At 39.4% G+C, this 576716-nt stretch overlaps 2 protein-coding genes across 2 annotated transcripts; both read left to right on the top strand.

Annotated features, from left to right (window-relative positions):
• Positions 1 to 133793: 133793 nt before the first annotated feature.
• On the top strand, positions 133794 to 184241 carry ARHGAP5 (Rho GTPase activating protein 5). Its single transcript, XM_070755811.1, has 7 exons — positions 133794 to 134184; positions 156885 to 160774; positions 168123 to 168270; positions 168480 to 168557; positions 177385 to 177516; positions 178231 to 178336; positions 180279 to 184241. Exons 2-7 carry the CDS (start codon positions 157055 to 157057, stop codon positions 180607 to 180609), a joined length of 4515 nt encoding a protein of 1504 aa, XP_070611912.1. The 5' UTR covers positions 133794 to 134184; positions 156885 to 157054; the 3' UTR covers positions 180610 to 184241.
• A 66035-nt stretch (positions 184242 to 250276) lies between these two features.
• On the top strand, positions 250277 to 521448 carry AKAP6 (A-kinase anchoring protein 6). The gene is made up of 13 exons (XM_070734077.1): positions 250277 to 250579; positions 288601 to 288852; positions 294092 to 295891; positions 304394 to 304516; positions 314909 to 315005; positions 316142 to 316308; positions 389945 to 390093; positions 401844 to 401964; positions 446205 to 446351; positions 456200 to 456424; positions 479044 to 479259; positions 507685 to 511042; positions 521413 to 521448. The coding sequence occupies exons 1-12, from the start codon at positions 250277 to 250279 to the stop codon at positions 510997 to 510999; spliced, it is 6915 nt and encodes a 2304-aa protein (XP_070590178.1). The 3' UTR covers positions 511000 to 511042; positions 521413 to 521448.
• The last annotated feature ends 55268 nt before the right edge of the window (positions 521449 to 576716 follow it).

Here is a 576716-nt window from a genome sequence, read left to right as displayed (position 1 = left end):
CTTTTCTCCCTTTACATTATTTTTCTTTTCTTTAAATCTCTCTCCCTCTCTCTCCCTCTCTACCTATCTATCTATCTATCTATCTATCTATCTATCTATCTATCTATCTATCTATCTATCTATCTATCTATCTATCTATCTACTGTACCTACCTACCTACCTACCTACCTATCTTGTCTGTCTGTCTGTCTATCTAATCTATCTATCGATCCATCCAGGGGTAGGCTTCAAAAATTGCAGCAAAGGGTTCTCTGCCCAGTTGCTGGGTGAAAGTGGCCATGGTGGGTGTGGCCTAGTTGGCCTCCTGTACCACCTGGGGAGGTGTTTTTGCCTTCCCCAGGCTCTGGAGGCTTTCCTTGAGTCTCTAGGAGAGCAAATACTGTCTCTCCCGGGCTTTGGAAGCCCTCTGGGGGCATTTCCAGCCTCCTGGAACTTCTGAGATGCCCATTTCCCCTCCCTCCTTGAGCCTCGGCATAGGCTCTGTACTTACCTTGCATCCAAAACGGGCTGCAGGGAGATTCCTGCGAAGGGCAAGGTGGGGCCAACCAGGGTGGGATTTGGAGGTTCTCCAAATCAATCTACCTATCTATCTCTGGGCAAAAGCCTGAACAGGTTTGTTGCATCTTGCACCCTGACTCGATCGTTTGAGGACTTTTCAAGTCTAAAGCAATAATGTTAAAGTTTTATCTACTGAATTAATTGAGTCCTTTGAAAAGGACTATGCCTTCAAAGGAGAGGACATAGCTTTATTGAGGTGAATGTACTGAACCATTACTAGTCACCTAAAATATCCTCTATCTGGAGACATGTCAGATTTAATATGTTAAATTATATATCAAAGGCAACCTTAAATACCGTACATATTTTGGAAATATACACTCCAGTACCAAGATTCCCTTGCTGTCCATTTTGGGTTTGTGCAAGTATATGTGACCAGATTTTATGCCTTTCCAAACATACAGCAAATACTTTCAGATATTTTCAGGTTAATAAATCCCTGCTGTTCTCTTCGGATCCTTTTGGACCCAAAACAAAATTTGAGACCCTGTAAAAAATTTCCCCTGCATATCTGAAACTTGAAATTACATGACTTTGTCTCATTTGAGAGGTTCTTTCTAAGGGGGGAGGGGTTTTTCTTTTTTTGGTTGTTTAGTTTTTGCTGGGCGAAATGACTATACACTTGTTCTCCTCTGGATCCTTTTAGACCCGGAGCAAAGAAAGGTTGGTGTTAGCTACTGGAAGTGGTTTTTTGAATACTTTTTTGCTAGTATACTAATTTGAACATTTCTGAACACAATGAAATGAAAATTGAAATGAAAAAACTAATGCTTATTTGTTTATTTTGCTCATAAAAGCCCATCCCCCAGCTGTGTGCAATTTTTTAAATATATAGAGTAGCCTGCAAAATCTGAATTTTTTGAATACCTTGGCCATTGGTATACTAATTTGAACATTTTTGAACATAATGAAATGAAAAATGAAATGAAAAAATGGATGCTTATTTGTTTATTTTGCTTAGAAAAGGGCCTCCTCTCCCCCCCTGGCTGTGTGCAATTATTTCACTTTATATATAGATTAGACTCCCAGTTCCAAATTACATCCTTATTTTTGGAATTGCAGTGTATCTGTATGTGTGTTATGGGGCCCTGGAACAGACCCTGTTCAAATGTGCTCATCCATGCAACCAAATATATCACAGCAGTGAGAATACACCACCTCCTAAACAATCATTCACTCTCCTTTGTTACAATGGCACATATTAGCTTACTTCATGGCACAGTAATCCAAAATTACTTTTACAATATGCACCCTGTTGAATAATGAGATGAAGTACACAGAAAATTATGTACAGTACATTAAAATTAATTATGTACAGTAAAAAATGGACAAGGCCTTTGGAGCTGTGAGTTCCGCCACCTGTTTATTGGATCTGTGTCCCCCTCTGTGGCAGCCCCGACGCTCTGGAATCAGCTCCCCCCAGAGATCAAAATTGCCCCCACCCTCCTTGCCTTTCGTAAGCTCCTTAAAACCCACCTCTGTTGTCAGGAATGGGGGAACTAAGTTATTCATTACCCCCAGGCCTATACAATTTATGCATGGTATATTTATGTGCATGTTTGGTTTTTAATAAGGGTTTTTAGTTATTTTAAATATTAGATTTGTTATATTTTGTTTTATTACTGTTGTTAGCCGCCCCGAGTCTATGGAGAGGGGTGGCATACAAATCCAACAAATAAACAAACAAACAAACAAACAAATAAATAAATAAATAAATACCTTTTTATTAGTAAAGTATATGTAATTTGGTACTGGGAGGATAATCTATATACAGTGTTCCCTCAATTTTCGCGGGGGATGCGTTCCGAGACCGCCCACGAAAGTCAAATTTCCGCGAAGTAGAGATGCAGAAGTAAATACACTATTTTTGGCTATGAACAGTATCCCAAGCCTTCCCTTAACACTTTAAACCCCTAAATTACCATTTCCCATTCCCCTAGCAACCATTTAGATTATTACTCACCATGTTTATTTATTAAAGTTTATTTAAAAAAATGTTTTTTAAAGGCAAATGAAGGTTTGGCAATGACATATGACATCATCAGGCAGGAAAAACCGTGGTACAGGGGGGAAAACTGCAAAGTATTTTTTAATTAATATTTTTGAAAAAACGTGGTATAGATGTTCCGCGAAGTTCGAACCCGCGAAAATCGAGGGAACACTGTATTAAAAAATGAAATAATGGCACACAGCCAGTGGAGTGGGGAGGCCCTTTTCTGAGCAAAATAAAGAAATAAGCATCACTTTTTTCATTTCATTTTTCATTTCATTATGTTCAGAAATGTTCAAATTAGTATGCCAATGCCAGTTAGTCAAAAAATTTGGGACTGGCAAGCTAATCTCTATATAAAGTGAAATAATAGCACACAGTCGATGGGGGGGGGGAGAGGCCCTTTTCTAAGCAAAATAAGCAAATAAGCATCAATTTTTTCATTTCATTTTTCATTTCATTATGACCCGGAGGAGAGTAAGTGTATAGTAAATGTGAGAACAGCAGGGTTCTTTTAAAGACATGACAGCCTTTCCCTGGCAAATATCCAAGGGAAGCCTAGAACAAGGCTGACACTTGGCATTGCTACAAATAAATTCTTGAAATATTTGAACTTTTCTTCCTTTCCCCTCCCAAAGGTCTTAGAAGATAAATGGTAAAAATGAAAGTACGTTTTGTTCATATTAGTCATATCCTAACCTCAGTTTAAAAATCCAGCTGTTCTTTGATAATAAATAATCAGAAGCTGCAAAATGTAGAATATATTTTATATTTCTTCTATAAGTGAGCTCCAACAACTATTAACTGGATTGATGACAGGAAATCCTCTGTAATAACATTTGGGCACATTACATGATAAAACATTATCAATCAGTCTGATTGAAAATGGATACATATAACAGCACAGAACATTAATCTGGAATGCTATTCTAGTTGCTCCTTGACTTACATATTGGTTAGTGTATGTGAGTTTTCTATTCATGTTTTACATCATGACATGGTTGGATTAGAAGACCTCCAAGGTCCCTTCCAATTATGTCTTTCTTTTCCCTCCCCCTTCCCTTCCCATTCAATTCCATGCCATTTCTTCAGCTCTGTATATTTTTAGATCAGTTCCGATGTATTCCAAAGCTGATTAAGATATTTGCTTTTTGCAGAAGAGACGGAGTAACGACTCGGACACCAGAGCTGGATTTAAACTTGGGTCATTTTTATTATAATAAATTTGCATAATTTATTAATCAAATTAGCATGAATTAGCATAAATTTGCATAAATCAACATACTCAACTATGACCCGGAAACAGTGGACCTGCAGGGTCAAACAAACACTTCCGGGGCGGAAATGACGTAAAAGGTCAACATTCCTGGGCAACTAAGGGCGTAGTCGATGCTGGTCCAGGTGAGGGACCTCTCCCTCACCTGAGACCCTGCCATGCACTCGCATGAGGGGGGTCCCGCCGGCTCACCCCTACCCTGGGACTTCAATAGCGGGACCCAAAGACAGGTTCCCCCCAAGCGCGCAGGTAGCACCCACCATGGGCTTGGAGAGAACCTGTCAATCATCCCCAAAGATGCCCAAGGGAGAACGCGCAGTTGCTGAACCACCACCCAGATTTCCGCCCCTAACCTGCCTACCCAATGACCAGAGGTAAGCCAATTAACCTAATTAAATGCAAGCACCCCCTAACCGCACATCCATCTCCCCAGTGTGGAATGGGCGAAAAAACAGCCTGGCCTAATGGGCGAGGCTGCAAAAAATTCCCATTCGGCCCCCGAAGGCGACCCACTAGGCACACTGCAAAATAGGGAAGGGCGGGTGGGTGTCTGCTCTTCAGCACATGTCCGGGCGAAAAGGCTTTCTTCCCGGCCTGCTGTCCCTTAAATAGGGCCAGCAGGCCCCGCCCGGACCCGACGTCATGCCCAGCCACGTGGGCTGGGCATTCTCGGCCGAAATCTCGCCTCGCGAGATTTCGGCCGAAAACAAGATGGCGGCCGCCATCAGGAGGGTCCGAGTCTGCCCGGCCCTTCAGCAACAGCGCCGTGGGGCTGGTAAGTCAGCCGGCGATATTGCAGAAGAGACGGAGTAACGACTCGGACACCAGAGCTGGATTTAAACTTGGGTCATTTTTATTATAATAAATTTGCATAATTTATTAATCAAATTAGCATGAATTAGCATAAATTTGCATAAATCAACATACTCAACTATGACCCGGAAACAGTGGACCTGCAGGGTCAAACAAACACTTCCGGGGCGGAAATGACGTAAAAGGTCAACATTCCTGGGCAACTAAGGGCGTAGTCGATGCTGGTCCAGGTGAGGGACCTCTCCCTCACCTGAGACCCTGCCATGCACTCGCATGAGGGGGGTCCCGCCGGCTCACCCCTACCCTGGGACTTCAATAGCGGGACCCAAAGACAGGTTCCCCCCAAGCGCGCAGGTAGCACCCACCATGGGCTTGGAGAGAACCTGTCAATCATCCCCAAAGATGCCCAAGGGAGAACGCGCAGTTGCTGAACCACCACCCAGATTTCCGCCCCTGACCTGCCACGGAGCGGGGGTCAGATCTCTATCTTGGCCCCCCGACTCCCCCCTCTATCTGCGCCAGCTCACGCAGAGACCGCTGCAGGTCCTGTAAGAAAATGGCGTTCCCCTGTTCTGACAGGTGAACGCCATCGGCCCGGTAAAGCCACGGCCGATCTACGGTGATGAGGGGATGGGCCACTACAACCCCACCTAATTCTTTGACTGTTTTTCCCACGGCCTTATTCACCCTACGCCTAACCCGGTGGATGGCCCTAAGGGAAATGGCGTCCCTCCACACGATCCTTGGAAGGATCTCTGACCACACCACTTGCGTGGTGGGCCATACCGTGCGAAGCCACCGCAGGTCTTCGCGCGCTTGGATGATCAGTGGGAGACCACCAAGCAGGCACAGGTCATTGCCACCGAGGTGCAAGACCAGCCATCTGGGTGCGGCTTGGGTTGCCGACCACCCAGTCCCATCTGGGCGCGACCCTGGGTAGCCGCCCGCCCAGCGGCGCCGGGTACCGCCCGAGGAGGCTGAGTACCCAGCAAAGACGGTAGGAGCCCCTCCCACCGCATACCCCTCCGGCCCATCCAAACAACATTGACCCACCGTCCCAACGACAGCTGGGTCCCAATGGCGCTTCTGGCTGCTGAGCGGCCGGCCCAGAAGACCATGCTGTGGCCGCACAGCAGCGCCGTCGGTTTCTGCCTGGACTGGGAACCTGGAAGAGGACACACACAGAGAGGTTACCTAGCCTAAACCCTGCCTAGGATCCTCAGCGGGCCTAACATAACCCAAATATGCCGCTGACCGCCAGCGGCCGATCTCCTGAATCCGTTGGGCCGGGAAACCAGAAAGTGCCGCGCTAGTGGCGCCGCCGATACGGAACGAATGCGTTCCGTAGCCGGCGGGATCCATGCCCACCTGAGACATAGCCTTAGACACTATCGCCCAGAATTGATACCGGGTCAGGGGGGTGCCATCCTGGTGGACAAAAAGGTACCCACGCCCTGACCCACGCAAGCCACAAAAACACTGTAAAGCAGCCACCGGGCAAACAGACTGATCGGTGGCTGCACTAAGTTCAAGTCTAACCCCTCTGTGTAACTGATCTGTCTTGGAGTGTCTCACCAAAAGGGAGACACCCCCCTGTCTAAAGGTCAGATCAGCGAGCTGGAAAGCGCGGAGCGACAAGTCAGACTGCGAGGAGGCCATTGCCTCGCTGACCCTAAGGGCCCCAAAAAACATAACACAAGTCGCTGCCCTAAAAAGACGGGCCTCGTACTGAGAGGCACACAGACTGTCAAATGTGTGATTAATCAAAGACAGCTGCTGAACCGTCAGGGCCTGACGAGCGTCAGGAGGGAACCCCTGTCGCTCCCGCACCCAGCCTTCCAGCATCCTCCGGATGCGAAAATCACCTGAAACATCACTAAACCCCCCCGCCTTGGACAGAAAGGCGAGGCCGGCTAACCTAGACCTGATAGTCCTGACTGAAAGGCCACGCCCCTTCAGCAGGACACAGAATTCATCTAGGTGCGCAACCGGGACAGGCCAGCTATGGGGGTAACCCCTACCCTGCCTGAACTCCCCAAACTCCTTACCTGCACGCTGGTAAGCTCGCAGGGTGCCAGGAGCTACAGATAAGGCGATCGCCCGGGAGGCCTCGTCCCTCCAGCTCTCGGGAGCCCGCCCAGGCTCCACAGGTGGGCCGGAAACACCTCCGGCGACTCTCGGGCCCACGGGGCCAGGGTCCGAAACCTGGACAACTGACCACGGGACAAGGCGTCAGCCACACCGTTATCTAGCCCCGGGACGTGCCTAGCCAAAAACAAGGCGTTTAGAGACAAGGACCTGTGCACGAAATGGCGGACAAGCCGCATTACCCTGTCACTCCTCGAGGACAGGGCATTCACAACATGGACAACCGCTAGATTGTCACACCAAAAATGCACAGTCCTGTCCCTAAACTGCTCTCCCCAGAGCTCTAAGGCCACTACCAAGGGGAAAAGCTCCAAAAAGGTCAAGTCCTTAACCAAGGAACAGGCACTCCATTCCGGAGGCCATGCCGACCAGCACCACTGGTCACCTAACACTACCCCGAAACCGCAAGTCCCTGCGGCGTCGGAACACATTAAAATGTTCCAAAAACTCCCGCCACACGCCGAGGTCAGCCCTGACCCCGGCGCATAAGCGGGTACGATGGTGGGGCAAACGTAGCCCCTTCATCGCGTCATACAACCGGCGAGAAAAAGCCCTACCAGGCACCACTACCCGACAGGCGAAATTAAGGATCCCGGCCAACTCCTGGAGCTGCCGAAGAGTAACCTTCCTGCAGCCCAAGACCGCCTCAATCTTGGTCCTAATTTTTATCAACTTGTCCAGGGGCAATCTGGAAGATTGCTCCTCCGAATCCAATTCAATACCGAGAAAGGTAATCCTGGTGGCAGGGCCTTCGGTCTTCTCGGGGGCCAAAGGCACCCCCAATTGAGCACAAAGGGCTTCGAAGTCCCGCATCAAAGCAAAGCATTGCTCCGATTGCGCAGGCCCGGCCATCAAGAAATCATCAAGGTAATGAACGACCGAGCCCAGGCCACTACGCCTCCTGAGCACCCACTCCAAGAAGGTACTAAAGCTCTCAAAAAGGGAGCAGGACACAGAACAGCCCATAGGCAATGCCCTGTCCACATAAAACCCACCTTCGAAATGGAAGCCCAGAAGCTCGAAGTCGCCTGGGTGAATGGGGAGGAGCCGGAATGCCGACTTAATGTCGCATTTACCCATAAGGGCTCCTACCCCACACTCCCTAACCATGGCCACGGCCGCATCAAAGGATGCGTACCGGACTGAACAAAGCTCGTCAGGAATGAAGTCATTCACTGACTCCCCTTTTGGAAAAGACAAATGGTGAATCAACCGAAATTCACCACTCGCCTTTTTGGGGACCACCCCCAGGGGGGACACTCTAAGATTCGAAAAGGGCGGCTCCGGGAAAGGCCCAAGGACCCTGCCCTCGGCAACCTCCTTTTGAATCTTAGCCCGAACAATGTCCTCATGTCCGACAACCGACCTGAGGTTATCCGACATGAAAGCCTTCCTAACACCCACATAAGGGATCCTAAATCCCTCGGAAAAGCCCCTCAAGAGCAGCTCGGCTCTCGGGCGAGGGTGGTAGTCGACCAACCAACCCTCGAGCACAGACACATTAATTGGGCTGGGCCCCTTTTCCCCCAGCTGATGGGGGAGGTTTTCCTGGACCCCCGCCCTTCTTCTCCGCCCCTTTCTTGGGGCGGGGACAGACTGAAGCTGCATGGGACCCCCCGCAATTCCCGCAGGCATGCTTGTACTTACAAAAGGGACGAAAACACGCCCCCTTTGCAGCAAACTCATGACAAGCGGGCGAGGCCCCCTTGCCAGCCACACCAGGAGTCGCCTTGGCTGGCGAAGCCGCGCCAGGCTCCTCCTCCATGAAGTGCCCACTATCCGTACGCTCACAGCCCTCCTTTCCAGACATATGCGTGGCCCGGAACCACAGGTCCGGAACCACCATATCCCATGGCAAGTTAGGCTCTATCGCCATCCTCATACGAAAACCCTTATCATAATGGCGCCATATGGTGCCCTTATATTCGAAGTGGGCCCTAGCAATCAAATCTATATACTTAAACATGGCAGAGGCCATAGCCGGCTGCCTCTGAATCACCACAGACCCATAAGTAAGAAAAGCATACAGCCAGGAGCTGAAGCATTTCGTTACTTTGGTCTTCTTTGTTTTCTCCCCCGGGACAATCTCTTTCTCCTGCTTAGGAACCTCTCGGTTCAAAAGCGAAAAAAGATCCACGTATCCCCCCCGCCATATAGCCTCCTTCACTGAAGGGTGAAGGTGGCACCCTAAAGGGGTGGACGGCAACCCGCACGGGATAGCCCCTGCTTTAATGCAGGCGAACGGGTCCCATACCGAGTTGGCCGCCACACCAAAAACTCCCGCACCGTGGGGGTAGGGCAAGACGGGGAGCGGGGGCATGACAGCAGGGGCCGGGGGGACCCACCCCCCTGCCCCAGGCACCGCAGGTATCCCCGTAGGACCTGTCCCGGGCAGCGGAGCAGGGCCGGCCGCCGGCGGCCCCGACGGAGGAACCGGCTGTGCCCAGACCTGCCCGCATGTGCCCGTGGAGGACCCCAAAAAACTGGACCCGCTCCCAACCCCCGCCGGGGGAAAACCCGGGGTGGTGGAAGGAAGAAAGGACAGTGGTGTAGTGTGTGGTGCAGCCTCACCTGCCCCGTACGGGGTTGATGTCATCCACGGGGGGCCCATTGTTGCAGGGCCCGGGAAAGCCGCCATCGGCCCCGCCGGGGCCTGTCGTCCAACCGGAGCCATCTGCCCAGCCTGGGCCGCCGCAGGATCTCTCCCCAACGCCGCAGGAACTTGATCCAAGGACCCTCCGGAGCCCGCACCGCTTCTCCACTGCTCGAGCTCGTCGAGCCTCTCCAACACCCTGGCCCAAGACATGGCAGGAGAAAGAACAGGTTGAGGGGCAGGAGGCAACGAAACCACCCCCCCTTGCTCGGGGACCACCCCCGCAGGCCCCTCCCTACTGGCCCGAGCCCGGGCAGAAGGCCTAAGGGCCCTCCTGGGGCGCGCAGCCGGCGGAGCCGTAGGGGCAGTGGCAGGCCTCTTTTTTGGAGCCATCCCAACTTCTCTCTAGTATGCAGGGAGCAACCCAAACTACCTAGGCTCGAACTCCCCACCGACTGAGCGGCAAGCAAAGGTCCCCCACCACTGGGCCCTACCTAAGGCCAAGCACTAAAAAAGGGGAGAAGCTCCTGCTACCCCCGGGCCCCTTCCCTCAGGCGCTAAAGAGCACAGGTAGGCCTTAAAGGCCTGCAATCCGGCCTCCAACCAGCCCAAGACCAGGGACCCCCGAACCAAACGCCCCCACCGCGCCCTCCTCCCGGCCGGGAGGAGGTTACCAGTCCCCCTCGGGCCCGAGGGGGATCCTCCAAAAGCAAGCTCCACCGGTCCAGAAGGATTGGAGCCTCCAACGTCAGCTTCGGCGAAGAGACAAAAACAACTTTTCGCTCCCTCAGTCGGCCACAAAATGGCGGCCGCGACACGAGGGCAACCTAAAATGGCGTCAGAGCAGCACTCAGCCGAGTGTCTGCTCTTCAGCACAGGTCCGGGCGAAAAGGCTTTCTTCCCGGCCTGCTGTCCCTTAAATAGGGCCAGCAGGCCCCGCCCGGACCCGACGTCATGCCCAGCCACGTGGGCTGGGCATTCTCGGCCGAAATCTCGCCTCGCGAGATTTCAGCCGAAAACAAGATGGCGGCCGCCATCAGGAGGGTCCGAGTCTGCCCGGCCCTTCAGCAACAGCGCCGTGGGGCCGGTAAGTCAGCCGGCGATATTTACTTCAAGGGTTCCTCTGGTAGTCTATGAAATTTGTAAGAAGGGAAAAGGAGAACGTATTAAAAGCAGCACTAAATAAGTCATTATCTTTCTTTTAATGACAAACTCCTTTAGATAGACGCATAATAATTAGAAGCAGGTACATTTTAGTACCCCACAGATTTCTATCAATCACTGGCTATTAGAATCAAAATAGAGCTGGAAGGGACCTTGGAGGTCTTTCAGTCTAACGTGCTCTTCAAGCAGGAGACCCTGTACCATTTCAGACAAGTGGCTGTCCACTAGTCTCTTCTTAAAAACCTTCAGGATGAAGCACCCAAACTTCTGAAGACAAGCTGTTCCACTATTGTTCTCACTATTACAACATTTTTCTTTAATTCTTCTCTCCTTTATTCGTTTCCATCTATTATTTCTTGTCTTGCCTTCTGGTGCTTTGGATAATAAGTTATTTGGGCCGCCCCTCAAATACTTGAATATTGCTATCATGTCATTTCTAGTCCTTCTTTTCTTTAGACAAGCTATACCCAATTCCTGCAACCTTCATGGCACCGGGCCAGATTATCTCAGGGACCGCCTTCTGCCGCACGAATCCCAGCGACCAGTTAGGTCCCACAGAGTGGGCCTTCTCCGGTTCCCGTCAACTAAACAATGTCGGTTGGCGGGGCCCAGGGGAAGAGCCTTCTCTGTGGCGGCCCCGACCCTTTGGAACCAACTCCCTCCAGAGATCAGAATTGCCCCCACCCTCCTTGCCTTTTGTAAGCTCCTCAAAACCCACCTCTGCCGTCAGGCATGGTGGAACTAAAATAATTTTTCCCCTAGGCTTCTACAATTTATGCATGGTATGTTTGTATGTATGATTATAACAAGGGATTTTAGATATTATAGTATTGGATTTTTACATTCTGTTTTTGTCACTGTTATTACCCACCCCGAGTCCACGGAGAGGGGCAGCATACAAATCCAATAAACAAATTAGCAAATAAACAAATAAACAAATAAACAAATAAACAAATAAACAAATAAACAAATAAACAAATAAACAAATAAACAAATAAACAAATAAACAAATAAACAAATAAACAAATAAACAAATAAACAAATAAACAAATAAACAAATAAACAAATAAACAAATAAACAAATAAACAAATAAACAAATAAACAAATAAACAAATAAACAAATAAACAAATAAACAAATAAACAAATAAACAAATAAACAAATAAACAAATAAACAAATAAACAAATAAACAAATAAACAAATAAACAAATAAACAAATAAACAAATAAACAAATAAACAAATAAACAAATAAACAAATAAACAAACAAACAAACAAACAAACAAACAAACAAACAAACAAACAAATAAACAAACCATCCTTTAGATGTTTTAGTTTTCAGGCCTTTAATCATCTTAGTTCCTCTACTTTGCATTTCTTCCAGTCTCAACATCTTTTTTGTAATGTTGTGACTTAAAATCAGGTATAGTATTCCAGACATGGACTTACTAAAGATTTATTAAAGTGGCATCAATACTTTGAGTGGTTTTAATTCTGTGCCTCTTTTTACACAAGCAGGCCATGTTAGAAATGGTTTGTTTCTGTAAATTCCACCAAAATTTTAGATGATGATGCAATGATGCAGGCTCCAAGACCCAAGGAAGATATGCAACTATTTATCCAAGTAAATTTATTTATATATATATATCTACACCTATCTTATCAAACTAAGGCAGATTAGTATGTACAGTACATGCAGCATGTACATTGGGAATTATTAATGAGGGGCTGTCTTCGCCATCTTTCTCTGATATAAACTTCTGAACTGAATTGTTTCTTCTGGAATACACCTTTTCCCTCCTAGGAATCCATTACAGAAATTAAGGAAAACTCTGAGACAGACCTGTGCCAACCTTGGCATTGCTTGCCCCCCTAGCCTCATAGCAGTAGGAATTTGTAACAACTGTCTTGTTCTACTAAATAGTACTGTAAGTTCATCCTTCAACTGCTGTGAATTTTTAGTTCCATGTGGTAAGCCTGCATCTTCATGTTTGGGAGACTTATTTCCTATCCTTAGCAAGGATGATCACAACGGTGACTGCCTTCTGACATAAATGTGATAGTTATAGGCATTTTCAGACAAGATTGCATGGTATATTCTAAGCAATCGCCATGGAGACGAAGCCAAGTGGTCAAATACTATCTGTGTGAGAGTGAAATACAACTGCTTGTGTGTATCTTGCTATGTTAATGAAAATTGGTTGACATGGGTTTCAGGGTTAGATAACTAATCTTGGAGTCAGTGTAGCACCTCTAGGGAACACAGTAAATGTAATCTTTTACCACATAATAAATGAAGTTGCTTCTTTAAAAGAAAAATAAAGAACCACTACTTCCTCTTGATGAAAACAGCAACTCACTGGATATTTTCACACTTGAGGGTTAAGACAATTCTTTTCTTGTTTTATCCAGTAATTTAGTTTGTTATTCAGTATGCAGGAAGAGTGTCAGAAGAATTACTTGCATTACAAGACCTTAACTGCCCTTTTCTCAGTGTAATCAACCAGCCATCAAAATATGCGGCGAGGGCAAAGATATTTTGACTGTGTAACACAACATACTGCATCATGGGTCTCAGTCACAACCTGAGAGTCATAGGTGGCTCTCCAGAAGGACCCAGATGACACTGGCAGCTGGAAGTAGGACAAAATTGACCAAGCAGTTCACATCCTACTTTACTAGCAAATTTACTGGACAGGTTCTCTGCCCACTGTCACCACTAACAGAAATGTTCCAAGAGAAACAGGTATCCATGGCCTTTAAATGCCCTTCTGATGGCTTCTCTCAGCCTGCCCCAGACAAGAAGAACAAGGTAGGCAGGCACAGCCATTTTATAGCCTACGGATATTAGTCATTGCAACAGAATAGCTCAACAAATCTATAGAGGAGGGGGAGTTGGGCTTCCTGAGGCAAAACTGGGCTGGCTACTGTCCTGTCCAATTGGGCAGGAATGTGAAGGTGCTCCTAGAATGACCTCTGCAAGCTGCTTGGGGCCAGGCCAGAGATGTTCCTCTATTCTCCACAGTGCTGTTTCTCCAGTACTCTTCCTCATCTGGCATTGCAAAGGAATGGAAGGGGAGCTCTGACATAGCAAAGTTATTTTTCCCCACCCCTCAACATATGCCAAAGGGGTTGGTTCTGGTTTCTGCCCCAATCAGTTCATGTTCCACTTAGAACAACTCTGGGTAATAGGTTAGAGTGGCTTAGATTTTACCAGAAATACCAAATGGTCTTGTTTTCCTATTAATTACAATTGTAAAACACCAGATGGCAATTGCTTGCTTCTGCATGACAGAATGCATTTATTTAATCAATGTTAACTTCCTTCCATTAATTTGTAAGTGAGCTAAATTTGCCAGAGTTGTAGCCTGATATAAAAGGGTAACAGGCAAATGGAAGGCAAAACATGACTGGCTTTTCCTCTGAAGAAAAGTGCCAACATTTTTTATTTCTTGGCAGAACTTGATTTTTTTCAGGCATAGTTGCCTCTTCTGAGGAGGTAAACCCTGCCAGGTTTCAGATGATTAGGTTCAAGGGGGTTATGTTGTCATTTAACCCTAACCAAACCAAACATTAGTGTTCTGGTTAATGGAATATGTTGCCACATAAATGGCCAAAGTTAAATTGAAATAAAAAATAAATTTAATAAATGAAATTAATAAAATTAATAATAATGAAAAAGGATGAATTGCTTTCTTTTATAGATGTAAGTTTAATGAAATACTATTCTGCTTAGGCTGATAATGCACATGGAGAATCAATTTGCAAGTCATTCATTAGTGAGTAGAAAACAATTACACACAAGACAGTCAGAGTGCAAACACTCTAGGACAGGGGTAAACCACACATGTGCCAGAAATATTTACAGGATCATAATGTCTTACCTGAGTTTAATCCAAAGCCAAAACAAATTTACTGCACAAAAGTCCCAGAATCATCTCACCAAGTCAGTCCAAGTTGAAAAAGACAAATTTCAAGAGGCAACTAAGAATCAGAAATGCAGGAACATGGAACCAAGGTTGTTGTAACTGTTCCCAAAGAAGAAGACAGTTTCTGGCAGCTATTCTAGTACAGTGGTACCTCCACCTACAAACTCCTCTACTTACGAATTTTTCTAGATAACAACCGGGTGTTCAAGATTTTTTTTGTCTCTTCTCAAGAACCATTTTCCACTTAAAAACCTGAGCCTCCGAAACTGTAACCAGAAAAGACAGGGAGAAGCCTCCGTGGGGCCTCTCTAGGAATCTCCTGGGAGGAAACAGGGCCGGAAAAGGTGGGAGAAGTGTCCGTGGGGCCTCTCTAGGAATCTCCTGGGAGGAAACAGGGCTGGAAAAGGTGGGAGAAGTGTCCGTGGGGCCTCTCTAGGGATCTCCTGGGAGGAAAAAGGGCCAGAAAAGGCAGGGAGAAGCCTCTGTGGGGCCTCTCTAGGAATCTCCTGGGAGGAAACAGGGCCGGAAAAGGCAGGAAGAAGCCTCCATGGGACCTCTCTAGGAATCTCCTGGGAGGAAACAGGGCCAGAAATGGCGGGAAGAAGCCTCCATGGGAATCTCCTGGGAGGAAAGAGGGCCTCCACCCTCCCTGTGGTTTCCCCAATCGCATGCATTATTTGCTTTTACATTGATTCCTATGAGAAAAATTGCTTCTTCTTACAAATTTTTCTACTTAAGAACCTGGTCATAGCACGAATTAAGTTCGTAAGTAGAGGTACCACTGTATAGGCTAGCCTAGGAGACCGTCAGTAAGGGTGAGCATGTCCTTGTTTTTCAAGGAGCTATCACTGTTTCACTCTTTTGAAGCCATGATAGCCACCCATGGAGTAGATGGTCTTTGGAATTAGAGTCAATGGAGCCCTCTGCTTCGGCTGCAGGAAATTTCTTGTTGAATCAGTCTCAGGTGGTTGATTGTTTACTCAATTCTGAAGATGACAATCTGCTGGAGCAGATTGCCTCACCAACCATAAAACATATTGTGATATTCTGCTTCATTTTCAGCTCCCTAGAGACTTTTGCATCCATTTATGAAATGTCTCAACTAGAAATGCTGTTGTGCCCTTGTCCTCATGCACCCTTGTGATTTTTTGAGTTTGAGAGCTTTGTCCTAAGCAAAGTGGATATACATGTTTTTCTGATTGCACCCACTGTCTATGTTTAGTTTTATCTGTCACCAAGCCAAGGATTCTATAGGGAAGTAAATGCCTAACAAAAGATGCCAGTGGACCCAGTAAAAGCTGTTATGTTTATGGCTTGTTAATTATTAATCATTGTCTTATTTCAATATCATATGAACTTTTATGTTTTTAGAGAATTCATAATTATTGTAAAAGAGAAAATGGGAGCACAATTTGCCAAGTTCAAACCCCATTGCGATATTTTGGCTGTATATATGTACAGCATTGAGCAACAATTCTATTTCAGATGTTTTTCCCACCCCCCAGATAGCTTCAGATCATCCGTGTAAAGAAAGTGGGGGAGCTTGGAAACCTTTTGATGTTTGATAGTTACACCCTGACTTGTTCAGTATTGTTGACAGACGAATCACTACAATGACGAATAGCAATGGTGATAGTGAGTCTCTTTAAAAAGTTTCTCTCTTGATATTAGCCTCTTCCAGTTTATCACCTTGACCAACAATTGTGTCTTCCATTGTACCATTGATCTTTGCACAAAGCTTCTGATATTTCTACTGACTACTCTGTGAAATGGTCAAGGCCTTCAAACTAAAGGAATCAACATTTAGTGAGGACCACTGTGAAATATAAGGATTTATTTATTTATTTATTTATTTATTTATTTATTTATTTATTTATTTATTTATTTATTTATTTATTTATTTATTTATTTATTTATTTATTTATTTATTAGATTTGTATTCCGCCCCTTTCCGTAGACTCGGGGCGGCTCACAACACAATAAAAACAGTTTATAACAAATCTAATAATTTACAATATAAAATATTAAAAAACTCCATTATAAAACCGACATACACACAAGCATACCATACATAAATTGTATAGGCCCAGGGGAGATATCTCAGTTCCCCCAAGCCTGATGACAAAGGTGGGTTTTAAGGAGTTTGCGAAAGGCGAGGAGGGTAGGGGCAGTTCTAATCTCTGGGGGGAGCTGGTTCCAGAGAGTCGGGGCCGCCACAGAGAAGGCTCTTCACCTGGGGCCCGCCAACCGACATTGTTTAGTTGACGGGACCCGGAGAAGGCCCACTCTGTGGGACCTAATCGGTCGCTGGGATTCGTGCTGCAGAAGGCGGTCTCGGAGATATTCTGGTCCGATGCCATGAAGGGCTTTATAGGTCATAACCAACACTTTGAATTGTGACCGGAAATTGATCGGCAACCAATGCAGTCTGCGGAGTGCTGGTGTGACATGGGCATATTTGGAAAAGCCCATGACTGCTCTCGCAGCTGCATTCTGCACGACCTGAAGTTTCCGAACACTTTTCAAAGATAGCCCCATGTAGAGAGCATTACAGTAGTCGAACCTCGAGGTGATGAGGGCATGAGTGACTGTGAGTAGTGAGTCCCGGTACAAATAGGGCCGCAACTGGTGCACCAGGTGAACCTGGGCATACATGAAGAGGCCAAAGTTTTATAGTAATATAGAGAATGTGTATATAAACAATTTTAGCAGACAACAGCTTATGGTGTGTTTGGGCTTGGGAGCTAATGTAGAGAGTAAAAAAAATCATAGAGATACAATGAAGCTGTTGCCTAGACAAAAGAGGGCCAAAGCATTTTTGAGCCTGGAATATTTAGATAATATTTAGAGGTAGATTGGACATAAAACTCCATATTTCACTGAATATTCACTGAAGGATATGGAAGTACAGCACAACCATGCTTACAATATCCTGCTACTATTTTCTTTTTCTTCTGTTCAATAATGATAAGTCCCTGAAGTTTTCTTCTGTAAGATTTTTCAGAAATGATTTGCTAATACCTTTTTTCTTGGCTGAGAAAAAGTGACTAGCCCAACTGGCCTTGTGACTAAGTGAGATTCAAACTCTCTGTCTCCTGGTTTCTAGTTTGATGCTGTACACCACTTTTGATGCACACCACCATATTGACTCTTTCTGTTATAATTGCTAATGCCAATAAATGTAGTTGACTTCCTGGTTTAGCCTTCACAAACAGGGCTGTGAGCTAAGCAGAGTTAGGAGACTTCTAATAAGTTTGAGATTTAGTAAAGTCAGAGAAGGTAAAAATAATACTTTGGAAGAAGGCAATGGCTAATTACTTTTGTGTTGCCATCAGGAAAACTACTCATTTTCCCCGAAAATAAGACCCTGTCTTATATTTTTTTGAATCCTGAAATAAGCACTTAGCCTTATTTTCATACACTCAAAAGTACAGTTGTTCTTATTATCAGGGGATGTCTTATTTTGGGGAAACAGGGTACATGGATATAATCATGAAGTTTCCAGCAGTTGACTATAACGTGAAGAAATAAGTGTACTGTATCTTTATTGTAATCTAAAATAAGCTACATGTCATTGAAAACCCCAAATTTCATTCCATAGTAGTGAAAGCAGGAAGAATCTCCTTTCAGACCAAACTGATTATGCTGCATCACATGCAAAGTCATGAAATTTTCCTCCCCGCTAAAATTCTTCTCCGCTAAACAAAGGATCATGTGGTAACTCACCTAATTTGTTTGGCACTCATAGTTTTTAGTATTTGCTGTGACTTCTGGAATAATTAATGTTGAGTACTGAGGTACCACCAGGGGTGGGCAGCAGGCAGGATGGGGTGGTACGCAGTTCCACTGGCGGAAATGAAGCTGCATGCAAAACCCGGCAGCAGTCACTTCCTGGATTGCTCAGCTATCCTTTTCTTCCCTCCTGCTATTGCTGCGTCTGCACTCCTTGCTTTTTCCCTCTTTCCTCCTTCCTGGCCTCGAATGAGCTTACCTCTCTCCTACCCGGCTCCCCTCCAGCCTCATGTGGCCACCTCCTGAGTCCAGGAAGGAGGAAAGAGGAAAAAAGCAAGGAACATGCAGCAGCAGCAGTAGGAGGGAAAAGGAGAGCTGAGCTAAGCCAAGCCCAGCCGTGCCAAAGCAGTCTGGGCTGCGGTCTTTTTCCCCTTGCAAAGCCCTTGCTCTGCCTGCAGCTGAGATGAAAAGGCATCATGCAACAATAATAACCTTGTAACTCTCCCTCGGCTTTCTGATATTTTTAAATCCCCCCTCCCATCCTCCTCCTCCTCCTTGGAAAGCGGCAGGGAGACCAGCACCAGCAGGAGTTGCAAGGGGCCCTTTTCCTCCCCCTTCTTTTCTCAACAGCTGATCGGCACCCGTTCGCCTAGCTACCCAGCCTGAGGCAGGGGGTGACCCAGGAAGGAGAGCGCGTGAAACGCAAAACAAATTGTCACCCTAGCGAGCGACACTGGTGACGTTGTAAGTCGAGGACTTAACAGTTCACTTGAACGATGATGATTGTTTAAGCCACCCCCACCTGGTCACATGACCACCAAGCAGCACCCACAAAATAAGCCACACTCACAGTGTGGCAGTAAATGTTTTGGTTGCCCATGACTAGGTGCCTCTATATTCTATTCAGAAAGTCAAAACTGAAGAAATCAAAGTTCACTGTAAATTAATGCACTTGGTTTTGATAACATTATTCTGGAGAGAAATGCTCTTCATTCATTAATGTTGCAGTAAGCATCAAAATCCATCAACACACTTAGATATACCATTACATTTTTTTTTACTAAAAATAGAACTGATTCAACAAAAGTATTAACAAAAAATATATTACTATTATACTATAGATTAAGGGTGTATAACTTATGGTCATCCAGATAGTTGAATGCTGTTATTAGACTTTGGCATTGGGCGTGTTAGCCTAGGGATTTGAAATCTAAAGCACACACACTCCACGTTGCCTATCAATTGTATATATTAGCCAGCACTTCCTGATTGGTGCCGACAGATCACTATAGAAGACTGAAATAGCAATAACATTTAAATTTATATTCCACTTCACACACCTTGTCTAAGCACTCTACAGAATCAACATATTGCCACCAACAATCTGGGTCCTTGTTTTACCAACCTTGGAAGGATGGAAAGCTGAGTCAACCTTGAGCAGCTCAGAATCGAACTCCTGGAGTAGGCAGGGAGTTAGCCTACAGTACTGTGTTCTAACCACTGCACCACCATAGAGCAAATAGGTTCCATTGCTCATTTTATAAGGTTTTTTTAAAGAACCTATTTGTTTTCCACTGCAGTAATTTCAAACCAGAGCATCATAATGATGAGCAACAGTATACTAGTACATATATTTGTACACATGCTGTTAAAAATAAAAGACATATTGCAGATAAGTAAACTGCCAATCAGTCAATAGAAATTTGGGAGTAACAATTGTACATTAAAAAAAAGAAACATATGGCTATTGCAATCTACCAAATAAATATACTGGAACTTAGAAAGCAGTTTGTTTATATCCTGCTGGCATTTTTTCTTTTTTTATCTGTTTACACCCTATCAATAAAACCACACATACACACACACACACACACACACACACACACACTCACACACACAATTGGTCCTTGATTTATGACCACAATTGAGCCCAAAATTTTTGTAAGAAAGTTAGTTTTCCCATTTCCCCACTAGCTTCCCCATTGGCTTTGCTTGTCCATCTTCTGCCTGCGTGTTTCAACGGCCCATAATTACAGGGTAGTTAGTCCAGGAAGACACACACCACATGATAAAAGGAAAACCCAAAAGTTTTTATAAACAGAAAAACAGAAACAGCTCCCTTTTTAAATGACAAAGGGATTTTCTGGTATACACAAGGCACAGGTTAAATGCAATCCAGTTGCTCACCCAATAACTGGGAAATTGAGTCCAATTCTAAAGTCCAGAGAGTTCACACACAATTTTGAACAGCACAAAAACCACGATCTTGACAAAACAATGAATCAGATAAACTGCCACAAGGCTAAACCAGCATGCTGTTCTTTTTATCTGTAGCACTAATTACAGCAGCCACACCCAACCAAAGGTGGCCTCATTTTCTCTTGTAATAATCCTTCACTTGTTGTCTCCTATGCATCACTCTATGCATGCGTGGATGTGTCATTAATTCTTGTTCAGAATCCAAGGATGATACAGATGATTGATCTCCTCCTGGGCTGTCTGCCAAACTCCCCTCTTCCCTGTCACTCACGCATCTTTGGTCAGAGGAAGCTTCGTCGGCAGATTCCATTGGGAGCAAAATAGGCCTGCGGAATGTGGATGTTTCCCCCACATCCACCAGCACATTCCTTGGGGCAGGAGCTGGGACAGAACTAACCACAACAGTCCAAAGGTTGTAAAAGGTGATCACACCCTGACAGTCATAAATATGAATTCTTTGCCAAGCATCTGAATTTTGATCATATGACCATGAGGATGCTGCAAAGGTCATAACTGTGAAGAATGGTCATAAGTCACATTTTTTCAGGGCTATTGTAACTTTCAATGGTTACTAACCAATGAAGATGTTCCGCCCCAGACGCCTGATGGACCCAGAGGGCTTTCAGACGGCGCTTGGGGTTATTCCAGAGGCACTCATCCACAGTTCGGCGGAGTCTCTTGCAGAGGCCTGGAATACGGCTGCTGCGGAGGCTCTCGACCGGATTGCGCCTTTGCGACCTCTCCGTGGCGCTAGACCCCGTAGAGCCCCATGGTTCAACGAGGAGCTCCGGGAGTTGAAACGCCAAAGAGACGTCTAGAGAAGCGATGGAGGAAGAGCAGGTCTGAATCTGATCGAACACTTGTAAGAGCTTTTATTAAGACTTACAAAGTGGCGCTCAAGGCGGCAAGATGTGCGTACCATGCCGCCTTGATTGCATCAGCGGAATCCCGCCCGGCCGCTCTGTTTAGGGTGACCCGCTCCCTTCTTAACCAGGGGGGAGTTGGGGAGCCCTTGCAGAGTAGTGCCGAGGAGTTTAACACGTTTTTCGCTGATAAAGTCGCTCAGATCCGGGCCGACCTCGACTCCAATTGTAAAGCAGAGTCAACTGACAATGAGTCAGTCGAGGTGACTGGGGCACGTACTTGTCCACCTGTCTGGGAAGAGTTTGATCTGGTGACACCTGATGAAGTGGACAAGGCCATTGGAGCTGTGAGTTCCGCCACCTGTTTACTGGATCCGTGTCCCTCCTGGTTGGTCTCGGCCAGCAGGGAGGTGACACGGAGCTGGGCCGAGGAGATTACCAACGCTTCCTTGGGGAGGGGAGTTTTTCCATCACTCTATAAAGAAGCGCTTGTGCGCCCCCTCCTCAAGAAGCCTTCCCTGGACCCAGCCGTACTCAACAACTATCGTCCAGTCTCCAACCTTCCCTTCATGGGGAAGGTTGTCGAGAAGGTGGTGGCACTCCAGCTCCAGCGGTCCTTGGAAGAAGCCGATTATCTAGGTCCCCAGCAGTCGGGCTTCAGGCCCGGTTACAGCACGGAAACCCCTTTGGTCGCATTGATGGATGATCTCTGGCGGGCCCGGGACAGAGGTTTATCCTCTGTCCTGGTGCTCCTCGATCTCTCAGCGGCTTTCGATACCATCGACCATGGTATCCTTCTGCACCGGTTGGAGGGGTTGGGGGTGGGAGGCACTGTGCTTCAGTGGTTCTCCTCCTACCTCTCTGGCCGGTCGCAGTCGGTGTTAGTGGGGGGTCAGAGGTCGACTCCGAGGTCTCTCCCTTGTGGAGTACCTCAGGGGTCGGTCCTCTCCCCCTTGCTATTTAACATCTACATGAAACCGCTGGGTGAGATCATCCAAGGACATGGGGTGAGGTATCATCAATATGCCGATGATACCCAGCTTTACATCTCCACCCCATGCCCAGTCAACGAAGCGGTGGAAGTGATGTGCCGGTGCCTGGAGGCTGTTGGGGCCTGGATGGGTGTCAACAGACTCAAGCTCAACCCGGATAAGACGGAGTGGCTGTGGGTTTTGCCTCCCAAGGACAATCCCATCTGTCCGTCCATTACCCTGGGGGGGGGGAATTACTGACCCCCTCAGAGAGGGTCCGCAACTTGGGCGTCCTCCTCGATCCACAGCTCACATTAGAGAACCATCTTTCAGCTGTGGCGAGGGGGGCGTTTGCCCAGGTCCGTCTGGTGCACCAGTTGCGGCCCTATCTGGACCGGGACTCATTGCTCACAGTCACTCATGCCCTCATCACCTCGAGGTTCGACTACTGTAATGCTCTCTACATGGGGCTACCTTTGAAAAGTGTTCGGAAACTTCAGATCGTGCAGAATGCAGCTGCGAGAGCAGTCATGGGCCTACCCAGGTATGCCCATGTTTCACCATCACTCCGCAGTCTGCATTGGCTGCCGATCAGTTTCCGGTCACAATTCAAAGTGTTGGTTATGACCTTTAAAGCCCTTCATGGCACTGGACCAGAATATCTCCGAGACCGCCTTCTGTCGCACGAATCCCAGCGACCGATTAGGTCCCACAGAGTGGGCCTCCTCCGGGTCCCGTCAACTAAACAATGTCGGTTGGCGGGCCCCAGGGGGAGAGCCTTCTCTGTGGCGGCACCGAGTCTCTGGAACCAACTCCCCCCGGAGATCAGAACTGCCCCTACTCTTCCTGCCTTCCGTAAACTCCTCAAAACCCACCTTTGCCGTCAGGCATGGGGAAACTAAACATCTTCCCCTGGGCACGTTGAATTTATATATGGTATGCTTGTGTGTGTGTATGTTAGTATAGGGGTTTTTCTTAAATTTATAATATTTTAATTAATTGCATTATGTATTGGATTGTCTTTTCACTTGTTGTGAGCCGCCCCGAGTTTTCGGAGAGGGGCGGCATACAAATCCAAATAATAAATAAATAAATAAATACTAAATGAACTGCTGAAAATTGAGGATTAAAATGCAGCAGCCAACACTGGGACTTTCTTTTGTTCCTGACAAGTGATCCAAAGCCAAGTATTTTTTATGGTGCCTTTAGCTTTTATTTAATTAAAACTTTAAATCTTTTTAAATTATAAATTATAGAAAATTTATAGATTATACGGTATATAAATATATAAAATTATACATTGTTGCTGAACATATTGCATACATGGCATAGGACCAGATTATCTCCGAGACTGCCTTCTGCCACATGAATCCCAGCGTCCGGTGAGGTCCCACAGAGTGGGTTTTGTCAGGGACCCGTCAACCAGACAATGTTGGCTGGCGAGGCCTAGGGGAAGAGTCTTCTCTGTGGGGGGCCCGGCCCTCTGGAACCAGCTCCCCCCAGAGAGTCGCACTGCCCCCACCCTCCTTGCTTTCTGAAAAAGTTTGAAAACTCATCTTTGCCGCCAGGCCAGGGTCCATTAGATCTTTGCCCCCACTGACCAACGAATGTGTTTAGAATGACTTATTGAGTGAAAGATGAATTGAATGTTTTTAAGTTTTAGGATGTTTTTAAGTCTTTTAACTGTAATTAATTGGATCAAATTGTTTTACTATGTATTTTATGTTTGTTGTGAGCCGCTCCGAGTCCACGGAGAGGTGCGGCATACAAATCCAATAACATAATGTTGCAAATTATGAAATTTAAATTTTAATCAAACCTTTTAATTAAATATCTCCTCTTTTTTAATTGAGCATGCACACATCCCTCAGTAGCAGTTCAAAAGTGGTTCCAACGCTACTGTCACGGTTTGGGGTATTTGGGAAGCTGAGCTGGCTTACTGTCAATTTATCTGTGCCAATTTATCTGACACTTGAGTAAAACTTCTCTTTTCCAAGGTTGAAAATTGGTATAGATTGTAGACTGATCTAAACTTTTAAGAGAAATTCAAATGCAGAAAGAATAAGAAAAATGCAAAATTGGTTTATTTGATCATGGTTTAAATAATGGATTGCTATTTCTCAGCATGTCTAAATTTTTTTTAAGTAGGATTGAATAATAATATTATACTTTGGTAATATTTAATTGGGATTATTTAGTGATATATAGGCTGTACTTTTGAGCAGTGGTGAAATCCATTTTTTTTTTACTACTGGTTCTATGGCTGTGGCTTGGTGGATTTGGCTTGGTGGGCGTGACAGGGGAAGATTACTGCAAAATCTCCATTCCCACCCGACTCCAGGGGAAGGATACTACAAAATCTCCACCCCACTCCACAGGAAGGATACTGCAAAATCTTTTTTTAAATTTTTTTTAAATATACTTTATTTATAAATATAAGGAAAAAGAAAAAGGGAAGTAGGGGGGTAGGAAGGGATGAACAGAAAAAAAAGGGGGGATGGGGAAGGGAAATACAAAATCAAGGGGTTGGGGAAGGGAAATACAAAATCAAGGGGTTCAGGTAAGTAATAACATTGTACATTGTAGATTGTGAATCATAATACATATATTTCTTAATATCATTATTGTGTTTCTTAAACAATGTAAGTAAACAGTAAATAAACAGTATCCTTAGTTTTATCAAAAATTACCTTAAATTTTAATAATAAATCTTACATCTCGTTTCAATAATAATAATAATAATAATAATAATAATAATAATAATAATAATAATAATTTATTAGATTTGTATGCCGCCCCTCTCCGAAGACTCGGGGCGGCTCACAACAAGCGATAAAACAATATTGTACAGGCACAAATCTAATATTAAGAAAAAAAAAAACAACTAAAAACCCTATCAATTTAAAAAACCAAAGCACATACATACCAAACATAAATTATAATAAGCCTGGGGGAAAGGTGTCTCAAATCCCCCATGCCTGGCGGTATAGATGGGTCTTAAGTAGTTTACGGAAGACAAGGAGGGTGGGAGCAGTTCTAATCTCCGGGGGGAGTTGATTCCAGAGGGCCGGGGCCGCCACAGAGAAGGCTCTTCCCCTGGGGCCCGCCAGACGACATTGTTTAGTCGACGGGACCCGGAGAAGGTCAACTCTGTGGGACCTTATCGGCCGCTGGGATTCGTGCGGCAGTAGGCGGTTCCGGAGGTATTCTGGTCCAATGCAATCTAGCAATTCCTAATATTCATATGTATCTATATATATTAGGTAATAGCAAATAAATGAGAATATTTTATGAATGTAAAAAGTAAAGAGAAAAAGGTACCAGATTTGTAAGAAAAAAGATTGGTAAAGGGGGGAGGAAATAAGAATATGAAAAAGGGAAAAAAGAAGATATGAAAAGAAAGAAGAAAATCTGCGTGTAACGCAGACATTTTTAGGTATGACATTGTGTGAGAAGATAGTAGGAGGTGTATATGTATAGTGTAGTAAATATATTTTTGTGTATAAAAAGAGAAAATGTAGTAATTGAGATCATTGTTAGTAAGTATTAATAATGATATAATATATGATGTATATTCTATTAGTTTAAAAACGAATAAAAAGAGATATGGTATAAAAGTTTTTTCCAAATTTTATTGCAAATTAATTGGTTTTTGGAGTTAACTTTAATTCCCACCCCACTCTGGGGCCAGCCAGAGGTGGTTTTGGCCAGTTCTCTGAACTACTCAAAATTTCCACTATCAGAACCTGCTGGATTTCACCCCAGCTTTTGTGATATAAGTAATGAGATTATTTCGGGTAATATTTAATGGGATTAGGATTGGATGATAATCGTTATTTGATTTTAGTTTTTTTCCTGCACTTTTAATTTTTTTTAAAGCAATCACCATGACCTCTACCACCAAATGTTTAAAACATTGGATAGGGTGGAATTATCTATTTACAGGTAAAACATAATAATAATAATAATAATAATAATAATAATAATAATAATAATAATTATTATTATTATTTATTAGATTTGTATGCTGCCCCTCTCCGCAGACTTGTGGCGGCTCATAACAGTAATAATAACAATATACAATGTAACAAATCTAATATTAAAAGAAAGTATCTAAAAACCTGTCATTTTAAAAAACATACAAGACAAGCATACCATACATAAATTCTATAAGCCTGGTGGAGATGTCTCAATTCCCCCATGCCTGGCGATATAGGTGGGTCTTAAGCAATTTACGAAAGGCAAGGAGGGTGGGGGCAGTTCTGATCTCTGGGGGGAGTTGATTCCAGAGGGCCGGGGCCGCCACAGAGAAGGATATCGTTCAAAAGATCATTTATTTCAGTAATGCAACTGAAAAGGTGAAATGTAATAGATGAGAGAGACATTATATGCAAGGAAAGATAGCTAAAGCCATGATTTGTCATAATTGTGATGATTATGGGGTATAGCTCATGAAAACCCCAAATCCACTATCTCAGAAAATTAGAATATTACATACAATAAAACAAGGATTGTACATAGAACAATATCAGACCTCTGAAAAGTATAAGCATGCATATGTACTTAGTACTTAGTTTGGCCTCCTTTTTCAGCAATTACTGCCTCAATGCGGCATGGCATGGAAGCTATCAGTTTGTGGCACTTCTGAGGTGTTATGGGAGACCGGGATGCTTCAATAGTGGTCTTCAGCTCTTCTGCATTGTTCTGTCTCATGTCCCTCATCTTTCTCTTGGGGTTCAGGTCAGATGAGTTTGCTGGCCAGTCAAGCACAGTAATCCCACTGTAATTGAACCAGGTTTTGATGCTTTTGCAGTGTGGGCAGGTGCCAAGTTCTTCTGGAAAATGAAATCAGTATCCCCATAAAGCTTATCTGTGGAAGGAAGTATGAAGTGCCCCCAAATTTCCTGATAGATGGCTGTGTTGACCCTGGACTTAATAAAGCACAGTGGACCAACACCTGTAGATGACATAGCTTCCCAAATCAACACACTGTGGAAACTTCATACTGGACTTCAAGCAACTTGCAGTGTGTGCTTCTCCATTCTTCCTCCATACTCTGGGTTTCCAAGTCAGATGCAAAAGTTTCCACAGTCTGTGTGATATAGAGGTTGAGCTCTTGCCTCAAAATCAGGAGTTTGTGAGTTCAATCCTAGGTACAGGCAAATGTAAGGGTCTCCTAGATGACCTACAAGGTCCCTTCCAACTCTGTCAATCTGAACTTGCTTCTCATCTAAGAAGCTTCTTGTTAGATGAGAAGCAAAAAGTCTTCAAAGAAAAACCAGAAAGGCTAGCTGCCTCTTGAAAAAGCACCTTAGGGACAACCATGATCTAGATGACTGAGACTCTCCATAGACAACTAGGGATGACAAATGAGACTTACTAAGTCAAACAATCAGTGTTGAAACAATTCAGAGACTCCCCCTTTACAGTTAATATTGCACTGTGGAAGATTAAGAATAATAGGATTTGAAAAGGCATTTTCAATCCTTCACTTACAGAGTGTGCATCATAAATGGATATAGTATTACCTATTTTTACAAGCAAAAGCTTTCTAGAGAGTTTATGTCAACTGAAACCTGCATTGCCTTGGACGGGAAATGAACACTCGGACACCAAGCTGGGTAAAAATGGGTCACTTTATTAAATATTAACAGAAAGACCTGCAGGGGTCGCTAAATGGGGCGGAGTTTCCTGAACACAACATACTTGGGCAACTGAAATGGGCGTTACTCCATGCCTGGTCAGGGTGAGGTGTGCCCCGCCTACTCCCGATCCCAAAGGCCATGCCCAGCATGTGGGAGAGCTCGCCTTGCATGACCCGGAACCAGAAATGAGGTAGGTGAGCCCCAAGGGCACCCCCTTCACACCTCTCTGTCCGTGGAGGAAGCTTGAGTTGTGCAATGGGGGTGCCAATCATCTTTCAAAAGATGCCCAAAGGAGAACACACAGTTGCTACTGATACCCTTTCCGCCCCGTTTCTGCCATATAGTGACCAAGAATATAAACATCCAATTGTTGAATCAGAACCTATTTACATACAGATGCACCCCGTAACCACAAATCCTTACCCTCGTCCAGGATGGAGTAGGCGAAAAACAATCCGTAGCAAATGCCATAAGACTGCAAAAATTCCTACTCGGCCCCAAACCCAGCGACCTATAAAAACATCCTGGATTGAGCGGAGGGTGGGTGGGTGTCCGTTTTGTGGTGAGCTCGGGGGCAAGAGAAGCCGGGGGGGCAAGCAAGCCCTGATAAAGGGCACACGCCCCGCCCCTCGGCTTTCCCAGAATGCCCAAGCGGCCACTGATTGCTCTGGGGCTTTCCCGCGCTATCGCGGGGAATGCCCTCCAGCTGATGGGGGAGCCGAGTTGGTTCCTGCCATTGGCAATTTTCGACCAGGCGTTATTTCGCCCGGCCTCTCATTTTTTTGAAAAAAAAATAGTGATGACAGAGATTGAACTTGTGAATTTCTCTAGCTAATAGGATCAGTCAGGAAAATTCTAGGCTGCTCTGTGTATTAATTTGAACATCCTCCATATTCGATTTCTGTTATAATAGACAACTTCTTACAAAGGAGAAATTGTCATCTTATGCATGAGCCACTAGGTCATAATAATTCAAAATGGAGCACTATAGAAAATATATTTGATTTACTACAAACAGATCAATTACTGCAAGGTGATTCTACCAATACATCATAAATATAAATCAAGACTGGGAATCTTGTGGCTTCCAGACTAATAAATGACAGCTCCTATTCATTGGAGGTCTGAGCACTGGAATTCATCAATATATGGAAGCCCATACATTCATTATCTTAATATGGATCATACTTTCAGTTTCTTTATTATTTTTAGAGTCAGCTGCAATGAATGAAAATCTTATAACTTTTTAAGCTACCTTTAATAAGTACTTCTTCAGAACAGAATACCGATAGCTATTAGTTACATATAGCCAGCAGTTTTCATTGGCTTAGAAACTCATGCTTGATTTTTGTTTAGTACAGTTAGAAAAAGGGAGACCCAAGTCTGTGGGGGTCCATTTAATTTAGTCTATTTGTTTTGAATTTATTTATTTATTTATTATATTTGTATGCCGCCCCTCTCCGTAGACTCGGGGCGGCGAATTTAAGTGGCATTGCAGGAATTTGATTCTTGAATCCTTTCTATGCTCCGAGTCCTTGGAGAGGGGCGGCATACAAATCTAATTATTATTATTATTATTATTATTATTATTATTATTATTATTATTATTATTATTATTCCTGCCATGCCAATAATCATATATCTTGTGCAAGTCAGATTTTTTCTGAGTCTAAACATGGAATTTATATTTGCCTTTATGGAAATTCATTTTGCTGGTTTATAACTTTTCATGATCATCTTGAATTCTGTTTTTAAGGCATTTAAGCATCTATAGAGGGAGAAATGAAGGGTTGTTCCACATTACAGACTCTCCCAAATTTTATAAGATAAATTATCACTCACAATATTATTGAGGCATTGTCAACAAATGTTACCAAACAGCGGTGGGTTGCTCCCAGTTTGGATTGGTTCTAAGAAGTGATAGTGCTGGTGGCGGGAGGCTCTGTTCACCCACCCGCAACGCTTCTGTGCATGCGCAGAAGTGTCGCACAGGCGAATTGGTAATAAAGAGTTTTAGAACCCACTATGGTTACCGAACCAAAATGATCATGCAAATGATATCACTAACCCCAAGGCTTCAGTTTGTTGAGTACAAGAAAAACTCTCTTGTATATACTTTTATTACTATTATTCTCTGTCCCTTTCAGAATACATCACAATAAATTTGTAAAAACATTATGTGTGTGACATCTTATAATTTAAACATACATTAAACAGTTCATTATTCTGGCTTGGCAACTGGAAAACCTATCTTAAAAGCTTTAGCAAAAGTGGTTTGTGGATCCTTGGCACATTTTCTTACAACATCACTAGCTTGTTCAAGGTTTATTGCAATGCTTCTCCTTGCCAAGAGAGATAAGTGGAGGAGGGCAGGTGAGAAATTCTGCAGTGAATGCATACAGGAAGCAAGAATAGCTGTCAAAGATGGAAGGGAACAATACAGACCACATTAGCACAACACACCAAAATCAAATCAACCTTATTATGGCTTAGAATTGGGGCAGGAATTTTTAAGCTGCAGGGCTACGTCTGGCCCTTACCCTCTCAGTTTATGGTTCCTGTAACCTCCTCTGATCTCCACATTAGTAATTCCCCACTGCTTTAAGAAAGATACAAAATTGTAGTGTAAGGCCTAGAATTGGCTGATTGAGATGCCAAAAGGCAGAGCCCCACAAGATTCCGTCAAAAAAACAAGGAAAAGCCAGCTGCATCCACTTTGCATCTTGGACTCCCCGGAGATGTCTAGTACAGCTCCAACCTCAAAATCTAATGGGGGGGAAATTCACCTTGTTTTCACAGAAAGATTGTCTTAGGATGACTTGAGATGCGATCTCCATGTCAAAGTGCAAAATTGTGAAGAAGGCAATGGGAAAAGTCCATGAAGATATTTATTCTGATCAGTACAAGTATTAAGCTGAACTTCAAAAATAATACTTCAAATTAGTTGAACTCAGAATTGTAGTTGTTTCTTAACCATCTAGTTATGTCTGACTTTTGGTGATTTTGTAGGCAAGTGGTCTTCATGCTACCCTGTGATGAACTCAGAATAGGGGGTTTTTTTGGTGTGTGTGTTACTTGCCCATTGTCCCAATCAAATTTGTGCTTAAAAATCACAGCTAAAACTGTCCCTCTTGGGATTTTATTGATAAATAAACTTTATAATTTTTGTGACTCACTAGGTAATATCGCTAGGAATTAAAGAAATACACAAAATCCAATTAATTGAATAGAATTCAGCAAAGTTATATTATAGCAAACTTCACTATATATAGTAAAAAAAACCTGCCTCTTAGAACTCAATAATAAAAAAAACGTTCTCTAAAGTTTCTATGGCAACAAAAATTAATCTGTAATGATACTCTACTCAGTCAAATGCTTCCTCCAGATTCATGGGACCAATGCACTGCTGTTTAATAGTAGAAATTGGTTTCAGGCAAAAGAAAAACAAAAAAAGTGTTGAATTTCATGACAAATAAGTGCTTGACCTAAAGACTGCTTAGAGGGCAAGTCATTCACCATGGAAGCATTTTCTTCCAGTCTTAGAGCATTGGCTGATGGTTGTGTCTAATAAATTATTAGAAATAATAACTAGCCTGTGATCATGCACCAGTCATATTTAAACAGCAGCATGGGAAAAAGTAGTGGTAGCACATTAGAATAGATTAGAATAGAATAGAATAGAATAGAATTCTTTATTGGCTGTGTCAGTGATGGGCTGCAAAAACTTTTACTGCCACACTATGGGTGTGGCTTATTTTGTAGGTGTAGCTTGATGGTCATGAGCTCAATCTGTATAGTCTGGAGGGCAGAAGGGAAAGGGGGAACATGATCAAAACATTTAAATATGTTAAAGGGAAGTGTTTTCAATAGGAAAGTGAACACAAGAACAAGGGGGCACAATCTGAGGTTAGTTGGGGGAAAGATTAGAAGTAATGTGAGAAAATATTATTTTACTGAAAGAGTAGTAGATGCTTGGAACAAACTTCCAGCAGACGTGGTCGGTAAATCCACAGTAACTGAATTTAAATATGCCTGGGATAAACATATATCCATCCTAAGATAAAATACAAGAAATTGTATAAGGGAAGACTAGATGGACTGTGAGGTCTTTTTCTGCTGTCAACCTTCTACGTTTCTATGTCATGTGACCGGGTAGGAGCGGCTTGCTGGGCATGTGACGAGGTAGGAGTGGCTTGACAATCATTAATTTTCCTTAATTGCTATAAAAGTTCAGTTCTAGATAATGATTAAAATGATTAAAGCATTTATGGGTAAAAACATACTATTTAATTATTTCCTATTTTAAAATAATTAAGGATCTAGAGAATCTAAGGTACTAGAGAAGAAAGGACAATTTTTAAAACTATTAAGTATTCAATAAATAGTGTATAAACCTACCCCCTCCGCGTCCCATCCCCCCGTGAAGGCAGAAGCCCATTACTGGGCTGTGTGATTGGACACACAAGGAATTTGTCTCTGGTGCATAAGCTGTCAATGTACATACAAACAACAAAGTGTACATACAAACAAAGTTTTTCATAGATCATAAATCATGCTTACAAATTATAATCATTAATCATAAGTACAAACAAGTGATAAATCATAAGATATCAATCAGAGAAGATAGAAGGAAAGATGAGAAGATGAGAAAGATAATAGCAAGCTGAGTTGCACTTGTCTCCTTGAGATTAGACTACCAGATACTACATCATGGTAGGAATATCCAGGCAGATATTGAGGGCTTTGGATAAAGATGTTACCATGAGTTGGTTTAATTTCAAGGTACCGACTAATGAGCCCAAGCAAATCAGAACCCCAAGACTCAGATCTTTCCCAAAGAATTTCTTTATTGGGTACATTTAATCATGCCAACATGATGTGCCCAATAAAGAAGTTCTTTCAGAAAGATGAGTCTCGGAGTACTGATTTGCTTGGGCTCATTAGTAGGAACCTTGACTAATGTGAGGTATAAATTATGCCTTCCCCTTCACACTTTAAAAGGTGCCGTGGTTCCATAGTCTAAATCAGAATAGTTATCCTGATTATAGCAAAAGACTGAACATAGGCTCAAATTATGCCCTGGATGAATGGCATACAGCCTATTCTTCTGAGACATAATATGGTTTTCCAGTAGCAATTGATGCCCTTTTTGTGAAACTACAAATGGAAGATTTAAAACAGAACATAAATGGATAGCTAGGAAGAAATGAAACCTCACTGCCTTGCATATTTTTGCTAAACTTTTTTTGATATGTGCGAATGTGGCAGAAGGAGAAAAAATGTTGATACAGGAGGAATTCATTTCCCCTGCCTTCACTCTCCATGCAGCGTGTCAAATATCATCCTAAACAAAAGTATACATCTTATTGCACTTAAGGCTACTTCTCTAAGTGTGTAGCAGAATTTGTGATAAGTGTTTCTATAAATCCGGAATGTTTGTGCGTGTATGTGCATGTGTTGGAGTGCCAGCCAGCTAGTCTTTGCATGTGCCGAAGCACCAGAAAACTGAAGACCAGCTGGCAACAGTGTAGGTGCCCACAGAGATGGCTCTACATGCCACCTCTGGCATGTCTGTCACAGGTTCGCTATAGTGTGTTATATGTGTTGGATTTCAATTCCCATAAACACCAGCCAGTATTTGCCTATTTGGGGATTAGGCTAGTTAGAACTAACAAAGGACTCAGTAATATGGTGTCCACAAAAGGCATCTCTACCTGGTGGCCATCTTTACTTGGTTTTTATTCTGTAAATTGTTTTGGGGAAGTAAATGGAATTTTATAGGCAGCTAAGCAGGGGAAATCCTGTATATTTTACAGAGCTCAAATTTGCTATTTTGGGGGAAAAAATCTACTTAGCACAACTGAGAAAGATACTGTTGAACTCATGTACATCAAACCATTTATGCTGCTCATTAAAACTCCCTGACTACTTTCATTAGATTAATTGGTTTTTAAATACCATGTGGGAGGACTGAAAATAATATTTGAGAAATCTTTCTGTTTTGTCTCCACTAATTTTATAGTGGCAATACTAAAAGAGAAAAGGCATTCTGTAAAGAAACACTGAAATCTTTAGAATAGTAATTCATTAATGGGATTCAACTAACTGCATACATCATAGACATTGTGGACTTGAATAAAGAATTTAAACAGTATAATTTGAGGCACGCACATTATTAGAATTTCATTACTGTGGTAGTCAATATAATGATGATAGTTTTCATACCAGCACGGATATATAAATCAATCAAAGATTTCTATTGGAAATGAATCTAGGCCATAAAACATAGCAAGAGTTTGGATGGATTAGATGCTCCATCAAAGTTATAAAGGAACAATTTTATGTGATCAGTCATTGCTAACAAAAGAATATGCCCGACTGAATTTAATGGACCTTCATTTCAAATAACTAGTTGCACAGAGTTCAGCCTATGATTATACAACTCTGATTGTGCTTTGCGATTATCAGTACTGCCACCACTTTAATGTGGCCACCCTGCCATTACTTTTCTGTGCCTCTCTGGATCTTTCTATATACATGCAGAAACCAGTTATGGCATTAAGTGACCTAATTCCTTCACTTGCACACATTTATTTTTAGTAAATGTCGGATTAAATAAGAACATCATTGTGCAGTAAGAATCAAATCAAAGGCCTGCATTTTCTTTCTAGATATACACATGTTCTTTGGGGAAATTAGTGCTGATTTATTATTATAATATCTCTGATCATAGCTGCCTCTTCAAAAAATTTACATTTCAAGGCTAGGAAATCAACTTCACATTGTTCTATATATATATATTGTAAACTCCCCAATACACAAAACTAGGGCTCAGTTGCATAATGTGAACTGATTATAGACTAAAGATCCTGCTTCACTATGGAAAATGCCAGTTACTTCAATAGATAGTGATACTTATGGATGATAGAGTGTTGCCTCTTGGTTTTGCTGCCCCTACTACTAGGATGTAAATCAGACTGTTCTAGGTCAGTCAGTCAACCAACACTGCATGAAAATTAATGTAGGTTATCCAGTCTGTTTTCAGCTGAAATTTACATATTGCTATGGCTTTCTGGGATTACTTATTCTTATACCTATCTTGGCCGCTGGTATCTACTTCCAGTTTTAATACATTCACTATATTTTCCTGCCCATAATTCTCTATTAAAAATGTGGACTTTTCTCTAGAAATTTCATTCTCAGTGATATAAAGCAGCTTATATTTTGAGTAAGATTTTAATAGTGGAATTGAGGTTATAAAAATATCATTCATTCATTCATTCATTCATTCATTCATTCATTCAATTTCTATAGCCACCCAACTAAACCAAGTGACTTTTCAGAAAATATGGTATCTCCTGTATGAGGGTTTACATTAGAGCTTTACATGGAAGACAAGAATTGGATCTGATTTTATTGAATATCTTCTGGATACATTTTTGCTTAGAACAACTGCAGATGATGTCCATTTTGGCCTTAGTATGTATATCACATGTATCTGGAGTATCCACAGAAACGTGTTTCCATAACAGCTCCAATGGAGTGGGGAGTTGTTTCTCCTGTGGTTTTTGGGGGGATTTAAAATATGAAAATAATGCATATTATAGCACCCTTAGGTAAATAAGCTGCAATATTTGAAGCCAAGGCAAATGTTTATAGACAATTACAAAGATAGTTTGTAGCATTGCCTCCAAACTCCAATTGAGTTTTCTGCTCAATTAGCCACTGATAATCAATTGGTCCTTCTAATCTCTCCCCAAAGTGATAAAAATGGACTATGATAGGGAAGAACAATCATAATTATTTCCTAGATGGAAACTAGAACTGCAAATTAAAAAAACCCTAAATTTTCACTTAGCCCTAATAGTTTTCATGATCATAGTGCCCAAAGTAGAGGTGAATTATGAAAATTTCTGTGGGTTTGGCTTATTTTGTGGGCATGGCTTGGAGGTCAGGTGGGTATGGTTTCAGGTGGACATGGCCATGTGGTCACGTGACTGGGTGGGCGTGGTCATGTGACTGGCTGGGTGCAGCCTATTTAGCAGTCCATTTTGCCAGGGATCAGGGGATTGGATTAGATGACCTCTGAAGTCTTTTCCATCCTTTGCTGTGCTGTTTCAAAGCATCCTATGAAGCTGTGTCTAGTGCCAGACAAGTTTGTGGTCCTCCCTCCCTCCTTCTTATGGGAAGTAACCCCCCTCCCCAAATAAAATATCACTCACCTCTGCCATCAGGCATGGGAGAACTGAGATATTCTTTCCCCCTAGGTCATACGCATGGTAAGTTTGTATGTATGTTTGGTTTTATAATAAGAGGTTTTTTTAGTTGTTTTAGTATTGGATTGTTACATGCTGTTTTTTATCACTGTTGTTAGCCGCCCCGAGTCTACGGGGAGGGGCGGCATACAAATCCAATAAATAAATAAATAAATACTCATAATAAAGGCTGCTAACAAAGAACCTGCCTGAAGCGCATTCCACATTCCTGCCCCATAGAGATAATGCAATAAAGACTGTATAGAAAGTGGAAGACTGATGTTTGACTCCATTTACACAAGCAAAGAAACAGATCCCTAGAAAACCCATTCAAGGTGGCATATTTTAAAATTTTCCCTTGGTAAGATTTGGCAGCTAACAAAACACAATAGTAGAATCAGAATAATACATCCCACACTTAAGACCTGACACAGGATGAAAGTCACTTAGCCACAATGGGAATCACCCAAAGCCTTTTAGAAACACAAAGCCCATATTCCACAAACTCCAAAACTTCAAAAACATAGAACCATATAAGAATCCTTCCTTTTATCCACTGCTGATTGTCACTTTGCTTCTGCAATTAAAAACCTCCTTCTGAGCAGCTTCTGAAATCTTTTCAATTTAAAGTTAAAGTCTCCAAAGTTTGCAACATTAAGACATGTTGACTTCTCAGCCAGCCATGTGGCTAAGTTTGGAGACTCCTAATTTAAAGTGACAGCATTTGTTTTTCTTCTTTTCCAAGCAATTTCTCAGCTGGAAAGTGATTCCTGGTTTTTTTTTCCTTCTAAAACTTCTCTCTCTATCTCTCTCTTTCTTCCCTTCCCTTCTTTTCCCTTTCCCTTCCCTCCCTCCTCTCTCTTTCTTTCTGCCAGGGAAATCAGCAAGGAAAAAAGGCTTTACGTTTTTTTAAAACCCAGGAAGTGATGATGTCAGAGTGGGTGTAGAGAGCTCTGTGCTTCCATCCCGGTTTTCCAAACCAGCCACTGCAACCACTATCTACTGGCCTGAAATGGGCCAAACTGAGAAGATTTCACCCCTGGCCCATAGCCCAGTTCAGGCATTGTAAAATTAAGGCTACTGACCATGAGAACTCTCCAATAACTATCTTTTGCTCACTTAAAGCAGAAATGTTTGAAGAACTGCAGCATGTATATTAATAATGCATAATCTTGGCTTGCATGGAAACCAACATCTTTACATTTATCAAAAAGATTTCCCCCCCTGAAAACATTTGTATCAGTGACTGTAAGAATTAATATTTTTTCAATTGGAAATGCTGAGACAATGGACAGTGTTATAATTCCTGATTTTTAGAAATTGTTAACCTTGTGGGGGTGCCTTTCTTCACTTTGGATAAATTCACAAACTTATCTAATTCATTATACGGTAATATTATTTGATATTTGTTTTTCATTTTGCTTCCTGAAATAATTGTTTTGTAAAGGGGAGTATATTTTAACAATCTAGTATCATGCCCTTACATGAAAAAGCCTTCTGATGTTTTTACATACAGAACTAAATGAAACTTAGGGTATTGATCCGTTTGATCTTTCCCCCTAAGAAATTGCAAAAATCTCTCTGAAGCAACCTAGTGTGTTTTAGAATTCAAGAACCATTTCTACTGAATGTTCATTTCCAATTGTTACAGCATAAATACAGATTGCTGTGGTTTGTATTGTTTTCTGTTTATTGTGTTTTAATTGATTCCAGTGTTTCTTAGTGGGTTTGCTATGCTTTCTTTCATTGTATTAAAAACCTTGACCATATATCATAAATATTCATGTGAACATAAAAAAGTGTGGAAAAGAAGACTAAATATGAGTATCATAAACCAGTAAACACAATGCATAGGCCACAAATATTGAAGACATCTCTAAATCTTTTAGAACAGTAGCAATTAGTTATATGCAATATAATTAATGAGTTTCCTTCTTTTCTTTTCCTTGAAAATTCTATTAATAAAATTAAGCCACTTTGTCTCATAAATATTAAATCTAGGCTAATAAATCAGATCTGATCAAATGCAGAACAGTTCTCATGAAAGGTGGCTGATTGGGATGAGTGATGGTGGTGCAGTGGTTAGAATGCAGTACTGCAAGCTATTTCTGCTCACTGCCAGCTCTCAGCAGTTTGATTCTCACCGACTCAAGGTTGACTCAGCCTTCCATCCTTCCAAGATTGGTAAAATAAGGACCCAGATTGTTGGGGGCAAATGCTGACTCTGTAAACTGCTTAGAGAGGGCTGTAAAGCTCTGTGAAGCGGTATATGTCTAAATGATATTGCTATTTATAGCACATTTAAAAGGATATTACTGCTTGCATCTCTTTGAATGCAATCCTAGGGATATCATGACTGTCCAGCCATAATTTTTCTTGATGTTTTCTTTTGAAAGCTTAGGGTAGAGATTTTCAAACTTTTTCAAAGGATAGAAACGATTTCAAAAATAAACAAAACAAAACCTCTCAGAACAATTGACATGCAAAATGGTAGCTTTTGCTCTTCCCCCTTTTCATGAGAGAAGAAGTCCTACCTTCTCCATTGTATTGTAGAAAACCTGCTAAGGACACTCCCTCATTCAAATCAGGGTTTCTTTTGTTTCTTTGGTTTGGTTGTTTATTTGCATATGCCTTTATTCCTTCATGGCGCTCATCCAGTTTTCATGGAACCTGAAGGCACCATGGAACAGAGCTTGAAAAAGTTTGACTTTAGACCGCTGTTTGACAACTTTAAGATGTATGAACTTCAATCCCAGAATTCCCCAGTCAGCATACGGAATATTTTAGTTGCCAAAGTTGAGAAAAACTGGATTATACCATTAAAAAAATATTAAAAGCATATAGCATATGCATGCCTTCAGCTGGCTTGGTGAATAGCCACTGTGTATTCCTGAAGCTGTGAGATTGTAAAGCTTTGGTTTTAAAACAGTCAAATAAGGATAAAGAAATGTAACTCGTTTCTTTCTGGCATGTCTAGGTTTCCTTGACCTGATCCAATTAAGTTCACAAAAGAGAAATGACTAAGAGGAAGAATGGACTGCATTGGTGTATATGAAGTTTTGAAGGAATGGGAAACATTACATTTTCATGTGAAATGCTGAAAGTGTATGTACTGTATATATTTCTATATTGCACATAGCTATTGTCTCTATTGCTCAATCCCTCTTTCAGAAAAACTGAGCATGCATTTTATTTATTTATTTATTTATTTCTTTATTTATTTATTGGATTTGTATGCCGCCCCTCTCCGTGGACTCGGGGCGTAAACATTTTCCGTGGTACTGCAAATTTAGCTTGCTGCTACACTGCTCATTTGACCCAATCCTCTATCTGCGAAAGTTAGGAAGATATTATATTTATTCAGAATAAATAGTGAAAATGGCATGCTGAACTTTATTTTTCATATATGCTTTCATTTTTAGTAGAGGTAATGATAGCAGAGGAATAGTGGGATGATAAATTGAAGATGAGATTGATGGCCTTTATGCAACTGCTTATTTGATCTAAAGTCAACAGAAAAGTTAGTAAGAAAAGGAAGTGAATTTGCTATATATCATTGAAGACACATAAAATGGTCCTTTTCAATTATTTGTTTCATTGTTAATGAATTAGCTACATAATTAGTATTTTAAGTGATAAACCTTAATACTTTGATATTTTTGTTTTTACTTCTATAATAAGATTATCCTTTGAAGCTTAGAATATCAGCTACAAGAAATTATTTCTCAACAATAAGGGTTTGGAAGTTAGAATAAAGAAAGTCATTGGGATGTTTTATTTATACAAATAAACTTTCTTGATTTGTTTCTTTTCTCTATTTAAGAAAACAATTATTAAAGAAAAGATAAGATTTAACATAGTCTGGAAGAAAGTTACAATTTGTAATTGAATTCTTTCCTTCCTGGCTCTTATTTAACCATACAAAAGTTCCCTATGTATATTTACTGGCAGAATATGGCCCATAATTAGATATGAAATATAACAGGTTGTGTTACAGGGGAATTTCCATAAGTGACTCAAATCAACGAGAGTATCTTCTTGATGTTATCCATTCTATGGGCCATATCTCTCTATATCTTTCATTTATTTTATTTAGTTTGTCAAACATGTACGAGATAACAGTTGTAAGTAGACACATGGATATGAGCACAGGAAATGAGTATGAATAAATGGGGATAGTAGGACAGGGATGCTAGGCATGCTGCTGCGCTTATGCACACAATCTTTCAATTATCATTAAATTAAATTATTATTAAATTAAATTATCTTCCAATCTTGCACTACTTTGAGTTATTCTATGTTCTGGCTGGTGTCAACTTTGATGGTGCCCAACCACTGTGTTCTTTCATGGCCTAGTTTTCTTTTAGTACTAACTCTTTCAAGCATAGTTGCTTTCTCTAGTGAGAATTCACCCACATGAAATGGCCAAAGTGATGAAATGCAGTTTTGTGATTTTGCCTTCCAGTGACATGCCTGGTGTTATACGCTCCAGTACTTGCTTGTTAGACAGCTTTGCTGTCCAAGGAATATACAGGAGCCTTCTCCAGCACAACACCTCACCAAGAGTGTATGTGCCTCCTCAATTAAATTCATTTGAGAATCACACACAATAGTAATCCAAATGTTTGGGTTTTTTAAATTGCTGCTGGTACAACCAACGTTTTCTAGATGAGACATTTTGTTCAGGAAAAAAAAGTAAACTTAATGTCATAAGTGATAAGAAAGCCAGAGCACCTAAACTGCTTTATAATATGGAATCTTAAATCTTCTCTTACAAGTACAGTGGTACTTCTACTTAAGAACTTAATTCGTTCCGTGACCAGGTTCTTAAGTAGAAATGTTCTTAAGTAGAAGCAATTTTTCCCATAGGAATCAATGTAAAATAATGATGATAATAATAATAATAATAATAATAATAATTATTATTATTATTATTATTATTATTATTATTATTATTATTATTTATTAGATTTGTATGCTGCCGCTCTCCGAAGATACGTACAATAATGTGTACAAACCCATTAGGAATAAAAGCTCAGAATTTGGGTGGGAGGAGGAGGAAGAAGAGGAGAAGGACAGTCACTGCCGAAAGAAAGGTGAGGTGAAGGGAATAAAAAAAATCCAAAACTTTAAGGCTTAAAAAAAAGAGGGACTCTGAGGAGGCGAGGAGGCGCACACACCTCCAATACAACCGGTGCAAGGCTGCCTCCCATATACTGGCTGCTGCTGCTGCTACCTGGGGGAATGGCAGGAAACTGGCCGGGCCTTCATGCCGCTCTCAAATTTCCTGGGAAATTTTTCCGGGCTTGGGTTCTTAAGTAGAAAATGGTTCTTAAGTAGAGGCAAAAAAGTCTTGAACACCCGGTTCTTATCTAGAAATGTTCTTAAGTAGAGGCGTTCTTAATTAGAAGTACCACTGTATTCTATAATTTACAATGACTTAGTTTACATAAATTGTTTGTCTGATGATCCAGAAAGAGAGAGATATGTAGGATATAAAAGTATTTCTCATTTGGAATTCAGCTTAGCTCTTCCCATCTCTGTCTCAAAATGTGAGATACTGCACAATGTTTTAAGTGAGCTATACATAATGAAATGAGCAGATCCAGGGACTGGATGGAGAAAAGAGAGAATCCATCAACAAATTGTTGAATCTACTGTTTGTCATTATTTGTATACATAGAAGACATTGAGTCATTCTGTACCTGCAACATGCAGATTAAAAAAATGTTCAATTAAGATGTGCCAATATCTTCTTTAGGCATTTGAAATGGTCATATGAATAAGTGAAAGAATACAAACAAAATTGCATCATTTCCACCTGAAACAAAAGTATACAGGGACAGAGTTCATAGAAGACTAGTCTGGGCATGTGTTTATGACCAAGTCTTACTAACATACATTCTCTTCCTTACTGAATGACTCATTTCTCACATAAACATTAGCAAGAATGCACAGAATTTTTTTAGCCTGGAAAGGGGCAAAGACTTGTGAAAGGGAATGCTGTAAAAAAGGAAGTAGCAAATGCAGCTTAAAACTTCCTCGGTCATAAAAGCTGTTCCTAAAGCAATGAGAGTACACAGCATCGCTCATTGTCTATCTCCTTTTTCAAGCTACAGTAATAGTAAAGACTACAGCAGGAACTTCTTCACATTTTTTTCAGCTATGATACTTATTAAGTGGCATTAGGCAAATTGTCTTTGTCTTTAACTGAATAAATAACAATCAGTCATTGGTTGTCTGTTAAAGAATTTTCTATACAAATTCTGGTCTGAGCAAAGGATTAGATTGGAAGACATCAACCAAGGGCAACCAAATTGCCCTTCAAGCAATACTCACATTTTAGTGTCACAACAACAGATTTGACAGGTTGGCCAAACCAGGTTTGTTTGTTTGTTTGTTTATTGATTGATTGATTGTTAGAGTTGGAAGGGACCATGTGGGTCATCAAGTCCAACCCCCTGCCTAAGCAGGAACCCTATAGCATCCCAGCCAAATGGCAGTCCAATTTCCTCTTTAAAATGTCCAGAGTATTGGAGTTCACAGCGTCCGCTGGTAGGTTGTTCCACTGGTTGATCGTTCTTACCGTCAGGAAGTCCTTCCTTATTTCCAGGTTGAATCTCTCCTTGGTCAGCTTCCAGCCGTTGTTTCTCGTCCGGCCCTCCGGTGCCCTGGAGAATAAAGTGATCCCCTCCTCTCTGTGGCAACCCCTCGTATACCTGTAGACTGCTATCGTGTCCGCTCTGGCCCTCCTTTTCTCTAGGCTATCCATGCCCAGTTCCCGCAGTCTCTCTTCGTAAGTCTTGGTTGAGAATAGCCGATGGGTCATTGAGATAGGGACTTGTCTATCCCAAGTATGTGTAGACAGATTCTGGCAGATTGAGCAGATGAAATCCACTAGAATAGGACAATGATCATGAAGGTGGTCTCTACAAGTGATGTGGTATGCTAAGAGCATGACAAAACACGAAAGACCCCCTGGTCAACCACTAGAAGAAAGGAAATTCTTACTGCAAACTTCCACCGCCTTATGGCTATATCCATCATTGGAAAACACTTCAGGAATAAACCTTGAGGCAAAAATCCGGAGCCGGAGTCCCAGAAGCAGTTCATGACTGTGTACAGCCACGTTCTGGCAACTCTTGTGATGTACCTGGAACCAATTGTATTGGCTTTGCCATTCCATTGGATTATTTCAGAGACATGGAGAGGGGGGAATCTGCTCTGGAGAGTCCAGAGCATGTCTTTCTAGATTGAAGGATGCCAATGCAAATGTAGCGTCACAACAGTTATCCATATCAAAGAATGGTGAGATGGCTTTTACGTTTCAGTTTTGATATAGATAGCAATATAGCAATGTAAAGGGAAGTTGGTTTGACTAAAGAATTCATAGTTCCTTCTTCGTTTATGATAGGAACATACTGCATAAGTAGAAGACTGAAAACTATTAGCCCAATATTATTTTCTTTGAATAGCACAGCATTCCTAGGCTCTGTAATAGAGGCTTTCCACAATCACTAGATAACCTGATCCTTATTATTGGAAGTATGCATGTGTTATGTTTGCCTTTAATCAGAAGACATTCACAGCTAATGCACATATATGTTAAGCTCTTTATAATAAGACTAAAGCGTTGCTTTAACCAAAAATGATGAATTCCAATTTTTATATATATATGCCTTGGAAATGGCCCTGGGTTGGGCCGAGAGGCAAAAAAGGAGCTGTGATGTTCCTTCAATATACCAGGGTGATTCGACACAAAATGTAGCCCTTCCCTGGTACAGAGCTGAAGGGATTGGATACTGTAGCCTAGAGGATAATTCTCTGCCTTACAAGGCAAAGGTTGCAGGTTCAAGTCCCAGTGGGTATGGCTAGCTGATGAGGCCAAAATAAGGCCGAAATAGATCTATCCTAGTCTCCCTTAAATTTCAAATTCAGCTTAAACATGTGACATATGTATGTAGATTGTTCTGAGTTCGGGTTTTGCCCCATGTAATATTTTTTGGCTTCTAGGTACTCACTAAGAAATGATTTTCTTTGCCTTTCCTCCCCATTTCAGCTACATACGTTCCTAAAATCTACTGGAGAGGTCTCTCAAATGTTCTCGATCAGTTTTTGAAAAATAATAGAGGGTATAAGAAAGGAGAGAGAATCTCAGCTTTCCGTGATTGTAGTTCTGCTGGCAGACATACAGTACATTGTTGAATATAATCCTTACAGAAAATAAATCTACAAATAATGACAATATTTGGCAAAAGAAAAAAAAAGTTGTGTGAAAATGGTTTTCTGTAAAAGTGAACAATGAAGATTCCTGTTGAACAACTAAAACAGTCTTTACTTATGAGCATGTTATATAAAGAAATTTTGAGTAAGAATTTATATAGCTAATGTTTACAGTTATATTTATGTTACATTAACAGGTTAACAGATTAACAGAGTTGGATGGGACCTTGTAGGTCATCTAGTCCAACCCCCCGCCCAAACAGGACACCCTACACCATTTCTGACAGTCTCTTTTTGAAAGTTTTCAGGGATGATGCTCCCACAACTTCTGAAGGCAACCTCTATTCCACTGGTAGACTGTTCTCACTGTTAGAAAATTTCTCCTTATTTCCACGTTGAATCTCTTCTAGATCAGGTTCCATGCATGTTGATTTTACCTTCTGTTTGGTGATCAATGCAGGTAAAGTCCCATTCAAATTATTTATCTGCTCATATAGGATAAAGTTGAAACATAATTGAATGGAAAAATAAGTGAAACAGTCTTTCTGCTCAAGATCCCCATATACAATTGGTGGGCCACTGTGTGACACAGAATGCTGGACTCAATGGGCTTTGGCCTGATTTAGCATGGCTCTTCTTATGTTCTTATCATAGTTCCCTCTAAGCTGAGCAGTGAGCAATCACTCACTTAAAAATCATCATCAACTCAGAGTTTTCCAAACCTGCCCAGAAGCCGAGAGGGAAAGAGTGAGAGAGAGGAAGAGAGGAAGAGAGAGAAACAGATAGAAAAAAGAGAGGAAGGAAAAGAGAAAGAAAAAGAATGGGAGTAAGGAAGAGAGAAAGAAAATCAAAATCTAGTTTGAAACTAGCTCAACTATTTAAGTGGCATTTTGATATTGATAGAGTTGCCCTATTATGAGCTCACTGTTATAGACACACAGTACAGTATTTTATTTTGAAATTCTCTGAGGCAAAACAGGGTGGGTTTTTTATTTGTTTGTTTGTTTGTTTGTTTATTTATTTATTTATTATTTCTGTGCCGCCCAGTCCCAAAGGGACTGCCGCTCAGACACTATACTTTTCCGCCCACCCCCCCAAAAAATTAGAGAGAACACTGGTTCTTATATAAATTATTCTCTTCAGACTAAAGTATAAAAGAAAAGAAAGGTTAAAATAAGGAATGGAACATTGAAACCCTTAGGGTTATGTTGTCGGAGCAAGTCATGAAGTTTAAATTCAATGGAAATAGACAGCAGCACCTAGAGTTCCATGTAAGTATCCTTTAAAGGAAAGAAAGAACGAAACGATTAACCGTACTTAAGATATGAACACTAGGTTCTATTGGTCTATACATTTTTCACGGCAAATACAGTGTTCCCTCAATTTTCGTGGGTTCGAACTTCGCAAAAAGTCTACACCACGGTTTTTCAAAAATATTAATTAAAAAATACTTCGCGAGTTTTTTCCCTATACCACGGTTTTTCCCACTCGATGACGACATATGTCATCGCCAAACTTTCGTCTGCCTTTAATAAATATTTTTTTTAATAAACTTTAATAAATAAACATGGTGAGTAATAATCTGAATGGTTGCTAAGGGAATGGAAAATTGCAATTTAGGGGTTTAAAGTGTTAAGGGGAGGCTTATGATACTGTTCATAGCCAAAAATAGTGTATTTACTTCCGCATCTCTACTTCGCGGAAATTTGACTTTCGCGGGTGGTCTCGGAACGCATTCCCCGTGAAAAGCGAGGGAACGCTGTATATATGTCCCAAGATAATGTTGCAGGATACACACATTCTGGTAGAGAGAAATCCTATACAAATTTCATTTATGCTTTCTTGAAACTTGGGGAAGGCGAAAACGACCTCCCTCCATCCTCCCAAATGCTCAAAATAATGTATGCATTGGGGCTGACATAGGGCAATGCCTCGTGTGTCCTCAGATATGGCTCCGTGAGCCACCTGTGGCATGCGTGCCATAGGTTCACCATCACAGCTTTAGGCTTTGTTCTTAAACTGAGACTAGAACTCCCAGTCTCCCAGTACCACACAGATACCTTAACCACTACAAGCACAACTTTTAACAACCCCACCCTCAGCCCCTGAGTGGCCAGTGGTGAAAACATACTAGATATATAACATAAGAAGGAATTTGATATCCATCTTTTTTAACTTGAGGCTTGTAGTCCCATTTTAAATTTTAGTCTGCTGGAAAACAATAGCCTTAGATTAAGCCAGTGTTCCCTCTAATTTTTTGGGGGGGGGTGGGCGGAAAAGTATAGTGTCTGAGCGGCAGTCCCTTCGGGACTGGGCGGCACAGAAATAATAAATAAATAAATAAACAAACAAACAAATTAAAAACCCACTCGGTTTTGCCTCAGAGAATTTCAAAATAAAATACTGTACTGTGTGTCTATAACAGTGAGCTCATAATAGGGCAACTCTATCAATATCAAAATGCCACTTAAATAGTTGAGCTAGTTTCAAACTAGATTTTGATTTTCTTTCTCCCTTCCTTACTCCCATTCTTTTTCTTTTTCTTTTCCTTCCTCTCTTTTTTCTATCTGTTTCTCTCTCTTCCTCTCTTCCTCTCTCTCTCCTTCCCTCTCACTCTTTCCCTCTTGGCTTCTGGGCAGGTTTGGAAAACTCTGAGTTGATGATGATTTTTAAGTGAGCGATTGCTTAGAGGGAACTATGGATTAAGCTACAATTTTATGGCACCTAGTTTTAAATCATGAATTATGACTCTTTATTAGCATTACATAATCTTTGAAAATTATTGTGTGAAGTCTACAATCAGTGTGGCAGCCAATGAAAGATGACAATTGATAAACTATGTGTACTTACACAGAAGTAGCTGCACAAAATGTAGATGATGCAGTTCAAATTGTGGACATGAATTGCTAAATTTGTTCCTGATAGAAAAGTTGGAGTAAATCTGAGAGAGTTTTGTTTTTTTCTGTATTTGTTGGTTTGTGGAGAGGCCTCCTGAATGTTTCAGTACACAACAGATCTTGAAATAAATTAATATCTAGAGGGAGGAGTGAGAAGGCAGGACACTTTCAGAGAGTATAAATTTAAATAGGTATGTATTTTCAGTGACAAGCTTCCAATGATCTATTATGTTGGGAAGCAGAGCAATCATCCACTGAATTTTTGGATACCCCTGAATAGTCCAGAAATGTGCAAGGTCATTATAAAACAGAAACAAGAAAACTTTGTTGATCACATTTTTTCTTAGAAGACACTGTTATATTTTAAGTTTACTCTTCCATGTTATTATTACCTTAATTCATAATGCATGACAGGGAGCTAGATGGCTGAGTCTTCCAGGAATCATAAGATTTCTATTTCAATTTAGGCATCTAATTAATGCAGGAAATTAAGAGGGAAACCTGAGTTCAAGAGGCTCCTTAAACACAAATCACAAAATTTGGGATGCAATGAAAAAATGGAAAACTCATTCAGAAATTTACTGTGGAATAGTATTGCTTTTTATGTTCTTTTGCAGTAATGTCATTTGATTTGCCTCCCTGCCTGCCTATCATCTGTTTGTCCATCCATCCATCCAGTGAAGGGCTGCAAAAAATTTTACCACTACACCGCAGGTGTGGCTTATTTTGTGGGTGTGGCTTGCTGGTCATGTGACCAGGTGGGAGTGGCTTGAAGATCGTGTGGTCAGGACTGGCTTAAAGGTCATGTGACTGGCTTAAAGATGGCCAACTTGACGTCACTCATGTCAAGGGTTTGGGTTCGGGTTTGGGTGCCTGACCTCTCCTCGCCTCAAAGAGATACAGCTTAATTTAATTCTATGTATATATGTCATATGTGTACATACATATTACACAGAGGCACACAAAAATATACATTATCTACTATGTAAAGTGTATGCACACACACACACACACACACACGTACACACAACTCTTCTAAAATTATAGACGTTCAACCTCATTTACTGCGATAGGAAAAAGACATACCTAGAGCCCAGAAGGGAAAAAAAGAAAAAAAATTCAATTTTTTTTTCTACCGGTTCAGTGTACATGACCAAAATTTTCAGGTTCTGCGTACCTGACCGTACCCGTGCCCATCTATCTGTCTGTCTGTCTGTCTGTCTGTCTGTCTGTCTCTCAGTCTCTCAATCTCTCTATCTATTCTCTCTCTCTCTCTCTCTCTCTCTGTATATATATATATATATATATATATATATATATATATATATATATATATATATATGTCACATGTTTAAGCTGAATTTGAAAATTAAGGGAGACTAGGATAGATCTATTTCGGCCTTATTTTGGCCTCATCAGCTAGCCATACCCACTGGGATTTGAACCTGCAACCTTTGCCTTGTAAGGCAGAGAATTATCCTCTAGGCTACAGTATCCAATCCCTTCAGCTACATATATATATATATATATATATATATATATATATATATATATATATATGTATATATACATATATATACATATATATATGTATGTAGATTTTCACGGGTACAGGTATGATGGTCTTGGTATATTCGGGTTTCTTCCCATGTAGGATTTGGAAATTTCTGGCGACGTTTCGACGAGGTCCCACTCGTCATCTTCAGGTTGGTATTTCTGTCCTTGTACTAGGGCGAACACTGCGAGACCTGAGCTGCCTTCCTTCTATAAATACTGGTGGCTGGGTGTGGTTTGATGGCTCAGCAATTGCCTGCTGTGTAGAAACTTCCTGGTGAGTCAGTGGGGTAACATCTGGGGTCGTTGATGTAACTGAGGTATGCTGATTAGTTAATGGTTGTAGATTAGGCTCACGCTTTAGCAACAGGCTCACCCAACCACAGGTGGCCTCATTTTCTTTGATAATAATCACTCAGTTGTTGTTGCCTATGCATCGCTCTCCCCATGCGTGGCTGTATCATTAACTCTTGTTTTGAATCCAAGGAGGAGCTAGATAATTGATCTCCTTCTGAGCTGTCTGCCCCATTCTCCTCCTCCCTGTCACTCATGTTTTCTTGGTCAGAGGAGCCTTCATCAGCAGATTCCACTGGGGGCAAAACAGGCCTGCAGCATGTGGATGTCTCCCCCACATCCACAGTCCTTGGGGCAGGAGCTGGGCCAGAGCTAACCACAACAATATCTTTTGCCTTTTTCTTCTGTGCATATCATGCAACAAAACTAGATGTTATTAATGCCAAACTCACCATTCATCTTGCAATGAAATCTCAGCAGTAACTTGGCTTTCTGAGTCATGACACAGTGTAGAAAAGAGGTAGGAGATGACCTTTTAGCATTTGTTTTAAACTGTTGATGCTGTCGCCGCTTCAAGAAAAATTGTGAAAAGCAAACAGTAATTGTGTTCATATCTCTTTCTATTGAGTTTCATTTCTCCTTAATCTGTTTCCTATGTGCCTAAGGATGAAAATCAAATCTTTGTGGTTTTGTGTCTTTCCTTTTTTTCCTTTCCTTATTTTTAAAAGAAAGCAGAACAATGGCTTTATGATGAAAAGTCCCTTTTTCTGCCACTGAAGCCAGCAATTTCTTAGAATTCTAGGTTACTAAGAAAAAGAAAGCTTTGATTGTTCTTGCTTATTTTCTCCTACTGCTGGAAGGAGCTAAACATGGAAGCTCCTATTGTGCCTTGTTTCCCATAACACTGATTTTCGTTCGCTAGCTAGTTTCTTTTATAAAGATACCAAGAAAAATGTTGGCTTGTGATTATGTGTATCTGAAGATAACAAACCAGAATATTGTGATAATAAGAGAATCATAGAAGATGCTGACAATGAGGAAATTGTTGATAGGAGGACATTTAGCACACTTAGGAAGACAAAAATAGTAGATAAAGCCAAAAATATTTAAATACAGGAAGTCCTCATCTTACTACCACAATAAAGCAAAAAAATTCCATTGCTAAGCAAGGCAATTGTTAAGTGAGTTTTGCTCAATGGTGGGCTTCAAGTAATTTAATAACTGATTCTCCTAGTGACTGGTTGGGTGGGCGTGGCTTGGGGAAGTCATGTGACCTACTCAACATCACTTACAGCAAGGTGAGGTGGCAGAGGTGAGCCAATGCTGCAGAGACAGGATGATTTCCCATGTATCATTCCAAGCCCCTTCTGACCCGCCTCTTGGGTTGACAAAATAAAAGCCCATTTAAAGATTGCGACTGCCTGCCTAACCTGCCTGGCATGCTGGTTAAATAAGGCTAGTGGGGAAAAAAGAGAAGGGCCGATGGAAATGCCCCCTTTTCCACCTCTACTGGATTGAGATGGGGAGGTGGGGCAAAAAGCAAAAAGCCCACTCGGTCCGTACCTAACTCACTAGCATAATGGAGAATCTCTCTTCCAGCTCACCAGATCAGGCATTGGGAGCTTGAGTAGTAAATTGTGCACCCTGAACTGACAAAATTCTGCTGCTGCTCCAAGCCCAAAGCCTGGCTGCAGTTGACCATTGGTCAATTTTTCTCCAAGCACTTGTGCAAGATTTGTATGCTGCTCCGAGTCTCTGGAGAGGGGCGGCATACAATTGAATTGAATTGAATTGAATTGAATTGAATTATTATTAAATTAAAATATCTCAATTCCCCATGCCTGACGACAGGGTTTTAAAGAGCTTACGAAAGGGGAGGAGGGTGCGGGCAATTCTGATCTCTGGGCGGAGCTGGTTCCAGAGGGTCGGGGCCGCCACAGAGAAGGCTCTTCCCCTGGGTCCCACCAGATGACGTTGTTTAGTTGATGGGACTGGGAGAAGGCCAACTATGTGGGACCTAACTGGTCACTGGGATTCATGCTGCTTCCAGGCCAGCCTGGTGGTGAATGGGTAAGCAGGAGGCCTTCAGGGAAGGCATTATCTCTCAGGCTTCCCACCTGGGCCTCACAGAAGGCAAAGCAGACCCCTGGTGACCTTTCGGCTGAGGACAGCAAACCCAGAGCAGATCTTCCTTCCCCACCATCAGCCTTACCTTCCAGCAGCCTATGGGGTTCACACCGTTCCCATAGCATTGGCCCATGCCCATCAGAAGTAGATGGGCTGGCAGGTGAGGGAGGAGCAGGGATGGCTGGTAAAAGCCCCATAGCCTCATGCTCCCTGGTTGCTCCCCATCTGCAGGCAAGCAAGGCCCAGCAGCTGCAGACAATCTGAACAGAGGGCAAGATGCAGCTGCACAGCAACAGCTCAGCCCTGATTCACCTTCCCCTGTGCCATTAGCCATGGGAGGAAGATAATGTTGCAGGACAAAGAAAGAGGCAGTTGTGGGAGAAGAAGCAGAGAGATCACAGGGCCCCTGAAGGAGGGGAATCAGCTGGGGTGGAGGTAAGCAAGCTGATTCAGTGGGGCGGTGGTGAGGGGGAGGTGTGTCATTTAGAAACACAGGAATTGGCACATCTCCTGACCTGAGGTAAAGGGCGAGGGGACAGCATCCACCCATAGGCCCTGGAGAAGGGCAGAAGTGGTTATTGGCGCATCCCCTAAAAGAGGCAAAGGGCAAGCAGGAGACATCCCCTCATAGGTTCCGGGGATGGCTAGAGGCAGGAACTGGTACCTTCACAGGCAGCCATGGTGAGAAGAACAGGCAAGGTGTGGAGCTAAGCTGGGCCATGTGGCCAATGTGGTAGGCCATGGTGAAGGCAGGCAAGTGGGTGAGGTGTGGAGGCAAATGAGTGGCCTGGGCAAGTGAGTGAGCAAGAGAGCCAGAGTGTGGGTGTGAGCATGGCTCTAGGCACTGGCCAAGGTGGGGGAGGTGAGATAGAGCAGGGTGGGGTGGCGAGGCAGGGCCAGCTAGTGGTGGGATTTGCCAGTTTACTGAACTGCACAGAATTGGAACAACCGGTTCGCTTGAACCGATCTGAACCGGCAGCTGCCCACCATTGGTTTTGCCCCATTTTATGACCCTTTTTGCCACAGTTGTTCAGCAAATCACTACTGTTGTTAAATGAAATTCCCTGCACAAGCCAAACTATATTGCCTCTCTATTATTCAATGAAGCAAATGGTGATCTCTTTAAGTGCCCTATTAACCGTTTTCTGTGTTCCTAAAACTGCATTTCTGTCTGCCTTTTTGGCTTTTGACTTCTTTGAACTTAGAATAACTTTATTGTCACTTCGAAGTTTGAATATACACTAATTGGCATACATTAAAATGAAATTTCATTCCATACAGCTCTCAAAGGGTCTACACCTCTAATATACACTACCTCAACATGACAGAAATAAATAAATATAAAATTATGCATATACTCACAAATATTATATGGCAGAGAGAAACAAAACAGTCTAATTCGAATGTATACATGTACATGGTGAGAAAAATGAATTTTGCGAGTTTACCAGATGGATTGCATAGCGAACAAAGTTGTTACAGAATCTGGTAGTCATGCTAGAAATATTTCAAAACCTCCTCCCAGAGGAAAGCAACAGAAACAGACATTGAAGTGGGTCTACACTGCATAGCCACAGTATAGCTAGTTATTAGAGGCTTATGGATTAAGATTGATGGCTTCTGGTTATTTCCTTATAATGGTATAAGGAGTAATCTTTTTAAGAAAACAGAATTAGATTTGTTTTTCAACCAATGTTGCTTTATTGTTGCTATTTTTTCTCTCCCTTGATAATTTGGCAAATTGATTGTATCTGAGCATTTTTCTTCTGGATAATTGAACAAATTACCAAAAGTTGGCTCAGCATAGTCAAGTGTAACTATTCAGCACAAACTAAAGCAGTAGCAATCCCTTTCAAAACAGGAAATGTGTCCACTTTTTCCTTCAGCCGGAGATAATTTAGGCCTTTATTAAGGTGACCAAAAGTCCCGCTTTTGGCAGGCCGTGGGACAGTCCCGCGTTTTAGCAATTTGTCCTGCATCCCGTGGAATTTTTAAAAACTCCTGTTTTTTTAAAAGAAATATCAGTCAGGATTGCATTGGAGCTGGATGGACCGGCTCTTCATCCTTTGATGCCAGGTGATTATTTGCCCCACAGGTAGCTCAACTTCCGTGCTGCCCGAAACTGACCGATGTGGAGGATGTGTTTCCCTCTTCCACCCAATGTGATTCCTTCCCTCGTTCCCTGCGGGGAAGCACCCAGGAGTGCAGGCGAGAACTCCCATTTTCCCGGGCAGTATTTTTGCAACACAACAGGGAAGGGAACGCTCCTCCGCCAGTGTGACTTAACAAGTTTGCTGACCAGGAATGATGGGAATTGAAGTCCAAGGCACCTAAGAGGGTTGGTGGAAAAGGCTGCTATATGAAATGGTGCATGACAACTTGTTTATGTCCTCCACTCACTCACTCTCTCTCACACACATGACTCCGGTATTCAAGGAAATCAAGCAAATGGGAAAGATAATAAATAGATAGATGCAATCACTTTCTACTGGTAAAAGGGCTGGATTGGGAAACAGTATACAAAAACAAATGCTGAGGTAAAAGTCTGTAGAGATTTTCCAGTCGTCTGTCCATCCATGGCCCCCCCTCCCCCACATCAATGGTGTCCCGCTTTACCAAAGTAAAACTCTGGTCACCTTACCTTTATGCAAACCATGAATGTCATGGACAGGCACTTGAAGAGTGTTTTGTGACGAATGCAGGACTGAACTCTATCATTGAACTAAGGTGGGCAGAGCAACTTAAAAAAACAAGCATCTATCTTATAGATAACTCAGAAAATATTTTTATGAGACCCAGAGTTCAAATTTACAGACTTGCTATGATGATTATTGTTAAATCCTTGCTGGAATGAAGGACTGCAATCTTGTAGTAAGTAACGGTTCTTTATTAAACAGGACGTAACGGTTTACTGAACTAAACAAGACAAAACATGGCCGTGCCTGGCAGCTATATATATACCGGGCTGCCAGGCTGAGCCAACCAATCACCTTGCAGCATTTTCCCGCCCAAGGAATATGGGGCGGGTACAAGGCCTAACTGTCCTCTGGACACAACAATTATGAACCAAAACTTTCATTTAAGAACTGACTAAGATCATTCACACATAATCTCTGATATTTTCACAAGCTTGATACTGTCAAGGATATCCCTTAGTGTTATTTCATTGATATCCCATTTTGTCTCTTTGTCTTTGTCTCCCCCCCCTCCACCTATCTGTTAATGTAGATTAGAAGCTACGAGTGTTTAGTTCCAGTGAAAATCGAGTGATTACTATTGTGGAAATCTATTAGATGACACAGTTTGTGAATCACCAAGACTTTCGGCAATAGGTGGTTATGCAAAATAGCCAGGTTATTTTTTCTTATGTTTTCTTTATAAAACTCAAAGTCATTTTTCCCCGTCTCCTGATGTGTTACATTTGTCTTGTTAATAAGAAATATCTAGTTTAAAGGCACCATATAATCTGGATGCTATATTTTTTCTGGAAGAGCATGGCTTTTATCTTTCAACTGGGAGGCATGCCGGGTTATCTGCAAACATTTCTTTTTTGGTAAAGAATTTTTTTTTTCTGCTTAATGCTTTTCTGTTTAAGCATAATGTAATTGAGGTCAAAAAAATGAAGGCAAACAAAAAGATGACAGAAAGGCAAGGATTGCATACAAATAAATAAAACAACACACCAAGCTTAATATTAAATATCATTTGGTGATAGAGATTCTCATAGAAACAACCACCAAATAAAAATCATAGAAATCAATACTCATTAATTTATTAATTCATGCTTTAATCATCAATTAGCTAGCTCCATGAATGTGTTGTGTGGAGCTGCCTTTAGAGACAACCCATAATCTGCAGTTGGTGTAAATATAGTGAGAATATTATTGGTAGGACAACTCTGAAAATATGGAATTACCGTATTTTTCAGATTGTAAAGTGCACTGGATTATAAGATGCACTTTAGATTTTGTGGAGGAAAATAAGAAAAAACTGATTGGCGGTGAATGGCCTCCCTGAATACCCTCAATCAGGTGTTTCCAGAGGTAAGGTTGATTGTAAGGCTACTTTCTTGGGATACATACTGTACATAAAAGGCAATGACAGTTTAGAGTACAGTTGTATTTATGGACTGGGATCCATTACCAGACAAACATGGCTGGCTTTATTCCTCATGGTTTACCATGGATGATGCAAAAGAAAGCCTACAAGTGAGCAGCTTTTTAACAAATAAAAACAGAGTTGGAAGGGATCTTGTAGGTCATCTAGTCCAACTCCTCACTCAAGCAGGAAATTAATTCTATTAATTCCAAGAAATGAGTATACTTTCATTTGAGCTATATGTATGCCAATCATTTCAAAATATAAATCACCCATAACAGTGATGGCACCTTTTTTTCCCATGCCAAAAGAGCGTGGGCGTGTGCTATCACACATGCACGAGTGCCTGCACTCATAATGCAATGCCTGGGGAGGGTGAAAACAGCTTCCCCTGTCCACCGGAGGCCTTCTGGAGGCCAGAAATTGCCTGTTTCATAATCTCTGGTGGGCCCAGTAGGCCCGTATTTCCCCCTCCCCAGGCTCCAAAGGCTTCCCCATCCCCCCTCGGAGGCTTTCTGAAACCCAAAAATGCCCTCCCAGAGCCTCTGTGCGAACAAAAATCAGCTGGCCATCACATACATACACATTGGAGCTGAGCTAGGACAGTGGATTGTGTGCCAGCAGATATGGATCCACATGCCACCTGTGGCACTCATGTCATAGGTTTGCCATCACTGACCTATAACATGGCCCTTAAATTCTTCAACACACTCACATCCACAGCACCTCCATACCGATCCTCCTACCTCACTCAATAATTTTGATAGCCAGAAGTAATATTTCCCAATTCTCTCCTTTTATTTTCATCATCCTAGATTACCAAACATTATTTGTAGCCCATCCTTCCATCTAAAGATTTGGATACCATATTTTTTGGAGTATAAGACACACCTTTTTATCTCCCAAAAGAGGGTGAAAATTGGGTGCATCTTATACACTGAATGTAGCCCCAGCCAGCCACCCCCACTCTTTGGTTTCTGCCTGCCAGCAATTTACTTCCTTGCAGCAAATAGCAGCAGAACCTGATTAGCACAAGCCACTGATCTGCCTCCCGACACTCAGTTGATGATTGAAGTTGCCGACAAGCCCACATACTAAAATGAAAGTGAAACTAAAGCTGCATGGAGGCAAATTGCTGCAGGGTGAGGCAAAGGCTGAAACGTGCGAGCTGTTTTTTGCTGCAAGGAGGTATGTCAATAACTATAAATGTCTATAGAATGTTCAAATTATTAGACTTATTTTTTAAAGACTGCTTTATTATTGTTCTAGACAACTTAACAAAATGAAGACGCTTTTTAAAATAAATGCTTGATCTGAAGAGGCCCAGTACTATTTTATCTTCTTTTAAATAGCAGAGAATTCTTCCAGAAAGCCACATTTTAAAGATCTGTAAAAGTATAATCTGAAATATCCTGTTTTAATGTTAAGTATTAGTATTAAGATAAGGCAGCTGAATTAAATCCAGACTTAGTCATATTTGGAGTAGATCTATTTAAATAATTGGGAAGAGTTAGTGTGAATACATTTAAGAAAACATTTTTGGGATTAATATATATTACATTTCTCCAATTCTTTGAAATTTCTATGGTCAGGCACACATGCACAGAAATACACAGCAAACAGTGTATATTTTCTGTGTTGTTTGCTCTTTGCTGTTTGGCAAATTGCTGGGAGGCCGAGGCCTTTTTTCCTAATTTTCCTCCCCCAAAACTAAGGTGCATCTTATATTCTGATATGTCTTATACACCAAAAGAATACGATGTCAGATGTCAAGCTGCCCTCAAAATGTGTCTTAAGTGCACATATTGGCACCTGCTTGTATCTTTCTTTTTAATTCTGCCTTCAATTATATGAGGTTAAAAGGCTAGGGAGGAAAGTAAATGGCTTATAGTCTTTGAAAACATGTCATCTGTGAGACTGTGTAGATTATCCTTGCATCTCAAAACTGTCCAATATTCTTCTTTAACGTTAGCTTGTCTACGGAGAGGGGCGGCAATCAAATCTAATAATAAATAAATAATAATATATTACTTGAAAGTAAACTTGTTCATTGTTCTAGAGCCTGTTTCTCTCTTTTCACAGTCAAGCATCTTTCTTGCATCCTAGTTCATTATTTCATATTGTATATTTTGACAGAGAGGGGAGGCTAGCTGAAATCAAGCCAGATTCCCAGCAATTAGTCAGTTAAATCATTTCCATACTACCATCATTTCCCTTCTTCAGTTGCTGAAAAGGAAGGGGAAAAATTATGATTTCCGCCTCGTGTAGTTTGTGTTCATAGTATTTGATATGCCTGATCACGTACAATATCCCCCAAGCAGCTGCTATGGAGACCGCCACCAAGCCAGAATTCCTATGTTCTATAGAAATGAATTTGGAAATGTGAGTAGAGCATGACTTTCAGAATTCTTCCCCACTCCTTCAACAGCAATGGGTTATTAGAGGCAGTCATACTTCCTCCCAAAAAGTTCTTCATAAGGAAAGTGATGGCGGGAAAGTGTTAGTGGAAGCTATATTAGAAAATATTGAACCTTATTTAAACCTTTAACATATTTAAATGTTTCGATCATGCCCCCCCCCTTTCCTTCAGTCCTCCAAACATTCAGCAATGTTCACTTTCCTATTAAAAACACTTCCCTCCTGGACCTTATTTAACCCTTTATCATATTTAAATGTTTCAATCATGTCCCCGCTTTTCCTTCTGTCCTCCAAACATTCAGCAATGTTTGTTTGTTTATTTATTTATTTGACTTTTATGCCACCCCTCTCCGAGGACTCGGGGCGGCTTACCACCTATAAAAACAATACAACATTGTAATCCAATTAATTTGAAAACAATTAATCTAAAAACCCAATAATATTAAAATCAGTTGCTACCATTTACATAGTGAATATACATTACATTCATTGGCCAGGGGCTAGGATCTTATAGCCCCAAGCCTGGCGGCATAGATGAGTCTTTAGACTCTTGCGGAAGGCAAGGAGAAAGGGGACAGTATGGATCTCTGAGGGGAACTGATTCCAGAGGGCCAGGGCTCCCACAGGCCCTGTCAAGCGACATTGTCTAGTTGGAAGGATCTGGAGAAGGCCGACTCTGTGAGACCTCACTGGTCACTGGGATTCATGCAGCAGGAGGCGGTACCACAAGTAGACTGGCCCGATGCCATCTAGGACTTTATAGGTCATACCCAACACTTTGAATTGTGTCTGAAAACCAATCGGCAACCAGTGCAGACCATGGAATGCTGGAGAAACATGGGCATATCTGGGAAGGCCCATGACTGAATATTATTAAAGTTTAAAAGCTCACTAAATTTTATTGGGGCGATTGTGTTGTAATTATTAAGCTACTAGGCTAGAGTCATGATGGCACAGTGGTTAGAATGCAGTCTTGCAGGCTAATTCTGCTGACTGCAGTTCGATTCTCACACTCAAGCTTGACTCAGCCTTCCACCCTTTCGAGGTTGGTAAAATAAGAATCCAGATTGTTGGGTGCAATATATTGACTCTCTGAACTGCTTAGAGAGGGTTGTAAAGCACTGTGAAGTAACTGTTGCTATTGCTAGAGACTGTACCGTCTAATATTGCTTGAAACATAAAACCAGCTGGGTGGTTTTGGGCCAGTCACTCTCTCTTAGCCCTAGGAAAGAAGCACTGGCAAACCACGTCTGAAATCTTGCCAAGAAAACTGCAGGGACTTGTCCAGGCAATTGCCAGAAATTAACCCTGACTTCAAGGCACCCCATCTCCCTCAAAAATAGTTTATTGATTTATCTCTAAAGTTCATCTCTAAAATAAGTCATGTATCACGTTTTTATGATTACTGTATATTGTTTGTATAACTAAACAAGCAGAAAATGATTTAAAAACTGAATAGAAAACACATACTTTTTAACAAGTTTCTGTTTAAGATTTTTTCTATACTTTTTTAGTAAATATGAACTATTTATTTATTAATCCTACATGCTTTATAAGATGGGTGCATCTTATAAAGTGATTATCAAAACAGCTTCACTTACTCTGGTATAGAATTATACCATACTTACTTGTATATAATTTTTTTCTCATACTATGTATTACTGTGCATTGTGTGTCACACAGAGAGAAAGTTTCTTTCTTCCTTATTTCAAAGAAGAAGTTAAAGCAAAGAAACCTCTGTTGTTTCACTATTAATCAGATCTAAGAACTGCATATTTAACATCTCATATCAAGTCTTGGAAATGGTCTTTATTAAGTATTTTTAAAGGCCAAGGGATATTTGTTCAAAAGTAGGAGTTATTTGAGAGGTTGGCAAATTTGGTTCTTTTTCTGAATTCTGATCCTAGGGACAGTGGTTGCTAAAAGCAGTATCTTCTAAGAGTTAGGGAGAAAAAAGAGTGCTGTATCCTTTTTTGCAATATCTTTGTTTAGTATGCAAAAAAGGAAGAAGATAAACTTCTATTAATTAGTTTTAAAGGATGCTCCTTTTTTCATTTCCTCTTGAATGTTACTGACTTTGAATAAAATCCAGCAGAAAACTGCTTTACTCTGATAGGTTCAGCAGTTCTGCCCAATTTGATAACATTGTAAAATAGATCAGAGGGGCACCCAACACATTGCTCACTCCTAAGACAAATCCTGACTACAAGTAAACAAATATATTAAGATGAAAATAGAACTGCTGAAAAATTACTTTACTGTGGATGCTTAGTCATCGCCAATGGCTAAAATATCTTGAGTGGCACAGACTTTTGTTAATGATTTCCCATTGCATCTCTCATGCATGGCTCACTGGAGAGTGAAATTATGAAGAAGATGACTCTGATCAATGAGCAGCCCCCTTTGTAAGGAGAATTCTGTTAATTAAATTCTGGATCTAATGATAAGACAAAGAGGTTCCTAACTGATGGAAAGTAGGAATGTTGCAGAGAAAGACGTGAGAAAAATAGGATGTTGTATCTCAAGTCTCATCTCATCCAGATCTATTATCCATCTGGATTTGTTCTTGAAAGTATATTGGAAAGGAAGCTTCTGCTAATCCTTTCCCCCCATTATTTCAGGGGTGAAATGCTCCCAGTTCGCTCATGCCTATTGGTTGTCAGAGAACTGGTCATGAAGGCAACACGAGGCTCTACCACCCACCTGGATGCAACCATTTGGGTTCATTTACCCTCTGTGCGTGCATAGAACTCTTTACACCTGCGCAGAGGGTAAAAAACCCCAAATGCCAGTGTCGGAGTGGGTGGGCAGAGCCTTGCACTGCGTTTATGACCAGTTCTCTGATGAACAACAGGCACGAGCGAACCGGGAGCATTTCACCCCTGCTTTATATATACTCAGTGGGTAGACTGCAGTACTGCAGGCCACTAAAGCTGACTGCTAGATCTGTAGGTCAGCAGTTCAAATCAAATCACCAGCTCGAGGTTGACTCAGCCTTCCATCCTTCCGAGGTGGGTAAAATGAGGACCTGGATTGTGGGGGCAATAGGCTGGCTCTGTTAAAAAGTGCTATTGCTAACATGTTGTAAGCTGCCCTGAGTCTAAGGAGAAGGGCGGCATTAAAAAAATCAAATAAACTAAACAAACAAACAAACAAATAAATAAATGGATGTAGATTTACAATATGTTATGTATCATGTTTTTATGATTACCAAACTGTGTATTGTTTGTATAACTAAACAAGCAGAAAATGATTTAAAAACTGAATAGAAAACACATACTTTTTAACAAGTTCTGTTTAAGATTCTTTCTATACTTTTTGAGTAAATATGAACTATTTATTTATTAGTTGATGTTTTTCTTTAAATATATCAGCTGGGTACTTGAATAGTTGGCAAAATGTAAATTGGGCTCGTGATAAAAAAAACCTGATATGCAAAATCTTTATTGTATTTAGTTTAATACCAAAATTTCATTGAGTACAAGGCAAATTTCAGAAATGTTTTAGAAATATGTAGAACTTCTCTCCTTCTAACTTTTTATGACAATTTAATATAAAGTTTCACCTCAAATTAAATGGACTTGAATAATGCTAAGGAGACACCATATCTTCTAATCATGTAGAAAAAAAACATTGTTTTATAGCAAAGTTACGCATAGAATAATGGAATAATGGAGTTGTAAGATAACTTGAAGGTCTTCTAATCTAACCCCTTATTCCAGCAAGAAATCCTATACCAGTGATGGCAAACCTATGGCATGGGTGCCACAGGTGGTACAAGGGGCCATATTTGCTGGCATGCAAGCCATTGTCCTAGCTCATCTCCAATATATATACATGTGTGAGACGGCAACCTGATTTTGGCTTGCACATAGGATCTGGGAGGGTGTTTGTGGCTTCCAGAGAGCCTCCGGGGGGGGAGGGCTTTTTACCCTTCTCCAGATCCAGGGAAGCCTTTGGAGTCTGGGGAGGGTGAAACACGAACCTACCAGGCCCACCAGAAGTCGGGAAAAAGGCCATTTTTGGCCTCCAGAGGGCCTCTGGGGGTTGGGGGAGCTGTTTTTGCCCTCCACAGGGATTGAATTATGTGTGTGGACACACGCGTATGCGCCGCACATGTTCTTTTGGCACCTGAGGAAAAAACGGTTCACCATCACTGTCCTATACCATTGCTGCCAATCTCTTTTTAGAAATCATCAATGACAGAGCACCCAGATCTTCAGAAGGCAAGATGTTCCATTGATTAATTGTTCTCGCTGTCAGGAAATTTCTCCTTTGCTCTAAGTTGGATTTTTTTTTGGATAAGTTTCCATCTGTTACTTTCTGTCTTGCCCTCAGGTACTTTGGGGAATAAGCTGCCCCTCTTTTCTTTTGTGAAAGCTTCTCAAATATGGGAAGACTGCTTTAATGTTGTCTTCATTAGCCTAGACATATCTCAGTTCCTACAACCAATATATGTTTTAGCCTCCTAACCATTTTTGTTGTTCTTCTCTTGCCCTCTTTCTAGAACATGCCTAGTTTAGCGAAGGGGGAAATAGTCCCGATAGGTCATGTGATGCCACCATGAGGACGTGAGTTTGACAGTCCTATTAAAGAATCTCAATGTATTTTTTGCATCTTAGTTACCAGAACTAGACATGGTATTCCAAGTGGGGCCTCACCTGTGCAGGCCACCAGCACAGAAAATTGGATATTTTCCAATATTCCACATAAATATAAAATAATAAATGTCAGCCAAACAGTGTAGACTGGCAGGAACTAGAAGAAAGGTTTTTCTGCTGTAGCCCCTGTTTATGGAATATTCTCCCTTTGGAGATTAGATAGCCCCAACCCTGTTTGTTTTTCACAAAGTTTTAAAAACCTGACTATGCATCCATACCTGGGGCTTGGAATGTGTTAAAGGCTTCATTACTTGGCTTCATTATTAATTGAGTAATCATTGCAGCTGCTATTTATACTTACAGGTATTTATTTTATGGCTGTTTGTACTACTTTAATGTCTTGTTTTTTTTAAAAAAATGTTTTTTTAACATTGTAAATTCTCACATGGTTGAATTGGGAGGCTGTAGAAATTGAATAGAAATAGATGAAAGATAGATAGTTAGACAGAAAGACAGAAAGACAGACAGACAGACAGACAGACAGACAGACAGACAGATAGATGATAGATAGATGTCAAATAGATAAATAGATGAATTTCAATGACTAGTAGGTGTCCAGAATTTCAATTTCTTATTAAAGATGCATAGCTTTTATGCAGAATGGCACCAGTGAGGGAGTGAATAGATATAAAATACCTATGTAGAAATACAGCAAGGTAAATATAGCATATTTCCTGCATTATTTTTCACTTAAAGTAATGGCATGTGTTTACTCTGCAACTCAGCATGGAGAGGCAAAATCCAAGATCAAATCTAGATTTTTCAAAAGCGATAACGATAAACAAGCTTTGTCATTCCTCCATATTCCATTTCCTTGCTCTCCCTCCCTCTACATTCAATTCTTATCATTGCCCACTTAGGCTAAGGGCGGTCCTTGCCTTTGTTCTTCTCACCATAAATCCATAGATCAATAAACTGCACTGTCAATAAACATTAGCTGCTGATTTGTTTCTGGATGAGAGGCAAAGTTAGTGCTGATATTTATCTTTAAAGCCCCATGCAGTTTGGGTCCAAAGATGTATTCTTCCATATAATTTCCCCTGGCAGGGTCTCATCTGGGAGACTCAGGGTCAAACTTTTATACAGCTGCTCCAGTTCTTTGAAATGCCCTCCCTGCTGATTTGAGAGGAATAACCTTTTTGTTCACATTTTAAAAGGCTTTGAAAATACATCTCTTTAGCCAGGCTAGCAATCAATATGGTTTAATCTATTTCTAATAGTCTTGGTTTTAACTTGTTTTATGGTTTTATCTTTCTATTGTAATATGTTTAGAGATCTCAGGATGTACGTGACTTAAAATCTAAAACAACCCCAAAAACTATTATTGAGTCAGGTCAGTATAATGGGATTTGGGATTGGCAGGTGCCCAAGAATATCAGCCTCTCATGGCAAGCTTGCCAAGGATTAAAGCGCACAGAGAATCCTACAATTGTGAAACATGATAGCAAATAATGAATTGGATTGTTAATTGTTAATGATTTTATTAAAACACTTCCATCGTTTATCCATGATGCACACAGAATTATACAATCATTCTCAACAACAGTACTGGGAAGAAGTGTGTGAGTTTTTTCAGGAGTAAACTATTGCACTGTTTTCAAATATGAGATGTTTGTAAAAAAAAGAAAGAAAGAAAGAAAGAAAGAAAAAGCTGTGTATTATATCTAGAAGAATCTAGCATGTAGAACAGGGATGTCAAAATCGACTTCACTGAGGCCCGCATTAGGGTTGTGTTTGATATTGGGGTGGGGGCGTGGCCAGGATGGGCATGACCAGCTTGATGTCACTCGTGTCAGGAACGCCTATGGTAGCGCAGGTGTTCTGCCAGTGAACATGGGCTCCCAAAGCACGCAATCCTCCATTTTCGTTGACAGAGGGTTGCAGGCGGCTGCCCCAGTGAAAATGGAGATTGGAAGCCCATTTTCTCTGGCAGAGGCATCACAGGCTGGTCCTTTGCTGTTCCAGGATGGTCCCATGGCCCATATCTAAGCACCCTGAGAGCCAGATCTGCCCGCAGGCCTTGAGTTTGACATCTGACATCAAATGATTGACTCTTTTTTTAAAAAGTGAGAGTGTATGTCAAGTATAGAACTGTCTACAGAATTCCCATTAATCATTTCAAAAAAGGTGGAGAAATTGAAAGGGAAGAAATATACTTTCTATTTGCTAGAGAAGCATGGAATAGCACTTATTGAAATAAAGAACTTATGCATTTTTGTTGACGTTGTGGAACTTACTTTCGAAGCCCTGCACCAATTCATATTTAATTCATTTATATAGCAGCATTCCATATTAAAAAAAAAACCCAAATGCCATTCCCCAACAAAGCACCCTTTCTACTGTCAAGATGAGTACAACTCAGGAGTATCCATGGGTATACATGTGTGACAAAAAAAAGTCCAGATGGTGGCTCAATCACACAATTGAAGCCCAGCCAATTTTTACATTTGATTGATTATGCGCCATCAAGTTTTTTCAGCTCCTAGCAACCACATAGATAGATCTTCTCTATTATGATCTATCTCACCTTTTCTTTTGAGTCCAATGGTGCTCATCACTATCATAACTGAGTCCATTCATTTTGCGGTTGAACATCCTCTTCTCCTTCCTTTCAGCTTTCCCAAGATTAAAGTCTTTCTCAGAGAGATGGGAATAAAGTGTTCAAAGAAGAATATTATGAATTTTTACATGTATTTTATGTAAAAAAAAAAGAGGCTAAATTTCAACTGTGAAATTGTAGCCATCATCTTATATAATTTTTTACCCTCTTGTAGATATCCTGTTATAACTCAAATTATTTCAGTTGAACTCCACAGCATGAAACTTTGGTGAACTGTTGTTAAATATAGAAAATAGGTAATACCATATGAAAGGAAATTAATAAATAAACTCTTAAAAGCAAGAAAAAAGGAACAAAATATATGGGAAAATATATATTCATAGATACACATATAAAATGTTATAAACACATTTTTCTAAATGGCAATCATATGTCATTATAATAATCCACATGATTTTGTGTAAATAAGTGATTAATGTGTTTGTTGCTAATTGTAACAAATAATTAGGAAGAATCTTTTAGTTATCAGAAGATCATGGAGAATCCACTTTCTTCGTTTTGATATTAGCTACTGTGCGATAAGAATACCGTTCAAGAGAATAAGTGAAAATATAAAATCTTATCTCAAAGTTGAGTTAATAGATGTAACAACTTCCTCCCAAAAAGAAATTACAGGAAATTGTACAAAAAACATGTTCAAATGATGCATTGCTGTAATCTCATGGCACCTACAGCAATACAGTAATTTACTTAAGCTTTAAAAAAAAATTAACTCAGTGGAATCTTATATGTCTGAATTTTTTTTTTTTTGAATGAGATGTAACCTAAGATCAATGTTTTTGGTATAGATGGTAATGCTTCTTCCTTTAGGCAAAATAGGAATCTCTAATAGTTTTCTTCATTCAACCATTAAAGTTTTACCACTAAAACATCTTCACCCCCAGGGCAAGAAGGAGGGGCTTATTGATTGTTGGTGAAGCCCTTGTGTCTGGAGAAGGATTGGGCAAAATTTGAGATAGGTTTTCTTTCCCCAAAGGAAAAGCAGCAGGTGTTTGGCTGAGCAGAACCAGACAAAGTCAAGCTGTGCTGAACACGCTAGAGTAAACCCAGCCCTTTCCTTTCTTTCTACTTTTTCAATGTGTAGAAAAGGGAGAAGTGGCATGTTTCAATGAGGATAGCCTCTAAGAGGTAGATTTAGGAGGAAAGCTAACACCAGATGAACACTGAGATTATGTTGCATATACCTGTTGTAAATAGTTTTATCGTAAATAATAAAAAAGCATAAAAACCTCCAATATCTTGCTTTTCTATGTTAGTTGCTGTTGTGAGTGCTCCTTGTCCACCTCAGGTCATGTCTGATTCTGAGGAGGATGAGCCAGGACCCTCTGGGTACCCTGGGTCAGGGGGGGTTGCAAGAGGAAGGTAAGAGTGAGATTGAGACAGAAAATGACTTGGGTGAGCCTGTGGGGGCTGATATGACATTGGGGGAAATGGTACCAGTCAGGCAGTGGGGAAGACTTGCTAGTGGAAAACAATTGGATAAATCCTCCCTATAGAAGAATGATCAGAAGGTGAGAAGAGATCCAGAGTAAAAGGTAGCTTAGCTCTTTGAGGTGTGCTATTACTTTCAGGCATTATAAAGGAATGGGATTGTGGGAAATGGAGCGTGGAGCCTCAATGTCGCTCTATGGAAGAGACATGAAACTGGGGGATGTGCTTGAATGAAGTTTTAAAACCATGATTTCTGCCTCAAAAAAAAAAATCTTTGTAGGACGCTGTGTTAGGAAAGTTTTTGGTGAGCTAATGCATATGTTTTAAGTTGAATGAAGTTTTAAAACCATGATTTCTGCTTCAAAAAGACAATCTTTGTTGAATGCTGTGCTGGGAATGTTTTTGGTGAGCTAATGCATATGTTTTAAGTAAATGAATGGGTGTTATTTAAGGAATGTAGATAAAGAATGAGCAGGGCCACCATCAGGAATTTTGGGGCCCCATACAGCCTAAGTGTCTGTGCCCCCCGCCATTTTAAAACTATTTTAAGTCGCCAAGCCACTCCATCCCCCGGGGATCATTTCCTGCTTCACGCCAAGCGAGGCGGTCCCATAGGCCAGTGTTTCCCAACCTTGGCAACTTGAAGATATCTGGACTTTAACTCCCAGAATTCCCCAGCCAGCGAATGCTGGCTGGGGAATTCTGGGAGTTGAAGTCCAGATATCTTCAAGTTGTCAAGGTTGGGAAGCACTGCCATAGGCTATTTCAGGAACTGGGTTAAGCCGATTGTGTGGACTCATCCAGGAGAAAGAAAGAAGCGGGAGTGACAAGGGAAAGAAAGATCCTGGCATCGGTCAGGCAGAGCGAGGCTTATTTACGGCTCCTTGGCACTTCTCCCTTCTTGTTGACAAAACCATGTGCTTTCTAGCGAGGGGAGAGGGGAGGGGGATCCCACACCCGGCAGCCACCGGAGAGGAGCTGGAAAGGACGAGGGGAGAGAAAAAGCAGGCTACCAGCAGTCAGGCGGGTGTCTTGAGGGGGCACTCCCATCTGGAAGGAAGGGAAGAAAGGTGAGAGTGAGCTATGAAGGAAGGAAGGAATGGTAAAAGGGGCGATCAAGAGAGGAATGGGTGAATGAATGGACGGAGGGTGGGAAGGAAGGAAGGAAAGAGGGAAGGGACAGGAACAGGAAGGGTGCAAAGCAAGCAAGGAAAAGTGTGAAAGGGGAGAGTAAGAGAGGAAGGAGTGAAAGAAGGGAGGAAGGAGAAGGAAAGCAAGAAATGGAGGGAGGGAAAGAAAGAAAGAAAGAAAGAAAGGGGGAAGGGACAGGAACAGAATAAGGAAGGAAACTTATGAAAGGGGAGAGTAAGAGAGGAAGGACTGAAGGAAGGGAGGGAGGGAAGAAGGTAGGAAGGAGAAAGAAAAGAAGAAATAGAAGAAGAGAAGGTAAAAGAGAGAAAGAAAAAGAGAAAGAAAGAGAAAGAAAGAAAGAGAATGAAAGAGAAATAAAAAGAGAGAGGGGGAATGAAAGAAATGGAAGGAGGGAAGGAAGGAGAGAAAGAAAGAGGAAGAAAGAAAGCAAGAGAAAGAAAAAAAGAATGAAAGAGCAAGAAAGAAAGAAAGAAAGAAAGAAAAAGAAAGAAAAGAAAGAAAGAAAGAGGAAAGAAAGAGAATGAAAGAGAAATAAAAAGAGAGGGGGAATGAAAGAAATGGAAATAGGGAAGGAAGGAGAAAAAGCAAGATAAAGAAAGAAAGCAAGATAAAGAAAAAAGAATGAAAGAGCAAGAGAGAAATAGAGAAAGAAAGAAAAAGAAACGAAAGAAATTGTGATTTTGACTATGCCGGCTCCCGGCTCCCCACAAACCACCTACCCCTCTACCGCAAGAGGGAAGCGCCCGAGGTGCCGGGTTCTTCCCTTTCTCCCTCGCCCGCATCCTTGCCGCGGTGACTCACCAGGAGAAGGCTGGAGACCCACGCGGCTCCTCGGGGGGCCTTGCGGAAGGCGGCAGAAGCCCCCATGGCCGGCGCTGGGTGCGAGGAAGGATGCTTTCTGCACGGGCGGAGGCCAAGAGCTGAGAAGGGCCCGCCTTGCCCACCCTCGCCGGAAGAGCTGCCCATCTAGCAGTCCCGCTGCCCCATTGCCCGGCAGGGGATGATGGGCAAGGGACGCCTCGGGGAAGGAGGGCAGGGCGGGAAGGGAAGGAGGGGGCTGGCGGGGGTTTAGGAAAGGGGAGCCCGCCGGGCACGAGGGAACGCTGGCCACGCGGGGCTCCGAGGCCAGCCTTGCAGCTCCTCGGCGGGAGGAGCCGAAAGCCACCGGGAGAGGACTGGGCTCAGCAGGAGAAGCGCCGGGCCCCCCCCATTATTCAATTTCCCCGGGCCCGTGACACCACTCCCAGTAGTACCGGTCTATCGGCGGCCCTGAGAATGAGTTTGGCAGTCTTCCTGGATCTTGATCAAAGCAAGTCCAGTTAGTAGAAATAAAGAGAGGACACATGTTCTTGTGGGTGACTCGATTGTCAGAGGTGTTGATTTGGGACAGAGGAAGGATGTGGTGAAGGTGATGAGGTGTCTTCCAGGAGCCACTGCCCACAGGGACAGCAGGCGGATTACAAACATTGTCAGGGCTGTGAGTAAAGGTAATAAAGTTGATGTGGTGGTGCATCTTGGCACAAACGATCTGTCCCAGAGAAATGTTAATGGAGTAAAAAGAGATTTTCAAAGTCTAAGTGTGGAGCTGGGTAAAATAACTGATTCAGTGACTTTCTCAGAGGTGTTACCGGTTTGTGGCCAGGAGGGTAAAACAAGTTGTATCAGAGAGTTTAATGTGTGGTTAAGGCAGTGGTGTAAAGCTGAAGGTTTTGGTTATGTAAGTCATGATGTCAGTAGATGGTCTAATAGGGAGTTGTTTAAGAGGGATGGTTTGCATCCATCATACAGAGGTACCCAGGAGCTCGGTGAGGAATTCAGAGCTTTTTTGGACAGGCATTTAAACTAGGTAAAGGGGACAGAGATGTACCAGATGTGGAGGATTTCTGTCCCCGACCAATGAGGATACATCAGTTTCTGGAAGCTTATGAAAAGGGAGCTGAAAATAAAATAGATGTAGTTGTTGATGATAAGGGGCAAACTAATAATGAAAATAATGTTCTTCGGGTAATGTGCACGAATGCTCAAAGCTTGAGCAACAAGCTCTGTGAGTTAATGGCCATAATATCTAGAGATAATTTGGATCTGGTTGCCATAACTGAGACATGGTTTAAGGATTCCAATGAATGGGAAATATCCATACCAGGATATACACTGTATAGGAAGGATAGAATAGAGAGAAGGGGAGGTGGAGTAGCCATTTATGTTAAAGAAAGTCTAAAAACAATACTAATTCAAAATACATGTAAAGATCTGGAGACCCTCTGGATTTGCATGCAAAATAAAGACGGTTCTGTCATTAGAATTGGGGTGATCTATAGGCCTCCAGGGCAATCTGAGGAACATGACAACAAGATGGTGGATGAGATTACCCTAATGACAGTAAAGGGAGATATTGTGGTTATGGGTGATTTCAACAGGCCTGATGTTGACTGGAATATCCCCAGTGCCCTTACATGCAAAAGTAAGAATATAGTAGAGGCCTTTACAGGAGCAGCTATGGCACAGCTAGTTAAGACACCAACTAGAGGGGAGAATATTCTAGATTTAGTTTTTACAAATGGGAATCGGGTTTCAGAGGTCAAGGTGGGAGAAAATTTAGGTTGCAGCGACCATCTATGTTTGTGGTTTGATGTAAAAACTGATTGTGAGCAATCCTATACTGCAACCAAAGTATTGGATTTCAGAAAAACAAATTTTAATGCAATGGGGGAATATTTAAATAATGAATTAAAGGGGAGGGATAAAATGGCAGGAGCGAGCACCCAGTGGACTGTATTAAAAAAGGCCATCTTAAAAGCCACAAGACTTTATGTAAAGCAAGTAACTAAAGGTAAAAGGAAGAAGAAACCGCTATGGTTTAGCAATGATGTAAGGGCTATAGTCAATGAAAAAAAGGTTGCCTATAGGAGGTATAAAGAGTCTGGAAGTATAGCTGATAGAGAGGTGTATAAAATGAGACAGAAGGAGGCGAAACAGATAATATATGCTGCTAAAGCCTCAAAAGAGGAAGAAATAGCAAAATCTGTAAAGAAGGGGGATAAAACCTTCTTCAGATATATTAGTGATAGGAAGAAGAAAAACTGCAGCATCACAAAGCTTAGTACCGGGAATAATACATGCATTAATGGGAATAAGGAGATCGCTGACCATTTCAATAGCTACTTCTGTTCAGTTTTCTCAAAGGACACCTTACAAAATAATACTATAGAGGGATATAGCATTGCTTCCAGCTGTATGGATTCAGCTCCAGTGATCTTAGAAGCCGATGTCTTAGAAGAACTTGAAAGATTAAAGATAAATAAGGCAATGGGTCCAGATGGCATCCATCCCAGAGTTCTTAAAGAACTCAGATCTGTCATTGCTACCCCCCTGACTGATTTGTTTAACCAATCCCTGTTAACAGGAGATGTTCCTGAGGATTGGAGAATGGCCAGTGTTGTGCCTATCCACAAGAAGGGCAGTAGAGAAGAAGCTGGAAACTACAGGCCAGTTAGCTTGACATCAGTTGTAGTTAAAATGATGGAGACTCTACTCAAAAAGAGGATAAATCAGCATCTAAAAAACAATAACTTATTGGACCCAAATCAGCATGGCTTTACTGAAGGCAAATCGTGTCAGACTAATCTCATTGAGTTCTTTGACTATGTCACAAAGGTGTTGGATCAAGGTGGTGTCGTGGATATTGCCTATCTGGACTTCAGCAAAGCCTTTGATACGGTTCCACATAAAGAGCTGATAGATAAATTAGTGAAGATTGGACTTAATCCCTGGATAGTTCAGTGGATTTCAAGCTGGCTGAAGCATAGACATCAGAGAGTTATTGTTAATGGCGAGTATTCTGAGCAGAGACAGGTTACAAGCGGTGTGCCACAAGGGTCTGTTCTGGGTCCTATTCTTTTTAATATGTTTGTGAGTGACATAGGGGAAGGTTTGGTAGGGAAGGTTTGCCTATTTGCCGATGACTCTAAAGTGTGCAATAGGGTTGATATTCCTGGAGGGGTCTGTAATATGGTAAATGATTTAGCGTTACTAGATAAATGGTCAAAGCAATGGAAACTGCAGTTTAATGTTTCCAAATGTAAAATAATGCACTTGGGGAAAAGGAATCCTAAATCTGAGTATTGCATTGGCAGTTCTGTGTTAGCAAAAACTTCAGAAGAGAAGGATTTAGGGGTAGTGATTTCTGACAGTCTCAAAATGGGTGAGCAGTGTGGTCGGGCAGTAGGAAAGGCAAGTAGGATGCTTGGCTGCATAGCTAGAGGTATAACAAGCAGGAAGAGGGAGATTGTGATCCCCTTATATAGAGCGCTGGTGAGACCACATTTGGAGTACTGTGTTCAGTTCTGGAGACCTCACCTACAAAAAGATATTGACAAAATTGAACGGGTCCAAAGACGGGCTACAAGAATGGTGGAAGGTCTGAAGTATAAAACGTATCAGGAAAGACTTAATGAACTCAATCTGTATAGTCTGGAAGACAGAAGGAAAAGGGGGGACATGATTGAAACATTTAAATATGTTAAAGGGTTAAATAGGGTTCAGGAGGGAAGTGCTTTTAACAGGAAAGTGAACACAAGAACAAGGGGACACAATCTGAAGTTAGTTGGGGGAAAGATCAAAAGCAACATGAGAAAGTATTATTTTACTGAAAGAGTAGTAGATCCTTGGAACAAACTTCCAGCAGACGTGGTTGGTAAATCCACAGTAACCGAATTTAAACATGCCTGGGATAAACATATATCCATTGTAAGATAAAATACAGGAAATAGTAAAAGGGCAGACTAGATGGACCATGGGGTCTTTTTCTGCCGTCAGTCTTCTATGTTTCTATGTTTCTAAAGCTGGCTTTAAATGAGATAGAATCTGCTCCTATGCTACTATTAACCTTGCATTTTCCTTCATGTATGTTTGACTTTGAATAAAGAGTGAGGGTTTTTTTTTTATAAATAAGAAGTTATTTTCTGGAGATTGGAATTTATCAGAAGCCCACAAAACCAAACAATTGCCACCTTTTGCAAAGCAAAATACACTCCCAGTTCAAAAAGGACCCCATCCTTATGAAGCACTGTAGAGGGAATGAAGTATGGAGACCCTTCCAGAATCCTGCACACATCCTGGTTCTCTTAAACTTCTCAGCAACCATTAACATCAACCATGGCATCTTGCTGGACCAAATGAAAGAGCTGGATATTTTACTTTATCCTAATTCTCCTAGGAAAGTATTATCTAAAACATTATTGTGTCAGACTATTCCTACTATAACATGAACTAATCTTACCACTAATGATAAAACTCACCAAAAAGTTGGTTCCTCCCATCCTATTCATAGATATCATAGTAGGCTTATTCAAATTCTAAATTCACCATACCACGAAGAGAAAACTTTAACTGAAAAAAGGTTTTTGCAGGCAATGTAACATTAACATAACATTAAAGGTAGGACTCCCAGTCCCAGTAATCACAAAAACCCAACTAAAAGTTGACCTTCCTGTTCAATTTAACCAGTGTTTATAGAAACTAACCCTAATATTACTTTCATCTGCGTTCTATTCTGATAAGCGATCTCTACCATAAGATGAATGATAATATCCCATTTTCTATTTCTCATCTACTGTATAACCAAATCCATAACACATTGCCAGTCTTGGTGTCAGCAAAAGTCCATTAACGGTTACCAGAAATAACATTATATCTATAATAACATTATATCAAATAAACCAACTTTGCATTCCTTCCTTTATTTCTAACAAACTTAAATGTCCAAATAATGTTGTAGGACTTGATTTATTTTCAGATTTTTTTTTGTTATTTAAATTCAACCATATGCTTCATGGAAATCTTTCTCTAATGCTAATGTATGCAACAGCCAATAAAAATGATTTTCTCAAAGAGTAATCCTAGCAAATAATGCCTTATAATATAATATAATATAATATGCAACAACAATTATAATAATAATCATAATAATTAATAATGCAATTATTTTGTTAATCTTGAAAAGATTATGCTACAATTTTTTTTTGTTATTGTTTTAATCTTTTTATTTCTAACCTCTGTTTCTGTTAGCCATTGGTAAAACAAGTCCCCATGTTAAAAAGTATTTTGTTTCTTCCTTTTATTTTATTTTAAGTGTTAATCTACTCATCTCAGCATATTCTAATATTTTTATTACACTTTCCTCTGTAGGGATCTCTTCATTTTTCCATTGTGCAAACACAATTTTTGCTGCCACTAATAGGTGTAAAATTAAGTACACATTCCCTTTATTATACTGTTCTGGGAATATACTCAACAAGAATATTCCTATATGTTGCTTTATCGGTTTTTCCTAACCAAGTATGTATTTTAGTCCAGTATTTGTTGCCTTTTGGCATGACCACCACATATGACAATATGTGATTACACTTATGTGTAATCAGTATCTGATTACACTTAGAACATTTAGCTGATAGATTTTCAAACATCTTTGCTAGTCTTGCTGGTGGTAAATGCCATCTATAAAACATTTTGTATAGATTTTCCTTATATGCCATTGACATTGTTAATTTACAGTTTCTATCCCATAGTTTCTGCCATTTATCTAGTTCTATTGAATAACCAACATTTTTAGTATTTTAAAGCTGTGATTAGCTTTGAACACAGATTTTGAGGAAGAAAACATTCAATTAACTTATACTTTAGGACATGCATCATAAAGTGTGGGCCTAATTTATAAATTCTTTATAAAGCTGTAATTAATTAGAGTTTAACTAGATTTAATTAATTAGAGTTAATTAGAGTTTTGAGCATATACTTCCTATAAATTTTGTGAAAGGATTTATGAGCATTTCATGGCGCAACTGTAGCTTGGTTCTCTCTATATTTATTGAAAACAATCAGATCTGCTACATAAATGTTATTTAATCCATATCATTTTATAATTAAACTTGATCATTCCTTGCTCTTGAAGATATCATATTTTGCAATCTGTTTTCTAAAATACTTGTTAGAATTTTGATATATTGCAATAGTCCAATATAGTGCAATAGTCCAATATTTGGAACACAAGTAAGATCTTGCCTGGTTGCAGTATATTTTTAATATGACTTTAGTAATGAAATACCCTCTTCTAAAAAAACCCTGATATGTAAATAATAACATTTAGAAACAAGTCTCAAAAATATTTCATTCTGTTTTGTAGGAAATCCATAAAATCTAGATGCTTTACTATTACTCAAAGCTAAGCTAAATTTTGTCATTTCATCAGTGGTCAAAGGGGTACAGGTTCTTATAGTAAAACGTTTAGAGTTACTATAAGAGGAATTACATAAGCTCCCCCACACTCCTTATCTTTAATAGTTGTACACAATCCTTGACTTATGACAATGAGGACAGGAACTTCTGTAGCAAATGATGTGACAATTAAGTGAGTCACATTTTAAAGTGAATAACTGTAGTCATTAAACAAACCATCTGATTCCCCCATTGTTCTTGCTTTTTGGAAGCCCCTGGGAAGAAGGAACATTACAACAACATACGTATTCATCAATAGTTTTCTAAGATTTTTGCCTTCCTTGGCTTTGACTTCTGTTATATTCTTAATAATTTCCATGTGTCAAGTGCAGGAAATCAGGACTCCAGGTAATTCAAATGAATATAAAGATTTATTGCAAGCTTAATCTTTTTATAAGAATCTGAACTACTAACAATCAAAGCAAATTGGCACCAGATAAGAGTGAATGGAATTAAAGGTGGGCTGGACTTAGATCTTTTGTGGGCGCAAAGGTCTGAAGAATGATGCTGCATTTGACTCCTCTCTTTGGTTCAGCCTAGTCACCTCCTACACCATGGTTTGTTCTGATAATCTTGTTGTCTTTGACTTCTTCATTTTGGCAGTTTTAAAGTTTTAAAGTTCATTCTCAATAATTCATCTGGTTTACGATTAATGAGGTTCAAGACTTCAGAACAATTGCTGATGTTCTCCTTGAAAATAGAGAAGATCATATTGTGAAAACTAACTGGTTTATTTCTTCCTTAGTTTAACTTGCACATGATCAATTCACATTTTGTTCCATAGTCAGCATTTGACAATGTCTTTTATGCTATAATTGAGGTCCTCCATCCCCTTTTTGCAACAATATACTGAATTTGTGTTCTTTTTTAAATGAATCAGACCAGACAGATATAGTGAAGACGGTTCCGTTTATTCAGCTCTTTTGCAAGTGACTCCAGCAAGGAACGCGTCTGAGCTGTCAGTGTCAAAAACAGCTCTATTTATACTTTAAAGGCTCGCGCCTAAAAGAAACGGCCGCGCGTCTTAACCAATCAGACGCGACCTTGATTTATTCACATTTAAATTGTCAGAGACAGTATTTTTTACAGAATTTCTTTTTACAGACTTAACACCCCTCCCTCATTGGTTGAGTACAACTGTCAATCAGTGAGCCATGTGATATAATCCTCCAGTCTGCTTGGCCTGCGTGAAGTTCGCTCAGACCTGCGCAGATCATTTACGTCTGGGATTTCCACGGAGGAGGATGGCTCGCTGTCGTCTCTTGTATGCGGCTGGGCCCGAGTTGGGGCTCCGGCCTGCGGCTGAGGATATGTTGGCGTTGCAGCGATTCCTGACGAGGAGGACGGCTCGGAGTCGTTGGTGGATGCTTCTGGCCGTGGTGAGTCCATTTGGCAATCAAAAGTTTCAGGTTGTGTGTAAGAGTCTGCTTGGGGGGAAGAATTGTTGTTAGCGGCCTGTTCGTTGTTAGGTGTTAAACGCCCCCGCAAGTGATCTATGTGCCGCTTCCATGTGCGGCCATCCTCTAGCAGAATAATATATGTTTTAGGAGCTGTTTGCTGGATTATTTTTCCTTTGAGCCAATTCAAACCCCCATCAAAATTTTTTGCAAATACATTTTGCCCTAGGTACAAACTTCTTTCAGGTTTTATACATATTACATCATTATATTTATTTGTACAATAACGGGGGTGCAACCTGTCCAGAGGGGACCTTATTTTTCAACCCAATAGAATTTCTGCAGGGCTTTTATTTGTGATGGAATTTGGGGTGATATGTTGCATTAATAAGAATTTATCTAAATTGTGTTGTATTTCCCCTGGGCCTGCCCTGCGTAGTGCTTCTTTGGCTACCCGAACATAACGTTCTGCCAGACCATTAACCCATGGCGAATAAGGGGATGTGAGGGCGTGTCTGACCCCCAAATTACTTAAAAAACATTCAAATTGTCTGGCAGTCAATTGTGGCCCGTTATCAGAAACCAGGATGTCTGGACACCCATGAGTGGCAAACAAGTGGTACAAAGCCTTTATAGTGGCACAAGTAGTGATGTTTTGCATGGCTATTATTTCCACCCATCTAGAGAAAGCATCTACTACAGTCAAAAAATTCTGAGATCCAATAGGGCCCGCGAAATCGATGTGTATACGTGACCATGGCCCAGTGGGTTTCTCCCATTCAACCGGTGTTGTTTTAGGGGGATTGGGACGTGACTCCTGGCAAGGGTCACAGTTTGCTACCCACTGCTCGATGTCTGTGTCTAGGCCTGGCCACCACAAATGTCCCCTGGCCAAGCCCTTCATTCTAACAATGCCTGGGTGGCCCTCATGCAGCATACATAGCACTTTTTGTTTTAAACTGTTAGGAATGACCACCCTGTCACCCCATAAAACACAACCCTTCATGTAGGACAATTCCAACCTTTTTGATTTAAAATCTGTTAGTCCTGCTTCCTCAGGGTCTCCTAACCAACCCTTTTGTATACAATTGATGACTTTTAGCAATATTGGGTCCTTCTTGGTGTATTCAGCTACCTCTTTGGCTGTGGTGAGAGGGTTTTCCTCAAAGTCTAATAGCAATATGTCCTCTGACGGGGTTGGGTCTTTAACTAATTCTGGCATGGGGCATCTGCTTAGGCCATCTGCATGGTTTATTGCTTTTCCCCCTTTGTGGGTTAATTCATATTGATATCCTGATAGAAATAGCGCCCACCTAATCAATCTGGGGGACATGAAAGGAGGAGTTGGCTTGTTAGAAGCCAGTAGACCTAATAGGGGTTTGTGATCTGTGATTAGTTCAAAACTCCTCCCACACAGGTAGTTGTGAAATTTCTTCACGCTAGATACTAGGGCCAGTGCCTCTTTGTCCAGTTGGCTATAATTTCTTTCGGCCATGGACAATGTCCTGGAGAAAAAAGCGATTGGGGCTTCTGTTTTGTTAGGCATTATATGAGCTAATACCCCGCCTACCCCATAAGCCGAAGCGTCACATGTAAGCCTTATGGGCAATATTGAGCTGTATTGAACCACTACGCTTTTAGATGTCAACAATTGTTTTATTTTGCCAAAAGCTTCACGCTCAGGTGTGCCCCAGGTCCAGGGAATTCCCTTCTGCAGCAGTCGGTGTAGAGGTTCTGCTGCCGTTGCCTTCTGTTTTAGAAAGATAGAATAAAAATTAAGAAGGCCCAGAAATGCTTGGAGTTCTGTCTTATTATTTGGCTCGGGTGCTTCTGTTATGGCTTTTAATTTTTCTGTTGTGGGGTGGATTCCCTCACCGTCTATTCTGTAACCCAGGAATTCGATAATTTTGGCTCCCCATACACATTTGTCTGCTTTTACTCTCAAACCCCTGGATTGTAGCCTGGACAATACTTCTCTAATTCTTTCATTTAATTGTGACTGGTTGTCCCCAGAGATAAGGATATCATCAAAATATGGGGTGGTTCCTTTGATGCCTGCCAATAGCCGCTCCATTAGGCTTTGGAAAATGCCCGGGGCTATGCTAACCCCAAATTGTAAGCGGGTGCATCTGAAAGCACCCCTGTGAGTTACTATGGTCTGTGCCAGAGATGTGGGCTCATCGACCGGAAGCTGTTGGTATGCCTGTGCGAGGTCGATTTTAGAGAAGACCCTTCCCTCCCCTAGTGAATGCAGGAGCTGTTGGACTACCGGAATTGGATATGGGTGGTGTTAGAGGGCTTTATTTATAGTTGCTTTGTAGTCTGCACAGACCCTTAACGAGCCATCAGGTTTAAGCGGTGTGACTATAGGGGTTTCCCATGGCCCTTGCTCCACCGGGACTAGAATGCCCTGAGCTATAAGTTTATCCAGTTGGATGTCCAATTTAGGGAGGAGCGGTAAAGGAACCCTGCGAGGCTTGAGTCTGACAGGGGGAACCTTGGGGTCTAGAGAAAAAGAGATAGGGGGCCCATTATATGTGCCCAATGTAGGGCTGAAAACCTCAGGAAACTCTTGAACAAAGTCAGGAATATCATTATCAGCATTAATATTGTAAATTCCCAATATTTCAATACCCAGAGGAGACATCCACGTTAACCCAAGGAGGGAGTGTTTAGCTCCCTCAACCACAACCAATGGAAGAGAACATTTACATTTCTTAAATTGGACAGGCACATCTACTTTCCCCAATACAGGTATAACATTTCCCTGAAAATCCCTTATGACCAGAGTTGTCTGAATTAAATCAGATTTAAGAAAATTAGGCATATACATTTTAAATTTGTCCCAAGGCATAATAGAATACTTTGACCCTGTGTCCAATTCCAAATTACAAGGTTTGCCATTTAAAAGTAACGAGATGACAATTTTGCTCCCTTTTTTCGTATTTGCGCAATTTACGTAAGTTTGTGCGTTACCTCGTGAGTAGTCACGGTTAACGGTGGAGTAGTTTCTTCGATTGAAGCCTCTGGAAAATTTGTTGTCTCGCGGTTGTTGTGCCTGGTTGTTGAATCTTTGTTGGCGGGGTGCAGAGAAGGACTCCTCGGGTAGGGGCGCTCTGCATGCCTCGGCGATGTGCCCGCGCCGGTTGCAGCGGCGGCAAATAGCATCTCGGAACGGGCAGCGTTGTCGTGAGTGGTTCCCTCGGCATCCGGGGCAAGGGTTGGATGGACGTTGGTATCTGGGCTGTCTGGCTTAGTCAGATGGCAGCAGGAGACAGGTGTCGTCGTCCGTGGCAGCTGGGCTGAGGTCATCTGGAGCCTCGGCGTGGGACACAGCAACGGAGATTTTTGAAACGGTTTCTTTTTTCTCGTGTTCTTTTAGTTCTTTCGCGGCGGCGTCAGCTACTTTGGCAGTTTGAGCCAGCTTAATGACAGATTGAAGCGTTGGCTCGTCTTCTGTTAGGATTTTATTTCGGACTGCGGCGTTTTTCATCCCAAAAATAAGAGCGTCGGTGAGGCGAGCTTCCGGGCTGTCAAATTTGCACTTTGACAGCACCGTGCGAAGTCGCGTGGCGAATTGGTTTATGGATTCCGACTCGCGTTGAGTCATTCTGGAAAATTGGTGTCTGTAGACTACGGCAGGTTTCGTTGGTTTAAAGTGATTGGCGAGTCTTGCTTGGAGGTCGTCCCAAGGAACGGCTTTAGCCGGGAGCGGGTCGGTCAGCGTTTGGACGAGGTCGAAGATTTCAGTACCGCAATAATTTAGAAAAATCGCCCGCTTCCTGTCGGCTTCGGCTTCTCCCATTCCTGCCGCTTCAAGGAAAATTTCGAATTTTGCCATGTAGGCGTCCCATGACGACTTTTCGGGGTCGAAGTAGTCGGGAGCCCGGCCGATCTGGAGGTTATTCATTCTTGACACGTGGATTCTTCGTTCTCTCGTCGCCAGTGAAATGAATCAGACCAGACAGATATAGTGAAGACGGTTCCGTTTATTCAGCTCTTTTGCAAGTGACTCCAGCAAGGAACGCGTCTGAGCTGTCAGTGTCAAAAACAGCTCTATTTATACTTTAAAGGCTCGCGCCTAAAAGAAACGGCCGCGCGTCTTAACCAATCAGACGCGACCTTGATTTATTCACATTTAAATTGTCAGAGACAGTATTTTTTACAGAATTTCTTTTTACAGACTTAACACTTTTGTGTTCTCAATTTTGGCAATCTCTGATCACAAATAGCATATCTTGTGTTGATTTCAAAATGGGCTTGATCATAAAACTCATCAAATGCCTTTTCTTTTAATTGGTGGTTAGAGAATAAATGTGAATGATTATCATATGAATGGGTTGTCCATAAGGCTAAGCGATAGGTTATTGATTGCATTGTAGCCAAAGTTATGAGCCATGGTGGAGCAGTGATTAGAGTGCAGTACTGCAAGTGGCTTCTGCTGACTGCTGGCTGTAGTTCACCAGTTCAAATCTCACCAGGCTCAAGGTTGACTCAGCCGTCCATCTTTCCGAGGTGGGTAAAATGAGAACCCAGATTGTTGGGGGCGATATGCTGACTCTGTAAATGGCTTAGAAAGGGCTTTAAAGCACTGTGAAGTGGTATATAAGTCTGAGTACCATTGCTATTACTATTGCTAAAGAGTATTCTTACTATAGTTTACTGTAGTCTTGCTCTTGATATAGTATTTTAATTATCAAAATAGTACTTTAACATTAACAACGTTAATTCTTTTTTTGCATGCAATGAGTAATAAACAGTGTGATGTGATCAAAAATGTCCCTTCACAGTGTCTATCTCAATTTGCTGATGACTAAAGGCCACTTTGTAATCATTTTATTTCATCCTTTCATTGTGTTGAGCTTTCCTATGTTCATACTTCTATCTTTCATTTTCTTACTGTAATTCTATTTTTACAGCTTCTGGTGTTCTTTTCCTTTATGGCTACCTTAGCCACTGAAGTCCCAAAAGCTTTAAACTAGCTGCATCATAAACATCATTAGTACTCTGGAAGATCCAGAGTGGCATGTTGAGTGCCATCTGACCCGATGGGCTTATCATCTGGCATTATACCATCAATCATTTTATATGATCTTGTAAAAATATAGGAATGGTTTACATTGCCTTCTGTCACACAGGATGAATGGATGCTTTGCCATGTCACTACAGTGATCAGCTGCCTCTGGCATCTACTTATATCAATGCCTGCTTAGCTGGGCAGCTGGAAGGATCATCATGGCTTGCATGTTCCTGCAGGGAATATACAGTCTTGGCTACACTTACAATAAAGGAGCACATCAGGGGTTATAGGGAGGGTTTTACATGATACATGTCATACATGTATGAACAGAAATATAACCCTTATTTTTATTTATTATTAGAGTTGAAAGGGACCTTACAGGTCATCAAGTTCAACCCCCTGCCTGAGCAGGAAATCCTACAGCACCCCAGCCAAATGGCAGTCCAATATCCTCTTGAAAATTTCCAAAGTTGGGGAGTCCACAACCTCCACTGGCAGGCCGTTCCACTGGTTGATCGCTCTCACTGTCAGGAAATTCTTTCTTATCTCCAGGTTGAATCTTTCCTTGGTCAGTTTCCAACCGTTGTTCCTCGTCTGGCCCTCTGGTGCCCTGGAAAACAGTGTGTCCCCCTCCTCTCCGTGGCAACCCCTTAAGTACCTGTATACAGCTATCATGTCCCCCCTAGCCCTTCTTTTTACTAGACTATCCATGCCCAGTTCCAGGAACCTTTCCTCGTATGACCTGGTCTCTAGTCCCCTTATCATTTTAGTTGCTATTTTCTGCACCCTCTCTAGAGTCTCTATATCTTTTTTGAAGTGTGGTGACCAGAACTGGATGCAATACTCCAGGTGCGGTCTGACCAGGGCCTTATATTCTTTCTACTTTAAAAAATTGAGGAATTAATCCAAGTACAAAATTATGACCCATGATAAGACTAGGATACTTGTGAATATATCTAGCAAAGCCATAGAGAAATCAATTTAACTCTGATTCAAGGACTAATTTTAAAAATTTCTACTAGTTAATGATTGACTGTATTGTCCCATCTGCCAGCAGGGAACATTTGCACAAAAGGATATTCCCCATTGTGATTCATGGATGACACTGATTGTTTCACAAGTCAATATATAAAGATATAAAAGCAAGACTTACAACACAGATCCATAATTCTGTTCAGACTGAAAAATGTCTGAGATATAAAGGCTCTGGTAAATAGATTTCATGGCAATTTTATGCATGGTCAGGAAATTCCATCATCTTTTACAAACTAGATTTGCATACACATTCCTGTTCTGGAGCCTAAAACCATGAAGATGCCTGAAGTTGAATACAGCACCAAGAGTACCCCAAGAATCTTTTACCTAAATGCACTATAAAGGTGATGAAGGAAAATATATGAACTTATACTGTGTTGGAATGTGATCTACTCAAAGGCTATGTGATTGAACCGGATACACTCAATCTATGTTTTCTCAGATCTGTTCTGTATATTGAAAGAAAAAAGCAAGCCAAACATATACACAATCTATATATTACAGTCAATGGAAAGGAGACGAGCAATAAATCTTATTACTTGTAATTTTCAGAAATTACTTTTTTTAATTGGTCTTACAGTAATTGCAATATGGTAAAAAAATTATTTCTAATATTTTTTAAAATAAAGTTAAAGTGAATCTTTTGGATTTAAACTTTGGAAATGTTTATTCTTTTTCAGTTTCATTTTATTCTGGATTTCTGTTGACCTTTTATATGATTCTTCTTGAGATCTCAATTGTTGCAGAGCTGGCATATAAAGTGTTTTTCTTATGTATTTAAAATCATCACCAAGCCCAGTCATTAATCATTATATACCAAAAGAATGACAAAAGATATATTCAATACCTTGTTGAAAAGGTCCTGTTAAAAATTGATCATACTTAAATACTCTTTAAAGGAAGCATCACTATGAGAGTTCTGCTTGAGAATCTCTATGACGATAATTCTTTGGAGAGAAAAGTAAATCAAACCTTGTACCTTTCCTCTACCAATCATGCAATTAACTAAATCCCCACAATTGATTTTTTTTAAAGACAACTTTGCTTTCGAACTTTGCTGTTTGCATTTGTATTTATTTCCAGAGTTCCAGGCAATTAATATGTGTCTTTATCACTGAGACAAAAGCAAAGCAACAACTGACAGACACTGCAATGTTGCAGTAATTAATTTGAAATAAGGCTGATTTGTTCTACTGCTGCCTTCCCCCAGGCCATTATCTAGAAGCTACTAAAATGCAGCAACCTAGAGGAAAGCCACCTGTTGCATACGATTACACCATATTAAAATGCAATGAATAATTCAACATGAGTATTTTCCTCCAAAAGTACTGTTATCTCGCCCCCGACATTTTCACCCTATGTACAATCCTTCAAAAGGGGGAGATAAAGCTTGATTTGTTGCGTATAGTCTCAAAAATCCTCTAAGATTTACTGGCCTACCTGCATTATTTGACTTGAGCTAGCAATTAAATAATTTCTTGAAGAATGTACATCTCATGGACAAGGCAATTCTATGAGCCCTCTAAAATTGTTATGCCAGCACTTAATCAAAAGGAAAAAGAGGATCACCCCAGCCTAGTGCAAGGAAAAAAAAAAGACATCTCAACAGGATGCCATAAGTTGTGAGAAAATTTAATAAAAATGATTCATTTTAGTAGAAACTTTCCACAGGGATGGTTTGAAAAGATAACAAACCATAATTCATTCACAACATAATTTAGTCATTTGGATACACCAGAGTAGTTACTTAGCTCTCTTAGCAGATAATCCAAAGCATGGAAAGGTAGCATAGCAACAATCGGGATCATTATCACAGAATCTCCACAAACTCATTCACCAGCCTAGGGATAGAAGGTGAACCTTTATTTCCCTCACACACATGCAATTGTTCTGCCATAGCTCGACTAAAGACTAATTACCTGGACACCTTGTCTTATTCTGCCCTTGAATGAACAGCAAATGCAGGAATCTGCAGGAAAAGAATAATGCCATAGTGTCCTGTATATGTTATACCATTATAGCCAGTGATGGGCTGCTGTTTATACATCAAGAGCTTATTCATCAGAGACAAATTCCTTGTGTGTCCAATCACACAGCCCAGTAATGGGCTTCTGCCTCCATGGGGGGAGATGTGGGGTGGGGGGTTAGTAAGTTTTTGCACTATTTATTGAATACTTAATAGGTTTTTTATTGTCCTTCCTTCTCTAGTACTTTAGTATGATCCTTAATTACTTCAAAAATAGGAAATAATTAAGTAGTGTGTTTTTACCCATAACACTTTAATCATTTTAATAATTATCTAGAATTGAACTTTTATAGTAATCAAAGAAAATTGAGCTACTTGCCTAATCTGTTATCATTCTAAACCTTGTGGGTTCAGTACAAAACTTTAAAATGATACTCCTTAATAAATAATGCTGTCTATCATTTATCCTTTTTGTGGCTGTTCAAATAATGTGACTTAATCAACGGAAAAAGAGTCCAAGCACCAATCTGAAAAATTATCATGGTTGGTAAGCTACTCCCACGCAGTCACATGACCTTTAAGCTACCCCCGCTCACATGATTGTCAAGCCACTCCCCCCTGGTCACATGGCTGGCAAACCACTCCTACTCGGTTACATGACCATCAAGCCACACCACACAATAAGCCATATCCAAAGTGCGATAGTAAAAAATTTTGCAGCCCTTCACTGATCATAGCATGTAGATGGGGAAAAAAGTATCACTAGCTGACAATTGCTTCCTCCTTTCCCATGGTTTTTGCAAAGGGAAAACACACAGTTACTCCCTGGAATCAATTGTTATTTAATATCTCCTCCCTAAGAACTCAGCAATTATTCTACCCAATAATGATTTAATTTTAAAGTTTCAATTTTTTTCTTATTGCTCCCATCCTGTTTTCCTCCCATATTCTTTTAATCTACATGTCTATGGAATAAAATATGTTATAAGCCGCAACAACATGTGTGAAATTCTGTTGTGTATCGCAGAAATTTGGTGTGGTAAAAGAAAAACATGTTCTGAAATGGATGTTAAATATACTGATCTATCATAATCCTACCCACATTTCAGTTCTATTTTTAAAAAAATCCTGTGTGATACCAGCTAGGGAATTCTGTGAATGGAAGTCCCAAAGACATAATGCTATCAGAGTTCTTCAAAGTCAGAGTAAGTAAATAGTTTGTGAAATAAGTCTCCAGACCATTTCAGTTTCAAAATCAGAGAACTTGCAGCAACTTTTGTCAATCAAATCTGTATTGGAGTTTCATCTCCAGACAGTTGGAGGTTCAAACAGCTTATTTAGATTCAAAGGCACCAAGTAGTTGCACCTGCTTTCAGTAGCATTATCTCACTTGAATTTGCCAAGGCCAAAGAGGAGAAGCTTATCTTATCTTGTCCTTTGAATTCTTCGCCTACTCCTGCCAAAGATGAGAACATCCCAAGATTAAGGAATGTTGAAACTGATAAAAACCATCATATTCCCTGTAGATTATGATACCAAGGATAGGACAAAACAGGGTACAATCTTTAAAGTAAACAATTATTTAATTCTGTGCTACATACTCAACCATTATGTGGGAACATCACATTCTGTTTACCAATATATCAAAGGAGAAAAGGTACACCCTATTATCCAATTCTTCTTTGCCATCTTGAAGTGAAACTATCATTGCTACAGATAATCCATACTCACATAGATGTAAACATGCACATACAAAAACTGTGGCCACTATTAGTAAAGGCATTGGAAAGAATTCCAACAGCCATTTGTGCTTTCACCACCTTATTTATTTTTTTGATCATGTTGCCATGCATTTATGCCACATAAAGAGCAAAGCATTGCATTTTCATTTTGTGCACCAAACTGGAGACTGTACCCCAATCATGAGAGAGAGAACAAACCAGAAACCATCTTTATTAATAGCTGTTGATCTAAATATTCATGAGAATAAACACTTTTATGTTCCTTTTCCATCATTTTTCTTTACTTGGATATTAGAACGTAGTATGTAGGCCCTAGCAGCATATGCTAATAAAACAATAACCTTAACTCCAGTGGCTAAAGGAACAAATTTATTTATTTAGAAATGAAGAATTAAGATAATCTTGAAAACTGTCAATTGTTTTTAAAATTAAAAATTGATTGCTGTGGTTGGCCATCTTTTTACAGAAGTACAGAGGGGAGTACTGTACACACATACATGGGGGAGGGGTGCCTTTAGACACCATTAAATATGATATCCTTCTAGACAGCCTGCAAAAGTAGGCAGCAGTCATTCTGCCTCTTGTTTAGTGGTCATTTCAATCATTGCTTGCATGGGAGGAGAAATTGAACTAGTGGTTGCTCTCTTATAGTATGCTGGTCACTTCTTCCATCCTCTCTTATCCTATGAAATCACTGAAAGATGTCAGTAAGATGTCATTGGATTTGGGAGTCATCGTACATTTATAACATTAAAATACATATTGCCATCATGAAACGGGATAGTGATAGTGTGGAATTTTTCACCCAGCATTTGAAAGTTGTTTGAGAACGGATGGGAAGAAGACAGTTGATGCTGATTCCGTGAAATTCAAAGCGGCTATTTGAAACTATTGTCTTCTGCTGTAATTGTGGAGAAAGTAGCATTTTGCTTATGTGACCTGGGGATCTTCTAGACTCATTGCTATCAGTGGAATGATAGAGGCAGCTGATTTTGTTTAATTTCAGGTGGTGAACCAGCTGTGACTCTAATAGAATAGAACTCATGGTAACAAACAGTAACATCTGCATATTGCCTCTAGAATGTGTATGGAATATCTTTTATTTGGAGTTGTCTTTGAAGAGTATCCAGAAGCAACAATTGGTATAAAATGCAACATTCTCCTCAATGGTAGATTAGTGAAACCTAAGCGATAAGATTAATGCTGCAGGGACTACTTTTGTTGTCAGTAGGTTTCTAAGTACAATTCAGAGTACTGGTCAACGCTTATGTAGCCCTACACAACTTGGTTCTTTGGTACTCTAGGGCTGCCTGCTTCAAATGGAACTGATGTACCCAATGCAATTCTATATAGTTCAGGTCAACACAATACAATATAACACAGTTGTGCATTGGGATGTTGAGGGCTCCCTTCACCGTGAAACTCAGGAAGGGGAGCCTGAGAAATAATATTTTTCAGGTTCCATCTCTAAGTAACAGTTTGAACTGGAGATCTGGTTGATTCCATCCTAGATGGCTTTTAGCATCTAATTAATTTTAATTTAGAATGTCATTGGGATTTGGATGCCACGGAAGAAGGATTATATTTGTGATCTTAATTATATGCTCTTTTTTTCATTTTTCTGACTATCTTGTAAACTATTAGCATATACATATTATAATAAATAAAACAATTATCTCAGGCAAACGATGTTATGGCTTACTACAATGTATCAGTCCAGATATGAAGTACGAAAAATTCTGAGCATTTGTACAGTTTGTTTTTTTTTACACATGCATGGTGTAATATGGCCTTGACTAGATATTTTTATACTATAAAAATGAAGGATTGATTCTAGTCAAAATATTTGGACAGCACCATATTGGGACAAGCTGGCCTAGGTTGTTAGAATAATTCTAAAAGTATGATGACCTATTTAAAACAATAATGTGAGAAAATAGATCCACCAAAAATCTGAACATTATATTTCGGTTTAGGACGTACTCAACTTCTATATTAAAATGTAAGTGGTTATGCACAAAGTCTTTAAAATATATATAAAATATATAAAGCATGTAATGACATAAGTGTGCATAGCTATAAAATTAAGAAAGCAGGACAGACGAAAGCTGTTAAGACATGTTGTCTTTTCTGTTGAACAACATAAGACAGAGCAAAGCATCTTTGAAATCTGTACTGTATGAATCATTGATGGGAAAACATTTGCAAACAGTTTTTTTCATATTTTAAAACACATGTAGCAGATATTTCATTATTTTGGTTAGTACTGATTTCATGATAACACTTTCATAGCCATGTGGAGGGAAAGGACAAAAATCTGAAAGAAAAGTAATTTTAGCTTACGTAGTTTTTCAATTAATTAGATTTGTTTTGCATTTACTGTTTTATATTGTATCCTGCAAACTGCCCCAAGTCTTCGGAGAGGGGCGGCATACAAATCTAATTAATAATAATAATAATAATAATAATAATAATAATAATAATAATAGTATTTATTTTGAATATATGATTGAGTATGTAGAATAACAGAGTTGGAAGGGACCTTGGAAGTTATTCTTTATTAGACTTGTATGCCACCTCTCTCCGGAGACACGGTCTTCTAATCCAACCCGCTGCTTTACAATTTTGTACTGTTTGTACTTGTATTGCACTACTGTCTTCACACAAATCTAAGGGTGGACTTTGCACTGTGACATCAGTACACACATTTTGTATTTTTTTACAACATTGTATACTGCACGAGTAAAAAATAGGGCGGGAAAAATATTTACTGATCCCTCGCATCCTGGACACAAACTGTTTCAACTCCTACCCTCAAAACGTTGCTACCGAGCATTGCACACCAAGACAACTAGACACAAGAACAGTTTTCCCCCGAATGCTATCAGTCTACTAAACAAATATTTCCTTAACACTGTCAGACTTTTTACTAAATCTGCACTTCTATTTCTACTAGTTTTTCTCATCATTCCTTCCATCCTTTTCCTCCCACTTAGGACTGTATGATTGTAACTTGTTGCTTGTATCCTAAGATTTTTATTAATATTGATTGTTTCTTCATTGCTTATTTGACCCCTATGACAATCATTAAGTGTTGTACCACATGATTCTTGACAAAGGTATCTTTTTCTTTTATGTAAGCTGAGAGCATATGCACCAAGACAAATTCTTTGTGTGTCCAATCACACTTGGCCAATAAAATTCTATTCTATTCTATTCTATTCTCCTTCACATACATGATTTGTAATCTGAGCCTTATACTTTTATATTGGTCACTCACTTTTTTTATTCACATTAATTCAGCTCTCATGTATTCTTAATCCTATCTTTTCTTGTTTTATGCCTTCTGCAAATCAACTTATTTTTATGCTTTCCTTGATACACCCAAGTCTCACTTTTATATAATAAAGTAGAATCATGCTTTGGTGTTCTGTCATATTAGTTTCTTTTGCCAAACTTTCATTCCTATGAATAGACCACACATAGTTGGTACATGGCATTTCTACCAGCATTTTCATAATTTAACACTTCTGGATCCATTTTCTAACACAGTAAATGCTACTAAAGGACACAATTTATGTATCAACAAGTATAAACATTTCTTTTTCCCAGATCTCATCCCTTATCAGTAATCAAATTATAAAGATTCAGTCCTAATCAGCAAAAGTCTATTTAGAGCTACCAGAAATATAAACGTATATATTTTAACCTTAATTTTTTAAAAAAATCAATTTTATAATCCAAATTTGTAACTCTTTCTAAAATAATAAAGCAAAAAAAAAAAATCACTCCCCACCTAGAAACAGATCAATCTAGTCAAAAGAAAATCTCATCAACAGCTACCAGAAATCACAACATATATGTTTTATCCCTTTAACCCTAAGTTGATTTCTTATTTTTTTTCCCTCTTTGTCTTCTTTCAGGAACAGCTTGAGTAATTCCTCTTTGTCTCATCCCAGAAAGGGTTTCCTTGGTTTCACACATTCCTTTTGTAAATCTAAGATAAGAAAGCATTCCAACTGACTCTTCTGATTTATTACTTGTATGTTCCCTGTAATTATTAAATATCAACAACAGTTTCATCTGTAAATACATTTTGGCATCATTTCCCATATCACTCTGATATTTTAAAATCCATTTTCAGATTCACAGCATATTTTTCCATATCACTTATAATCCAGTATTTTTTTAAACTCCAAATTCACATTCAAACCAGTCACAGTATGTTTTATCCAATAAAATATGTTGTTTTTATCTGCTATAGCATCATTCCATTCATATATTTCTCAATGACTTGCTACAGAACAAAAGTCTAACTACATACTGATATAAAATCACATTTCTCTTCCCAAAATTTGCTAATTGTAACTCTTGTTAGCTTTTAGCCAAAATTTGGGAATACATCTCTGCATTCACACTTCACAAACAAATCTCCCTGTAGTTTTTGCATTCACTCTTGCTACTTTCCCTTTACATAACGCAATAATAACAGCATTTTGTTTCCAAATTGTTAGGCACAAACTCAATCCTTGTGCTCATCTTAAACACTTAAATAACCACTATTTAAATTTGTATATTAGCAATTCTGTTCCTAGTCTGTGCCAGTTCCAGTTCAAGTATTTGTCAAAGAAGCCTGTCATTAAGAAAGAGGATGTGGTTTGAATTTGGTTTGCTGTGTTTTGTGAACCAAGTCACTGTCATTTATGAAAACCATAATTTTATATAAACAGTATATAGTCAGTACCCATCCCATTTCACTCATTTGTTTTCTCATTCACTTATCAACAAGGTCTGTATGCCAGTGAGTCCTAAAGGCTCTGAGTAATGTATATTTTAGAGCAATGTATGCACCCAGTCAGTAGGCTGTTCCTGAACTCTAATATCTCATCATTCCTAAGACAAAAAATGAGGCTTGTCTCTCTTCTACTAGCGCTATCCTTTGGCAACTTGAAAAAAAAAGAGAGAGGCTTTTAAGGTTAAGGCTCAGTAGGCACTGGCCTAGGGTACCAAATCTTAGGGAGCACTAAAAACAAAGGCAATTTTTTTTTAAAAAGAAGAAAATCTTTGCACTTATAGAAGATGGTGGGCCTAGGGGAAGAGTCTTCTCTGTGGGGGCCCTGGGCCTCTGGAATCAACTCCCCCTGGAGATTCATACTGCTCCCACCCTCCTTTCCTTACGCAAGAGTCTCAAGACTCACTTATGTCTCCAGGCTTGGGGCCATTAGATTCTTGCCCCCTGGTCAATGAATGGGCTAAGAGAAGCTGATTGAATGGGAATGACTGGTTTTTTATGGTTTTTAGTTTTAGATTTTATATTTAATTAATTGGATCTGAAAAGTTATGCATTGTTTTATTATATGTTGTGAGCTGCCCCGAGTTCTCAGAGAGGGTCAGCATAAAAGTCAAACAAACAACAAATAAACAAAAACCCACAAACAAACAAACAAATAAATCCATCCATCCATCAATTTGACTTGGGGACACCATATACTCTTGAGCTGGCATTGCATGCAGTTACTAGTGGGCTGCAGGGAAGTAGAGGACAAATTATCATCATCTGCAAAGTCTTTGGCCAGGATGTACATCCACAGAGTGCCTACCTTAGTTATAGGTCTCTTGTTCTAGAAAGATCAGTGCTATGGATCTTGAGGTTCCCAAGTACAGGACTCACTCCAAATGTTAAAATGCCATTTTTAATGTAACAGAAGGTGAAAACAATGACATTGATGGGAAGAATTATTATGCCTGTGCATAATATGCTCGTCTTCTTTCAGACTACAAGGCAGCCACAGCAGTTTGAAGTCTCACTATTGCTATTCAGGACCCTTCTGACTTCTTCTGGATATACATGTACATGCCTAGGGGAAACAGAAAGTAGATCTAAGCATTTACAATTTAAATGTAAATTTCATGTGGCCCTGATTTTTCTCTTTATTCTTGCTTCACTGATTTTTCAAAAGATAGTTTCCTAGTCTGTTTCTTAACAGATCACTAACCTAGACTTTCCATAATGAAAATAATACCTTTAAGATGCTACAAAACATTTTTTTGTTTTTACATCAGTCATACTACATGCTTTCTATGGAATGGGCGGCTACATAAATTTGATGAAACAAACAAACAAACAAACAAATAAATAGGCATTGGGAATATAATCAATCTGGGCTGTCATTATTAATGCTTTTCTTTGATTTTCAATAGTGAATGAGATGAGAAAAATCTGTTTGTCTCCTTAAATATTTAATTAGTTGGTGTTTTCATTGCCTGCTATAATTAATTAAAATAATGAGAGATAAATGCAAACTTGCCTACTTCTGTTAATGCAATAAGCAGCTCAAATACCTAGAAAGTTCCTGGAAGTTTTTAAGAGGAGATTGTTTGTCTGAAATGATATAAGTTTCCTGCAGAAATTCAGATCGGTTCTTAGAACCGGTAGTGGCGACAGCAGGAGGCTCCGCTTACCCACCTGGGATGCGGAGCCTGTGGAGTCGTGTGTGTGTGAGCGTGTGTGCAAACTGGTGGGGATCTAATTTAGAACCTTCCACTGGTTTCCTGCCTGAGCAAGGGGTTGGACTAAAAGACCTTCAAGATTCATTCTAACTTTGCTATTCTGTTCTGTTCTGTTACATATTCTCTCTACTTTCTACTCCTCCACCATAAACAAAGGTTAGAACAAATAGAACAGATTGTGATACACTGGGAAGATTTAACACATCTTGTTTGAAGGCTAAAATCAGTCTGCAAAAAGTGTGTGGATTGTAAATTCCAGAGTACCACAGTCACCCACTTATAACATTGAAAAATCAATGTTTTGTGCACATAGTTTACATTTTGAAGCAATTGGTAAATATTTTCCGCTTTTAAAAAAACCCTACTAAATAAAACTGAGTTGATTTCTTATGTATTTTGTAGAAAGTTGAATTTTCATCTGAATTGATTTTAGTAGCAAGGAATACTTGCCTAACTAGGATGCCAAAGACAAGATGGCATTACAGTGTTCCCTCGATTTTCGCGGGTTCAAACTTCGTGGAAAGTCTATACCACGGTTTTCCAAAAATATTAATTAAAAAAATACTTCGCGGGTTTTTTCCCTATACCACGGTTTTTCCCGCCCAATGACGTCATATGTTATCATCAAACTTTCGTCTGCCTTTAATAAATATTTTTTTAATAAACTTTAATAAATAAACATGGTGAGTAATAATCTAAATGGTTGCTAAGGGGATGGAAAATTGCAGTTTAAGGGTTTAAAGTGTTAAGGGAAGGCTTGTGATACTGTTCATAGCCAAAAATAGTGTATTTACTTCCGCATCTCTACTTCGCGGAAATTCAACTTTCGCAGGCGGTCTCGCAAAAAGTGAGGGAACACTGTATACAGCTGTACAACACAACATCCTACAAGTTTCAATTGTATAAGAAAATTGCAGTGTCATCAGAAAATATATTGTGATATAACTGACATTGAATCAGGGGCTAGAGCCCCATAACAGGTTTCTTGACGATTGCATGGTTTGCAGCCTATTTTTAGATCATGGATGGGTGGATTACTTCATAGATTTCCATTTGTTGCTGACTTTCAATTCCAATACCCTGAGCCAGACAGATAAATAGCTGCAGTTTCTGGGAGACCATATGATTGGAATGGAATGGAATGGAATGGAATAGAGTGGAATGGAATGGAACAGAACAGAACAGAATAGAATAATTTATTGACCAGGTGTGATTGGACACACAAGGAATTGGTCTTTGGTGCATATGCTCTAAGTGTACATAAAAGAAATGATATATTTTTTCAAGAATCATGAGGTACAACACAAAATGATTGTCATAGAGTACAAATAAGCATTCAGGAAACAATCAATATTAATATAAATCGTAAGGATACAAGCAACAAGTTCAGTCATACAGTCATAAGTGGGAGGAGATGGGTGATAGGAATGATGAGAAACCTAATAGTAATGCAGCCTTAGTGAATAGTTTGACAGTGTTGAGGGAATTATTTGTTTAGCAGAGCAATGGCATTCAGGAAAAAAACTGTTCTTGTGTCTAGTTGTCTTGGTGTGCAGTGCTCTATAGCATCGTTTTGAGGGCAGGAGTTGAAACAATTTATGTCTGGGATGCGAGGGGTCAGTCAATGTTATGGTTGGCTCTGGCCCAGCTCCTGCCCCAAGGAATGTAGAGGTGGATGTGGGGGAAACATCCACATGCCACAGGCCTGATTTGCTCCTGATAGAATCTCCTGATGAAGACTCCTCTGATGAAGGAAGCATGAGTAGCAGAGAAGAGGGGAGTTTGGCAGACAGCCCAGGAGGAGATCAATCATCCTTATCATCCCTGGATTCTGAACAAGAACTTATGACGGACCCATGCATGCGTAGAGTGATGCATAGAAGAGAACAACTGAAGGATTATTACAGGAGATAAGTGAGGCCACCTGTGGTTGGGTGGGGCTACTGTAATTAGTGCTACAGATAAAAAGAGCAGCGTGCTGGTTTAGCCTTGTGGAGGTTTATCTGATTCATAGTTTCGTCAAGATCGTGGTTTTGCTGTTTCCTTGTTCAAGATTGTGTTTGGACTTTCTGGACTTTGGAATTGGACTCAATTTCCCAGTTACTGGGTAAGAAATTGGATTGCATTTAACCTGTGCCTTGTGTGTATCAGAAAATCCCTTTGACATTTAAAAAGGAAGTTTTTTCTGCTTTTCTGTTGATAAAGACTTTTGGTTTTCCTTCTATCATGTGGTATGTGTCTTTTTGGACCAATTACCCTGTAATTAGGGGCGGTTGGAACGCGCTGGCAGAACAATCAATATTTTCACACCCCTCTTTTTCAATTCGTGCAGTATACAGGTCCTCAATGGAAGGCAAGTTGGGAGCAATTATTTTTTCTGCAGTTCTGATTATCTTCTGAAGTCTCTGTCTATATTGTTGGGTTGTAGAACCAAACCAGACAGTTATAGAGATGAAGATGACAGACTCAATAATTCCTCTGTAGAACTGTATCAGCAGTTCCTTGGGCAGTTTGAGGTTCCTGAGTTGGCGCAGAAAGAACATTCTTTGTTGTGCTTTTTTGATGATGTTTTTGATGTTAGGTGACCATTTTAGGTCTTGAGATATGATAGAATCTAGAAATTTGAAAGTCTCTACTGTTGATACTGTGTGTTTTAAAATGTACACCAGATCTAAGTATGTTTGTTTGAATGTGCATCTTTTGCAGGAGAAAGGTAAAGCAATCAGTAGCAAATACTGTTTACCTATTTTGTTTGTTCCTCGGAAGAAAGTACGTGACACATTCGGTGTCAACAATTGTGAATCAGGTAGATCTCCAGCTCACTGCATCATGATTCTATTTATTAAACTTACTTTACTGCTGTACTCATGTTCAAAGAAGTTATTTAAAATTACAAAAGATTATGCCACTGGAAAGTGTCTGATAAAGTGAGCATGCACTGCACTCTACTTTTGCTAATCTACAGTCATACTTTTGTGCATTTTATTGGATTGCTGTTGATGTTTCCATATATGCAAATATTCTTTATTGCCTTAAAATATATTTGTGTTTGGTTTGGGCAAGAGGTATAATGAAATGATTTGGAGATAGGATTTGAACTCTTTTGTATATTTGCCACAAAGGCACATGAATGGTTTTATGCAAATAGAAGCATTGAGAAAGGGAATTGAGAATATCATGAATGTACCATTCACCACACTGTCAATGGAATGGCATAATTGTCCCCACTCCAGCAGTAAATTACTTGGTTCTCCTGCAAATTATTCTACAAATTCACAGCCTGATTGTGGAGCTCTGAACCAGAGTAATAGTTGCATTAAACTTTAGTCAGCCTTGTGAATGAGTGTCATTTACATTATTTGAGCTCTAATTACAATACAAGTCATTGATATAAGTGTTTTCTAAAGTAATATAGCTTCTCAAATGGATCCAAGAACTTTACAGAAGTAGACTCTTGTGGGTTTACTGTGTTTGGGGAAAATAATTTTGCTGTGTAGATCATCTTGTTTGCATAGCTGAAGAGATAAGATTATCTGTTCAAAAGTAGTAACTTTGTGTCTGGATTGTACAATTCAGACTGAATGAAACTTTTCACATTATGAAATGCTGATCGCTCATGTAGAAATAAGACTAGATCTGAATCTAGCTCTCTCTCCGTGGTTGGAGGAATTTTATTTTTATTTATTTTTATTTTTTGGTTAAACACAGGAGCATTCAATCATGTTCATTTAACCTGCTAGCTGAACCAGAATAGGCCTGAAATAGGTTTGCTGCCTTATCTGCTGTTTATGAAACTTAAAAAAAACAACAGCCAAAAGGAAGATACCCATTACAGGGAAAGGAAGGGACAAAACAATCAGTTGCATGAAGGAGAAAATACTCAGCTCAGCATGTTTCAAACCAATTTTTTTTAGCATGAGTTTTCTTGCGGTATAAACTGATACCAAAGTTGTACTGTTTACCATTTGTGAGAATAGGTCAGGCTTCCAGAGTTATATTATTAGAGAAAGAGGCTAGAGTTCAGGCAAGAGTCAGTATTAATAATAAAATTTTATTTACAGTCAAAGACCATCAATATAATATTAATAATAATTAAAAGGAAAAAGAACAGGAAACAGGACTTTTGGCTGAGCAACCAAGATTGACCCATTGTAACTATACAAGAGATGTACATATCTCTCTATGAAGGCACACATTTGCGACGAATCCCCACCGCTGCTGCACAGAATCTGGCCACCTGTGCCGTAATCCTGGCCTGCTGATCCCCAAGCAACCACCAGAGATAGGCAACATCCCAGCGGCCCGGATATCTCTCAATAAGTGGTAGAATATGCTTTCTCCTAATGTCAGTGTAAAAGGAGCATCTCAGGAGCATGTGTCCCTCAGTCTCCACCTCTCCTGAGCCACAAGGGCAAAATCTTTCAGTGGCTGGAGTATTGTAGACAGGACTATATAGGCCTTTCTGTGTTGGTTCTGTGCTGCTTATTTCCCATGAAAAATTATTTCCCATGTAGATTTCTCATATCAATGCCTTTAATAAAGGAGCATGTTTTATTTTTAGAACAGTGTATTTTATGGAAAACTAAGGAATAAGCTTGCAAAGTCGACCCAAAAAACCCTAAAGATATATTTGCAGTAATGGCTAGTCTTCGGAGAGGGGCAGCATACAAATCTAATAAATTATTATTATTATTATTATTATTATTATTATTATTATTATTACATTGTGGTTTATTGAACAGAATCATAGAACTGAAAGGAATCATTTAGACTATTGGATCTAATACCCTGGCCAATGAAGGAATCCACATTCAAGTATCCTGGCCAGATGGCTGGCTAATAGAGAAATGCAAATGTGCATTGGAACAGTTCATTTTAGGTGGTCTATGCCTGAATAGGATTACTAGATATCTGAATAAGCAAAAGAGGACATGAAAATTTGAAAGGGAAGACAAGTGAGAAGGAAAGGGGATACATTAACAGTTAAATCTCCATGGCATCCATGACAAAAATTACAGTGAAAATCTGTGGGGGGAGGAAGGTATCTAGACCTATATGTGTATGAAATTACTTTTCACAGCATCAGAAAGAATTTTCAATCACAGTATTTTTCCAGCAGATCTTTATTTTCACAAACATACATATCCCAGTGAAAATATAAAATCAACAACATAATGTCCAAATCTATAGAAATATATGACATGTTATGTGATTTACAGGGTATAGTGATCATAGATGGATAGATTGAAACTGATTTGCTGGAATCAGGAAATGAATAAATGATCTAAATCTAGGCTGTTGAATCTGTCAAAGAAAAGAAAGAAGCAAAGAATTTACAAGGCTCCAAGACATGAAAGTTTGAATGATTACTGTCATAAAAACTGTCCCTCAAGCCACCAAAAATAAAAAATAAGGTATTCAAGAAGCTAGACAATATTTGATTTTAAGACAATGCCTATTGAATGGAGGACATGAGGACATAGGACATGAGGACATAAAGGAGGACATATCCTCCTTTATTGGATGTTTGGCAAACACTGTGCAAACATACGCTAAATATGTATTTTGGACATCTGGTTTATACATGGAATGAAAGAAGGCTGTTTGGCTGAGGCTGAAATGCTGGTGTTCCAGGCAGAGGTTAAAGGTGGGGTTATGAGTGGGTGAAATCAAAGACTTAGGGATTTTCTGGGTAACAGCGTGTGTGGTCAAACTGTAAGAGCAGCAGTAGATGAGGGAAGGGAAGGAAAAGAAGATTTCGGGAAGAATGGTGATATATTTTTCTACCAGCTTGAGATATTGAGAAACATGCAGTTACACAGTGGTACCTCTACCTACGAATGCCTCTACTTATGAAATTTTCCAGATAAGAACCGGGTGTTCAGTATTTTTTTTGCCTCTTCTCAAGAACCATTTTCCACTTACAAACATGAGCCTCCAAAACTGTTACCGGAAAAGGCAAGGAGAAGCCTCTGTGGGGCCTCTCTAGGAATCTCCTGGGAGGAAACAGGCAGGAAAAGGTGGGGAGGAGCCTCTGTGGGGCCTCTCTAAGAATTTCCTGGGAGGAAACAGGGCCTCCACCCTCCCTGCGGTTTCCCCAATTGCACTCATCATTTGTTTTTGCATTGATTCCTATGGGGAAAATTGCTTCTTCTTACAAACTTTTCTACTTAAGAACCTGGTCACGGAATGAATTAAGTTTGTAAGTAGAGGTACCACTGTATTGTAAATTGTTTGTTTCTTTGTTTTGGTGGCTTCCAGTCAATATTAACTCCTGACAACTTTATGGACAAGTCCCTGCAGTGATCTTGGCAATATTTTCAGAAGAGGTTTGCCATTGCCTTCGTCACAGAGCTGACAGAGAGTGACTGGCCCCCAAATCACTCAGTTGGCTTTGTACCTAAGGTAGGACTTTCCCCGTTTCTAGTCTGGTCCCTTAACTGAAGGTATTCCCCAATTTACAGCCATAATTGCTCCTGTGCTAAGCAAGAAGTTTATTAAGTGAGACACCCTCAATTTTATGACTTTTTTGCCATAGTGGTTAAGTATATCATATGGTTGTTAAGTAAATCCACCTGCCCACATTGACTTTGCTTGGAAGAAGTCAACTGGGAAGATCGTAAATAACAATCATGTAACCCTGGGACATGACAATTGTCATGAATACATATTGGTTGCCAAACAGCCAAATTTTGATCTCTTGATCTTAGAGACACTACAGTGGTTGTGTGAGGAGTCATTTTTTTCAGTGCCATTCAGGGATGGGTTCTAAGTTACCTCGTCACCAGTTCGCTTCCTCCCACATCACATGGCCGCATGTGCATTGTGCACTGTGTGGCTGCAGCATATGGATGCACTATAGGATGCCTGTGCATGCACAGTACCAAAAACTGCTTTTGTGCATGCACAGAAGCAAAAATTAACTTCTGTGCATGCAAAGAAGCCAAAAACAAGATGGTGGCATCAACCAACCAGTACCAACAGAATCAGCTCCGTGACATTACCATCAGTTTACTAATGGCTCTAAAGAACCAGTTAGAAATGGTAGAAACCCACCCCCGGTGCCATTGTAACTTTGGATGTTTGCTAAATGAATGGTTGCAAGTCAAGGACTACCAGTATTATCCCAATTGCCTGGGTGGAGCTAAGATGGTGACAGAGCAGCAGCTCCCCCGCTGAGCTACTTACTTATGATATTTTATTTATTTTATCTGTTTTTATAAATAGCCTAGCCGTACTTCTTAATTCTTCTAGTTTTATTGAATATACACATTCTCTGGAGAGACATTCTATATCTGAATACCAAGCCCATTAAACATCATAAACATCATAAAGCTGCCAGACATGATACATCAACATTGAAGCAATGAAGAAGAACATGAAACAGGACAAGTCCATGCTGTTAGAGTTTATCTGAACCAACAAAGCAGCTCAAAAGTGATGAGTATATGATGGACAAGATAACTGTGAGTAAAAATAATAGCAAAGTAAATCCTCCCCAGTCTATATCTACCTCAAATAATTATTATATCAACTGGCAATTTCACAAATAGTGTTAAAAAGATGGTGGCACCCATGGACCAGTCCCAACTGATCTGGTTCAGTGATTTTTTATTTTTTTATTTTTTTTATTCATTTGTCCAATACACAAATACAAAGGAAGAAAAATAGACATGTGGTAATATATATAAGGGTAAAAGTGAACTTAGAGGAGAGGATATATGAAAGGAAGAGAATATATATGATAGGTGAAAGAAAGGAAAGACAATTGGACAGGGGACGAAAGGCACACCAGTGCACTTATGTACGCCCCTTACTGGCCTCTTAGGAACCTGGAGAGGTCAATCGTGGAGAGTCTAAGGGAGAAATGTTGGGGGTTAGGGGTTGATATCATCATGACATCACCAGCAAGTCACTACTGGTTTGGTCGAACCAGTCCAAACTGGGAGGAACCCACCTCTGAACTGCACTTGTTCAGTTTGCCTATTGATTTTATTGAGTAGATAGTACAATCTCCTAAATGTGTGGTTTAATTGTATCAGATCAACACTGTCAAGTGGGTCCACTTGACAGTGTTGATCTGATACAATTAAACCACACATTTAGGAGATTGTACTATCTACTCAATAAAATCAATAGGCAAATCAACATACGCAAATCAATTCCGGGGGGAGGAGGAAATAAAGGACAGATCCCAAAAGCAGAGCAAAAGAAAAAACTGCTGGTTCTCACCTACATTTCACAGCTCAGTCATTCCAACAAGTTATTAATAAGCTAGTAACCCATATTGAACAATGACACTACATTGTCCTAGGCAGACCTATCTCTGCAAACAGACACAATCTGAAACACATTCCCAAATACAAGAAGCAACAGAGCAATGATGCCAAATCCTATAACAAACCCAGATGTCTGTTTTGCCCAGGGCTACTAAAACATGGCGTGCAAATTGTGCATCGTACAAAGGTGATGCAGGAGGGGAGGATGATACTCGTGGCAAATTTAAACAGATATATCAAAAGCTGTGCACCACAGTTATCACATGGCGCAATTATATTGAAAGATGTTACCTAAGAAAAAGGAGACAAAGTATTTTGAATATTTTTGTACAATGTATTTTGTAGCAGAGGGCACTAAGTGGAATTCTGCACAAGTGTCATTTTGCTCCCACATTTACACTAAGAACAGCATCACAGGCTCTGCATATATCGGATTAGTGGCACCTTCAGATATATACTGCTCAATAAAATAAAGGGAACACTCAAATAACACATCCAAATATGAATGAATGAAATATTATCACTGAATGTACTTTGTTCTGTACAAAGTTAAATGTGCACAACAGCATGTGAAATTGATTGTCAATCAATGTTGCTTTGTAAGTGGACAGTTTGATTTCACAGAAGTTTTATTTACTTGGAGTTATATTGTGTTGTTTAAGTGTCCCCTTTTTTTGAGCAGTGTATTTCCTCTAATGTGATACATACCTTCTTCTACCAGCAATCTCTGGAATCTATGTTAGTAAACAGGATTGACTTTCAATAAAATAATTAATGGATAAAATATAACTTTGGGACTCTATACAAGGATAAAATCATACCACAGCATTTAAATTTCCCAGGACACTCAATTAAAGATTTCAGAGCAACTGTTTTAGAACAACAAAACTATATCAGCTTTATAGAGCAAGAGACTGCCAAATTTGTGTTTATCAATAAGCTTCAGGCTGTTAGAAGACCTTAGCAAACACAATTGATTTTTAATAAATTAGAATCACTAATTGATGAAGTACTTGATAAGTATCTCCAAGTAATTTACTTCTGGATAAGCAACCACCCCAATCCCTTGTTTGTCTCACCTCCTTTTAAAATTATATATCAGTATAACCACTCCATGCATTTGATGAAATACTGTACAGTTCATGAAAGTTTATGCCTTTAATAATATTTATTCATTCAAGAAAATGCTGCCTTCTGATTTTTGGCTATATAAGCTAACAGGCACTCATTCTACAAAGTCTATTTTTTAAAATATCAAACATAAGCTAAATTATGCTTATTCAACTGAAAGTGTCAATCTAGTGTATACAGAAGGATCTCAGAGGATATAAAAATAGTTTTATAGAGATAGTTTTAAGCAAGTATTGTGGAGGCCAATCTTGACTGTTCTTTTTAAAATTACATTTTAATTTCTTAACTATCATTTTGGATCATTATATTTATACATTCTGTTTTGAACCACATTGAGTCTTTTGGCATGTAAGATAAATTATAGATATCGTAGTGAAGTATATATTAGGGTGACTGATATTTTAGGAGAACTAAATAAGAGAGCAAGAGATACTGAGGGTGAAGCATTCTAAAGTAAGCATGTGTGGTGAGGCCAATAGAATTGGGTTCAAAACAAGACTAGTGAAAAATAGCAGCTGCTGGAGTCCTTGATTTATAACCAATCACTTACAACCAACTGCCTAAAAGCTATTTACAATCTGGTTTCAAAGTTACAGCCACTGCAGTGCCCCACAGTAACGTGAAAAATCTGAGCACTCAGGAAGCTCAAACTGCCCAAGGAGCTGCTGATACAGTTCTACAGAGGAATTATTGAGTCTGTCATCTGCACCTCTATAACTGTCTGGCTTGGTTCTGCAACCCAACAAGGCAGACACAGATTTCAGAGGATAATCAGAACTGCAGAAAAAACAATGACTGCCAACCTGCCTTCCATTTAGTATCTGTATACCCCAGGAGTCAAAAAGAGGCCTGTGAAAATATTTACTGACCCCTCGCACCCTAAACATAAAACGATGCTATAGGGCAGTGATTTTCAACCTTTTTTTAGCCACGGCACATTTTTTACATTTACGAAACCCTGGGGCACATTGAGAGGGGGGGGGCGCTAAAAAAGTTTGGACAAAAAAATTCTCTCTCTCTCTCTTCCTCCCCTTCACTCTATTTCTTTCTCCCTCCCTCTTTCTCTCCCTTTCTTCCTCTTTCTCTCTCTCTCCATCCCTCTTTCTTTCTCTTCCTTCCTTCCTCTCTTTTTTGCTCTCTTTCTCTCTCTCTCCCTACCTCCCTCTATGTCTTTCTCTCTCTCTCCTTCCCTCCCTTTCTTTCTCTCTCTCTCTTGCTTTCTTTCTCTTTCTCTCTCTCTCTTTCTCTTGTTTTCTCTCTTTCTTTCTTTCTCTCTCTCTCTCTCTTGCTTTCTTTCTCTCTTGCTTTCTCTCTCTCTCTCTCTCTCTTGCTTTCTTTCTCTCTTGCTTTCTCTCTCTCTTGCTTTCTTTCTCTCTGAGCTTCGCGGCACACCTGACCATGTCTCGCGGCACACTAGTGTGCCACGGCACACTGGTTGAAAAACACTGCTATAGAGCACTGCACACCAAGACAACCAGACACAAGAACAGTTTTTTCCTGAATGTCATCCCTCTGCTAAACAAATAATTCCCTCAACACTGTCAAACTATTCACTAAGGCTGCATTACTATTACTATTAATCTTCTCATTGTTCCAATCACCCATCTCCTTCCACTTATGACTGTATGACAGTAACTTGTTGCTTGTATCCTTAATGATTTATATTGATTGTTTCCTTTTTGCTTATTTGACCCCTATGACAATCATTACATGTTGTACCTCATGATTCTTGACAAATGTATATTTTCTTTTATGTACACTGAGAGGATATGCACCAAAGACAAATTCCTTATGTGTCCAATCACACTTGGCCAATAAAGAATTCTATTCTATTCTGTTCTGTTCTATTTTATTGGCAATCTGCCTGCTCTTAAGATTTACTGCAGGGATACTGCAGCAAACCTCTGTCTATTTACACTTCCCCCATCCTAACCTACTGTGTCCGCACAGGCCTTGGAACTGATTCTGATCCTGCTGGGACTCATACCATCTTCCCCACCCTCTTTCAATCACTTACCTTTTCCAGTAGATTTCCTTCTGGAAAAAGCCACTACGCCATGCACCCTTTCAACACAGTGCAGGATTTTTGGTGTTGTCCTGTAAGTCTATGGAGATTTTCAATCATCCAGGTCATGGCTATCCTGAAGATGCTTTTTACAAAATGTCAACTGGTGTTTCTTTTTCTTTCTTTCTTTTTTTCTTTTTAAAAATGTTCTTAAAGAAAAAAGAACCCAGAAAAAAAATCCAGTTGTTGTTGGGTTCCCCCCCCCCAAAAAAGTATTTTGGAGATTCTGTACTGGAAGCAGGCAACAACTTGGGAGTGGCCACAATGAAATGAGTCTGCTCTGGGATGTTGCCATGCAGGACGGCTGAGGGGCAGAATAGCCTTCACTCCTTTCCCAACAAAATCCCCTCAACAGGCCATGTGTGTGTTGGGGAGGTGCTGCAGTTCAAGCCGAGGCCTGTGCTTGTGCTCCTAGGGCTTCCCCCACCTTTGAGGCACTATATACTCTGCTTAAAGGCTTGCATGTTAAGACAGCTTGGATGGGGCTCATTAAATAAGGTGATTGTGTGAGTGCTTTGTTTAACGACCATTATAAAATATGCTATAACAATCAGGCTCCAATATAGTTGTAAACCCAGGCCTATCTAGGCATTGGATAGAGTGCAGTACTGCAAGCTGCTTCTGCTGACTGCTGCTGTAGTTCACCAGTTCAAATCTCACCAGGCTCAAGGTTGACTCAGCCTTCCATCCTTCTAAGGTGGGTAAAATGAGGACCCAGATTGTTGGGGGTGATATGCTGACTCCGTAAATCGCTTAGATAGGATTGTTCAGAACTGTAAAGCGATATATAAGTCTAAGTGCTATTGCTATCTGTTTTCCATATTCTGAAAAATCCTGACCTTTGTAGAAATAAATTTAATGAAACAAAAACAACCATAATGTGAAACACATTTACGCACTCAAGTTAAAATTTTGCATGTATTGTAACAAGGGCATGCTATACTTTAAAAAAACAGAACTAAAGATGTGTATTAGTTGAACCTGAGCCACAGCACTTTGTGAACATCTTTGTGTAGTGAAAACAAAACAAATAAAACATTCACTTTTATAATATTACAAAAAAATTGAAGAAAAGTTTCAAGTATAAAGTTCACACAATGTAACAATTGCAGGATATAATTATTCTTGAAGCAGTAACCCTAATTTTTCCCTTAAACTTCTTTTTTAAAAAAAATGCTCCTACCATCTGGAGACATATAAACATAAATCTGGGCATTTTCTTCTTTTCTCTCATTCTCTGTGGGTTTTTTTTTCTTTGCAGTCTGCATAAAATTCATCACTAATTGTTTTCCCTTCTTTATTTCTAAAACTATCTATAAGATTTAGATCATTTGATATATTTTTCCAGGACTGGAGCATTGTAAACGGTATGAAATATTCAAATACCCTTAAGCTGTTTAACTCTAACATCCCTGGTTTCAAAATGAAGATAGAATAGATATTCACTGAGATTTCTCATTGCATTATCCTGTGTTTCTTTTTATGGGTGAAAAAGAAAGAAAAAAGGAAAAGGAAAGATTAAATAATTTACAAATCAAAGTCACTTATGGGTATTAGAAAAGATCTGAAATAGAAATAGGCTCCTGCCAAGTCTGCAATAGAAAAGGCCTGCCAAAAATTGAAGTTTCGAGCTGTTTCATATAATATAAAGCCAAAAGAATGAATCTTACATATAGCCAATAAGCTTGGAAGGAAGGCTAGAGTTCTTTTCAAACTGAGCAGTAGTATGAGAGGAAGGGGCAGAAAGAGAGAAAATGAATTAAGGTTCACATATAGCACTCTATCATTTCTAAAGAAGAGTTTAATATAGAGTATACCACAATTAGCTCAGTTCACACAATGTAACAAGTCAGAAATTGAAGATAGCGAACATGTCATAATGACCTTAGCAATCTCTTTGTGGCTCTCAGAAACAATGTTCTGTCTTGTGTTTTTACATACAAGTAGTCCTTGATTTATGAAAATTAATGACCCTGAAATTACAGTCATAAGTCATGGCAGTGATTAAATAGATCACCACATGACTCCACACAATTTTATGAACTTTTCATTAATGGAAATTATTAAACAAAGGCAGGGATTGTTAAGCAAATCCATCATACTATTGGGCAATTTTTTTTACCAGAAACTGGAAGTAAACACTGGTTTTCCTTTTAAAAAAATATGAAATCCTCATCACAGGACCGTGAGATGCTGCAAATTGTCATAAATGCAGGCCAGTTTGCCAAGTGCTCAAAATGCAATCATGGGATTGCGGCGGGAAAGGTTTAAAACTGTCAAACGGTTTTGTTTGTTTGTTTGTTTATTTATTTATTTAATTAATTTATTATGTCACTTATTTCACTGCAGGGTGACTCTGGGTGGCAAAGGACTTTCTGTATGTCTTTTCTTCTTTTTGTTAAAATGAGGGTCAAGGTGCCTTAAGGTATTAATTTCATTCTTTTAAATGCTCAAATTCATCAGAGAGAAATAAATACAGTGGTCCTGTCTACTTCAGTGATGCGAGCTTAATTCTTTTGGAGGACGGCAATTCCATCTGCTAGCACTGATGATGCTGGCAGTGGTTTGCTCTCCAAGCTTGTTTCAATTTAGTTTTTGAATGTTTCATTACCAGACTAGTAATATCAGCAGCAGGATTTTCTTGTCCTATTCCTCTTTAACTTATATATGTCTTGTGTTCCAGTGTGGTTACAAGACTTATATAAGGTAAAAAGGAATAGGACAAGAAAATCGTCTCCTAAAACACGATCTAAGTATTGCCCACAAGATCATATGCTGCAACGTTCTACCTGTCAATGACTACTTCAGCTTCAATCGCAACAACACAAGAGCATGCAACAGATTCAAACTTAATATTAACCGCTCCAAACTTGACTGTAAAAAATATGACTTCAGCAACCGAGTTGTCAAAGCGTGGAACTCATTACCTGACTCAGTAGTGTCAACCCCTAACCCCCAACATTTTTCCCTTAGACTATCCACGATTGACCTCTCCAGGTTCCTTAGAGGTCAGTAAGGGGTGTGCATAAGTGCACCAGTGTGCCTTCTGTCCCCTGTCCAATTGTCTCTCCTTATCTCATTTATCTTTTCTTCCTTTCAAATATGTTCACCTATACTTTTATATCTTTTCTTCTATTCTTTTCTTTACTTATATTATTACATATATTTCTCTTCAATGTGTATTATGTATTGGACTAAATAAATAAACAAACAAACAAATAAATAAAATCCTACCAATGATGTTACCTGTAAAATTTTGGTAACAAAATGTTCCAAAACTAAATTGAAACAAGCTTGGACAGCAAACTGCCGAAATCCAAAACCCGAACTACGGTGTTTTCTATTATTTCACTGATAATGTTACCTAATTTGGATAATGAAACATCTGCAAGAAAACGACCAAGCTCAGAGAGCATCAAGGACCCCTCTTTTCAATCCTGAGCTACAAATAGTCTCCTTTATTGACAATTCCACCTCTCAGAATAAGAGGGATATCCATGCAGAATCTGAAGCTTTATGAGTCTATGAGGTTTGTCCTGGTGATATAAACACAAGCTCTACTCTACTGAGTTGCACTGTGATGTTCTTCACAAGTACAATCAAATTGTTTGCAGCTGGACACTTTCACTTGTACAACTCTGATCTTTAATATGCTCACAGGGATAAAGTAGATTCACAAGATGGCTTCGTGTTTTGTCTTCTATTACCTAAATAAGATGGCAGAAGTCTGCTTATCTGTCAACCGTCTTCAAGGGTTTTTGATAGCATTTTAAGAATATGAAGTGATTGGAATTAAGAACTATTAAGAACTTTATTCTTCTTCCCACTCAGAAATGGAAAATTCTGTGAATTATAAGGTAAAGGTAAGGATTCCCCCACACAGATGTGCTTGTCATTTCCAGTTTTAGGAGGCAGTGTTCATCTCTGTTTCAAACAACATTTTTCAACAAAATTTTGAAAGTAAATATTTGAGATATAGCGAATGTGTATGTGCTTGTTTGCACAGTATAATTAATGAAGAAAATGTGGCCACACTTGTTGCAAAACGCAAGCCCTATTTTTCTATCTTTAAAAAGACTAAAGCAAACAGATACGTTGCTTTGATTGACACACGGGCTCATTGCACTGATTCTCAAACAATTCTGTATGGGTCTAACATCACAGCCTCTCTCCATTCATTGCCAATTCAGGGACTTTTCACAATTTAGCACTTCCATTTAGCTATTCACTTCCAGAAAATAATTCGTGAAAGCAGATGAATTTCTGGAACCTATTGCACTGAAGCATACAAATTATAATACAAAGTTAGTATTAAAATTCAGAAAGCTAGCAATAGAGAACAGATTACAAATGTAGTTGCCGACTGTGAGTCCACATGTGCTATGCTAAGTGGAACTGTGATCTTAAATAATTAACCCCCAAAGAAAAGAGCAAGTAAGAAATACCAAAGTGAATATCTAAAAATGGGATTGATTGGTCTGGGACCATAAATAATTGTTCTGATTTGATTTGACAAAATGGGATGCCATATGGCTGCAGATTCTCCTGCCTCTAGAGATTTCTATTGAAGAACATTCAATGAATTAAAGTTTCAGATCAAAAATTAGTTTTAAAAGGCACAGAGGACAAGAAGGTGTAAAAATTGAACTATTCATTGAATTCTCAGGCTCCTAAGTATAAAAATTTCTAGGGAAGATATTTTATCTTTAATAGGGGGCTGTTGCATTTTCCAAATATTTGTTTACAGGTCTGTAATTGCACAAAGTTTGAGAAACAGTGTTTTATGGATTTAAAAGAAACACTCCTATTATGATTTTAAAAAATGATTCATGTATGTAAGTTTATTATGCCAACCATCAGCTGATTTGTTTCCTTTAAAGAAGTCTGTGATGATTTTTTTTTAAATTCTGTGATTCTACAAATTTGAGGTAGTGCTGTATTATTTATTTCTAGAAACTTTGCAACAGTCATGATCTACATGTTTGTATCTGCAGTAACTGACATTGTTACTGTATAGCAGGGAATATTTGCTACAATAAATGATTTACAGAATAATACACTGTTCTTCACTGTGTTCTATAGTGGAGTACGGAAATAGCTTTGAATAAGAAGCAATGGGTGGAAACTAATCAAGGAGAGAAGCAACATAGAATTAAGGAGAAATTTCCTGACAGTTAGAACAATTAATCAATGGAACAAGTTGCCTCCAGAAATTGTGAATGCTCCAACACTGGAAGTTTTAAAGAAGTTAGATAACCATTTGTCTGAAGCAGTGTAGGGCTTCCGGCTAAGCAGGGCATTGAACTAGAAGACCAACAAGTGGGCTTGAGGTCACCTAACCTGAAGGTGGTAAACTCTTTAGATATAGGTTACAGATAACTCTTTCTTTCATATGAATGTAGGCTACAATGCCCTGTCTAACCCTTTGCCCAGAATACTGTTTTTTGTGATTAAAACTTCCACCAAGGAGGTTTTATCTTTATACTGTATCACCCCATTTACAGATAGAAAAAAGTTAAAAATTATTACAATTAAAAATTAAAATTATTAAAATTTATTTATTCATTCATTCATTCATTCGACTTCTATGCCACCCAATCCTGAAGGACTCAAGGAGACTCACAACAAAATATAAATATACAGTTAACAATAAAAAGAAGTCCAATATAAATTAAAACAATAACCCCAGTAAAAAAACCTCACAACTCAGCAATCCAATCAACACAACATACCATTCAATACGATTTGGCCATAAAAGATGTAAATTTATGGCCTCCAGGGCTGCCGGCAATGCCAGGTCTTCATAGCCTTTTGGAAGGCCAACACTGTGGGAGAAGTAAGTATATCAGGGGGTAGTTGGTTCCATAGAATCGGGGCGGCCAAAGAGAAGGCCCTCCCTTACGGCCCTGCCAACCTGCATTGCTTAGTCGGCAGGACCAAGAGAAAGTCAACCTTGTGCAATCTTATTGGTTTCTGGGATGTATACGGCAGGAGGCAATCCCATAAATAGTCTGGCCCTAAGCCATGTAGGGCTTTATAGGTAATAACCAACACCTTGAATTGTGACTGGAGACTAATTGGTAGCCAGTGCAACTCGTGGAGCATAGGTGTTATATGAATATACCGAGCTACACCCATGACAGCTCACGCGGCTGCATTCTGGACTATCTTCAGTCTCTGAACTCTCTTCAAGGGTAGCCCCATGGAAAGCGCGTTGCAATAGTCAAAATAATTATTAATAGAGCAAATAGCATTGAGTATTGCTGAGAATAGAGTGGTTCAGTTCAAAAACTCTGGAAAGTCTATTGTCACCTCTATAACTAATTTAATGAAATGTAATAACATTCTTCAGAACAAAATCTTGTACCTAAAATATCACATTTAATCCAATTTACACATTGTAGGAATTCCAGGATAAAAGGAGAAAGGTTAGCTTGTTCTCTTGTGGAAGCGTTAATATGTGAAGTATTATGCTTGCCAGAAGATAATCAGCTAGATAGGGAAAAAGTCCAAATTTTTGGCCTCTCCTTTTTTTTTTACAGCAAAAAGATTTTCTGCCATTTATTGTGAAAGCATAAATGTTAAAGAAAGCCCAGTCAACTGGTAATCACTGAACTGAAAAGAAAAGGTTCCATACAGCATTATATCTTTAACACAATATTTTAAAGATACTAAAAATGTAGCAGTGTTTGATAGAAAAAATAAATTAAATTAAATTAAAATATTTGATAAGTATTCAACCATTTTTGTTTTCAAAACATTAAATGTAATCCAGAAAGCTGTCTGGAAGTTTTTAAAATGGTAATAACAAAAGTTATTCTCCGACAAAGAATTAAAGGTAGGGTTATGGTTATCATTTATCTTCAGTTTGTAGTTAGATATTTTGGTGTTCTACATAGCTGACTGTGGCTGACCTTGGTTAGAAGCAAAAGCAATAAATTATAATATTTTTGCCATTATATTTAGCCTCTCCTTCTCCTCCTCAATTCTTTTTTCTCCAGCCCTCGCCCTTTCTTTCTACTCATCCTTTCTTATACAGACTCTTTGAAGATAACATATTTTTGAAGAAATCAAATAGAAGAAATAGACATCCCCTCCCCCACATTACACGGAGTATTGTGTAAAGATATTTATTTATTTAATTTATATGGCCACTCATCTTCCCAAGAATCCCTGGGTTATGAATAATGTGTGTCAAAATTGTAACAATTACAATAATACAGACATTAAAATACATAGCAGTAGTAATATCTGCAATAATATAATAAGTAATATTTTCAAAAATACTCTGGCTATCACAGATTTAAAAATGCAAACCTTTTACTTTTCAGGAATTTGGTATTATCCGTGGCAATGTACATATTTAAGATGGAAATGTCACTTGCCATTTTTGTTTTTGCTTTAATTGTCATAAATTTTAATGACATTTTTCTTTTGTAAATATAGTATTAAGATTGCACAAAATACATTTTAACTTTGATCTTGACTGAAATAAAAAACTTCAGAATTCATTCTCTTTTTGGCCTCAACTTGAAAGTTTAATATATAATCTCAGTGTTGCGCTCTTTGTTGCTTTGCGGCTAGATGCACTCTTTATTCTGAGTGCTGCATGAAGCTGACAATGATGATAAATTATTATTATTCCAAATCCTTTACCTGACAGAAAGTAACTAGCTGAATGCTGAGTTCCATACCTATGGGAGTACTAGAACTTGGATCTTCCAGCTCCTAATCCACTATCTGGAATTACATTGAATTAAGATCTGTCGACATTTCATGTATGTGGAAATCAGTAAAAGAGTCATTAAAATCACTTTGAAATGACAAACCTAATATATTATGACAGAAATAAATTTAAAATAAACTTGGTAACTTGGAGAAATTGACTGAAAGCAACAGAATGAAATTTAACACAAAGAATTGAAAGGTTTTCACGAATGAAGGCAAATAAGATTTTCACTTAGGAAAGGAATTACAGTGTTCCCTCGATTTTCGTGGGTTCGAACTTCACGAATAGCCTGTACCACGGTTTTTCAAAAAATATTAATTAAAAAATACTTGGCGGGGGGGGTTTTTACCATGGTTTTTCCTGCCCAATGATGTCATACATCATCACCAAACTATTTTTTTTTGCAAATAAATAACAAAAAAATAATTATTGTTAATAAATAATTATGTTTATAAATATCAGGATCACTAAGTCTCTTATTCAATGGTGAGTACCAGTAATAATGGTGAATAAATGGTTGTTAAGGGAATGGGAAATGGTAATTTAGGGGTTTAAAGTGTTAAGGGATGGCTTGTTATACTGGCCATAGCCAAAAATGGTGTATTAATTTCCGCATCTCTACTTCGTGGAAATTCGACTTTCGCGGGCGGTCTTGGAACGCATCTCCCGCGAAACTCGAGGGAACACTGTACAGGGATGCAAGATGGGTGATACTACTTCAAAAAGTTTGAATAATAATTATTTGTAGACTGCACATTATTTACCAGTGTGATGTATGTATAAAGGCCAATGTAATGTTAGGTTCCAACAAGTCTTCGGAGAGGGGCAGCATAGAAATCCAAATAATAATAATAATAATTATTATTATTATTAATAATAATAATAATAATAATAATAATAATAATAATAATATAACAAAAAGGAGACAGAAGGACTAAGAACAGGCCATTAGAACAAATGCTATCAAAGATAGAATTGAAAAGTCAACAGACAATCCAAAGTGCAGACTCTGTAAAGAAACAGACTGACTACAAGCATAGACATAGTGATGTGGCACAGATGATCAACTGGAACTTGTACCAGAACTACCATCTACCAGTGGCAAAGAACTGATGGGATCATAAGCCCGTAAAAGTGACCGAAAATGAGCAAGCAAAACTACTGTGGGACTTCTGACTTCAGACTGACCAAATTCTGAAGCATAGCATGCCAGACATAGTGATTGTGGAGAAAAAGAAAGTATGGATCATCGGCACTGCAATCCCAGGGGACAGCAGAATTGAGGAGAAGCAGCTGGAGAAATTAGTGAAATATGAAGATCTAAAGGTCGAGCTGCAACGACTCTGGTATAAGCCAGTGAAGGTGATTCCAGTGGTCCTTGGCATCCTGGGCGCAGTGCCAAAGGATCTCAGCAGACATTTGAGAACCATCAGAATTGACAAAATCTCCATCTGTCAATTGCAAAAATCCCTTTTACTGGGATTGGCACACATAATTCGCCGCTACATCACAGAGTCCTATGTGCTTGAAAAGCATTCGACTGATGATGAAATACAAAATCCATCATAGTGATCTCGTTTGCTGTGTTGTATTGACAACAACAACAACAATAATAATAATAATAATAATAATAATAATAATAATAAATAAAATAAAATAAGTGAGGTATGATTTCAAGTGAGGTATGAAGTATAATTTCTAAATGATAAGAAACAAGGGTGGGTTCTGATTCTTTTTACTACCACTATGAGCGTAGCTTATTTTGTGGGTGTGGCTTTATGGTCATGTGATGATGGGTGGATTTGTGGTCATGTGATTGGGTGAGAGTGGTTTTGCAGTCATATGACTGGGTGGGAGTGGCTTTGCGGTCATTTGACTGGGTAGGGGTGGTTGGGTGATCATGTGACTGGGTGATCATATGGCTGTGTGGGCCAACTTGACTTCACTCGTGTCAAGGTTTAGGGTTAGGGTGCCTGGTCTCTCCTCCACCTCAAAGGCCTCAACGAGATACAATTTTCCAAAAAGATACATTATCTACTATATATACTGCATATATATGTACACACACACACACACACGCACGCACACAGAATTCTTCTAAAACTACACATTCAACCTCACTTACTGCATTTGAAAAAACACCCAGAGGCCAATTTCTGCCATGCATTTAATCAAAACTTCTGTACATTAGAACATTACACATGCCTTTAGATGTTCTTCCCTAGTTTGCACATGACTGTTAGAGCATGGATTGAGTAAAATGTGGTGAAATTCACTTAACAATGCTCTGGCTTAGGAACCAAAATTTTGACCAATTGTGGTCATGCGCCAAGAAATATCTCTGCCTTCTTCTCCATGGTAGCCTTGTCCAAGTAAACCCCTTCTTCTTTCTGGCAATTTTCTCTCTGTTAGAGGCACCAAAATAATCCAGACAACTGATTTGGTTCTGTGATGTCATCGTGACATCACCAGCTGGTCATTCTAGTGAACTGGTCCGAACTGGGAGGAACCCACTCCTGATAAGAAGTAATATTTTTATTTCATTCTGTTTTGATCAGACCTGATCTTGGATTTTCTATCTAGATTTGGACACTACATTTTAAGTAGAAAAGTTTGTAAAAGGAAGCATTTTTCCCCATAGGAATCAATGTAAAAGCAAATAATGCGTGCGATTGGGGAAACCACAGGGAGGGTGGAGACCCTGTTTCCTCCCAGGAGATTCCTAGAGATGCACCACGGGGGCATCTCCCCGCCTTTTCTGGCCCTGTTCAGAATCCAGGGATGATAAGGATGATTGATCTCCTCCTGGGCTGTCTGCCAAACTCCCCTCTTCCAAGTCACCCCCACCTTCTTTTTCTTTTGAGGAAACTTCACTACCTGCCTCTGTCAGCAATAAAACAGGCCTATGACATGTTGATGTTTCCCCTGCATTCACCTCCACATTCCTTGGGGCAGGAGCTGGGCCAGAGCCAACCACAACAGGTTTGTAAGTGGAAAATGGTTCTTGAGAAGAAGCAAAAAATCTTGAACACCCGGTTCTTATCTAGAAAAGTCTGTAAGTAGAGGCGTTCTTAGGTAGAGGTATGTTGTACGCTGCCCAGAGTTCAATAGGAGTTGGGCGGCTTAGATAGACAGACAGACAGACAGACAGACAGACAGACAGACAGACAGACAGACAGTCGGATGGACGGACGGACAGACAGACGGACAGATGGACAGATGGACAGATAGATAATTAACAATCAATATCTATTTTAGCCAACAAAAATATATATTTTAATGGCATTCAAACTGAAAGTCCCACCTCTTCAACTTCCTAATCTGGACAAAAGTTCAGCAAAAACCAGCCATCATGGTACATATAATAAAATGGATGTCATTACAGTTGAACAGATTTGTTTTAAAGACAGGTAACTCAAAGAGTCTCCAACCTATTTTCCTTTAAATCTACAAGAAGAATCCTTTTACTTCAAAGACAGAAGGCAGAGAAACATAGCTCTTGTAGTGAATACATTTTAAAAAAACTTTATTAAACCTCCCTTCTTATTAGAATTTTAAAGTATCTTTTATGTCATTTCTGCAATTCTTGAATGACTGTTGTTATGTCAGATTTCAGTGATTTAAAAAAACATGTTTAATTGCATAATTGAAAGCACTAGGCAGATACTAAAGCATGATTAGACAGTCTGTTTTTATGGTAATAATTGACACTTAAAAGGTAATAAAAAGTGAGACACCGTATTATCCAGATTCAAGTAAAATAGACATGAGAAAAATATTTGTCAATCTTTCTATTAAAGTTCCCTGCTTTTCTGCATGATTTCCTTATTATTAGACTTCTGACCCAGTTTCATGCATGTGGCATCAAAATCAAATTAAATAAATCAGCTAACTAAAATATAATATGCATCGTGCATCTCACTATTTATTAAGTTAATTACATCTCTATTTTGCTGTTGCTTTTGACTATGCATCATCTGCCTACATTTCTCATTCACTTTACCTCTTTGAATACAGTATATATTTTTTAAAAATCTAAAATGAATTGAGATAAAGGCAACATAATTTGCTTCTAATAATTTTTCTCTAACATGCATGAAATAAGTTTATTTGGGATATTATCCAATACACTTTTAAATTCTATTGCTTTTCATTAGAGAACTTAATACTGCAATTAAAATTTAATGTTATAATGGAAAGGAATGAGGTATTAGATGCGCTTAATTTTGGCTGTATTGCAAGTGTGCTGATGACATAAATGAATGTGGCAAATCACTGTACAATATTATATTACAGGAACTATTATTCTCTCATGGCGCCCTACATGGCTATATGTCAAACTTCTATACCCACATAAGATAATCAATTCTATAGGGTATTCCACTCCAATTTATATTAGAATGAACCAAAAGATCTACCCACTTTTATGAACCATTCTTTGGGGAGGCACTGACTAGTGGATCTACCATTTTTTATTTTAATAATGCATCTGAAAATGGTATTTTGTTATACAGATGATTTATATCACAACATTTTTCTGTTCCCAGTTTTAAACTGACCTACAATTGTTTTCCTGTTAAGACAATGCTTCTAAGAGCCAGTTAGGATTATGGCACCAGATTAGAAATCATGAAACCATAAGTTCTAGTCCTGCCATAGTGGTAAAAGCCAGTTGGGTGAATTTTGGCAAGCCTCTCTCTGTCAGCCCAAACCCCCTCAATGAGTGGTTGTTGTGGGGAGAGGGAAGGGAGTTTTTGTTATATTTGCAGCCCTATTTATGAAAATTATAAAGCAACAGTATTATTTATTTCCTACATCTGTCTGTCTGTCCGTCCGCCTGTCCCTCCCTCTCTCCCTCTCTCCATCCCCCCATCCCTCCATCCCTCCATCCCTCCATCCCTCCCTCCATCCCTCCATCCCTCCCTCCATCCATCCATCCATCCATCCATCCATCCATCCATCCATCCATCTATCTATCTATCTATCTATCTATCTATCTATCTATCTATCCATTATCAAACTATTCACTAAGGCTGCATTACTATTACTATTCTTCTTCTTACCGCTCCTCATCTCCTCCCACTTTTGACTGTGTGACTGTAACTTGTTGCTTGTTTTCTTATAATTTATATTAATATAGATTGTTTTCTGATTGCTTATTTGTACCCGATGACAATCATTAAACGTTGTACCTCATGATTCTTGACAAATGTATCTTTTCTTTTCTGTACACTGAGACCATATGCACCAATGGCAAATTCCTTGTGTGTCCAACCACACCGTGTCCTCACTGGAATTTCAATGTATCCAACTATTAAGATAATTTGTTTAACAGGAAAAAATGAAATAACAGTTGAAAATTATAGCAGTTCTATATAAATGAATTGTGTGTGACTTGGTACAATATTGAAAAAAATTAAGATTTGCAAATGTGGGGAGTAAGATTGTGAGGAATATGTAGTAATACTAGATATATTGTATTTCTGTACCTTTAATCTTATTACAGGAAGTAGTAGCATATGTCCAGGGCTGGTTTTGTTAAGTCCTCGGAGAGGAGAGGCATACAAATCCAATTAAATAAATAATAATTCTTAGGAGACTATCAGGAAATCCCAGGACAGAAAGACTTAGTGCTCTTTGTGCTTGGTTGTTTTCTTGCATACATTTCATTACCAGATAATTAGGCAATTCATTAGTGCTGAAGTTTTCTAAATCCTTTTTTTCCAAATAAAAGTTTTTATTTTTTTAAAATAGAAACATTCCATCTTCCCTTAAACTGTGTGGTTTTCTATATCCTTAAACAGTGCAGAGAACCCCAAGAATCTCACAGTTTAACCATGAGCTATAAATATTCATTTCTTTTGGTACAGACTGGGATGTCAAAGTCAGTTGTGGAAGAAGGCAATGGCAAACCACTGTTGTATTGCTGGAAAGGAAGGTGTATTTATTTTATTTTTAAAAAAATATACTTTATTTATAAATATAATAAAAAAAGGGGAAAAAAAGAAAAAAGGGAAAAAGGAAAACGGGGAGGACAGAGGGGGAAAAAGGGAAGGGGTACAAAGTCAAGCAGTTAAGATAGGGCGTACAGTTATACATTGTAAGCTATGGATTGTAATACATATACTTCTTGGAAGGGATACTATATTTCTTAAACGTTGTAAATAAACATTAAATCAACTTCTTAATAGAGATGTTATATTTCTTAAACATTGTAAATAAACAGTAAATAAGCATTAAATAAAGAGTGAAGAATTTCCTAAAGTTATAATAGTAAATGTTGTATTTCCTTTAATATGTATTAACTAATAACAAGTTAGTAAAAATATTTTCTAAGTTGAAGGAATAAGAAGGGAGAAACGGGAAGAGGATAGGTGAAGGAAAGGAAAGAATGAAAGAGAAAAGAAAAAGAAAAAAGAAAGATCTGCGTTTAGCGCAGACGTTTTCAGGGACGACTTTTGTATGGAAGTAGTGTGAGGAGTATATGAATAGTATAGTAAATATGTTCTATGTGTTGGTGGAAGTTGTTAGTGTTGTATTATGTAATGTATATTGAGTTGGTTGAAAGACAGATAAAAAGAGATATGGTATAAATTTTATTGCAAATTAATTGGTTTTTGGAGCTCAATCTTTTAATTGGTTTAAATTTAATTAGAGCGTTCGAAGGTAAGATATAGTTAATGGTTTGATAAAATAGTGGTTTTACAATAGGTAATTTTGGTAAAAAAAAATTGAGAAACCCATTTGTACCAATTTTCCCATATTTCATAATATTCTGAATCTTTTTTGTTTTGTGTTTCCATTGCTGTTTTTGACATTTCGGCACACTCTATAATTTTTGTGATTATTACAAATAAGGAAGGTATTTGGTCTCGTTTCCAAAAGAGGGCGTATGATATTCTTGCTGCTGTTATAATTTGTAAAATAAGATATTTTTGTGGTTTAGTGAAGTTTTGCCTAAATATGCCTAGAAGGTAGAGCTCGGGTTTAAATGGCAATTTAATTGACATGACTTGGTCAATTAGATTTTTAATGGTTGTCCAATATTTTTCCGCAAGTGGGCATGTCCACCATGTGTGGTAATATGTTCCCGGTTTTATTTTACATTTCCAACAGGTGGGTGAAAAGTTGGGGAACATTTTGGATATTCTTGCTGGGGGCAAATGCCATCGATAAAACATTTTTATTTGATTCTCTTTATAGGACATTGCTGTTGTCATTTTGTAGTTTAGTGTCCAGGTTTTCTCCCATTCGATTAAATTGATCGTATACCCAAAATTTTGAGCCCAGGCTATCATACAGCCTTTCACTTGTTCTTCACAATTTTCTTGTGTTAGTAAGTAATTATATAATTTAGAAATCATTTTTGTAGGGGGCCGAAAAGAACTGTATCTATCACATTGTCATTTTGGAATCCAAATGGTTTTTTGTGTTGTTCGTATTTTGATTTAATTTGTAAATATGTTAACCAATCTATGTTTATTCCTTGATCGTTCAATTGTTGTTTGGATATGAGAGCATCTGATTTATCAAGTAATTGTTGGTATCTCAAAATTTTGGTGTGGGAGAAAAGGTTAGGAAAAATTAGTAATTCGTTCGGAGATGTCCATTTTGGTATTGGAAATATAATAATTTTTCTTAATCGTAAACCAAATTGTTATTAAAGTTTTACGTAAATAATGATTTTTAAAATATTTAGGTATTTTGTGGTAGTCCATTGTTAAAAATGCGTGCCACCCAGCAAGAAGATCGAAACCTTCTAGAGTTAGGAGTCTTGTATTTTTGAGAGTGATCCAGTCTTTTATCATTGTTAGAATTGTGGCTTGATAATAAATGAAGAAATCAGGGAGTCCAAGTCCGCCCTTAGATCTATGATCTTGAAGGTTTTTCAGTTTTATTCTGGCCTTTTTCTTTGTCCAAATGAATTTCTTTATTTGTTTATGTAGAGAGTTAAAAAAGGATTTGTTCAAATTTATTGGGGCAACTTGAAATAGATAGAGAAACCTTGGAAGAATGTTTGATTTTATGGCAAATATTTTCCCCATAAGGGATAGGTTTAATTTCGACCATCTATTGAAATCTTTTTGTATTTCTTTAAGAAGTTGTTCATAATTATCTTTTTTCATGGTAGCATAATTTGAGGTCATCCATATTCCTAGATATTTAATTTTTTTGGTAATTTTGATTTTAATTAATTCTTCCAAGGAAAGTACATCTTTTGGTATCATATTGTTTGTCAAAATTTGAGTTTTATTCTTGTTAATTTGCAGACCAGATATTTCACCAAATTTATGCATTTCGCCGAATAAAGTAAGTGCTGTTTGTATGGGGTCTTGTAAGATAAATACAATGTTGTCCGCAAAAGCCTGTAATTTGTAGTGTTCTTTTTTAATCGTGATGCCCTGAATTTGTGTATTGTTTTTTATGGTTTTCAGGAATGTTTCTACAGCCAGAATAAAAATGAGTGGGGCCAAAGGGCATCCTTGGTGCACGCCTTTTGTTATAGAAATTGTATCTGTAATGCCATTATTAAAGAGAATTTTAGCCGATTGAGTACTGTAAATGGTTTTAATTAAGTTAAGAAATTTGGAGCCGAAATTCATGTATTCAATTTGATTTATAAGATAATGCCACTGAAGACTATCAAAAGCTTTTTTTAGATCCATGAATATTAGTGCAATTGTTTTATCATCGTTTTTGTCATAATATTCGATAGTATTCAGTATCATTCTTGTGTTTGTAGAAATATTTCTTGATGGTAAGAATCCGTTTTGGTCTGGGTGGATAATTTTATTTAATATGTTCTTTAGCCTGTCCACAATTATCGATGTGAATATTTTATAATCGGTATTGAGTAGTGCTATTGGTCTGTAATTCTCCAGGAGGTGTCTATTTGGGGTGTCTTTAGGGATAAGAGTTATGTAGGCTTCGGACCAGAAAATAGGTAATTTTGCGTACGAGAGTGCGTTATTATAAATATCTAAAAGTATAGGTGCCATTGTTTCGAGGTGGTATTTGTAGAATTCGGATGGAATTCCATCAGGGCCTGGGGTTTTATTGTTTTTTTGCTTGTTTATTGCAGCTTCAATTTCTGAGATGGAGATTGACTTATTTAAGAGTGTTCTTTGATCATATGTTATCAATGTTTTTTGTTCATTTATTTGTAAGTAGTTCAATAGTAAATCAGCATCCAGATTTGAAGCTTTATAAAGTTGTTGGTAAAAGTCTTGGATGATTTGTTTTTTGTCGGAGTTAGTTGTTTTTAAGTGTCCAGAGGGGTCGGCTAAGACGTCTATATTTCTATCTAATTTTTGATGGGCTAATTTAAGTGCTGGTTTGTTGGCAAATTCAAAGTATTTTGTTTTGCGATTTTAATTTTTTGAGCTATGTGTTGTTGCGTTATTAAATTTATTTCGTGTTTAATTGTTTTTATTTCGAGTAGAGTTATATTGTTTTTGGGGTCGTTGTGGAGTGCTTTTTCGGCATCTTGAAGAGATGTATTTAATTTGTGTAGTTGAGCATGTTTTTCTTTGTTCTTATTTGCGGTATAAGAGATGTAAATGCCGCGTATATAGGCTTTAGTGGCGTCCCACGCTATTTCTTTAGGTATCTCACCATTGAAATTAATTTTAATAAATGGAGGTATGTCATTTTGTATTTTGTGTTGAAATTGTTTTTGATTAATAATCGTTGAATACATCGACCATCTATGAAACGTATTGTGGGTAATGTCTCTAATTGTTAATAATAGGGGATTATGGTCTGCTCAGGTTGCATTGAGTATTTGCATGTCAATAATTTGATTTATGATTTCTATATTAGACCAAGCCATGTCAATACGTGAACAGGTTCTGTGGGGAGGAGAAAAAAAAGTGTACTGGGTAGTTTCTGGGTAGAAGTATCTCCAAATATCTTTTAAGGCAAATTCATAAATTGTTTGGTTAAAGGTATAATATTGCGGATACGATGTTTAGAGTTGCCTTTATAGTCTTTGTTTATGTCTACTATTGCGTTGAAATCTCCAATTATTACAAAATTACTCAAATCTAATTCTAATATTTTTTTATGCAAGTTCTTAAAGTAAGTAGAGGAAGGTATATTTAAACATCCATGCAATCATCAGGAATTGAGCTTGACTTGAAGTAGCCTCCAAACTGCACGATTTTTTGTTTCAGATGGGGATTAAGTTTATTTTGAGAAATTGCCAAATCTTCAAGGTAATTCAGATTTCTCACAAGCAGCTTTATTCTTATAAATTGATCTGACAATCACCAGTTGAGCAACTAACTTTACTTTTGTTAACACAAAAGTAATCTTGATTTGAAGGAGGAATAAGTAATTTTGCATTGGTTTGTTCTTCTTTGTTTTTAATTCACATATGGTCCAGAAATAGCGTTCTTCTTCCAAGCATAAGTAGTTATTTTCTTAAAAGCTTGGGTTACCTGATTATTTTCAAGACAGCCTATTCTGAGTAGCATCTGCCCATCCAATATACATAAAATGCCTATTGAGATTCCCTGTAATTTGCAGTTCTGGGCAGGAAGGTGCTCAGAAGCTGACATGGGGTGGGGCTTCTTCTCCTATGGAATAGCTTGGCTCTGGAAATAATATAGTAGTGGTCTTTCCTCCTCATTATTTCCTGAAAGCTTTTAGATCTTGGAGACTCAGAGGGTCTCGGGGACTAGATGAAAGGACTTTTGCTCTGCTCTCTGAATGAGGTGCCTCACTACACAACATGTTGCATTGTACACTGGTATTTTTATTGTGCTTACTGTAAAAAGCTATACCTAATGTTTTTACATTCTTATATTATTATTGTGAAGATTAGTGACTGTATACTGCTTAACTTCAATCAAATTGAAATAGCAAAAGTATAATTTGTTCAAGTATAATTTGTTCTAAATTCATATACATTTAATGTCTCCATGTTAATAAAAAGTATAGATTATTGGAATCCTGCTGTAAAATAAAATGTTATACTTTTAGTTTAAGCAGTTTTACATTCTAGATGATCTTTCTTTGAATCCCCTCAGGCAATTATTCTTTTTTTCTATGCATTATTGCTTATGTCGTGGAGTAGGTTTGACCTTTGAGAAGGACACATGTGGTTTAAATTATATAAACTCATTCTCACTGAACTGAATAGGAAGATCTAAGCACAGACTGGATATTATGGCTTTTTACCAAAGTTCAGAGCTAATATTTATTTGACTTAACATATAGTTTAATAATTTTGATCTATGACTGGATAATTCTGTCTCTCTGTATATTTGTTACAGTACAAAGTTATAATGGGCTTTGGTCCCACTGTGAATGCTGTATATATATATATTTAAAAATTATTGTAGCATTAAAGTAACTAAGAATATATTCTCCCTATTATCTATATTCTTCTAGGTTCCAAAGGTATCTGGAACTGTAATATATTACAAAAAGACAATGTTGCTTAACATTGCCCCGAATAGATCAATACATCAAAGAAGGAGTTATGGTGACATAGATCAAGCCTCCCACACTATCCTCTAGGAATTATGAATGATATCTGCTGGTTGTAAGCCCTTTCCTATTCCCATTCTAAATCTAATTTCCCAGCTGTTTCTATAGTTTCTAATTGATTGATACAATAAAAGATTTGTTTAGAAAACTCTTCCATTCTTTCAAACCAATGTCTACATAGAAATCTCTATTGTGTAAGGTGATTAGACGTCCTGCTTTTGGCAAGGACAATCCTGCTTTGGGGCAATTTGTCCCACGTCTTGTGGCTTCTTTAATAAGTCCCGATTTTTAAAAAATGGAATGTCCAGTCACTTTAAGCAAAGGGGGAGGGCCAGGGCAATCCATGATGGGCTTAGGCTTGGAGACGTTGGCCGGGAAGAGCACCACCTCCAATGGCCGACAACCGAAGGTCTGGCTGCGAGGAAGCAGCTCTGGGCTCCGCTGGTGACTGAGTGTGTTGCTCCTCTCTCAAGTAATAGAAGAGCATAGACGAGGGGTGGAGGGTGGAGAATACCACAAGCAGGCGGCAAGCCATCTGCAGCAAAGCGCAGGGCAGCTCCATCCTGGAGAGCAAGCTTTTTTTTTACTTAGCCGAGTCACATGGAGATGCCTCATGGCTGCCTCCTGGACCAAAGCACGCCAGAGCAGCAGCGAAACCACAAATGTAATGCTTGCCTGTCAGCTGCTTGCAGCCTACTCACCGGGGGGAAAGGAGGAAAGTCATAATGTCAGGCTGAAGTTCCTCCTCCTCAGCTCCTACTGTTGGGGCCGTGCATCCTGAGGCAAAAGTTGCACCCAGTCGAGTCCCGTCCAACCCCACTAAGCTTTGTTCCTGGACGCAGCCATGAGGCGTCCATCCATCTGTCGGTCCCCCTCCCCCCGCAATGGTGTCCCACTTTACCAAGGTTATAATCTGGTCACTTTACTATTGTGATATAGTTACATTTTTAAATTTAATTATGACTTTTCAGTGGTGGGATTCAAATAAATTAACATTAGGACTATTTTAAGTATAAAAAAGGATCACTATTAGGGTTAGAGCCTGAATTTTAAGGCTGCGAGGTAACCTGAATGTCAAGAGAACCAGGGGGTGGAGGCAAGCGGAGGCTGCCTCTTTTCTCTCCCTGCCCTGGATCAAGGAATCTGGCATGTGGGCAAGTTTCAAGTTTCAAGTTTAATCAGATTTGTATGCCGCCCCTCTCCGCAGACTCGGGGCGGCTCACAGCAATAGCAATACAATGTACGACAAATCCAATATTTAAATTACTTTAAAAAACACCACAAATTAAAACCAATCATACACACTAGCGTACCATGCATAAATTTTATAAGCCTAGGGGGAAGGAACATGTCAATTCCCCCATGCCTGACGACAGAGGTGGGTTTTAAGGAGCTTACGAAAGGCTAGGAGGGTGGGGGCAACTCTGATATCTGGGGGGAGTTGGTTCCAAAGGGTCGGGGCCGCCACAGAGAAGGCTCTTCCCCTGGGTCCCACCAAACGACATTGTTTAGTTGACGGGACCCGGAGAAGGCCAACTCTGTGGGACCTAACTGGTCGCTGGGATTCGTGCGGCAGAAGGCGGTCCCAGAGATATTCTGGTCCAGTGCCATGAAGGGCTTTATAGGTCATAACCAACACTTTGAATTGTGACCGGAAACTGATCGGCAACCAATGCAGACTGCGGAGTGTTGGTGTGACATGGGCAAATTTAGGAAAGCCCATGATAGCTCTCGCAGCTGCATTCTGCACGATCTGAAGTTTCCGAACATTTTTCAAAGGTAGCCCCATGTAGAGAGCATTACAGTAGTCGAGCCTTGAGGTGATGAGGGCATGAGTGACTGTGAGCAGTGACTCCCGGTCCAAATAGGGCCGCAACTGGTGCACCAGGCAAACCTGGGCAAACGCCCCCCTCGCCACAGCTGAAAGATGTTTCTCTAATGTGAGCTGTGGATTGAGGAGGATGCCCAAGTTGCGAACCCTCTCTGAGGGGGTTAGTGACTCCCCCCCCAGGGTGATGGATGGACAGATGGAGTTGTCCTTGGGAGGCAAAACCTACAGCCACTCCGTCTTATCCGGGTTGAGCTTGAGTCTGTTGACACCCATCCAGACCCCTACAGCCTCCAGGCACCGGCACATCACTTCCACTGCTGGTGTGGGGGCTGGTGGGATCCTCAACCATCATATTCTCTCCCTCACCCTCACCTCAAAACAGCTTCCTCAGAATGCTGTCTCTATTTTGAAAAAAAATATAGAGTCAAAATAAACTGATCTGGGTTATTCTTGCTTAACCCTTAACACTTTTTAGCCCTCCAACAAGAAATAGGAGGATACGTAAGATCACAATAGGACCCAATCCTATTTTATTTATTTATTTATATATTCATTCATTCATTCATTCATTCATTCATTCATTCATTCATTCGACTTCTGTCAGCCAATCCCGTGGCACTCAGGGTGGCTTACAATAATAATAATATATTTTCCCGAATCTCCTAGTTTTCTCACCATTGCTTGCTGTTCTCCAATTTCCTGTACCTCTACTTATGAACGTAATTCTTCCGTGTCCAGGTTCTTAAGTAGAAAGGTTTGTAAAAAGAATCAATTTTTCCCATAGAAATCAATGTAAAAGCAAATAACGTGTGCGATTGGAGGAGCCACAGGAAGGGTGGAGGCCATGTTTCCTCCCAGGAGATTCCTAGAGGGGCCCCACAGAGGCTTCTCCCCGCCTTTACCGGTTACAGTTTCGGAGGCTCAGGTTTGTAAGTGGAAAATGGTTCTTGAGAAGAGGCAAAAAAATCTTGAACACCCGGTTCTTATCTAGAAAAGTTCGCAAGTAGAGGTGTTTTTAGGTAGTACAGTGGTCCCTCGATTTTCGCGGGTTCGAACTTCGCGAAACGGCTATACCACGGTTTTTCAAAAATATTAATTAAAAAATACTTTGCTGTTTTTTTCCCCTATACCATGGTTTTTCCCACCCGATGACGTCATAGGTCATCGCCAAACTTTCGTTGGCCTTTAATAAGTATTTTTTAAAATAAACTTTAATAAATAAACATGGTGAGTAATAATCTAAATGGTTGCTAAGGGAATGAGAAATTGCAGTTTAGGGGTTTATAGTATTAAGGGAAGGCTTGTGATACTGTTCATAGCCAAAAATAGTGTATTTACTTCCGCATCTCGACTTCGTGGAAATTCGACTTTCGCGGGCGGTCTCGGAACGCAACCCCCGCGAAAATCGAGGGAACACTGTACTTTCTTACGATCCCCATTCCAATTTATTTCTTTTTTTAAAAAAATGGTATCAGTTTTATACTTGATTTCTATCAATTTTCCAGGAATTTTATCTTACAGGAATCCTTCTGCTGTATTACAAAATTCTCTCTGTGATTTGGAATCAATCTGCTCCTCAAAATAATGCAACCCCATCCATTAATGTCTAAACTGCTGGCAACAAAAGTGAGTACACCCTTAAGTGATAATGTCCAAAAGGGGCCTAAAGTATCAATATTTTGTGTGGTCATCATTATTTTCCAACACTACCTTAACCCTCTTGAGCATAGTATGTACTAGAGTTTCACAGGTTGCCACTAGAGTCCTCTTCCACTCCTCCATGACAACGTCATGGAGCTGATGGCTCTTAGTTTTGCACACCTCCAACCAGTGTTCCCTCTAATTTTTTGGGTGGGTGGGTAGAAAAGTATAGTGTCTGAGCGGCAGTCTCTTCGGGACTGGGCGGCACAGAAATATTAAATAAATAAATAAATAAATAAATAAATAAAGAGAATTTCAAAATAAAATACTGTACTGTGTGTCTATAACAGTGAGCTCATAATAGGGCAACTCTATCAATATCAAAATGCCACTTAAATAGTTGAGCTAGTTTCAAACTAGATTTTGATTTTCTTTCTCTCTTCCTTACTCCCATTCTTTTTCTTTCTCTTTTCCTTCCTCTCTTTTTTCTATCTGTTTCTCTCTCTTCCTCTCTCTCTCCTTCCCTCTCACTCTTTCCCTCTCGGCTTCTGGGCAGGTTTGGAAAACTCTGAGTTGATGATGATTTTTAAGTGAGCGATTGCTCACTGCTCAGCTTAGAGGGAACTATGCCTCCAACTTACGTTTCAGGATGACCCACAGATGCTCAATAGGGTTTAGGTCTGGAGGCATACTTGGCCAGTCCATCACCTTTACCCTCAGCCAGTACAAGTGGGACCAGGGTTCTGGTGATAGAAATTGAGATGCACATACATTTCCACGTCCCCGATGTGTGCATGTGCATGCATGTACGAGATTTGGCTTCTGCTCATGTGCAGCAAGCAAAATCTCATGCAAGGATGGTCTTGTCTGTGAGATTTTGCTGATTTTTGCTTTTTTTTGCGTCTGCATATGCCGATTTTGCCGATTTCTGGCTTTTTTTGCTTCTGCATAAATCGTCTTGATTTAAATCAAATCCATGCTGATTAAAAGTGGAGGACCTTCTTATGGAAATTATAGGTAGTTCTTGACATATGACCAGTTGCTTAGACCATTTTAAATTACAAGAGATTTAAAATTACATCTGCTACACTACCCTGCAGTTACGTGACCACATTTTAGGTATTAACCATTTATATTTATGACCAGTTGCAGTTCCTGCCATCACAATGGCATGTTGTGACATTTTGTCTGGCGGGTGGGGGGGGAAACCCTATTTTATGAACTGGATTTGGACTTATAATATTATTTGCTTAATTATCATGGTAACGCACTTAATGACAACCATAAAAACAGTCAGTAACTTGACTTAGTACCAAAATTCTGGGCTCAGTTGTAGTTATAAATTAAGAATTTCCTGTATTATAATATTCTTTTAAAGGGTAAATAGCTGCACAACGTAAACTCAAAAGTACCCTCAAATAGCGAATACTTTTAGTTGAATTTGAGTCTTTCCCCCCTCCTCCCAAATGCCTCTCTTGCTATTGGAAAGTTATCTATACAGATTGTGAAAATGTACTGAATCCTGTCAATGTCATCATTGCTAGCAATACAATACTAATGTTGCCTGTTAGGCCCATGTCTCCATAGTCTAATAGGACTTTCTCTGAGAGCTCACATCATCTGAAGTAATTACGTAATTACGTGACCAGCAAAGAAAATGGTACCCTGGTCATGAAATAGTATTCTAGAAGAAAATTATCTGGCATTGTATTTGTGCCTTTAGAGAATCATTTAGGTCATTTTATCAATAAAATGTCTCGGCCTGTCCAACATGTGTTTTAACAGAATTTTAATTTCTAGTCATTTTGTCTTCAGTTTTGCTTTATTGACATGCTTAGTTTTGTTGGCCATCTGGAGAACTCATTTTTGTTTTTGTTCATTAGATATTTTGGTACTTTCTTATTCAGATTGGATATTTTTAAAAGAAAAAGGGGAGTCATTTCAACTGATCACTCCTACCTTGCAGCAGTTCAGAATATTCTACACACATTAGTTTAACATTTGATGTTAACATTTGATATTTTCCAGTTTCTTACTCAAATATAAAATAATATTTAATGGAAGAGAATATAAGTAGCTCAGGATGGAATTGTGGAATCCTTGATGCCAAGCTTGAGCTTGATTATTTGCTTGCAAACCTCATCACCCAACTAGCTGACAACAGACTAGGATTAACAAGAGACAAACTAAACTATGATTAATACCAGGCAATCAAGCAGAAAACAATAACTTATATAAGGAAATATTACAGAAAAACCCACACCTCTACCAACACGGAGGGCAAAGTACAATATATAAACTAGGACTTCATACTCAGTTGCACTGATATTACCTAGTTGGGTAATATAATATATTTAAGTACACACAAGCTCAGAGAGCACCAAGGATTCCATAAAATATGTCTAATTTCATATCTGTCACTTTGAACTTTATTACACCACAGCAAGATCTAAATTAGTGAAATGGTAATATAAAAAGTAACCCATCAAAGGTATTTAATCCATGTATGTTCATGTATAGAAATTATATTTCTACACTATATACCCATGATGGCAAATCTATGGCACATGTGCCACAGTTGGCATGCAGAGCCCTCTCTGTTGGCACACGTGCTGTCACCCTAACTCCGCTCCACCACACATGCGTGGACGCCTCCTGCCGGGCAGATTTTCAGGTCTCTGCCATGCATGCACAGGGCACATGTGTCAGATGTGCATGCATGCACATGTGTCTGGGGAATATATGTATGCAAGGGGGAACACACATGCATGCGCTGGGGAGCGCAAGGGTCATGTGAGCATGTGTGTGGGAATGCAGGCCAGGGTCACATCTGCATGTGTGGGAGGCGGAGCACACATGCATGGGCATGGGCGCAAGTGCATTGCATTATGGGTGCTCACTTGTACTTTCAGCATGCGATAAAAGATTAGCCAACACTGCTATATATGATCCCGAAAACCCAGTCGCTACTTTTCAATTTCTAGTGAAGTTTTGAAATATCCAATTCAGAAACATGTAATAATATTCCACTTGAATTTTTATTGTCTGTGTACAGCTAATGTTTGGCAATTTGACAGACATTGTTCTGCCTTGCAGATGATATACAGTACAAAGATGATTCTAGAGATGGATGTCCCAAAATGCTTTTTCTGGACTTTTGACTTCCAAGAAAGACCACTTGCTTTCTGGAAAAAGCACCTTTGGGACAATCATAGCCTTCACTGACAACTAGAAATGGATGCTAAAACCCACTTCTCAGTAGCAAAATGGTATCATGTATTCCTTCAGCACTTTGGAAACTAAGCATTAGTAATACAATTTTACATTATTTATTATTTTTCCAAACTTTCTATCAAAATTATCTTTCTCAGCCATTAGCTCACCTATATACTGTATACAGTATATTGAAATGTGCTTCCACTCCACTGCTAATAAGACTCCACCAGTGAGCATTTTCAAATGCATGGATTTCATTTGAAAAGATATTGATCATTCTCCTAGAAAGATTAACGGTAAAGGAAAGAGTGATGACAATTCTGTCATTCACAACTGCCAACATTATTTTGAAATAGTATGTTGGAATAGTATTAAAAAAATAAATCATTCAGTTTAAATGATGGCAATAATCTTTTCTTGTAAATCACTGTAAAAGATAGCGTGGGTGAAAAATGTTATAAACAATAAGCTAATTTTCTCCAATGAATATTTTATATTTGGGACTATTCTGTTCCTCAATGTTCAGTGTCTTCATTGGATCAAAAGATCCACTAAGCTACTGCTATTCAATCTTTCTTGGACTTGTCCAAACAATTTTGTATTCAGTACTCCAAGCTACTTCATTAATATGCTGTCAACCTACTTTATACACACATATCCTACAATGATCCTGTTTGGGCCTCTGTCTCTTCTGCTTTCTCAGTCTATTTAATTCATATTTCATTCATGTCCAGGAACTTTCTCTACTGCTAAGCAAAGGAGTAGAGGAGGGGTTTTTGTTTGTTTTGGTGCCTTCACGACAGTTTTTGACTCCTGGCAACTGCCTGGACAAATCCCTGCAGTTTTCTTGGCAAGATTTTTCGGAAGTAGTTTCCTTCCTAGAGCTGAGTGAAGGTCACCCAGATGGCATCAATTCTTAGGCAGGACTTGCTGTAAGTCTTCCAGTATCTGGCCTACTACCTTAACCACTACACCACGCTGGCTCTCTCAGAGGAGGTATTGTGGCCCGTTCATGTCCTGTGCAATTAGCAATCGATCCAGAGAATTCAGAGACAGTGGATGTGCGGTACAAGCGACCTGTATTCCTGACACCCAGGCCTGAAAGCAAAGAGGATTTGGTGTCAGAGGCTGAAGAGCAACCAGGGCCTTCTGCATCTCCTGAGATGAGTGATCAGGAGAAGAGGAGCCTTGATGCTAGGACTCACAAGGCCTATAGGAGGCAAGAGTGGTTACTCAGGCAGCGGCTTGCTTGTGAGTAGCACTGCTGACTACTGGATGATGCCCTCAGGCTATTTAAGGTGAAGTCACGCGATTCGTCAGTGCAGAAGACAATGCCGTTTCATTCCAGACTCTTGCTGCATCGATTGTCTCCAGCTTGTGATATTCTTATCTGCATTAATTAGCTCCGGGCTTCCAGCCAACCTCTGAAAGTCTATGATAAAGAACTGTGCTACAATCTAGTAACTACTGTTGCATTTAGTATTATTGCGATTCTGGCCAGCTGCTAAGACATTATTAGCATCGTGGTGAAGACTTTATAGATTTTATTTTCTTTTAGAAGAGACTCAAAACTGCCAAGACTTTTATTAGTAGTAAACTTTTAATACTAAATCCAGTGGTGTGCTTCTTATTTTGGGGAGCTTGATGCTAGGACAGAACAGGTGGTTTAGGAAATGTTATACCTGAGATTTCAGCAACTGTTACCTTCCTATGTCCCAAGTTTCTTGGCAAAATATTTTTTGTTTTCTTATTTTCAGAATATTATAGAATTGCTTGTAAAGTGTACTGTTTGCAATGGAAGCAATTTTCCACCTTTCAATACATTATTTAATAGACCAAGCAAAAAAGTTAATGTATAAATAACTTCTACATCAAGTTAAAAAAAATCATAAATATTCTCAAGATGCAGTTTGACCCCTAACAGTTCTATTAATATTTTAAACTTTTTTTGGTAGAGCGCTGTACTGCAGGCCACTGAAGCTGACTGTAGATCTGTAGGTCAGCGGTTCAAATCTCATCACCGGCTCAAGGTTGACTCAGCCTTCTATCCTTCCGAAGTGAGTAAAATGAGGACCTGGATTGTGGGGCAATATGTTGGCTCTGTTAAAAAGTGCTATGGCTAACATGTTGTAAGCTGCCCTGAGTCTAAGAAGGGTGGCATAAAAATCAAACAAACAAACAAACAAATGTATGTGTCATGAGACTCACAGCAACATTCAGTGGGACCTTCTCCTTTAACCAGTACAAGTTATTTTTCTATTACTTAGTGACCAAAACTTGTACTTAATAGTTTTGTGTTGTTTTCCAATACATGCTATCCTGGCAAATTGCCTTAATCAATAATACATTGCATTTTTTTTCTAAGCATATGTTTCATAAATGTTACAGTTTATTTAAATTCTCAAATTATTAATATCAAATACCATATGGCTTTTGGGCATTCAATATATCTACTGCAAGAGTAATATCAATGGTGATGTTGATAATGAGCAACAGGTAACTTCAGATATCCTGCAATAGGATGTATTTTTTAGTTTAATGGAACATATCTAATTGTGCAAATGCCTGCCTAGTGGCTAGATATTAATTATAACCTAGAACGTATGCAATAGTACATTATTTTGTTTGGTTCCCGATGCATTCACACTTCCATTCTCAAAGCAGTCATTTACCCTCAGATATAAAAGCATTACTTTCCTCTAACAGCAAAAACTATTTTTTTTGTTTTTGAATTTACAGTGTAGGTCAGAAAGCATTATACCACACAGTTGCAAATTCTGTGGAACTTCTTAAACTAAGTGATGCCTATGGTGAAATGAACTCTGCTTAAATTCACTCCTTCCCTCCACGGAGGAGCCGAATTTAGCTCCCTTTTCTTCTCCATCCATTCAAAGTTGCCTTGCCAGGCGTAACCGAAAGTGTGTCATTCCTTCGGGGGCTCAGCCCACTTGTTGTGAGGGAAATCCTTCAGGACGGCCACGGATCAAAGAGGGATCCACTTGAAGGAAACTTGTTTCCAGCGCATCTCAAACAATAACCAGTCCCTGCTGCAGGTTGGGAGAGGAAAATTCATGAATTCCTCCATTTAGCTATTAAGCTGGAAAGGCTCGGGCATGCTTCGGCTTCTCCAGAGGGCCGTGGTGAGCTGAGGAGTTGCTCCAAAGACTTTCGAAGGACGGGCGGGTTAAGAAGGGAACGCATAAAAAGAGAAATCACGCAGACCAGACGGCGTTGGGAAGATGTTTTGAAGAAACGCCTCTTCGGATGTAAGTCTCGGCGTACTGATATTTCTGCTGATGTATAATCTTAACCGCGGAAGATTTTTGTAGGCGGGAGAGGTTACTCGTTTCCCTAGAGAGTCACACATATTCCCATCGGTTTCTAAGGACCACAGCTTTTTACCAAATGGTCGGATCCAAACGTTTCGTTAATTCCTTCTCTACCAGTTTCACTCACAGGGTCCGAAACGAGAACTGTGAGGAGACTGTCGCCTTCTCTCCCCTCACCCTCGCCCCTCAAACCCTTTAAAGTGGCGCTTTCAGCAAGCCGTGTGTGTATGTGAAGGGGGAGCGGTGGGAGGAGAGGGAACTAATATACATAAAACGGGCGAGCTCGCTCCCGAGACGAAGCGCGCGCTCCCTCCCTCTCCGTCCCTCTCTCTGTCTCTCTCTCACACACGCAGATTGCGTAGGCAAGGGCTTCGAGGGAACCTCATCACGCCGACGACGGCGGAGGCCCAGTAAAGAAACGGAAACGTTTAGAAGGTCCTTCCCGCGCACGCGCACCCGGGGTAGGCCTCGGGGGCGCGCGCGCGCAGAGCCGCGGTGGCGGCGGCGGCGGGCGAGAACAGGGAGGGGGGAGGGAAGGCAGGGAAAGCTGCTGAGGTAAAGTTCGAGGTGGGGGCGGGGAACGGAGAGGGGGGCGCCGAGTCTCTCCGTGAGAGAAAGAGAGAGAGAGAGAGGGGAAAAGAGACGCGGGTCCATCAGCGAACCCAGTGCTGGGGAGTCTCAGCCGCCGCCATTACGAAGCCGGGAACACCAAAAGAGGAGGGAGGAGATACGAAGATGGGCCGAGAGTTGTGAGGGGTGGCTGCGACCTGAAGAGGGAAAACGGCGGCCGCTGGCGCGGAGCGAGAGTTCCGGGAATGCTGCTGGTTCTCGCTGTGGAAAAGCCGGGGATCGAGGTAAGGAGAAATCAAGCCGCTCCTAATTGTGAAAGCCCTCTCGATCCACACCGGCCTCTCCTCACCGGCCCCCCCCCAATACTTCGCTAACTACACCCAAGCCCCGTAGCTGCAGCGGCGTTGGGGTTTCGGAGCCGGTTATCGCTACGGCAGAGGTCCGGGTTCTACCGGCTCCTGCCAGTTCCGTGGGAGGCCGCCTTCGGCCGAGACTTATGAGGGAAGAGATTGCCTGGGTAGGTCGAGAGCTCCGCTTTCCTTTTCTTCCCTCTTCCTTCCTTGTGGGAAGCCCTCTCCATACCTACACACCCGGGAAGGAGGAAGGGGAAGGGCTAGAAGCGTTGCTTGCTCTGGGTCCCAGACAGGTGATGAAGGCCTAAAACCCGCCGGGAGGCTCGGAGCTCATTCTACCAGGCTCTAATAGCGACAGCGGCGGCTGCCAGCTGGTCACGGTTCCCCAGGGAGAAGGGAGGACGATGGAAGGCAGGAAGGGGGAAAATCCTCCTTTTCCTCCTTGGTTCTTTTCTCCATCTCTCCGCCCTCCCGTCCCCATTATTTCTGCTTGGCTCTCTCCCGATCTTCCATACTCTTCTCTTTCTCTTCCTCGCTTTCCCTCCTCCCCTTTCCGACCACCTCCCAAAATCTCGCCATAGCAAACTTTCCTCTTTTAAAGATGTGAGTGGCCTACTTTTTTTTTTTTTGGCCTCCTTAAACCCCCCCCCTCCCCCCCAGCTCCGTAGGGTGGATGTAGTTTGAAAGAAGAGGTTAGGCGGGCTGTGTTGCTTACTACAATCTTCATGTCTTTTCTTGTCTCGGTAACCCCTGGATTTCCTCTATCAAGGAAAAGCCCTAGATAGAAGTCTGGAAATGGCAGTTTGAGGAGAGACGTAATTAATTCAGAGGCCGGTTGCTTGCTGGCTTTAATCCCCCCCCCCCCAATCAAATACTCTGGTGTTCAAAAAAGGGTGTGGAAACCTTCCCATATGTCCTCTTCTACGTGAAACATCCAGCAATTCCAGTGTTAAGGATTTGCTTGAAAAGTAGGAGGAAAATGTTTTTAAATTTAGATTAAAATAGACCAGTGGTGGGTGTACTTAGATTAGTTTTTTGATGATAATTAGTGTACATTCCCTGTTAGATACCAGTAGTTAGCAGACATTTCTCAAAGTCTGCATTGCATGGTAAAGCAGATCTTGGATTCAAATAGTTGTAGATCAATGGAATATACATTTTACCGTATATTTAGATCTTTGTTGCCAAGCATTATTCATACTTACATACATGCATACATACATACATACTTGACCAAAAGGCTATGTGGGCAATTCTACTTTGTTTTGCTTTTAATGTTAAATATTTGTTTCATAATAATGACTACAGACCTTGATTTTCTACTTTGTGAAGTTACAATGAATGTTTTATTTCTAATTAACCAAAACACATTAAAATATACTGTATATTGAAAATTATAGGAAAATATTACAAATGGAAATTATAGCATCACAATTAAAAACTTGCTGTACGTTTTACTGTTATATAGTATTAGTATTTGAACTTTTTAGCAGATAATTTGTAGTGTACATTGCATTACCATAGTATATTTGAACAAGCTTTTTATCTATGCTTTAAGTATTAAGCTGAAGTCTCACAATTCTTGATCCAGAATAAGAGTGCCTAAACTTGCAGTGAAATTCTATGCATACTTCTAAATCCCATTAACTTTGATGGCTATTTTTCTGGAAAAGAATGTACAACATTTCAGTTGACAACTGTTAAAATGTTTCATTTGCCAGTTTTAATAGGACTTTTAAGTTTGGTATGCAAATAAAACTGGTAGTTTTGATGAAATTCTTGTAATAAAATATTTTTAAAATGTAAAAGAAATCCAAGCCTAATTCAAATATTTGGTAATGCTTATGTATTTGCCTTTATTGTTTACAACTGTGTTTTTGTTAAGATTTTTCCTAGAAGACAAATATATAAAGACAAATATATAAATATATAAACCACTGTTCAATTTGTTAAGTAGGTTTTTTTAAAAAAAACCTTTTAAATCCCCGAATTTGGGTTTTTATTCATATGTAATTTTTGTTTCATACTGAGTTTTCTAGATTCATTAATAATATACTTTGCACTCCATACATTACTCTGTTGCAAGCACTTTAACTAAAGGCCTAATTGCTTCTAACCTGTATTAATTGTAGATGAACTCTGATTTGCTAATATTATAGCTGCAAGTATAGACCAGTTAGCGTCTTCCAAAAACAGCTCCCATATCTGGCTACAGTTGTTGGGCCATGAATTCAAAACATCTGGACAGCATCTGCTTGATTGTCTTGGTTTAGAATGACTTTGCAATGCATTCTTTTAAATTATGATCTAATATTTCACTTCATAAGTATGTACATCTATCAAAGTGGGTCTAAACATTTATTCTGTCATGTTTGCTAATCTCTTAAGAATTGCTGTGATGCAATTGCAATTATCATACACTGAAATAATTTATACTGCAATAAATATTTATTTATAGAGTTACAATAAGCTAATGAAACAGAATTCACAATATAATCATGATTTTTATATAAGTAATTTTAAAATTGTAAAGTAGTTAGTTATTATTTATTAGATTTGTATACTGTCCTTTCTGAATTGTTGTTGGGAATAAATGTTTATAATTCACAAGATGACTCTGTTGCTTCCCAATGTGGAATCCATCTTTTAGAAATAGTAGAAAGAACTTTAAGAAATCAGTTGATACTACAGAGAATTCATGTCTTGTTTGAAAGTTTTTGATATTGATGCTGAGCGAATATCATAAAACAAATGCTAAAAACCTTTAAATGCAATCTTTTAACTTTTTTAAAAAGTTGTCAGTCTAGCAAATACTATTGGGCAGTTTTTGTTGGCTATCATAAACATTTTGGAAATTTTGACACTTGAAATAATTCTAATATAAAGCATAACACATATGGAGTAATTTTATAAAGTAATATAAGATGCTTTTAAAATGGCAAAATTTTTTGCCAAATATAAAAGGTACATCTGTTTAACAGATGGGTTTTCAAAATATAAATAAAATTTTCAGGAAATCAGCTTTACAAATGCTATGAAATATAGAAATTGATTAACCAAATCTGTAAATTATTAAGCAATAGGCAAATCATACAAGCCTGACAAGTTATGATATTTGTCAGAATTCAAGAGACAGATGCCCATCTCTAAAACTAAACTTCTTCTGGCTGTTTCCAACTTTCTTCAGTGATGTGATGTTAAGAAGTGGACAGTTGTGTTAGCTATGGAGAGATGTTGGAAGCTACAAGTCAACTTAAGCTTTTGACTTTCCCCCAAACCCGACATTAAATGAAAGACAAAAAGTAGGGAAATTGATTTTCAATCTTGCAGAAATCGAAATAGCAGAAACACAAATATTAGAGAAACGAAATAGGAACTCTCACTTGATAAGTCAGTGAAGATTCTCAGTCATCCACATAGAGTTATATGGAAGTTGAGTCATGGCAATTGGACTTCTCTTCGTTTTTGGTTTGAAACATTTCATGCTTTATCCAAATAGCTTATTTAGGAAAAGTTAAACAGTTGCCAAACTTGCCAGCGGAGGTTAAAATTGGTGCTTTGGCAACTGTTAGGATGCTCTTATCGTATTATCAGGAACACCTATTATTTTGGATATACAAGTTCTTATGAAATTTAGTAAAAGTTTAATGGAGATTACAGCTTTGGTAGAATATAAAGCATTAGAATGAATTTCCTCAAATTATTATATCAATGTTTATTCAGCGAACTGGATAGTCCTCTAGCACATATTAATGAGATACAGTTGAATATAGTTAAAGACCAATACTCCCTCAGAAAAGCACAATCCAAAGATCACTGAAGATGTCTCTTTCAATAGGGACAAAATGTTTGTAACCAAATCACCAATTTCAGAGCTCATACCAACAATACAGTTAAATACTGTTTTGTTAAAACAATTTAGGTTTAGCTATTATTATATTTTACTGTTGAAATCAATACAAAGTAACCATAACCAGTGGTTTAGATTCTGCATGAAGTACCATGCAGTCTAGTTGAAGGGGGAGTCCATTATGCTTGAATGTCTGCTAACATGTTTGTTTCATCCAGACTACTTCTGTGTCATTTTCTATTATTTCAGAAAAATATCTGTATACATACAGACTACTAAATGGAAATCTCTTAAATCAAGGTTACTTGTATGTGAAATCAGATGAAATGCCTAAGTATTTCATCTTTCAATATTTACATAGGTAACAAGTGAAGCTTGCAGGCATTTTCCCCTTTCCCTTCCCACTGGCTAAAAACATTTTGCCTTTTATGTAGGAGATAGTATATGGCCCTTAAAGGTAGCAGGCAGTATACCACCATTATATATGAACTTGTCTATGCCTATGGTAATTATTTGACTTGTATGAAAAAAGTTTTCTTGTATCGATCCTAGTTTCAGTGGCATTCACTGAAATAAGCATATTGACTATATTAGTAATGTTAAGCGTATTTATTTCATTTATTATATTGGAATACAGATTCTATCGAAGTACCTTACCTAGTAGCTTCTTTAGTAGCAGTGCAAAAAATAAGAAATTATAAATATAAAAACAAGAATAATTGGAACCTTCTGCTTCAAAGATCTTTTGACACTGCAGATGGTAGAAATGATATGGGTCCCAGGAACAATCTAACTGATTATAACATGACCTTCATGTACTTGCATTTCTTTTTTCTTTTCTGGGATTTTTTTCTGAAAGAGATTTTGAAAGTTATTTATTTGCTAGATTTATATTCTGTATTTTGTTCAGGAACTAAAGACAATGTACCTAGCGTTGCTTCCTCCTATTTTTCTTACAACCAACTGGTGAAGGTCAGGCTGAAAGAGTGACTAGTCCAAAGTTATCATGTGAATTACTGTGACTGAGATAGATTTGCACCACAGTTTCCACAGTATCCCTCCAACACTTGATAGCTAGTTTATGATTGATTGGAATATCTATATCCTTAGTTGTAGAGAGTAGCATCTATGGTAGTGGTTAAGGTGCTACATTTTCAGTAGGAAGGATATATAAATTTAGGAAATTTGTATCTTTTTCAGAGAAGGCTTGTAATCTGCATCATTTTTAACTATGTAAAATAAGGAAAGCTACTTGTTATTTAAATAATTGTCTCCTATTAATTTTGAGTTAATTTGATATATTTTTGCAGGATATCTCAATGTCTCAATAATAGACCATAAGTTAATTCACTTTAGGGGGGAATCCTCTAACAAAATACTTACTTTGTATTGAATGAATTTGGGTGTGTTTGAATATATATATTACCATTGTTTATAATTTGTAATTCATTATTCACAATCTTAAGTATAAGAAAAAATTGTAATATAAATTGAAGAATTATATTTCACATGTTCTCCAATTTTAGCATAAAGTCTTCATTGGCAAAATTGGTTTTTCCTTGCCGTCTTTGTGGTTTTTTTTTTTTTAAATAGAAGTCTAATTTACAAACCTGGTATTTACTGGTGGTCTACCCCCTACATTCGTTAGCTTTTGAGCATATATCTAGCTGAGCATTTTTTTCCATCATGCATGTTTAAATGTTAGAGAGTTTAACACTTCCTAATCCAAATGATTGATGTTCTGATATAGCACATTTATAGAATGAAGAGGATTTTTTCTGCTTTTTTGAGGAGATGACTTTTTCTTTTAAAGGTCAAATTCAGAGTAGGAAGGTAATTTGGGGGGGGGGGGGAGATCCAACTTTACCTTTGGATTTCTAGACTGTATCTCTTGCTAGGATGATTTTTATTAGCTTTTGTTTGTATGTCTATTGCACCCTCTTCTGGGCAGTTATGATTTTGTTTCTCCCACATATGCCTTAATAATTTTAAGATTAAATATTATGATATATATATTATATATATAATAAAAATATTTAGAAGCCACATTTAATCCAAAACAAATTATCATTAATTGTATCAACATTAAAACCTCAAACGTCCTCACTAACAATCATTTGAAATTTGCACAGATCTGTCTAGTCTGGAATCTTGTTTCTACAGTGATTATCCAAATATCACTGTGGAATTCATATGTAACAAGGGTAATAGTGTCTATATTTCCTAGACAAGAGTGAAAAGATAAATAGGCTGCTTGTGTTTATAGAGATAGTTGTAATAAAATGATGGAGACTCTACTCAAAAAGAGGATAAATCAGCACCTAAAAAACAATAACTTATTAGACCCAAATCAGCATGGCTTTACTGAAGGCAAATCATGTCAGACTAATCTCATTGATTTCTTTGACTATGTCACAAAGGTGTTGGATGAAGGTGGTGCCATGGATATTGCCTACCTGGACTTCAGCAAAGCCTTTGATACGGTTCCACATAAAGAGCTGATAGATAAATTAGTGAAGATTGGACTTAATCCCTGGATAGTTCAATGGATTTTCAGCTGGCTGAAGCGTAGACATCAGAGAGTTATTGTTAATGGCGAGTATTCTGAGCAGAGTCAGGTTACAAGCGGTGTGCCACAAGGATCTGTTCTGGGTCCTATTCTTTTTAATATATTTGTGAGTGACATAGGGGAAGGTTTGGTAGGGAAAGTTTGCCTATTTGCCGATGACTCTAAAGTGTGCAATAGGGTTGATATTCCTGGAGGCGTCTGTAATATGGTAAATGATTTAGCTTTACTAGATAAATGGTCTAAGCAATGGAAACTGCAGTTTAATGTTTCCAAATGTAAAATAATGCACTTGGGGAAAAGGAATCCTCAATCTGAGTATTGTATTGGCAGTTCAGTGTTGGCAAATACTTCAAAAGAAAAGGATTTAGGGGTAGTGATTTCTGACAGTCTCAAAATGGGTGAACAGTGCAGTCAGGCGGTAGGGAAAGCAAGTAGGATGCTTGGCTGCATAGCTAGAGGTATAACAAGCAGGAAGAGGGAGATTATGATCCCACTATATAGAATGATGGTGAGACCACATTTGGAATACTGTGTTCAGTTCTGGAGACCTCACCTACAAAAAGATATTGACAAAATTGAACGGGTCCAAAGACGGGCTACAAGAATGGTGGAAGGTCTTAAGCATAAAACGTATCAGGAAAGACTTAATGAACTCAATCTGTATAGTCTGGAGGACAGAAGGAAAAGGGGGGACATGATCGAAACATTTAAATATATTAAAGGGTTAAATAAGGTCCAGGAGGGAAGTGTTTTTAATAGGAAAGTGAACACAAGAACAAGGGGACACAATCTGAAGTTAGTTGGGGGAAAGATCAAAAGCAACATGAGAAAATATTATTTTACTGAAAGAGTAGTAGATCCTTGGAACAAACTTCCAGCAGTTGTGGTAGATAAATCCACAGTAACTGAATTTAAACATGCCTGGGATAAACATATATCCATCCTAAGATAAAATACAGAAAATAGTATAAGGGCAGACTAGATGGACCATGAGGTCTTTTTCTGCCGTCAGACTTCTATGTTTCTATGTTTCTATGTTTCTATAACAAGTCATTTTATGCATTATGTATTTTTTAATAATCTAGTTTATTATGATACGTTGGTGAATTCTACAGGCTAACAATTATCTTTGTGAAGAACCATTTTATTTAAGGTGCTGGTGGTCCTTAATATTTTTGGATCTTGGTTGCTTTTTTGCAGACATTTTATTTTGAAGACACTTCAGTGTTGATGAGAGTGGTCCAGGTGGTTCTTTGGTTAGGCTGTTTACTGTTTGCTTGTTTTGCAGTTGTTGTTGTTATTATTATTATTATTATTATTATTATTATTATTAATTATTTATTAGATTTGTATGCCGCCCCTCTCCTTGATTAGGTTATTGTTTATTTCTTAGTTGTTGATGTGATGTTAATCTCTGCTCAATTGGGTGCTGAATGCTGGAGAAGAGATGTTTGGAACTGAAACAAGCTTTACAGTGAACAGCCCAACTGTCAGGATGGCTCCACTCAGTATTTAAGAAAAGTAAAACTCAGAGTCCATTTTGAACTTTAAAAGTGAACTTTACTAAAATCAGAAGTGAATGCATCAAAAGCAAAGCAAAATCTGAGGAAAAAGGCGCCATATTTGTCCATATCATAGTATCCCACTTGCCCCCCTTTGGGAAATAACCAATCCTCTTTGTCCATCTCTGTCAGGTGGACATATCTTCACTGTCATGTCATGCTTATGGAATGCAGCTAATAACGGACTTTCTTCTCATCTCTTCTCAAGGAGAAACGAAGTTCATTCTGGCCTTCGCCAGAGAAACAAAGCTTACCAGGGCCCTTGTAGAACCTTCCCCTCCCAAATCCTCCAAAACTCTCCCCCCTCCCCCGTTACTTATGACAGGCGAAGCGTAGTGGAAAGAGGAAATATAGCGAGGCTGACACCAACCGAAGAATCATCAAGACCACTCCCACCAATATGGACAGGGCAAGCCACTAAAATATAAAATGAGAGCAAACCCTATTCCCTATGAGAACACATGATATTTGGGTAATGTCTGCAGGAAAACAAGCAAGTCTACGGAGAGGGGCGGCATACAAATCTAATAAATAATAATAATAATAATAATAATAATAATAATAACAATAATGTTCAGAAAGCACTAAGGACCCCTCATATCAACCCTGACCTACAACCTACAATCTAAAAATTTCACATCTATTGACAATTTCTGTCATTTGTGAATCCGGTAATTAAACAATTGATGTTAATATGGAAAATTAGTCAATTCTGAGCTAAATTCATTGCATTGACATCTAATGCTAAATTAATATTTTAGTACATGAAATTTTGTTTATTGTTTTACATAAAATCAAAAGTAATTTTATTCCAATCAGCATGGGCCATAATAAACATTGTTAGAAAATGTCTGGCTGTTCAATATCTGATCCAAGGTCTGGGGATGAATATCACGTTGAATCTTGGAAAATAATTTGCAATTCTCTTTTCTAGTACAGATTCATTTAATATCAGTCTAAAAATAACTGAAACATGATGGTCTTTTGTTTATTACTAAAAAATCTTGATAAAGAATATATTTCCATAAGTTTTTAAATACTTTGAAAATAAAATTAAAACTCAACATAAATTGTACAGAGAGAGCTAGGTACTAAAAGAAGTAGGTAATATGTAGCATTTTAAAATACTATAAAGAGTTAAATAAATGTAATTGAAAATTCTAAGAAAAAAGTTACCTCGCTATGTATTATTATTTTGCCTTTATGCTTTTAGAAATGTCTTTTCTCCTTGATTTTTTAGATCTTTCCACCACTGAAATGTGTGACATTGCAATACTTTGCAAGAGCTTGGCAGCAATCTCTTTGCATTTTTTTCTGTAAGGGTAAGCTGAAATTTCTAGATATTTGTGGAGTGGGAAGAGATTATTTAATAAATTTGTAGCTGAGAGGAAGCAAGACCATGTTTCATATTTTTAAAAATGGGATTGAGTTCCCCAGCCTTTCTCGTTTTGCAGACTGGCAGATTGGGAGAGAGGAGATTTTTCCACATGAGCAGTGGGCAAGTGAAATAAACACAATTGTGATTGTGTGAACTATTATAACTAGAGCACTCCTCTAGAGATACTGTGTTTCCCCAAAAATAAGATACTGTCTTACATTTTTTTGAACTCTGAAATAAGAGCTTGGCCTTATTGCCATGCACTCAAAAACATTATTATCAGGGAATGTTTCATTTTGGAGGAAATAGAGTATTTCTCAATTTACGACAGTTCATTTAATGACTGTTAAAAGTTACAGCGGTACTAAAAAAAGTGGCTTATGGTCATATGATCAAAATTCAGGTCCCTGGTAACTAACTCATGATGGTTGCGGTGTCCCAGGGTAATGGGATTGAGTTTTGCAACCTTCTAATGAGCAAAGTCAATGGGGAAGCCAAATTCACGAATAACTATGTTACTAACTTAATAAAATGCAGAGATTCACTTTACAGCTGGAGCAAGAAAGGGCATAAAATTGGCGAAAGTCACTTAATAACAGTCTTAACAGAAGCAACAGAAAATTTAGGAACAATTATGCTTGTTAGTCAAAGACTACCTGCATTCTGCGTGGTCCTAGATTGGTTAGCAAACTATTTCTTTTTCTGATAGCAAAGCAGGAATTTACTAAAAGGTGAGGTGAGAGATTCAGATTTTGTCTGAGCCATTTTTACCTGTGCATATAATGTTAAATGATCCACATTGGGTGAAAGACATTTAGAAACCTTTGATAAAACTACAAGGAGAAAAATGTTTAGAAAGACTCTGATCTAATTTGACTAAGTATCTAAAATATATTGTAAATGTACCAAAGTAAATTGAGATTCATTTCTTCTCCTCTCCTACAATCAACAAAACTGCTGTAACTATAGATTCCTGCTTTTTATGGACTTGAAGAACTGGTAATTCTGTTTTGAGTTAATTAGAATAAAACAGGATATCATGCTGTGCTTTATCGTGAGATTTTCCCCCCCTCTAGACTAGGCCTCCTTGTGTTTTCTTAAGATAGAACTGTATTTAGTTGGACTACATTTTGAAATATGTTTAAAACTAGGGTTGATTAGCTACTGATTATGATTATAGAGAACCAATAAAAAAATAAATAGGGCTATGTGGAGAGAAATTGATTCCTGGAGAAAAGTATGAGAGTAAAAAATGCATGGTTTTTTTTTTTTAGTTACCAATTTGCACCTTTAAAACATACTTTTTGAAAGGAGCAAAAAGTACAATCTTTAGACTAGAATGTATGATGTTACAGAAAAGGCTCTCCTTGGTTATTTCAGAAATTACTTGCTGTTTGGGACCCATAATATGTCCTTTCTGTCAAACTTTATGGGATGGGTAAATAATAATAATAATAATAATAATAATAATAATAATAATAATAATAATAATAATAATAATAATTTATTAGATTTGTATGCCGCCCCTCTCCGAAGACTCGGGGCGGCTCACAACAAGCGATAAAACAATATTGTACAGGCACAAATCTAATATTAAGAAAAAACTAAAAACCCTATCAATTTAAAAAAACCAAACAGCACATACATACCAAACATAAATTATAATAAGCCTGGGGGAAAGGTGTCTCAAATCCCCCATGCCTGGCAGTATAGATGGGTCTTAAGTAGTTTACGGAAGACAAGGAGGGTGGGAGCAGTTCTAATCTCCGGGGGGAGTTGATTCCAGAGGGCCGGGGCCGCCACAGAGAAGGCTCTTCCCCTGGGGCCCGCCAGACGACATTGTTTAGTCGACGGGACCCGGAGAATGTGATTGGGAAGGAAGTGGTCACTCAAATATTTTAGTTCTGATGTTTATTTATCTTAGTTGGCTTTTAAGGGAGTTTGCCATTATATTTTACATTTATTTTTTGATGATTTTCATGTGCCATCCATAATCACACTGTCTTGAGTTGGGTGGCCATATATATGCTCCCAATAAATAAACTTTGAGTTTATGTATTACACTAAGGTATAATGTGATTGGACCTAGCAGAGGCAGAAGAGATAAGAAGAGATGGCAAAATTACACAGAAGAACAAGCTTAACGTCCTCGATAACCATGATGGGGTGGCCACTGACCTAGAACCAGACATCCTGTAATGTGAAATCAAATGAGCCTTAGGAAGTCTGAGCAACAACAAAGCTAGTGGAGGTGACAGTATTCCAGTTGAGCTAGGCTGAGCGCCAAAGAATTGAGGCCTTTGAACTATGGTGCTGGAGAAGACTCCGGTGAATCCCTTGGATTGCAAGGCGGACAAACAAGTCAGTCCTAGAGGAAATTAACCCTGACTGCTGTTTAGAAGGCCAGATCCTGAAGATTAAACTCTAATAATTTGGCTACTTAATGAGAAGGAAGGAATCACTGGAGAAGACCCTAATGCTGGGAATGATTGAGGACAAAAGAAGAAGGAGACAGCAGAGAATGAGGTGGCTGGATGAAGTGACTGAAGCAGTCGGCATGAGCTTAAATGGATTCTGGTAGAGGTCCATTTAGTAGAGGACAGATGGTAAAGGGCAGAAAGGCCTAGAGGAATGTTGTCCATGGGATCATGATGGGTTAGTCACGACTTCATAACTAACAACAACAATAATGTGATGGGTTGAATGTGCTTAGCATTTGTACCACATAGTTGTGGCTTCTTCAATAAAGCATGGCTAGATACACAATCTTTAACAGTAGTTAAAGATACTTGGCTAGAAACTAGGAATTCACTGTGAATTCTGACGCTGTGTTAGACCCAAAGCCATCTGGATGATTATTGGCATGTCACATTCTTAGTCCTAGGAAAAACGCAGTAGCCAATCACTTCTGAAAAATATTGCCAAGAAATAATAATAATTAATAATTTATTAGATTTGTATGCTGTCCTCTCCGAAGACTCGGAGCGGGGGGGGGGGGGGGGCTTGGATTTATCTATGTAGTCATCAGAAATAATTATTGACCTTGAAAACATTAATAACAACAAATAGTTTAACATCTCATTCCCTCAGTACAAATTATTTTGCAATACTAAGTAAATCCATATTCTTATTACGAGTCAACATTTATTGATGCATATTACTTCTATACCATTTCAACCATTGATTTTAAGAAGTTTTAGCTAGTTGTAAAATAAAATTTGGATTAAAATGATTCAATTCTTGAGAAGAATGTTGAGAGTCAGAGAGTACAGGTAATTCTACTTACTGACCACAGTTCAGACCAGCATTTCCATCACTAAGTGCTGTTATCATTAAGCAGAAAATCGTGAATGTGACAGGTTACAACTTGTCATTTGATTGTTAAATTAGTCTTTGCAGTCACTAAGCAGAACATCATGTGATTTGATGATTTTACTTCTGCATTCTCCATTATAACTGCTTATTGCAAGCCAATTGAGAAACACACAAATGGTGATCATGTAATTGTGTAACATAACAACAGTAATAAATGTGAAGATTGATCGCAAAATGTTTTTTAACACACATGTAACTTTAAACAGTTATTAAATGAAGCATTCAGTAAACATAGATTATCTGTAGTTTGAGATTTAAGAAGTACCAGGGGATAGAATCAGGTATGCAAACTTATTATATTTCTAAAAAACTTTAAAAATACTGTGTTTCCCTAGGAATAAGACTCAGTGTTATACAGAGTGATCAGCAAACCTGGAAATCAGGGAATTATCAGGGAAATTGGCGGTTTGGGAAATATCAGGGAATTATCAGGGAATTGGGTAAAAAGCCAGAATAAATCAGGAGGAAAAACCAAAACTATTAAAATGTTTAAAAGTCAGGGAAAAATCATGTAAAAAAATGGATTGCGCTTCCTGGCAGATTTAAGCAAAAATTAGCATAACGGTGGCAACAACTTGCTTCTTCATCTACCGATATTTCTCCATGGCTTAGCCATTTGGTATGACATCATCTAGGACTGTACCTTAACTAGATTGCAAGATACAGGGAAATGTCAGGGAAATATCAGAGAATTTCAAAATGCTTTCCCCCTGGACACCCTGGTTATATTTTTTGGGCCACCTGAAAAGCTACGAGGTCTAATTTTGGGGAGTGGGGTGTCATTCAATGAATCACCTCACTTGTCTGTGTTAGCCCAGCTTTTTCTTTTTTCTTTGCTATCAAAAGGCCTTCAGGAATTTCTTTAGCCGGCAAGGCCAACAAGGCTTTCCTGAAGCCCTCTGATTGATCTAGAGAGGCCTCTAGGAAAGCCTTGCTAGCTGCAGCAAAAGAAATGGGCTGATGTATGTGAGGCCTGGCTGCAACAATCCAAAGGTAAGTAGTAGCCAGTGATGGGCTACTACAGGTATGGTCAGGCATGCAGAACCGGTAGAAAAATTTTGGTCAAGTACGAAGAACCGGTAGAAAAATTTTCATTCCCCCCCCTTTTTTTCCCCTTCTGGGCTCTGGGTATGTTTTTCCTCTTGCAGTAAATGAGGTTGAATATGTATAATTTTAGAAGAGCTGTGCGTGTGTGCGTGCATGTGTACATACACATACAGTTTATATAGTAGATAATGTATATTTTTGTGTGCTTGTGTGTCATGTATGTACACATATGGCATATATACATAGAATTAAATAGTATATTTTGGATGTTCAGTAATAGTAAATAAATAGGGAAATTGTATCTCTTTGAGGCGAGGAGAGGCCAGGAACCCTAATCCAAACCCTTGACGTGAGTAATGTCTAGTTGGCCACCTTTAAGCCAGTCACATGACCTTTAATCCATCCCTGGTTACATAATCGTCAAGCCACTCCCACCTGATCACATGGCTGGCAAGCCACACCCACAAAATAAGCCATGCTCACAGTGTGTTAGTAAAATTTTTTGCAGCCCTTCACTGCAGGGCTCTAAGCCACCGCCCCATCCCCACCCTTGCTTCATTTTTACCTATGCACCCTAGATGGATGGGGTCTTAATTAGAGCTTATTTGGGGGGGTGGGCTTATATTGGGCACACATGTAAAAATCAAGCTAGGATAGTGATGGGGAACCTTTTTTCTCTTGGTTGCTGAAAGCGCACATGCATGGTATCACACACGTGCATGCCCACACACCATAATTCAGTGCCCCCCCATGGCTTATCCCCATACTGCCCCATCCCCACGCATATGCACATGAACTCCCCACCATTTTCCAACTTCTGTTGGGTCTGGTAGGTCTATTTTACAGCCTTCCCAGACTCCAGAGGCTTACCTGGAGTCTGGAGAGGGTGAAAACTGCCTCCATACCCTCCAGAGGCTGGAAACCGCCCATTTTCTGACTTGCAGTTGGCTTGGTAGCCCGTTTTTTGTCCTCCCCAAGCTCCAGAAGGTGAGAACTCCCCCCATCCTCACGGAGGCCCTCTGGAGGCAGACGTGTGTGCTGGAGCTGAGCTAGGGCAACAGCTTACGTGCCAGCAGATATGGCTCTTTTCTACTTTAGTAGTAGGTTATAGTCTATCAAATGCTTTACTGAAGTCCAAGTAAATTATATTGACAGCATTCCTTTGGTCCACTAATTTTGTTACTTTGTCAAAGAATGCAAAAAGATTTGTATGGTTTGATCTGTTTATGACAAACCCACGTTGGCTTTTGGTTATTACTTTGTTTGCTTCTTGGTGTTTGCTAATTTGTTTCTTGATTATCTTTTGTTTATTTATTCAATTTTTTTATACCGCCCTTCTCCTTAGACTCAGGGCGGCTTACAACATGTTAGCAACAGTACTTTTTAACAGAGCCAGCATATTGTCCCCACAATCCGGGTCCCCATTTTACCCACCTCGGAAGGATGGAAGGCTGAGTCAACGTTGAGCCGATGATGAGATTTGAACGCTGACCTGCAGATCTAGCAGTCAGCTTTAGTGACCTGCAGTACTGCACTCTATCCACTGCGCCACCCCAGCTTATTTTCCAGAATCTTCCGTGGTACTGAGGCCAGGCTGATTTATTTATTTTCTTTTAAAGGTAGCCTCATATTTAAGATGACTGTGTTTCTAAAAAGAGAATATTATGCAGAAAAAAATGCTAACTACTTCTGTTATTGCCATACGACACTCCAATTAAGTATTAATTTAAGAAAATTAATTTTTCATATTTCAATCTTCAGCTTAAAATAAGTTTATAAGATATAAAATAAATAAGGCAGACTTTAAGCTTACAATCAAAAAATCATGATACAGAAGATGAAGGGAATAGGACATTATAAAATATTTCTTTTAATAGTTTGTGGTGATAGAGATGAGCTGCTTAGAGAGACAGGTGATGTCTTGATTTTGCTTGCAACATACTACATTGACATTTTTTTCTGTTTTTAGAATGTTCTTCAATAAGCTTTCCCCTTATAAATTGATTCAGTCATGTAAAAATTTAGCAAGAAAGGAGATTGATTATGATCATCTTCAGAAATGCTTGTACCTTATAAATAATCATTATAAATGTTAAAATTCCTTTTTAAAAATTTACATTGAAAAGTTTTGCTAATATCTTGATTTGTTTTAGTTTTATTCAGTTTATTACTGTTTTAAACAACAGTTCGGGAAAATATGGTTCAGTATGATACACAGACTTCCAATTGTCTACCAACTTTATTTCACATAATGCCTCAAGAAAACATTCTTGAAAAATAAAGTGTCATGATAAGCAGTTGAAAACCCAGTTTTTGTATTTATGGTTGCCATCACATTCCCCTGCCCCATTTCAAAAGGAAAGAAGAAACTGAGACCTTTGTTACCATGAATGGCTTGGCATGATCCCCATTGCTAAGAGTGACATATAAAGGAGGAGGAAGTGAAAAGACTGGCAAAATAATATAATAGTGAACTTTGAGACAGTCCAAATGAGAAAGAAAATGTGTGTATATATGTTTTTTAAATGTATACATATATAGATGTGGTATTACAGATAGAATGAGATTAGACTGTTTTTTTCCTGAAACAGAAACAACTGATCTGAATAGATTTTGTACATTATGAATGTGGGTCTATAGATTCTGGGATGTGGGAGGTACAGATCAATCATATTACTACTGTATATCAGAATTGTGGGTTTAGAGAAGAACTTTGTATTTTGTGTTTGACAGTTGAGTTTCTGTCTTTGACTTGGATCCAAATAATTGAATAAGTGACTTCCCCTTAATTTTTATTAGTTTGCCTTTCTTTTATATAAATGTGTATCCAAATGACTGTTATTTTGAGATAAATATAACATATATTCAGAATTCTAAATATGTCACAAAGTTTGGAAGTTCCTGAAGCTAAATTCCTTTTGCAATTGTTCCAAAGCAAGATTGTTGCCAAATATTCTGAATTATATTGACTAATCTTATAGTCTAATTGTGACACAGTCTGCAAGCAAATGGGCAAGCTGTACCTTACTAAGGAATATATTTTAATAAAAACACTCCATGCTGCTTACACTCCTCCATGGTCACAAAGCCATCTGTCATGCAGGAAACATTTTCTATCTTTCTTAGCTACAAATAAGGCAATTAGTCTCTGAACTATGAGCACAACTCAACACATTTTCTATATTTGAAACTGAAACTAAATGATAACTGTTCTCTGGTAATTCATTTAATTTTTTTTTAAAACTATATATACTAACACATGCCAATGAATTATTTAGTAACTATTTGTGCAACATTTTAAAGAACATGCACATCTTCATATATAAATCCTTAGGGACTGGGCGGCATAGAAGTTGAATAAATAAGTAAAATAATAAAATTGAAAATGTAAAAATTCAACATGATAAAAACTGTTACAAAACAGTAATAAAAAAAGGTATGAAGTTACACATTAGGGTGGATAAAAATTGATTTTTTAAAATTCGATTTTTAAAAATTTAAATTGGACAATTTTGATTTTAATTAAATTTCTTTTAATAAAATGCTTTTGGAATAAAAATCTATCTAAAGATAGTTTTCCATTAAAGATACATTAATAATTTGGTTTATTCAGTATGAAATGGAGCTTAATTATGTAGCATGAAGCTATATATTCTGCAATATTGGGACTGTCGGTGAGTCAACAGCGGATCAGGAGAAGCCACTGCAGGACAGAGATGACAGTTGCTGTTTATAAATTATGATTTAAATCACTAATGATTTAAATTGACTTGATTTAAATCAACTCCACCTTGCATAACATACTAGAATAAAAATAAGATGCTGGCTCAATATATTTGATAAAGACAGAATATGGTATGAAGCTTTAATTTAACCAGAATCTCTTTATCAGTTAATAAGATTAAATGGAATTGTGTTTACATTGGAAGTCATAGGCATGCAGGATTATGGGTAGTCCTAAAAAATTATTTATTAGATTTATGGGCCACCCTTCTCCTTGCGGACATAGCGTGGCTTACAAGGGTAGAATACAATCTAACAATAAAAATAAGTTAATTATAGATAGTTTATATGAAACAGTTAAAAAAGTTAAGAAAAATAAACACCCAGTATAAAACAGTCAATCATCTTGCATTCTGCTGGCCGGAGCAAAAGCTTTCGCTCATGGCCCCAGGCCTGTCGGTATAGATGTGTTTTCAGTGCCTTTCTAAAGTCGAGGAGAGTGGGGGCAGTACGAATCTCTGGGGAGAATTGGTTCCAGAGGACTGTGGCCACAACAGAGAAGGCCCTTCTTCGTGGACCCACCAGTTGACATTGTTTGGCTGATGGGACCTGGAAAAGGCTAACTCTGACCGGTCGTTGGGACAAGACCATTGGAACTGTGAATTTCGCCACCTGTTTGCTGGATCTGTGTCCCTCCTGGCTGGTCTTGGCCAGCAGGGACGTGACATGGAGCTGGGTCCAGGAGATTGTCAATGCTTCTTTGGGGAGGGGGTCCTTTCCGGATACCTACAAGGAGGCACTTGTGCGCCCCCTCCTCAAGAAGCCTTCCCTGGACCCAGCCATTCTCAACAACTATTGTCCAGTCTCCAACCTTCCTTTTATGGGGAAGGTTGTTGAGAAGGTGGTGGCGCTCCAGCTCCAGCGGTCCTTGGAAGAAGCCGATTAGCTAGGCCCTCAGCAGTCAGGATTCAGACCCGGCTACAGCATGGAAACTGCTTTGGTCACGTTGATGGATGATATCCGGCGGACCCGGGACAGGTGTTTATCCTCTGTCCTGGTGATTCTCGACCTCTCAGCGGCTTTCGATACCATCGACCATGGTATCCTTCTGCGCCGGCTGGAGGGGTTGGGAGTGGGAGGCACTGTTCTTCAGTGGTTCTCCTACCTCTCCAGCCGGTCGCAGTCGGTGTTAGTGGGAGGTCAGAGGTCGACCTCTAGGTTGCTCCCTTGGGGAGTGCCTCAGGGGTCGGTCCTCTCCCCCCTGCTATTTAATATCTACATGAAACCGCTGGGTGAGATCATCCAAGGGTATGGGGTGAGGTATCATCAGTACACAGATGATACCCAGTTGTACATCTCCACCCCATGTCCAGTCAGCGAAGCAGTGGAAGTGATGTGCGGGTTCCTGGAGGCTGTTGGGGCCTGGATGGGTGTCAACAGACTCAAACTCAACCCTGATAAGACAGAGTGGCTCTGAGTTTTGCCTCCCAAGGACAATTCCATCTGTCCGTCCATTACCCTGGGGGGAGGGGAATCACTGACCCCTTCAGAGAGGGTCCGCAACTTGGGCGTCCTCCTCGACCCACAGTTCACATTAGAGAAACATCTTTCAGCTGTGGCAAGAGGGGCGTTTGCCCAGGTTCGCCTGGTGCACCAGTTGCGGCCCTGTTTGGACCGGGGGTCACTGCTCACAGTCACTCATGCCCTCATCACCTCGAGGCTCGACTACTGTAACGCTCTCTACATGGGGCTACCTCTGAAAAGTGTTCAGAAACTTCAGATCGTGCAGAATGCAGCTGCGAGAGCAATCATGGGCTTCCCTAAGTATGCCCATGTTACACCAACACTCTGCAGTCTGCATTGGTTGCCGATCAGTTTCCGGTCACAATTCAAAGTGTTGGTTATGACCTATAAAGCCCTTCATAGCATCGGACCAGAATATCTCCGGGACTGCTTTCTGCCGCACGAATCCCAGCGACCAGTTAGGTCCCACAGAGTTGGCCTCTGGGTCCTGTCGACTAAACAATGTCATTTGGCAGGACCCAGAAGAGCCTTCTCTGTGGCGGCCCGACCCTCTGGAACCAACTCCCCCCAGAGATCAGAATTGCCCTCACCCTCCTCGCCTTTCATAAGCTTCTTAAAACCCACCTCTGTCGTCAGGCATGGGGGAATTGAGATACAGTGATCCCTCGAGTTTCGCGATCTCGATCTTCGCGAAACGCTATATCGCGATTTAAAAAAAAATTAATTAAAAAAACCCCCACTTCCGCGTTTGGCTTCGGGAGTCAGCTGGGAAGCGGCGCGGCTGTTTTAAAAGGTCGCAGCCGGCCTGGGGGGCTTCCCAGCACCCCCCCGAACCCCCAACCTGGGTCTTCCCGGCCGCCCACGGAAAGGGGAAACCCCGGTTCCTCACTGATGCCCGCCGCTCGCCCGCCCGACAGCAAGAGGGGGAAGACCCAGGGAAGGTTCCTTCGGCCGTCCAGCAGCTGATCTGCTCGGTAGCACAGCAGCAGCGAGGAGCCAAATCGGGGTTTCCCCTTTGCGTGGGCGGCGGGGAACGCAAACTCCACCATCTACGCATGCGCGACCATAGAAAAAAAAGGGTGCGCATGCGCAGATGGTGTTTTTACTTCCGCAACCCTACATCGCGAAAAATCAATTATCGCGAGGGGTCTTGGAACGGAACCCTTGCGATAATAGAGGGATCACTGTACAGTGATCCCTCGAGTTTTGCGATCTTGATCTTCGCGAAACGCTATATCGCGATTTTAAAAAAAATATTAATTAAAAAAAACCCCACTTCCGGGTTTGGCTTCGGGAGTCAGCTGGGAAGCGGCGCCGCTGTTTTAAAAGGTCGCACCCGGCCTGGGGGGCTTCCCAGCACCCCCTCGAACTCACAACCCGGGTTCGGGGGGGTGCTGGGAAGCCCCCCAGGCCGGCTGCGACCTTTTAAAAAAGCCGCGCCGCTTCCCAGCTGAGTCCTGAAGCCAAACGCCAAAGGCGAACTTCCGCGTTTGGCTTCAGGACTCAGCTGGGAAGCGGCGCGGCTGTTTTAAAAGGTCGCAGCCGGCCTGGGGGGCTTCCCAGCACCCCCCCCCCGAACCCCCAACCTGGGTCTTCCCGGCCGCCCATGCAAAGGGGAAACCCCGGCTCCTCGCTGATGCCCGCCGCTCGCCCGCCCGCCAGCAAGAGGGGGAAGACCCAGGGAAGGTTCCTTCGGCCCCCCAACAGCTGATCTGCTCGGTAGCGCAGCAGCAGCGAGGAGCCGAATCGGGGTTTCCCCTTTGCGTGGGCGGCGGGGAACGCAAACTCCACCATCTACGCATGCGCGGCCATAGAAAAAAGGGCGCGCATGCGCAGATGGTGTTTTTACTTCCGCAACCCTACATCGCGAAAAATCGATTATCGCGAGGGGTCTTGGAACGGAACCCTCGCGATAATAGAGGGATCACTGTATTCCCTTTCGCCTAGGCCTATACAATTTATGCATGGTATGTTTGTGTGTATGTTCGGTTTTTTAAATAAGGGTCTTTTAATTATTTTAAATATTAGATTTGTTATATGTTGTTTCATTATTGTTGTTAGCTGCCCTGAGTCTACGGAGGGGGCGGCATACAAATCAAATCAGATCAAATCAAATCAATCAATCAATCAATCAGTAAATAAATAAATAAATAAATAAATAAATAAATAAATAAATAAATAAATAAATAAATAAATAAATAAATAAAAAAATTCCCCTGGAAGGCCATCAGGAGTGGAGATTTCCCATTTTTTTGTTTTTTAAGAGCTTTTTGGAGCTCTTGGATATTGATCTTGTCATTTAACATTTCTTTGTCTAAATCACTGATTTGTAAGGTATTATTTTCTTGTAGAAATTCTGTTATATTTCTACTAAATCTTGGTTATATAATTTTTATAGTAATCTAATATTATTTCTTTTTTCTTTTGCTCCATGGATTGAATCACACCATTTTTATCTACTAATTGATAAATTAACTTGTCACTTTTATTTTTTTTAATCTTCTGAGCCAGCCATCCTCCTTGTTTATTAGCTGTTTCAAAATAGATTTGTTTCATTTGTTTTATTCTTCTAATATTGTCTTGTTGGTCTATAATATTAACTCGTTGTCTGGCATCTCTCAACTGATTTAGTATCATGAGATTTGTTGGGTTATGTTGAAGTTTTCTTTCTAATTTAGATATCTCTTTTACATAAAAATTATATATTTCCTTCTCCTCTTTTTTCTTATTGGCAGTATAAACTATTGTTAGGCCCCTGACGTATGCTTTTAGTGTATCCCACAAGTTTTGGGCTGATGTCGGTTGTTTTTTATTTTCTACAAGGAATAATTTTGTTTCTTTATTAATCATCTTTAAATAATTTTCATCTTGAAGTAAATCTGTGTTTATTGTCCACCTCCTATATTCCTTTCTTTCTCCCTGCCAAATAATCTTGAGGGGATTGTGGTCAACCCACGTGTTGGGTTCTATTTCTACTGTTTTAATTTTTTTATACATTGCTTTATTTATCCATATCGTATCTATTCTGGAGAAAGAATTATGGAGTGCGGAGTAAAATGTGAATTGATTTTCATTAGAGTGTCTTATTCTCCAGATGTCAATTAAATCTAATTCTTCTGCTAAAAATTGAAATCTGATTCTGTCTTTTGAAGAAGTGAACAATAATAAAACATTTTGATTGAGACAATAGTTTGTAATATTAACTGATAATGATCAGTTTCTATTGCTGTAATTAATATTCTAATCCAAATATTCCATTAACTTTTTTAAGTTAGAGGAGGAGTTACTGCAGGACAGAGATGACAATTGCTCTCTAAAATATATGAGTTAAGTCAACTTGATTTAAATCAAATCCACTCTGTTAGATATTAATTTCCTTCTCATTATAAAATCAAAGAGCACTTGTTTAAAGAGCCATACAAATCTTATTGTTCAGTCACTAATATAAGATCTGTGTGCATTCTGAGAGAAAATTTTGACGAATAATTAAAATACTGTTTAATTATTGTTTTAAAGTATTCTGTTTGTCAGAATTCATTTCAATATTTAAAATTAACTTTTGAGTAACTGTAATTGATACAATACCTTTCTCTTTTCTTTCAGAATCATGGAGCAATTGATCTGGAGCACCCACATTTATTGCAATCATGAGGATTTAAGAACTGAAAATAATTTTGAACTTTGGATATAAAATTTTAGTTTGTGGCATCATTTTTAAGAATGAGTATTGCACCCAGTTGTGTTGATGAATACAGAAGGATGAGAAGAACACTATGATGGCAAAGAACAAAGAACCTCGTCCCCCAGCCTATGCTGTTAGTGTGGTTGGACTTTCTGGGACTGAAAAAGACAAAGGAAATTGTGGAGTTGGAAAATCATGTTTGTGCAATAGATTTGTGCGGTCAAAAGCAGATGAATATTACCCTGAACATACCTCTGTGCTTAGCACAATTGACTTTGGTGGTCGTGTTGTTAATAATGATCACTTTTTATATTGGGGTGATGTAATACAGTGTGGAGAGGATGGAGTAGATTGCAAAATTCATGTTATTGAACAAACTGAGTTCATTGATGATCAGACATTTCTGCCTCATCGTAGTACAAACTTACAACCTTATATAAAGCGTGCAGCTGCGACCAAATTGCAGTCAGCAGAAAAACTTATGTATATTTGCACAGATCAGCTTGGATTGGAACAAGACTTTGAGCAAAAGCAAATGCCTGAAGGAAAGCTAAGTATTGATGGATTTTTATTATGTATTGATGTAAGCCAAGGATGCAATAGGAAGTTTGATGACCAACTTAAATTTGTAAATAACCTCTATATTCAACTTTCAAAATCTAAAAAGCCTATAATTATAGCAGCAACTAAATGTGATGAATGTGTGGACCATTATTTACGAGAAGTTCAGGCTTTTGCTTCAAATAAGAAGAACCTTCTTGTAGTAGAAACATCTGCCAGATTCAATGTCAATGTGGAGACATGTTTCACTGCACTGATACAAATGATGGATAAAACTCGTGGCAAGCCTAAAATAATACCTTATTTAGATGCCTATAAAACACAAAGACAAGTTGTTGTGACATCAACAGATAAGTTTGAGAAACTTGTGCAGACTGTGAGAGACTATCATGCCACATGGAAGACTGTTAGTAACAAACTGAAAAATCATCCTGATTATGAGGATTACATTAATTTAGAGGGAACAAACAAAGCGCAAAATACATTTTCAAAACACATTGAGCAACTTAAGCAAGAGCATATAAGAAAAAGAAGAGATGAATATATTAATACATTACCAAGAGCTTTTAACACACTTTTGTCAAATCTTGAAGAGATTGAACATTTGAGTTGGCCTGAAGCTTTGAAATTGATGGAAAAAAAACAAGATTTCCATTTATTCTTTGTAGTGCTGGAAAAAACGCCCTGGTATGAAACTGACCATATAGACAAAGTAAATGACAGGAGAATTCCATTTGATCTTTTGAGCATGCTTGAAGCTGAAAAGGTATATCAAAATCATGTGCAACATTTAATATCAGAAAAGAGGAGAGTTGAAATGAAGGAAAAGTTCAAAAAAACACTTGAAAAAATTCAGTTCATTTCTCCTGGGCAACCCTGGGAAGAAGTTATGTGTTTTGTAATGGAAGATGAAGCTTTTAAATATATTACAGAAGCTGACAGTAAAGAAGTATATAGTAGGCATCAACGGGAAATAGTCGAAAAAGCCAAAGAGGAATTTCAGGAAATGCTTTTTGAACATTCAGAACTCTTTTATGACTTGGATTTGAATGCAACACCTAGTTCTGACAAAATGAGTGAAATTCATGCAGTTCTTAGTGAAGAGCCTAGATACAAAGCTTTACAGAAACTTGCACCTGATAGAGAGTCACTTCTGCTTAAACATATAGGTTTTGTATATCATCCCACTAAAGAAACATGTCTCAGTGGCCAAAGCTGTATGGACATTAAAGTGGAGCACTTACTTGCTAGAAGCCTCCTACAACTGGACCATGGTCGTTTAAATTTTTATCACGATAGTGCCAATATTGATAAAGTTAATATTTTCATTTTGGGTAAAGATGGGCTTGCACAAGAATTGGCAAATGAGATTCGGACACAGTCTACTGATGATGAATATGCCTTAGATGGAAAAATATATGAACTTGACCTTAGACCAGTTGATGCCAAGTCACCTTACCTTCTAAGCCAATTATGGACTTCAGCTTTCAAACCTCATGGATATTTCTGTGTGTTTAATTCAATTGAATCACTTAATTTTATTGGTGAATCCATTGGAAAAATCAGGACTGAAGCTTCTCAGATAAGAAGAGATAAGTATATGGCCAACCTTCCATTTACTCTAATATTGGCCAATCAACGAGAGAGTGTTAGCAAAAATTTACCTATTCTGAGACATCAGGGGCAGCAGTTAGCAAACAAGTTGCAGTGTCCTTTTATTGATGTGCCTGCTGGTACTTATCCACGTAAATTTAATGAAGCTCAGATAAAGCAAGCATTGAGGAGTGTTTTGGATGCAGTTAAACACAATTTTGATGTTGTAAGTCCTATTCCTACAATTAAAGATCTTTCAGAAGCTGACTTAAGAATTGTTATGTGTGCTATGTGTGGCGATCCATTCAGTGTAGATCTTATTCTTTCTCCATTCCTTGATTCTCATTCTTGTAGTGCTGCTCAGGCTGGTCAGAATAATTCCCTAATGCTAGATAAAATTATAGGTGAAAAACGGAGGCGAATACAGATTACAATATTATCATATCATTCTTCAATTGGTGTAAGAAAAGATGAACTTGTTCATGGCTATATACTAGTTTATTCTGCTAAAAGGAAAGCATCTATGGGAATGCTTCGAGCATTTCTTTCAGAAGTTCAAGACACTATTCCTGTACAATTAGTAGCTGTTACTGACAGTCAGGCAGACTTCTTTGAGAATGAGGCTATCAAAGAATTGATGACTGAAGGTGAACATATAGCAACTGAAATTACTGCTAAATTTACAGCTCTCTATTCATTATCTCAATATCACCGTCAGACTGAGGTTTTCACCTTGTTCTTTAGTGAAGTCTTAGAGAAGAAAAACATGATTGAAAATTCTTATATCTCTGATAGTACACGAGAGACAACACACACAAATGAAGATGTTTTCTTGCATTCTCCTAGAGCAAGTTCCCTTGCTTACAACTGTTACCCAGATTCAGAAGATGATACTGAAGCCCCACCTCCATATAGTCCAATTGGAGATGAGGTACAGTTGCTCCCAACACCTGATCGCTCAAAATACCGTTTGGATGTAGAAGGTAATGAATATCCCATTCATAGTACACCTAACTGTCATGATCATGAACGCAACCACAAAGTGCCTCCTCCCATAAAGCCAAAACCAATTGTAACCAAGACAAACGTGAAAAAACTGGATCCAAACCTATTAAAAACCATTGAGGCAGGTATTGGTAAACAATACCCCAGAAAAACTAGAATGATTTTGGCACCATCTGATGATCTTGAACAATCCGATAACTATGCTGAACCTATAGACACTATTTTTAAGCACAGAGGTGTTGCTGATGATACCTACATAACTCCAGAGGATAGTCAGAATCGTATGATTAAATTTAGAAATTCCTCTATTATAAATAATGCCCAAGGAGAGGAAGAAAATGGATTTCCTGACAGAATTTCAAAGAACCATGGAGAAAGACGGCCCTCAAAATATAAATATAAATCTAAAACATTGTTCAGCAAAGCTAAATCTTATTATAGAAGAGCACATTCAGATGCAAGTGATGATGAAGCTTTTACAATGTCTAAAACAAAAAGAAAAGGAAGACATCGTGGCAGTGAAGAAGACCCACTTTTATCCCCAGTGGAAACATGGAAAGGCGGCATTGATAACCCTGCAATTACATCTGATCAAGAGCTGGATGATAAAAAGATGAAGAAGAAAACACAGAAAGTGAAAGAAGACAAGAAGGTATGTTTTTAAAATGTTTTAAATATGATCAAAATGTAAGCAAAATTTGTTAGCATGATGTATAAACTATGATATAAATGGGGTTCATTTCTGTTCCTTGCAACTGTAGCAGCAGTAACTAATTTGGCTTGTTTCTTATTGAACTGTGGTTTAGGGGGAAAAGGGCCATTTTTTCATATATATGAAGCAACAAAGAGCATAAGGTTAGCAAAAATGGTGTTTGAAATTAGAACACCGTTAATTGTGGTGGTACCGAAGTTAATTTTCTGAGAAAATAATTTGGCAGTGAACCACTTAAAGTAGTTAAGTCAAATTTATGAGCTCAGTTGACTACTTTTTCTTTTACTGTTAAGTGGCAAATTTCTCTGGCTGTTTCCTTGCAAATGTTTCATTACTCAATCAGGTAACACCAGTGAGTGTGGGATTTGTTCTCTGTTTATAGTAGCTTGTCCTGTCAGTTTTGATGGATTTCTCCTTGGTGCTTTTTCTGCTTGATTCTTACATTAATACATCAAAATTTAAATTATATTGGTGCTGAATACAAAACTGACTATCATTTGTTTCTATCTTCTATTCCAGCGTTTCCCAACCGGTGTGCCGCGGCACACTAGTGTGCCGCGAGACACGGTCAGGTGTGCCACGAAGCTCCTAGGGAAGCTCCAGCTGGGCGGGGCGCTGCCGGTGCCTCCGACCTGGAGTTCCCACTCGCAGCTGTCCCCTGGCTCCCTGCCCGATGCCGCTGTTTCCGGCACTCTCCTGCTGGGCCCCAAAGAAGGAAGGCAGGAAAAAGGAGAGCTTCATTCTTCGTGCCTCCTTTTCCCCGGCTTCCTTCTTTGGGGCCCAGCAGGAGAGCGCCGGAAACAGCGGCGTCGGGCAGGAGCCGGGGGACAGCTGCGAGTGGGAGCTCCAGGTCGGAGGCATTGGCAGCGCCCCGCCCAGCTGGAGCTTCCCTGGCGTCGGCGGCAAGTGTCCTTTGGGGCCCGGCGGGAGGGCACTGGCGGTGGAAGCGGGAGGGTGCCGGCTGCAGCAGCCCCAGGCAGTCGCGGGGAGATGGTGGCGGCGAGAGGGAGCTACAGAGTGGAGGCACTGATGGTGGCGGTTGGACGTGCTGCTGGACGCCGTACATGCTGGCGCTGTGGGGCTGGCACTGGCTCGCTGGCTGGGCCCCACGCCCATGCCCAACGCAGTGCTAGCATATATGGTGTCCAGCAGCACATCCAGCTGCCGCCGTCAGGGCTCCCGCTCGCAGTCAGCTGAGAGAGAGAGAGAGAGAGAAAGAGAGACATAGCAAGATAGGCAGAGAGAGAGAAAGAAAGAAAGAGAGACATAGCAAGAGAGACAGAGAGAGAAAGAGAGACAGAAAGAGAGACATAGCAAGAGAGGCAGAGAGAGAGAAAGAAAGAGAGACATAGCAAGAGAGACAGAGACAGAAAGAGAGAGAGACAGAAAGAGAGACATAGCAAGAGAGAGAGAAAGAGACAGCAAGAGGCAGAGAGAGACAGTGAGAGAGACATAGCAAGAGAGACAGAGAGAGACAGAGAAAGAGAGAGAGAAAGAGACAGCAAGAGAGGCAGAGAGAGAGAGAGAGAGAGAGAAACATAGCAAGAGAGACAGAGAGACAGAAAGAGAGAGAGAAAGAAAGAGACATAGCAAGAGAGGCAGAGAGAGAGAAAGAGAGACATAGGAAGAGAGGCAGAGAGAGAGAGAGAGACATAGCAAGACAGAGAGAGAGAGAGACAGCAAGAGAGGCATAGCAAGAGAGACAGAGAGAAAGAGAGACAGAGAAAGAGAGAGAGAAAGAGAGATATAGCAAGAGAGGCAGAGAGAGAGAAAGAAAGAGAGACATAGCAAGAGAGACAGAGAAAGAGAGAGAGAGAAAGAGACATAGCAAGAGGCAGAGAGAGAGAGAGAGACTTAGCAAGAGGCAGAGAGAGAGAGAGAAAGAGACACAGAGAGAGAGAGACATAGTAAGAGAGACAGAGAGAAAGAAAGAGACAGAGAGAGAGAGAGAGAAAGAGACAGAAAGAGAGAGAGAGAAAGAAAGAGAGAAACACAGAGGAAGGGAAGGAGGGAGAAAGAAAGAGCGAGAAATAGAGTGAAAGGGGGGAAGAGAGAGATTTTTTTTGTCCAAACTTTTATTTAGCCCCCCCCCCTCCCTGTTCAAAGTTCCCCAGGATTTTGAAAATATGAATAATGTGCCACGGCTCAAAAAAGGTTGGGAAACACTGATCTAGCCAGCACTGTGCCCTCTAACCTGTGCAGTGCGCTGTGGCACACGCAAATTCCAAAGACGGCGCAGCCTTTTCCAAGCCCACGCACAGGAGCCAGTGATGTTTCTCCCTGTCCGACAGCTGATCCGCCCCTCCCAAGTGAGAAAGTGAGAAAAATAAAGCAAGAGAGAGAAAAGGAGAGGAAGAGAGAGAGAGAAATGAGAGCAAAAAGGGGAGAAAAAAAGAAATGAGAAAATGATTGAGGCAGAGAATTAGAGGAAAGGGAGAGAAACAAAAGAGAGAGAAGTGACTCTTGATTTAAAGCATATCGTAAAAAGCACCCAAATAATAACAGAGAAAAAAACCCCAGCCCTCACCTGTTTTTGGAAATGGTTCAAGAGTTCTCTCTCTCTTTCTCTCTCTGTCTCTCACACACACAGACACACATACACAAGGGGGGAAGAGACAGGGATGGAAAAAGAGAGGAGAAGTGAGAGGGGGAAGGAATGAGAGAAAAAGGGAGGAAGAGGGAGAAATGAGAAACAAATGAGAGAGAAAAGGGGGAGAGTTAGGAGAGGTACCCAAAAATGAGAACAGTGGTATAAATGTGAGGAGGGATGATTATTAAATATGGATTGACTATGGAATATTGGTAAAAGATATATTTAGGTGCCGTTTAATATTAGGATGTATTAATTCGTAAAATTGGATTAGAATTTTAGAACTACTGTATACAGTGATCCCTCGGTTAGCGCGGGGGTTACGTTCCAAGACCTCCCGCGCTAACCGATTTCCGCGTTATACTGGATGCGGAAGTAAAAACACCATCTACGCATGCGCGCCCTTTTTTTCATGGCCGCACATGCGCAGATGGTGGAGTTTGCGTGTGGGCGGCGGGGAAGACCAAGGGAAGGTTCCTTCAGCCGCCCAACAGCTGATCTGCTCCGCAGCGCGGAAGCAGCGAGGAGCCGAAGATGGGGTAAAGGCAAAGGGGAAACCCCATCTTCGGCTCCTCGCTGCTGCCGCGCTGCGGAGCGGATCAGGTGTTGGGCGGCTGAAGGAACCTTCCCTTGGTCTTCCCGCCGCCCAGGCAAAGGGGAATCCCCAAGATCGCTTGCCGCTTTGCAGCTTGGAGCCTTGCTTCGCCTCCTTCGCTGCAATAGGCAAGCGGCAAGCGATCTTGAGAAAGAGAGAGAAAGGAGGGCGACTTGCCAGTCCACGCCCCCCTGGATGAACAGCCTCGCATGGCCCCAGCGCCGGGCTCCGCTGTTGCCTCCGCCCCCATTCGGCTCTGCAGCTGAGAGGCCTTCCCGGCAGAGCCCTCCCCAACAGCTCCCGCCGCCAGCGCAAAAAAGAAAAGGAAAAAAAATCCCCAAAAGAGGCAGGCACAAAGCGAGGGCACAAGGGGAGCTGCCCGGCAGAGGTTGCTTTTTTTCTTCTCGTGGGCAAGTGGAGGGGGGGAGAGAGAAGGGAGGAAGAGAGTGTGAGAGAGGAAGAAAGAGAGAGAGAAATGATAGAAAAAAGGGGAGAAAAAAGAGAAATGAGAAAATGATTGAAGCATAGTGACAGGAAAGAAAGAGAAAGAGACAGAGAAGTGACTCTTGGTGATGACGTATGACGTCATCGGGTGGGAAAAACCGTGGTATAGCAAAAAAACCGTGGAGTATTTTTTAATTAATATTTTGTGAAAAACCGTGTTGTAGCGTTTCGCACTAATCGAGACCGTGCTAATCGAGGGATCACTGTATAGAATTGCATAGGTAAAATTAATGGAAGATACATATGATGAATAAGGGGTTTATCATATGTACTGTATGATTTTATGAGTTTGCATTACGAATTTAAAATATACTTGGAAATGTAGAAGATTGATGAAAGTTAATAATAGTAAATGCTAAGTGTCTGAAAATTAATTGAGCTTGGAAATATTGAATGAAATTATAGAAAAGTAAATATGGAAATATATTAATTGATGCATTAGTGTTCAGATAGATTTTCATAGTATTATTAGATTACTATAATACTATAACAAATATTTAAGAAATGAAGATTTTAAAGCATGGATTTATTAATAGTTGTGTTTTTAGTTTTGCTGGTTGTTTTAGTTTTAATAGTAATAGATTTTGGTTTGGTTTTATTATTAATTTCTTTCAATAAAAAAGAAGGGAGAATATTTTTCCAATTAATTTGTTTTTTTATTTATTTATTTATTAGAGGGAACATTGCTAGACAGCATTCTCTAGTACCGTAATACCTTGTCTTACGAACTTAATTGGTTCCGAAACGAGGTTTGTAAGGTGAAAAGTTCGTAAGACGAAACATTGTTTCCCATAGGAATCAATGTAAAAGCAAATAATGTGTGCAAACCCACTTTAAGGCTTAAAAAAAGCAGCAAGCAGACAAAGTGAAGGCTAACGGAGTGGAGACAGATAACGAGGAGAAGTGAGGAATGGAGGTCCTAACGAAGGCTAATGCTGCCCCAAATCTCTCCCAAATCACTCCCCCAAAAGCTTCATATCTTGCCCCAAATCTCTCCAAATATCACTCCCCCAAAACCTTTATATCTTGCCACAAACCTCTCCAAATATCACTCCCCCAAAAGCTTCGTATCTTGCCCCAAACCTCTCCAAATATTGCTCCCCCAAAAGCTTCATATCTTGCCCCAAATATCGCTCTCCCAAAAACTTTGTATCTTGCCCCAAATCTCTCCAAATATTGCTCCACAAGAAGTTGGAAAATGGGCTGTTTCTGACCTCCAGAGGACCTTCTGGGGGCAGGAAATGCAATTTTTGCCATCCCCAGGCCTTGACTTATGGGTGTGGGCACTCATGCAGGCGCAATAGCGTGTGCACACAAGCTTTCGGCACCCAAGAGAAAAAAGGTTAACTGTCATGGTACTAAACATTCTTTGTAGGTTTGCTTGCTTGAAAAGGTTTTTAAATTATTGTGCCTTAAGTAAAATTGATAGAATGTGATTTATATAAAAAGTTGCCTCACGGTGAGATGGCAGCAACATTTCATAAAAATAATAAGTAAATAAAGCAAGAAATCTGTTTAGGTTTTACTCTTCCTGTACAATTATTTTTAATCTTGAGCTCAGAAGAGTTTATGGACATTAGGAACCCAATAATTTTAAGTAGCTTGACCTTCCCGAAAATAAGACCTATCCCCCAAATAAACCCTAGCCTCATTTTTAAGTGAGTGCATAATATAAGCCAAAAATAAGCCCCAGTGAACATCATCATTAGCCGGGGGAGGCATGGCCAACACCGAGCAGCGAGGGCGCAAGGGCTGATGGTGTCCGGCTGCAGTCTGGGTAGTGCAGATGAGTTGCCAATAGTTATATATATTATAGTATATTTATTAGACTTGTATGCCGCTCCTCTCCGAAGACTTGGAGCGGCTCACAACAAATACAAAGCAGAAATCTAATATTAAAAACAATTATAAAAACCCACTATAAAACAATCATAGTGTCAGGAGCAGGCAGGCAGATGCAGGAGGTTCGTCTTGACGCTGTAGCACTAGCAACAGGAGGAGGGCAGGAGAGGCAGGCGATCTTGATACTTCGCCTGAGTTGCAGGCAAGCCAAGAGATGTGAAGACAAGCCTGTAGCTGGTTGCCCACTCTGTCCCACCATCTCTTGGCTTGCCTGTGGCTTGCACGGGTGTCTGGATTGTGTGCCTCTCCTCCGTGCCTCTGCCTCTATCTGCTGCAAGTGCATGAAGACTAGTCTCTCTGGCCCATTGACTCTTGGCTTTCCCACAGCCAGACACTTTTTGTGCCAGGCTGATCTCCCTGAAATTGTGTTTCTCGAAAAACAAGGCCTAGTTCTTATTTTGTAGCCCCCAAAATATAACACTAAGTTTTATGTTCGGGAAAACACTATCTAATATTTATTTTGAAAGCATTAACACATTTTTAACAAGGTGTTTTAAGTTACAGTCTTACAAATCAGCCACAGCCCTACACTGTCTTTACCTTAACTGAGCAGCTGTTTCACAACAGCTATGTGTGTTGTCAGGAATAAAATTGAAATGAAATAAAAGTAGTACAGTATTCACATCATGAACTCCCCATAGTGCCCTTCAGAACTGAAGTGGTATATAAATTGCATAAAATACACACACATTTTATGCAATTTACACGCACACACACCCAGCTTGTTTAGATGAAGGAATAATTAATATCCCTGGGAGAAAATATTTAAACTTTTCTAGTGCATTAAAATGTGTCACTTGGCAAAGGAGACACATATTATGCTAATGGCTTCCAAATCACCAGTCAGTTGGCCATCCCCCTGCTTTATTTTAATGGAATAACATTGTTATCAAGTTGGTTTGCTTGTGAGATTACGTACATAGATATAATAGTAAATTTGTTTAACTGAGATTGTAAAAATGACAAAAAGTCTTTAAATTTAGGACTGTTTCTTCAAATAGACTTTTAATAATTCAGTAAACTATTTAAATTATTAACTTTACCTAACTTCAGAAAATTCCTAGTTTGAATGTATTAATTGGTAAAGTCTTCACAATTTGGGGTGCTTGACAAAATAATACTGGTGGAGTTTGCTTTCTGTTTTGTGACAGTATAATTACTATTACAATTCTTTCATAGGTATTTTTTGTAGTTGGAAATGCTTGAGACATTTTATTTTGTCATGGTTATACAATTTTTTGTGTGTAGTAGCATTTTATATATGTTATCCAGAGTAACAAGGCTGAGTGGTATATAAATTTTCTAAATCAATCAATAAACCTGTCCAGTAAAAGTTACATATAAGACATGAGCAGTAAGTAGTATTTCAAGTAAGTTCATTAAGGATTAAATGTGGGATGAAAAGTGGCATTCAGGTAAATAGTAATTTGGTTATGTTCTTCTCAACAATCATTTGGTGAATATGTGAATAAGAAATTAAACAGTAGCTATTTTCTGCATCATGCTCTGAGAAAGATTCAGGATCCTTGCCCTGGAAACAGACAGAGTGGGCAAGTTTGATTGATCTTTTTATTAATTATATATCTTCAAAATGAACATTGCCATATGAAAAATCACCTTTCTAATATTATGTAGTTATTAGGCAATGTTTATTTCAATATCTAATATTCTTGACCATTAATGCTGTTTCGTTGCAGCAAAAAAAGAAAACAAAGACATTTAATCCACCAACTCGTAGAAATTGGGAAAGTAATTATTTTGGGATGCCTTTACAAGATCTAGTTACACCTGAAAAACCTATCCCTCTTTTCGTTGAGAAGTGTGTGCAGTTCATTGAAGATACGGGTAAGACATTATGTTTACATATTTATTATTGCTGTTAAGTAATTTTGAAAGTATTATTTTTTCCTCATTTAGAACTTTATATTGTTTTAATAAATAAATAAATAATAAATAATATGAATTAAAGACTGTTTACATTAATGTATTTATGAGAGAAAAAAAATTCTACGTAAATGACTTCCATCCTTTAATTTTTTCCCCTTTCTTCAAAGGTCTATGTACTGAAGGCCTTTATCGTGTTAGTGGTAATAAAACAGATCAAGACAACATTCAAAAGCAATTTGACCAAGGTAATGGGGATCTTTGTTATGTTTATATAGTTATAGCTATATAATGTTATTTTAGTGCAGTATTTAAACTCTTCTACGATACTATCTTTGTAGAATCTAATCTTAGAAATTGAATAATGTGAATATATAAATGTATTAAAACTAGTTTAATATGTTAACTGTACTGTATGTGTTGGTATATTGATGTTCTCCCTCGTGGTGTATCCAGTATCCAGAAATGGGTTAAATCCGTCTGTTCTCTGATTGGCCTGTAAAACTGCTCAGGTGCCGCCTTTGTTGCTATGCTTGACAGCTATTTCACTCAGTCGCTCAGTGAGGATGGCTGTGGCATTCATTCCTGCTGTCAGCTTGTGAAATTTGGTAGCTATATCCACTGTGAGGATGGTTGCTTAATCCTCTGTTGCTGTGAGTGTATCCTTTCTTATTAACATCAGAAACTGTTCCTTTTGTAGATTTGGGACTCTTTTAGCAGCTGAGCTGCGGCTCATGCAGCATCAAGCAACTGTCATCTCAGCTTGCTATTGAGAGGCTGGATTAGGAAATGATTTGCAGATTAGACCACGTGATTTAGCTGGGAGGATCTGGTCTTATCTGTCAGTACTCTGGACAATCGATTCCCTTGATATTAGTCAGCTGGTGATTGGAAGTTGTGGTGGCCATTTTGGCTGCATCAGCAGCAATCCACCCGACCTATAATTGCCAAGACAGCTCTTTCAATTTGCTAGCCACATAGATTATCAGTGGGAAAAGTGCATGGTATAAGAGCAGCAATAGCCTGACTGGTCAGTAGCTGATATGATAGCTCTGGGTACTGTAGCAGCTCCAGAGCTTGGAGGCTGCAGTGGCCATTTTGTTCAAGCAGTGGCCATTTCACAATAGTTGTGGGGGTACATTGCCGGTCTCTACGCTTTTTGCCATTTCTGCCTTATGGCTCGGCTGTCTCAGGAGAGCTGACTTCTCCCTCACTAATTAAGAGGTGTTTAAGAGATTGTTGTTTCAGAGCACTACTCTGTATATCAGATGATGTTTAATCAGCTGTTGACCAAACACCAGTGGAGCATTTGTGCTTCCAGGTCAGCAGCCTGCCATGGCAATATATAAAAGGCAAAGACATGCTCCACCAGGGCAATGCACTATATGAACTGCAGAGCCACATCCCCACAAGGGCATGATGAGACAAGGCCAAACTCCATCAAGGTATGGCTTAGCAAGTTGTAGCACCTGCATCACTTGCAGCCATTCCACACAAGGAGGTGGCACAGAATCCAACCCCTGATACGCCAGATAAGCAATTTATTAGACATTGCTTCTGGCGACAATCATTAACTGAAACATTTCACGTTCTGACTGAATTGCACATGACCTTGCCTTATTCCGGCATTGATAGTGGCCCATCAGTGTGGCCACTCATTGTGGCTTTCAGGGCATCTTCCTCAGCCACATCTGGATCCTCCAAGTGTCACAAGAACAACTGAACCCGCGCGCTCTGCCAAGGCTTCAAAAAAGGATGCTTCTTCATCTAAGGTCTCAAGAGTGATTAATTCTGATTAACAGCATCATCAAAAGAAGCTGGATAAGATGTGACAAGGCAGTGTCCAGAAGTCATGCCTCTGTGGCTACATCATTGGAGATGGACGAACAGTCTGGCACCGGTGTCTGGGCCTTCAAGAGTTGTATTAAACCTGGACTCGATCGTTCCTAACTCCTATTGTCAATTTTGTACCCCTGGAGGGAAATTCCTTCCTCTTACAGAGATTGCCCCTGTAGCTAATAGCCAGCGTGTCACAGTGCCACTCACTCCTACAGCCACTGGCCTCAGGCCAGTAATACTGGACAATATGAAAGCAATTGTAGCATAAGCAAGTCGACAGGGCGTTGTAAGAAGGCCTTCAACAGTCCAGACAGCACTACCAGATGGACATGGGGAGTTTCTGTAAGGACAGAGACTATCCAGAGTATGTACCTGCAGTGGACTATAATCCTTCATTGGACCAGGGGTCTGACCGGTCTTATAGAGACAATCAGTCTCAGGCATCGGCAGGATATGGAAATGAGGATGAAGGTGTTCCACTTGAACAGCCATCTTTCATCGACCTATTCTCCATACACCTGTTTAAGCCTTTGTTACACAAGGCCAAGATTGCAGTTAGCTTGGCACCACTAAATTCTGAACCAAAGCAATAGTTGATGCAGGACTTAATGGACCCACTGTTTGTGGAATGCATTTCTGCAGCGGTCTTCTCCCAGAGCAGGACCTAACCCCCAACCCATCGTCGGTTGATAAGAAATTGTACAAGGTACCCCCGACTTAGGCAAAACTCTGCAGGTCCCTTCAGTGGATGTACTTTTTATGCACATTTTATTTTATTTATTTATTTTACAAATTTATAGGCCGCCCTTCTCCTGACGGACTCAGGGTGGCGTACAACAGTAAAACATCTATAAAAATTAAAAATACCTCAAAGTACATACAATAAAAAGTGAATACAAAATTTAAAACCCAATATAAAACAAATATACAGTCATCATTCATTCATACTACTGGCCAGAGCAGCTACTGCTCAACGGCCCTAGGCCTGCCGGCACTAGTGTGTTTTCAAAAAATTTTGGAACGCCAGGATGATGGGGGCAGTTGGTTCCAAAGGACCAGAGCCACAACAAAGAAGGCCCTTCCCCAAGGGCCCACCAGCCAGAATTCCTTGGCCAACGGGACCCGGAGAAGGCCAACTCCGTGGGATCTGACCGGCTGCTGGGATACATGAGGCAGGAGATGGTCCCGTAAGTACTCTGGTCCTAAGGCTCAGGAAATAATTCTCCCAAATTTTTGTTTGCACCGCGTTCATCACTCAGAAAAACACTGGCATACCCTTGATGTGCAGTGAGCATTGCCAATTTATATCAAAAGGACAGCAATGTTTTACAAGTCAGAATCCCTTTTTTATCATTCTAACCAGTATTGATGGGTCCTAAGATGATGCCATCCATGGTTGGATGCTGGATATGATCTATTATAGCTCAGTCATATGAGTTTCAGTCGAGGCAGGCACTGTCTCATATCACTGCCCACTCTACAAGGAGCACCACTACATCATCAGCATGGGAGACCCCGGCATCCCTCAGAGAGGTGTGCCGGACAGCGACTTGGTCGTTCCTGTTCTCCTTTATGCAGCACTATAAGATTGATGTTTTTGCTTCAGCTGAAGCATTTTTTGGCAGGAGAGTATTGCAACAGGTCTTTAAAGATTAGAACCTCCACAGCAATCTAGCAACCATTGTAGCCTACCCGTTTGGACAGCCAGCTTTGGTTTGTCCCATTCCTGGATTCTATAACCACCATGAGGGAGAAATGGCAACCCCTGATCCAGAAGAATTAATATATACAATAAACCAATAAACTCACTAGAATTTACTCTTTTTAAATGACAGCAAAAAGAGACTATCAAACAAAACCCCAAAAAGTATTATTATATAAAATATATTTTATAAAATTCAGGATTTGTGTGTTATCATCTGAAAATGCTATCACTTGTTATATGTTATTTGAATCATAACACGGTGTTATGATTGGGTACACAGCCCAGCCAAGCTCCAATTTCAGCTGCAACAGCTTCCTGCAACCCTCTGCTAGTGAAAACAGAGCAACCCTCCCGAGCTCCGTTTTCACTGGCAGAGTGCTCGGGCCACCACACGTGTCCCAACACAAGTGTTGAGCTGGCCAAGTCTATCCTGGCCCCACCCCCACGCCGCTCCGAGGTCAAATACAGTCTTGATGTGGCCGTTAATGAAATAAGTTTGACACCCCTGCTTTAGACAGGCATGTTCTTTTTCCTTTTGATAAGCTTCATATAGTCAAAAGAATTTAATTTTCTTGAGCTTTCACTATACTTTAGCATCAGAAGCCAAAGAATGCAGAAACTTAATTTTCTTCTTCCCCTCCCACATACCAGGCCCAGTCTCCTCCTCCCCTGCTGGGCCTAGATAAATAAAGCAGTTGCTAAGTAGAACATTACTTGACTGCATCTGTGCTTACCTCACCAAAACTGACAAAAATAATCAGTTTTACTACTCTGGCTTTTGTTTGCCTTCTAGCCATACTCCTATCATTTTGAATGCTCATATCAGTGCTGGATAATGAACAAAAGAGAAGTTAATGTTTATATTTGCGGTCATTGGAGAGAAAGGGATTAGAAGAGAGTAAGCAAGCACACAATGAAGAGTACACATTGAAAGCAATGTGCTGTGCTGGCAGCTGTGAGTCCCAGTCCCTTCTCAGTGAAAGTTTTCCTCAAAGCAAACTTGGCATGCCTTTATCTCATCCCCCCTCACTGACATCTAGGTTCCTCTGGCGCTTCCCTACCCTCTGCCCCCTTCATATATCAATAGCAGTTTTCTCTGTCCTGCTCAAAAAGAAGGGTCCCGACAAGCAGTAGGCAATGTCTTCTCCTGTCCTCACAGAGAAGAGAAATTGGAGATAGTATTATAAGAGAGTACAGTAAGCTGACACATAGCGGGGTATACACCAGCTATATTGCAGTTTTCATTATGTATTCCCTGTTACGTATCTGCTTATTTTCTCCTAATCACTTCTTCAGTCTCTCCATTTTTCAAGGAGTGATGTGAGAGAAAAACAACAGGTCAGACATGGACAATACCATACTAACTACAATGGTGATTAAATGACTGGTAGACCATGTGTATGTCATACGTTGTAAATTGGTTGTAAAATTGTTTTTTCAACACCATTGCAACCTTGGTCTCTAAATGAGTTGTCGGTATCCAAGGTTTATCTGTAATTCTGAGAAAAATAGATTAAAAGTGGTCACTCAAAAGTTTAATGAAAATCTGAGAACAAAAAAGAATACTTGAAGGAACTAAATGTCATTGTTAATGTATAGACAGTAGACAGTAACCCACAACTACAGAAAAACAGTCAGTAGATGTTAACATGAGGTTGGCAAAAGATGTTAGAAACAATAACAGCTGCTTAGTAGCGATCCCTTCTTCAGGCTCCATGAGCTTAACTCAAGGCACTGGTGATGAGTGTAATTCTGGCCCTGGGCTCAAGTTGTTGCTACTCAATGCCAGGTCGGTGGCAAATAAAGCTCTCCTCATCCGGGATTTAATCCTGGATGAGGAGGCCGACCTGGCTTGTGTGACCGAAACCTGGCTGGGCCCGGAGGGAGGAGTCCCTCTCTCTGAAATTTGCCCAGCTGGGTTTCGGGTATGGCACCAACCTCGACCCCAGGGAAGGGGGGGAGGAGTGGCTATTATAGCCAGGGAGAGTCTTGGCCTGCGTAGGCTCATTGCTCCAGAGGTTGCGGGTTGCGAGTCCCTCCTGGTGAAGTTGGACTTAGGGGTTCAGGTGGGCTTGTTACTCACGTACCTGCCTCCCAGCTGCGTGTCAACAGCCCTGCCTGTGCTGCTCGAGGAGGTGGCCGGGTTGGCGGTGGAGTTCCCCGGATTTATCGTCCTGGGGGACTTCAATCTACCGTCGCTCGGCGGTTCCTCTGGACTGGCACAGGAGTTCATGGCCACCATGACAGCCATGGACCTGACTCAAGTAGTTCAGGGTCCGACTCACGAGGGTGGACACGCACCCGATATGATATTCCTCTCTGAGCAATTGAGTAATGATCTGAGATTAAGGGGCTTAGAAATGTTGCCTGTGTCGTGGTCAGATCATTTCCTACTGCGGCTTAACTTCCTGGCTCCAATCCTTCCCCGCAGGGAGGCGGAACCAATTAGGAGGTTCCGCCCCAGACGCCTGATGGATCCAGAAGGTTTCCAGACGGCGCTTGGGGTTATTCCAGATACACTCGTCCACAGTTCGGCAGAGTCTCTTGCTGAGGCCTGGAACAAGGCTGCAGTGGAGGCTCTTGACCGGATTGTGCCGTTGCGACCTCTCCGTGGCACTAGACCCCGTAGAGCTCCATGGTTCAACGAGGAGCTCCGGGTGTTGAAGCGCCAGAAGAGACGTCTAGCGAAGCGATGGAGGAAGAGTAAGTCCGAATCCGACCGAACACTTGTAAGAGCTCATATTAAGACTTACAAAGTGGCGCTCAAGGCGGCAAGATGCGCGTATCATGCCGCCTTGATTGCATCAGCGGAATCCCGCCCGGCGGCTCTGTTTATGGTAACCCGCTCCCTTCTTAATCAGGGGGGAGTTGGGGAGCCCTTGCAGAGTAGTGCTGAGGATTTTAACACGTTTTTCGCTGATAAAATCGCTCAGATCCAAGCGGACCTCGACTCCAATTGTAAAACAGAGTCGACTGACAACGAGTCAGTCGACATGACTGGGGCTAAACGTCTTTGTCCATCTGTCTGGGAGGAGTTTGACTTGGTGACACCTGATGAAGTGGACAAGGCCATTGGAGCTGTGAGTTCCGCCACCTGTTTACTGGATCTGTGTCCCTCTTGGCTGGTTTCGGCCAGTCGAGGGGTGACACGGAGCTGGGTCCAGGAGATTGTCAACGCCTCCTTGGGGAGGGGGTCCTTTCTGCCCCTTTATAAGGAGGCACTTGTGCGCCCCCTCCTCAAGAAGCCTTCCCTGGACGCAGCCGTGCTTAATAACTACCGTCCAGTCTCCAACCTTCCCTTCATGGGGAAGGTTGTTGAGAAGGTGGTGGCACTCCAACTCCAGCGGTCCTTGGAAGAAGCCGATTATCTAGGTCCTCAACAGTCTGGATTCAGGCCCGGCTACAGCACGGAAACTGCTTTGGTCGCGTTGATGGATGATCTCTGGCGGGCCCAGGACAGGGGCTTGTCCTCCGTCCTGGTGCTCCTTGACCTCTCAGCGGCTTTCGATACCATCGACCATGGTATCCTTCTGCGCCGGCTGGAGGGGTTGGGAGTGGGAGGCACTGTTCTTCAGTGGTTCTCCTCCTACCTCTCCGGTCGGTCGCAGTCGGTGTTAGTGGGGGGTCAGAGGTCGACCTCTAGGTTTCTCCCTTGTGGTGTGCCTCAGGGGTTGGTCCTCTCCCCCCTGCTATTTAATATCTACATGAAACCGCTGGGTGAGATCATCCTAGGGCATGGGGTGAGGTATCATCAATACGCCGATGATACCCAGTTGTACATCTCCACCCCATGTCCAGTCAACGAAGCAGTGGAAGTGATGTGCCGGTGCCTGGAGGCTGTTGGGGCCTGGATGGGTGTCAACAAACTCAAACTCAACCCAGACAAGATGGAGTGGCTGTGGGTTTTGCCTCCCAAGGACAATTCTATCTGTCCATCCATTACCCTGGGGGGGGAATTATTGACCCCCTCAGAGAGGGTCCGCAACTTGGGCGTCTTCCTCGATCCACAGCTCACATTAGAGAAACACCTTTCAGCTGTGGCAAGGGGGCGTTTGCCCAGGTTCGCCTGGTGCGCCAGTTGCGGCCCTATTTGGACCGGGAGTCATTGCTCACAGTCACTCATGCCCTCATCACCTCGAGGCTCGACTACTGTAACACTCTCTACATGGGGCTACCTTTGAAAAGTGTTCGGAAACTTCAGATCGTGCAGAATGCAGCTACGAGAGCAATTATGGGCGTCTCTAAGTATGCCCATATCACTCCAACACTCCGCAGTCTGCATTGGCTGCCGATCAGTTTCCGGTCACAATTCAAAGTGTTGGTTATGACCTACAAAGCCCTTCATGGCACCGGACCAGAATATCTTCGGGACCGCCTCCTGCCGCACGAATCCCAGCAACCGGTTAGGTCCCACAGAGTCGGCCTTCTCCGGGTCCCGTCAACCAAACAATGCCGTCTGGCGGGACCCAGGGGAAGAGCCTTCTCTGTGGGGGCCCCGACCCTTTGGAACCAGCTCCCCCCTGAGATTAGGATTGCCCCCACCCTCCCTGCCTTTCGTAAACTCCTTAAGACCCACCTCTGCCGTCAGGCATGGGGGAACTAAACATCTCCCCCTTGCCCATGTTGTTTTGCCATTGATTGATTGACTGTGTGTCTGTTTTTATATACATTGGGATTGTTTTATGAATTTATTAATTTTAAACTGTAATTAGATTGGTGGGCATTGGATTTGTTATTATGTACTGTTTTTATTATTGTTGTGAGCCGCCCCGAGTTTGCGGAGAGGGGCGGCATATAAATCCAATAAATCTAATCTAATCTAATCTAATAAAAATAGCTTATTTAAATGTATTTTAAATTTAAAATGAAAGCATTCCATATAACTTTAAATTTGAATGCCTAAATTTGAAGATCATGATAAAATTACATTATAGATATTGAAGAAACTTGTTATGGTTTGACTGAACATTTGTGGATCATATTTGAAAAATCTTGAGGAAGGAAAAAAAAAATCCAAATGAGCAAGAAAAAAGATCTTTTTTAAAAAATGAGAAACTGAGTTCCCTACTGTTCTTGACACTGCAAAAGACCTGTAAAAGATATAAAGCAATTCATAAATAGATTGATTTTAAACACAGATCTTTCTGGTTCGTCATGAAACCAGAGTCAGGCATATGTGGTGTTCACAAAATTGAGTCCCTGGTCCTATACTAATTGATTAGTTAAACATTTCCTTCATTAGAGTTATGAGGTTTGTATCTGATACAAAATTGTGTCAGGGAAATAATCCTCTAGCAATCTTGATAAGTTAGAAAAATAAGAGTGAATTTTAGCAGAAAAATGCAAAATTCTTCACATAGGAAACATGAAATGCAGAGATACAGGAAGGGACTTAGTAATAATACTTGTGAAAAGATATTTTAAATTGAAGATTAATGGTTATTTTGTGTTTATAGTGAATGAATTCTCTTGAGAAATGTATAGTAGAAGTTTTTGTATTCCTAATACACTGCTTTTATACTTCTTTGTAGATCATAATATTAGTCTGGAATCTATGGATGTAACAGTAAATGCTGTGGCAGGAGCTCTTAAAGCTTTCTTTGCAGATCTCCCAGATCCTTTAATTCCTTATTCACTGCATCCAGAATTAGTTGAAGCATCGAGTAAGTTTCCTTTTTTCCCCTTCATCATGAAGTACATGTTATGGATAACCATTTTCTATCTCTTACCTACTATATTCTGTATTGGATTATTCATTTCAATCTGTTTCGTACCTTTTGAGGATTTCATAGATTTATGGTAGGTTTTTTTCATTATATTTCCCACTTTACTACTTCTTTATATGCCTCTATTGTTAGGTAATATTTCAAGTAATCACAGAAAGCTTCACATACAAACTTTTGATTAATTAACCCTTCTACTCTAATTTTTTTCTTGCTCTATTATATTTTACTATTTGTATTTTACTATACCATACTAAACTAGTGAACTCTGCCTATTTAAGGGGTGAAACCAAACTTCTCTGCTCACCAATGGAATGGACTTCATTGACATCATGATTGTTCCACAGACCCTGCACATCTCCAGAGGATTGCTACTCATGGAGGCAGAAAAGTAGAAATTAACAATTTGTTCACATTTATTGAACAGAAAATTCTCTAAAATCTCACTTCAGATTGTTTCTCTTCAAATGTTCACCCATTCATCATTTTTATTACTGACCCCTATATATGAAAAAAACCCTTTATCATTGGCTATTACATTAACATTCCTCATAACAGTGTCCCAGCACATATTAGGTCCCAAAAGTAGAAAAAGTGCACTAAGCTTTTCTATGCTTTTTATTTTTAATTTTTATTTTAATTTTGTTTTTACAGAAATTCTTGATAAGACTGAAAGGCTGTATGAATTAAAGGAAATTGTGAAGAAATTCCATCCAGTGAATTATGAAGTGTTCAAATATGTAATAACTCATCTCAACAGGTATTTTCTTTGTCAAATATCAATTACAAATAAATAACTTCATTAATATGTGTCAGAAAGATTAATCATATTAATCTTTATCAATTGGTCTCTGCCGCATATCTCCCAGAGACCAATAATTGCTCACAGAGTTGGCCTCCTCCGGATCCTGTCAACTAAGCAATGCAGGTTAGCAGGACCACAGGGGAGGGCCTTCTCTGTGGCTGCCCCAGCTCTATGGAACCAACTTCCCCCCGATATCCATACTGCTCCCGCCCTGCTGGCTTTTCCCAAGATCTGGCTTTGCCGGCAGGCCTGGGGGCCATAAATTTACATCTTTGATGGCCAATTGTATGAATGTTGTGTATGTATATGCGTGTGACCACCATTTTTTATAATAACTTTTTTAAGGGTTTTAGTTTGTTAATGTTTTACACTTAGATAAAACATTATTCAATATTTATTCAACTTCTTTTACTGTTTGTATCTATTTATTATATTCATACTGCTGTAAGCTGCCCGGAGTCCTCCGGGATTGGGCGGCATAGAAGTCAAATAAATAGATAGATAGATAGATAGATAGATAGATAGATAGATAGATAGATAGATAGATAGATAGATAGATAGATAGATAAATTATTATAATAATTATTATTATTTAAAAAAATATCTAAGAACCCCTTATTTAAAAGCAAAACATACACACAAACATACCATGCATAAACTGTATAGGCCCGGGGGAGATGTCTCAATTCCCCCATGCCTGACAACAGAGGTGGATTTTAAGAAGTTTACGAAAGGTAAGGAGGGTGGGGGCAATCCTAATCTCTGGAGGGAGCTGGTTCCAGAGGGTCGGGGCCGCCACAGAGAAGGCTCTTCGCCTGGGTCCTGCCAGACGACATTGTTTAGTCGACGGGACCCGGAGAAGGCCAACTCTGTGGGACCTAATCTTTTTTGAGGGACGCATCATATTTTCTTTGACTAAAGACTACCTATAATCTTGCTTTGGTCATTGTGTTCTACAGATAGCCTTCAAACGTTCAGTGCAGACCTCAGTAGGAAATAGACACCCATAATGTCTGTGAGAGTGTATACACATTGTTGTAAATGGCGTAAACATTTTATTTAAACAAAGCTGTGTAAAAAGTGGCTGTGAATATATTAAATGTTCATTATAATCATGGTCATAATGATAGAATCCAACTTGAGACAGACTGTTTTGTTAAAGAAATTTGGCACTAGTGCATTTGTATAAAAAACTTACACAATCCATTTTCTCTATTTTAATAGATGATAGATATTTCTACTTTTTCTACTGATGCAGAGAAATACAGTGGTACCTCTCCTTAAGAACTTAATTCGTTCCGTGACCAGGTTCTTAAGTAGAAAAGTTTATAAGTAGAAGCAATTTTTCCCATAGCAATCAATGTAAAAGCAAATAATGCGTGCAAACCCATTAGGAAAGAAATAAAACCTCGGAATTTGGGTGGGAGGAGGAGGAGGAAGAAGAGGAGGAAGACAGTCGCTGCCAAAGGAAGAAGGTAAGGTGAGGGGAATCAAAAAATCCAAAACTTTAAGGCTTTTTTAAAAAAAATGGCAGGAAACTGGCCAGGCCTTTGTGCTGCTCTCAAATTTCCTGGGAAATTTTTACGGGCTCGGGTTCTTAAGTAGAAAATGGTTCTTTAGAAGAAGCAAAAAAACTTGAACACTCGGTTCTTATTTAGAAAAGTTCTTAAGTAGAGGCGTTCTTAGGTAGAGGTACCACTGTAGTAGATTTAACAAGTTCTTAGGTAATTATGCCTGCTTTCTTGTGTTTTAAGAATAATCGCATGACTGAGCCTGCATTATTTTCAGGATATAATGTCTAAAAGCTACTAAATATATTAAATGTAATGCTATGTAACATTTTCAGGAACATTTTCAGTCAAATATTAACTCTTCAATACATTTATTCATATTATAGAGTTAGTCAACAGAGCAGAACCAACCTAATGACTGCAGATAACTTATCGATATGTTTCTGGCCTACTTTGATGAGACCTGATTTTGAAAACAGGGAGTTCCTGTCAACCACCAAAATCCTTCAGTCGGTAATAGAAACAGTTATTCAACAATGCCAATTTTTTTTTTACGGTGGAGAAATTTCAGAAATGTCTGACAATGTAGCACATCAGCTTCCAGGTTCAAATCCAGTACAGATGGTGGACCCAATTTTACCACTACAATTACCACCACCTCTACAACCTCAGCTGATACAACCACAGTTGCAAGCAGATCCTCTGGGAATTATTTAAACAAAACAACTGACAAGAAGATGATTTATGAAAAGCTTGGCAATGGATACAAAGGAAAACTGGATGTGCATGTTTCAAGATACAATGACAACTTCATTATGAAAGAATTTGAACCTAACTTAAGATATTTTTGTTTGTAGTCACTCTATCCACCTTGTTCATAACATTGCAGGTCAAAATTATGTGAGTAGCATGACTGGAGAGGTTTAATTTTTTAAATCAGAAATAACTAAAGTGCAAAGCTGCTGTTGCATGAACATTTACGCAATCACTATCATTTCTGTGACAGTTTGTCACAATATATTGTGAATAAAACTTTTCTATAGAAATGTTATGATTAAATAAATCATTTATGGAACATTCAATACTTGTAGCCTGCTTTAGGGCTGTTTTTTGTTATTTAATTGTCTCCCCATCCCATCATTTTCATCCCAGTTTAGTCATGTTCTACACTTAAAATACAACCATGTCTTATTTGGAAATTATGAACTGCTTATACTACATTGCAACATATTTTGGAAAAACAAACTGCATTGTTATAAATGTCACATTCCCATACTACTTTTTCTCTTAAACCTGTGGATATTTTTGTTGAGGGCTGTAGAATTTTTTTATTTGTAGCACAATACCAAGGACATGCTTATTGTAAAAGCGAGTTAAGCACTGTGCAAATTATGTTATGATTATCTACTTTTCCCTTAATTTGCATTAATTAATGAAACTTTTTATAATACTGTTAATTCTGTAAACTGCATGTTTGAAAGATCATTGAAGGTCTTGTAAGCCTAATATATTTTCTATATTTTAATTTTTCCCACTAGGAAATTCATTTAGCGTAGAGAAAATAATTTGATGATTTCATAAAAGGCTGTATAACTTTTCATACATAAATGAGAACTTTGCTGTAGTGTAAACTTGCTAAACCAAACAATCTAGACCATAAATTTAACATATACACTATATCTATTTTTCTGTGACCCTCTAAAGGTATAAAAAGCATTGCTAATATATAGCAATAAATACTTTGGGTACTGAAGCATCTAAATTTGTATATAAAAAGATACCTGTGTTCATTTTTCTCCCCCTGTGAGCTGTTGTACTATATTTTCAAAATAACTTTTGCACCATTTAAAATTATTTTACTTTTTTATATTGGTACAAATATCTCTGTTACAGAATGCTGCTTAATTTTTAAACATTCTTGATTAATAGTTGATAGTTAATAAATGTGATGAAAGGCTAGTTATTGAAAAAATGGAATTGTTTAAAATATTTGAATTGGCACAGATTTCTGTCCACAAATAGAAGGATTTCTTTCATTTATACAAGTGATTCAGTGGAAAAATCCCAACTTGCGCAGATTTCCAGTGCCTCTAAAGAGACAACCTCTGGAACAAATATTTAGAGAGAAAGAATCAGTTGGTCCATAAGCAGAATGAAATTTGCATCCAGGTTTGAGTTTTCCTTTTTTTTTTTAACCTGCAAGATACGTTTTGTTAAAAAAAAAAGCTTTAGAAAAAACATTGCAATATTTGAATTAGTTGGGAGACTTTACAATCACAGTTGTCATCTCATTGTTTACTATCAGTTGCAGTATGTAGAACATTTTTGAATACTAAGGTAATTTAATTTTTGATTTTTAAAACTTTTTAAACATTCTTATGGGCTTTGGCCTTCTGAAATAAAAATTGCCTTTTTTGTTATGTCCTAGGTATTGTACTTAGAATTATGACTTACATTACTATTATACTTAAGATACCATAACCCAGGCTGCTGTTAAAATATTTGTATATTATAAATTACCTTGATATTTGTGTTATATTCTTGCAAGTAATTATCTTTTCTACAAAAAACAAAATGCTCTATTCCAGTTCAAAGCACACAGGATATAAATACAATAATAAAATTTGTCCTGTAAATGTAGTAGCATTAATTTGTTTTACATCATCTGCTGTTTAAATAGCTTTTATTTATAGTCATTAGTTTAACAGAGGCATTTTAAGAAGAAAATAAATTGCAAGCATTTTGTAAATGATTTCTAGGTTGCTAAAGAATTTATTTTTCTACTATAGATGGTATGACAAAAGCATCAAACTGTACAGGATAAACCACATATTCCTCTTGCAGACAGGCTTACATTTCTCAGCCTTATCCTTTAAAAGAGTATTCTCTAGCACAATGACAATTGGAATTTGATTTCTGTTTAGAATTGTCTTTTTGTATTTTAGTATGTCTTTCATTAGAAATATACTCATATCGAGAGAGTAGGCAATTTGTTTCAATGCTGCTCTTAGCTATATTTAAGAGCATGCTTCTTGGTTATCCTCTGCACCCTTGTGCAGCAGGGCATAAGTATATCTGTGTCTGCATACCTCATTACCCAATGACAGCATTTTGAATTCACACTACAATTTAAATCTGAATCATCTCCATAATTACAAGTTCCATTATAGCTTTAAAATGCTCATGTGTTGCTTGCCTTTTTTAATTCTGAAAATCTTTGGGATCCTTTTTGGAGCACCTGGCAACATTTTTGACCTGCTTTTCTTTTAACTGCTTCTCTAAGTATTTGTATGCACACATTAATTTCCCCTTAAGCAGGATTGATGGCTCAATAACAGGGAAATACGTCCATAAGACATTTAGAAGCTAGCTTTCTTGTGATAATTTGAGATTCTTACCATAGTGTAACAAAAAGACCTACACATAATTGCTAGAGATCTAGCGATTTAGCTCATTTTAGCAAATGGAGTGCCTTCATAGTACCTTGTATCGTTTTTGAAGTTTCAAACCATGAACTAGTATTGTAAATTCAATCATTTTTAACAATGTGAATAGTGCTCAACAGCTGTCAGTTTGACCTGCATCCCTCACACTGACCTTCATTACATTTGTATGTTACTGAAATATGTGTAACTAGGTTGCAATTCTACACAGTTATCCTTATGTAACTCCGTTAACATCAGTAAAGTGGGTTGTAAACTTAAACTGTAATCCTAAACTTGGTTATTCGGGAAGACATCTTAACTGTGGTTAATATGCTATTCTAAGCTTAATGCATAGAATAACATAAATATATTTAGTTACACGCAAAACACATTAAAACACATTAAAGCAGTCATATCCACCTGCATAACAGTAAGTTCCATTGAACTCAATAGCACTTCTTTTCAAGAAGGCATGTGAGTGGCATTTTATATTAAATGATTTAGAAATTATTTTTACATTACACTCAGACTTTAAGAATTTTGAAATAATGTAAATATAAGTATGCAACTTTAGTGAAACGCAGCATTTTCCAATGTATGTTTTCTGCATTACTTGACTATTGGTTGCTAGAAACTACCATTGACTTGTTTTGTTTTCAAGGTACTGGAGTTTAGTTTTAATTTCTCTAAAATTGTAAAGTAATGAACTAATTGGACAAGTTAAATAAATCAGGCCTCCACTTTCATTGTGATTTCATTTTTTTACAGTAACCAATATATTTGCTGACGCTATTAATTACATACACAAACACTTACCGTAGTTCCTTTTTATGTAATCTTATCGAAGTTTACAAAATGCTGCAGTGAGTTAAATATTGAAATTTTATCTGTATGCAGATTGCAATGAATAAAACATTAAGATGCCTGCTGTGTATAATATTCAGATTTATATTCAACTTCAGAAGAGCCAAATTGCTCCTTTTATCTCAAATAAATACAGTAGTAAAAATGTTTGGAATTGAGTTCAACAAATTATAAGAGTTGTATTTAATTGGAACAGAGATCATTGGCAGATGGAATTAGACTCACCATTTAGCCTCCTAAATGTTATAGAGAGCTTTAGAATTTTTGGAACCAACCAAAAACCTATAAGGTTACACCCACAAGTGTTCAGTAAGCCAAATCTTTGTTAGGTAGTATATTTAGCAATTTGCCTGGGGTCTTGCTCAAGCCAGGAAAACCATGGAGATTTTTATTTTGTCAAATGTAAGATTGTTTTAGTTACTGGTCTCTGGCTACCATTAATTCTTTTTCTTGTCAAATGTATACTTTTCTATTATTAAAAGGCCAATTAAGATTGCTCAATTTATTCCGCTGTAATACTGGGAGGTAGGCTGGGGGGAGGCATTCCAGCAGAATGAATGTCATTGATCAGAGCAATACTATATATACATTTACTCTGATCAATGAAATGTACATATGTAGCTTGACTCCCCCACCTTCATCAAAATTGTTAATTGAAACCACCAACCACCAAGAACTATCAACACTTAATGAAGGTCTTTTTTGAGTTAAAGTGCAGAAGAAATGGAGCAATAGAGGATCTGCAAAAGTGTCACATATCAGCATATTAGGTATTTCTAAGGAATAATTAAAAATGTAAAACTTAACAGGATTAATGTTACATGCAGCTTTGAGGATTTTTCTTTCCAAAAAGAGCTTGTTGGTTATGCTGAACAATCTAAAGAAAATAACATACCAATGAAGCATTGCTGATACTTTTATATGTAAATCCAGAGATGTGAAAGATTTTTTTTCAAGATAATTGCATTAAAAAAAACCCAATGTTTTCTATATAGGATTAATGCATTTCAACATGTCCTAAAATAAAGCAAAGTAGTGGTTTTGATGGAATTCACTGAACAGGGCGAACATTCCAAGTTTGGTAAATCAATCAGCTGAGAAACTTGAGAGAAAAATGCCCCCACTATAGAATAGATACTGTTTGTTAAACACTGACAGATGGTGGGTGGCATGGCAAACTGAATGAGCTACATGTTTTTAGTGGTCTCACAAATGTAAGATGGGTTTAAATTGTCTTTTGCCTCCAGATCTCTAATAAAGGGATGAATATATTATCATTTCAAACAAGTATAAATGGTGCTTTTTAAAAAAAAGTATTTTAGATTAATCACGATGCAACTTTTGAGCCAACTCTTCTCTGGAATGTTTTTTTTTAAAAAAAATAGGTATTTAAAAAATCCTACTGATTGAATAAACTTAAAATTTCTCTTGTTATTTATTCAGTCCTACTGAAAAAAAATCATTTCACTGGTAATGTAATCAGTAAAATCACTTGAATGATTACATCATGCCAGGCATTAAAAGTTGCTTTCCTGTTGCAGCTTCCTATGATAGCACAAAATATAGCACAAAATAGTCCTGTGGGTGAAACCAGATGAACGTATGATATTTAACGGGGACATAGAGGAAAGTACAGTGGTACCTCAACTTAAGAACGCCTCTACTTAAGAACTTTTCTAGATAAGAACTGGGTGTTCAAGGATTTTTTGCCTCTTAAGAACCATTTTCTACTTAAGAAGCTGAGCCCAGAAAATTTTCCCAGGAAATTTGAGAGTGGCACGAAGGCCCGGCCAGTTTCCTGTCATTCCCCCTTTAACCCCAGCCATCTCGGGCTTTTCTGGGCTGGCAGAGGAGCCTTTTGGTGGTGCTTAAGGAGGCTTTGGCAGTCCAGAGCGAACAGAGTTTTCCTTTCTCTGGGCACTTGGAGAGGGAATAAACCACTTCACTGTGGTGACTCCCTCATGCTGCCTCCCACACACCCGGCATGAGGTTGCCTCCTGGAGCATCTAGGTGTGGAAAGGCAAAAGGGGGCGCTTCTCCCCAGCCAAATCAACTCGGCTTCAGCCAAACAGAGGAGTCACCACAGTGAAGGAAAGGTGCCAACTGCAAAGCGAACAAGAGGAGAGGGGAGCCCTTCATCATGGAAAGGAAGAGGAAGCAGATAGCAGCAGCAGCAGCCACCTTTCAGTCAAAGGAAGGTTTCCCCTTCTCGCCTGCCTGGTTTCTCTCTTGCACAGCGTATGGGACGCAGCCCCGTGCCTGGTGTATGGGAGGTGCCTTAAATTTTTGGATTTTTTTGATTCACCTCACCTTCGGCGGCAACTGTCCTCTTCCTCCTCCCACCCAAATTCCGAGCTTTTATTTCTTTCCTAATGGGTGTTCTAACTCTCAGTGTGGTTGGGGAAATCTGGGAGTTGAAGTCCACAAGTCTTAAAGCTGCCAAGATTAGACACCCCTGCTCTAAAACAATAGATCCAACAGAACAACTCATTGGGGCTAAAACAGTCTGCCATGATAGCAGCACTTTTCTCCTAAATCCCTGGTTAATCCTGATATATGTTACATTTTTTCCAAAGATTACGGTACATTCTACTTGTCCAAGTCGTACATATTTTACAGTTATTATAAAATATCCATTTTCCTCTCCAAATGGTCTTATAAAATTCTGAGTGCCTGCAGAATATGAAGACCGCCTTTCTCTTTGGCTAACATTGGTATTTTAATTTTAGAACTACCATTAAATGTCCCTAATAAGCAGAGCATTGCAGCTACTCTCTTTTAAAAAAAAAGAAAGAAATTGCAATTGTGATAGGAGAACATCCTTCCATTTTCTTGTCATTGGAATAATTCATTTTTTAAATCTCCAGAGAATTTACAGGCCATTTAAAACATTTAAAGAAACTTGGTCTTTTTTTCTTTTTCATCTGCCAGTGACTTTTGGCTAACTATGATTATTTTCAAACGCATTTCACATGATATATCTGTGCAATATTCTTATAATTGAGTTATTGATTAATATACGTGTATGACTTTAACTACCAATGGGCAAAAAAAAAATGAGGATGAGGTTTTATCACTAGTAGCAGGCAGAAAGGAGCAAGAATCAAAATTAAATTATATTTTTTTTAAAACACTAATATCTTTGTTCTAGTAGAGCAGGTAGGAATGCAAATTTAAATGAATTTCACAGCATCCTTATTTCTCCCTTATAGTATGTGATGAATTGTCATTTCTGATTACTAAAAGGACAGATATCCATTCAACAAAGACAAAAGAAAAGTAAACCAAGTAATTTAATGGTCATGTCTGCTTCTGCTCAGTGTTTAAAAAATAGTGGTGAGTTGCTTCCAATTTGGACTGGTTCTTAGAACTGGTAGTGGCAGCGGGAGGCTCCGCCCACCCACCTAAGAGACTTCTGTGCATGCGAACCAGTAGCAAACTAATTCAGAACCTACTACTGGTTTAAAGGCATGGGATCCCTGCTCTTATCCCCCTCTCAGTCTTTCTAATAGGATTTCCCTGCAATCTCCCTGCTATGTCCAGTTACAGAAGTAAATACAACACAACGAAATAAAAATTTTAAGCATCATATTTTTCTTCTTTTTACATACTCCATCAATCCTGTGCCACGTGATCTAGAAATTTATTAATTGGATTTCTATGCCGCCCCTCTCCGGGGACTCGAAATGTATGACAGCCCAGGGCAGGCATAAATTAATTTTCTTTAAAAGTGTACCCCCGCAATCACCCCTCCAAAACTAACAACAACCCCAAACCACTCAATAAAAAGCCAAACATCAAGAAAAAATATATATCTGATGTTAAAGTACAAAATGGAAAGTTAGATTGTTGAACAATGGAAAATAAGGGGTCAAAATAAGGGATCAGTGTAGATCAGTGATTCTCAACCTGTGATCCATGAACCACTGGTGGGCTACAATGTCATCACAGAGTCCGTGAAGTCCATGAAGGTTTGAAGAAATGTTATGATTTAACTCTTGAATTAAGTCATGGTGGTCCATGACTACAAAAGATATTTAAAGAGTGTGGTGATGAAAATGTTGAGAACCACTGGGGTAAATGAAAGATTAACATATGTTGTCAACTGCATACGAACCACCAATAGAAAGATTGGAGTTTCACTGTTAATTATATTTTGTGTTCATTTTAATTTATGTTGCTTAACTCTTTAAATTACTTCCTTAGATTTAGAGTTAAAATTCATTACCATGTCATACAGGATCTTCCACTGTAAAAAACAGAATTGCTTTCCAATTCTTGCATGTACACAAGAATTTGCCCTCCAAATAAATGACATTAGTAACATAATGTTGATTAAAGTTATTTTTAAGTTAGCTAATCTATTTCTTTTATGCAAAATATTGCAATTAGATTCTAACTTTCCTATTTCTTTGCCAAGGTATATTTTAGTTCTCAATAAATAATGTACAGTGAGTCATTTTTAAATTACTTTTAAACAAAATGAAAACATCAAAGCTGGAGATGAGAAGACGAACTACTGAGTGGAAATTGGAGATGTAAAACTGATGTGTGGGAAATAATTTGTAAAAATAGTGAATTGATAGAATATATATAATAATATATAATTATTAGTAATTATATTATTGTATTGATTATAAATATAGTGTAAATTGACAAGTATATGCTTTTTTGATGTTTAATTGATAATTATTGGAAGAAAACTCTAATTAAACCAGGATTGGTGCGGGTTCAAAAAAAATGTATATTGCTCTTTTGTCTTATGCACCTCTCTCCATACATCCTTAAATCCAAATACAATGACAATATAATTAATATAATTAATTATATATTAATTTTATTGTCATTGTATTTGGATTTAAGGACCTATGGAGAGAGGTGCATAAGACAAAAGAGCAATATACTTTTTTTTGAACCCGCACCAATCCTGGTTTAGGTTTGACAGGGTTTGTGTGACCCTGGGATTGACCAATGATATACAAGACATCGAAATAGAAGCTAATATGTGGGTTAATATAGCCCTTTAAGAATACCCTGGAAAGGACAGAAAAGGAAAATCAGATAGACAATGAACTAATCTCTAATGAAAGATAGGAATATGGAGAAATGTTGGAAGAGGAGTTAGGAATATTAAAAAAAATAAATATAAAAGAAGATACATCATTGCAAAATCTCTGAGATTACAAAAACCTACATATGCGGGTTAACAATAGCTTTCTTGGCAAGAAAAAATAAAAGAAAAAGATTACAACAAGAGACCTTACAAGAATAATTTTAAAAAATGGAATACACTCAAGTATTATGAGAAAATCCTGAAAAACAGGCAGCACTGGTTTTCCTTAATGTAAGAAGGCTTTTGACAATGTTAATTGGAAATTTATGACTCGGCAATGAGACAGTATGAAATTTGGGATGAAATTTGTAAAAACAATATAAATTTATTCAAAACAAAAGGCTAAAGTTATTATGAATGGGGATTGTAGGAAAACAATTGATATTGAAAAGCGTTATACTAACATTGGAAACTTTATTAATAAAAAACAGGTAATTAAAGGATTAAGAATTAGAAAAGAAGAATATGAAGTTAAGGAATTTGCCGATGATTTGGCATATATAATAGATAATAATACCTGAACGACTATTATGCATGTTACACTATTATATAGAATGAGTAAGCAATAAAATGTTGAATAAGTAAATTATAGAATGTAAATATATACATATAAGCTTATTGTAAATATGGGGAAATTGTTACCCTATTTGTTTGTTTTGTATGTTTGTGTTATATGTGTATTTAATTAAAAAAGAAAAAGAAAGTGGTAAAAGCTTCCAAAAGTCATGTTTTTGCTTAAGATGTCAGCTGGACATAATATTTCCAGGTCTTCCTTGGAATGATTGTGGTTACTTCCAAAGAAATCTGACAGCCAGTCTCTTGGGGGCTACAAATACTCCCGATTGCAGTAAATTTATTTAATTTATCCAGCCACCATATCACTGAAAGCAACACTGGACAGTGTACAACAAGTTCTGTCAATTCTTCATTTGCAAGTGCGTGCAAGTTAGTGCTGCTGGGGAAAGAAGTCCAGAAAAAAGTAAAAGTAAAGTTTTCTAACAAATTAAAGAGGATAATTTTTCATACTTTTCAGATATTTCTTTCCTTGGCTCCAACTATTGCATTACAGCCTCATCAGTATAATTTCTAAGCCCTCTGTGTAGCATTTGCAGAATACAGGTGGCTGGGAAAGCTTCCATGGAGAGAAGATATCCAAGAAGCCTACCACTGCTAGCAGATGGTTTTTTGCAGTAATGGGCTGCCAAAATTTTTACTGCCACATTTGTGGGTGTGGCTTATTTTTGGTTGTGGCTTGATGGTCATGTGACTAGGTAGGAATGGCTTGCCAGCCATGTGATCAGGTTTGAGTAGCTTGAATGATCATCATCGTTCAAGTGAACTGTTAAGTCCTCGACTTACAACCTCACCAGTGTCGCTCGCTGAGGTGACAATTTGCTTCGTGTTTCCCCTGCTCTCCTTCCTGGGTCACCCCCTGCATCAGGCCGGATAGCTAGGCGAACGGGTGTTGATCAGCTGTTGAGAAAAGAGTGGGGAGGAAAAGGGCCCCCTGCAACTCCTGCCGGTGCTGGTTTTCCTGCCGCTTTCAGAGGAGGAGGATGGGGGGGGGGGATTTAAAAATATTGGAAAGAGTTACGTGGTTATTATTGCTGCACAATGCCTTTTCATCACAGCTGCAGGTGGAGTGAGGGCTTTGCAAGGGGAAAAAGACTGCATCACGGCTCGGCTCAGATCTCCTTTTTTTCCATGCTGCTTCTGCTGCATGCTCATCGCTTTTTTCCTCTTTCCTCCTTCCTGGCCTCAGGGGGGGGGGGTGGCCACCTGAGGCTGGAGGGGAGCCAGGCAGGAGAGAGGGAAGCTCATCCGAGCCAGGAAGGAGGAAAGAGGAAAAAAGCAAGGAGCGCAGATGCAGAAGCAGCAGAAGGGGAAAAAAGGAGAGCCCAGCCAAGACCAGTAATCCTGGAAGTGAATGCTGCCAGTCCGCTGGAGCTGGGCACACAGCTTCATTTCCACCGGTGGAACTGCGTTCCACCCCATGGAGGCTTTTCTTTTTCTTCATTTTTGCAATTTACAACAATTATTTACAATAGGTACATGTATACCAGGGGTGGGCGGAATGCAATGGAGTAGCAAAAATGGAGCTCCACCCCAGAGCACCCAATTTGCACTGAAATATGTTGAAAGAAAATGCAGGGTGTCCTGCATAAGCCACACTCACAGTGTGATAGTAAAAATTTTGGTAGCCCCTCACTGATGTGTACACAATCCTGTCTTTACCTGGTATCAGGTTTCTTCCCAAGTCTTCCTCCCTCCCAAACCTCCTTCTCAGAAACTACCATTTCCTAACTTTCCTGCTAACTGCTTTACTTCCTCCTTTACTCTCCCTCCCTCCCCCATTTCTGGGATCCTCAGAGAGTGAAAAGAAAAGATTTACTGCAGTGTGTTCATTGCTGCTTGATGCCTGTAATGTCCTGAAGAAGCTGGGAAGTTTTCACTCTAGTCCAACAGGGAAGTAAAGTAGGAAAATTCTGATTGGTTCCCTGCTTGATTGGCTCCTTATTTATACCCCCTATCTTTGTATATTGCTGCTGGAAGTTATTCCCTGTAACCTAATAAAGAGCTGCAGTCACTCCATCAGTCTCCTGTCTCTTTAGTATCGGAACTCAGTAATGCCTTCTCCTGGATCTGCTCAGCTGATAATGTTTTCCTATATATACTGAGAAAAATGTCTCTCGAGGTCTTCTGCTCAGTGGTTCCCAGAGATCTAGACTTTTCATTGATAGCTGATTCCCTCCTTCCCTTCCTGGACTTCCTTTTCTCCTGTAGAATTATCTTCCTGCTCCCCAACCAGTAGTGGGTTCTAAAACCCTTTACTACCAGTTTGCACGCAGGTGCACAATGCTTCCGCCACAGTGGGCATAGCATCCTGAGCGGATGGGCAGAGCCTCCCACCATTAGTGCTACCGGTTCTGAGAAATGGGCTGAATGGGGAGCAACACACCACTGTCCCCGACCAATTAAAAAAGTAGAAGCTGTAATATTCTGCCCCATAGAAGAAGCAATAGGACTCATAAATGCAGTACATAAATATTAAATTTGTAGAATTTGTGTGACCTAGCAAATCTGATAAAAAATGCTAGAACTTCCTGCATAGATATAATTTTGGGTTATGTTTCACTTCTTTCTAGGAACTGATTCCTGTTCCTTGGTATCTCTTGGTATCCTTGTTTGATTTTATTATATATTATATATTTTACATATGGATATCTGGACCTTTTCGTCAAGCTTAGATTTTTTCAATAGTCTATTTTCTGTCCTCGCCTCCATTGCTCTACCTTGCCAAGTCACAACTCCTGTTTCTAGAATAAAAAGCAAGCCTACAAAATACTTATGCATGAATGTCATGTGCAATTTAGCAATTCACTAATAATGCCAAAGATGAGTATGATTCCACATGTGTTTCTCCATTGGCCAAAAGAAATAAAGTGCTTCACATTCTTTCTTGCATGAAGAAATCAAGTTGTGGGAGTATTTGCAGAACATTTCCCCTTCATGAAGGCCACCTGGCTGCCTTTCACCAAAATCAGAGGACATCCTTACTTAAAAAAAAACCAATACTGTTCATTGCTCACACACACATACTCATGCATACACACAGAGACAATGTTTACACTTTTAAAAATAATTGCTTTGCGAAATTTGGGAAAAGTGCCCCAAATTTATTGACGTGTATAAATAGTAGATGAAGACTTAAACAACATCAATGGAATGCTCTGGAACCAGAATGAGATTCAATTTATTATGCCTAATCTTTTATTTATGAAGTATTTGGAAAAGCTGACTGCATATTTAGACATGAAAGCTGCCAAGTAGTACAGAGCCATTATCATCCCTATTATTTCATCTTTGCATGTCAGTTTTCTGTGCTATGTTTGAATGGTTGCTTTTGTTGTGTTTCCTGCAGGGAGTAGATCTTTGCGTGGGTATATTTGCTTTGGAAAGTGTATGGCGAAACATATGCCAGTACTGTTTTTCATTTTGTTTTGTTTTACAAATGTCACTATCAAAGAGTTAGCATACTAAGTCTTCCGCCTGAATCACGATTGGTGTACTGTTTCAGATACATGGTTTCTGACAGTCAAATTCTTCATCAAAGTTTGTCTCTTTTGAATTTTTTATATGTAAAAATCTTCAGTGCTAAGGGAGTTTGGATTTCTTTTGCAATAGACAGGGAAGTTTGATAGTTCTGCCAATAACATATTCAAAAGAGAGAATCTGTAATGATTTCTCATTCAGGCAGCCTGAGAAAGAACGTCAGAAAATTAAGCATTATCTTTTGTAGGATACCAATTGTCCTTGGTTCTCCAAAATAAGCTGAAGGCCTGGAAAAGCACATCTTTATTTTCTTATGAAAGGTACGTCCACAATGAAAGGAAAAAAAGAACTTTGTACTTAATTGAAAATATTTGGCAATTATTTCTGGCAAGAACAGACAACTTTCTCGTGGTGCTGTGTTGTTACAACACAACAAATTTATTCATTTATCTATCTATCTATCTATCTATCTATCTATCTATCATCTATCTATCTATCTATCTATTTTGTATGCCGCCCCTCTTCGAGGACTCGGGGTGGCTCACAACATATATAAAAACATAGTAGTACATCTAATCCAATTAATATAATTTTAAAAACCCCTAAAAATCCTAAAATAATTTAAAACATTTATTATCATTTATTCCATAAAACACACTAAATGACCCAGTCAGGACATTTTAAAACGGAACTATGCGATTGTGGAGCAAATGCCAATGGCAACTTTTCTTTGTGTTCATGAGAATTCGCAGGGGCAATGGGGCGGCAAGCTGGGGGCTTTGATGCGCTCACTGCTAGCGTCTCCCATGGCGGTGGCGGCAGCACCAGTACTCAGGGTGAGGGCAGGGGAAGGGGAAGTTCAAGGCAAGAGGGATCGAGGCCAGGACTCAAAGCCAGGATTCCAGGCCGGTCAGCTGGGAAGTCGGATGCTACCACTAAGGGAGAGAGCTTAGGTAGGTGGGGGAAGAAGAGGCGGCGGCGGGCGGCAGTAAGGCTCGGCTTCAAGTGGAGCATACCAACTCCGAGAATTAAAGGGGAGAGATTGGGAGACTGGAGTGACAGCGGAGCTTTTATTTAAAGAAGCAGGACAGCTGGGGGGGGGAGTAGGAGAGTTAAAACGCACAGGCAGCCACAGGAAAACCCGTGGTGTTAAAAAAAAGTGGAATATTTTTTAATTAATATTTTTTTGAAAACCCGTGGTATAGCCTTTCCGCGAAAGTGTGGACCCCGGAAAGTCAAGGGACTACTGTATTTCAACCTTCAGGATCCTACCTATGTTCTTAATACTGACAGCCACTTATTTAATCATAATAATACTTGAGAGCTAAATATGATTCCAAATGAATCTCCCGTCTGTTTATTGCGTGCTTTTATGTTATTTCTGCTTTGAATGTATTGAATATTTGCAAGCTATTGTTCTTTCATGGGTTGCCATTGAAAAGTATCATAATGTTAGAAAAACCCAGGATTAGATTTTTGTATTGTTTTATTCTTTTTAATATTGGAAGCCGCCCAGAATTATCTCATAATAAGATGGGCAGCAGACAAAATAAATAAGTAAAAAACAAACAAATAAACAAACAAACACCCTATTTTTCAGAGTATAAGATGCACCTTTTTCCTCCTTAAAAGAGACTGATAATTTGGGTGCGTGTTATACTCTGAATGTAGCTTCCCCCCCCTCCCCAGCCCTAACTGGCTGCTAACAATCTTCCCAGCTCTTTCCTTGCAGGCTCTTTCCCTAAGTCTTTGCAGGTTTTTTCCCCATTGGTCTAACTTGCTCCAAACCAGGTGCTAACCAGGTGCTAACAATATTCCCAGCTCTTACCCACTTGCAAGCTCTTTCATTGTTAACTCTCTGCAAAGAAGAATGTTTTTCAAGCCCTAAGTCTTTGCAGGGTTTTTTCCATTGCTCTACTTGCTCCTATTGTTTCTTTCCAGGTGCTAATGCTGTTCCCAGCTCTTACTGGCTTGCAAGCTCTTTCATTGTTACTCTCTCTGAATAAAGTTTTTTTAAAGCCTTAACCAGGAGAGAAAATAATGTGCTGGCTAGGGACGCTAGCCAGATGAATACCTGGTAAACAGATTATTTTCCCTATTTTCCTCCCCCAAAACTAAGGTGCACCCTATACTCCAAAAATACAATCAATCAATCAATCAATCAATCAATAAGCAAACAAACAAACAAATGTGGGACATCAGGTGACTTATTTTCTACATAAGAAACAATTTGGAAGATAGAGATGGTGTATTCAACATTACAGCACTGATTTTATTTGTAGGATGCTGGAGACCAATCATACTTTGCAATTACTATTTTTTGTGTGATAAGAAGTGGAAAAGATTTAGCTGAAAAAAATAGTGTCTCTTGGAAAGTAAATATTGCATGCATCTCCCTCAATTTCTTTCTCATTTCAAGATATACCAGTATTCATCTTAGCTAAGTTTTGGTTACAGAAAACTTCAAAGAGGAATTAGGCATCTTGCCAGTTTCCCCCAAGTCTAATATTAGCAGCAAGATTCCTCAAGTTTCTAATGTGCTCTCCAATAAACTACATGGCTTTAGATCAAGTACTAGTTTGCCTGAAAAGAGCCAATCTGAAGAGATGTTTCCTCTTTCTTTACCCACATCAAGCGTATCGGATGCTCCATCTTATTCTACAACTCATGGAACAATTTGCCTCATAGGAGAAGCAAACTAATATGTCTACTCGCTTGTATCTGTTGATTAGGTGTCTATGCAGATGTCCTACTTGGCAAAGCAAAAGCATGTTTGCATACCACTGAGACTGTCTGCTAAACAAGCATGGCAATTTGCAGTACAGTATCTGATTGTTATTTTTAGAAGCATTTGTATTTGCCAGCTTCCTTCAAGGTCAAAGCTGTATCTTGCAAACAGATGGCTAAAGTTCAAGGTATTAAGAGATTTTAGAGATGTTTCTACTTGGCAGGTGCTGTCCAAGACTCCTTTTTATGTTTAGCTCAAGTACCTTTTTTCAAAAATGAGGAAATGTATAATGTCCAATTCAGACAATTAAATAAAGGTTTATTTCCAATGCTTTCGAGTAGGGTCTCCAACCTTGGCAACTTTAAGACCTGTGGATTTCAACTCTCAGTATTCCTCAACCAGTTTTGATGGCTGAGAAATTCTGGGAGTTGAAGTCCACAAGTCTTAAAGTTGCCAAGTTTGGAGACCCCTGCATTAGAGTAGCACAGGACTAAAAATTTGAACTTAGACTTCAAAGATTTAGATCCACAGTCTATTCGGACACATAACATACTGGATGGCCTTAGTCCAGTCATGCTCTGGCTTTGTGAACACAACAGGCCAAATCATAGCATATTGAATTAACTCCATAACCTGAATTAGTTTAACACATTGAACCATAAAATAACCACATAGGCTGAGTTGGCAGAATACAGGAACTTGAAATAATCCAATAAGAATTTAGCATAGTATATTATGGAAAGCTAATCAGACTCCATTTTTCCTCCAATAACAAAAATAAGCAGAAGCACTTAAACTTTGAAATTGGTTGCTATAGCATGCAATAGAAGCCCCCCCCCTTTTAGATGCAATTCTTTTTGTTGTGATTTCTCTAGTAAAGAAAAGGAAGTGTTATTTTGATACACTCTTTTCCAATCAAAATATGGCTGCTATTTTCTGACCCCGTTGAAAAAAACCCCTGAAGTATTTCACATGTTCTATCATTTTATCCCAATGCTGACCAAACAAAAGCAAACGTTTCTCTCTCTCTCTTCCTAATCTCCCCAAAACTTTTGCATCTCATTTGGAAACCAAGGACCCAGACTATGAAGGAAAAATGGAGAGGCACACACTGCAAGATGCTTGAAGTCCAGTGTGAAGTTTCCACAAACTGTGTTGATTTGGGGAGCCATGTCATCTGCTGGTGTTGGTCCACTGTGCTTCATTAAGTACAGGGTTAATGCAGCCATCTACCAGGAGATTTTAGAACACTTTATTCTTCCTTTTGCTTTATGGGGATGCTGGCTTCATTTTCTCCACTGCACTGCTCGGAGAGTCCAATGTGGGTTATTCTTCAGCCTCATTGGCAGGGACTGAGTTAAAAATTAACATAATTATTACATCCCGCTCACTAGCTGCCCTATTAGGCCAGTCTTATAAACTCAGTCATAGTGAAGGGACTATGAGTGTTTTCTCTCCTCACAGTTAGAATTTTTCTCCTTAAAAAAAATCTCTTTTCTAATTGTTTTCTCTCTCTCTTTTTACAGGGGGAAGCAGAGATTAGGATCCTGGAAGATTGGGATCCACTGCCCTCAGGGGTATTTCTCCCCAATTCTTCAATCCCTGAGAGGCCACTGCTCTCCGGAGTATTGCCTTGAGGACAGGGATCGCTGGTCTGGGGTCCCTGACATCCGTGATCAGACCCCACCCACCCCTCTTCACCCTCACTACCAGGGGAACATTACCATCAGTGAATGAAACTTCCGGAGTTACCTTAAACCGATTGGCTGCCTAGGGAGACCAAAGCGATTCCTGACACCTTGAAATCAGTTGTTTGGCGGCCCTTTCTGCTGTCAATCTCCAACAGTGAGGTGACCAGCCATACTGGGGAGGAATGGATCAAGCCAGCACCCCCACCGGAAGACTCTCCCGGCTACCCGAAGTTGCGCCCGCCATTTTGGGGGCATTCCCGGGCTTCCCAGGCAATGTGAGGAGTGACTGTGCTCCTCCGCCATTTTAGAGAGCAGGAATTTTCCCGCCAAGTTGGTGACCGCCATGTTTAAGGGGCATGGCCTTGGCAATGAGGAGTTCAGGCTGCAGCCAATAACAGGGCGTCAGGCAGGTAACACGTTTATTGAGGGACCAGACTCTATTACAATGCCATTTTGCTGTGATTCACCACCAGATAGGAACCTTTGTCTGTTAACAGCAAGCACCGTGAGTGTTATTAGCTCCAATTATACCATGTCCCAGCAGCCATAGGCAACTGCCAGTGAACTTGCTGCTTCCTTGTCTTCCAAAGGAAAGGAAAAGGCCCATAGTTCAGACTTCAACAGCCTTAAAGGAGGCTGAGAAGAAAATTAAGGCCTTGGAGGGCCAACTGGAAATGGCTAAAAATGCCATTTGAGGGATCCTCCTTGATCAGATCCAGGACCTGTCTCCAGACCACCCCCCACAAGTGTTTCTTTATCACTAGAGGGAACTCAACGGTCAGCGTGGATAAGGCCAATTACTCAGCCTTGGCCCCAACCATCTCAACCACAACCTTCAGCTGCAACTTTTATCCCCACTGCAGCAGGCCTCCATGGTCCAATGGACAACTAGCAGACCATGTCCCCATCACTGCAGGACATGATAGCCTCAGCATATTTGCAGGGCATTGCTGTAGGAGCACAACAATGTCCATCTCCAATGCCATCCCGTACTAGCCGCCAGGACCTCTGGGCAGCTCCAGCTCCACCTCCATCTCTGCATGAGTCTTTCCAGGATGAGCATGGGCTGAGAGAAGGGGCCACGGATCCGGAGGATGACCTTTCGGAGGATGAGTCCAACTTATCAGAACAGCCCGCCTTTGCCGGCTTATTCAAACGGTCTCTTTTTCGTACCTTACTGTACAAAGCAAAACAGACGGTAGCCTTGGAGACCACAGAAAAACCTGCAGGACAGTCTGTGGGCATTTTGCTAGCAGCTAGACTTTTCAATGAACCACAGAAAGACTCGGAACACATACCTTCCTCTCCCATTTTTTCTGAAAACACAAAGAGGTCTTGGCAACATCCAGCTGCAGCCCTGGGGCCTTCGGTCTTGGATCGGAAATTCTACTCATTTGACCCAGAACTTGAGGCTCTACTAGAGTACCCATCAGTAGACACACCTGTGACAGTGTTGAACTCCAATGCCCTGGTGCTATCGGATATGGCGGATGGCTTGAGACCTGACGATAGGAAAGCCGAGAACCTGACCAGAAGATTGCACCAATTATCCGCCTGGTCACTGAGAGCAGCATCGGCGGCATCGTTCTTCAACAAGGCTTCAATCCTATGGCTACAAGATATTCTCACCAGACTAGGCCCAGAGGACACTCGATTACGGCAGGATATCAATAAACGTATAGCAACCACAGAATTCTCTGCAGATGCCACCTTATTTGCAGCCAAATTCTCTTCCCGAGCACTTGCAACCAATCTCTCAGCACATCGGTTAATTTGGTTGCGATCCTGGCAAGCAGACACGGCACCCTATCAAAGGACCAAAGTATTTGGTGAGTCATTGGACACTGTTTTAATTGAGGACATAGACAAGAAAAAAGTGTTACCAAGATAAAGCCAGGAGGCAAGATAGACGTGGGGCTCCTTATTTTAGAAGACAGCCCTTTTGGACGGAGTCCGCCACGTGTGCTGAAAAAGGGACCCAACCCAAATACTGAGTATATAAAATATGCTTATACTTTTCATTGGTACCATATTGTTCTATGTACAAACCTTGCTTTATTGATTTCATGTACTATTCTAATTTTTTGAGATTGTGGATTTGGGGTTTTCATGAGCGGTACCCCATAATCATCACAATTATGACAAATCAAGGCTGGAACTATCTTGCCTTGCATGTAATGAGTCTCTTTCACATATCACATTGCACCTTTTAAGTTGCATTACTAAAATAAATGAACTTCTGCATGATGTTCTAATTTTTTGAGTTTCACCTGTACAGTTTCTGGTCAGAGCAGGAGATTGGACTAGAAGACCTCCAAGGTCCCTTCCAACTTTGTTATTCTGTTCCCTAGCCATTCACTCTAGACAAGTTTATTTCATCTCATCTCATTCCATTTCATCTCTATAAAGAATTGGGGATCCTCAGTTTATCTGCTAGCCCCCAAGCTGTTAGATTATATATGCTTTTAATAACAATGCACTTTGCATCAAGCACTTTGGAATGGATGTGCTTAGCCTTTAGCTAGTATATAGTTTAAGAAAACAGCATGGACATTTCCACGACTTTACTTTTAGTTTGTGCATCCTGCACAATGCTTGAGTGGGTTCTAAAAAGGGGTACCCCTTAATGGTTAGGCTTTTTAATGTGAATCTGGAAGAAAGAATTAAGATATTGTTTGACACAGAAGATTAAGAATGAATGACAGAGTTACCACAGTGAGGGCAACAGTTCAAAAATAATTTTGTCCTTAGTGGCTAAAAAGTATTAGCAGCTGGCCTAAATTCCAGAGCATGGGAGTCGGGTAGAAGTGAATGACTATTTGAAATCTCACATCCATAAAAATCATACTGTAAATATCAGTTCCTCCCAGGATGAGTTGTGTCCACATACAAATCAGAATCAAATGAGATGAGATGTAACTGACATTTTTGGAAAGCCATATAATGAATAAGATATAGTTAGGACACTGAGCTTGATTACTGGAGCCTTCCTAAATGTGCATTGATAAATGAGAATAAATATATTTGTTAGTGGGTTTTTTTTTAATTGAAAACATGCAGCTGTAAATGCAGCTGTATGCCTCATTTCCCCCCTTGACATTATATAAAAGACAAGAATTACCCTTTTTGCCATGAAGTCATCTGTTTCCCTGCCTTTCCCTCCCCCACCATCAACAACCAGTGATATGTGAGAGGCATGTGAAAAACAAAGATTTCGTGACATCACAGTCTAAGGTGCATTCTTTTCCTCTTTAGAAAATGCATGTGTTAAAGAAATTAAGTTATAATATAAAGCGGGTTTGTTTGTTTGCTTGTTTGAAGAATGTACACTTCAGCTCCACATTGGAATATGATCATCTGAATACTGTAGCTCTTTTCTAGCTTTAAATGAGACCCTCTAAAATAATTTATAAATTACATTTTCTGCAGCTTTGAGGCAGGGAGGGATATTCCATTTCTTTCCCATTAATTGGCTGAGTGACTCAACACCCCAAATACAATCTGCATTAGGTACAATGGCTGCCAGATGTTCGAAAGCCATCTTGCCTCTTTTTGCAGTATTGCCAGCAAGCAAAACTAAAGAATTTTTTCCCTAAAGCTATGAAAAATGGCCATATATTCATTATGTTTTGCCTGCAGTTCTCTCCATATTTACCTTGATTTGACCATAATAACCTTCTCCAAAGTTTTGTTAAGACAATTAATGAGTTGTGGGGACTGATTCAAAATCTGTAAACCAGTGGCTGTTTTAGTTTGTGCAATTTGTCCACTTTCTGTTGCTGGCTATGAAGGAAGGAGGACGGGAGCAATATCAACTTTTGATTGCTTCAAATTTAAATGTCTCAAAGATGCTTTTCAAAAGGCAACTGAATTTCATTTTTCTCTCTTAACATTATTTCGCTTCTCATCCAAGAAGTTTCTTCAGTTTTGAAGGTCAGTGTTAATTCTATGATCAGAGAGCAGCCTTCAGAGTGCTGTCAACCAGATGACTGCTAGGGAATATAAATCCTTCCATTCCCTACCATTCAGCTAGATCTGAAGAAGTTTCTTGGATGAGAAGCAAAACATCTTCAAGGGCTGGGGGAGAAAAACAAAGTCCAGACGTCTTTTCTATAACATCCTTGGGAGAACTGTGGCCTGGATGATTGAGAACCTCCATAGACACTGAGATTTAAATGCAGATCAGGTAGATAATTCTGCCTTAAGTGTTATTTGTGACTTGTGGAAAAAGTCAACATACAGTGGCACCTGTACTTACAAACTTAATTTGTTCTGTGACCAGGTTCTTCAGTAGAAATGTTTGTAATAAGAAGCAATTTTTCCCATAGGAATCAATGTAAAAGCAAACAATGTGTGCAATTCAGGAAACCACAGGGAGGGTGGAGGCCTTGTTTCCTCCCAGGAGATTCCTAGAGAGGCCTCAGAGAGGCTTATCCCCACCTTTGCTGGCCCTGTTTCCTCCCAGGAGATTCCTAAAGAGGCCCCAGAGCGGCTTCTCCCCGCCTTTTCCGGCCCTGTTTCTCCCCAGGAGATTCCTAGAGAGGCCCCATGGAGGCTTCTCCCTGCCTTTTCTGGCCCTGTTTCCTCCTAGGAGATTCCTAGAGAGGCCCCAGAGAGGCTTCTCCCCACCTTTTCTGGCCCTGCTTCATCCCAGGAGATTCCTAAAGAGGCCCCAGAGAGGCTTCTCCCCACCTTTTCCTGCCCTGTTTCCTCCCAAGAGATTCCTATAGATTCCATGCCTTTTCCAGTTACAGTTTCGGAGGTTCTTGAGAAGAAGCAAAAAAATCTTGAACACCTGGTTCTTATCTAGAAAAGTTCATAAGTAGAGAGGTTCATAAGTAGAGGCGTTTGTAAGTAGAGGCGTTCTTAGGTAGAGGTACCACTATATATTACTAGATTAACTTAACACTGCAAATGGCTTTTCATTTAGAAGAGCTGCTTTGTGATTCAAAGGAACACAAACATAACTTACTCCCATGTGTTTTTTCGAATGGGGTCACAGGCCTTGCCTGAGCATTGGCTAGTGCTGCTGCTACGTGAGTTAACTAGAGCCCACAGTGAAACAAATAATGCAGTATCCTCCAAGTGTACAGAAAAGGAAAGTGATTCCCAGAGTTTAATGGCACAATTATTTCTTGGCTTTAGGAGACTGGCTTTAATACTGAATCCGCCTTCCTGAGCATGTGGTTTTTCTGCCACCTTGTGGAGAACCATCACTTTACTCCTCAAAGTAACTGGAAAATCCAATAATGTTATTTTGATATGCCTGCCTTCCAATAATCCCCAATAACCTCTTTCCTTATTGCGGTAATATAGTCAAATTCACACAATACTGTAAAGCATAGATTGATTAAAATATGTGTTGCAGTTCAGTGTGTCCTGGGAATCAGCTAGTTGGATGATATTGGGATATGCTAAATGGAGCAAGTGTGTCTGTGTATTTTGATAAAAATAGCCAAGATAGGGGCGTGGCTTTGTGATCAAAGCTGCCTTTTTATACGCAAAGGGGCAGAGCTTTAATCCCAGCATCATTGTTGCTATCTTGTTTTGTTTTGTTTTTAAACTCACTCTGTGGCCGCCCCAGAGGTGGGATTCAGCAGGTTCTGACCAGTTCTGGAGAATTAGTAGCAGAAATGTTGAGTAGTTTGGAGAACCGGTAAACACCACCTCTGACTGGTCCCTCCTCCATCTATTCTCTGCCTCCTGAGTCCCTGCTGATTGGGAGGAAATGGGGATTTTGCAGTAACCTTTCCCTGGAATGGGGTGGGAATTGAGATGTTACAGTATCATTACCCTGTGACGCCCACCAAGCCAAACCATGCCCACAGAACACGTATTAAAAAAATTTGAATCCCACCATTGGTCCACCCCAATTGCTCTGGAAAGGAAAGCTGTAGTAAAGAATACCTTCATCCATAGATAAACATAGAAGAAACATAGAAACACAGAAGTCTGACGGCAGAAAAAGACCTCATGGTCCATCTAGTCTGCCCTTATACTATTTCCTGTGTTTTATCTTAGGATGGATATATGTTTATCCCAGGCATGTTTAAATTCAGTTACTGTGGATTTACCAACCACATCTGCTGGAAGTTTGTTCCAAGGATCTACTACTCTTTCAGTGAAATAATATTTCCTCACGTTGCTTTTGATCTTTCCCCCAACTAACTTCAGATTGTGTCCCCTTGTTCTTGTGTTCACTTTCCTATTAAAAGCACTTCCCTCCTGAACCTTATTTAACCCTTTAACATATTTAAATGTTTCGATCATGTCCCCCCTTTTCCTTCTGTCCTCCAGACTATACAGATTGAGTTCATTAAGTCTTTCCTGATATGCTTTATGCTTAAGACCTTCCACCATTCTTGTAGCCCATCTTTGGACCCATTCAATTTTGTCAATATCTTTTTGTAGGTGAGGTCTCCAGAACTGAACACAGTATTCCAAATGTGGTCTCACCAGCGCTCTATATAAGGGGATCACAATCTCCCTCTTCCTGCTTGTTATACCTCTAGCTATGCAGCCAAGCATCCTACTTGCTTTTCCTACTGCCCGACCACACTGCTCACCCATTTTGAGACTGTCAGAAATCACTACCTCTAAATCCTTCTCTTCTGAAGTTTTTGCTAACACAGAACTGCCAATGCAATACTCAGATTGAGGATTCCTTTTCCCCAAGTGCATTATTTTACATTTGGAAACATTAAACTGCAGTTTCCATTGCTTTGACCATTTATCTAGTAAAGCTAAATCATTTACCATATTACAGATACTTTTGTTTAGAAAGTTACACTGGTGAGCACTCAAAACTCATTGTTCCAGGTGTAGTTTATCATTCCTTCTTGTGTCTTATGGTATTTGAAATATGATATATGTATTGAAGGTATATGAAGTTGTATGTATATGAAGTTGTATGTGGAGAAAAATAAAAAAGATACATTTGTCAAGAATCATGAGGTATAACACTTAATGATTGTCATAGGGTACAAATAAGCAATCAGGAATCAATAATAATATAAATTGTAAGGATACAAGCAACAAGTTACAGTCATACAGTCATAAAAGTAAGGAGATGGGTGAAAGGAACAATGAGAAGACTAATAGTAATGGTAATGCAGCCTTAGTGAATAGTTTGACAGTGGTGAGGGAATTATTTGTTTAGCAGAGTGATGGTGTTTGGAAAAAAATATATTGTTCTTGTTTCTGGTGTCTTAGTGTGCAGTGCTCCATAGCATCATTTTGAGGGTAGGAGTTGAAACAATTTATGTCCAGGATGCAAGTGGTCAGTAAATATTTCCACAGCCCACTTTTTGACTCGTGCAGTATACAGGACCTCAATGGAAATGCAATTCTAATTATCTTCTGAAGTCTGTCTCTATCTTGTTGAGTTGCAGAACTGAACCAGACAGTTATAGAGGTGCAGATGACAAACTCAATAATTTGTCTGTAGAACTGTATCAGCAGCTCCTTGGGCAGTTTGAGTTTCCTGAGTTGGCACAGAAAGAACAACCTTTGTTGTGCTTTTTTGATGACATTTTTGATGTTAGGTGACCGTTTTAGGCCTTGAGATATGATAGAATCTAGAAATTTGAAGGTCTCTACTGTTGATACTGTGTTGTCTAGTATTGTAAGAGGTGGTAGAATGAGATTCATAGAATATTATTGTTCTGTCCACTGCTGTTTTGGAAGCTGTTATGGACAAGCTGTTTCCTCAGGCTGAGGCACAGCGGCCAGATGGCTATAATGACATAGACTGTCTCTTCAGGGTTGCCCGAGCCTAAGGCTTGTTTGTGTCTGCAGTGCTCATTCATTTAATCTATTTTAGAATTAATACCTATTGTGTCTCCTAAGGGTAATTCTGCTAAATGAAAAACAGCTTTCTTACTGCTAGGCAGACTAGTTCATTAAAGAGTATAATGAAAATGATGTGTTTCATACTAGCTCTGAAAACTAAACGGATGTGCTGCAACATCCAGTCATACAATGTGATCTCCACTCCTGAGAATTGCTAGTTTTGATACTACTTTGTTGTATGAGTCAGTATTCTCAGCAGACGTGATGTATAAGGACAATGTATTATTCACAACTATTTGAAGTTGGTTGTTTGCTGAAATAAAAGACTGGAGTCTTTTCAGATGCCAGATCAGCTATATGCAAAATAAGAATCAGTTGATTCATTTGACAGGATGTAAAAGGATGGAATTAAAAATAAACGAATTGTGGAAAGTTTCAATAATTTCAAGAGATTGTAAATTTGAAGCTTTACAATATTCAAAAGATATTTGAATATCTTTCGTGACATTGTTAGAGAAAGCTACAAAGTAGATAACATGTCAGGATTCTTCATCCCAAACGATACATTTTATATTTTTCATTTAAAAAATCCAGTAATTTTTGATTTCTAATATTTTGGGTTGTGTGTTTTTTTTAAATGTGAAAGCAGTGTCCAGTAGTTATTGGTATAAACATAAACATTAGCAAGGTAGCTACAGGTAAATTAGGCAATAGGACAGTAGGACAGGGACAGTAGGCACAATGGTATGCTTATGAACACCCCTTATAGACATCTTAGGAATGGTGTGAGATTGACTGTAGATAGTCTAAGATTAAAGTTTTTGGAGTTGGGGAATAAACCACAAAATCAAGTAGTGCATTCCAGGCATTGATTACTCTGTTGCTTAAGTTGTATTTTCTACAGTAAGGTTTGGAGCGGTTTACATTAAGGTTTAGGTTTAGGTTTATTGGATTTATATGCCGCCCCTCTCCGCAAACTCGGGGCGGCTCACAACAATAATAAAAAACAGTACAGTACACAATACCAAATCCAATGCCCACCCATCCAATTGAAATTAATAATCTCATAAAAAACAGTATATATAAAAAACAGGCACACAGTCAATCAATCAACAAAACAACATGGGCAAGGGGGAGGTGTTTTAGTTCCCCCATGCCTGACGGCAAAGGTGGGTCTTAAGGAGTTTACGAAAGGCAGGGAGGGTGGGGGCAATCCTAATCTCAGGGGGGAGCTGGTTCCAGAGGGTCGGGGCCCCCACAGAGAAGGCTCTTCCCCTGGGTCCCGCCAGACGACATTGTTTAGTCGACGGGACCCGGAGAAGGCCAACTCTGTGGGACCTAACCGGTCGCTGGGATTCGTGCGGCAGGAGGCGGTCCCGAAGATATTCTGGTCCGGTGCCATGAAGGGCTTTATAGGTCATAACCAACACTTTGAATTGTGACCGGAAACTGATCGGCAGCCAATGCAGACTGCGGAGTGTTGGAGTGATATGGGCATACTTGGAGAAGCCCATAATTGCTCTCGCAGCTGCATTCTGCACGATCTGAAGTTTCCGAACACTTTTCAAAGGTAGCCCCATGTAGAGAGCGTTACAGTAGTCGAGCCTCGAGGTGATGAGGGCATGAGTGACTGTGAGCAATGACTCCCGGTCCAAATAGGGCCGCAACTGGCGCACCAGGCGAACCTGGGCAAACGCCCCCCTCGCCACAGCTGAAAGGTGTTTTTCTAATGTGAGCTGTGGATCGAGGAGGACGCCCAAGTTGCGGACCCTCTCTGAGGGGGTCAATAATTCCCCCCCCAGGGTAATGGACGGACAGATAGAATTGTCCTTGGGAGGCAAGACCCACAGCCACTCCGTCTTAAGTTTGAATTGATTGGGTGCTCGTGTATTGTTGCCGTTAAAGCTAAAGAAATCATTGGCAGGTAGGACATTGTTGTAAATGATTTTATGAACTACATTTAGGTCAGATCAAAGGCAACAAAGTTCTAGGCCAGTGATGGCAAACCTTTTTTTCTTTAGGTGCTGAAAGAGCGTGCACATACGCTATCACACATGCATGAGTATCTACACCCATAATTCAATGCCTGGGGAGGGCGAAAACATCTTCCCCCACCCTTCTGGAGGCCAGAAACGGCCTGTTTCCTAATTTCTGGTGGGCCCAGTAGGCTCTTGTTTCACCCGACCCAGGCTCCAAAGGCTTCCTTGGAGCCGAACAAGGGTATAAACACCCTCTGCCTTCCCCCACGGAAGCTCTCTGGAAGCCAAAAATACCCTCCCAGTGCCTCTGTGTGAGCCAAAAATTGGTTGAGATTTGCAGTTGCCAGTTGTTTGACCATTCTGGTACATGATCAAGGTCTTTTTGAAGGGTAGCAGTATTGTCAGTGGTATTAAATAATTTAACATCATCAGCAAAGAGGACGCAGTTGCTTGTAATATGATCACAGAGGTTGTTTATGTAAAGTATGAATAGTTGGTCTTAGAATGCTGCCTTGAGGGACACCACTGTTGACAGGTGCAGGATTTTATTTTAACTACTTGTTGTCTGGACCTGAGATGCTATAGGATTTTAGTTTCGGAAGTAATTTGTTGTGTATCATTGCGTCAAAGGCTTTACAGAAGTCTATGTGTCTATTGTTTTACCCTAATCAAGATGTGTAGTCCATATGTTTTTACAGTGTAGGAGTTGTAGATTACAGGATAATTTTTTTTCTGAAACCAAAATGTTTGTTAGAGAGTAGGTTGTTGGTTTCTAGGTGGAGGGTAATGGATTGCCTCATGAATGATTCCATGACTTTGCAGGTGATGCAACATAAAGAGATTGGTCTGTAATTTTCAACATTACTTGCATCTTCTGTTTTGAAGATAGGAATGTTTGTAGCTACTGACCATATGTTGGGTAAGAAGCAAGTCCTGAAGGATTTTTCAGAAATGATGCTTAGAGGTTCAGCTATGAATGAGGAGAGCTTTTAAAAAAGTATGCACATAGTCCATTGAGTCCAATAGATAGGGATGGTTTTAGGTTGCATAAATCCTTTCCAACATTATCTTCTGTAAAATTGATTTGTGTTAGATTGTTGTAATTATTTGTGGTACAACTAGGAAATATTGGACATGAGCCATTGCTGTTTACAAGGACTAAGCTGAAGAATGTGTTAAAGAGGTTGGCTTTAATAGCTTCATCATTATATTCTTTACTGTTTGGTCCTTTTAGGGATGGGATGGATCTTGAGTCTTTGAGTTGGTTGTTTACAAAGTTATAAAAGGTGAGTGTGGATTTCGTGTGCAGAAGGTTTTCTTCTTGATTGATGCAATCGGTGGATTTTTGTAGCGGCTTTTAAAGTTTGTAACGTAGCCAGTTTTGTTTATCTGCCAAAGAGATCTCTCCTTTTTTTGGATTGGAACTTCCTTATTTTTATGGATAATTTCCCCCCCTTCATTTTGGTGATTATTAGTGGTACGTTTAATGACTCTTATTATGACTCTTTGCATTTCGAGCCAAAAAAATATTGTAGTAGTCTTCAGCAGTATTACAGCCAGAAAATAATGTCTTCCAATCAAGAGATGAAAGGTCAGCATCTATGATATTATAGTTGGCTTTTTAAAAGTTGTAACTGGCTGTCCTATTATTCTGGTGATTTATTATTCTGGTGATTATTCTGGTGATCTCTGTCATTAATGCAAGCTTTTGTTTTATTTTGCTTTGCATTGTTTTCAAAATAGGACAAGCAAGGATACACAGTATTTTGTCCAACACCGCTATTTTTGATTCACTTGATCATTCTATTCATAACTTTTTCTTTCCATTCTCTTGTCTGTCCAACCAGTTTTCCCATTACAAGCTGGGTATAAGAAAAACACAGATCTGAGGGGGAAAACAATAAATGATAGCAGAACACAAAGAATGCAAGGCCTTGACGTTGATTAGCATAATGTACATAATTGAAAGTACGGTTGAAACAACTCTGGTTTTGTGTTTCTATGATATTTGAGTTGGAAATTCCACTGGCCATTGCTAGTAGGGAAATCATTATTTCTTTGTTCCTTTCTTCATGGGATGATCATTTACAAGTTAATTCCATCACAGAATGAAAGCTGATTCAGATACGGCTTCAACATATATCTCTGTGGTCACCTATCTAAGCAATTGAATCTTGGTTGCACAAATTTGTATGATTGCTACCAATCAAGAGATACAAAATCCCTTCTATGTTCATCTAATAGCTAAAAGGACAATTGCTTTTTGGAGAAAATAAAGGAAAGCCATGAAATTTACAAGCCCATCCATGGTTCATTATTTATTTATTAAATTTCTACACTGTCCATCTTATCTAAAAGACTCTGGGCATTTACCACACCACAATAAAACCATATAAATACTTGAGAAAAAGCATACATTAAAAACAGGTTAAAACTTCCAAGTAAAGATAAAAACATAACATTGATTTAATGAAAAGTTATTTAAAAGGCCTTTATTCTGTGTGCTTTTGTAACTTATGCAGTGAAGAATTCCCTTTCCAGAAATTGCTGCTCTACAAAAGTCTTGGATCATCAATTTCTTCTCCACGTAACATGGTTTATTTTAAAAAGTTCACCCGACCATAAAAGGAAGGTAGATTAGCTATGGCTTTGACATACAGGCACACTTTTTCTCTCCGTTCCTGCTATTTTGGATGAGCCCAACGGTAGATGGTGATACACAATTGATTTCAGGAAATCTACGGTAGCTCTTCAATGCCTGAACATCTGCCTCACAAACACAACAAATCTTATACTTGAACTCGGGTTCCAAGGACACTTATACAGCAGAGATGGGTCCCTGCCGGTTCGGGCCAGTTCTATAGAACTGGTAGCAGGAATATCCTCCCACTCACTGAACCAGCAGCGATGGCTGGCTGGACACCTCCCCTGAACCACCTCTCTTGTCAGTGCCATAGGAGCTGCCATCTTGTTTTTTGCTTCTGTAAATGCGTAGAAGCTGGGTTTTTAACACTGTGCATGTGCGTATGGCCATGCGGTGCACAATGCACGCATGTGTGGTATGTGAGGAAGTGAATAGGCAGCAAGGTAAGCCAAAACCCACCCCTGTTATACAGCCATTGCATCTGGTTTGCAGAAATCCATGTGACCACTACCTTGGATTAAAAGAGACACAATCTCTGACTAACTGTTCTTCGGGAAATAAAATGGACTCACCTCAACAATATATTTTGGAGACAATCCAAACTTAATAAGCAGCATTCCAGGATATATCTTGTAAAATCATGACGATGGGTTTTTTCCCTCTGGTGGCTTAAATTTTAATACAGTGCTGACTAGGTGGGTTATAGGCACACACATTCTAAGTAAAATAGTGTTATTTGTAAAACATTTTATCTTTTTTAAAAAAAATTAAAACTAAACTTTATTTATAACACACAAAACAAAACACAAAGGACATATAAAAATGTTGGACATTATGAGACTTGCCCGCAATACAACTCTAATAGTGCTTATTTTCTATTACATAACTTATATTTACATAATATACATCCATTCAAAACAAGGATCTTATCCAGGTATCTCCTTTACTTTTCCTTCCTTTTTTTTAGACCGATCCTCTGACATTTACTCTCCAACTTTCTAATATTTATTGACTCCCTGTCTTTTCTTTTTCTTTTTCTATATCCAACTGTAAAGCCTATCCCAACAATTAAAATATTGTAGCTCGTCTGTATTTTTCAGTTCTTTAGTTAAACTAACCATCTCTGCACATGCTATTATTTTTTTCAATTATACTTTCCTCAGTGGACATGGTTTCATATTTCCAATATTGTGTGAGAACTATTCTCGCTGCTGTTGTTATGTGTAAAATTAAATACAGGGTTTTTTTTTCAAAATTCTCATGGGCTATTCCTAACAGAAGAAGTTTAGGGTTCTTTTCTATTCTCCTCTTTAATATTTGCTCTAGCCAGGTCTGGATTTTCCCCTAATATATTTTAGGCCCACCACATATGATAATATGATCCAAATTCTTTGTTACATTTCCAATATCTGGGTGAACACTTTTTATCTATTTTTTCTAGTTGCATGGGGGGGTTATATGCCACCTAAAATACATCTTACACCAATTTTCTTTATAGGCCATAGCTAGTGTCAACTTTTTATTTCTACTCCACATCTGTTGCTATTTGTTTAGAGTGATGATATAACCAAAGTCTTGGGCCTATTTAAATGGGCCTAAAACATGTTATCTTTAAACATATGCATAAATATTAAAAGGACCATAGTTTTAATCCTCAAAATTTCACAAATCTCACGTTGCTTTTGATCTTTCCCCCAACTAACTTCAGGGGACACAATCTGAAGTTAGTTGGGGGAAAGATCAAAAGCAACGTGAGAAAATATTATTTCACTGAAAGAGTAGTAGATCCTTGGAACAAACTTCCAGCAGACGTGGTTGGTAAATCCACAGTAACTGAATTTAAACATGCCTGGGATAAACATATATCCAGTGTAAGATAAAATACAGGAAATAGTATAAGGGCAGACTAGATGGACCATGAGGTCTTTTTCTGCCGTCAGTCTTCTATGTTTCTATGTAAACGTTACTTTCAGGGGTGAAATGCTTGCGATTCGGGTGTGCCTGTCAGTGGTAGTGATGGTAGTATGAAGCTTTGCCCACCTGCCCAGATGCCACCATTTGTGTTATTTTATCCTCTGTGCATGTGTAGAACACTTTATGTATGCATAGAGGATATAAAACCCCATCCGGGCGGATGGGCAAAGCTTCGCACTGCCATCGCTACTGGCTCTCCAACCACCAGCAGACACGCCCAAACTGGAAACATTTCACCCATGGTTACTTTATGTTGAGATAGTCCTCCCTACCCAAAAAAACACATGCCACTCACAGCTTATTATCCTAGATATTGTTTATAGCAGAGGTGAGTTTCAGCAGGTTCCGTCCAGTTTTAGAGAACCAGTAGCGGAAATTTTGAGTACTTCAGAGAACCGGTAAATACCACCTCTGACTGGCCCTGCTCCCATCTACTCTCTGCCTCCCGAGTCCCAGCTGATCAGGAGGAAATGGGAATTTTGCAGTAATCTTCCCCTGGAGTGGAGAGGGGATGGATTTTTTAAATGCCATGCCAACCATGCCACAGAACTGGTAGTAAAAAATTTTTTTGAAACCCACCACTGGTTTATGGGCTACAGACCGCCTTCTGCTGCACCAATCCCAGCCACCGATTAGGTCCCACAGAGTGGGCCTTCCCCGGTCCCGTCAACTAAACAATGTCGGTTGGTGGGCCCCAGGGGAAGAGCCTTCTCTGTGGCGGCCCCGACTCTCTGAAACCAGCCCCCCCACAGAGATTAGGACTGCCCCTACCCTCCTTGCCTTTCGTAAAGTCCTCAAAACCCACCTCTGTCGTCAGGCATGGGGGAACTGAGATATCTCCCCCAGGCCTATACAATTTATGTATGGTATGTTTGTATGTATGTCTGCTTAATAATGGGGTTTTTAAAATATTTTAAATTGTAAATTATTAGATTTGTCATGAACTGTTTTATTGTGTTGTGAGCCGCCCCGAGTCTACGGAGAGGGGCGGCATACAAATATAATAAATAAATAAACAAACAAACAAACAAACAAACAAACAAACAAAATTACTTGGAGGACCATATATCACTTGTGAATGAAAATTTGAGATCCCTGCTTTAACAGAATAATCAGCATTCTGAAGCCAGCCTTATTACACCAGTCCAGACTGCAAGCTGTTTACCTGCAAGGGATATACACAGTGTGATATCTCAAGCAGAATCACATGGGCTTCTGTGTGCATGCAATGAACAGACTCCCCTCCAAAACCCTTCCTTTCTCTTGGAGAGGAAAAGTATTTATGTCCTTTTGAAAAGCAGCCAGAATTTGGATATCAAAGTTAGATAAATAGTGGGAAATGACAATTTTCTCCCGAGGTTCTGATTTAGGGCTGCAATCTACAAACATTGAAAAATCCAGGAGAAACTAACAACCTCCTTTTTCTCTGAGGTATACATAACACATTTAGCTAGAAATATTGTATAGAAATGCCTTTTATTTGGAATGTATACTGCCATTAAAACCTTCTTGTTTCTGCTGTTTATTGTCTCCATGTAGCTTATTCGGGATGTTTTTTTTAAATCTGAACTGCTTCTAATTCAGGGGTCCCCAAATTTGGCAACTTTAAGACTTGTGGACTTCAACTCCCAGAATTCTCCAGCCAGCTATCCTGGCTAGAGAATTCTGGGAGTTGAAATCCACAAGTCTTAAAGTTGCCAAATCTGAAGACCTTTCTAATCTAACTAGAAGCAAACCAGTCATAGGTTGCCAGAAGGTTTTCTATTTTTCTGTACATATTTTTTCCTTTTGGGAGTTCTTTAGAGAATCTGTTTTCAATCTCAGCCACTCTGCATATTTATTTCCTTCACCATTACATGTTTTGCACATTAGTACTTATCATTAAAATGAATTTAATAGTTTCATCTTTTATTTCTTTTCCAAAAGCCGCCCCGAGTCTGTGGAGAGGGGCGGCATACAAATCTAATAAATAAATAAATAAATAAATAAATAAATAAAAATTCTTTTTATACCTTGTGAGATTAATCTATCAGAGGCTGATTTCTCTAGTCAGTTGTCCTTCCTTATTGGTCAGAAGATGATTCTATATAATTTATCCCATATTACACCTTCCATTCCCATGATGGTGAACCCATGAACGTGTGCCACGCAGAGTCTTTCCTTCTGGCACGCGTGCTGCCATCCCAACTCAACTGTCTGTGGCATTTCTTTTGTGAGCTTCTATTTTCCTGCAAACGACAAAACAGAAGCTCATGAAAGAAAAGAAGATCTCACTTCTGGTAGAACTCATGGTGTTGGAATCCCCCTGTTCTGACCTAGGCTTCCTGATAAAACATAAATCACAAATGCAGTGTGTCCCCCCCAAACTTCTTTATTTCAATGGCTGTGAATGATGTTCATTCACAGCCGTAATAAGTTCCAGACAATGTTAATTAGTCCAACAGAAGTCTGCCACAGTCTTTCAGAAGAAGGCTGATAAGCACCAACCATTATCTTTCTTGACACACTGCCAGTGAAGGGCTACCAAAATTTTTGCTACCACACTGTGGGTGTGGCTTATGCAGGATGCCCTGCATTTTTTTTCAACATCTTTCAGTTCAAATTGGGTACTCTGGGGTGGAGCTCCATTTTTGCTACCCACTGTGTTCCCCCCCCCATCCGGGCAATAGCCCCCCCCCTGCACACTGCCAAAGACCTAATTTGAAAGGAGCTTTGCATGGCCAAACAGAACACCAAGTCAAAAAACAGCTGCTGAGTTACACCAATCAGAATTGAACCAAATTGCTTCCTGCAACAAGCACATCCATTTGCCCCTTTTTTAATGCACTTGGGAGGTGCCAAACATCTCCAAGCCTTACTCCCAAGAAGTCCTTTCCCTCTTCAAATGTTCTTGCCTTCTGGCAAATCTGCACATGCGCACATTAGAAACAGGCTTCCCATTTTCCTCTGCCTCGCTCATGTCAGCCTCTAGATCCTCTGGCTCCAGCACAGAATCTTCTCCCGACTTCAGGACTGGCCCCTGGTTCTCCCCATCCTCCTCACTGTCTGAATCTGCTGTTAGCTTCACAGGCCACTGGTGGACCACAACAGCCCTGGCTCTGGTCATTTGGGTCTCTGATGCATCTGCATGTGCACACCTTGAAGTTTGGGCACTTGGTGCCTAAAAGGTTTGCCATCCCTGCTCTATTCTTTTAATTTGCCCTCAAAAGTAGATGGATTGTTGGTGTCTTATATTTTATACATGGTGGCTTTAGGGGAAATGGTGCTGAATGAAGCAACTATCTGAGATAGGGGATAGTAGCAGTAACTGCAAAGAGAGACTCCAAGGCAGTGAGGTTGGGTAAAGGAATGCAGGCCCAGCCACTTATAGGGGGGAAAGGTTTGAGACATCCAAAGATTCACTCTGTGGAATCAGCCCTGCTGCAACAATTAGATTTGTATATGGATGAATTTAATCTGATGGCTCTTGTGGGAAAACTTCTCTCTTTTTTGTGTGCCAATGCTGAATAGAAAGGAAAAATGATTTTGTATGCAGAAATGCAAGTTGTGGTGGCTTCCAGCATTAGCGTATGACATCCTGTGTCAGTCTTGGGCTTAGAAGCCCTATGGCCTTTTGTCTGTTCTTAGGGCCTAAGCCTAGGATGCCCATAAAACCCAGACCTTTTCTCTTACATTGTAAAGAGGTTTTCATGCCCAGGAAAAGCAGTTTTGCCAAAACCTCTCTAATCTCAGTAGCGCTGGCCAAGGATCAAAAATGTGTCATCCATGTTTAAGTGTGAATTTTCAAGCTGTTGAGTTTCAAGTTTGCCCAGTGCAGTCATACTTCTTTATGCTTCTATGGAATCAGGAAGAAAAAAATTCTTATAATGGTTAGATTGGGGGGAAATCAACCCAAGGATCCAATGACTGACTTGCTGCTGGGATCACAGCTCTGTGGCCCAGAAGATACCCAGCTTACTCACGGTCCCTCTTGAGTCTTCATTTAGACCGATGAAAAGCCGGCTACTCAGCATTCAGATGATACTGCAGATTAGCTTACAGCTGAGACATGATGAGCCATTTCATCCGCCCGCCCCCCTACCTTTTCAGTTTCTGATTGGCTAAGAAGTTATCCTCTTGTCAATTACAAATTAAGGAAAAAATCCTCCACTTTTTTAAAAAAAGAAAAAGAATTTGTCTTTATGTTGTTTAGATCAAATGACTGGCAAATATAGGATGCAGTTTCTAGGCAAATGTTGCCTAGAAGCAAATAAGGTTTCTAAGTATTTCAGTTACAATCTAAACTGGGTGGGGCATGATTTGCTAGGATAGTGTTTAGATCACATTTTAACATTTTTCACATCATAAACAATTACACCCAAATTATCTTGTGTGATTTAAAAACCATTTGATAGCTACCAAATGATTTGCAATGATCAGGCTGAATTCATATGAACGTTTGAATTTTCTTTATATAGAAATAATTTTGTACAGGTATGTATGTGCATCCTTGCTAGAGCAGAGAGATCAAGTCTCAGGTGATGTTTTCTCTGCATAAAGACATATAGAGTCACACAATGCTTGCATGTATATATATGTGTTTTTAAGACAGTGACACTGCACTTTCTCAACCCTCCTTGCATTTTTAGTCTGTCTCTTTAAAACGCTTCTGTATTGTCTTGGACTCCCCTGGAAATGCAGTAAGGATTCCTATCACATCTCAGTTGCCATAGCAACAGCAGCCTTTCCCATAATGAGCTGCATCATCTGAACTGATGTCACAGCATCATGCAGCAGGTCAAACAAGGCACCTCCTAGTTTTGCGTCCTACAGATTGTGCTGTAAACATCAAAGGAGAATGGTGTGAAGTGGAGATGGTGAGTCTTATCATGAGACTGTCCTTGATTTGTGTCATGCTGTCTTGTAATAAGTGTCTTGAGTTTTGCCTGCCTAGAGTAGCATTGGATAAAGATGCTGCATTTCTAAATATTAATGTTTAGATAGGCAGGCTTAGACAAAGGCCTACCAGACCTATACGATGCCAGATAGATAGATAATGCTAGAGAGCTGATTGCTTTGCTGAAGATATCTGCAATGTATTAAATTTCATACCATGATCTACTCTCTCTCTCTTGCTTCTTTCTTGGATTTAAGCGATATTTCATCTTGAAGCCAACTGATTTTTAAAAAAAATAAAACCTCCCTACCTATATTTGTATTTCTATGAGAAGTCACCATCCTATCTTTTCCTTACCTTTTGCTATTTTTTTAGATGCTTGTGGTATCATCAGCTTCCCTGAATGTGTTTTGCTAGCAGATAAAAATGGTAATTAATGGTGAATAAGCATTTGACAGATATTGCCCTGACTTCAGCTAGACTTCTCAGTTGCTTGTTCGTTAGAATTTATAGCACACAAGATGCCAACTTTCCCCCCTAAAAAGTCACAGAGGTAGACCCTCCCTTTATCTATTACTGTTCTTGTTATCTTTTGCATGGCATATTGAATTGAGATAGTTACGGGGGGGGGGGGATCTTCCATCAAACTGCAATAAAGGCATAGCTGAGAAAATCAATCTGATAATGTCGGTGTCTTATATAAATATACCATTAACATTCATGGTTTGGCTAACTTCCTTCTAATTGGCTGAGTCCATTTGCATGCACATGTTTCATACCGGGGATGCTTCCCAAAAATTATTAATGGCATCTCGGTGTTTCTGTTTCCCGATCGTGTAATGTCGTTGCTGATTTCGGAAGCCAACCTGGGTCTCACTAACCTGGATGGGTGGGAAAACACCTTTCATTGTCTTTGAATGTTTAGATGAGTCATTGTTTCAATTGCTTGCAATGAAAAGAAAGGCACTACTAGACACGTGTCATTTCCCCTGACTGATGTACCCACTGGGAATTAGGGAGTGGCCTCCATCTCTGCTTTGCTTATCTGACTTATTTTACCAGTGCAGTTAGAAGTGAAAAAATATGGAGTAGTTTTGTGATCTGAGTGAATCTTTTAAAAGCCCAAGGACAAGGGTTTATTTAAAACAAAAAAAACCATACCCACAGAGTTTTAAGTGTGCTTACACCAAAGTCTAAAAGAGTAAACTGAAGAGCTGATTGTTTTTCAGAGCTCTAATGAGCACAAGGGTCTCATCTGGTACAATCTCTAATGGTTTTTTTTTTTCATTTTAATTAGGCAGTTTACGTTGTAATCTACAGGCATTATACTGCCTGGCCTCTTCTTTTAAACCAGGAGAAAAAAAAACACCCTGTACATATTTTATTTATTTTGATGGTTTAAAAAGTGACAAGGTAGTCTATCAATAGAAACCTCTGGAGTCCACTGGGTGCTTACCAGCCCTGAAAAGCTTGAGTTAGCAAGAGATAGAATTAATGTCTCCGGCTAGAGGCTGGGTTAAGCTCACAATATTTTATTATTTGAGCATATGTTGAGCCCATGGTCAGGAAAAAAAGTACTATATTAGTAATATATGACAATGTTTGCGATTGTGTAGGGCTCAAGGAATTTGTCAGCATCTGGTAGGAAAAATATAAAAAATATGTCTTTAGGACATTTAAGACTAAGGTTGCTATTTGATAATTTTGGTTGCTCAAATATGCAATCTAATTCTTAGCGCTTTTCTAACATGCAAACAAGGAAATAAAGCATTCTAGCAGGTTTGATGTACTATAGAAAAAGGGTAAATGAATTAGGCATGAATTATTTTATCTTGTAGCCAAACTGGGTGGGGACATAGCTCAGTTTGAGCGCATGAAGATTCCAAATTCAGCCTCATGTAGAATAAACAAATGTTCCTTTTGGAAATGTGATTTACTCTCATGTCTGATTCCAGTCATAACAGGCCTTAGTGCAATGACTGGGATTTTGTGAGATCCTAGTTATTGCACTGGATAAACCAGATATACGGCTTAATGCAATTTATGAATTCAATGAGCTGTGCTTTTAATGTGCCATGGTTGAACAAATTATTTAATGTGATGTGAAGGCTTCAACCTTGTAAGGGAGTTTTCTATATTATTAGTCAGGAACTCTGAAAGAAGACGTGCTTATGTAAAGCACATAATGTTATTGCTAAACAATGAGGGTAAATTTTAGAACAGATATTTCAATCTGTAACTAGTGATTTTAAGCCAAGTTCAATTGAAATTATATATTTTAATAGAACTTTGTATAATTTCTCACTTATTTCGATCATTTTAACTTTTAAAATGCTAATATAGCATTTCTATATTAATGAAACTTCCTCCTGACGATGAAGAAATACCAACGATAGTTTCTTGAATATTACAGATATCAAACCCAGGATTTATATTACCTTGGTGGTGAGGAAAAAATCCTTTAATTTGCTTAAATTGAGATAAACAATAATAAAGCTTAAGATTCTCCTGAAAAAGTTCATGCCACAATGATAATATTAAATATTAGAAGTTCATCTGTCATTTTTCAATATTTTTTTTAAAAAATTAATAAGGCATTTTATGAATTTGAAGTCTAAATGAAGAAGTAACCAGAACATTATACATCATGGTTTGGTAACCTTAAAAAGATGAATTATTTTTAGTTAATATATTTAATGAATCTGAAATCCTTTGTGTACTTATTAGAGTAATAAAATTTATCATAAGTTAAAAATGTTCATTAACAAAATTATATTCTGAGCTACAAAAAGCTCTTCCATATTGATGGAACTCCTGATTCTTATGTAACCACAAATGATGCTTAAAAAGCATTATCACTATCATTGTTGTTGTCATCACTACCATCCCCCAGTTCTATGGCAATTTTGATTTTAAAAAGTTAAATAACTTCATAGTAGAAAATCTGATGACTATCGATGTGGAAATTATGATAATTTAAAACAAATGTTCCTGCCAATTTAAAATAATCATTTTATTTTATTTATTTATTTGGACTTCTAGGCCGCCCTTCTCTGTAGACTCAGGAGAATTATTTTCTGCTAGGAATTCATCTTTCAAATATTGAACCAGATAAGTCAGTGATGATGAATCTTTTTTGGTTCATGTGCCAAAAGGGGAGAGGATGGAGGGGGGACGCATGTACATGCCTACACCCATAATTCAATGTGCCCCCTCATACATGTGTGTGTGATCCCATTGCTCCCAGAACACAATGGCACGCCCATTTTTCGCTCTTCCTACGCTTCAGAGCCTTTCTAGAGCCTGGTGAGGGCAAAAATAATCTCTCCCCTTCAGAGGCCCTCCGGAGGTAGAAAATGGCCCATTTGCCAACTTCCGGTTATACTGAAGGTCCCATTTTTTAGCTCTCTCCAAGCTTCAGAGCCTTTCTTGGAGCCCGGGGAGGGAAAAATGGCCTCTCCTACCTCCCTGGAGGCCCTCCAGAGACCAGAAATGGCCTATTTCCCAACTTCCAAATGGCCCAATTCTGGCCTCCAGAGGACCTCCATGAGTGGGATGGGGAAGGCCATTTTTGCTCTTCAAAAAGGATATGCAATGGAACTTGAATGTCTCAGTCATCCATCTACTAATATTGTCTAAGTAGCACAAGCTTTACTATCAAAATTTAATTGCATTAAATAGTTTGTAGCACCCAAGTGTTGTCCAACATAATTAGCTAAACTTGGCTAATTCAGTCAAAGCATTAGTTTATGAGAAAGATAAACTAGAACACTCAGATGAACATGCTATGCTTCAGGATTCCCTTAGGCAGGATTCCTTTGGGTACCATTTGTTGGGGGTCAAGGGAAAGGAAGGGTTTTGCTTTCTATTTCTGTTCAAGATCCCCATGTACAATTGGTGGGCCATTCTGTAACAGAATGCTGGACTCGATGGGCTTTGGCCTGATTCAGCATGGCTCTTCTTATGTTCTTGTGTACTTTATCTGTTTTTCATGAGCACTGGAAGGATATTAGTACAATACCTTGCCCTTAGCATTTTATGCTTAGATTACTGCATGGGTTTGTCTTTGAGAATATCATCTGCAAACTTCATCTGTTCCAAAATGCAGTAACTACATGTTTACAGGCTCTGTTAATGCTACTGTGCTACACCATTGCTGGAGGAACTACACTGCTTGCTAGTGTGTTTTAAACTGCAGTTTAAGCTCCTTATCTTAAAACCCCTGATCCAAGTGTTTGTCTTTCCCAGTTAAATTCTTCAATGTGACTCAAATGGCCAGAATGGTTCAACTGGAGATGGCCTGACAGTGGACATTCTCTATGAGAGTTGAGCTCCTATGGAACAGTATATCCCTTCAAGGGGTGGTCTGCTGCCCAGACAGGCAGGAACGCAGTGGGCTAGCAAAAATGGAGCTCCAGCCCAGAGCACCCAATTTGCACTGAAAGATGTTGAAAGAAAATGCAGGGCGTCCTGCATAAGCCACGCCCACATTGTGGTAGTAAAATTTTTGGTAGCCCTTCACTGATCCCTTCTCACAAAGCCAAAGACGGCCTCTAAAGTAATGGCCTTCAGGAACCTGGTAAAGATCTTGCTTTTTGGAAAAGTTTTGGAAAGCCACCAGTACTGAAATTAGTTCTATATTGTTACATTGCATTGTAAATAAAGCTAAATAATGCTAGTTCTAGTTTTAACTTTGCAGCAAACCTTGAACAGTTCTTTCACCTTGGATCTTGTTACCTTCTATCTGAATCACTCTAGTTCATACTAATTCCCCTATGATGCTTTTTGGAGCCATAAATGTCTTAACTGTTAGACATGGCTTATGCAAGACGCTCTGCATTTTCTTTCAACATCTTTCAGTGCAAATTGGGTGCTCTGGGCTGGAGCTCCATTTTCACTACCTCACTGCATTCCCCCCCCAATCCGGGCAGCAGCCCACCCCCTGCTGTTAGAGGCCCAGGGCACAATTTTTTTATAGAGACCTTTGAAATTCTCACACTTCCTAGTTTCTTTTGAAAGTATAAAACCTCCCCCCCCCTCCCGTCCCACAGAAAAAAAGGTATGGAAATTATGGTATTACAAATTAAAAAAAATAAATGATGCTCACTTAATGTAGTGTTTCTCAATCTAGACAGATGAGTAGACATCAAATCCCAGAATTCCCCAGCAAGCAGACCAGCTGTCAAGGTTGAGAATCTGATTTTGTGAATTTTGCTACAAATGGTTCTAAAGAAGATGGCAAAAAACATTTGCTATAGTAGTCACAATCCTGACAGCAGGTTATAGTCATAATATGGTTACAATTCAAGGTGTTGTTATCTTTAAAGCCCTACATGGCTTAGGGCCAGTTTATTTACGATACCGTCTCCTCTCATATACCTCCCACAGACCAATCTGATCACAAGGAGTTGGCTTCCTCCAGGTCCCGTCGACTAAGCAATACAAGTTGATGGGCTCACGGGGGAGAGGTTTCTCTGTGGCTGTTCTGATGTTATGGAACCAACTACCCCCTGGTGTCCATACTGCTCCCACCCTGCTGTACTCTGAAAGGCTGTGAAGACCTGGCTTTGCCGGTAGGCCTAGGGGCCATGAATGTAACATCATGTCCAATTTGCAACTGTTTCTGTATATTTGTGAGTTTAAGGTTTATTATGGGTTTTTCTGTTTTTATTACTAATTATTTGACTTGTTTATTGTACGTACTATTTATCGTTGTAAGCTGCCCTGAGTCCCATTGGGATTGGGTGGCATAGAAGTAAATTGAATTGAATTAAATTAAATTATCAATGTTTCCATGATACACCTCAGAAATTGCATGGTGTTCTCTGTCTCAGAGGAAAAATACAATGCGGGAAATTATTTTCCAGCATCTCCCCAGCCTTTGAGCCCAGCTCTTTCTATATTGACAAAACTGTATTTTGAAAAGAGCCCAATAGCAGGTGTGCTGGGAGAGAGGCCATGGTTGTTGGATCCTTGGTGCTGGATCTAGTACCCTCTACTACAGAGATGGCAAATTCATATCAACACAGCAGGATTACGTAACGTATTGGGACTTTTTTCCCTTTCGCTAAACCAGGTGTAGGCGTGGCTAGTGCATCACGCATCTGGCTTGCGGGTCTGGAGTTTGATAGCGCTGCTCTACTGTTTTCCTCCCTTTTGCCTTGTCAGCAGCTGCTCAACAATGCTTTAGCTTTATGGAAAGTTTTGATTTCAGAGGTCCCTAAGGAAAACATAAATTGGCCGCAACAAAAGTATTGGTATATTTTGGCCTCATGTAATGCTGAAAAAGTAAGATTTATTCCTTCATACATTATCTAGTTACATCTTTTCCATCATGCTTTCATAAATCATCCCAGACAAATTGTTTTGAGTTTCAAACTGAGCAAAAACAATAATGCTGGAGCCTCAAGCTGTTCAACAGCCTAGATATAAAATTAGATTTTAGGCTTTTCATTAATTATATCCTACTAAAATATTGCAGGGAGTCTTGTGGAGATTTTTTAACTTGAGATCTTGGGCTTCAAAAACAGAGATTATCCTCTTTGTAGGTTACACGAAAAGCAAAATAGCCTCACATCCTAAAAGGTAATGCTTTGAATCTAGATTTATGGAATCAAGATGTTATTCTCTATTATTTGTAATTTCCCTGTATCTTATAGCTGATTTTTCCATCTTGTTTCAATAAAAAACATGTTTAGAGGGAAAAGATGCAAGTGCAGTACAAGTGCAGTCTTCAGAGAGGGGCGGCATACAAATCTAATAAATTATTATTATTATTATTATTATTATTATTATTATTATTATTGCTTCTTGTTATGAACACTAGGAGTCAGTCATCTGAAAGCACATCTAGTTAGCCTGAGGATGCTTAACTTTTACATTTGGGAAATCATCTACTAATAGTTCCAGAAATAAAGAATTTGATTTCCCTAAGTGAACTCTGCTGCTCTTTTCTTTTTGGGGGGGGGGGAGTGGATAAAGGATAATTTAACAAAGGCTGCATTAGAAGACCCCTGATATCAGAGAAAGACTAAAGAACACAACTTGCTTTCACCTCCATACATACATGGCAATTTTCTGAATTCTGAATTTCTGAATTCACAGGAAATGTCTCTTTGTTGAGGTCTTCTGCTTATGATAGTTAACCCTTTTTGAATTTGCAGCAAAATTGCATGAAAAATCTGCCTTTCTGGTCTATACTGAGTCAAGCTTGCAATAGTCTCCAATTTGCTAGTTTATGTCAGAGGTTGATATTCAATAGTTTATTCCTAGTTCTCTCCTCTTGTTGGAAGCACTTGGGTAACCTTATTGTGCTTTAAGAAATGGTCAATAGATCCTTTTAACTAACGATGTAGAGCAGGGCTGTCAAACTCCTTGCCCGTGGGCTGGATGTGTCATGTGCTGGCCACACCCACACCTGGTTTAGTAAAAGTGATGATAAACACTTGCTGTAAAGATTAAATCTTTAATTAAGAATCTAGCAGAGGCTTCAGTAGTTAGCACAAGGGATGGCAATTAGCAAACTGAAAGTATATGAGAATTGATTTAGATAGTGAGATGAGCGGCATATAAATTTAATAAATAATGAAGATGGGTGTGATGGCAGTTAGGGGCAATGAAGTCTATAATGTGTGGTCTTTGCCGTATTCTCATTTTGGTTTACAGTTAAGGTATCCCTCTAGAATCAGAAGAAAATGACTTTTTGAAATATATACTTGTATACAAGTGTTATACAGTATAAATTAAGGTTGTTTCAAATAGATTTGGCAACTTCTTTCACACCAATTTAATATAAAATCATGATCAGTGCCTTGGTTATGCTGATTCTTGATTTCTAGAACCTCATATTTATTTAAAAGTAAATCTATAATATTCAACTGGCTATACTTTATAAGAATAAAATTGTGTAAGGTTGCAGCCTAAGCAAGCAACTGCGTGTTAAGACTGGCTAACAATTTTTGAAAGAGAATTTGAAATGCTTGCTGTGTTCTTCCCCCTGCAATGATAAAATTGTGTTATTTCCTGGACAGTTCTGCAAACAGCAAAGCTGACTGAGCCTTTTATGATTCCAAGGTCAAAGATGAGTTCTAAGTTTGAACAAACTTTAGAGGAAACTATGCCTTAATCTTGTCTTGGCTGAGGGACTGAGACATTGCAAAGAAGAAACAATGTGTTTTGCATAGATATTAAACCATTCACAATATCTTTTCTAAATGAATGTTGTATCCAGTCTTGCTTGATGTAGCATTCTGTCTTCTGTTTTTATAGTTTTTGATATGCTTCTGTACTAAGCATGGGAAAAACAGAACACCATAATCATACTAAACATGATAAATATAAGTAAAAATACACATATCTGCTGAAAACTGGATAATCTTAAACTGCGTTTTCTCTATAATTTTAACATAGTGAACTCTAGCATAAAATATAGCAGTATTTTTTTTGCCTGCTTTTTTGTTTATTTGTTTGTCTAATTTATAGAGTGTTCCATCTCACAAACAAATACAACAAAAATGCATTTATTTATTGATACGTGGAATTATTTAAAAGATGTAGAATGTTTGATGCTATTCACATAGCTGAAAACTGGCTTTTAAAATAATTGTATTTATTTAAAGTTGAAATCTTTTTCAAAATCAAAATTACTGATGGCTATTTACAGATTGATTGATTGATTGATTGATTGATCATCTTGTAATTATTGTTTAGAGTCCATTGCAAAATCTGAACTCAACCAATGGTTCCTTTTGGGGACCATTTTAAGTTTTGACTGCAGGGAATGAAGTTTGTTAGGGCCTCAAATCCTTAATCCTCCTCAGAAAATTATTTTTATAGAAAAGAAAAAGTATCTTTCAAAAGTTATGTTCATATATTTTTATTGGCATGAACATTTATGACTAGAACTTTAAAAAAGTAATCTTTTGAAGGATCAAATCTGTGTCAGTCACTGGGACTAGAGATTTTGTCTTCCAGGTTTTTGGACTAATGCTGGAGCCCATCCTCAGGGAATTTCTCTCTCACCAGAAAGTGTCACACTAACCTCTGGTTCTGGTGACTGACCCAGATTGGATCCTGCAACATTAATCTAGATGGCAAACCTATGGCACGGGTGGCACACGAGCTGTTGCCCTAGCTCAGCTCCAACGTGCATGTGTGTGCTGGCTAATTGATTTTTAGCTTGCACAGAGGTTCTGGGAAAGCGTTTTTGGCTTCCAGAGAACCTCCGGTAGGATAGGGGAGGGCATTTTTATCCTTCCCTGGCTCCAGGGAAGCCTTTGGAGCCTTGGGAGGCAAAACACGAGCCTACTGGGCCCACTAGAAGTTAGGAAACAGGCTACTTCTGGTTTCCAGAGGGCCTCCAGGGTGGGGGAAGCTGTTTTTGCCCTCCCCAGCATTGAGTTATGGGTGTGGGCACTCACACATGTGTGATAGCGCACGCCCATGCTCTTTCGGCACCCAAGGAAAAAAAGGTTCACCATCACTGATTGTATATTTGCCTTCATTTGTGAAATAATATTTTAGTGGTGGACTCAATATACTTGAATCTAATCAGGCATTGACTTAACAGATGCCCCTGAATCTAGAAGAAAGATTATTATTGTTCTGTCGGGCTCTTTGGTAGAATCCTCCCAAAAATTCACAGGTACAAATGTCAGACACACACACGTTTGAAAATTCAAAACAATGTTCTTTATAATGAAAATTCACTTAAACTAAGCCCTCTTTTGGTATAGCAAAGAGCACTCGTCTCCAAACAAACTGGTAAATTATACAAGTCCCTTATCAGTCCTGTGATACTTAGCTTGCAGTTGTGAGGCAATTCACAGTCCTTCGTTCACAAAGTGAAACACACTTTGCTCTGGTTTAGTTTCAAAGCAGGGAAAAATCAGCACACAAAAAGTCAAAGTCAGGAAAGCAGTCATGAAACACACCAAACGATCAGATAATCCTCCACAATGGCCAAACCCACAGGCTGCTATTTATAGCAGCCTCACTAATTACCACAGCCCCACCGAACCACAGGTGGCTTCATTTTCTTTGATAATAATCTCTCAGTTGTTGTTGCCTATGCATCGCTCTCTGCATGCGTGGCTGTATCATTAACTCTTGTTCTGAATCCAAGGAGGAGCTAGATAATTGATCTCCTTCTGAGCTGTCTGCCACACTCTCCTCCTCCCTGTCACTCATGTCTTCTTGGTCAGAGGAGCCTTCATCATCGGATTCCACCGGGGGCAAAACAGGCCTGCAGCATGTGGATGTCTCCCCCACATCCATAGTCCTTGGGGCAGGAGCTGGGCCAGAGCTAACCACAACAATTACTCTTCTTCAAATTAATGCTGCATTTAGTTGGTCTGAACACAGGCAAAATAGGTCTAGGAGTATCTTAGGCAGTTCTTCTCTTACCAGGACATTCTTCCATCAGTCCAGGGCACATTGCAAGCAATATAAACAAATTTTAAAAGTTGCTTTTCAACTTTGAGAAATCCCCCTTTTGTCCACTTCCACCTCTCATTCTACTGATAACAACAAAGTAAACATTAGCAAAGTAGGTACAGGTAAATTAGGCAATAATTAGGACAGGGAAAGTAGGCACAATGATGTGCTTATGCAGTTGCCCTTGAAAGTTGGAGTGCAGTTGAGGGAGGCAAAGGAAAGGAAAAGTGGATTAGGTTTACAATGTTTATAAACTAAGCAGGTTGAGAATGACAAAATTTGTGACCATTCAGTGAACATTTCCTCAGAGCAATATCTTATGAAATCCAATAGGACAATGCTAACCATTTAAAAATCAACAATTTTAAATAATTGTACACTGAGTCCCTGAAAGTTCAAACATTTTTGACTCATCACTTATTTATCTGAATCAAAAGAATGTTGCAGATAACATTTTTCTTCTAGATGTTTAGCTAGAAATACAGGTAGGACCACATGGTTTTGCTTGCTCCTAAGAAATTGATTGATATTTGTGGTCATGTGGCTATCAATTAATGCAAGACCCTTTAAAAAAAATTAAGCTGGTTTGCAGATTAGGCGAAACACTTTGAACATATAAAATAGAAAGAAATGGGTTCATTCAGCTCACCTAGGCTGCCAATGTCAGAATAGTGCTAACCCAGGTTGCGCTATAAGGAATGCAATATAGCTGGAACAACAGCATAAGACACTTATGTAGCACTTATGGAAAATATTCTTTGAATTGCAGCATTTTCTTTTGGGCTTTTCCAATAGTTGCATTTCATATAATTACTTCAGTTGACATTTTTTTCTATTTGACCTGTGTTTGAACAATTAAATGCAATATTAATTTGAAAAATAATAATCTTTTTTTTTCCAGAATCAGGTGCAACTGATAAGTCAATGTCTCATTTCATACCTGTTAGAATATAGATTTTGGAGAGTCAAGGAACTCTGTTAAATGTTCTTATCATAGCAGCTTCTATCAGTTTCAGCTTTCTACCTTGAAAAATGTTTATCTGCCTAAACTATTGAGACTAAAACTTAAGGGGAAAAAATGGGTACCTTAATCTAATTTCAGTTTTCAATCTTTCTGTTTACAAGCCCTCATTTTAAGCATCCTGATTCCTTATCTATAAAGGCTATATATCTTGGAACAGAAATAATTGTCCTTCAAAACTTAGCCTAAACCATCTCACAGTAGTTATGCTGCCAGGATTGCTTAGCGGAGTGGAGAGAGAAAGATTTTCTGTCAGCAATAATGTCCAGCTAGCACATCAGGGTGCCAGCAGCTGGAAATTCAAAATGTAACTGGATGTAGTTCATATTTACAACCTGTTTAACAGCTTTACCTAACTTTTTCCTGCAAACTATTTAACAATACAGTAGTACCTCGTGATACGAACCCCTCGTCTTACGAACTTTTCGAGATACGAACCAGGGGTTTGGGATTTTTGTGCCTCTTCTTACAAACTTTTTTCACCTTATGAACCCGCCGCCGCAAAAGCTGAACCCAGAAGTTCGGCAAAAGTTCGGGTTCGGCCGAGAAGCACCGCTGCCCATCTGTCACCTTTTGAAACAGCTGGGGGGCTTCTCAGCATTCTCCCGAACGCCGAACCAGGAAGTTCGGCAAAGGTTCGGGTTCGGCGTTCGGGTTCGGGAGACCGCCGAGAAGTGCCGCTGCCCGGCTGTCACCTTTGCAGAAGAGCCGCGGAGCTGTTTGAGCCAGCTCAAACGGAGGTGGGGAATCCCAATAGGGAATTCCATGGGTGGAGCTTTGACGTCACAGAGATGTCCTTCCTGTACTTCCCTCTATGTACATGTGCAGCTTTTGAACCAACAATTCCTCGTTAATATTTCCATTGAGGTGAAATGCCATTTTCACCTCTTTGTGATTCTTAGTCTGTTGATTTCTAATGGCACATGCCCTTGTTTCTCTCACATATAGGCATACACAAAAGCACTGCTTTTCAGCAATCATCTATGCTACAATAATGCTAAAGATAGAAAATGATCAAAATAGTTTTTTATTGCTGTTTGATATAATTTTTCTTCACCCAATGGGATAATGAGATAAAAATGTCTATCAGTAAAGTGCTGATTTTACTGACACCTTTACTGCATATTCTCAATCATCCAGCTCATGGTTATTATTATTATTATTTATTAGATTTGTATGCCGCCCCTTTCCAAAGACTCAGGGCAGTGCACAGGATTCAATATAAAACAGTGAATTCAAAATAAATTCAATTAATTAAAAAACTACGTAAGCTAAAAACTCAGTATATTAAAATCAATCAAACAACTGAATATCACATTTATTGGTCAAGGGGTCTAGATCTAATTGCCCCAAGCTGGCGACATAAGTGAGTCTTGAGACTCTTGAGAAAGGTGAAGAGGGTGGAGGCAGTGCGAATCTCTTGGGGGAGCTGATTCCAGGGGGCCGGGACCCCCACAGAGAAGGCTCTTCCCCTCGGCCCTGCCAAATGACATTGTCTGGTTGATGGGACCTGGAGAAGGCTAACTCTGTGGGACCTAACCGGCCGCTTGGATTCATACGGCAGAAGGCAGTCCCGTAGGTAATCTGGCTCAATTCCATGTAGGGCTTTGTAGGTCATTACCAATACTTTGAATTGTGTCCAGAGACCAATAGGCAACGAATGCAGTCCATGGAGTGTTGGAAACACATGGGTATATCTGGGGAGGCCCATGACTGCTCGCACGACTGCATTTTGCACAATTTTAAGTTTCCGAACACTCTTCAAAGATAGCCCCATGTAGAGAGCATTGCAATAGTCGAACCTCGAGGTGATAAGGACACGAGTGACTGTGAGTAGAGATTCCCTGTCCAGGTACGGCCGCAACTGGTACACCAGGCAAACCTGGGCAAACGTCTCCCTCGCCACAGCTGGAAGATGATGGTCCAAAGTCACCTGTGGATCGAGGAGGATGCCCAAGTTGCGGACCCTTTCTGAAGGGGTCAGATGTTCATCCCCCAGAGTGATGGATGGACAGATGGAATGTCCTTGGGAGGTTTCAAGAGGCAACTGGACTTTCTGGTTTTTCTTTGAAGATGTTTTCCATCTTCTTTAAAGATGGTAGGAAATGGAAGGATTTGAAAAAGAAGTTACAAGGTGAAATAAATAAATAAATTCTTCTATTCCTCGCCATTTAGTCAGAGCTGAAGAAGCTTCTCGGATGAGAAATGAAACATCTTCAAAGAAAAACCAGAAAGTCCAGTTGCCTTTTGAAAAACAATGAGTATAGTGATGCCAAATGAGAATGGTTATTTTGGTTGACTTTAGCTAGGTCAAAATTTTGTCCTACCAATAAGAAAATTTTCTTATCAGTACATATTCCTGATTCTGTTTTGGATTGTACAGTTTTTCAATTTTTACCTTTAACATTTTTTGTCATAATTGTTTCCAAAGCATAAAAACCAGTGTCAGATAGGTCAAACAAAAGTCATTCTGTTGCATGACTAGTAATTCATGCTAAATGATGCCTGAATAAAAACCATTTATAGTTACACTGTGAAATAGAAATACTGACAGTCTGCATTTTCATGCACAATTGCCCATTTTGGCTATAATCAACAAAGTAGGTTGTAAGAAAAAAAGTTGCAAGATGAACTACAGAAAGAAAATGACCTAAATTGTGATTTCAACCTGTTTACAACTAATTTTAAGTTGTGCAATGAAAATTAATTTGATTTGTTGGAACTTTTAAAAAAGTATGGTATGTTATCTCTTCCTCACATTCTGCTTAATCATGTTCTTTTTCTCTCCCAGCTTCCTCCCTGTCAAGAATGGAGAAAGCCAATTTTTTTTTTTTGCAAATTAGGAAATATTTAGGTGGTGTCTACAAAACCTTAGAGACCTTTCCCCACTAAAACTGAATCCCCAAACATATCCCAGCAAGATTTTTATTTGTCCCTAGGATATTTACCTTTATCTTATTCCCAGCACAGGTGCTTGCAAGGGGTCATTGATTTATAACCACAATTGAGATTGGAACTTCCACTGCTAAGTGATGCCATTGCTAAGTGAGTCATCACATGATTGCATCCAATTTTATTATCTTTTTTGGCACAGTTGCTAAGCAAATCCTGTTCCCCTTCACCCCTTGATTTTGCTTTGTAGTAACTGGCTGGGATGGTCACAAATGGTGATCACATAATCCCAGAACACTGCAGCTATCATGAATAGAAGTCAAATTAAATACATACATACATACATACATACATACATGCATGCGATACATACATGCATACATACATACAGGGACATTGAGATTGTTGCAAATGCAAGAATTGGTTGCTAGTCACCTTTTTCAACACTGTTGTAATTTTGAATTTAGAATTGCATTAATCTGTTCAACTGAAATTAAGTTAAACTGAAATTTAAGTCCAACTGTTCAGCTGCATTTAGTTTAATTGGTAGTTTGGAAATGTGACAAAACTCTTTAGACACAGCAGCATTTTAAGCATATGAGAACCCTAAAGTTAAGTCTCTATTAAACTGTCAAGACTTAGTTATTTGATAGATATGTCCATGTATGAGTTTTTGCCAATAAAATGTGAGTGTCCTATTATCTTTTCCAAGATTTTTTTAACCTATCTAACTACAGCCCTTGAATTCCCTAGACACAATGCATTAACTATGTATTGTGGGTGGTTCTTTTTCCCCATTGTTCTTCAGAATCAATGGTTAATCCCATTAACCCAAAACTATTCATCAATATGAAAGACTAAATTAAGATTAAAGACTAAACTAAAACCAGAAAGATTAGATGACTAAAAATTAAATGCAGTAGTACCTCTACCTACAAATGCCTCTACTTATGAACTTTTCTAGATAAGAATCGGGTGTTCAAGATTTTTTTGCCTCTTCTCAAGAACCATGTTCCACTTACAAACCCAAGCCTCTGAAACTGTAAACGGAAAAGGCAAGGAGAAGCCTCCATGGGGACTCTCTAGGAATCTCCTGGGAGGAAACAGGTCGGAAAAAGCAGGGAGAAGCTTCCGTGGGGCCTCTATAGGAATCTCCTGGGAGGAAACAGGGCCTTCACCGTCCCTGTGATTTCCCCAATCATACGCATTATTTGTTTTTACATTGATTCCTATGGGGAAAATGGCTTCTTCTTACAAACTTTTCTACTTAAAAACCTGATCATGGAACAAATTAAGTTCGTAAGTAGAGGTAACACTGTACTAAACAAAAACGAAAGCCTTCATTAGACTTCTCTATCACTCCATGTCAGGGAATATATGCATCTGTTGTTTGGATATAATTGCATAGCTGTTGCATTTATATGTCTGCAAATGTTCATTCTGAGTGGGTGGTGGGCTCAAACAACAAAACACCGAACAGGAAGTTGGACCAAACAATTAACATGCAAGACAAACCAATCGGCATGCACAGCACATAGTTGGGATTTAGGATGGGTCCATGCCACATACTCTGCAGCCATCTGAAACCTATGCTTGCCCAACAACTTTGCAACACAAGTATGCGGGAACCTGCAGGCAACTCTAAATCAAGCATTAGTCTTTAGACAAGACTAAAATATAAAACAATTATGTAATCCTTACGTTTTACAACTCTTGCAAAAATCTGATAAGTTCATAAGGGACACAAACACTTGCTATTATTTGTTATATAGCTCATTCAGATGTTTAGGAGTTTGCCTGGTTTATAGCGTCCTCAATTTTTTAAACCATTAGCAAGAATGGGAGACATGGGTTTTTTACATTAAAAAAACATACACAGCATACAAACATATACAGTGATCTCTCGGTTAGCGCGGGGGTTACGTTCCAAGACCTCCCGCGCTAACCGATTTCCGCGTTATATTGGATGCGGAAGTAAAACTACTATCTGCGCATGTGCGCCATTTTTTTCATGGCCGCACATGCGCAGATGGTGGAGTTTGCGTGTGGGCGGCGGGGAAGACCAAGGGAAGATTCCTTCAGCCGCCCAACAGCTGATCTGCTCCGCAGCGCGGAAGCAGCGAGGAGCCGAAGATGGGGTAAAGGCAAAGGGGAAACCCCATCTTCGGCTCCTCGCTGCTGCCGCGCTGCGGAGCGGATCAGGTGTTGGGCGGCTGAAGGAACCTTCCCTTGGTCTTCCCGCTTGCCGCTTGCCAGTCCACACACGCCCCCCTGGATGAGCCGGCCACAGGGGCGAGGGGTTTCGCTCGGGGCGAAAGCGAGGCTCGCTTTCGGCCGAGCCTCCCCGGCCAAGCAGCCAGGGAAGTCGAGCCAGGCGTGGCGGCGGCAGCGCTGCTTCTCCGGTCGCCCGGTCCTCTCCTGCCTCCTGCGCCGATGTTCCCCGCTGCGACGGAAGGCAGTCGCTTGGCTAGGGAGGCTCGGCCGAAAGCGGCTGGAGCGGCAGAGCCGAGCACGCCTTCCGCCCGGGAAGTCCTGCCCCTTCATCCCCACCCCTCGCCCCTGTGGTCGGCGGGGATGAAAGGGCAGGACTCCCTGGGTGGAAGGCGTGCTCGGCTCTGCCGCTCCAGCCGCTTTCGGCTGAGCCTCCCTAGCCAAGCGACTGCCTTCCGTCGCAGCGGGGAACATCGGCGCAGGAGGCAGGAGAGGACCGGGCGACCGGAGAAGCAGCGCTGCCGCCGCCACGCCTGGCTCGACTTCCCTGGCTGCTTGGCCGGGGAGGCTCGGCCGAAAGCGGCTGGAGCGGCAGAGCCGAGCACGCCTTCCACCCAGGGAGTCCTGCCCTTTCATCCCCGCCGACCACAGGGGCGAGGGGTGGGGATGAAGGGGCAGGACTTCCCGGGCGGAAGGCGTGCTCGGCTCTGCCGCTCCAGCCGCTTTCGGCCGAGCCTCCCCGGCCAAGCAGCCAGGGAAGTCGAGCCAGGCGTGGCGCTGGCTGTCAACTTTTCTTTTTAGCACTGGGGAGGCAAGTCAGCTCCTGCCCAGTTTTAAAAAGAAAAGTTGACAGCCAGCGATTGTTCCGCTGCCGCCAGCATGGCCTGGCTGGCAGCGGAAGATGTAACGGAGCCCACGGGGGATTCGCCTTCCTCCCACCCGCAGCCGAGACTGATTGTGGGCTCCTTCGCAACATCGGAGAGCTTCCGGGGCATGAAAGCTCACGAAAACCAGGAAGCTCTCCGAGGTTGCGAAGGAGCCCACGATCAGTCGGCTGCCGGCGGGAGGAAAGCGAATGCCACGGGGCTGGGCTCGGCTCCCCCCTCGGCTCCCCCCCTTACCAGCCCCGCCGCGGAAGGCTCCATTCTGTTCCCTGCCGGCCCGATTGAGCGGCCGGCGGTCTCCATTCAGGGAACAGAATAAAAAAAAATTTATTTTTTAATATTTTATAAAAAAAAATTTATTTTTTAATATTTTATTTTTTTAAATAATATTTTTTGAAAAACCGCGTTGCAGCGTTTCGCGCTAATCGAGAACGCGCAAGTCGAGGGACCACTGTATTACAATCATTATTATTACAACTGAAGATCAGTTAATCAAACTTAATATGAATACTATTTGTATATCCATCTAATACATATAAATATTTATATTTTCTACCCTTCAATATATACACATTTACCTTCTGCTCATAGCTGATGTTAATATTTACACCTCTTATACATTCTTCTCCTTGTTTTTTAACCATCCATGTTCCATAATATTCAGAATCTTCTTTATCCTGTAGCTCCTTAGTCATTTTGTCCATCTCCAAACATTCAAGAATTTTTTAAATATAATTTATTCATCATTAGGTGTGTCATTTTGTTTCCATTTTGTTCCATAAGTTATTCTGGCAGCTGTTACTATATGTACTATTAAATAATATATTTCTTTTGAGTAGTTTCCTGTAATGAATCCTAATAGATAATGTTCTGGTTTCCAATCAATACAATTTTTTATTATTTTTCTAATTTCGATCCAAAATTTCTTTACTTTTTCACATGTCCACCACATAGGGAAATATATATTATGTGTATTATGACACTTCCAGCACAGTGGTGAGATTTTATTTGACATTTTTTGCTAATCTTATGGGTGTTAAATGTCAGCTATAAAACATTTTACACTGATTTTCTCCAAATGCCACGGCTACTTTTAATTCGGGATTTCTTTTCCATATTTTTTCCATTTCTCTAGAAACATAGAAACATAGAAGATTGATGGCAGAAAAAGACCTCATGGTCCATCTAGTCTGCCTGTATACTATTTCCTGTATTTTATCTTAGGATGGATATATGTTTATCCTAGGCATGTTTAAATTCAATCACTGATTCAAAGTTGTGCCCTAAATTTTGTGCCCATTTGATCATAGTTTCCTTTACAGTCTTCTCTTCCAATTCTTATAATAATAAAAATTTGTAAAATTTACTAATTAATTTTTGATTTGATAATATCAAAATTTTGTCCAATTCTTGAAGTTCCATATGAAATTGATATTATTTGTCAATCTGTTTTGAACTTGTATGTATGTAAACCAATCAATTGATATGTTCTGATCTTGCAGTTCTTGTCTAGATTTTAGCATTCCTCCTTCCTTAGTAAATCTTTATATCTTATTATAACAGTTAAATTTGTTAATGTTTGTTTTTTTATAATTTCTATAGTTGATAGCCATAGTAGTATTTTGGTATAGTGTTTATGTTTAATTTTAATCCATGTCTATAGGAGGACTTTCCTCATTAAATGATTTTGGAAATATCCATGCTTTTTGTATTTACTGTCCCAGATTATAGCATGCCAACCCATCTAATATTAGCAATCTTTTATTGTCTAGAAGTATCCAATCCTTTAACCATACCATTATTGCTGCCTGATAGTAAAGTTCACAATTTGGTAAGACAAGTCTCCTTCTCTCCTTGAGATCTTGTAATAATTTTAACCTAATTCTTGGTATTTTTCTCCCCACTAAATTAATTTAGAGACCAATTTATTCAAATTATGAAAAAATGTTTTATCCAGATTTGTTGGAGATACTTGAAATAAAAATTACATTTTTGGTAATATATTCATTCTGATAGCTGCGATTTGTCCCATTAATAAAATTTGTAAGTTGCTCCATTCATTGAGATCCCTTTAGTTATCACTAATTTGTTGTAGTTGTCTTCTTTAATTGATGATTATTTTGCCAGATTTTTAAGCCAGATTTTACTAAATATTTTAGTATATTTTCGTTTGACTATTTGCATATTTGTTATTTGTTCTAGTTCTAATTCTTGATTCTTGATTCTTGGTCATATCTTTGATAATTATCTTAGTTTAAAATTTAAAAAAGGATAAGACAAGGATGGTCCCTCGCTCCACTTTTGTTTATTTTAGCTAGAGGTGGGCTGCTAAGGTGGAACGGTGACGTGTGCTTGCCTCCGTGGCTTTGAGTGTTAGTGGAGTCCAGTGCAATTCTGCTACTGCAGCTGCGCCCGTGGCTCGATGCGGTTTTTTGCTTCCAGGCACGCAGAAGTAGCAGAATTGGGTTGGACTCGCTGGGGGCGAGCACACATCACCATTCCACCTTAGAAGCCCACCTCTGATTTTAACATTAGAAAATTTATTGATCAAAATAAGAGAAGATACAAACATTAAAGGTTTAAAACTGAGAAATGAAGAGTACAAACTGCAAGTCTTTGCCAAAAATTTAGTTTTCATATTAGGACAACTTGTGGAATTTGGAACAAATTTGATTAGATAAATTGAAGAATACAGCAGAGTAGCACAATTGAAAATAAATAAAAACAAAACTGAGAGACATGTTTGATTGAAAAAGGTTATGGTACATATTTTAAGAAACATTGTTCTGTCCAAGATGAAGCTTATTCTACAGCAGTAGCTGAAATCATAGTAGATCCATTATAAGCATTAAGCCTTGAGTGCTTTTTTTGCATTAGTTGTCAGCTGTTCTGCCATTCTTTATGTATCTGCCACCAACTTTAAATTTCAGTAATGTATCAACCAAAATACAGCTACTTAGTGCATTGGCTTTTGTGTGCTAAGTGGTCCTTCAGACAAAGTTTATTGATTTCGGTGAACAACATCCTTAAAAGATCTCATCTTAAAGAAGCTAGTAGAAATCTATATTTTGCATAAACATGCAAAATCTTCCTTTTCTCATAATGAATATTTTAAATATAAAAAAGAAGGGGTATTCTAAATCAATGTATTAATATGATCAGGAAATAGAATCTCTAGCCCGGTGAAATTCTTCAGCTGCAATTTTCAGCAGCTTTATTTCATCTGAGGAATGCTAGGCATTGTAAGTAATTCAATAATTTAGTAATAATCTAGAAAGGCACAACTTTAATATTATTAAAAAAACCCAGTTGCATTGCATCTTCCTCTAGGTCCTGCCAAGTGACATTATCTAGTTAACAGGACCTGGAGAAGGCCAACTCTGTGGGACCTAACTGGTTACTGGGACTCTGCCCACAGTCTGGAGTTCGATTTTGACCAGTTTCTGGTCAAATACAGTCTTCCGTCCTTCTGCAGTCGGGAAAATAAGGCCCCAGATTGTTGGGGGCAATGTGCTAACATTACAAACACCTCAGAGAGTGCTGAGGAATAGTACATAAATGTACCATATTTTTAAGTGTATAAGATGCACCTTTTTACCGCAAAAAAGTGGTCCAAAAACTGGGTGCATCTTATACACCAAATGCAGTTGGGTGGTAGTCAGCAGCGGTGGTAGCAGCCCTCCTATAGTCCGGCAGCAGTGGCGTTCCATGTGATTTGGCAGCTGGTGCTGGCCGCCACTATCACCAGACTACGGGAAGGCTGCTGCTGCTGACCGCCACCACAGTCACCCTGACACAGGTACCCTGTTCTCCTTCCCACTGCCACACACACACACTTTCCTTCACTGCCATCCCTATCCCGATCTCCTCTCATGGAGCTAAGCCGAGCTTCTGCTGGCAGCAGCATTTGAGTTTGCTACAGCAAATGAGATTGATTTGCTGAGAGTTGCAAGTGCTGAGCTGCCACGCTGCTTTCCTCGGCAGCCGGGAGGGGAAAGGAAAGGTGGGCATGACTAACCTACCAAGGAAGAGAGGCGCTGAGGAGAGAAGCACAGCAGCTTGGCACTTGCAAATCTTTTACCGGGCCTTAAATCAACCTCATTTGCTGTAGCAACCTCAAATGCCTCAAAAAAGAGTTGCAAGTGCTGAGCTGCCAGACTGTTTTCCTCCGCAGCTGGGAGGGGGAAGGAAAGGCGGGCGTGACTAACCTACCAAGGGAGAGAAATGCTGAGGCCCTCTCCCTTGGTAGGTTAGTCATACCCACCTTTCCTTCTCCCTCCTGCCGCCCCACTCCCACCATGGAAAGGCAGCCAAGGGGAAAAAAAGTCTTTTCCCCTCAGCTGCCTTTCCATAGCAGGAGCAGCAGCGGCGCCGCCCTGCAGTCTGAACAATCCTGTCCCCCATGACCTGCCAGAGAAGAAAACAAGGGAACTTCATGCCGCCTTAGAGAAAAGCACAAAGCCCGCACCGTTCCAAGCACTTCCGGTCCAAAGCCAGCCAGTCTCACCCGAATGGCCCAACCGAAACAGTGGATCGTCGTGGGAACAGAAAGATGCAAATAGATAAGAATATATAAAGGGGGGGGGGAATAAGATGTGTTCCCAGTTTATAACTTCCTGGTAAATCTTGCAGGTTCTTAAGGCCTTCTCTCTCGAGGAAAATGGAAGTTTAGCTGAATTTTTAGTGCTCTAAAACGGTGGTCTCCAACCTTGGCAACCTTAAGACTTGTGGACTTCAACTCCCAAAGTTCCTCAGCAGAAAAGGTGGCTGAGGAACTCTGGACGTTGTAGTCCACAACTCTTAAAAGTTGCCAAGGTTGGAGACCCTTGCTCTAGAAACACTCATTTTAAGGAGTATTTCAGCTTTATCATCATCACCATATATTTCCATGCACTTCATTTGTGAAAATTGGAGTAATCAATAGAGGGGTCTTTGAAAACCTCATGGTATAGTAGTAATATTAAGGCAATCTCAGCAGGGAACTGTAATTGTAAATGATTCTATCACTAGCCATTTCTGTGACTAAAGGAACAAATAACAAAATGAATTGTCCTCGTTTGTTTGTTTTGTTCGTTTGTTTGAGTTAGGGGTTAGGAGTGCAAAAGTCTTCAAATCTAGCAAGTTTAAGGCTTCTGGACTTCAATTCCCATTTCTGAGTTAGCATGACTGGTGGAGGAATTCTGGGAATTGAAGTCCACAAGTCTTGAAACTGTCAAGTTTGAAGTTTGTAAAAAGTGTACATGGGTTTAAAAAGTATACATGGTTGTAAAAAGTATTCTGCTACACTGGTATTTTATTAAACAATATTTGGTTCAGAATACTTTTTTCCTTGTTTTCCCCCTCTAAAATTGAGGTGCGCCTTATACACCAGTGTGTCTTATACATCGGAAAATACAGTAAGTACTATTGCTATTTATTCAATCCATGTTTTTAAGAGAAAATACTTAGGTAGCATGCTGTGTACCTAACGTAGGACTATGTCTGGAGTCAGGTCTTCCCAAAATTAATACTAGCTTGGAGCAGGTAATTTAATGTCGGGTTAAAGTTCAGTTTCCTACCACAAATATTAGCCTCACTGATACTGATAACTCCTTGAATATACTGTGCCTTAGAAACGATACTGCAGGAAATAATGCACTTTGGGCTTTCTGCTCAGATGCTTACAAAGTGGGCTATGGCAGTGTAAGGCAGCCATCCACAAACTCAAACTCAACCCTGATAAGATGGAGTGGCTGTGGGTTTTGCCTCCCAAGGACAATTCCATCTGTACGTCCATTACCCTGGGGGGGGGAAATCATTGACCCCCCTCAGAGAGGGTCCGCAACTTGGGTGTCCTCCTCGACCCACAGCTAACATTAGAGAACCATCTTTCAGCTATGGCGAGGGGGGTGTTTGCCCAGGTTTGCCTGGTGCACCAGTTGCGGCCCTACCTGGACCGGGAGTCACAGCTCACAGTCACTCATGCCCTCATCACCTCAAGATTTGACTACTGTAATGCTCTCTACATTGGGCTACCTTTGAAGAGTGTTCGGAAACTTCAGATCATGCAGAATGCAGCTGCAAGAGCAATCATGGGCCTTCCCAGATATTCCCATGTCACACCAACACTCTGCAGTCTGCATTGGTTGCTGATCGGTTTCCGGTCACAATTCAAAGTGTTGGTTATGACCTATAAAGCCCTTCATGGCATCGGACCAGAATACCTCCAGGACCACCCTCTGCTGCATGAATCCCAGTGACCGATTAGGTCCCACAGAGCCAGCCTTCTCTGGGTCCCATCGACGAAACAATGTCATTTGGCGGGACCCAGAGGAAGAGCCTTCTCTGTGGCAGCCCCGACCCTCTGGAATCAACTCCCCCCAGAGATCAGGATTGCCCCCACCCTTCTTGCCTTTCGCAAACTCCTTAAAACCCACCTTTGCTGTCAGACATGGGGAAATTGATTCCCCTGGGCTGTTCCGTTTTATGTATGGTTTGTCTGGGATGTATGACTTTTTTTATATTAAGGGTTTTAACTGTTTTTTTAATCATTGGATTTGTACTGTGTTTTGCTGTTGTGAGCCTCTCTGAGTCTCTGGAGGAGCAGCAGACAAATCTAATAAATCTAATCTAATCTACTGCATAACACAATATTTGATGGCCAATGACCAATCCAATATACAGTTTTATAATTAAAATTGATACTCCAAATAAATAAGAAATATTTTCTACAAAATGACAATAAATAAAATAGCAAAATAATCAAGAAACGTATTAGTAGGTTGTAACTTTGCACAATTCAGTGTTTCAATTAAAAAAAATATTAGTAGAACATTAATTTTCCTGACAAGCCACACGCTTCATGACAGAGATTAAATTATATTAACATTTTAGCATTAAATTCAGATTGGCTAAAAACATAAAAGAGCCAATAATGGGTAATGGGAAATCAGGAGATTTTGAATTCTAATCCTGTTTTAGGCATGAAGCCAGATGGGTGACTTTGAGTCAGTTACTCTCTCTTTGCCCAAAAAAGAAGGCAAAGACAAGCCATATCTGGAATGTTGCCAGGAAAACTGCATGGACTTGTCATGTAGTCTCCAGAAATCAAAGCTGACTTAAATGCAAGAAAGTATAAGAATGCTCAGATAGTGCATCATACAGGTTTCCTCTGTTAAATCAGGAAACACAGTCACTGAAATTTGTAGGCATTAACATCACAGTTTAGCCATTTAAGAGACCTATTTAACAAAGCTGCTATCACAGGTCTTCCTTTTTGATATTCATTATCACATCAACAATGCAAGTTTTTTTTTAAATTTTCCCCTCACAATTCCAGGTTAGATTTATTTTCTTAATCACGTGCTTGACACTCTTCAAGTCTTGGGAAACAGGTTGGAAGATGACATTCATGGGCATCAGGAGGCTACTAGTTGCACCATAAAATGGCACCAGAGTCCCCTAAATTAAATAAATGATTGGAGATTCCACCAGTCTATCAACTTTTGCAAGAATATTGCCATTTTCATGTGAAATTCTACAAGATTAGATGACCTTAAAAGACATCTGCAATTTTTATAATGACTTTGCTTAATCTTATAACTTTGCTTAATCTGAGAGATCTTCTTCATGAGTGAATTAAAATGGTATTCACTAGTCCTTAAACTGGCGTATAATTTACTGTTCTTATCCTGCCATGTTGGCAAATGATGTTTTTACTTACAGTATATTAAAAACAAATATTGATTGATTCCCAGCTTTGATTCCCTTCTCTTTCACTAAAAGACAAACATCTGGCAAGAAAAAATAATCACTCACTTTTTCTTAATATGAGATATTAGAAGAGTGGGTATATTTTGACAGACGTCTAGAACAAAGTGTCTAGCCACCAGTCAACATTTGCTCTGGTTTGGTGCAAATATTTTGTGTGGGATGATATTCCGGAAGAGGACTAACCCTGTGCCAGAAAAAAGCCTGATGATTCAAGGATATCAGTTCACAGGGTCTCTTTGAACATAACATCCATTTAATTGTCACTGAAGCATTTTAAATTGCACTCAGATTAGTCTGTCAGCTAGTTGGGGCAATTTACTATTTTAATATTGGAACAATGGAGAATGGCTGGTGAAATGAAATGAAGGATTCATGGGAACATAGCAAAGTAAAAAGGTTCCTATATGGCTAGGTAAATTCTAAATTCTAAAGGAGGAATATTGTACACATTTTTAATGAGCGGGGGCTGCACCTAAATAATTTTTTAAAGAGTTCAGAATGGGATGGAATGGGAGGTATCAGGTACTTAGAAGGGGCTGGGATTTTCTTGGTCTCATAGGTTTAAGAGGCAAATGGGGGTTTGTTCTTTTTTTTATGTTGTTACATAGCAGTGTCTGCGTGTTTCCTGACTCAGAATGATGGGAGACTGAGTTTCCGAATTTTGGTAGTTAAAGTGATTTTGGAGACTGCAAAATTGGTGTTGCAGGAAAATGAAGCTAAATAAGATACGGCTATTACATTGCTATTTTTTTTTAACCTCTGAAGATAATCGAGTCTTTGGAGAGGGGCGCCATACAAATCTAAAATATTATTATTATTATTATTATTATTATTATTATTATTATTATTATTATCTGTATAAAGAATTAATGGAAAAAGTTATTGATTTTTAATGAGTTAATGATTTTTAGATTTTTAGATGTATTACATTTTGAGTTGTCAAACTAAACGACACCATTTTATCCAACAAAACAAAACAAAATCCAGGCCATCTTTTTGCTACATTCTGCTATTTAAATAGTTGATAAAAGAATATAGCAGAGTTTACAGAGCAGAGAAGAACTAAATCCAATGGTCTTAAATAATGCTGGTAGAATTTTAAAATAAACCTCTAAGAGCCAGAGTAATTTGATCTTGGAATCAGTTATCAAGAGAAGTTCTCTTTCACTAGAGGTTTGTGAGTAGAGCATATGTTGCCTTCTTTTATAAATTGTCTGGATATTGATTTCCAGAAGAAGAAAAATTGGCTGGATGGTTTACAACCCGTCCCTTATGAGCAAATAAACCTTTAGGGCAAATCTTTGGAAAGAGACCAAGGGATGCAAAACACATCTGTTTGAATCATTAAAATACTTACAGCTTTCTCCAAACTTCTGTTGCTGTTTTCAGAAGCCTTTCCCAACTATCTCCACATAAATGATTTGTCAGAGCATAGTGATGGGCATGCACATTCATAAAGAGACAACTGGGAGCATCTTCTAAAGTAGCCACATTGACCTGCAATATGATGCCGCTGCTTTATTGATTGAAAAAGGGGTGCTTTTTAAACATTTTACGCAAACCTCTAAACTGTTGTTTGTATTAGGGTTCAACAATCTGTGGCCCTCTAACTATTGGTCCGTACTGCTCACAAGGCCCTCTCACTACTCTGCTTGGTGGAAAATATTGAACACTATCTAAAGCGGCTAAATTTTGCCATGCTGATTCTACCAGATCTTCTTTTCCATTTTAAAGCTACAGTAACCATTCTCTTCTTGCATTGGAAAGGAAGGAAAATCTAAATAATAATAATAATAATAATAATAATAATAATAATAATAATAATAATAATAATGTTTCCTGATTGACAGGAGGTTTGATTAGAAGACCTCCAAGGTCCCTGCCAGCTCTATTCTGATCTGAAAGTAGTCAATGCAGATTATCCCATTATTCATTCACTTAAGATAACCTATTTTCCACGCGCAACATCTAATGATTGCATTTTGCCTATTAAGAAGGGAAAGGCACACATGGATCTGTTCCTTACTGTGATACTGACAAAATGTGCTTTATTGTATCTCAACACAACATCTACTTTTGGATAGGTGCTCTATGACATTGCATTCTTGTATATAGGGTACTACAGCTATGTATGATTGTTATTTGTGTATAGGTAGATGTGCATGAAAAGCCCCTCTGCATGGGCTTTTCCTACTTAGATACTTCTACTCAAATTGTGGCTTTTTGGAGAAAGGCTTCATTTCCAATCCTTTTTACCCTCTAAATAGTGTTTTTCAAGTGATTCCTTTCTGTTATCATAAACCATAGTTTATGCTGTATCTCATATCATATATTCAATATAACTAATAATTCTCTTTTTTAGCCATCACTTATTCAATTTAGCTACTTTTAACTTTTGGAAAGGAAAATTTGAGATTTTGTTACTTGGTGAATCAGTGAGAGAGTGATAAGAACAGAACAAAAATAGTTTTCTCTTGGCCATTACAGGATAATATTTAAAATTAATTAAAGGCGCATGGTTAGCGGAGTGCTTTTTAAGTGTTCGCTATTAAAAGCTTTGTACTAAATGAAAGGAAAGAATTTTCATGTCGGGTAAAAGGCTGCATTGCACTTAAGTAAGATTTGCAAAAAAAATTAATGGGATGAAAGAAGATGACATTTTCTCTTTTTTGTATATGTTGTCGAGGAGACCCATGATAGTCTATAGTTGCAAAAAAAAATCTGAAATCTTTTCTGACTTACACATTTTATTAAAATACATAATTTTTCATGAGTTGCCTCTCACTACGTCTGATGCACAGAAGTTAAACTGAAGATGTCGGATTAAATTTTGGGTGGAGGGGAAAAAGAAGATAGATTGGTTATGCAGATACAAGTTACATGTGGGATAAATTACAAGTACTTTATCAATTAACAAATGCAATATGTTAAAAATCTATTGTTTGTTGAGACCTTCTGAGATTGCCTAAAACAATTTTCTGTTTGATGGTGCCATTAATGTCCTTCTTTTCTAAAATAATAACTTTGAAGTCTGCTGTGGATTGGCCTGGGCAATTAAAAACTCTATTGTTAAGTAGTCTTTGTCTCAAGTTAACTTTGTATCCATTTTTATGTGTGCAAACTTTATTCCATTTATCCTAAGTATTCAGAGAGGCAAATGCTACAAAATGATGGCATATATCATATTCTAGAATCTAATATTGTGAGTGTATGATTGTTAGGACCATGATAGTCCAATTAGTGTAGATGTGGAGGCAAGGCATACATCTTATTCAGGATCTAGTTCTGATGTTGGCATGTGAGAATCTGCTTCAGGTTGTCCGTATGCAAGTATGGGCCTGTGCCTTTAAAAGAACATTATCATTGTCCGGTGCGAGCTGTAATTTGTTATTAAGGCATTTGAGAGATTTGAGTTGTGTGCTGTAGGTGACAACCAGTGATTTCCTGTTATTCTGTTTCTGCAGGATGTCTTTTAATAGGTCCTCCCCAGGAATTGATCTAGCTCAATTTATTTGTCTATTAATCTCAATGGGTAGGCAGTTCAGTTCTATGGTGGGCATAAAATGTACCTATGAAATGTTTTTATTTTATTTTATGCGAACAGTGGTACCTCGGTACTCAATTGCTTTGAAACTCATCAGATGTGGTACTCAGTGCATTTTGTCATGAACACTTGGTCCTGGGACTCATCATTTGTTTGGTACTCAATGCACAAGGTAGAACTTGTCAGTATTGGTTGTCTTAATTTAATTTAATTTAATTTATTCAATTTCTATGCCATCCAATCCTGCATGACTCAGGGCGGCTTACAACAATATAAATACAATACAATACAATAATAAAAAGAAGTGTCAAATATTAATAATAACAATAAAACCCCATTATAAATCCATATATTAAAACTATAAAAAACCCATAAAACCCATAAATTCAATCTATCAACAACATATATACCAATCCAACATGACTTGGCCGTGCCAGGTGTTAACATTCACGGCCCCCAGACCCATCAGCAAAGCCAGGTCTTGGCAGCTTTTTGGAAGGCCAGTAGAGTGGGAACAGTATGGACATCAGGGGGGAGTTGGTTCCATAGAGCTGGGGCAGCTACAGAGAATGCCCTCCCCCACGGTCCCACCAACCTACATTGCTTAGTCGACGGGACCCGGAGAAGGCCAATTCTGTGCAATCTTATAGGTGTCTGGGAGGTATGTGGCAGGAGACAGTCCCGTAAATAGTCAGGTAGAGCTAAGCCATGTAGAGCTTTATAGATGTAGTAACCAATACCTTGAATTGTGACTGGAGACTAATCATTAGCCAGTGCAGCACGTGAAGTGTTTGTGTTATATGGGCGTACCGAGTATGCCTTGTGACTCATCACATAGTTTTTAATGGGAACATTTTGTTTTGTACTCAATGCTTTTGGTACTCATCACATCTTCTGGAACCAATTAATGATGGGTACTGAGGTTTCATTGTACACTGGAACCTCTACTTAGAAACGCCTCTACTTATGAACATTTGTAGATAAGAACCGGGTGTTCAAGATTTTTTTGCCTCTTCTCAAGAACCATTTTCCATTTACAAACCCAAGCCTCCAAAACTGTAACCGGAAAAGGCAGGGAGAAGCCTCCGTGGGGCCTCTCTAGGAATCTCCTGGGAGGAAACAGGGCCGGAAAAAGTGGGGAGAAGCCTCTGTGGGGCCCCTCTAGGAATCTTCAAGGAGGAAACAGGGCTGAAAAAGGCAGGGAGAAGCCTCTGTGGGGCCTCTCTAGGAATCTCCTGGGAGGAAACAGGCTGGAAAAGGTGGGGAGAAGCCTCCGTGGAGCCTCTCTAGGAATCTCCTGGGAGGAACCAGGGCCTCCACCCTCCCTGTGGTTTCCCCAATTGCATGCATTATTTACTGTTACATTGATTCATATGGGAAAAATAGCTTCTTCTTACAAACTTTTCTACTTAAGAACCTGGTCACGGAACGAATTAAGTTCGTAAGTAGAGGTATCACTGTAAGATGGAGAAATCCTATCAATTTATAAGAATCAGTATTTTTTTCTTTTATGTTTGTCTTTCTGCATGGATTTCAAAGCTACTCTATATAAATATCAATATGCTTCATCTACATAGGCCTTTAGGTGACACAGAAAACCCACACCGCTATCTTATAAAGTTTTCATTTCACTTTTCTTACTTTAATGAGGTGATAATTTGCCTTATTCAATGTGATTTTAGTGCTGGTACTCGTTGGTGTTGTTATGAAAATATCCAGAGTTCAACAATGCTTCAAATATACAGCACATAGATCAAGGTGGTTTCCAGATTTCTTTTCTGATGGTTCATGCAATGATGCACTTCACGGGCATGAAAACACAGCTCCTGCACATGGGCAGAAGCAAAAAACAAGATGGCATCACCTATGGTGCTGCCGAGAGAGACAGTTCAGGGCACAGCAGGTCTGGGTTGCTGTTGATTCCAGTGACCCAGGCAGCCAAGTTACTACTGCTTCTACAGAACCAGTCCTAACAATCCATTTATGACATAGATACATTTTAAGGTTGCCTTTTATCCAGTGCTGAACAAACTTCTAACTTAGAGCATGAAGCTTTTTAGCGAAGCAATATGGATCATTCAATCCATTTAGCTACCAGAAATAACAGTGCATTAGGTAGATGGCATAAATGCCTGAACACTCCTGCTGAATGGTTGCTTTGTATTTAATATTATATACAGTAGCTGGGACTGTATCTCAGTAAACATTTGTTACCTTTGTTGGGAAAAGCTCCCCCCTTTTAGAAAGTCTTTAATGATGTTTTAATTATTTATCTGACTTCTTTCTGCAAGACCTTGAATCTTTTTAAAAAAAGTGTCCATAAGTCAGCATGAAGGCCCGGCCAGTTTCCTGCCATTCCCCCTTTAATCCCAGCCATCTCGGGCTTTTCTGGGCTGCCAGAGGAGCCTTTCAGTGGTGTTTAAGGAGGCTTTAGCAGCCCAGAGTGAATGGGGCGTTTTCATTTCTCTGGGCGCTTGGAGAGGGAATAAACCACTTCGCTGTGGTGACTTCCTCGCGCTGCCTCCCATGCACCCGGCGCGAGGTTGCCTCCTGGAGAATCTGGGATGGAAAGGCAAAAGGGGGCGCTCACCTCACCTTCTTCCTTCAGCAGCGACTGTCCTCCTCCTCTTCTTCTTCCTCCTCCCCCCACCCAAATTCCGAGCTTTTATTTCTTTCCTAGTGGGTTTGCACGCATTATTTGCTTTTACATTGATTCCTATGGGAAAAATTGCTTCAACTTAAGAACGTTTCTACTTAAGAACCTGGTCACGGAATGAATTAAGTTCTTAAGTAGAGGTACCATTGTATATTGTTTGATATGCTGTGAGCCGCCCCGAGTCCTCAGAGAGGGGAGACATACAAATCCAATAAATAAATAAATAAATAAATAAATAAGTGAGTGAGTGAGTGAGTGAGATTATGGGGAGGAAAGTTCACCTTCTTTCTTTTTTATCATAAGAATAAATGTTGCCTGATCTACATAATTAAGTTCAGTGTAGATTATTTAGCAAGGTGCAGGTGTACTTCAGCTTAGTTTTCCTTCTGTTCTCCCTGCTTGTGTGCCTCCCACTCCCAACCCCTCCAATCGGCGCAGAAGGATACCATGATCGATGGTATCGAAAGCCGCTGAGAGGTCAAGAAGCACCAGGACAGAGGATAAACCCCTGTCCCAGGACCACCAGAGATCATCCATCAGCGCGATCAAAGCAGTTTCCGTGCTGTAGCTGGGTCTGAATCCTAACTGTTGAGGGCCTAGATAATAAATGAAATCATTTTTTTTTAAAGTGATTGGTTTAAAACTACTTATATCAATTATATTTGCTTCAGCATTGATATCTCTTACCAATAATGTTTGTCCGTGATCTCAGGCAGAGAAAAATCCTTTCAATCATTTATCAGCTTAACTTTCTTATTGGAGGTGCTACTGATTAACCTGGGATATTTGATGGAGCAGTTGTAGCTTTGGTTACAGCTTATAGTTGTAAGAAGCAAGAGGCTTTTCTTGCTAAAGCTTCATGACCATTTTTCATAATTACAACCTTTGTAGCATCTCCACGATCATATGATCAAAATGGCCACTGGTTCATACTTTATGATCACTGCTGTGTTCCAAGGCCACATGATCCCCTTTTGCAACTTTTTTGACAAGCAAAATCAGTGAGGAATCCAGATTCACTAAACAGCCATCTTACTAACTGAGTAGCGGCAGTGATTCACTTTAAAACTCTGGCCAGAAATGTCATATAACAGGGGGAAACTTGCTTAAACAAATGTCTTACTTAACAACAGAAATGTTGAGCTCAGTTGTGGTCATAAGTTAAGGACTATCTGTACAAACATTTGAATATTGTATTTTGATTCTTTAATTCCTTAGATTTCTTACATTTTTCCAGGTATAAAGTTTTTTTATTTCTTACATTTTTCAATGTCCACATAAGTGATAATGGTTATTAATTATTGATTAATACTTGTTAATTGAATTTAGCTTTCATTAACCCTTTCCCCCCCTGCTAATTTCTACTTTTTATAAAAGTATACAGTATATATAAAGTTTCAAGTATGTAAGTAAACCCTAAATAACATAGTTTCAGAAACTGGGGGCTGTTGGTTGATTGATTATGATTAATAAACCATCATTTGTGGAATTCCATAGTTGCTGTCCATCATCCTAATCGTAAGAAGCAAAACTTAATCACACTAAGTCTATTTTGCTGTGAAATGTCTGACACATACAAGTGACAATTATTTAGATTTGAATTTGAGTCTGCTTAGACAGAATTTTAATTTGGTTGGTTGCAAACAAGTTTGTCCTGCTTCCAGTGCTTTTAACCAACAGGCAGTATTCAATATATGTATAAAACATGCAGTATTTCAATTGTTATGAACAGGTGGATGTTTTATTCCAAGTTCTGGGTTAGTTTTTTTTTTTTTAACCATTTGCCCATTTCCTCTTCCATATGTGCAGCTGCTTTGACAAGAAGCATGATCTAGAACTTCAGTCATCAGCCATGGAAGTAGCACTTTCCCCCATCCTTCCACAAGAACTGAATGCTGTCCCTCCCGATGTATCCCCCATGATCATCAACACGACTCCTACAACTGAACAAGATGGTAGGGAAGATTTTGATCCGGAGCAACAATATGAAAAGCCTCCCCCACTCCACACAGTTGCAGACTGGAAGATTGTTCTCCACTTGCCTGAGATTGAGACCTGGCTTCGGATGACATCAGAAAGAGTCCGGGATTTGACTTACTCTGTGCAGCAGGATATGGACAGCAAACACGTGGATGTCCATTTGGTACAACTGAAAGTAAGATTAAATGCTGCTCTCTGCTGGCTGTCTTTCCGAAATGCTGCTTGGTTGTGACAGAGATTGCAGGCTGAGAGGAGGGAAATGTCTGAGAGTAGCTGTTTCATTGTTTAATTTTGTTTATTTCTGTATTAACTATATTTACACACTGTGAATTTAAAACTGATAATTAGAACATTCACAATACAAATAATGTGAAACCATCCATTGATAATACAGTACATTAGGTGAATTAAACTTGCAGCAATTGACAGAATAGTAACAATCAATCTTATGACAATCATAACAGGAAAAATAATAAAGATGGCAAAATTATCATAGAAACATAGAAGTCTGACTGCAGAAAAAGACCTCATGGTCCATCTAGTCTGCCCTTATACTATTTTCTGTATTTTATCTTAGGATGGATATATGTTTATCCCTGGCATGTTTAAATTCAGTTACTGTGGATTTACCAACCACGTCTGCTGGAAGTTTGTTCCAAGGATCTACTACTCTTTCAGTAAAATAATATTTTCTCATGTTGCTTTTGATCTTTCCCCCAACTAACTTCAGATTGTGTCCCCTTGTTCTTGTGTTCACTTTCCTATTAAAAATACTTCCCTCCCGGACCTTAACCCTTTAATATATTTAAATGTTTCGATCATGTCCCCCCTTTTCCTTCTGTCCTTCAGACTATACAGATTGAGTTCATTAAGTCTTTCCTGATACGTTTTATGCTTAAGACCTTCCACCATTCTTGTAGCCCGTCTTTGGACCCGTTCAATTTTGTCAATATCTTTTTGTAGGTGAGGTCTCCAGAACTGAACACAGTATTCCAAATGTGGTCTCACTAGCATTCTATATTCTATATAGATTCTATAGATCATTATCATCATCACCACCACCAAATACTGTTTGGAAGAATTTCACCTGACATTAGGAAAAAAGCCAATTCATTTGTAAGGGGAAAGGCCTGTTCCATAGAATTGGACCATATAATCATGAAATAATTCCTCTAGTCTTGCCTCCCTCCCCTCCTTCCCTCCCCCCCCCTCTCTTTCTCTATTTCTCTCTCTCTCATACACACACATTACGGAAGTATGGAAGCAACCAGTATCTCCTTCTGGGATGATTGTATACAGTTCATCTTTTTCTGCAGCAACTATTGTACAATCTTATCAATTGCTTTTCTTATTCATTAAACATATTTATATGATTTATTTCCCCATTCACAACAGTGACTCTGGAAGGTATACAGCTATAAATAATCACAATTTTAAACCCCAACCCCTCTTCTTCTCCCATGGCAGAGATGGGCCTTTTTCTTGGTCCCAACAGATGTATTTTCTTAACAGATGCAGGGACCTGCTCTGGTGAGGCAGAGGCAATCCTTCACACAAGCTGGCTCCAACCTATGTAGGACTTTAAAGGTGATCGCCAGCACCTTGAATTGTATCCAAAAGCAAATTGGCAACCAATGTAGCTCCTACAAAAGAGATGATACATACACAAATTCAGGCTTGCGCAAAACTATGCATACTGCTGCATTTTGAGTGACTGAAGCTTTATAGATACTCTTCAAGGGCAGCCCCATGTAAGGAACATTACAATAGTCCAAATAGGAGATGACCAGGTCATGAATGAGTGTGAGAAAGTGTGATAGGATGGGCAACAGAGTTTTTCCAGAGAAAACAGTCCCAAGATGATTGGAGGATTGGAGGTGGGGGCAGGAACTGATTCTAACTTACCTTGTTGTCGTTTCGCTTCCTCCCGCACTGTGTGGCTGTGCCACATGGTCGCATGCGCACTCACGCACAGTGGCAACCATTTTTTTTGTTCAAAAAATTAAATTTGAAAAATAATTTTTCAAAAATTTTTTGAAGCCAAAAACAAGATGGTAATGCATGCACAGTGCCGGGAACTTGGCTTCTGCACATGTGCAGAAGAAAAAAAACCTGGGAAAAAATAAAAAATATCCCCCCAAAATAAATTTAAAAATCCCCAAAAAAGATGGCTGCCCACAGACCGGCACTGACCAAACCAGTTCCGTGAAGTCAACATGACATCACCAGTGGTCACTACCAGTTCAGGAGAACTGGTATAAACCAAGAGGAACCCACCTCTGGGTGGGGGAAGAGATTCAGGATAGCCATTTCTTAGAATCTCTCTTGATACATCTATTAGGTTTAGATGTTTATACCTTTAGTTTGGCAAGATTCTGTTCATTACTGTGTTTCCACGAAAATAAGAGCCTAATTTATATATTTTTTGAACCCTGAAATAAGCGCTTGGCCTTACTGCCATGGACTCAAAATCCCGATTGGGCTTATTATCAGGGGTTGTTTTTGTTGAGTTCTTATACTAAAGAGTCACAGTTTTAGTGACAACAGCTCTTTATTAGTGTAAGTAAAACTCCAGCAATGGGACAGCGGCGGCTCTCCTTTAAATAGAGGGTTGCCGGCTAGAAGAACCAATCAGTGCTCTTTATTCTCCCACTCTGCAGAGCGGACCTGAGTGGAAGCAATTTGCTAACTTGCAAATCCTAATACATAATAGTCTTATTTTGTGGAAAACAGGGTAGGGGTAAGCAAGGACTGGACTTGATAGGACTTTGCTGTGTCATCTCTGGGCTTGGGCCTGACAGAAAGGCCTGTTGGTCTAGGAATGGGTATAACTGATGCATAACAAGCATTGTGCAAATACCCCCCTGACATACCAGTCACCCAGTCATCAATCAGGAGTCACAGATTCAGGAGAACCCCTGATTATGCACCAGGCCTGTCTCGGGGGCAGTGCAACCCCAAAGATGATAAGTCCCCAAAATTATATGGCAAAACATCACTCCAAGTGTATTATCTAATTATGTCTGCTTAGTTGTAATTCCCCCCTCCCCCCAAATCCAATTTGATGATGCTGGATCAGAACCAGAAGATGCCCAACAGTCCCACAGTTTATGTATTACCCACCACACTGACTTATCTTCTGCCTGACTCCCTATCATTTTTATTCCTTGTTTAATAGGCAGTTTGCAACTGTGGTTTTGTAGTTTCATCACCTTGGGTATTTCTAGTGCTCCAAGCTTCTAGCATGAACCTTCAATCTTGTATTCATGAATACTTGCCAGACTGAGGGACAAACAGATGTTCCTTAAAAGAGCTTTGACCTATCTGCCACATTCAAGACAAAAGTACACATTAAGTTAAATAACACTTTCAAAGCCTGCTCAGAGCTGCCACTTTTAGGATAGACCAACACATTTTAATAGCACCCTGTCTACTAGAAAGGGTGTTTGAAAAGTCCACAATTGCACTCATTTTATTTCAAGAAAAAACCTAACTTTGCAGTTAGTACCCTGTTTGAAAAGTCCACAATTGCATTCATTTTATTTCAAGAAAAAACCTAACTTTGAAGTTGCTGCCTTTGAGCAGTCAAAAGAGGACATTGGATAGCAGATTGTCTTCTGTTCCTACCTAGGAGACCAGAACAGATTATATATATTTTTTATTTTTTTTAAAAGAATGTCCCTCATCTTTTGAGATCATTCATTTCTGCAGGGGAAGAATAGATGGTAGCATTAAGCCAGTGTTTTTCAACCAGTGTGCTGTGGCACACTAGTGTGCCGCGAGACATGGTCAGGTGTGCCGCGAAGCTCAGAGAGAGAAAGAAAGCAAGAGAGAGAGAAAAAAAGAGAAAGCAAGAGAGAGAAAGAAAGCAAGAGAGAGAAAGAGCGAGTGAGCGAGAAAGAGAACAAGAGAAAGAAAGCAAGAGACAGAGCAAGAGAGAGAAAGCAAGAGAGAGAAAGAAAGCAAGAGAGAGAGAGAGAGAAAGAGAGGGAGGGAAGGAGAGAGAGAAAAAGACAGAGGTAGGAAAGGAGGGAGAGAAAGAGAGCAAAAAAGGGAGGAAGGAAGGAAGAGAAAGAAAGAGGGATGGAGAGAGAGAAAGAAAGAGGAAGGAAGGGAGAGAGAGAGAATTTTTTTCTCCAAACTTTTTTTAGCCCCCCCCCCCCCCCCGCCCTGCTCAATGTGCCCCGGGGTTTTGTAAATGTAAAAAATGTGCCGTGGCTCAAAAAAGGTTGAAAATCACTGCATTAAGCAATGCAAAGGACTAAAACATGATGAATTATCATCAGAATTAGATGCTGTCCACTGCTTTTATCTCTTCTAGATATATAGTTAACGAAGAAGAAATATGAAAACATTTGGACAGGACATTGATTGAGTGGAATGACTAGGGTTTAAGAATGAAACATTTTTCTACGTTAACTAATGGAAACACTTGGTTATGTGTTACTGTCATAATAGCTGATGGCAGGAATTTTGCTACACTGAGTTAGAGCAGTTGCTCTCTACAGGTCCTTGAGTTGACAAATAACAACAATGGCATGACATTTACTGTCCCCATTTTCAATCCCTGTCCAGTCTCTGTTGCTTTTGTTCCGAGCCTTGGTGGAATGAGATTATCTGGATTATACATAGACGGTATGTCTATAACTGAATTGGTTGTTTAGCCCATTTCCAGATAGTGGGATAATTATCTGCTAATCATAGTAATACATCGATAATGTGGAGGATGTTAGACTGTAGCACAGTTTCCATTGTCTCTTGCCTTCTTCCTTTCTGGAGATTGTCCAGAGCTGGATTCTGTAGATTTGGATAGAGCTTGAGTGAAAAGAATCAAATCAAAAATTCTCTCCTCTCCGCTCCTCTCCGCTCCTCTCCGCTCCTCTCCGCTCCTCTCCGCTCCTCTCTGCTCCTCAACTCCCCACCACTCCTAACTAATTTGAAGATTTCATTAAGATTACTTAAGCAGGCAGTAGGAGAGAAAGTGAAATGATCTCATTATTTTACTGTCTGGGATAAAATAGGATTATAAATGATTGCTCTAAGATATTTAATGATTTCACTGTCTGTCCTATTAAAATTCTAATATATATAGCATATACTGTACATACATAACTACAATAGATTTTTATGCTTAAATTTTATCTGTGTGGCAAAGGCTTTGAAAGAAAGTAAACTAAGCATAATTCTGCTGTCTTATTTAAAAATTAGTTGTATGATACTGAAAAAAGGCAATGAAGGATTAAACATGTTTTTATGTCTTAAAATGTAGGAACCATGTACATGGGAATTTAAATATATGCTTAATATTCTAATTGCTTTATAATATTCTTAGTTGCAAATCTCTGAAATCATTCCTTCTGATATTTAATAGGACTGTATACAAATGATGTCTTCATATTTATTGATCGTTTTGCTATAGGAACTGAAGTCAGCACAGTGCAAAATGATGAACTCGCAACCAAGCTGTATAAATGTTAGAAAGAAAAAAAGGGAGGAAAAAAAATCACCCAAGTGGTGACAGTGGGTTAGCAGTGGCAAATAGAGAGTTAGACTGTCATATTAATCAACATTGAACAAGTGAGAAATGAATTATGGGCATCCAATATTAAGCATTAAATAGAGAACTGGAATTGCCTTGCAAATCTGTAAACGAATTCACACAAAGAGCAAATGAATTTATGCAAGCCAAATTTAGGAACTATCTTTGCATTAGCTATAACCTGAGGGTTTCTTTTTAAATCTATTCATTTCTCAAGTAATGTCAATGAACTTTCTGGACCTGCTACATCTCATTTTCTCATGTTTGCTTGTGTTACTTTGGAAACTGTTCTGGGAAGCCTTCTCAGACAGAGGTGTGGCGTAATTTGTTGGCTGAATTATATTCAGTGGGATTAATGTCAAGGAAAGCAATCCCAGAAGCCTCATTGCATTGTTTCCTAAAAATGCCCCATAGATGCTTTAATGCAGTGTTGTGGAATTTTGTTTGGATTAGTGATCAGCTTCATCTATGGGTGTCATGTTGACGATCCGATTCTAAAAGGACAATAATAAGCATGCAGGCTGGGTTAAAAACTAATTGTGATTTAATTAAGCTTAAACTAATTTTAAAACAGCAAGATATTTAATTACTTTCCCTTCTTTCATATTAAGGTTGGCAATTTGATGGCAGCTTTTGGAAAGATTCCAGGGGCTGCATGGAGCCTCAGAGGCTAAGGTTGTATACCTCTGCCAAATATGAACACAAAGAAGTATCTATTCTATCTAAGGTCAGATTTTCCCTAAGGACACAAAGAAATCTTTGAGTGATTATATTTCTGTCCAATAGCTAAAACATTTTTATTACCTTGAAAATTGTTCTGTGAAAATTTAAGAAGTAAAAAAGGATAAACATGCCAAAAAAATCAGGCAACAGTTTTTAAACAATTTCATATTTAGAGTTGATTTTCTGAAAGCAACCTTGTTGTACCATTACATTTTAATAATTCTCCCCTACATTACCACATAGTCTAATTGCTATTTATAAAAGGAAACAGTGACTTCTCATGTGGTTACTAATGAGCTACTTTTCTTGTGGAAATAGTAGAACAGATAGTCATTTCGAGAAGGGCGGCATAGAAATCTAATAAATAAATAAATAAATAAATAAATAAACAAACAAACAAAAAAGTAAATAGATTAGATTAGATTAGATTTATTGGATTTATATGCCGCCCCTCTCCGCAAACTCGGAGCGGCTCACAACAATAATAAAAAACAGCACAGTACATAATACTAAATCCAATGCCCACCAATCTAATTACAATTTAAAATTAGTAATCTCATAAAAACAGTATATATAAAAAACAGGCACACAGTCAGTCAATCAACAAAACAACATGGGCAAGGGGGAGGTGTTTTAGTTCCCCCATGCCTGACGGCAGAGGTGGGTCTTAAGGAGTTTACGAAAGGCAGGGAGGGTGGGGGCAATCCTAATCTCAGGGGGGAGCTGGTTCCAGAGGGTCGGGGCCCCCACAGAGAAGGCTCTTCCCCTGGGTCCCGCCAGACGACATTGTTTAGTCGACCCGGAGAAGGCCAACTCTGTGGGACCTAACCGGTCGCTGGGATTCATGCGGCAGGAGGTGGTCCCGAAGATATTCTGGTCCGGTGCCATGAAGGGCTTTATAGGTCATAACCAACACTTTGAATTGTGACCGGAAACTGATCGGCAACCAATGCAGACTGCGGAGTGTTGGAGTGATATGGGCATACTTGGAGAAGCCCATAATTGCTCTCGCAGCTGCATTCTGCATGATCTGAAGTTTCCGAACACATTTCAAAGGTAGCCCCATGTGGAGAGCGTTACAGTAGTCGAGCCTCGAGGTGATGAGGGCATGAGTGACTGTGAGCAATGACTCCCGGTCCAAATAGGGCCGCAACTGGCGCACCAGGCGAACCTGGGCAAATGCCCCCCTCGCCACAGCTGAAAGGTGTTTTTCTAATGTGAGCTGTGGATCAAGGAGGACGCCCAAGTTGCGGACCCTCTCTGAGGGGGTCAATAATTCCCCCCCCAGGGTAATGGACAGACAGATAGAATTGTCCTTGGGAGGCAAAACCCACAGCCACTCCATCTTGTCTGGGTTGAGTTTGAGTTTGTTGACACCCATCCAGGCCCCAACAGCCTCCAGGCACCTGCACATCACTTCCACTGCTTCATTGACTGGACATGGGGTGGAGATGTACAACTGGGTATCATTGGCATATTGATGATACCTCACCCCATGCCCTTGGATGATCTCACCCAGCGGTTTCATGTATATATTAAATAGCAGGGGAGAGAGGACCGACCCCTGAGGCACCCCACAAGGGAGAAACCTCGGGGTCGACCTCTGACCCCCCACTAACACCAACTGCGACTGACCGGAGAGGTAGGAGGAGAACCACTGAAGAACAGTGCCTCCCACTCCCAACCCCTCCAGCCAGTGCAGAAGGATACCATGGTCGATGGTATCGAAAGCCGCTGAGAGGTCAAGGAGCACCAGGACAGAGGACAGGCCCCTGTCCCGGGCCCACCAGAGATCATCCATCAACGCGACCAAAGCAGTTTCCGTGCTGTAGCCGGGCCTGAATCCAGACTGCTGAGGACCTAGTAAACAAACAAACAAACAAACAAACAAATAAATAAATAAAAATAAAAATCTTCTTTGAGGAGTAAGAATGAAAACTTATCAATCAAGAACTAAGGAAAAATTTCCTGACAGTGAAAACAATTAATTCGTGAAATAGCTTGCCTCTACAAGTTGGGGGCGCTCCATCACTAGAGGTTTTTAAGAAGAGATTGGACAACCACTTGTCTGAAATAGTATGAGTTTTCCTGCTTCAAGGTTTCTTCCACCTCTGTTATTCTGAGGTATAACTAAATTCTATTCATCAGAAAATCCTCTACCGTCTCTGTTTACCAAATGTTGCCTGAATTTGAAAAGATTGCCAGAGATAAATATAATCTTCATATTAAATCATATTAATTTGAAAAATCAAATGTTGATTAGTTTAATTGGTCATATGTTGGTGTTGATTATCGTTCCTCAGCAAATTCTGATAAATTACAAATAGCTCTTACTGCAATATTCCAAACAACCATTAGCAGCCCACAATAAAAGATAATTAACCTGCATGGTGTTTTCATTTAGCACACTACCCAGGAGGTTATTGCTATTTTGGAAACACTTTCTGTTATACAAATAGAGCACAAAAATGTTTGTCTCTAAGATGAAGGTTCCAGAGATACATCCAACACTGTGTAAGTGGAATATGTTCTATCTATCTATCTATCTATCTATCTATCTATCTATCTATCTATCTATCTATCTATCTATCTATCTATCTATCTATCTATCTATCATTTCTCTCTCTCTCTCTCTCTCCATCCATCCATCCATCCATCCATCCATCCATCCATCCATCCATCCATCCATCCATCCATCCATCCATCTATCTATCTATCTATCTATCTATCTATCTATCTATCTATCTATTTATTGGATTTATATGCCGCCCCTCTCCAAGGACTCAGGGCTGCTAACAACCTATATAAAAGAAAACAATAAAATATAGTAGCCTAAATCCAATTAATTTAAAACTAAATATATTAATCTATAATCCCCAATTTTATTTAAAAACCAGTCGTACCCACTCAGACAACAACCATAAGTAACATTCATCGACCAGGGGGCTAGAGTCTAATAGCCCCAAGCCTGGTGGCATAGATTACAGAAGGCAAGGAGGGTGAGGGCGGTATGAATCTGCGGGGGAGGGGAGCTGATTCCAGAGGGCTGGAGCCCCCACAGAGAAGGCTCTTCCCCTAGGTGTGGCCAAGTGACATTGTCTAGTTGATGGGACCTGGAGAAGGCCAACTCTGTGGGACCTAACTGGTCACTGGGACTTATGTGATAGAAGGCGGTCCTGCAAGTAATCTGTCCCTATGCCATGTAGGGCTTTATAGATCATTACCAATACTTTGAATTGCATAGATTTGACATGATTAGATAAATAGAGTTTGAATATCAGCACATCTGATATGTATATCAGCTACCTAGAGCTACCCTGTGATAAGATGGGCATTCCATAAATTTTATAAATACATAAATAAAAATATAAAAATAAATACTTTCCCATGATATTGTCTGTTAGGCAGAAGCAAAAATAATATTTTATTTTTTTCCAGCTGTTCCAGCTGTTATTTTATAAATCATATAAGATCAGATAAATCAAATCTTATTTGATTTACTGATAAGAGAATCTGCTTATCAATATGTATAAAGTTGAATGTGAGATTTTCCCCACAGCCTGTTCAATCAGATCTTTATGCAAAACTCTTATTACACAATGTAGTAAAGATTATTTATTGTGCAATAAGTAATTACAGTACTATAAATGCTTTATATTATTAAAATAGCTAATCAATCTGAGATTCTTTGATCTAGAAAGGCAAGGGCATACTTTTATAGTCAGGCAAGATGTGGTACATCCAAGGTTACCAGGATGGTATGCTATTGAAATAAATAATATAATAAATAACAGTTTGCAGCATTCCTCAATTTGCATTGTTCATGCACTAAATATCTCTGCCTTAGCATCATCTTGAAAAATGAATGAAATCAAAACTGCTTATCTACCAAGGTATGAGTTGCAATCAAACATACTACCAAAGTTAAGTGATTCTTTTCAAGAAAGGTGACATTGTATTTTTAATTAATTTTTCATGTGACAGTTGAGCCAGTGTGGAATAAGAGTTGGACTCTGATCTGAAAGACCCAGATTCAAATCTGTCATCACCCATGGAAATTCAGTGGGTCATATTTGAGTCCATCACCAGCTCTCATCCATATCCTAACCATGAGGATTGTTGACATTAGAAAAATTGGAGGAGAAAGTACAGACCACTTTGAATTTGTGGAGCAAGAGCAGGTTATAGATAAATTAATAAATATATAAAAGATTAATGTCTGTGGAGATTCTCAGACATCCAGGTCATAGTTGCCCCAAAAGTGCTTTTCCAAGAGTAAATTGGACCAGAAAGTCCAGTTGACTCTCAAAAAAAGCACCTTTGTGATATAAAAGATGATTATAAATTTAGAATTGGTCTCATAATTTGTTTCAGTCTTATCATATAATTTCTTTCCAAAACACATGCAAATTTATTCAAATATGGAAGTTTGTTAATTGCCTTAGTTTATAGCAAGAAAGGTTACGTTTGGAACTTAGTTCTGAATTTCAGCTCAGCTTTCATGGCTTTACAGCAAAGCTAGAATAGCCAGGCGTCTTTGAGAAATGCTTTGGAGTAGGTGTCGGATGGCAAAGAGCAACATAAGGAGGGTCTTATACTTATATTAATTTAATAAAAACATTGATTGATTGAGGACAGATGGCATCTTAAAATTCTGAATCTTTTTTGAAAATACCCTTACGTTCTATTGAAAATTTAAATATTGTAATGATAATAAAAACAGTACAATTCCAGCTCTATAAAGTCATAAACTCAAGCAGAAAGTAAATTATTGCTGAAAATAATGGTGTAGGATTTCAATCTATAGTTTAACTAATTAAAGTTGCAATCTTTACTAGAGTATACATGGAGCTTCAGATAAATTTTATTTATTTATTTATTTATTTATTTATTTATTTATTCATTCATTCATTCATTCATTCATTCATTTATTGATTTAGTCAAGCAAACATATAAAAGATAGCAGGTATAGGTATAAAAATAAACATAAACAAAGGAAGTAAATACAGATAAATGAGACAATAAGACAGAGATGGCAGGCATGCTGGTGCACTTATGCACGCCCCTTTACAGACTTCTTAGGAATGCACTGAGGTCCATAGTACACATGGTTGAATCTGTAAGGGTTTGAGGCTGTAACAATGGAGTCAGGTAGAGCATTCCAGGTGTTGACCACTTTGTTGCTGAAGTTGTATTTTCTGCAATCAAATTTGAAGCAGTTTACCTTGGGTTTGTAGCAATTGTTTCCCCATGTATTATTGTGGTTGAAGCTGAAGAAGTCGTTGACAGGTAAGACATTGTAGAAGACAATTTTGTGTACTATACTTAGATCAGACCAAAATCGTGTAAGGTTCTGTGGCACAAAATTACTTCAAATCTTTTGGCATAAAGGGAATAATATGATTACCATCATTTCCCACGTACAAATATTAATATTCAGTGTTACCTAAAACTAAGTCATGTCAATGATTTGTCTAGCACAGGCTTTGAAAGTCTCAATATATTACTGCCATTTATTTCATTTTCTTTCCTTAGAGTCTGAGGACAAAAAAGAGAGGCTTCCTTGTGATCATTGTAATGTCATCTCTTCTTCCTTCTCTTCTTCTTCCAAATCAGGGCTTTGGTATAAGCGGGCAGGGTTGATTATTTTTCCGCCTAGTGTACTCTTATGAAACATTGCCTCTAAAACAACTGTTTTGATTCTTACCTTTCAAAAAATTGTCTTTATACTATATGGCAATTGGAAATATTTTTCACAGAAGGGGAGGCAGAAATAGAGGAGCAGTGGTAGTTAGTTAGGGACTACACTGCCTCGGTTTTCAATTTCATTTACCATCCTATTGCCTCATGCTGCTCTGAGGATCATGTTTTCCTCCATATGGTCAGATAGTAAAAGGGAAACCAAACATAATATGGCCACATCCAATCTTCATGCATTCAACTGGATCTAGTTAGAAATCTTTTCAAACCTATAGCTGGAATGTGCAGTCATATTCTGAAGAGGCCTGCATTTTGTTTTGTTTTGTTTTTGCTCTCAATTACTCCCTCACCAGCACTTCCAAAAATGTCGATATTTAAGCCCAGAAGAATTTGAAAATCGGTTATCTAGCCCAGAAGAGTGGCTCCCCCTGGAGCTTTCACGTCTATTTTATTTGTTCACTTAAGTTTATAAATTGAACCATCTGCTTACTAAGATGCTCTGAGAAATGTGCAGCTAAAATATGCATTAACATTTATGTATAAAGAGAGAGAGAATTAAAGAAGAATTTAAAAAACATAAAATAGGAAATAGGAGAATGGCATAAAAATTAAACTAGAGCTAATTGATCTGAATTTTATTTCAATAAGGGGGTTGAGTTTTTTAAATCATATCATAACAGAGCTAAAAAAACCCTAGAGATCATTGAGGCTGTTTTGGTTGTGTACAATTATGTAGCCAGTGTTCAACATCCTCGTCATGATAATAATTCTACAAGAGAAGAAGCAGAAACATTGCCTTATTACATTGGAAGACATCTGCTGTACAGTAAATCTGTAGCTGTGTTTGCAACCTCTGAGAGAGCTGAGAAGAGACACTTGGCAAAGATCAGAGAGTACTTTTCGTCTCAGAAGCTGCTTCATAGACAAAGCGGATGTACTGCAGGAAAGCAAGGATGCTGCATTAGACTAACTCACTATGTCCTCTTTGGGATTAATGCTAAAACTCTGCTACATCAGTAGAAATGTCTTAAAATATATTTCTACCAGCAAAACAACATATATCTGAACTGACTCTGTACAGTTGTGTTTAGCTCTGGCCCAGCTCCTGCCCCAAGGACTGTGAATGTGGGGGGGACATCCACATGCTGCAGGCCTGTTTTGCCGCCGGTGGAATCTGCTGATGAAGGCTCCTCTGACCAAGAAGACATAAGTGACAGGGAGGAGGAGAGTGTGGCAGACAGCTCAGAAGGAGATCAATTATCTAGCTCCTCCTTGGATTCAGAACAAGAGTTAATGATACAGCCACACATGCGGAGAGCGATGCATAGGCAACAACAACTGAGAGATTATTATCAAAGAAAATGAGGCCACCTGTGGTTGGGTGGGCTGTGGTAAATAGTGAGGCTCCTATAAATAGCAGCCTGTGGGTTTGGCCATTATGGAGAATTATCTGATTGTTGTGTTTCGTGACTGCTTTACTGACTTTGACCTTTTGTGTGCTGATTTTTCCCCGCTTTGAAACTAAACCAGAGCAAAGTGTGTTTCACTTTGTGAAAGAAGAAGGACTGTGAATTGCCTCACAGCTGCAAGCTAAGTATCACAGAACTGATAAGGGACTTGTACAAATTACCAGTTTATTTGGAGACAAGTGCTTTTTGCTATACCAAAAGAGGGCTTAGTTTAAGTGAATTTTCATTATAAAGAACATTGTTTTAAATTTTCAAACATGTGTGTGTCTGAAATTTGTACCTGTGAATTTTTGGGAGGAGTCTACCAGAGAGCCTGACAGAAAATCTACTAAGGTTTTTGGTGATATGATGGGCTTGAATTGAAGTAGACAGACAAAGTCGGAATCTGTAAAAACCTGAAACAGCTCTCTGAAACGCCGAAGCCTTTGATAAAAGGTGATGTCCATAAGTGGTACAAAAAAATAAATGGGAGCATATGGTTGTACATTTGGATTAACAGCTCCTTAGGGAAAATCTTTGCAAATTGCATTTTTAAAGATATTATGAAACCCTAGCTACAAATATATCACTTGCCTCTTTTTGCTTAGATATACCTATAGTTATTTTTGTCAACACACCTCAGACCCAGGTTTCTCTATGCAATTTAGCATTTTTAATGACTATCTTTATATCTTCATTACTCTTTGTTATATAGCCTAAAGATGAATGCTGTCCTACTTAATATGTGAAGCTGCTTAAAGCCACTGCATGTGCGTAAGCATATGGTATTTTTTTTCCTTCTCCCACAGGCTAATCTATAAAATAGTTGGCAAATCTTAGCCAAAAGTTGAGTTTTGGAGATTAAAGCAGGAATGACTAAGGGGATATGGTGGCTCAGTGGCTAAGATACTGAACTTGTCTATCACCATCTGATGGTTTGAATCCCTTGTGCCGCGTAATGGAGTGAGCTCCTGTTACTTCGACGTATTATGCATAGCAAAATAAATCAGAAGCTTTATAAAGGACTGCGTTTTGCAGATTCAAATAAACCTTTATAAGCATAAACAAAATATTTCTACAATATCACATGCTCTTTCACAGACCGAATGGCAGGACATGTTTTCACAACAAAGTACAGCAGAGAACTGGCTAAACCATGCCCTTCTTCCCACCCAGAGTCTGGAAGGAGTTGGGCGGCTTAAAAATTTAATAAATTAAATTAAATTCCTCAGTTTCTGAACATGCTCAGTCAACACTTCACTATGATTGGCTGACTGAGTCACCAGACAAGATTCATTGACTAAGCATGTTCTCCCCTGCACTGTTCGGAGAGTCCAATGTGGGTTGTTCTTCAGCCTCATTGGCAGGGACTGAGTTAAAAATTAACATAATTATGTCCCGCCCCCCTCTACCTCCTCAGGTTCAGTCTTAAAAACTCAGTCATAGTGTAGGGACTATGAGTTTTCTTCTCACAGTATGTGAGATTTATAGGATGTTTACTAACAATAATTTTTTCTCCTTTTTTTCCCTTTCTCTATAGGAGGAAGACCTGGATCTCGAGAACCACTGCCCTCCGGGGTATTGTTCTCCGTCTCTTCAATCCCTGAGAGGCCACTGCTCTCCGGAGTATTGCCTTGCTGAAAGGGATCGCTGGATTGGGGTCCCTGACGCCCGCGATCAGACCCCCCCCCCCCCAAACCACTCTTCCAGCGCAACGAGTCTCCGAGTATCGGTTCTTACCGATCAGAGGAGCAATCAGTACACAGAATTTCCCCATGGGGGGAAATCAGCTGTAAGGCGATCCCAGCAGCTCCCAGACAGCGTTCCTGCCGATCGGCAATGGAAAAAGAAAAAAAGATCAGCTGTTCGGAGGCCCTTTGCAGCCACCTTGTTCCCGATCGCTCAGAGGAGCAGAGATCGAAGGAATTGAAGGGGGGGGGTGCAGAAGGTGATTGCCGAGCTGCCCGAAGTTGCGCCCGCCATTTTGGCGCAGGGTCAAAGCCTCTGAGTCCCCCTCCGGCCGTTTGAGAAGCAGAGCTTTTCCCGCCTGATGTCACGGCCGCCATCTTGTTTGCTAAGGGGTCAGAGTGACTAGGCTCTTTTCAGCCTATCCCAGGGCCGCCATCTTGCTTCAGGGCGTTGCCAGGACAACGAAGCTATTATGGGCTTCTACCTAGTATCCAGCCAATCACGAGCAGGAAAAACAGATGACATGTTATTTAGGGGACACCAGCTTCCCTAGTCCACCATTTTACTTGCTTTTAAGCAGTAACCTCGTGTTTTTGGCTCGGTGTTGTTACAAACATGTCTCAATCCAGTCCCAGCGCTCCTGTGCCCTCCTCCTCCAAGAATAAAAGTAAGGACAAGGGGCCCAGCTCAAAATCTAAGGGGAAAAGCTCTCAGTCCTCCAATGCACTAAAGGAGGCTGAGAAGAAAATAAAGGCCCTCGAGGCCCAGCTGGACAAAGCAAAACCAAGACAAGGGCCTAGCCCCTCAGCCATGGTTATTCCACCCGTTTATCAAAGCCCGCTGGGTCCTCCTCCCCTGTCATCGGCCACCTTCGAGGGGCCTCCCTTTCAAAGCGCTGGGGGTCTTTCACCAGACCGCCCATTAAGTGCCCCCCCACCATCTGAGGGATTTCAGAGATCAGAATGGAGCAGGCCTGCCTCTCAACCTCCAGCAGCTACAGCCACATTCACGCCCACAGCAGCAGGGCTCAGGGGCTCTACAGATAACTGGCAAGCCATGTCTCCCTCGGTACAAGACATGATTGCTTCAGCTTATGCACAGGGCATAGCAATTGGGGCCCAACAACAACATCAATCCCCACTGCCACCTCGCCCCAGCAGGCAGGATATCTGGTCAGCTCCTGCACCTGCACCTTCCCTGCATGACTCTTTTCAGGAGGAGCAAGAGTTCAGAGAGGCCTTTTCAGACCCAGAGAATGAGCTGTCGGGGGATGAAGCCACCTTACCAGAACAGCCTGTATTAGCAGGCTTATTCAAGGCACCCCTTTTCAGGGTTCTCCTAAACAAGGCCAGAACCACACTAACTTTGACCAGTGCCCAAAAGACGGCTGACCAGGATGTGGGCACATTACCCGCTTCCAGACTCATTAATGAGCCTCAAAGGGACTCAGAAACTATCCCTGCAGTGCCCATATTTGCAGAAAACATAAAGAGGCCCTGGCAGCAACCAGCAGCAGCTCTGGGTCCCTCAGCTCTGGACAAGAAGCTTTACTCCTTCGATCCAGAAATAGAGGATTTGCTCCAATACCCGGCTGTGGATACCCCGGTTACCTCGCTAATTTCCAATGCCCTGGTTCCATCGGAGATGGCGGATGGTTTGCGGCCCGATGATAGGAAGGCCGAGAACCTGATCCGGAGAATGCACCAGCTATGTGCCTGGTCCTTGAGAGCTGCTATGGCAGCCTCCTTCTTCAACCGGGCCTCAATCCTTTGGCTTCGAGACATCCTCCCCAGGTTGGGCCCGGAGGACGCTCGCCTTCGCCAAGACATTAATAAATTGATCGCCTCCACGGAGTTCTCCGCCGATGCCACCTTGGCTGCTTCTAGGTTTTCATCCAGGGCGATGGCTACCAACCTTTCCACTCGACGCCTAATATGGCTCCGCTCTTGGCAAGCGGACGCCAAATCGAAATGGCGTCTTGCAACCGCGCCCTACCAAGGGACCACACTTTTTGGAGAATCACTAGATAAAGTCTTGATCGAGGATAAAGACAAGAAAAAGGTGCTGCCAAGGTCGGCGAGGAGGCAAGACAGGCGGGCGGCCCCATACTACAGAAGGCAGCCCTTTCGAGCGGACACGGCCGCGCCTGCGGCCTCAAACACCAGGCCATATGGACAGAGCTCCTACACGCAGCCATCCTTCAGGTCCGACAGAACAGGTTATGGAGACAGGAACCGACAGTTCCAACAGCCCCGCAGATCCTTTCGGGGCGGGAACAAAGGAGGGTACCGAAAACAAAAATGACTTACCCATCCAGGTACCCATCGGTGGACGCCTGCAGTCCTTCTCAGGCTCTTGGGCGGCTATTTCCACCGACATTTGGGCGCTAGATACCGTGAAAAATGGTCTGCGCATCAACTTCCTACAGACTCCTCCGGACAGATTCCTACAATGCCCGTCGCTATCTCAACCAAGATGTTCCCTGATTGCCAGGGAAGTACAACACCTGTTGGACATTGGGGCAATAGAACCGGTGCCAGTACATCAACAAGGACAGGGGTTCTACTCTATCGTGTTCTTGGTCCCCAAGACGTCCGGCGGCTACCGCCTGATTCTCAACCTCAAGCAGCTGAACATCTATGTTCGCTACCAACGTTTCAAGATGCATTCCTTACAGTCAATCCTGGCTTCCATCCGACACCACGACTGGATGACCTCCATCGACCTCAAAGAGGCGTACCTGCACGTACCAGTTCATCCACATCATCGACGTTTCCTCCGCTTTTGTATACAGGACCATCATTTCCAGTACAGGGCAATGCCCTTCGGACTTTCATCGGCCCCCAGAGCTTTCACCAAGCTTCTGGATGTACTGACAGCCGACCTGAGAACCAGATCCATTCGTCTCATGGCCTATCTGGACGACGTAATCATCTTGTCCAGCAGCCCTCAACAGGCCAGACTAGATCTACAACGGACAATACGTTCTCTAGAGACCTGTGGTTTCACGATCAACTATGTGAAAAGCCACCTGAATCCAACCAAACAGCTCTTACATTTGGGAACTCTGATAGACTCTGCAGCCGGAATCGTTTACCTGTCATCAGAGAGGCAGCAGAGGGTGAGGACGCTGATAGCTTCTATTCAGCACCGCACCAGGGTCCCCTTGGCCCTTCTATCCCAGCTGCTAGGAGTCTTCATCTCCTGCATCAGCATCGTCCCATGGGCGCGGCTGCATGCCCGCCCGCTTCAATGGCTCCTCCTCCCCTTCCAAAGAGCACGCATGAGCCACTCCAAACACCAGGTACGTCTCACGTTACCCGTCCGTCACTCTCTGCCCTGGTGGACGTCCCAAGCGCTGACCAGAGGCTCTCCCTTCCTACACCATCGGGAGGTGACGATCACTACAGATGCGAGCCTCTCCGGCTGGGGAGCACATTGCGGCTCCAGAGTGGCCCAGGGTCTCTGGACAGCAGACGACCTGAGGGACCCCAATATCAACTTACTAGAACTAAGGGCAGTCTTCAAGGCACTCCACTCCTTCAAAGACCGGGTAGAGGGACAGCATGTCCTCGTCATGACGGACAACGTAGCAACAAGGGCCCATATAAATCATCAGGGAGGTACGAGGTCGGGCCGTTTGATGGAGGAGGCTCACTCCCTGATGTCTTGGGCGGAAACACACCTGGTCTCGATCCAAGCAGAACACATCTCAGGATCAGACAACACCCAGGCGGATTGGTTGAGCCGCACAACCATCGACCCGGGGGAATGGTCATTGAACCCGGAGGTTTTCCAGGACATTATACACCGTTATGGGGAACCGGTAGTGGACCTGTTCGCGACCCACCTCAACAACCAAGTGGTCCGATTCTACTCCCGGTTCCCGTGCCCGGGAGCCGACCGTATCAATGCGCTCCTCTCCCCATGGCCAAGGGGTCTACTCTACGCCTTCCCTCCGACTTGCCTTCTACCCAGGGTAGTCTCCAAGATACTCTCGGAGCAGGCGGAGGTGATTCTCGTCGCCCCCTTTTGGCCCAGACGACCATGGTTCGCGGACTTGATGGACCTCTCAACCTCCCCGCCATGGAGGATCCCATACCACAGACTCTCCCTCACCCAGGGGTCGTTGGTGCACCCAGAGCCTCAGTGGTGGAGGCTTGCCGTGTGGAGATTGAGGGGGACCGCTTGAGGGCGGAATCCCTGTCGGAAAAGGTCATCCATACCATCCAATCGGCTCGACGCCCGTCAATGACTCGCATTTACCAAGCGACATGGGCAGCGTTTTGTAGATTCTGCAGAGCTCGAGAGATCCCCCCTCGCTCAGCCTCCATCTTACATCTATTAGACTTCCTACAGAAGGGGCTGGACGAAGGGCTGACCCCAAACACCCTTCGCAGGCAGGTGGCAGCTATCGCCACGGTCTTAAGACCAGACCCCCTTCGACCGATTTCCCATCATCCATGGGTTAAAGACTTTCTCCGAGGAGCCTCGAATCTTTCTCCTCCAGTTATCCATCACTTCCCATCCTGGGATTTGACTTTGGTCTTACAGGCCCTTACAGGACCTCCTTTTGAACCACTGAGAGAAATCACGCTTCGCCTTCTATCAATCAAAGTAGCGTTCTTAGTGGCCATCACATCTGCTCGCAGGGTGTCGGAACTCGCGGCATTGTCAGTCCGGCCGGACCTTTGCGTGTTCCACCCAGATCGGGTTACTCTTCGGTTAGATCCCAGCTTTCTGCCGAAGGTCAACACAAGATTTCATAGATCCCAGGACATAATATTACCGGACTTCTGTACCCACGGTTCACACCCGTCAGTCTTACGCTGGCACAAAGTGGACGTCCGTAGAGCTCTAAAGATTTACATTCGACGGACCAGCTCTTTCAGGAAATCAGAAGCATTATTCGTTTCCTTCTTCCCAGGATCCATGGGCAACAAGGTGTCCTCTAAAACTATCAGCCGATGGATCCGGTCCTGCATTATGGAGGCATACAGGACACGTGGGACACCTTTGCCAAGGACAATCACGGCTCACTCTACCAGAAGTGCAGCCACCACTGCCGCCTGGAACACACAGGCGTCAATCGATGACATCTGTCGGGCCGCAACCTGGGCGGCCCCCACGACTTTCATCAGACACTACCGTATAGACTCATTCGCTTCATCGGAAGCGGCATTCGGTCGCAGAGTGCTGCAACGGGTTTGTGTTCAGACACCCCTGGTCCAGCCTATCCCGCCCTAGTTGGTTTGCTTGGGTATATCCCACATTGGACTCTCCGAACAGTGCAGGGGAGAAGGACCGTTGAACTTACCTGAACGGTCTTCTCGCTGCACTGTGAGGAGAGTCCAAACCCTCCCGGCTTCTTGGCCCAGGGGTTCAGTTCGTTACCAGTTTAACTTCTTAGTTAATAAAATTGGTTTGTTTACACTATTCCTTCGTTTTTCTTGACTGAACCTGAGGAGGTAGAGGGGGGCGGGACATAATTATGTTAATTTTTAACTCAGTCCCTGCCAATGAGGCTGAAGAACAACCCACATTGGACTCTCCTCACAGTGCAGCGAGAAGACCGTTCAGGTAAGTTCAACGGTCCTTCTGATTGGTTCTCCCAGTCAGGAACAAATCTCAAAATACTTGTCCCAGCTTCTGCCAACCTAGCAGTTCAAAAGCATGTAAAAATGCAAGTAGAAAAATAGGGACCATCTTTGGTGGGAAGGTAACAGCATTCCATGCATCTTCAATGTTTAATCATGCTAGTTACTGACCATGGACAAGTCTTTGGATAGCACTTGCTCTTCGGCTTGAAATGGAGATGAGCACTGCCCCTTAGAGTCGGGAACGACTAGCACATATGTTTGAAGGGAACATTTATCTCTATCTGTGGACAGATAATCCTTTTTAAGGATGCAAATACTGGAGGGGACATATTACAAATGATAGTTTGTGAGGAAAAACAAATTTGTTAGCTTCACGTATTTGGATTCTTCTTTTGCAGTATACAATAAGTACATTGTTTTGATGATTTATTTAGAAGTCAACCCACTTCTGCTCTGATTCTTTGGTTCAACCAAAAGTAACATTAATATGATGTCAAATAATTGTGAACAAGCATCTTTTTTAATCAAAATTTTGTGTTTAGCCTCTATTTATAAATATACACTAACAGTAACAGTAATAGAGTTAGAAGGGACCTTGGAGCCATCTAGTCCAATCCCCTGCCCTTGCAGGAAACCTATAGTATTTCTGATGGATTGCTGTCCATTCCAGTGTCTTATTAAAAATATCAAATGTTGGGGTATCCACAATTTCTGAAGGCAGTTTGTTCCATTGGTTAATTGTTCTCACTGTTAGGAATTTTCCTCTTAGTTCTAGGTGGCTTTTCTCCTTGGTTAGTTTCCAACTATTGTTTCTTGTCCTGCTTACAAATGCTTTGGTATGTAAGCTGTTCCCCTCTCCTTATAGCAGTCTTTGTAAGACTGCTATCATGTCATCCCTGATTCTTCTTTTCATTTTTATTGCTCTTCTGTGAACTCTTCACAATGTGAAATAACAGCTGCCAGTTCTTTAGCTGATATTGGCCTTGATATGCCTTGAGTGAAGAAGAAGAAAAAGAGGAGAAGGAATAATCACACAGTCAGCCAGTTGTTTAGACTGGACTTTGTATTTTTATTCACCCATGGAGTTCTCCCTAAAGACCTGGGATAGGTAGATGTTGTTATTTGAGAGTGTTCAAGGTATCATCACGGGTTGTAAAGTATTTCTAATAAAACTGCTGATGGTGACTTTGTCAATGTCAATGGTGATCAAGTTGCACTCCAAGTGTTTTGACATTGCATCCAAGGCACCTATTACTATTGGTACTATCTTTGCTTACTGTCACCACAGTTGTTTTACTTTTATTTGCAGGTCTTTGTACTTTGTGATTTTATCTAGTTCTTTGTCTTCTCTTCTACTGTCCCTAGCTACTGCCACATTCACTAACCAGACTTTTTTTTTGTCTTTCTCATCAATAATTGTTAACCCTGCAGTGTTACATAATCCCATAAAATTTTAACCTGCTCATTTCAACTATTTTTTCCCACTCGAGTTTCCACTAACTTTTCATTATTGGCACATGATAGTTTTTACAGATGAATAATTTCAGTGACTATGTAACATTGTTTCTAATCAGTTTGTGTAATCCTATTGCACAAGCTGAGTATATGATCTACCTTTTTAAAAAACTCTTTGCACAATCTGCATTCTGAATCATTTGATGATTTTTTTAGTTCTGGCTTTGATAGCCATTAGTTCATATAGTTTGCTCTTGAGCTGCCAAAATCAAGTCTTCCCTTTCTTTTATTATGATTGTACGCAGTGGATCAGCTAAGCAGAGTGCACACATCAGCACATCATACTCAAAAGCCCTGGCAGTAGACAGGCAACTGAAGGACAAGAAAGCAGAAAAAAAGGATAACACTTGTGAACAGGGAGGAAAGAGATAAACTTTCAAGGATCTCCTAGAAAATATAGTAGCCTGAGACTGCCAACAAAAACAAGTGCATATTGTGTCATAAAAGACGATAATCTTGTAAATTCTCTGAATTATTTTTAAAATTCCTTTTTTTAAAGAAAATTTCCTTTTCAAATTTTTTAAATTTGTTTTTTAAATTTTTAAATTCTGTTTAGATTTTAATTTTTTAATTTTTTTCTGAAAACTGCAGGGAAAAAATGTCTGTTTCACCCACGAGAAGTTTTCTATGGCAGTGTAAGACTGAGAATTTCACTGCAATTGTACCACAGCACCATCTAGTGCCTCTAGAATAAAATCAAGAATTTTCTGTAAGCCTTCCCTAAATGTAATGCTTCGATTTTATTTATGCATGATACATTTGCATCATACAATATCACCAGATAGAATGGAACGGAATGGAACAGAAAAGAATCTGTCTACTCCACAAACAATTTTAAAAATGCATTCTAGCAGAATGGCAGCTCAGGTTATGTACTAAGGTGGTGTTTTTTAAATTACATTAAATTTGGAAGGCTTCATCTTTATCTGTCACTATGTGCTCTTTGCTTTTTGGACGGCAAACATGGAGATTATAATTGTTTCCTTTTTAAAAAAATTCAAAACCAATTTGATTTGTATACCATACTTGTCTAAAGTCATTCTAATAGTGTTGCTTTGCCTTGTGAGATGGACATATTATTCCTCCCCAACAAACACCACCACCACTACCATTCAATCGTGTTCAATTCTCAGAGGCCATCTCAGAGATTTAAGTGTGTTTTACACTCTGTGCAAAACCACAACATCTTTCTTGCAAGTTGTTGCTTCTGGGATCATATATGCTATGGGGCGGACCCTCTGGAACCCCTTCTCCCCAGAGATTCGTACTGCCCCCACTCTCCTGGCCTTCCATGGAGGTTGCAATCCCAGCTTCCAATTACAATGAAGGGACAATCTTGACCCTCTTTCTCCCAACCAAATTTTCTAAACTTTACCATCTCTTGGAATGCAGCCACTCTCACTTGGGAATCCACAGAAACCTTTTATCACATGCACCAGCAATTACCCATTAAAGAATCACTAGAAGGGATAATATACATAAATAATTGTTATTTAATTAATCCAGTATCTACTGCAGTACTTTTCTGCATTATGTTTCACTGTGCCAAGATGAAAAATGCAAGCAAGTCATTTTCTTCCATTTTTTATGAAATATTCTGCTTACTTGGCTAATTCTTGAAGAAGAAGGATACAGCCAGTGATGGACTCCTACAGGTATGGTCAGGTATGCAGAACTGGTAGAAAAAGTTTGATTTCCCCCCCTTTTTTCCCCCCTTCTGGTCTCTGGGTATTGCAGTAAATGAGGTTGAATGTGTATAATTTTAGGAGATGATGTTACTTATAATTATTCATTTCATTTTCATTTCATTTATTTAGATTTGTATGCCGCCCCTCTCCCTTTGAGTACTACAGTTTTTATAGGCCTCAAGCTACTTATACCAGCCTGAAACATTTGCTGAACAACAATAGACTTTCACCAATATCCAGCAGTTAGCCCCGCCTGGAACGGGTTGGGAATGCCATTCCGGCAGCAGAAATGGAGCACCTAGTCTAGCTCCATTTCTGCTGGGTGTGCATACGCCATGCACATGCAACCAGCGCAATTCCGGTAAAAATTACCGGGTTTTTTTGCTTCTGCACATGCGTGGAAGCAAAAAAAATAGCAATTTTTGCCCAAATCTAGCTGCTGGAAGGACATCCACGCAAGATTTTGGCTGCTGCACAGGCGTAGCAGCCGAATCTCGCTGCGATGCCTAGAGCAGCAGCTGGGGCCAGCAGCAACAGCAGCTTGCCCGAGCTCTGGCTGTGTGACTTGCTTTCTGCTCTCCCGCACTGCAGGCAGATGCAGTGCGGGAACAAGCCACATGGCTGGAGCTCAGTTCACATGGCCTCCTCACCATGCCACATGCCATCTGCCTCCCTGAATCGCATGCAAGCACCGGAGAAAAAGGTAAGACTTGCAGCAAGGGAGACACTGGACAAGGAAGCAGAGCCATGAACAGATCCTCCATGAGCAGCAGCACAGACGCCGGGCGGGAAAGCAGGACCGCAGGACAGGTGCCAGGTGGGGAAGCCAGACTGCAAGTGGCAGAACCACCGTGAGCAGCAGGATAGGCACTGGCTGGGGAAACCCGGTGATGAGTGGCAAGCCAGGCACGGGGCGGGGAAGCCAGGCTGCGAGCGGAAGGACAGGCGCCGGGTAGGGAAGCTGGAGATTAATTACCTGGTTTTTGCAGTTTTGGGCTTTTTTGCTTCTGTGCATTCGCGGAAGCAAAGAGCAGGAAATTGCGTGTTGTCATGCGAGATTCTGCTTCTGCACATGCACAGAAGCTGAATCCTGCAATGTGCATGTGTGCACTCCTGGCCACGTTCCGGTGGTGCCAGGAATGGTAGCCCATCGCTGCCTATATCCAATAGAAACACTTATTCAAGTACATAAGGCTACAGCTTAGCATAGCAAGCCTGCTGCTTCTTCTCATTCAAAATCTACCTAGCAGCTAAGAGCTATTTTCCTATTGGCTGTCGATTGACAATTCAGCTGTTGGGAAAATTACAGCCCCGCTATTGGCTACCAGTTTTGACAGCCATCATATAACTGACAGGGAGTCTGGGATTTCTGATTAAGCACCCCCTTTACCAGTAGCAGATCCAGAGGCTCCTGACCTGAACATGCATATAGAGCTGCGGCATTTGACAAGACAGCGCAGGTGCCCAGCGTATATCTAGGACAATGCATGCACCATCCAGGTGGCAGGGGTGCTGAGTCTCCATGCTCGAAATCTACCTAGCAGCTAAGAGCTAATTTCCTATTGGCTGTCCGTTGACAGCTCAGCCAGCGGGAAAATTAAAGTCCTGCTACTGGCTACCAGTTTTGACAGCCACCATATAAATAGCAGCCTGACAGAGGCTCGCCTGTGCCAGTTAGTGGTTTGTCCTGTTGATAGCTGTTCTAGTACGGGTTCTGTTCTAATCACCATCTAGGCATCCGTTCCTGACTCTGTCGTTCTACCCAATCTAGAACCAAGACTGTACTGTACTGCCATACATGAACCATGTATTCATGACATTTTATGTGTGGTATGGAGTTTCTACTGCTGATCTCGTTAGTCCCATATGGTCTTCTTGGTGAGGTCACTGATATATGTAGTGTGATAAGAAACTGGCTTCAGTTTAATTCTTTGGGAAAAGATTGAACTCTCAATAAATTTTAATTCCATGATTATACCAGAAAATAAATTTATCTAATAGGGCTGTGCAAGGATGACATAATTCTTCTACATCAGAGAGAGAGTCACAATTATACTTGATGATGTGCACACTTGCATTAAGCAAACTAAGATTGAACAATGGCAAATGTAAGACACACTGAAGAATATGCAACAGCTTCCTACAGTACAATATCAGACAGAGGTTGCTACTTACTGCCGCCATTGGTGTGATATACGCGCATGTTCAGAAGCAAAATTTGCCAAAATCTCTCTTACACACGCATCCCCTCATGAGATTTTGCTTCCTGTGCATGCGCAGAAGCAAAATTTTTCTGGATACGTGCACACACACACACACACACACACACCGGAGATGTGGAGCTGTACGACTAGCTCCATTTTCGCTACTGGTGTGCAGTGTGGCCCATACTATCTAGAACCCATTACTGGACAAAATTCTAGTTATCAGATGGACTAGTATTCACGTGGCTGTACTTATTTTTTAGTTGCTGGAGTACTCTCCTCATACAGTAGCTTAACTCTTCACTTCCAAGCCTGGTATAATCCTGCCCTTCCTGTCCCAGTAGTTTCAATTTCATTGCACTCCTACTTGTCTGGAAGGCACAGCTGAATAATAAGATAAAGGTCCACAAATATGGAATGTAACACCTGTTTTTATATAGCTCATTCAGAGTGATGTAACTCCCTTTGCTTAGATATGAAAGGAATGTAACCATCATCCTTTCAAAGATGGATGGGGAGGGCGAGGAACTAGCTGAGCCAGTCTCCCCCACTCTTTTTGCAGAAAATTGCACACTTTAAAAAAATCAATTGATTAAATCCTTAAGGGTAAAAGCTAATCTGTCTCACTGTTTAATCTCTCAGAAGGTGGGATGGGGATGAAAATTCAATGTGATACTTTGTTGCAGCAGGTTTACTGAATCTACTTTGTGCTTTTCTGAAAGATATGAAAAAATGGCTTAGTTCAAAACGTTGGTTCTACTTAATCAATTATATTATACAAGTAAAATGTCAGCTGAGATGTAAGAGTGATAGCTTATCTTAGCATAAAATGCATAATATTGGTCTTGAAAGTCATAGAGGAAACTTCTACAGTGTTCTGTTTTCCATGAACCTTTCTTTCCCAAATAAACAACACCATAAGAATTTTGATTAAGTCAGTTCAAAATACTAGATTTAATAGTTTTCATTTTCCTCTTTCCCCGCCTTCAACTACTCCAAATTGTTGGCTCTCCTTCCTTCAAGGAAATAACGATGTACAGTGATCCCTCAATTTTCGCGATCTCGTTCTTCGCGAAACGCTATATCGCGATTTTTCCCACCCGATGACGTCACTCTCTTCCTTCCTTTCTCATCTTTCTTTCTCTCTCTCTTTCTCTATCTTGCTTCTTCCTCTCTCACACTCTCTTCCTCCCTCCCTCATCTCTTTCTTTCCTTCTCTCTCTTTCTCTATCTCTCCCCCTCTTGCTGGCGGGCGGCGGGCGGGCGGGGGCATCAGCGAGGAAGACCCAGGGAAGGTTCCTTCGGCCGCCCAGCAGCTGATCTGCTCAGCAGCACGGCAGCAGCGAGGAGCCGAATCGGGGTTTCCCCTTTGCGTGGGCAGCGGGGAAACCCCGATCTTCGTCTGCTCACTGCTGCTGCGCTGCCGAGCAGATCAGCTGCTGGGCGGCCGAAGGAACCTTCCCTGGGTCTTCCCTGCCGCCCACGCAAACTCTACCATCTGCGCATGCGCGGCCATGAAAAATGGCACGCATGCGCAGATGGTGTTTTTACTTCCGCAACCCTACATCGCGAAAAATCGATTATCGCGAGGGATCTTGGAACGGAACCCTCGCGATAATCGAGGGATCACTGTATTACAATGAATTTTGCTTTGTTGATATAAAATATCCGCAGGGTAGTTTGGCATTTTTCCTCTAATGCAGCAGCAGAAACATCTGAGCTGAAAACTATATCAGCATTTTATTCTCAGTTCGGTTCACCACTATTATATAGTACTGAAAAGGCTAGCAGCTGCCAGTGTGAATTTAGTATTTTTCTAGATTTGTGAGTCACTGCAAAAGAGGAGTAAATGTTTCCAATCGTCTGATCTCAGTGCTCCAATTTTTTTAAATCTCACGCTTTCAAAACTTCTCCAGCTTTATTTTAAAATCCAGATCATGTTTGCTCACAAATCCCAAAGATAGCAGAAGGCACTTGCTTTTCAGTGTTTCAATTTGTCATATAAATCCTGTAAATGTTTACTTAGAACTATGTTCTGCACAGTTCAGCCCAGCTTATTACTAAGCCAGGCTGCATAAATTTGCAGACATATCAAGACACAAATGCTTTCTCCAGAAATAAATCCAAATTCGAAACTTTATTATCGGCTTTGTACTGTAACCAAGTGACCGATTTATATTAGATTCCTTTTTGCCATCTTGGTGCACTGCTAACATTCTCCTGGAATGCATGTCAGTGACTAAAATAACCCAACTAAGTGGCAAGTGGCCGGTGAGTCAGAGATTTTTATGACAGCGAAAACATTCTAGTGTTATAGTAGCTCAGAAACTGCTGTGCAAAGAAACAGTTAGGTTTCATCTCAGGAATAATGTTGTGTTCACCGGGTTTTTTTAAAGTTATGTTTTAAATTTGTTTTTCTTACAAACCAAAAGCAATTGCCTGACAATTGAAAATGGAGCCAACTGTGATTTGCCTGGATTTTACATTGGCATGTTTCCTGAATCGCTAGCTCAAATTAACTGCTTTAGCCAAGAAGAAGAAGAAGAAGAAGAAGGGGGGGTTATTAATCTTCTGCTAAATACATGAATGAAAATTCTCCTTTCAAAACAGTTAAGGTAGGATACCTTGTAGTGAGAAATAATTAACAAAGCATAGATTCTGGAAACAGATCTGCGAACCTTAGTTTTTAAAGTGTAACCTTTGCAGATGCTGTTTTGTGCTGTAGCTTTTTAAAGGGAATCGTATTTCATGTCTATGAACTTCCCTTTAGTTCTTCGTTTCTCTGCATGCTGTAGTTTCTGTCAACAATACTTGATGTTGAAATAATTACTGTATTACAAGGTGTTTAAGAAATTAGTACATTAGACTATCTTGTTAAAGACAACCCCCACTTTCTTTCTGTTCAGCCAAAATATCAAGTTTCCATGGTGACTGGTTGACATTATCAATGATCTTAATCATTTGTTTGATTAAGTATATTTGAAGGGTTGCCATAGCACCCTTTTTTTATAATTCTGGGTGGGGTTCCAGGTTTTTATGGATTCTAAGCTTTTGATCTAAACATTCATACTTCTGTGATTAATATCAATGAAAAATAATACTTGTGTTTTAGCAAGATTTATAACAGTGTTGCTTGGCTATTTATAATTCAAAGTACGATTAAAAATAGTGCTGTTGTATATGATTGCAGTGTCTTGGCTGTAAAGTTTAGCTTGAAATATAGTGAATCATTTTTATTTTATCATGCAAAATTTGTAATAAAATCATTGTAGATACAATTTATTGCAATTATGTTATTAATGTGTGTATTAATAACATAGAAACATAGAAACATAGAAACATAGAAGTCTGACGGCAGAAAAAGACCTCATGGTCCATCTAGTCTGCCCTTATACTATTTTCTGTATTTTATCTTAGGATGGATATATGTTTATCCCAGGCATGTTTAAATTCAGTTACTGTGGATTTATCTACCACATCTGCTGGAAGTTTGTTCCAAGGATCTACTACTCTTTCAGTAAAATAATATTTTCTCATGTTGCTTTTGATCTTTCCCCCAACTAACTTCAGATTGTGTCCCCTTGTTCTTGTGTTCACTTTCCTATTAAAAACACTTCCCTCCTGGACCTTATTTAACCCTTTAATATATTTAAATGTTTCGATCATGTCCCCCCTTTTCCTTCTGTCCTCCAGACTATACAGATTGAGTTCATGAAGTCTTTCCTGATACGTTTTATGCTTAAGACCTTCCACCATTCTTGTAGCCCGTCTTTGGACCCGTTCAATTTTGTCAATATCTTTTTGTAGGTGAGGTCTCCAGAACTGAACACAGTATTCCAAATGTGGTCTCACCATCATTCTATATAGTGGGATCATAATCTCCCTCTTCCTGCTTGTTATACCTCTAGCTATGCAGCCAAGCATCCTACTTGCTTTTCCTACCGCCTGACTGCACTGTTCACCCATTTTGAGACTGTCAGAAATCACTACCCCTAAATCCTTTTCTTTTGAAGTATTTGCCAACACTGAACTGCCAATACAATACTCAGATTGAGGATTCCTTTTCCCCAAGTGCATTATTTTACATTTGGAAACATTAAACTGCAGTTTCCATTGCTTAGACCATTTATCTAGTAAAGCTAAATCATAATATAATAATTATATTAACCAAAGTTTATAGAAGTCAAGTTAAATTAATTAAATAATTAGTAGCAATGTACTGGATCAATGTAACAATATAATAGTTACAATAATGATCAATCAGTTTCATTTCTATAGTAAGCAGATGTGTTACTATAACCTTTACACATTTTTGTCTTATAGTAATAGATATTATACATAGTATAACTCTTCTTAGTTCACATATACAATATATTAAAAGAGATACTACAATTTGATAATAATAACAATAAAAACAACATCGTCCTATCCCGGATTCTTGGGAAAGAGTTGCACGCATATCCCTTGCACACATGCATCCTACCCATCACCCAGTTTTGGATTCCAGGTTGGTGCCGGAGTAGGGGGGGGGGCACGCGCATGTGCACAAACCCTCAAAATGCAATGCAAGCACACCCACCCACACATATGCCCCACATAATGTGTATGTGCATCTCTACACCCCTTCCCCTGTGCATGCGGGCAGAGACCTGAAGACCAGCTGGCCGGTGGGAGGTGCACCTACATGCACAGTGAAACTGGCTTGGGCGATGGCTGGCGTGCACACAGAGAAGACTCTGCATGCCACCTGTGGCACATATGCCATAGGTTCACCATCATGGTCCTAGGTTGGTTGGTTGGTTTTTTTTTACTCTGGGAGTTGCTTATAGCAGTGTTTCCCAACCTTGGCAACTTGAAGATATTTGGACTTCAACTCCCAGAATTCCCCAGCCAGCGAATGCTGGCTGGGGACTTCTGGGAGTTGAAGTCCAGATATCTTCAAGTTGCCAAGATCGGGAAACACTGGCTTATAGGATCTGGCTATATCCTAAGATTCTATCTTAATAATTCTGAAGTCCTTAGGACTTGAATTATTAACTTTTCAACAGTCTTTGCAAATCTAATTAGATTACCCACATAACTTATTAAATGTATACACTTTAAATTTATATTCCTATCAGTCTGGGTAGTTCAGTGATAGAGTTTCACTTGACAATAAGATGCCATAGTCATTTCCTATACTGTACTCCAAATAGGACAACGAAAGACCCTTGCCTGAAATATTTAGACAGCTCCCCCCAGAGATTTGCACTGCCTCCACCCTCGTCACCTTCCGTAGAAGTCTTAAGACTCATTTATGTCGCTAGGCTTGGGAAAAATAGATCTCAGCCCCCCTTGCCAATGAATGTTATGTATGACAGAGGTCTGAATGTGTACGATTCATTTTTAAAATATTAGGGATTTTCCACGGGTTATTATTTATGTTTTAAATAACCGTGGTACTAATGATATTCTTATAAATAATTTTTATCTTGGGATCTGATAAAGGAGGAAAAATCTGTCTATGACAGTAGCTTTCATGGGACTGAATGTATGTGATCAGCTTTAAATTATTATTATTATTATTTATTGGATTTGTTTGCCGCCCCTCTCCATAGTGATATTAAGCTAAGATAAAAATGGGAGTCTAAGAATGTATGAGACAGTATAAGAAAGAGGATTATTATTATTATTATTATTATTATTATTATTATTATTATTATTAATTAAATTTGTATGCTGCCCCTCTCCGTAGACTCCGTAGATATTGTCTGCTGACTTTTGAAAATATTGTTCCTGGAGAACTGGATTTTCAGATTAATAATGCAGTGCATATTAAGTTTTTCTACCTGGTTTCTTAGGAAAGACTCATCTTTACCAAATAAAGATTCTATCAGAAATGCTTATTTATTTACCTGTCAAGATGAATCATTTTTTCATGGCATGTCTATGAATCTATTTGTCATGGCATGTCAATTGTGATCATAAGTCAAGAAATCCTTGATTTACGGTCACAATTGAGTCTAAAATTTTCATTGTTGAGTAGGACAGTTGTTAAATGAGACGAGAGCCATTTTATGACATTTTATGCAAATCACTGCAGTTGGTAAATGAATCATGGGGTTGTTAAGCAATTCTGGTTTCCCCCATTTACTTTGCTTGTCAGAAACTAACTGGGAAGGTTACAAATGGTAAACATATGAATCCAGGACAGTGCAGCATAAATACATTTTAGTTGTCAAGCACCCAAATTTTGATCATGTGATCATGGGGCTGCTGCCACAGTAGTAAGTGTGAAAACCAGTCTCCCCCACCCCTGCTGTTGTAATTTCAAATGTTCACTAAACAAATGATTGTCAGTTGAGGACAACTTGTATCACCAGTACGGAAAGAGGAATATATTGATTTTTCTTTAATTTCAGAACCTGATAAGAAACAAAAATGTAGATTTGGTTGTGGGGGGGATGCAAAGAAAAGGCATTACCAGACATGTCACATTTGAAATTGCACTGACTGTGGAATTTAAAAATAATCAGTTTTATATGAAGGATATTTTCCCCTTTCACTCCAGATCTTAGAAACCCTGCAGGATTAATATTCACTGAGTTATAAATAACTCAGCTTGATTAAGTCTTCTTTTTCCACAGAGTTAAATTCAGGTTGTCCATGCTCTCCCTGCCCCTCCCTCCCTCTCTCCCTCTCTCTCTCTCTCTCCCCCTCCCTCCCTCCCTCCCTTTCTCCCTCTCTCCCTCCTCCCCCCTCTCTCTCTCTCACACACAGAGAGATCTTGACTGGTATGCCATTTTGTAATTTGGATTTTTATTTTCTGTTTGTTACTTGAACCCTCATTATTTCAAGGCCATAGTTGTCTCACCCGGAAATATCTTTCATTCCATCAACTTGGCACATTTCCTCTAAGGGCAGCTGACACAGGGTGAATTCCTGTCTAGTTCTGTTGGATTTAGTAGTAAAGAAGTCCTAGAAGAGACTGCTTGCCAGAATTGCACGTACAACGGCTGTTCTTTCAAAATAATAACATATCAACTTAGACATAAATAAACATATTTGTAAAATTTATATTTTTTGTGCTCTTAGGATTATGCCCAAAGTGTGATAAATATTTTATTTAATCTCTTTCTCAATTATGGGCAAACAGAAATCTTTTTACTCTGTTTCCTCAAATATCTAGATCTAGTCCAGCAGATGTCACAGTGATCAATCTATTTATTTATTTATTTATTTATTAGATTTATATGCCACCCCTCTCCGTAGCCCGAATTGTGCAAAGAACCACACCATTCTACTGGCAGAGAGCCTTAAGAAGTAGTCTTTATTTTATTTTATTTATTTATTTTTTGTCAAGTACGAATTGGTAGTGCACAAAGAAATAACGCTGTTTATCTACATGATATTGGTACTAATAAGAGAGAAACATAGGACAAGGATGGTAGGCATGCTGGTGCACTATCCACACCCTTTACTGACGTCTTAGGAATCGGGCGAGGTCAACACTGGATAGTCTAAGGGTAAATGTTTGGTTGGGGGTTTGGTGATGAAACAGAGTCTGATAGTGAGTTCCATGCATTAACAACTTGGTTGCTGAAGTCATATTTTCTACAGTTGAGTTTGGAATGGTTTACTTTGAATTTGTATCTGTTATGTGCTAGTGCAGAGGTCCCCAACCTTTTTTGCACCAGGGACCGGCTTTCAGCTAGACCAGTTTTCCATGGCCCGGTGGGGGGGGGAGCTAGCTGTCAGCGGCGCCGTAAAAGGGGCGATCAAGAGAGGAATGGGTGAATGAATGGACGGAGGGTGGGAAGGAAGGAAGGAAAGAGGGAAGGTACAGGGACAGAAGAAGGGTGCAAAGAAGCAAAGAAAGGTGTGAAAGGGGAGAGTAAGAGAGGAAGGAGTGAAAGAAGGGAATGAGGGAGGAAAGAAGGGAGGAAGGAAAAGGAAAGCAAGAAATGGAGGGAGGAAAGGAAGGGAGGAAAGGAAGGAAGGAAGGAAGAAAGAAGGAAAGAGGGAAGGTACAGGAACAGAGGAAGGAAGCAAGGAAACTTATGAAAGGGGAGAGTAAGAGAGGAAGGACTGGAGGGAGGGAGGGAAGAAGGTAGGAAGGAGAAAGAAAAGAAATAGAGGAAGGAAAGGTAAAAGAGAGAAAGAAAAAGAGCAAGAAAGAAAGAAAGAGAAAGAAAGAAAGAAAGAAAGAAAGAAAGGCAACTTCAAAGAAAGGCTCACTGAGCATCTCTCACTCTCTCTCTCTTTCTATCCCTCTTTCTTTCTTTCTCTTCCTTTCTCTCTCTCCTCTTCCTTTATCTCCTCTTTCTCTCCCCCCTCTCTCCCCCTTTCCCTCTCTCTTTCTCTCTCCCTCTCTTGCTATCTCTCCCCCCTTTCCCTCTCTTTCTCCCTCTCTTTCTCTCTCTCCCCCCTCTCTCTTTCTCTCTCTCTCCCCCTCTTTCTCTCTCTTCTTCTCACTTTCTCTCTCTTGTTTTCTTTCTGTCTCTTTTGCTTTCTCTCTCTCTCACTCTTTCTCTCTTGTTTTGTTTCTCACGCTCTTTCTCTCTCTTGTTCTCTCTCTCTTGCTATCTCTTTCTCTCCCCCCCTTTCTCTCACTCTCTCTTTCTCACTTTCTCTCTATCTTGCTGTCTGTTGCTTTCACTCACTCTCGTTCTCTCTCCGTTCTTCTCAGCGGTGACGCGCGCACGCCCTGCCCGCCTCACATTTGCCGAGAGGACTTTCGCCCCGGGCTCTCAGCAAGGAGGTTTGCATGAGAGGCGGGGCCGGCGGAAGGTGATATTCAATGTCGGGGGCGCACGGGCGGTTTTGCGCGCGCTCCCTATCTCCCTGCTAGCCCACTCGGAATACGTATTCAAAATAAGAAAAGCCTTTGCCGGTGAAGGCTTTTCTTATTTTGAATACGTATTCCGAGTGGGCTAGCAGGGAGATAGGGAGCGCGCGCAAAACCGCCCGTGCGCCCCCGACATTGAATATCACCTTCCGCCGGCCCCGCCTCTCATGCAGCCCCCCTTGCTGAGAGCCCGGGGCGAAAGTCCTCTCGGCAAATGTGAGGCGGGCAGGGCGTGCGTTCCGGGTGCGGGAGGAGCTGCGGTGAAAGGCAGGAGGTGGCAGAGGAGCAGAGGGGGCAAATCGGGCGGGCGGTGGGCAGCGCGGAAAGGCCGAGGGGGCCCTGGCGCCGCGGACCGGCTGAAAACCCCCAACGGCCCGGTCCCGGTCCGCGGACCGGCGGTTGGAGACCCCTGTGCTAGTGTATTGTGGTTGAAGCTGAAGTAGTTGTTGACAGGAAGGACATTGTAGCAGATGATTTCATGGGCTATACTCAAGTCAAGTTTAAGGCGACAAACCTTCAAGCTTTCTAAGTCTAGAATTTCAAGTCTGGTTGCTTGCTGCCATCAAAGCTAATAGTCATTGTGCCCCAGGACTTCCCTGAATTAGTACAAAGATCACCCAGAAAGTAATGCACCACATTTTTTAAAATCAACAATTATTTATTGAATACAATGAAATTTACACACAAGAAAGAATGATGCCTCTTCTATATTCCCTATTTTTCCACATAATCTCCGTCCCGTTCTATGGCCTTCCCCCAGTGAGACACAAGGTGTGTATGCCCTGTCGGTATCACTCCTTGTTCTGGTCACAAAGCTTTGGAGCTCTGCCGACCTGTCTTCTAATGGCCTCACCCTCTGTGTCCAGTGACTAACCATATTTCTGTCGACTGCAGATTCTCCATAAACTGTACACAAACATTTGTGAATGTTCCCAACAGTTTCTTTCTCCGCAGTGAGAAATTCAATGATGACTCGCTGCTTGTAATGTACATCACTTACAGATGCCATTTCAAAACACTACTGCAGCCACACTATTTGTCTGAAGCAACGCAAAATTTACACACTTCTGACAATTCAAATAAAGTATATCTAAAGTTTCAAATTCGTACCATTACTGTAGACTGAGAAAAAAAATGTTGTGCATTCCTTTCTGGGTTACTCTCGTATAATCCATTTTTGAAGCCAATCAAGCTGTAGCCAGAACTGCATGTCATGGAAGTGAATTCCAAAGCTAAATTGCGTGTTATGTAAAAACAATAATGCTTCTTTTAATCTGTGATAAATCTTCCAGGGTTCATTGAGTGATCTCTGGTTCTAGTGCTTTTGAAGAGAAAAAAAACGTATCTGACTTTTATCACCAGTGTGCATACTTTTGTAAAACTCATTCATTTCTTCTTTCATGCACCTCTTTTCTAAAAGAAAAAAAGAAGATAATGTGTTGGTCCTTAGAGACACATACCATATTTTTTAGACTATAGAACAGTGGTTCCCAAACTTTTTCAGGCCATACTGCCCCTTAGTGCTACAAACTCATGCTCAATGCCCCTCATCCCCACCCTCTTCAGGTGGGTATGGTTTGATGGTCAGGTGACTGGGTGAGCATGGTCAACCTGTAAAATGTGGTGAAACTCACTTAACAATGCTATTGCTTAGCTGCCAAAACTTTGGACTCAATTATGGTCATAAGTCTTTGTTTCTTTCTTTCTGTCTTCTCCTCTTTCATCCTTCTCTCTTTCTTTCTTTTTCTTTCTGTCTTCCTTCCTTCACCCCTACCATCTTCCTTCCTTCCTTCCTTCTTTCCTTCTTTCCTTCCTTCCTTCTGAGGGCAGTGTTGGGCAGGGCGGAATTGTCAGGGCAGGGAAGCGCAGCCAATTGTCTCATTCATTATGCTGTGGGGCAGATGAGCTGGAAAAAGCACGGTTGAGCAGAGCCAGGGCAGCACAGCCGATTGTGCCTTCTCTTGCCCCACTTTCCATCCCTGAGGGCCCTGCTTCCTCCTGCCAATCGTCCGTACAAACCACCCACCCTTATTTTTAGTACTTATTTTTTTTTAAAAAAAATATGGGATTAAAAAATAGATATTACGAATCCATATTTTTATTCTTGAGAACAAGACTTTTGAATTCACTAGAACTAACTTCTGAGTAAATAGAGTTTGTTAGTGTTCAAGCTTTTGTTGCAACAGTATTTATATACTAGAGTTTTTTGAAGTTGGCACAGGGTTTGCTTGATAGATAGTAGCAACTGTAAATTATTGGTTCAGCTGTTACATAAACTAGGTTAAGTGGACAGTTGATATAATAGAAAAGGCAGGTTTTAATGTTTTGAGAAACTACATAGGTCTAAGTGGTTCTATATAAACTACAACTCAAAATCAAATCTATCGATTTGCAAACTTGTGCTTGATAAATTATGTTTTAAAAAGAAAAAAAAATATTCGGGCAACTATTATAAAGTGGGCATCATTTTTAGCAAATAAACTATTTTTTAGTCCTGGGATTGCTATCTGGCTGCTGGATTTTGAACCAAAAATAATAATATGGGAACAGAATTCTGCTAATGATTGATGGCTAGACTTTTTTCAACCACATATTTTTATTAATAAAATTGAAGACTAATCAGAGGTCAAAATCAGTAATATAGTTTGTTCAGTTTTCTTTTTATGCTCTGTACATGAGGATTTACTTGAAGCCCTAATTCTGATTTTCTAAGCTTCAATCTTGAAGATTTAACACACAATGCCATTAAAAGTTATTTGTCTTGCCTAATTGTCCAATAGTGTCTGATAATTCCTTCCATTGTTGTTTATTTGCTAATATTACATGCATGCTTTGCCTGGCATGCTGTCATGATCTGTGCCATCCTTATTTATCTACTCTGCAGAAACTTGATGTTCTTCACCTGCAGCAGGTTGGAAGCCAACCAACTTTTTTTTCCTTTATATTATGTTTTATGACTTTATACAGGAATTTTTAAAAAGCTACTTAACGTTCAGATTTATCAAGATGCTAGTTATTCTTCTGTAATACAATCTACAGAAAAGTTGAAAATATACCAATTTTCCAGAAGTTCATAAAATATTAAGAAATGAACTTTTGATCTCATGTGCATATTAAGTCACTGTGTGTGTGTGTGTGTGTGTGTGTGTGTGTACTTGTGTGCATAATCTTTATGTTTTTTGTGATTGAGTGAGTAAGTGAATCAATCAATCAATCAATGTGAAATAGTTGTGGGTAATATTTTCTTTTTTTCTCTGTCGCAGGACATATGTGAAGATATCTCTGATCACGTTGAACAAATCCATGCTCTTTTAGAGACTGAATTTTCCCTGAAACTTCTGTCTTACTCGGTCAATGTAATTGTTGACATCCACACAGTACAGTTTCTTTGGCATCAGCTTCGAGTTTCTGTCCTGGTTCTGAGAGAAAGAATTCTTCAGGGACTGCAAGATGCCAATGGAAATTACACGAGGCAAACTGATATTTTGCAAGCTTTTACAGAAGAAACAAAAGAGGTATGAAAAATAAATATAAGAAATTCCTTTTTGAATTCTAGATCCTAGAATTGTTTGCCTACTGAGGCCCTTATTAAAGCAAGTAAATCAATTTGCAGCAGAATCTGTTGGGTTTAGGCCAGCTGAGGTAACTCCAGTATCAGTCTGTTTTAGCAAAGCTAAAAATTGAGTCTATAGTTCTTCCTTCAGAGTGACTGATCCAGCTGAAATGAAATGTATTTTCTTTGAGGTGTCTGTTTCAGAGATAACTGTAGAGCTAAAAGCAAAAAGCTATTGTAACCTTAAGCTGTAAAGATAGCTAAGTGCATTACTTATTCCCTACGATTAACACAGAGGTAGATACATCAATCATAATGATTCCCTTAATGGAAGCGTACAGGTTCACATTAACAATACTGTTAAGGGAATGTATTAACCCACAAGTAATATTTTCCCCATGATTACACAAATATGCACACATTCATTATAGGCAAGATTTTCTTGAAACTTAAACAACCTCTGTCATAAATCTCATTTAAATTGTAATTTATTCAAAAGTGGAATATCTTTCACATATGTACATTCTTGCATACCAGTCCTATGGATAGACATTATTTTGGAGTATTTAGATTCTGTCCTATTTCACTGCTACCATAAAGATTTTTTTTTCACCAAAAAGCAAACTGAAAAATCATAACATCAATGTAAAGACAGCTGTAATCACATTGTCACATAAGAATTCTATACATCTGGTACTGTAATTTAAAATACTTTTATTCTTTCTGTCACAGTGCTTTTTTGAGGACTCACACAGACAGAGACAGACAGAATCAGATAGACATATCAACACACAAACGCATACATACACACATACTTTTCTTCTTAGGCCATCTTAATATGTTTTCAAAATAATGGCCCTACCAAGAACATAGGGTTGTGATGATGGCTTGAAAAAGGATATAATAGACCTTGGAAAAAATGAAGAAAAGATCAACCAAAATAATAACTCTTTTTTATATCATAATTTTTTATTGATTTTTATTATATAAAATACACACAACACAAAACATTGCCCGGTGAATTGTGCTCCCACCACCCGCCACCATACATACATTCAGTCCCTCCACTAAATGAGGGTGTACTAATTTATAATTTTTTTACAACCAGGAGCATCAACATATTTGCAAAGTATAGAGCGATTCCAAAGTATAGCTCGGTCTCGAATTCTACTAGTCAAAAAACCTCTGACCCTCAGTTTTTCCCATCAGTTTTTCCACTTTATTTTCATCAGTCATATTCATTTCAATTTCCATAATTTCAAATTGAATATGTTCCACCATGTACTGATATCAATTTTGTAACATCCATTTTGTTGCATCCTTCCAACCAAAATAATAACTCAATAATAATTAACATCTTGTCTATGAGGAAAGACTGTAATGTTCAGGTCTCTTTAACTCGGAAAAAAGTCAGTTCAAGAGGAACGTACGCAGATTGAAGTGTATAAAAGAAGAAAGAATAAAGTTCTCTCTCTCTGGAAGTACTGAGATAAAATGTAAATACTGATTTAAAATAGATAAAAGGAAGCACATCTTCACATAAAGCACAATCAATTTGCAGAATTAATTACCCCTTGATATGATGATAATCGCTAACTTGAAGATGAGTACAAAAGTCAGATTTATCTAAGGCTATTTGATGAGAAGACTTTATATTCCTCGGACTGGAAGGAATATGAAGGGGGACAACTGCAGAAGACAGGGGCTGCTAACAAACACCCAGTTTTATTTGGTTGGCCCTTATGAGAAACAATACAAGATTAAAGTGGGCCACGTATCATAGTTTCTTATGTTCTTAATTCTTGAGATTATATGTATTTGGACTGATGAATTCTTACTTTCTTGAGAGCACAATATTTATGTAATTTATAACTAAAATTATAAACAATCTAAGCTTCTCCATCAAAGACCTATGCATGACAGGTAACAATTTCTTAAAATATTGGGTACTGCTGTAGCAATGCTTGGAAATTAATTCGCTAAATAAAATGTCTTTCACTTTTTCCTCTGGCTCTGACACACCAATATTCTACAGGGATTGCAAAATGACAGTGGAACTAATGCCAATACTTCATGATGGTTTCATAGTGGGTGACCTTCATGTTAACTTCTGTCAATTAATTGAAGAGATAAACATGGAGAGAACTATCTAATGCTCCATAAGCCGGTAGCAAGAGATTTAGACTATTTCATAGTATGGAATGGAAGGATCTTCTAATTGAACAGTATTAAGGTCTTTATTAACTTCAAAGTTGATTCCTGAACGGAATACTAAATTTAATCTGAATTCAAATCCAGTTTTCAGGAAAAAGCTCATTTCTAGATGTGTTAGATACTTCATTTACTCACATCAATTGAGAGCCTGCTTTTTAGAAATAGAATACAAATTGTCAATACAGAAGTTCTGCACAAAATGTAAGTTTGGCTTCACAAACTCTCACTTGATTTAAGTTATACATTTATACATAAATATATACATACATTTACAAAGAATTGATCAGAACTGTTGGTTTGGTTCTTTTTTCTTCCTACCAACTACAGTTTAAGTAACAGAAGCTTGATAAAGATGATAAATATATATATATATATATATACCACTTTACAGGGTTTTTTTTCAGAAGCAGATTAGCAGAGAGTGGTTGTTTCTGAAACTGAGTCCATTCTTCTCCCACCTTCATTTCCTGTTGGTATTTGCTTCTGACCCACCATTTCTTTAGATCTAATTTTGGTTGAAATTCCAATTCACTGTTGTAAATAAACAACTTCCCTAACCATAGTTTCAGAGGAAAAGATGTTGACTTACATTATCAAATGAATGACTAAATGACTAAAATTTGATCTTACATTCCAAAGCTATTCTCCAAGCATTATTAGATATGAACATTCTTTTTTGTGCATACAAGAAATCTATCAGTACTTTGCACCTAACTCCTAAATATTAAAATACAGGCCAATCTCTTACCTGCTCTAAGCCTTTGACTTTTAAGATCTTGCATTGCATTCCTGAGGGTGCCACTCCTTTTTCCTGGGTGTCTTGGGAGCAGTAAATGTCACAGTGGGAGACACGCTGTAAATATGAATCCCAGTGGTCAGTAGAATTAATTAAAATGCCTTTGTGTTGCACCTATGGCTCTTATCATGCTGCCGTTTTCCTATCTTAACATGAACTCAAACATCACATATTCATTTTTTAATGCTACTCGATTGAGGGTCTGTCATACCACCACCCTTTCACCTGTCATTCATTCACAATACACATTAAACTGATACACTTCTAAACACAACAAGTTCTCATTATCCATGGCTCACAAATATGTTTAACCTTCAGCCAATAATTTTTCAGTCTGTTTTGTCAGTAGCTATTTCATCCAACTATTATTTATTATTATTTCTGCAGAAAAATATTTTCCAGCAAACCCGTTAAGAGTAACATGCCACAAACTCATATGTAAGAACTTTTCCCCATTAAGAAACAGCACAATATTCGTGATGTGACCAAAATGAAATGCTGCTTTGGAGATGAAACAGGGAGTAAATCTTTCCCATAAGGAAAGGATGAATTTATTGGAACAGATTTCTTATGTCCATGAATCAGGAGATAAAAAAATGGAAACAAGTTTTCAGGGAAATACTAGACAGACAGAGAGACAAATAGAGACAGACCTTTACACATACACAAACACACATGCACACTCACAGTGATTGATAGACAGACAGACATGGTTCAAAAATAGTCACACTATTGAGGAGAGTGCTTCCTAAGAAAAAAAGAAGTGTTTGGGACTATTTTTTCAACAAACAGTTATATTTTTTGGCTCTGAATTTGTTTTGTGTCCTGTGTCAAATTTCAGAAATAGTTTTCTTAGTTCTGGGCAGAGGGTAAATACTAGAATAAGGAAAGCTTGCCCCTTGCTCACTTCACAAGGCTACAAGCAGGGCAAAACCAGGTCAGAAAAGTGTTACAGAATCCAAGTCATGGCATGTATCAGGAGAACAACTATTGTACTCTCAACACTCATGATCTTTGCAGTATAAGAAAAAAAAGCAAAAACAAGTTGGAAATATAGTACAATATTTGTCTCCAATATTTCTCCAGAAACATATTTTAACCTGGGGAATTTTGATGTGGAAATGTAGGGGATACACTATTCCCAACTTCCTTCTATATTTCTATGGTGATGTATTTTATATGTCTGCCTCTGCTAAAATTTAAAAAAATATCAACACCTTTGTTTAATAATCATAATATCCCAGTATGCCTTTTATTTAAACAGGAATTAGGAACTATCCTAAAAATATACAAATCTATTATGGCAATTACACAATAATATAAATTAACATAAATAATGGCAGATGTTCTGTTATAATTCCAAATCTATTTTTATGAAATTTTATAGAAATTTTTGAATATTTGCATTTGCTTTGATCACAGGCTTTAAATTTTTAAACTGCCCACAAAAGAGTTAAAGTTAAAGCATTCTTTATCCACACATATTAGACATATTTTTTTTAAAATTAAAGGTTATTCAAGAATTCTCCCAATTTTAACCACACGTTCCTGAAGAAAGGGTTAAAAACAAAAAATAGAAGCTTATCTTTTTTCTTAATTAAATAGCAATTGAATAATAAAAATGAGATTTTTAAAAAATCAAAACATTGTAATATTCCAGATATACAAGTAAGGAGAAATAAAGAAATACCCTGACTATCTGAAGCTGTAAGGATATACAACTAACTCAGGTTATATATTGAGTTCTGAACCAATTAATTATTATTTCGTATTCCTTGCATGATAGTAATAATAGTAATGATAGTAATAAATAAGAATAATATAATAAAATGCCATCAGGGACTGACTTTAATGCATATGGCTCCATTAAACATTGGTTCATGAACTTTTTGCCATTCACATTCCATTCAATGTTATCCAGGCATAACACATCACTTCTACGCCAATTATTTAAAGCTGCCAACAAATGGACAATCTCTTCCATTATTGCATTCTTCATTATTTAATTAATGTTATCCATTTTCAGTGAAATGTATAAAGCAATGTGATAATTTTATGATCAGTAATGTCCTAAAGATCAAGAGGACACCCACCAGCTCCACCGTTCCCATTTCTGTATCCGCAAGGTTTAGCATTATAGATTTAAAAAATCATAAGCACAACTCTTTTTCCTCTTTTGATTTTGTTACAGGACCGTCTTGATTCTTTAACAGAAGTGGATGACTCAGGACAGCTAACCATCAAATGCTCTCAGAATTATTTATCCTTAGACTGTGGAATTACTGCCTTTGAACTGTCTGACTACAGCCCGAGTGAGGATTTGCTTGGTACTCTTGGGGACATGACTTCCAGTCCAGCTAAAATAACATCCTTTGAGTCTTGGAGCTGTAGTGAAATGGACAAAGCCTTTCCAGAACTTACTAGAGGTGTGGGATTACTGGCTGTAGCAACAGATTCAGGTGCTTCCAAATGCAATGAAAGTATTAATACAAAGGAAATCCATCTACCCTTGTCAATAGATCAGCTGCAGGGGGACAGCCAATGTTGCAAAGAACCATCAACTATATCAACTGAACTTTCACTAACTCATCTTTTTGAACACTTACCCTTTTGTAAAGTAGCTTCTGAGGATTCGGCTGTCTCATTTGGCCACAAGAAGGTCTTAGAAACAATGAAACAGGAGCCAAATCCAATGGCCTCCAGTGGTGCACAAGCTAATCATCACCCTCATAATGAAAACTCAACTCCCAAGAGATCAATTCAAGATGGTTTTGACTGCAATGAGGATTCGCCCACACAGCCCACTTTGCCCAAGAGGGGCTTCTTTCTCAAAGAAGACATATTTAAAACAGATCTTATAGTCAATGATATAAAAAACCAGTTCTCTTTGATTAAGACAGAAATCAGTAAGAGCACCCCCTCACTGCTAGAGCCACCAGACCGATCCAAGCTTTGCCTAGCATTACAAACGACATACAATAATTGCCCTTCTGCCATAAGTCAGTCCTGCGATTGTTTACACAACTTAAGTGAACTCAAGTTTGCAATTCAAAATCATTTCAAAGAAAAATCCATGGCTTTAAGTAAGTCAAGTGACAATGCTAGACGGCAGAAGCTGCGGTGCAAGAAGTCACACGACATTCCCGAAGAGGTGGCGTCCTGCAGGATTTCTGAAATGGCATCAAATACTACACCCACCAATCAGATAGACAAAAGGGGAGTTCTGGCTTTACAAAACGGAATTTCTTCGGGCAGCATGCACTCCATAGAAGGAACAGAAAGTGATACAACATCAACCTCTTCTGAACTTTACAAGCAAGAAGAATTGAATGGCCAGTTTAGCAGCGAAAGAGAACCATCTGTTTCACCCACTCATAGCCAAGTCAGCAGCTTTTCAGCTGGATCAAATCCTGCTGTATCTCCATTCCCTCTTCTTGCAAGAAACAAGACTGAAAAAACCCACTCATCTTCACCAAATAATGCCAGCACAGAAAATAAAATAGGTGATGCCTGGTATGGCTCTGATGAATACTTAGCTCTTCCATCGCATCTCAAACAGACGGAAGTATTAGCTTTGAAATTAGAAAATCTGACAAAATTACTTCCACAGAAATCTCCAGGAGAAACTATTCAAAACATCGATGACTGGGAACTATCTGAAATGAATTCAGATTCAGAGCTTTACCCATCCTATCAGGTCAAAAAGAAGCACAAAAGGTTAGGTAGAATTTCACCGAGCTCTTCAAGTGACATCATATCGTCAGTAGGAGACAGCATTGAATCAGGCCCTCTTAGTGATATTCTTTCTGACGAAGAACTTTGCACATCTAGCTTGAAAAGGTACCTAGAAGACAGGCCACGAAAGCCATCAATATGTCAGGATTCTGATAAAAATGAAAGAACTCTGACAAATAAATCAGCTTTAATACAGCAACTGATGGAAGATATACAACACCAAGAGAATAATGAAATTGTATGGAAAAAAATGGAGGTAAGTAGGAAACAGATGAAGTGGATAGAGCTTTATTTTCTTATCAATTTATGGCAGCATAAAGAGGAAATTTACAAAATACATTTATTTATTTATTTATTATTAATTGGATTTGATATGTTGTGGGGACTCAGGGCAGCTCACAACATATCCAAACAATATACAATATACATATCTAAAAATCCAATTAATATAGCTAAAAAACTTTAAAAACTCTAATAAGACTTAAAATCATTTATTCCCATTCACACAGCAAGACATACTACACTTGTCATCCAGGGGGCTAGGGTCTAATGGCCCCAAGCTATGTGGAACAGATAGGTCTTTAAACTTTTACGGAAGGCGAGGAGGGTGGGGGCAGTGTGAATTTCTGGGGGGAGCTGATTCCAGAGGGCTGCCCCCCCCCCCACAAAGAAGGCTCTTCCCCTAGGTCCTGCCAAATGACATTGTCTAGTTGACAGGACTTGGAGAAGGCTGACTCTGTGGGACCGAACCAGTCGCTGGGCCTCATGCAGCAGAAAGCAGTACCAGAAGTAATCTGGTCCAATTCCATGTAGGGCTTTAATAGGTCATAACCAACACTTTGAATTGCATCCGGAAAGCAATCAGCAGCTAATGCAGTCCATGGAGTGTGGAGAAATATGGTTAGCCTTGGAAGGCCCATAACCACTTGCGCGACTGCATTCTGCATGATTTCAAATTTCTGAAGACTCTTCAAAGGTAGCCCCATGTAGAGAGCATTGCACTAGTCAAACCTCAAGGTGATAAGGGCATGAGTGATTGTGAGTAGAGACTCCCTGTCCAGATAGGGCTGCAACTGGTACATCAGGAGTACCTGGGTGAAAGCCCCCCTTGCCACAGCCGAAAGATGATGGTCCCATGTCAGCTGTGGATTGAGGAGGATGCCCAAGTTGCAGACCCTCTCTGAGGGGGTCAAAAGTCATCCCCCCCATGATAATGGATGTACAGATGGGGGTGTTCTTGAGAGGCAGAATCCACTGCCACTCCGTCTTGTCAGGATTGAGTTTGAGCCTGTTAGCACCCATCCAGAGCCTAACAACCTCCAGACACATTGATGCATGCAACATACTTGAAATGTTGAAGCAGCCACATCACCCAAAAGATTTGACATGACTGTTTCGAGGGCTTTCCCATATGTGTGCATAACAGCTTCACTTTGGGGAAAGACTTTGAAAAGAAGTGTGTCAAATCCTTTGATATACTCTTTGCCTTTAATGTTCGGAAAAGAGTTTCTTATTTATTTATTTATTTTGTCCAATACACAATAATACACAATGAAGGTTATAGAGGATATAGTAGAGAAGAAATACGAGATTTGGAGAGACTACAGGACAGGGGATGGAAGGCACTGTAGTGCGCTTATGCACGCTCATTACTGACATCTTAGGAATCTGGAGAGGTCAACCGTGGATAGTCTAAGGGTAAAATGTTGGGGGTTAGGGGATGATTATACCAGCCTGTTTTGCAAAAAATCTCTTTTAAAAGTCTGATACTGCCCTAATGTTCATTAGCAGTAAGACAAGGTCAATAGGGAATGAGAGATGAATTATATATTTTTTGTATTAAGTTCTTGAGAGTTCTGTCATATGTCCATTCCATCACTTTTCTGTACTGGTATTCAAGAGAGGGCTTTCTGGTGGGAATGGAATCCATATGAAAAACATCTATTTATGACTTTATATGCATCTTATGATTGTTTTAAATATGTTATATGCATTGTGGTATATTTTTAAAGACAAAACTGTGCTGAAGAATTTGAAGAAATACAGAATAGGAATTATAGTTTATATTGTTATGCACTTCAGCATGGGGAAAGCAAATTAGGTCAGTTTATTTCCACGCGAAACGAGATTACAACTTTGAACATCCATGGGTAAGGACCAAACACAATACTAAACTGAAACCTGGCAAAATGTTGTTTTCATGAATGTGGACCTGCTGGCAAGGATCTATGCAGCTGCTGAGAAACACTAGGCTGATGATTATTTATTTATAAGGTAACATATATGCCTTTTGTTCTACTACAGATACTCAGTGAAAATAGCAACAGATATGTATGTATGGATAGATGTATAATGCATACTTCCTGCTTGGAGCAAACAGAGAGCAAATCACTACACTGTGTAGGCTCCCCAATGATATCAGTGATCTTTATCAAGAATGACTTGATATATTTATTTGTTAAGTTTATATCCAACTCAAGATTGAAAAGATAGCATTCTGTTCTCTAACTTTAACAATCCTGAGAAGTAAAATGGATTAAAGAGAAACTAGTGATCTTCAATTTTCAGACCCCAGAGGTGTGCCAGTCTGATTCCTATACTACACATATACCTATAAATGTTCTTTATACCTAAGAACATTTTTAAAAAAAGTTTCTGGTGTGAGTTTAGGTCAAAGTGGACTAGATTAGGAAACCAAAGTTATTAATGAGGATACAGGTTCAGAATCTGAATATGATTTTGTACCTATAACCTCTGAAGCTACGAGCACTTTTTTATCTTTGTAAAAGAAAGTTGTGTCTCAGATACTTTCTCAAATTATATTGTTTTTCCTTGCAGGCTTGCACTCAGATTTATTTATCTGACCATTATCTTAGTTGAAGCTATTTCACTTGTTCTTCAATGTTATTCCTTCTGTCTATTGCACAAACCTGCTTACCCAAATAATGCCCCTTGTTTGATAACCATACATATGGACTAGTTTTGAAAAAGAAAGTTCAGAACATTAAAGAGGGCTGAAAAAGTGTTGTTATTTTTGAACTTGAATTTATGAGTATTCTAAAGGTGTCCTTCTGTAAATTGGAGTATGCAAGTCAACATTTTTAAAAAATGTATATATGACCTTCCAACATGTATGCATTAGGAAGCTGTGCACAAAACCTGGTATATGAATAAACAGGTCATATACTATATATACAACAACACAATACTATATTACAACAACACAAAGATTGGAACTTCAGCCTGAAGATGGTGAATGTGATTTCGCCGAAACGTCGCATAGACATGCAAAACATTACACAGGGCAAAACCCGAACTCAGAACAATATCTCTCTCTCTCTCTCTCTCTCTCTCTCTCTCTCTCTCTCTCTATATATATATATATATATATATATATATATATATATATATATATATATATATATGACGGTCTTGGTATATTCGGGTTTCTTCCCGTGTAGGATTTGGAAATTTCTGGCGACGTTTCGATGAGGTCTCACTCATCATCTTCAGGCTGGTGTTTCTGTCCTTTTTCTCAGGCGAAAACATTCATAAGAAAATTGAAGTTTGACCTCAACAAATTGTGAATTGAAAAGTAAACAGAGTTAAACAAAAAGTGCAGATTTTTGAATTCAGAACTCCTGAAGACAGAGCAAGAGAGTGTATATTTGAATCAATCAATCAGAATAGAGCTGGAAGCAGGCGGCGGTTGATTCTTACTTCCGCTACTGCCGTGGTTGCTGGGTGACCGGCAGTGTGCACGTCCAGCGTCCGTGTGTCTGTGAGTCAGAGCGAGATTTGGTTTCTGCATTTGTGCAGGAAGTAAATCTTGCAAGAAGACACGCGGGTGTGCGAGATTTTGTAGATTTCTTTGCTTCTGTTGAAATCTCACACGCCCGGGCGTCCTCTCACAAGATTTTGTTTCTGCGCATGTGCAGAAGCCAAATCTTGCTTTGATGCATACACCAGCCCACCGGTCACCTGTAGGTATTGCCACTGCATTTTCACTACCGGAACACCAGCCCCTCCCCATCTAGGTAGAAACCCAATACTGGATAGAAGGGACCTTGAAGTTCTAGTAGTCCAACCCAGGGAAGGGCTACCAAAAGTTTTTCTATCACACTGTGGGTATGGCTTATTCAGGACACCCTGCATTTTATTTCAACATCTTTCAGTGCAAATTGGGTGCTCTGGGGGGGGGGGAGCTCCATTTTTGCTACCCCACTGTGTTCTCCCCCATCCGGGCAGTAGCCCTCCCTTGAGTACATCTATTTAAATTCAGCAGGATAAATTATCCAATAAAAGCAAATAGAATCAGGATTTCAACAAAAGAATGGCTAGGCTGGTAAGACCCATGCCCCACTGCATTCTCTCCCGTCCGGCCAGTAGCCAACCCTTGGTTCAACCCCCGGCTCAAACAGGAGATCCTGTACCATTAAAATCCAAATAGAAAATGTGTAGTTCCTAAGAATATATATTAAGAAATGGCAATTAATAGCATAAGGGGTACTTAATAGACAGATTTACAGACCGTAGACATTTCTTCTAGCAATGAGCTACTGTCACACTGAAAGCTTCAATAATAAAGGCTTTTCTGGCTAAAGTCATCTGGCACTCATCAAATATGAACTGGTTCCTGGGGTTTGCAGGTATATTGAAATATTTGGCACTGGCGCTGTTGAGTTGAGTGATCCTTGTGACAGATTAGATATGACTTCTTGGCAAAAGATTATTTTATAGACTTTGTGCTAGACTCCCATTCCTCTGTTCCTCTCATTCCTTATGCAAGAGAGATTTTGGTAACCTTTTGCTTCTGCGCATGTGTGGAAGAAAAAAAATCACCAAAATCTCTCACATGCACACTGGTAGCAGCGGAATCAAGAATCCACCCCTGACCCAGTGGAATCCCTCAAGGAACAGGCAGGTGAATTAGACAACAGTCCTTTATTAACAGCATGGTTAGCAAACAACCACAACAGCAGCAACGAACAGAAAGGCAGAGTTGCTCCCTTTTAAATCGGAGTGTGGTGGCCAATCACAGCCCCGGAAACTCTTGCCGAAGATTCAGCCTATCGGGAGTGACCCTGCTGATTCCGGGACATAACAGTATATGTAGAGTTAATTATTCTTCCAAATACACTTAAACATTCAAAGACCAATGGAATATGAGCAACCATGTGAGCGGAAAAATCACCTCACATGGAGCTACAACATCCTGTTGTATTTCACATGCAATGGTCCAGGCTTGGTGTGATGACCTGCTCTCTGGTCATCTATTTTGATTGTTATAAGTGTGTTTAACTTGATTATCTTTTCCTGAAATGAAATATGCATTGCTGCTGGGGGGTGTTGTGTTGTTTGTTCATTTATTTCTGTTATTTCTATTTAAACCTGAATCCTGGAGTTGCTCCAGTAATTGAGGCAGTACAAGATGCACAATAAATAAACTACATTGTGTTCATAGCACTGCTTTTAAAATTGCTTGAAAGAATTCCAAAATTCCCAGAGCACCTTTTGTTTACTACTACTACTACTACTACTACTACTACTACTACTACTACTACTGTACTATACTACTACTACTACTATACCACTGCTGCTGCTGCTACTACTACTACTACTATTATTATTATTATTATTATTATTATTATTATTATTAAATTAGCATTCACCAAAGGTAAATGTAATATCTCCAGCATACATATTCTGAAAATGACTACAGATTCTATTGAGCTCCTATAATTTTTATTAAACAATAAACATGAGGTACAGGTGTGTCCCAATATTTCCTTTGGTTGGGTGCCCACCTTTTCTTAATGGGGCTTCTCCACAGGCTAATGCATGCAAGGAAGGAATTGGGGAAGGTTTGGATGTGGAAAAATGACAGCTTTTGTAATTGGTTATTGTAAATGGCCAACCATGTCACTAGCCATCTGCTAAATCATCAGGTCTGCCCACTAGAAGTCATTTTGTAAGAGTATCAAAAATATAAGCTTAAAATTCCAAACCTGCTCATGGATGCAGAAAGTCTGGATAGTATTTCTATAAAGGGAGATAGTAATTAATAGATATTTCCAGTATTTGCCATAGGTTGGCATTTCATAATGGCTAGAAGGCTATGACTAAGATTAAATAGGGTTTTTTTAAAATCTCATGATGAATTTGCTATTTTGTGGATATTCCTCCAGATGGTGCTGTTTACTTAGATAATAATACTTTGGACCTGACAATGTTGCACCCTCATGAAAGCCATAATGATTTTCAGTTTTGAGGCTTTAAACATTAAAAATATTTTTTCTTTTTCTACAGTTTTTTTTTAATAGTTTCCATAAAATTTTATAGATATCATCAGAAAAGTGGTGGGGGTTTTTTTAGATTTAAATTTTTCATTAGAAAATGGACTTTATTCCAATCACAGGTATAGCCATAATATTAGTTTCTTACACTTTCATCTAGTTCTGAATTTATAGTTACACTTCAGGTATGTGTACCCTAATTATCTTTACTTGTAATAAGAACATTATGGCCCTTAATGACAGTACAGTATATTTTAATAAATCTACAAGGGGAATGTTTATATTATTTAATAAATGATTCTATCCAATCAGTTTTCTGTGTTATAATTTTACTTCAGTTACAAATAGCTTTTAAAATATTAAATATTGTGTGTGTGTGTGTGTATTATATATTTTAAAAATATAAGTTCCAAATTACTGATTGTTTATTAGTAGGTCACGGGATGTTTATATATCCAAAAAAAATATTTATCTATTCTGAATAGGATTTTATTTTTATTATCTACATTATTCTCCCCCTAAGATGACATATATGGACAATAAATGATACTACAAATCTTGCCCTCTGTGAGAACTTTGTATTAACTTCTGTATCTCTAACTGGAGATTTGTGCAAAAGCTTCTGTATATTGTATGGTTCTAACATATGTTCAGTATATGTGTAGCACATAAATTAGAGAGAGCAATTATTTTTACAGGAAGGGAGGGAGGGAGGGAAGGAGGGAGGGAGGGAGGGAGGAAGGAAGGAGCAATGGTTATACCCACCCCATATAGAGAAAGAAGGAAGGATCAATGACTGTAGTCACACTATATGGAGGTTATTCAACTAGCATATCTTTCAGGCAGTGCAACCAAATGTGATTTTGTCAGAAACAAGAAGTTGGAGCAACCCCCATATGGGAGTTCTCTAGCTGTCTGTTTCTGAATTTTTAAAAATCCTTCCAGCATTTCACAAGAGGCTTTGTAAAATGTGGACAGAAAAATATAGAGAGAAATAAAGTTTCCTCTCCTTGTCCAACTCTGATTGGCTAGAGGAAATTTTCACTGAGTAAAAATAAATAAATAAAAAACAAAAAATTACTTGGTAGTAGATCACAGCATTCCAGCTAATTATTAGTATGTGTGCCAAGACGCAACCTCCACCCCCAAGGTTGTACTTAAGATACAATGATAGCATCACATTTTGAATTAGGACCGTTATCTTACATTTCTTACTAAAATTAATAGCACAAAATTCATAACCAATTCCAATTACAGTATAAAATCTTCATTTTGTGTCTCTGTATATATTTATTCAAGAGCCCCTATCTCAGGGTTGCTACCCCTTTCTTTCAAAAATCTACACCCATAAAAGCTTCTCAGATGACTTATAACATAAATAAATCAATACAAATATATGAAATCAAAATAAATTATGGAAGGTTGGAGAGTTATTTCAATTTCTGAAATACTGTAAACTGAACGTGTTAGAATTCCATTTTCATAATCCAAAAGTTTCAGGATTATGGGAAATTATCCAACACATCTGGAGAACATCTGCTATTAGGGAGGCTGGTCTATTCTGTTTGCTAATGCTTACACTTGATTTGGAGTTGGGCAACCAAATCAAATCAATAAATGAAGCTGCTAATCAGGCTTCCTTAGGAATGATCCTGTTACAACCTGAGCAGAACCTTTTCTTCATCTACCTAGTTAGGAATCTGTTGGCAGATATGATAAAGACTTTATGCTTTCTGACATGTTGCAATTTTAACAAGTGAACTGGAAGCCAGAGCAGCGTAAACAAAATGGCAGCAATGTATTCTGAGATGCAAATATTGATTGCATGGATATTATCTCGATATTTATTATTTTTAGTTTTTCTATAGCATGGTACGTCAGCTGCTATTTTTCAATTCTGCATTTTCTATTCAGATATTATAATTACTTTTAATTGTAATTATGAGGAAAAATGTTTATAAAGTGGATTCTAAAACATGGAGGGTCAAAATATAACATAGTAGTCTTCCTTGTTTTCTAACCTTTGACAATGCAGATCTGAATTTAACAATGCAGTAACTGAATTTAAATATGCCTGGGATAAAAATAGTACAAGGGCAGACTAGATGGACCATGAGGCCTTTTTCTGCCATCAATCTTCTATGTTTCTGATTCTCTCTCTCTCCCTCTCTCCCTCGCACTCTCTGTTTCTCCCCATATAAAACATATAAATTTCCAAAATTGCCTCTCATGAAATAGGGGGTTTCCATGGTCATGAAAAGAAATATATAACCTTTAATTTATATTCATTGCTGTCCTAAATTTTCTCAATATAAGTTAGGCCCAATTCATTTCCTCCCATCCATCTTCACCATTCACATTGTTTTAGTATATACAGCTACTTACTGGTTGCCAAATTATATTTTAACTGTATTATTGATTTACATTGGTTTTTTTAACAACTGCCATTTCTTGTTTTAAAGGGGTTTGTAAGCAAGTTGGATGAATTCATTCAATGGTTAAATGAAGCCATGGAAACCACAGAAAACTGGACTCCTCCAAAGGCTGAGACGGACAGTCTTAAACTTTACCTGGAAACACACTTGGTAAGACAAAATTATTTTGTTACCAAAATTAATAATAAAAAACATTTTCTTTATTGCTATTATTCTTACCTTCATTATATATTATACAGTATATAGTTTGAGTTTTCCAGAAATACATAATATACCTGTATGAATTAAAAACTCAGTAATAATGAATGGGGGGAAAGATAGACTCTCATTTGGAGGTTTTAAATGTAAATAGTGTAGGACAAAAGCTACAGCAAGGTTAAAAACCCTAAGATAGTAATTTTTTTAAAATAACCCATATCCTTACAAATAAATACAGTTTTTATATTTCAATGTCATTTAGGTGAGATGGGAAGTATAGAAATTTAATAAATAAATAAATAAATGGCAAAGAAGAACTTTCTAATATTAATGTAGTCCTCTTTGTGCTGTATTTTTCATTGTGATGTAAGATCATTTAAATATTTTTATATTGTACATTTTTATTTAGAAAATTTATATAGCCACTTATTCACTCACAGAGACTTTAGGCCAGTGGTTCCCAACCTTTTTTGGGCCATGCCCCACCGAAGCATCTCTAAAATCCTGATCTCCCAGCCCCTTCTTACTATTCAAAAAGTGAACTCCTACTCATATGGAGGAAGCCTAAAGGTCCTTAACTTGGTTTAAACAAAGTTCCAATTGCCCCTATTAAAAATCAATTTTTAATTGTGGGCCCAACCATTACAATTGTGGACCCACCATTACAATGTGAAGTTTATAATATTGCCTCATTACCTCAAAATCTAAATAATGCTGGAAGAATTATAAGTATTATATTTGAATGAAAATATAACTGCATGAAGAAATTTGGAATCCATTGAAAAAAATGATGAGAGGAATGGATGGGTGGATGGATGGATGGATGGATGGATGGATGGATGGATGGATGGACAGATGGATGTGGCCAGACAGATTGATATATACAGGGGTGGGCTCCAGCCGGAACACTAAATTGGGCTCACCGCCATGGTTTGTGAGTGCTTGCTGGGCCAGCGCGATTTTGCTTCTGCATTTGTGGAGATAGCAAAATTGTGCATGGAGCCACAGGTGCGCCCATGTTTCAGCATGCACAGAAGCAAAAAAACCCTTGCCAAAACAGGGGATCACCTACGGCTCCATGCGCGATTTTGCTATCTCCAAATGTGCAGAAGCAAAATCACTCACGAGCCGCCGCGGTGAGCCCAATTTAGCATTCCGGCTAGCAGCCCATCCCTGGATATATGAAGAGTAGAGATCCAAATCTGAGTTCCAGATAATGGTGTGGGTTAGTTTTCAATATCAGATGTTCCATGCTCAAAGCAATTGAGTTTTAACATATGCTAGGGGAATCAAATTGCAATCCTATAAACATTCTCCTTAAAATAAGTAACGTTTACATTTCACTATGCATGCTACACAATTGCACACTTTAGGATAGAATTCAATTAGGCATGCTTCTCAGTGGGTACATATACATTGCAAAATTTTAACATAGTGTCTTGTTTGTAGTTGAAAGATAGAGCTAGTCATTGTTTTATATTAATTATAATGTCATCTTTTCAATTGATATTGTTTTGGCAGAAACTCTAATCTCTATTTAAGCAGAAGTCTATGAAATTAAATTCCCATGAAGTGCAGTGTCAAAATTATCCTGATAGAGTATTTGAAGGAGCAGGTGCCTGAACTCATTATGTGAGACACATGACAAAGCTCTTCATAGTTAGCCTTGGATAGATCCTCACATAAAATATTTGACTGAACTCATGCTGCTGCAAAAGAAAATCTTTTGAGTATGCCTGCACTAGTTTTTCTTGTCTGAACAAAGGGAAGGGATGTGTAATTTTTCCCGTCGTGGACTTTGTTCAACATTAGTTTGGGAGAGACTCATTACAATAGTATGGTATGTCTATGCTTGCATAATAAAAATAATATATTTATGTATGTACCTTCACCACTAATATTAAATGCATATGTAATAGTAGTATATTCAGTGGTGGCTACAATAGTCTTGTTTGTGGATCATGCTGGAAAGATCAAAAGGTTAATTAATCCATCATCTATTCTCATAGTGGCCGATAAGATACCACCAGGAAGCATACAAGCAGGTTATGACTGTAAGACTATTTTCTGGCTTTATGATCTCCAGCAGTTGTTACCCAGAAGAATATTACCTCAGATAATGAAAATAATATATAGATTAGTTTTATTCCCTATGATAATTCTTTTGTGCAGCTGTCCAAGCTAGTAAGCATCGCTGTATCTTCTTGTAATGATTTCCTTTCTTTTATCTTCTGAATCCGTGCTATTCAGGTTGACTGGATTACTCCATTTTAGGGAGAAAAACCTGTTCATATCCACTTTCACCAGTCTTATTTTTACGTGTCAAGCATTTTCACCTTCTTATTTTATCCTTCAATGTAACATTTCTTATAGAGTTGTTCCAATTTTATGACTGTTTGTCTTTTTCATATCTTTCCCACTTCTACAATGTCTTTTCCAAACCACAGAACTAAAGCTGAATACAGCACAATTATAAATCATATACAATTCACACAAAATAGGGCATTATACAGTTTATATATTTAATTCCTTTTTCACAGCAGCTATACACTGAGTCACCATTTTGTTGACATTTTTTACCATAATGCAATGGGTTATTTTTAATGGCCAATTGTTATATATTCAGATCTCATAATTTGAGGTTTTTGTCTCTTTCTAAATTATTTAATTAATTTACATAAAGGCAATTTTTTCCGGTTTGGTGAGATTCTTTTCAAGTTTTATCTTTTTTAAAATTCTGGGACAATTTGGAATTACATAATCTTAGCCATTACACTGCCAGTCTAGCATTATGTCATTTTAAAGAAACTTAAAAGCATTGGTAGAAATACTGTATATAACCCATGAGAATTCCACAGTTTTATGTTAAAAGACTAGGGCAGTGATGGCGAACCTATGGCACCTGTATTACAGGTGGCACGCGGAGCCATATCTGCTGGTACACGAGCCGTTGCCCTAGCTCAGCTCCAATGTACATGTGTGTGCCAGCCAGCTGATTTTTGGCTCACACAGAGGCTCTGGGATGGTGTTTTTGGCTTCCAGAGAGCCTCCTGGGGAATGGAGGAGGGTGCTTTTACCCTCCCCCAGCTCCAGGGAAGCCTTGAACCTACTGGGCCCAGCAGAAGTTGGAAAACAGGCCGTTTCTGGCCTCTAGGGGGCCTCGAGGGACAGGGGAAACTGTTTTTGCCCTCCCCAGGCATTGAATTATGGATGTGGGCACTCGTGCTTGTGCGAAAGCGTGCGTGTACATTCTTTTGACATCCGAGGAAAAAAAGGTTCACTATCACTGGACTAGGGTGCCTTGCCCAGCAGTAAAATATAATTTCAGGTCTGCTCATTGGACATTAAAATCACTACTTCTCATTTTTTAAGAACAGGAACACAAGACAGGGTCCTCAGTGCATCACAAGCATGGTCTGAAGCCAACCTCCACTCGTATTTTGTTTGTTTGTTTGTTTATATCAAAGCAAGTATTTTTCAAACTCCCCCAGCAGAAGCAGACTTGTGCAGATTGCCTACTGCACTTAGGCACTATACCTATTTCATTATAGGTAAATTTCCTCATTCTTATTAGTTAATGTTCTGGGATAGAGCCTGTCTCCACTTTGCTACCACTCATCACCATCTCCTATAACCATTTTGTCTTGGGCTGCTGGCTTGACTGTGCTCTTCCAAATGTAAAACAATTTATACAAATTCTACTGGACTCTAAACAAAGGTTAGAGAGGATTGGTCAAAGAGCAAACTTTTCTCTGTGTTTCTTTTTGGAAACTACCCTACCAATGGAGAAAGGATGGGTTCTGAATATTTTTACTGCCAGATCTATAGGCATGGCTTATTTTGTGGATGTGCTTAGATGGTCATGTGATGATGGTCATGGCTTTATGGTCATGTGACTGGTGGGTGTGGCTAAGTGGTCATGATCCTAGTTCTCCTTATGAGGATTCCTTTATCTGTTATCCTTATTACGTTTTGTAATCACCCAAAGAATTAAAGGAAACCAGATTTCATATAGCTCTGAACCCTTAAGGCAATACAACCTGGCCACTGACCTGGAAAGCACAGGTTGGAGCCCTCCACATATTTTCTGGTGACCTGTTTTCTTTCCCCTTCTCTGTCGCTGGGAGAGAGAGAGAGAGTCTTTTGAAGCACAGACCCATCCGGAAAGTCAGGCACAGAGAAACAGCCAAATTGAAGATCAGTACTTTCAACCTCCATGAGATACTGATGCTTGGAGCAGTTTTGGAGCTTTTTAAGGAGGAGGACCACGGCTCCAGCCATGTGTTTTCAAGTCGAGGCTGCTTGAAGTGAAAAGCTATTGCAATAGCCCAGGCTTGAAGACACATGGCTGGAGTCGTGGTCCTCCTCCTTAAAAAGCTCCAAAACTGCTCCAAGCATTGGTTCCTTATGGGCGCTGGCATGCCTTCCCCTCCGCCACCAGCCTTAGGAGGAAGGTAAGGTCACAAGCCCAGTGGGGATGGGGGGGGGTGCTGTGGCAAGCTCCAGATATGGGGGTCTATCATGACCATGACTTACCTGTAGGCAGGAGGTGGCAGCTCAGTTGGGCCACAGGGCAGGCACTATGTAGGAACTGGAAAGGCAGATTAGGTGGTAAGGAGTGAGTGAGTGGGCAGGGTGGGGGGGAGAAAAATAAATTTAAAAAATTCAAAAAAAAAAAGACAGACCAGCACTGACAAATCCGGTTCAGAGACGTCATTGTGACATCGCCAATGGGTCGCTACCAGTTTGGGCAAACTGATCTGAACTGGGAGGAATGCACCCCTGCAATGGAGCAGTGGAAAGATAAAATAGCCTTTCAGTTCACAGTGAAATTGTGAAACTCCCAAATGCTGCATAAAAATTGACAAGAATTCCATGAATTTCTCCTTTGGATTCAAATGACAACAAGAAAAATGAAACTATCTACCATTTTATATACAATTGGCAAATCTCTATTCAAAAGAAGACAATGGCTCACAGACAAGGGCTATAAATGGAAACTTCTGTATGTGTCCATAGAAAGACCCATTCATACAAAGGAATATAATTGGTACTCTCCCCCCACCAATATAGCTAAGAATGGGAAAGAAGCAGGAGGAATCTTCCAACCAGGTTCAATGGTAACTGTATATGACCAGCATCATTGCCAAAACTAAGAAGTGGATCAAAAGCTAAACAGGAATATATCAGTTTCATTCTTAGCTAGGTCAGCACAGGAGACAATCAGCTTAAGACTGCTACATGGATGCACCCATTGATGATCCTCTATCCTTAGCAATGTTTTCTATTAAATTGCTGAGGATGGATATTCAGCTAATTTATTGGACATTTGGACCATCTTTTAAAAGCTGATAAGACACAGAAAACCATGCACATGTCCTCCACAGAACCTCATCCTTAATGTCCACCTGATGACTATTGCCTTGTTTTGTAACACTGAAAGAAGTTATGACAATAGAAAATTTACAACAGCAGTTTCAAATGATGTCATAGTTTAGTCCTTATGAAAGATAATTGTTATCTTTGGACCAACTATAAGGATGTAAGAAGAACTATGCGGTGGCAGTCAAATTATTTATGCACTTAGTCCCTTATTATGTTTCAGAGCTGTGAACCAGTTGTGTAAAGTAAGGCTAGAAGGAGAACTGCTATACATTAGCCATTCTGTTGATGTTTCCTACATACTAACACTGCTCAGTCTGGGTAGTTTTCTCTGGAAAGTGATAAACTCAGCTTTGATGACTAAAGAAGAAAAAGACACATACCTGACGGAAAATAATATAGCAAACAGCTATCATCTATTTTGCTCTTGTTTGCTGTGACACTTGCAGGTTGTGAAAATAGTTTCCCCCTTAAGACCATGTGTTATTGGTTAATCTATTGCTAGAGTTTGCTATATGTGCTTTGCAGCAAATTAGACTGAATTTTGTGCAACTGTAAAATTGCAAATCAAGCCCCAGAGTTTTGGCCCATCTTTATTCATCATATTTTATTTCTTCAGTCAACATTATTACTGGTTAATAGGTGCACCTGTAAATCAAGCTGCATTGTGTACTTGATATGTTATGTTAAGTGAATCTTTTCTAGGGCAGCAAGTCTATTTTTTCTAATGAAGAAGAATATCTCATCTTTCCCAATTTTCCTATCAAACACATCTACATCATCTTGAGGCAGCATCACATCCAGCTGCATCAATGCTCTGCTTCAATTATATGAAATTACCCAAACTCCTCTGGGGTCCTTTAGGTTTTCTTTGCTATATGAGGCGCCTTCATGTACATCTCTTGTGAAGTGCATGATTACAAACTATTCAAAACAAGCCTGTTTTAAGTAAACAGTAAATTAAATATTGTCAGAGCTTGTTCAAGCTTTCATCTATGAAAGGAAGTCTAAAAAAAAAGATTTCATGGAAAGTAATGTTTTAAGAAAAGTAGCTGCACTAAGACTCCAGGTTTTCCCCTTATTTGGGAATGCTTGATCTAGTTTATATTTTTGGCTTGGGATAATTTTCATCTAGGTTTCAGATTGATTTGCTTAATAGTATTAAAATTATTTAAATATATTGCATAACTTGATTTATAAAAGCAAAAGGCTTACATTCTTAAAATAGAGAAAATCAAGATTTCATTCTGTGTGAGAAATTCAATATTACAAAATACAAACATAGTATTGTACAAATTTAAGGATCAGCTTTTGGATCTGTATTTTTAAAGAAAATGTCTCTATATTTAACACCTAAGAACTATTAATAGTAGGATATGTAGTACAGCTCTTTTGTTATTCTTATGTATCAAACAGTAAAAAAACTAATTTCCTCTTATATCTTTCTTCTCATTTATTAGTTCCTTCAGTTGAGCTAAGAGAAAATATATGGCACACGTAGGAATACATAAAGTACTTACTAATAGTCTTCCATAAAATTCATCTTACCTGTTCATGAAGCTCTGCAAAGAAAGTCTTCCTCCTCCTCCAGCATTGTAGGCCTGTGTTGAACAGAGATAGATATCCTCTAATATTTCATTTAGCTGAACAATGCTGTGAGAAACAACTTGAGAATTATTGGGCAGTTAATTCAGAGGCAATGTCTATAATACATCAAGTCACTTTTTTTATTAAGCTATGTGAAGATGACATTTCTGAATGAACTTTCTCTCTTGTACGTTCATGTCATTTTACATGGAAACATTTTAATGGCTATGCCTTAAACCATTACAAAACAGAACTGGGATACAAATATGATGTATTTATGCATGCATGCATTCATGTTATGATGATCTAAATTAAATCATAATGTGGTTTCTACAAAACACAAATTACCTGTTATGAAATTCTCATAAAGTGCCACCAATGTGGTCATTTTCTATCACAGAACTATTTACTCAGTCATCTTTAAATGTGGAGCTCATGGCATACCAACAATGGTAACAATCATACTGCATAGTTTACTCAATGACGAATCAATGTGGCAACTGAGAGACAACCACCAGTATTGGTAATATCTGCAATTTATAACTGGTGTCCTGGTGAATAGATGGACTTGTAATTTTCTTGGCAAGATTTTCCAGAAATAGATTGCTATTGCTTTCTTCCTAAAACTGAAAGATGGTGATTCTCCTCAATTTATATAATTGGCTTCATTCTCAAGGCTGGATTAGAATTTATACTCCATAGGTTCTAGCCAAGAGTTTTAACCAAACTGATTCTCGATCTAAACGTAACATCTTCTAACTTTATTTTGTCTTACATTTATTACCTCCACATTTAAGCTTATAGTTCTTCTTTATGGTACAATCAATAGTTAACTCAAATATATTATGATTATTTTTAGTTCATTATGACAACTATGAGTGTAATAATAGTTCTAAATTAAATCCTGCCTTCCTTTGTGGAGGAAGACTGATGTGACTTCATAATAATGGCTGGGTTCCTAAAAATCCCATTGAGAATGAAGTGAAGTGCAACTGCACTATTTGTGGAAGTATCGAAACTTTCTTAATAGTTTGTATATAAGACCTACTTTAAGTCAAATTATAACCAGATAAGGTGGATGACCTCCTTTTTATTTGCTAATTATCACCTTTGTTGTGATAATTAGCAATACACTGTCTATGGAAATATAATATAGTATAATAATATAATATAGGGTCTATGGCATGAAGCCTCATTATATGAGGAATCACTTACTTCTTGTGGTTTCTGCCTAAATGATGGACAGAATCGGCACACTCTGGGTCGCCCAGATTAAACCATGTCATCTTTTGGAATGCACACCTTTAAATGCACCTTCTCTAACGTACTGCCTGTCCTCTGGAATAAGGCCCTCCCTGAAATCTGGATAGCTCCCATTTTGATGGCATCATGGAGGGCCATAGTGGCTTCTCCAAGGCTTTGTTGTAGGGTATATGGAATTCTCTTGCTCAAGAGTTTTGACAAGTGTTGTTTATGTTTGGATGTGAGTTGCCCAAGCTACTGTTTTCTTAATTCCTGTTTATTGCTTACTTTAATGTTGTTTTATTATTTTATTTTATTTTACTTTTTTTTATACTGTGAGTTGTACAGAGTAATTGGGTGGCATAAATTGATAAGTGGATAATAATTAAAAGCAATTAAGACACTATTGGAAATGTGCAAAAAATAGATTTGACAGGAAGTAGACCATCATAGGAAATATCCTTAATTGTCTGATTTACCAGTATCAAGCACTAAACCATTAGTTTTGGCTTCCTCATATACAAACAGGAGGTGGTAGGGGAAACAATAAAAGAACTGATCTGGAATATAAAGAACTAAATCATGGAATATAGAGAGCTGTGAGAAAGGGCAATTATAGGGCAATTCAGGTTAAAGGGACTGTAAATTACAATTAAAATTATACATTTCATAATGGCACATTATAAAGATACAACTCCAGGACCTTTCCCCTACATTATATATTTTAAAGGTAGACTTTACTATCTCAAATGCCATGGATGAATTCAGAAGGTGAGATTCAGTGGAACCATTTGTAACTGACAAATATAGTCATGTACCATTCTGTTCCATCTAATTTCCTAGAAAATTTGCAGCTGTTGACATATGGCTCTTGTATGTATTGACATATTTTTCTTTTCAACTTATTTGACTATTCACAAAATTCATTACTATATACATTAATTACAGCATATTGGTTACCGATTGGAAATCATCTTTTGGAAAGGTTTCTCAACAAGGATACAGAATGATACCATAGCCCCTTTAAAGATGCAGTTAATTATTGATTGGTGGTAATTGAAATCAGAGATCTAGGACCGACTTCTACTCTTTTTCTGTCCAAGTTTTAATAGCATATTTAGATTTGTTCCTTAGAATCAAGAAATGAATCCTGAACGCTTTAGATTTCTCAGTTTATAGCACAAGAAAGGGGGTGTTCCTGAAGATATGGGCAGAGTAATCAGAAATAAAATGAAATTGCTTGAAGTACATTTGTAATCATAAGTGGCTTCAGAGAGCAGTGTTGTTAGGCTTAACATTTTAACAGATTGTAAGGAAAGCTAAGTAGATGAAGAAATAGGGGTCTACATTCTCCCTTTGTCTGAGTACTATAAATTTATAAAAACAAGTAAATTGTATTATGTTTGTAATTTAAAAAAATCAAAATCAAATAAAAGTAAAAGGTCTTACCTGCAGAGATTAAATTTAGACTTTGTAAGTACATATTTGCACAGAATTTTTGCAGTTCATTCTGTGATTATATGAGTGATTATAAAAATGTACCAGTAATTTAGTACTTCCCAGAATAAATCCAATAGTTGCAGTCTGCTTTTGCAAAAGAGCAATCTTAGTTACTTTATAAGTAAACACAGTGAAGATCTTAACACAAATCAACAATTATAGTATGAAGAAAAAGAAGTTGCAGCAGATTAATTACATTGATTTATTTCATTTATATATTAATACATTTATATTAATAAATTTCAATGTATACGGTACTGCATGCATTTATTTAAATTATTCTTTCACCAGTATTTGAAATACATCTGAAAAAGATAGCTGCAACAGTGTATTTTATAGGATACTATTATTCCAGAAGTAGCCTAGGGCTCTGGTTTTTCATAAAAGCTAATGAATTTCTAGATTTGTCAGCTGTTTCAACCAGATGCACTTCAGTAACTTAATGGAAACATTTTCAATTCAATTCCAAAATATCAATAGCTTTTAGTATTGAAAATTAATTTGGCTATTGGATATATAGCATGGTGCTTCTTGATAACAGTAGCAAATATTTCAGCCCACCTGCTTTATATTAAAAATGTATCCATACCATTTGATACTTAAATATGAAAATATCTCCCTTTCTTTTTGCAGAGTTTTAAACTGAATGTAGACAGCCACTGTGCATTAAAGGAAGCTGTTACAGAAGAAGGATGTCAACTTCTCGATCTTATAGTATCTCACAAATCAGGTAGATTCTTCTGAAATATTGCAAGACTTTATGTCTCCAGACTATTAAAGAATAAAGAAGCATTGCTGTAAATTACTGCATATATTCGCTTCCTTATGTATTATTAATATTTACATTATCACTTTGACCTTCCAGATTTATAAATGTTTCATATGCTGCATACAATGCTGTGATACTTATAAAATGAAATACTGCTAGCAAATAGTCTGTTCATTTTATTTTGGTCTTGCTGTTGAGCTGACTTTCAATTGAAATTACATCACTGAAAACTTCATGTTGACATGTTCTTTGATGTAAGTGCTACCGAAATGTCATTAAGATGATAAATTAGAATTTTATACTATACATACACATATTTTTACATAGCTAGCATGAATAATTGCACTGATGAAGCTCCTTTGCTATTTAAACTAATTCTTACTACAATTTTACAGTATGTTTTAAGAAATATTGGAAATGATAATACTGTGCATGCAATTTTTAATATAAGGCTGGATAAGTCAGGAATTTCTTGTCATAGGTTTTCATGGTCTGGATTTAATCAAAACACACTGTATTGCTAAAAATTGCTAACATTATTTTGGGTGAATTTTTCTTTTGTTTTTCCATCTCAATAAAACGAAGGATTTGGGAGATTTTTCTGTGTTTCATTTATATTTTGTAACTTATTAACCTGGCTATCTGGTACCTAAATAGCACCATCGTCCACGTCCAGTGGACCTGCATAAGTTTGTAAAACTTAAATCACAGTGTCATAAACAGACCATATAAGTAATTATTTGTCCTTAAAGATGAGCGACAACAAATATCTGCTATTTAATATCTGTAAACAGCAGACAATATGATTTTTTCCCCTACTGTTCCATATGAATCTGAGATTAAATATTATTTTCCTTTGCCGACTTTAGTCACTGCTGTTACTATGTCATGTCTTGATCCTATCTCATTGTTTGCCGTGCCAATTTGTTAGAATTCCTGATTTCGGGTCTCTGTAAAGAATGCCAGAATATTTAAGACAAAAGGATTTTTTTATTTCCCCTAAGAAACCTTGCCTTTAACAAATGAGGTTCTTCAAATGATAACGTTGAATGTATGACTTAATTTCTTTCTTTCTTTCCGGGTTTTTTTTTTTGGAGAAGGACTGAAGGACATGCTGCAGATGATTGCAAGTCAGTGGAAGGAGCTACAGAAACAAATCAAAAGACAACACAGCTGGATTCTTAGGGCTCTGCGTATCATCAAAGCAGAGATACTGGCTACTGATGTGTCTGCAACGGATGAGGAAGGGACTGAGAGCCCCAAGGTAAGTGGCTTGAAGTTTGTCTTATTTCCTCTTATTCCAGCCTCCTTTTGAACTAGGCATCACTGAAGTTTTCTTTCCACCCTAAGGCTTTTCATTTCTACTGGGTAAAAATTTTACAAACAAAATAAAATGTGTCTTTCTGAAACAATATCCATTCTAAAAGACAGAAACTTTTTACCATCTTTTAGACAAACTTCTCCGGGTGGAAATCTAGAAGGGGCAGGGAAAGGGATGTAAAATATTTAGTAAACAAAACATACAGTATCTTTAACATGAATAATCAGAATGGTTTTAAATTGTTTTGTTGCAACTATAAATCACCATAATCAGTGCAATCACTCAGCTCTGACATCCATTAGCCGCTTGGTTACAGCAAATTAACAAAGAAGAGAGAAAGTGATTCATTATCTCATTCCTGTTAATGACTATCAGATGCATTGCCTAATTAGGGGATGGCCATTGCAGTGGGGAGAAGGTCATATGCTTTGCCACAAATCTTTTTTGCTTGGAATTTAAGCCTTCCACAATGGTGCATGTGTTGAATACATATCAATAATATATTGATATCTAAATCTATTTTTGAGGACTTCTTCGGGGACAATGAAAGCCACCTCAACCTTACTCTTATGCTAGAAATATGTTGAAGAAACAGAAAACCTGCTGCAAGATGAATTATATTGTGATGGCAAAAGAACATTTTATTCACCCCCCAAAAAAAGGAAATGTGATATACTATGTTATTAAAACATTAAAAATGTTGTCAAAATGTTGACAGTGTTGATGTAGCAATTAGTTAGCCTTCCACTATTTTTATTTATTTTTTATTTTTATTTTCTTCAACAGAGTTGTGGTGTAATTTATACCATACATCACTAAGATGTCACAGGCACTACCCAATAGCTAAATACAGCAATAAAGTGTTGTGTGCAGAAAGTGCTAAGGGAGGGGATGCTACATATCAGTTGATGAGCTTCATAATTAGACAGTGCCATCAAAATTGGGTTGTATTGATAGTTAATATTATATACTGCTCAAAAATAATAATAATAAAGGGAACATTCAAATAACACATCCTAGATCTGAATGAATGAAATATTCTCATTGAATACAAAGTTGAATGTGCACAACAGCATGTGAAATTGATTGTCAATCAGTGTTGCTTCCTAAGTCAACAGTTTGATTTTACAGAAGTTTGATTTACTTGGAGCTATATTGTGTTGTTTAAGTGTTTTTTGACACTTTATTTTTTTGATCAGTGTATAAACCAACATCTTGTCTGTTTAATATTTCATTGATTCCTCCAAATGTTAGAGTGTTTTTTGATAACACAAAGGAGAGGAGAGAGGAATTCCATTCTTCCAACAATGTAATTTTGTCAGATGGACAGGTGTCAATTGATCCCACCCCGTTACCCCCCTTAGATTCTGATTTCTATGTATTCTTTTGGTGGCAGGTTCCTGCTTCTCAGGAGCCTAAGGTAGATATTTTTCCCCCTGTTGAGAATATGATACTGAAAAAAATAAACAGAGCTGGGACACACCAGCTCCTTAATGGAAAAGACCAGGGGGGAAATGAAAAATATTTTTAAAATATTTTAAAATTATTGGAAGCTGTTCATATTTTTATCCTAATACAATTGACAATTTCATATTTGTATATACTGAATTGTATTTGGGTTTTGTATTGTTTTTATTGTTTTTATATTCTGCCTTTCTTGCCACCAGAGTGTCAGATTGTGAGGACAGTCTTTTAAATATTTAAAATCATTAACTAAAAATAATAGGGAAGGGTATAGCTAAATCAACAGAAATGCATTCTACTTGTCAAATTGCCAATTAATATTAACTACTTAGGTGTCCAAGATTGTTTCTTTCCTAATTCATATTTTTTTTCAAAAAAATATACAAAGTGACAGCTCAAATTATGAATGAATCAAAAAATTGAATGGCTAAAATGTAAATTCAACATGTTAGGAAACAACTGGCAACTTCAAATCTTAACCAACAAATGTTCTGTCTTACACATTGACAAAAAGAATCAGAGCACAAAATATAAGCTTGGAGGACACGACTTTGTAGATAACCCTCACTCTGTCAAGGACCTCGGAGTACTTATATCTAATGAACTAAGTGCCAGAGCCCACTGTAACAACATTGCCAAAAAGGCACCAAGAGTTGTAAATGTAATCTTGCACATCTTGTTCTCTAGCAATATTACATTGCTAACCAAAGTATACAAAACATTTGCTTGACCAATCCTCAAATACAGCTTCCCTGTATGGAACGTGCACTGCATTTCAGACATTATCGAGAGAGTCCAGAAATATTTTACAAGAAGAGTTCTCCACTCCTCTGCTTGCAGTAGAGTAACTTATTCTATTTGGGCTTAGATGGTTTAGAGCTATGTCGCCTTTGATCTGATCTAAATGTAGTTCATAAAATCATCTATCACAATGCCTTATCTGTCAATGAATACTTCAGCTTCAACCACAACAATACTCGAGCGCACAACAGATTCAAACTCAATGTAAATCATTCCAAACTCGATTGCAGAAAATACAACTTCAGCAACAGGGTGATATATGCCTGGAATGCACTACCTGACTCTGTGGTTTCTTCCCCAAATCTCAAAAACATTAAGATTGTCTATGATCAACCTGACCCCATTCCTAAGAGGTCTGTAAGGGGCATGTATAAGTCCACCATAGTGCTTGTCTTACTGTTCTATTGTCCTAGTTACCTGTACCTACTTTGCTTATGTTCATGTTTATACCAATACTTGCTATTTTGTACATGTTTTGACAAATTAATAATAATAATAACAACAGAAATACCACCAATAACAACAACATGTGGGTTTGGCTTCTGCTGCCATTGTAGCTTTGTGACTGGTTATTTAACAGGGAAGGAAGTTAAATGTTATGGTCCAAATCCATAGTTTTAATCTGCCACTGAGCGCATGTTTCAAGTTCTGTTCAGCATGAGCACATGGGGAGAAAACAAAAGGCATTCTTTTTTGCTGATTCTGCCTTGCTTTACAATTCATCTGTTGCTCTAGAAGATTCCCCCGGTTCTTTGGAAGAGATCTTGGGTGGGAGATAGGGAACTGCGGGGGAAGTAGGAATTGATAAAGATCACCACCTCCCTCTTTCAGCTAGAGGAAAATCTCCTGTGCATCAAAAGCCTCCTGCTGATAGAAAGAGCACTTCTCTCCACAGGAGACATTTTCTGAATTCACGATATGTGTTGATTTTTATTAAACAGCCAGTCCTTTGGCTGTAAGATTCTAGTATGCTGTTTATCTGAGAAACTCCGAGCAGTGAAATGGATTTCCATAGGTAATTCCATTACTTTAATGTATATTAATTAATTCTCTTTCCATTCTGTCAGCACTATATAAGTTTAAATTGCTAATGGCCACCCCAGCTCCTGAAAGTGTGTTCCCTCCCTGCATTTTGGTGGAATGAGAAAACAAAAATCAAAATAAGAAAGATAATAAGAAAAATCCCTCTTGGTTTCCACAATACTATTGAGCCCATAAGAAGCCTGTGAAGCATAATAGAAAATCTAAGAAATACATCTAGGGGATATTTTTCTTTTCTTTTCTTTTCTTTTTTCACCTTGCTCAGAGACAGCCATGGAGAGCTGATGTTACAAATCTCTAAAGCAACCAGAAATAGTAAGGATTTCAAAGTCTCTAGAAAAATTTTCCCTTAGGAGTTTTTAAAGGAATGTTTTCCATTTTGCCATAGGGTCTTTTTATAAGTATAATAAATAATAATAAATAAATAAATAAATAAATAAATAAATAAATAAATAAATAAATAAATAAATAAATAAATAAATAAATAAATAAATAAATAAATAAATAAATAAGGCATTCATAGAAATATAAGCATTTGCTTTCAGGGATTCAAATTTTGCATTTTTGGTTGTGCCTTTTATTATATTGCAAATATTTTTCTATTTCACAACTGGATGCAGAATTTGGGATACGTAGTTTTCAGAAAACCTCTCCCCCCCAAATTGGAATTAACTCTTTCACTTATACCATATGACCTTTAATTTTTTTTTTTTAAGGAAATGGGTGGAATGGATTATTTACTTAGAAAATTGATATCAAAAATATGATTTCTGAAATAAATTATCAGTATTGATGCTTTGGAAATGATTTTCACTTTTAAAAAATTGAATAATACATTTTATAAATTACTTAAGAACAAAGAGCATATACAAAAACCTTGTTTCATTGAACCCATTAAGTAAGTTGCATTTTTCTTGTAGAAAAATATTCTCTCTCTCTCTCTCTCTCTCTCTCTCTCTCTCTCTGTGTGTGTGTGTGTCTCTCTCTCTCTCTCTCTCTGTGTGTGTATGTGTATCTGTTTGATAGACGGAAAATTCTCCTCCTGAGTTTCTCCTCAGCATTGTTTATTGTTTTGCACTCACCCTCACCCAGGCAACATACACACTATCCTATTGTTTCTTTCTTTATCTGCCTGGAAAGAAAACCCTGGATTTTCAATAATTCTGCAGAGGCCAAGGTACTCAAGAAATAACTCAGTGGTAAAGAATACAGTGAGCTTTGTATGAAAAAGTCCCAGGTTCAATCTGTGGCCTTACTACTAGGGAAGACGAACTGCTTGAAATCCCCTGCAAGCCATATAGAGAATTTTGAGCAGAAGGAACAGTAGGGACATCATTTAATAAGCACAAGCTTTCTTCTTCTTTTGAACACTTTATATTTCTTACAGAGATATTTATTTGAATGGGCTTTGTTTTTGTTTGAGCTTTAGTTCATAATTTATGGTGTCATTTATTGTTACTAAAGGTAATGGTGGATTTACTGGGAAGAATTTTTTTCTAAAGAAAAAGAACATAATATGAATATTGCAAAGCATTGACAACACTTAGGCAATGTGTTAATTGGAATGGAATGCTAAAGTAGGAAGCCAAATGATAACCGGAATAACCAGCAACTCTGGCCTTGGAGTACAAAATGAAGCAGGGCACAGATTGGTAGAATTTTGTCAAGAGAATATGATAGTCATAGCAAACACTCTTTTACAACAACCAAGATATGACTCTACACAGGGACAACATGAGACAGTCAACATAGAAATCAGATTGACTATATGCTCATACCCAGAGATGGAGAAGTAAAAGAAGAGCAGGAGCTGGTTGTGGCTCAGTTCATGAGCTTTTCATTGCCAAATTTAGTCTTAAACTGAAGAAAGTAGGGGAAAACACTAGGCCACTTAGGTAGGAACTAAGTCATATCCCTAATGAATATACAGTAAGGGTGTCAAATAGATTTAAGGAATCAGATCTGATAGACAGATTACCTGAAGAACTATGGATGGAGGTTTGCAACATTGTACAAGAGGTAGAAACTAAAAGCATCCCAAAGAAAAGAAAATGCAAGAAAGCAAAATTTCTTTTTTTGACAAATCTATGGCAGATCTAGACAACATACTACAAAGCAGAGGCATCATCCTGCCAACAAAAGTGTGTATAGTCAAGGTTATGGTTTTCCCAGTTGCAATGTATGGCTGAGAAAGTTGGACCATAAGAAAGTCTGAGTGCCAAAGAATTGAAGCCTTTGAACTATGGTGCTGGAGAAGACTCCTGTGTGCCTTGGACCTGCAAGACAATCAAACAGGTCAGTCCTAGAGGAGATCAGGAGATCAAGGTCTGATTGCTCTTTAGAAGGCCAGATGCTGAAGATGAAACTCAGATACTTTGGCCACCTAATAAGAAGGAAAAGAAAGACTCACTGGAGAAGAGACTAATGCTGGGAAAGACTGAGGGCAAAAGAAGGGTACAACAAATAATGAAGTGGCTGGATGGAGTCACTGAAGCAGTTGGTGTGAACTTAAATGGACTCAGGAGAATGGTAGACGACAGAAGGCCTGGAGGAAGGTTGTCCATAGGATTGTGATGGGTCGGACATGACTTTGCAACTTACAACATGACTTTGCAACTTACAACAAATTTTAAGAAAATATAGCCATACTAATTTCTCAAAATATAGCCATACTAATTTTTAATTTGACCCATGTACAGAGGTGGAGCTATCCAAGGTACTTACTTAATTCATCTTCTGCGCAATACACATATGTTCAAACTATTGATCCTCAACTACAAAAGCTAAAGTTGATTGGTAAATCTCAGCAAAGAATGGTGAAATGGTAAAAAACATTGAAAGAAAAGAAAGGTTGAATTGTAGTTAGAAATGCTAACCTATGGCTGGGACTCTAATGTATGTTGATGTTTCAAGCTACATTGCTTTTTCTGGGATACTTTAGTATTATGATGCTGAAAAAATATGGATGAATTAGTTTAGGACTTTTGATCAATAAAAGAGAAATATCATCCACATGAGGAAATATGTTGCTTTTCTCTAGCATTTAAAAAGCTTTTCAACTCTAGACTGCCAATCTCCAAAGGTTCCTATTATGATAAATCTACTATGGTCAGCAGTACTGTAATTGCAGCAATGATTTCTAAGTAAGCTATAATTCTTTGCTCATTTACTTGGAAGTAAGTCCCTTTGAACTCTTGTGAGGTTAATTTTGAAGTAGACATATTTAGCATTGCATTGTAAATTCAGGAACTAAAAAACAAGACATATAATTCCTCATAATAATGGTTTGCATACTAAAAGAGTGGTGGCTTAAAATCAATTACTATACTCTCAAGAGAGGCCAAAATACAAAAACAGAGTCCTAAGACTTCATTTAAGATCTTATTTTATCTGGTATTATGTTATCACTCAAAGTTTAAAATAAACTGGAAAATTCCCTAAGCTGTTATGTTCCCTCCATATTGAGCTGCGTAGAATTTTTTTCAAAGTAGAATGGTTGATAATTTTTTAAAAGTTCTTCTCAGCTTACTGTAGACAAGTATTCATTCGAATGAAATGCTAGAGGACAGTTGAATTTAAGGGGAAAAAACAATGCAGCCTTCAATAAGATTCCTTGCAAAATAAAAAATTGTCAAGTATTAAAAACATCCATTTCAAAAACATAGGGTGCAAAAATACCCTGTTTTCCCATATGTTCATTCATAAAATTTTGACCCAATCTCTATGCTTTTGTTTGTTTTTAAATTGATAGGGAACATAAAAGAACAATGCAGGAAGGGGCAGGAAGGAGAAAAGGAAGTAAATTTAAAAGGAAGAAGAAAAGGAAGTAAATTTAAAAGGAAGAAGAAAAGGAAGTTAAAGAGGAAGAAAAGGGCTGCTGGTTGAGAAATTTGTGTTCATCAAAATGTTTGATTGCTCTTAAGAATTGCTAAATGGATGTCCTTAGCTCCCAGGAACAGAGCCAACTAGAATCTCTTTTGAGTACCCTCCTACAATACTTAGCAACTGACGGATCTGAGAATTTGTTGTTGGAGTTGGAAGAGGTGCAACATCTGCTAATGCTGACAGTGTTAACTTGAGCCTGTACTCTATTCCTGGATCACTTGCTGAGAATTAATACCTTGCACAAGTGAGATATAGAGATAGGACCCAGTAGGCTCCAATAGAAATAACAACGAGGAGATTGTCCTTCTCTTGTTTCTTTACTTTTGCTACATTGGCCTGGGTGTTTTTTGGACTCACTTTCATATATCTGTGCAGGTTTTCTGGCAGCATCACAGACATGGTTTGCCATTGCCTTTTTCCAAGGGCATTAAAGCCCTGGTTCTCCCTGAAAGTCTTCCCTCCACATTCTAATCAGGCTTACTTAGCTTCTGGCTCAAACAACATTGACCAGCATCTGATACCTGTTAATGATGCAATTTTCATATACCACTACAACGATCACTAAAACACTGATCTGTTGAACAAAGATCAGGATGCAGCCTGGACTGTAATTGCCAATGTTAGTTCTCTGATTTTTCCATGCACTGCACATTATAATGGCATAAATAGCATATTTCATGTTTCTTTGCCAGCGGTGTATACAGTTCTCTCAAACAGAGGTTAGCTGCATCCCAAGGAGTCAATGTATAAGTTGCCATGAAGGAATGGTGGAGAAAAGAAGTTGAGTATTGAAAGGCAGCTACTAGAGCAGATTTCAGTAATACCCATGGTGATAAAATATCTTATTTTCCCCTCTACCCTGATTCCAGTGGCGGGATTCAAATTTGTTTTACTACTGGTTCTGTGGGCATGGCTTGGTGGCTGTGGCTCTCTCTCCAGGGAGAAGTTACTGTAAAATCCCCCTTCCCTCCAGATCAGCTGGGGCTCGGGAGACAGAGAATAGATGGGGGTGGGACAAATCAGAGGTGGTACTTACCAGTTTTCTGAACTACTCAAAATTTCTGCTACCAGTTTTCTGAATTACTCAAAATTTTTGCTACCGTTTCTACAGAACTGATCAAAACCTGCTGAAACCCACTTCTGTCTGGCTCCTAATTGTTTGCTTATAGCTGCTTTTGACTGATTCTCTAGAACTGTTCAGAATTGCATGGTTGGCCAATTCATTGGCCTTCCAAAAGTTGCGTGGGGGTCAGGGGAATGCGGCCCCAGCACAAACGCTGGTTTGGTGATGGCAATCTCGCATTATTTAGTGAGAGCGCCATTTCTGGCCCTGCTCCAGCAGCACACAGCATTGTGGGAGCCAGGGGCGGGCCAAGCAAGCCGTACAAATATGGTTGCGCCCCGGGCCTTCCTCCTGTCTCCAGCTGCCAGAAGAAGCTATCTTGCAATGTGTCCCGCAGGGGTCGCCCTCGGGGGCAGAATAGGAACTTTTCGTGGTCTCAACATTTTAGTTGCATCAGTTTTTTCACCTATTCCACACTGGGGTGTGAGGATGTACTGGTTAGGGTGTGTGGCACAATTTAGTTTAATTTAGTATAATTGGCTTATCTCTTTGGTTAGTAAGGTTGGCAGGTAAGGGGCGGAAAGGGGCAGCAGTAGCTACTGCATGTTCTCCTTTAGGGCATCTTTTGGGAAATGATGGACTGCCCCTCGCCAGGAACTCAGGGTCTGCCCAACCTGGACAATTGGAGAGGGGGTGCCCTTGGCCTCACCTAATCCAATACCTAGATGGGGATTGGACGATGAGCCCCCCCCACGCTTTATGGGCATGGCCTGGAACAAGGTGAAGGTGTGGTACCTTCACTTTGCTCAGCAAGGAGCTATGTTCATACTTGCCCAGGAAGATTACTGTTAGGAATTTCCACCCTGCTTTTCTTATGGCCTCTGCAGGTCCTGGTTATTGGTTGATAATCAGTTAAAGTTGATTTAACTTTAAGAAAGTGACCCATTAATCCCAGCTCTTTGGTGTCCGTGTTCTTATTCTACATTTGACACAACTTGCTGAAATCCACCTCTGTCTGGCATTGTATAACACATCATACGTACGTCTTATAAATTCAATAATACTAGTTAATTTATGGGGATCCCATGTAAAGGATATGGTATTTACTTTCTGCCTTTGTTTCTCCTTAGTTGGCTATCATACAAGATGTAATACATAGTTTGCATGACTAGTAGCTATCCTTAGTAATATCATCTCTCAATTTATTGAATACTTTAAAAAAATCATCTGTATTGGTAGCAATCTCTACAACTTGTGATATAGAATAGCTTTTTGAGATAGTTATTTTTTTTAAACTTTATTTAGAACTGTCCACATTCTAAATAGTTAGCTTGATTCTAATCACTAAATAATTATTAATGCATTATTATTCCATTAGGATTGTTGTAGTTATTCATGGCTTAATGAATAATAAGAACTAAAGTTTGTATGAATTGGCATTCAGTGCACTTTTTTCCCTCACTTGTTCAGAGAAAACTAGTTTAAATTGATTTTGTGTTACACCACACTAGACTATATATTCATAATTTTTAAATGAAAAAACATACATAGAAAACTTTACTGTGCATATGTGTTTTTATTAAATACTTGTTTTCTCTTACAAAAATATACACAGTCATATCTCTGGAATAATACCATACTTCTGGAGATGAAAAGTATTTATTTCAGTGATTGATGACTAGTAAACCACTACATTATTTTACAAAAGCATCTCGCACTTTCATGGTTTTTGAGTATTATTATTTTGTATTTATAAAATAAACTGGCACTTTACTGTATAGTGTTGTTTTTAATTTTTAATTAACAGTAGTTGAATTTTTGCTGTAACCATTATAAGGGAAGAAATATTATATAATAAGCCAGAAAAGAAATTTCATGTGAACAACAATATCCTTAAATAGAGACAACACTTAGATTCTACATGTTTTGATGCCATTAAAACTATTTTAATTGCTTTCATAATCCATCTGTTTAGAATTCTTTCTTTATTTCTCTGTCTTTCTCTCTCTCTTTCTTTCTTTCTTTTTTCTTTCTTCCTTCCTTTCTTTCTTTCTTTCTGTTTTTAGCACAATATAACAACCTTTTTATCTGTGAAATCTTTTAGCTCTACTCCCAGCAGAATACATAAAACATAGGGTGGGCGCAAAGGGAAAAGCAGGTAAAACAGTGCTTGAAAGGGAAAAAAATCTATTTAGACATCGTGAATTTTATCTCCAGCTGACTTCAAAATGCTTTATGCTTTGGTAGAATTGACAAGTAAGACTTTTGTGTGTGTATGGAAAATGTTTAATTCTAAACTCAGTGTGTTCCAAGCCTTTATAACACTGACGGTTAACTTTTTCCAGACTGAGTGCCCAAAGCATGTGTGTGTGTCCTGAACCCCCAAAATGCAATGTGCGTGTGCCCCCTTGCAGGCACCCATGCATGTGCACATGACCCCCACCCCTTGCGCATACACAGCAGAGACCCAACAACCAGCTGACTTGCAGGAGGCACAAACGCATGCATGACAGAACAGAACTGGGGCAATGGCTCACGTGCCCACAGAGAGGACACTGTGTGCCACCTGTGGCACACGTGCCATAGGTTCACCATCATGGTTCTATAATAACCACCCTTTCTCAATATCAGAAAAATAAGGAGGAGTGCCTACTTTATGTTCTGCCCCAGCTATGAATCACAAAGAATAAAGCACACCCAAGTCCTTACAAACCATAGTTTACTAATTAAGGACTATTAATTAGCTTTCTTAGTAGTAGTCACACACAAATACAGTTTAAAGCAGTCTTTTCTGAACATCAGCTGTTAATTCAACTTCATTAACGTCCAGCACAATAATAATGCGAGTAAACCATCTTGTAGATATCAGTAATCTTATGGTGGTTGGCAAAATGTCCAGAGATACTTTACTAGAAGAGCCCTCCACTCCTCCACTCGTAACAGAATACTCTATGCAACTAGACTTACAATCCTAGATTTAGAAAGCTTAGAACTACGTTGTCTTAAACACGACCTAAGTATAGCCCATGAAATCATCTGCTACAATGTTCTTCCTTCAATGACTACTTCAACTTCAACCACGATAACACACAAGTAACAACAGATACAAACTTAAAGTAAACCGCTCTAAACTCGACTGCAGGAAATACAACTTTAGTTATTGAGTAGTTGATGCATGGAACTCACTACCAGACTCTGTCGTATCATCACCCAACCCCAAAACTTTACCCTTAGATTATCCACTGTTGATCTGTCCTGATTTCTAAGAGGTCAGTAAGGGGCGTGCATAATTGCACCAGAGTGCCTTCTGTCCCCTGTCCTAATGTTTCTCTTTTACTAAAATGCCCAGAAGCAATTTACAGGAAAAATGCCAAGAGAGAGAACAAGAGCCAATCAGAGTCAAGACACGAAGTAATATGAATGAACGTTGTTTCCTACAAAATTGCTTCCTTTGTCATCATCTCTTAAATAGGCTGGGGGAGTGGCCAATTAACTCCAAGCCTTACTCCCAAGGAGACCTCCCCCTGAGGAACCATTCCTGCCTTTTGGCAGCTCTGCATGCCTATAGGTTCCTTCTCTTCTTCCTCGTCACTGATAGGAGCTTCTGGAGGTTCTGAAGGCCCTGACTGAATCTCCACTTCCAGCTTCTGAGTCCTTCTAGCCTCCTCACTTTCTGACTTGGGTGTCAGCTGCACAGACCGCTTTGCTGTTGGAATCAGCTACCAGCTGCACAGGCTGCTGGTGGGCCACAATACTTCATGCCTTCTCCCCAAAACATCTGGGGAGATCCTATGCATTCTCAGCTCATCCTGAGATACTTTGAACTTTCCACATCATTTTCACTCTATATTATGTAGCAATGTAAAAACAAAAACAAATATTCTGAGATTATATATATAAATGTTGAGTGAAATAAAATGAAATAAACGTTGGCTTCAGCCCATTTCTTGAAAAACGCTTTGATAATTGAGTGTCATAGCTACTAAAGTGTTCTCTCTTATTGCATGTATACCCAAGGGGGCATGGTGAGAGACTGGAAATCCCTGTGAAACTTTATCTTATGAGACAGAAATACAACAATATTCTATAATATTTATTTCATAGTAGAAAGAGAAATTGAGTGTAGTTCTGAAACAATAAAATTAAAGCAAGCAGTGTTTTCTAAAAGGTAACAAAAGATCTTGATAGCCTAAAAAACATCTGCCTTGGAATTCTAATTCTTGTTTTTATTGTTTCCAATTCCGACCCAAGAATACCATGAAAAAGAAGAAAACATGAGAGCAGCAAAATAGCCAGAAAATAGAATGGGTGTTTTTTTTTTCTCATTAAATAAACTCTGTTATCAATACATAAGATGAATTGCTTTTGAATTGATTTTTTAAAATATTGCTACAAAGTCAGTTTTGAGCCTTTGTGATATTTCAAAAATAAAAATGCAGATATTTTTAAAAAAATATAGCACTCCCTCTCTGCCCCCTTTGTAAGTTTACATAGAAACATAGAAACATAGAAACATAGAAGTCTGACGGCAGAAAAAGACCTCATGGTCCATCTAGTCTGCCCTTATACTATTTTCTGTATTTTATCTTAGGATGGATATATGTTTATCCCAGGTATCTTTAAATTCAGTTACAGTGGATTTACCAACCACGTCTGCTGGAAGTTTGTTCCAAGGATCTACTACTCTTTCAGTAAAATAATATTTTCTCATGTTGCTTTTGATCTTTCCCCCAACTAACTTCAGATTTTTCTTGTGTTCACTTTCCTATTAAAAACACTTACCTCCTGAACTTTATTTAACCCTTTGACATATTTAAATGTTTTGATCATGTCCCCCCTTTTCCTTCTGTCTTCCAGACTATACAGATTAAGTCTTTCCTGATACGTTTTATGCTTAATACCTTCCACCATTGTTGTAGCCCGTCTTTGGACCCGTTCAATTTTGTCAATATCTTTTTGTAGGTGAGGTCTCCAGAACTGAACAAGTTTCTTTAAAACTGACTTGATTGTGTTTTTAGTGCCCAAATTATTAAACTCTATTAAATTATATACAAATATTAAGTTATAAAAATGTAATATACTCAAATGTTAGTCTTTAATTCACAGCATAGTCTTTGGGATGGAATACTTTAATGTACAGTGATCCCCCACTCGTTGCGAGGGTTCCGTTCCAGGACCCCCCGCAACGAGCGGGTTTTCGCGAAGTAGCGCTGCGGAAGTAAAAACACCATCTGCGCATGTGCAGATGGTGTTTTAAACTTCCGCAGCGCTAGCGAGGAGCCGAAGATTGGGGGGCGGCGCGGATGTTTTAAAACGTCGCCGCCGACATGGGGGGCTCGCTAGCACCCCCCGAACCCCCAACCCGGGTTTGGGGGGGTGCTAGCAAGCCCCCCATGTCGGCGGGGATGTTTTAAAACACCCGCGCGGCTTTCCAATGAGTCCCGAAGACAAACGCGGAAGTTTGCCGTTTGTCTTCAGGACTCATTGGAAAGCTCCGATCGTTTTAAAACAGTTGCGCCGTTCTCCGCTGACTCCTGGCGAACTTCCCCGCTTTAGGAGTCAGCGGAGAATGGCGCGCCTGCTTGGCTTCGCTCGCCGCTGCAGCCAACGCGTGCTACGATCTTCCGGGCCAGCCAGGCTCAGTCACGGAAGGCAGCCGCTTGGCCCGGGATGCTGGGCCGAGAGGAGCCGGGCTTGATCCGCTGAGCCTGGCTGGCCCGGAAGATCGTAGCGCGCGTTGGCTGCAGCGGCGAGCGAAGCCAAGCCGGCAGCAATGTCGCCGCCGCTGCAGCCAATGCGCGCTACGATCTTCCGGGCCAGCCAGGCTCAGTCACGGAAGGCAGCCGCTTGGCCCGGGATGCTGGGCCGAAAGGAGCCGGGCTTGAAGATCGCAGCGCGCGTTGGCTGCGGTGGCGAGGGCTTGCGATGGAGGGTGGAGGAAGCGGCCATGGGAGGGCGAGCTGCCTCAGGGAGGAGGATCGGGCGGGACCAGGTGGGGGCTGGAATTTCTCCGCTGGGAAGAAGCGGCCAGGGCGAAGGGCGGGCGAGCGGCGAAGGGCGGGCGAGCGGGTGCTGGGGAGGGCTTCTCGCCCTCCCGCCAGCAAGAGGGGGAGCGAACGGCGTGGGCAGGCGAAGGGCGGGCGAGCGGCAGCGAGGAGTTTGCGTGGGCGGTGGGGAAACTCCTCGCTGATGCCAGCAAGAGGGGGAAGACCCAGGGAAGCCGCCCAGCAGCTGCTTTTCCGGTTGCCATCTACGCATGCGTGCCCATAGAAAAAAAGGGCACGCATGCGTAGATGGTATTTTGACTTCCGGGTTGAAAAATCGCGAATTACCCTGTTCGCAATGGTCGGGGACGCAATAACCGGGGGATCACTGTATTCCATACATTTCTTCATTATTTCCTTTGACATAAAGACCTTGGAATATAGGACAAATCTTAATTAAAGAAAAGTTTAAATCACAGTGTAAAATGTTGATTTTCTGAGCCAGTACTGCTGCTGTTTTTAGTTTGTTTTTAATTCTCGAAAAGCATATTAAAATTAACTTTTTCCCCATTTGCCTAATGTGTATATAACTAAACTTCCTTCCTACTGTGAGACAGTTTCATTTATTGCTATTCGCAAACAGCTTTAAAAAGATGCATTGTGGATTGGACCAGAAGCTCCTTGAACAGTTTCTTTTAAAATAACACTACATACGTTAAGCTCAATTACACATCCAAACAGGCACAGCACACTTTTGGTAATTTATTCATTGATTTAACATAGTACCCAGAAGAGTCATGCCTGCTGCCAATTTTGTAATATATTATGTTTTAAATATACTCATGCTCAGCCATGCACGCCATTAAGGTGTGCATAAACCTGTGTTTTTCTCTCTTGACAGCTATAAATGTTTGTTATTATTACACAAAACATATGTTCATGTTGTTTTTGTCTAAATTATTCTATCTGGGGCTATAAAGTTTTAATGTTATTAGTTGCCCTTAGAATTTTAATGTTTCACTGCTGTAACCTTCTTAGGATTTCCTTACAATTAAGTAGGAACTAGTTCCGTACAGCCTGAAATAATTTATTTTACCCCAATAGTTTTAGTTTAAGAAAGTTTTTTTTATATATAGCAGAGTTTATTCAGTGGCATTTTATATAAGAAAACCTCTCAGGCGTTATTTTCTAGTTGGCCTTGTGTAACTTTGATAATTTTTCCTCATTTCCCTATTTGTCAGATTGCTTCCTTTGTCATCATCTCTTAAATAGGCTGGGGGAGTGGCCAATTAACTCCAAGCCTTACTCCCAAGGAGACCTCCCCCTGAGGAACCATTCCTGCCTTTTGGCAGCTCTGCATGCCTATAGGTTCCTTCTCTTCTTCCTCGTCACTGATAGGAGCTTCTGGAGGTTCTGAAGGCCCTGACTGAATCTCCACTTCCAGCTTCTGAGTCCTTCTAGCCTCCTCACTTTCTGACTTGGGTGTCAGCTGCACAGACCGCTTTGCTGTTGGAATCAGCTACCAGCTGCACAGGCTGCTGGTGGGCCACAATACTTCATGCCTTCTCCCCAAAACATCTGGGGAGATCCTATGCATTCTCAGCTCATCCTGAGATACTTTGAACTTTCCACATCATTTTCACTCTATATTATGTAGCAATGTAAAAACAAAAACAAATATTCTGAGATTATATATATAAATGTTGAGTGAAATAAAATGAAATAAACGTTGGCTTCAGCCCATTTCTTGAAAAACGCTTTGATAATTGAGTGTCATAGCTACTAAAGTGTTCTCTCTTATTGCATGTATACCCAAGGGGGCATGGTGAGAGACTGGAAATCCCTGTGAAACTTTATCTTATGAGACAGAAATACAACAATATTCTATAATATTTATTTCATAGTAGAAAGAGAAATTGAGTGTAGTTCTGAAACAATAAAATTAAAGCAAGCAGTGTTTTCTAAAAGGTAACAAAAGATCTTGATAGCCTAAAAAACATCTGCCTTGGAATTCTAATTCTTGTTTTTATTGTTTCCAATTCCGACCCAAGAATACCATGAAAAAGAAGAAAACATGAGAGCAGCAAAATAGCCAGAAAATAGAATGGGTGTTTTTTTTTTCTCATTAAATAAACTCTGTTATCAATACATAAGATGAATTGCTTTTGAATTGATTTTTTAAAATATTGCTACAAAGTCAGTTTTGAGCCTTTGTGATATTTCAAAAATAAAAATGCAGATATTTTTAAAAAAATATAGCACTCCCTCTCTGCCCCCTTTGTAAGTTTACATAGAAACATAGAAACATAGAAACATAGAAGTCTGACGGCAGAAAAAGACCTCATGGTCCATCTAGTCTGCCCTTATACTATTTTCTGTATTTTATCTTAGGATGGATATATGTTTATCCCAGGTATCTTTAAATTCAGTTACAGTGGATTTACCAACCACGTCTGCTGGAAGTTTGTTCCAAGGATCTACTACTCTTTCAGTAAAATAATATTTTCTCATGTTGCTTTTGATCTTTCCCCCAACTAACTTCAGATTTTTCTTGTGTTCACTTTCCTATTAAAAACACTTACCTCCTGAACTTTATTTAACCCTTTGACATATTTAAATGTTTTGATCATGTCCCCCCTTTTCCTTCTGTCTTCCAGACTATACAGATTAAGTCTTTCCTGATACGTTTTATGCTTAATACCTTCCACCATTGTTGTAGCCCGTCTTTGGACCCGTTCAATTTTGTCAATATCTTTTTGTAGGTGAGGTCTCCAGAACTGAACAAGTTTCTTTAAAACTGACTTGATTGTGTTTTTAGTGCCCAAATTATTAAACTCTATTAAATTATATACAAATATTAAGTTATAAAAATGTAATATACTCAAATGTTAGTCTTTAATTCACAGCATAGTCTTTGGGATGGAATACTTTAATGTATACTGTATACCAAGAAACCTCTTTACCAATTAAAATTTTCCATTTAGTCATTATTAAGCATTTTAAAAACACCTGGTTGCAGAGAAAGGACTTAATTCTTTTCTGCAAAAAGCGCCAATTTTTGCTATTCATAAATCTTGCTTGACTACAATAAACATATATCAAATATATTAAATTCCTGCTTTCACATTCTCTCCTTTTCTGCATTTTTTTTGTCCCCATAAACGTGATGTGTACCATGTTCTAGCTCTTTTAGAATTCCTCCTAAAGCAATATATATCCTTCAAAATGGGAAGGCAAGATGCACATTTTAAATGATAGTATGCTAAGAGTGTTATTTAAAATACCAAGCACTGAAAAATCAATTACAAACTAACATTTATAATTAAGAATGCAACAAATGGGATGTTAGTGGTTAGGAAGAACTTTCTAATTGTAAGAGCACTTTGACAATAGAACCAATTATTGTAGGAGTTGAAGACATGGATAAAAAGCCATTTATTTTGGATGCTTTGATCTGGATTTCTGCGCAGGGGATGGGATTCGTGTTCAGTGGTCCTTTCAATTTATATTCCACTTCTGTATATTAAATAGAAATATATTTTATGTATATTTCTATTTTATATATTATTTATTTTACAGATGAACTGTGTATTATATCCAGCAATGGCCATTAACACAGGGAAACAGATTTTCATATGTTTTTGTATTGCATATTTTTCTTGCATAAAGCCACTAAAACATAAAGCCACTGTTTATCTGGATGGGAAACTGCACAGGTTTTCTTCTGTAAATACAGGAAGTTGTTTTTACAACAAGATTGATAGCCCACAAGAGAAGGGAGGAGAGAATGAGATCTCAATACGCATTCAGAAATTTGGTAATTTATCAAGATCTCTTTATTTTCAGAAATATGAGCTTGAATGGGATATGAAAACTTGAGCAGTTGGAGATTTTGGACACTGTGTTTGTGTGTATTGTGTGCTTTTAGCAGTACTTAATTCCATTTGGAAAATAAACCTCCAATTGCTGCAGTTTGTCAGTGTTTTTGCATGTAATTATTTAATTGCCTGTATTTTCTGTTGTAGCATGCAAATAAGAAAACTCACTATTCTGTTACTGCTACTATCAAAAATTAATACTCTAAAGGTACTAGGAAGCATTATTTTCAGGTCAGTTTGGCTCTGGGATTGTAAAGTCTCCCCTAAAAAAATCCAAAAACATCTAACAGTACACAAGGCAAGCTATAATGGAAAATTATAAAAAATTGCACCATTCATTCAGGGCGCATACCCATATGTTCAAATGATTATTCTTGAACAAATTGTACATATTTGTACATATATTTGTATGTACAATATTGTATAATTATACAACATATTTGTACTTATATTACAGGTCAGTAATGGAACTGACCTTTAATTTTTTTTTATTAAAGCTTGTATCTTATGCATTATGCTGTTGAAATATGATATGTAGATATGTATTACATTACTTATTTATTGTACTTATTACTTCTCTTTTAGGGGTTGCACAACTTCATGAATTTTATCTTCTGCTCCCCCAAATCACATGAAACCTTTTTGATTGTTATGACAGCGCAAGATACCTATAAATATTTTATCTTAAATCAATCTTTTTATCTTAACAGATATGTTTAATTTATGAACATTGTTCTGGTGCAAAGAAGACTTATTGTATGATTACTTATTGTATGATTATGATTTCTGGATAATTGTAATGTCTACTTAATTATGAAGATTAATAGCAATAGAACTTAGACTTATATACTACTTCATAGTGCTTTACAGCACTCTCTAAGCGGTTTACAGAATCAGCATATTGCTCCTGACAATTTGAATCCTCATTTTACTGACCTCAGAAGGATGGAAGGCTGAGTCAACCTTGAGCTGATCAGGATCAAACTACTAGCACTACTGCAATAGTGCATTCTAACCACTGTACCACCATGGTTCTTAAGCATGTTTTGCAACTGTCATATCTAGCTCATTTTTTCAGAGTTATTTCCTTATTTGATTTCTTTCTTTCTTTCTTTCTTTCTTTCTTTCTTTCTTTCTTTCTTTCTTTCTTTCTTTCTGTATTTATGCATTTATGCATTTATGCATTTATGCATTTATTCATTCATTCATTCATTCATTCATTCATTCAAATTTTATGCCGCCCTTCTCCTTAGACTCAGGGCGGCTTACAACATGTTAGCAATAGCACTTTTTAACAGAGCCAGCCTATTGCCCCCACAATCCGGGTCCTCGTTTTACCCACCTCGTAAGGATGGAAGGCTGAGTCAACCTTGAGCCGGTGATGAGATTTGAACTGCTGACCTTCAGATCTACAGTCAGCTTCAGTGGCCTGCAGTACAGCACTCTACCTGCTGCGCCAACCCGGCTCCTTGGGTCTCTACAATCATTTAGGTTGAGATATGGACTAACCGCTAATGTGGTTTCAGGAAATCTTATAGTACAGGCAAGTATCTTGAATAAGAAGTAAACCATAACCCTGGCTCAGTTGATCTGGATATCACAGCTTCTATTTAAAATGATCATAGTAACTACCAGTCATAGTGCATTGAACAATATGTACATTGGTCAACTAAATTATTTTATTTATAGCCTGCTTTTCCTGTAGGAGCTCAATGATCGTTCTTTATAATCTGTAGCATGAGAGCTGTTCTGCACTGTCCTGTACAGATGTCCCAACATCTGCATAGGCAGACAACTATTTTTGGAAGGCAGCAATACATAACTTTGCTCAGCATTAAAGTAATCCAATACTACATTTTTCATCTCTACTTCTGTTTGAAATTATATTCTCTTGAATATTCCCATCTGTCTTAGCATTTTGTGTCAGTTTGTTACAGGCTAACCCTAATAGTTTATAGTTTCTATAGCTATTTTGCAGAGAAAGGACCTTTCCTTTAATGGCATCAGGGTGGGTTCTAACTTAGCTCACCGCTGGTTCACTTCCTTCTGCACCGCATGACTGTGCATGCATTGTGTACCCCTTGCGTGCCCCTTGCTTGAAGTACATGCGTGCATCCACAGTACCAAAAAGTCCACTTCTGAGCAATGCAAGAAGCAAAGACCAGCAAAAAAAATAGCAAAAAGAGAGAGACATGGCGCGGGAGAGACATGGCACCAAAAACTCATCTTCTGCACAAAAAATAGCAAAAAAAGTAGCCAAGAAAGTAAGACAGAGAGGGGGCGGGAGGGAGGGAGGGAGGCACCAATAGAACAGGCTCCATGACATCACCATTAATATCTATAGAACTGGCTAGAACTTGTAGGAACCCACCTCTGGATGGCATCAATGTATTCTAATAGCTCTTTTTAACCATATTGCTGAAATGGCATAATGGCTATGACCTTTGTTTTTCCTACAGAAGGGTTCCCCACTATTTTTCTTGATCCTGCTACTTTTTTCTCTCTCTAACATTTTTTTTTTAAAGATAAATTCATTGGTGCACTACTTCACTGCTTTTTTCAGTCATCTGAGACAGAAGGATTTCACTCAAAGCGCCAAGTCAGCCCATATATTATTTGATCTATTTGGAAGCCAAAGATGTCTGGAAAAATAGTGAAAACAGTCTATGACCGGAGTTATTTTTAAAAAATGAAATAAAGAAGGGAGGAAATAATAAGAACTTGCTACTAAACAGTATTATAGCCATTTTGCTATTAGAAGGCGGACTAGAGATTGGATCTAAAAGATACTACAAAAAATAGAGCAATAGGAAATGTATATTTTTTAAATTGCCTGTTGTAGTTGCATATATATGAATTGTGAGTTTTATATAAATACTGTATGCTGAATGTTATTATGTATGTGTTTGTCTGGGATGTTCTACATGGCACAACTGGTATTCCTTACTGGTTTATTTTGTGTATCAGGGAATTAGTAAGCATTTCAGAGTTGATAGGAAAGGAGTGGCATATAAACCCAAGTAAATAAAATCATCCTCATCTTCATTATCATACGTTAAATGATTTGCAGATGGAGTATCTCCATTCAACCAACTATAGCAGTGATCACGAATCTTTTAGACACTCAGTGCCCCAACTGCATGTGCGCATGCCCAAACTGAAAGGTCCGTGTGCGCAAAGGTGCGCTTACACTTGCTGCATGTGTGCATGTGCAGCAGAGACCTGAAGACCAGCTGGCTGGCAGGAGGCACAACATTCCAACACTGCCAGCGTGGTAAGAGGTAAGATCTTTTTCTTTTGTGAGCTCCTCTTTCATCATTTGCAGAGAAACTGAAGCTCACGAAAGAAACCCCACGGAGATCTGACCTGGGACCGTCAGGCAATGTTCCCTCTAATTTTTTTTCAGTGTGGGCGGAAAAGTATAGTGTCTGAGTGACAAGTATAAATAAATAAATAATAAATAAATAAATAAATAAATTCCCTTCTTTTTTATTAAAAGAAATTAATAATAAAACAAAACCATCTCTCACTCTCCCTTCCTCTCTTCTCTCTCTCTCTTTCTCTCTCTCTTTCTTTCTCTCTCTCTCTCTTTCTCTCCCCCTCTTTCTCTCTCTCTCTCTTTCTCACTTTCTCCCTCTTTCTTTCTATCTGGCTCTGTCTGTTGCTCTCTCTCTCTCTCTCTCTCTTGCTATCTCTCTTTCTCTTTTTCTCTCTTTCTCTCTCCCTCTCTCTTTCTTTCTACCTCGCTCTGTCTGTTGCTCTCTCTCTCTCTCTGTCTCTTGTTCTCTCTTTCTCTCTCTTCCTTTCTTCTCTGGAGGCCGTGGAAGGTTTTTCTTATTTTAAGGAGTATTGGAATCGCTCGGGGAAAGCGCTCTGAGCAAAGGGGCTGCGACTAGAGAGGGGAGGGGTGGCCGCTCCTGGAGTGCTCGGAGAAAATCCTCTCATAGCCTGGGAGCGCTTTAGGAGCACCTGCCCCACCCCTCTTGCAGCCCCTTTGTTAGCAGCTGAATGAGGAAGAAGAGAAGCCGCAGCCGCCACCACTGCGGGAGGAGCCGTGCCCCAAGGCAGGAGGTGGTGGAGGAGAAAGTGGATCAGGTGGTCAGCGGCGGGAGGCCAGGGGCACGAGGGGGCCGGAGGTGCCTGGGGTGGGGGGCAGGGAGGCTTTGCACTGGCACATCCACGGTAGGTGCGGGCAGCCAGCGCCTCCCATTGTGCGGCCTTAGAAAAGGCTGCATGGGAAGTTGTTTTGGGGTGTGCGGCCATGCGGGCGCGCGCCTTAGACGATATAGTGCTGTCAGGTATGCAGAACCGGTAGAAAAAATATTTTTTTCTTTTTTTCCCCTTCTGGGTATGTTTTTCCTTTTTTCCCCCCCCTATCGCAGTCAATGAGGTTGAATGTATATATAATTTTTGAAGAGCTCTCTCTCTCTCTCTCTCTCTCTCTGTGTGTGTGTATGTGTATACATAGACTTTATATAGCATATAATGTATATTTTTGTGTGCCTGTGTGTAATATGTATGTACAAATATGGCATATATACATAGAATTAAATAATATATTTTGGATGTTCAGTAAGGGAGATTGTATCTATCTGAGGTGAGAATAGGCCAGGCACCTTAACCATAACCATAACTCAAACCCTTGACTTGAGTGACATCAAGTTGGCCACCTTTAAGCCAGTCACATGACTTTTAAGCCACCTCTAGTCACGTAATTGTCAAGCCACTCTCTCCTGATCACATGGCTAGTAAGCCAATCCCACAAAATAAGCCACGCCCATAGTGTAGTAGTAAAAGATTTTGCAGCCCTTCATTGCCTGGGACGATGGTGCGTGCGCCAGCAAAGAGGGCTCGGTATGCCATTCTGGCACGTGTGCCATATATTCGCCATCATGGAACTATAGCTGAAGCAGAGTTGTTTTGCTGTAAAAGATGCCGATTTTATAGGTGGTAATATTAATTTTAGAAGAAAATCAACATTGTCCATACTAACCTGAAATCTTTTTCATTTCCTATGCTTTTTTCATTTCACATTTAAAAATTAATTGAGTGGGGGAATAAGAATTCTATCATCTAGTTTGTTTATCCTAATCAGGATTAGCTTATTCTAATCAACAATCTCTGATTCAGTTTTAATGATATTTCATTAGCTTCTTACAACTACCTTTCCTGTCTAGATCTAATTATATTTAATGGAATGTATCTCAACTCACTATATTAAATCATGGTAAAGACTATTTTTAAAATTATCACAGAGCCTTGGATAGGAATTGAGGAAAGGAATAACCCCCTTTCCTCATTCAAGGACCAAAGGACTTAATAGACTGATGTAGCAGCATCAAGTAGTTGGAAATGCTGATAAATTATTCCGTCTCCCATGTGAAATTTAGCTCAAGTAATTGCTCACTTTATATTTCCTGCACATTAGAACTAAAAAGATATTTTTTACTTGAAATGTAGTACAGTATGACATTAACTGTTAAAAGCTGAGTTTTTCTGAGTTTATGTCTTTTTTCTGAATTGTATAGCTTTAAAATATCCTCCTAAAACAATATAATAGATCTGTGTTGCATTTATAATAGAGTGTAGTGCAAGGCAACAGGCAAAACACAACAATTTGGAGGCAAAAGCAGGGACAAAGAAACAACTACAGCGGGCAAGACTTTATATTATGTAGCTTTATTTAACAATATATTAAAAACATATCTTTATCATCTCTATTTCTATCTTTATCTATATCTCTATACATGCATGCATATAAATAGATGGAAAACTTCTAATATTTACAGATATAACAATGAAGTTTACAAATGATTTCATCAGAAGATTAATACATCATAAATGACAAAAGCTCCTCTTATTTTAATTATTGTTATCTAATCATATTTTGTTAGATAATTGTATTCATTTTAAGGTAATTTCAAAATTTTGTTTAAATCCTCAGTAAGGATGAACTATAATTATTTTGTTTTTGAAAAGCTATTTTTTTCAACTTTGGCAGCAAAATGTTTTTATTTTTCAATATGATTGTACAAAGAAGCTGCTTCTATGCATTTAAACATCTTTCATGTGTAATCTTAAAAAACTGAAATGGCTGTTCAAGAAATTTCTACCATACAGGCTGTTGGTTGATACTACTATATTAAAACACTGTTTGACTAATACCCTAACTTAGAGGGTTTGCAAAAGAATTGTTACAAATTTAATGTTATTTTATATATTTATATGATTTCATTTTAATGTTGCAATCTTATGAGAAGATGGGTGGCAAACAAATTTAATAAATAAATACAATTTTGTATCAAAATAAAGCTGTAGGGTAGTATTTTGTACACTCGCAACTCTATGTTGACCTCTGCTTTTAAACTAGATTTTTCAAATATCATTGAAATATTACAATGAAATCTGAGTGTAAGATAATGTTAATAAAAATCATTTATTCATTTTGCTTTAGGGGAGCGTTGAGAAGCAAGGCAGTTTTAAGATCTCCCACCCAGCTTAAGTCTTGTGGCTTCAGGCCAGCCTGTTTAGCAATGATTTCCTACTTGGTCTTCAGCTGTTGCGCCACCGTTTTGACTGTTCCCTCAGCTTGCTGGTGGCTTCCCTCCTCTCCTAGAGCAAGCAACAAGGGTAGTCCTTGGTTACTACCTCCTTGCCATCAGTAGTCATGGTTGGGGCTGTTGGAACTGGATCATCCTCTTTTACCACTGCAGTGGATCCAGTCTTCCTCCTAGCAGGAGACGCCATCCCTTATCACATTCTGACTTCTTCAGTGAACGTTTCCGCTTTTTGGCATGAACACCATTTTCAGAGCACAACGGGTGAGCGGCTTGACTTTTGGACACAAGTCTATTTTGTTGGATGATTTTGCTATTTTGCTATTTTGTTGGATGATTGCTTGCCTCTGGGCGTAAAACCATTTTTTTTCATTTATTTATTTATTTATTTATTCATTCATTCATTCATTCATTCATTCATTCATTCATTCATTCATTGGATTTATATGCTGCTCCTCTACAAGGACTCCGAGCAGCTTACAACATATAAAGAAACAATATACAGTATAAATCTCCAAAATACAATTAATTTAACTAATTACTCTAAAGCCTTAGAAACATTAAAATGCGGCAATCTTTTCAGAGACTACTGATGCTTGAAGAGTTTGGGGCATAAGCTCTTAGGTGCATTTTCCCATCTGTCTGGGCCATTTTCTCCTTCCAGTTTCAGGTAGCAGCCAATTGGAACTATTTGGTCTGGATCTGGACACTGGATTCGAGATTTCACCATCAGTCGCTTCTTCGTGTTAGTCATTTTGTTGGCACAGCAGCTTCTGCCAGTCAGCCACTTTGCTGCTCTGCCCTTACAGGACCTTTGGTTAAATCATTGCTGCGTGGAGAAGGAGTTCCTGACTGTGTTGGTGGCCATACTCCTGTTTCTGTCTTTGCAGTGGCAACAGCAATTCGTATGCCTGCCTTCTACCAGCAGCCTGACTAGCAGGTGTTTGCAGGTTTGGCCCTGTCTTTTTGCCATTTGATCTATTGGCCTTTAGGTCTAAGGGCTTGGGCCTAGGCTGTCGCTCTTGGGTAGGCCATCTATTGTCTGGATCAGTAGCAGTACTACTGGTCAGATCTGCCTTAATATTTCTTTCTTTCTTTCCTGCTCTTGCTTAGTATGGACAGGAGGTGGCATCTACTTCTCATCATAAGCATCTTGGTCCCCCTCCACCTCTGATAAGGTAGCCAGAGCCCTGGCTAAGAGTAGGTCTGCCAGTTTTTTTATATTTTTCTGCAGGTCTCAAGAGTTCTTCCCAGGGTTCTGTGGGTATTGCTGTGGGCTTATGACATTAGCTTTGGATGTAGTCAAATGAGCAAATGTCACCAGGGAGGCGGATCCTCAGAAAATTCAACCCAATCCATATCCCATATTGTTGTGGTTAGCTCTGGCCCAGCTCCTGCCCCAAGGACTGTGCATGTTGGGGAGACATCCACATGCTGCAGGCCTGTTGTGCCCCCGGTGGAATCTGCTGATGAAGGCTCCTCTGACCAAGAAGACATGAGTGACAGGGAGGAGGAGAGTGGGGCAGACAGCTCAGAAAGAGATCAATTATCTAGCTCCTCCTTCTATTCAGAACAAGAGTTAATGATACAGCCACGCATACGGAGAGCGATGCATAGGCAGCAACAACTGAGAGATTATTATCAAAGAAAATGAGGCCACCTGTGGTTGGGTGGGGCTGTGGTAATTAGTGAGGCTGCTATAAATAGCAGCCTGTGGGTTTGGCCATTGTGGAAGATTATCTGATCATTGTGTTTCGTGCCTGCTTTGCTGACTTTGACTTTGTGTGCTGATTTCCCCCCGCTTTGAAACTAAACCAGAGCAAAGTGTGTTTCACTTTGTGAAAGAAGAAGGACTGTGAATTGCCTCACAGCTGCAAGCTAAGCATCACAGAACTGATAAGGGACTTGTACAAATTACCAGTTTGTTTGGAGACGAGTGCTCTTTGCTATACAAAAAGAGGGCTTAGTTTAAGTGAATTTTCATTATAAAGAACATTGTTTTGAATTTTCAAACGTGTGTGTGTCTGAAATTTGTACCTGTGAATTTTCGGGAGGATTCTACCAGAGAGCCCGACAGAACACATATTAACCCCTCTACGGGACTAGAGCAACCCATCCTTGACTCTCCCTTCAATTGTAAGAAAAAGGACACCCTTTTTCTTAGAACTGTAAAGAAAGTCAAGTATGGGTTGGTCAGGCAACAACCAACACCCCTTTTCTGTCCTCTCTCCATTCAGCCCAAACAAACATCTTCTGAATCTTCAGAACCTGATAAAATATACCTTGTCTTCTACTTTTTCCTACATATATTGATAAATTAGCAGAAATCTTCAATTTCACAAATTTTGCCTGTTTCCAATTTAATATAAACACAGGCAGCAAATATGCACATAGGTTGCATGATCTGAGGTTCTAAAATGATGTTCCTAGATAGTAACAAGCATCTGCTTAGTAGCAAACTGATATAGTTTCATTGTTATAGCAACTAATTAGCGTATACACCTGCTCAGAAAATAATTTTGGACCTTATGAACTTCTGAAATTCCTAGCCTATTCACCACTCCATTTTCCCCCATTTAATGCCTTGAGGAAAGCACTTTTCCTTGGCATGTCAGAAAAATAGACATGACATGACTAAAAGGAAAAGAGATAGATTTGAATTATTTTAATGTCAGTATTGAACATGCAAAATCCCATCAAGGTTTTTCGAGTGATTGATTGGAAAACATAGACATTTCTATTCACTTTGGGAGACACGTCTTTAGCAATGCAAAGAGTTTTCCAGAAAATCAGAGTGCATGAAATCCATAATTTCTAGACAGAAATTCAGAACAGCCTTCTATATGTCCCCCTACCATTTTTTCAATTCTTCCCCTTCTGCTGAAATGTCTGCTGAAAGTATCTATGACTATATACACTAGATTTGCTCCTCTGCTAGATATGAACCCTACAAGCTTCATGCATGCTATTTAAACCAATGCTTTGTTTGATAAGCCAAGTGTTATAACAATTATCCTACTTAAACAAAAAATATATGGTTCTGGAGTTAAGAAATAAACTCAAAATCCATTGATGGTATTATCTGTGGTATGGAATGTTTGAAAGCATATTTGCATAGTGATCCTATAAAAAATGTTTCTTTTAGCTAGAGGAACTTTACTGTTGAAAGGTCAGGCAGAGTCAATATCATCCTGCTTCAATGTGAATGACGAAAATAATGAGATCATAAAAAGATGTTAATAATTTTTAGCCATAAAAGATGAATACATTATTGGAAGAGGTTTTCAAGTAATGGCAACATCTGGCAAACTATGGAGAAAAATGCCACATTTTATTTAAAGCCTTCTCAAAGCCTGCAAGTATTCTATGTAATTTCTTGCGTGTCCCCACTCCCAATTTTCAGAAACTTGAAAGCTTGGATACAAAAAAATTGGCTTCCAGAGCTCTGCTGGCATGTGGCAACAAAGGAGGGAGGTTTAGAGTATTCTTCCCAATGAGAGAAATTACAATATCATTATTGGTATCATTTTGAGTGGTTGGAGGAATTATTTTGGAGAACAGAGAGCTTAAGAATCTCAGCGGTCTCTCTCACACACACACATACACCGTTCCCATTGGAATAGCATCAGCAGATATCAAAGTTCCTGCAAACATATTGGAAAGGTTTCTTTTTACATAACTTTCCATACTGTTGGGCAGCATTTATTCTGGTTCCTCAGCTATTGCTGAAATGATAACATTTTTAGAAATAATCATATTTATTTGGATAATGGTTCTCAGGAGGTCATTCATGAATATGCCATCTTGTGGCAATTGGGATTTGATGAATTAATTTCTTTTCTTCTTTTTTTAAAGTATGGGCTTTGAATAACTCCCATGCTAAGCGTTTCTTTTTAAGCAAGCATAAAACTTGGTTTGTCAACAACACAACAGATATTTCTAGAGGAAGGCTTTCGAAAGTAATGCTGATATATTGGACTGGATCCTAGCTAATGATGAGTTAATTAACTTTAATTGGTTGCATTTACTTGACGAGAGGAATGGAAAAGATACCTGAGTAAGCAACAATCTGAAACACATTCAGTGGAATCTGAATTTTTATGGAAAGATAGATATATTTTCTTGGATTAAACTTCATCATAATGTAATTAAACATTTTAAAGTATTTCCTTCATATTAAATTACTTCTGGAGTTTCTAATGTTTCCAGGCTCATTACGAAGTAAAATATTATACAGTTTTACACAATTTTCAGTTTTTGTCATTAGATACCACAATAGCTGTCATGAATGCTTGAGATGTCATGTTGTTTGTGATTTCCCTTAAGATTTCAAAAAACAAGATTTCAGATTGAATTCTATCAAGGAAAAACAAGGCAATCAAGCAAGTCCTTGATTAAAATTAACAGTGAAGCTGTTAATCTTATGTAAAACTCAAGAAATACTGTTAATTTACTAGATTTTATAAATACATTTTATACATCAGGGAGTAACCTTTTTGCTCCTTTGGTCACTTATGTGATGTATGTATGATAAGGAAGGCTAGGGCAGGGAAGGCACACTTTTTTCTGGTTGTATGCCGAAAGTGTGTGTGTATGCCCATGATATCGCATGCAGGTACTGGCACCCACAGTACAATGCATGCTTCATTTGTGCATCTGTGCATGTCTGTCCCTACACATGTGCACATGTCTGCCCCCACACACGCAGACTTTTCCAAACATGTGCGCCAGCCACACGAGCCCACCCCCAACCTGTTTTGGGCCTAGAAAGCCTCCTGCAGCAAACTTTGCCAGCTGCTGCTCCTTATCCTCCTGCCAGCCGCATGCTCTAGGTAGCATCCAGCATGACCATTTGTGCCTGCAAATGTTGGTGCCTTAGACTTCTTCTAAGAGAGCATTCCTGGCCAGCACATCTCTTACACTTACCACAGCTGCTGGGAAATTGGCAGTGCGAGAACTGCTGCCACCAAATGTAAAGGGATTGGGGTGGCAGGAACAGCAGGCTGGAAGGGTGACGCATTTAGAGAGACCTTGGTGGGGTGAGCCCTGCCTAATTTGGCTGTGTTTTTTTTCCTTTCCAGACCAGCTCCTAGTAAGCAATGCGGGTGGCGGCACAAGACTTGCTGACGTTTGTGCAGAGCTTGCTTGGACCTGGTCTGGAAAGGAAAAATAACAGTTGAATTAAATAGGACTCGCCCCACCCAGGTTCCTCCAAATGGGTCTCCTTACATAGCCTCCCCTTTGAACTATCCCAGTGTTCTCCCACCCAAAAGGAGCCCACCCTCTGATCTCTTCCAAGCACCCACTCTTTCCTGCATGAACAAGCTGGGGACATGAAAAGTGCTTCCCGTCTACTTGTATGCTGCTACCGGCTCTGCACCACCCCCATCCCCAAGACCAACAAGATGCCACTACCTGGGTGCAGAGGAGGGTGAAGAGCTGATAATAATCAGCATACAGGTAAAGAGGAAGAGCTTTTCAGATCCCCAGCTCATTCGCTACAGAAAGCAGACGCTTGGAAGAGCTCAAAGGATGGACTACTTTTGAGTGTACACTCAATGTTGGGTCATATAATTCAGCGTGAAGGGACCCATTTGGAAGGACCTGGCTGGAGTGGGGTCCCCTTTGGAGGAGGAAGATGGGAAGGCTATGACCTGGGTAGGCCGGCCTGCCTTTTGAATTTCACCCTCCTATTCTCCTTGCCACCCCAGGAAAGAAGCAGAAGTGACGGACGATGGATGGAAATGGTTAGGAGGTTCGCTTTTGGGCTCCTTTTCTCCTCCCCCCCCCTGCTTGGGTTTCAGGACACCTCCGTGTAAAGAAGAAGATGGGGCATGCAAGGGAAGCCTAAGAGGAAGGTGAGGTGCACCAGAGCAAGCTGGTAGCTCTTGCCTTTCCCTCTGCAGCTGCCACTGCTTTTCTGGGGTGATGGGGCTGTGCAGGAAAAATGCTGGGAGACACACAGGGCAGCATTTGCTGGCTGCATGGCTACCTGCCCCACCCACTGTTCCTTCCCTGTCTCGGCTTGGCTGGTGGCAGAGCAGCAGGCACAGCAGGTGTCAGGTGGGGGGTGCCATGCCATCTGCAGTTGACTTTAAACCTCCACCATTGTTATTGAGTCCCCCCCAATAAAAACCCTGGACCCCAATGAACACCCGCTGTTTCAGACAAAATGGAGTTTGCCTGTCACTCCCTCACTGCCAACTCTAGCCCTGTTGGAGTCCAAGCTCCTTACCTTTGGTGTACCTTCATAGCTACTCCACCAGGCACTTTTGGCTCTGGTGCCAGGAAACGGCTGACTTTGCCTCACTTTGTCCCTCTGATGGGGCAGGCGAGCTCTGGCACTCGAAAGCTCGGCACATGCACACAGCTTTTGGAGGAGGCTTTACTGAAGCCTGGGGAGGATGAAAACAGCCTCTCCTCTCCCAATGGAGCATACAGGGTAATGCCTCACATGCTAGATATGGCTCCATGTGCCTCCTGTGGCACGTATGCCATAGGTTCACCATCAAGGGACTAGAGTGTCAACCTGCACATATATTTCCATATATATAGCCTTCTTCCTGATCCCTGTGCCAGACCACAAGGAACAGATGAGAACTTCAGAAAGGAATGGTTCTTTTTTTAATTGCATGCCTTTTTTCCCCTTGTCCATCTGCCCTGTGGGATTTCAATCTTGTGATGAGCTGTGCATTGTCCTATTAGTGACCATGGGTCACTAATGAGCACCCTAAATGAACAATGTAAGAACCTAAAGAATGATGTCTTTTCTACTGTTGCATTGCAGTAGTTTAATACTTTCTCTGTGGCTATATTAATGTCACAAGTGTGACATTTGACTTTCTCTTGCCACTATATACGTAGCATGTGTTAACTATACAACAATTTTGGTACCATTAATATATTACATACATTGCTGGGATTTAAATGATTCACACTGATTTTTTACTACTATATTATTTTGGCTATAGTACCCCATTATTATATGGCAATGTCATAACCGGTGAACAATTAAGTTACAAAGGCATAGTTTGAAAAAGTGAACTGAAATGTTTTACCCCATAGTAGAGGTGTGTCTCCCAGGAGATAAAATTGGTTTGCATTTCCACACGTATCAACATAAGCAACAACACTACTAAAAATGCCATGAGCTGCTCACTAGGATAACAAATAGCATAGCTTTACTATGATTACCCCTTGAATGGAGAAAGAATATATATTTTGAATTTTGACTAATTCTAAGTGGCTTCAAAATAGCATTTTTGCAGGAACATTAGGAAAAAGATATATCATGATCATTACCGAAGAAAAATTCGTATATTTTAATATTGTTTTAACTTCAGCATCCATTATTTCCCAACATGTAATAGCTGAACTAGCAACAATAAAGATGTCCAGGTTTCAATGAAATATATTTCATAAATTAGCTTATCATTGTACTGATTTAGCATGCCTAGCAGGTGAAAGACAAAAACATGTGTTATCTTCCCTAGGGAGCCTTCAGTGAATGTCATTCCAGCTTCATATGTCTTTCTTCTTTCCCCTTCTTGAACTGATATAAAATTCTAATGTGTGCCCTCTGGTTCCATCTTCATTGAAATCTAGCAAAACCGCTGAAGGTAAGATAGTGGCAATGGTGCATGTAAAAAGGAAAAAGGAATACAGTGATTCATTGTGCACTTGAAGAAAGTTGCCATTGTTAACAGCACTACTTTTTGTATGTAGACAGGTTAAAATTTGTCACATTGGTGTTAAAAAAGAATAAAGTTATTTATCTTAGCTAGTTTTTCAAAGTTCAGAAGCTCAGCAATAAAACTGGAAAATATATGTTTGTAATTTTCTTGACATCTCTCTCGAAAACAAACCTGTTCAGCATCTCAAACAGAAAGAAAGAAGGCAGCAGATTGTTGCATTTCAACATAAAGATTAACTATTGCACCTACCTCAATGTGGCTTTTGCTAACTGCCAAATTCTCCCCAATGCATTCAGTATTTCACACCCATTGAATTTTACTTCTCCTATTATATATTATAATATATATATAATATAATAATAATAATAATAATAATAATAATAATAATAATAATAATTTATTAGATTTGTATGCCGCCCCTCTCCGAAGACTCGGGGCGGCTCACAACAATAATAAAAACAATGTTACAGTGGAACAAATCTAAAATTAAAAGAGAAAAAATATAAAACCCCATCATTTAAAACCAAACAACACATACATACCAAACATAAAATATAAAAGCCTGGGGAGGTGTCTCAGTTCCCCCATGCCTGGCGATATAGGTGGCTCTTGAGTAATTTACGAAAGACAAGGAGGGTGGGGGCAGTTCTTATCTCCAGAGGCAGTTGATTCCAGAGGCTGCCACAGAGAAGGCTCTTCCCCTGGGCCCCGCCAAGTGAAAATCTACGAAAACATTATATATATATATATATATATATATATATATATATATATATATATATATATATATATATATATATATATATATATATATATATAATTTGTTTTCGTAGATTTTCACGGGTATATGTATGTAGATTGTTCTGAGTTCGGTTTTTGCCCTGTGTAATATTTTGCATGTCTTTGCAAAATGATGATGGTGAATGTGATTTCACCGAATGTGATTTCACCAAAAGAACAATTGTAAAAGAAAATCAGCAGTTAAATTCCTGGTAAGCAAAGCCTTTACCCAACCTGTTCTCAACAATATGTCCATAGAGAGGTTCTCCATATTTCTGGGCCACACTTCTCTTATATAAGACCACTGGCTATGTTGTCTAACTTTCCCAAATATCACTTATGCAATCCGAGCACAACTGTATCCTTAGACAACTTCGATTACATTAGTCCCCTCCTTTTTCTTCCTCTGGAAATGGACAGCAATTAAGATGCAGTGTCTCTGCTTATCCATTTAATATTCTGGCTCATCTTCTCTTGCAATTTGCTGCTTTCTTTTCTCTGGTTTTTCTGCTTCTCCATCTCACCTCATCTCATAGGTATAAATATTTAATGCAAAACCAAATGCAGGCAGCAGGTATAGGAATATTGCCCAATATGTCACCAAGCTCAAAATATTAAAGGAATGCAATAAGCCAATGTTGATTAGAAGAACTAATCCAGTAACAGTAATAGACTTTGGAGACTTTCTAGTACACCTCACTGCTCAGGGGTGGATTCCCATTACCACCACTACTGGTGTACTGCGTGCGTAGCTTCTGTTCTCCTGCGTGCATGCACATTCTAGCGTGTTTTTGCTCCTGCACATGCACAGGAAGCAAAATATCGCAGAGGTGGCATGCAGAGTCTTCTCCATCACCCCAGGTCAGATCTCCGTAGCGTTTCTTTTGTGAGCTTCTGTTTCCCTGCAAACAACAAAACAGAAGCTCACAAAAGATAGAAACAGAAACATAGAACACTGAAGGCAGAAAAATGATCCATCTAGTCTGCCCATATACTATTTTTTGTATTATATCTTAGGATGGATATATGTTTATCCCAGGCATGTTTAAATTCAGTTACTGTGGATTTACCAACCACATCTGCTGGAAGTTTGTTCCAAGGATCTACTACTCTTTCAGTAAAATAATATTTTCTCATGTTGCTTTTGATCTTTCCCCCAACTAACTTCAGATTGTGTCCCCTTGTTCTTGTGTTCACTTTCCTATTAAAAACACTTCCCTCCTGAACTTTATTTAACACTTTGACATATTTAAATGTTTCGATCATGTCCCCCCCTTTTCCTTCTGCCCTCCAGACTATACAGATTGAGTTCATTAAGTCTTTCCTGATACGTTTTATGCTTAGGACCTTCCACCATTCTTGTAGCCCGTCTTTGAACCTGTTCAATTTTGTCAATATCTTTTTATAGGTGAGGTCTCCAGAACTGAACACAGAAGTAGCTATTGAAATGGTCAGCGATCTCCTTATTCCCATCAATGTATGTATTATCCCAGTGCTAAGCTTCGTGATGCTGCAGTTTTTCTTCTTCCTATCACTAATATATCTGAAGAAGGTTTTATCCCCCATCTTTACAGATTTGGCAATTTCTTCCTCTTTTGAGGCTTTAGCAGCATATATTATCTGTTTCGCCTCCTGTCTCATTTTATACACAAGATAAAGGTCTTCTCTCTTGCTGAGCTGCCGGTGTTGGAATGCAATGCATCCTGCCAGCCAGCTGGTCTTTGGGTCTCTGCTGTGAATGCACACATGTCCATGCATGTCCGTGGGCATGTCCATCCATGCATGTGTACATGTTTGCACATGCACACGTTCATGCATGCACACACCTTCTAATTTGGGCATGCAGCACACACACAGTTTGGGCACTCGGTGTCTAAAATATTTGCCATCACTTCCCTGTACCATTACTGACAAATGGATCTCCAATCTCTTCTTTAAAATCTCCAGTCGTGGAATATGTGCAACTTCTGGAGCCAAGGCATTTCATTGATTAAGTGCTTTCCCTGTCAGGAAAGTTCTTCTTATTTCTAGATGGGATTGGTGTTTGATAAGTTTCCAACTGTTGCTTCTTGTCCGGCCCTCATGTGCTTTGAAGAAAAAGTCTACCCCTTCATCTCTATGGTAGCTCCAACTATGCATTTGAACATCTTTGTGAGTAAACTGACATAAGATTGGGGCATAAATGTGTTTCTTTGCTCTATTTATACTTTTAAATACCTATTTCAATCATGGTTATAGGTATCTGATCCATAGTAGGGATTACACTATTTCACAAAGCGAATTTCATGTGCGATTTTGTTCCACTTTATCTGAATAAGCTGTGATTCTCTACATTATTTGCTTGAGCGAACTTAATGTTTTAGCTAACTAATAGAATACTTTTATAAATTGTCATTGGCGATGCTATCGAAGTTTTACATTTTTGTGCAAACATTCAGTAATGTATGTTAGCTGAATGAAAGGAGAAATACTTTACTGTTATTTCATCACAACATCTAATTTACCATAATCAGTTGTGATATTTCTGGGTTTCTGAAGCAGTTTTTTAAGTCATATCAGATAGACCAGTATTTCTCAACCTTAGCAACATTAAGGTGCATGGACTTCAATCCGCAGAATTCTCTAGCCAGAATTGAAGTCCGCATATCTTAACATTGCTAAGGCTGAGAGACACTGAGATATACTATAACATTAATACAAATTTTCTCTTGGATCTCTACTGTGAAACACATATTACTGAAGGAAAAAACAACTGCCATGAGAAGTCTTATGTGTATTATTAATTTATGCAGTATATTTGGGGAAGCAGATCTGTGTTTGTTAGATTAATGTTTCTGAAAGCATATGTGATGAATTCCAAATGTATAACCAAATAAACCTGCATTAGTTATAAGCATATCATTCACATATTCAAATGTACAAAATCCAATTAAGCTTCAGCCCTTCATATTTTTTTCATTCATGAGACAACATCGTTACAACAAAAAGCAAATAAGTAAAAAGTTTCTTTTACCCCAAATATTATATATATATATATATAAGTTTGAAGTTAGTCTTCCACAGATAGCCAGTTTAATTATGCTAAAAATGACATTTTTAATTAAACACCAAGGTAAGCATAAATGGATTTCAAAATAATTAATCAAACATCAAAAAATTGAAACCTTTTTCTGCTTGAGCAGCAGAAATGAAAGAACCATCTTCGGGTCTCATAGAGATTCAATCTAATTTAATTCTCTGTCTTCTCTAAATAAACATTCCTAAAACCTTTTTTTCATCTGGGGGAATAAGGATGAGAAGGGTAATCAATATTTCTAGCATTTTAATTAAAACCGTTAGTGGAATAAATCCATTTAATTATCAGTTAATGAAATACAAGGTCATTTACCTGACAGGAACTTTGAAGGTGGATTACTAGCTGGAATAAAGTAGACGCACCCAATGTCACAGCCATTTAGCTTCTGTCAAATTTAAGGTTAAAATCCTTTTAGACTGTTTAACCTATTCTCTACCATTTTTCTATTATGTATGCAAATTGGGAAGAGGAAATACATGGTCAAAACCCATCTCCCATTTAATCTGTCCCAAAACTTTCTATCAAGTTTAACCAATTTTACTGTTCTTTTTTAGAGTGGAGCCCGTGTAACAGAGCCAAATATAGTATCATTTATTTAAAGTGAAAACTGCACGTATAACATTCCTGTAGTATCAGTAAAACCCTAGAACCCTTCTTAACACAATGCAAGTCTTATTTCACATTTGCAACCAAATTAGTCTTCATTCTCCTCTCTTCTTTTACTGTCTTGCAACTGTCCCAGAATGTTAATTTACTTATTTTTACACTGACTTTATTATTTTAATAAATATTTCAAGATGGTCATCATGTCTGGCACAACTTCTTCCTATTTTTCCCACAACAACCCCCCAAGGGGTGAGTTGGGCTGAGAGAGAATGATTGGCCCAAGGTCACTCAACTGCCTTTATGGCTAAGGATTAAAATTCACACCCCACAGCTTTCTAACCTGGTGCCTTACCCATTAGACAAAACTGACTCTCCAGGGGTTGCATACATAGAAACATAGAAGTCTGACGGCAGAAAAAGACCTCCTGGTCCATCTAGTCTGCCCTTATACTATTTTCTGTATTTTATCTCAGGATGGATATATGTTTATCCCAGGCATGTTTAAATTCAGTTACTGTGGATTTATCTACCACGTCTGCTGGAAGTTTGTTCCAAGGATCTACTACTCTTTCAGTAAAATAATATTTTCTCATGTTGCTTTTGATCTTTCCCCCAACTAACTTCAGATTGTGCCCCCTTGTTCTTGTGTTCACTTTCCTATTAAAACACTTCCCTCCTGGACCTTATTTAACCCTTTAATATATTTAAATGTTTCGATCATGTCCCCCCCTTTTCCTTCTGTCCTCCAGACTGTACAGATTGAGTTCATTAAGTCTTTCCTGATACGTTTTATGCTTAAGACCTTCCACCATTCTTGTAGCCCGTCTTTGGACCCGTTCAATTTTGTCAATATCTTTTTGTAGGTGAGGTCTCCAGAACTGAACACAGTATTCCAAATGTGGTCTCACCAGCACTCTATATAGCGGGATCATAATCTCCCTCTTCCTGCTTGTTATACCTCTAGCTATGCAGCCAAGCATCCTACTTGCTTTCCCTACCGCCTGACTGCACTGTTCACCCCATTTTGAGACTGTCAGAAATCACTACCCCTAAATCCTTCTCTTCGGAAGTATATTACTCTACAATCCATATTACTCTACAAAGCAGAACAAGACACACACACACACACACAAATTCCTGCATGAAAAAGGTTACATATTCCCTAGAGTTAAAAGCCATACATTTAAAATTCAGTAAAAATTCAATTAACCAAGAAGGGAGGAAGGGAGAAAAGTGTGCATAGGGAAGATGATTGTGGGATTTGACTAATCCATTAATCACTTCCAAGATGCCATTCCCCCATTGGGTCCCCAGGGCAGCTGGAAGATCCAGGCCCTCAATCCCTTTTGGAAGGCCAGAAAGGTGGCTTTGGATCTCACCTGGGGGTGAGTGGGAAGGACATTCCAGAGAGTGGGTGCCAGGCAATGAAGGGCTACCAAAACGTTTACTACCACACTGTGGGTGTGGCTTATGCAGGATGCCCTGCATTTTCTTTCAACATCTTTCAGTGCGAATTGGATGCTCTGGGGTGGAGCTCCATTTTTGCTACCCCACTGCATTTCCCCCCCTGTCCAGGCAGCAGCCCACCCCTGGTGCCAGGGCAGAAAAGGCTCTTCTCCTGGACCCTGCCAGCTAAAATTCCTTGACTGATGACGTCTGTAGCATAGTTCTTCTACTAGTATGGTTGAGGCAGGCTTAACCATTGGAATAAGTCATTCTTCAGATACATTGGACTCATGCCATGAAAGGTTTTATTTTTATTTATTTTATTTATTTATTTTGTCCAATACACAATGAGGGTTTTAGTGGGTATATATCTATATACTCATAGTAAAATACATGATGAAGGTTATAGAGGAGTTACCCATAGTAAAATATATCTAAGAAATAATAGAAAAGAAGATATAGTAATAGAACATACCAATGAAAGAATAGAAGAAGAGATATAGGAATAGAAGAAAGGTATAGGAGATATAGGAGAGCAATAGGACAGGGGACGGAAAGCACTCTAGTGCACTTGTACTCGCCCCTTACTGACCACTTAGGAATCTGGATAGGTCAACCGTAGATAAACTAAGGGTAAAATGTTGGGGGTTTGGGGATGACACTATGGAGTCCACGCTTCGACAACTCGGTTACTGAAGACATATTTTTTAAAGTCAGGTTTGGAGCAGTTAATATTAAGTTTAAATCTGTTGTGTGCTCTTGTGTTGTTGTGGTTGAGGCTGAAGTAGTCGCCAACAGGCAGGACGTTGCAGCATATGATCTTGTGGGCAATACTTAGATCTTGTTTAAGGCGTCTTAGTTCTAAGCTTTCTAGGTCCAGGATTGAAAGTCTAGTCTCATAGGGTATTCTATTTCGAGTGGAGGAGTGAAGGGCTCTTCTGCTGAAGTATCTTTGGACATTTTCAAGGGTGTTAATGTCTGAGATGCGATATGGGTTCCAAACAGATGAGCTGTATTCGAGGATGGGTCTGGCAAAGGTTTTGTAAGCTCTGATACGTAGTGTGAGATTGCCAGAGCAGAAGATACATAGGATTAGGTTTACAACTCTTGAAGCCTTCTTGGCTATGTTGTTGCAGTGGGCTTTGGCACTTATATCTTTTGTTATTAGTAAACCAAGGTCTTTAACCGAGTGGGGATTATCTGTGATAATTTGATTATTCAGTTCATATTTGGAGTTCAGATTCTTCTTCCCAATGTGTAGGACAGAGCATTTGCTAGTTGAGATTTGGAGTTGCCATGTTTTAGACCACTCTGAAACAGCGTCAAGGTCTTTTTGGAGAGTAGTTGTGTTATTGGTGGCGTTGAAGAGTTTTACATCGTAGGCGAAGAGGACACAGCTGCTTGTCATGTAATCACAAAGGTTATTGATGTAGAGAATGAAGACCGTTAGTCCCAGTACACTACCTTGGGGAACACCGCTTTTAACTGGGGCAGGGATGGATATGGTGCTTCCTATTTTGACCACTTGTTGTCTGTTTGACAGGAATGCTGTAATCCAGCTATGGAGGGATCCTGAGATGCCATAGGATTTGAGTTTTAGGAGTAGTTTGTCGTGGACCACTGAATCAAAGGCTTTGCAGAAGTCAATATAAATTGCACCTATAGATTTCCCTTGATCTAGATGAGTTGTCCATATATTTTTGCAGTGGAGGAGCTGCAGGTTGCAGAATATTTTTTTTCTGAAACCAAATTGTTTGTTAGAGAGCAAATTATTAGTTTCTAGATGGAGAGTAATTGATTTGTTTATAATTGATTCCATGACTTTGCATGGGACGCAGCATAGTGAAATTGGTCTGTAGTTATCGACAAGAGAGGAGTCTCCTTTTTTGAAGATGGGGATGACCATTGCTTTCGACCATAGCTTAGGAAGTGTGCTGGTTCTGAAGGATTTTTTGAAAATTATGCTTAGTGGTTCAGCTATGGCAGAAGAGAGCTTTTTTAGGAAGTAAGCACATAGACCATCTGGTCCGACTGATAGAGAAGGTTTAAGGTCATGTAATGCTTTTTAAACTTGGTCTTCAGTGAAGTCTACTTGGGTTAGGTCATTGAGGGAGTTTGAGGTGCGATTGATGAAATTGGGGGATGAGCCATTGCTATTAACAAAGACAGAGCCAAAGAAAGAGTTGAGGAGGTTGGCTTTGGATGAATCATCGTGGTATTCTTTGTTGTTGGGTCCTTTGAGAGGTGGGATAGGTCTAGAGTCTTTGAGTTTATTGTTGACAAAGTTGTAGAAAGCTCTATTAGATTTGGTACGTAGGAGGTTTTCCTCTTGTTTGCTGTAGTAGTTAAGGCATTCTGCTTTTATTTGATTGCAAATGCTTTTATATCGGCTTTTGAAGTTGGAAACTTGTCCTTTTTTGTTTTTCCTCCAGAGATATTTTTTTCTTGTTTGTAATTTTCTTATTGAAACGGGGAGGTTATTTTTTTGGTTTATGGTACATGTTAGAGGTACATGAAGTCTGATGATAATTTTCATTTCGAGTAGGAATGTGTTGTAGAGGTCATCAGTAGTGTAGCATTCAAAGAATAGAGTTTTCCAGTTTAATGTTGAGAGGTGGGCTTCAATGAGTTAGTAGTTTGCTTTTTTGAAATTGAATTTTGGTGTTGTATTATTTTGGTGGATCATAGTGTGGCTTAGATTGAGACTGAAGTTTATCATGCTGTGGTCGCTGTTGGAATATGGTTCTGTTATTTGTAAGCCATATGTTGCATTTTTGCTGTTGCAGAAGATGAGATCCAGACAGTTAAGTCTGGTATTGTTAGTTACTAGTTGGTCGAGTCCCAGATAGGTGACGGTATTATATATAGTAGAATGGATGGGTTCTGTGCTGCATTCACTTAAAGGACCAGTTAATGTGTGGTAGGTTGAGATCTCCGAGGAAGATAATGGGGTATGGGCAGTTGGTTGCCCCCATTAGTAATGTGGATAATTTGTTAGCATGTTCGATGTGATAGTCCGGGGCTCTGTAGCAGAGTAAGAAGCGAACTGTGGTATTTAGGGATAAATCTCAGACAATCGTTTCAGTTACTGATAAATCCTGTGCAACTTTGAGGATTTTTAGGTTCAGCAATTTTTTGTAGAATATAGCTACTCCGCCTCCTCTGCGGGATTCACGGTCTGAGCGGAAAACATGGTAGTTTTTTGATGTGATAATGGAGTCTGGGTAGGAAGCATTTAGCCATCTTTCGCATATAAAAATTATATCAAAGTTGGAGATGTCAAGTAGATGGAGGAATTCAGACATCTTGTTGACTAAACTTCTAGCATTTAATAGTTTACATTTGAGATTGGTCTTGTGTTGGGGATTGGTTTTGGGGTGGTTTTAAAGGTGAAAACAGCACCGTGAATTAGACTCAGAGGTAAACTGGTAACCAACACACCTCACAGAGCAGAATTGTAAATGGGTTATCTTAAGAATTCCCATAACTGCAGACAACACTTTGCAGATGCAATAAGAGTAATTTTTTGTTGCTCTTACTAGCCTTAATAACAGTTGAAGTTGTGTCAGATTCATCCCTTCTTTTCTTCCAGTAATGCTCTTTGCCTTTTTAAGAGCCCACAATTCCTCCATGAACCAGTGAGAGTGTCAAGAGTAATGGGTCAAGAGAAATCACATAGGTATAACCCTGTCCAAAGTTTTAGCCCCCCAGATATCCCCCAACTTCCTCTAGAACTCTGGTTTCCAATGTGGGGCCCAGGTCCCACAGGGGGGAAATTTCATTTTTAATGGGAACAATTGGAACCTTGTTTAAACCTAATTAATGACCTTTCAGGCTTCCTCTGCATGAGTAGATCACTTTTTGAATAATAAGAATTATATGTCATGGCCCGGGGGAGGCCTCAGGATTTTAGAGATGCTTAGGTGGGGCATGGCGAAAAAAAGGTTGGGAACCTCTGCTCTAGAACCTACTTGGATCCATGAGTCACTGGTGTACTGTTCAAATGGATGTGACCTCCATGCAGAGGGAAGCAACATAACTGTAACCCCAGTTTTAAACATGCTGAAAGTACTCCAAATTCCATAGCCAATATGCACCAAATTATGTACTAAATAATTCAGTTGTAACTATCAAAGAAGTTGGATGAAACAGCAGTCAAATCTTAATAATAAATATTATTTACTCATGTGTTCATTTGTTCAGCTATTCATTCACTGGCTCATTCATTCACATTTGTATCCCACTGAGATCTGAAGACTCCCAAATGCTGACATCTAAATAAATTCATAGCAAACATAATGTAGCAAAAAAATAAAATAGAAAGAAAATCATGCAAATGTGGAAAGTTTAAAAAAAACCATTAATGCTGCAGCTTTAAAAAAAAAAGGAACTTGTATTTGAAATTTGGGTTTTGAAATAATATAGGGCCTTGATGGTAAACCTCTGGCATGTGTGCCACAGGTGGCATGTGGAGCCATATCCGAGGGCATACAAGACATTGCCCTATGTCACCTTCAGCATGCATGTGTGCACTGGCGGGCTGATTTTCGGCCTTCCGTAGGGCGGGGAGGTCATTTTCATCTTCCCCAAGCTTCAGGAAATGAATGGCTGGCCGTTTTGTGAAGGAGCCGGGAAATACGCAGCTCCCAGCATTGTTGCTGGCATGGGTGGAGATCGCGTGAGATAATGCGTGATCTCCCCATTGCCTCGGCAACCAGTGAGGCTTCTGTAGCTGGGGGCGTGGCTGCATGCCCTGTAACCAAGGCTGCGCAGCAAGGCCCCATTTTCTGCCCTGTCTCCTGTTGCCTCGGCAACAGGCCGGGGCCATTTTGACAGCTGGAGGCGTGCGCTGCGGGCCCTATAAATAGGACTGCGCAGCGGGGGCTCCTCCAGGTTGGGCTTTTAGGCCATTTCCTGAAGCCTGGAGGAGGTAAAAATAACCTTCTCCTGCTCTCCGGAAGACCAAAAATAAGCTGGAATCAGTTTTTCACCATCCACAGGATCCAGAGGTTTCAATGAAACCTGTGCATATGCACAGTGGGCAGTGGGTGTGTGCACACATGCGCAAGAGGAGGGCATTGCATTATGGGTGTGGGCATGTGTGCATGCGCTATTGTGCATGTGCATGCCCTTTTGGCACCAGAGCAAAAAAAGGTTCAGCATTACTGATATAGGGTGAAGACAGTGAATTTTTAAAAAAATCAGTCTCAAGAACTGGAACAGATGGGCTAAGACAGTTGCTTCTTTGCTAAATGAGTGATGACATTTGCAGGATAGAATGTACTGTATTAGGTTCTATAATTATTCTACAATTTCATAGACCACTATTAATTGAGTGATTAGATCCACTTTTTTGTCTTGCTACGCTAAAAAATTATCTATTTATTTTTTTCTAACCAAAATCTGGAGCAATGCCTTCATTTTTTTTCCTGTTGAAAAAAAACCTGATTTAAATAAACAAAGAAAGAGGAAAATGTCTGCTGAAAACCTGAAAGTGATTATAAAAGAAATCGTTCTTTGCTTTAGAAAGATGATCTGGACCATATTCCCAGTGCTTGGAGTTTTTCAAAGCTTTGTAACATTTCACAAAATTCTGCAAATGAACATACCACTGCTAGTCAAATGCACCAAGGAATACTACTTTTTATTATTTAAGAGGCTGTCAGTTGTGTACACTTGTACAGATTTTATATTTATGTTTATGTATGTAGAAATGTGCAAATGCTCTGGGAATATAAAGCAAAGTATTAAGGTACCTCTAACCATAATAGAGCTTAAGCCTATATACTAATTTTACTATGTGCATAGAAAATAGTATGCCTAGAAACAAAAATAGTTTTGCTATCAAATCAGGGCTTTCTTCTTTTCTGTGAGTCTTTTATTCATAAAATGTACGTTTCAATTAAAAAACCTAAGTTGATAGCCTTAGAGATTTTCCACAATGCCTAGGGACAGTCATTGTAGCATCTGCCTGGCCCGCTTCACTCTCTACATCTCCAGCCTCCAATGTTCCCTTTCACTGGAAGTGCTGAATGCAGACTTATTTGGGGTCTTTTACAATGACTGACTTCGTGTAGTGTCTTCTAAAGTGCTCCCTTTTCAACTGAGCATGCAAATAGTAGTTGTAATTTATGATTAACAACAGGTTGAATTGCTCAGTTGCAACAATGGATTTTTTTCTGATGATCTGCATTCAGACAAAGGGATTGCTCCATTGCAAATCCCAGAAACACATTGTTCTAAATTATCAAAGCATCTGTGCTCTTGGGGTCCTCCAAAAGCAACCCAGTTTAATAAACTTGGAAGATTATGTTTTTTAAGAAAATGTCATTGTTTTGTGTTCACCCAGGAACATTTTTCTATATTAGACAATTGGCAGATGCTCAAGATACCTGGAAAAGAAATAATGAGACATGGCATTCTACACAACATGGCCTACAAATATACTCTTCATTGCTAGCAAGTTATTTCCTTTTCAGAATAAGCAATATTATGCAGAGTGCAGAAAAGAAATGAAAAATCGTAAACAAAAAAACTGAAAGGAAACAAATAAACCTAGTTCGTACCTTTCTGTTCATTATTCCTTTTCATATTTTGTTTCCACCTCATTCATATATCACATCCATACATTACCTCTTGCTTCTAATCTTTATCCTTTTGAGGACTTTATCTACTTTATCGAAGCACAACTTTTATTGTTTTTCTTTTCCTTCACTCTAAGTGCATTCACTCTTTCTTCGTATATTTTGTTAGCCATTTAATTCCCATTCATTTTCTCCATACAGGTAACCCAGTTAATGACATGCATTGGGAGTGCAATTGTTGTGGTGTGGTCATAAAATGCCACATCATGTGACTGTGCTACTTAGCAATGACAATTCTGGGACTCCCAGTTGCCATCATCAAGCAAATAACCACAGATCCCTAATGAGAAGATCACGTGGTCACCATTTGTAATCTCCTGCCAGCTTACCCATTGACTTTGCTTCTCAGAAGCTGGCAAATAAGGTCATGAATGGTGGCCACATGACTGCAGGATATGGCAATATCATAATTGTAAAGTAGGCATTAAGCACTTTGATCACAATCAAGTGCTTCAGGGATGTTGCAATGCCAGAACTCCAAGGACTCCAGCCAGTACTATTGCAAGTACAAATGATCTCTGAAATCAAAGAGCCTCAATGTACTTTTTAAAATGTAATAATCATTCACTTTTTAAAAATTCAATCTATATTCATTCAGCATTCATTTATTCTTGACATTTTCACTTTAGCCTTCCATTAAAACCCACCTCTTCCTCCAGGCATGGGGGAATTGAGATACTCTTTCCCCCTAGGCCTTTACAATTTTATGCGTGGTATATCTGTATGTAGGTTTGGTTTTTATAATAATGGGTTTTTAACTGTTTTTAGTATTGGATTGTTATTATATGCTGTTTTATTACTGTTGTTAGCCGCCCCGAGTCTGCGGAGAGGGGCGGCATATAAATAAATAAATAAATGAATAAATAAATAAATGAATAAATAAATAAATGAATAAATAAATGAATAAATAAATGAATAAATAAATGAATAAATAAATAAATAAATAAATAAATAAAAATACCTCTGCATCCAGCTTACATATTTCTTACAACATACCCAACATTCATTTCCACATAATACGGTGTGTAGAAAAAAAGTTTCTACAGAACCAGGGGTGGGTTCCATTTTACCTCGCTTCCAGTTCGCTTCCTCCTGTGCCACGTGGGTGCACCTCATGGGCACATGCATGGTGCCAAAAAAATCCAAAAATAAAAAAGAGCAAAAAACAAGATGGCGACACATGCACATTGCCAGAAACTCAGCTTCTGCACATGTGCAGAAGAAAAAAAATGGGGAAAAATCTCCCCCGCCCCCCCAAAAATCCCCCCCAAAATATATTTTTAAAAAGCTGCTGGTGTCCATGGATGGGCACCAACAGACCTGGTTCCATGACATCACCGTGACATCACCAACGGTTTGCACCAGTTCTATAGAACCAATGCAAACCAGGAGAAACTCACCTCTGTACAGAATCATTTTAAAAATACCTTCATTCCCGACAAAAGACTAAATACTATTATTATTTATCACTTATTTTATTTATTCGATTTTTTTATGCTGTCCTTCTCGTTAGACTCAGGGCTGCTTACAACATGTTAGCAATAGCACTTTTTAACAGTGCCAGCATATTGCCCCCACAATCCAGGTCCTCGTTTTACTCACCTCGGAAGGATGGAAGGCTGAGTCAACCTTGAGCTGGTGATGAGATTTGAACTGCTGACCTGCAGATCTAGCAGTCAGCTCTAGTGGCCTGCAGTACTGCACTCTACCCACTGTGCCACCTTGGCGCTTTTACTAATATTTTCACATGTTGTAATTTCTCTGCCTATTTTCTACCAAAGTATACACATTCATCTCTTGTCTTTTTTAAATCATATCTATGATTCCTTCCATTTTCTTGGTCAAGCACAATACCTTAAATTTTCTATGATTCCTTCCATTTTCTTGGTCAAATCTATGATTCCTTCCATTTTCTTGGTCAAGCACAATACCTTAAATTTTCATACATTACTTTTCAGTTCTTTGTTGTATCACCATTCAAATTTTTGTAACTTTCTTTGCAAATTATTTGGCTTCCTAGTCAGTAATGTGGTACCATTTGCCTATAAAAATACACTTACATTCAAATCCACAACCAATATACATATGTCATTACAAACACTGTTCATATATTTATCCATAAGTACACTATGTTCTTGTCTTATTCCATTCTCAGTGTTAAGTTTTCTATTAAGCAATACATTCTCAAGTATGCTTAACTTCCATACATTGCTCACATCCAATTCAGCAACTAACATTCAACTACATATTTGCATAAACTATTCCATTATTCCAGACTGTTTGCTTTATCAAATGCTTTCTTTAAATCAACACCTCATAATATTTTCCTTTCTTGCATTCATCCATTTTAATACATTTTAATGAAGAGCCAAAATCTGATTTGTATAACATCTATCCAGCATAAAATCAAACTGTACTTTCTAAATTTTGATCATTGTTACCTCTTGTAACCTATAAATAAGAATTCTGCTAGACAGGTTTGCAGGTGCACTTAACAAGCCAACTTGCTGTAATGTGTCTATTTGCTCTTAAGTGCTCTCCTGTTTGTGTAGCAAGCATATTGTAATTTTAACATATATTTTTCACAGCTTTTATAATTTCCTATGAGGGGATGGATTTGTATGAATGCATTTGTTTCTGTTATACTCTTGAATATATCTCTATTATATTATTCCCATATAAATCCCTTAAACACTTCTGTTAGCATTTCGCCATTTAAGTTTCATCCCAAATAATTTTTTAAACCATGTGTCCTTGTTTAGGCCTTTTTACTCAGTTCCAAAACTTTTTATTTCCATCGAAATCATAGCATATTTTCTCTGCCCTATTAAATCATAACAATTTCCTTTTTGGCATCTCCTGTTAGTTCCTGTCGGACCTAATGGGTTTTTCTGTACTCATTCTCACTCTTCCATTCATGTCAACTGGGAGAAGGTATTATTTGTTTGAGGAAGAGTAAGTATTTTGTTGTGTTCTGCTAGATCATGCTCATTAGAACGTTGCACTGTTTTCTCTAGCATGACTGGTTCTTCCACAGGTTCCTGCTTTCGTTTGCACTCATAACAATCTTCAGTGCACTTATTTCTCTTTTCTAATATATACTTTAACTATTCATCATTAAACCTTCATTTTCCACCAATTCTCTCATACAAAATTGTATACAGCCATTCTGTCAGACAAAATTGGATCACTTTAGTTCAGAACTGTTATATTCTTCCTCCTTATCTTTTATTTCAGAGACACACAACCTATTTGGGAATGGGGCTTTTTTCCCTATTCTATTCTTTATGTTCTTCTCTCTGTCATGATTTAGGTCAATAAAGGTTTTCATATAATGTCTAGGGAGATTCTCAGTCATTCAGATCATGGCTGTCCCAAGGGGCACACCTTGTGGGTGTGTGCATGCAGTGCCAAAAAGTCAGAAAAAGATCGAAAAAGAAAAGCCAAAAACAATATGGCAACCCCACACACAGCAACAAAACTCAGCTTCTGCGCATGCACAAAAGATTATTTTTTTAAAAAAATTAAAAATTAAAAGATGGTGGCACCCATGGACCAGCATCAACTGAACTGGGCTGGTGACATCATTGCAATGTTATTAAAGGGTCATTACCGGTTTGGGCAAACTGGTCTGAACCGAGAGGAACTTACCCATGATATGGATCATCCCCTGTTACAAGTAAAGAGGGTACTAGCAGATTATGGCACATTTTGATCATCAATAAGCAGAACCAAAGTGCAGTTTAACCAAAGCTTGCTTCCACACAAGTTAGAAACCAACCTAGAAACTACCTTGCAAGCCAACATACTGTTGCCAGCTTTCTATGAATTGTGACATACCGTAAATGGAGTATATTCCACATGTACAAGATGCTCCAAAATGAAATGGCATGAAACTAACTCAAGGTTCTTTTAAAATCTTATAGTGAATTACTTACTTATTTATTTGTGAAGAGCTCAGGGTCATAGTTTGTACAATTTGGCATTTGATTCTTCAAGCACATCTGTTGCTTGGAAATTATGTAGGTATTATAATTACACAACATTATTAGTCCAGTAAATGGTTGACGGTGTCTATGTAGCTCAATAGGGTGAAATTAGTTAGCTAACTGTAATTTAAAAACAAAATATTTGTGTCCATATGCTATTATGACCATAGTAATATCTTCAGACAATGTTTGCTCCCTCGGTTAAGAAATGGAAATGAACATGGTCGCCATAGAGTCAGATACAATTGAACTCTTTGCTATCAGAATACACTCTTTTGATGGATTGTTCTTTTGTCTTTCCTATGCGGCCTCTATGCAGCTCCCCAATCTGTTACAAGTGGCTGGAAGACAACACACATACACATATATACCATAATAAGTAATCTGTAGTACTGGTAAGAGGAAGTGGAGAAATGGGAAATTCCTGTACTTTATACTACGTCGAATTTATCCATTTGGGAAAGACGGATATTTTTAATTCAACATTTTTTTTATTATGGCAATTTTGTTTTGGTTTTTTAAAGTGAGGAATATAAGTGTCTACAACATAAGAGTCTAATACAGTCTAATATGATTTAAAATATTTACATTTCAAGGATTTCAAGTAACTTATTTATTGAATAAAATACTTCTTAAAACTGTCAATGTGCTATGTGATTTACAGCCTGGGGAAAAAAATAACATAGAAGTCATAACTTTGCAGGTTTTGTGATGCATGAAGATCAGATTTTTTAATGTTGGTTAATGCTTTACTAATTAAAGTGTGCATGTTAATTAAAGCAGAGGCTAATGTTAATTACCTATATTAATGGAATCTCATGTAGCACCTGCCTGAAGCAATGGGTTCAATTTTCAAAATATCTCAATTAAGGCTGAAACTTTTGATTTGCATCTAGTAGTGTTTCAATTAACTGCATTGCAAAACTTAAATAACACACTTAAAGGCATAATATCACAAATCACATGCAGCACTGAAGAATTGGTCGGTTTAATTAGTGAATAGGACTGTGAAAGCTTCCATAGTCAGTAAGGTGAAGGCCATAATGCTGGCACGCGAGAATAATCTAGGTTCCTTAGCTATTTCAAAAGGGATATTAAATGTTTCATTCATGTTGATGGTGATGAGAGCTGTGTGACATATATGCCAATGTGCAAAATTTGATGCCGAAGAATAAAATTAGTGGGCCTTATTTTCACATAAAAGTATACATTAGAGTACAAAGTCATTCACCAATTCACCAATTTAGTTTGTTCTTTAGAATAGAATAGAATAGAATAGAATTCTTTATTGGCCAAATGTGATTGGACACACAAAGAATTTGTCTTTGGTGCCTAGGCTCTCAGTGAGCAGAAAAGAAAAAGATATATTTGTCAAGAATCATATTTCACTATTGTAGGACGGAGATAAGAATGGAACAGATGAGACAAGTATGTAAGAAGAGGACAAAATGAGAAATCAATGTGCAAAAGGATTTGGGGGCTTGAAAGGAAAAAGGAGATCTAGGTGTAGAGGAGGTCTGTGGCACAGCAAAGAGAGACAAAATAATGGGATGCAGCAGCAAAAGAAAACAGCCAGTGAACAAAGGATCCTTGTTAGTACAAACAGAGAGAACATGTGTAGTTAAATGCAATGAAGTGTGAGATGGAGGGGATAAAGAGGAAAAGAGTAGAGAGTTTTAATAATGCAAAAGAGGGAAATTAAATTAAAAAAGCATGCACCTGATAATATGTAATACATTGAAGAAGAAAATTATAAATATGTATTGCAATCAACCTTTTTAAAAGGCAGTAATAAAATGGAGATCAGATAAATACAATTCAGAGAATGATTTACTCACTTACATGTTCACAGAGCTCTAGTATCTGTGTTTGTCTCCCTCACTTAAAAGCTAGAGATAAGTACAAAGCAATGCACCACAGAGACCAAAAGAGTTTTATTAGGACTGGCAACGTTCTCCTTCTGTTGTCTCAGACGTTAAAAGTAATAACTCAGAGGATGAATGGACCTAGGCTTTTTGTTATATTTCTGATTTTAACTTCCTAGAGAATGAACTGTATGAAAAAGCAAGTTGAGGCAAAGCAAAAGAATGGACTATGGGCTCTGTCATCATGCAGGTCTTAGCCCTGTTCCTAATGTCCATACATTAAGCACAAATGGCTGCAGGAAAAGCCCTATAGGCATTGGAAATGAGACTAAGAAACTTCAATTTCTGGGTGGACCAGGGAGGTAGAGCAGAGACTAAGAAACTACATTTCGGAATACTGCATTGGACATCTTAATTCTAATGCCCAGATCAAAAACAAAGAGGACAATCTATAATTTTTCCAGCATATAAAAGTACATTTGAAGCAGGCAAGAGCTGACTCCTTAGAAAAGTACATACACATGATTATGGGTAGGATAAAATAGGATATTGGTTTCTCTGTAGAACAGACAAAGTAAATAAGAGGTCTAAAAATTTCATTATTCTCCGCTGATTTATATATCATTTTCAGACCAAATCAAGTGATAGGCAATATTGAAAATGCTTAATTAACTGCTTCCTGAAATTACACATTCTAAAACCTCTGGGAGGTAACAAAATATTAGGTTTCAACCTCCAGGCTTCAAATAGGCGTCTTTCAGGGATCCTGTATTGCTGAAACACCAAAACTTTCCCCCCAAAGTTGTCTTTATGAAAATTGCTCAATATAGTCAGATGTTTATTATTTATTTTTTTTTATTTACTTTGTCAATCTCGTATTAGATAATACATATAAATATATGCATAATTTGAATACATGAAATGGATAAAAGTAAAAGGGAACAATAGACACACAGGTCCACTTATGCATGCCCCTTAGAGAATTCTTAGGAATGGGGTGAGGTCAACAATAGACAGTCTAAGGTTAAAATTGTGGGGGTTTGGAGACGAAACCAGTTTCTTCTACTCTGTTCCCAGCCGTGTAAAGGCTACTGTATTTCTGTACAGCCTACTTACACATTGAATGGGATCAACTGTTCCAACATTTTATTTATTTATTTTTGTCAAGTATGTATTGGTAGTATACAAAGATATTACAATGTTTATATACATGACATTGATAATAGAGAAACATTAGGACAGGGATGGTAGGCATGCTCCTGCACTTATGCACCCCCCTTACTGACCTCTTAGGAATCAGGTGAGGTCAACAGTGGATAGTAAAAGGGTAAAGTTTTGGGGGTTAGGTGCTGATACTACAGAGTCAGTTAGCGAGTTCCATGCATTAACTACTCAGTTGCTAAAGTCGTATGTCCTACAGTTGAATTTTGAGCGGTTTACTTTAAGATTGTATCTGTTGTGTACCCATGTATTGTGGTTGAAGCTGAAGTAGTCGTTGACAGGAAGGACATTGTAGCAGATGATTTTATGGGCTATGCTTAGGTCATGTTTAGTTCTAAGCTTTCTAAGCCTAGGATTTCAAGTCTGGTTGTGTAGGGTATTCTGTGGCGTGTGGAGGAGTGGAGTGAAGAGATCTTCTCGTAAAGTATTTCTGGACATTTTCTAATATATTTATGTCTGAAATGTGGTGTGAATTCCAGACAGATGAGCTGTATTCGAGGATTGGTCTGGCGGAAGTTATGCTCTAGTTAGTATTATGATATTACCGGAGAAGAAGCTACGTAAGATTATGTTAACAACTCTTGAAGCCTTTTGGTGATGTTGTTGCAGTGGGCTTTGGCACTTAGGGCATTTGATATGAATATTCCAAGGCCTTTTAGGGAATGAGGGTTTAGCTTGTATTTGGTGTTCTGATTTTTTGCCAATGTGTAGGATAGATGTATTCCTCCAACTGCAATGAATTAATTTATTTATCTGAGCTACAATATTTCTGAATGTTGCTATCTTGGTCATAAAAAGCTTTCCTTTTTCAATAGCTCCTGCATAGCTGTACCAAAGCCATCTTCTTTACTCACTACAACTAATCCTTAAATGAATGAAAAGCCCACCCATTCCAATCCTTGCATTGGGGAGGTAATTCCCTACTTCCCATGAACATGGATACTTTTCCAATTCTTCTTCCTCTGGCTTATACCCAGAGGACATCAAGTACAGCAATCACATGCACAGCAATCAGACATAAATCTACTTTCTGACTGGTGCTGCTAGACTTCTCCATTCATCAACTTCTGTCCAAGCAAATTCTCCAATTAAGCTAGTGCAGGGTCCCTTTCTGATCCAGTTCTGCCATTAGTGGCTGCCATATCTTCTCCCTATCTTCTTGGTTCCAATGCTGCAGAGGAGGCCATTCATTTTAGAGCACAGAATTCAGATTTATTTATTTATTTATTTGTTTGTTTGTTTTATTTTTATTTATTAGATTTGTATGCCGCCCCTTTCCGTAGACTTGGGGCGGCTCACAACATAATAAAACAATTCATAACAAATCTAATAATTTACAATTTAAAATTTAAAGTAGTTAAGAAAACCCCATTTTTAAGCAGACATATGTACAAACATACCATACATAAATTATATAGGCCCGGGGGAGATATCTCAATTCCCCCTTGCCTGACGACAAAGGTGGGTTTTGAGGAGTTTATGAAAGGGAAGGAGGGTAGGGGCAGTTCTAATATCTGAGGGGGAGCTGGTTCCAGAGAGTTGGGGCCGCCACAGAGAAGGCTCTTCCCCTGGGGCCCACCAATCGACATTGTTTAGTTGACGGGACCCGGAGAAGGCTGACTCTGTGGGACCTAATCGGTCGCTGGGATTTGTGCAGCAGAAGGCGGTCTCAGAGATATTCTGGTCCAATGCCATGAAGGGCTTTATAGGTCATAACCAACACTTTGAATTGTGACCGGAAATTGATCAGCAACCAGTGCAGACTGCGGAGTGTTGGTGTAACATGGGCATTTTTGGGAAAGCCCATGACTGCTCTCACAGCTGCATTCTGCACGATCTGAAGTTTTCGAACACTTTTCAAAGGTAGCCCCATGTAGAGAGCGTTACAGTAGTCGAGCCTCGAGGTGAGTGACTGTGAGCAATGAGTCCCGGTCCAAATAGGGCCGCAACTGGTGCACCAGGCAAACCTGGACAAATGCCCCCCTCGCCACAGCTGAAAGATGATTCTCTAATGTGAGCTGTGGATCGAGGAGGACGCCCAAGTTGCGGACCCTCTCTGAGGGGGTCAATAATCCCCCCCACAGGGTGATGGATGAACAGATGGAGTTGTCCTTGGGAGGCAAAACCCACAGCCACTCCAACTTATCCGGGTTGAGTTTGAGTCTGTTGACACCCATCCAGGCCCCAACAGCCTCCAGGCACCGGCACATCACTTCCACTGCTTCGTTGACTTATGTCAGATCACATACAGTATAATGCTTATGTTAAAGTAACAGGAGTTTCTTCTTTTATTTCCTACCTGTTCTTTTTTTGAGTTCTGCAATGAAACTTGTTGGTGTGTATTGAGAGCATTCCATCAGACACAAATAAAAGGAAATGAGGACACAACTCCAGTATTGCAGATTTCCATTCCTGTCACAGAGAAAATATATTTGTCCAACTGCTCCTTCACACATTACTTCAATATTTTTTCATTACTCGTTGGTTTTTATTTATTTAAGTAAATGAATAAATCACAGAATCATAGTTTGGAAGTTTCAGTAATCACAAAAAATAAATTATACTGACAGTTGTAGCATTTGCATTGCTACACAGGCAATGTTTTTAAAACAATTTCCTTTTCTCAAATGTATTTGCTGTTTATCATTACCTAAATTAAAAAAGGAACAAATCCTACAAATGATTTTGCACATTAACCATTTTATTTTATTTTAAGATGAATAATATATTAATCAATCAGTATATTGGCTGCTCAATCAGTGTATGATGTTTAATATGACTAAGATTAATCATAGATACACAAAGACCACATACTATCTTCAGCATACAAGTAATATGATTTGAAAGATTTCAAAATCATTTCCTCAGCCAAATAAATAAATCCAATTTAGATAAGCCTCTGCTAAGAAGAACTCTATATGAACATAGACTAGCAATGGTGTGAAAAAAATGCCAGAGGAAAGGAGGTTGTGATTAGGGAAGAATATTTCATATGGAGGAAGGGGGAGTAGGTAACAAAGATGTACAGCAGTTTAGTTAGTGACAAAGAACATGAATAGTTTTGTGAGACATTTTTTGTAGTGACCAAGTTATTCCCCTACAACTCTGAATTTGTTTTTATTTTTAAGCCTGCCTATCCATTTTGAAAGAAATCCTAAATGGGACTTTAGAGGTGGTGAATAAAATGTTAGATTATCCACCACTTCTATAGCTCATCTACCCATTCTCAGATGGAAAGAGAAGGGATTGAATGACATCTGCCTCCCTTTGATTTCACCTATCCCATGAATGTTACATTTTGTGTTTTCATCAGGCAACAAATTGTAAATCCTGCTTTTATAATACAGTAGTACCTCTAGATATGAGTTTAATTCATTCCAGAAGGGAGCTTGTATGTCGAACAACTCGTATCTGGAACAAATGGCTTTAGACTTTGTTTTTCCTCTCCGAAATAACCAGAAGCGAGGATTCTTGCGCCACCTAGTGGACGCTCGGCTCGTATCCCGAATTTGAGCTCGGGTCTCGAAAAGAAATTTCTCCCCCCTCGTGGCTCGTATCTTGGAATACTCGCGTGTGGAGCGGCTCGTATCTAGAGGTACTACTGTAGTGTTAATTAGAATCAGACAGATTCAGCCTCACCTCCAGTGGTGGATTTCAGGGTTTTTTGCTGTTGGTTCACTCAGGGACCCTCCATGGGTGGGTGTGTTGCACGGTACTTAAAATAAAACTTTTGTGCATGCGCAGAAGCTAAAAGCAAGATGGCACTGCCTATGGTGCCACCTGAAGAAGCAGTTTGGGGGGGCGTGGCAGACCTGAGTCGCTGCTGTTTCTAGTGACCCAAGTCACCAAGTTTCTACCAGCTCTATAAGAACCAGTCCAAACTGGGAGGAAATCACTTCTGCTCACCACTCTTGTCTATCAACAGTGGGAGGTCAGTTCTGAATGTTAATTTACCTTAAGTGAGATTAGGATGTTGTGTGCATAGATGTATAATTACTGTGAATTGTAAGGATGAATGCAAAGTAGGAAAGTATTTTGGTTCAGGTTTCACCCAAACCTTCAGAAAGACTGCCTAAATAGGTTTATTTAAAGATGATTGTTTTTTAAAAAATATTTTAGGGAAAATGGAAGTGAAGTAAAGCATACTTTCTCCAACACAGCTTCCAGGGAGCCCAGCAAAAAGTAAATAAGAGCAATCAGATGGAGACAAACACTACAGAATTACAATAACAAAAACTTCACCTCTCTTCATCTATAGTCTTGAGACCCTAGACTTCTTATTGCACATGAGTGCCCAGCACGCTTTGTGCATTATGAACTTGGTCTGAGCTCAGCAGAATACAGTTGCATTAACCAAGTGGTTTCACTTCAACAGAGCCAGTGATGAACAATAGCAAACAAATACACACATAAACAGAATTATTCCTGATGGTGGATTGGAAAGAGATGCTTCTTTCTAAACACATCAGTGCACACATTTTGCATTTTAAACTAACCTGTCAGTTGTAGTTCTCAAAATAACATAATTTGGCAATGTCTTAGCCACCTGAACTAAAAGTTTTGAGTAGAAATACAGTAGTGCATATGTTTTTGTATTTCAAAATGTTAACTTGTCAGTGCTTGGAGTAAGTTTAGCTTTCTGTGGGCACCTGTGGCAGATATATATGATTATCAATAATGACCTCATTAGAAGGGGGTTTAAGTCTCAATGTTTAGAGGTTGGATTTAGATTGAAAAAGACTGGGTTAGTTTTTGCAATGAGTGATGACAACCTGAAATCTCAGTCAACGGCATTATGGCCCCAGAGATTAGACTGATTCCCACTCTAACACTCTTGAAAGACCCTGAAGACCTGGTTCCGTCAGCAAGCCTGAGAAACCCAGAGCAGGATGGAGTCCATTAAATGGCTGGTATGAATGTGTGTTGTCGCTAGGATGAGGGGTGGGTGGAGACTTTAAAGATGACAACCAGCACCTTGAATTGCATCTGGAAGCAAATTGGCAACCAATGTAGTCCCCATAGAAAAGGTGATACATTTGCACCCTGAGGTGTGCACAAAACCATGCAGGCTGGTGCATTTTGCACTAACTGGAGCTTCTGGATGCTTTTCAGGGGCAGCCCTATGTAGAGCATGTTGCAATAGTCAAGACAGGAGGTGACTAGAGCATGAATAATTGTGAGTAGAAATTTTTGGTTTAGGAAAGGGTGCAACTGGTCTATAATAGATGAGGCCTCTGGTAGATCAGAACATAGTACACTTTAATTAGAACTCATGCCAGGCTGGCAGGTACAGACTTAGAACAAGATAAACAATACAGAAGCTTTTATACACATAGCTGCCTGAGGCAGCGACCAATTAAGAACAGGGAAACTTCCCGCTTACAGTGTATCCAGGGAGGCGCGCCAATCAGCACCTTGGATAGCCCGGCTCGCTGAACTCCTAGCGGCCGGCTTCTAATAAACTGACAGACATAACACTCCTCTCCCCTTGGCTCGCGCATATATAATCCTTTAAGTATGAAGGTCTGCGGCTAATTCTTTCTGAACGACGTGGCTCTGCGCCGCGGGGCGAACCTAGATTTAACCCTTCCGCTTCCTGACTTAACTCAGCACTTTGGGATAGCTCCGCCTCTTGCCCTGCTCCAGCAGTCGCTTCCCTGGTTCTGCAAGTCTCGATGGGAGGTTCCTGGAACCCTTCTTCGCATTGGTCCTCGATCATCCGATCTTTCCCATCTGTACTCCTATCCAGGTGCACCTGATCTAGGTGCCTTCTCCAGACCCTGCCATCTTTAAGCATTACCTCAAATGAACGGGGTCCCAATTCTCTGCTAATAATTCCTTTTTCCCAGGTCTTGTCTCCGGAATAAGACCGCGCATACACCAAGTCTCCCAACTGTATGTTCCTTCCTGACTTGTCCGGCCATTGCACCCCCAAGGTGTAACCAGGGTGCAACCTATCCAGAGTAATCCTCAGTTTCCGGCCCATCAGTAGCTCGGCCGGAGTCTTACCCGTGGACACACACGGAGTCGAATGCTGGGCCAGCAACACGTTTGCCAATTTCTCCTTCCACGAGCCCTGTGGCATCTTCTTCAAAGCCTCCTTAACCATCCTAACTGCCCGTTCTACCTGGCCATTACTGGCCGGATGCCACGGCGAGGACAAGGCATGCCTAATGCCCACTGATGACAGGAAGGACTCAAATAATACTGAAGTAAACTGTGGCCCATTGTCTGAAACTATTAGATCCGGAAGGCCATGCGTGGCGAACAGCCCCCTTAACACATCTATCACCGTCTGAGCCTGAGTAGATCCTAACTGGGCCACTTCTACCCACTTGGAATAGGCATCAATTAAAATTAAGAAGGTCTGGCCCATAAACGGACCAGCCAGATCAATGTGCGCTCTAGTCCAGGGTCCTGATGGCGGCTCCCATGCCAATGGCTCAGCCCGTGGTGGAAACGGTCTGCTCTCCTGACAACTCATACAATTGGCCACCCTCTGCTCAATTTCCCTGTCCATACCAGGCCACCAGACGTAATCCCGGGCCAATCCCTTCATCCTCACGATGCCTGGATGGCCCTTATGTAACATAGCCAGCACTTCATTCCGTAATCTGCCTGGCACTACAACTCTCTCACCTCTTAGTATGGTGCCCTTCTCCACCGAAAACTCTGACCTGCAGCGCCAGAAGGGAACGAGCAGCTCGGCGGGGGTCGAATTCGGCCATCCCCGCAACACCCACTGCCTCACCTGTGACAAAATACGGTCTCTTCCTGTTTCTCTGGCCACATCCCTTGCAGACAAGATTGAAGATTCCTCAGATAAAGCAAAAACTGAGCAGGTCGGGGCTGGGTCGGACAACAATTCGGCCAGGGGGCATCGGCTGAGGGCATCAGCATGTGCTATGTGGCGACCAGGTTTGTAAATTAAGGTATAATTGTAATTGGCCAGGAATACGATCCAACGGGACATACGTGGTGAGAGAACGGTGGGACTCTGGCGGTTACCAGCTAATAATCCTAAAAGGGGCTGATGGTCAGTAACTAACTGAAAACTCCGCCCATAAAGATATTCATGGAATCGACGGACTCCAGCAATAAGCGCCAACGCCTCCTTGTCTATCTGTCCGTAGTTTCTTTCGGCCTGGGCAAGAGTCCGAGAAAAGAAGGCTATGGGTGCCTCTGAGCCATTAGGCAAACGATGACTTAAGACAGCCCCGACGCCGTACTGCGAGGCGTCGCATGTTAAGACCAAGGGTAACCCTGGGGAGTATTGAGCCAGAAGGTCATTTGACAGGAGAATTTTCTTGACCGCCCCAAACGTGGTTTCCTCCCTCGGACCCCAATGCCAAAGTGAACGGGAGTCCAGCAGCCTGTGAAGGGGTTCGGCCACGGATGCCTTATGCGGAATAAAGACCGCATAGAAGTTTAAAAGCCCCAAAAATGCCTGGAGCTCCGCTTTTGAACGGGGCCTGGGGGCATCCTGGATTGCCCTAGTTTTCTCCAAAGTCGGGTGTATTCCCTGTCCATCTACTCGGAATCCTAAGAACTCAACCTCTGAAACCCCAAACACACATTTCTTGGGTTTGAGCTTCAACCCCGCCCCTTGGAATTTGGCTAGTACCTTCCGAACTCTGGAGAACAGTTCGTCCATGGAACTCCCCGACACCAGGACGTCGTCGAAATATGGTACAGTTCCCTCAAGCCCATATAAAAACCGTTCCATTAACCCCTGAAATATTCCCGGTGCAATGGAGACCCCAAACTGGAGGCGATTACATCTGAAACCCCCCCTATGGGTAACGATAGCCTGGGCTTCAGCTGTTTGGGGGTCCACGGGAAGCTGCTGATAAGCTTGGGACAGGTCAAGCCTCGCAAAGACCTTGCCATTTCCCAGAGTGTGTAGCAGCTGCTGCACCACCGGCAAAGGATAAGAGTGGTGGGCTAAAGCCCGGTTTACAGAACATTTGTAGTCCCCGCATAGTCTTATACCTCCATCCCCCTTAAATGCAATGACTAATGGGGTTTCCCACGCTGCTTGGTCCACAGGCTCTAGAATACCTTGAGATATAAGACGGTCCAGTTCCGCGTACACCTTTGGCCTGAGAGGAATGGGGACCCTGCGGGCTTTCAGCCTCACCGCTGGAACCTGGGGGTCAAGGCTGAATGAGATAGGGCTACCTGTATAACAGCCCAACCCTTCGTTGAATACCGATGGAAATTCCTTAGCAAGTTTCTCAAAAGCTGAACCCCCCAATACCAAATTAACCCCGGTGACAGATAACCCTAATGAATTAAACCAATTTAACCCCAAAAGAGTTGAGAAAGGTCCATCCACCACAATCAAAGGCAGCTTGCCCACAAAAGATTTGAACTTAACCGTAAAACGACCCTCCCCCAAAATCGGAATTGAAGAGCCTTGGTAGTCTCTGAGAACGGAGCTGCAGGGCTGGAGGTGATTCTTGCTTAAATGGGGAAAACAACACTTTACGGTAGACCATAAAGCGAAAGAATGCGCTGAGCCAGTGTCAACTTGCATTGAGCACCAAGTGTCTCCCAGGCGAACATCAACAGAAATTTTCTCGGTGCCACTCGACGTCTTCCTGACATACGAGGTAGTTTGGCACGGAAAACTGTAGACGGTGTTACATTCATCCCGGTGGTTTGATGAAAATTGCCTTTGCCAGTGAGAGTTATAATTCTGGGACTCCCTCTGCTCCTTTCTCGGGGTTGGTGGGGATCTATGGGAACGGCAGACCCTTGCAATATGCCCCCGGGCACCACATCGCCTGCACGCAGCATCCCTGAATGGGCAGCTCGCTCTAAAATGGCTTCCCCCGCAGCCCCAGCATGGAGACAGCGGAGGACGGGGACGGGCAGCAGGCAGATTTCGGCTGCGGTTAGCTGCCAGCTGGCAGACCTCTTCCTCCTCCCCGGCATTGGAATCCTCCTTATCTGTCACAAGCGGGGGCTTATCTGGAAGCGGCAGCCCTTTACTTGTGAGTTTACCGAGCTGTCCATGGCCGCTAGAGACAAGGTTGACAGCTCGAATGCACGGGCTTCTGCCAGAGCTGTTTGAAAAGTTAAGTCCCGGGTGGCCAGGAGACGCCGCTTAAGGCGTCCATCCCTCACCCCAAAAACCAATCGGTCAAGTAAATAGTCATTTAGATCTGTGAATTCGCAGTATAAAGCTTTCCTGCGGAGAGCGGCGACAAAATCATTAATTGACTCCCCTTCTGCCTGGTTCCTTTGGTAAAACTTGTATCTCCGGGCACAGCGGGACGGGGCAGGGGCATAATGATCTTGCAGCGTAGACAGGAATTGCTGCCACGGAATGTCATGTATTGAGACTGGGGCGAATAGAGCCCTCGCCGTCTCAAACATCTCTGGGCCACAAAACCCCAAGAAATATGATCGCTTCCTATCCCCTGATATTTCAGTATATCCATTTGAAATTAGAAAACAATCGAAGCGGGCCACGTAGGAATCGCACGTCTCCCCTTGAGGGTCGAAAGGGGGAAAGGTCAGCTGTACCGACATCCTCACTTACTGTCTATTACTTAGCAAGACTTCGCATGGATTTCTCGCCTCTCGTCGCCAGTATAATAGATGAGGCCTCCGGTAGATCAGAACATAGTACACTTTAATTAGAACTCATGCCAGGCTGGCAGGTACAGACTTAGAACAAGATAAACAATACAGAAGCTTTTATACACATAGCTGCCTGAGGCAGCGACCAATTAAGAACAGGGAAACTTCCCGCTTACAGTGTATCCAGGGAGGCGCGCCAATCAGCACCTTGGATAGCCCGGCTCGCTGAACTCCTAGCGGCCGGCTTCTAATAAATTGACAGACATAACACGGTCCACAAACCGCAGTTGCACAAAGGCAAAGAGCAAGAATTGTGAATCCAGAGCTCAAACGCATGTCCAAGTGCCACCTCTATGTTGGTTGAGGCAGGCAGGATTCCCTTGGGTACCATTTGTTGAGTGTCAAGGGAAAGGGAGAGTTTTGCCTTCTCTTTCTGCTGAAGATCTCCATGGAGAATTGGTGGGCCACTGTGTGACACAGAATTATTATTATTATTATTATTATTATTATTATTATTATTATTATTATTATTATTTATTAGATTTGTATGCCGCCCATCTCCGTAGATTCGGGGTGGCTCACAACAACAATAAAACAATGTATAACAAATCTAATAATTTAAAAGTCACTAAAAACCTCTTATTAAAAAGCAAAAACATACACACAAACATACCATGCATAAACTGTATGAATGCTAGACTCGATGGGCTTTGGCCCGATTCAGCATAGCTCTTCTTATGTTCTTATGTTCAATCGTAAGCCCAGGAGAAATTACCAGGGTTCAATTTCAAATCTGGAATATTTTGAAAATACCTTGTAAATTGTGGCTATGTTGATGAGCATTTCTGGGCTGGTGGACAGAGCCTTCCACTGCCGCCGCTAGCAGTTCACCTGAACTGGTGCAAAGCAGTAGCTACCACCACTGGAAAGGAGATATTAGAAAGTAATTCCTAATTCCTTTCTAATTATTATGTGTATTAATTGAATTATATTTTTAATACCAGTTTTATCCTTTAACAACCATGGTGGTACACATCAATATATAGACAGAAAGTAAAGGTTTTAACTGTAAGTTTATATTCTCATTTTTGTTGCTATTATTTTACTGCAGGGTTTAGTTTGACATAAAGGCATAAAGCATTTTTATTTTCAAGTAGAAGTATATTAGCTACAATCCCCAGCTGTTTTAAATGTAGCATCATTTCCTATTGATTCCATTTCTGGGATAATTCTTCTTCCCCACTCTCTGGTTTCCATAGATCTCCAATCTCTCCCTTTTGAAATAAAAATGAAAAAATGTCTTTTAACAAAGGCATTTTATAATTGTCTTTATATTCAGCGATCTAAATATTTTATTTTATTTAAAACATCTGTTTGCATAATAAATGTGCTAACAGATATCATCCTTCTTCAAATCGGTTGTTGCCACTTTTATTTAATTTACCAAGGAAAATAAATAAAATTGCTGTTTAATTTGAAAGCCTTTCTACTGAATCAATATAAAATTATTTTTGCAGCGCCAAAAATGCATCTTTAGTTCTTGCTACACTAATCTAGTTTTTTTTAAAAAAATGTGGAGGAGTTATTTTTTTAAAGTATAAATATTATGTCATTGTTAACTTTAAATATACAATGTTTTTTTAAAATCCCTTATATTAAGAATAAACATATACTGCTCATAAAAACAGCATCTAAGTACAATTGCATTTAAAGTTCTAAGCATTACTACAGAAGTCAGCTAGAATCTGCTTGTCATTTTTAGGGGGGGGGCATCAATAGAGAGAGTACATGTTTAAAGCTCTTTGTTTTCCTAGAGTTCCCATGGTTTCCTTGCATTCAAAACCCACTATAAATTCTGTTTTTTGTGAGAGCCAAAAGGAGTAAGTGTTTAACTTATAATAGGTTGACACAGCAGCAGAATTGGCAAAGTGTTCTCTCTCACTCAAGAAATAAATATACAAACATTCTATGGTACGTCTAAATAAGATGAGATTACTTTTTCTACTGAAGTAAATCAAACTACGTCGTTCTGATGCACTAACAGTATGAGAAGGAAATGATTATGGCTCCCTGCTGGCATCCTGTTATGACTGACAGGAAAAACCAACAACTTTGCCATTTGGGATGTCTTGTTCAGGAACTTTCTGGAGGATAGTAAATTGGTGTTGGCACAAAGACAGAAAAATAAAATGATTTGATTCAGCAGTTTTTCATTTTGAAATCTCCTAGTGCTAAAGGAAGAAGTAAATATTCATCAAATGATCAAAATATATATATTGATTTTTATTCCGCATTAGCAGCTCAAAGCCAAGATTCCTGACAGGGTGGAGGTTGAGGTTTGAATGATTCTCTTTGAAATAAGGATATAGGCCCTAGGCTGAGTGTTACTGTGCATTCTGGATCTCTAGGAAAAAGAGTCTTAGAGCCATAGGAGGCTAAATTTTTAATATTTAAGGACTGTACAGGACCAGACCTCTCACTCCTTTTTGATAACTAAATTGTTGTTATTCATATGGAAAATAAATCCTGATGTTGCTACTTGCATCCCTCTGCCATTATTCAAGAATTACTCTTTTGCCCAATTCCTATATTACTGTAATACTTTTTTTCATATTGCATCTGAATAATTATGATCTTTACCATGATGGGTATATGATTGCAGTAGACAGAAGCAGTAGTTCAACTAGATAAAAGAGAGGCACTTTATTTATTCTCTTTATGCATCTTCCATTCATGACTACTTACTGTGAATATCGTAGTAATCTGAACTAATGGGGGAGAGGAAATGGTCTTAATGTTACCTAGATCTTGCATGGTAAGGCCAGCAGAAGTAAGCTAAGCAATTAAATAAGAAAAGTTGTTTTAGAATGAACCGCATCCTTTTTTTTTTTCAGGCACTAAGATATAAACTGAACCCCTGTCTGAAGATAAGTAAATCAGCAACATTAAAAAATATATTATGTGGAATTCAAAAAATTGAAAATAAGAAGACATGCCACCTTCATAAATGCTTTGCTGTGATTTTAAAAAATGGTTTTAGAATATATTCTCTTGTATTAAAATTGCATTCATTGCTGTAGAAAAAGAAAGGGGATTTGTTTACTGCCTTCCAGTCTAAGGCACAAATAGTGTAACTAGCAGAGTGTTAACAAATTTCCCAGCTGTCATAGATGCTTACAATTCAGCAAACATCTTTAACTGCACAGCTTTAAAATTAAATTTTCCAAACATTACTGCTAATGCTTTAATGGTATGCAAATTGCCAAGAATTCAGCAGCACCAGAGAAGCTGACCTCTCACCAATATAAATAGTTTATTTTTAGAAGAGTTGTATTTTTTTAGAGAGGCTCTGGACATTACAAGGAGTACTGTTGAATGGATGTGTCAGTGATGTATCTTTGTAGCAGCCAAAGGAAAACCGATTTGGGGACATGTGCCAGCTTTTAATGTGAAAACAGCTTGAGTAAATCCTCTGCATGAATTTCTAAATAACTGCTGCTAGCAGGATGAATAAATCACTAGTTTGTTTTCCCCAGTATGGGGTTCCAAAATGATTTGGGCTCCAACTTCCATCAACCCTATTATGCTGGCAGGGCCTGACAGGACTTAGAATCTAAAATAATTAAAGGCACCCGGTCGGAAAAGGCTGTTTTTCAGCTGTACTTTCTATAATATCAAAAGATAGTGTGTGTTTTAGTTGCTGATCCTAATCAAGAAACTGTTATTGACCTCATTCTATGTCCTGAAATTCCCCATCCCAAATGTGGTTTTCCTGTCCTATGAGGTCCTTCTGGAATTCCCTGTAGAATTTTTATTTTTTATTTATTTATTTATTCATTCATTTGTCCAATACACAAATACATAGGAAGAAAAATAGACATGTGGTAATATATATAAGGGTAAAAGTGAACTTAGAGGAGAGGATATATGAAAGGAAGAGAATATATATGATAGGTGAAAGAAAGGAAAGACAATTGGACAGGGGAGGAAAGGCACACCAGTGCACTTATGTACGCCCCTTACTGGCCTCTTAGGAACCTGGAGAGGTCAATCGTGGAGAGTCTAAGGGAGAAATGTTGGGGGTTAGGGGTTGACACAATTGAGTCCGGTAATGAGTTCCATGCTTCGATAACTCGATTGTTGAAATCATATTTTTTACAGTCAAGTTTGGAGCGGTTCGTATTAAGTTTGAATCTGTTGCATGCTCTTGTGTTATTGCGGTTGAAGCTGAAGTAGTCATTGACTAGTAGGACGTTGCAGCATATAATCTTGTGGGCAATACTCAAATCGTGTCCATTTCACTGGTTGACAGTGCTTTGCTTTTAAAAAAAATTGTTTTGTCCAATACACAATAATACACAATGAGGGTAATAGAGGATATAATCAGGTAGAATGTATTAAAGGGGGAATAGAGGAGAAAATAAAGGAGTGAAATATAACTATGAGAGAATAGCAGAAAAAGATATAGGTATAGAAGAGAAGAATATATGAGATATAGGAGAGACAATAGGACAGGGGATGGTAGGCACTCTGGTGCACTTATGTACGCCCCTTACTGACCTCTTAGGAACTTGATGAGGTCAACTGTGGATAGTCTAAGGGTAAAGTGTTGGGGGTTAGGGGATGATACTACAGAATCCGGTAGTGAATTCCACGCTTGGACAACTCGATTACTTAAGTCGTATTTTTTACAGTCAAGTTTGGAGTGATTAGTATTAAGCTTGTATCAGATGATTTTAGCTAAAGTGACACATTCTGGCCTATTTTGCGATAAAAAGTTGACTTGTGCAGTATGAAATTCCATATGTGTGTGGATTGTTTTTCTAAATACTGGTTATATCTATATTCTTTCCAGGAAAAGGCTATTTACAATAAATTTTCCATTCAAATTTCTTATAGTGGGATGAAATATGAATATTGAAACACATATTTTTGAGCCAATATATCTGCAAGTGTGACACTCTCTTTTGATTATGTATAACTAAAAAGAATAAAAATATAGTTACTTGAACACTAGAGCTTTCTAACAGCTGATATATTTGGTAGTTATCTGTAGTGATGGGCGAACCCAACGGTGTACGGGTTCGGCAAGTTGGGACGAACTTTAAGCAAAATTCGGCCAAACCCGAACCGAACCCGAACTCGAACCCGAACGGGGAATCCCTCCCACGAAGAGATTCCGGGGGCGGAGCTTTGACGTCACCGGCAGGTTGCTAAGGATGCTAAGGTGATCACTTCCTGGATTCCATGAAATCCAGGAAGTGATCACCTTGGCGTCCTTAGCAACCTGCCAGTGACATCAAAGCTCTGAACACCGAACACAACCCCGAACTTTGCCAGAAGTTTGAAAAAAATTTGGGTTCGTGTTCAGCATACCGAACATCGCAAAATTCGATACAGACCCGAATTGTGCGAGTTCGGTTCGCCCATCACTAGTTATCTGCAATGAGGAAGAGAGTACGCCTATTAAGTAGATATATGATCAGTGTTTCATAAAATGAATTGAAGTTTAAAATAATAAATGCTTTGAAATATTGAATTTTTATTCTGCTCATGAAAATGAACCTCACCTAAACCTGAACCTCACCTAAACAATTTTACAAAATAACCTTTTCCAGTCTCCTTTTACTTTGTTTATTTTATTTTTATTTTGCAGCTGCTGTTCACTATCTGTTCCTGAAGGCTAAAGAACTTTCCCAGACATTCATTCTATAAATTTAGCAATTTGTTCATTCATCCATTCTATAAACAGATATGTATAATGGCAAGTGGTTTGGGAAGCTGCAAAGGAATTGATAAATATTAGATGTTTCTCTTAGTTCTAAACCTAGACTTTCTCTTCAGTAAATCTCTAATGTTGCCATAAGATTTGAAGTATTATGCTAAGTCTACAACAATGTGGTCTTTTAGTCTTTTCCCTGTTTTCCCTTAGGTGTTTTGCAATTCATATCTTGTTCATCCATGCAAGAAATTCTTACCACAGATCTTTGGGAGACAATGATTTGATCACAGCTGCACAGTAAATGTAGCACAGCAATGGATTTGCACTCTATCACACCGAATATTTTTACTGTAGCAATTTGTGATAGAATTTTTAGAAATGAATAAATATTAAATAATAAATCAGCTTCCCAAATTCACATCATAAAAAGACAAAGTTTGTTAGACAGGATCAGAAATGTTTCATCTAAAAGCAGCCATTGTTTTGGAAAGAGATGTTTATTTAATTACAGTGTCTGCAAGCTTTCTTGAGCACTGGTAGCAAAGCAGTGTATAACATAGCAGACAAATAAATACATTTCAAAATAATTATCCCGAGAGTAGGCAAAATAATACAGACAGAATGATGTCAGCTAAGCACCAGTGATATTCTAAGCCTGGGTAAATATAAGTATATATCTGTCACATTCAACCACATATATAGTAATCTATCACATATTGATAGCATTATAAAGGATTGTATCCGAGAAATATGATTTCTCATCTATGCTGTCTGATTGAAAGATACATACGATGCTTGTATTACTGTGCATTTATTCATTAAAAACCCATTAAAGGATATTTAAAAGTCTGCTTTCTATTTGTTATAAATTTCTACTTTTGGAACCAGTCCTGAAAGTATGCTGACATCAAGTCATGTAGCCAAACCTAACACTTTGGATTGCATCTAGAAATTTATTGCTACCCAATGCAAGGCTCACAGAAGAGATGTGATATGACCATGTAAATAAACACCAGTCAACAAGTTGGTCATTGCAGCAGGAGGGGGCAAGTTTCTTGCTGTTAACATATTGTGGGAAGGGGTGTTGCCAGCAGCCTTGAAGGAAGCAGTGGCAGGTACATTTTCCATCTATAATTGTTCCTTCTGGTTGCTCCCGTCATGCCAGATAAACTTGATATTCCCCAGTATTACAATCAAAGTTCTTTGCTCTAGTGGTATCCTTTGTTTGTTTGTTTGTTTGTTTGTTTATTAGATTTGTATGCCGCCCCTCTCCAAGGACTCAGGGCGGCTAACAACAATAAAAAAGACAATGTAAACAAATCTAATATTAAAAATAATTTTAAAAAACCCAATTTAAAGAACCAATCATACATACAAGCATACCAAGTATAAATTCTATAAGCCTAGGGGGAAGGGAAAATTTCAATTCCCCCATGCCTGATGACAGAGGTATAGCACTGTCCCTGAAAAAGCAGATCCATGACTTGGAGATCTTCCAGATTGGGATTAGAAAGTTCTAATCCCAAACTACTACAGAACAACATGGCTTTCTTTGAGGTTCAACAGGTGCATCAACCATGGCTATACCTGAGGCAAGATGATATTCCTTCAGTGATCCATGTGCTTGTCATCACACATTTAGACTACTGCAATATGGGGATGCCTTTTAAGAAGCTGACAAATTACATCCGTGCTGTGGGTACTGCATACATTATACAATATGCAATAGTGTTGGTGCTAATGTAGAAAACCTACATGGTTTGGCACCAAATTATCTGCAAATGCTGGCTGGGGAATTCTGGGAGTTGAAGTCCAGATATCTTCAAGTTGCCAAGGTTGGGAAACACTGATCTAGATGATGCATCATTTGATCAACTCTTACTTTAGAATAATCTACTATAGTGAAAGGTGACATCCTAGGGTGGTCTTGGCTATAAATTTCATCATACTTTAGCTTCATACTTTAAAATATTGGCTTTTAATGATTCATTTTTTCAAAACTCTGCTCATTCTTTCCTAACTGTCTAATGTTCTGCAACTTGATGAATATAGTCTAGGTCTGTGGATTGCTTCCAGGATAGTAGGAGGGTAAAATCCCATCTACTTAAATCATACATCAAAACTGGGAAAGAAACCAGAATAGATTGCCCCTGGAATGACCTTGGACAGAACTGATAATTTGTGAAAAACCTATACCATTTTTGGTTGGTTTTTTGCACTGTGCATAACTATTATTGTGGATGCTTTATTGGAAAGTGCACCTGAACAACAACAACAGGCAATTTTGACTAACATAAAAAAGGCCTATTATTGATATCTTTGAGTCACAAGCTCCATAAATTTCTTCAGGGGAAAAATAAAGCTGAAGAGTGGCTACAGCCAATGCTTTGTTTGGATGTATACAGTATTTGGCTGCCTAGGAAAATGTAAAACAGGAGCTTCAGAGTTGACTGTGTCTTTCAAGAGTGGGCGTTAGAGCTGATAACTCTACCAGTGCTTTCTGTCTATCCGGCTACATGTCTCTGACAGCTATTTTGTACTTCAAAAATCCAACCCACACACCCATTTTGTGACAGCACAAATTGTCAAGCCCTCAACATGTCAAAATTCCAAACACGCCCACAAGCCTTCAGCCAGAAAGGCAGAAGACCCTGTCCTGCAGTAACTGGCAGCAACGGGCTGAGACTTCTTTGCCGTCTATTTCTAAGAAAGCCAATAACTGAACCTGGATTCTTCCTCACTCAAGACATATAATATACTTTCAGTCTGCAATCTTCTCTTCCACCACCCTTTCCCAGCTATCACTATGTATTTTGTCGAAAGAAGCCTTGCTGTACTTTTAACTATCACAGAATTTCTCTATATAGAATAGAATAGAATAGAATAGAATAGAATACTTGAAAGGGACTTTGGAAGTCTTCTAGACCAACCCCCTGCTTAGGCAGGAAACCTACACCACTTCACACAAATGGTTATCCGACATCTTTTTAAAAACTTCCAGTATTGGAGCATTCACAACCTCTAGAGGCAAGTTGTTCCACTGATTAATTGTTCTAACCATCAGGAAATTTCTTCTTAGGTCTAACTTGCTTCTCTTCTTGATTAGTTTCTAAGCATTGCTTCTTGTCCGGTCCTCAGAAGCATTGGAGAATAGTTTGACTCCCTCTTCTTTGTGGCAGACCCTGAGATGTTTGAACACAGTTATCATGTCTCCCCTAGTCCTTCTTTTCATTAAACTAGACATATGCAGTTCCTGCAACCATTTGTCGTATGTTTTAGCCTCTAGTCCCCTAATCATCTTTGTTGCTCTTCTCTGAATTTTTTCTAAAGTCTCAACATCTTTTTTCCATCAAATAGACACTTGCCATAGACTACCTGCCCTATATCAGTGGGGATGGAAAGATTCCCCTTGTGATTGTGGTGCAGATATGCAAACTATTAACATTGTGCAAGATTGCCCACAACATGCATTCTCTGATTCCCTAGAACATGGTGTCAAACTCACAGAGTCACATTGCAGTCACATGACATATTGGGATTTTTTTTCCTTCACAGAGTTGCACTGATGGCCACACAAGTATTCGATAATGTGATACAAGATCCAGCATACCAATCTCGTTTGCTGTATATTACTGTTTTTTGTGAATAATTATAATGATAAGCTACCTATAGAACTCGTGCCTCCTCTAATGTTGTTAGTAGCAACATTATTATAATTTTTTTATAAATTTTATAAAATTTCTGAACTACATAGAGAATGCTTCCTTCTCAGGAAATGGATACTTTATGTGGGTAGACCAAATTAAGTTGCAAATTGATGCTTCTTTATGAAGCTCATTGTAATTATAATCAGCACGTTAGGATTTTAGTGGAGCATGTTGTATGAAAACAATGCCATATTGGCCCCCAAGTGCTCTTGAACTCAACCTTGCCTCTGTACTTTTCCAGCTACCCAGGGATAAACACGGCAAATGGCCAAATGTATCTCCATATCATCTCCTGTGCTGAACTCCAGAATCCAACTCGTCAGCACAGCTGCAATATGTACATTCTAAAGCCAAAGAGAATTCTATATTCGTTTGATCAGGAAATTGTCTAAAAGAAAACATCCGGATGAATGTATTTCATTTTGTTTAAAGTTGAGGTTGCTGGGTAGCCTTTAGAAAGCCGATTGGTTCAATGAGACCTCTCTGCTGCTGTATTTACCTTATTAATAAAACAAACAACAGAAATGGAAGATTGCTATATGACGCTACTAAGTAGAACATGATCCCATGGATAAATGAATAATTCTTGGAAATTCAACAGAAATAATTCTATAAGCCATGTGCTGGCATTTACATGACTGTAATGGAAATGACATAGCTGTTAACTAAATTATATAATGATAAATTATGTATATTGCCTCAAGGGAAACATAACATTTTTAGCATCACCAGAAAAGTTTCCTGAAGACATTAGGGCTAGAAAGAGATTGTTTCACATAAGTACACAAACGGAGATCAGAATTGCCCCCACCCTCCTTGCCTTTCGTAATCTCCTTAAAACCCACCACTGTCGTCAGGCTTGGGGGAACTGAACTACCCTTTTCCCCCTAGGCCTATACAATTTATGCATGGTATGTTTGTGTGTATGTTTGGTTTTAAATAAGGGTTTTTAATTATTTTAAACATTAGATTTGTTACATGCTGTTTACTACTGTTGTTAGCCGCCCCGAGTCTACAGAGAGGGGCGGCATACAAATCTAATAAATAAAATAATAAATAAATGTGTTTCCAAATTGATAGTCAATAACAAAATAATATATATATAGTCAAATCTCTCTCTCTCTCTCTCTCTCTCTCCCTTCCTCTGTGTGTGTGTGTGTGTGTGTGTGTGTGTGTGTAGAGAGAGGGAACTTTGGTCCAGGAGTGAAATGCTCCCGGTTCATTTGGGCCTGTCATTCATCGGAGAGCCAGTTGTGAAGGGGGCATGAGGCTCCATGCATCTGCCTGGATGCTGTCATTTGGGTTCTTTTACCCTCTGCACATGGACAGAACATTTTGTACATGCAGAGAGGGTAAAAGAACCCAAATGGTGACATCCAGGCAGGTGGGCAGAGTCTCATGCTCCCTTCACGGCTGCCTCTCCAACTACTGACAGGCACGAGTGAAACAGGACCATTTCACCCCTGCTTTGGTCTACTGGTTAAGGCACCAGGCTAGGCAGTTGGGAGCTGTGCATTCAAATCCCACCTAAGCAATAAAACCTGCCTGGGTAACTATGGGTCAGTCATTGTCTTGCAGCCCAACCCACCTCACAGAATTGCTTTGATGGAGGAAATAGGAGGAAGAAGTGCATTGGATATGTTTGCTACCTTGAGTTATTTGTAATAAAAATAAAAGTGGGATACAAATAAATAAATAAAGTATGTTCAGATTTTTTTTTCATTGAGCTTCCATGTTCAATTCAGCTGAGAGGATTGTTTCACAAGTCTCTAGACAATTCCCTCTGACATTAGTTGAAAAATCCTAGTGAAGAATATACCATGATCAATAAATCACAAAAGTTGGATTCACTCACCAATGCTAGGTCAGATCTAAATAATATACATTATATATTCAGTTGGCATCAAAACTTCCACTATGCAGGAAAGCTGTGGTGCCCAGTACGTGAATTTAGAAAAAGGCTGAGAGAACTGAGTGATCATTCAGTAAGTGGGCACATATACATACAGGGTTGCTGAGTTCAGGTGGAAGGTACTTTTTATTGACAAGAAGGCCCTATTTTTTTTCCTTTACTTGTTAGAACTGATACAGAAAGGACAAAACTGCAATATGACCAAATAGCTGTGCATTTTTATCTTTTTCAATGGTCAAGGTACACAGCAAAATACTTTCAGACCATGCTTGCTGTTTTGTAAAACTCTTCAGATTTCCAAATTATTTATCTTTTTTCCATGATCTGTTAGCAAAGATACTTGATAATATCACTGGTCCTAGGAGAAACATTGATTTGTAGTAAATGAACATTGCTAAGACAGTTAATCAAGAAAGAAAAATTCCTGTAAATGATTAATGGGAGGAGGCATGGTTCATAATCTCCCCTCACTCCAATACTTCTATAAAGAGAGCATCATTAAAAATCAATGCAATTATTATTACGGCAATGCTTAATATCACTGTAAATGAATTCTTGCTGACTTATTCATTTAGTCTAAAAACAGCAACTTTATATAAGCATTTGTTATGAATTAAAACAAGGCTTCATTCCTTATTGTTTCCTTTTTCTAGGCAGAGGTTCAGCTATGCTTTCTGGAAGCACAAAGAGATGCTGTTGAGCAGATGTCCTTAAAGCTGTACAGTGAGCAGTACAACAGCAGCAGCAATCGAAAAGAAGAATTTGCGGATATGTCAAAAGTTCACACAGTGGGAAGTAATGGGTAGGGAGCTATTCTTTTTGTTGTTTTATTCTCAGTGATCTGTATCTTCTTTTTTAAAAACATGATTTCTTCTTCACTTCTATGTTGGCCAAAAATATTTTTCTTACTAAGCCAAAAGATAAGGAACTCATCATATTCCCTCCCTCTCCCTCCCTCCCTCCCTCTCTCCCTCCTTCTCTCTCTCTCTTTCCTGTAGACTATCAGTCTACTTCAATTCATTTCCCAAAATTACTTAATCACTGAGCAGGCAAACTAACTACAGCTGACCAAGTTTGTTTAAAGCTTTCATCCTGGAATGCATTGATTGGTATTGGTCCATTATTTTTATGCTTTTACTTTGTTCTGCATCATTTAGACAAAAATGAGTTCAAAATTAAATGAAAAGTAGCATTTTGCCCAGCATGAACCTAAATATCTGTCTTTCACGAACTCCCCCGGCCCCCCAGCAATGGTCAATCTGATATCTCTGCAAAATTGACAATTCAGGCATGTCAAAGATTACTTAATATAATCTGGTAATTAATTGTAATAATCACTGCTTCTAGTTGCAATGCAGTGCTGGTAACCTCTGGGCCAATAGCTTTGAAGCAAAATGGAATTAATTATAGACAAAATAGAAGTTACTACATAATCGGGAATTCCTAAAATATGTAGCAAAATGTAGCTTTTAAATTCAGCTCTATTGCTTCCAAATAAGATGACTATAATGTAATGAAAAATAGAAAATATATATTTGTGTCATAGGACAGCCTTACTTTCTCCCATGTGCAGTTCTTTTATTGTAAGCCTGCTGAGGTTTTTTTCATCTACATTACAATACAATATTGAATAGTGACCTGCCTTTTAACAGAGTTGTTGCCTTCATCCTCTTTCAAATAAGTATGAATTAATATGTGTGTGTGTGTGTGTTTGTTTGTTTGTTTGTATGTATGTGTGTGTGTATGAATGAATGTATACATATGGGAATGTGCATATATGATATTACTTAAATATATTAGGACTCTTAGTGTAGCTAGAAGTCATGCTAGAAGTCATTCACTCCTTTTTATCGATTGCAACTTCACTCGTTCATTTTAAAGGCATCAAACCAAACGCAGACACACACTCACACATTTATAACTTATGAATAAAACTACCCATGTAATAAAGTTATTTACTTCCAGCGTGGACATCTATTGTCGCAGGATTCTAAATAAAGCTATCTTTTGTAATTTAGTGATTGTGATTTTTGTCAATGTTGATCGTATTGAAGTGGTACTCCAAAGGTTTTGGGCTTGAACCTCTTACCATTGTCACTGTCTTTGCTTTGTTGTGCAATAATTGTTCTATTCAATAATTATTCAATAATTGTTCAACTTGCAGATCTTTTTATTTTGTTATTTTCTCCAGTTCTTTGTCTTCTATTCTGCTGTCTCCGGGTACTTTCATACCCACTATCCAGAATTTTTAAATCTTTCTTATCAACAGTTATTAAGTTTGAAATGTTATGTGGCAGCTGCTTGTCTGTTTGAATTCCTGAGGCCCAGACCTCTTTAACTTAACACTTTAGACTTATATACCACGTCATAGTGTTTTACAGCCCTCTCTAAGTGGTTTTCAGAATCAGCATATTGCTCCCAACAACCTGGTTATTCATTTTCCCAACCTGGGAAGGATGGAAGGTTGAGTCAACCTTGAGCCTGGTGAGATTTGAACTGCCGAACTGCAGCTAACAGTACTTCACTCTAACCACTGTGCCACCTCTTCATTTTCTATTACTTTTTCTATTTTGTAGTGCCACCAGTTCTTGTTTGCAAGCAAATATTTCTTACAGATACTTCAACACATCATTTTTGCTACTTTGTCATGCCATTGTTTACAGTCAGCCTGTGCAATTTTCTTGTAGCAGCAAGTATTGTTAATATTATTGTAGAATGATACTTTTATTGTCAGTGTATGCATCTAACATTTACTTACAGTAGTTTAATGAGTGTAAAGGTAAATTTGTATGGAATGGCTGTTCAACTTGAAAAACCCAACTATGCCTAAGGATTGAAAAATGCTATTATTGTTTCCCTACACAAAGGGGAAAAAGTAGCAGGAATGAATGTAAAAAAACTTTAGGGAGATTGGTTTGTTCAACATGCTTCAGTAGTTTGAAAGTATAGAATAGCTAGCAGAGAGCCAACTTTGGGGAGTACGGTGTGTTTTTACATAAACAGGACTGTACAAACAAGATTTTTCATCTTACAAAGTCATAATAAAATGAATGAATAAGAGAACAAAAATTAATTTATGTTGATTTAAAGAAATTTATGATAAAGTGAGTAGACTTGAATAATAGGCTGTTTTGCACATATCTGAAATCAAAGAGAGATTGCTGATGCGGGAAGATTGATATATGATGGGAATAAAGCTGGCATGAGAATAAATGGTATGTTTGCTGAATGATTCAACAAGTAAAAGCAGATAGTAAAACAATATATCCTTGGATTTTAATGTATTTATTGATAAATGTGGAAGGAATGTTTGTAATAATATGTGTTACATATGTAGTAATATGTCTGCATTTTTATATGCAGATGATATGTTACTGACATATCAATTCAATTGCAGTTAATATTAGTCAGATTGTAGATGCAATAAGGCTCATGAATCTGAACATTTGCGTATCAAATAAAGACCAAATAAAACAGAATGAACGATTGCACAGTAATACATTAGAGCCAACAGATAAATTTATGAATCTTAGTATAATATTCACTAAGACTAGGGGGTAAATGGAAAAATGTGAGATGTATAAATGCCAGTAGTAAGATAATGGGTAATATGTAGTCTGTTGTGAGGAATTAATATTTGTGACCAAAAGCTAAAATGGCTAAGAACATGTTTCTGCACATTTGGATGTATGAAAGTAAGAGGTAGATATGTTAGCAGAACCATAAAGATAAATTGGATGTAATGAGAATGGGTTGCTTAAGATGTGTGACTAGTAAAAGAAGAGACCAGATCCAGAATGAATAAATGCTGAATGAGGAGCATCAAAGAACAAAACACAATGTATGAAGTTGTGTATTGATGTGGTAGAAGCAGGAATGCTTTGCAAGTATAGAAACATATGGAGAGATATAGTAAATGCTGCTGGCATGAACTAAATTCAGATTTCCTTTTCTTTTTCTCAACACATGCCTTTAATTTGATTTACTATTTTTTACTCTCTTTCTATGGTTTGCATAAAATTGCTTACCTTGAATCAGGGGTGGGCTGCTGCCCAAACCGGGGGGAAGGCAGTGGGGTAGTGAAAATGGAGCTCCACCCCAGAGCACCCAATTTGCACTGAAATATGTTGAAAGAAAATGCAATATGAAATAAAAATGAAATGAAATATGTTGAAAGAAAATTTTTGGTAGCCCTTCACTGTCTTGAATTATGTGCTGGGTCTCTCTGTGGTGCTATAGTATTTAAACTAGTGTTTTATATACTTAGAACTAGTTCTGGAAATCAACAAAGAGGTGAGAAATCAGATTTCATTCTGAGATCAGAATCCTCTCGGTTTTGGAGGATGGCACAAAAGAACTATAGATTAGATTACATTAGATATAATTTCATGATGTAACTCTATTCATGGACTGCTCTAGTACTATTTTTACTCAAACCATTGATGATAGTGAATGATCACAGTTCTACATGGTCCATCAAAGCATCATTATAAATCTTGTTCTGATTTCACAGCTTCATGTTATAAATGCAAAAAAAAAAAATATCCTTCAAACAAACAATGAAACAAAATGAAGCCCCAGTCAGGCATTGAAAGGTAATGCATATTTCGTTATTTGTCTGTACGTAGCTAATAAAAGCCATATTAAGAGCCGGGGTGGCACAGCAGGTAGAGTGCTGTACTGCAGACCACTGAAGCTGACTGTAGATTTGTAGGACAGCTGTTCAAATCTCATCACCGGCTCAAGGTTGACTCAGCCTTCCATCCTTCCGAGGTGGGTAAAATGAGGACCCGGATTGTGGGGGCAATAGGCTGGCTCTTTCAAAAAGTGCTATTGCTTACATGTTGTAAGCCGCTCTGAGTCTAAGGAGAAGGGCGGCATAAAAATCAAATAAATGAATGAATGAATGAATGAATGAATGAATAAATAAATAAATAAATAAATATGATATAGTATAATTCCAAAGAAATATAAGATCATATTACCATATGATTTTGGCGATTTTTTAAAAAAATTCAGTAACCAGATGCATACAATTAAAGCAATGAGCAGGTGCATCTTCAACATTTTTAAAGCATTATTTATCAATGTGGTAATCAAAAGAAAAACCTAAATGAGGATACAGCTGTAAATAGATAAAAAGAATATCAATCTAGTCCCCTTAGAAAGAGAGGTCCATCACTGGAGACCTGCTTTATATATTGACCAAACTAAATATTCATGGTGGATCACAAATTATGTTTTCATAATAATAAATTGTAGGTCAGTAAGAGTCACTTTGGTGTAGTTAAAACATCAGGCCAGAAACAAGGAAATTGTGAGTTCTAGTTCTGAACAGCAGAGCCAAGAAGTTGAATTCATAACGATCAGAAAGGATGCAAGAGGAAAAACAGAAGAGTCATATTAATTGATAACACTCTACTACAAAGAACATAAATGAAATTTGTTCCAGCTGGTCCTACCAGTTTGTGGAGTCTGCAATCTGCCAGAAATACTGATTAGGGAATCAATGCAAATTAGTCCAGTGATAATTTCTGTTCATCCATGTGATACTATGATGAACAGCTACAGCCCATCAATATGGACATGAGTCTGATTTAGGTTTGATCCTAGAAAGGAAAGTCATTCTAGCATAGCATAGCATTTAGACTTATATACCACTTCATAATGCTTTTAGAGCCCACTCTAAGTGGTTTACAGAAGCAGCATATTGCCCCCAATAATCTGGGTCCTCGTTTTACCCAACTTAGAAGGATGGAAGGCTGAGTCAACCTTGAGCCGATGGTGAGATTTGAACTGCTGAACTACAGCTAGCCGTTAGCTAAAGTAGCCTGCAGTGCTGTACTCTAACCACTGTGCCACTGCACCACCTTTGGAAATTGAAAAGTATATTTTAATATATTCAAAGCAATTTTAAGTAGATTTGTGTAATATCAGAAATACATGGAGAAAATTGTGATGGGGTGATGCAAGAAATTCAGAGGGGGAGAGAGAGCTTATTCATTCTAGATCTGAGAGAGAATGACTGGCCCAAGATCACACAGGTGGCTTCATGCCTACGATGGGCCTGGAGCTTATAGTCCAGTGATGAAGATTTTTCCCCCCCTTGGGTTCTGAAAGTGTGTGCATGCGCACTGTTGCATGTGTGCAAGTGCTCACAGCCATAATGCAATGCCCCTCCTGCATGTCTAACCCCTGTGTATGCCTGCGTGAGCTCTCCTGTTTTGGCCTCCCATCCCAGAACAGTGGGAGAGGAAGCCTCCCATCCCCAAACAGAGCTGTGGGGGGAAGCCTCCTTTCCCCCAATGGAACTGGATGTGGGGGGAGAAGCTTCCCTTCCCCAAATGGAACTGGCATGGGGGGAAAGCCTTGCATGCCCAAATAGCACTGGGGTGGAATCTCGAAATCTGGGAAGGTAGGGACCCCAGAAAGTGAAGAGAAAGAATGTGTGTGTGTGTGTGTGTGTGTTTGTTTGTTTGTTTGTTTGTTTGTTTGTTTGTTTGTTTGTTTGTTTGTTTGGTTGGTTGGTTGGTTGGTTGGTTGGTTGGTTGGTTGGTTTCTATGCCGCCCTTCTCCTGGGACTCAGGGCAGCCTACAACAAGTAACCCAAAAACCAACTGGCCGGCTGGAGGCACATGCGCATGCAGTGGAGCTGAGCTGGTCAATGGCTCGTGTGCCAGCAGAGAGGATTCCCAGTCCCACCTGTGGCATGTGTGCCATAGGTTCACCATCAGGGTTATAGTCTCTCAGTAAGGCTTGGTGCCTTAACCACTACATGAAACCAATTTCCAGACAAAATTTACAATTTATTCATATTAAAACAATTCATTTGTATACATCTGGAAAATTAATACCTCCATGAAGCTTCTTTCATTAGGATTTATCCAAGCAATTCTCAGAATATTTTTGTAAACAATTATTGGAATTGATAATAATAATAATTAAATGAATGTCTATGCCAGCAGCATATAAAGGCAGATGGCTTGGTTATGAAGCCCTTGTAGGCTTGTCTTTAGATGCGAAGGAAATGGAAGTTGAGGCATCTCGGGGCAATAATGTTGGAGTAGCTGATTCCAATGAAGCCACTCTAACTGAGACAGGGTAGCAATCTCCCTAGGATTCCTTGCCTGCACCCACTGATAAGCTGTCAGACTCTGAAGTTTAACCACACAGACATGTAATAAAAATCCAAGAGCTGAGCTTCAGGTGGAGGTGGTTTGATTAAAAAAAAAATCAGACCAATAGATGAGCAGTCTCTAATGAGTGATGTGCATGTATGTAACTTTGAACTGAGTTTCTGTATTGCTGATTAATTGGCCTTGTTTCCTAGAAGAATGCTAAGAACAATTTATCAAGCCTCAGTTCTGTATGAACAGTGAACCATCTTGCCCCTTTGCTGTTCAAACTGTTGCTTCTGATTTTGCAGTTGGAGCTCTGAGAAAATATATTTTGCTTTGTATATTTTATTTAAGGTAGCTACTACCTGGTCCAAAACATAGCAATGTGAGCAATAACGAGGCCTTCTTGTTATGCCCATCTGTCATCACTGCTGTTCAAACTACCAATTAGGTACAACTGAATGTATATCAAGCCCTTCAATAAGACTGATTGTTTGGATGATTGTTGCTCTCCAATAATTTCCGTATTTTCCTTACATTCAGGTAGAGTGAGTGTGCTTTAGGTCCCCTCAATTAAATGTCATCTTGTGGGATGGAAAAAGCCCCCTCCCACTGAAATATCTCCGTAGTCATACATGTAGTGCCAGAAGAGAAGGGGAAGGAAGACTCTTTCCAGCCTTTTGCAGGAATTAGGTAGGCGAATCAGGGCTCGTAGACAAGGAGGAACCTGAAGGAAGAGATATTGTGGGGGTGGATTCTCATAACAGCTAATAGAGACTAGTAGCCAATGTATGAACAGTATTGGCTTGCCTTGTCAGAAGAAAAAGGCTTTGAAAAAAAACCCAAAATATCAAAATTAGATTAAATATTAAAATTGAACAATTGACTGGTAAACCTAATTCCATGTTTTGTTTATTGGTAGTACTCACAATATTATTTTCTCACGAGAAAGACACATGCATATTCACTTTATATTACAAATTAATGGACGCTGGCTGAGAAATTCTGGGAGTTGAAGTCTACAAGTCTTAAAGTTGCCAAGGTTGGAGACCCTTGATTTAGAAGGATGAGGGTTTTGCATTCCTATTTATACTAATTGGCAATGGATTATCAGGATTTCAGACAGGAGCTTTATGGAGCATAGAAATGGGACACTTTTGGAGTCTGAGAATAATATGTTACTTTTTTTCAGGGAGAGTGAGGGCTGTAATAGGCATGATAATAACATAGAGTCTAGGGTGAGGTCAAATTTGTGGGTTGGGAAGAAGTCTGGGAGGGGGATTTGGTTTTGTAAAGAACCTTGGAATACAAGGGCCATTTTTTCATGTAGCCTATGGGAAAAAATAAACACTGAAAATAATGCTTTACTTTGAAGATAGTATTGTTAGGTACAATGTATGACCATGAACTTGGTCATACCTGGTCCTTTCCTTGACTACTGGTTTCTGAATTGGTTTTCCATTACAAGAATTGATAAAAGTGTGATGAGGATAATGCATATTTAAAAAATAGGCATTAAATAAAATATTTTTCATAGTAAAATAAAGTATCAGATAACAATGACATCAGGTATTGAGTACAGGAACATGGCTGTAACCCATACATTTCAAATTTTATGTCATTGTGGCTCCATAAAATTATTAAAAAAATAGTCCCATGCCCTCAGTAAATAAAAACAATGGTTTCATTGAATTTAAGGAATAATAAATTCAAGAAATAAATATGCCACTTGTTTTAAATATTTACATTTAATTTCCATATCAAATAAAATAATGATAAAACTTTACAGCTTTATAAGATAAAATGATTACCCTGAGAATCATCACTCACCCAATAATATTTAAAGCCATATTGAAGTTATATTGTGGCAATGTTTTGCAGAAATCTTGTGTGTTTTGTTTTCTAATATCATATTATTAAGTTTTCAGAGCTCACTTACATAACACCAATGGAAAAATTTCAAGAACTGTGATATAAGACTCTAAGAATGGAAGATTTAATACATGCTTGATTTATTTTGCCAATAATTTCATCAACGCAGAAATGGAATGGGTAATTATCCTAGATCTAATTCTCACCAAGAGCTGGTTTTTGTGATAAAATGCACACAATATCTTCTTTGAATTCACGATATTGGTGGAACAGAAACTCAGCATGTCAGATATTTGTCACGGACCAAAGTTAATTTCAGCAAATATAAAGAGATGATGGGCATTTTCCCACAACGCTGTAATCAGATAAAAGTTTGAGATATGAAGGCCAAATCAGTTTATATTCAGCCCGTATCAGTTTCACATATATACAACCCTCTCTATAACTTTGTAAACCTGTTGATATTTTAATGCATAACATCTGCGTTTAATAATTTTTTCCTGTGTAGGCACTTTTTACATTTTATCCCTAATATGTTCATTTTTATATGCAACATTCGCTAAGGCCTAGGTTTTAATGTCATTTCTACATTAAGAATTGCGGTACAATAATCACAGATATGTCCAGTAATAATGAACATCTAAAAAACAAAAATCCCAATTTTTTTTACAGCAACTTGAAAAAGATGGAGAAATTCTAGGATTTAAATAGGCTTGAGAAGAGTACAGTTGAATATGGGAGTGTGTTGTGTTTGGGGTGCTGCATATTTTTGTTTCAGTTTATGAGCAACCCAGGTCATGGTACATAAGATGTACATATATGTCTTTTAAACAATAAACAAACTCTGTTTTGCTATATATCTGGAACTCTATTTGCATCTATCTTAATTTCTGTGTTCTTCAGTTTGTGAATTTTGTGTGTGCATGTGTGTATGTATGCATATTCCTCTCTCTCTCTCTCTCTCTCTCTCTCTCTCTCTCTGTGTGTGTGTGCTATATTAGATTTCACACCTGCCATGGCAATAAATCTTAGCTGTTCAGACACCTTCACGCAATAGTCAGGAACAGAACATATGTATGAGATATCTTGTTTACAACAAAATCTACCCATATTGTATATATGAGAGTTGTTGTTTACAATAAAATAATTAATCTACCCATGCTGTTTCAGTAACATTCTGCTCTTGAGTATGGGGTGAAAGTGTCTGGACAGTCAAGATTTATTGCCATGGCAGGTGTGAAGCATGGACAGTGTCCAGTACTGTGGAGTTGAAAGGAGTTTTGCTGTCATATCCAGCTTGAGAATGTTTGTCGGGCCATGATGGAAGCAAAGAGAAATACAGTCTGGTGCAGCATTCATTCTCATGTCAGAGGAATGCATTGATAGGGTTGTCTGTATATTATCTGAAAGTTCAAAAATAAAGTTTCGTGTGTTAGGAGCAGAGAGATAATAATTATGCTGTTATTAAAAATGTCATTTTAAAGTGTAATCACAGTGTCGTGTTATGTGACTGCTGATTTTAGGTTTTGCTTAATTTAATTCGAAGACCATACATGCCAATAATTTATGTTCAGTATCTTCTTGCTGCACCATTTGCAGATTGGATTGGTTGGCCCACAAAGAGTATACTACATATGGAATTCAAATATACCAAGTGAATGAGTTTTGATACAATATACAACCCAATATTTATGGTAGAGTTGTACATTTCTTTGGATTTACAGTGTTCCCTCGATTTTTGCGGGTTCGAACTTTGCGAAAAGCCTATACCACGGTTTTTCAAAAAATATTAATTAAAAAATACTTCGCAGTTTTTTTCCTATACCACGGTTTTTCCCACCCAATGATGTTCTATGTCATCGCCGAACTAATAATTTTTGCAAATAAATAACAAAAAAAATAATTATTGTTAATAAATAATTATGTTTATAAATATCAGGATCACTAAGTGTCTTATTCAATGGTGAGTACCAGTAATAATGGTGAGTAAATGGTTGTTAAGGGAATGGGAAATGGTAATTTAGGGGTTTAAAGTGTTAAGGGATGTCCATAGCCAAAAATGGTGTATTTACTTCCGCATCTCTATTTTGCGGAAATTCAACTTTCGCAGGCGGTCTTGGAACGCATCCCCCACGGAAATCGAGGGAACACTGTATTTCCCTAAGATGCTTTAGAGCAGTGATGGAAAACCTTTTTTTCCTCTGGTGCCGAAAGTATGAGCACGGGCGCTAGCACATGCACACGCATGCCCACACTCATAATTCAATATCCCCCATGTACCTTGCCCCTTACACATGCACACATGACACCCCCCTACTCCCAATATCCAGTGGATAGTTTTTTGCACTCCTCAGGCTCCAAAGGCATTATTGGAGCCTAGGGAGGGCAAAAATGTCCTCTACCCCTGTTTGGAGGCCCTCTGGAGGCTGAAAATGCTCTTCCAAAGCCTCCAACTAGCCGTAAATCAGCTGGCTGGTACACACATGCATGCTGTAGCTGAGCAAAGGCAAAAGCTCATGTGCCAACAGATACGGCTCCATGTGCCTCCTGTGGCACGCGTGCCATAGGTTTGCTATCACAGCTTTAGAGTATGTTGGAACATGAATACTGTATATCATTTCCTCAAAGCTTTTAAAAACAGCTACATCTTTTCTCAGGATCCTTCATCTGGCTTTTATAAATTCACGTATTCCCATATTCTATATATTGATCCTCTTTCCTGGTCCTTGTCCAGGTTCGTGTCCTCCTCCTCCTCCTCTTCCTCTTCCTCCTCCTCTTCCTCCTCTTCTCCTTTTCTCTCCCTTTCTCCTCCTCCTCCTCCTTCTCCATTTCCTATCCTGTCTTTTCCTCCCCCCTTTTTTGTATTGTGATGTTTTACTTATTCACTTGGCTTTCAATAGAGAATAATGTTAATCCGTTTAAGCTCTTATTCTAATGATTTATTTTGTTGGAAACCGTTGTGATCCTTCTTTGAATTTTAATGATTGCTGGCTATTCAAGGATTCATTGTTTTGACTTCCTGTCCTTACCTTTGTTTCTAACATGTCTGTAGGGAACACCTGTCTAATATTGTATCTGGCCTTGGTTCTCACTGGCTTACCATCTTCACTCAAGCCTATCTTAAAGTGTTGTGTTGAAATGCTAGCTATTCATGCATGAAAATATACTTGCAGAGATAGGCAGATGGACAGCAAAAGGATGGCTAAATGGATTGAGTCATTTTAGTCTGAAAATAATTCTGCTGCAAATAACTGCTCATCATGATTATCACACAGAGAAGTTTGCTGAATATGTCAGCACTCTAAAAACTGTGAAGACGCTGTATTTATCATTCCCATTTTCTGAAGCAAATGAAATATGCCTGCTTTTGTTGACAGAACCTAGCATACTTTGCTGGTACATGGGTCGTGGCTTATGTTTGTGTTGCATTTTCATCCCTCCTGTTAAATTAAAAAATCTTTCTGAAATAGAGAACCTACATTTTCTAGAAAATCTTTTTCTAATATAAGATTTGAACAGTTATAATCTATTATGCATAATGGGCTTTTTTCTTTATCTGCAGCCTTTTGGACTTTGATTCCGAGTACCAGGAGCTCTGGGATTGGCTGATTGACATGGAATCCATAGTGATCGACAGCCATGACCTGATGATGTCAGAGGAGCAGCAGCTGCATCTTTACAAGGTTAGAGCTTTTGTTACTGCCTTTACCTAGCTATAGAAGATCTGATGAGTTTGACATGTCTTTCTCTCACAGGATAGCTCTGTGTTCATTGTATATATCATGGTGTCTATTAGAATTCCCTCCCCTGTCCCCAACCTCATTTCCATCCCCTCTGTGCTGACAAGCCTGCGCCGACATCATAATTGTAAGAAAGTTCCCTTCATCACATTCCATTTGGTACAATCCTATAGGAGGACAAAGATTTGTCATTGGATGAATTGAAATGGATGAAACTGCATTCTTAAATAGACTGAAACAACATGAAGAAAAACATGATTGTAGCATTTAGAAAATGTGCATTGATAGGAACTATTTTCAGATTTTTCTATCATCTTTCATTCTTTTTAGTGAATCTATTGTTTCAGGATACACAATTCTTCCAATATAATTTATATTAGTAATTTGGAAAGCCGATGCTCTCTTTTTAAGAATGCACAATTGTTATGAATGAAAAACACAATGTATAAATGTGTGCATTATGAATCTTTTTATTTAATGCAGAGAGAAAGAGACAGGGGAAGCAATTCTTTTCTTACTATTTCTACTTACACAGAAGCCCAACTATCCTTCCTTCTTTTCTTCCTTCTTTCCTTCCCTCCCTCCCTCTTTCCCTCCCTCCCTCCATCCATTTTACCTTTAGCTTTTTTAGATGGTTCAATGTGAAGTGGAAGCAGAAAGTCAGAAATATAGATTTTATCACCAGAGAAGGCTTTATATGGAACTGTCAGGCTGTAGTAAATCATTCTCATTTAGGCAATTTTTAATTGGACTAATTTTGACAATTGTCATTCTTGAGTTGCATTGAGCATATGATATATCTCAAAGAGCAGATTTTTTTAATGAAATATAAAAAAAACCCTAGCCCCAGAATCAACAACAATGTTGATAAGGTAACAACCACCTTTTCACTTTTAAAATTTGTTCCAGAAAAAAATTCAGATTCTATCTTAAAACAAGTTATTGCTTTTTGTGCTTCAATTTCCTTTTTTCCTTTCCTTTTTTCTATGAGGTTTGCATTGAAATATTTTTCACAGAATGTTTGAATGAAATAAAATTGTTTACATTTAAATAAGTAAATATGTAAACTAGTTTACTAGTTTTTTAAAGAGCTTCTTATGAGTATACCAACAAATGCTGAATATTTTTTAATATTTTGCCTTTTAAAAATGAAAGTGCTTAGTAACTTAACTAGTTTTTACACCACATGTAGACAGTTTGGTGCAGTCTTTAAGGCATCATACTGAAAACAGGGAGACCATGAGTTCTAGTCCTGACTTAAGCACAAAGCCAGGCTAGTTGCTTTCTTTCAGCCTTAAGAAGAAGGCAATGGCAAATCGTTTCTCAAAAACCTTGGCAAGGAAGTTTCAGGAAGTTGTCCAGGAAGTTTCTAAGCATTGGACAAAACTGAATGAATGAAAACATCTTTCCAATTCTATTTCTGGTTATTTTTAAAGTTTCTTCAAGCTTTTTTGAGTGTAAAAATCTTAATTTTCTTACCTTTTCTGAGATACGATATTACAATAGTAGAATACATTAATGCCAGTTTGATATGTGAAGTAAATGATATTGTACAAAGACTCTCTGGGCAAAGGCATGGTAGAAGCCATTTTGATGTCAAAATGACATTGTGAACATCATGATGATGTCAATATGCAAATGATACAATGCCCTCTTGTCCAGAATTGGCTGAGAAAGAAAGCACTATGAAACAGTATTCATATGCTATAACCCAAATAGTTTCAGCCATCTTAGCTTCGTTGAATAAGATATTAAGAATATAAACTATATAATAATTTCTATAGACACTCTTATATGCATGTTCACAGTATACTTGTATTTTGTACTTTTTAATACTGATTATTGTACTTCTCAAATTTTATATATTAAGAAAATATTCCAAGGAACAAGGTGAAACAAAATCAAAATGGTGTAGTGTATACCCACATACTGCCAATATTGGGAGTCCTTATTTAGAACTCCCAAGATGAAGTTTAGCCCTATGAATGATTTCTAAATGTTCAAAAACTAATTATGCATAGTAATATGGAGAGTCAGTTTGATGTACTGTACTGGTAAAGAGAAACCAGGAATTCTAGTACTGCCATAGGAATAAAGCCAGCTGAGAGATCTTAGGCAGGGATGGGTTCCTACAGTGCTGTCTGGTTTGCTGCTCCAGTAGTGTCCTGCTGATTGTGCAATTTGGGCACAATGGCTCCAGTGCGTCTTTCCCCATCTGTGCACACTGCCATCTTTTTTTTTCTTTTTTTCAGGGTTTTTTTTTTGGCAATCTGAGCATGCACAGAAGGAAAATTGTCCCTCTACGCATGCACAGAAGCAAAATCACACTATGAGTTGCACACGCACACATGAGCATTGTTAGCGGGCATGCACATGAAACATCGTAATGCACATGCAGTACACTGGTATGACAGTAAGAGGAACCTGCCCCTGATCTTGGGACAGTCACTGTCTCAGACCTAGGTAGAAGCGAGTGCCAAACTACTTGTGAAAATCTTGCTAAGATAACTACAGAGACTTATCCAGGCAATTATGAGTTGACATTGCTTGAAGGGGTGGGTTGGGGACACCAACCCTAATTTCCCTTTCAAAGGCCATCTTAGAATTACCCTGACAATTTTGACTTAAAAGCACACATATACAGCACATTACTTAAGAACTGTGGTGGTGTAGTGGTTAGAATACAGTGTTGCAGGCTAACTCATTACTGTACTCACTCCAACAATTCGATTCTGAGCAGTTCAAGCTTGACTCAATCTTCCATCCTTCAGAGGTTAGTAAAACAAGGACCCAGATTGTTGGGGGCAATATACTGACTCTGTAAAGCACTTAGAGAGAGCTGTAAAGCACTGTGAAGTGATGTATAAGTCTATAGACTAATGCTATTGCTATTACTATTACTTGTGTTAGAATAGGCCAGGTTCCTATTCTGTCCCTTTTGATCCACAAATTATTTTGGGATAGTTATTTAATATTCTTGTGTCCCTGAAATATTGACATTTGGGTACTTAGAGTGCTTTATTATGATAAATGATAAAAATAAATTGCTCAAATATAAGAAACCTAGTCTCTGTTTTTTAAAACAAATACTGTACTATGACTGTAAAATAACAATAGAAAATTTCAAAAGGGTACTCTTAGATTTGAAAATTGAGGCATAAAATGTACATGAAATAAAAACCATCTCAGATTCATAGAAAATATGCTAAAGATACTTAAAGAATATTCAAATACCAGCAAACACTTAAAATAATCAGATATTGAGTGATTAGATTATTTTGGGTTAAAAATAGCAATGTAAGATTTGATTTGGGAATATGATGTTACATCTGGAAGAAAGCTGATATGAATATTCAGTGATAGCAGAGAAATGCTGCATGTAGGTTTAGTCATAACAGCCTTTACTCCAAGAATAAGTTTGAATTGCACTGCAAAGTACTATAAACAGTAGGACTACACAGCAATCATGATTAGAAGACAAGAAGGTAATTTAGAGCATGCATAGTACTCATACAGCATCTGTTAGCAACTCTTTAAACAAGATGTATTTGCTTTAAGGAAGGGCCAGCAGGTGCTATTTGTGCACTCCAAATGCCCTAAATCATTATTTTTCCTTTTGAAGTTGGATTGTTGAATGGTCCTAATCATGGTGGGATTCCAAATCTTTTCCTACTGCTTCCCACACACTTCCAGCACTCAAAGACCACCCTCCGTGTCAGCGCTAATGAGCTGAGCTGTTGTTTAACTCAGCTGAGGTGCAGCAATCCACTCTGTCGTGCAAATCAGCTGAGCTAAAAAACAAGGGAATATAGGGCAAGGAATGGTGAGGGTGTTGAGCAGGGACAGGGGGCAGCCAGAGGTGGTATTTGTCAATTCTCTGAACTACTCAAAATTTCCGCTACCGGTTCTAATAGAGAACTTAGATATTTTTCTTTCAAAAAATTATGCTATGCTGATTTGACTGCTATCTTAACATTAAAGGCATCATAAAAACTAAAATAAAGCATATAATTGAAGCCAAATCAAAATAAAATATAAAACAGAAACTATAGTGTTTGGCTACTAAATATAGTGGCTATGGGCTTCCAAGCACCTTTGAAAAGTCTCCCAATATTTTTAGTGAAATAAATAGCATATGACAGTGATGGCGATCCTATGGCATAGGTGCCACAGGTGGCACGCGGAGCCATAACTGCTAGCACGCAAGCTGTTATTTATTATTATTTATTAGATTTGTATGCCGCCCCTCTCCGTTGCCCTAGCTCAGTTCCAATGTGCATGTGTGTGCCAGCCAGCTGATTTTTGGCTCACACAGAGACTCTGGAGGGCATTTTTGGCTTCTAGAGAGCCTCAGGGAGGATGGGAGAGAGCGTTTTTCCCTTCCCCAGCTCCATGGAAGGCTTTGGAGCCTGAGGACAGCGAAACACAAGCCTACTGGGGCCACCAGAAGTTCGGAAACAGACTGGCAACACAGTCAAAAGCTTTTCTATGATCAGTGAAACACATATTGAATTTTGAAAGGTATTTTTTGGATTTCTCAATTATCCAGTGTACAGAACAGATATATTCAGAATTTGATCAGATTTAGAAAATAAATGTGGAGCTCATTCTCAATCTAGTTCTTTCTTTTGAATGAATAAAAGGATGACTGTAATATATGAACCAAACTAAGGTAGGTTGAAATTTAAAGTCTTGGCTCAGACTTCAGAATTGGCAACACCCAGCCACACTTTTAGCACTAATAATAACATTCAAAATTTGTTATGAGTCACATTATAAAATCTGAAAAATTTAAAATGTTTACAAAATTAAATTAAATTCCCAAGAACCCATGATATGTTCTTGATGAAATCTTTTAACATCATTTTGCACATTAAATAATAACATGTGTATTTCAAGATGTTTTTGTTGATGAAGATGAGCATGACGAGAACTAACTGCAGTCAATTTCAAATGATTAATGCCTCTTGTTAAAACATATCCATGTATTGATAGCTGGCATTTTTTGCAAGTGGAAGATTATTCATTTCAAGCCTTGCTGGAGAAGTGATTAATGCTATCTGTCACCACGTGAGGGCTCACTTGAGAACGGAAATTGAGCTTTGAAGTAGAAAATGTGCATCTTTTTGGTACAGATTTTACATACTAGTCCTCACACTTTTCAGCGTTGGTCAGTACTGACTAAATATTTGAGTTTTTTGTCCTGGTCATCTTCTTACAGAACTATACTATGAATATTTCTGTGGAAAAGCGCTATCTGAGGAGCAGTCTTTTTAATTCATGATACTCCCCTACGCCAACCAGTTTGTTTCACTTCCTCTTTTCTTGCGATGAGTTTCTTAAATCCACAGAATTTTCCTTCCAGATATTGAACAGATAAGTAATTGCACCTCTGAGCCAGCTCAGCAAAGCATCTCAGCCAGGTTGCATGCTGTGTTATCACTACTGCCAGCAGTAATCTTTGCCTCTATGGAGTCTATAAATGAGAAAGATCTATAATAAAACAAGTACCTTGCAAGACAAAAGTATGCATTAAAAGTGTAATAACAATATAGAAATAGCCAGGCTAAGTATGAAAAAATGCTCTGTAAATTCACAGCTCAATGTAGGTTTGCTGTGATAGGGTTTGGGTTTTTTTTAGATCTCATACTGATTCATATCAACTTTTCTGCCCTCTTGTTTTATGCTGTAGATGCATGCTGTCTTCTTCTATTTTTTAAGGCATAGAACTCAATCATGTTTTGTTGCCTCTTGGCTTAATCTTTAACTGTTTTCATGTCCAAAGAATTTTCCTTCTGTTGCCTCTGGAGAACATTAGAATGCAATATTGTTTAGAAAGAACAAGTCTATAATACAGTACCTTCAATCAGATGGCACTAGATTGTAGTTTGAAATAAAAAATGATCTTCATCATATGGACAATACATAATTGGATTTCTTGTTATAATCTACTGGTTTCCAACATGCCAAAGAATTGAATGTTGAGAAGTAAACATTTGACATTTTCTGCTTATTAAGTTGCCTTGCCAATAATGTTTCTAGTTAGAATTAAAATTAGATTTAGAATTAATTCTAATTCAAATTCTTTATTGACCAAGTGTGATTGGGCTCACAAGGAATTTGTCTCTGGTGCATAAGCTATCAGTGTATATACAAGCAACAAGTGATAAATCAGGATCATAATCATAAAATATAATCATAAATCATAAGATACAACACTCAGTGATAAAAACAATATAAATTATTTTTTTAAAATATATGTTTATTGGATATATACATTAAAAACAGGGTACAGAAAAATAAAGGGAATATATATAATGTACATTCTAGCAATTATAGTTTACTTATATAGTACGCGTGAGTGGGGAAGGAGAAAGGAGGAAAGGATTTTAGAGAGAAGGGAAAGAAATACAAGAGGAGGAAGGATAGAAAAATAGAGCAAAAAAAGAGTAGTAAGAAGAGTGTGGAGGGCCAGCGTTAGAGCTGGGGCTTCCATGTTTTGTGGCCTGTGGCTTAAGCATAACAATATAAATTATAAGACACAAACAACTAAGTTATAGACATAAGAAGCTAGAAAATAGGTAATAGGAAAGATGATGATGATATGAAATCCAGCATGTAAATCTCATTTGCTGTGTATTACTGTTTTTGTGGAAACAACAGCAATAACAACAACAACAATAACAATACAGCCCTACTAGATAGTTTGATATCCCAGGGCATAAGGCAATGTTGCGGGAATGAGTTGTTTAGCAGAGTGATAGCATGGCGGGGGCTATGCTTGTGTCTAGTTGTTTTGGCATCCAAGGCCCTGTGCTGTCGCTTTGAGAGAGGAAGCTGAAACAGTTTATGACCAGAATGTGTGGGGTCTGTTGATAGCCCACATAGCCCTTCTCATGCCTTCTCAGGCTGGGGTGTGTATTACAACAACAGTGAGTACCTGAATCAGTCAACCACTGTTTCAGAAAAAGAGCTGAATAATTTGGTTATTTTGACTGAGAGTAGGATAACAAGATAAAAATTGTAGCAATATTGGGCAAGCAATGCAACAAGAGTTTGGATAATTATGTATCAACTTTTGATTTGCTAATGTGGTAAAGACTGATAATATCCATTTGGTGATAATGCATACACAGCTCTGCATGTGGTTGTGGTTGACCTCTGCATGAGTTAATTTTCAATTAACACTTGTTTTTTAGTCATTCTTTTGCTTTTAAAACACACAATCAAAATTAAATATTTATTGATTTGTTTGTTTGTCTGTTTGACTTTTATGCTGTGCCTCTCCGAGGACTCGGGGCAGCTTACAACATATAATACAACAATATATAACATCTTAAATCCAATTAATTAAATTTAAAATCTAACACCCCCCCCCAAAAAAAAAAAACCCTGTAAAAAGACAATAATTCCCATTCAATCAACATATAGTGGTACCTCTACTTAAGAACGCCTTTACTTAAGAACTTTTCTAGATAAAAACCGGGTACTCAATAATTTTTTTTTGCCTCTTCTTAAGAACCATTTCCTGCTTAAGAACCCGAGCCCGGAAAAATTTCCCAGGAAATTTGAGAGCGGCACAAAGGCCTGGCCAGTTTCCTGCCATTCCCCCTTTAATCCCAGCCATCTCAGGCTTTTCTGAGATGCCAGAGGAGCCTCTTGGTGGTGCTTAAGGAGGCTTTAGCAGTCCAGAGCGAACGAAACGTTTTCCTTTCTCTGGGCGCTGGGAGAGGGAATAAACCTCTGCCAGCGCCCAGAGAAAAAGAAACGCTCCCTTCGCTCTGAGCAGTGACTGTCCTCTTCCTCTTCTTCCTCCTCCTCCTTCCATCCAAATTCCGAGCTTTTATTTCTTTCCTAATGGGTTTGCACGCATTATTTGCTTTTACATTGATTCCTATGGGAAAAATTGCTTCTACTTACAAACTTTTCTACTTAAAAGCCTGGTCACAGAACCAATTAAGTTCTTAAGTAGAGGTACCACTGTACTCTCAACACCTTCATAGGCCAGGGGGCTAGAGTCTAATGGCCCCAAGCCTGGTGGCGTAAATGAGTCTTAAGACTCTTGCAGATATGTGGATTTTGGATATGTCTTGTTGACTCTACTAAACCAACATATTGCACAACTAAATGTCAACTAGATTTTGTTTATATATAAAAAATATGGACCTGATTACACAAACATTCTATAAAGTTCCAGTGGCAATTATCCTCAAGAAGTATTATAGGATCTGGCCCAAGCATGTAAACTCCTCTTATTAATCCTTTAATAGAAACCTCTGTATTGATGCAAGATTTCTGCCTAGAGAGTTCAAAATTAAAGCAAATAAGAGTTTATTATAGCTGTGGAGATTAGAAATAAGTGTACTAGATAACGTTAATGATAATTCCTTACATTTTCCCCAGAAGATTAATTGTGTGTTAGATTAAAACCCCATTAAATTCAGTAAGATACGATAGTTAAAATTGTTAGCATGTAGGGAATAAAATTAACCAAACATTTCTTTACCAATATAAAAAAAATGTTGGCATCTCCTCTGACATTTGAAGGTTTGATTATGAAAACATTTGAGGTGCTTGAAATACATATTATATAAAATCTACCCTGATTAAACCTTCAGTAAGGAGGTGTGCAGGGTGGGTTCGAAAAATGATGCTACTGGCATAATGATTTATAAAGAATATGTTGATTTAATAACAGGAGAGCTTAAACACAAAGCTGTCCTATAAAAGATAGGTTGTTCCCTTGGTTAAATGGCATTAAAATTTGTGGGGAAAAGTGAAAGCTTTCTAAAGAAAATTAGATTAAAAAACAGCTACCTGCCTTTTCCCCTGGGTGAGGTAAATAGTAGCTGGAGGGGAGAGCAATTAACAGTGGACAAACAGGTTTACATTAAATGTATGTAGAGTTGGAACCATATATCAGCAGAACCACCTATTCCCAAACGTGCCCATCAATTATGATCCTCAACAGGAAACATTTTCTGGTTGCTTCTAATAATCACAGATAATGAGAAATATGTTCTGGCATTTAAATCAGTGGAACTTTTACATATACTAAAATCCCCCCCCCCAATATGATTGTAATTGTTATAGTGTCTCCCCACTTTTGAACACCCTTTGTGTTCAATCATGTCCGATTATCAGAGACTGACTGGACCAGTCCCTGCAGTTTTCTTTGGCAGATGTGGTTTGCCATTACCCTCTACCTAGAGCTGATTGAAAGTGACTTGCCCAAGGTCATGCATCTCGCTTCACGCCCGAGGCAGAACTAGAAATCAGAGTCTCCTAGTTTCTAACCTGGTTTCTTTAATTGCTACACTTAGCTGGCTCCCAGTCTCTTGTTTTATGGTCATGTCAATAATGTTCAAATACACTCTATTTTCAATGTTAGAATGGCAATTTATTGGTGTTATTCTTTCTATTTCAATGGCTAAGTGTGAGACCTTCTTTTTGAAACAACCAGCCTGACACTGCATTAATTCATACTAAGATTGAAATAGTACAATCATAAGACCTAGGAATAAACCAGGGCTGGGGGAAGGGGGACGGGACGCAGTGGGGTAGCAAAAATGGAACTCCACTCCAGAGCACCCAATTTACACTGAAAGATGTTGAAAGAAAATGCAGGACAACCTGCATAAGCCACACCCACAATGTGGTAGTAAACATTTTGATAGCCCTTCACTGGAATAAACCATCCTACCAACACCATCTCCAAAAGTTTCAATCTGGTTGCATCATGCAGTTAGCACAAGAATTTTAACCTTATCACAAAGGTGCTTTTTTTCCAAAGGCAACTGGACTTTCTTTGTTTTGCTTCTCATCCAAGAAGTTTCTGGATGAGAAGAGAAGTGAAATCTCTTCAAGTAAAACAAAAAAAGCCCAGTTGCCTTTGGGGGGGGGGAAACCACCTTTGAGACAGCCCTTGAATGATAATCTCCATTGATACTTTCAATCTTAATTTCACTATAAATAGGGGCTGAAATATTGCAGTTACTGAAAGGCTTTCATAACAGCTTCATTACTTTTTACATAAAAGGTCAGTTTAACAGAGATAAGCATCCTCAAATGTCTACTTGAGTCTGCTTCCAGTTATAGTTACTGCTAAGCCGGGGTGGCGCAGCAGGTAGAGTGCTGTACTGCAGGCCACTGAAGCTGACTGTAGATCTGAAGGTCAGTGGTTCAAATCTCATCACCGGCTCAAGGTTGACTCAGCCTTCCATCCTTCCGAGGTGGGTAAAATGAGGACCTGGATTGTGGGGGTAATAGCCTAGCTCTGTTAAAAAGTGCTATTGCTAACATGTTGTAAGCCGCCCAGAGTCTAAGGAGAAGGGCGGCATAAAAATTGAATGAATGAATGAATGAATGAATGAATGAATGAATAAATGAATAAATAAATAAATAAATAAGAGAATTCTTGATAGTTTTCCATGTTTAAAAAATCATTTGCCTAATTTATTTAAAATTAATAATAATTTAAAATAATGCATTGAGTATTGTTTTCTGTATGTATGCATTTATTTGTTTATTTATTACTTTTAAGCAAATTGACATGGCCTCACATGTGGTAACTCAAGCACAGTGACTCTCACATAGTTATGCCAGAAGGCTGACAAAATTAAAAATTACAATAATTCTTTTCTAAAACTTCTATATTAATCTGGACTTTGGAAAAGAGTATCTTTGATCCTATTTTTCATTTCATTTCATTGATGAACCTGCAGTGATTTTCTCCATGGTGGAAGTATGCTTGAGGTACAATCTTGAATTCCTGCATCATATTGTGGAAAGGATAGGCTCATTAATAACTTCTCTAAGTCAAATATAGTATTCTTTACTAGTATTCCTTTTTGTTCCTGAAGAATTAAGTAACAGTGAGTAATAAATAACATCACTACAAATCCATTATTTTTCAACCTGCTGTTATCTAGAGGAAACAAAACAATTAGGGCCGTAGGTTTATTAATGCTGTTCTACATTTCACAGGTATCAAAGATCGGGAGACTAACTATCCTAGACATCTTTAAAACTAAATGTTTTTAATTAGGTTTTTTTGCTTTTCAGTCATCATATCTGTTCTTACAAAAACCTAAGACACATGGAACTGGTCCAATGTAATTAGTTAAGGTCTAATTTCTGAATGCCCCTGAATATGCCTTTGTTTCCTTGCTACAACTGGAATCAGGAATCAATTGCTTCTAGGAAAGCCACTACGAGGCTTTGTCATCTAACGTTCTGTGTAAAATTAATATCTAGGTAGGAAAGTTATTTTTTACTTGCTTGAATAATTACCAATCATCTCAGAGGGAGGGACATTGAATTTGGTCTGCCAAAGTATGAATTCTATTCAGAGTATGAACTTTAATCCCATAGCTAGTTTTATTACAAGGGTCAATGGATAATTGAAATAATATGGCCTCAATGTCAATCTTCACAGTGACTGGATCACAATCTCCTTTAGTTTGTGGGTGCTATGGAAAGAATAATAATCCAAATACTATTAACTATCAATAACCTAGTAATCCATTTACCATTAAGTGTTTATGCCAATAGTTGTTACAATATGGGGAAAATACAATTGTATAATTGTCATTAGGAGGCTAATGATTAATGCTCTGTAATTATTAAATGTTAACATAATGATTGTTTAATTTTTCTGGCTCATGGGTGAGATTATAAGACTTATTAGTTCCTTATGGATTTTCCTTTTAATTGTTCTTACATTCTATACAGTTTCTTTTTTCCAGTATGATTGTTGACTATAAATAAAGCTTACACTTAACCAAAGGAATCATAAAGAGATTGATTCATAAGCAATTTGAAACTATGCAATAACCATCAGAAATAAGCATGCATTTCTAAGGAACAAATATTCGTATGCTAATCTTATCATGTTTTTGATCACATAACTCCTTCAATAGATTATAGGGATGTTACAGATTTAATATATCTTGATTTTATATTCTATGCATGCTCATCAGTAGGATCATTAAATGGATGATGTTATATTTAAACAGTTATTTAGCTGGTTTGAAATGTTTTCATCATTGGCTTTACCAAACTAGATTAAAAGTGGTTCCCCAAGGTTTACTTCTGGGTTTTCTACACTTCAATATTTCTTTAATGATTTGAATGAAGAAATAGAGAGAATACTTGTGAAATTTGCAAATGACACAAAATTGGGTGAGAGAGAACTGATGTTCTAAAGGCCAGAAATAATCTTGATCCAGGTAAGCTGGAGAAATTAGCTGAATGTAACCAAATAAACTATATAACTTAGACAAGTGAAAATTCTTCAATAAAATAAAAATTAAATGGCTAACTATAGAATAGCCGTCTTGGTCATGGTGACTATAAAAAGATATTAGAATAGAAATTGAATATGAGCCAGCAATTTGATGTGGGTACAAAAATGTAAATGCAATTTTGGACTGTATAAATGTAATATAATTTCCAAATCATGGGAACTAATCAATTTATTTTGATTTAGATCATAAAAAATTGAGATGAAATGTTATTTTTAGAAATCTTTCTCAATCAGTGAAACCAAAGAGATGATCTCTCTTTTATTAGATGTTCAAATAGTAGTACAGCTACTGTTTTTATGGGGGTGCTTTAATTTGGATATTTGCTTAAATAGTCCTTTCCAAATCTATTATTCTAGATTTCTGTGTTACTGCTCAAACTTTATTGTTCATAATTCATTTAAATAAATGAATAAATAAATCCAATAAATAGATATATAAATAACTTTGTGATTTAATGATGAGCTATATGGAAATTGAAATGAGGATAAATCTAATTCTATTCTTTTATTGATGGCAGATGCAGAATTGAACTATATTCTAAGAAGTTTCCTTCTTGGTAAAAGAAAATTGTATTAATTGTAATTATAATTATATTAATTAATTTATGAAACAAATTTATATGACTACCCACCCCACAGGGTTGGCCTTCTCTGGGTCCCGTTGATTGTCTTTTTAGATGTTCCTTCCTGCTGTAAGCTGCCCAGAATCCTTCAGGAGTTGAGCAGCATATAAATTAATTAATTAATTAATTAATTAATTAGATAGATAGATAGATAGATAGATAGATAGATAGATAGATAAACAAACAAACAAACAAACAAACAAACATGGTGACTTTGGATGGTGTATAATAATTTGCACACACACAATCATTCCCACCCCTTTCACTCTGTGGCAGTGATGGACAAAATTCAACAACCCACTTGATGGGCTCCATATCAACTGGGGTCCCCAGACAGAATCATGTCTTCAGGGATTTTTGGAAAAGTAATAAATTGGGGAATATGTTATCTCTGGGGAAATCATGTTTCAGAAGGAGGGAGTCACTACAGAGAAGGCCCTGAATAGATGGGACAGAGTTTTAGTGTATTACTTCATTATGTGCCCATTAACTATGCTGCTCTGAATGCACCAGATGTTTGATGGCTAGATTGGATTCACCAACAATGAAAAATAAACACTTCTGGGAACCTTGCTCCTATTATATTTTAATTTGTAGTACAAACATATAGAATAGAATAGAATAGAATTTTATTGGCCAAGTGTGATTGGACACACAAGGAATTACTCTTGGTGCATATGCTCTCAGCGTACATAAAATAAAATTTACATTTGTCAAGAATCATGTGGTATGACACTTAATTATTGTCATAGGGGTCAAATAAGCAATGAAGAAGCAATATGAATAAAAATCTTAGGATATAAGCAACAAGTTACAGTCATACAGTCAACATGGGAGGAAATGGGTGATAGGAATGATGAGAAAAACTAGTAGAATAGAAGTGCAGATTTAGTAGAAAGTCTGACAGTGTTGAGGGAATTATTTGTTTAGTAGAATGATGGCGTTCGGAAAAAAAACTGTTCTTGTGTCTAGTTGTCTTGGTGTGCAATATATATTTTATTTTATTTATTTATTTATTGGATTTGTATGCCGCCCCTCTCCGCAGACTAAGTAGTCTAGGATAGATTATTGCGGAATTAAATCTATTACATTTATAGGAATGTGATGCATCATATGCTTAAGGCAGCAATTATTTGTGGGCAAATTATGTCTCTTCTTTTCACTAGTAAAATACATGGGGATAGAGGATTTCTATGCTTCTGAAGGTACAGCTCATTTTATCCTCTGGGTGTGCTGCTGCTCCATGTGGCTCTTTCCCAGCTCTGTGCAATGCTGTGTCCTGAAGTGGATCAAACAAACCATGGTGAATGTTTCCCTCATTTGCATCACTTCTAGACAGCCCCTGTCGTAGTCTTTGCTGACAGGAAATCACTGTCTTTGTCACCTTTCTTCAGTGATCTCCTTTTGGCAGAGATGGTCCATGTGACCAGGATTAATCACAACAACAATTCTGGCTTAGAATTCAATGACATGTTTTGCTCTGTGCTCCAATAACAGTGTAGGCTGAAATCAGTAGGAAATGACTACATTAATTTCGGAGTGAAAAGATAATTAACACTTAAAGAGTAATGTTATAACTCATGAAGCTATAATTCAAATGCATGGAAAAATGTGTTGTGGTGGTGAAGTGCGGGGGAATGGACGAGTTCTCTGTTTTTATAGTTGGAAATAAACTTAAAATAATTTGGGGAACTGAATGTGGAGGAGGTGAAATATATTTGAAGAGAACAGTGAACAGAAGCTATAATACTTCAGTGTTTGAAACTGCAGCCTGAAGTATGTGTAAAGTGCTTACTTAGATGATATGAATAGGATACGGACAAACAAAAGCAGCAGTGTGCTCGGAGAATGCTGTGCTTAAGGAGTTTCCTTGGCAACAGAAATGCAGTTCCAAAAGTAGACAGAACTTTCCTCAGAAAACATGCTATTAATAACAACCTTCCGGAACAACCTGGAACAATTTGACTACTTGGCAGTGATAATGCCAAGTGTTCTGCAAATTAATGTAACACAACAGTTATATGTTTTCTCCTGCCCATAATTCTTCTGGAACTGAAGTCTGAATTCTGTTCTGTTTGTGGGTATAAATGCACGAAGCCATTCCAAATGTTAGCAAAGTGAAAGAAAGCTGGTAGTTCAACAAATGCCTTCCCTGTATCGTTTCATCCTGAATAACAGCTTTGTCCAAAGAGATGATTTTATTCTAATTAAGAGGACAATTAAAGCTTACATGCTTAGTGAAGCCAGCAGTTAGTGTAGTTTTAATTTTATCAATTTACAAATGGGTAGACAGTATTTTAACAAATCCAGGAAGGCTGAGGGAATTTAGTATACATTTATTCATCCCAATTGTTTATCATCCCTGTATGTATCACTCTATGTGTGAAGTTAGTTGGGGGAAAGATAAAAAGCAACGTGAGAAACTATTATTTCACTGAAAGAGTAGTAGATCCTTGGAACAAACTTCCAGCAGACGTGGTTGGTAAACCCACAGTAACTGAATTTAAACATGCCTGGGATAAACATATATCCATTGTAAGATCAAATACAGGAAATAGTATAAGGGCAGACTAGATGGACTATGAGGTCTTTTTCTGCCGTCAGTCTTCTATGTTTCTATGTTTCTATGTAAACCATACACTTTTTAATCTGCAAAAATATTTTTCCCCACAAGCAAGAATATTGGCAACATTTCTTCTTATTTACTGGCATGGTTACCCCCTCTATCCCACTGGTTGAAGATGGCTTCTAAAGTTAACATTAACAGAAGCTGAGGTTAATCAGATGGCCCCTGCATATTCTCAACAAGTCCAAGAGCCAGCAGAAAAGTATAAAATATGCTATCCATGCAGACTTTTCAAAATAGATCATGGTAGCTGTCTGCCAAGAGAATAAACTAATTTCAGATCTGCCTTGCCAAGTAGAATCATTAGAATTCTGTTAAAGGCCATAAGTTTACTAGACGGGAAAGGTAGGCTGCTCTGCTGCCTTGACCTTTCCTGAATCCTTAGATCTAAAGGTTAAAAGTAATCAATATCTCATTGTGCATCCTGGTAATAAGTAATAACCATCATGTTAAAATCTAAATGATTGCAGATCGCACTTAAGCATGTTGACCCATTTGGGAGCCTTGTTTAATTGCAATCAGGATACTGATTATGGTTTGCTAATAAACTTTTAACCTAAATGGCAAAAAATTGCAGCCTTTAGCTTTTTATAAAATATGACTTCAACCTGTAACACTGTACCAGAGGTTGTGTTGCACATTAAACAGGCATTTCCTCTGATAAAGACCTAAACACAGTTCGTGATCGTTTTTCATAAAAGTGGAAAAAAAAAGTATTTTAAATAGCAGAGATAATATTGTTACCCTCATGTTTACTTTTTCAGTATACACATCTTACTTTTGTTATACATATTAACCTGAGCAGGATTACGGTATATAGGAACAGAGAGACTTTGGGATCCATCACTAATTCTCAACTCAATCTACATCACAAGATTGTTGTGGAGAAAATTTGGATAAATTTTCACTGAGATCCAAGAAGGCAGAATATAAATCTAAATACAAGAAGATTATGATAATTGTTGAGGGTGGCAACACATGACGTCTTATCCATTGTCAGCATAGATGTAGCCTGTGCACTTTCTACTCAGAATGTGTATCAAGCTTTGAGTTTGTCTACAATGCAAAAGGAAAAATTCTGTGCATGAATGTTAGATGATTGGAAGGCAGGAGTGAGGAGAGGTGATTAGGAAGATGTGGGAAGAAAAGCCTTAGAATGGCCTAATTTATACTTTTCTCCTCCTTTTCCTCTGTTTTACCAGTGATAATGTATGATGCTCTTTTCCCTTGATTAATCCTTCTGTGAAGATCTTCTAATCAAGAAGCATGGTCCTGACTACATGGTATCGTACAGTATATGTAGAAAATGAAACAGAAATAGATAAGAAAGATTAAAGAGGCCAAAGGTTGTTTCTTCTTGGTTACCCAAATTCTTCATGAATCATTCATAACTTGCCGGCTGCATTCTATCTTCCAGGTTCCACATTCCACTGTTGTATTTTTAAAATCTTAATAATATAAAGATTAAATTGTATTAAAAGAGTTGGCAATCACAATTACATTAGATAACTCTAAAAGGCGATTAGTCTAATTTATAGCAGACACATCTATCAGTAGCTATTAGCGACATGTTCAGAAGTTATGCCATTGAGTATTAGATGGAGGACAGTACTACTTTTTTTGGTTCTGAAATCATCTAGTTTGCTAATGGTCCATTTTTCAATTTTATTTGCTCCTAGAACATCTAGAAAGATTTAAATGTTCTTAAATTTTACTACAGTTGCTATAATAGCATAGAAAAGGGGGGGGGGTTAAATAGTTCAGATAATTATCAACTTTGAAAAAAAATCCTGATCCCAATGGTCTCATTGTATTTTATACTATATTTGTAATACAAGAAAACAAACAGGGTTTTTTTTCTCAGATTGTAAGTAAAAATAAGCTTTATTAGTCAATGAGAAGAAAAAAGATTTCAACTCTTCTTGCTGAAAACCTCTGAAGTACCTTTTGCAGAAGAGACGGAGTAACGACACGGACACAAGAGCTGGATTTAAAACTGGGTCATTTTTATTAAAATAAATTTGCATAATTTATTCTGTTAAATTAGCATAATTAACATAACTAACTATGACCCAACAATGGACCTGCAGGGTCAAACAATTGCTTCTGGGGCGGAAAATGACATCAAATAAACTTCCTGGGCAACTTATGGGCGTAGCTCCATGCTAGTCCAGGTGAGGGACCCCTCCCTCACCTGAGACCCTGCCATGCACTTGCATGTGGGAGGTCCCGCCGGCTAACCCCTACCAGGGGACTTAAATGTGCGGGACCCAAAGACAGGTTCCCCCCAACTGCTCAGGTCGCCAATACCACAAGCTTGGATAGAACCTGTCAATCATCCCCAAAGATGCCCAACGGAGAACACGCAGTTGCTAAACCACCACCCAATTTTCCGCCCCTAACCTGCCTATCCAAATGACCAAAGGTAAGCCAATTAGACTAACAGATGCAAGCACCCCCTAACCGCTTATCCTTCTCCACAGTGTGGAATAGGCGAAAAAATGGTTCGGCTATTTATTTATTATTATTTATTTATTTATTTATTTATTATTTAGATTTGTATGCCGCCCCTCTCCGCGAACTCGGGGCGGCTCACAACAAAAAAATATAAACAATCGTACAAATCCAAATAAATTCAATAAATTTAAGTATTTAAAATAGTTTTAAAAAGAACCCCACTATATTAACAAGCACACACACAAACATACCATACATAAATTGTACGTGGCCAGGGGAGGTGTTTCAGTTCCCCCATGCCTGACGACAAAGGTGGGTTTTAAGAGCTTTACGGAAGGCAGGGAGAGTAGGGGCACTTCTAATCTCTGGGGGGAGTTGGTTCCAGAGGGCCGGGGCCGCCACAGAGAAGGCTCTTCCCCTGGGGCCCGCCAACCGACATTGTTTAGTTGACGGGACCCGGAGAAGGCCCACTCTGTGGGACCTAATCGGTCGCTGGGATTCGTGCGGCAGAAGGCGGTCTCGGAGATATTCTGGTCCGATGCCATGAAGGGCTTTAAAGGTCATAACCAACACTTTGAATTGTGACCGGAAATTGATCGGCAGCCAATGCAGACTGCGGAGTGATGGTGAAACTTGGGCATACCTAGGTAAGCCCATGACTGCTCTCGCAGCTGTATTCTGCACGATCTGAAGTTTCCGAACACTTTTCAAAGGTAGCCCCATGTAGAGAGCGTTACAGTAGTCGAATCTCGAGGTGATGAGGGCGTGAGTGACTGTGAGCAATGAATCCCGGTCCAGATAGGGCCGCAACTGGTGCACCAGGCGAACCTGGGCAAACGCCCCCCTCGCCACAGCTGAGAGATGGTTTTCTAATGTGAGCTGTGGATCGAGGAGGACGCCCAAGTTGCGGACCTTCTCTGAGGGGGTCAATAATTCCCCCCCCAGGGTAATGGACGGACAGATGGAATTGTCCTTGGGAGGCAAAACCCACAGCCACTCCGTCTTATCCGGGTTGAGCTTGAGTCTGTTGACACCCATCCAGGTCCCAACAGCCTCCAGGCACCGGCACATCACTTCCACCGCTTTGTTGACTGGGCATGGGGTGGAGATGTAAAGCTGGGTATCATCGGCATATTGATGATACCTCACCCCATGTCCTTGGATGATCTCACCCAGCGGTTTCATGTAGATGTTAAATAGCAAGGGGGAGAGGACCGACCCCTGAGGCACCCCACAAGGGAGAGACCTCGGAGCCGACCTCTGACCCCCCACTAACACCGACTGCGACCGGCCAGAGAGGTAGGAGGAGAACCACTGAAGAACAGTGCCTCCCACCCCCAGCCCCTCCAACCGGTGCAGAAGGATACCATGGTCGATGGTATCAAAAGCCGCTGAGAGATCGAGGAGCACCAGGACAGAGGATAAACCCCTGTCCCGGGCCCGCCAGAGATCATCCATCAACGCGACCAAAGCGGTTTCCGTGCTGTAACCGGGCCTGAAACCCGACTGCTGGGGACTTAGATAATCAGCTTCTTCCAAGGACCGCTGGAGCTGGAGCGCCACCACCTTCTCGACAACCTTCCCCATAAAGGGAAGGTTGGAGACTGGACGATAGTTGTTAAGTACGGCTGGGTCCAGGGAGGGCTTCTTGAGGAGGGGGCGCACAAGCGCTTCTTTATAGAGTGATGGAAAAACTCCCCTCCCCAAGGAAGCGTTGGTAATCTCCTGGGCCCAGCTCCATGTCACCTCCCTGCTGGCCGAGACCAACCAGGAGGGACACGGATCCAGTAGACAGGTGGCAGAACTCACAGCTCCAATGGCCTTGTCCACTTCATCAGGTGTCACCAGATCAAACTCTTCCCAGACAGGTGGACAAGTACGTGCCCCAGTCACCTCGACTGACTCGTTGTCAGTCGACTCTGTTTTACAATTGGAGTCGAGGTCGGCCCGGATCTGAGCGACTTTATCAGCGAAAAACGTGTTAAACTCCTCGGCACTACTCTGCAAGGGCTCCCCAACTCCCCCCTGGTTAAGAAGGGAGCGGGTCACCCTAAACAGAGCGGCCGGGCGGGATTCCGCTGATGCAATCAAGGCGGCATGGTACGCGCATCTTGCCGCCTTGAGTGCCACTTTGTAAGTCTTAATAAAAGCTCTTACAAGTGTTCGATCAGATTCAGACCTACTCTTCCTCCATCGCTTCTCTAGACGTCTCTTTTGGCGTTTCAACTCCCGGAGCTCCTCGTTGAACCATGGGGCTCTACGGGGTCTAGCGCCACGGAGAGGTCACAAAGGCGCAATCCGGTCAAGAGCCTCCGCAGCAGCCGTATTCCAGGCCTCCTCAAGAGACTCTGCCGAACTGTGGATGAGTGCCTCTGGAATAACCCCAAGCGCCGTCTGAAAGCCCTCTGGGTCCATCAGGCGTCTGGGGCGGAACATCTTCATTGGTTCCGCCTCCCTGCGGGGAAGGATTGGAGCCAGGAAGTCAAGCCATAGTAGGAAATGGTCTGACCATGACAAAGGCAATGCTTCTAAGCCCCTTAGTCTCAGACCATTACTCAATTGCTCGGAAAGGAATACCATGTCAGGTGCGTGCCCTCCCTCATGAGTCGGACCCTGTACTACTTGAGTCAGGTCCATGGCTGTCATGGTGGCCATGAACTCCTGTGCCAACCCAGAGGTTTCGCCGAGTGACGGCAGGTTTAAGTCCCCCAGGACAATGAGTCCGGGGAACTCCACCGCCAACCCGGCTACCTCCTCGAGTAGCACAGGCAGGGCTTTTGACACGCAGTTGGGAGGCAGGTACGTGAGAAATAAGCCCACCTGAACCCCTAAGTCCAACTTCAGCAAGAGAGACTCGCAACCCGCAATTTCCGGAGCAATGAGCCTAACAGGCCAGACCGCAAAAAATTCCTATTCGGCCCCCTAGGGCGACCCATAATAGCACACTGAAAATAGGGAGGGCGGGCGGGTGTCTGCTCCGACGATGTCCGGGCGAAAAGGCTGAGCCCGGGCCTGCACACCCTTTTATAGGGCTGGCAGGCCCCGCCTGGACACGTCACGATCAGGCCATTCTGGCCTGATCCTCGGCCGAAGTCTCGCGATCTCGCGAGACTTCGGCCAAAACAAACATGGCGGCTACGCCATGTGCCCGACCTGTCTGCCCGACCCTCCTGCAAAAGGCGCCGGCGGCTAAGTCCGCCGGCGCTATTTTGTGTAATGGGATGGATTTGTTTGACCTTCTTAACAGTGCATCATTTTCAGTAAAATGAAGTATGATATTTCATTGAATAAGTGTTTGTTTATGTGATATTTCATTGAATTTGTTTGTGAAAGTGAGATCTCCATGGAGATACTCTAAATCAATTGTTCAAGATACTGACAATGCAACCTATAAGTGTCTATTCAGCAGTAAAGCCCCATAGAATCAGTCGCTCTTGAGATTGCGCATGTGCCGAATTGGTTTCTAAGCATTTCACCTCTGGCTCCGAATGAATCAGTCGGTCTTGTTCCATGATAACTTTATTAAGCAAAGTTTGCCATCTGAACATCATGATATGTTTGATATTTCAGATATCAATTGCATGAAATACGCTAAATTATCAGCCATCCTGTCATGTGAACAACACATATGCAAAGAACATCAAGTCGATGCCAATCACAAATTGAAGTTCATGTACATGCAGCTAATTTTTGCATCTAGTCTTGAGTGAATGGATAGAAAGGATGCTGGAATTTTTACAAAGAAATTGATTTGTTATGAGGTTATATTCCTCCTTCCTTAGACGCACCTATCACAATTTAAAATGAGCCATGGTATGTTTACTAGGGTAAAGTAAGCTTGTTGCATATTAAGCATTTAATGTGACTACGAGCCAATCTGTGACCTTTTGTGTCATTCTTTCGGAGATATTTCCTTTTCTTAATAGAGAAACAGAATGATTACTAGGAGGCAAAAAATCAGTGGGAGTGACTTCAAACTTCCTGACTTCTCCATTGATGTTGCTTGTGGGAAGCTAGCAAGAAACATTAAAAATAATTCTTCTTCCTCCTTGAGTGACCTGCAGAATTGCCTGCCACTTTAGTTGGATTGAGCAAACAAACAGAGCAGTTGAATGTGAGAAAAGCTGCAACCACACTCCCCATCCTGACGTGTCCGCAAGTGCCCCCAGGAAGTAAGAAGGCTCATCTGTCAACTGGCGGCATGCTCCAGTTAGCCCTACCTCACAAGCAGGCATCCAATTGCTCCTACACCTTTCTTTCGCTGCCTACTGCCAATAAGAGATTTTAGAATTCAGCCTTGGTTTTCAAAGCAGCCAATCACTGCTCACTTGCTATGCCTAGTCACCAGTTGATTGGGGACAAAGGCCAGATGGAGGAAGGAAAGAGAATGGGGAAACTGCCCTTTCCTCTGCTCTTGAGCCACACAACTTCCTGATTTCTTGGAAGCAGCCATGTCTTTCCTAAATTTCATTCCCATAGTTACAATATACTGTAAGACAGCCATTTGATTTGTCTCGATTCAATAACTGTTGCCCTATTTTCACTGAAATGAAGGTGACACACAAAGTGACAGAAGTTTTAGTATATATAGATATAATTTCTTTTTGTACTTAAAAATGAAAAGAAAATTTTTAGTGACTACTTTAAAAAGATTCAAGAGAAAATACAGAAATGAAACAACAAGAATAAAATTATATTTTAAATGCCCCCCTTGATGCCTTGACATTTGTTAGTCTTCGGAGAGGGGTGGCATACAATTCTAATAAATTATTATTAAGTAGTAGTAGTAGTAGTAGTAGTAGTAGTAGTAGTAGTAGTAGTAGTAGAAGAAGAAGAAGAAGAAGAAGAAGAAGAAGAAGAAGAAGAAGAAGAAGAAGAAGAAGAAGAAGAAGAAGAAGAATTTCCAGGCAATAAATACCTGGGTAAAAACTTTTATTCCTCTATCACAAATTTGGACTGCAAGATAGAAATAACAAACATATCCTGCCATATCTTAGTTTAATGAAATAATGCTCAATAAAGGAATTCTTTCGTTATTCATTTTCTTCCTAAAGACGTCTCTACATTTTGATGATAATTATTAGAAAGGCAAACCATAATGAAAACTACTGTAAATCCTTTCCAAAAATGAGAATTTTTGCAATTGTAGCTTGTTGGATTCCCTCATCTATATCACTATTGATAGATTAGTTTTCTCAGTGTTGTTTCCAGGAGTAGGTAAGCATCACTGATATACCTTCTCTCTATTTTTTTTTTGTATTTGTATAAATCCTTTTAAATAAAAGAAATGATTCAGTATCCTTAAAAATATACCCTTACTTGGTGAACCACTGCTCAACCAAAAAAAAATCTAACGGGTGGGGAATGATTTTGGACATTGAATAATTTATATAGAAAATCTGCTGTCTCGCTATGTTTTGGAAGATGATCAGCTAATTATAAGGACTTGTTCCTTAAATGTTTGTTTCAGTTCTATATTATAAACTTTTGATGCTTCCAAGCTGACAATGTTTTGCTTGTTTTTCAAATTAATTATTCATTTGACCACCAGGTGGCCTCCCACACTGCATTGTGTATTGTATAGTTCTGGTCTGTTTTTTAAAACTTTCATAATGCAATGGTACTTATACAATACAAATGTCTATTGCCTAGTGGAATTTCTTTGTGGGTGTCATATTATAGGGTTTGCAATGTTAACTTCAAGCTCTATGGTCCTTCTAAATTTACATCAATCTCCTATCCATGGAACTTATCTGTTGTTGAATCAATGGTAGAAAATTGAGTTCAGAAAAAGATTTTTAAAGTTTATGGTATGGCTTAAATATGCTAGCTTTTTATTTAAATACTTAATTGCTTTACCCAATGACACCTAACTTCTGCCAGTATCACTTTGTTCAGCTGATTAGATAAAATGCAAAAAACAAAGTCAATATAATAGCAATTCCTCAAATGTCAGTATCTAATGCCAATCACTGTGGCCTGAAAAATTACATTTAATAGGCTCATGGTATTATCAGGGTAGCCTATTAATACTGTAGCTTCTTTGAAATATTTCTATCTTGCTTTCATTTTTTAAATGTTGGACACATTACTTTATATTATAAATCTGACTGAAAAAAAATCTGACTATGCAATCTTGTACAGTACAGTTTTGCAGATTTTAGGGTAATTTTTTCAATTGTGGAGGATGACAGTCTAGAATAATGAAGATTTGACTGATTTTTCTCAGCTTACTTAATGGAGAAATGAGACAGCTAGCAAATGGAAGCTCTTTTGAGTGAATACGTATATTATTCCAATTATTGTTACTTGTAATAAAGTATTTCTTTATTAAAGAAGCTTATTACAGTCCTTAAGGTCCAGTTGGTTCAAATAAGTGAAATTATATACAGCTCAAATTTAGCTGTCTTTGTTTTATATTTTTCACACTTTAAACATTACAAAGAAAACAAATGCTACTTTTCCCTGCTGTCTTAAAAGTATCAGAAACAACCCCTTCCCCATTTTGTTAGTAACATCAATTGTGCAATTGTGTTTTAAATTACTAATATCATTATTGTACTTAGCTTCAGGAGACAATGGAAACTTATCTAACACTTAATTCGACAGTTTAAGATGAGAAATGTACATGTTCTGATTCATAACCTAGAGAAAAATTACATACACATGTAATCAAACATTTACTGGTTTTGTGCAAACATACATCCAAAGAAAAAGGTATGATTTCACCAGAGAGATATTCAGGTGACATTGGCATAACACATTAACATACCAAGCCTTTGTTCTGTTACATTCAGATAAAATGACATGTGAATGAGTCTTATGGAATCTGCCAGATTCTGTGCCTAACTGAGATTTTAATATACTGTATATTCACTCTTAAATTAGTAAAACAAAATAATACATAGAAACGTGGAATGGTACAAACCTCCTGCAGTAATTTTACAATAATGAGTCCCAAATCGATCTCATGGTATGCTTAGAAAATGCAAATGGATGCAGTCCTAGGTTTTCGAATGGGTCAATTTCAAAAGAAGGAAAAAATAAATTTGAATAGGTACTAACTGTTCTGGTTTATGGTAGAACTTTAGCTATTACAAATAACTCTTACTAAATGCAGTATTTCATAAACAAAGAAACTCCATCTTTATTCTCTTCCCTTCTGTATTCAAAATGCAGTTCATACTAGCACATTCCTTTTTCTCCTGTTATCTCTCTTAATTACATTCCTCATACATTCCTCCCAGCCTCCTCCGTTTACCAAGATTTATGTACTCACAGCATGATTCAAAAACAGCAGAAATGACTGTAAAATAACACAGAATGAATTCACTCACTTGGAAGCTGAACGAGAATATGTTTCATTTTAGCACTACAACATTGAAACTCCACCCTTCTTCCCCACTGCCCCCCTGACATACCAAATACATCACTCCAGTATTTAACCCATTCTTCCCCTTAATATCTTCTTCCAAACACCTGTTCCTTATGTTTTTGGACCCTTCTGAATTTAGGATTGACCCAGCGAACGTCTGTTTCTTCCTCGCTAGATTCGGGACTCATAGCAACATCCTGTGGCTGGCCTCCCACCTGTCCTACTACCTATAACCCCGGGCCTACCACTAATTCATAAACACTATCTCTATCAGAGTCCTCAAGTTCATCATCATCCTCCAACTGACCAGGAGTATGTACAGCACTAACAAGCTGAGTAGGTGTGGGTTCTGGCTTACCTCGCTGCCGGTTCACCTCCTGACATGTTGCACAGGTGCATGCATGCACAGTGCTAAAAAACTAGCTTCTGCACCTGCGTAGAAACAAAAACAAGCTTCTGTTTGTGTGCAGAAGCAAAAGCAAGATGGTGACATTTTAGACGCCACCAAGAGAGCCGGTTCAGGGGTGTGTCCAGCCGGCCATCACTTCCGGTTTGGGGAACGGGAAGGGGGGATTCCCGCTACTGGTTCTGTAGAACCTGTCCAAACCAGCAGAAACCCACTTCTAAAACTTGTTGCTTATGGAGTACGCAGGGAGAAGCCTATCTGGCTAGGCTTCATTTACTTCATTTCTACTAATTGCGGTATATATACCCACACAAACCTATGTTAATAAAGCATTAAGAACTCTAGATTATGGAGGCTGAAGCCAAATATCTAGATGTGTGTGAGAGAGAGACTGCTGAGATTCTTAAACTCTCTGTTCTCCAAAATAATTCCTCCAACCACTCAAAATGATACCAATAATGATACCATTATTTTGGGAGATTTAAACAAGGCAAACTTAAGGAAAGAACTACCAAAATACTTTCAGCATGTCAATTGTCCCACTAGAGGCAAGAATACTTTAGACCATTGGTACACAACCCTAAAAGATGTTTATCAGTCTTTACTGAGTGGGACACTCTGATCATTGAATGATTCACCTTGTACCTGCTTACAGGCAAAGACGTAAAAACCACAAAACCAACAAAATCAGTGTTGTTGTGAGCCACCCCGAGTCTTCGGAGAGGGGCGGCATACAAATCTAATAAATTGAATTGAATTGAATTGAAAACTTCAACTGAAGAGGCAAAGTTAAAGCTACAGGCTTGCTTTGCCTGCATTGATTGGAATATTTTTGAAGAAACCTCTGCAGACCATGAACTTGTAGATACTGTAACATCATATGTCAGCTTCTGTAAAGACCTTTGTGTACAGGAGATTGTGAATATATAGTAACAACAAACCTTGGTTCACAACTAAACTTAAGCAGCTGCGTCATTCCAAAGAGGAAGCCTATGGAAAAAGTGATAAAATGCTGTACAATCAGGCCAGAAATGTATTAACGAGGGAGATCAGAGCCGCAAAAGGAAGCTACTTTGAAAAGCTAAAGAATCAGTTCTCAGCAAATGAACCAGAAAACATGTGAGAACTCTTAAAAATATCACTGGTTATGGCAAACCACCTTCTCAGACTGAAAGAATGTGTGGCTGGCGACTCACCCCCCCGGCCCGCATTTGCTGCAGGGCCAGGGAGACACGGCCCTCGGTGCAGCCGCCATTTTGAATGCTGGGATCTTGCGAGATTTCACGAGATCTCGGCCATCTTGAGAGCATTGGCCGAGGCCGATGACGTCGTCGGGGGGCAGAGCCTGCCAGCCCTATAAAAGGGGCTGTGCAGGCTTTGGGCCTCCTTTTCGCCCCGATGACGACAAGCAGCGAACACCCACCCACCCTCCCTATCTTCCAGTGTGCCACTGTGGGTCGCCCTTAGGGGGGCTGAATAGGAATTTTTGGCGGTCTCGGTATTTTCTGTGACCATTTTTTCGCCTATTCCACACTGTGGTGACGGATAGGTGGTTAGGGGGGTGCTTCACCCCCTGTTTAGGCTAATTGGCTTACCTTTGGTCATTTGGGTAGGCAGGTTAGGAGCGGAAAACTGGGTGGTGTTTAGCAACTGCGTGTTCTCCATTGGGCATTTTTGGGGATGATTGACAGGTTCTCTCCAAAGGTCATGGTGACTTTAGCTCGATCTGACCAATTGGGGAGAACCTGTCTTTGGGTCCCGCCCATCTCTATCCCCTTGTAGGGGTTAGACAGTGAGACCTCCCACATGCAGGTGCATGGCTGGGATCCAGGTGAGGGCAGGGCCCTTCACCTGGATCATCATGGAGCTACGCCTATAAGTTGCCCCGGAAGTTTTTCTGACGTCATTTTCCGCCCCGGAAGTAATTGTTTGACCCTGCGGGTCCTTGTTAGGGTTTAGTTAAATTTATGCTAATTTAATGAATAAATTATGCAAATGTAATTAATAAAAATGACCCATTTTAAATCCAGCTCTCTGTGTCCGTGTGGTTACTCCGCCTCTGCTGCAAATCAGCAACTGGCAGATGACCTGAACATGTTTTACTGCAGGTTTGAAAGGAAACTACAGCCACTTATCTCCACATCTCAGACACATCAGGAGCCAAGCCTCCTTCAAGTGACTTCATACCATTGGGTTCATAAACCCTAGTGACAAGAGAAAAAGAACTGCAAGACCTATTTCACGGACAAAAGCTAGGAAAAGCCCCAGGCCCAGTCAAGATAATTCTTTCTTGCTTAAAAGTCTATGCTGACTAATTGGACCCCATCTTCACCGAAATCTTCAATAAACCGCTAGAGATGTGCTATGTTCCATCTTGCTTCAAACGCTCTACTATCATCCCAGTGCCGAAGAAGCCCACCCTTCAAGGAACTGAACAACTACAGACCAGTTGCTCTAACATCTATAGTTATGAAAACCTTTGAAAGGCTAGTACTGTCTCACTTGAAAACCATCACAGATCCACTGTTAGGCCCCCTTCAATATGCATACTGAGAAAACAGATCAAATGATGATGCTGTTAATATGACTCTGCACTACATCCTACAATATCTTGAATCTCCAAAGACCTACCAAGGGTCCTCTTTGTAGACTACACTTCAGCATTCAATACCATAATTCCAGACACTCTTCTAACTAAGCTGAACCAGCTAGTGGTACCTGAATACACTTGTAAGTGGATCATAAGCTTTCTAGCAAACAGGAAGCATCAGGTGAAGCTAAGCAGAATCACACAGATACCTGTACAATTAATTAGCACTGGGACCCCCAAGGCTGCTTGCTCTCTCCACTTCTCTTCTCTATACCAATGACTAAATCTCCAATGATCCATCTGTTAAATTATTGAAGTTCACAGATGATACAACAGTGATAGGACTCATTTGAGACAATGATGAATCCACATACAGACAGGAAGTTAAACAACTAACTTTGTGGTGTGACCAGAACAATCTGGATCTGAACACCCTTAAAACCGTTGAAATGGTGGTAGACTTTAGGAGAAATCCTTCCACCCTTCCACCTTTCACAATACTAGACAACACCGTATCAACAGTAGAGACTTTCAAATTTCTAGGTTCTATCATATCTTAAGATCTAAAATGGTTACCTAATAACAAAAATATTATCAAAAAACCACAACAAAGAATGTTATTTCTGCGCCAGCTCAGGAAGCTCAAACTGCCCAAGGAGCTGCTGATACACTTCTACAGAAAAATTATCTGCATCTCTATAACTGTCTGGTTTTGTTCTGCAACCTAACAAGAAAGACACAAACTTCCAAGGATAATTAGAACTGCAGAAAAAAAACTATTGCTACTAACCTGCCTTCCACTGAGGATCTGTATACTGCACGAGTCAAAAAGAGGGCTGTAAAAATATTTACAGATACCTCACATCCTGGACACAAATTGCTTCAACCTCTATCCTCAAAACGATGCTATAGAGCATTGCATACCAGAACAATTAGACACAAGAACACCATCACTCTGCTAAACAAATAATTCCCTCAATACTGTCAAACTATTTACTAAGTCTACACCACTATTAATCTTCTCGTCGTTCCCATCACCCATCTCCTCCCACCAATGACTTTATGACTGTAACTTTGTTGCTTGTATCCTTACGATTTATATTGACTGGTTCCTAATATGATTTGATTGCTTATTTGTACCTGGACTATCATTAAGTGTTGTACCTTATGATTCTTGATGAACTTGTCATTTCTTTTATGTACACTGGGAGCATGTGCACAAAGACAAATTCCATGTGTGTCCAATCACACTTGGCCAATAAAGAATTCTATTCTGTTCTTTTTCTGTTCCGTTCCGTTCCATTCCATTCCATTCTATTCTTATGAGTAAATAAATGGGTATTTTTTAACTGGTCACATCCATCTATGTGAGAAATTTTGCAAATAAGGAAGGCTTCAGTACTGGACTACAATGGGCTCTAAATGACACTGTTAGAACTTTTGTTTCCAATCTAGTTGCAAGGTATCCTGAGATTTGATTTAGTGGGTCAGAATGCTAAACACTAGTAATTTTTCCGTGGGAAAAATATATATTTTTTTCACTTAATTTTGAGTCATTTGGGAAAATCCATATCAAAATTTTGAATGTAGTATTTAAAAGCCTTTAATGCAAGATGGATAGGGTGGAGGGAGAGAGAGAGAGTGGGTGAGAAAGAGACAGAGACAGAGAGTGAAAGGTTTTATTTCCTTGCAAAATGAAAATGCCTACTTCAAAATCTAGTCTATATTTGAAGGTTGAATGTTTGGGAGAATTTCTTTGGATACATTTAGCCCAATAACCCAGCACAATTATAACTATAAGAAAAAGTGTATTTTAATATTGTTATATTTCATAGAGATGCTGATGTATCATTCCATCGCTTTCTGTGCAAACATGGTGTCACAAAGATCTGTCAAGAAAATAAAATAATTTTGCCTTGAAGAAGGTCTAAATCAACTGAACCAGGTCCATGGGCTAACACGGCTGTATGTTTATTTTATTGGTTTCTCCTTTAGAGATGTTCCTTTCTCCCTTGCCCAGCAATTGTGTTAAGAAAAACTTAAATTTACATAAGCCATGCAAATATATGCAGGTAATTTGAATAAGGTATAGGGAATTTTGTATATGTGCTTGAAACATGCAAAACTAGCCTGTGTAATGGTTGAAAAATCGAGGTAATACTGTTTCCTTGTAATGTTTCCAATAAATTAATACAAAGATATATGGAATCTAACAATTCGATCCTCTGAGAACTTAAATTGCTTTTCTACTCTTTCTGCACTATTGTGCCCCTCCTGTCCAATTTATATGAATATATGATTGTTGGTAAGGGTGAGAAGAAAATGGATTTCTAACAGACAACCCAGCCATATTATAAACTAACATATATAAAAAACAAGAAAGTGGAAAACCTATACGATGCCTTAAGTTTGTGCCAATAGTGGAGGCATAATTTGTGATTCATGAAGGAATAGTTTAAAAAATGAGAGACCCACTGAATCATTGACAATGCATTTATCTCTACCGATCATTACTTGATTCTTTTATTGTAATGGACTAGCACTGCTACCTGAGATGTTTGCTGAAATGACACTTTGTAAAATGCATAAAAGAAGTACCGGTAACTTTGTCTTCATACATCTACAGATACTGTTTCCTGGCATAATTCAGCTGAGCACAAAGGCACATTCTTTCTATCATATATTTCCAAACTTGCAACACTGAATAAAAGTTAAATCATTACTTTCCTCCACATAAGTACTTTCCCAAGTTTGCTTGATATTAAAAAATGTGAAAGTACAATATTGACTATAGTATAGGAAGTCAAATATTGGTATTTTGGCTATGGGCCCATAGACACAAATACATTGCATCTCATATATCATATATATAACATATATCACATATGTGTAGATAGTTAGATAGATAGATAGATAGATAGATAGATAGATAGATAGATAGATAGAATATTAGCAGATAAATAATTTATAAAGATAATCCTTGTTTAATGACAGTCACTTAGCATTCAACATCATTTATTACAAACAATCTACCCAAAGCTACTTATGACCATTTTCAAAGTTCCAACTGTTTTTAGTTCAGATACACTTATTTTTGCTTTGTTCAAAAATGAGCCAAAATATATAAAATGAAATAAAGACAACATAGGAATTTTATTTGCTTCAAGCAGAGACTGTCCAGAATAAAACCAAGAAATCTGGTTAAAAGTATAATGAAAAGAAAACATTTTAAAAATCAAGATGCTGAATAACTACCATCAACTAGTAGATGCATGAGACCTATTCAGTTAAAAGTCACAGCAGACTTTGTAATGCAGTGATGTAATCTTGGCTTTGTGTCATTTATATTCAACCTAAAAAAATTTTTTTCCCCCGAATAGGCAGGCTGACAACAATATTGTTCAGTGTTGGTTTTTATTTGGATTGCTTCCAAATTGTTCACATGCCTTCATTGAATCACATCATGCCTGCTTAAGTTTTCCCTGAATTCCTGCTTCCTCCTTGTCTCATATTTTATTTCGCTTTTAAAGCCTTGGTTATGTTTGTGAAACTAACCAGCCTAGCCACAAAATTAGGATGTATCTTGCAGAGTGCATTCATTTTACTTTTTGCATATTTTTCCTGAGGTCATGTCAAGGTTAGTTTGAATTCCATCCTACATTAAGACTTCTTTCACAGCTATTTAGCTCTGCAGCCTACTCCCCGCTGGGGTCTGCCCCTTGGGCACGTCAAAGCTTCAGACCTGACAAATCACACACAGATGAAGCTGTACAGGTTTTTTTAACAGTTTCATCAGTAACATTTAGTTACACAATATTTTTTTCTCAATATATCGAACTGCATTCTCTTGATTGTGGCATGAGGAAAATTTATTCTGTATGCAAAAGCATTGTTCCATGAAGAAATTGCTAAATATGAGACACTAGGCAAATATTTTAGAAATGAATGAATGTGTTTTCTGTTAGGTCCTATTAGATTTTAAAATCAGATATGCAAAATGAGCTGGGGTATCCTTCGTTGAAATGCACTAAGTGACATTCTTGAGCAACCCACTATCTTCCATCCCTCATTCAACGGTTTGTATCAAAAAATATGCATAATTCATTCATTAGTCTTTATAACTCTTCCTAGATATTAATAGGAATCCATAAATTCTTATTATTGGTAGATGTGTGGTTTAATGATTGCCATGAGAAGTATTTGAAAAAATATTTATTAAAAGTTTGTGAACAAGGTAACTTGTTGAATGAAATCAGAGCAATACAGTAATACCTCATGATACGAACTTAATTGGTGCAAGGAGGAGGTTCGTAAGACGAAACATTGTTTCCCATAGAAAACAATGTAAAGTCAATTAATCCGTGCAACCAAAAAACCCCCCGCAAAAAAACGGCTTTCGGCGACTGCTGGGAAGCCACGCGGCTGTTTTAAAAGGTGACAGCCGGCCTGGGGGGCTTCCCAGCACACCCCCGAACCCTGGGTTCGGGGGTGCTGGGAAGCCCCCCAGGCTGGCTGCGACCTTTTAAAAGAGCCGCGCCGCTTCCCATCTGTCTCCTGAAGCCGAACGGCAAAGCCGAACTTCCACGTTCAGCTTCAGGAGACAGCTGGAAAGCGGCGCAGCTCTTTTAAAAGGTCGCAGCCAGCCTGGGGGGCTTCCCAGCATCCCCCCGAACCCCAAACCCGGGTTTGGGGGGTGCTGGCAAGCCCCCCAGGCCGGCTGTGACCTTTTAAAACAGCCGCACCGCTTCGCGGCTGTCTCCCGAAGCCAAACGCGGAAGTTCGGCTTTAGCGTTCGGCTTCAGGAGACAGCTGGGAAGCGGCGCGGGTGTTTTAAAAGGTCGCAGTCGGCCTGGGGGGCTTGCCAGCACCCCCCCCGAACTTCCGCGTTCGGCTTCGGGAGACAGCTGCGAAGCGGCGTGGGTGTTTTAAAAGGTCGCAGCTGGCCTGGGGGGCTTGCCAGCAACCTCCCGAACCAAACCCGGGGTTCAGGAAAATTTTGCCTCTTCTTACGAACTTTGTTCGAGTTACGAACCGGCGTTCGGGAGGCTTCTGGGAAGCCCCGCCACCCGGCTGTTACCATTTAAAACAGCCGCGCGGCTTCCCAGCAGTCTCCGAATGCCGGTTCGTAGCTCGAAAAAAGTTCGTAAGAAGAGGCAAAATTTTTCTGAACCCCGGGTTCGTATCACGAGTTGTTCGTAAGACAAGGGGTTCGTATCTTGAGGTACCACTGTATTGAAATTTATGAACAGTTTGTATGCATAGCAGTTGCAATTTTTTCTACTGTAATGAACAATTACTTCTATGTATGTTTGCGACCTGTGTGTCTGCATGCTTGCATTTGTAACAGTAACCAAAATAAAGCATCCCCTGATAATAAACCCAATCAGGCTTTTGAGTGCATGACAATAAGGCCAAGTGCTTATTTCAGAGTTCCAAAAAAAAAAAAAAAGACAGGGTGTTATTTTCAGTGAAACACAGTATACTGTATACCTTTGTTTTACTTCAGTATAGGCTTAATGTTATGTGTTCATATGTGTTATATATTCATAAGAAGGGGTGGGCAGCAGGCAGGATGGGGTGGAACACAGTTCCACCGGCGGAAATGAAGATGCGTGCGCAGCTCCAGCTGATTGGCAGCTGTCACTTCCTGTATTACTGATCTTGGCTGGGCTCTCTTTTTTCCCCTTCTGATGCTTCTGCGTCTGCACTTCTTGCTTTTTTCCTCATTCCTCCTTCCTGGCCTCGGGCGAGCTTCCCTTTCTCCTGCTCGGCTCCCCTCCAGCCTCATGCGGCCACCTCCCACCTGAGGTTCAAGCAGAAGGCATGGGTGGAAGCGGCGCTGGCAGCATTTATGCTTCTGGCAGCACCTGTTTGTCTAGCTACCTAGTCTGAAGTGGGTGAGGGCGACCCAGGAAGGAGAGGGCAGGAAACACAAAGCAAATTGTCATCCCAGTGAGTGACACTGGTAAGGTTATAAGTCGAGGACTTAACAGTTCACTTGAATGATGATGATAATTCAAGCCACTCCCACCTGGCCACATGGCTGGCAAGCCACTCCTACCCAGTCACATGACCATTAAGCCACACCCACAAAATAAGCCACACCCACAGTGTGGCAGTAAAAAAATTGGCTGCCCATTACTGTTCATAAGCATATATTTAGCAAACACTGTTTATATTTTATTCAATGCCTACCATTGAAGAAAAAAAATAACAATAAAGATAAAATAGGCAAGTTATTAAAATTTGTTAATATAAAACACTAAAACAATAAACTCATCACCTTACTTTAGCAATAAATCCATTTAGGCACAAATTAAAGGATGTTCAAGCAATTTGGTCACACCTGCTTGATTAGTATTAGTTTTAAATATTTCTACTAAATTTTTAAAGTGTATTTTATATATTGATTTTTTTAAAAAATCAGCTTGTTAATTTGATATTTGAATATTTTATTTCATCCGGTACATCAACTGATACTGAAAAGCTCGGATGAGCACCATCAGCATATTGATAGCAACAAACACCCAAACCCATTGGACAATATTTTCTAGTTGTTACACCCATGAAATCACAAGCAGAATAAGATGAAGTGTATTAGGTTTTAGCATAGCTTGATTTAGCTAAGTTTGTTTTAGCTTCCTTTAGTTTACTGTGTACGCCTAAATATATTTTTTGTGCTCTCTTGACATATTTAGTTTTTTTGCCTGAGTGTACTTGACTGGAGACTATGGACTTGGCCATCCTTCTCCCTTGTGCACTCCAATGTGAAAGTGGTCTCAGTTCCTGCTACTTATTCTATTTCTCTAAACTAATGATTGATTGTTTAAAAAGCATAAGAGTGAACAGAAGCAGTAACACAATTCCCCAGGCAATCTCTTGGTTAAGTTGTCCATCAAAGCAGTTGAAGCATATTCTGTCCCATAACAATTTCCAAAGTCAGACAGAAATGGATCTAAAATGTTGAAAGAGAATAAAATGGAACTATCAGATAGTATACTGTATATGGAAGAAAACACAACTTTCAATTAAGTTCCATGTTGTATGTGATAACCTTGGAAGCACTGGAAAGATATTGATAATCTGATAATATATTTCTTGTCGAATAAAGAAAGCTGGAGTTCTTTAATGAGCATGTTAGTGAGCAGCAATATACTTTTAAACAGGCTTAAGCTGTTAAGGATTTTTAAAAAGCATCTTACCCTCTTGTTTTACAGGACAAAATGTACTGCCTTCTACAAATTGCTTGATTGACTGATGAAGTGTGTAATTATAGTTGCGCTGCCATTTTGACAAAGCCACAATAACTGATTGTAGTTTAGTTCCTACTTACTGGTCTAATTTTTATTCAGAACAAAAGGCACCTGGAGATATTAACTGTATAGTAACAAGGAAATTTAGAACCTAGGGAAAAATAATAACATTGGAACACAACTGCAAGGGGGATAGTGGTTATGCAGTTATTTCAAGAGAAGTGGTATCTAATGAAGAGTTGTCTAAAAGGCTGCTTGTTTGGAACTAATTAAAGACAGATCTTCTAAATAGCAAAAGGATCATGGGAATTACATTAGGTGTCTGGAGACTTGTTATTCTTTTGGCACTCTGATTGTGGAAGTTGTTAGTCTAGAAATAAAGCATCCTAATAACAACTCCTTCCCGCTCATTGGCTGAACAGTTGTATTTATGTTACTGCCCTTGTTGCAATAAGATTCATATCAATGGTCAGAGTCCTGAAGGAAAAAACAACAACTTTTTTTCCTTTGCATTAACACACTGCGGTGAGAAGAGTCTTAGGCTTTCACTCATGCATTTTCAGCCTTCAATTAACGTGAAAGCAGTACAATGCCTACACAACTTCTCTTGCCTAGTGGTGCACCATTTATCATTGCAGTTTTACATTGACCTTGACACCCACTTCATTAGAATAAAGATTGTCTACCATTTAGGTTACATTGTTCCTCTGCACAGAGACCCCATGCAAATTTTCTGTTCAGATAGAAGAGCTGTGAGCCTGTCAGAGGTCATCTGCATTAAATGATTGCAGCTATTTTCCAACTGCTTCTTTTCATTCTACTCAATTCAGGCTAGGAGGATCAATCAAGCCTTCTGCCTGAAACAGTGGGACTGCTGGGAATATAACTGTTTTTGGTGGTAGTGGATATGCCCTAAACAGTATTAAATATTTAATATCAACTCATTAAAGGGCACAAAAGATTTTACAGTTACAGTTAAAATTTAAATGTTTTGGATCACATCATTTCATAAAAGTGGAGCAATTGGTTTTTTAAAAAAACACATTACTTTATTACAGTAAAATAAAATCTTAAAAAAGAGTTTTTCTTTCAAAGAACTGTGACAAAGATATAGCCGAGGAGGTGGGAAGCTTAAATGCTGGTGCATGCATGCACACACACAAAAAAAACCCTACACACAGAGACATAGGTACTGCCTGTCTCACTCTCAGTGAATGTATTCATTCCTTGTTGAAATTAAACAAAATGATTTTTTTTGTTTTTCACTTGCAGGTTCATTAAGCCTTTTCATTGTGTAACAATGACATTGTGCTATTTTTTAAAAAAATATTCTTTCTCAGAGGACTTTACAAGAGTAAGTTATACTTGGAGTAAAGTTTAGTGAAATACACTTTTTTAAAAAATTGCTTTTTGAACTTCTGCTAGAGAATTTTCAATTCATTTTAATGTAGGAGTCTGATTTATATTAAAAAAATTATACAGTGTATCCCCAACTAAGAATATATAACCAAAGTACTATGATTTCTAGATCATGCATTTGCAATAGCTTAGAGAAAAAGAAAACAAATTTTTAACCCTGGAAATTATCTGCTTATGAATTCGGGCTACCTTAAATCGTATTGCAGTTCCCCCCCCCAAGGCTTAGCAACAAATTTGTCCCAATAATAAGAAAACTAATTATTCATTTAGAAGGACAGCTATAGAAGTCTTTACAATTTTTCTGTGCAGATTTTTGGTATGCTCTGATAGTAAGAGATTGAAAGGAGTTTGAAAAAAGTAATGGCTGCTAGACAAAAATATTCATTCTAAAACCAACCAGATATTCTGATTGTACTTGCAAAATATATGAAATATGGAATATAATCTTGCCTCTGGATTGTTTGTAAAATGTCTTGCTTTGGTGCTAGGAAAGGACTTGGTGCCTACGAGCTGTTGTGAAGGATAGCCTGGCCTCCAGCAGATTCCTTCACTCTGCATGTATACAGCTGAGCTTTGGACCCTGGGTTTCAGAATAAAAAGAGTCTTTGTTCATTAATGAATGGCATTAGGCATGGGCTTCCTGAGGGGCCACCATGAAGCCTAGGCGTGAAGAGCAGGAATATTAGCCAGAGAGCAAAGGGTGTATATGTATCTAGGCAGATGACAGGCAAAGATTTGAGTCATGCATAGGTATCAGTTTTAATGCAATGTACATTTATTAATGTAATTGGAGAATGTATCCACAGGGCAGTGTTCCTAATAAGAGGCTCTGTGCAGCCCATAGGAAGAAGTTATTTGCAAATGAAATGCACGTATAACATGTGTTGTATGTGCTCATACATGATATGTATTTATATCTGGTAATACAGTAATTCCTTAGCAAGAGAGAAATCTATGAGCACTTGCAGAGTGTTTCAATGAAATCTGAGGCATTGTCATTGTTTAATTCCTTTAAGTAATGGGCATTATTCTGTTGTTATGAAAACAAGCCTAAAATACATGATGTAAAATATGAAAAAGTGAACCCCACTCCCAATAATATTCAACCATAGACAAGTATTCCTTGACTTAATTTTTCATTCCTTTATAATCACAGCTTGCTATGTTTGGTATGTCTGGTCTCTTTTTACTTTATTTCACAGACGCACCATACAAAAGTCTTACAATAGATGTCTTAATCTCTCTGTGTGCTTTTAAAGCAATATTTTGAATTCTATAATACAGCCTTTTTTTCTTTTCCTTTCCTTTCTTTTCCTTTCCTTTCCTTTTTTCTTCTTCGCTTTTTTCCTTCTGAAGTTTTATTACAGCAAAATTCCCAGGGAGCTTTAGACCCAAGGGCTGCATAATATTGCCCTAACATTTCACTCTATGGCAATAATATGAATCTAGATACTGATTTTTGTGGGGCGAGGATGGGGCAGGAGTACCCAATGCAGTTCTTTCATGAAAAGCATGCAATAAAGACTTGGTCTGTTATTAAATGTCAAAATTATTATTGTTGTTATTATTATCATTAATCACAGAGTTGACATCCACATTCTTTTCATAATGATTTCTTTCTTTGACCTCTTAGTGACTAGGCATCTTGTTCTTTAACACTGAAGGAGACAAAAAAAATGCTTAGTTGCTCAATGAGTGCCTTCTAGGCCGGTTTCAAAATGGCTTATTCTTCTGGTTTCCATGGTGACAATTAATGCTGTTTCAAGGCATTGTTCCAGCCTCTGTTTGGACAGAATTTTGGGGGTGTGATTTTTCACACACATACACACACACACACACACACACTTACTTTTAAAGAAAAAGCTGGACACTTTAGGAAACATTCATCACAAAATTCTCTTCATAATTTTTTCTACGTTTCCTGATTATGTTCCAGTGAAATGTCTTTAGTACAAACTTTTTATGAGATATCCAACGTGTATTGATTTTAATTACTTTAAAAGATTGTAAGTGGAGAAAGAAAAAAGAATGAGGGAAAGAGAAGGGAATCAAAATTCCTCAGCTTACATCACGCTCCTGCCTTTTTCTCTTGAGTGGATTCAAAATAAACCTCTTCTATTTGTCCATAGATATAACTATCTGACTTTGCCATAAAAATATGTAAGGGTTTTTTTCTGCGGGCAAATGAAGTAGAAAAATAAACAATTAAATCATTTTATTTATTGTAGCTATTGTTGGATGGTGGAAGGAAAAAAAAGGAAATGATGTGACTTTTAAAATTCTTAATCTCATTGTTGGCTATTGAACAGTAATCTATATCATAACATTCACATCCTGTCACAATACAGCCGTCTTTGCTCACTTAATGCTTCGGGTAGAATGAATATGAAGATTAAATTATCTTCTCACCACAGGATAAAGGACTCCTACTAGACTAGGGTTATGCAGCACTGATAGAGCTGGGAAGTTAATTTTGCAGAGTATAGGTGTTTGAAGGGTAAAAAAAAATTGCTATCAGAACCTTAGCTCAACAGTACAGTAAGCATTTTTCTCACAGTGAAATAAATACTGTAACTTCAGTTTAAATCCTTTACCTTTAAACAATACTGTACTACTGTTCCTTTCATAGCTGGTGCATCTTTTAATGAAATATCCCCCCCCCCATAACTTTTTCAGCCACTGTACAATGCATATTCTAACAATAGCCTCTTTTGTGACTCCATTTATGTAGTATGACACCCTGTGAGAGAGACAGAAAGCATATAGAAACCTAACCTATTTATTTAATGTAATAATCTTTTACAGCATCTGTCACAAGGACTTTTCATATCATGCTGCATAATGCAACCGATTCATTTAGAACCAAAATTAAATGATACCCATTAGGTCTTTATGATAACTAGAGTATTATTGTTAAGAGACATATGCTGCCTGATTTGTTTAGATGTTAATCTTTACCAGCTCAAAAATACAGCTATAATACTTTTCAGCCCAAAGCAAAAAAAAAACCAAACCCCACCCCAGTTTAATACAGGTGAAAATTATTACTAAGCAAGTCCAAAACATAGTCAGATAATTCGAGAACTCCCTTCGACTTTCTAGGAAAAATGCAAAATAAGTGAAACCAGGTACATTGCAGTGCACTATCTAGCTTAAACAGACTTGGATTTCTCTTGATATTATGCATACTTACAGAAATAATTATGTAAATCTTTTTCAGCTATATCATCTTTAAATAGAAATCAGATTACATAAAGCAGATTGTAATCTCCTCTAGTCACCCTTTCCAGTTGAAAAGGCAATCATATAGTGCCAAGAAGCATACTTGTTGGCAATTTTAGTCCAGGGAAAAGGTTAGCTATTCTCTGATCCAATCCTATCATTTGAAACCTGATTACTTCTTGTTAATGCAGATTTCTTTTAAAAAAGGAAAACAACTTCTACTTTCCTTTTCACATATTGAAAAGACAAGTTTGTTTTATAAATCTAGACAATCATTGGTTGCCTCTTATACATATTCATGCTTATTTTTTGATACACTGGCATCTGATCTGTGTTCATTAATAATGAGAAATACTTTAAACCATCTAATTTAAAACATTTTGCTCTGTGATCCACAAATGACTAATATTTGAAGTTGGCAAAATATAAATGATATTCATGTGCAGTGCAAATGAAAGATTAAAATATGAAATTAACAATATGCAAACATATTCATGCAAATACTGAGGATCTATTAGCTGAAAGAATGATTTCACACCTTCCTTGTTTTCTGCTAAGTACCCTTCAATTATATTTTTGTTTTGTTTTGTCAGGCAACGTGTTCTTGGATATGAGAAAAGCACCCATGTTTCAAAGGTTCTTTAGTCTACTTTGACTTTGATCTAGTTTCTTCTGGTTTTAAGAAGTTTTTTTTCTTCAACAGCAGCAGAAGGAACTTTATTCTTCAGGTTTCAAAACAGCCTAATGTTAAATGTGCAAATTGCTAATAGACAAGCGTGATTTATACGATACTTTCAAATGCTTTTTTTTGGACAATTGTGTATTGTACTAGTATCTAAATATATATTATCAATGTAGCTTTCAAACAGAAAGAAAATGAACTTGTGTGTGTGTGTGTGTGTGTGTGTGTGTTCATGTCTGTGTATATGTGTGTGACAGAAACAGAGAAAAAAAATCATCTAGTAATAAGTTGTTGTTGGAAGTGGGGTGCTTAGTAAACTGCCTGTGGTTTGCTCAAATTTATTTCAGAGTCTTGCAAATTGGCTAAGACATCTGTGGGAGGAGGCGTTATCTATACTTTATATGTTGTACATGAATTACACCATAATATAATTGATGTATGTCATTTGCATGGTGATATAATAACATGTGATATTATTATGGCTTCTGTGCATAAGCAAAGTGCAAGATCAGGTGATACAGAATTTTCTAAGCCTATATCTTCCACTGATGGCAGAATTGCAGTTCTAAAAATTGGTGGCTATGATTGAGAATCTGGGTAGCACCATTGAAAGAAGGTTGCTATAAGAACTGTCTAGGCCAGGGGTAGGCAAAGTTGGCTCTTCTATGACATCTGGACTTCAACTCCCAGAATTCCTGCTAGCATAGGAATTCTGGGAGTTGAAGTCCACATGTGATGGAAGAGCCAACTTTGCCTATTCCTGGTCTAGGCTCATGATGGCGAATCTCTGGAACGAGTGCCACAGGTAGCACGCAGAGCCATATTTCCTAGCACTCTGTTTCTATATCTCAGTTCCAGTATGGATGTGCATACCGGCCAGCTGATATTTGGCTCAAGCAGAGGATCTGGGAGTGCTTTTTTGGCCTCTGGGGGACCTCCGTAGAGCCTCTGGGGGAGAGTTTTCACCCATTTTCACTTCAGAGAAGCATCTGGAGCCTGGGGAGAGTGAAAAACAGGCCTTCCAGAAGTTAGAAAATGGGGGGTCTCATGCGTGCATGGACAGGGCATAGGGCAAATGGGGGAACATTGAATTGTGGGTTTGGGCACATGCACATGTGTGATAGCGCACACTTCCACACTTTCGGTACCCAAGGAAAAAAAGGTTCTCCATTACTGGTCTAGGCATTTAGTGGCTTTCTGTGTATTCTGCAATACAAAGAATGAGATCCAAAGTCATATCACCTTATTTTGTATGCTTACTACAAATTAATTTTAGTTTCTCAGGCAGTAAACTCCTTTTTTGTGTTCATAGTAAACTTTTTTCTCAGTGAAGATGTCTTCAAACATGACAGAAAAATGTATCTGCTGGCCCTTCAAGCCAATGCACGAGCTAATGTGCTATCCATGAATTATTTGACCTATATTCTCGTGTTGAGTGAGTCAGCCATATGCTTCCAGACAAGACATTGTCCTGGTTACCAGGCCAACTGTGCCTGCTCTTCAGAAGACCCAGTGGAAAGGAAATGATTATTTGCCAATTCATAAACTAAGGCTAGGGGGACAAGTGAATACATTCAGATTATGATATGGATTGAGATTTGTTGGCAAATGTAAAAGTATTTTAAAATGCAATTAAGATTCATATGCCCTTGAATAAGATAAAGTCATTCACTGGATCCCAGCCAAAAAAACAATTTGTATGTGGGAACATTAAAAAAAAAACCAGTTTCTCCCAAGGTACAAGGAAATTTATAAACCTCATCTTTAAAAAGTTTCCATATCAATATTTTTTCTTGTTATAAGTGAATTATTTTCATTCACATGAATTAGAATTGGGAACCAATCAAATACAGAGATCCTACTGAACAGAGTTGGAAGCTATCTTTAGGTCACAGTTGTCTTCATTATTCTCATTTTGTTTGTATAATTTAAAAAAAAACATTTAGAAATACTGTATTTTTCAGATTATAAAATGCACTGGAATATAAGACACATCATAGTTTTGAGGGAGGAAAACAAGGGAAAAAAGGCCTCTGCCTCCCATCAATTTGCCAAACAGCACAGAAGATATACACTGTTTGCTGTGTATTTCTGTACATGTGTGCCTGACCCATAGAAATAGCAAAGAATTGGAGAAATATACATTAGGGCAGTTTATTAATCCCATCAAGTTTTCTTAAACGTAATCACACTAACTCCTCCCATTATTTAAATCGATCTACTCCAAATATGACTAAGTCTGGATTTAACTCAGCTGCCTTATCTTAATACTAATACTCAATACTAAAACAGGACATTTCAGATTATACTTTTACAGATCTTTAAAACTGATGTTGCCTTCTGGAGGTATTCTCTGTTATTTAAAAAAAGATACAATAGCACTTCAGATCAACATTTATTTTAAAAAGCTTCTTCATTTTGTTAAGTTGTTTAGAAAAATAATAAAGCAGTATTTAAAAAATAAGTCTAATAATTTGAACATTCTATAGACATTTATAGTTATTGACTTACCTCCTTGCAGCAAAAAACAAACAGCCAGTTTCAGCCTTTGCCTCCCCCTGCAGCAATTTGTCTCCCTGCAGCTTTAGTTTCACTTTCATTTTAGCCCATGGGCTTGCTGGTAACCTCAATCAATCAGCTGAATGTCGGGAGGCAGATAATCAGGGTTTTGTGCTAATCAGGCTCTGCTGCTGTTTGCTGCAAGGAGATAAATTGCTGGCAGACAGAGACCAAAGAGTGAGGATGGCCGGTAAAAAGGTGCATCTGATATTCCGAAAAACAGTACATGAATTACATAATAGTGAGATCATATTCAGTCCAGAGTGCAGAGAAGAGCAGCAAAGATGATTACGGGACTAGAAGCTAAAACATATGAAGAACGCTTGCAGGAACTGGGCATGGGTAGTCTAGTGAAAAGAAAGACCAGGGGTGACATGATAGCAGTGAGGGGCTGTCACAGTGAAGAGGAGATCCAGCTAGAAATAAGGAGAGCAGTCAACCAATGGAAACAGTTTGCCTTCAGAAGTTGTAGGAGCATCATCACTGGAAGCTTTCAAGAAATGACTGGAAATAGTATAGGGTCTGCTGCTTGAGCAGGGGGATAGACTAGATGACCTACAATGTCCCTTCCAATTCTGTTATTCTGTTCCTCTTACTTTGTAAGATTATATTTTAATTAAAATTATTTTTCTATAGCTAACTCATCTTTTTTTTTTAATTTTAGAGATACAGTGTAGAAATGTCAATCAGACATCCCAAAAAGATGGAATTGCTGAGTAAAGTCGAAGCTCTGAAGAGAAGTGGTGTTTTATTACCAAGTGATCTCCTTGAAAAAGTGGATTCAATTAATGGAAAATGGGAGCTGCTTGGGGTATTTGCATTTTTATTACTGTTTGTGGGTTCTAGGTCCTTTTTCTGTATCTTAAAGTATGCTCAGTGTCTGATATATAATATGAAACTCAAATTATCTCTTTCATTCAATTCACTAGATACATTTCAAACATACTATTATAGGAACATTTTCTTGTCTGTTTTTTGTTATTTGTTTGTGCCTGGTCTGGCTTTAATAATTTGAGTACTTTAAGACAAAAAAAATATAAGTAAAATATGTCATGTATTATGGGTATGCACCAAGTCAGCTCTAATACAGTATACACTATAATACAGATATACATGGACTGTCATGCTTGAGTGAATATTAATAGAATTTATTCTGAAGGTACATGTTAGAGACATCTACTCTTTAACTATTTACTATACCCTAAAGATGAAAAGTGGGGATGTCACTACATATTTCACGTCATACTGATGCTGCTGAGAATAAATGGGCAAATATTGCACCAATCTGAAATCGCAACTCTGGAGGAAGCAAGCAACCAGTATGTGCTTCATAGCGACATGTACAGCTCATCTTTGACAAAAGAAGTAAACAAAAAAGTAAAGATTTTATATAATTCATTTCATACTATAATAGCCCCACTGTCAATCAAATGGGAAATTCTAACATTTGCAGCACAGGAAATCCTTTAGCGGGATACCAATAAGGCATTATGTCAGAAACTTTACTACCAATTGTTGAAAGGTATGTGAGAGGACAAATGTGTTTCTATTCTCTATTCCTTCCTTTAATTTGGGTCACCCAAGATCAAAGGTCAGGTAAATTTACAAACTAAAGGATAAACTCAGGGCCGCCGATAGACGGGTATTACTGGGAGGGGCGTACCGGGCCCGGGAAAATTGAATAATGGGGGGGGGGGCGGCGCTTCTCCTGCTGAGCCCAGTCCTCTCCCAGTGGCTTTCGGCTCCTCCCGCCGAGGAGCTGCAAGGCTGGCCTCGGAGCCCCGCGCGGCCAGCGTTCCCTCGTGCCCGGCGGGCTCCCCTTTCCTAAACCCCCACCAGCCCCCTCCTTCCCTTCCCGCCCTGCCCTCCTTCCCCGAGGCGACCCTTGCCCATCATCCCCTGCCAGGCAATGGGGCAGCGGGACTGCTAGATGGGCAGCTCTTCCAGCGAGGGAGGGAGGCGCCAATTTGGCCAGGTAAGGAGACAGAGTATCGGGGGGGGGCACTCTGTGAGAAAAACGGGTGGACTGCCGAACAGAGGCCCCCTAGCCCCAGGGGATGCCCGTTCATGGGGGTTACCAAAAAAAAAAGGCGCACCCGGGAACAACCCGATCCCGGGGGCTGCTCAGCGGTGCCGCGGAACTGGCTGAGGAAAAGAAAGGCAAGGGGGGGAGGTAGCCAAGCCTGTCTATCCGCCCCCGTTCCCCCCTAAATCCGTCACTGTCGCCTCTGCCAGCGCCAGCCCACGGGACAAAGCCGGCCACGTAGCCACAGCCGAATATGCCGCCTGAGAACGGCCCAATCCCGGGGGCTAGCAGGCAGGGCAGGCAGGCAAGTGAAGGCCCAGCCAGAGCAAGAAGCCCATCCACCCCCTTCCCCTCCTTTCTCCTTCCGTCACCCTCCGTCTCCGCCCCCGCCTGCAACACCCGAGACCTAGTCACAAGCTGCTGTCCACAAGGGGGGAGGGAACGCTATGGGGGTAATGACATTTTTAGCAGATCGGCAGGACCACATCTTTCTTAAAAATTAAGGTTTTTTTAAACCATCTGCGCATGCGTTGTTGTGCTAGCCAGCAGGCTAACCGGGATGAGGCAAAGGGAGGGCGAGGAGAAACAAGCAGGTTGCAGTGGCCAATCAGCACCGCCTTCCGGAGCTGCATAAATCAAATGGTCAGCCAGCAGCTAAGGAGCTTTTTTACTTTGGAGGCAACCCAGCGCTTAGGATCCAGGGCGCCTCTCAATTGTGCCCTCTCCCTGGACTGGGAGCAGCTGTGCATAGGGGGATACGAGTTGCCTTCTCTCTCCTCACCAGCCCACCCCCACCCCTCCGTTTCTCTCTCTTTTCTCTTTTTTTAACCCCCCCCCATCACCAGTTAGGGCAGGCCAGCTAAGATCAGGCTTTGAAATGAAACCCCCCTTTCCCCTCTCAACCCCCGAATCTAGGCATTCTTCCCGCGGCAACCCCTTCCCTTTGGGCAGAGGGGGAACCAGCGGGACCCACTGCCTGATCCAAAGGGATCCCGGAGATCCTGAGACTTGGCTCTTCAGCCCTTCCGCCCCACTCCACCCCTTTCCCTTTCTGTCCTTCCTCTGTCTTCTTTCCTTTCTCTTTCCCTCCTTTCCCCATTCCTTTTCCTTTCCCTTATTCTTTCCCTTTCTTTTTCTTTCTGTCATTCTTCTAGCTCCTTTCCCTTTCCCCGTCCCCCTTCATTTCTCTTTCCCTTTCCTTTTGCTTTCTTTCTCTTTCCTTTCCCTTTCTGTCCTTCTTCTATCTTCCTTTCCTTTCCCTTTCTTTTTTGCATATTCTCTCCTTCTATCTTCTTTTCTTTCTTTTCCTTCACCTTCTTTTCCTTTCATTTCTCCTTCTGCAGGGCCACCATCAGGAATTTTGGGGCCCCATACAGCCTAAGTGTCTGGCCTCCCCCCGCCATTTTAAAACTATTTTAAGTCGCCAAGCCACTCCATCCCCCGGGGATCATATCCCGCTTCACGCCAAGCGAGGCGGTCCCATAGGCCAGTGTTTCCCAACCTTGACAACTTGAAGATATCTGGACTTCAACTGGCTTCGCTGGCTGGGGAATTCTGGGAGTTAAAGTCCAGATATCTTCAAGTTGCCAAGGTTAGGAAACACTGGCCTATGGGACCGCCTCGCTTGGCGTGAAGCGGGAAATGATCCCCGGGGATGGAGTGGCTTGGCGACTTAAAATAGTTTTAAAATGGCGGGGGGGGGGCAGACACTTAGGCTGTATGGGACCCCAAAATTCCTGATGGTGGCCCTGGATAAAGTCATAGGTAAGCAATCATTTTCTTAAAAGTTCTACACTTTCAAACTTTTAAATAATAACCTTAAAAACAATGGATGCACTCCCGCCTCACTGTATCCATCTCCTGCAAAAAATAGTTTGAATGCAGTGTGATTCAGCTATACATAAGCAAACAATAACAATAGTCATAAAAATCAGAATAATGAGAAAGAGGGGGGGAGTAACATAAGATAGCACTCTCATACAATTCACAATCAGAAAGAGGGTTAATCAGTGTTGAATTCCAGTCCAAATTCAAGTTCCAGGAGCTGAAAGTCAAAAGATGCTGTTCTACATACCTGCTGATTACAGCTCTAATGGCAATGGCAGAGAAAACAAAGAACAAAGAGGCACATATGGGAGCATATTGCTTTTTAAATCACCTTCCAGAAGATAGCACTTTGAACTGACCTTAGAATCAAACCAGGAGTTAATTAAATGAAATAAGAATGGAATAATAGATTCTGAAAAACATCCCCATCAGACTTCTATATCAGCCATTTTTGACATGTTATGTAGGCAAGATCACATGTAATGTATTCAGTAACTAATATATGATCAAAGTCCATGCAGAGAGCCATTTCTCAGAATTCTGCACTGAAGATTTTATTGTGAGTCAACCATCCAAAAAACCAATTTCTGTACATCTACCACTTTTGATGAATCAAAATATCTTCTGAAAATTGGCACTTTTAGATTGAGGCATTTAAATACTGCAAAATAAAAATGCAATGTTTTTGGGGGAAGAAAAGTTTCTGACCTTAACATTTACAAAATATTCCCTGAGGCTGACCTCTATGACCCAATGATGTTTTGGAAATATTATTAAGCAATGCCTGCCCATATTTGCCTCTGTCTGTACACTTTGGCCACCTATTACTGAAAACACTCAAACTGGAAAAAGAATTACACATACTATGCTGAATGGGTGGATATTTGATATGATGAGTTTTGATAGCATTGATCATCTGCTGAGGGTGGCATTAGATTTATTTATTTATTTATTTATTTATTTATTTATTTATTTATTTATTTATTTATTTATTTATTTATTTATTTATTTATTTATTTATTTATTTATTTATTTATTTATTTATTTATTTATTTATTTATTTATTTATTTATTGGATTTGTATGCCGGCCCTCTCCAGAGACTCAGAGCGGCTAACAGCAACAATAAAACAGTGTACAATAGTAATCTAATACTAAAAACGATTAAAAACCCATTAATATAAAAACCAGACATACATTCATACATACCATGCATAGAATTGTAAAAGCCTAGGGGGAAAGAAGATCTCAATTCCCCCATGCCTGATGGCAGAGGTGGGTTTTAAGTAGCTTACAAAAGGCAAGGAGGGTGGGGGCAATTCTAATCTCTGGGGGGAGTTGGTTCCAGAGGGCTGGGGCCGCCACAGAGAAGGCTCTTCCCCTGGGTCCCGCCAAGCGACATTGTTTAGTTGACGGGACCCGGAGAAGATCCACTCTGTGGGACCTAACTGGTCGCTGGGAGGTGATGAGGGCATGAGTGACTGTGAGCAGTGACTCCCGGTCCAAGTAGGGTCGCAACTGGCGCACAAGGCGAACCTGGGCGAACGCCCCCCTCGCCACAGTTGAAAGATGTTTCTCTAATGTGAGCTGTGGATCGAGGAGGATGACCAAGTTGCGAACCTTCTCTGAGGGGGGCAGTGATTCTCCCCCCAGGGTAATGGACGGACAGATGGAATTGTCCTTGGGAGGCAAGACCCACAGCCACTCCGTCTTGTTTGGGTTGAGTTTGAGTTTGTTGACACTCATCCAGGCCCCAACATCCTCCAGGCACCGGCACATCACTTCCACTGCTTCATTGGCTGGACATGGGGTGGAGATGTATAACTGGGTATCATCATTAGATTATGTTTCCAACAGCTGCTTTAGATAGTCCCAAATTTTTAATCATATTCAGCAGCAATAGTATTTCTAATTCTGTTTCTTTTGTTTTCATTAGGAAAAAGCAATCCCTATGTCATATAACATTTCTCTCTTTCCAAGTCCCTTCCACTAGCAAGATAGATACTGTGTGATGTGGAAAGGACTATTTCATATCAAACTCAAATTCCCCTTGGGCATGCAAAATTAATTGTTCATCTTTTTAAATCAGTGCATTTCAAGAACAATCCTAAATTCTTGGTTACCCCAGAAGCATATACAGTCAGTCAGAAAAGCAATTAATCAACTTTCCTTCATTAAAATAATCAGATTTTAAAACAGAAATAAAAGACCACTCTGCCATTTAAAATGCATTTTAAAGGTCCTTTCTGTTTCTATCAAGAAGCAATTTTATATTACATTTTCAAATTAATTTCTGCATTTACAAAAAAAGTTGCTTTTTCTTCTTAAATGAAATTTCACGTCTAATGAGCAGTTTTTGATGGAGTTTTCTTTAATTTAATATGAAAAACTGTGGAAACTAACAACACCATGCATACTGTTTAATTGGCATGATTACTTTTAATTGGCATAAAAAAATTAAAGACAAGGATTTTAACTTCTAACAATGGTAAAATAGAGAGATATGGTTTTTAATATTACTTTCATCTAAGGTGAACAGTGTGGAATGGAAATACATTAGAATGAAATGTCAGTGGTGCGTACAGTTTAATCTGTGAAATTTTGTCCCCTGTGCTGAATATTACTCAGTCTCAATTGCATATTAAACAACCCTATCAAGGCAGGCATTGGCATCTGCTGTGCTGACACAAATTGTGAATTAAATGAAATTGATGTCCTCTGTCGTATATTTATGAAGACGGACCATTCTCTGAAGTATTCTGTTTATGAAGAATTTATGATTGCAAACTGTTCCAGAACAAAAAAGTGGCAATAAATTCTTTTTTGTGACCCTACCCACCAAGGGCATTGATTTCACCTCCTGCTGCTACTTTTGTTACAGCGTAAAAACAATAGCGAAAGCTGGATTCCACTGAGAGCCTTCAAATTATCAATATTTGAGCCATCAAAATAGAAGGGTGTTGCCAAGAATGCTTGCTTTATTCTGTTACGATCTCCCAAACACATTATTTGCACAATGTTTGAGAATAGATGAGTATCTGTTGATTTAATTCAGTATGTATTTCATACACTATTGTTAGGCTGTTAAATTCTCAAAACACTTATTTCCCATTTCACTGATTTGAATGGGACTAATCCTAACTTGCTCTCCCTTTATTAATCCATTTATTATTAAAGCCAAAGAAGGTCTAGCTTTTGGAAGCCTTGACAGCAATAACTCCAATTACAATGCAACCATTCACATAATGTTAATGAGGGATCCTTGGTGCCTTCTGAGATTGCTTGTTTTCTTGCAAGCATTTCATTACCTTAACTAGGTAACATCATCAGTGCTAGTATGGAGTGCTATTTACTGTCACTTTATATTCTGGTTTCTTGCCAGTCTGTGCGGGTGGGGGTGATCTTAGGACTCCTCATTTCAACCCAGAGCTACAAATATTGTCCTTTATTGATACATAATTTTGAAGTAATTACAATAAAAACCAGGTCTTTAATGCCTCCAATTTGGCTATTACCTAAAGTAGCATAAGTGAACCCAAACAATTATATATGCAAAATGAGTGGTGATTAATGATAGTAGCCTAATAAATACCTAGGTTAATAATAATAATAATAATAATAATAATAATAATAATAATAATAATAATAATAATAATAATACATACATACATACATACATACATACATATATACATGCACACACATATCTGTATCAATATCTATTTTTCAGATCCAACAAGAACAAATATGAAACCATTTTTGGATGGTATCTCTGCCATGTTAACACTGTTTTAAAATGATGTTTGATGGAGTAGGTTGTCTTGGGTATAAGTAAAATGCTAGCTGAATATTAGATTCCTGCAGTCCCATTTCCACTTTTTGAAAAAAATGAAAGGATTGGTGAGTACACGAGAGGATTGGTGAGAATTTCTACAGAATCTGAGAATTGGCATCAATTGATTGGAATCACCAAAGAATCCCAATAAATTGACTTATAACTCTGCAATCTAAAGGCTAAGGTACATGCTTATATTAACCGTATCCGTACAACAAATCAAAATGATTTTAAGGTCATCAGAGAAAACTCACAAAAGATTCTGAATGGGAAAAAATGTATTTAAAGAATTATACAAGAATGTCTGTTGTATATCATTGTTTGCTATAAAATCTGTTACACCCATCCCATATAGCAGTGGTGGCGAACCTTTTTTTCCCTTCGGTGCCAAAAGAGCATGGGCATGCACTATCACACATGCACGAGTGCCCACACCCATAATTCAATGCCTGGGGAGGGTGAAGACAGCTTCCCCCGCTGCCTGAAGGCCCTCTGCAGGCCAGAAACAGCCTGTTTCCCAACTTCTGGTGAGCCCAGTAGGCTTGTGTTTCACCCTCTTCAGGCTCCAAAGCTTCCCTAGAGCCGGGGGGGTAAAGACGCCCTCCCCATTCCCCAGGAGGCTCTCTGGAGGCCAAAACACCCTACCAGAACCTCTGTGTGAGCCAAAAATCAACTGGCTGGCACACACATGCATGTTGGAGCTGATCTAGGGCAACAGCTCGCGTGCCAGCAGATATGGCTCTGCGTGCCACCTGTAGTACCCGTGTCATAGGTTCGCCATCACTGCCATATATTTTTCCTAATTGTCCTGGTGTGGTCCTTTAATGTTTTCCTTTGGACTTTATATGGCCACACCATGTGGCACCTTATCATTTCCCCTTACAAAGGGAATCTTTTTTCTGCATTTATTATTTGCAGAATGATAAGCTAGTGCTTATGTCCCAGATCATCCTGCTTCATTAAATACACATTTTATGACTACAAATACTCTTGTATTTGAAAACCTGTGTGCTTATTTCATAAGTTCATTGTTAAACACAAATAAAAGTACAAAAATACATATAGCTATTTTAATGCATTAAAATTAGCATTTTAAACAAATAATTGAATAAACTGACAGAAGCAAACAGAATTGTGCTAAACTATTTGGAAACCCTACTGAAAGCAACATCAAAGTTAAATTGAGTTGATTCTATTGATTTCAGTATATCTTCTCCAAGTCTTAATTATCTAACATCGTTGAATTGTTATGCTATTAGCAATAAGTGATATTTTTTTAAATGTTATTATTTTAAAACTTCCCATGCAGTCTATTTACTATTTCATTATAGAATCCTTGTTAAAAAAATCGTTGCCATTTTATGTAACAAGATACATAAATTTTACGTTACATTATAGTCTACAATCTAGATCCATCTACCATATTTTTCAGAGTATAAGACGCACCTTTTCCCCATAAAAGAGGGTAATAATTTGGGTGCATCTTATACACTGAATGTAGCTTTTTCAAAGCTTCCCCCCCCCCCAGCTGTAAGATCTTCCCAGCTTGCAGGATTTTTTTCATTGTAACTTGTTCTGAAGAATGTTTTTTCCAGCCGTAATGAGGGCTTAACAATCTTTCCAGCTTGTAGGCTTTTTCGTGGCTACTCTCTCTGAAGAAGGTTTTTTCCAGCCCTAAGTATTTGCAGGCTTTGTTTCATTGCTAGTTGCTCTGAAGAATGTTTTTCCAGCTCCTACCAAGGGATAAAATAATCTGAAGCTGGCCAGAAAATACCCGGTAGTCAGATTTTCCCCCTATTTTCCTCCCCCAAAATTAAGGTGTTTCTTATACTCTAGTGCATCTCATACTCCAAAAAATACGGTAATTGTTTTATACCATAACTACAAAAAGGCTAGGTAATATTTTTGGACCTTAGGAACTATATTTAAAATAGCATGTGGAGAGCACCATTGTTGCATACTTTGATTATTATTAATTTACATTATAATCCCCTGAGCCAAGTAATTTATTTTCCAATTATATCGCTTCATATGTCTTATTACACATAAATTTAAGAAAATAATGACTCTGATACAAATTGTTGCAGCAGAAGGCATTTTTCTTTGGGTATGGAGATACCTCCTTCTCTTGAATTTCTTATGACATCTCCTACCTCTTCTTTGCTATTATTCTACACCATTCAGGGTATATCTAGAACATCCACAGAAACTTCTAAAGAAAAGTAATTGTTATAATACTGAATATAAAAGTAGGTTCTCAGTCATTGGTCTATATGCAGCTTTTTGGATCCAAATTGACTTTTACTGAAACTGTTCTATAGGAGGAAAAAGTGGCACTGATATTTTCTCTGAAGAATGTTTTTTCCAGCTCTAACCAGGAGATAAAATAATATGCTGAAGCTGGCCACATGGATACATGATAAAGTGGCAATTGATATTACTAGATTTTGCATCAAGTAAGCCATCATTGTTTGTTTTTGGCTTTTGTGAGAATCAAATCACTGTAATAAGCCATGGCTTCAGCAAATTTTATAAATCCAACATTGTGGCAACTTCAGATCATAATTCAACATCTATATTTCAGCTGTATATAGCACATTTGACTATATATCTGTAGTAGGCATTCTATAACATAACGAGAATATTATATCCATAAGCTTTTATTGATGATCCAGCTTCTTTGAGAATTGTTTACTCCAAAAACAATTCAGTTATCTATATGCTCAGACAGTGTTTTGATATTAGAAATATACTGAAAAAAATAAAACTTGTTCTGCATTTATTTACCTGGGATTGAGCCATGCTAAAGCCAACAGAATATTTTTTTTTTAAAAAAATGCAAAAATAAATCAGGAGTTATAGCAACTAATTTGGTTACTTTCTAGTCAGCGGTTATCTGTTAGATATGTGTACTTTAGATATGTGTACTGTACCTTAGGTTAATCTGTTTTTTTCCCCCTCTGTTGCATTAGAAAACTCTACAAGAGAAAATTCAAGACTCATTGGTAGGGCACAGTGGATTAGGGGCACGTGATTTGCTTTCCCCCGAAAGTGGCAACCTAGTAAGGCAGCTGGAGGTCAGAATCAAAGAACTGAAAGGATGGCTGAGAGATACTGAGCTTTTTATCTTCAATTCCTGTCTGAGGCAAGAAAATGAAGGAACAATGAATGCGGAGAAGCAACTGCAGTACTTCAAGGTAATAAAAAAGCATTGATGCAAATTGGGTTGATTTTTGGAGCAATATAAAATACGAAATGCATATATGTTTAGTACTATATACTGTTACCTGTATATTCAGGCGTGAACATATAATTTCTGCACATTTATATGAAGACATTGCCTTTTCTGTAACAGAACTTAATTTTAAAAATAAATCTTTCTGTATATAAACATTTGCAAGGACCAAAATAATTTCAGTCTTACATCCTGACTCCTTATAACTGTCTCATTGCATTCAGTACTGAATTCTGTATACTCCATCCAGCTTAATGAAGACTCATTGTGTGAGTTTTGGTAGTAAATTACTCTTGCATAAGTTTAGCATACATAAGAAAAAAAGGGGAAAGCATGAAACTGGTTTTATATTAGTATAGTCTTGTGACCTATTGATAGAAACTAACCAGGACCGTTGCTGTTTAGGCTGAGATTTGTTATTAGCTGTTACCTGTTAGCCAATATTCTGGCACCAACTGAGCCTTGTTAATCAACAAAAATGTTGAACAAGAATAGAAATTCTGACAGCAGAATATATCATTTATCTACTTCATAAAACCAATGTAAAAGCATAACAGAAGTTGTAATTGAGCACATATGGGAGGATCATACTTGATTTTGGGTGCATTCAGAAATTGATTTTTTATTTTTTTTAAAGGAAAAATGCAACATTGAGCCATTTTGTCTCATCTTCTCTTATAGTAGATGAGTGCTGCTGGGCAGAATGTCTAAAGGAGTGGCTTTTGTGATATGGCAGCAGATCAGGCCATAGTATTAAAGACTCAGCTACAACTTTTCATTTTATCCTCAAAAGTAATCAAGTGGCAAAAATGTCTGTTGATCAAGTCCTATGTTAATCATGTCATTATTCAGCTCATTAATAATTAAGATATGTTTTGCTGACTCCTCATACTTATGATCATGTCCGTTACTGCTCGAGTCTGATTGGCTCAGGCGCAAGCAGCCAGCAAGCAGGAAAATAAAGCCCTGCTATTGGTTTGGAGCTTGACAGCTCCACTAGACAGGAGCTGTCTAGCCATTGTTCTCTGTTCTGTCTGTTGGTGCTGAAATAAAGCTTGCTCTGAGTCTGCCTTGTTCCTGTCAGCTATACCTCTCCACCTACTTACTGGCAACAAGATGGTGGGATCCAAAGCCTGAAAAAACAATCAAAGCCAGACTCAACAGCGAATCACTAGAGCTGAACCATGAGCTGAATCAGTCACTGGCCGGGTGACAAGAGGTCAATGAAAGCCGACTGAAAATAAACTGTCTTTCTCAGGATGGCTACTCTGCCATCTTTCACTCCCTTTGAGTCCTCAACAGAGACCTGGGAAGACTACCTCACTCATTTGACTGCATCATCTGGGCTAACAAATTCACAGAGCTGTCAGAATCCCAAAAGCTGCAATATTTCTTCAGCTCCTGTAGATGTGACATGTTCACCACAGCCAGAGCCCTAACAGCACCACAGCTCATCTACCTGATTCCATGGGAGACCCTGACTGAGAAATTAAGAAATCACTATTCCCCTGCTCATTTCCAGAAGACACACGTTCCATCAGCGATTCTAAAAATAGGGTGAGTCAATCAATGACTACATAGCCACCCTTAGAACTGTTGCAGTCAACTAGGAGTTTTCAGATCGTGATGACCTCCTCCTGGACCAACTCATCTCAGACCTGGCCCTCTGGAATCAGCTCCCCTCGGAGATTATTATTATTATTATTATTATTATTATTTATTTATTTATTTATTTATTTTTAATTGGATTTGTATGCCGCCCCTCTCCGTAGACTCGGGGTGGCTAACAACAGTGACAAAAAATAGCATGCAACAATCCAATATTAAACAACTAAAAAATACCCCATCATAAAACCAAACATACCATGCATAAATTGTAAAGGCCTAGGGGGAAAGAGTATCTCAGTTCCCCCATGCCTGATGGCAAAGGGGTTTTTAAGAAGCCTACAAAAGGCGAGGAGGGTGGGGGCAATTCTAATCTCTGGGGGGAGTTGGTTCCAGAGGGCCGGGGCCGCCACAGAGAAGGCTCTTCCTCTGGGCCCCGCCAAGCGACATTGTTTGGTTGACAGGACCCGGGGACCCGGAAAAGACCCACTCTGTGGGACCTAACTGGTCGCTGGGATTCGTGCAGCAGAAGGCAGTCCCAGAGATAATCTGGTCCGGTGCCATGAAGGGCTTTATAGGTCATAACCAACACTTTGAATTGTGACCGGAAACTGATCGGCAACCAATGCAGACTGCGGAGTGTTGGTGTAACATGGTCATATTTGGGGAAGCCCATGATTGCTCTCGCAGCTGCATTCTGCGCGATCTGGAGTTTCCGAACGCTTTTCAAAGGTAGCCCCATGTAGAGAGCATTACAGTCATCGAGCCTCGAGGTATTGCCCCTTCCCTCCTTTGAAAGAGTCTAAAACTCAACTATGCCACCAAGCTTGGGGTTATTAGACTCTGCCCCATGGGCAATGAATGTATAATGAGTTTGTATGAATGGATATGTGTGTATTTTAATAGGGGTTTTTTTAGTTTTTAAATGTAACTTTTTAAAATGTTACTTTTAATTCAAATTAACTGTATCTTGATGTATACTATCTTTTTATATGTTGTAAGCCGCCCCAAGCCCTCAGAGAGGGGCGGCATATAATAATAATAATGATAATGATGATGATGATGATGATATTATTATTATTATTATTATTATTATTATTATTATTATTATTATTATTATTATTAGACTGCCAGATCTGAGACTCCAACACTGTTTACTGGCTAAAAAAGAGCTGACCCTCATGAAAGCACTAAATGAAGCCAGGGCTTCTGAGATATCAGAGAAATCTTCCTCAGATATGCAGCATTAACAGCTCAACCTAGGCACCAATCGGTGCATTATGAAGACACCAACCTAGATGTCCACTCAGACAAAGAGGCTAATGTCATCCGCCTGCAAACAACATGCAGGAAGATTACCTCAGGTAACAAATCACCTCAGGCTGCTTGCCTAGGTTGGGGGGTGGGAACCATAGTTGAGGTTCAGAAGCAGGGCCGCCGATAGACGGGTATTACGGGGAGCGGCGTCCCGGGCCCCGGCCAAATTGGAAAATGGGGGGGGCCGGGCCCGGTGCCCGCCAAAACCTCCCCAACTCCGATTGAGACAAACTCTGCCTCTGCGGCCCGCACCTTCTTCCCACCCCCACGAGGAAAGAAGGCAGGGAGGCCGGCAGACAGGCAGGGAGCCCCGATGGCAGCCACGGAAGGAGGAAAGACCGCGAGGTTGGCTCAGCCCTCTGGAAGCCAAGCCGCGCTGTTGGGGAAGCGGAATTGGGGAAGCCGGGAGAGGGCTGAGCCCGGCCGGCTTCTCCGCCGGCCTTGTGTCCCCCCGAGGATTGCAAGGGCAAGAGAGCCACGCCTTTCGGCTTCCGGAAGTGCTGGGCCGGGGGTTCGGTGGGGGCCATGAACGCCGCCTGGAGCCAATGGCTTCTTTTGGGCTTACAGTACTCGAATTCCTGCTGCTGGTAAGCGCGCGCGGGTGGCCGGGTGGGAAGGGCGAGGCGCGAGGGGGAGGCAAGTGGAGAAGCGGAGAGAGAGAGAAGTGGACCAAAAGAAAGAAAAGGGAAAGAGAGGGAGGGAAAGAGAAATGGAGAGGAAGGAAGGAGGGAGGGAGGGGAGGGAGGGAGAGAAGGAAGGAAGAGAAAGGAGGGTAGAAAGAGAGGGAGAGAGAGAGGAGAGAGAAAGGAAGAGGAGAGATAGAAAGGAAGAGAGAGAAAGAAAGAGGGATAGAAAGAGAGAGAGAGTGAGAGATGCTCAGTGAGCCTTTCTTTGAAGTTGCCTTTCTTTCTTTCTTTCTTTCTTTCTTTCTTTCTTTCTTTCTCTCTTTCTCTTGCTCTCTTGCTCTCTTGCTCTTTCATTCTTTTTTCTTTCTCTTGCTTGCTTTCTTTCTTTCTCTTGCTTTCTCTCCTTCCTTCCCTCCTTCCATTTCTTTCATCCCCCCTCTCTATTTTTATTTCTCTTTCATTCTTTCTTTCTCTCTTTCTTGCATTCTTTCTTGCTCTTTTTCTTTCTCTCTTTTACCTTCCCTTCCTCTATTTCTTCTTTTCTTTCTCCTTCCTACCTTCTTCCCTCCCTCCCTTCCTTCAGTCCTTCCTCTCTTACTCTCCCCTTTCATAAGTTTCCTTGCTTCCTTCCTCTGTTCCTGTCCCTTCCCCCTTTCTTTCTTTCTTTCTTTCCTTCCTTCCCTCCCTCCATTTCTTGCTTTCCTTCTCCTTCCTCCCTTGTTTCCTCCCTCATTCCCTTCTTTCACTCCTTCTTCTCTTACTCTCCCCTTTCACGCCTTTCCTTGCTTCCTTTGCACCCTTCCTCTGTTCCTGTCCATTCCCTCCCTCCTTCCTTCCTTCCCACCCTCCGTCCATTCATTCACCCATTCCTCTCTTGATCGCCCCTTTTACCATTCCTTCCTTCCTTCCTTCCGATGTGGGCCCGGGCCGGCAGAGTAGTTTGCTTTTGCACCCCGTCTCGAGCTCCCTTGGTGCCAACCCGGCCCTCCCCACTTCAGAGAGAAGGGGGAGAAAGAGAGAGAGAGAAAGAAAGAGAAAGAGAGAGATAAAAAGAGAAAGATAGAGGGAGGGAGAGAAAGAGATAGAAAGAGACAAAGAGAGGGGGAGAGAAAGAGAGAGAGAAAGAGAGAAAGGGAGATAAAAGAGGAAAAATAGAGAAAGAGAGATAAAAAGAGGAAGAGAAAGAGAGAGGGGGAGGGGGAGAAAGAGAAAGAAAGAGAGAAGGGGAGAGAGGGAGAGAAAGAGGGAGAGAAAGTGAAAGAGAGAGGGAGGGAGAGAAAGAGATAGAAAGAGAAAGAGAGAGGTTGGGAGAGAGAAAAAAGAGAGAAAGAGATATAAAGAGAAAGAGAGAGAAAGGGAGATAAAAAGAGAAAAAGAGAGAGAAAGGGAGAGAAAAAGAGAAAAAGAAAGAAAAGTAGAGAGAGAAAGAGAGACAAAAAGAGAGGGAGAGAAAGAGAGAGAGAGAGATAGAAAAGCAGGGGGGGGCACACCTATTTTGCCAGCCCTCGGATGGGCCATAGGGATCCGGTGTATGTGGAGGGAGAGGTCCCCAGCTTCTGTTCTGCAGAGGGGAAGCCAAAGCCCCCGCATGGCTTATGCAGAGTGCCAGTGTTTGGGGAAAGCTGGGGGGTGGGGGTCTTCCTTAACCCCCATTTCTTTGGTGGGGCTAAGAGGCCTGCCCAGCAGGGCTGATGTGTTGCGGAAGGTCTTGTCGAGGGAGACCAGTGGAGCCCCCCCCCCGATCCCATCCCCAGGGAAGGGGGTTCTGGCATCACTGCCACTGGCTTTGGAAAGAAGCCCCCAGCCTCTTCAGGGGGTGGAGGGAGGGGTCCGTAGCACAGGGCTGGACAATGGCTGAAGACAGTTGACTGCAGCTTTCAGAATTCCTCAGCCAGGAATATGAAGAAGACAGTTTGAAAATTTAAAAGGGAAGGAAGGAAGGAAGGAAGGAAGGAAGGAGGGAAAAGAAAAAGAAGAGAAAAAAGGAAAGAAAGAAAAAGAAGAAAGAAAGAAAGAGGAAGGAAGGAAGGAAGGAAGGAAGGAAGGAAGGAAGGGGAAAAAAACCAAAAGAGAAAAAAGAAAGAAAAAGGGAAGGAAGGAAGGAAGGAAGAAGGGAGGGGGGCCCCAGACACTTAGGCTGTATGGGGCCCCAAAATTCCTGATGGCGGCCCTGTTCAGAAGCACCATTTGCTGCCACTATGTCAAGAGAGGGCACCTGTCCAGGAAATGTAGAGCCTCCCTGCCTGCCTCCAATCAACCTCCAGCACCTGCCTAGCACCAAAATCTTCATCTGCCTACCAGCCAAGATCCAATAGAAGACATCCTCACACAAGATATTATCGCTTCTCCATCTCCAGAACCACAAATCATCCTTCCATGGCCATAAGCAGGCCTTTCTGTCTGAATCACCTCACAAACTATTTTTCACTGTCCACCTCAAAGGCTAGCTATGCAAGATGGAGGTGGACATGGGATTCTCTAACTCTTTCATTTCTTGGGTGACCATCAATCAAATACTGCCTGGTTTCAACAAATGACGCCTTCAACCCTGTTCAGTGTTCCTAAAAGACTACCAGAGCAAACTTATTTCTACTGTAGACTGTGGGTTTTTACATATTTCTCATGCAGGTTTCCAAGGACAACTACCTCTCATCATCATGAAGAGCCACCTGCCATCTCTTTTGGGGCTAGACTGGTTTTCAGCCCTCAGCCTTGTGATCACCAGCATCCATGCTACAAGTGATGAGACACCTTGGACACACTTGCATCTGATTTTGCTGACATTTTCAGCACGGGTTTGAATAAATATATGGGGCACCCCATTTCTTTTAATTTGGATTCCCAGGTGGCCCCAATCCATCTGAAGCCAAGGTGTGTCCTCCTGGCTCTGAGGCCTAAGGTAGAACTTGAACTTGACAAACTCATCACCCAAAAGCTGTTAGAACTTTTGGACCACTATTGTGATCCCTCTGAAATCCAATGGCTCCATTAGGATTTTTGCCGATTGTAAAACAACCCTTTAAAGGGCACTGCAGGTCAACACATATCCAGTTCCTGTCGTCCAACATCTCCTGCATTCCTTGGGCTGGTGCTCCATTTTCACCAAGCTGGACCTTGCACAAGCCTGCCTGTGGATGAGGCCACTGCCATGGCTCAAACCAGTGTCACTCACCAGGAAGCTTTCACGTGCAAGTGTCTCCAATTTGGTGTAAGTGTAGTCCTTGGCAATTTGGTGTAAGTGTAGTCCCTGGCTACTCCAGGGCTTGCAGAGAATGATGCCCTACTTTGATGACATCCTAATCTCCACCTCCAACCACTCTGACCTACAATGCAAAATGAAGGAAGTTCTCTGTTTCCATGAGACTGGCCTTAGGTTATGGAAGAACAAATGCCACATCAGGGTCCCCAAGGTAAAGTTCCTGAGATTCTTTATTCATTGAAGGTATACACCCTATTCCCTCCACACCCTTCCTCCAGGGCCCAGCTTCAGGCTTTCCTGGGTTTACTTAACTTTTACTTGGTTTTCTTCCTCTATTCCTGAGCCCTGCATCACTTGCTTGATGCCAAAATTACCTGGCACTGGGGACAGTCTGAGGCTAAGTCCTTTCAGAGTGCCAAATATCTCCTTACATCCAGGGCCATCCTAGTACAATATAGCAATAGTCTTCCCGTACTCCTAGCTTGAGACACATCCCCTTATGGAATGGGCACAGTCCTGAACCATATGTTGCCCAAGTCCCACCTACTGTCCCCATATTAGACTGGGAGGATCCAAAATCCCCTTGGTCCAGTCTCCACTTCAATTTGGCTGGGCCCACCCATGGCCTATTCAAAGTGGATTGAGTTGACTCACATGCCCACCACTTCATCTGAGACCATAATTAGACTCCTAGAGGCCCTATTTGCCATTCTTGGCCTGCCTGACACCCTAGTCACTGACAATGGCCCCCAGTTTATGTCTGCCATCTTCCAGCTCTTCTTGGGTCAGTTAGGGGTTTGCCATGCCACCACAGCCCCAGCACACCCAGCTGCCAATGACTTAGCTGAACGAGCATCATCACATATCTCCGTGATAACACATCATCACTTGCCAGGCCACTGGCCTCAGCCAAGCGGAATTGGTTATGGGTCGTCCCCTCAGAACCCAACTTGACAGTTTACATTCCAGCTATGCCTCAGAACAACAACCCCCCATGGCAACCACCATGCAACGATATACTGTTCTGGCCAAACAATAATATTTTTGCAATAAATTTTGGTACAGATGAGAAATGGGTTCCCAGGCATGTGGCCCAGCGAATAGGCCCATGCTCCTACTATGATGGCGCCACATAAGTAAGCTTTGCTGGACAGCTCCATGCAACGACATGGCCCAGCCAACTGAACACCACCCTGTCCTAGCTTCTCCCTTTCCACTGGAGCTGGCCCTTCCTTCTTCCTCCATCAGATCACCACCGCTAGCCTACCTGAAGTCAGGGCCTCTCCAGCAATGGTTGAGCCTCCCAAGATGGCGTTGCCCATGTTTCCAGAAGTTCCACAGAGCAGCCCTCCTGTTAAACCACTTTGTTCAGCTGCTAGCACTCACCTAAGGCACTCTGGGTGGAGTTGATGGCCATCAACTTACCTCGCCAGCTCTGCATACATCATCCATAGGTTGAAGGGTGTTGAGTCTTGACATCTCCACTATAAAAGGAGCTGTCAAGCCGCTGTTCTCTGTTCTGTTGGTGCTTAAATAAAGCTTGCTGCTGCTGCTGAGTCTGCCTTGTTCCTGTCAGCTACCCATTTCCACCTACATAACATATTTCATATTTTATTTATTTCAAAAGTAAACAATCATATTATAGAGGACAATTATACATTGGCTCCAGTGAGTACTCACATTCTTTGCAGAGGTATGTTAGAGGTCCATTCTTTTACCCTACTTTGTCTCATTAAGTTTAATGTCCAGGATAAGAAAGTTTTCAAATCAAATTCCTACAAATCACTTTATGAAAGATAAAACTTTATATAGCAAGTAATATAAGCTGTTATAATTGTTCTTAAAAAGTTATCCCCAGTACTGAAAACAAACAGTTTAACAATTTTGACTAAGCAGAAATATGGGGCTTGATTTAGAAATGATTCTTTAAAATTTAAGGATTGATTGATTGGTTGGTTGGTTGGTTGATTGATCAATCATGTATTGTCAGTTTGGTGTCACTATTAGCAATTACATAGACAGATCTTCTTGAAGAAGATCTGCTCCTTTCTTGCCCCTTTTGATCCTCCAAAAGTAATCACATACTGTAATCAAGTACAAAAGCAGACCAGGGATGCTTTACAAGTCGACCTCCTCCTCCATGCTAATGGTTCTCCCCTTCTTACCTTTCTTTCCTTTCCTAGCATTGTTATCATCTCAAGAGAACTTCACATAATGTGCCCAAAATATAATAATTTGAGATTGGTTCTTTGAGTCTCAAGTGGATATCTGGATCTATTTGTTCAGTGTTCTTTGTTTTTTTCCATTTTCTTGGATATCCATGGTATCCTTAGCGGTCTTCTTCAATATCATATTTATAAGTATTATTTTTCTCTTGCTTCTTCACTGTTCAATTTTTGCTTCAATAACATGTCATGGGGAAAAACATTCCCTGCACAATTCAAATATTTTTAAGTATGGCCATCTCATAGTATCTGAGTATCTTTTTCTTCATTATTACGCCACTAAGTGCTAGTTCTGTAGTATATTTCTTGACTAGAGGCTTTCTTTATTTTATTTTATTTCAAGGTAATGAACATACCTAATAATCTTTCCACTTTCTCATTTTCCTAGAACAACAACCCTGGGAGGCAAGTTAGGCAGCGAGAGAATTGGTCACTCATCTGGCTTTTCATGTCTAAGGCATGAACTTACAGTCATCCAGTTTCCAAACAGATGCCTTACTATTAGACAAAGCTAGCTGTTGTTGGTAGTCAATCCTGAAAGATAGCAGCTGTCTACCACTTCAATATATTTAATGTTAATAATATGGCTGGTTTCTATACCTTTTAAGTAGATTGATGTTTTAATAGATTGATAAAATTGTATTTTTATTCTAGTGGGACATAGTGATAGCTGCCAACAGTTCAGTAATAATATACAGAATTTGTATCTATTAGAATTTTCTTTCAGAATAACTTAATATTCATATTAAATTACATGATTAGAATTTTAATAGAATCCCCCCCCCCCAGAGTACTATGGTGGACTACTAAGAACATAGGAACATGTACTAAATATCAGTACATTAGCATAGCATTAGCATTAGATCTTCCCATGCTATCTACCTTAAATATCATCACAATAAAGAATATTCTTTAAATAAGAACAGCTTAAAAAGTAAGAACAGTTTAAAAATTTACTTAACTCAGCATAAGAAACATAATTAGTTTAGTTTAGTTTAGTTTATTTAGATTTGTATGCCGCCCCTCTCCGAAGACTCGGGGCGGCTAACAACAATAAAAAACAATGTAACAAATCTAATATTAAAAAGTAATCCAAAAAACCCCAATTTAAGAGACCAATCATACCAACAAACATACCATGTATAAATTCTATAAGCCTAGGGGGAAGGGAGAAAAAAAAATTCAATTCCCCCATGCCTGACGACAAAGGTGGGTTTTGAGCAGCTTGCGAAAGGCAAGGAGGGTGGGGGCAACTCTGATATCTGGGGGTAGCTGCTTCCAGAGGGTCGGGGCCGCCACAGAGAAGGCTCTTCTCCTGGGTCCCGCCAAATGACATTGTTTAGTCGACGGGACCCGGAGAAATCCAACCCTGTGGGACATAACCGGTCGCTGGGATTCGTATGGCAGAAGGCGGTCCCGGAGATATTCTGGTCCGGTGTCATGAAGGGCTTTATAGGTCATAACCAATACTTTGAATTGTGACCGGAAACTGATCTGCAACCAATGCAGACTGCGGAGTGTTGGTGTAACATGGGCATGCTTTGGGAAGCCCATGATTGCTCTCGCAGCTGCATTCTGCACGATCTGAAGTTTCCGAACACTTTTCAAAGGTAGCCCCATGTAGAGTGCATTACAGTAGTCGAGCCTCGAGGTGATGAGGTCATGAGTGACTGTGAGCAGTGAGTCCTGGTCCAGATAGGGCCACAACTGGTGCACCAGGCGAACCTGGGCAAACGCCCCCCTCTAGACAGCTGAAAGATGTTTCTCTAATGTGAGCTGTGGATCGAGGAGGATGCCCAGGTTGCGGACCCTCTCTGAGGGCGTCAGTAATTCCCCCCCCCCCCAGGGTTATGGACGGACAGATGGCATTGTCCTTGGGAGGCAGAACCCACAGCCACTCCGTCTTATCCGGGTTGAGTTTGAGTCTGTTGACACCCATCCAGACCCCAACAGCCTCCAGGCACTGGCACATCACTTTCACTGCTTCGTTGAGATATAACATGGAGAAATGTTTAAAAAATCATATATGGTTAATCATTCAGGACATCTCTGTCTATATCAGTGGTTCTCGACCTTTCTAATGCCGCGACCCGTTAATACAGTTCTTCATGTTGTAGTGACCCCCAACCATAAGTCTAGTGTCAATTCTCCCAACAGAGCTTTAAGCTAATTGGCAGGAAGAGCAGAGGTACATCCCCATTATAAATGCCTGATTGGTCAGATTGTAAAAACATGTTCCAAGGCACCAGGATAGAAGCCTTAGTTCCTAACACCACGGGAAATTTATCTTTTCCCGTGGTCTTAGGCGACCCCTGTGAAATGGTCGTTTGACACACACACACCCAAATCCCAGGTTGAGAACCACTGGTTTATATGATATACTTTTGGAGATAACCTGGCTTAAATATAGATGTCAGTTATTGGCTAATGGTGCAAGCAGTTTAATTGTTTTTAAGTAATTTAAGGTATTTTATAGTGTACTTACATGCTTATGTTTCAATTTGACAGGAATGATTATCTTAACCTGAATAGCAAAGAGCAATGGATTCTTAAACATTCAAGCATATTTAAAGTGTTTCATTGTTAAAATGTAGCATTTTACATAGCATAGGATTTGCATTTTTTCACCTGTGAATGGGCGAAGAAAGAAAAATAAGGTCTTGATTACAAATGTGGATATTTTTAATACTAAATGTCACATGCCATTTCAAAACTTGTCAGTGAGATCTTGCACTCTTACAAAAGAATCTTGGCAATAGAGATTTTTATTGGAACAATTTGGTGGATAACAGTATAAAAGCTATGTTTCTTAAATGGAAAAAAATACAGCTCACTTTTAGAAAAAAGAACTTATGATGTCTTTTAAACTGTCATTCCTTGTTCCTAACTTGCAATTAGGCAGTATTTCCAAAATGTCATTCTGAGATTTTCCTTCAACCATCATCCTAATAAAAACTGACGGCAAGCATATTATAACAAACTTTCTCCCCTGCAATTACAATGAATAATTTTAAACAGATTTAATAAGGGAAATTCTACAACAGATTTCCAGGAACAGCTATGAAAACAACAGCATGCTTTTAAAGAAATATGCTGCAATATTGGCAAGATGGATAGAGATCAGGAGACAAATCTATGAGCAAAGCTGTTTGGAGAGAATAGTTTTGTAGTGTGTGATACATACTATGCAAATGAGCTTATTAGGACACTCATCTTTTATTATTGGCACCTAATTTAACAGAAGCATTTAAAAAACAATATCTCTGCCTGACTCCTGGGACAACACCCCCCACACACATTGATATAATTGAAAGCAAATCATTGTATGTTACATTGTTTAATCATGTCATTTTTCAGTGGCTATTTCTTGTGCTTCATTACAGGGTTATAGAATAGGTCTCCCTATTAGTAATCAAACATGATTTTGTTGTAGGTGCTATTTTATGAAATCAGTTAAAATATTATTATTTGCCAATATATATATATATATTTAAATGACATCATAATTTATTTCAAGGATTTGCTTTATTTTTGTTTTGGGAGGTTACTTATAATGGGCTGTTTTTTTAAAAAGTTCCAATGTATTTTGTTTATGAAGTATATGCTGCTAATTTTTAAATTAAAGAGATAATCATAGGATAAATCAAAATATAGCTTAAAATGTAGGCTGCTAATAACAATTTCAGCTAACGTGTGCAAAGATGCCTGTTTATAACAAATATAAAAATACCGATGAAAGGATTCTCCTATACTGTGCATATATTTAATACAACCTGGCTATCAAACTGCCCTAATCCATCTCCTTTCTAACAGATTTTAGAAATAGCACAGGGCCCAAACAAGTAAAAGGTAATAAATTATTTTAAGGCTGTAATTCTATCCATACTTATGTGGCCATAAATCCTGTTGAACCATAAGATTTATTTCTTGAGTATACATGTTTAGGACTATGTGCTTTTTTCTGAGACTAAAGCCAGGGGGGGGGGGGTTTTTGCATCCAAAGCCATGTTTGCATAACCCCTAATCCAACGTGAGACTTTAAATAGTGTCCTCACTTCAAATTTCCTGCCTGTGATAACAACTGTCCCTTCCACAAGAGAAGGGAAGAAGATATCAGAAATTAATATCCTTCCCTACCTACTTTTAGTTCTGGACAGGTTGACTTCACATTTTCTTAACAAAATTTAGCCCCAACAGGGGAAAAAATGATTTTTTAAGCTTCCCAATAGCTAAAGCAGATTCTTGAATGGGAAGCAAAACGTTTTCAAAAGAAAAACCAAGAAAGTCCAATTGCCTCTTGAAAAAGCATGTTTGGAACAGCCATGACCTGGATGAGTGTGAATCTCTACAGATTTTTAACTCGTCAATGGCATAATCATGATCCATACTCCTGCAAGAATTCTATTCATTTTCAAGCAAACACAAACAGAATTTTCATGCAGATTTTCTTGTTTAGCAATTGTTCTGTCTGGGTTCCCCCAGACGTCAACACCAACTAAAAAGAGTAACCAGACACGCTGGTAAAAAGCAAAGTCATTTTATATCTTTGAAAACAAACACAGATAACAAAAACTGTTCTTACAAACTGGAATGCTATGAAGCTTCACAGAAGAGTTACGACGGCCAGACAATACAACAGGTTTCTTGCTGGCACACACACCACTGTAGATAATAAAACCCACGCCTCCCCAAGTTTTCAGCCTTCGAGGCCAGAATCAGAGACGCCAAGGATCGAAGCAAGGTCACAGGACTCCCAAAAGATAACTCTCCACAATACAGGAAGGGCGGGCCTGCCTTTTCAACCTTTCTGAGGAGAACCACACCCAAACCCAACTGTTGCCTATCAGGGATGGAAATACCTGGCTAATTGTCCCCTTCTTTGTGCTGCCCTTCTCTGCCTCATATCTATGATGGCTTGTGCGTTCTCATCTAATGACTCCAGGCTACTCGCTGGGGAGAGCTCCCCCCCAGGGGTCTCAAGCTGTTCTCCCTCCTCCTCGTCCTGACATTCCTCTTCCCCGTCTGCCTGGTCCTCCTCCTCCTCCTGTTCCTCGTCCTCCCCCTCTGAGCATGGAGCGGGCAGAGTTCCAGCCGTTCCCTGAGGAGCCTCAGACTGAATCACAACAAGCAATTAACTTTAATACCCAGATATCACAAATACTAAATGTGCTTCTAAGGGTAAGATTTTGAGAATTTTCTCTAAGGGCTATGATAGATATACCATTTATAGAACATTAGGATCTATTTAGAAGTATTTTCAGCACTGATAATTTATAAATAGTAGCTTTCCTTGCTTGACTATCTCTGGAGAAACAATAAAAGTTGACTGTGAAGAGTATTGATTAGCTGAAGTCAATAGTTGGAGGAACACTCCATCTCTCCTCATACTCTAAGAAGTTTTGTATATCATGGGAATCCAGTTTCAGAGAAACCATAGCAGCATTTAGTGTGTTGCATTAAATAGGATCATGTGCAAGAGGAAAGCCTTGCAAATGTGGAACTGGATACATGATCAGAACAGCACTATTGTTAGCAGTGTTTGGGTTGTGGGTATACAAATTAACATGCAAATTGCAAAGGTGACAGAACTTATGTATCTGTTTTAAAACTACATTTGCCCTTCAAGTGAGGTTTGTTATAATAATAAACCCCAGGAAAATAAATATGGAGGGAATATATGCAAATCATGCACATCTGCATGAAGCTCATGGGTGAGCTGTTGAGCTATCATCAGTATGCTGAAGATACCCAATTTTACATCTCCATGCCTGGTAACCTGAGTGATGCTATTGTTATTCTTTCATGGTGCCTGGAGGCTTGGATGGTGGATAACAGGCTAGGTTAAACCCTAGCAAGACATCGGTCTCCCAAAAGATTGCTGCCTGAATCCTAGTGACTGGTTAGGTCCCACAGAGTCAGCCTTCTCCAGGTCCTGCCAACTAGACAATGTCACTTGGCAGGACCTAGGGGAAGAGCCTTCTTTGTGGGGGCTCCGGCCCTCTGGAATCAGCTCCCCCCAGAGATTTGTACTGCCTCCCCACCCTCTTCGCCTTCCGTAAGAGTCTGAAGATTCATCTATGTCACCAGGCTTAGAACCATTAGACTCTAGTCCCTTGGCCGACAAATGTAATGTATGTCTGTTGTTTGAATGGGAATGAGTGATTTTTAATGTTTCTAAGGTTTTAGAGTAATTAGTTAAATTACTTGGATTTTGGAGATTTATACTGTATATTGTTTCTTTTATATTTTGTAAGCCGCTCTGAATCATCGGAGAGGGGCGACATATAAATCCAATAAATAAATAAATAAAAACTTACTTTTTGGAAATCGAAGATGAAAAAAAACCCAGAAATGAACCTGGATTATAAAGAATACTTAGAAATTATAATGGTGGAAAAGGAAAAGGAAGAAAATGAAGAACAAGATTACACAGATGAAAAAGTGACTGAGAATAAAAACCAGATTAATGATTATACTGGGATTTACAATGGTAAAGAAAAAGTAAAAGAGGGGAACATTGATATCAGAAGAAGCAATTAAAATAAGGGGGTAATAGGGAGAAGAGACTAGGAGGAATTAAGTGTGGACATACAAATAATAGATTTAAAAGGAAGGAAAAGAATTTGCAAAAAGAATTATTGGCATAAAAATAAAAGTAAGAAAAAGACAAATTTAAGAGAAGGAGTTGGAAGGAAAAAACTATAGAAAGGGGGAAAAATAGAATTATTATTTTACAATTAATTGTGTCAAACACTATTAGTTGTATATAAGTGTGTATAATTGATCAGCATAATTATCTTGTTAAAAGGGTTTTTTATAAGTTAATACTTTTATATTAGATTGGTACATGATCATTTGAATTAAATTTTGATGATGAAAAAGAAAAAAGAATAAGGAAAAGAAGAGAAATAAATTATACAATAATAGTCATAAAATTTGAATAATCACTAATTTTCTTTATAGATTTGTTTTTATAAAAGATTTGTATAATTTATAAAATTGATTTAATGTTGTAAAGGATTTAGATAATTACTGTTATAAGAACTGTATAATTATTATTTGGTTGAATGGAATGAATGGGAATGACTGCATATGGGGGTTTTATGATTTTATAAATAATTCTTTTTAATAATAATTAGATGTCTTTATATACATATATATAATCTTGTATGGCGCCCTGAGTCTCTTCGAGAAGAGCAGCATAGAAATCTAATAAATAAATGAATAAATAAAATTTTAAAGGTCCTTATATAAGATGATATACTTTATAAATTGGATTTTTTTGTTGTAGAGATTTTAGATAACTTGAGGTTTTTTCCTTTTATTATTGTATATTGGGAAATTGGCAATGTTATTAACCAACGGATGGAAATGTAGTGATGCGATCAGAACTTGTTTAAATATGGAGAATGGGTAAAATTAAAAAAAATTGAGTAACAAATTTGAAAGGGAGATATGACATGGGAAAAGGATCAGACATTTAGGGCATTTAGAAATGACGGAATATTAAAAAATGATGAGTAAAGATAGAAAGTGAGGTAGGTGAGGAGTATGGCCTAAAATTAAGAGGTACAAGAAATAATGAGAATGTTTGGAAGATAAGCTATATATTTTCTTCCAAATTAATTGTAATTTGGAAGAAAGTTGAAGATTAAAGGTGGCACAAAACCCAGGCAACAAAAATAGGATGTAAAGAGGCAGCATTAGAATAACAGTAGATATACCTAGAAGAATATAAATATACAGTATATATAAACATGGATAAGGGGAAAATATATAAATTTAAGAGTAGCACTGATGTTGATATGAAGTTAAGGTTTTGAATTGCCCGTCTATAAAATGGATTAGAGGTATTCATGGAAGGATGAGAGAGAGAAAGAGAGAGTGGAAAGGGGAGAGAGGGAAAGTAGGAAAGAGAGGGGGGGAGAAAGAAGGTAGAGGGAAGAGATGGAGATAAAGGGAAGGGAGTAGTGTGGTATAGAGAAGGAAAACAAATGAGAGATAAAAACACAAAAGATGCATATTTAAGATATTTGTTTATAGCATTTTGGACAGAAATGTATAATTACGTATCTTTTGATATTGTGGTGTATGTATGGATGTTTATGTAAAGATTGTGAAAAAAACATTTTTTAAAAAAATTGCTACCTATTTTACTTTATCATCCACCACAAGGAAAAGATATGTATTTCAAAAACTAGCATTTTCATGCTTTGTAGTTTTATGTATTCATAATAAGTCATTCTTCCACTGACATTGTCACTAGTGATGGTGAACCCAACGGTGTTCGGGTTCGGCAAGTTTGGACGAACTTTATGCAAAATTCGGCCGAACCCAAACCGGAACCCGAACTCAAACGGGGAATCCCACCAAGAGATTCCGGGGGCGGAGTTTTGACGTCACATATACCGGCAGGCTGCTAAGGACGCCAAGGTGATCACTTGCTGGATTCCATGGAATCCAGGAAGTGATCACCTTGGCATCCTTAGCAACCTGCCAGTGACGTCAAAGCTCCAAACGCCGAACGCGCTCCCGAACTTTGCCCGAAGTTTTAAAAAAAATTGGGTTTGTGTTCGGCATACCGAACACCGCAAAATTTGGTACGGACCCAAATTGTGTGGGTTTGGTTTGCCCATCACTAATTGTCATCTTTATACTTTGTAACTGTCTATAAATAGTGTGTGTGTGTGTGTTTGTGTGTTCACTTACTAGTGGCAAGGTGACCCTTCCTACGAAGGAAAAATAAAATACCACACCGTCTTTGTTTACATCAGCCCCCATTTACATCAGTAGGGTAGGGTGTGGTAGGTGAGAAAATTTTCTCCTTTGTCCATTTGTGATTTAAAAATTTATTTCTTGTCACTTTCAAGAGGAAAGTACAGTGATCCCCCGATTATCGCGAGGGTTCCATTCCAAGACCCCTCGCGATAATCGATTTTTCGGGATGTAGTGGTGCGGAAGTAAAAACACCATCTGCGCATGCGCGCCCCTTTTTCCATGGCCGCGCATGCGCAGATGGTGTTTTTACTTCTGCACCTGGGAAGACCCAGCAGCTGAGGAACCGCCTGCCTGCCCGCTTGTCCGCCGCTTTTCCGCTTGTCCGCCGCTTTTCTGCTTGTCCGGCCGCCGCTTTTCCGGCCGCCGCTTGTCTGCCGCTTTTCCACTTGTCCGGCCGCCGCTTTTCTTGTCCACCCGCCGCTTGTCCAGCCGCCGCTTGTCCGCCGCTCTGGGAGTTGAAGACCCAGGGAAGGTTCCTTCGGCCGCCCACCAGCTGATCTGCTCGGCAGCGCAGTAGCAGCGAGGAGCCGAAGATGGGGTTTCCCCGTTGCCCACGCAAAGGGGAAACCCCATCTTCGGCTCCTCGCTGCTACTGCGCTGCCGAGCAGATCAGCTGGTGGGCGGCCGAAGGAACCTTCCCTGGGTGCCGCCCGCCGCTCGAGAGCAAGAGGGGGAGAGATAGAGAAAGAGAGAGAAGGAAAGAAAGAGATGAGAGAGGGAGGAAGAGAGTGTGAGAGAGGAAGAAGCAAGATAGAGAAAGAGAGAGAGAAAGAAAGATGAGAAAGGAAGGGAGTGACGTCATCGGGTGGAAAAATCGCGATATAGCGTTTCGCAAAGATCGAGATCGCGAAACTCGGGGGATCACTGTATATGAGTTCACCTGCCTGAACCAGACATACCCAATAATTCAGTTCAGCCTAAGGTTCAAAGAAAGGGTCCACCTTGAGAGAGACATATACAGTATCCAGTTCCTGCTGGTATGTTTGAGGATGCCGCACCAGTAGTAAAAATGGATCTGCACACGCATCTTTGAATTTTCTGTGGGCGTGAGTGCACGTCCTGGCAAGATTTTGCTTCTGTGCATGAGCAGGAAGCAAAATCTTATGAGGAGTCACACGCATGTGTGAGATTTCGGTGATTTCTGACTTCTGTGCATGCGCAGAAGCAAAAAATCCCCGAAATCTCTCTTGCACACACATCCCCTTGTAATTTTTGGCTTCCTGAACATGTACAGAAGCAAAATCTTGCTGGGATATACATACATGTACACTTGAAGCTGCACTCGCAGCGCACCGGCAACCCCCGGCTGGGCATATACATACAAACATACATGCACACACACATTCTATATTCAGTGATATAAGTTATGCCCATCATAACTAATTGGAGCATCTTAGGAACCTCATGAATAAATAAGTTCATGAAGTTGTGAGTGCAATCAGGGAATTGAGACCACACAGAATTGTTATGTAAATGTGCAATGGATGTATCTAATACTCCTGACAAGGAAAAGAAATGTCAAAAGACTGTTGACTCAAGAGAACAGAGGAAATGGCCTAGGATTTAAAACCTAAGCTGAGATAGGTATAGTGAAATCATAGCTTAATGGGCTTTTGCTCTGATGCAATGGCCATTTTTTTTCATTCATTTGCCACCCCATTTAACGTCCATTAAATGAATATCTGTCTCTTAAATAGAAGTCTTCCAGGAAATGACATTATTGACAACAACTATGTAATAATGCAAATGACATAAATTAATGCAATAATGCACAACCATAATTTATGCTCATTCAGATTTAATGGACATCCTATCCCCTTTAATGGATTGTTAAATTGATGTATGTATCTCTCTGTTTGATATCAAGTCCTGGATTTTGTTAGAGGCAAAATCTGCGTCTATAGTTCTTTGTAATAAAAAGATATTATCCAGCTTTGTTGAATCTGTGAAACTTCTACTGATAGTTAGTAACTGAATATGGACGTGATTTTCTGAAGAGTAAACATATTCAAGATTGTTCTGGTTTGTGTGAAGTCTGATACACAAGAATCAGAACTTTGATACCTATCTATTGGAAAGTTCTGCTTAAAGGTCTTTGATGATGGTAGGTTTATATCTGAGAACATTCTGTAAATATAACTTCAAGTTCTGGATCCCAAAATGATAGAATAAGTCTCAATACATATTCATTGTTAGGTTATCATACCAACTACCTAGTGAATCTCTCTACAGTTTACAATATCAAAATACCTGAAATATTAAAACAATTAAAATCACCAGCTGAAAAGCTCTTTTAGCAGGTTCTTTTCATGATTTTTTAAAAAGGGAAAATACAAATATTAGGTTACCAATTTATCATTACAAAGAAGTAGAGGTCCTACAGAAAAAAGACTTCATTGTGAGATGCTATGGGATATGCCATGGCAATTGTAGATAAAACTTTTCAGATGACCTCAAAGACTGAATTAGAAGCAGATGTCTTATGGACCCTGTGTGTTCTCTCAGGTTGTCTGAACCAAAGCCATACAGAATTTTAAAACCCTTTGGTTTTCACCAGGATATTGCCCCCTGCAATGCTTTTTACAAGGGGATACATGCGTTCTCCTCAGTTCTATACTAAATATAGGATTAGAACTAAGGGTAGCTCTGCATAGGTGAAATTATAATAGCCAAATCCAGATATAAGATTATAACTAGTGATGGGCGAACCCAACAATGTGTTTGTTCGGCAAGTTCGGACAAACTTTACGCAAAATTCAGCTGAATACGAACCGAACCCGAATGGGGAATCATGTTTATTTTTACGTGAAGACATCCCTTTGAAGGAGCTGGGGAATCCCTCCCACGAACAGATTCCGGGGCAGAGCCTTGACGTCACCGGCAGGTTGCTAAGGACGCCAAGGTGATCACTTCCTGGATTCCATGGAATACAGGAAGTGATCACCTTGGTGTCCTTAGCAACCTGCCAGTGATGTCAAAGCTCCGAACGCCGAACACGACCCCGAAATTTGCCCGAAGTTTCAAGAAATTTGGGGTTCGGGTTCGGCATACCAAACACCGCAAAATTCGGTACGGACCCAAATTGTGCAGGTTCGGTTCGCCCATCACTAATTATAACCACCCATGTAAAGTAATTCATACAGCATTATTTATTTATCAATTGTTTATGCTAGCCAATTCTCTAAAATTTTTATATATGTATTTTAAGGCTCTTATACTGCTTCACTCCTTCAAACCCTAAGTAGTTTAAAGCAAGGAATCAGTAACAAATAAAATAAACAATCAAAAATATCAATACTTGTGGTGTATATGTCTTTAGATGGTATAAACCATTTATCAGACAATCAGTACATTACATCAGTACTGCTAGTGCCCTTATACATGTTATGATTAAATTCAAACTTAACTCCATCATCTTGAAGATACTTGGAAAAGCCAAGTGTTTAACAGCTTGCTAAAAAATCAAGATGGAGGAATACAGATCTTATTTCTGGTGGTGGGACATTCTACAAAGGGGAAGCTTCTGCAGAAGGCACTTGTCTTTGAATTTCCATCATGCCTCAGCAGGTACCCTTCTGCAGGCACAGAATAGATTGATGGACAGAGTCGATTGGAAAAAAATGGCCTTGTGTATAAACTGGCTGCAGACCACTTGCCACTATGCCCAGCAAGAGACATATCATGTCAGGATGTTATTATCATGTAGGGTTCCCATGTCATAAATCCTAACTAGAGATCAAGATGATAACATTTTTCTCTCCCTCTTCTTTGATCCATCCGTTCCCATATATGTCATGGAGGGATCCCCCCCAATAATCTATTTCCAAAGCTTATGCAGAAGACTAAGATCAATCCAAAGTAGGCTTCATCACTCTAGTTAGGAATCTGTTTACAAATATATTCCTGATGTAAGCCATTGTCCTGAAAAATAAAAGGCCTTCCTTTGGAGCTTTCCAACTTTCCAAGCAGTTCCTTTCTGTCCGGTTGTGAAACAGTGTAAATTCATCCAAGAAAGCAATAAAAAAAATTAATTAGGGAACAATCTTTTTTAAAAAAAATTGTCTTAGTGAATATAAACAACTTAAGTCTATGGCACCAACAACAAGACTTCTAAAACGTTTGAACAAAGAAGGGACACATCACTGATATATTATTTTCAAAATTAGCTATCCATCTTTACAGGAACGCATTTGCATTTTGATCTGACTGTTGTTCACTCAAGAGCTGCTGCAATCTACAACTCATTCTTGAAAGGTATGTGTACAATATACAGGTAGTCCTCAACTGATAACCAAAATTGAGCCCCAAATTTCTGTTGCTAAGTGAGACATTTGTTAAGTGTGTTTTTCCCTGTTTTGCTACTTTTCTTGCCACAGTTGTTAAATGAATCACTGTGATGGTTAAGCTGTAACATAGTTGTTAAGTGAATTTGGCTTTCCCGTTGACTTGGCTTGTTAGAAGGTCATGAAAAGTGATCACCGGACCCACAGGACACAGCAGCCGTCATAAATATAAATCAATTGTCAAGTATTTGAATTTTTATCGATTGTGAGGATGCTTTAACCGTCATAAGTGATTTAAAAATGGACTTAAGTTCACTTTTTCAGTGCCGTTGTAAATTTGAATGGTTCCTAAAATGATTTGTTGTAAGTCGAGGACTACCTGTTATAAAGGTTATATGTGTGACATACCCCACCTTTCTATTTATACAAAAAAAAAGCCCAAGGTGGCTTAACAACAACCAAAACAAAATGCAAAACACAAAAGGTGACCATAGAATCCATTAAAATCAATAATGGTATATTGACATTGAACCTTCTTCTGTCCACAGTCTCTGTGTTGTGAAATCAAGCAGAGGCGTCGAGGGGTAGGCTCAGTGTTACGTTTGTGCCAACACCTCCTCGATGATCAGGATACCTGTAATCTGAACGCGGACCATCAGTCGATGCAGCTGATAATTGTAAATCTTGAAAGAAGGTGGGAAGCTATCATCATGCAAGCAGTCCAGTGGCAAACTAGATTGCAGAAGAAGTTGGCAAAGCATCCAGTAAGTGATACCTGTCTGACTTACCTCCCTTTCCCTCCCTCTCTTCCCATCCATTCCCTTTAGACTTACTGTTCCGTTGTCTCAACCTTTTTTTAAAAAAAATATGCTATAGCAAGAATAACAATAGGAACCAAATAATTTGTTTTGGGGATTTTTTTCTTCTAAATTCACATCTTAATTTCCACATGGATGGAATCAACTGATTAATGGGTTGGACAGAAATTATTTTAAAGAATACAATTCTGTATTTTATATTGTTTAATGTCTGTATTGAATGAAATTATTTCTGGAGAACAAAAACTAATGGTAGATAAATAACATAAGTCCTTCTTAACATTTAGTCTAAAAATTCCTTCCTTCCTTCCTCCCTTCCTCCCTTCCTTCTTCCTTCCCTCCCTTTCGTTCTTTCTTTCTTTGGTAAATCAAGGGTAGACATTCTTTTAGCATCTGGGATTGCCTTTTTTGGGATAATTTTCAGTTAGTGTTGTGATAGGGAATGAAGCAGGAGCAAGTCTATGGAATTGGTGTTTGCAGTTTAGAAAGTAGTTTTAGGTATGTATCATTTACCTGCCAGTGACTCCTAGTTCATATCTAAATACTCTCTATTTTTTCTTCTGCTATAGCACCATTGCCATGTTCATCCCTAATAAAATCATAAAGTAAGGAAAATGTGAGGTCCTAAATGTTGCGTTTGAGCTTGTAGTATTATAGATATAGTCATCTTATGGCAGATTGTTTAACAATGGTTCAAAGTTACTATGAACCATCCCCAGAGTTATGTATGACCTGTTTTCAGAGTTACAAAGCTACACGCATCCCCACAGTCACATTTTGGAAACTTGGCAACCAGCTCACTTTTACTGCTATTTGCAGCATCCCACAGTCAGATAATCATGATTTCTGACATTTATTTTTTTGCTGATATCCAGCAGTTCTTCCAGTTTTTAGCAAAAACATCATTGAGTAAAATGCATCTGGTTTATGATGATTGCTTAATGACCATTGTAACAAAAAAGAGTTGTACTTTCAGATCCTGTCATGTGATGCTTCATATTATGACCACACCAACTTACAACTGAAATTATGGGCCCAATTGATTGGATAAATCAAATGTTACCTGTATTAGAATTGTTTTATATCTAATCTTTTCCAACCCACTGTACTGCAGAACAGTCATATCATCCTTGGCAAATATTAGTACTGTCATCCATTTTCTTGGATTTTACCCATTGATTGACAGGATCAGCTTAGTTTAATAATCTCAGGTTTTTCGCCAGTATTTTCAAGGCAACTCAAAACATTTCTAAAATAAAGATCAGAACTTAAAAATAGCTCTGCTGGATCAGACTAAGATCCATCTTTGTTCAGCATTTTGATCTCAGAGTAGAAAATGAGATGCTTTTCTAGCCTCAACCATCTTTGTTCTGCCATTAATTTGGAAGCCAGATGTGTTCGAGCCATTGATAGATCAGAAATATATTCAATTGCTATTTAAAGCTTTTAAAATGAGCTTTAATGTTTAAAGCTAATTCACTGGTGCAGTGAATTCCACAGCTTAATTATGCACTGTAGAAGAAGTGTTTTCTGAAGAAGCAGACTTACAGTATGGTTGCTGTCTTTGCAGAATTCACCTTTGCCCCCAACAGTCATTTGATTTTGCATAATATATTGACTGGCTTCTAATATGATTTGAGATATTGTGAGCCACCCTGGGTCTCCGGAGAGGGGCAGCATACAAGTCTAATAAATGATGATGATGATGATGATGATGATGATGATGATGATGATGATGATTGGATTGCTTATTTGTAACCGAACTGTCATTAACTGTTGTACCTTATGATTCTTGATAAACCTATCTTTTATTTTATGTACATTGAGAGCATATGCACCAAGACAAATTCCTTGTGTGTCCAATCACACTTGGCCAATAATATTCTATTCTATTCTATTCTATTCTATTCTACTCTACTCTATTCTATTTTATTCTATGAATAGCACACTAGAAGTATGGCAACTCCAGCTAACCCTGCAGCAAACCATTTCTGTCTCACTCCCTATGTTCTCATACACTTTAGCTGTGAATATATGACATATGGCCAGGAGCAGAGAAAGTGATCTTGTTTCATTTAAAACATCTGTAACCAGCAGTGGGCTGGGTTTTTGTGTGTCTTGTGCTTCCATTTCAATTTCACCTTCTAGAAGGTCCTGTTCTCTTCTGCCTCAACCAGAGGCAAGGAGCAGCCATGGGAAAACCTGAACACACAAGAGTGCTGCTGATGGGAACCACTTTTCTCTTTTCCAGTCAGGCAATTGCTTGGAGGTACTGCAGGACCTCTAAATAAGTGGATGTGTGTTAATCAAAGGTGAATGCTGCTTCTGCAACAGGAGTGAAGTAGCCTTGTGACTTTATTTGGATAGGAATCGATGGGGTGGTGAGGTAGCACTATATTTTTTTTAATTTTGTCCAATACACAATGAGGGTTTTAATAGGTATATATCTATTTACACATAGTAAAATACATGATGAAGGTTATAGAGAAGATACTCATAGTAAAATATATCTAAGAAAGAATAGAAAAGAAAATATAGGAATAGAACATATCAATGAAAGAATAGAAGAAGAGATATAGGAATAGAAGAAAGGTATAGGAGATATAGGAGAGCAAAAGGACAGGGGACTATGTTTCCTTTGTCTCAGGACAGAACTTCACAAGCTCCACACTGCTTTGTTCCCACTTTGCCTGGGAAAACCTGGCCTTGTTTGTTGGACTGAATTATCTTTTACCTAGTAGGGAACACAACTTGCTTCCTGCCAGGATATGGCATCTATCAAAATTTCTTTCTAGGTTTGATTTGGAGCACAGATGATATTTTTGTTTTGTGGAAACTTGTAGCTGCAAACATATAAAAATGTGGGCCTTCGTATGTAAGTATTTTTCCAGTGATGAAAGAGTTCTTAAAATCCAAATGTTCTGGTTGGAATTGAATTTCGTTAACTTCTGCTGCATTCACTGTCCCCCAATTCCAAGCTGGCATTTTACAGCATTTACTTTCATTCAGTTCCTGTGTAGTCATTTCTTGGGTTGATCCCAAAGTTGCTTTCTCTGCCTTGTCTATTTCCTTGAGCTTGATGTTGTGCCAGTCTTGGCAAATGAATAGGTTTCCCTGGGAAACTGTGTGTGTATGTGTGTTTTAATTGAGGTTGTCCAAAATATACTGTAATATGTAAAATAAAGCGGATGTGTTTGCATCTCTGATCTTACTTGATATTATTAAGTCACTGATATGGAAAAAGATTCCTTGGATCATTACATCATGAAATATGGAAGGTTAGGAGCTTTTCTTTAAAGTGCTGTTCTAATATTTTCCTTTATCTATTTTTTTTTTTACTAATGGTATCTACTGGCATTCTATTATTACTGCTCAAAGATTTAATCGGGTGTTTAATTTCTCTGTTTAATTTCAGTATTGTATCTTTTTTCTTTTCCTCCTCCCCTGCTCCCAAAGGAGGAAAGATTAAGCAAAAGAACTCCAGGTTGGGGCGATTAGCTGGCTGTCTAATATTCCTTTTTTGGATGAAAAGCACTGGGTGATCAAAAGACATGTTAAGCAATTATTTTCTTTTCACCGTGAATCCTGAATTTGCTTGACACAACCAGTGTTTTAATATTTTCTAGAAAGAAGGACTTTATACTTTAGTTTAACTTTCCCAAATTGGCATTAATGCATGATCCTTCTTTCCCCCCTCTTTTGAATGTGTAACTATTTTAAAGATAAAACACATCACACATATACATCATGGGTCTCAATTTTGTAATTAGTGCATGCCAATTTCTCAATGTTCAAAACAGGTGTATGAACATTAATAACAATAACAAAACCATTAGTTTATTCCATGCTGGGTCTAAGAACAGTGTGGATTTCCAGGCCCATCTTAACATTTCCCAAAAAATCAAATGAGTAAGCAACACTAAATTAATTCAATCCATCCAGTTGCCTAATTGCTAATCCACTATTCTTTCCTTTGGTTACAAACTTTCTTTCCTTCTCTAAAGGTTCTGAAATATGTTACTTGTGTGTGTGATTCATAAGGATTTCTAAACTCCTCTTCCTTTGAGGAAGTCTTTCCATTGTGTTGAATTAAAACTCCCTGAATTCTAAAGCCATCCTGACCATTCTGGGAGTTGCATTCAGCATCTATGAAAAATAGTATTTTGAACAGAATGCTCTAAATTTTGGATAGAAACTAGTAATTCAGGGAATCTTTTTCTTAGATTAAACTATTCTGTTTTAATAGTGTGTTTACATATGTGTGTCTGTGTAATTGTCTGTATTTTATAGCTGTTCCATACAGTATTTTATATTCTGATGAAAACTTTTTAATACTACATCAGTTGTGAAAGTGACATTTTAATGCCCCTTTAACTGAAGGAACTGAAAGCTAATGTTTTCCCAGCTGAAACTTGGAAATGTTTAAACTGTTCCTAATAAATACATGTAAATATGAACAATTTTGTATTATTATACTCGACTTTGAAAAGAAAATGTCAGTTGAACAAGAAGACCCCACACTTATTTTTCTGGCCTTCTTCCTCATTTTCCCCCCCGAAGGCCAGTTTATTCATTAGACCCTTATATGCTATCTCTTTTTTTCATTTCCTGAGGAAAATGAAAACATAGAAGGCTTAACCAGCAGTTGCTTTGATGCTTCTTTTGTCTCCTATCCAGGAAAAAAAAAATAGACAGTGTGAGGTATTCACCCTTGCGTTTAAGCTACCCATTCACTGGCCAGGTCTTGCTCTAAATCCATTCTTTCTAGAGAGATGTATCCATTCTGCGGAGAGGGGCGGCATACAAATCAAATCAAATCAAATCAAATAAATAAACAAACAAACAAACAAACAAACAAACAAATAAATTATACACTATATCATATTCCTGTCCTTACTTTTCAGGCAGCAAACCATGTGGGCGGATAAAACATATTTTAATCCAAAATGTTTGGTTTTCATTTAACATGTTTAGTACATCCTGCTATCGTGTGAATAAATGGAATGATCTGTAGCTTAATGTTTTGTGACAGTTGTTTGTTTCATAAACCATGGTTATATAAACCACAGTTAAACAAACAAGGCATAATGCAATAAATAAATCCAGCCCATAGTCTTGCTTCTGACTAAGTTTTCATACGATTGCTCCTTAAATATATTTTAAAATATAAAAACACATTTTTTAATTTAACCACCCACTCCCAACATAAATCTGTGAAAGAAGAAGGGGAAAAAATCTTACAAAGTAAGCATGTTATTATTTTTATTTATTTGAACTTATTGGACAGCAATTCTAGTGGACCTTTGAAAGGATTTTTGTCCTTTCCTGTTTTTTGATTTAACTGACCTAGACTTCAAATTTATCTCAGCTACAACCTGCTTGGGTTGCAATCTACAAGTTACTAATTCCCAACAGAGAAACAGACATTCTGAAGCAGTAGTATCAATTTGGAATGGCCTGATAGCCTGTTACTGATTCTGTATAATATTCCTGACTCGTATTATTAATGTGGTTTTGAGAAGCACTTCCATTCCATCATGCAAATTTTTAATCTACCGCTGAACATTTCTGTAAGTACACTGTTCTGTGTGTCCAGCACAATTCCCATGTGTGTTGGCTTTGAAAGTATGCTGTACATCCAGCCACATAATTGAAAATAATAAGGCCACAATAAATGGGATGGCCTTGGGGTATAACACCCAAGGGATTCAATTGGTGTCGCTCTGCATCAGTGTCCATGCATCATGGTAATTGAGGTAACATAACCAATTACCACATTTTAATTAGAGTTGTAAGAACTTGGAAAAATCTGCAGTAGTGAGACAGCTTATTTAAAACAAAAAAAACAAAACAAAAAAACCTACGAAGCATTTTCTTTCCAGAAGCCTTTTCTCTTGGTTGCTTATTCTTAGGAGTCAAAGAGGCTGCTGAAAGTGCCATTTGAGAGAGGTTGGGAAAAATCCCAGATTCTTTATAATGAATGAAAAGCAAACCTGGAAAACAAAATGTGTTAAAATGATGCATTGCCACTAAGCCGATATCCTCATCCACTTCTCCTTTTGTGCCTTTTTTGGGAAAAGAAAACACGTCTTGGTAAAGTTGGTCCTAATAGTGTCCTTGTTCTTTCCTTTTAAGAATAAGCAAAACAAATAAGTGGTCTGATGGTTATTACATACTTTTGGGGGGGGGGTGTAAGGTGAGGAATCTACTAAAGACACAAATGGAAGAGCCATCGTTTTTGTTATTTGTATAAATTGTCACTTAGTATGGGCAATCCCTAATTGAATGACTTAATGGCAAATGAGGTAATTATTTTAAACAGAAGGAACTAATGGAGAAAGAAAAAGAATAAAACTTTTGAAAAAGTTTTGGTAAACTCATGAAAAATTTAGAACAAAAAGCTCGCAATGAGTATTGTCTACAAGTAATCTCTGTTCTAGTAATGCCAAGGGTTTAATATGATTACTGTTGCACTAATTGCACAGGCTGTAGTAAAAAATATTTTGAAAGAATGGCATAATCTGAGTTGTTAGACACTCAAATGTTATTGCAGGAGAGAATAGAATATCTTTGCTGTTATTGTAGACTGCTCATTATCATAGTTGTTTTAGGGTCAAGGCACAGTACAAAGGCCTGGAATCCCTTTTCTTCTTGCCTGTCAGTAGTGTTTGCTCCTCCTGAGAATGTACACACACATATGCAATCCTCTAATAAGTCTCATAGTTGGAGGAGTGTGTGTGTGTGTGTGTGTGTGTGTGTGTTTTCTTGTCCTGGTATTAGATGCCTTATGAACGGAAAAACACCCTTACTGTATCAGGTCAAAGCTATATATCATGGCATTCTGAAGCATCTATCTTCTGGAAACACAAGTTTATTCAGCTTAGATTCAAAATGTCTTTAATTTCATTTTTTTACATATGGTTTATTGCTGGAGAGACGGAGTAACGACACGGACACAAGAGCTGGATTTAAATTGGGTCATTTTTATTAACATAAATTTGCATAATTTATTCAATACTTTGCATAAATTAGCATAATCAACTATGACCCGGAAATGGACCTGCAGGGTCAAACAAATACTTCCGGGGCGGAAATGACGTTATGCCAAAAAACATTCCTGGGCAACTCATGGGCGTATCTTGATGCAAGTCCAGGTGAGGGCCAGGCCGTCACCTGCGACCCTGCCATGCTGTGCATGAGGGGGGTCCCACCGGCTAACCCGAATCCGGGAATTAAAGGTGCAGGACCCAAAGACAGGTTCCCCCCAGCTGCTCAGGCAGAAACTCCCTCCATGAGCTTGCGGAGAACCTGTCAATCATCCCCAAAGATGCCCAAGGGAGAACGCGCGGTTGCTAAACCACCCCAGTTTTCCGCCCCTAACCTGCCACAGGAGCGGGGGTCAGATCTCTATCTTGGCCCCCCGACTCCCCCCTCTAGCTGCGCCAGCTCACGCAGAGACCGCTGCAGGTCCTGTAAGAAAATGGCATTCCCCTGTTCTGACAGGTGAACGCCGTCGGCCCGGTAAAGCCATGGCCGGTCTATTGTGAGAAGGGGATGGGGCACTACAACCCCACCTAATTCCCCAACTGTTTTACCCATAGCCCTATTCACCCTTCGTCTAGCCCGGTGAATGGCCCTAAGGGAAGAGGCGTCCCTCCACACAAGCCTAGGTAATATTTCTGACCACACCACTTGCGTGGTGGGCCATACCTCACGAAGCCTTCGCAGGTCTTCGCGTGCCTGGATGATCAGCGCCAGGCCTCCCAGCATGCACAGGTCATTGCCACCTAAGTGCAATACCAGCCACCTGGGTGCGGCCACAGGACGCTGCCCACCCAAACCCACTTGGGCACGACTCCAGGAGCCGCCCCCCATACTGCTAGGCGCAGCCACAGAATGCTGACCGCCCAGCAACGCCGGTAGGAGACCCTCCCACCGCATACTTCTCCGGCCCATCCAGGCAACCCTGACCCACTGCCCCAGGGACAGCTGGGTCCCGACGGCGCTCCTGGCCGCCAGGCGGCCGGCCCAGAAAATCATGCTGTGGCCACACAGCAGCGCCGTCGGTATCATGTTAGCTTGGGGACCTGCAAGAGGACACACACACAGAGAGGTTACCTAGCCTAAGCCCTGCCTAGGATCCTCAGCGGGCCTAACATAACCCAAATATGCCGCTGACCGCCAGCGGACGATCTCCCGAATCCACTGGGCCGGGAAACCAGAAAGTGCCGTGCTAGTGGCGGCGCCGATACGGAACGAATGCGTTCCATAACCGGCGGGATCCATGCCCACCTGGGCCATTGCCCTGGATACTAACGCCCAAAATTGTAAACGGGTCAGAGGGGTACCGTCCCAATGCCTAGACAGGTACCCCGGACCTGACCCCCGCAGACACAATAAAGCTGTAGGGCGGCCACCGTACACACCGATTGGTCGGCGGCCGCACTAAGTTAGATGGTAACCCCTCTGCGAAGCTGATCTGTCTTAGACCGCCTTACCACAAGGGACACCCCCCCTTGTATAAAGGCCAGATCAGCGTACTGGAAGGCACGGAGCGAATTGTCAGCCTGAGATGAGGCCAGGCCTCGCTGACCCTAAGGGCCCCAAAAAACATGACACAAGTCGCTGCCCAAAAAGGACGGGCCTCGTACAATGAGGAACACAGACTGCCAAAAACCATGTTGATTAAAGACAGCTGCTCCACCGCCAGAGCCCGACGAGTGTCACCAGGGGCCCCCGCTTGCTCCCTCATCCAGCCTTCCAGCACCTTCCGGATGCGGAAGTCACCCGAAAAATCTGCAAACCCCCCCGCCTTGGACAGAAAGGCGAGGCCGGCCAACCTGGACCGGATCGTCCTAACTGACAGGCCACGCTGCCTAAGCTGGACGCAGAACTCGGCCAGGCGCTCTACAGGGACAGGCCAGCGAAGCTGGTAACCCCTGCCCTGCCTGAAATCCCCAAACTCCTTACCCGCACGCTGGTATGCCCTAAGGGTGCCGGGCGCTACAGACAAGGGGATTGCCCGGGATGCCTCGTCTCTCCACCACTCTGGATCCCTCCCAGACTCCAGAGGTGGTCGGGGAACTCCTCTGGCACCTCTCGGGCCCACGGGGCCAGGGTCCGAAACCTGGACAACTGACCACGGGACAAGGCATCAGCGACCCCGTTATCCAACCCGGGGACGTGCCTAGCCAAAAATAATGCGTTTAGGGACAAGGACCTGTGCACAAAATGGCGGACAAGCCGCATGACCCTGTCGCTCTTAGAGGACAGGGCATTCACCACATGGACAACCGATAGGTTGTCACACCAAAAGTGCACGGTCTTGTCCCTAAACTGCTCCCCCCAAAGCTCTAAGGCCACTATTAAGGGGAAGAGCTCCAAGAACGTCAGGTCCTTAACCAACGAAGAGGCACTCCATTCCGGAGGCCATGCCGACCAGCACCACTGGTCACCTAACACTACCCCGAAACCACAAGTCCCCGCGGCATCAGAGCAGAGCTGCAACTCAGCTTCCAAAAGAAGCTCGTGCCGCCAGAAAGACAGACCATTAAACCTGACCAAGAAATCCCGCCACACGCCGAGGTCAGCCCTGACCCCAGCGCAGAGGCGGGTACGATGATGGGGCAAACGGAGCCCCTTCATCGCGTCATACAACCTCCTGGAAAAAGCCCTACCAGGAACAACTACCCGACAGGCAAAATTAAGAATGCCTGCCAATTCCTGAAGCTGCCGTAGGGTAACCTTCCGGCAGCCCAGCACCTCATCAAGCTTCCTTTTAATCTTAACCAACTTCTCTAGGGGCAATCTAGAAGATTGCTCTTCTGAGTCCAATTCAATACCCAGAAAGGTAATCCTGGTGGCGGGGCCTTCGGTCTTCTCAGAGGCTAAAGGCACCCCTAACTGAGCACAAAGGGCTTCTAAGTCCCGCATGAGAGCAAAACATTGCTCCGAATGTGCAGGCCCCGCCAACAAGAAATCATCAAGGTAGTGAACGACAGTACCCTGACCATTTTGCCTCCTGAGCGCCCACTCCAAAAAGGTGCTAAAACTCTCAAAAAGAGAGCACGAGACAGAGCAACCCATAGGCAAGGCCCTGTCGACGTAATAGCCCCCCTCGAAATGGAAGCCCAACAGCCCAAAGTCATCTGGGTGAATGGGGAGGAGCCGGAATGCCGACTTAATGTCGCATTTACCCATAAGGGCTCCCACCCCACACTTCCTAACCATAGTCACGGCAGCATCAAAGGATGCATACCGGACTGAACAAAGCTCGTCAGGAATGAAATCATTCACTGACTCCCCCTTGGGAAAAGACAAATGGTGAATCAACCTAAATTCACCACTCGCCTTTTTGGGGACCACACCTAAGGGCGAAACACGAAGATTCGGGAAGGGTGGCTCCGGGAAGGGCCCGAGGACCCTGCCCTCGGCCACCTCCCTCCGAATCTTCTCCCTAACAATGTCTTCATGACCAACAACCGACCTAAGGTTGTCAGACATGAAGGCCCTCCGAACACCCATGTAAGGGATCCGAAACCCCTCTGAGAAACCTAGCCAGAGAGCGTCCGCTCTCGGGCGAGGGTGGTAGTCACCCAACCAACCCTCAAGAACTTGCAAATTAATTGGGCTGGGCCCCTTTACCCCCAACAGGTGGGGGAGGCTTTGGGGGACCCCCGCCCTTCTTTTCAGCCCCCTTCTTGGGGCGGGGACAGACGGCTGTGGAATGGTTCCCCCCACAACTCCCGCATGCATGACGAAACCTGCAAATGGGACGAAAACACGCCCCCTTTGCAGCGAACTCGTGACACACCAAAGAGGCCCCTTTCCCGACGACGCCCGCCACGGCCTTGGCCGGCGTGGGCGTCACGGGCTCCTCTTCCATAAAGTGACCGCTGTCGGTCCTATCGCAGCCCTCCTTCCCCGACATATGCGTGGCCTGGAACCAAAGGTCCGGAACCACCATATCCCAGGGCAAGTAGGGGTCATGGGCAATACGCATCCTGAACCCCTTATCGTAATGCCTCCATATTGTACCCCCATATTCAAAGTGGGCCCTCGCAATGAGGTCGATGTATTTCAGCAAGGCAGCGGCCCTACCCAGCTGCCTCTGTATTACCACCGACGCAAAGGTCAGAAAAGCGTACAGCCAAGAGCTGAAACACTTTGTGACCTTTGTTTTCTTAACCTTCTCCCCAGGCACCACCTCCTTGTCCTGTTTAGGGACCTCCCTGTTTAAAATGGAGAAAAGGTCGACATACTCCCCCCGCCATATGGCCTCCTTCACTGACGGGTGAAGATGATAACCTAAAGGCGTCGCGGGCAACCCACAAGGGATGGCCCCAGGCTTGATGCTGGCGAACGGGTCCCACACCGTGGTGGCCCCCGATCCCAGCACACCAAGCCCCGGTGGATACACAAAAGGGGGCGGTGGCATAATGGCCGACTGAGGAGGGATCCAACCTCCCACCCCCGCCCCAGGTGTGAAAGATACCCCTGGCGCCCCTACTGGCAGGGCCGGCGGGGACCAGACCTGTCCACAGGCGCCCGCAGCAGCCCCCATGAAGCTGTTTCCGCTCCCCAATGCGGGGGGAATGAACCCGGGACCCTGCATGGGAAGGAGCGGTGAAGTGCCTACGTGTGGTGCGACCTCACCCGCCCCGTAAGGGGTAGAAGCCATCCACGGGGGGCCCATCCTTGTTGGGCCCTGCAACGATGACCACTGCCCCGCCTGGGCCGTCTGCCCAGTGTGGGCCAGCTGTGTGGTGTGGGCAACCTGCCCCTCCTGGGCCGGCTCCTCTTCGGGGACGGTGCCCCATGCTGCGGTAGCAGTCATGGGAAGCCCCTCCGGGCTTGCACCCGACCGCCACCGCTCCAGTTCATCGAGCCGCTCCAGGACCCTGGCCCAAGAAAGAGAAGGGGAAACCTCGGTTTGAGGGACTGTGGGCATAAATCCCCCCCCACCGCCGGGACCACCCCCGGGGGCCCCTCTGCCGCAGCCCGAGCCTGGGCAGACGGCCTGGCAACCCTCCTAGGCCGCACCACCGGTTGGGCCGGAGGGGCCTGAGCTTGCCGTTTTTTCGGGGCCATTAACCCTGACTTATGAATCTAATCTTTGACAAAGAAGGGGAGAGGGCGTGGACAAACCCCCCAAAGGACCCTGCCCTCCCAAGGCAAGGCCTGCCCTAAGCAGCAGGCCTCAGAGGTGCAAACCCCCCAAGAGGCCACACCACCACCCCTCCCAACGGCGGCAGCAAGGCCCACCACCAGGCCTTTTATGAACAAGGCCTACAACCACCCAGGAAACCCCCAAGGGCCTGCGAGGCCACCAACAGGCAGCGCCCCACACAACCCCCAAGGCGAGACTATAGGGCTCCAAACCGGAGCGGAGCCCAGCCGATGCTGGCTCCGCTGTCAAAGAAGGCTTTTCGCTATCCAACAGGCCCAAATGGCGCCTCGCACGAGGCTGGGCACAAAATGGCGGCCGCGAGCAGACTACCAAATGTCTGCTCGAGGCTCTGCAGTCCGGGCGAAAAGGGAGAGCCCCGGGCCTGCTCGCCCTTATATAGGGCAAGCAGGCCCCGCCCGGACCAATCAGGAGCCTGGCCAATTAGGCCTGACCTCCCGAGCGAAGTCTCACATCGCGAGACTTCGCCCGGGATCCAAAATGGCGGCCGCCATGAGGGACCGTGTCTCCCGGTCCCTCCAGCAAAGCCTGCTGCCGGGTAAGTCCGGCGCTGCCATTCTATAGCTGTTGTTTTTAGATATGAGTCATCATACTTTACAGAAATACTGGATTTTTTTTTTGGATCAATAAATGTCTCTCAATCTAACTACAATAAAATTAAGGGAAAAAAACACACACGAACATTCACACAGACATTTGCTAAGCTGCCTTGAACTTCTAGAGAACATTTGCTAAAAGGTTTTTTCACTGAATTAATTAAACTGATTTGAAGCTTTGTACTGGATTATACAGGTCATATAATAGTCCCTGAGCCATATATTTGATCTCAAATTTGATTAAGTAAATAAATATGTCCATTCCTGATTCAAAATGCTATCAAGACAGATGTCTTACTTATTTTGTATTTTGCCCAATGCTTTTATTAATTCACAATACACTGAAGCATAAATTAAAATAAATTAATAAATAAGTGGTACTTAATTTTTTTAAATAACTAATTTCATTCTGACATTCTCTAAGTAGCTTAAGACTGCATGTTACAACATTTCCAATGCCAATGAGTATGAGCAGACATTCATGAGCTTAATAAATGCTTAATAAATATTCTCAGTGATATAGGCTTGTTTTCAGATCTTCCCACTAAATTACCGTAACAAAGAACTATAAAATAGCTGGGCTGATGAGAAGCTTCTGTATGGCTCCTGGTTTAATCCTACAGGTATTGCAGGTAAATGCCTGTACAAGGCTATGAAGAAACACCCAGAGTATCAATTTTCTCACATATATTTTTCTGCCCAATAATTTTCTTTTGTGGGTGTTAATGTATTCCTAAAATGCACATACATGTTTCTACATATATTGCACAGAAAAATGTCACTCTTGAGAACGGTAAATTGAGGGGTAGCTAGAATTTTCATTTTCTTTATCTATATAGCATTTGTGTCATAACAGGAGCTCTAATCCATATTCAGGTCTCTATGTTTGGTGTGCAGTAATATGTAAATTACCTAGCCAGCTGCATTAAGCAGTGTTTGTTTATTCTATTTCTTTTGGCACTGCATGTACCTGAACCTCTGCCAAAAAAGGGGGGCTGCTTCAGGGAACACCGTTCTAGATAAAGTAGTTTAGAAAAGGAATACACACAATAAATTAAATCTGTTCTGTATGAAAACAACAGAATCAAACTTAACGTTCTGTTTCTGGAGAGATTAGTCTTCAAGAGGGAAAAAACCCAACCCTGATATGTTTTCTTGTAACAAATGTAGTGAATTTCTCTCTTTCAGAAGTTCTGTTTGCCTTGACGTGTGGAACTAAGATGCTGCACTGAGAGCTTATGACATTTTGCTGTTGGCAATGATTAAAAAGAGGAACACGGGACGTTTAAGGGCAATTGTTTCAGTGTGGTATATTCGTTCCTCATAATGGGTGGTGTTTGAAATGCTTTTGGATGAGGACAGCTGTGGAGTTTGGGTATTTAAAAAATGGCATTAATGATGCATCAGAGCTATCTGCTTAAGTTGGCAGTCCTCCTTTCTGTGTTTCAGTCTTCCAGTCTGACACTTCCTCTTTTATCCAGCCAGCTAATTTCCCCTCTTTTGTGAGGAGTAACTGTTTTCACACTACTGCTTACTGGGCAAGCCTCCTCATTGTTGCATGGTTAATTATCTGTTTGAGCTTCACCTTCTCAAGTTAAGAGAAAAAGATCTGGGCCTCCCAATGGCTCTAATGAAAGCTCAGCTTTATAGAAGTACTGTGTGAATAAATGCAATGTCTGATCGAGCAACATAATAAATGAGTTCCTAAAGTTTATAGAACCATTCCCTCTGTAGGAGGTTCACTCAGCAGTATAGCAAGACCCTAGAGTTTTGTGTTTGAAAAAGTTAATTTTGGAAAAGAGGTCCAAACTTGATCGGTGCCTGCAATCTAGAAGCATAGCCTGCACAATACGGTGTGCACATTTAATACACTTCTTAAATAACATTATGGAATATTGTGCCATAGTACCATTTATATCAGTAAGGAATCATTCTGCTTATTTACTTATTTTGCAATATTTTTAGCCTACCCCATATATGATGAAGAAGGATAACAAAAATTACAATGTTGCTACTTTTTTTTAACCATAGTGGTTTGTTGGTTTGTTGGTTTGTTGGTTTGTTGGTTTGTTGGTTTGTTGGTTTGTTGGTTTGTTGGTTTATTTATTATATTTGTACGCCGCCCCTCTCCGGAGACTTGGAGCGGCTTATTGTGCCCTTATCTGTGTAGCCTGTAAAAGAAAGTTTATTCTACAATAATTATGTTAAGATATTAAGAGGCCGCAAGATTCTTTGTTAACTTTGCTGCAAAAGACTAGCATATTTGTCTCTTTGGGAATCAGTATCAATGTTATCCTGCCAGCTATTCTGGCAGAGTAGCTCTGCCAACTCCGTTAGTGCCAGAGTTGCTGAAGCCTTTGAGCTTTATGTTTAGCTAACATTTGGGTGCTTTTTATTTTTACTTCCATCATAAAATTTTTGGTATCCGACCATTGTTATGATTAAAATTACTATGCCATTTTGGAAAGCGCTTCCATCCCTTTGCTTGCGAACTATAGCATGTTCTGAAATACACTAATTTTCTTCTGTTGATAATGCCAGTTCCTAACTTCTAAGCTGTTATAGTTCAGTATTCCCCAATCTTTCCAACTTGGTGCACAGGCAGCGATGATGGTGATGGTGAGTGGAACAGGGGATGGTTTGTGCATGTGTGCGTGCTGCTTTCACAAATACACCTTTCATGGTTTCACACATGCACACAAACCTCCCAATGCTGGAGCAATTGTGAAATGGAAGGCAATTTTAAAAAGTACAAGCTTTTCCTACAAACTCAAGGTCTTGAAACAAACAAGGATCTGTGTAGAGATATAGAGAAACTGGGTGTGCCTTCAAGTTTATAATCTAATTAAGATTAACAAGGGAAAATGTGGGGAAACTGTGACAGTGGCCTCTCAATCTCAATTTATTTCCTGCATATTGACCCACAGTCCCAGGTTGGATGTGATTTTATACAGAGTAGAGTAGAGTAGAGTAGAGTAGAGTAGAGTAGAGTAGAGTAGAGTAGAGTAGAGTAGAGAGTAGAGTAGAGCAGTATTCTTTATTGGCCAAGTGTGATTGGACATACAAGGAATTTGTCTTTGGTGCATATGCTCTCAGTGTACATAAAAGAAAAAGATACGTTTGTCAAGAATCATGAGGTACAACACTTAATGTTGATTATAGGGTACAAATAAGCAATCAGGAAACAATCAATATTAATATAAATCATAAGGATACAAGCAATAACTTACAGTCATACAGTCATAAGTGGGAGGAGATGGGTGATAGAAGGTTAATAGTAAAATGCAGCCTTAGTGAATAGTTTGACAGTGGTGAGGGAATTATTTGTTTAGCAGAGTGATAGCGTTCAGGAAAAAAACTGTTCTTGTGTCTAGTTGTCTTGGTGTGCAGTGCTCTAGAGCATCGTTTTGAGGGTTAAAACAATTTATGTCCAGGATGCCAAGGGTCAGTAAATATTTTCATGGCCCCTTTTTGACTTGTCCTCAATAAGGTCCTCAATGGAAGGCAGTTTGGGAATAAAACATCCAACGGGTCATCCATAGTGAAAAAAGAAAGTATGGATTTGAACAAATATATTGGAACACACTGCATTTATCTGAGGAGAGTGAATATTCAAATACATACCATGTTTTCACATTCTGGCATCATTCATGTACAAATATTGTTTAAAATGCAACACAAACTGGATTAGTACATAGCTGCTAATGTCATGATAATCACCAGCTCTAATAGTCAAGATCCTGTTTCCTAAACAGAATAGACACAAAAATGCTTGCTGTTTTTTGTTTATAATTTTACAAATATTTCAGTAAACTAATATTGGAATTTGCCTCAGAGTACTGTAGCAATGTATATCTATGTCTTTATATTTATCTATTCCATGGCTGGCTAGGGAATTCTGGGAGTTGAAGTCCACAAGTCTTAAATTTGCCAAGTTTAAATACCCCGATCTATACATTTAAATTGTAAGAATCAAAACATTCAACATTCAAAGGAACTTTCCAGAGGCCCCAGAAAGTTTGATAAAGCTATTAGGTTACGTAAATAGTACAAGTACATTCAAGAGAGTAAGTTGATTATTTTTTGGTGCTAGCCTTTACTTTTTAAAAATGTTTCTTTCATTGCTTTCATTGGGTCCAAAAATGTCAGCTCCAGAGACGTTTGTGTTCCAAGCCTGTTCCAACAACCCCCTTTTCAGTATGTTCTGGCCAAATGATTTTGGCACAGGAGGGAAGGAAGGAAAGAAGGAAGGAAGGAAGGAGGGAGGGAGGGACAAAGAGATAGAGAGAGAGAGAGAGAGAAAGGAAGAAAGAAAGAAAGAAAGAAAGAAAGAAAGAAAGAAAGAAAGAAAGAAAGAAAGAAAGAAAGAAAGAAAGAAAGAATTGACAGTTCTTTCCATCCCTGGCCAAAAAAGTTAAAATACTAGCAAATAAAACAATTCTTTCCTGTCGGTCCACAACACTCTAAATTAGCTACATAGACAGAGATAGAAGCATTCATGCACACATATTAAATATATACCGTAAAATTACACACATTTGCATATACTCTTGTAACTCTTTGACAAATAGTCAATTTTAAAGGAATAGAAGCTATTCTCAATAAATTTTACTGTATGGTGTTATCAGGAGAAACAAATCCTCTACTATGCAATTTGATGTGTAACCCAGTGATCGTCATTTCAATTGGTTTAAAATGAAATAAAAGAATACCGCCAGCGGACTCACCCCGCTGGCGATGTTTGCAGGAGGGTCGGGGAGACACTGGACTCCTGGCGGCCGCCATCTTGGGTCTCGGCTGAAGTCTCGCGAGGCGAGACTTCGGCCGAGAATCAGGCCAATCATGGCCTGACTGCTGACGTGTCCAGGCGGGGCCTGCCGGCCCTATTTAAGGGTGCGCGGGCCCGAGCTCGGCCTTTTCGCCCGGACCTCAGCAGAAGGCAGACACCCGGTCGGGTGTCTGCTTGCGGCCGCCATTTTGGGCGGCCTCGTGGCACAGCGGCCTTGTTGGAGGCCTTTTTTGTGGTGTGGCAGTAGCGGCTGGGGTTCGGTGGAGAGGCCACCCCCCACCCACCCCCGGTGAAAGGACTCTTCTGCCTCATCGGAGGCCGGAGGTTTGGCTGCCAGTGGCAGTTCTCCCTCGGGACCTGGCCGGGGCTCCCGGTGGGGGAGCGATCGTTTTTTCCCCTGGGAATTGGGGCTAATGGGGGCCCTTGTAAGGGGAGGGGATGGCTGGCCCCGCTTCTCCTCGGGAGCGAGGAGGGCGGTGGGGGTCAGTTTGGGCTCCCTTTTGATGGGTAGCAGCCCTACTCCTACTCCTCTGCCTTTCTAGGCTGCGGCCTTCATTTTCTTTTGGGGCCGGGGCCTTTTTGGCTTTGGCCCCTAGTTCAAAAAATAGAAAAAGACACACACCTACAATAAAATTACATAAATAAATTCATACATAAATAAATAAATAAATAAATAAATAAATAGATAGATAAAAAATAAAAAATAAAAAACCCAAAGCGGGTTTGGATACTGTAGCCTGGAGGTTAATCCTATGCCTTGTAAGGCAAAGGTTGCATGTTCAAGTCCCAGTGCGGGTGTGGCCAGCTGATGAGGCCAAAATAAGGTCAAAATAGGTCTATCCTAGTGGTTATCCAGCCCGGGCAGGTGGCGGCCTTGCCAGGCCCCGTGGGACTGGCAATACCCTGGGTGCCTTATACACCTTTCGGGGCAGTGAGGTCGCAACACATTCGACCTCTGTTGCACTCCTTCCTTGGCCCAGGCAGGCCTTTGTCCCGCCGGGTTTCGGGGGTGAGTGCAATGGTTTAGGGTCTCCGGCGGGCACCTGTACTCAGGTGTGGTCCCCACCGGCTACGGCTGCCCTCCCTCGGGCTCCCACGATGGTTTTTCCGTTGGGGCCCGGGGTATCTAGGACAGGAGGTTGGACCCTGCCAGCTTCAGCTGCTATGGCTCTGGCCCCAGTGACGGCTTACCCGTCGGGACCTGGGGTGTTTAGTTTCGGAGCCTTTGCGGTTTGAGCCGTCCTCAGTTTGGGGCTCCCATGCCGCTTTCGTTTGTCCTAGGCCTAAGACAGGGAAGGACCAGAAGGGTGGAGGTCAGGCTGGAGGCCGCCTGCTGGGGGTAATGGGCCCCAGTTCAATTAATCTTGTTGTTCTTAAGGGTTGGTTAAAAAACTACCACTCTCGCGAGAGAGCGGACGCTCTTCTGCTAGGTTTTCTGGGGGGTTTTAGGATCCCTTACAGGGGGGTTAGGAAGGCCTTCGTGTTTGACAACCTTAGACCGGTTGTGGGACATGAAGACATTGTTAGGAAAAAAATGAAGAAGGAGGCCCGAACAGGCGAGTGGTGAATGTTGGTGGATTCACCACTTGTCTTTTACAAAAGGGGAGTCAGTGAATGATTTCATTCCTGACGAACTTTGTTCGGTCCGGTACGCATCCTTTGATGTGGCCATGGCCATAGTTAGGAAGTGGGGTTGGAGCCCTTATGGGTAAATGCGACATTAAGTCTGCATTCCGGCTTCTCCCCATTCACCCAGACGACTTCGAGCTCTTGGGCTTCCTCTTTGAGGGCGGTTTCTATGTAGACAGGGCTTTACCTATGGGTTGCTCTCTTTTGAGAGCTTTAGCACCTTCTTGGAGTGGGCGCTCAGGAGGAGAAGTGGTCTGGGTTCGGTTGTTCACTACCGTGATGATGTCTTGATGGTGGGGCCTGCGTGTTCAGAGTGATGTTTTGCTCTGATGCAGGACTTCAAAGCCCTTTGTGCTCAGTTGGGGTTGCCTCTAGCCCCTGGGAAGACCGAGGGCCCAGCCACCAAGATTACCTTCCTTTGTATTGAATTGGACTCAGAGGAGCAATCTTCTAGATTGCCCCTAGATAAGTTAGTCTAGACCCGGGCTACGCTTGATCTTGTGTTGGGCTGCAGGAAGGTCACTCTTAGGCAGCTGCAGGAATTAGCAGGGATTTTGAATTTTGCCTGTCGGGTCGTGGTGACTGGACGGGTTTTTTCCCTGAGGTTGTATAGCGCGATGTAGGGGCTACGTTTGCCCCATCATCGTACCCGCTTATGCGCCGGGGTCAGGGCTGACCTCTGCGTATGGCAGGACTTTTTAGAGCGTTTTTAATGGGTTGTCCTTTTGGAGGCACAAGCTTCTTTTGGAAGCTGATTTGCAGTTGTGTTCGGATGCTGCAGGGACTTGTGGCTTTGGGGTTGTGTTAGGTGACCAGTGGTGCTGGTCTGTCTGGCTTCCGGAATGGAGGGCTCCCCCCCTGGTTGAGGTCTTGACCTTTTTAGAGCTCTTTCCCTTGGTAGTGGCCTTAGAGCCTTGTGGGGAGCAGTTCAGGGACAGGACTGTGCACTTTTGGTGCGACAACTTGGCAGTGGTCCATGTTGTGGGTGCCCTGTCCTCTACGAGCGACAGGGTCATGCGGCTTGTCCACCATTTTGTGCACAGGGCCTGTCTCTGAACGCTTTGTTTTTTGGCTAGGCATGTCCCCGGGTTTGGATAACGGGATTGCTGTCGCCTGTCCCATGGTCAGTTGTCCAGGCTTTTGGACCCTGGCCCCGTGGGCACGTGCGTCGCCTGAGGCTTTTCCCGACCCCCTTGGAGCCTGGGTGGGCTCCTGGGCAGTGGAGAGTAGAGGCCTGCTGGGCTATGGCCCTCTCTGGGGTGCCTGGCACTCTGGGGGCTTAGCAGCTGGCAGGTAAAGAGTTTGGGGATTTCATGCGGGATAAGGGTTACCCCTATAGTGGGCCTGCCCCAGTTGTATACCTGGCCATATTTTGTGTCCAGCTTAGGCAGCGTGGCCTTTCAGTTAGGACTATTAGGTCCAGGTTAGCCGGCCTCGCCTTTCGGTCCAAGGCGGGGGGGGGGTTTACTGATTTTTTCTTGTGACTTCCGCATTCCGAAGATGTGGGCAGGCTGGGAGAGGAGTCTCCTCCGATGCTCGTTGGGCCCTGATGGTGCAGCAGCTGTCGCTGATTAGTCAGGCTTTGGACGGTCTGTGTGCCTCTCTGTACGAGGCCCGTCCTTTTAGGGCAGTGGCTTGTGTCAGGTTTGGTGGGGCCCTATGGGTTAGCAAGGCCAGGGCCGTATCACAGGCTGACGAGTCACTCCGTGCCTTTCATTTCATCCCTTTAGTCTAGCTGGGTTCTAGTTTCCAGGTTTTTTGGACAGGCCAGGATCGATCCCGCTGGCTATGGCACGCTCGTTCCGTATCGGCGCTTCCACTAGCGCGGAATTACGGTTTCTCGATACGAAGGATTCGGGGAAGTCGTCCGCTGGCAGTCAGCGGCCTGTTTGAGGGTACGAACGGCCGGCTGAGGGTCTGGGGTGAGTGTTAGGCCAGGTTTACCTTTAGCCCTCTTCTATGCAACCCCGTCTGGATGAGACTGACGGTGTTGCTCTGGGGTCATGGAGCGTTTTTTGGGATGGCCACTCAGCAACAAGTACCGTCGGGGGGGACCAACTGTCGTCGGCAGATGGGTCGTTGTCATCTGGCTGGGGGAGAAGGGGTGTGCGGCGGGAAAGGTGTTTCTGCCGCTATGGCTGGGAGGGCGGCATCCCATTGCTGCGCCCAGGTGGTTCTGGGAGGGCGGCATTTCATTGCTGTGCCCAGATAGTGCTGGGAGGGTGGCATCCCATTGCTGCGCCCAGATGGTGCTGGGAGGGCGGCATTCCATTGCTGCGCCCAGTAGGTGCTGGGAGGGTGGCATCCCATTGCTGCGCCCAGTTGGTGCTGGGAGGGCGGCATCCCATTGCTGCGCCCAGTTGGTGTTGGGGGCGGCATCCCATTGCTGCGCCCAGATGTGTGCTGGGAGGGCGGCATCCCATTGCTGCGCCCAGTTGGTACTGGGAGGGTGGCATTCCACTGCTGCGCCCAGTTGGTGTTGGGGGCAGCATCCCATTGCTGCACCCAGATGTGTGCTGGGAGGGCGGCATCCCATTGCTGCGCCCAGTTGGTACTGGGAGGGTGGCATCTCATTGCCGCGCCCAGTTGGTGCTGGGTGGGCGGCATCCCATTGCTGGGCCCAGATAGTGCTGGGAGGGCGGCATCCCATTGCTGCGCCCAGATGGTGCTGGGAGGGCGGCATTCCATTGCTGCGCCCAGTTGGTGCTGGGAGGGCGGCATCCCATTGCTGCGCCCAGTTGGTGCTGGGAGGGCGGCATCCCATTGCTGCGCCCAGTAGGTGTTGGGGGCGGCATCCCATTGCTGCCCCCAGATGCGTGCTGGGAGGGCGGCATCCCATTGCTGCGCCCAGATAGTGCTGGGAGGGCGGCATCCCTTGCTGCGCCCAGATGGTGCTGGGAGGGCAGCATCCCATTGCTGCGCCCAGATGGTCCTGGGAGGGCGGCATCCCTTTGCTGCGCCCAGGTGGTGGGTCTTGCACCTCGGTGGCAAGGACCTGTGTGGGCCTGGGGTCTACTTTGGATCCGTCAGGCTCGCGAAGACCTGCGGTGGCTTCGCACTGTGGGGCCCACCACGCAAGTGGTGTGGTCTGGATCCTCACGAGGATCACTTGAGGATGCCATTTCCCTTAGGGCCCTTCACCAGGTTAGACGTGGAGTCATTAAGGCCCTGGGTACAGTAGTCAGAGAGTTGGGTGGGGTGGTAGTGGCCCATCCCCTCCTCACCATAGATCAGCTGTCTCTTTACCTGGCTGCTGGTCTTCCGCTGTCAGAACAGAGGAACACCATTTTTCTTACGGGACCTGCAGGGGTCTCTGTGTGAGCTGGCGCAGGTAGAGGGGGGAGTCGGGGAGCCAAGATAGAGATCTGACCCCCGCTCCGTGGCAGGTTAGGGGCAGAAAACTGGGTGGTGATTTAGCAACTGCGTGTTCTCCGTTGGGCATCTTTGGGGATGATTGACAGGTTCTCTCCAAGCTTGTGGTGGAAGTGACCTGAGCAGTTGGGGGGGAACCTGTCTTTGGGTCCCGCACCTTTAAGTCCCCTGTTAGGGGTTAGCCGGCGGGACCCCCCTCATGCAAGTGCATGGCAGGGTCTCAGGTGAGGGAGGGGTCCCTCACCTGGACTAGCATGGAGCTACGCCCATAAGTTGCCCAGGAAGTTTATCTGACGTCATTTTTCGCCCCGGAAGCAATTGTTTGACCCTGCAGGTCAATTGTGGGGTCATAGTTAGGTATGTTAATTTATGCTAATTTAGTTGAATAAATTATGCTAATTTGTGTTAATAAAAATGACCCAGTTTAAATCCAGCTCTTGTGTCCGTGTCGTTACTCCATCTCTTCTGCAAAATATAACCACTGTTTTCTATTGAAATTATTTACTCGAATTGGAGTATCAATGTGTTTGAGAAACCATACTAGCTTACACTGCTATACCATCTCAATTTGTAGAATTGTTATTGCTATCACATCCCACACACATGATGACTATTTCTTTTTTTTTTTTAAAGAACCTTTTAAATTGTATTTTCTTTCAGAATAAACAGAGCTACTAATTAGTGTTCCACTTTAACTATAATTGTTCTAGAGATAGAATAATTACCTTTTCCTCTCCAAAGCCATAATAAAACATAATTGTTGTTTTACATATTAGTATAATATTGCATTTTGAATGAAGAGGATATTCTCTGGCTACAACACAAGAAGTTCCAAGTAAACATTAATGAATTAGGCAGGAGTGGATCTGAAAATATGATCATTTTTATCCAAGTAAATGCACAGCATACTAACACATTTTTAAATGCAGAATTCTTCTGGTGGGGAAATTCCTTCTCTGTGTTTGTGTTTTAATCTAATTTTGTGGAGGGCTATTACTGAACCTCTGTAAGGAACAACAGTGTCATTCTTATGATTGCACCACACAACATATCAAATTATAGCTAACCAACAAACTTTCAGTTTAGGTTAGCCTATACACTTATGATTGAATGGGTCATTCAAACTCATTATTATTTATTTAGTGCATGATGAGAATATGACAGAAAAGAAGTAAACATGTACACTCAATATTCAAACCCATAAAACTGTATTAATGGAGAACGGCATGTGGTGCAAAGGCTTTGCTTTTGTAAATTGTCCTGTTTATAACAGTACTGTATGTTAAAATGACACCACAGACTTTGTCTGCCAAGGTACAAACCTCATGAACCTTCCATTATAATTGTTTTTCTATAGAAATATTTCATTCAGAGAATAAGCATTAACACTGTTATGTGCTAAGCTGTTATTCGTTGACATATCAAATCCGAGGCTCAATGCCACTCCATCGGGAAATTTATATTTTGCACACTCATTAAGATGATCATGTTTTATACCAAACAACTTTCCTACGTCTGCTAACAAACTAGTCCAGCAAGTCACTTGGCATGACATGAGAAAAGTGGAGGTCTCTCCCCATCTTCTATTGCAGGCAGCCATCAAGAGAACCAATTGTCTATTAAAAGTATTCTTTAAAAAAAAAAAAAATTCCCTTCATTTTGGGTTGTTCCTGAGAACGTCTTCATCAAAAAGGAAAAACAATTTTGAATTTATTAGAATTATAGGCAAAGTGGTATCAAGTCATTAAAAATAGAAACAATAACCCTTAAATGATCCATTCAATTAAATAAATGAAGCAACTGCAATGTAATTAAAACGATTAATCAAATTACAAAGCAATTGACTACAAATATAAAAATGATAAACCAGAATCCACTGACACATAATCAATGACTCCTGTCCCCCCAAATTAGTTCAAGCTGTGACACAATATAGTACAATATGGTCCATAGGAGAATTTAAAAAAACAACAAGAGGGTGACTGCTCTATGGTTCCTGTTGTGATTCCGTCTGAGGCTCCTCAGGGAACGGCTGAACCTCTGCCGGCTCCCTGCTCAGAGGGGGAGGAGGAGGAACAGGAGGAGGAGGAGGAGGCCCAGGCAGAAGGGGAGGAGGAATATCAGGCCGAGGGAGAGGGAGATCAGCCAGAATCCCCCGGGGTGGAGCTCTCCCCAGCAAGCAGCCTGGAGTCCTTAGATGAAAATGCTCAAGCCATCATCGATCACAGGCAGAGAAGAGCAGCACAACGAAGGGGACAATTAGCCAGGTACTTCCAGTCCTAAATAGGTAACAGCTGGGTTTGGGTGTGGTTCTCCCCAGAAAGGCTGAAAAGGCAGACCCACCCTTCCTGTATTGTGGAGTATTATCTTTGGGAGTCCTGGGACCTGGCTGTGATCTTTGGCGTCTCTGATTCTGGCTTGTGGCCTTGAAGGCTGAAACCTTGGGGGAAAAGGCGTGGGGGCTTATTCTCTACAGTGGTGTGTGTGCCAGCAAGAAGTCTGCTGTATTGTCTGGCCGTCAGGACTTTACTGTGAAGCCTCATAACCTGCCTGTTGGGAAGAACAGGTTTTTCTCTGTGTTTATTTTTCAAACTATAAAGTGCTTTTGCTTTACCAGCGTGTCTGGCTGCTTTTTCCAGTTGGTGTTGAAGTCTGGGGGCACCCAGACAGAACAGGTTCCAATTATATAGTTTTGATGCACTGCTGAATTAAAAAAAATTCCAGTTGTCCCAAAATATTGTATCTACCACTTTAATGAGGAACATTTTTTCTGATGACATAACATTATGGTAGAGAAATGTGGAACATAAATAATATTGCAGTAATTCTACAGCATTAAATACATTTAAATAATAGTAATTTCAGTATTATTTATTCATGTTATGACTTCCAATATGTTCTACTAATTTTTGAGTTCTTCCAGAATTAAATGGGATACTATAACAAAAAAAGAAATGTCATGAGTTCAATTGCTCATTGTAAATGTGAAGAACTATAGGTGCACTACCTCTGCTTTTTTACTTTAAAATAGTATCCCAAAGTAAAGAGGATATTCTGATTTACTATTTACATAAGAGCTGAAGAGAAAAACCCCCAGTTAAAACCATCTTCGGTTGAAAATGTGGCTTCATGAAATGTTTTAGTCCAAAGTTAATCCAGTTCAGCTTCATTCAGCCAAGTATTATTGTCCATGTATTTGATTCCTTATTCAAAGCATTCCTTTCCTCTACTCTTCATTGATGTATTCTATTCTCATATCTTTTCTTCTATCCTTTCCCTGATATTTACTACTACATGTTTTTATTCTCTTTAACTTTCAATTTGTATTGGACAAAATAAATAAATAAAATAAATAAATAAAGCATGAGCTTTCTTCAGGCTTCATTCAACACAGACTTCAGCCAATCCTTGTGCTTCATTTACAGTATCAAGAAGTGACTAAATTTAATATATTTATGAGGAGATAAAGGCAGTCCTGCAGTCCAAACTTTGCATCATACCTCTGCCCCCCTTTAATAGCTTGCTTGATTCTGTGAAAGCAAATGAAACACTAATGTGGGTAGCACCAATTTTTTGTTGCCAAGGATGGATCTTTTTATTTATCTTTAAAAAGTTTACATAGTTTAAATGATATAAGAGACAAAAAAAACCTTTATATTAAAGTGGATCTACAGTTAAGATAAGTGGGCTAAAATTGCATCATAGTGGGACTTGCATTGTTGAATTTGTACAATGGGAAGAATAAATAATGCTGGCTGTTAACAGTTGATTTACAGTCCAAATGTTATCTTCCCAACCAAAGAAACAAATATTTCACGTTTGAAAAGAGACCGAGTAATAATTCACAAACTCTATGGAATTTACAGAAGGCTATTAGTTTTAAAATGTATGGAGGTTATTTGTGATATATACTTTTGAATAAAGGAGGAGCTCCAGTGACATCATTTTAGAGCTAACTGTGGAGCTTTTATGTAGAAAGTTTAAAAACTTGAAATCCTTTACCAACCTTTTATTTCCAGGTGCCTTCCAGATGTGTTGGTAACAATCAGGGATGTATAGTTCTTTCAATATTCAGTCTGCAGAAATATTAGATTTTTATTTCCTTTACATATTTTCTGTGAATCATGTGTTATTCTTTGCTTGGATATATTTCATTTTTTGTAATATATTTTTAAATGAAATTTGAGCTGAGAAATATTTAAGTCCGTGTGGATTTTGTGAATTACATATTGTATATTGCCAGAGTCCTTATTACTTGAAAAGAAATTTGTCAGATAAATCTGACATTTCTAGCTACAACTCCACCACCCAAGCATTCCTTCAGTTAACTGAGAATTATGGAAGGCCAACTCTACTCAAACACATAGTCTGCCCTCTATTTGTACATATTTAAGATAGCCAGGTTTTTTTAATTTTAGCAATGACATGATAGACTAAAAGTTGAGAAATGAAAATTAGAAATGCATTTTTATTCCAATCTCTAGCATACCATTCTGATTATAAGATCAAAAAGGAATAGGTGAAGTTTTTAGTTTTATTTAATCATTGTAGTTTACTTTTTGTTCACAGTTGAGTACACTTCTAAAATGTTAGAAAAGGATATGTGTGATTAAATGTTGGATAAATGTGAATTGGAAAACAACTTTCTAAAATCTTGCATCATTATTTAATAAATTTTCAGAATATTTTTAAAGCTAGCAACACATGAAACTAATACAATCAAAAGATTGCTTTACAGATTTATTACTTATAATTTCTTGAATGCTGCTTTTACGAGCAACCAAACAGAAATTCAAATAAATATTCTGCCCAGCTGAATATAGGGAAACTAGAGAACTGATATAAGAACCTGTCTAGCACACAAGCATTAAGCAGCCTGATTGCTCTTTATGATCTACTCATGTTGCAGAATGTAAAATCTAGATTTGATGGATTGTAATGGGGACTTGATATAGTTCTTTCATTATGAATAAAGCATATTGAATGTGGATCAGTATATTGCATATATTGTCTAGTTGATGGGATGTCAGCAACAGTATATTGACTTGAAAAATATAAAATAGCTTGAGAGTTCTTGGAGTATATCTAACTTTAGTCAGGCTTCTGGCAAACTGATTGCAATATGCCACCATATTCCTCACCATTAGTGGGGAATATGGTGACATAAGTTTCGCTGAACTGAACTGTGTCGCTGTGACATAAGTGTCACTGAACTGTTTTCTATATGGATCATCAGCTCAATTCTTTCTTGATCTACTAAGTTGTTTGTATAACTATTGTTCAGAAAGATTTGAAAGAGAGCTACTTATCTCCCTGAGATATGTGCAAAATGTAAGAGGACCATGCTCCAAAGCAATAATTGTGTGTTTAAGCCAACATTAGTTTCATGAGTGTAAATTTCATTCTAATTATGATCAGCTAGCAGGTGATAAAGAATACATTATTATACTTATTGGAATTAAATTAATTAAATCAGTTTAATTAAATTAATTAAATTGCTTAAATAAGTTTTGTCTAGGGGCTCTGTTGGACTCCCCATTGTTAATGGATTCCTCACTTAGCACCTCTAACTTCATACCTGAATATCAATTGAAACTTGGTTCCTGTGTCAAATCTCAGTATTCTATAAATTTATTCATACTTATTCACTGTATTTCTTTCAAATTGCACTGTAGTATTGATGAGTAATAGGCTTTCTATCTATTATATGTTCCAGTTTTGATGTTAGATTTCTGAATTAAAATTATGTTTTTTAATACTTCTGCTTTAACTAATAATTCTGTTCTTTTTTTAAACAGGACTCCCTGAATGTTATTGATCCTGGTTTAATGGAGCTAAATAGCACAAGTGAAGATGCTCTAGAATGGGATGAAATGGATATAAGTAATAAGTTAATTAGTATTAATGAAGAATTTACTGAACCTGAACCAAAACAAGATGACACAAAGCTGAATTCTCCACCTGAAATATCTGATAATGGTAATCCAAAACAAGAAGGAGCCCCTAACATTCATGGAGACAGTCTCGGTGATCAAAGAATTACATCTTCTTCAGGCGCAAAGGTCTACCAAGTATTTAGTCTCCACGATGTTGAACTTTCCAGAAAAAATCATATATCTCTCATGAAAAACACATCCAAAGACTCTAGTCTTACACCTTCAACTCTTGCAGGCAAAGATACAAATAAAGATTCTTCCTTATCATCTATAAAATATTTGCCAGATTTAATGGGAAGCACCACATTGGCAAAACCACAGAATTATATGTATCATAGCGGGAACATCACCAGGCGTTCTGAAAGTCAGAATAAAGTAATCAGTGAAAGAAAGCCAAAAGTTATCAACAACTCTGAAATTGAATTGTTTCCTGATCCTGATGGAATAGAAGATAATTCTATGCCTAATATTTCAGATTCTGATTTAGGGAATATAGTTGATGTGATAAAACAAAATTTTAAGCAGAAAGATGAAGAAAGCCTTGATATCGTCACTACATTAGAACCAAAGTTTAGTAACAAAACAAAGGTTGTAGACAATGATGCCCACCATGATTCTGTGAGTGCAGAAGAATTACAAGGAAAACACAATGCTTTTACATTTTATGACTACTCATATCTTCAAGGTTCTAAATTAAAGCTACCACGGATTATAAAGCAACCACAGTCAGAAAAAACACCCAAGCAAGGCAACTTGCTTCATGGCTTTTATTTTGACAAAGTTCCCTCTGTATCTGGAAATCAACCTGGGGAGTTAAAATCATATACAGAAAAGCTCACTTTACCAACTGACTGGAATGATGCTGATCTTAAACACACTGAGTTTGTGGAAGATTTAAAGAAACTATGTGACACAACAAACGGGAAAGTGCTTTCCACACTATCTCACAGCTCTTCTTTAGATTCCCTTTCTTTGACAAGTGATGTGTTTGGTTTAACTGTATTTAGAAGTGGAGACGGTCTTAATCGTAGCACGTCCTTGGAGAGCTGGCTAAATCCCTACAAGAGCAATGAAGATCTTTTTAGCGGCAATGACTCCGGTGACCTAAGTGCAAGTAGTGATTCTGTTGGAGAACTCAGTAAAAGGACGTTGGATCTTTTGAACCGCTTAGAAAATATCCAAAGTCCTTTAGATCAAAAAATAAAGCAGAGCATCTCTGATATCAACCTCCAAAGCACTTTTCAAAGAATGCCCCTGACTGGCCAAGTATCCCTGGATATTGCCTCCTCGGTCAATGAAGATTCACCTGCTTCTCTCACTGAGTTAAGTAGCAGTGATGATTTGTCTCTCTGCTCTGAAGATATTATAATGCACAGAAACAAAGTGCTAGATTCAAATGCATCATTCAGAAAGCACCTCAATCGGTCTGTTGCTGATGAGAGTGATATCAACGTTAGCATGATTGTTAATGTTTCCTGTACCTCCGCTTGCACTGATGATGAAGACGATAGCGATTTGTTATCAAGTTCTACTCTTACCTTGACTGAGGAAGAGCTGGGCATGAAAGATGAAGATGATGATTCCAGTATTGCAACTGATGAGGATATTTATGAAGACTCCAATTTAATGTCAGGACTTGACTACATTAAGAAAGAACTCCACACTTGGATTACACCTAAATTATATCTGACAAAGGAGAAGAGGAGACCTCATGTGGATGGTGCAATTCAGGGCTTTAAGGACTTAAGAAGTGGTGAGACTTTGAAACCAAAAGATTCATTGAACATTGAACAATTCTTGAGTGATTCCATATGTAAGTTTTCGCAAAATAATGGCAACAGGAAGAATGAATTGGAGAATCGTATGTCAGAGACAAAAAGACAGGCAAAAAATGAAGGTTTTCAGCTTTTGCAAGATCGCTTGGTAGATGATATGGAGAATGGAAATGTTGCAGTTACTCAAGAGAGTCTAAATGGAAAACCTATTTCAACATCTGCCAAAACTGTTAGTACATTAGATGGGAAAGAGAATGAAAATGAAGATTTTATCTGTGAATCATTTACTGATAGTTCAAAAGATTCTCATATTAACAGTGAAGAAATAGTAAATATAACCAGCTCTCCAAAAGAGCATCAAAATCATATTCCGTATGATGGCCAGTGTATTAAAAATCTTATCACAGAATTTGACTCAGATGTCAAAGAAGACAGTACACCAGGTACAGCATTACTAAAATTGCCTCCAAATTATCAACAAAGTAAAACAGGAATTGGGGAGCCTGTTAGTGATTGCTGTGCATGTTTAAAATCAAATGAAGAAGAAAAAGACACATCTCCTAGCAGTCATGATTCATGTTGCAACTGTGAATCAGTTGCTTTTGATAAAAAAAATGGGGAAGATTGCTCAGTGCATAATTTTGTGATGGAGATAATTGACATGGCTTCCACAGCCTTAAAGAACAAATCGCAGCCTGAAAGCGAGCCTGCTGTTCCACATTCATTAGCCCAGATCAAAGAAAAGGTTCTAGAACATTCTCACAGGCCAATCCAACTTAGAAAGGGGGATTTTTATTCTTACCTTTCACTCTCTTCTCATGATAGTGACTGTGGGGAAGTGACTAAATATGTTGAAGAAAAGAGCAGTACTCCTGTTCCTCTGGACTTTGCAGAAAACATTGAATGTTTTTTTGAAGCCTGTCCCGAGGAAGAAAGAGTTGAACAGCAGATGTACATTGCTCCTAATGAATCTGAGGCAACTTTGATCAAGGAGAAAGACTTGGATTCAATAGATGAACACCAAATATCCACCAACTGTAATGACTTTTCTTTGTTATCTAAGGAGATGGGTACAAATCCTCCAGGCACTTCTGGCAAAACAGAATCAGAAAATATAAAAAATCATCCTGGTGAATCTTTCGATCAAGAGACCTCTAACAAAGGTCCAGTTTTGAATTCTTTTCCAAATGACTCTAGAGAAAACCGTCCCAGTCAGTCCTTTAGCACTGCAAAATCTGAAGAACATTGTGTCACCTCTCCAAAGGCTTTAGTTAAAGCCACTCAGTTAAAACCTGATCACTTGAAAGGCAAAGAAATTAAGCACCCACACCCAAAAACTCTTGTATGTGAAGAAAAACTCCTGCCTCTTTACAAAGAAAGGCACATAAATACAAAGAGATAGAATGCAACTGTCTCTGGATACATACATGTTATTTCATGAGCAGGTATGTACTAAAATATTGACAACTGAATATATTATTAGTGACATGACCATATAATTAAACCAATTGTAGTATTGCTGGTGACTGTTTCAGTAGATAATGTGTGCCTTTTGAATTTATTTTCAGAATAACAAAATGATATTTAATAGCAATAGCACTTAGATGTATATACCACTTGACAGAGCTGCTGATTCCGTAACCCTCTCAGGTTACAGAGTCAGCATATTACTCCCAATAATTTGATTTTACCCACCTCGGAAGGATGGAAGACTGAATCAACTTTGAGCCTAGTGAGATTTGAACTGCCAAATTGCAGTCAGCAGAAGTAGCCTGCAGTACTGCACTCTAACCACTGTGCCACCACAGCTCATGTAAGCTCATTTAAGCTTACAGGTAGTCAGGTTACATCCATTCTTTCAATGATCATCCAAATTTTCAAAGATGCTGAAAAAATTTATTTATGATGAATCCTCAAAATGGCAATCATTGCAATGTCCCTGTGATCACATGATTAAAATTTGAACGCTTAGAAACATAGAAACATAGAAACATAGAAGTCTGACAGCAGAAAAAGACCTCATGGTCCATCTAGTCTGCCCTTATACTATTTTCTGAATTTTATCTTAGGATGGATATATGTTTATCCCAGGCATGTTTAAATTCAGTTACTGTGGATTTATCTACCATGTCTGCTGGAAGTTTGTTCCAAGGATCTACTACTCTTTCAGTAAAATAATATTTTCTCATGTTGCTTTTGATCTTTCCCCCAACTAACTTCAGATTGTGTCCCCTTGTTCTTGTGTTCACTTTCCTATTAAAAACACTTCCCTCCTGGACCTTATTTAACCCTTTGACATATTTAAATGTTTCGATCATGTCTCTCCTTTTCCTTCTGTCCTCCAGACTATACAGATTGAGTTAGAAACATAGAAACATAGAAGACAGATGGCAGAAAAAGACCTCATGGTCCATCTAGTCTGCCCTTATACTATTTCCTGTATTTTATCTTACAATGGATATATGTTTATCCCAGGCATGTTTAAATTCGGTTACTGTGGATTTACCAACCACGTCTGCTGGAAGTTTGTTCCAAGGATCTACTACTCTTTCAGTAAAATAATATTTTCTCATGTTGCCTTTGATCTTTCCCCCAACTAACTTCAGATTGTGTCCCCTTGTTCTTGTGTTCACTTTCCTATTAAAAACACTTCCCTCCTGGACCTTATTTAACCCTTTAACATATTTAAATGTTTCGATCATGTCCCCACTTTTCCTTCTGTCATCCAGACTATACAGATTGAGTTCATTAAGTCTTTCCTGATATGTTTTATGCTTAAGACCTTCCACCATTCTTGTAGCCCGTCTTTGGACCCGTTCAATTTTGTCAATATCTTTTTGTAGGTGAGGTCTCTAGAACTGAACACAGTATTCCAAATGTGGTTTCAACAGCACTCTATATAAGGGGATCACAATCTCCCTCTTCCTGCTTGTTATACCTCTAGCTATGAGCCAAGCATCCTATTGCTTGGCAACTGGCCCACTTTTATGATTGTCACAGCATCCTGCAGTCACGTTCTTCTATCCTGCACAAACTGCCTCCATTTCGGCTCCCACTTTCTCTGCCTTTTGGCCATCCTTGCAAAGCACAAGAAAGAAGCCATGTATTCATCCACTCCTGCTGTCCAGGGTTGCCCCAGCAGATGTTTGCCGTCAACTTTGCCTCACCTCTGCTGGACTCACTTCTGCCATTACCCCCATAGCCATTAGTATTTTTTTTTCAATTGGCTATGCCTCTCCTTTCTTTTCTGAAAATTAAAAAAAAATTGATTGGGAGGGACGGAGCTGAAGTGGATGCAATTTGCACAGGGCAGGGGAAGAGTGAAGTCCTCACCAGTAGTGGGTTCTAAAACCTTTACTACTGGTTTGTACGCAGACATGCACAGAAGCATCCTGTGCAAGTGGGCCAAGCCTCCCGCCACTGGTGGAACTGGAAGCAACCCACCGCTGGTCCTTACTGAATGACGATATGGTCTTGGTGAACTGCAACCTGGACTGCTTATAATTCCCCTTCCAATTCTAATTGGTTCATTTAGAAAACATTTGTGCTTGGTCTCCTGAAATATAATACTTAACCTTAACTAAAATTCAGAACTGAGGCTATATTATATGCACTGGAGAAGTAAAAAGATATTGAACTATTATTTATATATGTCACTTACTATTTCCTATTAAATGTAACAGTGGTGAGTTTATCTTATTTTGAGTCCTAATCTGTGCTACTCCATCTCATGTGCTAAAATTTCAATCCTAACTAGAGCCCAAAGCAATATACAGAACATGAAGTCAACATAACAATTAATACTATTTGCCCTTATCCGTGTATGAATTATAGACATCAATTCTATAATCTTTACAGCATTGCTTTAAATCCCACATTTGTTTTCTGATAAAATTAATTCTGCATACATGTCTTTTTAAATTTACATTTGAACTGAGTAATTGAAGAAAGCTGATATTAGCAGTGTAGTCTACATTTCTGTGCTGTCTTTTTGGCTTATTGCACTGTCTAGTCAAAGTCAGCTTTAACAAATTACCTGTATTGGCTTTACACAAATTCTCAATGGGCACTTCCCCATGCCTCCTATGTAATCAAAATGTTCCTTCTCCCCTCCAAGAAAACCAGAAATGTGAATGTGAACTCCTGGAATTAAGAAACATGGCAGTTATCACTGAAACTAGTTCACCTTTACAAACTAATATGAACAGTTTATTGGAATATGCATTAGCAAAGGAGAAAACTGACGCAGTTCTTATTTTCAGGACAGTATACTGGAAATTACACATTTTCTAGAGTTACAATGTGTTCTAATTCAGAAGTGGGCTGTCTACCTCCTTCAGCCTCCATTTCAAAAGCTTTGTGAAGCTCACTTAGGTTTCTGGCAAGAATAATTTGGCTTCCTCAAATAACTTGTTTTGAGAGTACGAAAAAAGAAAGGAGAAGGGGAAAAAATAGTGCTAGAGAAGACAGTGAAAAAGGAAACGCCATGAAAAGACAGAAAGCAAGCAAACCCTGCACACTTCTCTGCATACTTAGTTTGGCCTAGGGGTAGGCTGCTAGCCGGAACGCTAAATTGTGCTCGCTGCCACGTTTCGTGAGTGCTTGTGGGGCCAATGCGATTTTGCTTCTGCACTTGTGGAGATAGCAAAATCAAACACAGAACTGCATGGTTCCGTGGAGGAAGTTTTTTTGCTTCCGCGCTGTTGTGATTCAGCCTGAGGCTCCTCAGGGACCGGCTGGAGCTCTGCAGGATCCATGCCCAGAGGAGGAGGACAGTGACCAGGAGGGGGAGGACCAGGCAGACGGGGGAGAGGAACGTCAGGAGGAGGAGGAGGGAGAGCAGCCTGAGACCCCCGGGGGGGCCCCTCTCCCCAGCTAGTAGCCTGGATTCATTGGATGACGACGCACAGGCTATAATAGACATGAGGCAGAGACGGGCAGCTCAAAGAAGGGGCCAATTAGAAAGGTATTTCCATCCCTGAATTGGCAACAGCTGGGTTTGGGTGTGGTTCTCCTCAGCAGGGTTGAAAAGGCAGTCCCGCCCTTACAGTCTTGTGGAGAGTTATCAACTGGGAGTCCTGTGACCTTGCTTCGATTCTTGGCGTCTCTGATCTTGGCTTGTGGCCTAGAAGCCTGGAAGACTTGGGGGAGGCGTGGGTTTTATTATCTCCAGAGTTGTTTTTGCCAGCAAGAATCCTGTTTTATTGCCTGGCCCTAGTGAAACCTCTGTGAAGCTTCATAGTGTTCCTGTCTGTAAGAACAGTTTTTGTTACCTGTGTTTGCTTTCAAGTATATAAACTGCCTTTGCTTTTTACCAGTGTGTCTGGCTACTCTTTTTGGTTGGTGTTGGCATCTGGGGGGACCCAGACAGAACACGTGCATGACAAAACACAGGTGCACCTGTGGCTCCATGTGCAATTTTACTATCACAACAGGTGCAGAAGAAAAATTGCACTGGCCCCGCAAGCACTTACGAGTTGCGGCAGCAAGCCCAATTTAGCGTTCCGGCTGGAGCACAGCCCTGCTTTGGCCCCACTCCTGTACGTAGCCTAAGAGAGTGTAACTCTTGAAAGATTTTCTAGCCTTTGCTCAATCACCTGTTGGTGATTGTACACCAACATTGACTGCTCACACAAGCTTCCCTTTCACTAAAGTTAGAAATTTAGTGCATACAAAGCTATATACACACTGAGGTGCCTTCTAAATGTCAATTAATGAAAGTGTAATATAATTCAGCATGGATATTGCTGTGGGGTCTTCCCATAAAAAGTACCCTAACTCATAAATCCACAGCTCTTCAAGTCAGCACCAGACCCCAGGCTCTCTAAGCTACCCACCAGATTCTTGAAATCCCCCCTCCCTACTGTGAGGGCTTAGTTGATACTTTAACTTCATTTCTCATGCTATGGGAAATGAATTAGAAGCAATCTATCCTAATTTGTTAACTTATTCAAATAACAGTTATTATACTTAACTATGCTAAAGATTATCTTTTTGGTGGCAGATTGTTTATTTTTTGATGAGCCTAATTACTGATTTTCCAAAGGTAATTTACATTTATTACTAATACATCTTTTAAAATGTGACAGATAAATGTTGTTCCCATAAGTGTATTATGAAAAAAGTTACTATTTAAAAACACATTATTTAATTTGAAAGATAAATGGCAAACACCATTATTTTTTTTTCTTGGAGCACCTGTGCTGTAAGCTCATTAAAATGTGTGATTTTATGTGAAGCTGAGATACTTAAGAGAAAAATTATCTATGGTATATGTATACCCTAAAAATAAACCCAGCACACAAAGGTGACAGTATGCATATTTACCAACGTAGCTCAACTAATTTAATGTGATTTCTGCTCCAGCTGCAAGCCAGAATAAAGCTGTTGTGAGCAAATATATTTTCCTCTGAATACCGTATATCGAAGCTGTAATCTCACTCTTTTATGGGTATGGTATAAAATTGACCATTAAGAGACAGCAGCTTCAAAATATTATATGTACTGTAAATGATAATTCTGCTGTTTTATCCAGACTGCTGCTGATTTTATAACTGTACAGATATGTTTCCTCTGGAGGTTCAGAGGTTTTGTTTTCCATGGAGGCAAGATTTTTCAAGAAAATTTATCATGGCACTTTCTTTTTCTATCAATATGGTCCATAACCTCTTCCTCCTATATTGTTTTCTTTGAGGCACACATGAAGTTATACCAGAACCAATTATTTTTTATGCAGCCCAGTATTGTCTATTCTGATTTACAGAGATTATCTAATGTGTTAGACAGAGGTTTTTCCCACCATCTGTCATCTAATTTTTTCACAAAGGTGATGCCAAATCATTCAAATAGAATCATCTTTATTAGTGTAATTGATCGATTCAAACATAATAGGGCAAAAGAAACAACAAGGTAGGTATCATCTATGCAGGAACATTTTGAATTTTTTCCAATTGGTGAGACATCTCATTCACCTAGCCAAGGTTAGGCAGTATAAAGTCTTCATGCTGGCCTTCTGCAATGTTCCTATTATCAGCAATCTTCCATATCTCTTTGTATCTCATGCAATTTTCTTGTGTTGTTTATTCTGTTATATTTGTGGTGTTCCCATCATCCTATTTTTTTTAGTATTAGACCATGTAGATTGATTTCTTTTCTACTGATCATAGAAACATAGAAGTCTGACGGCAGAAAAAGACCTCATGGTCTATCTAGTCTGCCCTTCTACTATTTTCTGTATTTTATCTTAGGATGGATATATGTTTATCCCAGGCATGTTTAAATTCAGTTACTGTGGATTTATCTACAACGTCTGCTGGAAGTTTGTTCCAAGGATCTACTACTCTTTCAGTAAAATAATATTTTCTCATGTTGCTTTTGATCTTTCCCCCAACTAACTTCAGATTGTGTCCCCTTGTTCTTGTGTTCACTTTCCTTTTAAAAACACTTCCCTCCTGGACCTTGTTTAACCCTTTAATATATTTAAATGTTTCGATCATGTCCCCCCTTTTCCTTCTGTCCTCCAGACTATACAGATTGAGTTCATTAAGTCTTTCCTGATACGTTTTATGCTTAAGACCTTCCACCATTCTTGTAGCCCGTCTTTGGACCCGTTCAATTTTGTCAATATCTTTTTGTAGGTGAGGTCTCCAGAACTGAACACAGTATTCCAAATGTGGTCTCACCAGCATTCTATATAGCGGGATCATAATCTCCCTCTTCCTGCTTGTTATACCTCTAGCTATGCAGCCAAGCATCCTACTTGCTTTCCCTACCGCCTGACTGCACTGTTCACCCATTTTGAGACTGTCAGAAATCACTACCCCTAAATCCTTTTCTTTTGAAGTATTTGCTAACACAGATCTGCCAATACAATACTCAGATTGAGGATTCCTTTTCCCCAAGTGCATTATTTTACATTTGGAAACATTAAACTGCAGTTTCCATTGCTTTGACCATTTATCTAGTAAAGCTAAATCATTTACCATATTACAGACGCCTCCAGGAATATCAACCCCATTGCACACTTTAGAGTCATCGGCAAATAGGCAAACCTTCCCTACCAAACCTTCCCCTATGTCACTCACAAACATATTAAAAAGAATAGGACCCAGAACAGACCCTTGTGGCACACCGCTTGTAACCTGACTCTGCTCAGAATACTCGCCGTTAACAATAACTCTCTGATGTCTACGCTTCAGCCAGCTGCAAATCCATTGAACTATCCAGGGATTAAGTCCAATCTTCACCAATTTATCTATCAGCTCTTTATGTGGAACCGTATCAAAGGCTTTGCTGAAGTCCAGGTAGGCAATATCCACGGCACCACCTTCATCCAACACCTTTGTGACATAGTCAAAGAAATCAATGAGATTAGTCTGACATGATTTGCCTTCAGTAAAGCCATGCTGATTTGGGTCCAATAAGTTATTGTTTTTTAGGTGCTGATTTATCCTCTTTTTGAGTAGAGTCTCCATCATTTTAACTACCACTGATGTCAAGCTAACTGGCCTGTAGTTACCAGCTTCTTCTCTACTGCCCTTCTTGTGGATAGGCACAACACTGGCCATTCTCCAATCCTCAGGAACTTCTCCTGTTAACAAGGATTGGTTAAACAAATCAGTCAGGGGGGTAGCAATGACAGATCTGAGTTCTTTAAGAACTCTGGGGTGGATGCCATCTGGACCCATTGCCTTATTTATCTTTAATCGTTCAAGTTCTTCTAAGACATCGGCTTCTAAGATCACTGGAGCTGAATCCGTACAGCTGGAAGCAATGCTATATCCCTCCATAGTATTATTTTGTAAGGTGTCTTTTGAGAAAACTGAACAGAAGTAGCTATTGAAATGGTCAGCGATCTCCTTATTCCCATTAATGCATGTATCCTATTGCATTGCAGATAGAAGAGTTAAACTTAGCATAACTAAACTTTATGCTCTAGTTTATAAAGTCAGCCAAATGATATTTTCTGGGATTTGTTAGTGATGAGTATTTAAGACCCTAAGCTTTAACTGGATCTTGCAAGCCTACCAGCATTGCCAATACTAATTATTATGATAATGATTGCTTGCACAGTCAACCTGCTTGAAGTGGATTTGACATTTTTGTCCACCTATCAAATTCTTTCCAAGCATCTGGGTTAGGCACTATTTAATAATATTAAAGGTACTGTCACAATGAAAGCTGTTCCAAGTAAAGTTGCCTTTTCAATTGACTGATGCTGATTTGTCAATGCTGGTGGTGTTCCAGGTGTTTATGGATTGCACACAAGATGCCTATTACAATTGGTATTATCTTTGCTTTCTTTTTCTATAGTTATTTTACTTTTATTTGCAGGTCTTTGTATTTTGTGATTTTGTCCAGTTCTTTCTCTTCTACTCTGCCGTCTTCTGATACTGCAATGTCCATTATCTAGATTATTTTTTATCTTTCTTATTGACAAATGATAAGTCTGAGATGTTATGTGACAGGTGCTTGTCTGTTTGAATTCTAAAGTCCCAGAACACTTTAGTTTCTTCTTTTTCAATTACTTTGTCTATTTTCTACCATTTCTTGCTTGAAAGCAAATGGCACTTCTTGCAGATACTGTATTCCAATGCACCTTTGTTGCTATTTTGCAGTGTCAGTGTTTGTAGTCAGTCTGTGCAAACTTCTTGTAGCAGCTAACTAAGGGTTCCACTGTTTCTTCACTTTCTTTGCAGAGTCAGCATTTGTTATCTGTTGCTGATCTTCTCAGTTCTGTCTTTGTATGCATTTGTTCTTAAGGTGTGTTCTTGTGCAGCGAGAATTAGTCACTGTGTCTTTCTTCAACTTTCCTGTTCTTATCCATTGCAGTTATCTGTTGGCCTACTGGGTTTCTTTTTAATACATTGGTCATATAGTGCTTTGCTTTGTCATGACTTTTTTCTAATCTTCATTCAGTCTTATTTGGTCTCTCCAGTATGTAGGAAGCCTTCAGTGCATCTTCACTGTCCTTAAGATATTCTTGAAATGATATTTCTTCTTCTTCAACTGTCTGGTGTACTTTCAACATTCCATACCCACCTATTTTCCTTGATAAGTAAAGTTTGCCAACATCGCTGTGAGAATGAAGGACATGATTAATTGTCTATGGAGATTCTCAATCATCCAGATCATAATTTAAAAATTACCTTTGGGCATAATTCATTGTCATTGTTTTTCTGGTCTTCTTGTCCAGGACTTTTACTTCAGTGGCATGAGTCCAACCCACTATTCCTACTGTGTATTCAATGACTGGAATTGCCTCATTGTTAATTGCTTAGATGGTATTTGAACTTTAAGATTTTCTTCATTCTCATGATGTACTTCTGACTTTCTTCTTAACTTCATTGTGCTTGATGTTGTCCTGCCAAATTGTGTTTTGTCACATGGTAGCCAAATAGGTAAACTGGATTTGGCATTTTTATCCACCTATCCTGTTCTTCCCAAAGACATGGGATGATGATGATGATGATATTATTATTATTATTATTATTATTATTATTATTATTATTATCATCATCATCATCATCATCATCATCATCAACATCATAATCATTATCATTATCATTATTAGTTGTAGCAGTAGTAGTAGCAGCAGCAGCAGCAGCAGCAGCAGCAGCAGTATTAGTATTAATGTTCTTACTTTTAAAATTGTTTGATTTCATGTCAGAGAGGCTCAGCAAACTATTTTTACTATCATTGACTAGTGCTTAAAGCTATCTCTATTCTACCATTTAGCTATGCCAATGTTTACACAAACTAGTAGGAAAGATCTAGAAATTGTAAACTGAAAAAAAATTGCATCAGAAATACATGTAATCCTTGACTCACATCAACAATTAAAACTGGAATTTCCATCATAAATCAGAATGGTCATAAAGTGAGCCATCATATGACCAGATGTAATTTTACAAACACCTTTACTTAATAATTGTAATAATTTCACAATCATTAAACAAATGAAGCTTCCCCATTTTACTTTTTTGTACGAAACCAGCTGCAAAGGCCACAAACCATGATCATGTGACCACAGGATGTTGCAAGCAGTTGTAAATAGTTGTTGTTGCCAAGTGCCCAAATGGCAAATTATGTGATTGTGGCAATGTGGCAACATTTTTAAGTACAAGGGCAGGTCATAAATCACTTTTTCTGAAGACATCATACTTTTGAACCATTGTTTAAACAGACATAAGTTAAGGACTCTAATAATTATTCCCCCTAGTAAGAAATATTAGGAAAATTAATTTTTTACCTATGTCTTATCTTTTTTTTAGAGAGAGAGAATTCGATACCGTATTTTAGATTATACCCATATTTATATAATCTCAAACCTAAATGGATTATTTGAAAGTGAATCCTACTGATTTTAATAGGACTTATTTCCATGTAATAGGCTCAAGACTGCAGATTATATTGGTTGGCTGGATGGCCTTTATTGAGTCTTATCCATCTATTGATTGATACACTTTCAAAAGGTAGAGCAAGCATGTTCACAGGTACCTAAAAGGATGGGACTGAGGGAAAAGGTCAAACTTGATTATTTCCCCTGTGCCTTTTGAAACTAAATCTTGTTTTATAAAAATCAATGAGGGTTTCCACTCCAATGAAAAGATATAACTCTGATTTAAACCATAAGCTATGAAAAATTGCTGTCTGTAGCTGCTTTTGCATATACCTACCTGTAAGAACAGAGGTGTGAGATCATATAGCAGCTAATACGCCTATTATAGAGGAAAATTGTGTTTTACAAATGGAACTATAGTTGATGTAGCATGCTCTTACTTTTCTTTCCTTTTCTTTCCCCTTTTCCTTTTAGAAACTTGGCTGCATTTCAGATGTAGGCTTATCCTCTAAACCCTGAGATGACCTCTAATTCCATTGTATCACTGCCTTTTGTTACACTTGACTCCCAAGATAAATTTTCTTTCCAAATGTTATTTGTACATGCTGGCTTTGTAACCAGGTTGCATATGCTGGAGCAATTTCAGTTATCATTTGGCTTTGTAGCAAAACAGTTTTCTTTCATATGGGTTTATATGCCAAGCTACCTCTTAACAAGTTTATTTTCAATGTGTACTATTCTGTATGACATCTCACCCACTAATATTTTAATGATTTTGCAATTGCACAGTTTCTGTGATCATTTGAAGTCATCATTTCAGAACTGTAAATGTTATTAGTTCTCCTGTTTTATGTATCACATTTTGTATTTTATGTGTACAACCCATATTGTTTATTGAAAGTATTTTAGAAAGGAAATTTTGATTGCAGCGACAAGGAAACAATTGCTCCTGAGTCAAAAGAACCGGTTATACAAAGTAAACACAAATGTATCCTTTTGCTTTTTCTTAAAAAACAAAACAAAACAGAACTATGCAACACTTAAAGAAACAGCTATGTAGTGTTGTATATTAAGAATTGTTAACATTGTACTAAATTAAATAAAACATTTTGGTTTTCTACTATGCTTCTTGAAGTGGTAATCAGGAAAGAACCCCACATTTAAAAAAATAATGGTGCCTTGCTGTATTTCTTATAACATTTATTAAAAAGTTGTTTTCACAGTAAAATTACGTTCATTTGAAAGAAGGAAATAGCAAGGTGTGAATCGTATCTGTATATATGTATAACCAAGTGCAAACATTGATGTACAATGATCGTATCAAATGCTTTAATGTTTGTGATGCCTGGTGGTGTAGAAAACATAAGCCTTAAAGCCACTAGATTGCATGATAATTAGAACTGGCATAATAAACATAAGTTTACTGGGGAAATTTTAGAACTGGCTCTCATTTACCCACATCTGTCAAAGTGTGAATATTGCATGGATCTGCCATAAGTATTTGAATATTTATAAGGGGCTCTCAGGTTTTTTGTAGGCCTTTAGGAACAACTTTGTCTGTGACCCTTCTGTCCTGAAAGTTCAGCTACTTCTGGTAAAATTGGAAGAAGAGGACTTTGAACTACAATCTCATCCAGGAATAATTCCCTTACTGTCTCCACTTGTTAAGATGTCCATTTGGAGACTTTAATAGGAACCAGGAAAAGTATCTGTTTTTTCTGAGTACTTTCCGCCTGGGTTTATTTTCCCATAACAATTTTCTCCTCCTGTCCCCCTCCCTCCCTCCCCCCCCTCTCTCTCTCACACACACACACACACAAATATCTATTACAAAATGGCTCACTCTGAGGTTTACTGCCCTTTCATGCATTACAACTAAGTTGATCAAAAAAAGTCTCTTAGTTTCCAAGTCCCTGCTATACAGCTGCCACGTGTTTAGTGACTGCCTTATTTAGTGAGCAACTACAATGATGATGAAAAAGTAATCTTTGAAGCTGTAAAGAAAAGGAGAGCTAGAACATAAGATCGCAAGTACAATAGCATTTTCACTGAATTGTTGGTTGCAATTGTGATTGCTGAGTGATGACTATTTCTATAGTTTACAACACTGAGCAAAAGTACAATATATTATTAATTAGATTTATAGGTTATAGGTATAAAAGAAAAACTAATCTATGTACAGTGTACAACTGCTAATTTCTACCTAAAAATATAGATTTAGTACAAGATGTTGTGCCACATATGAAATCTCATTGATACTGGAAAAGAATGGATTATTTTCTCCAGCCTCATCTTCTGTTGTTGTACCTAAAACTTCCTCCCTTCCCAAATGATATTGGTATTGGCTGAATATTCCCTCTGTTCACTGTGGGTAATGACAGGACAGAAGGTTGTTGGTTTTGAAGAGTGGGCCTCTTTCACTTCTGATGCTTTGGACCAATGGACTGGTAAAAACTAAGGCATATATAAGTTGAGTTATTGGGTTTATCTGTTTTAAAAAAATATATATATTTTGAAGTCCACAAGAATATATAAAATAAACATGCAAAGCTTCCCTAGCTGTGCACGCCAATGTGATGGGACTACAGTTCTTATAAATCCCAGGCATTCTGGAAGTGGTAAGATTTACCTAACCGGTAATATAAATGCTTAAGATCCTTTTTTTCTTACATGCATCTTTTGAATATATAATAAAAAGGGACCAATATGTTACCATCTTTCGTAGATATCATTTATAGGTTTCCAAAGTTCTTATTTTTCAGTTCACTGATTGATGCAGTAGTTAGGTAAGATATAAATCACAAGTAAATATGGATGAAAATGAGAACATACATATTATATACAGGATGAAATGAATGTGGTATATTAAAGTTGATGTTTCCGAATAAAAGGCTGAAAGCTTTGTAATAATATTCAGATTTGATGAATCCCTCATCCAATTACAAGTTAAGATTGTAAATTCAGATAATGCATTGATTTCCCAGTTCAATCCTGTTTTATTAGGCAGTCTTTAGGCCATTCATATTTATGCTCTAATTGGAAAGTGTCTTGCTATTTTATTTACTTTTCTTCCAACAATGTGCACATAAAATCTGAGAATTTTAAATGTATAAAAGAAACCAAATCATTTTTCCCCTGAAATAACTGCATATTGCCAAATGTGATTTGTCTATGGACCTGGAAACAAAGTCCCAAACTCCCCCAAAAATTATCTGTGTGTGTGTGTTATGTATGTATGCATGTATGTATGCATGTATTGGAAAGGCAGATTCGGCATAGCTTATTTCATGTATAAATTCTACCCAAATGCATTCATACTATGTACAATTAATTTTATTTTGAAGAACTCTCAATTCAAAGAATTATAGAACCATATTATTGATTTGCTGAGCCACTGTGGAGGAAACAAAAGAACTTGCCTGATATCAAGTTAGAGCTTTTTCTGACTGACAGGGGAACACCAAAGACTCCAATAGCTGTCATTCCTATCACCTGCTGCTTGGTCAGATGCCATAAATTTAACCCACTTTGCTACTGAACTGTTTTAGCAACAGAGTCAACAAAATGACTGTGATTCTGAGTCATTCTGATTCTGAAGTTTAATAACAATACTCTCAAAAAGAAGGTCCAGAGCAAAGGAGGGAGAACAGAATTAGTTGTTAACAAGGTTCCCAATCAATTCACCATGCATATCTCTGAGAGTTTAGCAGAAGGGTATTTAAAAAGTAAAAAATACAGGACATATTTTAGTTGGATAGAGTACTTTGTACCTGTTTAAATCACTTGTTTACTTTCATGTTCAGCAATATTATTCCAAACTAAAGCCTATCTTAAAACAGCTTTATTTAGTCACTAAGGCTTGAGGGAAATGTTATTTGTTTTCAATTTAAATAAACAATTTAAAAATCATTAAATGATCAATTTAGGACTTTAAAAACACTAAGAAGTATCAAGTCCTATCAAGTCATACAAGCCTAAAATGACTTTTGTTGAATGGCTCTGTGAATAGGAAAAATGTCATGAAACGTCACATGATAGCAACGTGAGGTGAGGTCATAGGTTTGACACCTGTGGGCTATAGTAATAGAATCTCTCAAGTCTGAATTCCCTCCTCCCTCCCTTCCTTTATCCTCCCATGAATTAGGGAAGGACCTGTCTGAGATATTCTTTCAAATTAATTTTTGGGGATGGGTTAAAGTTGTGCTTGTCTGACTTTTGCCTTGGTAGAAGGTCTTCCTTCTGTCCTTAGATGCCATTCCTTTAACCTCTACATTATAGCAATAGCACTTATATACTGCTTCACAGTGCAGGGGGGGGGGATATCCACAGTGCAGATACCAGGGAAGATATCCACCAAAAGAGCCAATTGGCAACACTTACCATGAATATCATGTCCCCATAATTCACCCGATAGTCAGTTGCACTTATTTCATTGCAAATTGTGAAATGATATCAGGTGAAAATATTTAAATCGTCATCAAGATAATATGAAAAAATTAGGGTAAGCTTTCAGGTTTTCATGGGTCTTTTCACAAAGACCATAACCAAATTCAGCTGCTGACTACAGCTAAGATGGTGTTACAACTTGGATTTGCTCATGATTTGGGGAAAGAAGGAGGAATAAAAGGAAAGAAGGAAAATATCTTGCCACTCAATAAAATAGCAGCAATTCTCTCTCTCAAACACCATCCAATTTCCTCTCACTTAAATGTCCAATATTCTATTCTATCTTTGAGCAGATAGATGGACTGGGCTGTGAACAGTGCTTAAGAATTATCAGTTCTATTCACCGTGTAAATGTTGGTTACTCCTTTCTGAGCTCCGGTTCTAAATTCTTCTGGCAAAATAATTATAATGAACATCCTATGTGAATATCTGACTTTTACAAAACATGAATCATTGTTAAATGCATATATTACGAAGTATCGTGGATTTCATGGCCATTTACATTTTGACATAAAATTCTGGAATGTGAAAATGTCAGATTTTCTCAAATGGCTGAGATATCTAATTAAGTTGGAAAATTGGCCATGCAAGATCAAGTCTCACTGAAGGCCATTTTTAATACACGGATGATTATTTTTCCAATGCTTTTAACACAGTATCATCACCTATTTGACCTGGGTCTCAATAGCTATATGGTAGTATCTGATTTGTTGTAGAACATCATTTAGAAATGGAAAAGTTGTGAATCCTTTAAAGATATATGTGGACTACAATAATTATGAAGAGAAGTTTACACTGGTAAGACAGTCATGTAACAGGATTCAAATTAATGAATGATTACTTAAGACAGATGTCATTTACTTTTCTTTCTAAATGGAAAGCCCCAGAGGTTTCTCACTGAAATTGAATATTTGTGAAAGCATACCTGATAAAAGAATAGATTTAAGTCTTTGTCATGACATCTAATTAGTTTGCTGCTCTTCATTACTACAAGGATTATAGAATGAAAAGTCGCTGTAGGGCTAAAATGGTACTGTTATCTCCTAACTATAGAAAAAGCTTCTGCAGACAGAAACCCACTAAACTTCTTGACAATGAAACCCTCCCTCTTCAAAATAATGCCCCTCCCTCCTCAAAATAATCTATTTGGCTTCTGAAAGTAACTTTCCTCTAACTCAGGCTGTATCTAACTCAGCATGGTTTATTCTGACTGACAGTGTCTTATCAGAATGTCATGCAGAAAATTTTGCTATCATCTGATGCTAAAACATGAACCCTGCAAAACAGAGCATGCCCTCTCTTATTCTGCTATGGGATTTTCCATCTAATAATTATAGTGGTCATAGAGAGGGCCTTGGAACAGATGTGATGGGTCAGCAGGTGGGCCTAATCCATCTACATAGTGAGGTAGATATTAATCTCATGTATGGTTTGGGAATTTATTCAGGAGTGCCTTGCTCCCCTTGAGAATGGAAGACTATTCCATTGCTCATTAGCTCTTTTGAAGCGTGTGCATGAGCCTGAAAATAAAGTTCCTCTGCTTTAAGGAATCTATTAATTAAAGTTCAGATCTACCTTTTTCTAGGTTCTGTGGAAATCTGGCTATTTTAATGAATTATCAGAAAAAGAGTTGTACTCACATTAAGTCTGAAAGAGCTTCTGACTCATGTTTGAAATATGCAGAACTGGAGTAGATACATATTCATGTTTCATGCCATTTTCTCCTCCTTGCTATTCCAAAGGAAGAGTGGAACCTCCCACTTCCCACAGTCATCAATTCACAGGCATCCGGAGGAGATAATGTCTACTTTTCTAAATGTGGCAGAATTTCTAATTTCTTTTCTAATTTGGAGGCAGAATTTAGAAGGCTTAGTGACATTACCTGTAAGAAGACACAAATTGATGGAATTTGATTTTCATTTTTATTTACAAAAGTATATACACAGAATTGAAACAGGGAATTCTGACTGGAGAAACAATTAGGAGAAACAGCCATGTTGGGATAGAGAAGTCCCTCTGATCTACTTACTACCCCATTCACCTGTCTGGTACCCGCATTGCAGATCAGACATTAATACAATTGAGAGACTCCAGAAATATTTCACAAGAAATATCATTCATTTCTCCACTTGCAACAAAATACTTTATGCCACCAGACTTGAAATACTGGAATTAGACAATTTATAACTATGACGCCTCTGAACTGATCTAAATAAAATAATATATCAAAATGTCCTTCCTGTTAATGACTACTTCACTTTCAACAGCAGCAATACATGAGCATGTAATAGATTCAAACTAAATGTAAACCGCTCTAAACTCAACTGCAGAAAATACAACTTCAGCAATAGAGTGATCAGTGTCTGAAATGCACTGCCCAACTCTGTGGTTTCTTCCCCAAACCCCCAAAACTTTAACCTTAGATTGTCTATAGTTGACCTCTCCCCATTTCTAAGAGGTCTGTAAGGAGCATGCATAAGTGCACCATTGTGCCTACCGTCCCTGTCCTACTGTTTTATTGCCCTCTTTTATCATTACTTTTTACTTATGTTTATACAAACTACTACTATCCTATACATGTTTGACAAATAAATAAAATTAATTAATTAATTTTATTTCCAGGCTTTTAACAAGGCTGATTACATCAGATAGAGCTACCCTAGCTGGGGGAAAAATATATATACAGTGGTCCCTTGACTTTCGCGGGTCTGACTTTTGCAAAAAGTCTATAGCATGGCTTTTCAATAAATAAATAAATAAATAAATAAATAAATAAATAAATAAATAAACAAACAAACAAACAAACAAACAAACAAACAAACAAATAAATAAATAAATAAATAAATAAAATTTTTGAAAACCCATGGTATTTTTTTTATTTTAAAATTTTAAATATTTTTATTATATTTAATTTAAAAATCTTCACTTCTGCCTTAGCCTCCCGATCCCTCCCCTTTAATTATCAGAGCATTAGTACGCTCCACTTGAAGCTGAGTTTTGCGGGAGGACAAGACCACCCTAACTCACCTGAGGGGGGAGGAGCTGAGAGCATTGTTGGGTCAGGGGACTGCGCTGCCTCTTTTTCCACCGCCGTCACTTACTGCTGCCCACCACCGCTGCCTCTTCTTCCCCCAGCCACTTAAGCCAATCGACCTCCCAGCTGACTAGCCTGGAATCCCGGCTTCAAGTCCTGGCCTGAATCCCTCTTGCCTTGAGCTTCCCCTTCCCCTGCCCTGATGCTGAGCACCAGTGCTGCCACCGCCACCATGGGAGCCACCGGCAGCGAGCGCAGCAAAGCCCCGAGCCTGCCGCCCTGTTGCCCCTGCGAGTTCTGGGTGTAAGTAAAACCAGGAATGGAGGAGGGAGGGAGGGGGAGGAAGGAAGGAAGGAAGGGAGCATCTCTACTTTGCAGAAATTTGACTTTTGCGGACGGTCTTGGAACGTATCCCCCGCGAAAGTCAAGGCACCACTGTATATACCACACGACACCTAGATGGCAACACCAAGATAGAGTTTTCTGTATGTCTTGCTGCCATGCCAAATGGTGGTCCAGATTTCACAACTTTGACATAATAGCCTAAATAGGAGCCAATAGTTGCCGTAATATTTTAAAAATCAATCATACACATTCAGACCTCAGCCATACATTATTTACTTATTTACTTATTTACTTATTTACTTATTTACTTATTTACTTATTTACTTATTTACTTATTTACTTATTTACTTATTTACTTATTTACTTATTTACTTATTTACTTATTTACTTATTTACTTATTTACTTATTTACTTATTTACTTATTTACTTATTTACTTATTTACTTACTTACTTATTTATTAAATTTGTATGCCGCCCCTCTCCGTAGACTTTAGAATTCACTCTCTGATCTGCCAATGTTGCTAGTGATTTTTGGAACGATCCCAGGATTCTGTCCATGCAAAATATGCCTGCAAAGAATGTTTGTAAGGGCATTTTCAACTGGGTCTTTCATCAAATCTAAGAATTGTGTCTCTATTCTTGAGATTTAGGAAACTGTTAAAAATAGAGGTATTTTAAAAGCATATGGGATTATGGAATCAGCCACTGACCTTTAGACAATTTTTTGGTTCTGTTAAAATAGTATGAATTTTTTTATGGATAAAGATAAGATGGTGAGAGCCAGTTTGGTGTAGTTAATTAGCATCAGGCTATAAACCAGGAGATTGTGAGTTCTAGTCCCACTTTAGATACAAAGCCACCTGGGTAACTTTGGGCCAGTCCCTCTCTTAATCAGAAAGCAAGCAATGATAAATGATTTCTGAAAACCTTGTCAAGAAAACTACAGAGACTAATCTAGGCACTCTCCAGATCTGAAAAATGTGATGATGCACAGGTGTATTTTTGCACACATATACACATGCATGCCTACCCCCCCCAAAAAAAAAACACAGAGTAAATGACATTTATATTATTGTAAAGTGGTCATTTATTGATTTTTTCCATGTTAATGTATATGCTTACACTTATATGCCTGATACTTTGCTCTAAGCTACTTAGAGTCGTCCTGAATGAATTGGCACAAAAGTACCTGAAATAAATACAAAAGAAAATACATTTAAAACAAGGAAATAGAACTATTGTTCTATTAAAATCAATGGAACACCTATCTGCTCGGGTAAGTTGGTAAGAACTGGGGTGCTATTACTAAATATGCTGTATTTAATACCAAACTGTTAGCCGTTCTAATATGGTAGATTGGATGTGCTAAGAATTAATGATTCCAATTACCTGTCAGGCTACAAGAGAGCAGCATTAAAATTATCTCCACTATGACTGTTTTGGTATTTGAACTATGAGTCCCATAGGGGATGAGTAGCATATGCAGTTACCATGGAGGCTGCTGTGATAGATTATGTTTCAATAAAGAAAAACACTCCTGTTTCAGAGTTGGTTTAGACCATTTCTAAAGAATAACGCTTCCTTAATCACATATTTTGATGAAGGGGAATATGCACATGTGAATCAGTACTGCTCATTTCCTTTTAGGAAGACTGACATCTTAAACTGCACGAGACAATGAATCACCTTGTCAAATAAAGCACAAAATGGAAAAACCTGTTACCCAACTCATCTGATATAATGACATTTGCAACAACATGTTTCAGGCGATAAAACAACAATAATGATTATATTTTCTTTAGACTTTTATTGCACTCTGAAAGTTTTATATAATCATGCACTTTTTCTTCATGGAAACATTGTCTGGCATTTTAAAACTCTCTGTGAACATGTAACATTATTATTCAAATTAGGTGGACTAATCTTAATTGATGCCTTTTCTTAGAGAACAAGTGACTTTCAAATAGACAGGGATTATTGTTTCCAGAATTTTGGAATTCCAACCAAGTTGATCCCTATCTCTGCTAGCTGGCTACTTTGGGAGATGTAAAACTATCTGTAGAGACATTTAAAAGCATATTTTCCAATATATACCTTATGATTCTTTACAATCTTTTCTTTTCTTTTATATACACTGAGAGCATGTGCACCAATCACATTTGGCAAATAAATTCTGTTCTGTTCTGTTCTGTTCTATTCCTTATTTTCCCTGATGGTAAGAAATTCCAAACTGTTGTACATTTACACTTAGTGAAGGACCATGAAAATATACCCTGATATTGTTCCAAAAAGCACAGTCTAAAAATATTACATGTACATTATGACACATACAATATTACATATACATAAATTCCTTCTCTCCCTTGCTCCATGTTTCTGATGAAATAGAATGCGGATTATGAAAGATTATGCCACAATAAATCTGTTCTTTAGAGTAACGCATGAGACTTGGCTGTTTTAAAATCAAATTGGAAAATTTTGTGCAGCATTCACCTCCTTTTGGTTTCAGAGAATGTCTGTTAATTTCCTCTTAAATGTCTACCTTTGAACTTAGTGATTTCTATGTAAATTTGATAGAAGAACTTCTATAATAGGAGACTCATTTTCTGTGGGCTGGCCTTTATTCAAAAAAGAGATAATGGAGATAGCAGCAATTCTGGGAAAAATAAAACTATAAGAATGCAAACCTACAGAATAGGAAAAAAAATAAGGAAAGAGCCAGCATTACGGTAATGATTGAGCCTATGTAGAGGAGCTAGACCACGGGTGTCAAATTCGATTGCGTCACATGATGTATCATGACGTATCATGACTTTTTTGCCTTTGTATTACCGGGGTGAGCATGCCCTGTGCGTGAAGCATCCAGCCCATGGCCTGCCAGTTTGACCAATACACAAGGGAGACAAAAATGAGAAATTGCTGGGAAAGATGCATGGGGTGAAGATCCTGGAAATCTGCATAGCTAGCTGATTCACCTCCTGGATCATTGTATTTTACAACAATAAGACATTAGATTTTATCTAGACTTGGTATGTTTTTTTTCTCCAACATCATCATATGATACATTAGAAACAAAGATCATGCAAAAAATCTAATGTCTGCTGACAATAAAGAAAGGATTTTTAGGATTCCTTTTCAGCCAAGCAAAAAAAATGCTTGTAATTTATTTTTAGATCTTGTCTCTTTGGTGTACTGGTTGCAAATGGTGTGAAGCTGTTATCTTATGCAAGTTAGGACAAGCCAAATGTACCAAAAATGACTATCCTCCTCCTTCCTGGGACAGTGTTGTGTGCATTAGTTGGCTTCATGGATATAGAAACAAATGTTTCTATCATCTAAGCGCCATGTAGGGCTCAAATTTTCTTCTGTGTTTTTTAAATCTTTTCACGCAATTTGATAGGAAAATTATAACTTTTGATATTTCACTTCCTAAGAAGAAATGCTTCTTATTGAAATAATTGTGGTGAAGGATAGAACTATAATCCTTGAACTGCAAGAATCCAATCACTGCATGGCAGCAAAGTGTCAGAATGTTTTGTTCCTCTTTGCTGCTACCTAGTGGCCATCCATATGACTGCAGCTTAGTCCTGGCAGTCCTAATGGAGTGTTCCGGCAGTGTCTTTAGATATGAGGTGCCCTTCACTGAATAAACTTATCTCCAGCCATCTGCAGTCTTTCTGACTTTCCATACTTTAATTAAATTCCAAGAGAAAATGTACGGCATTCTCTCTGGGGGCTTTTTCAAATCAGGAAATTTAAGCAACCAGGGAGATGGCAGAGTGATGGACAGATGTGTCACAGAATGCAGTAACCTTGCAACAATGGAGTAAATTGAGAAACATAATCAAAAGAAGTTCTAAAGAAACTCTACGATATCCTGAGAATAAGGGAGGGAAACAAACTGCTTTCTCTAGGGAAGAACATTTTCAGAAAACTGGAGGACAGATTCTGGCACAACAGTTTACTGATTCCGAGTCATAATCCTCCACTTCCAGACTGTTCCTTTAGAGCCATCCATATCTATTCTTGCTGTATTCAGCCAAATTCGGTATAAATTGAAGCTGGGGCTTCTTTATGAATATGGGATGCTACATATATGAGGCTAGGCAGATTTTTAGATGTATGAGCAACTTATCAAGAATGCTTTCAAAGACAAAGAACCTTAATTGAATGTTTGGGGCAGTGGTGATCAGGACTCAGGTGAGAGAAAAAGATCTGAAGGAGAAAAGGGAAAGATATGTGGTGATCAGTAAGATGGTGGTGGGAAAAAGGAGAATAACATAAGGTTGAAAGTTAAACAAATAGTGTTTGCGGAAAGAAAACTGAAGATTATACAACATTGTTACATACTGGCAGAGGCGGGCTGCTGCCCAGACGGGGGGGGGGGTGTCAGGGGATACAGTGGGGTAGCGAAAATGGAGTTCCACCCCAGAGCACCCAATTTGCACTGAAAGTTGAAAGAAAATGCAGGGTATCCACTTTCAAGAGGAGATTGGACTGCCATTTGGCTGGGGTGCTATAGGATTTCCTGCTCAGGCAGGGGGTTGGACTTGATGACCTGCATGGTCCCTTTCAACTCTAACAATAAAAAATAATTTGTATGCCGCCCCGAGTCTACGGAGAGGGGCGGCATACAAATTTAATAGATAGATAGATAGATAGATAGATAGATAGATAGATAGATAGATAGATAGATAGATAGATAGATAGATAGATAGATAAATTTTGGTAGCCCTTCACTGCTTGTATGTACACTGAGAGCTTGTGCACCAGAGACAAATTCCTTGTGTGTCCAATCACACTTGGTCAATAAAGAATTCTATTACATTCTAAAGCACATGAAGTAGCTGACTATGTATGTGGGGATAGTTCTAATATAAACATAGCCAAATCTTTCCCTCCCTCCCTTTTTCTTTCTCCTCTTTCTATCTTGTGTTTAAAGAAGTGTAGTGGGAAATAGAAACTGCACTGTACAATATGTGCAAAGGCAAAAATCACATATGAAGAAATCTAAATAAAATCAATACAACTACTGTACAATTGCTTCTAATTTCCTTCTTGAATAAGTTTTGATGTCTAGATAAGGTTATTACAGGGAATATGACTGAAGGGTCACCTGGGCATGCTACTCCGATGTATGTAAGCAGCTTTTTCCTCCTTTTCTTTTCCCTGTTTTCACAGAATGCTGCAACTAACTGAAAGTTATTGTTCTGTTGTATTGTTCAATCAAGAAGACATGATCCATCAAACTCGCCTTTTTGAAGATTCTTGCTGAAATTGTAAAGACACAGGCTGTTTTTCACCAATTTTGCTTTTGTGTTGTATAAATGTGATTAGATGAGAGAGCTCTTTTGAGAAACAAAAACTTGAATTGTTTCTTAATATGGGGTGAACCTATCTGGTCTTCTATGTGTCACTGAGATATCATATAAGATTTTTTTTACTGGGAGAATAGGGTAAGAAAAAGAATGGTAGGTAGAGGGAATCAGAAAGAGGATAGGTGATGATAAGGAGGGCAACTGATACAAAAAATTAAGAAAATGGCTGCTTTCTTTATTGATTGGAATAGCTTACAAAGTCTTCCCTGCAGAATTCAAAGCAAAAGAATATTGCACTGTTCCATAGAAATTATTTAGGAATAAATATTTTGGTTTTGTTACAGCTACAAATCAGTTAACACTTATGAATGAACATAGGGTCCATTTCATGGGTTATACTCTATGTATACAGGCCTTAAAAGCGCACCTCTGCTGACTGGCCTGGGATCACTGAATTTTAACATCTACCATGACCTATAACTGAATATGAGAGGATGAATGTGCACGAGTGGTTTTTAAATATATTGGGGTTTTAGAATATAAATTAAGTTAGATTTTATATGTTTTTAGTATTGAGATTTTTAAAGTATTTTAATATTAGATTTCTTGTATGTTATATATTTGCTGTGAACCGCTCTGAGTCTCAGGAAAAAAGTGGCATAGAAATCAAATCAAATCAAATCAATCAATCATTAATAATAATAATAATAATAATAATAATAATTTATTAGATTTGTATGCCGCCCCTCTCCAAAGATTCGGGGCAGCTCACAGCAGATAAACTAATAAATAAATAAAATTTCCAGTTTGGCCTAGAGATTAAAGTACAGGCTAGAAAGCAGGAAATTCAGGGGTGAAAATAAAAAAAATCACTACCAGTTCTGTGGGTGTGGCTTGGTGGGCATGGCAGGGGAAAGTCACTGCAAGATCTCCATTTCTACCCCACCCCTGGGGGAAGGATACTGCAAAATCTCAATTCCCATCCCACTAGTATTTGCTAGTTCTCTACTATTCAAAATTTTTGCTGCCGGTTCTCCAGAACCTGTCAGACCCTGCTGAATTTTACCCCTGAAGAAGCTGACTGCCTTTAGTCAGCTGTGGATTGAGGAGGATGCCCAAATTGCGGACCCTCTCTGAGGGGGTCAATAATCCCCCCCCACAGGATAATGGACAGACAGATGGAATGGTCCTTGGGAGGCAAAACCCACAGCGACTCTGTCTTGTCAGGGTTGAGTTTGAGCCTGTTGGCACCCATCCAGACTCTAACAGCCTCCCGGCACCAGCACATCACTTCCACTCCTTTGCCAAGTGGACACAGGGTGGAGATGTACAACTGGGTGTCATCAGCATACTGATGACACTTCACCCCATGTCCTTGGATGATCTCTCCCAACAGTTTCATGTAGATATTAAATAGGGGGGAAGAGGACTGACCCCTGAGGAACTCCACAAGGGAGAAACCCAGAAGTCAATCTCTGACCCCCCACTAAAACCGACTGCGACCGACTGGAGAGGCAGGAGGAGAACCACCATAAAATGGTGCCTCCCACTCCCAACCCCTCCAGCCAGTGCAGAAGGACACCATGGTTGATGGTATCAAAATTATTCTGAGTTGAGGGCTAGCTAGCTTTAAACTCCTGTTTAAACAAATCAAAAGGAAAAACAGCTGGCAAATAGACAAAGAAACATATCAGAAGAAATGGGATACTAAAAATTCATCCTCGCACTAGTACCTAAGCAATCTAAATCATCATAAAGTAATACTCTAGCAAAAAATCAGAGTGTAAAGAGAATGAGATTCAAAATGGCAATGTGCAAATCTTAAGGTTATGGATTTCATGGAATAAATCATTATATCTGCACTGGAAATGTGAAACATCAAGCTCAGAAATTGATAGAAAAGGTGCTATTTTAAATTTTTATCCAGTCAGGATAGTTATCGTCTATTAGAATGTCATTTCAGTCCAAACATTGTGATATGTACTGTACTTTACAAGGTGAGTAGAGATTGTTTGTTACCTTAGCAGCACAATTAGTGGTAGAGTTCATCATCATCTGTCAACATTCCTTGATTAGTTAATACCTATGCAGCATTTTGAATATGAGTCTAAGTACTTAAGTATTGAATTCTGGTAGTAAAAGCTTTGTAGGACTTTGATTTTGATCAAAGACAAAACTTTTGTGTAAAATATGAAACTACAAACATAATTTTATCAGATTAATACTTCGTACAACAATAAGAAGAAACACAGAAATTCAAATCTAAATGTATTTACTCCCATATAGTGGAATTTAGTGGAACTTGCTTTCAATAAACATAGATTGTATACTATCAGTGTGGCTGTTTATTTATCAAATTATAGGACTTCTTTTCTTTAAGGCGTGGTAGTGCAGTGATTGAATGCAAGTACTGTATTGCAGTGTGACTCTGCCCATAGCCAGGAGTTCAACACTGATGGGCCCCAAGGTTGACTTCCATCCTTCCGAGGTCAGTTAAATGAGGGTCCAGATTGTTGGGAGCAATATCTTGACATTGTACACTGCCAAGAGAGTTCCGTAAAGCACTATGAAGTGGTGCATGTAAGTCTAAGTGTTATTGCTGCTTAAATATTACTATTTTTAAAAAACTACTTACGATAGAATGAATATATTACCTTAAGCGCAATAAACTGAAGACTCATTAAGCTTGCTCATGTTCAGTTTGATACAACCCTCAAAGTTCAGGTGTTTAGAGGTCCAGCTCTATGCTATTTTGGCAATACTCAAAGATCTAGCTGACTGAATTTTATCAATCATTACTTTTTGCATAAAGAAAACTACTGTGATCTCAAGCTTAACTTTGTGCCACACAAAACAAATTCTTTGCATTTCTTTCCCCAGCAGTTCTCTCTCAATCTAATTAAAGTAAATTGGCTTTTCAAATTTTAAAGAAAGTCATGAAATTCTTATGGATATATTATTTGGGGTTTAAAAAATTATTTTAGTTGCAGAGCGGTCAGGAAATATGCATAAACATCTTGCCTTAAGTTGTAGATCTTTTCTCCAAGAGACATGATTGTCTTCTGCAGTTTAATTACATCTCAAGCAAAAACACCATGCATGAATTCCTCTGAATACCAGATTATGCAACTTGGAGTATCCATAGAAGCTGCAGTGTGATGGAAAGACATAGAGTTTTTTTAAAAAAAAAATATCAACAATGGCCTCTTCAATCATCTCAGTCAATTGTAATGAACTTTTCCTAGAACTTTATTATAATCTTTGTAAAAAGCCAGCTTAAAAATACCTCCATGTCATATCATTTTATAATACTAATTTTAGGAGGATCCCCTTCTATTTTACCACCTCTTACTATATTCAACAGCATAGTGTCAGCAGTACAGTCCTGAGGTTCTATAATCTCCCATGTCTTGAAATGGATGTTCAACATTCGAACTAGTGATGAGCTCCTATGGTACAATCAGGTATTCAGAACCGGTAGAAAAATTTTGATATTTTTTCTTTTTTTCCCTTCTGGGCTCTGGGTATGTTTTTCCTATCGCAGTAAATGAGGTTGAATGTGTATAATTTTAGAAGAGCTGTGCATGTGTTTGTGTGTTACATACACATAGAGTTTATATAGTAGATAATGTATATTTTTGTGTGGCTTTGTGTAATATATATGTACACATATGGCATATATACATAGAATTAAAGAGTATATATTGGATGTTCAGTAATAGTAAATAGATAGGGAAATTGTATCTCTTTGAGGCAAGGAGAAGCCAGGCACCCTAATCCTAACCCAGTGTTTCTCAAATAGTGGGACAGGCCCCCCTAAGGGGGCATGAAGTGATGCTGGGGAGGGGGGGGTGAACCCTGGGGAATGTGGGGGGGGTTGCCACAGGGAGTAGGGTTTTTTTGCACTGGACAATAGCACACAGCACAGTGTAGAACATATGAAGTGCCTATAGCAAATCCTTAAGAGACACCATGGAAAAATATTTAACAAGGATGAAAAGAAAGGAGGAGAGAGATGGAGATGAGACAAACATCTCCCAAAAGCTAAGATGAGGAAATACGATGAAGTGTATGTAGCGCTTGGCTTCATTCTGACTATGGTGGGAGAAAAGGAAAGACCGGTATGTTTACTGTGTCTAAAAATGTTGGCAGCAGACAGCATGAAGCCAAATATATTAAGGTGTCACTTAAACACATTGCACCCCAATCCTGCTGATAAGCTGCTTGAGTTTTTTCAGCAAAAACATGCTGCATATTGCACTCAGTTGTCCCAGTAGAGGATGTTTACTTCTTCCTAGGGGGGGGTGTAACAGAAAATAATTGAGAAACACTGCCCTTACCCAAACCTTAGACGTGAGTGTTGTCAAGTTGGCTACCTTTAAGCCAGTCACATGACCTTTAAGCCATCCCCCTATCATATGATCGTCAAGCCTGGTCACATGTCTGGCAAGCTGCACCCTAAAAATAAGCCACACCCACTGTGTGGTAGTAAAAATTTTTGCAGCCCTTCACTGGTTAGAACCATCATTTTAGAAAGCAAAAACAAAGAATGCTCTTCCTGCATCAACTCAGGAAGTTCAGGCTCCCCCAGGAGTCTGTTATTTGAACTTCTATAAATGTCTGATATGATATAGCAACCAAACAGTATAGGTACAGATTCCAACAGGCAAAAAGAACAACTGCAACCAACCTGCCTTCCATAGAAGACCTCTATATTGCATGGGTCAGAAGGCAGGCTGAGCAGATATCTGCTCACCCATCCCATCCTAAACATAAACTATTTCAACTCCTGCACTCAGGATGGCGCTATAGGGCATTGTAGGCCAAAATAACTAGACTCGGGGGCAGGGTTTTTTCTCCCTTATGCTATCCCTCTAGTGAACACCTAATTCTCTCAATACTGCATATTTATTTGTTTGTTTGTTTGTTTGTTTGTTAGATTTGTATGCCGCCCCTCTCCTAATGCAATAGTGCGTCCTGTTATTTATTCTTATTATCTTCTTTAGTCCCTCTTTTATTGATATTATAATTGTTATTATTCTGTTGTTTTGTATGTACACTCAGTGCTTCTGTATACATTCAGAAAAATACAAATATGGTCTCAAATCTAATCATTCAATCAATCACACATTTAAAGTTGATGCTATTAGAATTAGAACTAGTGAGCAAGAAATAGGAAAGCACAATGTAAAACAAGTAGATTATGGGGATCCTTGGTGCTTTCTCAGTTTGTCTGTTTTCTTGCAGACATTTCATCACTAAACTAAGTAACATCTTCAGCATGCAACAGGGGTGTCTAACTCACAACATCAGGATGTCATCATATGACATATCTGAAATGGGCACCCAACATTAAAAACGTCATCAAAAAACCCACAACAAAGAATGTTCTTTCTGCACCATCTCACAAAGCTCAAACTGCCCAAGGAGCTGCTGATACAGTTCTACAGAGGAATCATTGAGTCTGTCATCTGTAGCTCTATAATTGTCTGGTTCAATTCTGCAACCCAACAAGACAGACACAGACTTCAAAGGATAATTAGAAATGCAGGAAAAAAAACAATTGCTACCAACCTGCCTTCCATTGAGGACCTGTATACTGCACGAGGCAAAAAGAGGCCTGTGAAAATATTTACAGACACCTCACATCATGGACCTAAACTGTTTCAACTCCCACCCTCAAAACGACGCTGTAGAGCACTTCATACCAGAACAACTAAGCACAAGAACAGTTTTTACCCGAATGCCACCACTCTGCTAAACAAATAATTCAACTATCAAACTACAGTACAGTGGTACCTCGAGATACGAGTTTAATTCGTTCCGGACCTGGGCTCTTAAGTCGAGCAGCTCTTATCTCGAACGACTTTTCCCCATAGGAATTAATGTAAATAATTTTAATTGGTTCCAGCCCTCAAAAAACTCACAAAGTTAGTCTAAATTATGCAGAAAGACATGTTTTTAATGAAGAAATGTACATGTACATATAAATGAATAATGAAGTTTCTTTCACTTAACTTGTAAACTTTCTTAAACTTTTAAATTTGCATATGTTCAACTTCTCTGCCACCCAATCCTGTAGGACAGAGGTCCCCAACCCTTTTTGCACCAGGGACCGGCTTTAAGCGATCAAGAGAGGAATGGGTGAATGAATGGACGGAGGGTGGGAAGGAAGGAAGGAAAGAGGGAAGGAACAGAGGAAGGAAGCAAGGAAACTTATGAAAGGGGAGAGTAAGAGAGGAATGAGTGAAGGGAGGGAGGGAGGGAAGAAGGTGGGAAGGAGAAAGAAAAGAAGAAATAGAGGAATGGAAGGTAAAAGAGAGAAAGAAAAAGAGCAAGAAAGAAAGAAAGAAAGCAAGAAAGAAAGAAAGGGGGAAGGGACAGGAACAGAGGAAGGAAGCAAGGAAACTTATGAAAGGGGAGAGTAAGAGAGGAATGAGTGAAGGGAGGGAGGGAAGAAGGTGGGAAGGAGAAAGAAAAGAAGAAATAGAGGAAGGGAAGGTAAAAGAGAGAAAGAAAAAGAGCAAGAAAGAAAGAAAGAAAGAAAGAAAGGGGGAAGGGACAGGAACAGAGGAAGGAAGCAAGGAAACTTATGAAAGGGGAGAGTAAGAGAGGAATGAGTGAAGGGAGGGAGGGAGGGAGGGAAGAAGGTGGGAAGGAGAAAGAAAAGAAGAAATAGAAGGGAAGGTAAAAGAGAGAAAGAAAAAGAGCAAGAAAGAAAGCTGCAAGCACCCCCCCCGAGCCCCCCAGGCCGGCTGCAACCTTTTAAAACACGCGCGCCGCTTCGCAGCTGTCTCCTGAAGCCGAACGCGGAAGTTAGCGTTTGGCTTCAGGAGACAGCTCCTTGGCGCTTGTATCTCGAATTTGGGCTTGTAAGTAGAACAAAAATATCTCTCCCCTCCCAGCTCTTATCTCGAGTTGCTCTTAAGTAGAGCAGCTCTTATGTCGGGGTTCCACTGTATTTACTAAGTCTGCACTACTATTAATCTTCTCATCGTTCCTATCCTTCCTCTCCTCCCACAAATGACTGTATGACTGTAACTTTGTGACTTATTTCCTTACAATTTAAATTGACTGGTTCCTAATTTGATATGATTGTTTATATGTACCCAGACCATCATTAAGTGTTGTACCTTATGATTCTCGATGAATGTATCTTTTCTTTTCTGTACACTGAGAGCATGTACACCAAGACAAATTCCTTGTGTGTCCAATCTCACTTGGCCAATAAAATTCTATTCTATATAGTGACTTTTTCCCCTTCATTAAACCAGGTATGGGCGTAGCCAGAATGTAACATCCAGCCCACAGACAGCAAGTTTGACAGCCTTAGCATACAACAACCAAGCACAGAGATCGCCAAGACCCCATAGTTCAACCAAACTACAAATATTCCCTTCTATGAATAAATCCTGCAGCATACTGGGATATATTCTAAGAATAAAACATTCAAAGAATTACATAATCTTATATGAAGAAAAGTTAGAAAAGTGGAATACTCAAGATACCTTTAACTAGAGTCTTGGATATTTAGCTTCATTTTCAAGCAACAGCTTATTTCAGAATTAATCTTGTAAAACAAATTGAACTGACTGACATCAGCGGGAACTACATTTGTATTATGTCACTCACCTTAAAATAGAAACGAGTGTATTATCCCAATTGGAATGATGTCAGATAAACAATAAATTCTGCAAAGGTAAGTAATAAAAGAGCAACTCTATGTAACTCTGTTTGCACAACAAACAGAGGATATGCTTTCATAAGGATACTGAACAGTTCAAACTTTTTGCATCTTGGAAAAAAAAAAAGAGCAGTCTCTAAAATACTCTCGTTCCTTGCACCAAACTTTATTCAAATAAGAAGAAAAGTCTGGGATTTCAACACCAGGGATTTTAAAACTCCATTAACAGCTTGTTAATTTGCTTTGATATTGCAAAACTATCTCCAAAGGTTTGCTTCATCTGTAGATTAAGAAGCTAGTTTAAGTGTCATTTCATTACAGTTTAGTGTGAGCATATAAAAGAACCCAAGGTAGAGTTAAATCAGAGATGCAGACATTATTCTAAAGGCAAAACTAAAGGTTTAGCAATACTGTATACACATTCTCCAGGGGATTTCATCTAATTGCTAGTTAATAATGTATGGTGGTCAAGGACTGTATGGGATATATAAGTAATAATTAATAATAATAATAATAATAATAATAATAATAATAATAATTATTATTATTATTATTATTATTATTATTATTATAATTTATTAGATTTGTATGCCGCTCCTCTCTGAAGACTCGGGGCGGTAAGACTTAGACATTTTGAAATTTATGGGGTTAAACTAAAATTGACTTATTGGAAACTTAATATATTGTTATTTAGTTGAATCCCTGTGCAGAAAATTGTGTGCACCCATTGTTTGAAATTTTGTCACTGAATGTTAACAACCTGGACATTGCAAAAAGTAGCTCATATTACACAGGAAGCCCTCGGGCTATCTTTGCTCAAAAATATCTAAAGTTTATTGTTTTTCACTCCTAAGGAGAAATTGACCCATCTCTGTGCTTCAGTTTATGGTGCTGCAGTTTGTTTTGTAAAAAAAAAAAATACTCCCTGAGAAATCTGCCCCTCCCACTGTGTTAGACAGCGTGGACATATTTCAGGTTCTTTTCTTCAAATTTCACCTAAGAGGTCCACCAGTGGGTTACTGGGTGTTTGTATGGGTTCTAGCTAAGATTCAACCTTCCCTGGTCTAATACCCTTCAGATGTGTTGAGCCACATTTCAAAGGAATCAGAATTGAATGCTGCCATAGTTCCCAAAGAAACAAAAAACTACCACTGACTGGCATAACCTATCAAATCAATCAGAATTCAAAATGGAAAAGGAAAATCTAATGAACATAATAGATGACTTTATTTAACTTGAAACAAATTTCCAGTAAATTACGATAATTGCAATGATTTAGGAAGTATTCCAATGGTTATTTTGGTTAGGGCTTTAATGTATGCTTCACCCCACAGCTGGAACAGATACAAACGTTCTATTTAAACATCACCTCAAGTTAGGTGGCCAGTCTCCCCAATGATTGGGTGCCTCAGAGGATATATTATTGAATCCAAGTAGATTACTACCTTATGCTTATTCCCATGGCTAATGTAAAATTTTGCAGCTGGAATAAGACTTTTATTCCCAAAGTCTTACGTGAGATGAAAAATGCTGCTGCAAGCACTAGAAATTAAATAGGTTCAAGTGACCTTCTTGAAAATCAAATTTAAAATGATGTTTCCAAACCTCTGTGCAAGTTGGGTGACACAAGGATATAGGGCTTATGGGCAAAAGCCTACTCAAAATATTTTAGCCATTTTGTATATCTTTAACTATGTTTCTAAGGGTAATCACACATGGAGAGTTAATTAATATAGAAATGCCCACGCTGAATTTTTCAAAAACATTACTAAACTTTTACTTTACAAACCTCTTATTCACCATCTGTTTAACAGGGGTGGGCTCCTCCCAGTTCGGACCTGTTTGTCTAAACTGGTAGTGACTTGCTGGTGACATCATGATGACATCATGGGCCTAGTTCAGTTGGTGCTAGTTTGTTGCCACTGCCATCTTTTGGGAGGGAGAATATTTTTATTTATTTATTTATTTTATTTATTGGATTTTTATGCCGCCCCTCTCCGAAGACCCCCCCCCATTTTTCCTCCTAGTCACATGACCACCCAATCACATGATCACCTAGCAACCTCCATCCAGTCACATGACTGCAAAGCCACTCCCACTCAGTCACATGACTGCAAAGCCACTCCGACCCAGTACATGACCATGAAGTGATCCAATAAGTCATACCTACCAAATAAGCCATGCTCACAGAGTGGTAGTAAAAAAAAATGGAACCCACCCCTTCCGTTTAATTAGATATGAACACAAAATTCAACATTTGGTTGAGAAAACATAAGCAAGTAAAAGCCTATTGGCCTTGACTGAACATCTTTGGGGGAAAAATAACCTGAAACAAAATTGACAGACTTGAAAATAAATCTGTATTACGTTAAGATAAAAATGACTGAAGTTTTTAGCAAGTGAATGCAAGCTGTTTTCACATCTTCATCAATATTGTTAGGACCTTGGGGAATCCTGTCAAACTTTTAAAAGACAAAATAAGAAAGCTCCTACAATTCAACATTTCATTAGGTCAACCCATGTGCAGGCCAGTTAAAGAAAGGATTTCTACTGGCACGAGCAGAAGCCAAAAATGGATACTGAAGGAAATGCAATTCTGGTGAGATTAAAATAATTCTAGATATTCTGCCTCAATTTTAAAGGACTAATAATTAAAAAGTCACTGATGCCCTCATCACCTTGAGGTTCAACTACTGTAACGCTCTCTACATGGGGCTACCTTTGAAAAGTGTTCGGAAACTTCAGATCGTGCAGAATGCAGCTGCGAGAGCAATCATGGGCTTCCCAAGGTATGCCCATGTTACACCAACACTCCGCAGTCTGCGTTGGTTGCCGATCAGTTTACAGTCACAATTCAAAGTGTTGGTTATGACTTATAAAGCCCTTCATGGCATCGGACCAGAATATCACCGGGACCACCTTCTGCCGCACGAATCCCAGCAACCAGTTAGGTCCCACAGAGTTGGCCTTCTCCGGGTCCCGTCGACTAAACAATGTCGTCTGGCAGGACCCAGGGGAAGAGCCTTCTCTGTGGTGGCCCCGACTCTCTGGAACCAGCTCCCCCCGGAGATTAAGATTGCCCCCACCTCCTTGCCTTTCGTAAACTCCTTAAAACCCACCTCTGCCATCAGGCATGGGGGAATTGAGGCATCTCCCCCAGGCCTATATAGTTTATGCATGGTATGTTTGTGTGTATGTCTTGCTTTTTAAATAAGGGGCTTTTAGATATTTTTCATTATTAGATTTGTTGTACATTGTTTTTATTATTGCTGTGAGCCGCCCCGAGTCTACGGAGAGGGGCGGCATACAAATCTAATAAATAATAATAATAATAATAATAATAATAATAATAATAATAATAATAATAATAACCTAAGTAATGCTCTTGAATTAAGTAAGTATTTACTATTTTAAATCTAATATTAATTATATAATGGATAATAGTATCCTTCAACCAGTTCAAAAAGTTAATGTTTACATATTAATATGCTTTGTTATCATAACATTTAATTAATTTATTAGTTTTATATATATTTTATTTTTTTATAATTTGAGAGAGAGAGACAGACAGAGGGGGGATGGGCGGATGGACAGACAGACAGACAGAATAAGCTCTTATAAATGAATGAGACAATTCCAGTATATTCTCTGCTGTATGTCACCTCTCCCCCACTAAATTCTATAGTTATTGATATATACTGCTCAAAAAAATAAAGGAAACACTCAAATAACACATCCTAGATCTGAATAAATGAAATATTCTCATTGAATACTTTGTTCTGTACAAAGTTGAATGTGCACAACAGCCTGTGATATTGGTGGTCAATCAGTTTTGCTTCCTAAGTGGACAGTTTGATTTCACAGAAGTTTGATTTACTTGGAGTTATATTGTGTTGTTTAAGTGTTCCCTTTATTTTTTTTATCATTATTTTTTATTATCATTAGATTTTTGGGGGTGGGGGGTAAATTCTCTCTTCCCTCCCCTAATGCATTGTACTTATGCAATTTTTGTGCTAAGCAATACCCTCTGAAAGAGACACAACTATGATGAGAAACATGGAAATTAAACCTCAGAAAAAGTTGAAGAAGTTGGCTATGTTCGGACTAGAGAAGAAAACATTGAAAGCAATACACAATCATCCTGAAATAGGGGAAGGACAATCGCAGAGGGGATGAAATAAATTCATGTTCTATTGTTTCAAAGGTTATGAAAGTTTCAGGTTGCAACATCAGGAACGAATCCAAGCAATAGGAAAAGCATCCTGATGTATGAACTCTTTCTCAATAAACAGGATTTATTTATTGATTTGATTTGGTTTGATTTGATTTGATTTGATTTGTATGCCGCCCCTCTCCGAGGACTCGGAGCGGCTCACAACAAGAAACGATACAAATCTAATACTTAAAACAATTTAAAACCCTTAATATAAAAACAAGCATACATCTCATACAGATCATACATAAAGCGGAAACGGCCCAGGGGAATCAATTTCCCCATGCCTGACGACAGAGGTGGGTTTTGAGGAGTTTGTGAAAGGCAAGGAGGATGGGGGCAGTCCTAATCTCTGGGGGGAGTTGATTCCAGAGGGTTGGGGCCGCCACAGAGAAGACATTGTTTCATCGATGGGACCCGGAGAAGGCAACTCTGTGGGACCTAACCAGTCACTGGGATTTGTGCTGCAGAAGGCGGTCCCGGAGATATTCTGGTCCAATGCCATGAAGGGCTGCTCTGGAAGCAGTGGTTCTCCACCTTCTTAATGTCGCAACCATTTAATACAGTTCCTCATGTTGTGGTGACCCCCAACCAAAAAATAAAATTATAAGGAAAATCAGGAGTGGGTTCTAATTTACCGCACTGTCTGTTTGGTTCTTCCTGCACTGTGTGGCCATGCCTTGTGGCCACACATGTGCTTTGTGTGGATACACATGCACAGTTCTAAATTTTTTAGAAAAGCAAAAAAAAAAAAAAAACGAAAAAAGATGGTGACGCATGCACAGTACTGGAAATTCAGCGTCTGTTCATGTTTAGATGTTCCCAAGGTATGGGCATATATATTTTTTGCAGTAGTCTATTTGCATGTGGGTGGAGACGGATAGAGGAGCGGACTCTCAGTTTTTAAGTCCATTGGAAAAATGTGTTTTCTGATGGTCTTAGGGGGCTCCTGAGAAAGTGTAGTTTGCACCCCCAAAGGGGTCCCGACCCACAGGTTGAGAAACACTGCCCTAGAGGGTAATAGACTTTTCTTACAGGTTTTTAAACATATGCTACATCTCACATCAGGCATGCAGTCGCTAAGTTTTTGGCACTGGAAGAAAACCCTATTCTATTATTTCTGTTTCTCAGAGTCTGTTTTGGGTACAGTCCAGTCACTACTTATCACCTGAGTTTTCTACCTCAGATTTCATTTTAAAAATAGTAGTTGGGAAGAAACCTTTTGACCCACTGGGACAAATGACCTACTTCTTGATATCTGAGGGTTATAGTGGCTTTCCCCCCCCCTGCCCTTTTTCTAATATAAGTGTAGAGAAGCTTGATTGGTCTGAATGCCCATTTGCATTACAAATGCCTCTCCTCTGTTTTTGTGAAAGCATTAATTATCAAAATATTTATATAAATTGTAAAAGGGAGACACAAAGGCAATTTATTGGTTTAGGAACAGAACTGCTAAACAAAAAAACCCTGAGTAGCCTAAATCAGATTTCAGAATGGAAACATAGCTATTAAACCATTATTTAGACTCTAAAATCACAGTCTTGCATATATATATATATTTGTTTTCGTAGATTTTCACGGGTATATGTATGTAGATTGTTCTGAGTTCGGGTTTTGCCCCGTGTAATATTTTGAGTGTCTATGCGACGTTTTGGTGAAATCACATTCACCATCATCAGGCTGAAGTTTTAAGGTTCGTGTTGCTGTAAATATTTACAGCAACACGAAGCTTAAAACTTCAGCCTGATGATGGTGAATGTGATTTCACCAAAACGTCGCATAGACACTCAAAATATTACACGGGGCAAAACCCGAACTCAGAACAATCTACATACATATATATATATATATATATATATATATATATATATATATATATATATATATATGAATGTCACATGTTTTTTGTTGCTTTTTTGCTGAATTTGAAAATTAAGGGAGACTAGGATAGGTCTATTTTGGCCTTATTTTGGCCTCATCAGCTAGCCATACCCACTGGGACTTGAACCTGCAACCTTTGCCTTGTAAGGCAGAGAATTATCCTCTAGGTCAGTGATTTTCAACCTTTTTTGAGCCATGGCACATTTTTTACATTTACAAAACCCTGGGGCACATTGAGTTGGGGGGGGGGGGCTAAAAAAAGTTTGGACAAAAGTTTTTTCTCTCTCTTCCTCCCTTTCGCTCTATTTCTCCCTCCCTCTTTCTCTCCCTTCTTTTTTCTCTCTCTCCATCCCTCTTTCTTTCTCTCTTCCTTCCTTCTTCTCTTTTTTGCTATCTTTCTCCCTCCCTCCCTCTGTCTTTCTCTCTCCCACCTTCCCTCCCTCTCTCTCTCTCTCTCTTGCTCTCTCCCTTGCTTTCTTTCTCTCTCTTGTTCGCTTTCTCTCTCTCTCTCTCTCTCTCTCTCTTGCTTTCTTTTTCTCTCTCTTGTTTCTTTTTCTCTCTCTTGCTTTCTCTCTCTCTCTCTTTCTCTTGCTTTCTTTTTCTCTCTCTTGTTTTCTCTCTCTCTTTCTTTATTTCTCTCTCTTTTGCTTTCTTTCTCTCTCTGAGCTTCGCGGCACACCTGACCATGTCTCACGGCACACTAGTGTGCCACGGCACACTGGTTGAAAAACACTTCTCTAGGTTACAGTATCCAATCCCTTCAGCTCTGCACCAGGGAAGGGTTACATATTTTTGTGTCGAATCCCCCTGGTGTATTTGAAGGAACATCACAGCTCCTTATTTGCCTCTCGGCCCAACCTAGGGCCATTTCCAAGGCAGTTAATTTTATTGATAGCCGACAATTCTATCTATATGTGTCACATGTTTTTTTGTTGTTGTTTTTTTTGCTGAATTTGAAAATTAAGAGAGACTAGGATAGATCTATTTCACCCTTATTTTGGCCTCATCAGCTAGCCATACCCACTGGGACTTGAACCTGCAACCTTTGCCTTGTAAGGCAGAGAATTATCCTCCAGGCTACAGTATATATATGGGTTTTTTTTCTGTAGGAAAAAAAACAGGAAAAAACATATGATACACACACACACACACACACACATACACACACATACACATACATATACATATTTATATCATATGTTTTTGCTGAATTTTTAAAATTAAGGGAGATATATATATATATTTGATAACCCTGTCAGTTTCATTCTCGTGCAGTAGTAAAGCTGGACAGTCTTACCACCTCTTTGCAGTTAGAGAAGCCTACAGACAACTGTGTTCCAAGCAAATAACTAATTAGCATATTAAATGGTTGTGGGATGACAGTAAATTTCTCAGTAGGTGATTGTACTACTGGGGTTGTCATGCATAACCAGTCTGCAATACAACAGGACATATGGCTAATGTAATTCCCACATATTGTCTTTTCCCAGGGGAAGAGCTCAACACCTCTGCAAACAACTTGAATTATTTATCTAAACTCTGCTTACAACCAATTTAAGCAGAAAAGCTCAGTTTTGCCCCTTTAAAGTCAACAAGTAAAGGTTGAATGTCATGAACATTCCAAATGCTGTAATTGAAAATATGTAACAGCCGCAGTAATAGGATTGGGGCATATACTGTGTATACTGAATATGGAACTGTTGTTCACAGAGGCTTTGATTTAGGAACTATGTCCGGGTTCCTTCGACAATGCCATATCTAGGCTGCCACTGAATTAATCAGAAGTTCTTCCTCTCTCCCCCTCTCTATTAGTATTTCTTTTTACCAAGCATAGAGTAGAATTCATTTTATGTTTCATTTTATTTACTAAATTTCTCTGCTTCCCATCTCGCTGTTACAACAACTCTGTTAAAAAATCAGTAGTTGGATTGGAGCAAGTAAAGTGAGAGATTGGGTATTTCATATGCCTTTGTGTGTGTGTGAGAGAGAGAGAGAATGAGAGAGAGAGAGAGAGAGAGAGAGAGAGAGAGAGAGAGAGAGAGATTACTGTTTAAATATTGCTAAAAATATTATCCCAAAAATCTACATCCGTATATAAAAACTGAAAAGATTTGGAATGACAAGCTTGCTTTGTTTTAATATGGAAAGCATTCTATACTATTAGGTTTAATACATAGGACTTTATAGGAATAAAGATGCTTCAGAAATCCTCCTGCACTTTTCTTTGCAAATGACTTAACAGAATCATGATATTTTGGAATTTGGTAGAGATCATACTCAAAACAAACGCTTCTCTTATTGACCCATATAAACACAGCTACCAGAATTGCAATAGCGCAAACATGGAAAAACGAACAGACTCCCAAGGAAAACTTAATAATAGACAAGATATACACATGTGTGGAAATGGACAAGATTACAAACTTACTGAAGGGAAACAGAATTAACAAATCTAAATGTATATGGGCTAATTGGCATGAATGGATTCAAAAGAAATTATTTGTATAGTATAATATAAAATAGCAGTACAAATTGTAAAAAATAACAAATACCGTTCAAATGTTTTCATTTTTTCTTTTATCGCATAGTATTAGGAAATATAAGACCTAACTTAACTAAAAACAATTGTAACAGGTATAAAAGTTGGATCAAGATCTGTAAACTGAACAAACAACATGTGACATATGTATTTATGAAAACAATAAAACAATTTTTTTTAAAAAATCATTAGTTGGATTGGAGTAAGTAAAGTGAGAGATTGGGTATTTCATATACCTTTGTGTGTGTGTGTATGTGTGTGTGTGAGAGAGAGAGTGTGTGTGTGTGTGTGAGAGAGAGAGAGAGAGAGAGAGAGAGAGATTACTGTTTAAATATTGCTAAAAATATTATCCCAAAAATCTACATCCATATATAAAAACTGAAAAGATTTGGAATGACAAGCTTGCTTTGTTTTAATATAGAAAGCATTCCATACTATTAGGTTTAATACATAGGACTTTATAGGAATAAAGATGCTTCAGAAATCCTCCTGCACTTTTCTTTGCAAATGACTTAACAGAATCATGATATTTTGCTCTGTGTGGCAAGAACAGATGAGGAGCAGAGAGAGATTTGTATGCATATAGAGCAAGGCTCTATTCCAAGGGTAAAGAGGTAGATTGATGAGGTTCTTCATTTATCACTTCTCATACAAAGAAGAAAATGTGTTCCTCCAAGAGAATCCAATTGCAATATTTAGGGGAAGGTAATTAATTTTGAGAACTCAGTTCCATTTGAGCTTTTCTTGTTCTCCTTTTTTTTTAAAGTCTGCTTTCAATCAGACTACAATTTGTATTTACTGAAGTATGGGGAAATTATATGCCCATTAAAAGTGACTTATAAATCAGTTGCATAATTTATACAGTGTTGTACATTTCTAAGGACAGGGAAATAGTTTTGGAGAAAAACAGAAGCTGGTTTTCTATCACCATCTTCAAAATGAAAGCTGCTAAGTCAAAATCTCACCCCGGGTAGCTCTAATCCTGTGTGGGGTTGGTGCTTCTGGCACACAATGAAGTGAGCATACTCACAACACCTATCATTCACTGCTAGAAAGATTGTCTGACAGCAACACTGAGGTATTAGCAGGCATATATGTGCAGTGTCCCGTCACCTTAAAAAGTAGCTAAAAATAGATATTAGAAGACAAGCCATGTATTGCCTACATCATTTATTCTCTGGAATAATAATGATTGTAACAGTAGCCTGAACTGTAAATTATTTATTTCTCCAAAAAAAAGAAAAGGCTAAACAAATTATCTTCATTTTGAAATTTCTGCTCCTACTGAAAGTATTTTGTACAGAACTGTACTTCTTCCAGGTCTGAACAAATACATGGCAATAGGCTCTTACCATCCCCACACTCCCAAACTATGTGAAAGATTATCTTCAAACTTTTTCATCTTTTAGTGCTCAATGAATGATAGTGATCAGGGACATTGCAGGGAAAAATAGTGTCTGCCTCAAAAACATGGTTAACTTTGTTTCTGGCTAGAAATTGTCCACTTGAAGTTCAAGACTGATGCAAAATATGGGGCATAGTGGGTGAAAAAAAGAGTAAATAACTTATTAATTATTTGTAACTAATTGTGGTTGGTAAAACCACAGTAACTATGGTTGCTAAATCCACAGTAACTGAATTTAAACATGCCTAAGATAAAATACAGGAAATAGTATAAGGGCAGACTAGATGGAGCATGAGGTCTTTTTCTGCCGTCAATCTTCTATGTTTCTATGTAACTATTCAGGTTTAGTTGTCCTTCTCTGAAGACAGTCATTGCTTACATGATGGGTTCAATAGCTGTCCAGGGATACAAGCTGACATTAAATCTGATATAAAATTTATTGCTGGTATAAGCAACTACAACTAATTGATATGATCACCGCTCCCTATAAGTCTTCTGATAGATAACAACACGGATATTATTATACTGTTTCATAAGAATGTGATATAAAACTGAATTCTACTGTGTCTACTACCCCTTTGTAAGGGACAATTATGACAAGCATGGTAATCATAGCTGATTTAATTACAACAAGGTGATCTTTATAGATACGTTTTTTGAACTCCCACACCAAAAGGAAATAATAGCAGATAATAAGTATTTGATGGTTCCTACTAGAATTGAACCAAATAAATTTCCAAAATTCAGAGGCAATCTATTCATACTCATCAGAATCACAGCCACTATGTTATTTCTAATGTCCCAATAATGTGAGAACTGTGTTCCCTTGTAGTGTTGTCCACACAGCACTAAAAAGGACAAATGGAGATTTTAAAAGTACTGATACATTTCACTGATGGGATTCAAAAAAATTTACTACTGGTTCTGTGGATGTGGCTTTGTGGGTGTTGTGGGCTGGGCATGGCTTGGAACGATACTGTGAAATCTCCATTCCCACTCAACTCCAGGGGAAGGATACTGCAAAATAACAACAATAACAAAGGATCTTGGAGGTCTTCTAGTCCAACCCGCTGTTTGGGCAGGAGAACCTGCACTACTACAGACAAATTGTTGTACATCTTCTTAAAAACTTCCAGTGTTGGATCATTCACAATTTCTGGAGGCAAGCTGTTCCACTGATCAATTGTTCTAACTGTCAGGAACTTTCTCCTTAGTTCTAACTTGCTTCTCTCCTTGATTAGTTTCCATCCATTACTTCTCGTCCTACTCTCTCAAGGTCCTTCTGTATCTTGAGCCTATCTTTTGGAGAGTTGGCTATTCCTACCAGTTTGGTGTCATCTGCAAATTTTTCCATCTATCCCTTCATCCAAGTCATTGATGAAGATATTGAAGAGTACTGAGCCTAAAACAGAGCCTTGAAGTATTGCACTGCACACTTCCCTCCATGTAGATGCAGTTCTGTTGAGCACTACGTGTTGAGTGTGATTTGTTAGACAGGTTTGAATCCATCTGGTGATGTTTATTTATTTATTTATTTGGATTTATATGCCACCCCTCTCTGAAGACTCGGAGTTGCTGTCTAACTCACATTTTTCAACTTTATCTAGTAGAAGGTTATGGTCTAGTTTATCAAATGCCTTACTGAAGTCCGAGTAAATTAAATCGATAGGATTCCTCTGGTCCACTAATTTTGTCACTTTGTCAAAGAATGCAATTAGTCTTGCATGATCCATGTTGGTTTTTGGTTATTACTTTGTTTGCTTCTAGGTGTTCATCGATTTGTTGCTTGATTATCTTTTCCAGAATCTTGCCTGGTATTGAGGTCGGGTTGATAGGTCTGTAATTTCCTGGATCTATTTTTTCCCCCTTTTTTGAAGATGGGAACTACATCAGCTCTTTTTCAGTCCTCTGGCATTTCCCCAGTCCTCCAGAATCTTTGAAAGGTATAGTTTAATGGTTCTGAGATCTTGTCTGTCAGTTCCTTCAGAACTTTGGGTTGTAATCCATCTGGTCCTGGTGATTTGAACTTGTCTAGGGTAGACAAGTGTTCACCTACAATTTTCTTCCCTGTTTTAACTTGAGTTCCTGATATTTTTGTGATGTTGTTTTTGATATGTTGGACTGTTTTTTCAGTTTGTGTAAAGACAGATGCAAAAAATGAATTAAGTAGCTCTGCTTTCTTCTTGTTGCTTGTCACCTTCTTGCCACTTTCTCCCTTTCTCCCATCTTTACAGTATCAGGCTATTTGCTGGTATTCTGCCTTAGTTATTTCCCCTTCTTTCCATATTTTATACTTGTCCTTTTTGTCTTTCAATTTGTCAGAGAGTTTTTTATGTAGTCATCCTGGTGTCTTTGGGATCTATTATTTTTCTTCTTCATTGATATTGTGCTAGACTGGGCTTTTATAATCTCGCTTTTCAAAATTTCCCAAGCTTCTTGAGTTGTTTTTCCCTTGAGGATTCTTATTCATGGAATCTTTCCCAAGCTTTCTCTAAGTTTATTGAAATTAGTTCTCTTAAAGTCCAAGACTCCAGTTTGACTTTGTTCTACTGCTTGTGTTTGCATAATGTTGAATTGCAATATTGCATGATCATTTGCCCCAAGGTTCCTGTAGCTCCAACATATTCTATCATTTCATCTCTGTTAGTGGGAATTAAGTCCAATATGGCTGATCCCCTTGTTCCCTTTTCTACTTTTTGGGTAACAAAGTTGTCTGCTAGGTTTGTTAGGAACCTGTTGGATCTTCCACTTGTTGCAGAGTTTGTCTCCCAGTTAATGTCAAGGTAATTAAAATCCTCCATTACTATTGTGATGGGCTTCCTACATACCTTAGTAAGCTGATCAGCTAGCAAATCCCCATCTCCTCCTAATCAGCTCAGGAGATAGAAAATAGATAGGGGCAGGACCAGTCAGAGTTGATATTTACTGGTTTTCTGAACTACTCAAAATTTCTGCTAATGGTTCTCCAGAACTAGTCAGAAATTGCTGAAACCTACTTCTGATACATTTGTATCATTCGTTTCCCAAATAGGGAGTTTACATTATAAAGCTAGTTGTGCACATAAGCAATACAGTTAGTGAACAAGGTTGCTAAGTTAGCAGTTTGTTTCAGAGTAAATCTAATTGCTGCAGAACAAAACAAGAACAGCCATGAATTCTTGGTGCTTTTTAGCTGGATCTTCTTGGTACAAGTGCCCGGACTATGATCAATTGAGGAAGATTCTGGGCATGAAGACATCATCTAAAGTCTTTCACGTTTGAATGCTGAGAAGCGGGCCAAATTGTAAGTCTCTTTCCTTTTCTCCCACAAAAGCATCAAACTATCTTCTGCCTCCTGGTGAATACAGAAGAAAAGCATTTTGTTTCTGGTTTTCTGCCAACTAATCAGTAGAATTAAAGTAATTTGCCACAGTATGAAACTCTGGTAAATCAACTTCCCCAAGACCTCAAAAAATCTTAGTTTCGTATATTTGCATGATGGATAGGCATTTTGTGCTCAAAATCAGAAGAGTATGTCCTTTTCCTATGGCGTTTGTAGAATTGCAATGAGTCATATAAGGACTGAGGAACAGCTACATGAATAGAAACTGATGTTATCAGGTAAAGTTCAGAGCTTTCTCATCTGCCATATTTTATGTAGTTCAATGTATGGCCAACTTCAGCTGTCTGGCTCATAAAACAAATAAAGAACATGTTAAAGTGGATGAAGGTTACAGAACAAGTGGAATTAAGGAAGAAAATACATCAGGATATTGCCATATATAAGAGTGTCTTCAATAATTTGCCCCAGTTTTATTCAGTGCTGTATAAATGACACTTTCCATCCTTTTTCTAAGGAGACCTGTGTTAGAGCTGGGGTGGCACAGTTGCTGGAGTGCAGCACTGCAGGCTACTTCAGCTAACTGCTAGCTGTAATTCAACAGTTCAGATCTCACCACAGCTTATGGTTGAATCAACCTTCCATCCTTCCGAGGTGGGTAAAATGAGGACCAAGATTGTTGGGAGCAATATGCTGATTCTGTAAACTGCTTAGAGGGGACTGTAAAAGCACTATGAAGCAATATACAAGTCTAAATGCTATTGTTAATACTATTGCTATTTATATAGCTATATATATATATTGCTGAATTTGAAAATTAAGGGAGACTAGGATAGATCTATTTTGGCCTTATTTTGGCCTCATCAGCTAGCCATACCCACTGGGACTTGAACCTGCAACCTTTACCTTGTAAGGCAGAGAATTATCCTCTAGGCTACAGTATCCAATCCCTTCAGCTCTGCACCAGGGAAGGGTTACATATTTATGTGTTGAATCACCCTGGTGTATTGAAAGAACATCACAGCTCCTTATTTGCCTCTCAGTCCAACCCAGGGCCATATATATATATTCAATTTTTAGGCTGCCCTTCTCCTCAGACTCAGGGTGGCTTACAACATGTTAGCAATAGCACTGTTTAACAGAGCCAGCATATTGCCCCCACAATCCGGGTCCTCATTTTACCCACCTCGGAAGGATGGAAGGCTGAGTCAACCTTGAGCCGGTGATGAGATTTGAACTGCTGACCTACAGATCTACAGTCAGCTTCAGTGGCCTGCAGTACTGCACTCTACCTGCTGCGGCACCCCGGCTATTGCTAATGCTATGTTCCAGTCCTCCTGTATTTGTTCTGGAGGATCTTGTAATCCTCTATAGCAGATTAGGAAAAGATTGGGAAAGGGAACTGGGAGTCCATTTGATTCAGGAAAACAATGGTAAACATGACTTAGCTATACATGCTAGCAGACAATTGGGTGAATATATTTACTCTAAGAAATCCATAATCAAGTAAAATTTGTTTTCATGGAAGGGATGGGGAATCAGTGGGGGTCACTATCAGGGGTAGGCTCTAGCCAGAACACTAAATTGGGCTTGCTGCTGCCGCTTGTGAGTTCTTGCGGGGCCAGTGTGATTTTGCTCCTGCACCTGTGGATAGCAAAATTGTGCACGGAGCCGCAGGTGCACCCCTGTTTCAGCATGTGTGGAAGAAAAAAAAAACCTTGCCGAAACATGGGTGCACCTGTGGCTCCATGCATGATTTTGCTATCCCCACAGGTGCAGAAGCAAAATCACGTTGGCCCGGCAAGCACTCATGAGCCATGGCGGCGAGCCCAATTTAGTGTTCCGGCTAGCAGCCTACCCCACCCCTGGTCACTACCCATATTGAGAGAAGGACAAAGTGTTTTTTACACATTACTTTCAAATGCAAACTTCTCTAAGTCTGCAACTGTTTCTGAGATATCTCCAACCATGTATATCAGATTAGGAAGACCCCAAGGAATAGAGTGGAGTGGAATGGAGTGGAGTAGAATGGAATGGAATGGAATGGAATGGAATAGAATAGAATAGAATTCTGTATTAGCCAAATGTGATTGGACTCATAAGGAATTTCTCTTTGGTGTATATGCTCTCAATGTACATAAGGAGAATAAAATACATTCTTCAAAAATAAAAAGATACAACATTTAATAATAGTCAAGGTTATTACTAAGCTATCAAATTGTACTAGGAAACAAATAAAAACAACATAAATTGAAAGACACAAGCAACATGGTTATAGTAATAGGTGGGAAGAGATAGATACTAGTAAGGAATAGAAGAATAATAGTAATACGGTCTTAGTAAATTATTTAAGAGTGTTGTGGGAATTAGTTGTTTAAGCAGAATGATGGCATTCAGGGAAAATGGTCCTCGTGTCTAGTTATTCTGGTTTGCAGTACCCTATAGCGTTGTTCTGAGAGTAGAAGTTGAAACAATTATGTCCAGGATTTCAGGGGTCTGTAGATATTTCACAGCCCTCTTTTTGACTTGTGCAATATACAGATCGACAACAGTTAGATAAAAGGTATATTAGTATTTTTTTCGTCCATCCTTCCTTTCCTGAAACTCCATATCTATTCATGGAACTTCTGATGAATAATTTTAGGCAATGAGAAAGTTAAGAATGGAGCTCCTTAATGGGATCATTTCCCCTCTGATTTTATTTGTATGAAGGTTCAAGTTTCTTTGGCTGTGGAAAGAAGCATTAACACTTGCTTTGCTCTGACAAGTGCAGTAAATCATACTCACCATGAGAGCCCAAACATTGTCTATTGTCTATTTAAGTAATGTGAAGACAGACTCGCCTACAGGCTAGAAAACTGTGGATTCTACCTCCTTACCTGAGATTAGCTGATTTTCAGTGTCTTTATACGTCAGCCCAGAGTAAATATGTTTTCATAGGTACTATCCTTTTGGAAAGGACATTAAACTGAGAGTCATTCAGTCAGCCTTTGATGGTTATCAAGGCAGAAGTTAGACTAGAGGCACTTTTCAAAACAGTGGAGTGAGTTATATCTTAGCCAATATTATCTTCCTCCAGCGTACACAAGAACTAATAATATGTCGGTGCTGAATGTTTTCAAATATATTCTGTGCAAAAAGGGAGCTCTCACAAGTCTTGCAATTGTCTCTGGGTGATCACCTTATTTGCCACTTGTTCACTGCCAATTTGCAGCTATTTGTCTCTCTTATCTTCTGTTTTGCTGTGCTGCCATTACAATTAGCACCACAACCATGTTTTGGGCTACGAAATGTTTTCCATAAGGAATGAAATCTTAATGGTAACTCCTTTTGGCTCATCCTCCTAACTACTGTAATTACAATATGAAGGTGAATCCCTCCCCGTTGCCCCCATTACTTACGGACTGGATCTTGCAATTGCTGATTGGAATCAGAGTCTTGCTGAAAATAAATGGGCAGGGAGAGCAAATGACTGCAGACATTGCTGCTGAAAAGGAGGAATGTTGTAGCTCCAAAGGAGCTGCTCATCATCTGAAATGTAATGTATTTTGTAATGCCTAAATAAGGCTTTGCTCTCATTTCTTTCATTTCCTGTTCTGTTACCTCTTTTCCTCCCATCATGTTTACCCACTTGTTCTGTCGGGCTCTCTGGTAGACTCCTCCTGAAAATTCACAGGTACAAATTTCAGACACACACACGTTTGAAAATTCAAAACAATGTTCTTTATAATGAAAATTCACTTAAACTAAGCCCTCTTTTGATATAGCAAAGAGCACTTGTCTCCAAACAAACTGGTAATTGGGACAAGTCCCTTATCAGTTCTGTGATACTTAGCTTGCAGCTGTGAGGCAATTCACAGTCCTTCTTCTTTCACAAAGTGAAACACACTTTGCTCTGGTTTAGTTTCAAAGCAGGGAAAAATCAACACAAAAGGTCAAACGCAGCAAAGCAGGCACGAAACACAACGATCAGATAATCCTCCTCAATGGCCAAACCCACAGGCTGCCATTTATAGCAGCCTCACTAATTACCACAGCCCCACCCAACCATAGGTGGCCTCATTTTCTTTGATAATAATCTCTCAGTTGTTGTTGCCTATGCATCACTCTCAGCATGCGTGACTGTATCATTAACTCTTGTTCTGAATCCAAGGAGGAGCTAGATAATTGATCTCCTTCTGAGCTGTCTGCCACACTCTCCTCCTCCCTGTCACTTATGTCTTCTTGGTCAGAGGAGCCTTCATCAGCAGATTCCATCGGGGGCAAAACAGGCCTGCAGCATGTGGATGTCTCCCCCACATCCACAGTCCTTGAGGCAGGAGCTGGGCCAGAGCTAACCACAACACCCACTTTGTTTATCTCTACTACTTTCCCCATTCCCCAAATGACAACTTATTCTTTCGCCATACTGGTCTCCCCACCTCAGGTTGCTATTTCTGCTGGAAAAATAGGAGGAATGTGTGAACGCTTCTGTTTACTTGCCCGCAAGAAAGTTTAGTCATGGAAGTATGGTTTGCATGCATACATGCAGATGGGATATCCAGATAATTTATTTTATAGAAAAATAATTTTAATTTAATAACCAAGACAAATTCCTTGTGTGTCCAATCACACTCGGCCAATAAAATTCTATTCTATTCTTCTAATTGGCAATTAATTTGAAATTACATGGAATTAATTTTAATTCATTCTATATTCTTCTTAGTTTGTTCTGAACTATCCTTTCTTGAAGTGCGATTTTTACAATATTGCTTCCATTTGAAGTTCAGTCATTCGCTTTCATTTTGTAATACTTTGCTAAGGCACATATGCCTTCTGAAGGAAGAAAGGAGGCTCTACAATGGCAGATAAAGCGGCAAAACCATCTTCTAGGAGAAGGAAAACTCTGATTCCAAACATCCACTGTCTTATGGCTATATCCATTATTGGAAAAGGCTTCAAGAGTAAACCCTGAGGGAAAATCCAGAGCTGAAGTCTTGGAAGCAGTTCATGATTGTGTATAGCCACATTCGGATAACTGCTGTGATGCATCTTGAACAATTATATCGGCTGTGCTGCTCCATTGGATTATTTCAGCGACGTGGAGAGAGGGGATCTGCTGCTTGGGTAACATTTTATCCTCTATACCATAGTTTCTCAAATAGTTGGGTGGGGGCCCTTGCGAGGGGTATGGAACAATATCAGGTGGAATGTGTGATGTGGATTTTTTTGCTGCAGGGAGTAGAGGGTTTTGCACCAAACAATAGCACACAGCACAGAGCAGGAGATATGAAATACAGATAACAAACCCTTAAGAGACACCATGGAAAAATATTTAACAGGGATGAAAAGAAAGGAAGAGAGAGACGGAGATAATGAAACAAACGTAAGTCTCCCAAAAGCTAAGACAAGGAAATATGATGAAGTGTATGTAGTGCTTGGCTTCACTTTGGCTCCAGATGGTTGCAGAGAGAGTCTATCCAGAATCACAGTGTGGATTCCGAGCCAACAGGTCCACTACCAATATGGTATTTTCTCTTAGATAGCTTCAGGAGAAATGCAGGGGACAAAGACAGCTACTTTTTGTAGTGTTTATAGATCTCATGAAAGCTTTTGACCTGGTTAGGAGGGGTGGCCTTTATAAAATCCTCCCCAAGATCGGCTCTCCACCCCAGCTCCTCAACATCATCAGGTCCTTTAATGAGGAAATGAAGGTTTCCGATGGCTTAACATCAGATTCCTTTGACGTTCAAAGTGGAGTGAAACAGGCCTGCATCCTGATGCCAACTCTATTTGGGATCTCTTTTTTTCTGTTATGCTGAAGCATGCTTTTGGAAGGAGTCTATTTCTGGACCAGACCAGATGGAAAACTCTTTAGCCTTTCTAGATTGAGAGCAAAGTCCAGCTGAAATGCTTATGGAATTTCCTCTTAGTTGACAATGATGCCATTACTGCTCATTCTGACGAAGACCTTCAACAACTCATTGATTGTTTTAGCAAGGCCTGCCAAGATTTTGGATTAACAATCAGCCTGAAAAAAATGCAAGTCATGGGTCAGGACGTAGATTCACCTCCTCATATTACAATCTTTGCACAAGAATTGGAGGTCATCCATGACTTTGTGTATCTTGGCTCAACACTCTCTCTCTAGATACTGAGCTGAATAAATATATTGGTAGAGTGGCCACCACATTCTCTAGACTCAGAAAGAGAATGTGGCTTAATAAGAAGCTGAAAGAACATACAAAGATCTCGATTTATACAGCTGTCGTATTGCAGTAAGTCTTGGACCTTTTATGCATGGCAAGAGAGAAAGTTCTGTATGTGCTGTCTCCAAAGTATCCTTGGCATCACCTGGCAGGACAAATTTCCACAATCTTGAAATGTGCTGGAATTTCTAGCATGTATAAACTATTAAAACAGTGTTGTCTTCGCTGGCTTGGACATGTTGTGAGAATGGATGATGGGAGGATTCTGAAAGATTTCCTGTATGGTGAACTAATGCAGGGAAATCACCCCCGAGGGAGACCATAGCTGCAACATAAGGATATCTCTAAGAGAGATTTAAAGGCCTTGGGAATAGACATTAACAGCTGGGAAACCTTGACCTCTGATCGTTCAGCTTCGAGACTAAAGACGCAACATGGCCTTCTCCATTTCGAGGAGACACCTGTTCAAAGAGGCAGTACCGGAACCAGTGAAATCTGGGTGACAGAATGGATCTGGATTCAGTGTGGAAAGGATTGCCACTCTCAGATTGGCCTTTTTAGCCACATTAGATTCTGTTCTAGTAGCTCTTTCCAGAGCATGATACAATAGTCTTTCAAGACTGAAGGTTGCCAATGAATATGCCTTCTGAATGCATTGCACTGTATCTAATGCACAGACTCAATGGATAGAGATGAAGCTTCACGGCACAAAGACTTGCTCAGTGTAGATACATTCATATATTTTAAAGAGAAGCAGGGGTTTCAAATCTTATGTGATAATGAAATGCTCATGAGAACACAAGTGTTTCTATTAACCTACAGAAGCTTTGTTAATTACAACTGCTTAAGAACTATATGCACATCCATACTCATCTGTGTGGCTGCAAAAGTAGCAATTGGAGAACACAGGAGTGCTCAGCAGATGTTGCAAGCATGCACTCTTCCCTGTGTAGCTTTCCCTTTTTATCTTTTGCCAGTTGCATACTCTCACCCATTCCATCACATGCCATTTCAAGTGTTCCTTTGTTGACTTTAAGATTCCGGGGACAAATATGACTTGCTGTATGGCATTTATCTTTGTTATCACTAGTTGTTGTCATTTAGTCTTGTCTGATTTCAGAGATGACTTCCTTATCTCTTCAGCGTGCTTGTTCCTGCAAATGTGTATGAATTCTGTTCTAGGATGAAATGTATCTGTACTTCTTTTTCCAACAATTTGGTTTTTATAACATGACTTCTGGCAGATATATAGGTACAAACATTTGATATCATCAAACAAGGTATCCTTCTGGACCAGCTCAAGGAACATGGAGTGAGAAACACTAGGTTTTGATACTATAGTTCTCCAGGGTCAATTCCATTCAGTAAGGGACACAGATTGGATCCAAGCCTGTAAAGCGTTCTGAGACTCTATTTTCTCCCATTCCTTTTTAGCATCTACATGTAATTATTATTCATCAGTATAGTAAGAGGCTGCTTGAGTAAACCGGGATACACAATTATACATTCTGGGTGGAACAAATAATGCCATAACGGTTCATTACTATCTAAAGGTTTGAATGGGGGAAAACAGACTTCACCTCAATCTTAGGAAAGTCAAGTTGCTGTAGGCCTGGAGGTCTCCCAGAACAGGATGTCAGGGTTCCAAATAGCATCAAAAGTAAATCAGAGTCCGAGTCAAAGTATTCCTCAAAGTTCCAATTTATTCTTGGAGCCATGTTGATACATCTGGGTGAAACCCAAATCTGAAGTTCTAGGGTTTCACCACCCAGTTGAAAGTTCAAACTCATGCCCCTCACTCCCACCAGTTCATCATGTTCTCCAATCACCAAGTATCAGGTTGGCAGAATCCAGCCACCTCATTCCATTAAGGTGCAGGGGCGCAGAGACAAAGGATGCTCTTGGGTTTCTAGAAAGGAATTTGTTATGGCTACATGCTAACAACCTCATATTATTCCCCTCTCCCATTTTCCCACAATAGAAAATGCATGATATAGTAGTACAGTGGTACCTTGACTTCAGAACTTAATTCGTTCCATGACCAGGTTCTTAAGTAGAAAAGTTTGTAAGCAGAAGCAATTCTTCCCATAGGAATCAACATAAAAGCAAATAATGCATGCAAACACATTAGGAAAGAAATAAAAGCTTGGAATTTGGATGGGAGGAGGAGGAGGAAGAAGAGGAGGAGGACAGTTGCTGCCAAAGGAAGAAGGTGAAGGAAGGGGAATCAAAAAAATCCAAAACATTAAGGTTTTTAAAAAAAGAGGAACTCTGAGGCGGCGAGGAGGAGCACGCACCTCCCATATACCCGGTGTGAGGCTGCCTCCCATACACTGCGGCAGAGAGAGAAACCCAGGCAGGCGAGAGGGGGGAACCTGCCGCTCCTTTGACTGAAAGGCGGCTGCTGCTGCTGCTGTTACCAGATTCCTCTTCCTTCCCATGCTGAAGGGCTCCCTTCTCCTCTCACTCGCTTGCTTTGTAGCTGGCGCTTTTCCTTCACTGTGGTGACTCCTCGGTTTGGCTGAAGCTGAGTTTTCACTGGAATATTGTTTTTATTATTGTTGTGAGCCGCCCCGAGTCTTCGGAGAGGGGCGGCATACAAATCTAATAAATTGAATTGAATTGAATTGATCCGGCCGGAGCAAAGCACCCCCTTTTGCCTTTCCGTGCCCAGACACTCCGGGCAGCAACCTCGCGCCAGGTGTACAGGAGGGAGCGTGAGGGAGTCACCACAGTGAAGTTGTTTATTCCTTCTCCAAGCACCCAAAGAAAGTAAAATGCTGCGTTCGCTCTGTACTGCCAAAGCCTCCTTAAGTGCCACCAAAAGACTCCTCTGGCAGCCCAGAAAAGCCTGGGATGGCCGGGATTAAAGGGGGAATGGCAGGAAACTGACTGGGCCTTTGTACTGCTCTCAAATTTCCTTGGAAACTTTTCTGGGCTTGGGTTATTAAGAAGAAAATGGTTCTTAAGAAGAGGCAAAAAAAATCTTGAACACCTATTTCTTATCTAGAAAAATTCTTAAGTAGAGGCGTCCTTAGGTAGAAGTACCATTGTATATAGTGTGGTAGGCCAAAGAGTCCAAATAAAATGGCTTTGGCTTGACATAGGACATTTCTATTTTTTAGATCCGAATGGGGTTGTACTTCCCAAAATAAAGTTGGTGTGAAATTTCCAAGTTCTTTGGATTAAATAAGAAATCTATAGAGAAACAGAGGTCAAAACAAATACCTTGAATTATAGATGGAAATTATACTAACAACCAAAGCATGGGTGTATCTACATCATCACCATAATCATTTTAGCCATTGTCTATCCATTGAAGGATGAAGGCCGCGTTTCACCAACATATGTTAGAGCAGGAGCACACACTGATCGGAAAAAAATTATCTTCAGGCATATGGGAGGATGTTCTTGAAAACTATGCTTCGCTTGCCGAATGCCTGCCAATCACATTTAATACTCCATTCAATTTCTTTTATTGTATTGCCTTCCATTAAAATCCATCGGCTAAAGTATATGTCATGGTCTAATGTTCTAGTATCTTTAAAATATTTATTACATTTTCCCTCATCTGTGTTTTAGATATAAATCCACAAAGACTAAAAAAAAAACCAAATCCAAAAGCAAGCCCAAAACTACAGCAACCAAAAAGCATTCAAGGATGACTCAGCTTTCCATCTTTCCGAGGCGTGTAAAATGAGGACCTGGATTGTTGGGGGTAAATACGCTGACTCTGTAAACCGCCTAAGAGAAGACTGTAAAGCACTTTGAAATGGTATGTAAATCTAGGTGGTGCTGCTGCTATCAGCCCCAGTGCAACACAAACCCTAGCCCCAGCCCAGCCCAGCAGCCATGTCAAGTGCCTTATCGGCAGTGGGAACAAGAAAACAGAGAAAGTCAGTTGCTGCATATCCAGTTAGCTTCTTCAGTGCAGGGGAGCAGAAGTCTGGCAGGTAAGGCTGAGACTACATAGAGAATTAGGGTGGCTGTGGCTTCCTGGGCCATGGTAAGCAGCCCTAAAGCCACATGTGACTGCTTGTCACTCGAAGGGGATTGGGATGGAGAGGAGACTGGTGGGTGGGGGTAGTAGGAGGCAGCCTCTTAGTTTAGGTCCCACAGAGTTGGCCTTCTTCGGGTCCCGTCCACTAAACAATGTCATCTGGCGGGACCCAGGGGAACAGCCTTCTCTGTGGTGGCTCCGACCCTCTGGAACCAGCTCCCCCCTGAGATTAGGATTGCCCCAACCCTCCTTGCCTTTCGTATACTCCTTAAAACCCACCTCTGCCATCAGGCATGGGGGAATTGAAACATCTCCCCCTTGCCCATGTTGTTTTGGTGTTTGACTGATTGTGTGCTTGTTTTTTATATATATTGGGGTTGCTTTTATGAATTTTTTAACCTAAAACTGTAATTAGATTGGTAATTATTAGATTTGTCACTATGTACTGTTTTTGCCATTGTTGTGAGCCGCCCCGAGTCTGCGGAGAGGGACGGCATATAAATCCAATAAACCTAATCTAATCTAATCTAATCTTTACTGACCTTGGGGTTGGGAAAGACCAAGTCAAAATGCTTTGAATTGGCATGGGTCCACACTTAATGACCTGTGATTCTTGGTTAACAATGGTAACAGCAACTGGAACTGCCTGGATTGCCACTGATAGGCGATGTGGTCACGTGACAACTTGCTTTATAACCACATTGCTGATTGAGGAAGATTCCAATCCCAATTGTGGTTGTAAATCAAAGATTATTTATGCTGATGAGAATTGCACTCCTAGACAGGAGCAGAACCACAGAAAAGCAGAACAGATTTTTTTTCATTTGTTATGCATGGAAGGAATGTTCACACATACTTTAAATAGCCATTTCATAAGCAAACTGTGCCCATATTTTGAAATCACACATACTGTTATTGTCATTCAGATCCCAAAGACAATCTTTCCAATATTCCTTTAGTTAAATATTACTTGAAATATTTTATTTATTTTTCATCCCATTCACTCTGCTATTCTTTTCTCACTTGGATTATGTTGAAATAATATATATTATATAATAAGTAAATTAATTAATTAATTAATTAATTAACTAACTAATTAAAATCTGTGCATCCTGGGGTTATCAAATTTCCTCCAGAGAATTTAAAGCTTCATGACACAGTGCACCGACATGCAGAATTTGTGTATTAATTTCAAATAATCAGGGGCAATGGCTGCATGTTATATATAGCAAATTTATGAAAAACATAATTACTGAATAAATATGAATGCTATTTAAATAATGAAAAGTTATTTCAGTAAAGATAATCATCACATTTGCTGCTGTCTGTTGATATGAAGCCAAATTGTTAGTTTTTAAAGAAAAGAGGCATCTCTATCAAAGCAAATTTATTTTCAATTCTATATAATGTATGCTATTTAATTGTAAAAACAAATCCCTTTACCTGACATCTCAAGAAATAGAACTTCAACTAACATCACTAATTTTCCATACTAATTATTTTAATATAATATTGTGATCAGCCATTCAATACCATCTTATGTAGCAATGCTTTCGTCTCTCCGAGTTAGCACCGCCTTAGCATATGTTAAAAGATCATGTGCCTACAGAATATTTTTGGAGGCCATTGGAACCACTGAACATTCCAAATGATTTTATGAATTTTCATTATGACTGTATCCAATTAATCCAGATCAAAGAAAATAGAAATAGGGCATCTTTGTGCATTTATTTAAGACATTGTCCTTCAATGACTTTTTACTAGTTGCTTGTCCATTAATCCCAAAAGAAAAGTCTGTGGTATCAGTTTACCTATTAAAATCTTCTGAATTAATGCATGTATTGGCATCCAAAATGTTTTGGCTTTTTAAAAATATGTCGAACTGTATACTATAGAAAAAATGTTAAGCCCACTTTATCAATCACTTGTTCTTATTATGTCCCATATTTCAGAAAAAAAATCTACATTTTAGCAATATTTACTATAAGTACACAATTCTATTTTAAATTCAATCTTGCTAAATTCAAAATCATAAAATATTGTACTTACTTTAAACCTTAGTGTTAATTGTATATAATAAAACTATTAAAAATAGTTTTCTGTTATCAAATTTTCTCTCTCAAAATCTCAAATTATGACCTTCTAAATCCAGTAATTTTCAACACCACTCTTTTAACCTAACTAAAGATCAAGCAGAAAAACTTAATTTCAAATCTGGCAGGTCCAAGCCTCATCTTCTTGTAAAAGCTTATACGTAAGTCACAGTTTCTCCCCCTGGTCATACAAATTTAGATGTATCCTTCTGCCATTGTTTAAATGGTACATCAGTTGCCAAAACTAGTATTGTGTAAAACAAAAATAACGTTCTGGGTAAAACATTCATCTTAATCATAGAAATTCTCTCCAACAACAACAATTGAACAACAGTACATTTGCTATACACAGCTTTTTAATTCTTGAGAAAATTTACATTGTAATTTCAGACGAAATGCCTACCATAATAAAGGAAGGACTAGTTTTGTTTCTCCAATCTTCACAATGAACTTTCTGAGCTTCTTTTCTGTTCACTTGAAAGCAAATGGATCTTTACATGTAAGCCTTATTGATATGAAAGAGAATCAAAAAGCCATGTAATACTTCAACACTCTTTGGAAAATCAAATCTTTAGGATGAGAGCATTTTATAAATATTAGAGTTGTTGTCTTGCCATTAGGTTTATGTTGTTACATATAAGCTGGGATATAGAGTTTTGTAAACCACTTTTGGATCCATTGAGCACTGATAAGGAGCATACCTATTTGTAGATTCTGGGAAAACAGCCCCTTGACACTTGTGTTTCAGCAGCATCTTGATGAAGATTCTGATGCCAGCACTAATAAGTCGGATCTAAAGGCTAGTCTCAAATCTTACCTTTGGTTCTCCAACAGCTGCATAATCAGCTAATAGATCAGCCATTGAGATAACACCTTAGGGCATTCTTCCAGAGATTCTTTCCCTCCAGTTCTTCTACTGATGTCTTTATACATCATTTATGACTTCAGTAGTGATGCTACTATCCCCAGGCCCTTTTGTTCTAATTTATTCTCTGCTTGCCTCTCTTTTTGGGACTTTCTTGACACTTTCCTTCACTTTCTATTTAGACAATAAGTGACCTTGAGGATCACATACACTTCCAAGGCCGTCATCATAGATTTTAAAGCAGCTGTATTAGGTTCTCCCCCCCCCCAATGATATTTCTCATCTAGATATTTAACACAGCTTATTATCAGGGGAATGGAAGCAATAAAAGTAGCTATTTCGTTCAATTCAACATAAACATGAACAATCTATTTTAAAAACAGCTCATCCGTTTTGTAAAGGACTGGATATAAAGTGCAAAACAGATCCTTGTTACTGTTTTTCATAACAGTGAAATGCACAAATACCAAGTAATCCCACCTTTGGTTACGATACTGAAAATGAAACCATGCATATACAGATCATTTGGGATGGAGGGAGGGTCCGCTAAAACCAAATATCCACTAATCTTGAATCTATGTAACTGATGCAGTTTGCATTGAATGTAATGATGCCAAAGGCTGTCCAGAGTTCTTTGAGAAAAATCATAGAGTTCAGGAATGAAGTGCAAAGGAAAGCCTTTGTTTCTGAAAGTTTTCTGAGTGGCAATCTGGAAAAGCAAGATTTTACCATTATTAAAATTCATTCCTGGGTTGTTTATCTACAGTGAAATATGTAATGTATACAATTACGATTGTGTAAAGGTACTGTGTTTTCCCGCAAATAAGACCGTCTTATATCTTTTTGAACACTGCAATAAGCGCTTAGCCACAATTATCAGGGGATCTCTTATTTTGGGGAAAACAGGGTAGGTCTTGCTTATGACCATATATAGTTTAATGACTATTCAACACTGCTGAAAAATGTGACTTAGGACTGATCCAAGGATCCACAGAAAGTATTCATGACGTTTGAAGTTTCCTAGAATCACCTAGAATTTCCTAGAATCACGTGATCACCATTTGCTGAATTCTCGGTTCCAACAAGCAAAGTTGGAGGGAAGCTGTTTGTGTAATGACTGTAGCAAAAAAAAAAAGTGGTAAAATTGGCTGCAGTTACCTAATGATTCACTTAATAACTATTTCATTTAGTGACAGATGTTCTAGTTCTAATTGGGATTATAATTTGAAGATTATCTGTATTCATAATATTTTAAAGTATAATTAAGCAATATAATCTGAGATATATAATTTCACTTTACTTATCGTATTTTTGGAGTATAAGACGCACCTGCCCCCCCCCAAAAAAGGCTGAAAATTTGGATGTGTCTTATGCTCCAAATGTGTTTCTTTTTAAAGCTTTTTTCCCCAGCCTTAATGAGGTGGTAATGATCTTCCTGGCTCTTCCTGGCTTGTAGGCTTCTTTCATTGCAATTCCCTCTGAAGGTGGTTTTTTCTAGCCCTAAGTCTTTGCAGGCTTTTTTTCATTGCTACTCCCTCCAAAGAAGGCTTTTTAAACATGTGCTACAGCTGACCAGACTAGGGGCACTAGCCAGATGAATATCTGGTAACTAGATTCCCCCCCCCCCTATTTTTCTCACACAAAACTAAGGTGTGTCTTATGCTCCAGTATGTATTATACACCAAAAATATGGTATACTGTATACAATTACGCCATAAATAGCATAAAATTATTAAAATTCTTCAGTTCATCTGGAAGAATTTTTAAAAATATTCTTGCTGGTGCCTTTTTATGAACATTTCCTTTATTTCTGTCTTTTATTAATTTCCTATTACTCATTTTCCATCCATCAGTTCATAAGTTAAATTATTGCTTCATATAGTTACTTCCTTTTTATTAATTTATACATTGCTTGAAGATAGAAGGACTTGGTCTCTTAGTGAACACAACGAAACAGTCTGCTTAACATCAGTAGAGAAGTGGTTTATCATTATATTCTTCAAGATATACTGCTGCAATAAATATAAGTGTGGCTATTACCAATGTCAATTCACAGAGAAACATAACACTTTGTAACTGACAGAGGGAGAATAACATTTAAAAACTAAAATAATCCTTTCCCTAGCTCATAAATACTATAAAGTGGGAAAGGGGAGAAAATCATGTTATTTGTGTATCATAAGATCACCTTTATTACATCTTATCAAGGGGTATTTTATTTGTTTAAAATTAATGAAATTATCTCAGTGGCAAAGAATCAATAAAACACATATATACTACAATTATAGTGTCATGTATGCCTGCATGGTTACCAATAAATAGGTTTTCCTTTTTAACAATTCATTATACAACTGGTTCTGTTTTATGTTTGTTTCATTTTGTTCTCCTGTTCTTCTGTTCTATGAATAGTGTTTTACACTCTATCTAAAATAACTAAAGTAAAAATTACATGATGTAATGAAGGGTTGTGGCATTCTCTTCAATACCTGTCACAACCACCTTCCAACAAGAGATAATGAAAATTCAAAGTCAAACCATTTAACTTTAAGTAAATGGAAATGAATTTCTAAAGAGATTTTCTTTCACTTATACGGGTAAGGAATAGTAGTATACTGACAGATACAGCATATAATTGTTGATAACGTAAGGTTTAAATATTAAGCATTATGACATTACACAGCCTGGACGTATACTTCAATTCATTTTTAAAATCATTGCTGAGTTTCTACCCCATAGTAGCAGATAATACAGAGTTCATTGAGGAGGGGGGGTTTCTATTATTAGGAATGCTTTAACCACAAATGAAACAATCTTCAGAACATCATGTAATACTATGCCTATTATGCCAGAACTCTGTAAAAAGTAAATTAAGCTCAAACCTAAAATCTAACATTTACATTCTGATCTAGATGCCCCATGTCTGTTCTTACACACACACACAAACACAAACACACACAGTGCATTCAGAGATTGTAGATGAAAATAATTCCATTTATTTCTAGAGAGACACAGCTCCATTATATGTATGGTTTTGTCTCTTTTCATATAGTGAAATTCCACTACAGATAAGGAAACACAATGTGATTGCCAGTCTGGGTGTCTTCAGCAAATCATTAATGTGATAAATTGATATTATTCTCTTACTTATTCCTAAGTAGTAAGAAGAAAACAAGGCTGAATATTTTTCTCTAATTGAAGATATCAATTTTATATGTTATAGTGCGTTTTTTATCAATGGAACAGTTTTCATGTGAAACCTTGTTTTATTGTGTTAACCTCTGAGTCATATTTTTAAAAACACGTTTTAAAATTGGCTGGTAAATTGTTAATATGCCCACGATGATGGCAAATGTATTTGAAATATTAGCAAGTAAGAACCACCTGATGTCACTGTAATGTATGAAACGATGTTCAGCAATGCCTTGCTGGCCGAGGAATTCTGAGCTGGAATGCCACATTGGAAAATACTGTGAAAGACTAATTGTTAGGGAAAATACAGATAAATGTTCCATAACAATGAGCAAGTTAATTGGGAACTCCAAAGGAAAATACGTTATTTTAATTAAAACTGCAATATCATGCCTTTCCACTTGCTATCGAACACCTGGCTAAAATAAAGGTAGATAAAAATTGATGATTTTTTTAAATTTAAAAATTAATCAAATTTGTTTTAATAAAATGCTTTTGGAGTAAAAAATCTAAAGACACTTTTCTATTTAAGATACTTTAATTATTTAGTTTATTCAGCATGAAATGGAGCTTAGTTCTGTAACATGAGGCTGTATATTCTGCAATATTGGGACTGTAGGTGAATCAACAATGGGTCAGAAGAGGAGTTGCCGGACAGAGATGACAGTTGCTCTTAAAAAAATATGATTTAAATTGAGTTGATTTAAATCAAGAGTTTTTACTAGTGATTTAAATTATCCATCCTGCCTGAAATGCTAAAATTCACAGGAGGGCAAGCTTAAATATTCTAGCTAACTGTTTCCTAGAAACTTGAAAATTATTAGACATTACCAGGTACAAAACACCACTTTATTGTGCAGATTCAAAGAACTGGGCACTTATGAAATATCACCAGTTTGGGAATTGTTGTTACAATTCAGCGGCGGGTTGCACTTACCTGTAAACTGGTGCACTATGCGCACATCCTCTTCATTCAGGTGTGCCCGGTGCGCAGGAAGCAAAAACGTGCCAAAATCTCACGAGAAGACATGCGCTTGTGTGTGATTTCAGCAACTTTTTGCTTCCACCCATGCAAAAAAATCACCAAAATCTCACACAAGTAAGCATCCTCTTGCAAGATTTTGCTTCTGTGCAGGAAGCAGAAAAGCAAAAAAAAAAAGTTTTTGTGAGAGACCGGTCACACACCAATTGTGCAATCTAGCAGTTACTACTGGAATGGAGTTGCCTACCACACTGGTGGGAACCCACCATTACTATTAGACAATTTGGACAATCTGCTAAAAATCATCTAGAGATCCACCAATATATTTTTAACTTCCTTTTGCCCATTCCTGCCCTATTTCTTTGATCAGGCTAAGAAAACAAATGTAACTCATGTTGGATTTTGTGTTCTTATATTGTGGTGGCGCAGTGGTTAAAATGCAGTACTGCAGGCTACTTCTGTTGACTGCAATTTGGCAATTTGAATCTCACCGACTCAATGTTGATTCAGCCTTTCAGCCTTCCCAGGTCAGTAAACGGAGAACCCAGACTGTTGGGGGCAATATGTTAACTCTGTAAACCACTTAGAGAGGGCTGCAAAGCACTGTGAAGAAGTATATAAATCTCAGTACTATTGCTATTGCACAGAATTCTTTCTCTAGAATTCCAATATAGAAGAGTATCCAAGTATGAGAGAGTTTGATCTTTCCTCCTCTAGGTCTTTAAATAAATTAACATATTGTAAAATATCAAAACATCTCCTGATGAAACCAAATTTGGCAATCCCTGCTTGAAGACTGGGTTGACCATTACCCATTTGTACCAGCTTAAGACCATTAGCCAGTTTGTTTCACTATACTGTATATTGTCTAACCGTGTAGAATTCTCTAAAGTTTTTAGATAGAGTTTTCTTTCATTTCCATCGGGAGATATCAGTTATCAAACGCAAGATCTTCATTTTGCATCTGAAGCATGTAGTCCACCAGTAAATACATCTGTACTTGGTATCTATAATCCTGGGCACATTCATGTTGTAATATGTTTTGATATTGAACCCAGTGAATGCTGCTGTGATTTGCATGCAACAGATCATAGATATAGGTAGTCTTATTTATTACATATTAATGCGGCATGTCTCTATTAGGTATTTGCAGAGTTTCTTGATTGGGATGAAAAAATTTACAGAGGTTCCAGACTGGATTAGATATTTGGATATTTCAAATATTGGATATTTCATCCAGACTGGATGAAAAATAGGCTTTTAAACACAACTATTGTAACAGCAATTCATTACTTAATTACAAGGCTAAGCTACAGTAATATGCCTTGGTGTGTTACATTATATTTAGATATTGGCCCATACTGCAGCACACCATTGCTGATGGGCTGACTATTGCTTTCAAGAAATTAATTTTATTCAAGAAGTAAAGGAATAAATGCTAGAGCTTGCAAAGCATTCAAAAAAGGACCTAGTATGTACAAATAATTTTTTTCAAATTCTTAGAGATCACATAATCTGTATGTTATGCATTTCAGAAACTATTCTTATTACCTCTGCATGAAAATAAATATATGCAGATTTATTCTGATTGGAAAAGAGGGGGGCTTTTTATACAAGCTCCCAAATATTAGCAAACATCTATTTTAAATGCTTCCCAGAGCCCTTAAGCAATTGCTTCCTTCCAATTGTTTTATTAAAATTTAATTAATTAAAGACTAAATTCATACATTGCATCAAGGCATAGTTTGTTTGATCATGGACTTGATTTTTTAAATATTACTCTTTTGATTTAGCATCCTGAATATACATATCTAACAAAATTAGCTTTAAACTTAAAATAATAATAATAATAATAATAATAATATCAATAATAATAATAATAATAATAATAATAATAATAATAATAATAATAATAAAAATAGGAAAGGCAGCCCCATAGACAAAAAATTACCTATATAATGAATATAGTTTATAATGAATAAATTGTGATTTACCACAATTATGGTTTACCACAATTACTTTACAATACACATTACAATACACAAGGCAAAACCTAAACAAAACAGGTTGGATCATGAATCCAAGCAGAGTGTCATTCTTTCAGTTATATATTCTCTTTGGAATTTTATCAAAGCTAAGGTGGATTTCAGAATCTCAGCACGAGGTTGCATTGATGGATGCTACATGGTGTTAGGTAATATTTCCATTAAATATATATTTCATTTTTCTAGAGATTGTACTCTTATATATTTTAAAACTCTGTACCAACTTTGATCAAAACGAAAAGGCAACGTGTGACTGGAATTGAAATTCCTGCAAGACAATATTGAGAATAAACATAAAATACAGCTATGAAGATTATTAGTTGAACCTGCTCCTCAAGCTAAGTGTGTGAAGATCGCAACAGTGAATGGGAACAAGACACATCTAATCAGGTTTGTGTGCATCACCACATCTCTTTCCCCACCAATCAGCTCTATTTGAGCATAGGATCAAATAATCTTCAAATACAAAATAATACCCAATATTCTTTCTTTACAGATCTACTTTTATTACATTTTTTGCATTTCGCCATGGATACTCAAATTCCTACACCAGTATCTTTTTTTCAATCAATATTTTGTATCTCAACAACTGGAGTTTATGAGTAGATCACAAAGGGCTCCATCAAATATAGATTACGGTATTTTTTCCCCAGTATTATATTGTCTTCTGACCATATAAACTATGCAATGTAACAGAGTCACCCCACCCCCCAAAAAAAGATGAAGACTTTTAAACTTGAAGCTTAACAATAAAAGCAGAATACGTACAAATTTTCAAGGAAAAAAGAGATAGAACGTGATCAATTCTCACCGCCTGGATTGCTTCTATTCTCAAAGAACAAGTTATAATCCACAATGTCTCAGAATCTCCAGAATTCTCCAAAATAGGATCTGGGCATGCCTAGTTAGGGACTATTCTCTTGTGCACAGAGGCTATGTTTAATATTTGAACAATTGGATAATTATTAAGGTTAATATCAGATTGTAAATATGTGGCAAGAAATCTAAGGATCTCCAGATGAACTAAATCTCCCAGAAGAGCCAAACAGCATGACTAATGAGAGATGCTAGGAAATATTTTCCAGAAAATTTGATGCTCCTATTTAAAATAAATGCATTTCAGTTTACAATCAACCTTGAAAATGCTATCAAAATAGGCAGAGTCATACCCCTGGTTATTATATGTATCTTTAAGCTCTGCTTCCTATATAAGCCCTATATTCATGCCAGTCTTGTACACCATTCTAAGAAAAAGGAAGGGAATTTTTAAAAAGTCTTTAATCATTCCCCCAGCCATTTATTGACCTATTCTCTAAAGGCCATATACCCTTCTTGATCTGCATACAAAATTGCTATTGATATCTTTGGAAGAGCAATGGGCATATGGAAGATAGCATGAGAACTGGTCCATGTAAACATGCCAATTAGGGAGAAAATAAACCTACTTAAAGTATCAAGAAATGCCTCTATCTAATATTGGTGATTAAACGTGGAGTTTGAGTAGTATTCGGGCTGCCGAAAAAGAAAAAAAAAGTGTTCAGTCAGCTGTGCCATATTTTCTGTGAAGACTTTACATTCAAAACTCAAACAATTGGTGTCCCTGCGGTATAAACAGGATAGATAATGAATATAAGTGGGATAGAAAATTAATCCTACTTGTGAGAAAAGAGACAGTCATAATTCACTTAGGCTCCTCAGCTCTTACGTTATGAGGTCTTCAGCTAACTCATGGGATCCATTCCACATCCCACAGATGCTCATTATGAATTCTTTTTATGTGCAACATGTGGGGACTAACTAGTTTCATATCTCTTGGTATTAGCTGCAGTCCAAAGCATTTTGCATTAAAGTAGAATGCAAACACAGATGCTATTAGATACAAAGGATTTCAACACAAACAGTTTTACCATCGAGTTTATGTACCCTGATTTGTTTTAGAACAAAAACACTGGAGCAAAAAAAAAAAAGAGAGAGAGAAAGATATATTATTGATTCTTTGCTACTGAGCTGCGTATTGGTATAGCTTTTCAGCTGGGGGCAACAATTGTGCCAAATTCAAAGCCATAGTGTTTATGGTTATAAACACTATGGCTTTGAATTTGGCACAATTGTTCCTTAGCTTCTTTGAAATACTTTAGAAATGTTAATTTTAGGATCTCAACTTCATGGGAAACATTTCCTTGAGTTCATTTTCTTAAGCCATCATTCTCAAAATTGATTTTCCTTACTTA

Source organism: Erythrolamprus reginae, chromosome 1 (genome assembly GCF_031021105.1).
Source record: "Erythrolamprus reginae isolate rEryReg1 chromosome 1, rEryReg1.hap1, whole genome shotgun sequence".
In the NCBI taxonomy this organism is placed as follows: Eukaryota; Metazoa; Chordata; class Lepidosauria; order Squamata; family Dipsadidae; genus Erythrolamprus; species Erythrolamprus reginae.
This window is presented reverse-complemented; position numbering and strand designations above follow the sequence as displayed.

Excerpts from the sequence above, each read along its gene's own strand:
- AKAP6 (XM_070734077.1), top strand. The coding sequence starts at position 250,277 with ATGGAAGTAGCACTTTCCCCCATCCTTCCACAAGAACTGAATGCTGTC. Across the intron at positions 288,853-294,091 it reads TTACAGAAGAAACAAAAGAG|GACCGTCTTGATTCTTTAAC; the intron begins GTATGAAAAATA and ends ATTTTGTTACAG. Across the intron at positions 316,309-389,944 it reads AAGGGACTGAGAGCCCCAAG|GCAGAGGTTCAGCTATGCTT; the intron begins GTAAGTGGCTTG and ends TCCTTTTTCTAG.
- ARHGAP5 (XM_070755811.1), top strand. The coding sequence starts at position 157,055 with ATGATGGCAAAGAACAAAGAACCTCGTCCCCCAGCCTATGCTGTTAGT. Across the intron at positions 160,775-168,122 it reads AAGTGAAAGAAGACAAGAAG|CAAAAAAAGAAAACAAAGAC; the intron begins GTATGTTTTTAA and ends GTTTCGTTGCAG. Across the intron at positions 168,558-177,384 it reads TCAAAAGCAATTTGACCAAG|ATCATAATATTAGTCTGGAA; the intron begins GTAATGGGGATC and ends ACTTCTTTGTAG.